The following is a 531,265-nucleotide window of genomic DNA, read 5'->3' on the forward strand; positions in this document are numbered from 1 at the left end:
TAACCAAATATAAAATCTCAACATTGCTCAAGAATGATCGCCTTTAAATGACCAAGAGGAGGAGATTCTCTCTCTCCCCTTGAAATATTATGTAGGTTCACAGGGTGGAAAACCAGCAAAAAAGCTGGTAACCGATGCTACTTACCCCAATCAGAATAAAAATATAAAGCTGGATCTTCCTCCTTCCTCTTGCTTTTGTTTTGTTTCTTGTCTGATATTCCTTTTTAAAGTATATTTTCTGCAGCTTATCGCCTGCAGATGTCTCTGTCAGACCTACAAAAGATCAATTCTTTATTTGTTGATGTGATCTGTTCCAGTTACCTGCATTTTTGGGCTCACCTTATTTGAGGGCTAGCTATGGGGAATGTCATGATGAGTGTTTCTGGTTCCATATTCAGCCACACGCCGCTGCCCTTCTCAGCAGCAATTGCCTCCCTCTGTTCAATATGAGGGCTGGCCCTGTTGGATCTCTTTCTCCATTTAGAGGCAAAGAGAGGAAGAACAGGAATTTAGGAAGTTGCCTTATATCGAGTCCGACCAGTTTTGTCAACTCTGACTGGCATCAGCTCTCCATGGTATCAAGAAAGCTAGTTCCTAATTCTACCAAAAAATTCCTGGTATTCCATCTTGGTCTCCCATCCAAATACTATCCAGATCTGACTCTGCTAATCTTCTGAATTTGGATGACATTTCGTGTGTTCAGGGTGGTGTGGATGGGAGTAAATAAACCCAAGACTGAGTAAAGACTGTTTGATTGTATAAAGTTAGCACATCTAATTAATAGATTGGAATGAAGCTGAAGACAAAGAGGGCTTCACAATTTGCCTTTACACACATACACACAGACACAGAGAGAGAGAGAGAGAGAGAATAGACAATCTATGAATTATGGACAGAGAGATCTGGCCAGATGAATAAAGCTTAACTAGATGTAATGGGATGGTACATAAGGGAGATCGTTGCACAGTAAGAAGAGATCAGTCCACCCAGTTACAATTTGTTCTTTTTGCCAGGCTTACCAAGATTATTTTTTCTCTGGTTTTTTAGTTCTCCAATTCTGAAGAAAACTAGATTACCTGAACCTATCACTTCCACTAAATGATACTTAGAGGACAGCTGTGACCTCTAGTAAAAGACAAAGTGGTAACTGATCTAAGAAAAACTGAACAATCCATAAATTTTGGAAAAAATGGTGTTGCTGCAACTCATGTCAAAAAGACATCAGCTGTATTGTGTCCCAATGCCGATGTACAGAGTCTTGAGATCCTATTCCACACGAGGGAACGCAACACCAAACACACCATCACAGGGAACACCAAAAATATAAACCAGTTGATTTGCTTACTGGACCTTCAGCCGAACCACTAGACCTTTCATATCCAGTTGGGGCACCAGCTTAAAACATAAGTTGCTTGTTAGAAAGCAATGCGTCGAGTTTGCTGCTCAAATAGGTTGGCATTTTGTCTTTTCTTTTACAGCAAACTCTCTTTCTCCTTATCATCTCTACATTCTCGGTCTGTCTGTCTGTCTGTCTGTCCCAGAGGGTGTTTTTTTTTTTTTGACTTAAATAAATTGCATCGTCATATCATAGAAATTTGTCCTGCCCATCCCACCTTGGGAAAAGCACTTACCTGAGTTAAACACAGCTGCCTTTAATAAATGAAAGGCGGGGGGGGGCAATTGTTAACAATCTCCATTTCTGTGTGTAAGGCTGATGTGTCGATATCTAGGGCAAAGCCTGAAATACTTCAGATTAAACGTATCAGGGCCAGTCCTACCAAGAGAGAAAGGGAGGTGGCTGCCTTAGGAAGCAGATCATGGGGTCCCTGCCAAGGGCCAACAAATGCAACCTTCTGTCACTAATTATTGTGACATTATTATTATTATTTTCAATAAACACCTTGTTGCTTATAATAATGCCACTGTCTGCAACAAGTAACAGAGCAGGAAATTTTTAAAATGAATGCTTTCCATATTAAAGTATTTGAAAGCAAATTGATGTTTGGGTCGAATGATACCAAATCACAGCTTTGCAACTCGAAGAGCTTTCTTGAGCACTAAAGGATGTTTGTTTATTCTTCCACGAGGCTTCCTCAAGTTGCAAATAAGCTGGCGTGTTTTGTCTGCTAGTGGGTCATCCAGAGGCAGCGGAGGCTGGTTTTGCAGGGGCGTGGAATCCAAAGTAGACTTTCATCTGGACTTTTAAGGAGCTATCCAAGACGTTGGTGCTAGCGGTCATCATCATCTTGGGTCGTTCCCTTGAAGCCTGAACTGAAACACAGTGTATTCCTTGCCCCACTGAAATGAGAGACACGAGCCGCCACTCTCAGGAGGTAAACAAGCTTCATCTGTGAGGCTGGCACTTTGGTAATGGCCCAGCACTCAACAGCTTTGGAATGTCGCTCTCCATGGTAAGAACTGTTTTTTTCAGGGGGAGGGTTATATGAATTATCTTCCTCAGGCAGCAGAAAATCTGGTCGTGGCCGTGGATGTCATTGAAGCTGTTCTAGTAAAAGACAAAGTGGTAACTGATCTAAGAAAAACTGAACAATCCGTGAAGTTTTTGAAGAAATGGTGTTGCTGCAACTCATGTCAAAAAGACATCAGCTATATTGTGTCCCAATGCCGATGTACAGAGTCTTGAGATCCTATTCCACACGAGGGAACGCAACACCAAACACACCATCACAGGGAACACAAAAAATATAAACCAGTTGATTTGCTTACTGGACCTTCAGCCGAACCACTAGATCCGAACACTTTCTGTTCCATAGACGTTGTAGCCTTCTCTGTACGTTGCATAATTCTGAGTATTGGGTGCAGGAGCAGGCTTAAAGTTTTGTGTGTTCTTTGTGAGTTTCATGCGTTTGGACTCAGCCCGAGACTTGTAACAAAATTCTATCAAGGCCACTGTTATGGCGAGGCCAAGGCCGCCGACAAGGATATAGAAAACCCCCGGCAATATGGCTCAGGCTTAGAGCCCTCGTCTTGTCCTACGAAAAATGAACCAGTTGGTTAGCTTTGCAAGGGGCGAGCAAGAAACAGACGGATAATGATGTCATTGCAGCTTCCGGTTCCACCTTCTCTGTTGCACGTGGCCTGCTCCCTGGCTGTCGGCAATTTCCTAGATGGTGATGCGCAGCATACTGAAATCCTGCTCCAAGCCTGCGAGAGAGGGCTCCTCCAGCAGGATGTCTCCCAAGGCGCGTCTCAGGCCCCGCACCTCACGCAGAAGGCTCTCCAGTTGTTGTTCCATGGAGTAGAGCTGACGCGCATAAGCTTGCTTGACCTGGTGGTACGCAGGCTTGCCGGAGCTGGATTCTGGCTGGATGCAGGCAAGGGCCTGAGGTGCTGCGCATGTGGGGCGGACATCCGGGGCGATCTCTGTGCCACGGTCCTGGTTTGCCTGCCCGGAAGGGAAAGAGGAAAAAACATTGGTTTTTTCGTTCCTTCGTTCCTTCGTTTCACTTGTATTCTGCGCTGGGCAGTTTACAACCAGAATTAAACTAACATAAAGTAAAAAAAAATCATAAATATAGTATGAAACAAGCACAACCTATAATCAATTTTTAAAACCCTCAAATAAATTAATGAAAACCAAACAATGGAGAATAGGCAACCTAAAAATAGTTGTATTACGTGAAGAAAGGATGCTCTCAAAGGCTTCAGGATACAGCTCCTTGTCTTGAGCCTCCTCCTCAAGGGAGTAAAGGAGGACGCCAGGCGCAGCTTCACTCTCATGGCCCCATTCCAGAGGGGCCCCATTCCTGTTTCTGTTGGTGTCCTTGAAATCTTTTGTATTCGGTTCTTGCTGGGAAAATCCCTCCTAACCCTCCCTCAGTTATTGTGAGAATGAGGGTTTTGTTCAGAAGGACCAAGGAAGCCCACGTGTGGCGGCCGGTGATGTCACTGCTTGTGCTGCCCACATCGGCCCCAGTGCCCAAGTCCTGGCACCTTGGCAACCTTGGAGGCGGTCCAGCTGGAGGCTGTCTTCCCCATTTCCACAAGCGGAGCTGAGGCTGTGACACCCCCACCCCTTGACCCGCCTGCCCTCCACAAGCACCCTCCCCGGGGAATACAAGGAGCTGCCTTCTGTGAAGTCAGACCCTTGGCCCACTTCGAAGAGGAATGCCGGAGAAAGAGGGAGAGAAAAGAGAGAGAGAGAAATAATAGAAAAGGAAGAGTTGATTGTGGAAGAGAGAGAAGGAAAGGAGTCAAAGAAGAAAGAGACAAAGATAGATATCTGCTTGGTAGAAGAAGGGAAGGAGAAAGAGGAGGAGGAGGAGGAGGAGTTAATTCTACCAGTATGGGAGGAGGATATAAAAGATCAGGAGAGGGGGAGAGTTTTCAGCATCCCTAGAAGGGAAACAAGGAAGGACGAAGGAAGGGAGAGAGAGAGAGACGAAGGAGGATGAATTCAGATACAGGAAAGCGTGTGGGCTTCTGTAGGACTTTCCTAACTGAATACCTGACAAGCAGCAACCAACAAACGCCGAGAAGTCTGAGATGTGATGTTCCTGCGGCAAGCTTTCGTGCGAGCCTCCGATCTTCGTGCCACAAGTCTTTGCTGAAGCTTGCCCCTCAATTTGGCGACTGGAGTAGGAGAATCGGGTGGTGACTGGGTTGCTCCTATTTGCCCCGTTGAAAATAAGAGGAGTGATCCACCTTGGAAGAATAAAAAGAAACACCCTGTTACAAGATGGGGGGAGGACTTTATGGGGAAAAATGAGAAAAAATCTGAAAATACAGGGAGAAGGAAAGAAGGAGGGGAAACCAGATGCAAGACCTCAAGAGAAATCAGATCAGTCATCAAAATCAGATTCAGATACAGAGCTGAGAGAACAGGCCGTAGCGGAGCCACAACGAAGAGAAATCAGAAAGGTAGTAATCAACAACAAGATGACTAGAAATCAAATGAAGATTTTTTTTAGTCAATAGAAATGGCCTGAACTCACCACAAAAATGGAAAAAGATCTTTCTGCAACTGCAGAAACAGAAAGCTGATGTAATTTGCATTCAGGAAACCCATATGAAAAGATTGTTAATATTTACGTGCCAAGTGGAACTCAATAATTTTTTTTAAAACAACTGCAATTAGAACTAATAAATAAAGACTATTCCTGTGTAATAGGGGATTTTAATGCTGTTTTTGACAAAGAACTAGACACAAAAACAGACAAATTAACAAAAAGAGAGAGAGGAACAATCTCAAGAAACTTTTTACACTTGGCGGAAAAAATAAATATGATAGATGCTTGGAGGACACGTAACCCAAAGACAAGAGATTATACTTTTTCTTCTAACAGACACAAATTGTGGTCAAGAATTGATACATGTTGGATCTCAACAAGCTAAATGAAAGAATTGGAGCAAATAGACATTTTACCAAATACATTTGCAGGCCACAGTCCAATTTCATTACAATTGGGTAGCAAATCAAAAGAATTTAATTGGAAGCTTAATACGTCACATCTAAAAAATGAGGAATTTATTAAGCAAGTAAAAGAAGACATGGATTTCTTCTTCAAACAGATTTATGAGGCCGGAAACACCAATGACAATGGTTTGGGAGGCAAGTAAGGCATTTTTTAGAGGCGTAGCCCTAAGATTCGCATCAAATCAAGAAAATGTATGATTATTTGTTAGGAATTAAAATGTAAGCTGAGATTGTCAAAGAATGTATAATTACGTGGGCACAAAATATAGGACATAGCATTATTGATCAATGGTTGTAAAGATGGCAAAATAATATAAAGCTCACAAAATTGGTTAATTTCAAGGAGAACATATATAAGATGTTTTATAGATGGCATATCACTCTGCAAAAACTATCAAAGATTCATAAAGATGTCTCAAATGTTTGTTGGACGTGTGAAGCACATGAGGGAAGTTTTTATCACATGTGGTGGACTTGTAGAGTAGCGAAGAAATTTGGATAGGTGTACACAGTCTGTTACAAAAAAATAATTACTTTGTAAGGTTCCACTAACACCAGAACTGTTTTTACTGAGTATTATACCAAATAATATAAATAAGCCCAAGAACTACTTAGTTATATACATAGTCACTGTATCTTATCAGAAGTGCTGAAAGACTGTCCAAAACAAAAGGCAACTGAATGATGGGATTTATTACATAAATGGCACGAATCACCAGATAGTGCTTGAATAACATAGATTAAAATGAGGATGTAAATGTAAGTTAGAAACTGGAGGGCAACTGTATAGCCGAAAAATGGAACATCATCTTGATATGGGAACATATTTTATGTTCCACTCCCCCTCTTTATTTTTCCTTTTTCCTCATATCCCTCCCTTACTTGTTGTATCCCCTACCCTATCCTAAATTGTTAATAAACAACAACAGCAACAAACAGAAAACGCAGTTCAAGGGACTTCAGTCCCTTCCTGCCTTTCCCCCCAAGGCCTACACTCACCTTTCTCCTCCTCCTTCTCAGGATCGTCCACGTCAGGATTGGGTCCGCCTATCCATCTCTGGAGGACATGTGCGACGAAAACAGTGAGGGACAACATTTTGCAATGGAAACACAGAGGTGAAATGCGACTCTGTGAAACCTCCACTCAGCTGCCTCTCCACCGAGTGACCGTTGATCCCCCTCCTCCTGAGTAAATTCTGTGGTCAGAACATTGCTGGGCCGACGTTGGTGAGGTCACAGAACGCTGCCAACCTGAGCTGGCCTAGTGGGTTGACCAAAGGAAAAGGCCTGACCCTTCTATGTTGGTGACCTCCCTATTCGTAGAAGCATGAAAAACGAACATCTCTGGGCCTCTGGTACCGCGGAGGACAAGCCATGGTTAAGCACAAGCGCAAATTAGGCTCATTTGTATAGATAGATTTATCTATCTTTTAAAAGATGGTTACCCCCACCTTTCTGCTTAAAAAGGAACCAAAGCTCATATATTAAAAGATAATATTCAGTTCTTCCAAAAACACACACACACACACTCGTTTATGAATGTGGGGTGCTGAGCGTCTGTATTCATGATTCGAAAAGCCAGGAAAGGACCCGAAATGGCAGCACAAGAGGGTGCCTGCCTTGCCAGCAGGAGAAAGGACTCCAAGCTTCACCTAGCAGAGGGCCGCCTGGATTTTGACAGCACCCCTGGCAGCTGTCTAGAATGAGGGCCGGCACAGGGTCCCTTCCAGCTCAGCAGTTCTAAGAGGATGATGATGGCCAAGTTGCTTCATTCTTTTCCTGCATTCTCCATGTTCTATTTCTGTTTCCCTAATATTGCAACACTCAGAGACTTAAACCACTGAGCTCTCCAGCCAGCTCTACTGCCATCTTGTATGTCCTGGTTTTTTTTAAATTAAAATGGTCCTTAAAGTTTCTAAAAATCTCATTTTTTTCCAGTGCAGAAGGCATGTATACACTTGTTATGGGCCATAGATTTACGGTGATCCTAACAGGGCTATTTAAAGAGTGGTTTTACCAGTTCCGCACACCCCGTGAGTTTTAATGGCTGAGCGGGGATTTGAACCCAGGTCTCTGGAGTCTCAATCATTAATTTACCCACATCCCCACACGGGATATCCCATATATGTACCTATACACCACCCCCAAATAAGGGAACCATGATATGATAAGCAACAGAGGCAAACCAAGTATCTTATCCATATTAAAAATCCTCTGAAGGTATTTCTTAAAATTGAAAAAAAACAGTGTTGAGATGAAGTACAGTGGTGCCTCGCATAACAAGTGCACCGTTTAACGAAGAATCCGCATACCGATGCAGATTTCCCCATCGCTAATGCGAGGGCATCCTCGCATTGCGATGGGGGAACAGCTGTTCGGCAGTTCCAAAATGGCCACCAGCCACCCAAAATGGCCACTGGAACACTAAAAATGGCCGCCGGGACACCCAAAATGGCCCCTGGAACACTAAAAATGGCCACCGGGACACCCAAAATGGCCACCGGGACACCCAAAATGGCCACCACAACATGGGGAAACATCGGAGACCGTTGAGGTTTGGGCCCATTTGGTCCCACTTAATGATGTTTCCCCATAGCGCTTTTCTCCTTGCTTCTCACAGGCCGTCAAACATCTGATCTGGCTACGGGTTGAAAAGCAAGCGGTAGCTTCTGCTTATGGACCTGCTTTTAAATGTACTGTTCATCGGTTCTTCTGCTTTGCCTTTGCAAAAAAATGTGGATTATGTTTAATACTCTTTTAACAGAGAACACTAGCTCTGATAATTTCATCTTCGAAAATATTTGTTTCTAAGATTTCGCTTTTAATGTTTTCAGACCGTGGATGATTGAATCAGTGGATAAGGAGTCCCGCGGATAAGGAGTCCTACTATGTTTGCAAACCATCCTGTTCCGCAAGTGTTTTTTTGCATTCTGCGTTAGATGAAGATGGTAGCTGCTTCTGAAAGCGTGCATTGCATTTAAAGCCACCCAGCCTTTCTCAAAGGCAGCAGCCGCTATCCCAGGGGTGGGCAATTAATTTCTATAGGGGGGGGCCACATGAAAAATCTGAACTGTGTTTGGGGGGGGCAACCAACTTTACTTAAAAATAAAAGATAAGCAACTGATCCACTTTAGACAAAAAGCTATAAATGGTTTTGCAGTGAGAGAATACATTAGGAATTACTGTTGGTCCGGCTGGTGGGGTACAAATTCCTGCAATAAAACAACCTTAAAGAGTTTTTCCTGTCATTGCAGGGGTTGTAACACAACACCTTGGTGTCAGGTGGGCGGATCCTAACAGGCTCCACCCATAAGGGAGGGACGGAATTGGATCCACCAATGGAGTATGAGGCTGATGCTACCTGTATTGCCCTTGCTGGTTCTGATTGGCAGATTAATTCATATAAATAATCAGGACATTATCCTATGTTTCTCTGCAGGGTTAATTGAAGCAGTAAAGTGTCTAAGGTAATTTTTTTGGCAGGTGGTTTGCGCTTTGTGGAATTTCTCCCCCAGATGTTGCTTGTCCCTTTTATCTCTTGTTCATCGTCCCTCCTGTTAGACGAGGCAGATGTTTCTGGGAGGACTGAATTAAGTCCACAGTTTGTGTTTGATAATGAGAGAAGAAATTGTTGGTTAGGAGGACAGAAGGGTTTCTGTGGCACTAAGGCCTTATTAGCTTTTGCTCTTCTAAGTCTAAAAACTTTTTATCATTTCTTTTTTTGAAGTTTTCTATTCAATGCCTGTAAATCCACCTCTAGGATTTTTTAAAAAGGAGAAGCAGATGTTTCTGTGATCAATTAATTCCTTAAAATGTGTGTTGTCTCTTCCATTGACAGCAGGTGGCGCCATCTCCTAGATCATGGGGTGATCTGGTTACTTAGCATGTAACCTGGTATTAATTGTTAATCCCTATATTATATTATATTATATTATATTATATTATATTATATTATATTATATTATATTATATTATATTATATTATATTATATTATATTATATTAGTCACTGATGGAATGCAAGGCAAGCTTGTACAATATTCAAGCAGTCTTTCAGTTCACACCTATTTCAGGATTCAGACCTACTTTGCATTAATATACGTAATGTTGTTTTCAAGGAAATACCCTGGTTTCCAAGGGGGCAGCCATGTTAGCGTGTTGTAGCAAAAACCACATAGATTCTTGTGGAGTCTTTAAGCCTGCTAAGTTTTACTTGACATGTTCATTAAGGAAGGCACAGGTTCATATATGGACTGCTTCTGCAGGGGTGGCGCCAGAATAAAACATGGTACAGAAAGAGGACAGTTTGTATTATTGATGGTGATCAAAAATGTGCAAAGGGCGGATTAGTAGAAACATCTCTAAAGTCATTGTGCATTACATTTAAAGTCACCCAGATTTTGGGAGCCGGCGGCCTGGACATCAGGAGCATCGAAAGCCTCTGGACTTACGCCTTGGCAGATGACCTCTGTCTGTCTCTAATTAATCCCAATTTAATTAGCCAGTTCTGTGCAATAAGGTTTTTTTTTTTTTTTGGGAGGTCGGTGGTGGCGGGGTCCGTTGCAAGAAAAACATCTCATTGCATCTTACACATTGTCACTGTTTTCAGGGCTTGAACATCTTTCAACTATGATGACTTGGTCTGCTGTCCTAAACGCTTAGGGTTCAAACTTGCCAGCATTTAAAAAAGGGAAAAAGCGTGCCACTTCTATACCTCCCTATAGCTCTTAAAGCACTCTCTGTGCGGTTTACAATGCAATTATGCAGCTTACACATTGCTTCCCCCCCCCGGCAAGCTTGGTACCCAATTTCCCAATCTTGGAAGGTTGAATCAACCCTGGGCGGATTACCTCGGACTGAACCCAGGTTGCGAGCAGAGTCTTGGCCGCAGTGCTGCCGTTTAACCACTGCACAAACCCACCCTCCTCCAGGGAAGCACAGCAGGGGGATCAAACTCCCAACCTCGGGCTCCCCAGCCGGAGACCTCAGCCCCTGAGCGAGCCAGCCAGCCCCAACGACTCAGGACGACATTCCTTATTCTTCCCCTCATCCCAGTTTCACCTCACAAAGAGGATGATGATGAACGCCAATCCGAACAGAGTTCCAGTGCAGTTTTGGCCCAGCCCCACATCCATGCTCTGTGGCTGCGTTTCTATATTTCCAGAGTAGACCTTTAGGTCTCGAGGGGTGGGGTAGAAATCCAGTCCAATAAATAAATAGAAAAGTTCAGACGCCGAATTTCATATTTCACATTCCTCAGGATTTCAACTTTTTCACAACCAGCAGCAGCACCTGTATATCTGACGCCGCAGCGGACACATGGGCTACCTAGTCGCAGCTCATGAAATGCAACTGTAATTCTCATTTCATACTCTCTGTTTGAAATTTGTTTTAAATAAGAAAGTCTGTTTTTGTTTTTGCATATACAGTGGTGCCCCGCATAGCGAGGTTAATCCGTTCCGGATTAACCTTCGGTATGAGAAAACATCGTTAAGCAGAATGGGGAAATGCATTGGAACGCATTAAACTTCATATAATGCGTTCCAAATGGGCCCAAAACTCACCATTCTCCGATGTTTTCCCATGTTCCGGCGGCAATTTTGGGTGTCCCGGCGGCCATGTTGGGTGTCCCGGTGGCCATTTTGGGTGTTCCGGTGGCCATTTTGGGTGTCCGGTGGCCATTTTGGGACCGCCGAACACCTGTTCCCCCATCGTAATGCGGATTCATCATTCAACGGTGCGCTCATTATGTGAGGCACCACTGTATATATAGAATGCAAATCAACCTCACTTTTGGGAGGGATGTTTCCTGTGGACATGGTGGCGGCTCCTTTCTCCAGCTGACCCATTGGCTAGCAAGTGCCCAGCCCTGTGGATTTTGGGTTCTGGACTCCTGTAGAGCATCGGGAGTCTCAGGAACAAAACCAGAGGGCTGGGGAAAACCTGGCCATTTTGAACAATACGAAGTCACATGATGTCAGGATCTGGTTGGCAGGGGCTCTCCCTGCACCACCACCCTGGCAGCTGTGGGACTGGGGCCAACTTGGTCCCCGGAAGAGCCTAGTGTTTGCAGGATCAAGAGCTGCCGGGGCCTGTTGGCTGGACCCCTTGCTCCCTGCTGTTGAAGGCGAGCGTTCGCACCCGGGACCCTGAGACATCAGCGGGAGCAGGGCTGAAGAGGGAGATCACAGCAGGCAGGCAGGCAGACAGACGACAGAGCAGAGGAATGGACAGCCAGGGAGGCGACCCTATAATGGGAAATTACGTGTCTCTGAACGAGTGCCTGAAAACCTATTGGACCTATTAAATCTAACGATACCAGATCAAGTATATTTTCAGCTTCTATATTGCTAGACTTTCTATTTTTTTTAGTTTTTATTTATTTATTTTAAAATAATTTTTTAACATCCAAAAACCATAAAGACACAAAAAAAGAGAGAGGAAAAAAGAGAGGGAAAAAAAACAGACCGTGTATCCAAGAAAAAAAGAAAAGGAAAGGAAAAAAAAAACTAACTGACCCCTCTATTTAAACTAAACCCTCCCCCCCCTTTGGAGTCAGAGACTCCAGCCTCATTGACCCGTCTACACTCCCTAGACTGGTTTCCAGTATATACTAAGTGGATATACATATATCATAAACTTTACACTCCTGTCTTCTTCTGGGCCCAAGAATATATCAGTTCCCATCTTTGTTTTATATAGTCTCTTGGCTGTTCCCGCAGTGCTTCTGAGCGAGTGTCCAGTTCTGCCATGTCCCATAACTTCTTTAACAGCCCTTCTATCGTTGGAACCTCTTCGGTTTTCCATTTTGGGGCCCAGAGTAATCTAGCTGCTGTGAGTATATACATAAGACGATGCTTCCATTTATTATCATTTCTTCCTGAAATGACATTCAGTAAGGCCATTTCAGGTTTTATATCTAACTTCTGCTGAATAATTTCTTTTGCTAAATCCCATACCTGTGTCCAATAAATGTTGACCTTTTCACATGTAAACCACATATGATAATAAGTTCCTGCATTTTTTTTTACACTTCCAACATATATTGCTGTTACCCTCTGACATTTTTGCTAGTCTTACAGGTGTGTAATACCATCTGTAGAACATTTTGAGTATATTTTCTCTTAAATTTACTGGTTTAAACATCTTATAGCTTTGTTTCCACATCTTAGTCCAATCATCAAGATCCACATTGTACCCAAAATTTTGTGCCCATTTTACCATTGTCTCTTTCACCCTCTCATCCTCTAAATCATATTCTAATAAGTATGTGTACATTTTCTTAATTATTCTTTCATCCGTGTATATCCACAGTCTGTCCACCTGGACTTTGCCCTCGAAAAAACCCACAGTCCTATTTTTTTTTTGTATCTTGATTCTAATTTTACCATTGACCACCAATCAACAGCTACACCCATTTTTTCAAGCTCTTGTTTGTCTTTTATCTTCAGGTCTTTGGTTAACAGATTTCCGTATGTGGTTAACATTCCTTTCTGGTTCAGGGTTTTTAATGTAAATGCTTCTATCGGTGCCACCCACAATGGGATGTTCTCATAAATTTGTGCTTGGAATTTCTGCCATCCCATCCCTAAGGCGTTCCTGATGATATGTTCTCCAAACTCAGAGTGTTCCTTGTGTCTCCCGTACCATACATATGCATGCCATCCCATCTTTAAATCATGTCCCTCTACTTTCATAAGTCTTTGATTTTCTAAAGTTATCCATTCTTTAATCCAAGTCATCGCACAGGCCTTATAATATAGTAGCCAATTCGGCAAACCCTCTCCCCCGTTTCTTTCAAGTCTTATAGTAGTTCAAGTTTTATTCTTGGCCTCTTGTGTTTCCAAAGGAAATTTGATGTTAGTCATAAGACATAAGAAATTTATTTGTCATTGCGCTCACAAGTGGGTGCAACGAAATGAGGTGCTCTTCCCCAAGGTAAAACTGGACAATACTACAAAAAAAGTTAAAATATACACAACTTTCACCATCCAAATATAGATACCCCATTTTTTCTCAGCAATTAAAATTCCACCAAAAACCTATGGCCCCGCATTTAAACTCAATACTGCACTTGGGTAAAAACTGTTCTTGAATCTGCTTGTCCTTGCTTTCAATACCCTGAATCTCCTTCCTGATGGTAATAGTTTAAAGAGCTGATATCCCGGATGAGAGGAGTCTTTCAGTATGTTAGATATCTTCCTCTTACATCTGTTCTTATACAATTCTTCCAAAGAGAGGAGTGAACAGCCAATGATGTTTTGGGCCGTCTTAATCACCCCTTGAATTGCCTTTTTCTCTGCCACTGTGCAGCTCGTGAACCATACACAGAGACAGTAGGATAATATGCTCTCAATCGAACTCCGATAGAAGGTGATTAACAAACTCTCAGTCAATTGTTGCTTTCTAAGAATCCTTAGAAAATACAACCGTTGTTGTGCCTTCCTGATTAACGCAGTTAATTAATTAGTCTATCCAAGCCCTTGAAATATTTAAAATTCAGTAGTATTGGGAGATTTGAAAATAGAAATAGAAGTTTAGGTAAAATCACCATATTTATTCTCGATAGTCTTCCCATAACTGAAAGCTGTAGTTTGCTCCATTCCTCCAGATTTTTCTGAATTTCTTTCTGCATTGCTAAGTAGTTTTCTTTCATTAAATTGAATGATTTTTTGGATGATGATCACCCCTAGATATTTAATTTTTTTCACCGCCTCAAAATTGGAGTTTTGTGCTAATTTTTCGACATCTTCTTGCTTTATGTTTTTTGTCATAAATTTTGTTTTTTGACCAAATTCTTCTATAACTTCCAACAATCCTTCAAGATTTTCCAAAGGATTTTCTAATATTATGACTTAATCGTCCACATACGCTTGTAACTTGAATTCTCCCCCAATTCTAAGTCCTTTAATCGCTTCGTTATTCCTGATCTGTCTGTTAAGTATTTCCAATGTTAAAATAAATAATAGGGGGGGATAGTGGGCAGCCCTGTCTCGGTCCTTGTTCGATCTGTATATTTCCAGTTAGGTTGCCATTCACTTTTATCTTGGCTACTTGCTTAGTATATATTGCCTTGATTGTTTGTAGATATGTTCCTTGAAGGCCCATTCTCTCCAGTAATGATAGCATGAAATCCCAGTTGACATTATCGAAGGCTTTTTCCTCATGTTCGCCATGATATTACTAGACTTTCTAATTGGTGCACATTTGCTCTACATGTTTGACGATCAACATATTTGTCACAATTTTTAACATTAGCTCCAAATGAGTTCTCTATTGTTTTGCGTAATGTTTTATAATTTGGACGTCCTAGCCTCATGTGCCACAGATGAATGCAATCTTTGTGTGGACGTTCATTCTTGTAAACATTATTAACATCTATATTACTTAGTTCAGTGGTTCTTAACGTGGGCGATAATGCCCCCCAGGGGGTGATTTCATTTTTCAGGGGGGCGGTAGAACGAAAAGGGGTGGTGTGAGGGCGGCGGAACAGAAGGGGGCGGTAGGGGGGCGCTGGAGCAAACCAAACCTGCTGCAGCTGTGGTGCTGGCAGTGGATCTGGTACCGCCACCGCCAGCCACTCCAGCTCTTTCTGCCTGCCACGTCTCGCCTTCCTCTCTTAGGGGAGCACCGAGTGTGGATTGGGTGGAAGGAAAGGGTCTCTCAGGTCCCCGTCCTCGCCTGGTGAAGCACTGCCTTGCACCTGGGTGGGGAGGGAGAGACAAGCCCCGTTTGTCCGTCCTGCCTTCCCGCCCTCGTTCCCACCCATTGCAAGGGAAGCGCGGAGAGAAATGGGTCGGTTTGGGGTGGCGTGGCAGGATTTCTAGGGACGGGACTTGCTCGGGTCATCCTGGGTGGGTGGGAATTTGGCAGCTTTTCCGGCTTTTCTTGTTGTCCTGTCATGGCTGGCTGGCTGGCTGTCAGGGGTGAAGAAAGTTCACCTGGCCAACTTTAAATGGCTTTTAGGGATGTCAAACTTGAGATCTTCCCCTGTCTTCTGTGTACACGGGTGTGATGTGCCTCTATGTGTAAATCCTCTGGGAGAGAAAGCTCTCAAATTGAACTGAGAGCGCTGAGGGCGAAATCCACGGGGCTGTCATAGAGAGACAAGCCAACGCCCTGCGGAAAGTCAGCCGCTCCTCTTTCTCCTTGAACCCTGAGGATCCGTTCAGTGAAGGCGAAAAGGGCAGCATGTCAGTGGCTTGAGTATAACAGTTTGCTTCAAGAAGGGGGTGGCAGGGGCACTCCAAAAGGTTTAGACTACAACTCCCACAATTCATTGCCCTTGGTCCACCTTCCCGTCCATTACAAGGGAAGCACGGAAAGAAACGGGTCGGTTCGGGGTGGTGCGCCATCTCTCACTGAGCTATTCAGCAGTTCAATTGTTTATTGTTCTGTTGGGTACTTGGAAAGTTGTTTTTAAGGTAGATTGTTATGGATGTTGTTGTAACCCTCCTCCCCCAAAGTAATTTGTGTGAGTAAATGTTGTAAAGAGTGTTAGTTACTCATTACTTTCTGACTACTGTAAAACCCTTAGGACTGTGAAGTGACTGGCATAACACTTGAAAATTCTTCTCAAAATCTTCTGAAAAGGTCATGTGAAAATGTTACATTACACAAGTTTGGTGTGTAGAAGGTTGCTTTGGTCAACAGACTTTTGCATTATTTTAACAATGCTCCTTGAATTAAAAAAAATTTAAAACTGCTACTAGGCAATATACAACCCTAATTAGCTTCTCTATTTCCTTAATACAAAGTCTACTATCTACAGAATTTCTCTCTAACTTTTCTCTGCTTTTTCAAAAAAATTATTTTGAGACCCAAGTGGGTTGCTATCTTGAATTTAGGGTTCAGACACCAGCAAAATCAATATTCCTTTCCTTTCAAACAAATACTCTATTATTCTAAGATTCTCTGATTCTTACAATTCTGTTAGGACTTGTAGCTGAAGTGATACAACCAATTGCTAGCATATTATTGCCAGGTCAGTTTTATTCATAAGTGGGGATGGGCTATTGATAGGTGGCAAAGAAAAAAAAGTTAATTTTAAACAACATCTACAGGTAAGCAATTTTTTCTTTCGTTAGCAACTGGAAGTTTAAACAACGTGAAAGGCTAAAGAATCCTTCCTCTGTTTGCTCCCCCAAGCCCCGAAATGAAGACGCAGACAACGAACATTTGGTATTAAATATGGGCCACACTTTATTAGCCAAAACCAAATTCCTTTAAACCAAATAACACCAAATCCAAATTGAGGGGGCCTGCAGTAGTGCGGGGAAATAACACCAAATAATTCCTTATATGCCAATGGGCGAGTCCCAGTCCCCAGGTTCCAGCTGTCTACCGACCGAAGGAACCTGCAAGGCTTCATTAAAAACACCCCGGACCTCCAGCCATCTCATTTAATGACTTTTGGTCCGAAAGGGTTCCAGCGCATCAGTTGCCTTCAGCCCTGTAATCGCACAATCCGCAGGAACTGTCAGCACTAACACACTGTTTGCTTAATGAATATTACCAAAGGGAAACACCGTGACGACCAGTTATTCCCGCACTACCCGCCAAAACATGAGGATTTTGCATTATTTTAACAATGCTCCTTGAATTAAAAAAAATTTAAAACTGCTACAAGGCAATATACAACCCTAATTTGCTTCTCTATTTCCTTAATACAAAGTCTACTATCTACAGAATTTCTTTCTAACTTTGCTCTGCTTTTTCAAAAAAATTATTTTGAGACCCAAGTGGGTTGCTATCTTGAATTTAGGGTTCAAAAAGCAGCAAAATCAATATTCCTTTCCTTTCAAACCAATACTCTATTATTCTATGATTCTCCGGTTCTTAAAATTCTGTTCGGACTTGTAGCTGAAGTGACACAACCAATTGCTAGCATATTATTGCCAGCAATGGCAATAATATGCCAGCTGACATATTATTGGTCAGTATGAAGACTAAGTCTTTCGGTGAAACTAGAATGGGCCATTAATACATAGTGAAGGCTGCCCATTCTAGGGTTAACAAATAAGCATTTTATTATTATTATATCTCACTCCATGCACCACTTTTATTCCCATTGCTTCTTCCACAACGCAGCAATTGTATTTAGTTTCAATACAACTTAATTATTGTAACGTCTGGCACACGCATACTTGTGTAACTTTATGTATCTGAATGTATCTGTATCCGAATGGATCTGTATTAGAAACTGCTTTTACCGTAGACTGACCCTGACTTGGATCTCTTCTCCTGACTCTTGCCACAATCACACCAGGGTGCTAACTTTACAAACACACCCTTGCATATCAAAACACATAGTGCCTCAATGGCCTTCCATCTGCTAGCTGAGAGATATCGCCCCAAGGAACAGAACACAATACTTTCACTTCCCAAAACAACAGGCCTGCTCAGAGGGCAATTAAGGAGATAATTGGCACCCTTGGTATGCGAAGGGAGGAAGCTAAGGCACTTCCATTTTGACACCAAGGGAAGAGCTGTTACTTGAAGGCCATATACGAGATGTAACAATAAACAAAACGACAGAGATAAAACGAATATCTGGGTACTGTCAAATCAGACACATAGTCGCCATCTGAGTAATTCATAACCTTAAGGCCAAGGGGGCATGCGTATCATATGCACATTCAAGTATAGCCAATAAGTCAGACCCACAGAACATTTAGGGCCAATGGCCATAGAGATCCAAAGTTTCAGGTTCAGGACACCAATCAGAATCTAACTGTTTACGGCCCTTTGTGTGTATCCCTATAAAACATCCATGCACCCTTGTTTCGGGGCTCCTCTCTGCTTTTAAGAGATTGGGCCCTAGCTGTGTAATTTAATAAATAATTGGCATTCTATACAGCTGGTTGTCGCGTGTCTTAGTCTGCTGCCTCTGCCGGAGAATCAACCCGATTTTCAGGGTTAACATTTGGTGCGTTGGCCGGGAAACTCCGGTGAGTTAACTACTCCTCAACGTGAGGCACAGACACTGGGTCCCGGACCTTTGACTCCCGCCACTCGCCCTCCACGGTGAGCTTCCAGAAAAGGTGCTCTTCGTGAACCATAAGATACGGGAGACTCCTGAAAGACGGTAATCCCGTGAGGCCTGGGAAACAGCGTTTGATAGCCACCCTTCACTGCCAAGACGCCCCACCTGCTTGCCGAGGCTCCGGCCCGTGACGCTTGAAAGGTGAACGCAAGTGGGCAGTGAACAGGGCTTGTGAGTGATACGAACGGAGGAATGTGTGACAGCTCATCGAGGCTTGAGAGTGGAGAGTGATTGCCCCAGGCGCTCTAGAAGGGAGACCCGGCCGGGCAATAAGATTCTTACTAGGCACGAATCACCAATATGGGTGGTTCCTGCGCTGGTAAGGCACAGCAAACTCGGGGGACGCTCCTACGCTGTGTACTAAATAATTGGAGGGGACTCGTGGGAAGAAGGTCCGGGCTCAAAAAGAGACGCAAGATCAAATTATGCACTCAAATTTTGCCTACTGCAGTTTCTGGCAGAGGATGCAACAAAGGGGGGGAAGGAAAATCATCTGAGATAGTAGGCTGTTTTGCTTCATTATCAGCCTAGCCCGAAAAGATACAAGGGAAACTTAAAGTTAGTCCCTCTGAGACCAACAACATCCTGTATGGTTCTATGGATTATGTAGTCCCCCCACCCACCGGCCTGCAAGTATAAAGTTTTAGTGGCAGGTCCTAACAAAGATAAGGAAACAGAGAAAGACAAAGCAAGCGAGACCAAAAAAAAAAAAAAAAACTTGCCAGATTCAGTAACAGGAGAGACATGGGAACTTCCCCTCCCCCCTTCTTCAGCAGCCTCAGAAGGGGGGGGGAGCCACACCAACAGTACAGCCCGGAGGAGGCAGGTTTCTTGACTTCACCTCCAGCAATCAGGAAAGAAAAAAAAAAAACAGAATCACACACACACACACACACACACACAAAAGACACTAGGGGAATTGCTGACTATGGAATCCCACAGAAAACATGCAGGACAATGGAAGATGCAGTATGTGGATTGTTGGCAGAGTACGTGTTTGAGAAAGGAAGGCTTCAGAGTTGGGAAGCGCAAGTTGAAACCACAGAGGTGAGTTATCTGGATTTTTTTTTTCCTTCTATTTCCCAAGTCCCCCTCCCAGATACTAAATGGGGCTGGTGTACATTTCTAGGTATAGTGGGATTCTGAAATAAATATATATCTGGATTTCAAATTTTCCTGTTTGGGCATCCTCTCTCTATGAGGCACTTAAAAGGCTAAGGGACAGAGTGGGAAGAGACTCCATGCATGATGAAGGCTTTCCAGCTCCTAAAGCAGAGGCTACCCTCTGCCCCAGAACGGGCTGCCTGACACAGAACAGCCACTTATTTGTTCATGAGTGAGACAGCATGGCACTGGGAGTTCCCATGCAGATGATTGGCAACTGGCGAAGGCCTGTAGCTTATCTCTCAAAAGTTGGACATAGTGACCAAGGGCTGGCGCTCATGGTTACAAGCTGTGGCAGCTGCTGTCTTTCTCATAAAGGAGGCATGCTGATTTTCTATGGGAGTGCAGGTAACAGTCCGGTGCTGGAGCAAAAGGGGGGGGGGCCTCTGACTTTACTTCTGGTTAGCCTGAAGCCACGACTCATTCTGAGTATGTGTTTGAACTCTGCCACCCTTCTGCCACCATTTGCCTAAAAGTAGACTCATATGGTTGAGGCACAAGCCCTTCCACCTGAGACTTCACCCGTGCCCTCACATTGGCCCAGGGCCGGGAAAATAATTTTTTACAGACTCCCACTGTGCTTTTAGGGTGTTGCCTGTTTTTGGGGAACTTTGGAGAAATAGGGACTTCAGGACAGTAGGAGAAGAGGAAAGAGAGGTATGATTGGCGGTGATGAAGTGCAAGAGAAATGCAAAGAAAGAGAATTTGAAGATAGAATAGGTTAGGTTAGTAGATAAGAGATAGCAAGCAGAATTGCCGGGAACGTTCAGACCCCCCTCCTTGCTTCTCCAGATGCACAAAGTGGGAGCTGGAGAGACAAGGGGGGCTGATTTCATACCAGGAATGGCCTGCTTGTTTTCCCAGGATTGTTACATAGGCACTTTCTGTGGGAATTCCTTAGACACACATGTGAAAATTACTGCATTACTTGATAATCTGTGTTCTTGAACATCTGGACAATTGAAACTGTACTATCTGCATGAAAATTTGTTGAAAATACTTACTCACACACTGAAATGTTTCTGAAAAGGAACTACAGTACTTTTAAGATTGACAAAGGAGATTTCCAAGGGGGGGTTGGGGAAGATTAGCTTAACTATTTGCTTGGAGTTTCTCATTTGCAGAAAAAAAAAAGGTTGAAGGGATCGCTGCCCCCCCCCAGTGGATGGAAAACAGACAGAGGTTGGAAGATCTTCGCCGTTACACCATAGAGCAAAGAAATTTAGTGCTGTAATAAAAATGATAGGATTTCTTTTCCTTGCATATGTATCATCCTGATGGGAATTGTGCTTTTGTTTTAAAGTTTAACTGCTTGTATTATTTCTAAGTTTACTCTCTGTGAAAACATATGGTTTTGCAACTGCTTTTTACCAGTCCTGGCTTCCTGGCTTTTCCAATTTCATCCTTTCAAAATCTGTTATGTCTTTACTTGTTGCTTCTGCAATTTGTGGTTTAGAGTTTAAATTCCGCCATCTTATTGTTGTCAGAATTTAAAAAGGGGGGAGTGAAGGCTGCCCATTCTAGGGTTAACAAATAAGCATTTTATTATTATTATATCTCACTCCATGCACCACTTTTATTCCCAGTGCTTCTTCCACAACGCAGCAATTGTATTTAGTTTCAATACAACTTAATTATTGTAACGTCTGGCACACGCATACTTGTGTAACTTTATGTATCTGAATGTATCTGTATCCGAATGGATCTGTATTAGAAACTGCTTTTACCGTAGACTGACCCTGACTTGGATCTCTTCTCCTGACTCTTGCCACAATCACACCAGGGTGCTAACTTTACAAACACACCCTTGCATATCAAAACACATAGTGCCTCAATGGCCTTCCATCTGCTAGCTGAGAGATATCGCCCCAAGGAACAGAACACAATACTTTCACTTCCCAAAACAACAGGCCTGCTCAGAGGGCAATTAAGGAGATAATTGGCACCCTTGGTATGCGAAGGGAGGAAGCTAAGGCACTTCCATTTTGACACCAAGGGAAGAGCTGTTACTTGAAGGCCATATACGAGATGTAACAATAAACAAAACGACAGAGATAAAACGAATATCTGGGTACTGTCAAATCAGACACATAGTCGCCATCTGAGTAATTCATAACCTTAAGGCCAAGGGGGCATGCGTATCATATGCACATTCAAGTATAGCCAATAAGTCAGACCCACAGAACATTTAGGGCCAATGGCCATAGAGATCCAAAGTTTCAGGTTCAGGACACCAATCAGAATCTAACTGTTTACGGCCCTTTGTGTGTATCCCTATAAAACATCCATGCACCCTTGTTTCGGGGCTCCTCTCTGCTTTTAAGAGATTGGGCCCTAGCTGTGTAATTTAATAAATAATTGGCATTCTACACAGCTGGTTGTCGCGTGTCTTAGTCTGCTGCCTCTGCCGGAGAATCAACCCGATTTTCAGGGTTAACATCCTGGCTATGTTTTCATCAGGATGTGGCCAGAAGCCATGGAGACATATTGTTTTTAATTGCCACCCTTTAGTATCAGAGGTAGTTTGTGGAAGATAAAGTGAAGCTTTTATCAAGCTGCATTTTTGATCTTTGGAATACGCAGGCTTGTGTCCAGTAAGGATCATCTTGCTGGTGGAAGGAGAAATGAGGCTGCTTCCCTACCTTAATTTTCTTTCTCCTGTGCTGTCCTCATTCTCCATTGCCACCACACCAAGCTCAGCTACCCAACTCACACTTAACAGCAGATCTGAAGTGGTCTGCAAGATGGAGGGGCATCACTGAAAACTGTCTCCTTCCCTCTTCTGAAAGGGGACAGTGCCTTCTATCAGGGGAGTGACTTCCACTGGATTAAAAACCTCAGCACCCTTTTTTCATTTTCATGTCTTGTTTTGTGTTTTGCCCGTGGGTGATTGATTGATTAGGCAGCGTTCAGTCTCAAGAGACTATGGTAACGTGCTCTGTATGGAGGACTTGGAACAGCATGTAGTGTGGCTGAGAAGGCCAATTCGAGAGTGACCATCCCTTACACACTGTTGAGGTCCATTCATAAGGCCTTCAGATCCCGCTTGCAGATCTCCTTGTATCGCAGCTGTGGTCTCCCTCTGGGGCGATTTCGCTGCACTAATTCTCCATACAGGAAGTATTTTGGAATCCGATGTCAAAGGGATCTGATGTTGAGCCATCAAAAACTACGGTGCCCTTCATTCCCCCATGAAAGGTCCTGATGATGTTAAAGAGTCAAGGTGGACATCCAATCTTGGGACGTATTTTAAAAAGGCCCTCCCTGCTAACCAGATCAAATGCTTTTGTAAGGTCTATGAAGGTCACAAAGAATGGCTGTTGTTGTTCCCTGCATTTCTCCTGCAACTGTCTGAGGGAAAATACCACGTCAGTGGTGGATCTATTAGCTCGAAATCCACACTGTGATTTTGGATAGACTCTGCCTGCAAGCACATGGAGCCTCTTCAGTACAACACGGGCAAGCAGCTTCCCTACAACGCTGAGAAGAGAGATGCGATGATAGTTATTGCAGTCGCCCCTGTCTTCTTTGTTCTTATACAACGTGACCATGTTTGCATCCTTCATGTCCTGTGGTACTCCACCTTCCCTCCAGCGTAGACGAAAGACTTCATACAGCTGGGTGGTGATGATCTCTTTACAGCACTTCAGCAGGGATGTTATCCTTCCCAGGTGCCAATACTGTATATATGTATTGTATTTACAGGTGTTTATTCTTGCTGCTCTTGTATTTCTAATGAACTCTGCTTGTCTAGGATGGTTAACTCATGCAATTTAGAAATGTAACTGGACCTGGGATGACAGCATGTTGTTTGAAATAATTATTAGCACAACAGACCCTGTCCTCTCTGTGAGGTCTGTAAAAATATTGGTAAATAAGAGAAATTAGTTTTATTAAGTACGATATCAGAGACATGGCTGCCTCGTATTCATATCCCTGGGGATGAATATGAAGAGTGGCCACCATAGGTGCCACGGAGGTCCATTCCTTTCCCCTAAAACCAGCCTGGAATGATTTTACAAGAGACTAAGAGCCTTCATTTTCTATTTGCTCCTACTGTTCAGTATTGACTTTAACCAGCCATGAGGGGTGACTGTTTAACAAGACCACTCAGCGTGCAACAATCGAGTGTTTCCAAATAACTACCGTTTATACTTGAGTATAAGCCGACACAAATATAAGCCCAGGCACCCAATTTTACAAAAACAAAAAACAAAACCCACCTGGGAAAACTTCTTGTCTCGAGTTTAAGCCAAGGGTGGAAAATGCAGCTGCTACTGGTAAATTTCAAAAATAAAAATTGATACCAATCAAATTGGGAGGAGGAAGGTGGGTACATAGAATATGCAGAAGGAGAGAAGGATGGCAGAGAGTCCTAGGAGCAGACATTCCCCTCAAGATCTTTAAGAGACATAGCTGACAGGGAAGAAGGAGGGAGTGAATGGGCTTCCCTGGGCTTGTAAACAAAGACGCCCTTGTCGCGAACACGGGTGAGGCAAAGAAAACATGAAAAATAGAAAAGTATTCAAAAACCTTATTAAAAATACAAAAAGACATTAAAAAGAATCAAAACAGTTCTAATACAAGAATTCGTTAGTAAAAACCAAAATAATCCAAGTTGGTTATAAAAAGGCTATAGTCCTCAGTGATCCTATAGAATAAAAACCCCTAAACAAAAGTAAAAATCCATTATATGTCCCACAGTCCTTAGAAAAGAAAAATCCAGTAAATATACCATAGTCCTTACAAAATTACAAGAGCATAGTCCATATGGAGTATTCCAAGAAAAGAAGTCCATAAAGAATATTCCATAGGTAACAGTCCATAGAAAATAGTCCATGTACAGTCCTTAGGAAAATCCCATAAGTCCAAAAGTAATCCAGCAAAGCATAGAAACCAGTCCATGTAGGTAGGCCACCAAACTCTCTCTCAAGACATCAGGGTAAGTCCCATATGGCTGAAATGTAGGTCACGAATCACTGAAAGGTCGGTCTTGGAAAGACAAAGTCTATAGAGAAAAAGTTCCTTTTTCAAGAGTAACTGGCAAGGGCCTAATGCACCTTCCCACGATGTCATCCAATCAGAGTTCGTTACTAGGCAAACAGTCCTGTTACATCACATGAATTCTTTCTCATACACAGCAGATGTTATTTGGGTTACGGTGGTTTATCAAAGAGTCACAACAATTCCCATCTATCTAATCACACAGAGTCCTTCTCAGGCCTTCAGAATAACATTCTCTCTGCTCGCCTAGAAAACAATTTGTCAGCATAGCACAGATACTATATACAAAGAAACAAAATGGAACCTCTCTGGCTCACTTCATAATTACAAAACCCATATGCCTTAAAAGATTTTAACTCAAAAACCCATCTCATCACAGCCCTCATTGTGACTCTGTTTAGAGTGCTCTTTGAATTACCTGCTGACACACTGCGGAGGAAAAACTTTTCATCTACAACTCTTTCATTTGGACATAGACTGCTATTATCCTCCCAGCACGGGGTCTGCCTGCCAGTCTGAAAAATGCAGGGCGCTTAATCCGGGTCATCGGACCACCCACAGAAGCTCCAGGTGCCCTTAGATGAGCGGGGGAGTCCGGAGAACATCAGCACTGCAGGGGAGAACATGTAATTTTGACACTGACTCGAGTACAAGCCGAGGGGATGTGTCCTTTTTCAGCATAAAAAATGGGCTGAAAAACTAGGCTTATACTGGATTATATATGGTAACTGGTGGTTTTTATAAAAAAAAAAGTATTTAACAAAAATAAATACAGTTTGATTGATCAAACCAGAGTACTTACTTAGCTTTCAGGCATATTTTCCTCATATGGGGTAACAGAGTGTCAGTGCACCTACTCAGGGTTTCTGTCTGCTCATTTCTGAACTGGCTGTAGATTTTTGTGGGGGAAACCCTTCGGGAACACAGAAAGGACGGCTGGGAACAGTGCAGCTCAAATGTTGAGGTCTAGCTCTAACCTTGATTTTATTTTGTGGGAAATGTAGTGTAGTTGGCCCTGAAACCAGCGTTTTTCTCAAAATACACAGGAGCAAAATATGGCTAATTTAACGGCTGTATTTGGGTGTCCTCATCAAGTACTTGGGGTATTGCATTCAAGAATGGATCCATGTTTTTTCCAGAAACTGGGAAAATAAATTTGACAGCTTGTACTTTATTACAGCCAAAGACCAGTAAAACCACATCAATATAAAATAGATACATATAGTTACTTTACAAAACTGTGACTATATGTATCTTGTACAAGTTAAGATCAGAGGTTTGTAGAGATGATTTTTTTATATATTTGGACGAAACCAGGAAGCTGCAGTGTGTTGCAAATCAGGACTAGAATTTCTCTTGCCCGTCATTCACGACAGAAGAGGAAAAGGACAAAAGAGATGAATACACAAGAAGATTAAGGAAATTTATTCTATGATCAAAAAATAAATAAATAAATCACAATTTATTGTTCAACCTTCAACAAGCTGATCATTCTTTTAAATGATTTTGAGATCTTGCAATTTTGAAAACACTGGTGTCATGAACTTTGGGGAAACTATTTTAATTCTTCAGGTCAGTTTTAGTAATAAGTGGGGATGGGCTATTGATAGGTGGCAAAGAAAAAAAGTTAATTTTAAACAACATCTACAGGTAAGCAATTTTTTCTTTTATTTATTTACAATTTATTTATTTACAATATTTTTTAGCCGCACCATTGCCAGTGGCTTTTGTTAAAAACTGGAAGATTAAACAATGTGAAAGGCTGCAGAATCCTTCCTCTGTTTCTTGCCGGCATGCTTGAAGATCACAAAGTACATATCTGGAGACTGCTCGATTGTTGCACGCTGAGTGGTCTTGTTAAACTTTTCACACATTCGAATCTTTTTTCTTCTTGGCCCTTTGGGTAAACCAATCGTCCTGTTTAAGGGAGAAAAAAATGATTTGAACATGGTTAAGCACAAGCTGTAGGTGGCAAGAAGAACCATCCATCACAACTTCACCCAGAATAAAAATAAAAAAATTAGCCTCAGTTTTATAAAAGGTGGCTAAAGCCGATGAAGTCTGCCAATGAATGCAGTGGTCCCCAACCTTGGGCCTCCAGATGTTCTTGGACTTCGACTCCCAGAAATCCTGGCCAGCAGAGGTGGTGGTGAAGGCTTCTGGGAGTTGTAGTCCAAGAACATCTGGAGGCCCAAGGTTGGGGACCAGGAAGCAGACAGCAGTGACAACAGCGGTGGGCATGTTCTAGGAGGCCAATGACATTTTTGGAGCAGCGAGCTTACAAACAACAAGCGTGTTTGAGGTGCCAGGAAGCCACTAGAAATGGAGGACGCGGATGATCCCTTTCACTCCCTGGTAAACTGATTGAGCTGAGTTTCTGCAAGAAAGAGCCCTCTGTTTAAATAAAGCAAAGCAGGAAATTCCACTTCTAAAGAAGCGCTATTCTTGTGTCAGAAGGAGGTTGAAAGTGAACATGATTCTCTCCCACCACCCAGTTGCACTTGCCATGCCATCGATGGATACGAAGGGTATCAAGAGTATGGAACTAGTTAGCTGACGATGTGCTGTCAAGCTGGAAGTGATCTGTAGCTGCCCTAATAGGGCTTTCAAAGTAGGTGAGATGTTTAAGGAGCCCTTTCACCAAGTCCACACCCCCCAGGGAGGTCCCATAGCTAGGCCGCGTTTCAGACCCAGGCCTCCAGAGTCCTAAGGCGTCATTCTATCCGCTATACCATACCGGGAGCCACCTGGAAATGACAGGCTATTTATTAATTAGCTGGAAAACGAGGTTCCAGCTTGAGATGGGCACAAACCCCATTTCAGAGGTTCGTACTCGTTCATAGGCATCCCCCCCCATGATCTCCCATTCACCGGCCGGCTCCTGTCCTTCTCCTCCTCAGCTGTTGACCCTTCAGACAAGGAGGCAGGACAGGCAAATCTCTGCTCCTGCCAGGGACCGGTTGAACAGCCAGAGGAGCAGAGCATGCGCCAGCTGGCGCATGGGGGGTCCGGCCAGGAGGTGGGCAAAGGCAACGCGTGGCACCTGGGGGAGCCATGCATACAAACCTCCGAACTGAGATTCATGCCCATCTCTAGCTACCACTGAACTGATGCTCGGTTCTTGCGGCTGTCTCCGCTCCTTGATTGAGCTTGGCAAAGAATTTGTCCTATCAAGTGTCCCTTTGTGGTCTAGCAAGGAGATGGGGAGAGGCTGCCAGCTGCCAAAGTTGAGAAAGGGTCAGGAGGTGTCATCAGAAACCAAGACCAAGGGCATCCACACCCTTGCATTTTCAATCACCCTGTATGGGTGTGAAAACTGGACAGTTTAAACAAACGAAAAAACTGATTCATTTGAAATGTGCTGCTAAAGAGCTTTGCAGACTTTACCAGAAATACAAACAAGCGGGTCCTTGAGCAAAACAAGCTTGAACTTAGCCGCCTAGAGTGGTCATATCGACCAGAGAGGGAGGATATAAATAGAATAAATAAATAAATAAACTATCTCTGGAGGCTAAAATGCTGAAGCGGAGGCTGTCCTTGGTTGTTGGAAGTTTTTGGGGCTGTTTGGCCACGTTCCGGAGGTTTTTCTTCCTAATGTTTCGCCAGTCTCTGTGGCCGGCATCTTCAGAGGACAAGAGCTAGAACTCTGATAGAAACAGAACATGGACAGAGTTCTAGCTCCTGTCCTCCAGAGATGCCGGCCACAGAGACTGGAGTAACATTAGGAAGAAAAACCTCCGGAACGTGGCCAAACATCCCCAAAAACCTCGAACAACCATCGGATCCTGGCCATGAAAACCTTCGGCAATACATTGAGGCTGTCCTTCTTTGGGCACATCATGAGAAGGCAGAGTTCTCTGGAAAAGATCACAGTGCTAGGAAAGGTGGAAGGCAGGAAAAGAGGATGTCCCAAACTGAGATGGTCTAACTCTCTAAAAGAAGCCACAGGCTTGAGTGTGCTGGAGCTGAGCGGTTGAGGACAGGGCATTTGGGAGACTGCTCCTTTATAGAGTCGCCCAAAGTCAGAAGCAAATTGATGGCACATGACAGCAACAACGTAGCTTTACATTTCTTTTTGATTTCTTGGATCTTAGCAGTGTTGCAAAGCAGGGATATGAATGAACTGGCAATAGATTGGCCTGGGGGATCAAGCAGAGAGTTATAGATAGTTAGCTAGTTAATTAATTAATTACGAATTTATCTATGTCCTATATTTCCTGCTACCTTTTTCCTAAATAGGATCCAAGGAGGCTTACAGTACGAAAAGAAACTATTAGAAGCACAAAAAATCTAAATATTGCAATATTTAAAAATAATTCAACCAATATATTAAAAACGTGTACTTCAAGCCAAGCCACCTGAGAAGAGAATCACTTGTGAAGAAAGTTAAAGGAGTCGGTCCTGCACGTGCTCAGTTAAGTGGAAATATGGCGCAGGCAACAAGACATACCGGATAGAGGAGAAAATCCTGGGATAGAGTTCAAGAGCTTTGGTGTCATCAGCCGACAAGTGGTACTGAAAGCTGAGGAGGAACGCCTTAGGGACAGAGGAGCAGACAGACAAGAAAGTCCCTGCGAAAGGAGAGATTCACCTCACAGAAGAACGGAGAGAAAAGCTCGGAAGAGAACGACACCCAGTCCGAAGGAATTAAAGAGCAAGGGGCACCTGCTAAAGAGGACAGAAAGTTAAAGGTGAGAAGCAACTGAATAGAAAAATCTTTACGGTCACTGAGAACTTTTGAGGGTCGTAGATCAATTTGGAGCAGAGGGGTCAAAAGATGACAAAAGGGAATTAAGACTTTGGCAGGTTAGATGAGGGCACAAGAGTAGCCAACTTATCAAGTGAGAGCAGAAAAGGCCGAAAGGTGGGAGATGGTGGAGTGGAGAAACGGGGAAGCGGAAATGAAGAGGCCTCAGAGCAGATGGCTTCAATGTATTCGCGAAGGCTTTCACGGCCGGGATCTAATGGTTGTTGTGGGTTTTTCGGGCTCTTTGGCCGTGTTCTGAAGGTTGTTCTTCCTAACCTTTTGCCAGTCTCTGTGGCCTTGGGCCTCTTCAGAACATGTCTCTCTCTCTCTCTCTCTCTCTCTTGCACACACTTCAAGATGTAACATTTCCACAGTTGGCTCTCTGAGCCTAGATACCTTGACGTTTCTTCTTTCTGTATGAAGCTGAAAACCTTTAAGAATGCTTACCCATGTGAGTACAATAGAGAGTTCTTTATTTAATACAAAAAACAGCCTCCTGAATATTATTTCTATGCGCTAGTGTTTGGTGAGGGGCAGTTACTAAAAAGGGGAACTTCCAGCTAATTCTGCCCAACCGGCTGGCACTTCTTGCTGCGCATTTTTGAGGAATTCAAACGAGTTCCCATAACTCTCAACAGGTAATACAACCGTAACATTTGTTGTATTTTTGTGGTGGGCTTGAATACTGTTTGTAGGCATTGTCCAATATGTGGATGACACCTTAGCAATTTGGAGTCACGGTGAAGAAAAATTGGAAGAATTTCTCATCCATCTCAACAGCATCCACCCAAATATACAATTCACCATGGAAAAAGATATAGAGGGTCAACTCCCGTTCCTAGATGTCATGGTCCTATGCAAAACTGACCTCCGACTGGGACACAAGGTCTACAGAAAACCCACCCACACAGACCGGTACCTACACAAAAACTCCAATCACCACCCACAGCAAAAAAAGAGGCAGAATCAAAACACTGGTAGACCATGCAAATCGGAACTGTGAAGCTCAGTTTCTCAGCACTGAACTCAACTATCTGAATTGGGCCCAACAGGCAAATGTCTACTCCAAAAATGAAATCACAAGAGCCATCAAACCAAGAAAACAACACCGAACTGAAGAAGAAAAACAGCCAACCAAAAATAAAGTATTTCTGCCATACATCAAAGGGGTCACGGAACGTATGGGGAAACTTTTGAAAAAAACACAACCTACAAACAGTATTCAAGCCCACCACAAAAATACAAGAAATGTTACAGTCAGCAAAGGACAGAAGGGACCCCTCACCACTGCAGGTGTGTACTGGATACCTTGCAGTTGTGGCCAGGTATATATTGGAACCACAAAACGAAGCATCCACATCAGTATCAACGAACATGAGAGAGACTGCAGACTAAAACAACCAGAAAAATCTGCAGTAGCTGAACATGCCCTAAAACAAACTGGACATGAGATTCTATTTCAAAATACTGAAATACTGGACAACACCAGCAATCATTACATCAGACTGCACAGGGAAGCCATTGAAATCCACAAGCACCAACAGAACTTCAACACAAAAGAGGAAAGTTTGAAACTCAACAAAACTTGGCTCCCAGCTCTGAAAAATACAGCGTGCAAAAGGTGAACGAACTCTACCCAGCCACAAGGACCGGAGATCACTATGCACAAAACACCATCTAATGACACACATCAATCACAGTGACAGATAATCTCTCCTCCTTATCACAACAATACACCCACAACAAGACACACTAATCACCCATCTACGGGGGGGGGGAAGACAAAAGCCTATCTGACAGCCATAAATACTGCACTCCCAAGCCAACCACACCAGAGCACAGAGTGCTGTCTTCTGAAGATGCCGGCCACAGACCCTGATGAAACGTTAGGAAGAACAACCTTCAGAATACGGCCAAAGAGCCCGAAAAACCCACAACAACCATCAGATGGTTCCAGTTTCGGGATTGATGGAGACCAGGCCGTGAGAAGAGGCGGAGGAGCAGGGAGGCCTCTGGCCAGCCCTTAAGGCCTTCAAAGGCAGAAAAGAGACACAGAGAACGTCTAGAGCATATGTCGACCGGAACGCTATCGTCCTGTTAATTGCTCCAGGTGCATGGCAGATGAATGGAATGTGATACACAAAGTCTGCTTGGTTTCTCTTCCTTCTCCTTCAAAGGCACAATGAGCTAAAGAAGACCATGAGGAAAGATAATGGGCGAGGGAGCGACAAGGAGGGAAAGGAGGAGAAAATAGCTCCCTGCAAGAGCAGGCCAGGTGTGTCCAGAGTGGCAGAAAGAGATGAACTGAAAGGGATTAAGGCAGATTCTACGGAACAATACTTTGCAGAAGAAAATGTGTGAAAGGCGCAACAGAACCAAGCAACCATTGGTATGTGTGAAGTCCTCACTATTTCTGGCATTGTGTTCGAGTCTATTTTCCTCCATCTCATGGTTAATCAGGCCCAACCACATTGGGTGCTTAGTAGCTACAGTCTTAGGGCACAATCTGGAGATCCATTTGTTTACTCCATGGGTAAAAAGGTGTGTGTAAACTTCACATAGGTGATGCTTTCCATGTGCTGGCAGAGCGCTTCTAACAGGCAAGGGAAGGGATCCCATGGACAGAGTATCACATAGAGGGAAATTCAAGTAGACACTGAAGACGTGGATCCTCTTTTAAAACATACCCTCCTTGTATTCACTGTTCTTAGGGCAGAATACTGTAAAATTCTTACACAACTCCTAACATTCTTCTGAAGACATAAGACCCGAATAGGGGGGACATACTTACTAGATCAACAGTGACTGAATCAGGAGAGGGTGAATGTGAGGAAACAACACTTCCCAAGGTCCCTGTAGATTCAAGAGGAAAATGTTTTAATATTTTATTTGTTTTTTGCCCCCAAAGTATCCCCCATTTGAAAAGAATATGAAAAAACTGATTTATTCTATCCAATCTGTTTAACTATCATTGAGAAATTTGGGAAGGAACTGTTTAAGGAAGATGGAAACTTCTGTAAGGAATGGAGAAGAAAACCTCCAAGCCTGACCCCATAACCAACAGGGTCTGTCCTCTGAGGAGTCCAAGGGCCCTTCCTTCTCCGCCTCCTCCTCCTCCTCCTCAGACTTCCACTCCTTGGATATGGGAAGGTTCCAGAAACACATCTCCCCTTTCACGAGAGACAGCAAGCGACAGGCAGAGAAATCCTGCTGCTCTTTCTGATTGGAGATCTAATTCTCCTACTATTCAGATCAGGGGTATTGGCGAGACTTCTTATTTCCACTTCCCTCCCCCTTGGGGACACGCAGGATGGATCCACGACCACGACTGATCTCAGATACTTATGAGGATTCCTCATCCCATCCCACTCCTTTTCCAAGAGAGAAGGTAAGCAAGGCAGGAGAGATCCCACAACCATCCCTGATTCAAGAGAGCAATGGGATTGCAACTAGAGATGGGGGCATGCCGGTATCCATATAAAAATAAGACTTCCCCCACACAGGTGAACGTCTTGAGGGTCCGGCCCCCGGGGGCCAGACCATCGACTCACCTGTCCGCTGCTTCTGCGGGCTCCATGCCCCCTTCCAATTGCTCCAGAGCAGGTGAGTGGATGGGCAGGCACAAGGGGGGGCGGACCCTCGTTATGTCTACCTGTGCGTATACGAACACGAATACCCCCATCTCTAATTACAAATTTGTGAACTCATTTGTAATTCAATTTGTAATTCATTTGTGAAGTGAGGTCTGTCACGGTATAGATTATTAAGCTTAAAACTGTGAATTATGAATGGGATTTGTAGTCATGGAATATTGTAGAAGGATCCATACTGGTTCTGTGTTAGCATGACTGGATGCTCCGAGGAAGTTTTCTCCTCGAGCCGGATGGAAAATTAGAAGTAGCAGCCTTGGCCTGAGACGATAAGGAACCAAGACACAACACCAAGACGAGGGACAACAACCCCTGTACTGGTTGTTGTGGGTTTTGGGGGCTCTTTGGTCGTGTTCTGAAAGTTGAAGCACCTTCAGAACACGGCCAAAGAAACCGAAAAACCCACAACAAACATTAGAGTAGACATGGTCTAGAGGGGCGGGGTAAAAAATCAAATAAATAAATAAATAGATCCGGGCCATGAAAGCCTTCGCGAATACAACCCCTGTACCTCTCGTGGGAATTGGAGGTGTGGCGAGAAGAGACAGCCCTTTACGCTGATTGATTAGCGTCTGAGAAGAGTGAAGAAGAAGAAGGGAGGTCCCAGTAAGGAGGACAATGGAGAATGGAGACAGAGAGAAAGGTTGGTTTTGGTACTGATTTTAGGACTGAGAACTAGAATGGAGTTTTGAGTTCCAGATACTAGTTTTTAGTGTTATGCTAAGATGTGGTTCAGAGAAGGCATAGAAGAAGGGAGGCTATGCCTGGCCTACCTTCTAAGCAGTTTTTTAAAGAGTTTTTTCATTTTATTTTTGCTAGCTGGAATTTGTTAAGATTCTAATTGCTATACTTTATGGAAATGTACTTTATGCTATGCTTTCACAACAAATGGAATATCTCTAAAATACTTAATTTTTCTAATAAAACAATAACTCGTAAAATCCTAAGTTTGGTCTCTTGAACAACAAATCTGCAGAGCCAGATGGTAAAGGGCCACAGAGTGTACTACCAAAGTCCTTTTTTTGCCTGAGTTTTGTTTGTCTTGGCAGACTCCACAACTGATGATTTTTATTTTTTGTTTTTTCTCTTTTAATTGGTTATTAGAACAGACTTGCGGAAAGGGTAAGTGTAGCTGCCTTGCTGGGTTACCGGGACTCAACTCAGCTTAATTAGGACTGCGCTTATGCCCAGACCGTCTCTGTTCAGCCGTAAAGTATCTTTTAGGAGATCTTGGGGATGACAAGGCCTGCCTTCCACACAGCCATGCATTCATATAACCTCTCTAGAATTAGGGTTTACATATAATTTCTCACCATGCCTCTGGCTTGAATGATCCTGCCCCAGAGGACTGAATACGCCAGTGCTCGGCCCAGCAACAGGATCGGGAGATGGTCTCACTGCAATTGTGCTCGTTCCCACATTGCTTTGTTCCTGAAATATTACCGTTTTAAGAGTTAGTCCATATAGATCTGGAAAGATGGTGCTATTTTTTTTGGCCCACAGCTCCCAACCCCACACAGCCATTGGCCATCCTGATCAAGGCCTTGAGGGAGCGACGGGCCAAAAAACGAACTTGCCCAAACTATACTCATGAAGAGTATCCAGTATAGCTAGTGATGCACATCCAGAAATCTACTTTGCTGCCTCTGTGAAGGATCAGACCCAACCTATTCTTGGTGGGGAAACGCCCTTTTCTTTCCTCCCGCCAGAAGGAGGGCTGAGGGCTGTGCTTGCTTATTTGCTGGTCACCAAGAGCACTTTCTGGTTGGATTAGGCTAAAGACGTTTAGAGGCAGATTTTGGACATTACCCACGAGAATACAGATAACTCTCAGAAATTCCCTATCCAAGCCATTTTGTGAGTGTCTGAGAAATTAATCGCACGCTGGTCTGTTAGCCTTGTTTGGTCAAAAGTTCCACTAATGGAAGCGCAGACTGAAAAAAATTCAAAAGCCGAAATGGGGAATGGAGGAATCTGGAGGGGTCAGGGTTGAAAAATTGTCTTAGGAGGGGTACGTAGGGCCTTAGGTCCACACTAGAGATGGGGGTTTTCACATTCGTATACAAATACCCCCCCGCAAAGGTAGAGACAATGGATCATACTCAGGTATAGTAAGTTGAAAGACAGATGTGTGTCTTTTTCCTTCATTTCCTTCATTTGAAATGAAACATACCCAAAAAATTGAGTAGGACTGAAATTTTCCTCAATTCTTTTGTGTAATTCGTAATGTTTAGAGATACGCTAAGATAGTATAGAAACCAGGAGAGCCGTTAGCAACCATTCAGAATTGACAAAAATTGGGGGGGTGGGATTTCCAATCTATCGAAGGGACTGCAACCCAGAGAGCAGGGTTATTTTGACACTAAGTTTGAAATTCCCGTGGCTGCTCCATCCCACTTCCCTTACTGCCTCTACCTTTCCGTCACCCCCCCCATTTCCCTTTCATACACCATTTCCTTAGATTTCTTTTTTCGTATGTTGGGGGGGGGGGTTTCAAAGTCAGCCAGGCTGTGATAGCAAGGGATTCTCTGGCATTGTTTTTTTTTAAGAGAATACCATCCCTCCTCCAGTTTTTTTTACTAACTTTAATAAAGAAACATCTCACCTAAATAACATAAATCTAACACCACAATAAAATACAATTACATAATACACCTCTGCCACCCTCATCCTCAGGGTGAGCAGTAATAAAGTTTTAAATTTCATTCAGACCATTCAGCATTTTGTTCTAGTCTATTTTCCTCCATCTCGTAGTTAATCAGATCCAACCCCATTCGGTGCTGAGTAGCTACAGTCGTAGGACACAATCTGGAAATCCATTTGTATACTCCATGGGTAAAAAGGTGTGTGTTAACCTCACATAGGTGAGGCTTTCCATGTGCTGGCAGAGCACTTTAAGGGGATCCCATGGGCAGAGCATCACATAGAAGGAAATCGAAATAGACACTGAAGACGTGGATCCTCTCTTAAAACATCTCCTCGTTGTATTTGCCATTCTTAGGCCAGAATACTGTAAAATTCTTACGCAACTCCTAACTTTCTGCTGAAAACACAAGACCCTAATGAGGCTGACATACTTACGAGATCAACAGTGACCGAATCAGGAAAGGGTGAATGTGAGGAAAGAACACTTCTCAAGGTCTCTGTAAATTCAAGAGGAAAATGTTTTAATATTTCATTTGTTTTTCTTTCCCAATATACACGCACTAAAAAAAGAACATGAAAATACTGATTTACCCTATCCAACCTGTTTAACTATCCTTGGGAAATTTGGGAAGGAACTGTTTAAGGAAGATGGAAACATCTGTAAGGAATGGGGAAGAAAACCTCCAAGCCTGACCCCATAACCGCCAGGGTCTGTCCTCTGAGGAGTCCAAGGGCCCTTCCTCCTCCTCCTTCTCCTCCTCCTCCTCCTCCTCAGACTTCCACTCCTTGGATATGGGAAGGTTCCTGAAACACATCTCACCTTTCACCGGAGACGGCAAGCGACAAGCAGAGAAATCCTGCTGCTCTTTCTGATTGGAGATCTAATTCTCCTACTACTCAGATCAGGGGTATTGGTGAGACTTCTTATTATTTCCACTTCCCTCCCCCTTGGGGACACGCAGGATGAATCCACGACCATGACTGACCTCAGATACCACGAGGATTCCTCATCCCATCCCACTCCTTTTCCAAGAGAAAATGTAAGCAAGGCAGGAGAGATCCCACAACCATCCCTGATTCAAGACAGCAATGGGATTGCAACTAGAGATGGGGGCATCCAGGTATCCATATAGAAATAAGAATAGCCCCGCACAGGTGGACATCATGAGGGTCCGGCCCCCGGGGGCCAGACTGTCCATTCACCTGTCCATTGCTGTTGCGGGATCCACCGTCCCTTCCAATTGCTCCAGAGCAGCTGAGTGAACGGGCAGGCACAAGGGGGGCGGACCCTCGTTATGTCTACCTGTTTGTATACGAATACGAATACCCCCATCTCTAATTACAAATGTTATCTCTGGTTCCGTTTTCCATGTGGAACAGAAGTGGCCGAGGGAGATATTTTATTCTTATTTAGAACCTGAAAGATGGAGAATGGCCACAGGATTCCACCAGGACCACTCAGTCACGTTTCCCATGACCAACACAAGTATGGGAGGGAGAAATCCCATTGTTCGCCTGCTTTTATCCTGAACTTGGGAGTAACAAGGCGTTCCTGGTGGGGAAGAAAGCTTGGAGGCTCAACCACCCCTCCGTAAGGAGAAGGGGAATGGTTTTTCAGGAAGGGGCAGATCTAGGTGTCAGATGAAGAGCAGATCTCAATTGATCCCAGGAAAGCAATCAAGCCAGCAGAGTTAATTTACTCTCCTCATCCCGGCTACAAAGACTCTCTAAAAATCTTCCTTGTCTAAAGATAAAGTTACCGAATATCCATATGATTTATAAGAAATGTAAAATTGTTTCAGTTTTCTTGCTGCTAATAAGGCATTACAAAACATTACACAGAATACCATTTGTTTTTGTGTTAAGTATTTGTTACTTGCTGTAACTCCAGGAGGAGGTGCCAGAGGGCATCTGAGTTACATGAGAATGTATGAACATGCGAAGAGCCCTGCTGGATCAGGCCAAGGGCTCATCTCGTCCAGCTTCCTGTATCTCACCGTGGTTCTGCCAGATGCCTCTGGGAGCACCTGAGACACAAGATCCTTGTCTCCTGATCCCCCCCCCCCCACATTTGACATTTGGACGGGCCTTCCTTCGAAGCCTGGAGATTCTACATCCCCATCGTGGCTTGTCACCTGGGATGGGATTTTCCTCCAGAATCCTACCCATCCGGTTTTCAAGGCATCTACGCCAGATGCCACCACCACCACATGCTGTGGCAAGGAGTTCCACAGACTAACAACACGCTGGATGAAGAGATATTTTCTTTTGTCTCTTCTCACTCTCCCAACACTCATTTCGGGTGGATTCCCCCTGGTTCTGGTATTGCATGAGGGGCGAAAGAGCTTCCCTCTATTCACCTTCTCTAACTGATGCATAATGTCATACGTCTCGATCATGTTCCACCCTCCGGCGCCTTTTCTCTAGACTATAGAGCCGCAAACGGTGTAGCCTTTCCTCAGAAGGGAGGGGCCCCCACCCAGGCATCCTTTGAGTCGCTGTGCACCTGGTCAAAATGCCTTGGTCTAGGGGGCACCCAGGGGCCCCTCAGTCAGCCCCCAGGGTCAGATGCGGATCCCTTTTCCCTTTACTTCCAACACCCTAATTTCTTTTTCTCCACTGGAAAGATCTGTTTGACCTGTCAGGAATCCACTCTCTCTATGAAATGAAGGCAGATGAATTTTATGTTGTTTTGCCCGCTGGAGGTCCATAAGATCCCTGCACTGTTGGCATGTAAGGAAACTGAATTACAATGATCCGTTATATTAAGTGAAAGCAGTTCTCTTTTTTTTCCCTTTAATATTTATTTTTTGGATTAACCCAAGCACTGTTCCTGGTGTTCCAACATTAAACCTCACACCATCGGTGCCCAGCAAATCCCCCAAATCGGCTTGGGTTCCCCTTCAATCCAAAGAGAGCTTTAAAAAGGTAAAAGGCAAGCAGCCCGCCTTGAAATGGCGCTGACGACACATCCACACCAAATTCGTAGATGAATTAAAACCCATTAAAGGGCTATTGTTCAATTTGGGAAGTGAGGTCTTCCTTCCACACAGCCCGGCATGTCTATAAATTCTCTAGAATTAGGGTTTCCATGTAATTTCTCACCGCGGCTCCGGCTTGAAGGATCCTCCCGCTGAGGACTGAATATTCCAACGCTCCTCCAAGTCCCTGCATCAGTATGTGGTCGGTTGTGGATTGTGCTTGTTTGCACCTTGCCTTTTTCCTGGAATATGACCATGTTCAGAGTTAGTCCATGTAGATCTGGAGAAAGGGTACGTTTTCTTTTTTGGCCCACAGCTCCCAACCCCACACAGCCATTGGCCATCCTGATCAAGGCCTTGAGGGAGCGACGGGCCAAAAAACGAACTTGCCCAAACTATACTCATGAAGAGTATCCAGTATAGCTAGTGATGCACATCCAGAAATCTACTTTGCTGCCTCTGTGAAGGATCAGACCCAACCTACTCTTGGTGGGGAAAGGTCCTTTTCTTTCCTCCCGCCAGAAGGAGGGCTGAGGGCTCTGCTTGCTTATTTGCTGGTCATCAAGAGCACTTTCTGGTTGGATTAGGCTAAAGACGTTTAGAGGCAGATTTTGGACGGTACCCACGAGAATACAGATAACTCTCAGAAATTCCCTATCCAAGCCATTTTGTGAATGTCTGAGAAATTAATCGCACGCTGGTCTGTTAGCCTTGTTTGGTCAAAGGTTCCACCAATGGAAGACCAGACTGAAAAAAATTCAAAAGCCAAAATGGGGAATGGGGGAATCTGGAGGGATCATGGTTTAAAAATTGCTTTAGGAGGAGTACCTAGGGCCTTAGGTCCACACTAGAGATGGGGGTATTCGTGTTTGTATATGAATAACCCCACCCACAGATTCAGACAATGGATCATAATCAGGTATATTAAGTTGAAAGACAGACATTTCTTTTTCCTCAGATAGTATACATTTGAAATAAAACATACAAAAAAAATTGAGTGGCACTGAAATATTCCTCACTTCTTTTGTGTAATTCGTAATGTTTAGCCATATGCTAAAACAGTACAGAAACCAGGAGGGCCGTTAGCAGCCATTCAGAATTGACAAAAATTGGGTTGGGGGGGATTTCCAATCTCTCGAAGGGTCTACAACCCAGACAGAAGTGTTATTTTGACACTCAGTTTGAGATTCCCTTGGCCAATCCATCCCACTTCCCTTACTGCCTCTACCTTTCCGTCACCCACCCTTCATTTCCCCTGCATACACCATTTCTTTAGATTTCTTTTTTTTTTGTATGTTTGTGGGGGGGGGGTTCAAAGTCAGCCAGGCTGTGTTAGCAAGGGATTCTCTGGCATTGTTTATTTTAAAGAGAGTATCTTCCCTCCCTCCTCCAGTTTGTTTTAAAAGAAATTTATTAAACAAACATCTGACCTAAACAACATAAATCTAACACCACAATAAAATACAATTACATAATAAACCGGTGCCACCATCATCCTCAGGGTGAGCATTAATAATGTTTTAAATTACATTAAATCGATGCATCATTGTGTTCTAGTTTATTTATTTATTTATTTATTTATTTATTTATTTATTTATTTATTTATTTATTTATTTATTTATTCATTCATTCATTAGAATCTTCAGGTGGTGCAGAATGCGGCAGCCAGGCTCCTTACAGGAGTGAGAAAATATCAACACATCTCTCCAACGCTGGCCACATTGCATTGGCTGCCCATCTGTTTCCATGTCGACTTCAAAGTTTTAATGCTTACTTATAAGGCCCTAAACGGTTTAGGACCTCGATATTTGGCGGAACGCCTCCTCCCACCAAGGTCTACCCGGATCACCCGCGCGAGTCAGGAGGTGAGGCTGAGGAGCTTGACGCCGAGAGAGGCCCGGAAGGAGAAGACACGAAACCGGGCCTTCTCGGCGGTGGCTCCTCGCCTCTGGAACAATCTCCCTCCGGCAATTCACGCGGCCCCCACGCTGGGCACCTTTAAAACTCAATTAAAAACACGGCTGTTTATTCAGGCCTTCCCTCCAGCCAACTCTTGATTTTTTTCCCCCTACTTTTCCTTTTTATCTTTACTGCTGTTCTTGTTTGATTATTATGTATTTGTCTATGTTTTATTATTTGATTTTATATTTGGAAGCTACCTAGAGTGGTCCGGTGGGCCAGATAGGCGGGGTATTAATTAATTAATATTAATTAATATTAATTAATTAATATTCCCCTCCATCTCATAATTAATCAGGTCCACACCACATTGGCTGCTTAGTAGCTAGTCTTAGGACACAATCCGGAGATCCATTTTTTTACTCCATGGGTAAAAAGGAGTGTGTCAACCTCACATAGGTCATGCTTTCCATGTCTTCCCAGAACGATTCTGACAGGCAAGGGAGGGGATCCCATGGGCAGAGTGTCACATAGAAGGAAATTCAAGTAGACACTGAAGATGTGGATCCTCTCTTAAAACATCCCCACCTTTTATTTTCCGTTCTTAGGGCAGCATTTTGCAAAATTCTTACGCAACTCCTAACATTCTCCTGAAGGCAGGAGACCCGAATTGGGCTGACATACTTACTAGATTAACAGTCAACGAATCAGGAGTGGGTGAATGAGAGGAAAAAACACTTCTCAAGGTCTCTGTAAATTCAAGAGGAAAATGTCTTAATATTCCATTTGTTTTTCTTTCCCAATATACACGCACTAAAAAAAAGAACATGAAAATACTGATTTCCCCTATCCAATCTGTTTAACTATCCTTGGGAAATTTGGGAAGGAACTGTTCAAGGAAGATGGAAACATCTGTAAGGAATGGGGAAGAAAACCTCCAAGTCTGACCCCATAACCACAAGGGTCTGTCCTCTGAGGAGTCCAAGGTCTCTTCGTCCTTCTCCTCCTCCTCCTCCTCCTCCTCCTCCTCTTCCTCCTCAGACTTCCACTCTTTGAATATGGGAAGATTCCTGAAACACATCTCCCCTTTCATTGGAGACGGCAAGCGACAGCCAGAGAAATCTGATTGGAGATCTAATTCTCCTACTACTCAGATCAGGGCTATTGACAAGACTTCTTATTATTTCCACTTCCCTCCCCCTTGGGGACACGCAGGATGAATCCATGACCATGACTGCTTTCAGATACTTATGAGGATTCCTCATCCCATCCCACTCCTTTCCAAGAGACAATGTAAGCAAGGCAGGAGAGATCCCACAAGCATCCCTGATTCAAGAGAGCAATGGGATTGCAACTAGAGATGGGGGCATCCAGGTATCCATATAAACATATGAGTAGCCTCGTACAGATGAACATCATGAGGGTCCGGCCCCCGGGGGCCAGACTGTCCACTCACCTGTCCGCTGCTGCTGTGGGCTCCATGCCCCCTTCCAATTGCTCCATAGCAGGTGAGTGGACGGGTAGGCACAAGGGGGGTGCGGACCCTCGTTATGTCTACCTGTGCGTATACGAAGATGAATAACTCCATCTCTAATTAGAAATGTTATCTCTGGTTGCGTTTCCCGTGTGGAACAGAAGTGGGCCAGGAGGATATTTTAATTCTCGTCTCTTGAAGATGAAGAATGGCTGCAGGATTCCACCAGGACCACTCAGTCACGTTTCCCATGAGCAACACAAGTATGGGAGGGAGAAATCCTGGTGTTCACCTTTTGTTATCCTGAACTCGGGAAAAACAAGGCGTTTCTGGTGGAGAAGAAAGCTTGGAGGCTCAACCACCCCTCCGTAAGAAAAAGGGGAATGGTTTTTTAGGAAGGGGCAGATCTAGATGTCAGATGAAGAGCAGATCTCAATTGATCCCAGGAAAGCAATCAAGCCAGCAGAGTTAATTTACTTTCCTCATCCCGGCTACAAAGACTCTCTAATAAATCTTCCTTTTCCAAAGGTAAAAGTATAGAATAAGCAGATGATTTATAACAAATGTAAAGTTGCTTTCTGTTTGCTGCTAATAAGGCATTACAAATCATTACACAGAATAGCATTTGTTTTTCGGTGAAGTATTTGTCACTTGCCATAACTACTGGAGGAGGTGCCAGAGGGCATCTGAGTTACATGAGAATGTATGAACATGGGAAGAGCCCTGCTGGATCAGGCCAAGGGCCCATCTCATCCAGCTTCCTGTCTCTCACGGTGGCCCCGCCAGATGCCTCTGGGAGCATCTCAGACACGAGATCCTTGTCTCCTGACCCTCCTTCTCCTACATCTGGCATTTCGAGGGGCCTTCCTTCGAAGCCTGGAGATAGTACATCCCCATCGTGGCTTGTCACCTGGGATGGGATTTTCCTCCAGAATCCTGCCCCATCCGGTTTTCAAGGCATCTAGGCCAGATGTCACCACCACCACATTCTGTGGCAGGGAGTTCCACAGAAACCAGTTTTGTTTTTTGTTCCTTTAATTTTAATCTTTTGGATTAACCCTAGCACTGTTCCTCGTGTTTAACCATTTAACCCTCACACCATCAGTGCCCAACAAATCCCCCAAATAGGGCTTGGGTTCGCCTTCACTCCACAAAGGATTTTGTGTTTGAAAGGGAAAGACAGGTATGAAAAGGTAAAAGGCAAGCAGCCCGCCTTGAAGTGGAGCTGACGACACATCCACACGGAATTCGTAGAGGAATTCAAACCCATTAAAGATCTCTTGTTCAATTCGGGAAGTGAGGTCTGCCTTCCACACAGCCCAGCATGTCTATAAATTCTCTAGAATCAGCAATATTCAAAGGTACAAGGGTGTTCTTATTAGGGCAGACTTGTAAGATGGAGAGTTGAACACGCCTAGCTGAGCTCTAGGACTCTCTCAGCACATTTTAGGGTGTCCAATCTCCTGATTACTCTCTGTCCGAGCATTCACGCATTCTCTAGGGAACCGTGTTTGTCACAAGGTCTGCCTTCCACACAGCCCGACATGTCTATAAATTCTCTAGAATTAGGGTTTCCATGTAATTTCTCACCGCGGCTCCGGCTTGAAGGATCCTCCCGCTGAGGAATGAATATTCCAACGCTCCTCCGAGTGCCTGGATCTGTATGTGGTCGGTTGTGGATTGTGCTTCCTTGCACCTTGCCTTTTTCCTGGAATATGACCATGTTCAGAGTTAGTCCATGTAGATCTGGAGAAAGGGTACATTTTCTTTTTTGGCCCACAGCTCCCAACCCCACACAGCCATTGGCCATCCTGATCAAGGCCTTGAGGGAGCGACGGGCCAAAAAACCAACTTGCCCAAACTATACTCATGAAGAGTATCCAGTATAGCTAGTGATGCACATCCAGAACCCTACTTTGCTGCCTCTGTGAAGTATCAGATCAAACCTGTTCTTGGTGGGGAAAGGCCCTTTTCTTTCCTCCCGCCAGAAGGAGGGCGGAGGGCTGTGCTTGCTTATTTGCTGGTCATCAAGAGCACCTTCTGGTTGGATTAGGCTAAGGATGTTTAGAGGCAGATTTTGGACGGTACCCACGAGAATACAGATAACTCTCAGAAATTCCCTATCCAAGCCATTTTGTGAATGTCTGAGAAATTAATCGCATGCTGGTCTGTTAGCCTTGTTTGGTCAAAAGTTCCCCCAATGGAAGCGCAGACTGAAAAAAATTCAAAAGCCGTGGTGGGGAATGGAGGAATCTGGAGGGATCAGTGTTGAAAAATTGCTTTAGGAGGAGTACGTAGGGCCTTAGGCCCACACTAGAGATGGGGGTATTCGTATTTGAACAGTGCTGCCTCACATTATAATTGCCCCGTTTAACGATGAAACCGCATTACGATGAACTTTTTAACGATCGCTTTTGCAATCGCAAAACGATATTTCCTATGGGGGAATTTCACTTTGCGATTATCGGTTCCCTGCTTTGGGAACCGATTCTTCGAAAAATGATGATTTTCCAACAGTTGATTGGCACTTTCAAAATGGCCATGGTTTAAACAAAATGCCCCCCCTCCGCTTTTTCTGGGACGGATTCCTCGCTGCACTGGCACCGAAAATGGGCACCCTAAGTAGGATCTGTGCTGGACAGTGAGTTTACAGCCCTTTGGAATGCATTAAATGGCTTTTAATGCGTTTCAATGGATTTTTTTCTTTTCGCATTACGTTTTTGTTCTTCAGCGATTTCGCTAGAACAAATTAACGTCGTAATGCGAGGCACCACTGTATATGAATATCCCCCATAGGAACAGACAATGGATCATAATCAGGTATATTAAGTTGAAAAACATATGTGTGTCTTTTTCCTCAGGTAGTATACATTTGAAATGAAACATTAAAAATAATTGAGTGGTACTGAAATTTTCCTCACTTCTTTTGTGTAATTCATATAATTTAGAGATATGATAAGACAGTACAGAAACCACAAAGGATCTCAGCTGCCATTCAGAACTGAAAAAAAAGGGGGGTGATTTCCAATCTGTCAAAGGGGCTGCAATGCAGAGAGAAGTGTTATTTTGACACTCAGTTTGAAATTCCCTTGGCCCCTCCATCCCACTTCCCTTACTGCCTCTACCCTTCTCTCGCCCCCCCCTTGATTTCCTCTGCATACACCATTTCTTTAGATTTTTTTTTGTATGTTTTGGGAGGGGGAGTTCAAAGTCAGCCAGGCTGTGTTAGCAAGGGATTCTCTGGCATTGTTTATTTTAAAGAGAGTATCTTCCTCCCTGCTCCAGTTTTTTTTTTTTTAACTAACTTTATTAAAGAAACATCTGACCTAAACAACATAAATCTAACACCACAATAAAAAACAGTTACATAATACACCTGTGCCAACCTCACATAGGTCATGCTTTTCATATCCTGGCAGAGCTCTTCTAAGAGGCAAGGGAGGGGATCCCATGGGCAGAGCATCACATAGAAGGAAATTCAAGTAGACACTGAAGATGTGGATCCTCTCTTAAAACATCTCCTCCTTTCATTTGCCGTTCTTAGGGCAGAATACTGTAAAATTCTTACGCAACTCCTAACATTCTCCTGAAGGCAGGAGACCCGAATTGGGCGGACCTACTTACTTCATCAACAGTGAGCGAATCAGGAGAGGATGAAGGAGCGGGAACAGCATTTCCCAAGGTCTCTGTAAATTCAACAGAAAAACGTTTTAATATTTGATTCGTTTTTCTTTCCCAAGATACCCTCACTAAAAAAGTAACTTGAAAATAGTGATTTCCCCTATCCAATCTGTTTAACTATCCTTGGGAAATTTGGGAAGGAACTGTTTAAGGAAGATGGAAACATCTGTAAGGAATGGGGAAGAAAACCTCCAAGCCTGACCGCATAACCGCCAGGGTCTGTCCTCTGAGGAGTCCAAGGGCCCTTCCTCCTCCTTCTCCTCCTCCTCCTCCTCCTCAGACTTCCACTCCTTGGATATGGAAAGGTTCCTGAAAATCATGTCCCCTTTCACCAGAGACGGCAAGGGACAGGCAGAGAAATCCTGCTGCTCTTTCTGATTGGAGATCTAATTCTCCTACTACTCAGATCAGGGCTATTGGCGAGACTTCTTATTATTTCCACTTCCCTCCCCCCTGGGGACACGCAGGATGAATCCACGACCATGACTGACCTCAGATACCACGAGGATTCCTCATCCCATCCCACTCCTTTTCCAAGAGAGAAGGTAAGCAAGGCAGGAGAGATCCCACAACCATCCCTGATTCAAGACAGCAATGGGATTGCAACTAGAGATGGGGGCATCCAGGTATCCATATAAAAATAAGAATAGCCCCGCGCGGGTGGACATCATGAGGGTCCTGCCCCCTGGGGCCAGACCGACCACTCACCTGTCCGCTGCTGCTGCGGGCTCCATGCCCCCTTCCAATTGCTCCAGAGGAGGTGAGTGGACGGGCAGGCACAAGGGGGGGGCGGACCCTCGTTATGTCTACCTGTGCGTATACGAATACGAACACCCCCCATCTCTAATTACAAATGTTATCTCTGGTTGCGTTTCCCGTGTGGAACAAAAGTGAGCCAGGAGGATATTTTATTCTTATTTAGAACCTGAAAGATGGAGAATGGCCACAGGATTCCACCAGGACCACTCAGTCACGTTTCCCATCAGCAACACAAGTATGGGAGGGAGAAATCCCGTTGTTCGCCTGCTATTATCCTAAATATGGGAGTAATAAGGCCTTCCTGGGGGAGAAGAAAGCTTGGAGGCTCAACCACCCCTCCGTAAGGAGAAGGGGAATGGTTTTTCAGGAAGGGGCAGATCTAGATGTCAGATGAAGAGCAGATCTCAATTGATCCTAGGAAAGCAATCAAGCCAGCAGTGTTAATTTACTCTCCTCATCCCGGCTACAAAGACTCTCTAAAAATCTTCCTTGTCCAAAGGTAAAAGTATAGAATATGCATATGATTTATAAGAAATGTAAAGTTGTTTTCTGTTTGCTGCTAATAAGGCATTGCAAAATATTACACAGAATAACATTTGTGTTTGTGTTAAGTATTTGTCACTTGCCGTAACTCCAGGAGGAGGTGCCAGAGGGCATCTCAGTTACGTAAGAACATAAGAACCAAGGAAGAGCCCTCCTGGATCAGGCCAAGGGCCCATCTCATCCAGCTTCCTGTCTCTCACGGTGGCCCCGCCAGATGCCTCTGGGAGCATCTCAGACACGAGATCCTTGTTCCCTGACCCTCCTCTCCTACATCTGGCATTTCGAGGGGCCTTCCTTCTGGAGATTGTACATCCCCATCGTGGCTTGTCACCTGGGATGGGATTTTCTTCCAGAATCCTGCCCCATCCAGTTTTCAAGGCATCTAGGCCAGATGCCACCACCACCACATGCTGTGGCAAGGAGTTCCACAGAAACCAGTTTTGTTTTTTGATCCTTTAATTTTTATCTTTTGCATTAACCCTAGCACTGTTCCTCGTGTTCCAACATTAAACCTCACACTATCGGTGCCCAACAAATCCCCCAAATCAGCCTTGGGTTCCCCTTCACTCCACAAAGGAGGTTGTTTTTGAAAAGGGGAAGAGAGCTATAAAAAGGTAGAAGGCAACCATCCCGCCTTGCAATGGTGCCGAGTTGACATCCAGACCAAATTCATAGAGTAAATCAAACTCATTCAAGGACTATTGTTCAATCTGTGACGTGAGGTCTGCCTTCCACACAGCCATGCATTTCTATAAATTCTCTAGAATTAGGGTTTCTATGTAATTCCTCACCTCGCCTCTGGCTTGGAGGATCTGGGAACAGATGACTAAATACTCCAGTGTTCCTCCAAGGGCCTTGACCATTATACGGTTTTACGTGTATAATGTTTCTTCGCACCTTGCCTTCTTCCTGAAATATTACCAGAATAAGAGTTAGTCCATGAAGATCTAGAAAAATGGTGCTTTGGGGGGGGCACAGCTCCCTACCCCACACAGCCATTGGCCGTCTTGATCAGGGCCTTCAGGGAGCGATGGAATAAAAAACGAACTTGCCCGAACTATACTCACAAATACTATCCAGTATAGCTAGTGATGCACATCCAGAAGCCTACTTTGCTGCCTCTGTGAAGGATCAGACCCAACCTATTCTTGCAGGAGGAAAGGCCCTTTTCTTTCCTCCCGCCAGAAGGAGGGCTGAGGGCAGTGCTTGCTTATTTGCTGTTCAGCAAAAGCACTTTCTGGTTGGATTCGTCTAAAGACGTTGAGAGGCAGATTTTGGAGGGTACCCACAAGAATACAGATAACTGCCATAAATCCCCTATCCAAGTCATTTTGGGAGTTTCCGAGAAATTAATTGCATGTTGGTCTGCTAGCCTTAGGAGCAGTACGTAGGACCTTAGGTCCACACTAGATTTGGGGGTATTCGTATTCCTATACGAATATCCCCCCACAGGTAGAGACAATGGATTATACTCAGGTAAAGTAAGTTAAAAGACAGACGTGTGTCTTTTTCCTCAGGTAGTATACATTTGAAATGAAACATACCAAAAAAACCTGAGTGGCACTGAAACTTTCCTCACTTCTTTTGTGTAGTTCGTAATGTTTAGAGATATGCGAAGACAGTACAGAAACCACAAAGGCTGTCAGCAGCCATTCAGAATTGACAAAATGGAGGGGGGGGAGGATTTCCAATCTCTCGAAGGGGCTGCAACCCAGAGAGCAGGGTTATTTCTGTCTCCCCCCCTTAATTCCCTCTCCATACACCATTTCTTTAGATTTCTTTTTTAGTATGTTTTTGGGGGTGGGGAGTGGGGTTCACAGTCAGCTAGTCTGTGTTAGCGTGGGATTCTCTGGCATTTGGTTTTTTAGATAGAGTAAGCTGCCCCCCCTCCTCCAGTTTGTTTGTTTTTTAAAGAAATTTATTAAATAAACATCTGACCTAAACAAGATTAATTTAACACTACAATAAAACACAATTAAATAATACACCAGTGCCACCATCATCCTGAGGCTAAGCATTAATAATGTTTTAAATTTCAATCGGTCCATTAAGCATTGTGTTCTAGTGTATTTTCCTCCATCTCATATTTAATCATGTTCATACACATTGGGTGCTGAGTAGCTACAGTCTTAGGACACAATCCGGAGATCCTTTTTTTTTTCCTCCATGGGTAAAAAGGTGTGTGCCAACCTCACATAGGTCATGCTTTCCATGTCCTGGCAGAGCGCTTCTATCAGGCAAGGGAGAGGATCCCATGGGCAGAGCATCACATAGAAGGAAATTCAAGTAGACACTAAAGATGTGGATCCTCTCTTAAAACATCCCACCTTTCATTTGCCGTTCTTAGGGCAGCATTTTGCAAAATTCTTACGCAACTCCTAACTTTCTGCTCAAGGCGGGAGACCCGAATTGGGTAGACCTACTTACTTGATGAACAGTGAGCAAATCAGGAGAGGTTGAAGGAGCGGGAACAGCATTTCCCAAGGTCTCTGTAAATTCAAGACGGAAACATTTTAATATTTCATTTCTTTTTCTTTCCCAAGATATCCACAGTAAAAAAAAAAGAATATGAAAATACTGATTTCTCCTATCCAATCTGTTTAACTATCCTTGGGAAATTTGGGAAGGAACTGTTTAAGGAAGATGGAAAACTTCTGTAAGGAATGGGGAAGAAAACCTCCAAGGCTGTCCTCATCAAAGGACTATTGTTCAATTTGTGAAGTGAGGTCTGTCACGGTATAGATCATTAAGGTTAAAACTAAATTATGAATGGGATTTGTAGTCATGGAATATTGTAGAAGGATCCATACTGGTTCTGTGTTAGCATGACTGGATGCTCCGAGGAAGATTTCTCCTCGAGCCGGATGGAAAATTCCTTGTAGCAGCCTTGGCCTGAGACAATAAGGAACCAAGACACAGCACCAAGACGAGGGACAACAACCCCTGTGCTGGTTGTTGTGGGTTTTGGGGGCTCTTTGGCCATGTTCTGAAAGTTGAAGCACCTTCAGAACACGGCCAAAGAAACCGGAAAACCCACAACAACCATTAGAGTAGACATGGTCTAGAGGGGCAGGGTAAACATCAAATAAATAAATAAATAAATAAATAAATAAATAAATAAATAAATAAATAAATAAATAAATAAATAAATAAATAAATAGATCCGGGCCGTGAAAGCCTTCGCGAATACAACCCCTGTACCTCTCGTGGGAATTGGAGGTGTGGTGAGAAGAGACAGCCCTTTACCCTGATTGCTTAGCGTCTCAGAAGAGTGAAGAAGAAAGGTGGTCCCAGTAAGGAAGACAATGGAGATTGGAGACAGAGAGAAAGGTTGGTTTTGGTACTGATTTTAGGACTGAGAACTAGAATGGAGTTTTGAGTTCCAGATACTAGTTTTTAGTGTTATGCTAAGATGTGGTCCAGAGAAGGCATAGAAGAAGGGGGGCTATGCCTGGCCTACCTTCTAAGCAGTTTTTTAAAGGGTTTTTTTATTTTATTTTTGCTAGCTGGAATTTGTTAAGATTCTCACTGCTATACTTTATGCAAATGTACTTTATGCTATGCTTTCGCAACAAATGGAATAGCTCTAAATACTTAATTTTTCTAATAAAACAAAAATTCTTAAAATCCTAAGTTTGGTCTCTTGAACAGCAAATCGGCAGAGCCAGATGATAAAGGGCCACAGAGTGTGCTACCAGAGTCCTTTTTTTGACTGAGTTTTGTTTGTCTTGGCAGACTCCGAAACTCATGATTTTTATCTATGTTTTTTCTCTTTTAATTGGTTATTAGAACAGACTTGCGGAAAGGGTAAGTGTAGCTGCCTTGCTGGGTTACTGGGACTTGACTCAGCTTAATTAGGACTGCGCTTATGCCCGGACCCTCTCTGTTCAGCCGTAAAGTATATGTTAGGAGATCTTGGGGATGACAAGGCCTGCCTTTCACACAGCAATGCATTCATATAATCTCTCTAGAATGAGGGTTTACATATAATTTCTCACCATGACTCTGGCTTGAATGATCCTGCCCCAGAGGACTGAATACGCCAGTGCTCGGCCCAGCAACAGGATCGGGAGATGGTCTCACTGCGATTGTGCTTGTTCCCACATTGCCTTGTTCCTGAAATATTAACATTTTAAGAGTTAGTCCATATAGATCTGGAAAGATGGTGCTTTTTTTTTCTTGGCCCACAGCTCCCAACCCCACACAGCCATTGGCCATCCTGATCAAGGCCTTCAGGGAGCGATGGGCCGAAAAACCAACTTGCCCAAACTATACTCATGAAGAGTATCCAGTATAGCTAGTGATGCACATCCAGAAATCTACTTTGCTGCCTCTGTGAAGGATCAGACCAAACCTATTCTTTTCTTTCCTCCCGCCAGAAGGAGGGCTGAGGGCTGTGCTTGCTTATTTGCTGGTCACCAAGAGCACTTTCTGGTTGGATTCGGCTAAAGACGTTTAGAGGCAGATTTTGGACGGTACCCACGAGAATACAGATAACTCTCAGAAATTCCCTATCCAAGCCATTTTGTGAATGTCTGAGAAATTAATCGCACGCTGGTCTGTTAGCCTTGTTTGGTCAAAAGTTCCACCCATGGAAGCGCAGACTGAAAAAATTTCAAAAGCCGTGGTGGGGAATGGAGGAATCTGGAGGGATCAGGGTTGAAAAATTGTCTTAGGAGGAGTACGTAGGGGCTTAGTTCCACACTAGAGATGGAGGTATTCATATTTGTATATGAATAACCCCACCCACAGGTGCAGACAATGGATCATAATCAGGTATTTTAAGTTGAAAGGCAGACATTTCTATTTCCTCAGGTAGTATACAGTACATTTGAAATGAAAGATAGAAAAAAATTGAGTGGCACTGAAATTTTCCTCACTTCTTTTGTGTAATTCGTAATGTTTAGCGATATGCTAAAACAGTACAGAAACCAGGAGGGCCGTTAGCAGCCATTCATAATTGACAACAATTGGGGGGGGGGATTTCCAATCTCTCGAAGGGTCTGCAATCCAGACAGAAGTGTTATTTTGACACTCAGTTTGAGATTCCCTTGGCCGCTCCATCCCACTTCCCTTACTGCCTCTACCTTTCCGTTGCCCACCCTTCATTTCCCCTGCATACACCATTTCTTTAGATTTCTTTCTTTCTTTCTTTTTTTTTTGTATGTTTGGGGGGGGGGAATGTTTCAAAGTCAGCCAGGCTGTGTTAAAAAGGGATTCTCTGGCATTATTTGTTTTAAAGAGAGTATCTTCCCTCCCTCCTCTAGTTTGTTGTAAAAGAAATTTATTAAACAAACATCTGACCTAAACAACATAAATCTAACACCACAATAAAATACAATTACATAATAAATTGGTGCCACCATCATCCTCAGGATGAGCATTAATAATGTTTTAAATTACATTAAGTCCATTCATCATTGTGTTCTAGTCTATTTCCCTCCATCTCATAGTTAATCAGGTCCAAACACATTGGCTGCTTAGTAGCTACAGTCTTAGGACACAATCCGGAGATCCATTTTTTTACTCCATGGGTAAAAAGGTGTGTGTCAACCTCACATAGGCCATGCTTTCCATGTCCTGGCAGAGCTCTTCTAAGAGGCATGGGATGTGATGATTTGTGTTTTTATATGGATTAGAATGTGATATGTAGTCCTAAGATTGTCCCAATATCCTCCATCTTGATTTAATTTCTGTGTCTGTGGTAGGAAAATTTTACATGCTGTGTCAGAGAAGCTTCGTTCTCTGATTATCTAGTTGCTAAGGAGAGCCAGGGAGTTACATTCCTGGTAGTCATAATAATTCTGCCACAAAACATGATAACAACTCAAGCTCCCATGAGAAAGTCAGGAGGAGGTGTTCCTTATGAGGCATCCTGGGAAGAAGAAGGAAGTTGGTAGGAGTTGGGAAAAAGATGGCGTTTGACTGAGAAAGGACAGACATATGGTTTTTCCCAAAATCCATTATAACTTTTGACTGGAGCTTTTTGCTCACATGGACTTTTGGATTACAACAAGAATCTAACCTTTCCTGACGGACTATGGACTATGGAGTCACAGGATACGTAAGAAAGACAACGCCTATGCATAATTCTAGCTTAGTATGTTTTCTTGTGTTATTTTTCTTCGCTGGAGTTTGTGGGGTGGTCTGTCTGACTTGATATGGAAATGTTACTGACTGAAATACTTTGCTATAATCTGAATTCTTTTCTGAATTATCTTCCTGAGTAAAAGCAATAATGTTTAAGATTGCATGCACTGGTCTCTTGTACAAACTAGCCTAACTAATTGGCCACAAATATTTTGCTACCTTATAGAGCCCAGATTAGCCTGAGTGTAAACTCATGGACTGTCTGTGTTGGTTGCTTTTTCTTAACCAAGGGGATGGACTTGAGGAAGGAGTGTTAGTCACGGCCTGGCTGAGAAATTGGGCTCATCTTAGCTAATAAGGACTGGCTAAATTCCGAAATCTCTCCATCCCTGGCACCCCTAAATCTCCTTGGAGACGGGGGTAGCTTACAAGGGAGGGGATCTCATGGGCAGAGCCTCACATAGAAGGAAATTCAAGTAGACACTGAAGATGTGGATCCTCTCTTAAAACATCCCCACCTTTTCTTTCCCGTTCTTAGGGCAGCATTTTGCAAAATTCTTACGCAACCCCTAACATTCTCCTGAAGGCAGGAGACCCGAATTGGGCTCACATACTTACTAGATTAACAGTCAACGAATCAGGAGTGGGTGAATGAGAAGAAAGAAAACTTCTCAAGGTCTCTGTAAATTCAAGAGGAAAATGTTTCAATATTTCCTTTGTTCTTCTTTCCCGAGATATCCACAGTAAAAAACGAATATGAAAATACTGATTTCCCCTATCCAATCTGTTTAACTATCCTTGGGAAATTTGGGAAGGAACTGTTTAAGGAAGATGGAAAGATCTATCAGGAATGGGGAAGAAAACCTCCAAGCCTGACCCCATAACTGCCAGGGTCTCTCCTCTGAGGAGTCCAAGGGCTCTTCGTCCTCCTCCTCTTCCTCCTCAGACTTCCACTCCTTAGATATGGGAAGGATCCTGAAACACATCTCACCTTTCACGAGAGATAGCAAGCGACAGGCAGAGATATCCTGCTGCTCTTTCTGATTGGAGATCTAATTCTCCTACTACTCAGATCAGGGCTATTGGCGAGACCTCTTATTTCCACTTCCCTCCCCCTTGGGGACAGGCAGGATGGACCCACGACCACGACTGCTCTCAGATACTTATGAGGATTCCTCATCCCATCCCACTCCTTTTCCAAGAGAGAATGTAAGCAAGGCAGGAGAGATCCCACAACTATCCCTGATTCAAGAGAGCAATGGGATTGCAACTAGAGATGGGGGCATCCATATAAACATATGAGTAACCTCGCACAGATGAACATCATGAGGGAGAAACAAGGCATTTCTGTTGGGGAAGAAAGCTTGGAGGCTCAACCACCCCTCCGTAAGAAGAAGGGGAATGGTTTTTCGGGAAGGGGCAGATCTAGGTGTCAGATGAAGAGCAGATCTCAATTGATCCCAGGAAAGTAATCAAGCCAGCAGAGTTAATTTACTTTCCTCCTCCCGGCTACAAAGACTCTCTAAAAATCTTCCTTGTCCAAAGTTAAAAGTATAGAATATGCATATGATTTATAACAAATGTAAAGTTGCTTTCTGTTTGCTGCTAATAAATCATTACAAAACATTACACAGAATACTATTTGTTTTTGTGTTAAGTATTTGTCACTTGCCGTAACTCCAGGAGGAGGTGCCAGAGGGCATCTGAGTTACATGAGAATGTATGAACATGGGAAGAGCCCTGCTGGATCAGGCCAAGGGCCCATCGCGTCCAGCTTCCTGTCTCTGACCGTGGTTCTGCCAGATGCCTCTGGGAGCACTTCAGACACGAGATCCTTGTCTCCTGATCCCCCCCCCACCCGCATTTGACATTTGGACGGGCCTTCCTTCGAAGCCTGGAGATTGTACATCCCCATCGTGGCTTGTCACCTGGGATGGGATTTTCCTCCAGAATCCTACCCATCCGGTTTTCAAGGCATCTAGGCCACATGCCACCACCACCACATGCTGTGGCAAGGAGTTCCACAGACTAACAACACGCTGGACGAAGAGATATATTCTTTTGTCTCTTCTCACTCTCCCAACACTCATTTGGGGTGGATTCCCCCTGGTTCTGGTATTGCATGAGGGGGGGAAAGAGCTTCCCTCTATTCACCTTCTCTAACTGATGCATAATTTCATATGGCTCAATCATGTTCCCCCCTCCGGCGCCTTTTCTCTAGACTATAGAGCCGCAAACGGTGTAGCCTTTCCTCAGAAGGGAGGGGCCCCCACCCAGGCATCCTTTGAGTCGCTCTGCACCTGGTCAAAATGCCTTGGTCTAGGAGGCACCCAGGAGCTTTGTCAGTCAGCCCTCAGGGTCAGATGCGGATCCCTTTTCCCTTTACTTCCAACACCCTAAATTCTTTTTCTCCACTGGAAAGATCTGTTTGACCTGTCAGGAATCCACTCTCTCTATGAAATGAAGGCAGATGAATTTTATGTTGTTTTGCCCGCTGGAGGTCCATAAGATCCCTGCACTGTTGGCATGTCAACAATTGAATTACAATGATCCGTTATATTAAGTGAAAGCAGTTCTCTTTTTTTTCCCTTTAATATTTATTTTTTGGATTAACCCAAGCACTGTTCCTGGTGTTCCAACATTAAACCTCACACCATCGGTGCCCACCAAATCCCCCAAATCGGCTTGGGTTCCCCTTCATTCCACAATTAGGTTGTTTTTGAAAACGGAAAGAGAGCTTTAAAAAGGTAAAAGGCAAGCAGCCCGCCTTGAAATGGCGCTGACGACAGATCCACACCAAATTCGTAGATGAATTAAAACCCATTAAAGGACTCTTGTTCAATTTAGGAAGTGAGGTCTGCCTTCCACACAGCCCGGCATGTCTATAAATTCTCTAGAATTAGGGTTTCTATGTAATTCCTCACCGCGGCTCCGGCTTGAAGGACCCTCCCGCTGAGGAATGAATATTCCAGTGCTCCTCTGAGTGCCTGGATCGGTATGTGGTCGGTTGTGGATTGTGCTTCTTTGCACCTTGCCTTTTTCCTGGAATATGACCATGTTCAGAGTTAGTCCATGTAGATCTGGAGAAATGGTGTGTTGTCTTTTTTGGCCCACAGCTCCCAACCCCACACAGCCATCGGCCATCCTGATCAAGGCCTTCAGGGAGCGATGGGCCAAAAAACCAACTTGCCCAAACTATACTCATGAAGAGTATCCAGTACAGCTAGTGATGCACAACCAGAACCCTACTTTGCTGCCCCTGTGAAGGATCAGACCCAACCTATTCTTGGTGGGGAAAGGCCCTTTTCTTTCCTCCTGCCAGAAGGAGGGCTGAGGGCAGTGCTTGCTTATTTGCTGGCCATCAAGAGCACTTTCTGGTTGGATTAGGCTAAAGACGTTTAGAGGCAGATTTTGGACGGTACCCACGAGAATACAGATAACTCTCAGAAATTCCCTATCCAAGCCATTTTGTGAGTGTCTCAGAAATTAATCGCATGTTGGCCTGTTAGCCTTGTTTGGTCAAAAGTTCCACCAATGGAAGACCAGACTGAAATAAATTCAAAAGCCAAAATGGGGAATGGGGGAATCTGGAGGGATCAGCGTTGAAAATTAGACTTAGGAGGAGTACGTAGGGCCTTAGGCCCACACTAGAGATGGGGGTATTCTTATTTGTATATGAGTAACTCCACCCACAGATACAGACAATGGATCATAATCAGGTATTTTAAGTTGAAAGAGACATTTCTGTTTCCTCAGATAGTATATATTTGAAATGAAACATACAAAAAAATTGAGAGGCACTGAAATTTTCCTCACTTCTTTTGTGTAATACATAATGTTTAGCGATATGCTAAAATAGTACAGAAACCAGGAGGGCCGTTAGCAGCCATTCAGAACTGACAAAAATTGGGGGGGGGGATTTCCAATCTCTCGAAGGGTGTACAACCCAGACAGAAGTGTTATTTTGACACTCAGTTTGAAATTCACATGGCTCCTCCATCCCACTTCCCTTACGGCCTCTACCTTTCTGTCGCCCCCCCCCCCCCGATTTCCCCTGCATACACAATTTCTTTAGATTTCTTTTTTTTGTATGTTGGGGGGGGGTGTTTCAAAGTCAGCCAGGCTGTGTTAGCAAGGGATTCTCTGGCATTGTTTATGTTAAAGAGAGTAGCTTCCCTCCCTCATCCAGTTTGTTTTAAAACAAATTCATTAAACAAACATCTGGTCTAAACAACATAAATCTAATACCAGAATAAAATACAATTACATAATAAACCGGTGCCACCATCATCCTCAGGGTGAGAATTAATAATGTTTTAAATTTCATTCAGTCCATTCATCATTGTGTTCTAGTTTATTTCCCTCCATCTCATAGTTAATCAGGTCCACACCACATTGGCTGCTTAGTAGCTACAGTCTTAGGACACAATCCGGAGATCAATTTTTTTACTCCATGGGTAAAAAGGTGTGTGTCAACCTCACATAGGCCATGCTTTCCATGTCCTCCCAGAACGCTTCTGACAGGCAAGGGAGGGGATCCCATGGGCAGAGCCTCACATAGAAGGAAATTCAAGTAGACACTGAAGATGTGGATCCTCTCTTAAAACATCCCCACCTTTTCTTTCCCGTTCTTAGGGCAGCATTTTGCAAAATTCTTACGCAACCCCTAACATTCTCCTGAAGGCAGGAGACCCGAATTGGGCTCACATACTTACTAGATTAACAGTCAACGAATCAGGAGTGGGTGAATGAGAGGAAAGAAAACTTCTCAAGGTCTCTGTAAATTCAAGAGGAAAATGTTTCAATATTTCCTTTGTTCTTCTTTCCCGAGATATCCACAGTAAAAAACGAATATGAAAATACTGATTTCCCCTATCCAATCTGTTTAACTATCCTTGGGAAATTTGGGAAGGAACTGTTTAAGGAAGATGGAAATATCTGTAAGGAATGGGGAAGAAAACCTCCAAGCCTGACCCCATAACCACCAGGGTCTCTCCTCTGAGGAGTCCAAGGGCTCTTCATCCTCCTCCTCTTCCTCCTCAGACTTCCACTCCTTGGATATGGGAAGGATCCTGAAACACATCTCACCTTTCACTGGAGATGGCAAGGGACAGGGAGAGAAATCCTGCTGCTCTTTCTGATTGGAGATCTAATTCTCCTACTACTCAGATCAGGGCTATTGGCGAGACTTCTTATTATTTCCACTTCCCTCCCCCTTGGGGACACGCAGGATGAATCCACGACCATGACTGACCTCAGATACCACGAGGATTCCTCATCCCATCCCACTCCTTTTCCAAGAGAGAATGTAAGCAAGGCAGGAGAGATCCCACAACCATCCCTGATTCAAGAGAGCAATGGGATTGCAACTAGAGATGGGGGCATCCAGGTATCCATATAAACATATGAGTAGCCTCGCACAGGTGAACATTATGAGGGTCCGGCCCCCGGGGGCCAGACTGTCCACTCACCTGTCCGCTGCTGCTGTGGGCTCCATGCCCCCTTCCAATTGCTCCAGAGCAGGTGAGTGGACGGGCAGGCACAAGGGGGGGGGCGGACCCTCGTTATGTCTACCTGTGCGTATACGAATATGAATAGCCCCATCTCAAATTACCAATGTTATCTCTGGTTGTGTTTCCCGTGCGGAACAGAAGAGGGCCAGGAGGATATTTTAATTCTCGTATCTTGAAGATGAAGAATGGCTGCAGGATTCCACCCGGACCACTCACTCATGTTTCCCCTGAGCAACACAAGTATGGGAGGGAGATATCCCATTGTTCGCCTACTGTTATCCTGAACGTGGGAGAAACAAGGCGTTCCTGGTGGGGACGAAAGCTTGGGGGCTCAACCACCCCTCCGTAAGGAGAAGGGGAATGGTTTTTCAGGAAGGGGCAGATCTAGATGTCACATGAAGAGCAGATCTCAATTGATCCCAGGAAAGCAATGAAGCCAGCAGAGTGAATTTACTTTCCTCATCCCGGCTACAAAGATTCTCTAAAAATCTTCCTCGTTGAAAGGTAAAGTTACCGAATATGCATATGATTTATAAGAAATGTAAAATTGTGTGGGGTTTTTTGCTGCTAATAAGACATTGCAAAATATTACACAGAATATTATTTGTGTTTGTGTTAAGTATTTGTCACTTGCCATAACTCCAGGAGGAGGTACCAGAGGGTATCTCAGTTACATAAGAACGTAAGAGCCCTCCTGGATCAGGCCAAGGGCCCATCGCACCCAGCTTCCTGTCTCTCACCGTGGTCCCACCAGATGCCTCTGGGAGCACCTCAGACACGAGATCCTTGTCTCCTGATCCCACCCCCAAATCTGGCATTTCGAGGGGCCTTCCTTCGAAGCCTGGAGATTATACATCCCCATCGTGGCTTGTCACTTGGGATGGGATTTTCCTCCAGAATCCTGCCCCATCCGATTTTCAAGGCATCTAAGCCAGATGCCACCACCACTACATCCTGTGGCAGGGAGTTCCACAGAAACCAGTTTTTTATTCCTTTAATTTTAATCTTTTGGATTAACCCTAGCACCATTCCTGGTGTTTCACCATTTAAACCTCACACCATCGGTGCCCACCAAATCCCCGAAATCGGGGTTGGGTTCCCCTTCACTCCACAAAGGAGGTTGTTTTTGAAAAGGGAAAGACAGCTATGAAAAGCTAAAAAGGAAGCAGCCCGCCTTGAAATTGCACTGACGACACATCCACACCAAATTCGTAGAGGAATTCAAACCCATTAAGGTACTATTGTTCAATTTGGGAAGTGAGGTCTGCCTTCCACACAGCCCGGCATGTCTATAAATTCTCTAGAATTAGGGTTTCTATGTAATTCCTCACCGCGGCTCCGGCTTGAAGGATCCTCCCGCTGAGGAATGAATATTCCAGCGCTCGTCCGAGTGCCTGGATCTGTATGTGGTCGGTTGTGGATTGTGCTGGTTTGCACCTTGCCTTTTTCCTGGAATATGACCATGTTCAGAGTTAATCCATGTAGATCTGGAGAAATGGTGTGTTTTCTTTTTTGGCCCACAGCTCCCAACCCCACACAGCCATTGGCCATCCTGATCAAGGCCTTCAGGGAGCGATGGGCCAAAAAACCAACTTGCCCAAACTATACTCATGAAGAGTATCCAGTATAGCTAGTGATGCACATCCAGAAATCTACTTTGCTGCCTCTGTGAAGGATCAGACCCAACCTATTCTTGGTGGGGAAAGGCCCTTTTCTTTCCTCCCGCCAGAAGGAGGGCTGAGGGCTGTGCTTGCTTATTTGCTGGTCACCAAGAGCACTTTCTGGTTGGATTAGGCTAAAGACGTTTAGAGGCAGATTTTGGACGGTACCCACGAGAATACAGATAACTCTCAGAAATTCCCTATCCAAGCCATTTTGTGAATGTCTGAGAAATTAATCGCATGCTGGTCTGTTAGCCTTGTTTGGTCAAAAGTTCCACCAATGGAAGCGTAGACTGAAAAAAATTCAAAAGCCGTGGTGGGGAATGGAGGAATCTGGAGGGGTCAGGGTTGAAAAATTGTCTTAGGAGGAGTACGTAGGGCCTTAGTTCCACACTAGAGATGGGGGTTTCCCATTTGTACAGTGGTGCCTCACATTTTTAATTGCCCCGTTTAACGATGAAACCGCATTTCGATGAACTTTTTAATGATCGCTTTTGCAATCGCAAAATGATATTTCCTATGGGGGAATTTCACTTTGCAATTATCGGTTCCCTGCTTTGGGAACCGATTCTTCGCAAAACGATGATTTTCCAACTGTTGATTGGCACTTTCAAAATGGCCATGGGGTAAACAAAATGCTCCCCCGCTTTTTTCTGGGATGGTTTCCTCGCTGCACAGGCACCGAAAATGGCTGACATACTTACTTGATCAACAGTGACCGAATGATGAGAGGGTGAAGGAGGGGGAACAGCATTTCCCAAGGTCTCTGTAAATTCAAGAGAAAAACGTTTTAATATTTGATTCGTTTTTCTTTCCCAAGATACCCCCACTTGAAAAGAATATGAAAAAAACTGATTTATTCTATCCAATCTGTTTAACTATCATTGAGAAATTTGGGAAGGAACTGTTTAAGGAAGATGGAAACATCTGTCTGGAATGGAAAAGAAAACCTCGAAGCCTGACCCCATAACCAACAGGGTCTGTCCTCTGAGGAGTCCAAGGGCCCTTCCTCCTCCTTCTCCTCCTCCTCCTCCTCCTCCTTCTCCTCCTCCTCAGACTTCCACTCCTTGGATATAGCAAGGTTCCTGAAACACATCTCCCCTTTCACGAGAGACGGCAAGGGACACACAGAGAAATCCTGCTGCTCTTTCTGATTGGAAATATAATTCTCCTACTACTCAGATCAGGGGTATTGGCGAGACTTCTTATTATTTCCACTTCCCTCCCCCTTGGAGACACGCAGGATGGATCCACAACCATGACTGCTCTCAAATACTACGAGGATTCCTCATCCCATCCCACTCCTTTTCCAAGAGAGAAGGTAAGCGAGGCAGGAGAGATCCCACAACCATCCCTGATTCAAGACAGCAATGGGATTGCAACTTGAGATGGGGGCATCCAGGTATCCATATAAAAATAAGAATAGCCCCGCACGGGTGGACATCATGAGGGTCCTGCCCCCTGGGGCCAGACCGCCCACTCACCTGTCCGCTGCTGCTGCGGGCTCCATGCCCCCTTCCAATTGCTCCAGAGCAGGTGAGTGGACGGGCAGGCACAAGGGGGGGGCGGACCCTCGTTATGTCTACCTGTGCGTATACGAATACGAATACCCCCCATCTCTCATTACAAATGTTATCTCTGGTTGCGTTTCCCGTGTGGAACAAAAGTGAGCCAGGAGGATATTTTATTCTTATTTAGAACCTGAAAGATGGAGAATGGCCACAGGATTCCACCAGGACCACTCAGTCACGTTTCCCATCAGCAACACAAGTATGGGAGGGAGAAATCCCGTTGTTCGCCTGCTGTTATCCTAAATATGGGAGTAATAAGGCCTTCCTGGGGGAGAAGAAAGCTTGGAGGCTCAACCACCCCTCCGTAAGGAGAAGGGGAATGGTTTTTTGGGAAAGGGCAGATCTAGATGTCAGATGAAGAGCAGATCTCAATTGATCCCAGGAAAGCAATCAAACCATCAGAGTTAATTTACTCTCCTCATCCCGGCTACAAAGACTCTCTAAAAATCTTCCTTGTCCAAAGGTAAAAGTACAGAATATGCGTACAGTTTATAAGAAATATAAAGTTGTTTTTTGTTTGCTGCTAATAAGGCACTGTAAAATACTACACAGCCATAAATTTCTATAACTTCTCTGGAATTAGAGTTTCTATGTAATTTCTCACCGTGCCCCTGTTTTGAATGATCCTGGCACGGAGGGCTGCACGTTCCAGAGACCATCCCAAGACTTCGATGGGTAGAGAATAGAAGTAGGAGTTTAGTTGTTGAAGCATTGCCTTGGACCTGGAATATGACCATAGTAAAAATTAGTCCATGTAGATCTGGGGAAATTTATTATTATTATTATTATTATTATTATTATTATTATTATTATTATTATTATTATTATTATTATTATTATTATTATTATTATTATTATTATTATTATTATTATTATTGCCCATAGCTCCCAACCCCACAAAGCCTTTGGCCATCCTTTGCTTTTATTTATTGTTTTGACCACTTTGGTCATCCAACTTCCACCAATTTAAAACATAAGTACAAATAATAATAGATACACAAACATAGTGCCAGCTGACCAGATACAATGCTAGCAGATTTAAAAGTACAGAAACAAATACTCATGGTCTCCAAAATGCTGGGTTAAAAACAAAATACAAAAAGATTAAATGTAATTTCACTATTAAAAACTAAGTCATTTCATGTGGGTCTTCAGATGAGGTAATTAAAACTGTGATATCGTTTCTGTTGGATTTCCCCCCTTAAAATACTGATGTGTCTCAAAAATGCTGGCTGTATGTCTATTGAATTGAATTTTGTTCAGTTTTTAGCCAAACATTGAGTCAATGCACAAAACCAATCACAAATCAACAAAACTGCATCTTCATAACCATATATAACAAGTTCCAACATGGCTTCTGTCTGTTTTTTTGTTTGTTATACTTTGTATCCCAAAGTGGACTTGACAGCAAGGGCTTTCCTGGCTGGAAGCGTTTGCAAAATTATGGTCTAAATGGGGGAATTTCACTTTCTGATGATCGGTTCCCTGCTTCGGGAACCTATTCTTCGCAAAACGATGTTTTTCTAACAGCTGATCGGCGGTTACAAATTGGCCGCCGCCCCCGCTTTGTTTAGGGACAGATTCCTCGCTATACGGGCAGTGAAAATGGCCGCCATATGGAGGATTTTCACTGGATGGTGAGTTTTTACCCCATTGGAACGCATTGAACGGGTTTCAATGCGTTTCAATGGGGTTTTTTATTTCGCTTTATGATGTTTTCGCTTAACAGCGATTTTCCTGGAACGGATTATTGTCGTTAAGCGAGGCACCACTGTATTTGACTTAAGCAAACCTGCAAAACAGAAACAAAACGAAACAAAAAACTCCAGCTGAGAGGAGAAGGGCTAAGAGTCATTTCCTTAAGATTTTTAAGAGCTGTTTTTGGATAGAGCTGATTTCCAAAGTGGGTTTGCGGCAGCTTGCCAGCATGAGAAGTTTCAATTTAACAGTAATCTATTAAAGCAAAGAGGAGAAAAGACCTATCAGAAGAGAACATTTTATAGGTTTTAAACAGTTTCTTCATGGTTTCTGAAATATTTCTGACACATTTCTTTAAAAGGTGCTTATTTCTTGAAAGAGAAAAGAAATGAGATTTTACGATGTTTAGAATGAGTATGGAGAGAAAGCTCAGTCCCATTTGGATTCAAGAGGCACAAGGGCACCAAAGAGCAGAAAAGAGGGGAGGAGCGAAGACTCGGTCTTCACAATCCCATCAGGCAACCTACCAATTTGCAGGATTTGTGCTCTCTCCCTTCCGGTGCTGAAGCTGTGCTACGGACTAAATGACGACACCAATTCTCCTTACCTGGTGGCATGTTTTCGGTAGAATACAGGGTGCGTAGTAACACTGCCCCTGTTGACAATCTTGTACGGCTCCATAGACAAGAACGACAACATCCATCAGTGGATCATAAATGTCACATTTTTCGTAGTTTGGGACATCCATCAGATATATGTTAGAATAGTGAGCACACAGCTTGTATGTCCAATCCTGCAAGACAAAACCACGGAATTTCATCTATGTAATCAGTTATACCAACTGCAGTATGAAAACACTGATCCGTGATTCATTTTCTTAAGAAAAGAAGCTTAGAAAATAGTGAAAGGGAACTGTATATCTTCGTTTATTCAAAGTCTCATATTTTCAAATTCTATAATTTATGTTCAGCATTTAAATTCAGAAGCTCAGTATTTTCCATTCTAAGGACGACACACAACATTATCTTGACCTAGGAAAGATTTTTTTTAAAAAAATCTGTTTATATTTTGATGCTTACTTTTTCATATTTTCACACGTGACAATACAAGACTTTCGTAAATGATGACACCGTATCCTTTTATCTTTATTAGTAATTTCTTTGGCCATTTTTCCTAAGAAAGTAAGTTATAGGTCTAAATATTCAGTACAAGCAGACTGTTAAAATTTCTGAACATATTCTGCCCACTTAAATTATATTCTCTGACATTTTCTTAAGTCTTCTCTTCACAAAGTATTACAAACAGAAACCATTTGCAATTTGAATGTAATCAAGTCTTTACAAACTACCGTAACTCACCTAATTCACCTCATACCACCAGACTCAATATGGACATCTGCCATTAATTTTGAAGAATCTAACCTGCAGTTTTTTCTGCACTGTCCAAGAAAGATGATTTCCAGCCGGATGAAGTAGGATTTTATCCATGAAAGCTTGCAATTTGTATGATTTTTAGTGCTTCAATAAAGGTATCACTTTATTCTTGCATTTGAGGAATTTAGTCAAATTTCAATCACAACTACAACACTACTTTAATGCACATCCATTTGAATGTGTAACAACCGTTTACCCAAATTATTTGCTTATAAATCCCACCTTTATGTGATTTAGAATTATCATTCCTTTTTCAGTACTGAAGAAAAAAAGCATGCATATTTTTCTATCTTCCATATATAGCACCGGCATGTCAATTTTAAGCATTGGTAGGAGAGCCTTTGGAAGCAGCTAAACATGTATGCAGGAGGAAAAACAATCTCTTCAGCTCTGGAACATTCCAGAAATAACTCTATGAAGGTGCAGGACCCAGAGGTGTACGTCACGGAGAGCACAAAGAAGAAGCAGTGATTTCATTTGGGGCAGTGATTGCCCCCAGACTATGGAATGCTCTCCCGACTGAGATTCGTCTGGCGCCGACACTGATGACATTTCGGCGCCAGGTCAAAACCTTCCTGTTCCAAATGGCTTTTTAACTGAAATAATATCAGCTGTAGGTCTGATGGCAATTTTTAGAATATATATTTAATTGCATTTTAATTATTTTGCCCTTTTATTTTGCCTTTTTATTGTATTTTAAATGCTGTAAGCCGCCCAGAGACCTTCGGGTAGTGTGGGCGGCATATAAGTTAAATAAATAAATAAATGAATAAATAAATAAATTTCCTTCTACCTGACAGATGGGAGATCTGGGGTTTTTTTTGTTAGTGCTACAATAGCAGAATTGTGTTGATGGTAAGCAAATACAGTGGTGCCTCGCTTAACGAGTGCACCGTATAACGACGAAATCGCATAGCGATCTCTTTTTTGATTGCTAATGTGATCGCTTACCAATGGCCTCTATGCCCAAAACTCGCATTGCGAAGATCGGTAAGCGCTTACCGAGGGCGCGAAAATGGCGGCGCTATGAGGAAACTTCACTTAACGGTGGGTATAGAAGCCATTGGAACGCATTAAACTAAGTTTAATGCATTCCAATGGCATTTTGCGTCCTGTTTAGCGATGTTTCCTCATAGCGACGGTTAATCCGGAACAGATTAACCTCGCTATGCGGGGCACCACTGTAATGAATTAATTCAGTTTCTTGTCCTCAACCTGTTTCAGTATTGTAAATTGATTCCAACCGTTTCTTCTAACCCGCTCTGACCATTCTGGAGCCCTAATGAGCAACCATTCTTTATCAACACACAAGGATACTCTCATCTCTTCGTTTCATGCATACATCTAAATATTATCTGCTATCCCTCTATTTAAATCCATATTCCATTTTCAGTTATATTCTTACGTGTATATATAGTTTCAACATCTTATCATTTCTTTACCTGCAGCCATAAATTATTGGCTCACATTTGTGTTTCTTTTCTCAAGCTCTCAATTTCTCTTCAACCAAATGCCCTAACGGAATGACTTAAACAGAATCATTTACTCTTTTTTTTAAAAACAATTTCCAAAGAAGTAGCTGGGTTAGTCTGTCTCAGCACGTTGTCAAAAGTAAAGGTGAACTGAATTCCCACCAATATGTAGGTCAAAAACTGAATCCTACCCACCTGGTTCGGAAGGGCTTCCTTAAGTGTTTTGATTCCAACATCAAGTGCAATTTTCAGCCATATTTTTTCTTCTAAGCTGGGCGGTCCTAAAAATGCATCAAAAGCTTCCAGCAAATCATTCAATGGGATAAAACACGTCTAGAAAAAAAAGCAAAGACATGCAAAATAATAAACTCTTATTAACATTTATTATAGTACTGTGTTAGCGTATTTCTAAACATTACGAATTACACAAAAGTTGCCAAATTCTGCAAAAGAAGTGGTGAAATTTTCAGTGCCACTCAATTTTTTTTGTATGCTTCATTTAAAGTGTATACTACCTGAGGAAAAAGATACACGTCTGTCTTTCAACTTAATTTACAAGTGATTGTGATGAGATGGGATATGTGATTAAAATCTTGTATTGAATATGGGTTTTGTAATTAAGAAATGTGCAAGAGAGGTTCCATCTTGTTTCTCTGCATAAAGGATCTTTGCTATGCTGACAGGGTGTTTGCTAGTGACAGCTGGGAAAATACTTTGGTGCGAGCAGGAGAAAGAAACTTTGTGATAAGATAGATGGGTATTGTTGTGACTCGTGGCCAAACCACAGAAACCCAAATAATATCTGTTACCCATGAGAAAGAAGGTCAGGTGGTACAATAGGACTGTCTGGCTAACCACGGATTTTTTTGGATGACATCGTGGGAAGGAGCAGATAAGGACTTACCAGTTACTCTTGAAAAAGGAACTTTTACCTATGGACAATGTCATTCGTGACTCACTCTAATGTCTCTCATGGCCTACTCGTATGGATTACTCATACACACACACAGGGAATATTCTTGTCTCTTTCATGGACTATTTCTATGGACTATTCCTATGGACTATTCTCGTGGATTATTTCTAGGACAATGGGATATTTTCTTTTACAGGATTTTTCCTTTTGTACAGGATTTTCATTTACAGGATAATGAAGGACTCTGGACTTTTTCTTGCCTGATTGGATTATTTTGTTTTTCCTGGTGTATTACCTTATTGGAACTGTTTTTATTCTTTTTCTTGACTTTTTGAATTATTTTAATGTTTTTGGACATTTATATATTTTTCATGTTTTCTTTGCCTCACTACGGCTTTGTAGTTAACCAGCATTATGCTTATTCGTTTGCTTTTGCATAATTTGACTTTTTTTCTTTAAGGAACTTACTTTCTCTTTAATAAAATAATGATTATAAAAATCAATTGGTTCCCTGAACAGTAAACCTGTCATAGGTCATCTGATGGTGCTTGCCTCGGCCTTGCATAATTAAGGAGTCCTGCCTGTGGTGCATAGTAAGTCTAATGACTACAAAGCCCACATGGTTTTCTATCAGTAATTTTCAAAGGGTGTTCTTATTAGGGCAGGCCTGTAAGATGGAGAGTTGTACACGCCTAGCTGAGCTCTGGGACTCTCTCAGCACATTTTAGGGTGTCCAATCTCCTGATTACTCTCCGTCCGACCGGTCAAGCATCCTTTCGGGGAGCTGATCGCTGACAGTGATAAACATTTCTTTCATGCTGGGCACAGTTTCACCTGTGGATTTGTGCTGCAGTAGCTGTGGAAAGACTCCAAAGAGAAAAGCAAGATGATACAACTGGAATGGAGGAGAATGGTATACAATAAAAATTCTGGAAGGTCAGCAGAAGGCTTTAAAAACAGGATGGGAAATGGATTTGGGGGAAGAATTAAAAGAAGTATGGGAGAATATATGGAGGTAAGAGCATGTTTAAAAATATGCCAGTAGGAATAAATGACCCCTTCATGGATTGCTGCCTTGTCGTGGCGAAGGGGCTTGAGTAACTCAGAGGAGCTATGGGCTATGCCGTGCAGGGACACCCAAGATGGACAGGACACAATGGAGAGTTCCAACTAAACGCAATCCGCCTGGAGTAGGAAATGGCAATGCCACTCCAGTATCTTTGCCAAGAATGCCCCATGATCAGAAACAAAAGGCTAAAAGATATGATGCTGGAAGATGGGCCCCTCGGGTCGAAAGGCGTCCAACATGCTACTGAGGAAGAGCGAAGGACAAGTACAAGTAGCTCCAGAGCTAATGCAGTGGTTGTGCCAAAGCCGAAAGGATGCTCAGCTGTGGACGTGCCTGGAAGTGAAAGGAAAGTCCAATGCTGCAAAGAAAAATACTGCATAGGAACCTGGAATGTAAGATCTATGAACCCTGTGAAGCTGGAGGTGGTCAAACAGGAGATAGCAAGAATAAACATTGACATCCTGGGCATCAGTGAATTAAAATGGACAGGAATGGGCGAATTCAGCTCAGATGATTAACATATCTACTACTGTGGGCAAGAATCCTGTAGAAGGAATGGAGTGGCCCTCATAGTCAACAAAAGAGTGGGAAAAGCTGTGATGGGATACAATCTCAAAAATTATAGAATTATGTCAATACGAATCCAAGGCAGACCTTTCAACATCACAATAATCCAAGTTTATGCACCAACCACCATTGCTGAGGAGACTGAAATTGAACAATTTTATGAAGATTTACAACACCTTCTAGAACTGACACCAAAGAAAGATGTTCTTCTCATTCTAGGGGACAGGAATGCTAAAGTAGGGAGCCAAGAGATAAAAGGAACAACAGGGAAGTTTGGCCTTGGAGTTCAGAATGAAGCAGAGCAAAGGCTAAAAGAATTTTGTCAAGAGAACAAGCTGGTAATCACAAACACTCTTTTCCAACAACACAAGAGGTGACTCTATACATGGAAATCACCAGATGGGCAATATCGAAATCAGATTGATTATATTCTCTGCAGCCAAACATGGAGAAGCTCTATACAGTCAGCAAAAACAAGACCCGGAGCTGACTGCGGCTCTGATCATCAGCTTCTCATAGCAAAATTCAAGCTTAGACTGAAGAGAGTAGGAAAAACCACTGGACTACTCAGGTATAATCTTAACCAAATCCTTATGAATATTCAGTGGAAGTAAAGAACAGATTTAAGGAACTCGATTTGGTGGACAGAGTGCCTGAAGAACTATGGATAGAGGCTCGTAACATTGTCCAGGAGGCAGCAACAAAAACCATCCCAAAGAAAAGGAAATGCAAGAAAGCAAAGTGGCTGTCCAACGAAGCCTTAGAAACAGCAGAGAGGAGAAGAGAAACAAAATGCAAGGGAGATAGGGAAAGTTACAGAAACTTGAATGCAGACTTCCAAAGAATAGCAAGGAGAGACAAGAGGGCCTTCTTAAATGAACAATGCAAGGAAATAGAAGAAAATAACAGAAAAGGAAAAACCAGAGATCTGTTCAGGAAAATTGGAGATATTAGAGGAACATTTTGTGCAAAGATGAACATGATTAAGGACAAAGTGGGAGGGACCTAACAGAAGCAGAAGACATCAAGAAGAAGTGGCAAGAATATATAGAGGAATTATATCAGAAAGATCTGGATATCCCGGACAACCCAGAAATATAGTTGCTGACCTTGAGCCAGACATCCTGGAGAGTGAATCTAGTGGACCTTAGAAAGCCTGTCCTGAGCATACTCATGTACTACAGTGAGTCCTGGACCCTCTGTGCACGGCAGGAAAGGAAGCTGAACACATTCCATATGTGTTGCCTCCGATGGATTTTTGGTATCACCTGGCAGGACAAAGTTCCAAATAGAGTAGTCCTAGAACGAGCTGGAAATTTTAGCATATATACATTACTGAAACAGTGACGTCTACGTTGGCTTGGGCATGTCCTGAGAATGGCTGATGGTTGGATTCCAAAGGATCTCCTGTACAGAGAATTAGTGCAGGGAAATCGCCCCAGAGGGAGACCACAGCTGCGATACAAGGACATCTGCAAGCAGGATCTGAAGGTCTTAGGAATGGACCTCAACAGATGGGAAACCCTGACATCTGAGCATTCAGCCTGGAGGCAGGCAGTGCATCACGATCTCTCCCAATTTGAAGAGACCCTTGTCCAGCAGGCTGAGGCAAAGAGGAAGTAACAAAAGCAGCAAAATCATTGAGCTGGACAGGGGACAGATTGGATTTGTCTTCAGTGTGGAAGGGACTGTCACTCTCAAATTGGCCTCTTCAGCCACACTAGACGCTGCTCCAAGTCCTCCATACAGAGCTCGTTATCATAGTCTTTCGAGACTGAAGGATGCCTAATGAACAGTAGTACACAAATGTAGTCCCATTCTTATGTCTGGGGACTTGTCCGCAAAAACTCAAGATAAAAACATACGGAGAATTTCATTTCAGCCCTGGCTGAAATCTATGGTCATTGGAATTACAGTTTCAAATCCAGGTCATGAATGGGTTGGGGGGGGCTCTTTTCCCACCTGCACAGCCGTCTCACAGGTAACACTGTATTCCATATCTTGCCGGGTTAGGCAGTTCACCTCTCCTATGATGGCCCCAGTGGCCAGGTAGTCTGTATAGGGAGTGGCTGCCAGACGTTCCTCCATCTCTTCGTTGTAAACTCCATAACGAGGTGCAGAACCAGAAAGCTAGAGAACAAAGAACACAAAGTGATTCTGAGTAAAGAAATGAACACTCGATTTTGCTCACAGGTGACCACCAGCGGTCCCCAACCATTTTCGGTCCGTGGACCGTTTGGGGTCTGTGTGCTCCATTGGGAGATTGGGCACCTCCCACACACATTTATTGGTGGGCGTGTCATGCTTGCTGGTGGGTGTGTGGCGTTCATGCTAACGCTTCCCCCAGCACCCCTTCCCTATGGGGAAGTTGCCGTGGGGCAGCCAGCCTGGGGAGTGCCCCGACGCACGGCTTTGATTCTTTGCTCACTCGCTCCCGACCCTCCCTCTCCAGGGAGCAGCCGGCTAACAAGCAGCCACTCTCCCTCCCCCCGCCCTTGGACAGTGTCACTGAAACTACCAACATGAATTTGACCAAATTCCGGGAGGCAGTGGAAGACAGGAGGGCCTGGCGTACTCTAGTCCATGCGGTCACGAAGAGTCGGACATGACTTAACGACTAAACAACAACAAACTAGATCTACCTGTACACGTGACTGATTACAATCCACAGAGGCGGTAATGTCAAAAAGCAAACAATCCTTCACCCTTACAGAGGGAATGTTTTTGACCCCAGAACCTTTGATCCTTCTTGGAAGGTGTTTCAAAAAAGTTGATTCATGAAGAACTGACATAGGCCATATATACTTCACAGCTAGTTATCTGAAGAGCTGACGCTACTACAGAATAATACTTCTTCCCAAATGGAGTCCATTATAGAATATCACCACAGTGCCAACTCCACAGGGAATGAATTTGGAGAGCATGGTCAGATAAAAACTAACAGTCCATATTCTGGACAAAAAATGGAAATATTTTGTGATAGAACAGCAGGAGGAGGAAATAACCAATGAAAAAACTGGAGTATGCTTTAATAAACAACTGCCGAATCATTAGCAATTAAAAGTTACAAGTGGTATGAGATACAACTAGCTGAACCGCATTTTGTGGTGTTCCTTTACACCTCGTCTGTTAATTCGGTCAACTGTAACTGAAGCTTACCTTAACCATCCCGGAGACAATTAAATGGATTCCTTCCGGTAAGTAACCTTCTTCAGATATGACATCTCCATAGTCAAAATAAACAATGTATGCTTTTTCCTGAAAATAGAAAATAGAAAATAAATATAACGATGATCGCACCATACAGAATAGATTGTGTGTTGCTTAGTACACACACAGAACAGGATTTTTAAAAATGTACTTCCATTCCAGATCTAAGATGATGATAATGAAGGTTTTTAAAAGCAGTGGCTGCGAAGCTTCTTTTGAGAGTTCAGCAAGGATGGATTATGGAACATTTAAAGTACTTTTTAAAAAAAACTTAGAATGCAGCATGAGGCGATAATAATGCACGCTTTAAAATTTTGTTACCTTTAAAAGGCCAACATAGTCACTGTTATTACTTCAATTTTGGGCAGAGAATGCCAAACCAATCCTGAGACATAAAGTTTCGAAATCTCTGCATAAGGAGGGATGTTCACGGGGAAAACATTTTGGGTTTCCTTCAGGGGTGTGTCTCCTTTGCTCTCCGGCCTTTCCGGTTAACGTCCTTTCATTGAAATACAAAAGGGCCTGGCTCTTTCAGATTCTTTCATTTCACATTTCTCTATTCATGTTGCGTCTTGGACTCGTCTAAGAGCTCTAAAGAATCCTCAAACTACCACAAAAGCAGGGATAACACAAGGATACACACACACACACACACACACACACACACACACACACACACACACACACACACACACACACACACACACACACACACACACACACACACACACACACACACACACACACACACGTGTCTCCCAAAAACGAAGACGAAGAAGCAAACAAATAAAATTGACAAAAATATTCTCGGCTCCCCCACAAGAATGTAACTACAATAGGGGAAGATTTTCTTCCCTCCAACCACTGAGTTAGAATGATGATGATGACGACGATGATGGGTCTTTCCTTCTGTAAGTTCATGACCAGTACACAGCCGAGCAGAGGGGAACAAGTGCCTTGTGGGATTTGAAGAATATAATGCATCCTAAAATAGCATTTGCCTGTTTTTTTTGTAGCCACCTCACACTGTTGGCTCATCTTCAGCTTGTGATCTATGGAGACTCCAAGATCCTTCTCGCTCACACTATTGCTTATCCAGATATCCCCCATCTTGCAACAATGGGTTTGGTTTCTTTTTCCTCGGTGCAGTGCTTTGCACGGATCCTTGCTGAATTTCATTCTGTTGTTTCCAGCCCACTGCTCAAGCCTATCTAGATCATTTTGAATTTTGTTTCTCTCTTCCAGGGCATTCGCTGTTCCACCCAATTTTGTGTCATCCACAAATCTGGTTGGCATTCCCTGTATTTCCTGACCCAGGTCATTAATAAAAATATTGAAGAGCACTGGGCCCAGGACTGATTATGCATCCTTCAGTCTTGAGAGACTACGGTAATGTGCTCTATATGGAGGACTTGGAACAGCATCTAGTGTGGCTGAGAAGACCAATTTGAGAGTGACCATCCCTTCCAGACGGAAGACAAATCCAATCTGTCCCCTGTCCAGCTACCTTATTTTGTTGCTTTCATGACTGTATTTTTGCCTTGGCTTGCTGGACAAGGGTCTCTTTGAATTGGGAGAGGCTGTGATGCACCGCCTGCCTCCAGGCTGAACGCTCAGATGTCAGGGTTTCCCATCTGTTGAGGTCGATCCCTCAGCCCTTCAGATCCCACTTGCCGATCTCCTTGTATTGCAACTGTGGTCTCCCTCTGGGGCGATTTCCCTGCACTAATTCTCCATACAGGAGATCTTTTGGAATCCGACTATCAGCCATTCTCACAAAATGCCCAAGCCAACACAGACGTCACTGTTTCAGTAATGTATACATGCTAAAAATCCCAGCTCATTCTAGGACTACTCTATTTGGAACTTTGTCCTGCCAGGTGATAATGCGTTGGAGAGAATGCATATGGAAGGTGTTCCGCTTCCTCTCCTCCCCTGCACAGAAGGTCCAGGACTCGCTGTAGTACAGGAGTGTGCTCAGGACCATACTCTCTTTTTGAGTCTAGAGAACATGGTAGCTGCTTTTCCAATGTGTTTATCCAGCTTGACATCTAGGGAGAGAGTGTCAGAGATCGTTGAGCCAAGGTACACAAAGTCATGAACAACCTCCAATTCTTGTGTGGAGATGGTAATAGAGGGAGGTGAGTCCCTGCCCTGGCCCATGACTTGTGTTTTCTTCAGGCTGATTGTTAGTCCAAAGTCTTGTCAGGTCTTGCTAAAACGATTAGTGAGTTGTTGAAGGTCTTCAGCAGAGTGGGCAACAATGGCTGCATTATTGGCAAAGAGGAAGTCCCGCATGCATTTCAGCTGGACTTTGGTCTTCGCTCTCAATCTAGAGAGATTAAAGAGTTTTCCATCTGATTTAGTCCGGAGATAGACACCTTCTGTTGCAGCTCCAAAGGCGTGCTTCAGCATGACAGCAAAAAAGATCCCAAAAAGAGTTGGTGCGAGGACACAGCCCTGTTTCACTCTGCTTCGGATGTCAAAGGGATCTGATGTTGAGCCATCAAAAACTACAGTGCCCTTCATTCCCTCATGAAAGGACCTGATGAGGTTAAGGAGTCGAAGTGAACATCCAAACTTGGGAAGTATTTCCACGCTCAATGGTGGAGAACCCACAGCCCTTTTGACAGAAACATACCGACATGCCAACATTCCCATTTGAAATTTTTTTTAAAATTAAGAATGTTGAACAACAGCTGCTGGTGGTGGTGGGACTGTACGCTAGATGTAAAGGGAATGAATCTGCTTCGTAGCACACACTCTATGGAATGTTGGTTGTACTGGGTGATGAAATGCAGGACAAATATAGTAGTGGCCTTCCTGCAGGCTGGATTTGATGTGGAAAGAGCACGGAGGGGGACAAAAGAAACAGTAATGGCTGTGCATTGTCTGAACCCCCAATAAAGGGTCAAACCTCACGAGGATACATTTTGCTGGTGTGACAGCAGCCTTAACTCTAACCTACTATGCTAAAGTCACAACTTTATATTGTTGCTTCCTAATAGAGAGACTCTGAAATCCTCAAGCAAGAGGATTTTCACCAAAGGAAGATATAATGATAAAAAGCAGATACAAGTATTTATGTTGATTTTGAACTGAAATACCGACATATTAATGTAAGCTGAAAACTCCAAGGACAAATGAGACATTAAATACAAATGTGCAGAACATTTTCTTTTTTAAAAAATTAATTCTTGGAAATCTGCATTTTTAAAAAAGATGCAGCACCTTCTTAACTTTTTCCCTGGTGGCCTTTTTCTTCACGCTAAATTGCCCCAATAAACTTCTAGTTTACCTCAACTGGGATAAATTTTATCCTTTGTACGAACAGAGAGAGAAAAGGAGAAATTCAAATGCACATAAAAGAAGAGTGAGGGAGGACACATCAGCCTGTTGGTCTCATTATGAGAGTGGATCAAGGCCAGAATTTCACCAGGAAGAAAAAAAATGAAAAAGTGGTCCTGTTACCATGGTATCCCCAGGCCTTTGTAAGGGCCTAATTACACGTTACACTTCTAGGGCTGCTTTGACCTACATGACAACAGATTATTGTTTTCTGATCCCTAACTGCAGTGCATGGTAAATATGATCAGTAATCAGCGGTGGAAAAACCTTTGAAACATATCTAGTGTACAGATGAAAGGCAGGCAGGCAAGAAAGCAAATGGGGGAATAAATCAGGACTGCACAGAATTCTGGTCAGGGTGTTTTAAAATACCGCTATAGAAATATCACCTTAATGTAGTCGATTTGGTGTGCGTCATTGTACAGCCACATCACATTATGCAAAAGCTCCAGCGCAGTACGAGGTGCGATGGTCGGCGGGAGGGTTGCAAGCCGTTTCCTTTTACTTACAATCATCTAAACGAGAAAAGTATTCAAAGGTACAGACCATTTAAAATTGACTTTAGGCTTAAAGATTTTAGGTTTTGTTAGATATTAAGAACGATCCATGACAAAAATGTTTTTACACATCCAAGCTGTTTTGAATAGACATCAGTTTAATCGTCTTCTGAAATTACTGAACTACAAAGCAGAATTAAATAATAAACAAGGGCAAAACTCAGATATTATGTGCTTTAATTGGTATTTAATGAATTAATCTCCACCCCACTGCTCCCCTTGTAGGGAGCTTGTAGTTAGAGCTGTAAACACGTTAATGTTGGAGAGAAGCAACTGCGGCATTCTTTCAATGTTGAAAGAACACCATCGATGCCACCCGTTTTACCTGCAACGTCAGACGTCACAGGAAGACTGTGCTTAAATACTGAAGTCTGGGCACCAAAGAAATCAAGCTGATTTTTGCACTCACGGAGGTGGGAAAATCTCTTGCTGTGACACTCAGATGTTTTTTATCAGTCAAGGATCTTCCTCTTCTATTCTAACATCTTTTTTTCCCCAGAAAGAGCCTCGTAGAAGAACTGTCTCAAGTGAACAGGAAGAAGCCAGGCAGCCTTTCCTGACTAAAAGACTATTGCTCCAGTCTCGGAGAGTGGAACATGGGCACGGAAACCATTTTGCCCATTACAGTGGGTACGCCTGGTGGGGAAATGCCACAGGGGGCTTGGAAATAATGGGGTTTGCTCAGGAAACCAGTCTTGCCATCACTCAAGTGTTTAACCACGACAGGACAAAAAAGAGTTTTCCTTCTTCCCACTGTCTCGTTATAGCTGTTTAACACGGTGGGTAGAGTGGTCAAGGGCACCACAAAATCACTCACACTTCAGGCAGACATTTGTTACGAGTATCCCCAAATGGAGCTGAGACAGACTTCCTTTTGTCTTGGCGAGGCGACAGGAGAATATGGAAGCATCCTAAGTGGCCTGAACAAAAAGTGTGAGGAGAAATCTGCAACCTTTCCCGCTCTTGGAAAATGGAGGGCAATTTTCAGTGACTGTGAAATGGTCTGAGGTTGTTTGCGAGGGGGGGTCTGTGAAGATGTCCCTCTCGGATGAGTCTCCCTCCCCTTTCTGACCAGTTCTGCTTGCCAGCAAAGGGTGGGGGGTGTCCAGTGCAGGACTTGAAGGCCCCACAGAGCGCTTCACCTGGGACCTCCTCAGATGGCGCAGCCACCGCCCATTCCTGACCATTCACTGCGAGGGAGATTGAGGGGAGGCCTTTATAATTCCTTCAACGACATCGACATGCACCCAATATTTGGGGGCTGTGGAAAACTGATGGAATGTTCGCAGAAAAAAAATAAGATAGACAAACCTTTAAAGCAGGGGTGTCCAACCTTTTACCTTCCCTGGGGCACATTAGAAGATGAAAATTTGGTTTGGGCCGCATGGGGGGCAGCCCTAGCCGTCCTCCGCAGCCCCACTCCAAGCACGCTTACTGGCAGCTGCAATTTCGGACAGCAGAGGCTGCCAGCTTCGACTCCGGTGGCTTTATGGGACCGGGAGGGGGTCCACCTATTGACGGGGATGGCGCAATGCAGTCACGCAGCCCCCCTGTCCCCTCCCCTCCCACTCCTTCCTCCCCTCTCTCCCCCTCTACTGTTGTGACATGCCCTGGCCACATTCCATCCGCAAGCAGCGGCAGTGTAACTTGAAACTTTGGAATTTCTTTTAAAATAAAAAATTGCACTGGGCCGCATTACGAGCTGACCTGGGCCGCATGCGGCCCTCGGGTCGCAGGTTGGACAAGCCTGCTTTAAAGTCATGAAAATTTACTCAGAATAAATCTTGGGCTCCAATTCACAGAGCTCAAGTCTGTCTTTACAAGGCCACAAGTCTGCAGCCTTAAAGCACATAGTCGTAGGCATCCTTCAGTCTCAAGGGACTTGGTCACGTGCTCTGTATGGAGGTTTTGGAACAGCGTCTAGAGTGACTGAGAAGGCCAATTCGAGAGTGACCATCCCTTCCACACTGAAGAGAAATCCAATCTGTCCCCTCTCCAGCTCCCTGGTTTTGCTGGTTTCGGGGCTGCCTCTTTGCCTCGGCCTGCTGGACAAGGGCCTCTTCGAAGCACAGAACGTTCCTCCATTAAGGTCCACAGAAGGATTAGTCCACTCTTTAGCACCAGCTTTCTAGAGTTTTACAGCTGTGATGCTGAGGTCCAACCCCTGCAGCCTCAGTGAGCACAAACAATGGAACCTGAACAATCTTTTTCCAGAAAGTCAAGATGGGAAAACTATGGGCTAAATTTGACTCCCAAGGTCCACCCGTCGAGTTCACAAGGATTCTGTTTTCAAGTGCAAGAATGGGGAAGCTACAGGTCACTTGCAAGATCGGCCCCCGTCAGTCCACAGGGTCTCAGAAGGGCTTTACTTTCTCATAAAGGAGGCAGACCAAGAGGAGAAGTGAGGATGGGCTGGGACAGGGAAGGAACGGACTCAAGCCGTGGCTTTGCCTCAGAAGGAGCCATGCACAAGGCGCTCTGAGGGACCCCTTGAGTGAACTTCAGGCTGCCTCCATCTTCTCTGTCGCTTCCCAGTGTCAGGTTTCATCAGCTTACCTGCAGGGAAGCCCACAAAGTGCTGGCTTCACACCTTCCTCACCTTCCCCACATAGGGAAACAAGTTTGGGTACATTCAAAACTTTCTCATAATAAACGTAAACGTGTGAACTGTATGTATATACATGGTTTTTGGAAGTTACCTCATGAAGTTGAGCTCCTTCAGTTTTATCAACAATACCTCCTGACACCATAAACTTCAGTTCTTCAGAAGCTATGTTTAGCACCGTTTGGCCTGCTTGTTTAGTTTTCACAGCAGTCACAACATCTGGATAATTGCGCTGCATTAAACCTAAAACAAATAAAGGTGTTGTTTTCCATGCAAAGGAATATTAAGTGCCAATCAACCAAAGAACTGTTTTGCTATAGCAATCCTCTCGTTTCTTCTTTCACCATCCCGCCTGAAAATCTGCCAACTCATTCCATTCATTTTACATATGGTTATAGCCCGATTTAAAAAAAAAAAGATAGAGGAGAAGAACTTTGATATGGCCGCTGCTGAATGGAATACCAAACAACATGGACGTAGGGTGATGACAAAGATAATAAACTATTTTAGCCACAGGCAAATCAAAAAGTTGGAACATCAAGGGGAAGGAAGGTTTAACACTCACGGAATACATTCAGTTTTTGTAGAATATCATCAACAACAATGTTAGTACTTTAATATTTCCTCAGAAGGTTATAGAAGCTTTGGAAATTGTAACTGAATGCACACGTCATTTCAACAGAAGTACAATGCAGCTACTTGTATGTACAGGATATATGTTTAAATGCCTACCTAACTCTTTCAAAGCATCTTCTTTGTTTTTTTCCAGGATTTTATTTATTTCCTGTTTTAAAAAAGAACAAAGTAAAATTTTACTTTCAAGTTATTGTTATCTCTAGAATGAACGCCAGGCCGTCCTTTTCCATGACCTCTGCTATGACACTGGCTATCTTTGTCCCTTCCCCATTTCACGTGGTTGCTGTGGGTCTGAAAGCCATTTTTGTGAATGCTTTAAGTTTAAATCATTACCACTGAGCAATGTGAGGCTGGGAGTACCTCCAGAGGCCCTCCTCCGAGTGCACCGTCCCTCTCCTCGATCGGAGACACCGAGGGACACCTCTCTTCCCTGGTAGGAGATGTACAGGGACGGTGTTTGGAGAAGGAGTCACTAGAGGGCAGAATTCCAGTGGGAGAAGAAGAAGGAGAAGAGATAAAAGGAGAGGGGAAAGGGGGGCAGTTAATAGAAGAGGAAGAAGCTGGTTGGGCGCAGGAGGAGGAGAAAGATGGCAGAAAGAAAGACTGGGTGGAAATAATACAGGAGGACCCCTGGACGGGGGAGTGGACTGAGTTTCAGGTCCCCAGGGGGGACACAGAAGAAGAGTGGAAGAGACCAGTCTATAGCAGTAGTCCTCAACCTTGGGCCTCCAGAGGTTCTTGGACTTCAACTCCCAGAAGCCTTCACCACTATCTCTGCTGGCCACGATTTCTGGGAGTTGAAGTCCAAGAACATCTGGAGGCCCAAGGTTGGAGACCACTGGTCTATAGGAAGCCACCTTCTTGGAGAGAAAGTGAAGAGAGAGAAAGGAGAAGAAAGTTCAAAGCGTGGCAGCAACAGGAGAGCCAGAGACAAGGACACAGAGCATGTACAGAGAGTCCTGGGAAACCCCGCAGGACAAGTCCATTCAGGCCATGGTTGTGGCAAAACCCGGGCAAGAAGGCGTGGGAGCCACAGATGGGACTGGGTTTTCCACCCTCCCCAATCGCCTCAAGCACGGCTGCACCCCGATGAACCGGGCGTTCCACAGAAGGGGTATGGCAGAGATTTAAGTTCATCACCCTCACTGTCGAATGGGGACTCGTTAGGGTTTGAGGGGAAGATAAGTGATAGCCTGTCCCCGAAGCAAGAGACAGGATCTGTAGTTAACAGTGAATTTGATCAGTGGTTAGAAAATAAAGACGTTTTGTTAGAAAGAGCCTGAGTCACCCTTATACCAGAACGCCTGAGATGGAGAAAAGGGAGCTGCACAAAATCACAAGTAATGATAGCAATTATTATTTTTTTGGTGGTGGTAGATATAAGGGGAATATCTTACCGTGTTTTTCTGTGTTTTGAATCATATGAAAGGAATGACAGGATGGCATCTTCTCCTTGAATTAACAGGGTGTCCTAAAGATGTCCTTTTCATTTCTTCAGGGAGAGGAGCTAGCCTGTCTCCAAGACTCGACTGGGAAAACAGGAGACTAATCCCATCTTCCCCATTTGAAATAACGACACAAAGGAAAAACTGCACCAAAGCACTGAACTGTTGCCAGAATGAGGACCCCAAAAAAGGAGGATACACTCAAGCAAAATCCGGAGTATTGTCTCCATCTGAAAACATATGAATTCGCACTAACTGATCTCCTCTCGGTTGTTGTGGGTTTTTTGGGCTCTTTGGCCGTTTTCTGAAAGTTGTTCTTCCTAACGTTTTGCCAGAAACTGGTGAAACGTTAGGAAGAACAACCTTCAGAACACGGCCAAAGAGCCCGAAAAACCCACAACAACCATTAGATCCCGGCCGTGAAAGCCTTCGCGAATACATTGATCTCCTCTTAATTGTGGTTATTCAATAGATTTCTGTGAATCACAGATATGCTTTTCTGCAGAACCATTTGAAAACATCTAGGACCGTTTTCACGGCAGCTCATCCCCTCCAAATTCCTCTGCGTGCTTTTCAGGGTTCCTGCACTTTCTTCAAGTTCCCTTGAGTTAGCAGCTTTCAGATCCAGACCAAGAGGGGAAATAGTATGAAAAAGGACACCTCCAAAGAGATCACGGGTTCGATATAAAGGAATGCACACTTGAGCACCTGAAGCACCCTAGAAGCAAGTCAGCTGTTCTTACTTCTGGTCTCTGTCCATCACACACACAGGTGATGAGCAAGAAGGCTATCTAATAGGGACAGGTGGAGAATGAAGAAGCCAACAGAATGACCTCTCTAAAAGTGGTATGGCTGTTCACTTCCATGTCAAAGGCAGTAGCGTCTGAAGAACATGTCCAGTGACAGCCTTATAACCTCAAAGAGGTTGCTGAAGTTGTTAGTGGTCTACTTGAATGAGAGCCCTTGGGAAAGATTGGCCAGTGGGTTGGTAGGGTAGCGTAGCTGTGGACATCCCCGATCTGGCTGGATACTGAGTAGAAATAGACATTTCTTCCTTCAGTCTTGACAGAATAATAATGGAGAAGTTGCCATAGAAGGCAAGGGTCTTCCTGACCTCCAAGGAGCAAAGAGTGACAGCATCTAATGGAGCAGGAGTTCAAAGCATTTGGAGAGAATGAAGAGGCTCCCATTGCAGGTGAAATAGAAGCGACATCCTCATTCTCTCATCTGGCGAGGAATGCTATAGGGAGGAACTGCTACTGTCTAAGCCTACAGGCAACCAAGAGTGGTCCACTACATGACACGATGCTTGGCGATTCTTTCTTGGAAGAGATGGGAGACTAATTCCAAAATGCTGCTTGCGGAAGAGTTTCCAACCAACCACTCCCAAGGTGTTAGCATGAACAACAGCCATGCTACGAGACTTTGAGCGTCATGAATGGGAAAAGTTGATGCTCCTCGTAGAGGAGATTGAAAAGAGAAAGAACAGATCCCCCATCCCAGGAAACCATCAAACTGGAGAGAGAGAGAGAAAAAAAGAGGTAATATTTGTTCTGTCCAAATTTGAAACGTGTTTTTCAAAAAGGGATGTTCCCCCCAATCGGGGGGAAAGGCACCACAGAAAGAGTCCGATGGATTCTCTTCCTGTCTCAGATCACCCTATGCCCTATCTGTTGGGTGCTGGGATCAGAAGATGATTGCTATCAGAAGAAAAGGCTTAAAAGAAAGGAAGGAACAAAACACTGAAGAGAGCTATTGCCTTTCAACTCTAAAGAAAGATAGGCTGGACTCTCAGAACTCCAGACATGAGCAACTGTCTACTTCCTAGGCAAGAGCTATCTGGATCCTAAGATCTCTCCACTCCCTTGAAATGACGAGATTGAATTGAGATCCTGCCTATCAACTCCCGGAAAAGATGCCATCCTGAGGTGCAGAATGTCCTCTGTAGCAAAAAAAACCCATCTTCAATGCATTTATTACTATTTGTATTTTTATCTCCCTCTCCTTGCAAATTGGGTAAGAGAACCGCGGACAGATTCTGGGTAGAAAACGCTTTGTCAGTCTAGAGGCTACAGAGGAGAAGGAGATTATCCTATGGAATGGACCCCTGAGAGGGTTGCAACAGAATCTCTTTTTACTGGTTTCTGTTGATACCTGCTTTTCTGAAAAACTTACATCCTCAAGTATTTTTCTCGAGTCATTATTTATGCATATTTACTACGGTATTTCTGTGACACCCTTGTATAGAGTCTTCCTCAAAATACATTCTTAACTTAGTAAAGAATATAGATTAAGTATAATTTATGTTTCTATTTTAAAAAAAGTATGTAGTTATTTTACTTACTACGTAAACTGTCTCATGACCAGCAATCTGTTCAATTAAACATTTAATATCTTCTTGAGCTTGTATGTAGCCTTTGGCGATCTCATAACACAAAGAGAGCTGTTTGTTTATTTGCCTCTCCAGTAATTTAATCAGTTTGGGTATTATATGCTAAAACATAGAACACATTAAACACATTCAGAACCTATAAACCTATAAAATCTATAAATCCAGAATATATCTACAAAATAATGTATACAAAAAGAGATGTGTCTGCAGTAGTATATGTCAGTCAGGAGGGACCACGCGAGCCCAATGCAAAGTCTTCAACAAGACTTTGAATCAACCTTGATCGTCCAGTTGTTTGGCTCCTGAAAGACTGACTGCTTAAGTCCATACAATCCCATGGTTTCAATGCAAGGGCAACAATACCTCGGAAGCAGAGACACAGCAAGCTTTGTGGCTACATAGCAAGGATGGAAAAGATCTACAACCTGGAAGCCCTTGCAAAGTCATTTCGGGTATGGAAACTGAAAAGGATGGATAGGACATTATGAAATGAATGGATGGAGAAAGAAAGAAAGAAAGAAAGAAAGAAAGAAAGAAAGAAAGAAAGAAAGAAAGAAAGAAAGAAAGAAAGAAAGAAAGAAAGAAAGAAAGAAAGAAAGAAAGAAAGACGCGATTGAAGCAATGGGATTCTGCAGCTAGACCTGGATCTTTAGGACGAAGGACAACAGCAGTTTGCAGCAGTTCGCAATCTGGTATTCATTTAGAAGATTTTCTAGCATCCTTGAACTAATCATTTCTAAGACAATTATGTACTTGCTTATTTAAAAATGCTTCACAATGAGTAATTAGGCGTATACAATAATGAGTATGCAGAGGCGACAGGGAAGTGGTGGTTCCTGAGAGGGCAGAGTATGAAGAAGTTTGGAAGTGCGTTAACAATTGTTGTTGTTTAGTCGTTAAGTCGTGTCTGACTCTTTGTGACCCCATGGACCAGAGCACGCCACACCTTCCTGTCTTCCACTGCCTCCCGGAGTTGGGTCAAATTCATGTTGGTCGCTTCGGTGACCCTGTCCGACCATCTCGTCCTCGGTCGTCCCCTTCTCCTCTTGCCTTCACACTTTCCCAACATCAGCATCTTTTCCAGGAAGTCTTCTCTTCTCATGAGATGGCCAAAGTATTGGAGCCTCCGCTTCAGGATCTGTCCTTCCAGTGAGCATTCAGGGTTGATTTCCTTCAGAATGGATAGGTGTGACGTGTGCCATGACGTCACCTGCCTGTCTTGGCTGAGGCTGGAGTTTCCTGGCCTATGGCAGGGCAGGAGGTGGGTCTTAAAGGGGTGGAGTTGGTGTATATAAGGGGGGTGTGCAAAGAGGGAAAAGGTTGTTGTTGGGGAATTAGTGGGAGAGTGAGAGGGTTAGATATAGGTTAGGTAACTGTGTGTTAAGTAACCAAGAACTGTGCAGGGTTAAGGTCTGAGAAATATAGTTTGACAAGTGATTCATTTACCCAGTGATTTCCTTTTTATTTTTGTAATCAATAAAACATCATTTTTATTTTTAAATCCACAATAAGTCTGAAGTGTCAGGTTTATGTGTGGTTGGTGGCAGCGAAGAAGTACTGTGTGTATGTGAGTGAAGGATTGTGGCCTGTCATCTCTTGTGGTGACGTAGGAGGAGGTGGCAGTCGCGACAAAACTGGTGCCAGCGGTTGGGATACGAGTTGTCCAGTTGCCCAGTTGCCCAGAAAAGCCTTGGCTAGTGTGACCAGAGCAAAAGGATTTCAGTGAGGTGCACCTGAAGTGGGGTGTGGGTAACTCTCTAGGATTTGTCTCCAGGGGGGAGCAGATCTAGTAGAGAGGCACCTAAACTTCAGAGTGAGGGAACTGACTTATGAGCTCTAGAAGGTCCATTTTGTGAGGGAGATTGGCCCAAAATAGGAGGCTGTTGTGACTTGGTCTGAGGGTCCAGAGTTGGGAGAACTCGGAAGGGACAGACAGACCAAGGGCAGCAAAGATTTGGGATCTCTCTAGTGAACTGCAGAACCTGAGAGAAGGTGAAGCTGTGGTGGATTTCAGAAGTAGAGCCAAGGGCAGAAAATTAAAGTAGCTCTAAATCTGGCAGGAGGCCCAGTGAAGGGGCAGAAGCCATTAGAGACTACAGTAACAAGCCTAGCCATATCTGTTTGTATACCCTGTTAGAGAGTGTCAGACCTTAGCACAAGAAAGGAAAAAGTGACGTTTTAAACAGAGGCTTGAAAATAGAAAAGAGCCTTCTGTGTGATTAAAATGCCTCTCACGCGCAGTCAAATGGCAGAAGTGAGTGAACAAAGAGACCAAGCAATGGCAAACTGGTCTGGGGATGAGTCAAATGGTGAGGGAAGAGTTGCCTCAGTGCAGGAAGAAGCTAATGGTGAACAGTTATCAGAACTGAGGAAAATTCAATTAGCCCAGGCACATGAATTTCAAATGAAACAGTTAGAATTAGAAAAAGAGGAAAGAGAAAGAGAGAGACAAAGACAATTTGAACTGGAGAAGGAGCGTATGGCTTTTGAACTTAGGAAATTGGAAATATTGAACCAAAACAACAACAACAACAGAGATTCTGGTACTGAACCAAGCCAGTTATCAAAATCAGATTTGAAGATATTTCCTACATATAAACAGGGGGATTGTCCTGAAAACTTCCTTAAAATCTTTGAACGAAGTTGTGCTGATTTTTCTGTGAGGGAGACAGAGAAAATGATAATTTTGAGGTCTCTCCTGAGTGGAAAAATGGCTGATGTGTATGCTGATATCCAGGGGACTCTCAAGAGTCTCCTCCAGCACCACAATTCAAAAGCATCAATTCCTCAGCAGTCAGCTTTCTTTATGGTCCAGCTCTCGCCTCCATACATCACTACTGGAAAATCATAGCTAAGACTATTCAGACTTTTGTTGGCAAGACGATGTCTCTGCTTTTTAAGATGCTGTCTAGGTTTGTCATCGCTTTCCTCCCAAGAAGCAGGCGTCTTTTAATTTCGTGGCTGCTGTCACCATCTGTAGTGATCATGGAGCCCAAGAAATTAAAATCTTTCACTGCCTCCATATCTTCCCCTTCTATTTGCCAGGAGGTGATGGGAACACTGGCCATGACCTTAGTTTTTTATTGTTGAGCTTCAGACCATTTTTTTTTGTGCTCTCCTTTTTCACCCTCATTAAGAGGTTCTTTAATTCCTCCTCACTTTCGGCCATCAGAGTGGTATCATCTGCATATCTGAGGTTGCTGATATTTCTTCAAGTTATCTTAATTCCAGTTTGGGATTGATCAATTCCAGCCTTTTACATGATGTATTCTGTATATAAGTTAAGTACGCAGGGAGACACTATACAACCTTGTTGTACTGCTTTCCCAATTTTGAACCAATCAGTTGTTCCAAACACAGTTCTTACTTTTGCTTCCTGTCCCACATATACATTTCTCAGGACATGGATAAGGTGGTCAGACACTCTCATTTCTTTCAGGACTTGCCATAGTTTGCTGTGGTCAACACAGTCAATGTAGTCAATGAAGCAGAAGTAGATGTTTTTCTGGCCCTCCATAATCCAGCATATGTTAGCAATTTGGTCTCTAGTTCCTCTGCCCTTTCAAAATCAAGCTTGTACTTCTGGGCGTTCTTGGTCCACATACCACTGAAGCCTACCTTGGAGGATTTTGAGCATAACCTTGCTAGCGTGTGAAATGAGTGCAATTGTACGGTAGTTGGAGCATTCTTTGGCACTGCCCGTCTTTGGGATTGGGATGTGGACTGATCTTTTCTAATCCTCTGGCCACTGCTGAGTTTTCCAAACTTGCTGGCATATTGAATGTAGCACCTTAACAGCATCATCTTTTAAGATTTTAAGCAGTTCAACTGCAATGCTATCACCTCCACTGGCCTTGTTGTTAGCCAAGTTTTCTAAGGCCCATTTGACTTCACTCTCCAGGATGTCTGGCTCCAGGTCAGCAACCACCCTATCTGGGTTGTCCGGGACATCCACATCTTTCTGGTATAATTCCTCTCTGTATTCTTGCCACCTCTTCTTCATGTCTTCTGTTTATTTAGGTCTGTAAAATTCCTGTCCTTTATCATGTCCATCTTTGTACAACATGTTTCTTAAATATCTCCAATTTTCTTGAACAGATCTCTGGTTTTTCCCTTTCTATTCTTTTCCTCTATTTCTTTGCACTGTTCATTTAAGAACACCCTTTTGTCTCTCCTTGCTATTCTTTGGAAGTCTGTGTTCTGTTTTCTGTAACTTTCCCCATCTCCCTTGCATTTTGTCTCCCTTTTCTTCTCTGCTATTTGTAAGGTTTGTTGGACAGCTACTTCACTTTCTTGCATTTCCTTTTCTTTGGGATGTACAGTGGTGCCTCGCTTAACGACATTAATTCATTCCAGTATCTCAGTACAGCTTTTCCCTCTCTTTTGTTGACCAAGAGGACTACTCCATTTCTTCTACGGGATTCTTGCCCACAGTAGTAGATATGATAATTGTCTGAATTGAATTCACCCATTCCAGTCCATTTTAGTTCACTGGTGCCCAGGATGTCAATGTTTATTCTTGCTATCTCCTGTTTGACCACCTCCAGCTTAACAAGGTTCATAGATTGTACATTCCAGGTTCCTATGCAGTATTTCTCTTTGCAGCATCGGACTTTCCGTTCACTTCCAGGCGCGTCCACAGCTGAGTGTCCTTTCGGCTTTGGCCCAACCACTTCATTAGCTCTGGAGCTACTTGGACTTGTCCTCCTACTCTTCCTCAGTAGCATGTTGGACACCTTCCGACCTGAGGGGCCCATCTTCCAGCGTCATATCTTTAAGCCTTTTGTTTCTGTTCATGGGGTTTTCTTGGCAAAGATACTGGAGTGGCTTGCCAGTTCCTGCTCCAGGTGGCTCACGTGTAGTCAGAACTCTCCACTATTACCTGTCCGCTTTGGGTGGCCCTGCATGGCATAGCCCATACCTTTTCTAAATTACTCAAGCCCCTTCACCACAACAAGGCATCAATCCATGAAGGGGGTGCTAATAATATCAAACTGTAAAGTACGTTACTTTAGCCAGAACGACAGACTAATATGTAACTGAATGGATTTAAGCCAAACCATAATTAATGTAAGGAAACTTTCCAATTCATTGGAAACAAACTCATTTTCTTTACATATATGAAACAAGAAAAAAAATGAAATTTGAACTGGACAAAACTACAGCGCAGAACATTGACAAATACTTGCTTACCTTCAAAAGTCGAAACAATCTTAAAACACGCATAAACCGGAATACTCTAAGAGAGTTGACAATAGCGTAAGATGGGTCATCGGCTCCAAAGATATTAATAAGAACAACATCTGCTATTCCCAATATTATCACTAAAAAATCAAACTGATTCCAGTGGTAATACATGTACCTTCTTCCCATTGCAATAACCTGTTAAAAACAAATATTACATTTATATTAGATCGAACACACTGACCATTACATACTGCAACTCTGCAATTCATAGAATAGGTTCATATATCAAAATTCAATAAATATGCGAACAGGTTATCTGATATATTAGAGCTGAGCTATAAATGTTGGAAGAAATAAAAACTATGCAACATCATGTAAGAAGGAATTGAAACTATTCCACAGCATGTAGTGCCAAAAAAACCTTAAAAATGAAACAGCCTATAGTATAAAACCTAAATAAAATAGCCATGTATTAAAGAACATTTTTAAATTTTTTAAAAAGTCTTTAATATTCTTTAATATTGGAATAATTTTAAGATTTTAATATCAGGGTAAGGAACGGAGGGGAACAATGAGGATAAGGATAGAAGGGAAGTGGGCTTGAAAAGGTACCTTACAATTAATAGAGTTTCCATATATTATACAATCGATTCAAATTATACTTTGAATATTTATTTATTTATTTATTTATTTATTTATTTATTTATTTATTTATTTATTTATTTATTTATTTATTTAACTTATATGCCGCCCACACTACCCGAAGGTCGCTGAGCAGTTTACAGCATTTAAATACAATAAAAAGGCAAAATAAAAGGGCAAAATAATTAAAATGCAATTACACAATCTGTTCCAGACATATTTAGTATTAATCTAATCATTGGCTATATGACTGTCTATGTTTTAATATTGCATAGGCATCCTTCAGTCTCGTGAGACTATGTTATCGTGCTCTGCACAGAGGTCTTGGGAAAGCGTCTAGTGTGGCTGAGAAGGCCAATTCGAGAGTGACAATCCCTTCCACACTGAGGACAAATACAATCTGTACCCCATCTAACTCCCTGATTTTGCTGCTTTCATGACTGCCTCTTTGCCTCAGCCTGCTGGGCAAGGATCTCTTCAAATTGGGAGAGGCCATGATGTACCACATGCCTCCAGGCTGAGCGCTCAGATGTCAGGGTTTCCCATCTGTTGGGATCCATTTCCAAGGCCTTCAGATCCCGCTTGCAGATGTCTTTGCATCGCAGCTGTGGTCTCCCTCTGGGGCGATTTCCCTGCACTAATTCTCCCTACAGGAGATCCTTTGGAATCCGACCGTCAGCCATTCTTGCAACATGCCCGAGCCAATGTAGACGTCGCTGTTTCTGTAATGTATACATGCTAAAAATTCCAGCTCGATCTAGGACTACTCTATTTGGAACTTTGTCCTGCCAGGTGATACCAAAAATGCGTCGGAGGCAACGCATATGGAATGTGTTCAGCTTTCTCTCTTGCCGTGCGTGAAGGGTCCATTATATTATCCTTTATTCTTTCTCTTTTGAAACCATACATATAGTTTTCCCCAACATTTCTGGTGGTTCTTTTTCCTTCTTTCATCTAGCCATTCTGATAATTTGTCCATTTCTGCAGTTTCAAAGGTTTTGGCTCTCACTTCCTCCATGTCCATAAAAGTGCTTTCCTCAGCGTGTGGTTGTTGAACTGCTTAAAATCCGCTGTTCTAATGTACCACAGGAATGCATGCCAACCCCACTTCAGATCATGTCCTTCTAATTTCAATAGCCTTGTATTTCCCAACATTAGCTAAAGGTAAAGGATCCCCTCGACATTTAGTTCAGTCGTGTCCAACTCTAGCGGGCGATGCTCATCCCGTTTCCAAGCCGTAGAGTCAGCGTTTGTCCAAAGACATTTCCCGTGGTCACGTGGCCAGTGCGAGTAGACACGGAATGCTATCCACTCTTTAATTCAAACCAATGCAGATGCTCTATAACAGGGATCCCCAACCCCCCGCCCGTAGCCTGGTGTCGGTCCGTGGGCTTCCTGCAACTGGGTCGTGGATACGGATCTCACCCTCTCCCTGCATGCACGGGGGCGTGTTGCACTTGCAGGTGGGCGTGTTGCACTCATGAGTGCGTATGTTGCACTCATGCACATGCATGTGAGCATGACACGCCCCTCCACAAGTGTGACATGCCCACCCGTGAGCTTGGGGGTGCCACAAACCCCAACCAGTCCGTGGTTCCAAAATGGTTGGGGACCACTCCTCTAGAATATAACAGTCAATTTGGAAGTCCCATTACTCCTCTTGATGTAAGGTCTTGCAGAAATTTAGCTCTAATTCTTGGGGTGAATTTAGAGATACATTTTTCCAGGTCTTTACATATTGTTTATTTTCAAATAATTGAGATTATTTGAGAAAGAAATAACATTTTTGGCAAGATTTTCATTTTAATTGTTGCTATTCTACCCATCATAGACAGTTGTAAATTTGCCCATCTGGAAAGATCTTTCCTGATTTTGTCTCTCAGTTTCAGATCGTTGTCCTTCAGAAGGGTACTTGACTTTTCTGTAAAGAATATGCCCAAATATTTTACTTTTCTTCCCTCCTGCAAATATGTGATTTTCATCTGTCTCCTGTTTTTTTCATATTTTTAGTTAAGATTTTAGTTTTCTTGTGGTTTATTTTTAGGCCTGCCATCTCGCCAAGATCCTTTAATTCCAACTGATTCTTTGGGTTTTTCAACCAAGATAAGATGGTCATCCGCAAAGGCCTGAACCTTGAATGTCTCTCATAGTTTGATTTCTTTAGTGGCGAAGGTTCAGGTGCTGAGGAAACGTTGGTCGACGGTTTCTGTTTGGTGGCTGTCTTCAATGTCAAAGGTTTCGACATCGAAGGCTTGGTTTTGTGAGCCCGCAGGGCGGTCGATAGAGTTGACGTCGAGGGCAAGACGGCTTCTCATTGCTCAGAACGAGCCGGAGTAGCCGAAGGGCGTTGATTTGCCACCTTGGAAATGGCTTTATCCATGGCTTTAGCACGGTGTATGGATTTACAGGAAGGTTGGGCCTGACATTTTTGCAGTGAGGGCAGGAAGGGATTTGATCAGACTCACCGGGGCAAAACAGGCACTTAGCGTGGTTGTCAGAGAGTGGGATTTTGTTATTGCAGACCTCACAATGTTTGAACGGGCCTGAAGAGGCCAGGAACCAAAAACCGAAAGGGTGGAGCGGGGGCTTCCTCTCGAGGGGCAGAGCGGTATTTTAAAGAATATAATAATAATAGGGGTGGTAAAGAAAGAAGTTTTGAAATAGTCAAGTAGTAAATGATTCTCTTTCTTTCTCTTTCTTTTAAAGAAAAAATCACAGAAGCTACGATCAAGGCTCTCAATATGGTGGCTGAAAAGAAACTGAAGGGAGAGCCTTGGCACCAAGGTACATACATCGGGGGGGGAGGGGTCTTCACAAATGTATCTTTTTGCTGTCGCAGAAGCTCTAGAATATTCCAGCGAGGCTCCACACATGTGCGGATCTCCCAGCGCATGATTCACAGAGGCCACAAAGAAGAACATTCAGTGCCTTCACGATCTTTTTGCATCCTGTCCCTTGCTTGTGAAGGCTGATGATCTCTTCTCTTCAGGCTTTGGACTATTTTTTTTTTTACTTAGACATATTTCTAACATGCCGTCAAAAGTCACACTCACTCAACCCATAACCAGTAGAGACATTTTGTGTGTTCCAGTTCAAGCACACCCGGTACAACTAAGGGAGCCCCTGATTCATTGCATCAGGTGTGCTTGAGAAAACACCTGTTTTGCATATATGTGCTGTTGTGAGGATGATTTGAATAATTTTGAGACTGCAGAAAAGTTGCATTTTCAGGAGAATTTGGAGAAATCCCTTGAACCATCTATTGTGTTGAGCTGTTTCAATTGCTTTTGTTTGATCTGTTCATTGCAAACAGCTGAAAGTCTGTAAATTCTGACAATAAGCCGAATTTGCAATGGAGATTGAATAATTTTCGGGACAACTGGACATCCAAGAGCCATAGGTCTGACAAAGTGGACGTGTCCACAAAAGCTCACATTGAAATATGATAGTCCTTAAGGTGCCACAAGTTTTTGCCTTTGCATTTTTTGGTTTGTTTCTTTGGATTTGGTCTGATAAACAATATTGAGTTGATGGAAACATTTGTACAAGGTGTGTCGATGGCTCCTCACTTAAATGGGTTTAAAAGGGAATTAATCAAACACATGAAGAATTGGTCTATCGAAATCTGTTGCCTCATGGTGGTACATATACTTTAAATCACTGTGAAAGTAATAACACAGAATAACGATTGTTCAGTTATCAGACAAATAGCAAAACAACTATATAAAGCTAGCCAATTATAAATCACTAGGGGAGGGATAATCCGGGCTCTCCTCTGACTGTGTAGCAATGCACGGATACTCTACATATATGGTAGCTGATACAGGAAGACCTCAACCCCATATAAATTGGGGATTGCTTCCAGATGGCCACGGATACTGAAAGCCATGGATAATAAGAAACAGTATGTATATAGCATGGTAAAAGGAAGGAAAAAAACAGAAAAAATTATATTCATGTGCATTACCAGAACTAGGCTAGTAGAGGGGGGAAGAGACTATGCTATGTATTCTTCACTAGCAAGTATTCATGCCATGGTGTCTAGCTTCCTCTAGTGAATAGTTCTGGTAATATATGTGGAATTTTTTTCTGGATTTTTCTATTAATATTTTAAATATTTTCAGACTATGGATAAATGGATCAGTGGATATTGATCCTATGGATCAGGAGGTCCTACAGTATAATGGACCTGCTCCATTATGAACATATCTGTGACCTGGCAAGGAGTGATCCAGAGACGGCCCGGATGATCCCCAGGAATTAAGTGTTCGTAGTTGCTTCATAAATCATTATAAGTATCAGAATAATCAACTCTAAAAGAGAACAAGCACTAAAAGTCACCCTAATAAATAAAGCATATTACTCTTTATTTCCAGATTATTTCACACTCAGTTTGTAAAATGGAATTCTATATATTTCTTAAAATATAGTAGTCAGTAAACAACATTATATTAATATACACATTTAAACAGCTTATAGAGTCAGTACCTTCAAGATGGCTTCCATTATATATAAACTGAGAAAATAGTAACTGCACATCTTAAGTTGTGGAAGAAATTCCATATTCACGCCCGGTACAAAGTGAAGAAAAATAGGAATGCAGTTTGTAAATGTTATAAGGGAACTTGTATGTTCAAATATGCGCTTAAATACAATACGCCGGCATAACCTGACGAACCTATTTCTGTGGAAGAGGAAAAAAAGATTCTCACTTTCAGTCATTTATCAGAAAGCCACTTAGGAAATCTGCCAGTTCGTTTCTCTTTTCTCCACAATATACAGAGGCAGCCATCACCCTTGAGACTAATCCCCACCTCCCACTCAACCGGCCAGAGGACATCAACCGGCCACGCTACGGTCTCTCCGGCAAGAAAGCCGAGGAGAAATTCCGGGAGAGGCTGCTGGCGACTCTCCTGCTCAGAAATGGTCCTTCGGAGATGCCAGCCCTGAGGGGAGAGTGACCGGGAGAACAGGGGAGGTGGAGCAGGTCAGGAAGGAATGGGTGGGTGTCATCCCGTGGCCACGTGTATCTTAAGTTGCAACTAGAGTAGGCCCATTGAATAAATGGACCGTACAGAAGAAGCTTCAAAGACATATACTTTAGGCCTTTCTTCCAGGTAAACCATATTTAGGCATCTCCAAGGTGTCTGTCAGAATTCCCAGCAGGCAGAGTTCTAGGACTTGTAGTTCAAAATCCAAAAATCGTCTCCTTATCTACTGCTAAAGCTTCTTCTCAGGAAGATCCTACAGCCAAAAATCTGGGCAACCGGACTTCGCTTCCTGTACCACTATGGCAGCGTGTCTTCATTCCTGCAGGTCGAACTGCATGTCTCAGGAAATCCATATAGAGGCTATCACACGAACCGAGCACTATTAGCTAGTCCTGACTATCAAGTCAGCTCCCTAGCTTATTTTTCATTTTGAAAATGTATCCTGTTTACATGGACCATATCTGATGAATGTTCTGCTCCTTTCCCCCACATGACTGCCTGTGGGATAAACGGTCGGCCTGCCTGCCTTAAGCTTCCTGAGGGCTGGATCCTGGTTTTGGAGCGTTTGCCCGCTTCTGGCCCTTCAGATCGTTGCTTGATATTTTAGGATTTAACCACTAACTATCTGGGACACTTCTTCTTTTCTCTAGCCTTACAAGACTAACGAACTGGTTCCCCACAGACCTCATTCAGTCACTTTCAGAACAACACCCAACACTTATTAGTAATCTTACCTTAAAATAAAATTTATGTCATTTCTATTGTGTATATATGTAATACCTTCTGCTTAGATCACATTTTAGTAAACATGATATACTAACTTTGATGCCATTGACATTTCAGGCCTCACATTGTAAACCCAGTCAGACAGATGTTTCTTAAGAGACAGTAGTATTCCTTGGCTTTCCCAGTATGTCTTTACTTCTTCAATATTCATGAACCTGAAGTTTAAAACAACATGTTTTGAATGCAGCATATTTTGCACCACTATATGAATACAGAAAGGTTTTCAAAAGGAGTGGAAATCACATCCCTCTCATAAAATTCACCTAGGGTCAGATCACAACATTCAGTATGAAAATAGCATCATAAAATGCAAAATCTGCAGAAAACTAGTGTAAAAGCAGATTGAATTCTTACCTAAAATATACCACCACCATCCCAAAAACTGTCACGCAAAATTTTTAAAAAAGAATTTCTATAGCATTACAAGGAAAATAAATGTAAAGAAGAGAGATCTTGTTTCAGAAAGCATTCCAGGGGCTCAGCGTTCCAGTCAGGGTGAGCACCTTGAGAACATCTGCCTAGAAGATCAGGTGGTCCACCAGGACAGATTTCGCCTTGGAGAAGACCCAAGGCCCCCTGAGCGTGCTGATTTCCTCACGCACTGACACTGATTCTGTCGTTCAAGAGTGGAAGGTGCCACACAGGCATTCTCTGTCCAGGGAACGTTCTAGAAGGCTTTCTGAGCAGCAGCAGCAGGAGGTCCCTTAAGAAGGAACTTCCAGAGCCAGTCAGCCCCTCGAATTTGGCATGTCAGGTTGTGGCGCCAGAGAGGGCCTTTTGGAGGGAGTCCTGCCACCCCGGAGGTGCTGTGTGAGGGCTGAGCTGAGAGCGGACACCAGTGGGGAAGCTTTTCCTTGACCAATTTAACGGTATCTCCCTCGAGCATGAGGAAATGCGCCTGAGGGTGCGATTTAGGGGCCTTCAGACACAACTGGTCCTGCTGGTTTGGGGGGTTTATGTCAAAAGGCCGGTGGTACAATGGGCAGTGGCTTGCGGACTGGTTGAGTTCGGACTTCACACAGGACAGGCCATTTCTGGGCTCTTCCCCTCCTTTTGCTCCTGGTGATGTGTTTGTGGGCAACCTCTGCGGACCAACTCCTAGGTGCATTTCAGGTGGGAGAATGTGGTGGTGGTGGTTCATGTTGTGACCAGCTTGCCCTCTGATTCCTCTCAGGTGATGAGGCTGGTCAGGGAATTCATGCTGCGCTCTTTACACTACAACATTTTAGTCCTAGCTAGGCATGTGCTGGGACTGGACAACAGCATTGCTGGTGCATTGTCCTGCCTACAGATGCGGGACCTGGCCGGCAATGCTTTGAGGCCTGACATGTCGACTCTACGCATGATTTTATGATATGAGAAATGCTCGAGGGATGGAATAAGGAGGCGGGTAGGCCAAAGTCAGTAGGGTGCTGCTTTTTCCTAATAGGCTGAGAGAGCTGGGAATTTGCTGGCCAGCCATATGCCTTTCTAGTTTCAAAAATTGTGGTACTTTACATGGCCTCACACATAGGCTTCTTTAGGGAGTATCGGATTAGAGTATTGGTGACATCATTGCACAAAGATTGGGAGGTCATCTTTTGAGCTCCAGGATGTTACTTTGGAGGGGGAAGGAGTGGAATTTTACCTGCACCGCTCCAAGACAGATCAGACTGGCAAAAGGCCTTAGCGAAATAGTTCTGATCAATGATGGTGTCCTGTGAAGAGCTTTGGGGGACCGCAGAGGACTTCTTCCGAAGAGGTGTTGCTTCTGCCTGAGGCAGAGAAAATGAAATGGCAACAAGCCATGAAAGAAGAGTCACAATCCATGGATGACCATGGAGGGTTTACAGGAACCACATTGCCACCAGAACATAAAGCAATTGGAAGCAAATGGGTCTACAAAAGGAAAATGCAGATCAATGGGGAATATAGGTACAACACCAGACTTGTGGCTCAGGGATACACACAAAGATAAAAAATGTACAATATGATGAGGTTTTTCCCCCAACGGTAAAGGCAGAATCTTTGAGGCTAGCATTAACTCTGGCTGCTTCAAGAAATTACCTAGTGAGCCATTTTGACATAACTACAGCTGACTTGAATGCAGATCTGCAAGAAGAGCTATACATAGCTCAGGCACCTGGGTTTGAGAGTTCTCAACCAGGAATGATGTATAGATTAAACAAGGCACTTTATGGGCTTAAACAGTCTGCACTATATGGGAACCAGTGTCTAGATTTAGCATAACTACATAACTTTTGAAAAGACTGAAGTTTCAGAGTAGCCTGGCAGACCCATGCTTTTATGTCCAAGAAAGTGGAAAAGAGCAAAATCGTTTGCTAGTATATGTTGATGACATATGCTTTATGTCAAAAGAACAAGTTCAAATTGATCTGTTTGAAAAACAATTGAAAAAGGAGTTCAAACTGAAGAAGCAAGGCCAGATACAGAATAATTTGCGGGTTCAAATTTAGAAAAAAGACAATGGTTATATCCTAAATCAGAGATTGGAGATAGAGGAAATGCTAATGAAGTACAACATGCAGGACTGCAAAAGTGTACAGACACCCATGACAGTAGATTTTCAAAAGTCAGAGGCTGAAAGCGACGAGTTTGAAGAACAAGAAGTGTACCAATCAGCAACTGGAAATTTACAATATATAGCAAATTGGACAAGGCCAGATATTGCCACAGGAGTTGAAGGTAGAAAGTGTTTATTTATCAACTATAAGTCATTAAAATACGTTAAAGTGGGGTTCTACTGCCAACTATTATGCCTTCACTCGATTGAGGAGGGACTACAAAAACCTGCTCAGAAGGAAGAAAGACGAACACACTAAAAAGTCATGGCAGGCCTTATCCTCGGCTGCCTTACACAAGGAACCTGCCAAATTCTGGGCCCTGGTCAACAGAGGTATGAAGTCTTCATTTGAGCCCTTGGACCATCAGATTTCTTCTTCCCAATGGCACCAGCACTTTTCCGCCATCTATCGGGATAAGGATTATACCAATTCGCTCACTCACTTACTCGAGCTGAATGTTCCCTCACTTCACTTGCTACCTGAATGGGACCCAGTTTCTAAGGAAGAATTAAATGAACTTATTACCGCCATTGCTAACAACAAAGCCCCTGGACCTGACATGCTGCCAGGTGAACTTTTCAAATGTAACCCAGACTGGTGGTCTGATGTTTTATCCAAAGTGTTCTCCTTTATTAACCACTCAGGTGAATTTCCCCCGGTGTGGTTAGACAGCATCGTCTCCCCCATTCACAAAAAAGGATCCAAATTGGACCCAAAAAACTACCGTCCCATAAGTCTTCTTTGTGTGGTCTCCAAACTATACACGAAGTTCCTGCTCCTTAAGCTGGAGAAATGGGCATCAGAGAACTCTATTATCGCTAAAGAACAGGCTGGCTTTCAAAAAGGGAAATCAACGCTGGATCATTCCTTTGTTATCCACCATTTGGTCCATAAATACACTCAGGTGGGGAGGAAAAAACTGTACGCTGCCTTTGTCGACCTATCCTCGGCCTTTGATACAATAAATAGATCCTGTCTATGGCGGAAACTTGCAGAAACCAACATTGACAAAAGACTCCTCCTTCTTCTTATAAAGCTCCACACAAATACCAGTCTCAGAGTCAGACTCGGCCCACACGGTATGCTTTCAGAGGAAATTACTACCGAAAAGGGGGTCCGCCAAGGTTGCTTGCTGGCTCCGTTTCTTTTCAACTTTTACATAAACAACATTGTATCTGAGCTCCAAGGCCTTGATTTCTTTCCGCCGACAACTGGGGACATAAAACTTCCAATATTATTATATGCCGATGACATTGTCCTTTTTTCACTCACCCCGGTTGGGCTACGTAGACTACTGGCCAAATTAAGTACTTACTGCAACCATGAAAAACTAACAATAAATCACGCAAAAACCAAAGTGATGACCTTTGGGAACCACCGCAGAAAACATACCTGGAGGCTTGGGGACTTCCCAATCGAGCAAGTGTCAGCCTTTCGTTACTTGGGTATTATTTTTAGCCCTCATCTTTCCTGGTCTAAACACCTGGACTCAGCAAGGCTTAAAGCCGCCCATGCCATCCAAGCTCTCCTACACTTTACAAGGTCTAAAGGAGGCAACTTGGTTCCACCCGCTACTGAAATTTTTGCCAAGAAACTGATTCCCCAAATGACCTTTGGGGCCGAAATCTGGGGATACACAAACATTTCGACCCTAGACACCACACAGAACACCTTCATTCGCTCTATCTTGTGTGTCCCGCGGAGTACACCAGCCTCCTTACTTAGGGCAGAAGTAGGCCTTATCTCAGTAGCTGCCACCTGCCACTCAGCACTAGTCCGGTACTGGCATAAACTGTCCCAAATGAATGATACCAGTTTACCTAAGATCTGCCTTAGAGAACAACTGGCCAACCCCTCTCTTAAATCCTGGGTGAGTGCTGTGAAACAAATAACTGACTCCTATGGCATCGACTTAGATTCTTTAACCGCTCTTCCGCCCAAATGTGTGAAAGCTAGTCTCAAGGATACAATTCGCCTTTTTCATATCAGAAGCGACCTTTGCATCATCTCTAGCTCGCCCTATTCCTTTTCACTCCCACTCTATAAGTCAACTTTTGTCATGGAAAACTATTTGACCTGGATAACTACATTTGCCCTTCGCAAGGCCTTTACCGCTCTACGTTTTCAATGTATGCCTTCAAGAGTGTTAGAGGGCAGACACGAGAATCTGCCCTATCACCTAAGGATTTGTCCTTGCCACCTCGGAGAAAATCGAAGACATCACTCACTACCTTTTGAGATGTCCATATTACCACTCCCCTAGATCAAGGTTTTTGGCAAGTTCTCTGACTTCCATCCAAGACAGACCTAATCTCGCCCAGGTCTGTTGGCTCCTGGCTGACATTAACGCCAATACCACCTTAAACGTGGCAAACTTTGCCTTGGCTGCAATTAACATTCGAGCTCGCTTGTTCCCTGTACATTTGTCTTTTTGATTCCTGCTTACGCCTTATTGTACTTTCTTTTTTAATTAACTATCTCACCTGCTGCGTATTATTTTATTTTAACGTATTTTAATGACTTATAGTTGATAAATAAACACTTTGCCGCAGGAGTTAATATTCTGAGTAGGCATACTGCAAAGCCAAAACAGAAACACTGGGTGGGGGTGAAAAGATTATTTAGGTACCTAAAAGGTGCCTTTGACATATCCTTGCTAATACAACCCTCTAGTGATTTAAAAGTAAAGGTTTATGTAGATAGTGATTGGGCCAACAACATAGCTGACAGGAAATCAGTATCAGGTTTCACAATAAGTTTACATTGGTGGGATGGACATCAAGGAAGCAAAGTCCCGTTGCCACATCCACTGCTGAGGCAGAGTTTGCTGCTCTTTCACAAGTTTGTTCAGAGCTAGTGTGGTATAAGTGGTTGCTTATAGATCTGAAAATTAAAGTGGACCAGGTCATAAAAGTGTTTGAGGACAGCACCACATGTATACACTTGGCAACCACAGAAAAAAAAAGAGAAGCTGAAGCAAACACATTGATATTAAATATCACAATGTTAGAGAGGCAGCAAAAGAAAAACGAATTCAACTGCAGTACAGTGGTGCCTCGCATAGCAATCGCTCCATTTAGCGATGAAATCGCTTTGCGATGCATTTTTTGCAATTGCAAAAGCGATTGCTTTGCGACGTTCCCTATTGGGGAATTTCCCTTTGCGATGATCGGTTCCCTGCTTCGGGAACCGAGCATCGCAAAGCGACGTTTTTAAAACAGCTGATTGGATGTTTCAAAATGGCCATGGGGTAAACAAAATGGCTGCCCGCTGTTTTCTGGGATGGATTCCTCGCTTAAGAGGCACGAGAAATGGCCGCGCTATGAAGGATCTTCGCTGAACGGTGAGTTTTAGGCCCATAGGAACTTATTAATGAGGTTTTAATGCATTTCTATGGTTTTTTTTATTTTGCATTGTGACGTTTTCGTTCTGCAGCGATTTTTGCAGAACAAATTAATGTCGCAATGCGAGGCACGACTATTGTGAAACAGAAAAGAATGTAGCTGACATTCTAATTAAACCACTGAATGTGCAAAGACACAGAGAACTAACTGAAGAATTGGGAATACATTCTGTTCAGGTGTAAATTAGGAGGGGTGTAAAGGATAAGTTCACACTGAGGCAGAACAGCAGCCATACTTGATAGGTGTGCACAATGCTGAATCATGCAGTCTGGGATGATGGAGTGTCCACATTGCTGTCTTTGTGTGAATCAACTGGACTGCCTGGACTGGGACAAAAACTCTTCTAACTTACATTTTCTAAAATCATTTCAGAAATAGAAGGCGAGAGCCCTCTTCATATCTAGCGTATCCTACATCTTTACATTTATCTTCTTTTTGACTCCAATTTCAGTTTTTATAGTAGAAACCTACCAGAATGTTTTTACAGCTTTGTTTAAATTATACTTCTTAATATTCACCTGCGTTTGTAGTTTTATTTCTTTGTGTTTTACTGTGTGTATCATTGTGATGGCCTCTGGCTAGCTCTAGTGAAAGTCAGATGGGCTCTAGGAAAAACGGATGGGGTTGGGGGCTTCTCCTGGTGTCCCCCTGTCCTCCTCAGCTCTTGCTGGATGTATTGACTGGGACTACTGTGAGATGAGGCTGAGTGGGAGTTAACCGCTTTCCTAGGAACATATGGATGGGCACAGACCACCACAACAAGGAAAGGATAGCTGAGGGAGGGACTGTGAACTCAAAGTCATTTTGAGTTGACCATTGGTTGTCGTTTTGAAGGAGCTAGGACGGTTCCTTTGGAGACTATACTTTTGTTAATGCAGTCTAAAGGAGTATTTGCCTTTCTTGCAGCCGCATTGCACTGTTGGCTCACATTTAGCCTCTGATCTTTGACAATCCCAAGGGCCTTCTCACTCATTCTCACTCATAGTATTACAGTGCCAAGTATTCCCCATCTTAATAACTGTTCATTTGTTCATTTGTTTTCCCTAGATGTAGAAGTTTGCACTTCGTCCTATTAAAATTCTTTTTTTTTTGTTTTTAGCCCAATGCTCAAGCCTCTAAAGATATTTTTTGAATTTTGCCTCTGTCATCTGGGTATTACTTATTCCACCCAATTTTGTGTCATCTGTCAATCTGATAGGCATTCCCTGCACCCCGTCATCCAAGTCGTTAAGATCATCTCGTACAATGTACTATGGCAAGGAAGCAGTATGACGCAGGGGCGGCTTCTGAATGGTTTAAAAAAAGAGCAATGAAGTGGCCGTTTAAAGAAAAGCAGTGAAGAAAATCTCCTCTTCTCAGAACTAAACTACAAGCCACACACACACTTCTTTGCAAAACACGAAGACTCAACGACATGTTACCTCCTTAAGAGAGCGTATCGCTCTCAATCTTAATCCTCCACAGAAGACCCTGGGAAGGAAAATGTGTCTTTTCCATTCTGGAATAGTTAAAGGTATTCTGCTGTTTCTCTGTTTGGGGATTCAATGTATGTTTCTTACTATAAAACAATCTCTCTAACAATACTTAATAATATTTTAATGTTTTGTAACATTTCATAAATGTCAGGATTTAATGTTGTTTTGTGTCATGATCTTGGGATCCAGTAGTGAGCCGGATGTGAATCCAGAGAAGTTCCCCAACTCTGGACACAAAATGCCAGAAACGTCGGACTCTGGCTGAAAAATGCCCCCCCCCCCGAAAACCACTAGAGCACAGCCTTTTTCCAAAGGTCAGGTAAACCGAGTGGAGACGAAAGCGAAGGTCTCTGCAAGTAGAACCTGTTGCCCAGAAGAACTCTATGGATCGCGGGACTCGTGCGCCAACCCCAGCTGGACCCCAGCAGGGACCCTTCGGAAGGCCAGGAGGAGCAGGAGCCCCTCCCTGGAAGCTGAGAGGTGTGCGAACTGCGTCACGTCCAGGGGACCTCCTCTTTCTTCCGTTCATGCCTGGAACTGACATGCCCTCTCACACATCAGAAGAAGGGCAAAAATACTGCCCTCCCCCCCCCTTTTTTTTAAATCATTTTCACTTTAAAATGCATTTTTCTTGTTCTAAACCAGTGGTTCCCAAAAGTCTTCACCACCAGCTTTGCTGGCCGGGGTTTCCGGGGATTGCAGTCCGGGAACATCTGGGTTATCCAAGGTTGGGAACCACTCTTCTAAAGGAAAACTGTACTATCAGAAGCCTTGAAGGAATTCAATTCCTTTCCAAAAGGAGGACTTTTTCCCCCCACCTAAACACTGCTGCCACACCTCCAAATTTTGGAAATGGCAGACATCCTGTTTAAAGTGGCTCATGGGTTGCCAATCCCTGCTTTAAAGGTTCCTCCTTTCTAGGAACGGGTGGAGTCTGAAAGGGAATCAGAACCCGCACGTCAAAAAAAAAAGCTGGAGTAAAGTTTCAGGCATGAAAAATTCCTCCATAGATTATGCTACAGCCAGACAATTAGACAGGTGACACTGGACCGTATGGATACTCACTTTATATCACCATCACCACTTGAGCGAACATTTAAAGAGGTTTGACGAGTTTACTATATATAATAAATCACATACTCTAGGTATGTGTATGAAATAAAAGAGGAAAGATAAAGCAAGCTGATGGTCTGAACACTGAAAAGAATTGGTTTTCAGAGTAGAACAAAAGTAATCATTGTTTTTCCATGTTGATCAGATTAACACAGATATTCCTCTGGAAATTGTTGGGGAAGATAAAAGGAACGCCGCGTGGGTCTTAGATTAGTAAGCTCTGAACACAGCATGAATTCACGCACAAATAGGAAAGGATTACTTTTTGAAGCAAAACTAGAAACCGACATCTATACATTGTAAGTTTAGAATATTAAGGCTCAGAAGAGGCACAGTTAAATAGTCATAGCAATCACTGAACAAAAATAAAAATAATGTAACTTTTAAAAAAATGGCTTTGTTCAAACGGAGACACTTACTTTCCTGCAACATCAGTAGAGCATTCCGCTGCCCCTATTAATGTCCGCTTCGTCTCTTGGCTCAGCATTCCACTGTTGTATTGCTTCTGATAACTGGCCTACATTACGAAAAAAATAAATCTTTGATGCATATATAGATATAATTATTAAATTGCCTGTTCATATAGCAATAGTTGTGTGACAATATGTATCCATGCAATGTACTTACTCACCAGTAATTCCACATGAATACAACCACACCTATCATTTGACTATGAACTAACCACTAACACTGTTAATTGATTCCGCTGAAAAGTATGGCCAGGGTGACCAGTGGTGTAGTGGTAATTCTGGAAGTCCAGCCCCGAAAGTCAAAGTCCAAAAATGCAGGCAGTCTGCACTGGTCCGTATTAACAAATGAGGAACAGGTCTTTTGTAAAGTCAATGGCTCTTAGTTCCGTGTTCAAAACCAAACAACCCTCAAATCATTTGCTTTTCAACAGGATGGGTCACAACAGTACACTGTTCTTGCCAAAATACTTCTCTCACCCAACTCCTGTGAGGACTTCAGTTAAGTTCGGGGGAACGGGAAACTTCAATGGTAGTGGTGGCAGATAAAGCCACTCAGAAGGTACCAATCCTGTCAGTCCTGGCTCCACTCTACCCCTGAAAGTGACATGAAAGATCTATGCGTACTGCTTGATGTGTAATAATGTCCCATTTCACATGTCCAAGTCAACAAATTACGCTGGAGTCTTGAACCATTCTGACCATCCAGCCTTTCAAGTGCTCCAAAACCGAGGGCGAAACTAGGCGGGATAGCGAAAGACCTGTTTCATGAAACCCACACTCGTCTCTGGACTGCACAGGAGCCAATTTGTAGAAGAAAAAGAGTGCAGTGTTGGCAGAGATCAGTCCCTCCTCTTAGCCCCAATTAAGCTTCCCCGTTATCTTCCCAGGGACTCTTTTCTTTAACAGATTTCCAATAATAGCTATTGACTTCGAATTTAGAAAAAGAGAAGGCAACCCACAAGGTAGTGACACATGTGAGAGGAACTGAACTCTTCTTGAACGTTAAAAAACACACAGAATTCTGGACTTCAAGGAGAACATGAGAGTAATCTAGTCCAACACACACATCTCACAAATGCAGGAGGTTAGAAATGTGTCTTCTGTGACACTGACGGCTCCTGTAAAAGTGCATTGCACACAATGGCCGCGGGATAGCCGCGTGGCAGGACCGGCGATCGACAAAGACCCCGGGGACCTTGGCGTACCAGTGGTTCAATGTATCCTTCCCAGAGACATAAAAAAATCTTTACTCGCCAGTCATGGGATAGCAAGGACACACACACACACACACACACACAGAGAGAGAGAGAGAGAGAGAGAGAGAGAGAGAGAGAGAGAGAGAGAGAGGCCACTGTCCTGGCTTCAGTTCCGAAAAGAAATGGGGCACAAAGGCCATCCCGGTAAGGAATGCACAGTTACAACAAAACTGCAAAATAACAACCCTCCTGGCGATGGGGAAATGTTCCCAAGTTACACCACTGCCTGGGAAAATGTCTCGATCTTGGCTGTGGGTTCTGTGACCAGAAAAGAAAGAAATCAGCAAACGAACTGGGGGAGAACTGGAGAACATTTCCTTCAGGTGACCAGGGCCGGAGAGAGGAAGCTTCCCTGGTTTCTGGATATGTATGGCAAGCGTGAGGGAAGCTGGAGAGTGTAAGTCCTCCTCCTTCTCCTCCTCCTCCTCCTCCGAATAGTCAGGGAGGGCAGAAAAGTACACTTTCCTTTGACTGGGGGGATATAAGAAGACATGGTGGCACCGCCATGAGAGCGACACACCTTGTTAATCCCATCAGCTCAATTTTAAAACGCACTAGCCACCCATCTGGTGAGTGGACAAACAGCCCGTCCTCCCATCAACGCAGGATACTGCACCCAGATCGGATGAGGGAGTTAGCCTCTTATCCTTCTCTCCTCATCACCCAGTTTCTTCATCTGCCCCACTCTGATGTCACGACTCTCTCCTTCTCTCTCCCTCCCTTTCTCTCGGTCTCTCTCCCTCCCTCAGCATCAGGTTCATCCCTTGAGCCCTCTGGGCAGAACAAGAGTCACTGGCCGTGCAGCCATCCCTTCCTCCACTGGGCCAAGAATGGAGTGGGGCAGGGCCCACAGGCAGAAGCCCTCTCACTTCCTGAATTGCGTGGACCATGGCCTATCCTACACACACACGCGCACACACACACACACACAAACACAAACACACACAGAGTCTTCTCAGAAGCTGATGCAAAGCTAATTATTTATTCTTCAAGAAACAATTTAGAGATGTTAACTCTTCTGCAAAGTCTTTCTGTTAAAAAAAAGAGACCTTCTCCTCAGTCACTGATATGCAACAAACCAGCATCCTGCATTTTTGGACTCTCCTTGTGGGATGGAATAAATATGCATGGCACGGTTCTCAAACATTGTCGGCGTCTAGCTCCCTTGGCCTTACTGGCCGCTGGCGGTCCGTGGCTCCCCAATGTGATCCTTTGGGTGCCGGGAAGGGGGACGGGAAGAAGGGAGCAGGAAGCCCCGCCTGTGTTGGACTCAGTCCCAAAGTCAAGTCCTAAAACGTTCATGTTGGGAAAACCTCTGGTTTTTTTATTTCAGGAAGAAAATTAGCAGCTTCAAGCAAGTGTTTTAAATTGGTAAACAAAGATTTTGGAATGACTCTGTTGGGTGAAATTTGAATGGGGAGAAAGATGATCTGATCTTCCTTCCATTATGTTTTAATTAACTACTTTAATTATAATTTATTGCTTTAAAGAGGCCTGTGAGGAGAGCAGCCACCAAAACCAGGAGGGCCAGCTAGAATCCACACCTTTCAAAGGAAGGGGATGATGCCTTGGCAGAATCAGAGATGCCCCCCAAGATCCTAATGATAGGGGGCAAATATGATTTCCTACTATTTCCTTACTATAATGATATTCTATATGCATTTTTGTACCTCTATTTATATGTATTCTCTATAGTCAATGTATTTTATATCCTCATGTCATCTCAAAGTATTGAATCTCCTGGCCCTTCCCGCTTGGCGCTCACAGACATTCCTACAATATCACACAGCTTTGTGAGAACCACCACCACCCCTTCAAGGCCAACACAGAATAACTCCTTTTCACAGCGTTTCAGGGCAAACACTGTAACTTCCAACAACGGAGGACAATCCGTCATTAACATATTTAGAGATAAACTGCACAATGGTTCACACACATTCACAAACTTGGCAGCCACTAACCCTGGGATGCAATTTTGGTTATTTTTTTTTTCTCACATCTACCACGGCCAATAGGATGACCCAACAGGCACTCATAGGGTTCAGGAGACCAATAAGGGGATGCCGTGCTTTATGGTCCTTTGTAAGAAACTTATAAAATGTTTTACCAATGTATGATGAACACACCCGATCTGACTTTTTAAGACGGGAATCCAGCTACATGTTTAATAAAAATAACAATTGACTCACATAGGCTCTTGCCTTTCCATTGGACCATTTCAGCAATGTGGAGAGGGGGGATCTCCTGCCTATCCTCCATATTACCTTACCCGGGCTTCATGCTCTGGAGAGGACACTCCTCGATTCAGAGCATGTCACCATAGTCTCTCGAGACTGAAGGATGCCTATTATGACTCACATATAGTCTGATTGATGCACTATCTTTATCTGTTATTCCCTGCCGGAGAACTGAAACCAACTGAAAACTCAAATTGGGTGCTAACACTAACAATGGGGATCATGAAAGAGAGAGAAGACTGCAACAGAGAATTCCTCAGAAGCAAAGAATTTCATCTATGGAGGATTTCTGAGGGCAGCTTCTCATCTGCTAAAGATGTGTCAAGGGGAGGAAGCGAACAGCATCTGCCGAAGGGAGAGGTTTATGGCAGCAGCAGCAGTGGTTGAAAATAACATATCTAGAGACTCATGACCTCTATCCCTTAGGGATGGGCCTCATGAGGTGTTTTAAAGGAAGAGGAAAACCACACAAGAGCCTTTCTTTCGAATCTCCATGTTCTTTCCTTGATTCCAAGAAGGGAGCCTCTGAACACACGCAAGATACCTGCATCAGTGAAAGAAGTTTCATGTCCTTTGTATGTGAAACGGCCCAATAGATGTTCCGTCTGGGAGCCTTGCGAGGAGGGCTGTTGCAAAGAACTGGGTGGCTTGATCAAGGGGAGGGGGGCTCCCAACAGCCAAGCAGAACCTCCAGCCAGAGGGAGGGGGAACATTCAGCCCTTCTTTCCCACTTTAGCTGCTTTTTTACCCTTCATTCTGTCCAATAAGCTGATGATAAAGTTTCCCTACTTGAGGCGAGGATGGCAGTGTAAACCAGGAGGGCTGTCAGCACTCCATCAGAATTGACAGGGAAGGGGCACCAGAGCGTGGCGGTGCACACTTTGGGAAGGCCTGAACTTTTGGCGACACTCGCCATGCGCACCCGCAGCTCCAAACTGACCACGACACTCCGAGCCATATTTCCTTAACAACAACGAGTCAGGAATCCTAATTGTTAAGGAAAAACTCTGCCCTCATTGCGTAATAAATGATCCAGGGTAATTTAACATTAAGACTTTGATTCTGGCTATGAGACTCGCTAAAATTTGTAGAAGCGGCACACGTCAGAGAGAATGGATTTTTAAATTCATAGTTAAATATACCTTTAAAAACTCAAAAATTCTTAGGCCTTGGATTTTTTCTTTCTTAAAGCATCACAAATTCAAATATGTTAAGTATTTGCAGTCCTAAGCTTAGAAGAAAGACATAAAAAAGGAAAAAAAAATACAAACTATTTGTGCTGTTAAGAGACGCAGCCTGGCTTCCTCCATTAATTCAGCCATTTCTTCAGAATTTACATCAATTGGATTTTCTACATTGCATGTTGGACATCTAAATTTTTTTATCTGTTGATTGAATTCTTCTGAATCTAACTGCAGAGAGGAAAAACAAGAAAGTAAAATTACTTTCACTAGAAGTCTCAACATCAAATCAACGATCTCGGCATTAAAATTATAGTTAGCTGGTGCCACCCTAATTCAACTATATTTTGGTGCTTACTGGTTTTGTTCCTGGTTCTGTGAACTCGAGAAGAGCTATTTAAGCCTTGTTATGAATAGAAAAAAGGTTTGCCCTAAGATTTAAAGAAGTAGAGTATTTTGCTGTTAAAGGTTTGGTTAAGAGAGTCCTGGACAACTTGTGGCCCTCCAGATGACCTTCATCGGCCACTCTCTTCAGCTCCAGCCAGAAGAATCATGACTCAGAGATTCATCAGGAGTCCAACGCCATCAGGAGGACCCAGCGTTGCTCACCCTTGCTTGAAGAATGAGAGAAATCGCAGAATCATCCAATGGTCAAGCTAGAAGGAATCTCAAGGGTCATCAAGTCCAACCTCCTGCCAAAGCTGGGAAAACATCCCCGACAGATGGCCGTCCAAATTCCAATAAAAGAAAGTCCACTGCCTTTTGAAGCAGGGCATTCCATTATTGACGAGCCCTCAAGGGTTCAAATCCAGTGGTACAAATCTACAACTAGAGTAGGCCTATTAAATCAGTGAGGATCTGGTGAATCAACTCCTCCAAAAGTTCCATTAATGTGATGGCCCAACTGTAACTGTGGCTTGCTTTTGATCTTCAGTCCCTGTCTGGTAGTTAATTCTCTTGTTTAGTTAAAAAGCTTCCTTCGTTTTAATTTGATTCCATTAGTTTGCGCCTTATCCTCTGGAGCTGAAGAAAACAAGTTTGGTCCATCTTCCATAGCTGTTATCAAGTGTTCGAAGATAGCTAGGATATCATCTCTCAGTTATCCCTTTTTCAAGCTAGACATATCCGACTCCCTCCACTGCTCTTCATAAATAAGGCTTGGTTTCCAAACCCTTTACTCTCATTGCTACCCTCCTCTGGATTAGGTGAAAGCTCGTCGCTGCCCTTCCTGAAGAGTGGGACCCAATACTAGACGCAATATTCCAGGTGAGGTCATGACCAAAGCAAGTCAAATGCTAAACTTACTTCTTTTAGTCTGGAAATTATGTTTCTGCTGATGAAGAACAATAATGTGTGTTTTTTTAAAAAAAGAAAAAGTAAAAACAGAATCATAGTTGTAATAATATAAGGAGAACAACGTACTGTATATAAAGAGAGCAACATATCTTTCCAGAATAGTAAACAAACCATGACTACACCTGAAAGGACACTTTCTAAGGATGCATACCTAAAGAGAGTTGTACCTGATAGATCAACGCTTTGGCCTTCTTTTGCTCCGCTATAACTCAAGTACCCTCAAGTTCCTTCCCTCCTTCTCTGCACTCCTTTTCAATTCCACTTCGAGATGAGAAAAAATCTGATTCAGTGCAACTAGCTGAATGTTGGATTTCACTAAAATACGAGTGTGAGTCTGTGGGCCCAGGCAACTGATCACGTTATGCCTTAACTATTGGTACAGCAGGACCCCCCTATGTGTGTGGGATCGGTTCTTGTTGGGGGGGGGAGGCAATTCAGTCCAGCCTGGGGAGATGAAAGTAGGATGTGGAGGGGATGGAGAGAAGGCCAGGGAGGCCCGGTTGGGTCCACCGCTTCCTCCCCCTCTCCTCTGCGTGAGGGAGCTCTGCATCTCTGCCCAGGGAGCCTCGGCCCTGCCCCAGAGTTGCTGCTGCCCCCTCTTTCAACCCGATCTTTCTGGTTCCCAGCGCAATCCCAGCCATGACTGCTTGTCGACAGAAGCTGGGATTGGCGCACCCACGCCTCGCCTGGTCTGAAGGCCTGACCCAACCCACACCTAGGAGAGCTTGAGTGAGAGGGAAGGAAGAAGGACGATCCCGTCCCCTGCCCGGATGAGCGGAAGTTCTTCCTTGCTTCCCACCTCATCCTGGCATTCTGAAAACATGGCCCCTGGACCCAAGGAATGGAGCTACAGGGCCGTGAGAATTGACCAGTCACCCGTGGTTGAATGAAACCACAGGTATTGGTCCAGCTGATCCGAGGGTCCTACTCTACCTGTCACTGAGAAGCAAGAGATCTCATGAAACAGATAGAAGCCTAGCAGTGTGTTGATCAGTGAGTCTATGGAGAACAAATACACTACACAGTAGAACCTCTACTTACAAGCGTCCCTACCGATGAACAGTCCAACTTATGAACAGCTCCGTTTGCAAAATTTTGCTTCTACTTGCTAACGGAGCTTCAAGATAAGAACAAAAAAATGAGGTGGGGAAAGTGTGAAATTTGAACTTTCTGTTAACCGTTGGCCAGCGGAGAGACTGTTTCTCTGCTACCTCGCTCGTCCCAGCAGTCAGAGAGTGGATAAGGAGAGAGTCTTCAGACTGCCTGATACTGTACTATACAGACTGTATTTTTTTGGCTTTTTTACAATTTTGATTTTTAGATTGTTGCCTTTTTTCAAACAGAGAGACTGCCTGTTCTGGGTGAATACAAACACTGTACATTATTTACTGTGCTGTACAGGGGTTTTTGCAGCTTGGTGGAGGGCTAGGGCTAGGTGGGAGGGTTATGTTTCTGTGCCCTGATGGGTCTTGCGGTGTGGATATAAAATGTGAAAAGTAGACTGCAATATTAAATTAAAATTAAATGTGAACATTAGACTGTATAATTTTAAAATGTAAAATTTATGTATTTATTTTTGCATTCTGTGGCCCCTAGGGTTTGTGTATTGTAACCTCTCGGTTGATTTAAAACATGTGAGTGTAAAATGTGGCTTCAACGTCTTTTTTTTCTTTGGGGATCTGTTTGCTGTAATAATGGTTGCTGATCGTTGATGCAGGCAGGCAGGCAGGCTTTAAAATGGAGTTTAAAATGGACTTTTAAAATGGAGTCTACTGTGGACTCGAGGCTCTCCCCCCTCCCCATCCATTGTCTTATCTCTCTCACCCTCTATGCTCTCTTTTTGTGATGAAGAGTTCTGTGCTGGAATAATGCTTGCTGGATTCTGTGGCTTTTTAAACAGGTGTTCTGTTTAAAAGGTGTTCTCCTGCCCTTTTTTTAAACAAAAAGGTGTTTGGTTTTCTTTAAAAGGTGCTTGTTTTTAAGGATGTTCTGTTTAGATGGAGTTCCCTTCCCCTCCCTCCTTTCCTGCCCTTTTTTTGACCTAAGTTCATCTTAAGTCAAAAGAAGAAAAATTCTCTCCCTAGTGATAGAGGACGGATTAACTGGCTTTGCATTAGTTCTTGTGGGCACTAATGCATCGACGTAAGAATGGTGCCTCTAGATAAGAACGAAAAACAGCCGGAACGGATTAAATGGTTTTTCAATGCATTCCTATGGGAAATTTTGCTTCTACTTATGGACGTTACCTACTGGGGTAACTACAAGTCACTTCTGACTTTAGGGTACATAACTTTGATTAGCTAGATCTCAGACTTCATGCTGACTTTGTTCCAGGGCTACCATCACTTACTGGAGACAAATGCAAAGGTTATTGTAAAATGCGCTACAAATCATTGGAACCAAATAACATGGGAATTAGAGCCGTGGAGTCTCCTGCAAAAGGACTGTTGTATCCGAAGAAGGGGCAGAGCTCAAGGAATGCCTTTAACGGATAGCGCTCAAGGCAGGCAGTAGGCCGGTTGGTGGGGCAAGGGAGGTCCAGCTGGGAAAGAAATGGACCTGGGAACCGCCAGAAACAGAGGAGAGGGCATTGTGACCTTGTAGTTGTGTTTTGATGCTTCTCTGCATGAACCGCTGAGTGCCTCTTGCAGTAGCAGGTCAAATGTCCACTACTCGCGTATATCTCCATCACAGTTTCTCTGATATCTGACCACTGCCCCTGACCAATTCCCAGTCCCTGAGATTTTCTGGAAAGTGGCCACACGGTCTGACCAGTGACACATGCATTCGTTATATCCCATTTGCCTTCCTTTAAAACACTCTACACGGGGCTGCATTCAGTTCTTCACCGTAAAAGCTTCACTGGTCACATGTTCATTTCTGGACATAATTCCGACTGCCCTCCATGGCCTTCCGAAGGGGGACAAACGGGCCCCTCCAGCCCTTCTGCTGGCAGAGAAATGTTTATTTTTACCCATGCATTTGGTCAATGACTGACTGTAGAGGATAGTGAGTAGGTCCTTTCCCCCCCCCAATGGTAGGTGTTATACTCCTTTTTGGCATTTTTTTTCAATAGCTCCTTGATTTCTTTAATCCTGTGTTTGTTCTGATGTAATCATTTATTTAATAATCTTTTATTGAACTTTATTGTGGGTTTGAGCTTTATCTGATTTTCTAAATTGTGTTGCAAATCTTGTTAAGTCCTCCATGGGAGAAAGGTGGGATATAAATACTGTAAATAAATAGACAAACGTATTTCTTTCGCATTAACGTAAAAAGACTTACTTTATCAAGATCTTCATCTGTTATAGTTTTTTCAGCCAGTGCCCAGTTTGCATCAGCTAAGAATCTATCGAACTTCAACATTGCAAAGGCAGTGGCCAGCAATTGTTTGAAATGTTGAAAAACATTATGCCTTGCCATGCGCTTTGGAAAACTAACATTACAGAGTCCTGTAAAAACAGAAAAATAATGAATTATTCACTGTAAGAAGTGTAAGGAAGCAGCAAATACCTACAAGAACTACTCTGGGCATTTTTATTTGAAGGGTTAAATATAAACAGTCTTAAACTATGAGAGTCGTGCAGTTTCACTTTCCTAAGCAAAATAGTACTTATTCAACAAACTAAATCAAACGGAAACTTCACCTGCCTCGTGTACTCTCTTTCTCTTCCTGTACAGAAGAGCATCACAACGACGGACATGTTTTCCCCTTTCTAGCAGATTTACGCAACTAGTATGTTTTTAAGGGAGAAATCAGAGCTATTTGAAGAGATTTAGCCCAAAAAGTCCAAGTGCAGCTTACAAAATATCAGCACTCAAGTTAAGCCCAGCTTACTCCAGCAAGCCTGTATTTGTTCTGTATCAAACAGAAGGCCGTTCTCTGCAGGCAACACATGTGGTTTTCTCTCACACATTTTCTCCTCTAGTCCTATAGATTTCTAGGCATGTAAAATGTTTGTGGACTTCACCCACTTTCACACGTGTAATGACCACATCTAAGGAAGTGGCCAGCAAAATACTCTCTGTGAATATTCATACAAATTCTATTTGCCATGGTTGACAGAACATCTCTCACAAAGCAGAAAATCTTCAAAATTTGTCCCAGAGTAAGTGAGACAACCCCTTCACGGATTGCTGCCTTGTGGTGAAGGGGCTTGGGTAACTCAGAGAAGCTATGGGCTATGCCGTTCAGGGACACCCAAGACGGACAGGACATAGTGGAGAGTTCTGACTAAACGCGATCCACCTGGAGCAGGAATTGGCAAGCCACCTCAGTATCTTTGCCAAGAAAACCCCATGAACAGAAACAAAAAAGCTAAAAGACATGATGCTGGAAGATGGGACCCTCAGGTCGGAATGCGTCCAACATGCTACTGAGGAAGAACGGAGGACAAGTTCAAGTAGCTCCAGAGCTAAGGAAGTGGTTGTGCCAAAGCCGAAAGGACGCTCAGCTGTGGACGTGCCTGGAAGTGAAAGTAAAGTCCGATGCTGCGAAGAAAAATACTGCATAAGAACAAGGAATGTAAGATCTGTGAACCTTGGTAAGCTAGATGTGGTCAAACGGGAGATGGCAAGAATAAACATTGACATCCTGGGTGTCAGTGAACTGAAATGGACGGGAATGGTAGAATTCAATTCAGATGATTATCATATCTACTACTGTGGGCAAGAATCCCATAGAAGGAATGGAGTAGCCCTTATAGTCAACAAAAGAGTGGGAAAAGCTGTATTGGTATACAATCTCAAAAATGATAGAATGATGTCAATACGAATCCAAGGCAGAACTTTCAACATCACAATAATCCAAGTTTATGCACCAACTACCAATGCTGAAAAGGCTGAAATTGACCGATTCTATGAAGACCTACAACACTTTATAGAACTGACACCAAAGAAAGATGTCTTTCTCATTCTAGGGGATTGGAATGCTAAAGTAGGGAGTCAAGAGACAAAAGGAAAAACAGGGAAGTTTGGCCTTGGAGTTCAAAACAAAGCAGGGAAAAGGCTCATAGAGTTTTGTCAAGAGAACAAGCTGGTAATCACAAACACTCTTTTCCAACAACACAAGAGGTGACTCTATACATGGAAATCACCAGATGGGCAATATCGAAATCAGATTGATTATATTCTCTGCAGCCAAACATGGAGAAGCTCTATACAGTCAGCAAAAACAAGACCTGGAGCTGACTGCGGTTCTGATCATCAGCTTCTTATAGAAAAATTCAAGCTTAAACTGAAAAAAGTAGGAAAAACCACTGGAATCGTCAGGTATAATCTGAACCAAATTCCTTTTGAATACACAGTGGAAGTGAAGAACAGATTTAAGGAACTCGATTTGGTGGACAGAGTGCCTGAAGAACTATGGATGGAAGTTTGTAACATTGTACAAAAGGCAGCAATAAAAACCACCCCAAAGAAAAGGAAATGCAAGAAAGCAAAGTGGCTGTACAACGAAGCCTTAAAAATAGCAGAGAATGGAAGGGAAACAAAATGCAAGGGAGATAGGGAAAGTTACAGAAAACAGAACACAGACTTAAAAAGAATAGCATGGAGAGACAAGAGGGCCTTCTTAAATGAAATAGAGGAAAAGAATAGAAAGGGAGAAACCAGAGATCTGTTCAAGAAAATTGGATATATTAAAGGAACATTTTGTTCCTGTAGTGATGAATGAAAGTGAGAGCTGGACCATAAAGAAAGCTGACCACTGAAGAATTGATGCCTTTGAATGGTGGTGTTGGAGGAGGCTCTTGAGAGTCCCCTGGACTACAAGGAGAACAAACCCATCCATTTTGGAGGAAATCAACCCTGAGTGCTCACTGGAAGGACAGATCCTGAAGCTGAGGCTCCAGTACATTTGCCTGATGTTGGGAAAGTGTGAAGGCAAGAGGAAAAGGGTACGATAGAGGATGAGATGGTTGGACAGTGTCATTGAAGCGACCAACATGAATTTGACCCAACTTCGGGAGGCAGTGGAAGACAGGAGGGCCTGGCGTGCTCTGGTCCATGGGGTCACAAAGAGTCGGACACGACTAAACGACTAAACAAACGAAGTGAGACAGACGGAAAACAAGACTATTTGCTATATTTTCTTATGACTACTTTATTTCGGATGAACATAATAGCTTAGGCTCAGCAGAGTCACCCAGTGGGCAAGTTACAAATGTAATTTCAGATCTAACGGTCAGGTAGGTGAATTTTAAACAGGGGAATTAATATAGTTCTCTCAGTTTTATCTGAATTATATATTAATTGTGTATTAGCAGATAGATAATTATATCCGAATTAGACATTAAAATTATGACAGTTTTTATTATTCAAGCCAAATTTTATTTTAAATCTTCAAGAATGATTTTTTAAACAATAAAACTATAAAAACCTGAGCTGTAGTTTAATACATTTTGCTAGACTTGCCCTGTAGAACGGAATGGCTCTTGTTGGCACAAGAGGTCTTCCTCCTCTTCTTCCTCCTCCTCCTCCTCCTCCTCCTCCCTCTGGACTCCCTTCCGCCCTGCAGACACCTGGTGCAGAGAGATCAGCCATCCAGGGGAGGAGGTTTTGAGGACACACGGAGGGAAGTGCAAGGAGGCAGGGAGATGCGCCCCTTGAAGTTCTGTCCACACAGGCAGTTCTGTCCGTGAAACCGGCCTGTGTACTCTTAGGGCACATCTACACAATTCATCTGCATCTCTGTATGCAGTGCTGCAAATGACAGGGACTGAAAAATCGCGGGACCACTGAACGATTCTGAAAGGCTGTTTGTGTTTTGATGGGCAGGGCAGGCCCTCAGCTGATCGGCGCTGATCGGGGAACTGGAGAAGCAGCAGAACTGAATCCCCCAGTTTGGAGGAGGCCCCCGCCCGCAATCACAGCCGGGGGATTTGGCTCCCTTGCTTCTGGCGGCTTCTGGGCGCAGCACCCATCAGCTGATGGCCAGCCCTCCGGCTGCTTGGGGGAAGCTATGCAGGGAATCCTCCAGGCCGAAGGAGGCTCCCGCCATCACTGCTCACATGGCCTGACAAAACAACGTTAGTTATGGGTGATGAGCAATCAGATGGTGGTGGTGGTGGTGGGAAATGGACAAGAGGGAGAAGGGGGAGAAGGGAAAGAGGAAACATGGATTAAAGGTGGGGGGACAGGCGATTGAAGAGTGGGCAAGGAGTGAGCCATCCGGGAGTGCTCTCTGGTATAGCGCTATATCAGATAGAAGGGATTTTTAAAAAAGCAGCAGCAGTGTTTACACGGGTGGAAATGATTCCAAATCTCCCCATAACAAACTGACCTCTGGCAGGGGAGCAGAATAACTGCACGTACGTTGTGTGTATGGTTAGATTTGTGTAGTGGTTATTTTTCATCAGAACCTCATACAACATGGTTTTTATTCTCAGTGGATTCGAGGCCTTAGCCACCAACTCACACACACACACACACACACAGAGAGAGAGAGAGAGAGAGAGAGAGAGAGGGAGAGGGAGAGGGAGAGAGAGTGTGTGTTAAAATATAGTTTTATATTAACATTGCTTCTGAACTAAAGAGTGGGCTCGACACCCCTGTTGTGGCACCCGATGTCCCTGCCAAGGAGAAAAACTACTGATAGAGATGATGGAGAGCGCTTTGGAGTGACCCCCCCCCCCCCCGCTGGTGAATTCTTTCATCCCACCCGAGTTAAAGGACAGTTATAGAAAACAAAATGTGGTCCTACAGAGTTTACGGTTCACATTTCTCCAATGCTAGAAAATAAAAAGACTGTTTGTCAGAAAGACTCGTTGCCAGTTTTTTTTCGGGGGGGGGAAGGGAGGATGGAGATTGCCCGAACTTGAACCCACTCACAGTAGGCACACACAAAAAATCACACACGTTTCTATGTGTGAAATAAATGTTACAACCCATTTGGAAAAGGGACAGAAACAAACTAGAGAAAATGGAGGAGCTAAGAGATGCTGACAGATTTTCAGAACCAGAATCCACCCCATTATCACACCATCTCTGCACGGCATTTTACACAGCAATGAAAAAAAAACAGGTTTATTTTCCTACTAGAGTTAGAGCCTGAATTAACTTAATTAAATTACACACATTTAGCATGAAACAATAATTTACATCATCATCATCCTTATGGCAATAATATGGGACAACCAGGACAACCCTATCTGCTCACTCAAAAGTATGTCCCAGACAATCCAGGAATGAGAACATGGGATATCTGTCTAAGTACTGAAGGTTAGACGGTGAAACAAGCACAAAAGACGGACAGAATAAAGCATATGAATAGGTGGCCTCTGACAAATAACGTATCTGAGATAAGAAAAGGGGTTGACAAATTTATATTCTGGGCAGAACAGGCAACTTTAATTGAAAAAGCACATTTCATCATTCAATAACTAATTTTTAACTGACCATAACTATTTAATTCTTCTGTAAACAATATCAGAGGATCAACAAATATATTATTCTTCCAAAAGAAACAATGAATATATTAAACATTTTACCTAATGCGATAACCAGCTTTTTCACAGTGGTAGAATTAATTATCAAGGTTAGCAAAGATGATGATACAGAATAGAAAAATATCTGAAACATAAAAATGCGTGCAATTAGCAGAGAACAAATAAGACATAAGACATAAGAAATTTATTTGTCATTGCGTCCACAAGTGGGTGCAACGAAATGAGGTGCTCTTCCCCAAGTTAAAACTGGACAACACTACAAAAAAAAGTGAAAATATACACAACTTTCACCATCCAAATGTAGATAACCCGTTTTCTCTCAGCAATTAAAATTCCACCAAAAACCTATGGCCCCGCATTTAAACTCAATACTGCACTTGGGTAAAAACTGTTCTTGAATCTGCTTGTCCTTGCTTTCAATACTTTTTAAAAATGCTACAATATTTTGTTAATTCCCCTCCCCGTATCAGGCCACTTTCTGATACAATGATCCTAAGCATATTGATTCAGTCCCAGTGTGCTCACTAGCACTTACTCCCCAGTAACTTCACTTACAAAAATTATCTAGTTACCTTTGAGACATTAAAGCTATTTTCACCAAAACAGCAAGACAATTTTTAACTCCCTTTAACTTAAAATAATAATGTCAATGGCAGCAAAGTACCTATATAAAATGAAGATGATTTCTGTGTCACAGCAGTCAAGGGCCTTATTTGAATTTACATTGCCCTTAAGTGTGTATCAAAAAAGTAAAGGTCAGTAAAATTGAAGGCATACATTAAAAGGCTCAACGGTGAGCACTGAAGTTTTGCAATGCCCTTTCCCATCTTCCCAGAAGCTTCCCCAGGGCAAAAGCAGTCCTAGGGAGTCTCCAAAGCTGAAACAGGCAGACAGGAAGCTTGGAATTCCTTGAAATGGACGATTTCCAGCACCCTGAGATCCAGTAGAAGCAGAACAGCACCCGCAGGACCTGGCCCGTTATTGCAAGCTGTCCAAGCTCTAAAGCAAAGTATTTTTTTTAGTGTCTTGGCTTTCAAGAGGCTCTTGTGGTGGCTGAAAACCGGTTAAACTTCTCTGAGGACTGCAATTATGTTTTGATGCATTGTGAACCGCCTAGAAAGTGTCAGCACGGATAGGGTGATATAGAAGTTGAACTAACAGATAAATATAGATCAAAACGGCAATCTGCCCATATGGAATCTCCTTACGAACATTCCCAAGGGGGAAGACATTAACTTCAATATTTACTATACCAACGGATCTGAGGCCTGGGCAGCAGACAATTAATCTCACCCTTAAATACCTCTTACACCATTTCTTGTGAAAAACCAGGGCCAACGTTCCCTCTAAGCTGGGAGGCCACGCGGGGCTGCATTGGGACCGCACAGCCGAGCCAGTGTTGCTACCCATTGGCTTCTGGTTGCGGCCAAAATTCCCTGCGAGGGGGTGGGAGGGGGCCTCACAGGGGAACAGCAGAAAATTAGAGGGAACGTTAGCCAGGACCCACAGATTATCCAGCCCCAGAGATATTTCAACCTTGCCTGCTGCCTTTCATTAAGTTTGCCTGGGAGGGACCTTCCTGGTCTAGGGCCACTGTCAATCCATCGAGCAGAGACCCGCCTCTGATTTCAAAGGGAGCCTCCCCTCTCCGCTTAGCAGCCTTTTTACTCTGCTGGTACTTCGTGCACCCTTAGTGCCCTGCGAATGTAGTCTGCAGATGTCTGCTGGAAGCCGGCTGTGAGTCTGTTGAGGCCTGTTGCTCTAAACGGTCCCTTTTTTGTACCGTCGGCTGGTGATTCTTCCTCTTGCCAGTGTCTCAGGGTGAGTTACTGAGACTGAAAGAGCCACTGGTGGAGACAATAAGGGGGGTCTCCTCTGAGGAGACTTCTGCACCGTGACTCCCTGCACTTCTGCTGTGCACCTAGAGGTTTTTAACCAAAGCTCAATGCTCTTCCAAAACTCATCCTTCTAGGGTCTTGGTGGAAGGACACAATTTTTCTCGTGAGGCCACTGATGAACACTAAATGAGGTGCTTTTGCGGGAACAAGATCTAAGTGGCGAGTTAACAGAACTGGCACTCTAGAAATAAGGACAAAATAAAGTGGACCAGATGTAAGGATTACCAGTGTGGACATTTTCTCATCAAGAACACAAAGCACAATCGTATTCTGCCAATGTCTATGCAAAGATAAATCCTCTGTGCAACACTACTCTGCCCACAAAGAACAGCCCAGTTCTCGGTGGCAGATGCCTGCAGGATCTTACCATCCGTTGGTGAGAAAAGTACAGGTCGCTTGGAGCTGAACTTTTGCAAGGTGTCTCCAGGAGGGTCTACTTGTTTTCCATCTCCAGTAATCACTCCCTGCAATCCCTGCATATAGAATGCACCATATAGATGTACGTATATAAAGTAATTTCCAAAGTATTTAAGTTTACCGTAGTCTTAATCTCAAGGTCTTGTGCCCTTACACTTGGGGATCGACTGAATGCCAGAACCGTGTTAAAAGTGGGAGTGCCTCTGATGCCACTCCAGACAAGGACAGCTCCCCAGCGCCAGTTAAACCCATAGCCGAAATGGCTCAAGAAAGGAGTCAGTATGCACATAACTAATGCACTGAATAAAAAAAGAGAAAGAATAATAATTAATGAGGATGTATTTATATTGCATTTGTTTAAAAAAATTAAGCAAATGACTACCAAATGTATTCGTTAGACAAGAGATCCATATTATATCAGCTTTCATATAATAAGTCATGGCATTTATTGATCCTCTTTTTACCCCTTGGCTTGTGGTGATATGTCTCAATATATCAGAATGACCTGGAGAATGGCCTCTAGAGATGGATTGCTGGAAGTCTCAGATTCCACTTCCTTGTATTTCAAGAAGGAACTTATTACTCTAACTCTAATTAAGTGCATTAGCTGAGAGGTTTTGCTAATTTTAATGCTCTTCCGTTTTATCCAAGATCACTTTGATTGATTTTTCAATATGCTGTCTTTTACAGTGCTTTACTAATTAGGAGGTCTGTGGTGTCCCAGTCCAAATGGACAAAACGAGGTCCTTACAATCGTCCACCAACCCTTCCCTTGGTCCACAAGTCAAGGAAGCCACACTGCTACTTGCAATGGGAGGAAAGGCAAATACCTTCTTTCCAGAAATATGACAGCTACTGAAGAACAGTTTAGTGAAATATCTGTTTTTTTAAATCTGTTTTTATTCTCCTAGGAAGTTTGTAAGCTGCTGAATGCTCTTAGTGGAAAGATGGAGTGAGTATGTATGTATTTATGTATGTACTGTATATAAATAAAAATAAACAAATAAACAAATAAACAAACAAACAAACGAATGAATGAATGAATGAATGAATGAATGAATGAATGAATGAATGAATGAATGAATGAATGAATGATAAAAGCTTCAGTAGGTCAGTTAAAAAACTCCCCATTATTTCAATAGCAAGAAAGAATTTGCAGCTTAAAACTATGCTTTCCATTTTCTGCACTAGACTATTTAAAACTATTTAAAAATCATACATTTGAGGAGGTATAGTCCATTTGAGATATTTGATTCTTTAAATTCTTTAATCCAAAAGCCCACACCAAGACATATACGGCATTAATGTTAGCCGCCTAGAGTGGTCCTTAGTTGACCAGATAGGCGAGATATAAATGAAATAAATAAAATAAATAATAAATAAATTCTACATTTGTACAAAAAAATAGATAAAGGAACCTGTTACTAAATCATTATTGATGTATTCTGACAGGTTTGATATAAACCTGAAAGGAATTGTTAATTCCGTTTTGTATAAAGCAGTTGTAAAGAGCAAAAATGCTATAAATATTTGTCAGGATCCACGCTAAGAATGAATTTAAAGGTAACAATTTATACAGTGGGATGATACAAGATACTTGTATCAGCTAGGAAGGGAAACCAAGGGTTGGCTGAGCCAAGAATAAAGCCCGCATCCTCAGCACACATTATGGTGGTGGTGTGTTGACGTGAGGTCGTGGAGAGAACTTGGAGAAGACTCTGACTGCTGGACTGATTTACAAGGACTCTGAACTGATTAATGCCTAAACTCTGTTGATATTGCTGTGAATGACCATTGGACTGAAGAAGGACAAAGCTGTATGTATATATTCTGCTATCAATACTGTATCTTTGCTTGGTGACTTCATCAATCTGGAAATTCTACTTGTTAGTGTCACCTGGCACCTGCTACAACTCTGTCACTGGTTATGGGCCCAGGAATATGCAGCCAAGGTAAATGCTGACCTGAGAGAATCCAGAGGGAGTGAGCCAAAATGAGCAGAAGCTGCAGCAGTAAGTAAAAACAGCTTTAAAATACAGTCTGTAAACTGCCCAGTGAAATGATGATGTCAGGACTGACTATAAAGAAGCTGAATGGGGAGAATTACTCCACATGGCTGCAGAAAGTCCAGCTACTTCTCCAAAAAGAGTCATTATGGGACATAGTTGAAAATCCATCAGCTGTGTTAAATGAAAGAAAAAAGGTACAGAATAGCAAAGCACTTGCAATAATCGGCTTGACTCTAGAAGACCGTCTCCTAATCCATTTTAGAGGTCTAACTTCAGCGAAGCAGGCGTGGGAGGATCTAAGGGGACTCTTTGTAAGAGTGTTGGGAGTCAAATACAGCTAGCAAGGAAATTATTCTGTACCAGATTACAAACTGGTGAGAGCATGTTACAACATTTAGAGCAAATGAAAACAATGCTCGTGGATTCAATAGAAAAGAATATAGTATTTACAGAGCTACAAGAAGGTTTCATAATTCTCTCTTCATTGGACCACACATATGACCAATTTGTGTCAAATTTAGAGGTTCTATCCTCCAGCTGAACTGACTATTTTGAATGTTACTAGTAGGCTTTTGGAGGAGGAACAGAAAAGGAAAGATAATATGCAACTCAGTGACACTAAACCCTCTAATCAGCATAAATTACAAAGAAACAAGCCAAGTGAACTTGGGGGGGAGGAGGTCACAGCTGCAATTATTCAACCTGGAAGGCGATGTTTTGCCTGTGGTTCCAGACAACACATGATAAGAAATTGCAAATCTAAAAAGAAGAGAGAAAGAAAACAGCCACGACAAGACAACGAATCACATCTAACAGAGACTATTTACAACTCTAAAGACCACAATGAGGAATGGATTATTGACTCGGGTGCCACAGCTAATATGTGCAAAAATAAGAAGCTGATCTACAATTTCCAAGCTGTATTTAACCAACAGGTATTTTTGGCCGATGCTGTGAGTGCCAAAATAATGGGTAAAGGTAAAGTGAAACTACCATGTCTAATACAACCAATTAATGTGATATGTGTACCTAAGCTAAAGCATAATTTAATATCAGTCAGCTCATTAGCAAAAGAAGGTTTTACAAGCACATTTTATAACAACAAATGTGTAATTAAAGGAGAAAATCATCAAATGCTAACTTGTTACATAAGAAACAATGTATACAGGTTAAGCAATGTGAATGTAAATAATGTTTATGAAAATGTATGTCCCCATAAGGATTGTATTCACTTATGGCATTTAAGGCTAAGTCATGGTTTAGATTATTGAAGCTAGAATGTAATTTCTGAATGGGATATGTAGTAGTGAACAATGTAAAATGGATTCCATATTGGTTCTCTGTATAAATGATTTCTGCATGGTGACAGCGTGTTTTTGCAGAGGGATGTGGGAATGTTCTCTTGTAGGCTTGAGGAGGACATTCCTAGATAAGAAGACTGGTCATTTGTTATGGCGGAGTGCAGACGGATCTAGGAAAGCAACACCTGTTTCCCATGAGAAGAGAAGAGAGAAGAGAAGGAGGGTCTGTTTACCTGACTTCATGCCGTGATTGGATGAAAGCGTGAGAGACGGAGAAGGAGGGGGGTGTTCCATACAGCTATGACCTCACCTGTCCGTCACTGCTAAAGCTGTGAGTCATCTACCAATGGTGTGACGGAGGGTGGGACATAAGGGGTGGAGCTGTTATATAAATGGGAGTGAATGTGTTTGAGAGATTTTAGATAGGGACTGATAGGGCTTGGATAGGGCTTGGATAGGGTTTAGAGAGGAGTTAGGAGATCTGTGATATATTGTGAGAGTCTGTGTATGCTAGTGCCTTTATTATAGTGATTGAATTATTATTTAATAATAAGTGATTTACCATTCCTTTTATTTGTACCCAATAAACTTGAGTTTTTATTTTGAATCCTATTTTGGCCTGAAGCTACTTATTTGAGGGAATGGTTGGTGGCAGTGGAAAAGAAGAGTGAAGTAGAGTGACGTAACGACCCCCCTTTGTGAGGTAGAGGGAGGCCGTTACAGGGGGTTTCCAGCTAAGCTTGAAAAAGGAACTCTTACTGTGGACAAAAGCCTTTTTCCTGATTTCTCATTTTTGGCGCTTGTTGGACTACAGTTTGCTAGGTCTTGTTGCCTGCTGTGCAGTGCAGGTAACAGACTGATAGAGATGTAGGGGATTAGGTAGAAAAGGGGGGCTTTAAGCCTTTTGCCCACTCTAATAGAGCTTTTTAGTGATTTTTCTAGGATTTTTAGTGTTTTTGTATTTAAAGAGAATTATTGCTTCATTTATACTTTGTATCATTCCTTGAAAATGATAACATGCTGGCTTATGCATTAAACTGACTTTCTTTTGTGAATTTCTATATTTTTCTTAATAAATTAATAATTATAAAAATCAATTGGTCTCTTGAACAGTGGAGCTGCCTTAGCATTACCCTAAGGGAGAATTATAGGGCCACATTTTGCTACTGAGTCCCACCCAGACTGAGCTAAGTATGTCTACTGACTATAAAGCTTATGTGTCTTTCTTTTTTGGAATTTTCTAAGGTTGCAGAAGTATATTTTTAGGGCAGACTTGTACGCAGAAGTGTTGGGGCAGCCTTTGGCTGAAGTTACCAGGACTCGACTCAGCCTAATGAGGGAACACAAGCTTCTAATTACTCTCTGTCCGACCGGTCAAGCATCCTCTAGGGGAGCTGATCGCTGACAATGTTAAGTACAAAACATTGTGTAAAACGATAGAAAATTCAATTGGTGTACATTTAAAACTAAGTGACAAGTATATAAATTGCCAAGCTTGTCAAATAGCCAAAAGTAAATGTACTCCAACTAATAAATACAGTAATATACAAGTAGAGAATATTTTAGATCTAGTATCTATGGATTTAATTGGTCCAAAACAAGCATCCTTATGAGGAGCAAAATACATTCTATCTATATAGGACCAGAAATCTAGGTTTGGTTTCTGTTATTTAACGAAAGATATGAGCTCAACCCATATAGAATTTGAAAAATGGTTGAGATTTGTTGAAATAAAAACAGGAAAGTTAAACAAATTCAGACTGACAATAGAACAGAATTTACTCATGCAAAGTTCCAGTCAATTCTGAATAAACATGGTATTATACGAAGAAAGACAGCACCATATACCCCAAGCCAAAATGCCTTTATTGAAAGGAGAGGCCAAACTCTACAAATTATGCCTGAGGCAATGATAAAAGGTAGTAAATTATCTGATAAATTTTTGGAAAAAGCTGTTCTTTGCGCAAAATTTTATTTAAATATACTTTGACATACTGGAATAAACAACATTCTCTACACAATCTGGACTGGGAGAAAGCCAAATTTAAAATTCTTGCATGTATTTGGATCACCAGCATGGGTGCATATCCCTAAAGAAAATAGAAAGAAAGGTGACAGGAAGGCTAGACTAATGTATTTCTTAGGATACCAACAGAATAAGAAAGCATTTAGATTTGGTTTACCTAATAAAAACAAAGTAATAATAAGTAGCAGTGCATCTTTTAATGACCATGCTTACTGGGATAAGATTAGTTTGCCACCTGAACCTATCATCCACATGCCAGACATACAAGAGAATAAGGAAAACGATGAAGATGAAAATTTACAGCCAGAAAAAGAGATTAAGAAAGAGAGAGAACCTGTTGAAATCCCTTCTGTTTCAGAGGAAAGGGAAACTCATGAGGAAGAGAGGGTAATACCAAGGAGATCTCCCAGAGAACATAGACCACCAGATAGATTTGAACCCAGTGCATATTATTGTTGTTGTTGTTGTTGTTGTTGTTGTTGTTGTTGTTGTTGTTGTTGTTGTTGTTGTTGTTGTTGTTGTTGTTGTTGTTGTTGTTGTTGTTGTTATTAATTTGATTTATATCCCGCTCATCTGATCAGATTGACCACTCTGAGCGGCTTCCATAAAAAATATACAATAAAGCATTAAAATTATTACAAGTAAACAACACCACATATAATAAAACAAATAGATAGAAAGAGAAAGGAAATTAAGTGTTGACAGGAGGGAAGGCCTGAACATATAACCATGTTTTTAGCTGGTTCTTAAATGTGCCCAGCGTAGGGGCTGCATGAATCTCTGGAGGCAGGTTGTTCCAGAGGTGAGGAGCCACCGCCGAGAAGGCCCGATTTCGTGTTCGCTCCTTCCGGGCCTCCCTCGGCGTCAGGCTCCCCAGCCTCACCTCCTGGCTCATGCGGGTGATCCGGGTAGATCTAGGTGGGAGCAGGCGTTCCACCAAATATCGAGGTCCTAAACCGTTTAGGGCCTTGTATGTAAGCATTAACACTTTGAAGTCGACGCGGAAACGGATGGGCAGCCAGTGCAGCTTGGCCAGAATAGGAGAGATGTGTTGGGATTTCCTCACTCCTGTAAGGAGCCTGGCTGCCGCATTCTGCACCATCTGAAGTTTCCGTGTCAGCCTCAAAGGCAGACCCACGTAGAGCGCATTACAGTGATCTAATCTTGAGATTATGAGCGCATGCACCAAGGTAGTGAGCGCTCCCGTGTCGAGATAGGGTCGCAGCCGGGCAATCCGCCAAAGATGGAAAAATGCGGTGCAGACTACCGATGCCACCTGGGTTTCCATGGTGAGCGTCGGGTCCAAATATATGCCCAGGCTGCGGACTCCACTCTTCGCGGCCAAGGTGCCCCCCCCAAACATGAGAGAGTCACCCAAGCCACCTACCACGGGGGCACCCACCCTCAGAACTTCCATCTTGTCCGGGTTCAGCCTCAACCCATTCTCCTGCATCCATTGCAGTACGGCCCCCAGGCAGCGCTGAAGGGAAAGGACAGCATCACCTGCTATTGGTGAAAAGGAGATGTAGAGCTGGGTGTCATCGGCATATTGATGACACGAAGCCCCACATCCCCTAATGACCCCGCCCAGCGGCCTCATATAGATGTTAAACAGCATTGGGGAGATAATCGACCCCTGTGGAACCCCACAGTTGAGACTCCACGGGGCCGAGATGCTCTCCCCAAGCTGTACTCTCTGGGGATGGTCCCCCAAGAAGGAACGCAGCCAGGCCAGAGCCAGGCCGCCTATTCCCAACTTGGAGAGCCTCCCCAGGAGGATACCGTGGTCGACGGTATCGAAGGCCGCTGAGATGTTGAGGAGGACCAGCAGAGAGATTTTGCCCCTGTTGGCCTCCCTCAACAGGTCATCATACAGGGCGACCAATGCCGTCTCAGTACCGTGGTGCGGCCTGAAGCCCGAATGAATTGGATCCAGGGCATCTGTTTCATCCAGGTGAGCCTGGAGCTGATCTCCCCCCAGGATGGAGGGAGCCAAATTATGTGAAGAGCAGTATTGAGATTTTGGAGAAAGCCAAAATGGCTCCTGAATCTTCTGAAGGTGCCCTGCTCTAATCTCTCTGGTTCTCAGCATGTGGATCACCCAAGAAAGCTTCACTCACATTAAAAGGAGTGACTGTTTCAAGGAGATTGAAAATCTAAAAAAAAAAAAAAAGTGTGATGCTAGATATACTGGACCTACTCAAATGTGAATCCTGTTGTGTTCAATGGGGTTTAGTCCTAAGTAAACATGCATAGGACTGGAATCTAAGAGTGTTTAGCTAAGGAGTTGTGAATAGGTGGGCAATATGAAACAAGACAAAAAGAAAAACAATTCTTACCGTATAAGAATAAGTGAAAGGTAGACCGTTACTGTATAAAAGAAAGTGTGGACATTGATATAAGGAAAGGTCTTCTGTCCAATCACAATTCCCATTATTAAAAAAACCAAAAACTGTGCCACAAAGGTCAAGAATGACAATAATCTGTTTAAGAAAAAGCACATGTTAAATCATGACACTTGGGGAAGTGTTATACAGTAATTACTTATCACATGAAACATTAACGTATCTAGAGCATCTTCCACCTCTTGCCCATCTGCTGCAAAGATTTCTATTAGTAAAGGTTGTTCAATGATGCAATTGGGATTATATTTTGAACAAATTGAAGAGGTAGACCATCCCCATTTAATAAAACAAACCCAACCCTGATATTCAGAGGCACATTGCCTTCAAAACTAGAGGTAACTAGTATTTATGGTCTCTAATCTGTACTTGAGTGGATTTCATCCAGGTTCTTCTTCATTTATGTTTTTTTTTCTTTTCCTTTTCCTTTTTCTTAATATAACAATATATAACAATAACATAAATGACAAATAAAATCATAATTCAAATATACAGTGTAACGCATCACCTTCAGGAATATAAATTAATATTATATAAATTTATATTATAGAAAATTCTCATCAGTAGGTTTCATCTGAGTTTATATCATGTGCCCCACCTCTTTCCAAAAATATAATGCTTTTAGTGTTGGGGTATAAACTCTATGTTTTGTACTTACTCTCCATTTATGTTTAAACTGCACATATTCTGTCATGTCAGTTAGGGCTGGACTCAATGAACTGTGAATGTTCGTTCTTACATTCCTGCCCCACTGGTTCAGTTGTGGATTCACTATTTGGTGAACATTCTACTGTCTTTTATAGCAACTGGGCATCTCAAGTGAAAATTTGGCATTTGGAGATTAGAAAGGAAAAATGAAAAAGAAAGAAAGAAAGAAAGAAAGAAAGAAAGAAAGAAAGAAAGAAAGAAAGAATGAATGAATGAATGAATGAATGAATGAATGAATGAATGAATGAATAGTAGGGCAAAATCCTGTTAGCAGAAATTCATGCTCTGTTAGCAGAACTTTGTGCCACCCTAATCTGGATTCGGAACTGGAAGCCTCCTTATCTCACTCCTTTTGAATTAAGAGGCTCCCTGGGGCCCCCTTTTGCCCTCAGGAACCCTTTGAGACCCTCAGGCTGGGGAGGGGAAGCCTTTCAGAATAAAACCAATTCTGCCAGATCCCTGCCAGCTATCGTAGTCCTGCCAGTGGCAATCGAGAAGCATGTGGTTTGTTTAAATCTGAAAGGCTTCCCTGCAGTCTGGGGCGCCCAAAGGCACTGCAGAGCTAAAGCAGTCTCAGTCACTGACCACAGATCGCCCCCTTTCACGCCGCGAGATTGGCAAATTATCTGATAACATCTTTTTCTTCTGTGCCTCTAATAAACTATTCAATTACAACTATATCAAGTTGTAAGTGTACTTCTTACTTTTACAAAATGCAAAAATAGTATTCAGTGTTTCTAGTGACCGCTTAATGCTATTTAAAGGCTTTTAGTGCTTCAGTGGGATGTGGTGGCGCTGCGGGCTAAACCGCAGAAGCCTGTGCTGCAGGGCCAGAAGACCAAGCAGTCGTAAGATCGAATCCACACGACGGAGTGAGCTCCCGTCGCTTGTCCCAGCTCCCGCCAACCTAGCGGTTCGAAAGCATGCAAATGCGAGTAGATAAATAGGGACCACTTCGGTGGGAAGGTAACAGCGTTCCGTGTCTAAGTCGCACTGGCCATGTGACCACGGAAAGATTGTCTTCGGACAAACGCTGGCTCTATGGCTTGGAAATGGGGATGAGCACCGCCCCCTAGAGTCAAACACGACTGGACAAAAATTGTCAAGGGGAACCTTTATCTTTACCTTTAGTGCTTCAGTACTATGCATCTTTTACTTTATAAGAGTTTGATTTACAATTGAAATTCTATAAACTGATAATCTATATCACAATGTACTGAAAATAGCTTTCAGCCTCAGCAACCACTTCAAATTCTTTGCATTTAAGTTCCTTAAATGACATGTGCAAGGGCAAGTATTTACAAAACTATTCAAAACTATTCAAGTAGAAATATAGTAAATATACTACTTACTTATCAAGGAGCACATGCATTCCTGGACTAAAGTTTACCGCATCCAGGCAAAGACCTAATGCACAAACAGCAATAACGCCAGACATCCCAAAGCATTCAGCTGGAGACAGAAGAAAGGACCAAAGATTATTATCACTACTGCAGTTCGATTCATCCTCAGACACGTCTCTTTTAAAAGTTAAGCCTTAGTCATTGCATTTGGTAGGAATTAACATGGTCGGCTTACCCAAGATGAAACTTGTGTATGCCACTGACAGACTCAAAATTGCTCTAGGGATCTCATCATCGAAAACGGTGGTGAACAAGTAAGTTATTATTTTCGAACTTAAAAATCCCAATGCCGCACTTCCAAAAATGTGTAAAATCAGTTGAAAAAAAATCACTTGAACTGTGAAAGGAAACAAAATTCAGTCATTTGCTATTTGCATTACACTATTTTAATTTTCAAAGAATTATAAGTACTGTTTTATCGTTAATTGTACTTCAAGACTCTTATGCACCAAACAACTGGCCTGTGTTAACTCATGCTTTTTTATATCTTTTATAAGATGGTTTTAAATATCTATCTATCTATCTATCTATCTATCTATCTATCTATCTATCTATCTATCTATCTATCTATCTATCTATCTATCTATCTATCTATCTATCTATCTATCTATCTATCTATCTATCTATCTATCAAGCATGATTTAAGATTTAAACAAACCAAATGCTTTATATAAAGCATGAGTTAACACAGGCCAATTATATATGTATTTAAAAGCACCTTTTAATCCCTTTTAAATTATTAGGACACACAAAGACCATTGGCTGAAGGGATTAGATTAAATATAAACCTTTTCAGCTAACCTCAGAAATCTCCTACAGAATAAATCTGCCAGCAGAACTGCCCTGCTGGCTAAGATTTGCCCAGTGAAAGAGTCAGATCTAAATCTCTTGCAGCCCAGGAACACAGCCCCCAGGCTGTCAAAAGTTAGGCTAAGGCAAGAATGGCCCGAAAGAAAGAAGGGGTTGGACTGCCGCATCACTTCATCTGCTCTAGGGATGCTTATCTGGCCCTTGACCATCTAGTCTTGGGCTCTTAGACTGCAGTCCTTCTCCATTCAATTCAGTGAAATGTTTTGTGCTGACTTTAGTAGGAACACGAAAGCACCTTTTAAGCCCAGCCCAAAGCATGACTAATCATCTATTTTTATCTGGGAGTACAATAACACTCATTGGGAGTTACCTCTGAGTAGAGAAACACAGGATTTCATTGTTAATTCTGATCCAAACCAGTATCTTTCACCGAGGGCAATATGCAGAAAACTAAAATTTAAACATCGTTGTTTGTATAGAACATGCACATGTATGATAGTTTACTTCTGGCAGATTGCAGTCTTCTTTTGGGACTAAAAAAAATCAAGCCTAAAACTAGAGTTTTATTGAACTCAATGGAGCCTACCGTACTTCTATGAGGATATGCATAGTACGGTGTTTTTTTTTACGTGTTAGCAAAACCACAGAGTCACATTGATTTGTTCTGGAGATACTTATGGTACCCAATCACCAGGCTGAACTATTTTAAGTGGAAACGAAGGACACCCACTCTACTGGGTTTCTGATTAAAGCATAAACTTCCACAATGTCTCCAGGTTTGGAACGCTTCTACTCTGCGAATACTGGGGATGTCCAGATTGTGGCATGCACGTTGACAAATCAAAGACTCATACATAGGAACTTCTCAGTGTTAGGAAAAAAAATTTCATTACATTATTTCTTCTGCCTTCTCACCTCCCTCCTTAATCTCCTTTATAACATCCCTTCTAACATTTAACAATTAGAGTCGCGACACAGCACAAATTGTATTTTTCTGCAAGAAAAAAATGACAGGAAGCAATAGACTTACATCTTTCCGGATTATTTTGGAACATTAGGTCGGAATAAAATGGAAAAATAATTGTGCTGGCAGCATCATTTAACAAAGATTCACCTCTAATTAGGTTAATAAGTATGTTTGAAATACCTAAGAAATGAAAAAAGAAACATGTCTAATTTGATGCTTGACAAGTGGTTAGACAGTTTAAAGAAGTGTGAATTCCCACAATTTGAATCCAGCTGTATTTTTATCATGTATAACATCATAAACCAGAAAAAAAAAAAGAATAACATCCTGATTTAAAAATTCTTTAGTCTCCTTACACCTACTCTAAAGTTCCCACTGTCTAAAAATTAGATGATACAGTTAGAAGCAAGGCTGTTTTAACATGTAAAATGCATCTTTTTAACATTGAACAAACTTGTTTCACATGCTTTCTACCGCCTTTGCTTAGTCAGAGGAAGAGAAGCACAGCCTTTGTTTGTAAGTCCGATGGTGGAGATGTGGAGCTTTGCGAGAACTGCATGTCTGGAAGAGGAAATCTGCAATATTAGGAAATGTACTCTTTTTTGAAAATAAATATGCAGTTTGGCTTTCATTATATCCTTCAGCTGATATAAACTCTGTGGGAAAATGTAGATATACTTTCCCTGCCACACGCAAACATTACGTCATGTAGAACTAACCCATTTTTAATTCAAAGAGCCATTCAGTTTCACAGAACTGCGAAGCTCCGTCAAATGACAGGCAATTCTTCTCCCCACTTATTTCCGAGGCAAAGAAGTTTTGATTCATTTCCTTCTCCTTGTTTACTTCACCGTCCTTCTCTTCCTCTCTCTCTCTTGTCAGCCTTCTGGCCTCCGTGGCCTCGGTTCTCCTCTTCTACGCCAAAGGCTTAAGCACCAGCGGTTCACCTGGGAGTCACCCCTCCACAGTCTCCTGCACCCCACCAGGACAGGAAAAGAATTCAGGGATGAAAAAACTTGCAAGTTTTCTGATGTTTAGTTGACCAGATACAGTCCACCTGCGGATACTGGATTTTATTTTGCTGTGCTTCAAAGTGTCTCCTTTCCTGCTGTGGGTGTGCTAAACCGACACCTAGAGTTTTGCTCTTTAAGTGGGGGTCAGAGCCAGAGACAACTGGAGTGCGCGAGGCATTCAAAACAGCTGTATTCCACCGGTGGAGATACAGCCGGTGCAAAGACCGGGATGCACACCAATAGGCTATTTCAGGTGGCTTTTATACCCTTTTTAGACAGAAAGGCGGCAGATGACAACTAACTCTACCAGTCCACACGTTACAGGTATTCCTCTCTTCCTCAAGCAACAGGCTACACTCAAATGGTCTCCTTGCAAGGCAGATCCATCCTTTGTGGGCTTCAAGAAACAGAGGAAGTGTTTTCACAATAAATAGTGCAAGACCCTACCCTTGGGAAATGGCATTCTGAATAAGACCTCCGGTGATAACAACTCTGTGGCAAGCTTGGCGAGGTTAGCCGGCCTCTAGATAGGTCTGGCTAAGTGAGAGATTGTGCGGCAAGGCCAATGAAACTCAGAGAAATACCCTTCATTAAAGGAGCATTAAATATTAAAATGTCCCCAACCTTTCCCTTTCGGAACTGCTCTCGAAAATGCCACATTTAGCTGTAAAGGCCACAAGCGAACTTTTGTGAAAGAAAACGTTCTACTACTGAAGAGGGGCTGCGCAAGAGATTCTGAAGTAAGTAAAAAAATAATCCATCCAGTTTTAACGGGTGATGTAGCCGTGCATCTAAAATGTAATCCTCAGCTTTGTTTACAAAAGTCTGGTTATTTCTTTGCCCTTCTGTTGAATGCCTCCAGAGAAACCGACTTGTTTCACCTAAAGCTACTTGCAGAAACCAATTGCTTTGCTCTTTTGGTTGTTGTGGGTTTTTTGGGCTCTTTGGCCGTGTTCTGAAAGTTGTTCTTCCTGACGTTTCGCCAGTCTCTGTTGGACAGGGTTCCTACTCCAGTCCTCTGAAGATGCCGGCCACAGAGACTGGCGAAACGTCAGGAAGAACAACTTTCAGAACACGGCCAAAGAGCCCGAAAAACCCACAACAACCATTAGATCCTGGCCGTGAAAGCCTTCGCGAACACATTGCTATGATCTTTGTTTCTCCAGAGGAGAACCAGCATCTTGTCTTCTTCTCAGTGGGCTTTGCAACAGTTGTGTGCTATCTGCATGACTGACTCATTCAAATCCATACTGTCTATCTTGAAACTGAGTTCAGTGAGAGACCTTAATGGCTTGAAACAGGTAAACTATTTTCCATCCTATTTTACTTTCTGTAATATTTTGCCACCTCTACTTTAAAAGAGTTCTGCAGAAAATTGTGGGCTTTCACATTTGTGAACTTCCAATTGTTAACGAACAAAAAAAATTGCTTACCTATAGATTTTGTCATTAATATTATCTTTTTTTTCTTTGCCACCTATCAATAGCCCATCTCCACTTGGTAATAAAACTGACCTGAAGAATTAAAATAGTTTCCCCAAAGTTCACGACACCAGTGTTTTTAAAATTGCAATTAATTCTACAATTGTAAACATTTTGTAAATTTGGAGCTCATTTTCCAGATTTTCCCATAATATTAAATTAATAGTTCAGTTGCAGGCATTTTAGGGAAATCATCCAAGATCTCAAAATCATTTAAAAGAATGATCAGCTTGTTGCAGATTGAAGAACAAATTGTGACTTTTTTTGGTCATAGAATAAATTTGCTTAATCTTCTGCTTGTGTATTCATCTCCTTTGTCCTCTTCCTCTTCTGTGATGAATGACAGGCAAGAGAAATTCTAGCCCTGATTTGCAACACACTGCAGCTTCCTGATTTTCACACTGCAGCTTCCTGGTTTTCTCCAAATATAAAAAACTGATTTCGACAGACCTCTGATCTTAACTTGTACAAGCTGTCAAAGTTTATTTTCCCAGTTTCTGGAAAAACATGGATCCATTCTTTAATGCAATATCCCAAGTACTTGATGAGGACACCCAAATACAGCCCTAAAATTAGGCATATTTTGCTCCTCTGTGTTTCGAGAAGAACGCTGGTTTCAGGGCCAACTACACTACATTTCCCACAAAATAAAATCAAGGTTAGAGCTAGACCTCGACATTTGAGCTGCACTGTTCCCAGCTGTCCTTCCTGTGATCCCGAAGGGTTTTCCCCACAAAAATCTAGAGCCAGTTCAGAAATGAGCAGAGTCACACACCCTGCGTAGGTGCGCTGACAGTCTGCTTCCCCGTACAGGGAAAATATGCCTGAAAGCTAAGTAAGTATGAAATCTGATTTGATGAGTGACATTGTATTCATTTGATTGTTCTTTATAAAACCATCAGTTAGTTATTTGGAAACACCCACAACAGTTACCCCACATGGCTGGTTACAACTAGAGATGGGGGTTTTTGTATACGAATAGGAATCCCCCCACACACAGGTGGACATAATGAGGAGTGAACCCAATGGGGCTGGACGGTCCACTCACTGATCCGCAGCAGGCACTGGGGGGCCTTCCAATGGCTCCGGAGATTGCGTATGGCGAGCCACTCTCCGATCCAGCAGAGAGGCTTGTCGTCCTGCCTCCTGCCAGGAGTGGCGAGCTGATTGCGATCTCCGGAGCCATGGGAAGGATCCACAGCACCCGCAGCAGGATCAGAACTGTTCGTGGACCAACCGGCCCCATGGGGCTGGACCCTCGTCATGTCCACCACCAGTGCGGGGGTATTCATGTTCGTATACAAATACCTCCATTTCTAGTTAAAACCAATATTGTATAGTTGGAGCAAATAGAAAATGAAGGCTCTTAATCTCTTGTGAAATCACTCCCGGCTGGTTCTGGGGGGAAAGGAATGGACCTCTGTGGCAGCTGCAGTGCTGCTCTTCATACTTGTGTCCCCAGGGATGCACATCTCTTTAGAAAAGCAATTTCTCTTACTTACCAACATTTTTTACTGAAGCCACAGAGAGCAAAGGGTCTGTCGTGCTAAGAATAATGGCAAATAACATGCTGTCGTCCCAGGACCAGCTATGTGCATTAATTTTATATGATAACAATCCTATGCAAGCAGAATTCATTAAAAATCCGAGAACAGCAAGAATAAACACCTGTAAATACAATACATATATATACAGTATTGGAATTAAAATGTACACAGATCATTTACAGTATCTCAGAATTATTTACTACATCCATTTATATTAAATGAAGGGAGGCAGGATTGAAGTTTTAATGTCATAGGAGTATGAATGTTAAGAAACTCAAAATGACTGAAAGTTTGGGAATGTAAGAATTACAGTGGGGTCTCTACTTAAGAACTTAATCCGTATTGGAAGGTGGTTCTCAAGTGGGAAAGTTCTTATGTAGAATATGCATTTCCCATAGGAATGCATTGAAAACCATTTAATCCGTATCTGCTCTTTTCCGTCCATAGAAACTAATGGGAAGCTGCTATTCCGCCTTCTGCCACTAGAGGGGGATATTTTTTTCTTTTTTTTCCCCTTAGGTCAGGGAACAGTGTTCAAAGCACTTCTGACGAAGCTAATTTTGAAGCAATGGACTGAAAACCAATTAATCCGTTCTGGCTGTTTTTTTTTTATGTAGAGGTGCGTTCGTACATTGAAGCATTAGTTCCCATACGAACTAATGCAAAGCTGGTTAATATGTACTCTACCACTAGGGGGAGAACTTTTTTTAACCTAAGATGACCTACGGTTAAAAAAAGAGCAGGAAAGTTTTTTTTTCCTGTTCTTATCTGGATTTTTGTACTCAAGAAGAAGCAAAATTTAGCAAATGGAGCTGTTCTTAAGTGGAATTGTTCTTAAGTAGGGATGTTCTTAAGTAGAGACCCCACTGTATGTATTTATACCAATCAACCCGTTTACACACATTAGGGAGGTTTCCCCTTCACCCTTGTCTGACTGCAATTTCACAACAGTTCATGAACACATACAAGACAACTCACTCACCTCCCATAACCCCTTGAATGGTTCTACACCTGAGTAAAGCTCAGTTTGGGACAGTGCTATAGCCCGGTTAACGTCCTGACGGCACCCAACTCTATCCCCTCAGCATATGTTCCACTAGGCACAGCTCCTGCCTATTTGCTCAGTTCCCACACATCAGAGACAAAAAGCACAACCCACAGTAGAATCAGGGGTGAAAGAAGCACCTCCATCAGAACAGGAGAGTGGGCAAGGATGGCCCTATAGCTCAGGCACGGGGGACTCCCACCAAACATTCATTGCAGATAATCAATACATTCTTGTCAAATATACAGCCTGCTCACAGGGGTCCCGAGCAAGTCCTCCGTTCTAGTGGCTGCACTTCCTTCTTCCTGAGCTGTAGAGGATGCTCGTAATGCTCTGAGCAAGAGTGGATGCTCAGGATGTTCCCTGAAGCCATCCAACAGTCTGGCAGCAGGCATTGAAAGCATGTGGACCTTCCACAACCCTTCGGCTTCAGGTTGCACATGGACATATTTGTCCCACAAGGCTGTGAAGGACTTCAGAAGCATTTTAGTTTGTGAAATGAGAAGCCCGCAGCCCAATTTCCTGGTTTCATTTTTAAAGATATTGGCTGAAATCCTGTTGCACACTTACACAAAAGGCATGACTTTTTAAAGTGAATTCCTGCACGCTAAGAAATCTCTGTGGACATTTATCTAGTGCATGTTGAGATACACGACTTTACTTAGCTCAAAATGCTTCAAAGAGATAAAAACAGTCAAAAGCATCCAATATATTACTCAAAAATATGATGATTTAAAGAGGAAGAAAAAGGTTAAACAGAGATTAAATTAACTAAAGATGGTTCCCAAAACAAGACGTATGGCTCCTTGGCCAATCATTTTAAAATGGTGCATCCATTCAAGTCCTGCAATGGCTATTTATTTGACAATATTGTAAACAAATCTAATCTTCCAAAATATATAAAAGAAATACTTCCCTAATCAACCTATTATGCCCAAGGATCCGCATTAATCCAGTACAAAATTAAAAGCCTTTTCACAGCAGCTACACACTGGGTCAACATTTTCACTTTCTTTTGTGGAAAACAAAAACTTTGTAATAAATAGAAAGTAAGTGACCGAAAGGAATAATGAGGAGAAGACACTGCTGAAAGAACTGTATTATTATACAAAAGGCTTCTAGGCTAAGCTCTACAGTATGTATCGTTTGTAGATAGAGATTTAGGCATATGTGTGTATATATATGTCTATGTATGGATATGTGTATATATATTTTAAAAATGAAAAAAAAAACATTTTCACTTTCTGATAGCTTTCTCAGTAATCCTTAGTAATTTATGTTACATATCACATATAATGGAAACTTCAACTGTTTGGAACTCCCCACCTATTAATCTCAGTTTACTTCTCAGCCACTTGTTGCATATTGATTTATTCCAACAGGATTCCTCAAATTTATTTATATAATTTTAACAATAATGCAGAACCAATGGGGGAATGACTTTGGAGGAGATTTTGGAGGAGAAACAGCTGGTACTTAAGCACATCTGCAGTCTGCACCCCTTCTCCTCCTCCTCGGATTATCCCCTCCTGAAGCCCCTGTTGTTCCTCAAAAGGACTGCTCTGACGACACACATTTCTGGACAATCCGGTCCTTATCCTCATGTGTGAGGACAGTAAACTTCTAAATAAGAAACCGGACATTATACAACTTACCTGACAAAATGATTTTTTGAATACATGAAAATCCGTTTGAAATGCCGCTGTAAATATTATTACTGGTGTAAACAGATGGAAAAACAATTCTGTATCAATCTCAGAAAAGGTCTTCACCATAGGTAACTGACAATATAAATGAAAAGAAGATATCATTAGCTGAGAATGATTTATTTATAAAATATAGATAAGATATTACATACTTCCCTCCTTCTGCCCCACAGAATTGAGGCCTCTATTTATTTATATTCTATACCAGAGAGAAGGTAGATTGGTGTTGCTTTTCTAGAGCAGCTTAGGGTGCTTTTTGATAGAGCAACAAACACATAAACATTTGAAGCAACGAAAGCATTAAAAATACTTAAAACCTGACACTTTTGATACAGTGGAAGAACTGATCTTAACTCTATTTGGATTTGTACCGGGGAAATCACACTATCTTTCTCTTTTTTTCTCTCCTTTCTTTTTTCTTCTCTTTCCCAGAAGAGAACCGACTTTCCCAAAGCCAGTTCTGAAATCCAGATCACATCCTCCTCCCAATTGGATAAGCAGCGCCCTTGGATCCGGCTGTCGCCCCGCAAACACCCAGCCGTTTCCCTTCCAAGCCCTGGTAGGCGGCCTTCCCACCGCCTTCTCTTCCCACCTCTCTCTGGAGGATGGAGACGGCTCTGCTGGGGGCCAGAGGGGCTTCCTTCCCTGGGACCCCGAAACCCTCCACAGGCAGGTTAAGGGCACAAAGGACAGGAGACGGATCATTTCTAAGGTGTATTTTAGATCTAAAATTTCCCAGCAGAGCTCTTCACTCTCGAGATGTTGTCCTCGGTACGTAGAATGGCTCCTGAATTCTGAGACATGCTTTTTGCAAGGCGCTTGTGATTCATACTCAAGATTTAGATCTTCCAGAAAATGATCTCTCACTAGATCCCTGGCTTTGGGGAAAGATACACTAAAGTGTTCAAGGTGCCAGATAGTGAAGGATCAATTTGATCTAAACAATGATCCAGAACCTGGGGGGGGGGGAACATATCAAGCCACATTCCTAAGAAGCAGAGGACAAGGAGGCATAGGTCCTCTAGCAAAGAAATCCAGGAATAAATGCTAACAAAGGACAACTTCTGTTTCCTGTTGAATACATTATTAGCTGATCCACCAGCTTATATCTACAAATGTACACAAAGTAATAAGGCAGCTAGCAGGCCAGGTGCAACTGTATCTGTATTTTTCAACTGGAACAACAAAGGGTCAGATTCCAACTGGCACAAGCTTTTGAGGATTGATATGCTATCACGTTATGTACGGCACGAGGGTGGGGATATTCCAGTCCGTCAGTACTTATTGTGCTACGAAATGAAAAATATTTCCTGTTGCTGGAATTTATTTTTGATGCTGCAAGAACACCCTTCGCAAACTACAAACTTCCCAAATTGCAAACTACTATTTTCTATTCATGCGTACAAGAAAATATATATTCTGCTTTCTTTGTTTTCTCCCACTTCATTAAGTGCAGACACAGTACCTGCGACGTCAAACGGGATACTGTTCCAAGTGCGACTCCAATGAAAAATGTGATGATATATGCAGGAGTATTTTTTGGTACAAAAAGTATGTTCACCAGAGCTGAAAGAAAGAAAGGACTGCTAAATAGACATGCAGTAAGTGGAAATTAAGCAACAGGACTCAAAGAGCCAGAAATGGACAACATATCCAATGCAAGTAACCCAGCTGGGCTTTCATGTGCCTGGCAAGGCAGGGGTGGGGGTGGGGAAGCAACCCAATCAGGAACACATGAACCCTCGTTCGATAAACAATATATTATCATCTTCTCATCAGAGCATCCTGATAAGCGGATCAGAAGATGAATAAAAGGACATCTCAGATCATATTGAAGCCCATGTCTTATCATTCCAGAGAATCCTGTCTTGCCTGGGTTCAGTCAATGCTAAAAAGGGATTCTCAAAAATTTCACAGTGATGTGGGCAGAATAGAGATGGGTACTTAGCGCAGTTCGGTGGATCGGGCCCACAGGTGTTGCACAGCTGCTCCAGATCCTGCCCCCCACCTCCTCCTGCAGGCACCCTCTTGGAAGCAACGCTGCAGCCTTTCCTGCTCCACCTCCTTCTCTGGGGGGCGCCTGGGGGAGGAGGCGGGGGGCAGAATCCAGGGTGCTGGCACCACACCGGCGGGTGAGGACCTGCCAGGTGGCACCCAACTGCCGGGACAGCGGGAAGTGCCCGTCTCTAGGGCAGAGCATTGACTCTGGCGAGAAGAGACCCTCCGCACACTCACATCTTCTTCGGCGTCAATCATTAGGGCCGGGAAAGATCGGCAGTAAAACTGCCGTTGATCAAACATTGAAAGAGACTCTCGTGGAATACCAATCAAATAAATTTTGACAAATAGTTTGAGACCAGTTCCTTGAATATGAATGTGCAGGACTACAAAGGGTCAAAGGGGTACTAATTATGTGAAAACAATGCTACAACGAGTTAAAAGGGGTTTGCCAATCTTGATTCAAATCAAGATTTAATTTTTTTTTTTTAATTGGAGGGGGGGTTGGACAATTTAAATCAAATATCTTTTTTTTAGATTAATCATTATTTAATTTGAAGTTTTAAAAACATTGATTTTTAAAAGACTGTTAATTTTTCTCCACGCTGTTTTGTAAGACTGACCTAGAGAAAAGGTTGTGTGGCCCTTACGATTGCCCTAATGCAAAAGCAGGGTGATACCTTTTGAGCCATTTTAAAAAAAATCAAACAAATTGGAAGCTTTCATACAGAAAATTTGGCTTCATCTGGCTGGGCACCATCCCCTTCACGAACGGCACAGATAAGCCTTTATTTGAAGTTTGGGGTGGAACCTTCTAACCCTGCAGCAAGGAATGGCGCTCAAGGCCGCGGACACCCCACCCCAACCCGGGCTGGTGTTTGCAACCCAGGCCTGAACTCACCTCAGGCCAGAACGGAGACCTGCCCTGGATTTTTAGGACTCTGAGCAACAGTTTTTCTGTGGTACCATGAAGCGGTGATGCCCAGCCTGACGAAGGGGAATTTTCCCCATGAACGCTGGCAATTCATTTGATATTTTTAGTGGTTCAATAAAGGGATCACACTATTCTTGCATTTTTATTTTATAAACATCCTGTAGCCGTGGCCTTCTCTTTAGTGACCAGCAATGTGGGTTGGATTTAAATCAGAATTTAAGTTTTTAAAATTGGATTTTTCTTTGACAATTATACTTTAAAAATATTTCTTAAAATTTAAAGCATGACCCTGCCAACCAGCTGCTTCACTTCACAGTGTAGAAAGACACACCTGAAGCTCTTCACAAAGCCCAGACCTGGTCAAAGTGCGGCCCGAGGGCCACATACGGCCCGCGAGCCGCTCCTGTCCGGCCCCTGGACCGCTTTGAACATCAAGACCGTTTATAGCTTTTTGTCTAAAGTTATTCAGTTGCTTATCTTTAACATACCACAAAAACCTCTTTAGTATTTCTGTAGATTAACGAGTTTAAAATAAAAGCAATCATAACATCACTGTTTCATTTTATTTTTAAGTAAAGTTGGTTCGGGCCCTGAACACCGTTCAGATTTTTCATGTAGCCCCCCCCCTAGAAATTAATTGCCCACCCTTCACTAAGCCTAATATTAGCATTTCAACTGCAAAAGAAAGTTGGAATATAAGATCTGAATATTGGCTGAACTTATTTTATTTAGTTCTCTGTTTACAAAATCCTAATGAAAAGAAATTCGGTTTCATCAGATTCAGCATCATGAACTGAAGCAAAACATTTCCCACACTCTTTCAGTGCACTCCGGTAAAATGGGATATCATTTCAAATATAGAACTGATGCTCTTATTTTATGTCCTTGAGGAATAACTATTACACTTCTGGTAGACTACCCAGCACTACCTCTAGCAGTTCTAGAAATAATAAAACCATCAAAAACTCCAAAATATGGTGCCAGGCAAATCCAGAGAAGCCCCAACATGAATTTGCCGAAGACTCTCGGATTAAGAGTTTAGAAAGGCATTTTCCAAGCACAAATGGACAAACAGCAAGACAAATAGCCGCTTTGCCAAAGAGATTCTCATTGGTTAAACAAGCACAGTAGAAAGGATTCCCTTCCCTCCCAATACTGCTGTCTGATTAAATCATCCCATCTCATATCTTATTTTTTAAAAAAAGAAAGAAATCTAGTCACGGTGTTACTTCTAGCTTGGCCTCATGCCACATATTGATGATCCTCAGAGAGAAAGCAGTGAAAGGAAAGGGACCCAATTAGCCTCCACGTCCCTTTGCATACAGGAGCTTTAGGAAAATGTGTAAAGAGATATTTCTGAGATACAAGACGGAAAAGAAAATGCAAGATGCTTGTAAGAAAAGTAAAGTGATGCTGGCCCTCCCATTTAGATGATGAACCTTAACTCCACTGTCCACAGAAGTCGCCTTCTTTGAGTGAGCAACTGAGGCGAAGTCGTCTCCTTCCCAAGATATTCCCTGGCTTGTCTTCTCACGAACATGCAAGCAATACCAGAGGAAATCTGAAAAGCATCTCCTAAAATTTGGACCACCCTCCCCTCAAATGGCTTGCCTTCCAAATTTCAAGCCTTCTCTTTTTGTGTGTGTGTCAGGGGAAGCTCTTTTTTATTCCCTCAAGGATTTCAGGCCTTTCTCTCCTCCACTGAGCAGGGGGTTGGACTGGATGGCCTTAAGAGCCCCTTTCCAACTCCTCTTTGTCTTTGGTCGCTGCTCCCGTGCTGTGCTCTCTCTTCCTCCTGTTTCAAACAGATTTCTACGCAGGGGATTCTTCTGACTTACTTCCTAGGCCTGGGCTTCGGGGACAGAGACCAGTGCTGAAAATTAAAATGGGGAAACAAGAATACACCCAATGGCTAAATTCCATTTACATAAAAAATCAAAGATGAATAAATCCTACCTCCGACCAAGAAGATCACAGACACCACCAATAGGAGGGTGAGGCAGGGTTTCAGCTGGAAGAACCACGCCTGATCCTCACCCACAATTTCAGGAGTCGTGGGAATGGGGGAACCCAGGGGAATTAAATCTATTTTCCTCACGGCCCCCACAGTTAAGGCAGCCATCATCAGAAAGATGACCTTTAAAGGCCTCATGCTGCCTCCTTGCCAGCTCCCTTTTGCTCCAAAAAGCCAGGAGGTAGAAAGACGGCGGCCTTCGCCTTCCAACGGTCCACCTTGACGTTCCAACGGTCCGGCCGTGGTCAGGAGGATGCATCTCCACGGCAACGGACCGGGCCCCCCGCATTCCGAAGGGAAGGTTCTCGCTGGCCTGGGAGGAAGGGGAAGGAGGCAAGGAGTGCAAGACGAGTCATCGGGGGGCAGATGAGGTGAGCCCCCCCCAGGGAAGCCTCTTCGGGGGGATGATTGGAGCTGCTGCCGGCGGAGAAACCGGGAGCGCCCGCTTTTGCTTTGGATTGCATGGCTCCCTTCCTTTCCCTACCAACGGCCGCGAGGGGAGCGGGTTTCGAAGGGCAGGAGGGCCTCCGGCCTGTCCCCATCCACAGCCAGCCCACTCCCTCCCCTCCCCCACCTCTGGGACGGGGCCAAGGGGGGGGGGGGGACAGGGCTTTTGGTGAATGGAAGGGAGGCCAAGAAGAGCCCTCGGCAACGAAGCCCCCCCCCAAGAGGCTTTGCAGGAGGGCAGCAGGGAGAGCCCGCCGTCCAGTCCATTTCTCTCCCAGCTTCTCTGAGGAACGCCACGGAAGCCCCAGGGAACCGGGCAGCCTCAGGGGGGGCGACGGACGCCACCGTCCCTGCGGAGGAGAGATGCCTGGGACGTGGACTGCCAGCTCGGACGTCTCCACTGCAAGCAGGGCCTGCGTGGGTCTCCCCCCCTGCTCCCCCCCAATGCTTTGAGAGGGTGCCTTATATTGTTGTACCCTGTGAGGTGTTCTCCCTTCTGCTACACGGCTTGAATGGGTGGACTTTTCAGCAGGTTACATAAAACAGGCGCAAACATTTAAAGCCTGGACCTACTGCTGAATGGGAAGATTCTTTTAGATTGAGAGGCTGACTGATAAAGAAATATTAAGACGAATGAACAAAATGGATGTGTCTTATGTAACTTTCCGGCCATGCTGTCCTGATACGCAAGGCGCACCTCTTCCTCAGGAAGGTTTTGTGGATGAGGAACTCGAGATAGGAAGAAACTCTTTGTTCTGAGCAGGTGGAGTGGACGTCGAGCCTAACCTACAAAGGGGGAGGATGCTGCAGCCAGCTTTTCCGGCTTCCAAAGAATTGCGATGTATTTGGGGGTCAGTCTAAATGACCTCGTCAATTATGAATTTTTAAAAAAGTATGTGGCAATTGTCAGTCATAAATTTGGGATAAAACCAAAGGCAATACTAATAGTCAAATGGTGGTAAATATATTTCACAGAAAATGAACAATTTAGGAACAAGGAATTTTACATATGAAAACAGTTGCTTATACTCCTGAGTAAAATGGATTAGCAGAGAGAAAACTAAGATATATTTTAGAAATGACAAGATGCATGTTAGCAGATGCTGGATTGCCAAATAAATTTTGCAGTGAAGCTATGGGACAGCAACATATATTCAAAATAAACTGCCAACTAAGCACAATAAAAAAAAACAGTGTATCAGATTTGGCACAGAAAAATTCCATCTGTACGACATACTTAGGAGTTTTTGGAAGTCATGCTTATGCTTATATACCCAAACAGAAAAGACAAGGGTTAGATTGCAGAGCGGAACAAACTATAGTAATTGAATACAATTAATATAAGATATGGATCAAAGGATATAGAGTGATTAATTTGAAAACAGGATAAATCAGTATCCGATATGCAATTTATTTTGATGAACTGAAAAACACGGACCAAAAAAGAATTACGTATACTAGATAATTGTGGAGATCAGTACAATAAACCACTCATAGATATGAATGCTGCTGTGTGATTACTCCACGACGTTGTAGGTTACATATTATTAATAGGCTCAGATTAGACACACGAGGACAAATCGTCCTAATGGAAAAGAGCATCTGCGTCAGTGGAACAGCCTGCCACAAGACATGGGGAGGGCCTCTCATTCCCTTGAGCTGCTTAAGCAGCAGCTGGGAGGGGTTGGACTAAATGACCTCCAGTATCCCACCAAACTTTACGATTCTATCTAATGTATGCAAATTAACATACATGTAGATATGAGCACGGCCTGCTGTTTCCCAAACAGTAACCACTGCTGCCTGCTTGTTGAAGCTCTTGTTACCTCCAGCATGACAAGTTGCCTTCTCTTGGTTTATCTGTTTTATTTATTTATTTAATTTATAGGCCACCTTTCTCTTGATAAAGGGACCCAAGGCGGCTCACAGCTCTGGGTTGTTGCTCTAGGCTGTCAAGTTGCACTCAACGTACAGTAAAGTAGCCCTAACAGAGAGTTAGGGGTATATGAGATGCTGTATTTTGGAGCGGTTTTACTTGTGCCATCTGCCAAGTAAGTTTCAAATCCATGCAGGGATTTGAACACAGATCTCCCGAGTTCTAATCCATCACTCCATCCAGTCCATCAACTCAGTCATCATCCCCTTGGCTCTGAGGGCAAGAAAAGGGCAGCATCCACAAATACAGTGTTCGGCATGTGGGCTGCAGCCTTTCACCCTGACAAACAGGAGAGAGATGGATCAGAATGAGAGGGATGTGTACTACCCTATGCTCAGAGGGACGGTGCTGGAAAATGCAATAAAGCCTCCCTGTCAGGGAATTCCTCCAAGAAGAATGGAAGGTTGGCCTACGTTGAGGACACGGATCTGGTGCCACTAAAACAAGCCTGGAATTAGTGTGTGTTTCTATGTATGCTTTTGGTTGTTTACAAGACTTGAAATTCAAGACACAGCCAGCACATTTTGAGGAAATATACAATAAATAATATTTGAATTCAAGCAGCCTTTCCATGCGGTGATGTTCACAGATTATTCACAAGGCGGCACTGACTGTCGTATTTTTTGTGCCTTTTTTGGCATTGTCCTTGGTTCAGCTGCCTCAGAGTCTTTGGAAGGTCCTGTAATTTCCAGGGCAAATGAGTGGGAAAGTGGGCGAAGGAAAACAGGAGCGATTGTCCCCAAGATTCAGGAGACAGGCTGGAAAGTAGGGTACATGAAACACGTCAATTTAAGGCAAGGGCCGGCATAGTCAAGGCAGTCATGTGTGTGTGTGTGTGTGTGTGTGTGTGTGTGTGTGTGTTTCTATCTTGTATATTGGAATGTATATTTCTCCACCTAACCGGCACAGTTGGATGCTATTATTTAGCACAGTCTACATGTTTTATAAAAGGTTCTTGACGTAAAAGAAAAATAAGTTACCCAGATTCTCTCAGGGAATAATTTTGGACTTCACCCTACAAGCTGTTTGGAGCAGGGAACCCTTTTTCTGTGCAGAGTGTGTTGATGACACCATAGCTCTATAGGAAATGCCATGCGTTGTTGAACTGTTCTAATCTGGGTTCTAATAACTTCAAGAGTGACACGAATCTGAGGTTGCCAGCCTTCGGAACGGGCCTCATGGCCTGTGCAGCTCGACCCCAATTCACGCCACAAGCCCCAGGCAGCTGACAGAATGGGCTAAACGCTGCAACGATGTTTAACCTGTCAGTCTTTGCAAAATTAATGTATTTGTACACATGAAAGGGGCAGGCAGGGACATTTCCTTCTCATCCTGTTGGCAACCGTTCATGGCTCAGAGCCGCATCCGTCATGTCAAGAGGCGGGTAGGTGAGTTGTTCCCTTGTCAAGTGGACATGAGCGCCTCAACGCAGCAGCGGAGAAGCTCGCGTCCCGGCTCAGACGCTGATCTGCTCAGGTGATGAGCGGAAGGTGAGGGGAACCTGGATCCCTGCTCATTAATGGCCTCCAAGCTGCCAATAATCCAGATAATCGCAGCTCTGGGCAAAGATCAACAAAATCCTTGACATCCAGCTCCTCTCATGCCAGCTTTGCTCCACCTCCTCCCCATTTCTCAGCCTTAGGGGGTGTCTATTACTCTGAGGTATGCTAATCAGCTGTAGCTGGGGAATGGGACACCTTATACCTAAACCCCCCCAATTCCTCACAGCCACTAATTTGGGGGGGGGCTTCGTAAGGTATACAAAGTCCATGCGAGGGAAGAGGGTTGGGTGCCAGACTGAATGTAGCTGGCTATGCCACGGATCTCCTCATCCACTGCTTTAAAAAAATGCAACCTTTAAAAAAAAGTCTTGTCCCTCCCTGCTTTCTCCTGCCTTTATAAAAAACTGCTTTTCTTTGCATATTCATGAATGGGTTGCAAAGCCACCCTGATCTAAAAACAGCCTGGAAAAAAAGGACTGCACATCCTCAGACACAGCAGCTACCATGTTCTCTAGACTCACAAAGAGAGTATGGCTTGATAAGAAGCTGACGGCATAGACCAAGATCCAGGTCTATAGAGCCCGTGTCCTGAGCACACTCCTGTGCAGGGCAGGAGAGGAAGCTGAACACGTTCCATATGCATTTTCTCCGATGCATTTTTGGTATCACTTGGCAGGACAAAGTTCCAAATAGAGTAGTCCTAGAACGAGCTGGAATTTTTTAGCATGTATACATTACTGAAACAGCAACGTCTATGTTGGCTTAGGCATGTTGTGAGAATGGCTGATGGTCAGATTCCAAAACATCTCATGTATGGAGAACGAGTGCAGGGAAATCTCCCCAGAGGGAGACCACAGCTGCGATACAAGGACATCTGCAAGTGGGATCTGAACGCCTAAGGAATGGACCTTAACAGATGGGAAACCTTGACATCTGAGCGTTCAGCCTGGAGGCAGGCGTTGTATCACGGCCTCTCCCAATTTGAAGAGACCCTTGTCCAGCAGGCCGAGGCAAAGAGGCAGTCCTGAAAGCAGCCAAATCAGGGAGCTGGGCAGGGGACAGATTGGATTTGTCTTCAGTGTGGAAGGGATTGTGTCACTCTCGAATTGGCCTTCTCAGCCACACTAGATGCTGCTCCAAGTCCTCCATACAGAGCACGATACCATATAGTCTCTCAAGGCTAATCTAACTCAGACACAACATAGTGCTGCTGTTCTTTTTAAGGAGAAAGGTGGGGTAACAACCGACAGGGGTAAGGTGAGCGGGAATAACAGGCCAAAGTTCCTCCCACGGCCGTGTTCTGCTGCATGGCCTGCTTGAACCTCATCTTAGAGCTGCAGAGCCGAAAGGGAACCTGAGGACCCTCTAGTCCTGCCTCCAGCTCCACAGTCAGAGACCTAAACCACTGAGCTTTTCCAGCAGTCGTCAAACATTCAGTACTGCAGGCACTGCCCTGAGAGACATCCCAGGCAGTGGGAAGCTCTCACCGAAGCCAGCCTGATTTGCGGAGATGCGAAGAGGAAATGCAGACGCATTCAAGAGCCTCCATACACGCTTAGAGTCTGATTCTCTACAGGCACCCACCAGCGGGGAAGTATTTTAAAAATACACATTTTATTTATTGAGAAATGGGTTAACAATAGGGTCCAGCAGCACTGCTGGCAAAGAGTTAAAGCGGGCGTCTACTGGTTTGTTGTTTGAGGGTGGTGTGTGGGCAGAGAACCCTCTCTTTGTACTTATGGCAGAACTTCCCCGCTTTCCCCAAAGAACAGCTGGTGACTGGGGGGCAGCTGGTGCTTTGTGTAGCCGTTTGCCCCCGTCTAGAGCCTGACGGCTCCCTTGGCTGATGGGCAGAGTTCTTTCCATAGCTCCCCATTCTGCTCCAGAGTCAGGACATCCTGGAACACAAATAGCAAGTTAAATCATGCATTTGAAGAGATGTGTAAGAATGGCAGAAGGTGTGTGCATTTGGGGGCTTAGGGGACGTTCATGCCCTGCTCTTCAAAGGAATTGTGACGGAAGGGATTTTCCAAGAAATTTTGAATGACCGTAGCAGCCCACTCCACTTGGCTCTTCATAGACACACAAAGGAATGCTTCTTTCTCTTACAACAAATATTATTTCGGCTACTGTGGCTTCCCTTGAACACCTGATTTGTATTGTTGAGCAATGGCAAGTTAAGGAAAATTAAATCTAGGGTACTTCAGTACAATTTAATGAATTCTGAAGTGAACCAGGACTATGTGTTAACTTTAGAGAAGGCATATAGATACTATGATCTCATTGTGAACTGCAGGATGGAGAGCCATGAACTCCGTCCATGGATAAATTTCTGCAAGTTAATCTGTCGGGGGTCGTATGCCAATGACGGGCAGGCCTAGAGCCAGAAGTCCAAACTGTTTGCTTATAAAAGGTTTCCGAAATTAAGTTGAGTAGCACTTTATCCACCTTGTCACGCGGAGGGTTTCTTTCTGTTTAGATGGACTGTGTTCTAGTCAAAACCCCTGATTTTGGTGGGTAGCAGCTACATGGAGCATGTGGGTCAGGGGAGGTCATGACAGCTCTATAGCAAAAAAAAATAATAAAAAGTTCTAAAATCCTCACTAAATTACAAATCTTGGGAGCCCTTTTCACATAGCTCTACCAGTTAAACTGGTATCAAACTGCTGTAGCTACTTTCTAGCTATGCTGCAAGGTCAAAAGGTCAAAATCCAGGGCATGAATATATTCCTAAATCTTTGCCAACCAGGTATACTCTGTTCCTGGGGTTGGCAGGCGGGAACTCTTGCCCTTTCTTTTGAATGGAGAGAGAAAAGTTAAATCAGGAATTCCAGGAACAAGCTGTTTACAAACTTCAGAGTAAACCAAGCCAAACTCAGAAGTTAATTGGGAGTGCGTTTGCTGACGCCTGCCTCGTCTCTGTTCTGCGGAGAAACTGGCCGTGAAGCTGGCTGGGAGCAGGGAGAAGACGCGGCTCCGCCTGGGCAGGGGTCCGGTGACCCAAACAGCCCCACAGGGTCCCACGTCCTCCTGTGAAACCTCCACTTCTGTCTAACTCAGGCTCTTTGACCCAAGCAACTTTTCGGAAAGAGGGTCTCCTTACATTTGCTTGGCATCCTGGCAAGTTTCAGGTGTACCTCTCTTCTGATAAAGATGATGCTGGTGGATTCGTGAGCTTCAGGACCTCCAATAGTATAGAAGTGCTTTGCTTGTTCAGACATCAGGCTGCAGACATCAGGTTGAGACAGAATCAATCTGAAATATTTATTTTTTTATTTACTTTCATTGCTATTTTTACCATTTAGAACCTGAAGAATACATCACACACTAGTAGGGTTCATTCGGCGGATCAAATAAAGGGAAGCTGGGATCATAACCGGACAAGCAGCAAATTAGAATAGAGGGGAAAATAGTGGACAGATTGTGGAGAGAAGGCTTTGGTGTGTTGGACGTAGATCTTCACAATGGCTGGACAGAGTCTGTCTGTCTGTCTCGAGTCGGCTTATGCGAGGTGGGAAATGTTGGCCAGGTGTAAATGGACCACTTCCTCCCTCTGCTGCTAAAGCATCTCTGTGTGAGCGTGATCCTTTTCATTGCTTTAGGATCAGAGTTACCTGCTGAGCTGGGCTCAGGAGAAGCCACGGCTTTTTCTGGCAGAAAGAGGGCCTTGTTCTCTCTTTTAAATAGGGAGGAATGGAGAGAGAACCTGGAAACCTTGCAAAGGCTCCTCAGCCCCATTCTTTCAGGGAATAAGTTCCTAGTCCTCAGCAAACTGAACAAAATTGCAGATTTAAGATGGAACGTTAGAATCTTTCTTCTGACAAGTTTGGAGGCTGTGTTTTTTGGACAGAGGTGCCAGGATTGGAACCCACAGCCTCCTGGGATGAAGACATTCCTCCAAGCTGCCTCCCCCACCCTTCAAACTACCCCCCCTCCCCGGGGGCTTCTGTTTGCTTCTTGTCTTCACCCCTCCCTCCCCAGCACCCCACGGCTGCAGGGGGTTAGTCTCCCTTGGCCTCACGGCTGATGGCCCAGTGAGGACATGGTGCGAGGGGCTTGGTGTTCGGCTCGCGCGCCTCTTCTTTCTTCCCACCCTGCCATTTCCCGTAAAACTCTGCCAAGCCGAGTTCGGGTGCATGGAGGGGTTCCGCCGGCAACCGCAGCATTTCCGTGGAATTCGGCTGCAGCCTCGCTGGTCCGTCCGCGTCCCGTCTCTTTGTGTCAGGGCAGCGTGGGTCGCTCACCCCCTTTCTTCTCTCTCCCGCCTCCCTGCCCGGCTCAGTCGGCACTGGCAGAGGGGGTGGTCGCGACCCGACTCTGTTTTGCAGAAGTGGGGGAAACAGAGGCAGAGGGAGAGGGAGCCGGATCCTGAGGGCGATACGGCGGAGAAAACTGCTTCTGGGGCCATCCGATACCCTTTTTGTGGATCCGTTCATTCTGCTTGAGCGTTCGTGCACCTTTATTATAATAATAATAAATGTTTATTACGGTCATTGACCAGCAAAAGTAAAATACATTTTTTTTAAATTAGGAGACATAAAAACAATATAAAAGCATTAGAAACACGAAAAACAGCAAAGCACTAAAAGCATCTATATACATATATACATCTTACTAGATATCTCTTACCTCCATATCATAGGCCTTATCTATGGGCTGTTACAGCTTGCATAGAATGCCAAATTTGTTATTTTAAAGCTCATATAGCCCGTGTGATCATTAATTGGTGTACACCAATTTACAGATTCTATAACTGCGCTTTAGGTGGAACCTTTCCTTCACGGATTTTTATTGCAGCAGCACAGAATTTAGCAACTTTTGTCAGCATATCTGAATTAAGCCCAATATATCTGCCAGGGCATCGCCCTGTCAGCAAAAGCTGTGTGTAGTGTGCCTCTGATCGTCCAGGAAATGCCCTTATGTAAGGGTCAACATGGACTTCTCAAATGTTAGAGTAAAAAGCACAGTGATGTAACACATGGGGGATAGATTCAATCTCACCAGAGTTACAGGGGCATAGACGCTGAGTGTAAGGGGTGTTGTTATACTTCCCATCCTGGACTGCTGACGGAAGTGCATTGAAGCGGGCCAAAGTAAGAGCTTTGCGTTGCTTAGGTGTTAAGGGTAAGTAGAGATATTTTGCCGGTTTCAGTGGGAGCAATGCATTGTCAACTGTAAACCTATTTCTAATAATACCAAGATCCTGCTGCCTTTCTGTCTCAATAATACGCTGCCTAAGATTACTCTTGGCCTTATCGTATCCCATTTGTTGGATACTTTCTACTGAATAGCCGTATCTGTTGATTTTATGGTATGTTGCTCTCTTCCAAGGGGACTGATGGTTATCCTGTAATACCAGTGAAGTCAGTCCAATTGGTTGAAAGGTTAGTTTTAGCCAAAAGTTAAAAATAGCCAGCCAAGCTCTGGCTTCAACCTTCAGGTAGCCCACTTCAAACCTGAGGGCTGCATTGGATACCCCTCTTGGAACTTGTAATATAGCCCTCACAAATTTGGACTGAACTACTTCTAACTGGATAAACAAAGAAGAAGAATAGGGGCCCAATTGTGCCCCATACAAGAGCTGACTAAGGGATTTGGCCTGAAACAATCTTAGTGCAGCTGGAATGTACTGGCCTCCCTTAGAATAGAAGAATTTTAGTATAGCAAGGCTAGATTTTTGTGCTGCTTGTACCACGTTGTTAACATGGGCCTTGTGGTTTCCTTTATACTGGAAAACAACGCTCAGCGACATGTATGTCCTCAAGTTGCAAATAAGCTTGCGTGTTTTGTTTGCTAGTGGGTCATCCAGAGGCAGCGGAGGCTGGTTTTGCAGGGGCGTGGAATCCAAAGTAGCCTTTCATCTGGACTTTTAAGGAGCTATCCAAGACGTTGGTGCTAGCGGTCATCATCATCTTGGGTCGTTCCCTTGAAGCGTGGACTGAAACACAGAGTGAATTCCTTGCCCCACTGAAATGAGAGACACGAGCCGCCCCTCTCAGGAGGTAAACAAGCTTCATCTGTGAGGCTGGCACTTTGGTAATGACCCAGGACTCAACAGCTTTGGAATGTCGCTCTCCATGGTAAGCACTGTTTTTTTCAGGGGGAGGGTTATATGAATTATCTTCCTCAGGCAGCAGAAAATCTGGTTGTGGCCGTGGATGTCATTAAAGTTGTTCTAGTAAAAGACAAAGAGGTAAATGATCTAAGAAAAATTGAACAATCTGTGAATTTTTGAAGAAATGGTGTTGCTGCAACTCATGTCAAAAAGGCATCAGCTGTATTGTGTCCCAATGCCGATGTACAGAGTCTTGAGCTCCTATTCCACACGAGGGAACGCAACACCAAACACACCATCACAGGGAACACCAAAAATATAAACCAGTTGATTTGCTTACTGGACCTTCAGCTGAACCACTAGATCCGAACACTTTCTGTTCCATAGACGTTGTAGCCTTCTCTGTACGTTGCATAATTCTGAGTATTGGGTGCAGGAGCAGGCTTGAAGTTTTTTGTGTTCTTTGTGAGTTTCATGCATTTGGACTCAGCCCAAGACTTGTAACAAAATTCTATCAAGGCCACTGTTCTGGCGAGGCCAAGGCCGCCGACAAGGATATAGAAAACCCCGGCAACATGGCTCAGGCTTAGAGCCCTCGTCTTGTCCTACGAAAAATGAACCAGTTGGTTAGCTTTGCAAGGGGCGAGCAAGAAACAGAAGGATAATGATGTCATTGCAGCTTCCGGTTCCACCTTCTCTGTTGCACGTGGCCCGCTCCCTGGCTGTCGGCAATTTCCTAGATGGTGATGCGCAGCATACTGAAATCCCGCTCCAAGCCTGCGAGAGAGGGCTCCTCCAGCAGGATGTCTCCCAAGGCGCGTCTCAGGCCCCGCACCTCACGCAGAAGGCTCTCCAGTTGTTGTTCCATGGAGTAGAGCTGATGCGCATAAGCTTGCTTGACCTGGTGGTACGCAGGCTTGCCGGAGCCGGATTCTGGCTGGATGCAGGCAAGCGCCTGAGGTGCTGCGCATGTGGGGCGGACATCCGGGGCGATCTCTGTGCCACGGTCCTGGTTTGCCTGCCCGGAAGGGAAAGAGGTAAAAACATTGGTTTCTTCGTTCCTTCGTTCCTTCGTTTCACTTGTATTCTGCGCTGGGCAGTTTACAACCAGAATTAAACTAACATAAAGTTTTAAAAAATCATAAATATAGTATGAAACAAGCACAACCTATAATCAATTTTTAAAACCCTCAAATAAATTAATGAAAAACAAACAATGGAGAACAGGCAACCTAAAAATAGTTGTATTACGTGAAGAAAGGATGCTCTCAAAGGCTTCAGGATACAGCTCCTTGTCTTGAGCATCCTCCTCAAGGGAGTAAAGGAGGACGCCAGGCGCAGCTTCACTATCATGGCCCCATTCAAGAGGGGGGGCATTCCTGTTTCTGTTGGTGTCCTTGAAATCCTTTGTATTCGGTTCTTGCTGGGAAAATCCCTCCTAACCCTCCCCCAGTTATTGTGAGAATGAGGGTTTTGTTCAGAAGGACCAAGGAAGCCCACGTGTGGCGGCGGGTGATGTCACTGCTTGTGCTGTCCACATCAGTCCCAGTGCCCAAGTCCTGGCACCTTGGCAACCTTGGAAGCGGTCCAGCTGGAGGCTGTCCTCCCCATTTCCACAAGCGGAGCTGAGGCTGTGACACCCCCTCCCTTGACCTGCCTGCCCTCCACAAGCACCCTCACCGGGGAATACAAGGAGCTGCCTTCTATGAAGTCAGACTTTTGGCCCAGTTCAAAGAGAAACACCGGAGAAAGAGGGAGAGAAAAGAGAGAGAGAAAAATAATAGAAAAGGAAGAGTTGATTGTGGAAGAGAGAGAAGGAAAGGAGTCAAAGAAGAAAGAGACAAAGATAGATATCTGTTTTGTAGAAGAAGGGAAGGAGAAAGAGGAGGAGGAGGAGGAGGAGTTAATTCTTCCAGTATGGGAGGAGGATATAAAAGATCAGGAGAGGGGGAGAGTTTTCAGCATCCCTAGAAGGGAAACAAGGAAGGACGAAGGAAGGGAGAGAGAGAGAGAGAGACGAAGGAGGATGAATTCAGATACAGGAAAGCGTGCGGGCTTCTATAGGACTTTCCTAACTGGATACCTGACAAGCAGCAACCAACAAACGCCGAGAAGTCTGAGATGTGATGTTCCTGCGGCAAGCTTTCGTGCGAGCTTCCGATCTTCGTGCCACAAGTCTTTGCCGAAGCTTGCCCCGCAATTTGGCGACTGGAGTAGGAGAATCGGGTGGTGACTGGGTTGCTCCTATTTGCCCCGTTGAAAATAAGAGGAGTGATCCACCTTGGAAGAATAAAAAGAAACACCCTGTTACAAGATGGGGGGAGGACTTTATGGGGAAAAATGAGAAAAAAATCTGAAAATACAGGGAGAAGGAAAGAAGGAGGGGAAACCAGATGCAAGACCTCAAGAGAAATCAGACCAGTCATCAAAATCAGAATCAGATACAGAGAGAACAGGCCGTAGCTGAGCCACAACGAAGAGAAATCAGAAAGGTAGTAATCAACAACAAGATGACTAGAAATCAAATGAAGATATTTTTTTTAGTCAATAGAAATGGCCTGAACTCACCACAAAAATGGAAAAAGATCTTTCTGCAACTGCAGAAACTGAAAGCTGATGTAATTTGCATTCAGGAAACCCATATGAAAAGATTGTTAATATTTACGTGCCAAGTGGAACTCAATATTTTTTTTAAAACAACTGCAATTAGAACTAATAAATAAAGACTATTCCTGTGTGATAGGGGATTTTAATGCTGTTTTTGACAAAGAACTAGACACAAAAACAGACAAATTAACAAAAAGAGAGAGAGAGGAACAATCTCAAGAAGCTTTTAATAATTGGCGGAAAAAATAAATATGATAGATGCTTGGAGGACACGTAACCCAAAGACAAGAGATTATACTTTTTCTTCTAACAGACACAAATTGTGGTCAAGAATTGATACACGTTGGATCTCAATAAGCTAAATGAAAGAATTGGAGCAAATAGACATTTTACCAAATACATTTGCAGGCCACAGTCCAATTTCATTACAATTGGGTAGCAAATCAAAAGAATTTAATTGGAAGCTTAATACTTCACATCTAAAAAATGAGGAATTTATTAAGCAAGTAAAAGAAGACACGGATTTCTTCTTCAAACAGATTTATGAGGCCGGAAACACCAATGACAATGGTTTGGGAGGCAAATAAGGCATTTTTTAGAGGCGTAGCCCTAAGATTCGCATCAAATCAAGAACATGTATGATTATTTGTTAGGAATTAAAATGTAAGCTGAGATTGTCAAAGAATGTATAATTATGTCGGCACAAATTATAGGACATAACATTATTGATCAATGGTTGCAAAGATGGCAAAATAATATAAAGCTCATAAAATTGGTTAATTTCAAGGAGAACATATATAAGATGTTTTAGAGATGGCATATGACTCTGCAAAAACTATCAAAGATTTATACAGATGCATCAAATGTTTGTTGGAAGTGTGAAGCACATGAGGGAAGTTTTTATCACCTGTGGTGGACTTGTAGAGTAGCGAAGAAATTTCGGATAGGTGTACATATTCTGTTACAAAAAATAATTACTTTGTAAGGTTCCACTAACACCAGAACTGTTTTTACTGAGTATTATACCAAATAATATAAATAAGCCCAAGAACTACTTAGTTATATACATAGTCACTGTATCTTATCAGAAGTGCTGAAAGACTGTCCAAAACAAAAGGCAACTGAATGATGGGATTTATTACATAAATGGCACGAATCACCAGATAGTGCTTGAATAACATAGATTAAAATGAGGATGTAAATGTAAGTTAGAAACTGGAGGGCAACTGTATAGCCGAAAAATGGAACATCATCTTGATATGGTGACATATTTTATGTTCCACTCCCCCTCTTTCTTTTTCCTTTTTCCTCATATCCCTCCCTTACTTGTTGTATCCCCTACCCTATCCTAAATTGTTAATAAACAACAACAACAACAAACAAACAAACAGAAAACTCAGTTCAAGGGACTTCAGTCCCTTCCTGCCTTTCCCCCCAAGGCCTACACTCACCTTTCTCCTCCTCCTTCTCAGGATCGTCCACGTCAGGATTGGGTCCTACGTCAGGATTGGGTCCTATCCATCTCTGGAGGACATGTGCGATGAAAACAGTGAGGGACAACATTTTGTGATGGAAACACAGAGGTGAAATCCAACTCTGTGAAACCTCCACTCAGCTGTCTCTCCACCGAGTGACCGTTGATCCCCCCTCCTCCCGAGTAAATTCTGTGGTTAGAACATTGCTGGGCCGACGTTGGTGAGGTCACAAAACGCTGCCAACCTGAGCTGGCCTGGTGGGTTGACCAAAGGAAAAGGCCTGACCCTTCTATGTTGGTGACCTCCCTATTCGTAGAAGCATGAAAAACGAATATCTCTGGGTCTCTGGAACCGCGGAGGACGAGCCATGGTTAAGCACAAGCGCGCAATAGGCTCATTTGTATAGATAGATTTATCTATCTTTTAAAAGATGGTTACCCCCACCTTTCTGCTTAAAAAGGAGCAAAAGCTCATATATTAAAAGATAATATTCAGTTCTTCCAAACACACACACACACACACACACACTCGTTTATGAATGTGGGGTGCTGAGCGTCTGTATTCATGATTCGAAAAGCCAGGAAAGGGCCCGAAATGGCAGCACAAGAGGGTGCCCGCCTTGCCAGCAGGAGAAAGGACGGCAAGCTTCACCTAGCAGAGGGCAGCCTGGATTTTGACAGCACCCCTGGCAGCTGTCTGGAATGAGGGCCGGCACAGGGTCCCTTCCAGCTCAGCAGTTCTAAGAGGATGATGATGGCCAAGTTGCTTCCTTCTTTTCCTGCATTCTCCATGTTCTATTTCTGTTTTCAGATGGGCACCCTAATATTGCAACACTCAGAGACTTAAACCACTGAGCTCTCCAGCCAGCTCTACCGCCATCTTGTATGTCCTGTTTTTTTTTTAATTAAAATGGTCCTTAAAGTTTCTAAAAATCTCAGTTTTTTCCAGTGCAGATGGCATGTATACACTTGTTATGGGCCATAGACTTACAGTGATCCTAACAGGGCTATTTAAAGAGTGGTTTTACCAGTTCCGCACACCCCGTGAGTTTTAATGGCTGAGCGGGGATTCGAACCCAGGTCTCTGGAGTCTCAGTCATTAATTTACCCACTTCCCCACACGGGATATCCCATATATGTACCTATACACCACCCCCAAATAAGAGAACCACGATATGATAAGCAGCAGAGCCAAACCAAGTATCTTATCCATATTAAAAATCCTCTTATGGCATTTCTTAAAATTGAAAAAAAAAACAGTGTTGAGATGAAGTATAATGAAGTCTCAGGAACTCCCTGCTAGTGGAGCCTGGGCCATAGCTCAGCAACCTTTTATTTTTGGACTGCAACCCCTATTCTCTCCCGTCAGCATGTGCTTGAACTGACAGGGCACAGTTTTCTCCCCGCTTCTCACAGGCCTTCAAACATCTGATCTGGCTACGGGTTGAAAAGCAAGCGGTTGCTTCTGCTTATGGACATGTTTTTAAATGTACTGTTCATTGGTTCTTCTGCTTTTCCTTTGCAAAAAATGTGGATTATGTTTAATACTCCTTTAATTTCATCTTCGGAAATATTTGTTTCTAAGATTTCACTTTTAATGTTTTCAGACCGTGGATGATTGAATCAGTGGATAAGGAGTCCCGCGGATAAGGAGTCCTACTATATTTGCAAACCACCCTGTTCCGCAAGTGTTTTTTGGCATTCTGCGTTAGATGAAAATGGTAGCTGCTTCTGAAAGCGTGCATTGCATTTATATTATATTATTCACTGATGGACTGTAAGGCAAGCTTGTACAGTATTCAAGCAGTCTTTCAGTTCACACCTATTTCAGGATTCAGACCTACTTTGCATTAATATACGTAATGTTGTTTTTAAGGAAATACCCTGGTTTCCAAGGGGACAGCCATGTTAGCGTGTTGTAGAAAGAGGGAGAGAAAAGAGAGAGAAAAAAATAATAGAAAAGGAAGAGTTGATTGTGGAAGAGAGAGAAGGAAAGGAGTCAAAGAAGAAAGAGACAAAGATAGCTATATGTGTTTGGTAGAAGAAGGGAAGGAGAAAGAGGAGGAGGAGGAGGAGGAGGAGGTAATTCTAGCAGTATGGGAGGAGGATCTAAAAGATCAGGAGAGGGGGAGAGTTTTCTGCATCCCTAGAAGGGAAACAAGGAAGGACGAAGGATGGGAGAGAGAGAGAGAGAGACGAATTTCCCTGCTCCCAAAAGAGAAAGCCTTTAAAAAGAAAACACAGGGGAAAAGACTGAGAAATGTAGCTGTCTATTTTCCTCACACTCACTAGTAGATTCACCTGCGCCCTGTGGCCTCCTCCAGTTTTGGCGCTCTCCGGCAATGTGGCAGTTGCCCTCCTCTAGTGACAGTCCCGGCTTCCTTCACTTTAAACTCCAAATCATAACGTTCCCTAAGTAGAAATAGCGAGCTGCTCTTTGGCTTGATTAATGAGAGCCAATGTTCATTTCTTTCACAAAAAACTCTCCAGTACAAGGAACGGGGAGCAATATTTTGTGCCAGACGTAACTGGCCACTGAATGTCAGTGTTGCTCCAAATTCCTACAATAGGAGAAAAAAAAATGATCAAACTTAATTGGTTCAACTGCTTTGAAAGTTGAAAGGCTCGTATCAGAGGGAAATAGCCCAAACTGGTTTCTAACCAGATATGGATAGCTTTTTTCATTTTGCAGAGGGTTCACCATGAACTTGATCACACAGTGTTGCACCGCTGAATGTGCGACCAAGTGCACGACAAGGCACTCCACAAAATGGCATAAAAATAAAAATAAACACTCTATGACTGCAGTTCTACATGCTGTGAAACCATACCAGCTTTCTCTTCCTTAATGTAAACTGACACTCTTTTTTTATCATGTTTAAAGCAATATAAACTTTACCCTTTTACCCAGTAGGCCTCCTTCAGTCTCGAGAGACTATGGTAACATGCTCTGAATAGAGGTCTTGGAACAGTGTCTAATATGGCTGAGAAGGCCAATTCGAGAGTGACAATCCCTTCCACACTGAAGATCAATGCAATCTGTCCCCTGTCCAGCTCCCTGATTTTGCTGGTCTCAGGACTGCCTCTTGGCCTCGGCCTGCTGGACAAGAGTCTCTTCAAATCTGGAGAAACCCTGACACTCAGATGTCAGGGTTTCCCATCAGTTGAGGTCCATTCCTAAGGCCTTCAGATCCCGCTTGCAGATCTCCTTGTATCGCAGCTGTGGTCTCCCTCTGGGGCGATTTCCCTGCAATAGTTCTCCATCCAGGAGATCCTTTGGAATCCGACCATCTGCCATTCTCACGACACGCCCAAGCCAACGTAGACGTCGCTGTTTCAGTAATGTATACATGTTAAAAAATTCCAGCTCATTCTAGGACTACTCTACTGTATTTGGAACTTTGTCTTGCCAGGTGATACCAAAAATGTGTTGGAGATAATGCATACTCTTTTAATAGTAATCAAAAACAAGAGAGCTGGCACCTTTTCTTAAGCATGCAGAGGAGTTCTTGTAATAACCATGTGAGTAGAAAATTGCTGAGAGTTTGACTTCTTCACTAAAGGAAAAAGGGAGTAAAGGGCTATTGGTGCATAGCTTGTAAATTAATTTCCAGAAGCTGAGTGATGAGAATTTAACTCCTTCGCTAAGGAGTGTGTGTGTTATAATTAAATTCCTGAGTAGCCTGGGCCGATAAGATATAGCTGACAGGGTAAAAACAAAGTGCAGACTCCGTAAAAGCGAGGCTGCGCAGTAGAAATAGAATGTTTTTGTAACTTAATGAAATTGTAGTAAGTTTGTGAGCCGTAACGGACCGCCCGGACGGACAGCCTATATAATGTGTACTCTTCCTTTATTCCCCAGAGAAACCAACGCCTTGCATGGCTTGGCTTGTTTTCTCTCCGCTTTCTGCAGCAAGCGAATAATAAAGAGCCTCCACTTTGTAGCCTTTGTGTCTCTGTCCATTTCTGTTGGGGGAATTCATAAGGGTCTTGAATTCCGATTAACAGATTGGTGTCAGAAGTGTGGGATAATAGAAGCCCCTATTGGGGTCGGGCTCAAGCCCGTTGAGGCTGTGGAGAACGGCGGCAGCCTTGCGGAGAACCGGAGGGCCCCCGTCTTGTTTTCGACGGCCGTTTCCCGCCTGGCGTCCCGGCTACACAGTCTCAAGAACTCACAGTGAGACACGAACGTGAGGAGGACGGGTGAGACAGCGCCTGGGTAATCGTGGTGAGTATTGAAATATTGAACTGTGGTTATTGGGGCGGGCGTTGTCAGAGTGATTGTGAATGAGTGGTTGAGCCTGCAGTTCTTCGTGGTGACCGTTGGAAGTTCCGGCGCCCGGAGTCAGGCTGCGTGTTTGAAGTCTGAAACCTTTTTTGTGTCTGTGTTGAAAGGACCCCTTACCTTTCACACACCTCCCTGATCCCTTTGTGTTTTGTTTTCCCGCGGGATGGGCAATCAGAAGTTTAAGGGTAAGAAACGGTCCAGTGGGGGCCAAAAGGAAAAGGGGGATTCCGTTGGGGACGCCCAGACTTGTCGAGGGAAAGATGAGTTAGGAATCCCGGGGAACAGTCTGTTGGCTAGACTGCTTCTCCATTGGGAACAGGCAAAAGTGCAGGATTTTCAAACCCCGGGTGAAATGGTAAGGATGTGCACCCAGGGCAGTGTGGGTTGAAGCCAGTGGGGCTATGGCTCACAATGGTAAGTTCGGGCACAGCCAGTGGGGTTTGTGCACCGAAAGGGGAACTAGAGGAGTTTCCCTCTGCCCTACCCGCCCAGAAGAGAAGGGGATGGGGACGATCAGGCAGCTGGAGGATGCGTGGATGGAAGGGAACGGCCACCCCCTTACAATCCACACAGGGAGGAAGATAAGGAAGAACAGGAAGAACAAACTAGGCGGTTGTTTAAGGAACTCAGAGGGTTGGAAATAGAACAGTTGGGGTGGGATACAACGCCAGTAAGGAAAAGGCTGGGGTGCAAGAAAAATGGGCCAGTTGCCCCGAACAAGGACGAGGATGATACAGGATCAGGGGGATCCTTCCTCTATCCTTTGCAGCAGGTACCCTATGGGGAATAGTTTGGGGTGTGTGGCAGTGATCTTAGGATCATAAAGGGACAAATACGCTCTTTAACAGAGGATCCCTTAGGGTTTGTGCAAGGGCTCAGGGATGCCCTTGGCCCATCTATCTATAGTCCCACAGAGTTCCTTTACATCTGCCAGCAGCTGGCCGGAATAACTTACACCAACCAAGCTTTGACAAAGGCTAGTGAAAATTAGAGAAATGAAGCTCAAGGTAGAACAGAAGATCAGGCGAGAGAAATGTTCCCAGAAGTAACACCAGGAGACTGGGACTTTCAAACTGCAGCAAGGCGTGAACACTGTGAGGTATATTGCAGATATATGTTACAGGCGTTCCCGCAAACTATACCCACCAACATTAGTATGACCAAAGCTTTTGGTCAACCGCAGGGAGTCCTGTGGAGTATTTGGAAAGGATTAAGAAGAGCATGAGGCAATATACAGGATTAGATCCTGAGACTCCTGCCAATCAGGCAATACTTAAACTTCACTTTGTGGCAGAGAGTTATCTAGATATCAGAAATAAGTTGCAGAAATTTGATGGTTTGATGGTGAAACCAATTGAAGAGTTGTTGAATGAAGCGCAGAAAGTAGTACTTAGAAGGGGATGAAGAAGGGGGGGGCAAGGGGCCCTGACTGTGTTCACCTTTAAGGTGGCTCAGGAAATACTTGGGTGAAGCTAGGCAAAGAGAGAGAGTAAGGAAAGGAGGGAGTAGAGGAGTAATTGGAAATATTGTAAAGAAGGCAAGGAAAGTTATTGCAGGAAGCAAAGGGGTGCAGACAAGGAAAAGTATGGCATAAGTGACAAAGGAAGTACAAAGATAGAGATGAGGTAGAGAAGAGCGAAGCAAAAAAAAAGATCAGGTAAGGAGTTTTGAGGGGAAATGGGAAAGGAAAGGCTAGAGAGGGGGGAGATTACATTTTTGGTACACACTGGAGCAACCCACTCCACATTGTGCTGAAAAAAAAAAAATTCTAATTGGCAATGTACGAAGGGGAGTGTGAAAAGTTAAAATGTTAGGAGCCACTGGACAAACCGAGGAGGTTCTGATTTTGCAACTCCTCGTGGTCAAAATGGAAAGAGAAAGGGGGGGCTCAGGGACAATAGCTCCTCTGCTTGGGATGTCTGTGATGTATGTAAAAAGAAAAAAGGGAGGTAAAAGACTGAATCGGGGTCATTACCTTCAAGCATGTCAGCTCGGACAGCAGAGCTGTTTGCTCTAAGCTGAGCACTACAGTTAGCTGAAGGAAAAAGGATCAAAAGAGAAGGGGGGCAAATGTAACTTTCTCAGTAGACACAGAGAATGTTGTCCAAAAGTGTACATGAAATGGAATCCTCAGGAGGAGTCCTAAGAGAAATGGGAGTGAATGGAGTCTCTTTGGGGGTTCCCATTTTGAAACCATTAAGCGTTAAGCAGGAGGGGAAGGTAGTAAGGAAAAAGTTCAATTGGCTTGTTAAACTTACTGGGGTATAAAGGGTTAAGAGTAGGCACAAAGAAAAATTGCCTGGTGTTGAGGGAGGGAGATCCCAGCCTGCGTTAGGATACTCTGTATTGACTGTATAAACACATACAGAGAATCTTACATAGTAACTGAAGCTGATACTCATATGCAGAGACACACTGAGACAGGTCAGCAAAGAAAATGCCTTGAATTGAGAGGCAAATCGAGAATGAGGATGATCTTTGTTCTGACTTTAGTGATGATGATTATCAGGGTAACTCTTTTCCATCTAAAGGGGCTGTAAAAGCCTATTGGAAAGCTACACTTCTGTTAGATGGATCAGGTAGAAAAAAAAAAAGAAGAATAAGCATGTTACCATGGAACAATTAACTGGTCAGGAAATTAGAGATATCAAAGGTCAGTTAGGGCCTATAGGAGATGGACCTGTAAAATTTGTAGTTGGACTATGGAAAGCAATTGATAACAATAATTGATTCACAGATTTGGTATTGTTGCAGCCTTAAGAGAATGGGTTTTAGAAAATGGGGGAGGAAGAGCAAAAAGGGAACTGATTAATTGGTTACAGAAACCAGGGGAAGATCCAGTTTCCTACATAAAGAAAATATATGGAGGAATGTACTTAACAGGCTTGATATCTATTCCAACTCAGATGGGAGAAACAAAGAAAGTTAAAAAGGCAACCTATTCAAATGCTCCAGCATATAGGGAACAAAAAAAAAAAGGTAGAGGAACTTGGAATAATAGAGGGGGTGTGCAGCCAACTGCTCCTTCAATAGAACAGCCCCCATCCTATAATAAAACAGAGGGAAGGGAACTACAGGAGGCAAGGAAATTAAGAAACAAATTATGGTGGATTTTGAAAAATGCAGGGGAAAATATGGTACAATTTCATGGCAAAGATACAGAGTTTTTGATGCAAGCAGTGATAGACAAAGGACTGTCCTTTGAAAGAGGAAATAATAAGGGACAAGAAAAGAAGGAGGTTAAGCGAATGGACACTCAGAATCAGTACCAAAAATTGAAGGCGGAACTGGCTGATATGATCCTTCAGGAGAAAAAAAAAGAGAGAAGAAAAGAAAGAAATTAGAAAACAAAAATATGGGATCTATAATCTGGCAGCATAGGGGAAATTTAAGATCCCAGGGGATGATAGATTGTTTGTGACATGTTTAGAACTGATAGTTAAATCACTTCTGCATTCAGGGGCCACTACCAGTCTTAACATGGAAGGGGTTACCTGGGTCAAAAATAATAAAGGGTATACTTTTGGAAAGTGTATCAGGCCAATAATCTGCTGCTGGCTATTGTGAACATATGTGGCATTTTCATTGAGAGTGAACTTGTATGAGATCCAGAAGCCACAGAGGATCTAATCATTGGCGTGGATGCCTTGCAAACTATGGGCTATGGTTTGATCCCTATAGCAAACAACTACATCAAGCCCAAGCCCAGAAATCATTAGAGAAAAAAAAAAATTCAGTTTTAAGGTGAAGGATCTGAGAACAAAGGAGGAATGGGAACAGATTGTTCCAGGAGTAAATGCAACATCTAAATATGATTGTGGGAAACACGCTGAAAGAGGGTAAGAAGTGCCTGGGAGAATAGAGAGTTAAAACACTGTTGGAAACCCCTAAGCCAAAAATAAAACTATAGCAGTCCAGCTGTCATGTAGGTCGATGAAAGGGTAAGAACACCAGGACTAATGCAGAAGTTTTAAGAGGCAATGCAGGTAAAGAAAAACAGCTCAGTGGACTCTTCTCTTCTCCAGAGTCTGCTGCAGTCTGCTAGCCCTTCCAGTGCCTCACTTTCAGTTCTCAAGCAATTAACTATGCTTGTTAACATACCATCTGTGAGGCGCATGCATGATAAAAGCTAGCATGTGTGTGTGTGTTACATAACTGTTAGTTTAGCAGCAAATATAGCAAACACACAAAACGGCAGTTGCAGGGATTTTTGGGTATGCATGGATCCCAGAGGCCCCTGCATTGGGCTTGCCAGACATCACATATTTGTGTGAAATCAAGGAATGGATGGGAGTGATGCAGCCGGTAGCCTATTTTGTCTAGAGCCATGGATCCAGTGGTGGAATCCTTGCTGACCTGTGTACAAACCTGTGAAGCAGCGGCTACCATGGTCGAAGTGGCTCGGAAGCTATTCCCGTTGCATGCTTTGGTGGTGCACTCACAGGAGGGGATGAAACACGAATGCAGACAAATAGTGGACTTTTGAACGAAACGGAGGAGGGATTATTTGCGGGAGGAGCCCCTTGAGGGCCCGGAGGTATTTGAGTGGCACATTGATGCAAGGTGATGGATGGGGTGTGAATTGTAACAGGAAACGGAGAAGTGGTGGAGCAGGGACAACTCCCACCCTCAACCTCAGCACGGACAGCAGAGGGGTGGGCATTGAAAAGAGAGCTTTGGAGTTGGGAAAAGGGCTGGATTGTATGAGTGGGGGATCGCTCATGCTTTTAAAAAAAAATTGGAAGGAGTTTTATGGGAAAAGCCATTGCACATGAGTGAGTCATAGAGAGAGTACTTTAAGCCCTGTCCGTGCCTCATGACGTAGCTATAGTATACATTCTAGTTCACCAAAAGGGATACGCAAAGGAAGGTGTGGGGAATCGGGCTGCTGACAAAGCTGCCAAGGAAGAAACAGCTAATAGACTTTTGGTCAGAATGGTAGCAGCCCGTATCCCTCAAGATGGGACATGTCCCAAAGAACAGTGGGTATTCACTCAAAAGGAGCTGGAGTGAATGAGTGCAAATGGTGTAAAAAAAAAAATCGTATTATGCAGATGTTACATGGAGGAGGACACCAGAGACACAAAAATAACAGAGGCGCTAGGAATAGAGTGGATTGGCTTGCCATGAGAATGTAAAGTCGGGCGGCTATTGGATTGTTACCCTTTGAGATGTTGTATGGACATAATGTACTGGGAAAGGAGGGCATGATGTTTTGAAGGGATATGTTCTGGCCCTGTCTTCTGTTTTATTGTCTAATAGGATCCAGGGAATACAGCATCAGACTTTGCCGTTGAAAGCAACAGTGCATCCCTTTCTCCCCAACCCCTAGGACAGTATATGTGTATGTGAAAAAGTGGAACACTAGTCCTCAGGAGGCCAAGTGCACTGCTGACCACAGAGACCACTGTGAGGACTAAAGAGACTGGTTGGACCCATCAACCCCGAGCCAAAAGAGCTGCTAACCCAGAGGATAGTTGGATTGCTCATCCTCAAGAAGGACTTACAACAGTGTTGAAACGTATTCCTAATGTCTAGATGCTTTGTGTTGTCTGGTGATCTGTGTCCATTCTATCCATTCAAGGTGATGCGTAGTAGAGACGGGTCTACTAACGGGAGGATTTGGAATTGGGAGGTTTAGGTACAAGGGGAAACGTATTGGGAATTAAAGTTCAAAAGGGCAATCATACCACTGGACATTGGCATACACGAAGACCCAATCGGAGAGGGAGATTGTGATTAGTTGGGATAAGGGAGAGGATTTGAATTACTAACATAACCAATACTGTGATAAATGCCCACTCATTAGAGAGAACTAGATCATGCCTAAACAGTTGGTGTTTTGTGGATCTCCCTGTCCCTTCTATCATCTCAAGATTTATAGGAAGGAGTCTCCTTTCCTATATTATGCCGATGATCGAGATTGGGAAATCCAATTACTGAAACCTAGCTCATCTACACCGTGGTGGATTACATATTTCAGGGGTTTCACTACTTTGGGGCTTTTAGTATTTGACAAAGTGGTGGGGGACATCGAATCAGGGCACACTCCGGCGCACAACGCGAACTCACCCGAGTTTTGGCACAGGCAATATTGTCGCAGGTGTCCCCTAGTCACCAAAATTGAAATTGACGGAGACTCCAGTGACGAAAGTGACACTGGGGAAGACGTACTGACTGAAAGTGAGGGGACCGACAGTGAATGAATTGGGAACCCCTCTCCAGCCTAGAAGTCAAGGAAAATCTTAGACCTTTTGACAGGAATAAACCCTTTCCAGCCCTACCAATACTTAACTTCAGAAGAGTGTCCCTACCAGTGGTGCGCCCGTATAACCAAATTTGATTGTCAAGGAAACAGGTGGTTGAGGTTTAAAGTTGGTTATTACCCTTTGAGGATATGGACGGAGGTGTTGTGGGCACAGCAGAGGAACGGGAAAACCAGATGGTGGAAACCGACTTCGGACATAGCCACTCCGGCGGAAGAGGTTCCAATGTAATGGCTACTAGAAGTAACAATTCTCCATGCCCAAACCTGCTGGAGGTGCCAGAAACAACACCCTTGCTGCCAGTTCGGAGAAGACTCAGACGAGGATGAATGGAAAGATCTATACATCCACCGATGACCTCGCTGCCTCTTCCACCTTTAATATCTTTTGCATTTATCCTATTCTTTTTGTTTGGGTGAGCCACTGGTAATGACAACACTTGCCCATGCACCACTGTCACTAGACAAGGAAGTCATGAGGTTCATACTTCAATATATATTTAAAAAAAAAAAACGTTTACAAATGCTCAGGAACGACTGAAATGTGTAGATTCAATTCTGTTTCCTATCAGGTACGCACTCAAGGAAGCAAAAAGGTGTGTTGAGGTACGAGTCTTATGAATGCAATCCTGTTGGCTAAACAAAACGCCAAAATTAAGAATGCTATCTATCAGAATCAGCTGGTACTTGATTATGCCTAAAGCTGTGCCGATGATGGTGATTAGAGCCCCGGAAGTACAATACAAGATACTCCCCATCCAGGAGGGAGAGTCAGGTGAATAAGTCAAAATTAGTAAGAAAAGAAAAAGGGGGAATTGTGAGTAGAAAATTGCTGAGAGTTTGACTTCTTCACTAAAGGAAAAAGGGAGTAAAGGGCTATTGCTGCATAGCTTGTAAATTAATTTCCAGAAGCTGAGTGATGAGAATTTAACTCCTTCGCTAAGGAGTGTGTGTGTTATAATTAAATTCCTGAGTAGCCTGGGCCGATAAGATATAGCTGACAGGGTAAAAACAAAGTGCAGACTCCGTAAAAGCGAGGCTGCGCAGTAGAAATAGAATGTTTTTGTAACTTAATGAAATTGTAGTAAGTTTGTGAGCCGTAATGGACCGCCCGGACGGACAGCCTATATAATGTGTACTCTTCCTTTATTCCCCAGAGAAACCAACGCCTTGCATGGCTTGGCTTGTTTTCTCTCCGCTTTCTGCAGCAAGCGAATAATAAAGAGCCTCCACTTTGTAGCCTTTGTGTCTCTGTCCATTTCTGTTGGGGGAATTCATAAGGGTCTTGAATTCCGATTAACAACCACCGAAAAGGAACAGTTGAAAGAGGAGAAGAATGGAGTTTAATGGCAGCTCATCTTCTCCACAAGCTGGTTGAATGAACCCTGCTATCTCATCCTCTCACTCTGTGGAAGCCAGATGGAAAGTCTACGGTGGTTTAGAACAGGGAGGAATTAATTAGTAGTTGGCTTCTCTCGGCTAAACTGATGGGGAAGCTTCAGCTTTCTTATGTCTTCTGTTCCTTTAGCAGAATATAATTGTTGTTTTTTGTAAACTTCTCTCTCTCCACCCTCTCTCTTTTTTTTTTTACTAAAAATGACAAAGAGCAGATTAACATGCTCTCCTCAGGTGAAAAGAATCATCACACTAAAGAATTTTAAAGGATCACCAGGCATTGTTAAAATGCAATGTAACAATTTAATAGCATTTTACAGCTTACTTAAAAGCATTTTCTTAACTAAAACCAAACTGAGGACTTGTACAAGTCTGTTGATCTAAATGAGAAGCCAGCTCAGAGCTTCTGAATATACTCTACCTACCTACCTAATTACCTACCTACCTACCTACCTACCTACCTACCTACCTACCTACCTACACACACACACACACACACACACACACACAAACAGACACACACACACACATGATTGACCTTAAAGGGGAGAATAAAGTTGTCAGATTTCAGTCATTTCTTACCTTAAGAAGAGCCGGAAAAACCCACAACAACCAAGGATACTTTAAGCAATCTGTGCCACATCCTGCTTGATTTTGCTCCTGATACAATTCAATCTTAAATTCACTTTGCTTCAGCTCCTAATCTGGTTACTTCATTTTGATCCAACCCTCACATCATTTGGTCCAAATCAGGCTGATTTGGTCCAAATCCAGTGTGAAATTGTAAACAAAGCCAACATTTAATAGCAAATCGAAAGCTGGCGACTGCATGGAGAGAGAGAGAGAGAGAGATCAACAGCCTCGGAAAACAGTTATGAGATATAATACGGAGCCTGTCTTGGAGAAAACAAGCAGAGATACGGCTTGGTCGGTCCTTCTGTAGAAGGAACGGTGGCATTGCCACAGTAATGGCTGTGGGCTCACAGGCTGTACCTCAGATGGCAGAAGAACTCCAAGGGTCGCTCTCCATCGTTGACCTCAGGGGTAGCCCTTGCTGATTGTGACTGGCGGTGTGGAAGGCACAACAGCCGACCATGGATGGAGACAAGGAAAGCTGGGCCAAAAATGGATATACATATGCACCCATAGACACAGTGACAGCCCTTGTTAGTATAGTGGGCATAGGGTCAGGATAGGACACAAGGTTTTGAACACCTGTCCAGCGATGTAAACAAATGGGGATTGGTAATATAAACGATCTCGTGAACTATTCATCTCCTTTGAAAACACTATCTTCTTCTTCCTCCTCCCTCAGTTTCCCTTTCACACATCCTCACCTCAAGTGAGGCCAGGAAGTTCAGCAGGAAGGGAATACAAGCAAAGCCCTCAGCGGGCGTTCTGTGGTGAACATGTCCAAGTAAGGAGAGGGGGAGAAATGGGCGCGCTGGAGGCAGCCTGAGGTGGGGTGGTGCCTGACCCGCCTTGAAAGACAAACCTCCATTTCTTGACCTTCACATTGAGGCAGGCTGAATAAGAATAAAAGAAAATTTGAAAGCAGCTTTGTTTGGGGTCAGTTCTCTCCCAGGACCTGGGCTGGTCTAAGACATGGCGATGACTGGGGCAACGGAGAAGATGGAGTCTTCTCCCTTCTGTACGAGAAAGCCAACTACAACAGCAGCCGAATTTCCTTCAGTGGGGAATGTGTGATCCTCCAGATGTGTGGTCATGAGAAAAAGAAAGCACGCCATCTTTGAATTCGATGGTTTTATGTATCAGGACATAATAAAAATCATCTGGTCCTTAGCAGGTATGAAAATTAGGTAAATACAACCTCAGGTGAACAATAACACATGGCATATTACACTTTGTCATGATTTCTTTCACAAAAATACAGCCAAAATGGAGAAGCCACGTGTGAAAAAATAAGTAGATCTTATGGTTCAGTAGCTTGTACAACCACCTTTAGTAGCAACAACTTGAAGTAATCATTCTCAGTATGACTTTATCAGCCTCTCACGTAGTTATGGAGGAATGTTGGCCCATGCCTCTTCACAATGTTGCTTTTTTTTTTTTTAATAATTTTATTTTATTTAGAAACAAGGATAGAGGGTACAGAAAGAAAGAGGGGATAGGAAAGGAAAAATAGTTTTTGGGGGATAGGAGAGCATAAAGTATAACATCATCCAATCAATTCATATTACTAATACATATCAACTTTTTGCTTTTTCACAGTTTGATTACCCTCCTGCTTTTATCTTATCATTTAATTTTAATTTTATTCTATGTTATTCCAACATTGTCTGGTAGCTGCTGCCATTTATACAATACATCCCATCTTTCCGTTTCTTTTTGAATTGAACAGTCTTTCAGCCCATCTGACAGAATATCCATTTTTTTCACTTCCCATATTTTCACCATAAAATTATCTGGTTTCAGTATCTCTGCCTCCTTAAGATTTTTGTCATAGTGCTTTTTAATTTTGGAAGCTGCATGGGTCACTGGATAACTCTCTACTGCATTCATATTACCTGGTGTCATGTCTAATACAGACGATTCTAAAGTCTGTACAACTTCATTTAAGTTTTGTTTGGCATCTACTGTCCCCTCTTTCGTCCCTTTCATCAAATTTTCTATTTTGCTAAGACCTGCATTCACTCGCTGGAACCCTGTTAATATTAGCCTTTGTATATTAATCTGCCATTCCTTTTCTATTTCTTGCACCACTATTCCAGAACTTTGGGATTGAACAGACCAAGCCTCCATTTGTTCTTTTGAATTTTTGGGGTCCATCTCAGGCTTTGGGGTTTGTTTAAATACCACAATAATCACCCCCTAGAAATCCTTCCAGTTTCCACAATTTTATCAACAATTCAAACCCCTCATCATAAACCTCCCCTTAGATCTCCCTCCAATCTTTGTCCAAATATTGTAGTATAAAAATCAACTTTTAGTCCAGCAAATACAATATCAATTAGAACCGTGACGCAGTTATTTCTTCTTCTCCTGAGTTCAGCAAGCTTCTATTTTTAGACTCACACGTGGTCACAAACAAAACAACAGTCACAGAGTCTCAAACTGTCCAGTAGATTGTCCTTTTTCAAAAGAATTGTGCCCATAGACTGTGCAGTGGTATCAAAGAATGACTTCTTTATTTTTATTTATTGTATTTATTTTATATCCCGCCTATCTAGTCTTGCGACCACAATAGGCAGCTGGAATGAACAAAATCCACATAGGAACAAAGAACTTTCCATCAGAGGCTGGTCCTGCTATTTGCGAGAGGTTTATTTGCTCAGCGACATGTATGTAGCTGGAACGAGAACATGCAGCTACTGACTGGAATTTCACCCTAGTTATGCTATGGATCTAAGCCTTCAGAAATTTACAAATGCTCAGGAGGAAACCCTGAGAAACGCCCAATCCCAGTTAGAAAGATAACCAAATATAAAATCTCAACATTGCTCAAGAATGATTGCCTTTAAATGACCAAGAGGAGGAGATTGTCTCTCACACCTTGAAATATGATGTAGGTTCACAGGGTGGAAAACCAGCAAAAAAGCTGGTAAGCGATGCTACTTACCCCTATCAGAATAAAAATATAAAGCTGGATCCAGACTAAGTTGACTGATCTTAAACTTCACTGAAATCCTTGGAAATGAAACTGAATTAGATTCCAGTGACGTCTGTACATGCCTACTCCAAAATAAGCCCCCATACAGTCAACAGGACTTACTCCCAGTTAAGTGTGGACAAGGCTACAGGATTGGTCTGCCTCTACCTGTGATCCTTCGTATTTAGGTGGCAGAGGGTCATGGGGGAAAAAGCTTCAAATTGAGAACTTAAAAGGAATCAGATTCTATTGGGCTCATAGGTCTACATCAAACTTCTTTCTAAGTTAACATTTACATATGTTGCACTGATCTAATGAATCTACTCTATTTCAAAGAAACCAAAGGATTTGGCACTGGAAGGAACAGAGTTCTGGATCACACCTTCTGCTTTGAATTTCCACCAACTACTTCTTTTTCTCATCTTTGTTTCTTTCATTTTTAAACTTTTCAAAGTGGTAGCCATGTTAGCCTGTGCAAACACATCAGACAAGAAACAACCAAATAAATTAAAATAAAATAAAATGTGGCGCCTTAAAGACTAACTTGCTATATTTTAGTGTGAGCTTTTGTGAACCGAGGCCACTTCCTCAGACATAAGAGCGAGACTACATGGTAAATATTCATACTTTTATACATTCTCCTAAAATAAAGAGACAGTAGTTGGTTAGGAGATACATGTTGCAAACCGAGTGAGCAAATGTGAGATTTCACACCAAGTAATGACTGAGGGCTCCTTTTTGATATTCAGTTCTTTTCCTTAAAAGTTACCAATAAAGATTAGTAGCTAAAGGAACCCCAGGTTCTAGAACATATTTGGTAGTGAGTTAGGAATTCCTGACTTTACCTTTAAAGCTTGTTCTGTAAAGATGGCTGTGGCTAGTTGGCAAGGAACCTGGGCTACGGAAAATATCAGCAGACAGCAACATAATAGATGTGGTGAATTACATTGGTGGTGGCTGAAGAACTCCTGGCTCATATTTAATCTGCTGAGATGGGTATCAAGCCTATATACTGTACATATATTTTATCTCAGCTCTCTCCAAGTGGATACTTCTGCTGTAATTTTCCTTCTGCAGAATGCCTGGGATCCTTTGCCCACTAACTATTGCCACTGTTAACAGAGCAGAGCTTCAAAGGAAAAGAAATGACTATCAAACAGGGGCCTTAAATGTTACGATGGATGAAATGCCACACGGATCCACATAATTGGTGTTGACTAGTCAACTACTATCTCTTCGTTTTGGGCCCATGTCAAAATGTATGAATATTTACCATATAGTCTCATGCCTGTATCTGAGGAAGTAGACTTGGTCCATGAAAGCCCACATTAAAATATAATGTTAGTTTTTAAGGTACCACAATGTCTCCTTCTCCTCCTCCTTCCTCTTGCTTTTGTTTTGTTTCTTGTCTGATATTCCTTTTTAAAGTATATTTTCTGCAGCTTATTGCCTGCAGATGTCTCTGTCCGACCTACAAAAGATCGAATTCTTTATTTGTTGATGTGGTCTGTTCCAGTTACCTGCATTTTTGGGCTCACCTTATTTGAGGGCTAGCTATGGGGAATGTCATGATGAGTGTTTCTGGTTCCATATTCAGCCACACGCCGCTGCCCTTCTCAGCAGCAATTGCCTCACTCTGTTTAATATGAGGGCTGGCCCTGGTGGATCTCTTTCTCCAATTAGAGGCAAAGAGAGGAAGAACAGGAATTTAGGACGTTGCCTTATATCGAGTCCGACCAGTTTTGTCAACTCCGACTGGCATCAGCTCTCCATGGTATCAAGAAGGCTCGTTCCTAATTCTACCAAAAAAATTCCTGGTATTCCATCTTGGTCTCCCATCCAAATACTATCCAGATCTGACTCTGCTAATCTTCTGAATTTGGATGACATTTCGTGTGTTCAGGGTGGTGTGGATGGGAGTAAATAAACCAAAGACTGTGTAAAGACTGTTTGATTGTATAAAGTTAGCACATCTAATTAGTAGATTGAAATGAAGCTGAAGACAAAGAGGGCTTCACAATTTGCCTTTACACACACACACAGAGACACACACACACAGAGAGAGAGAGAGAGAGAGAGAGAGAGAGAATAGACAATCTATGAATTATGGACAGAGAGATCTGGCCAGATGAATAAAGCTTAACTAGATATAATGGGATGGCACATAAGGGAGATTGTTGCACAGTAAGAAGAGATCAGTCCACCCAGTTACAATTTGTTCTTTTTGCCAGTCTTACCAACATTATTTTTTCTCTGGTTTTTTAGTTCTCCGATTCTGAAGAAAACTAGGTTACCTGAACCTATCACTTCCACTAAATGATACTTAGAGGACAGCTGTGACCTTTCATATCCAGTTGGGGCACCAGCTTAAAACATAAGTTGCTTGTTAGAAAGCAATGCGTCAAGTTTGCTCCTCAAATAGGTTGGGATTTTGTCTTTTCTTTTACAGCAAACTCTCTTTCTCCTTATCATCTCTACATTCTCGGTCTGTCTGTCTGTCTGTCTGTCTGTCTGTCTGTCTGTCTGTCTGTCTGTCTGTCTGTCTGTCTGTCTGTCCCAGAGGTGTGGGGTTTTTTTTGGCTTAAATAAATTGCATCGTCATATCATAGAAATTTGTCCTGCCCATCCCACCTTGGGAAAAGCACTTACCTGAGTTAAACACAGCTGCCTTTAATAAATGAAAGGCGGGGGGGGCAATTGTTAACAATCTCCATTTCTGTGTGTAAGGCTGATGTGTCGATATCTAGGGCAAAGCCTGAAATACTTCAGATTAAACGTATCAGGGCCAGTCCTACCAAGAGAGAAAGGGAGGTGGCTGCCTTAGGAAGCAGATCATGGGGTCCCTGCCAAGGGCCAACAAATGCAACCTTCTGTCACTAATTATTGTGACATTATTATTATTATTATTATTATTATTATTATTATTATTATTATTATTATTATTATTATTATTATTATTATTATTATTATTATTATTATTATTATTATTATTATTATTATTATTATTTTCAATAAACACCTTGTTGCTTATAATAATGCCACTGTCTGCAACAAGTAACAGAGCAGGAGATTTTTAAAATGAATGCTTTCCATATTAAAGTATTTGAAAGCAAATTGATGTTTGGGTCGAATGATATCAAATCACAGCTTTGCAACTCGAAGAGCTTTCTTGAGCACTAAAGGATGTTTGTTTATTCTTCCACGAGGCTTCCTCAAGTTGCAAATAAGCTTGCGTGTTTTGTTTGCTAGTGGGTCATCCAGAGGCAGCAGAGGCTGGTTTTGCAGGGGCGTGGAATCCAAAGTAGACTTTCATCTGGACTTTTAAGGAGCTATCCAAGACGTTGGTGCTAGCGGTCATCATCATCTTGGGTCGTTCCCTTGAAGCCTGGACTGAAACACAGAGTGAATTCCTTGCCCCACTGAAATGAGAGACACGAGCCGCCACTCTCAGGAGGTAAACAAGCTTCATCTGTGAGGCTGGCACTTTGGTAATGACCCAGCACTCAACAGCTTTGGAATGTCGCTCTCCATGGTAAGCACTGTTTTTTTCAGGGGGAGGGTTATATGAATTATCTTCCTCAGGCAGCAGAAAATCTGGTTGTGGCCGTGGATGTCATTGAAGCTGTTCTAGTAAAAGACAAAGTGGTAACTGATCTAAGAAAAACTGAACAATCCGTGAATTTTTGAAGAAATGCTGTTGCTGCAACTCATGTCAAAACGACATCAGCTGTATTGTGTCCCAATGCCGATGTACAGAGTCTTGAGATCCTATTCCACACGAGGGAACGCAACACCAAACACACCATCACAGGGAACACCAAAAATATGAACCAGTTGATTTGCTTACTGGACCGTCAGCCAAACCACTAGATCTGAACACTTTCTGTTCCATAGACTTCTCTGTACGTTGCATAATTCTGAGTATTGGGTGCAGGAGCAGGCTTGAAGTTTTGTGTGTTCTTTGTGAGTTTCATGCGTTTGGACTCAGCTGAAGACTTGTAACAAAATTCTATCAAGGCCACTGTCATGGCGAGGCCAAGGCCGCCGACAAGGATATAGAAAACCCCGGCAACATGGCTCAGGCTTAGAGCCCTCGTCTCGTCCTACGAAAAATGAACCAGTTGGTTAGCTTTGCAAGGGGCGAGCAAGAAACAGACGGAGAATGATGTCATTGCAGCTTCCGGTTCCACCTTCTCTGTTGCACGTGGCCTGCTCCCTGGTTGTCGGCAATTTCCTAGATGGTGATGCGCAGCATACTGAAATCCCGCTCCAAGCCTGCGAGAGAGGGCTCCTCCAGCAGGACGTCTCCCAAGGCGCGTCTCAGGCCCCGCACCTCACACAGAAGGCTCTCCAGTTGTTGTTCCATGGAGTAGAGCTGACGCGCATACGCTCGCTTGACCTGGTGGTACGCAGGCTTGCCGGAGCTGGATTCTGGCTGGATGCAGGCAAGGGCCTGAGGTGCTGCGCATTTGGGGCGGACATCCAGGGCGATCTCTGTGCCACGGTCCTGGTTTGCCTGCCCGGAAGGGAAAGAGGAAAAAACATTGGTTTCTTCGTTCCTTCGTTCATTCATTTCACTTGTATACTGCCCTGGGCAGTTTACAACCAGAATTAAACTAACATAAAGTAAAAACAAATCATAAATATAGTATGAAACAAGCACAACCTATAATCAATTTTAAAAACCCTCAAATAAATTAATGAAAACCAAACAATGGAGAACAGGCAGCCTAAAAATAGTTGTATTACATGAAGAAAGGATGCTCTCAAAGGCTTCAGTATACAGCTCCTTGTCTTGAGCCTCCTCCTCAAGGGAGTAAAGGAGAATGCCAGGCACAGCTTCACTATCCTGGCCCCATTCCAGAGGGGGGGCCCCATTCCTGTTTCTGTTGGTGTCCTTGAAATCTTTTGTATTCGGTTCTTGCTGGGAAAATCCCTCCTAACCCTCCCTCAGTTATTGTGAGAATTAGGGTTCTGTTCAGAAGGACCAAGGAAGCCCACGTGTGGTGGTGGGTGATGCCACTGCTTGTGCTGTCCACATCGGTCCCAGTGCCCAGGTCCTGGCACCTTGGCAACCTTGGAGGCTGTCCAGCTGGATCCTGTCTTCCCCATTTCCACAAGCGCAGCTGAGGCTGTGACACCCCCACCCCTTGACCTGCCTGCCCTCCACAAGCACCCTCGCCGAGGAATACAAGGAGCTGCCTTCTATGAAGTCAGACCCTTCGCCCACTTCGAAGAGGAACGCTGGAGAAAGAGGGAGAGAAAAGAGAGAGAGAGAAATAATAGAAAAGGAAGAGTTGATTGTGGAAGAGAGAGAAGGAAAAGAGTCAAAGGAGAAAGAGACAAAGATAGATATCTGCTTGGTAGAAGAAGGGAAGGAGAAAGAGGAGGAGGAGGAGGAGGAGGAGGTAATTCTAGCAGTATGGGACCAGGATATAAAAGATCAGGAGAGGGGGAGAGTTTTCAGCATCCCTAGAAGGAAAACAAGGAAGGACGAAGGAAGGGAAAGAGAGAGAGAGACAAAGGAGGATGAATTCAGATACAGGAAAGCGTGCGGGCTTCTATAGGACTTTCCTAACTGAATACCTGACAAGCAGCAACCAACAAATGCCGAGAAGTCTGAGATGTGATGTTCCTGCGGCAAGCTTTCGTGCGAGCTTCTGATCTTCGTGCCACAAGTCTTTGCCGAAGCTTGCCCCTCAATTTGGCGACTGGAGTAGGAGAATCGGGTGGTGACTGGGTTGCTCCTATTTGCCCCGTTGAAAATAAGAGGAGTGATCCACCTTGGAAGAATAAAAAGAAACACCCTGTTACAAGATGGGGGGAGGACTTTATGGGGAAAAATGAGAAAAAAAATCTGAAAATACAGGGAGAAGGAAAGAAGGAGGGGAAACCAGATGCAAGACCTCAAGAGAAATCAGATCAGTCATCAAAATCAGAATCAGATACAGAGAGAACAGGCCGTAGCTGAGCCACAACGAAGAGAAATCAGAAAGGTGGTAATCAACAAGATGACTAGAAATCAAATGAAAAAATTTTTAAGCCAATATAAAAGGCCTGAACTCACCGCAAAAACGGAAAAAGATCTTTCTACAACTGCAGAAACAGAAAGCTGATGTAATTTGCATTCAGGAAACCCATATGAAAAGATTGTTAATATTTACGTGCCAAGTGGAACTCAATAATTTTTTTTTAAAACAACTGCAATTAGAACTAATAAATAAAGACTATTCCTGTGTGATAGGGGATTTTAATGCTGTTTTTGACAAAGAACTAGACACAAAAACAGACAAATTAACAAAAAAAGAGAGAGAGAGGAACAATCTCAAGAAACTTTTTACACTTGGCAGGAAAAATAAATATGATAGATGCTTGGAGGACACGTAACCAAAAGACAAGAGATTATACTTTTTCTTCTAACAGACACAAATTGTGGTCAAGAATTGATACATGTTGGATCTCAACAAGCTAAATGAAAGAATTGGAGCAAACAGACATTTTACCAAATACATTTGCAGGCCACAGTCCAATTTCATTACAATTGGCTAGCAAATCAAAAGAATTTAATTGGAAGCTTAATACGTCACATCTAAAAAATGAGGAATTTATTAAGCAAGTAAAAGAAGACACGGATTTCTTCTTCAAACAGATTGATGAGGCCGGAAACACCAATGAGAATGGTTTGGGAGGCAAATAAGGCATTTTTTAGAGGCGTAGCCCTAAGATTCGCATCGAATCAAGAAAATGTATGATTATTTGTTAGGAATTAAAATGTAAGCTGAGATTGTCAAAGAATGTATAATTACGTGGGCACAAAATATAGGACATAACATTATTGATCAATGGTTGCAAAGATGGCAAAATAATATAAAGCTCACAAAATTGGTTAATTTCAAGGAGAACATATATAAGATGTTTCATAGATGGCATATGACTCTGCAAAAACTATCAAAGTTATAAATAAGCCCAAGAACTACTTAGTTATATACATAGTCACTGTATCTTATCAGAAGTGCTGAAAGACTGTCCAAAACAAAAGGCAACTGAATGATGGGATTTATTACATAAATGGCATGAATCACCAGATAGTGCTTGAATAACATAGATTAAAATGAGGATGTAAATGTAAGTTAGAAACTGGAGGGCAACTGTATAGCCGAAAAATGGAACATCATCTTGATATGGCGACATATTTTATGTTCCACTCCCCCTCTTTCTTTTTCCTATTTCCTCATATCCCTCCCTTACTTGTTGTATCCCCTACCCTATCCTAAATTGTTAATAAACAACAACAAAAAACAAACAAACAGAAAACTCAGTTCAAGGGACTTCAGTCCCTTCCTGCCTTTCCCCCCAAGGCCTACACTCACCTTTCTCCTCCTTCTTCTCAGGATCGTCCACGTCAGGATTGGGTCCGCCTATCCATCTCTGGAGGACATGTGCCACGAAAACAGTGAGGGACAACATTTTCCGATGGAAACACAGAGGTGAAATGCGACTGTGAAACCTCCACTCAGCTGCCTCTCCACCGAGTGACCGTTGATCCCCCTCCTCCTGAGTAAATTCTGTGGTCAGAACATTGCTGGGCTGATGTTGGTGAGGTCACAGAACGCTGCCAACCTGAGCTGGCCTAGTGGGTTGACCAAAGGAAAAGGCCTGACCCTTCTATGTTGGTGACCTCCCTATTCGTAGAAGCATGAAAAACGAAGATCTCTGGGTCTTTGGTACCGCGGAGGACGAGCCGTGGTTAAGCACAAGCGCACAATAGGCTCATTTGTATAGATAGATTTATCTATCTTTTAAAAGATGGTTACCCCCACCTTTCTGCTTAAAAAGGAGCCAAAGCTCATATATTAAAAGATAATATTCAGTTCTTCCAAAAACACACAAACACACACTCGTTGATGAATGTGGGGTGCTGAGCGTCTGTATTCATGATTCAAAAAGCCAGGAAAGGGCCCGAAATGGCGGCACAATAGGGTGCCCGCGTTGCCAGCAGGAGAAAGGACGCCAAGCTTCACCTAGCAGAGGGCAGCCTGGATTTTGACAGCACCCCTGGCAGCTGTCTGGAATGAGGGCCGGCATAGGGTCCCTTCCAGCTCAGCAGTTCTAAGAGGATGATGATGGCCAAGTTGCTTCCTTCTTTTCCTGCATTCTCCATGTTCTATTTCTGTTTTCAGACGGGCACCCTAATATTGCAACGCTCAGAGACTTAAACCACTGAGCTCTCCAGCCAGCTCTACTGCCATCTTGTATGTCCTGTTTTTGTTTTAATTAAAATGGTCCTTAAAGTTTCTAAAAATCTCATTTTTTTTCCAGTGCAGAAGGCATGTATACACTTGTTATGGGCCATAGATTTACGGTGATCCTAACAGGGCTATTTAAAGAGTGGTTTTACCAGTTCCGCACACCCCGTGAGTTTTAATGGCTGAGCGGGGATTCGAACCCAGGTCTCTGGAGTCTCAATCATTAATTTACCCACATCCCCACACGGGATATCCCATATATGTACCTATACACCACCCCCAAATAAGGGAACCATGATATGATAAGCAACAGAGGCAAACCAAGTATCTTATCCATATTAAAAATCCTCTGAAGGTATTTCTTAAAATTGAAAAAAAACAGTGTTGAGATGAAGTACAGTGGTGCCTCGCATAACGAGTGCACCGTTTAACGAAGAATCTGCATACCGATGCGGATTTCCCCATCGCTAATGGGAGGGCATCCTCGCATTGCGATGGGGGAACAGCTGTTCGGCAGTTCCAAAATGGCCGCCAGCCACCCAAAATGGCCGCTGGAACACTAAAAATGGCCGCCGGGACACCCAAAATGGCCCCTGGAACACTAAAAATGGCCACCGGGACACCCAAAATGGCCACCGGGACACCCAAAATGGCCACCACAACATGGGGAAACATCGGAGACCGTTGAGGTGTGGGCCCATTTGGTCCCACTTAACGATGTTTCCCCATAGCGCTTTTCTCCTTGCTTCTCACAGGCCGTCAAACATCTGATCTGGCTACGGGTTGAAAAGCAAGCGGTAGCTTCTGCTTATGGACCTGCTTTTAAATGTACTGTTCATCGGTTCTTCTGCTTTGCCTTTGCAAAAAAATGTGGATTATGTTTAATACTCTTTTAACAGAGAACACTAGCTCTGATAATTTCATCTTCGAAAATATTTGTTTCTAAGATTTCGCTTTTAATGTTTTCAGACTGTGGATGATTGAATCAGTGGATAAGGAGTCCCGCGGATAAGGAGTCCTACTATGTTTGCAAACCATCCTCTTCCGCAAGTGTTTTTTTGCATTCTGCGTTAGATGAAGATGGTAGCTGCTTCTGAAAGCGTGCATTGCATTTAAAGCCACTCAGCCTTTCTCAAAGGCAGCAGCCGCTATCCCAGGGGTGGGCAATTAATTTCTATAGGGGGCCACATGAAAAACCTGAACTGTGTTCGGGGGGGGCGAACCAACTTTACTTAAAAATAAAAGATAAGCAACTGATCCACTTTAGACAAAAAGCTATAAATGGTTTTGCAGTGAGAGAATACATTAGGAATTACTGTTGGTCCGGCTGGTGGGGTACAAATTCCTGCAATAAAACAACCTTAAAGAGTTTTTCCTGTCATTGCAGGGATTGTAACACAACACCTTGGTGTCAGGTGGGCGGGTCCTAACAGGCTCCACCCATAAGGGAGGAACGGAATTGGATCAACCAATGGAGTATGAGGCTGATGCTACCTGTATTGCCCTTGCTGGTTCTGATTGGCAGGTTAATTCATATAAATAATCAGGACATTATCCTATGTTTCTCTGCAGGGTTAATTGAAGCAGTAAAGTGTCTAAGGTAATTTTTTTGGCAGGTGGTTTGTGCTTTGTGGAATTTCTCCCCCAGACGTTGCTTGTCCCTTTTATCTCTTGTTCATCGTCCCTCCTGTTAGACGAGGCAGATGTTTCTGGGAGGACTGAATTAAGTCCACAGTTTGTGTTTGATAATGAGAGAAGAAATTGTTGGTTAGGAGGACAGAAGGGTTTCTGTGGCACTAAGGCCTTATTAGCTTTTGCTCTTCTAAGTCTAAAAACTTTTTATCATTTCTTTTTTTGAAGTTTTCTATTCAATGCCTGTAAATCCACCTCTAGGATTTTTTTAAAAAGGAGAAGCAGATGTTTCTGTGATCAATTAATTCCTTAAAATGTTTGTTGTCTCTTCCATTGACAGCAGGTGGCGCCATCTCCTAGATCATGGGGTGATCTGGTTAGTTAGCACGCAACCTGGTATTAAATGTTAAACCCTATATTATATTATATTATATTATATTATATTATATTATATTATATTATATTATATTATATTATATTATATTATATTATATTATATTATATTATTCACTGATGGAATGCAAGGCAAGCTTGTACAATATTCAAGCAGTCTTTCAGTTCACACCTATTTCAGGATTCAGACCTACTTTGCATTAATATACATAATGTTGTTTTTAAGGAAATACCCTGGTTTCCAAGGGGGCAACCATGTTAGCGTGTTGTAGCAAAAACCACATCGATTCTTGTGGAGTCTTTAAGCCTGCTAAGTTTTACTTGACATGTTCATTAAGGAAGGCACAGGTTCATATATGGACTGCTTCTGCAGGGGTGGCGCCAGAATAAAACATGGTACAGAAAGAGGACAGTTGTATTATTGATGGTGGTCAAAAATGTGCAAAGGGCGGATTAGTAGAAACATCTCTAAAGTCGTTGTGCATTACATTTAAAGTCACCCAGATTTTGGGAGCCGGCGGCCTGGACATCAGGAGCATCGAAAGCCTCTGGACTTACGCCTTGGCAGATGACCTCTGTCTGTCTCTAATTAATCCCAATTTAATTAGCCAGTTCTGTGCAATAAGTTGTTTTTTTCTTTTGGAGGTCGGTGGTGGTGGGGTCCGTTGCAAGAAAAATATACCATTGCATCTTACACATTGTCACTGTTTTCAGGGCTTGAACATCTTTCAACTATGATGACTTGGTCTGCTGTCCTAAACGCTTAGGGTTTAAACTTGCCAGCGTTTTAAAAAGGGAAAAAGCGTGCCACTTCTATACCGCCCTATAGCTCTTCAAGCACTCTCTGTGCGGTTTACAATGCAATTATGCAGCTTACACATTGCTTTCCCCCCCCCCCCCCGGCAAGCTTGGTACCCAATTTCCCAATCTTGGAAGGTTGAATCAACCCTGGGCGGATTACCTCGGACTGAACCCAGGTTGCGAGCAGAGTCTTGGCCGCAGTGCTGCCGTTTAACCACTGCACAAACCCACCCTCCTCCAGGGAAGCACAGCAGGGGGATCGAACTCCCAACCTCGGGCTCCCCAGCCGGAGACCTCAGCCCCTGAGCGAGCCAGCCAGCCCCAACGACTCAGGACGATATTCCTTATTCTTCCCCTCATCCCAGTTTCGCCTCACAAAGAGGATGATGATGAACGCCAATCCAAACAGAGTTCCAGTACAGTTTTGGCCCAGCCCTACATCCACGCTCTGTGGCTGCATTTCTATATTTCCAGAGTAGACTTTTAGGTCTCGATGGGTGGGGTAGAAATCCAGTCAAATAAATAAATAGAAAAGTTCAGACGCCGAATTTCATATTTCATATTCCTCAGGATTTCAACTTGTTCACAACCAGCAGCAGCACCTGTATATCTGACGCCGCAGCGGACACATGGGCTACCTAGTCGCAGCTCATGAAATGCAACTGTAATTCTCATTTCATACTCTCTGTTTGAAATTTGTTTTAAATTAGAAAGTCTGTTTTTGTTTTTGCATATACAGTGGTGCCTCGCTATGGGAAAACATCGTTAAGCAGAATGGGGAAATGCATTGGAACGCATTAAACTTCATATAATGCGTTCCAAATGGGCCCAAAACTCACCATTCTCCGATGTTTTCCCATGTTCCGGCGGCAATTTTGGGTGTCCCAGCGGCCATGTTGGGTGTCCCGGTGGCCATTTTGGGTGTCCTGGTGGCCATTTTGGGTGTTCCGGTGGCCATTTTGGGTGTCCGGCGGCCATTTTGGGACCACCGAACACCTGTTCCCCCATCGTAATGCGGATTCATCATTCAACGGTGCGCTCGTTATGCGAGGCACCACTGTATATATAGAATGCAAATCAACCTCACTTTTGGGAGGGATGTTTCCTGTGGACATGGTGGCAGCTCCTTTCTCCAGCGGACCCATTGGATAGCAAGCGCCCAGCCCTGTGGATTTTGGGTTCTGGACTCCCTTAGAGCATCGGGAGACTGAGGAACAAAACCAGAGGGCTGGGGAAAACCTGGCCATTTTGAACAATATGGTCACATGATGTCAGGATCCGGGTGGCAGGGGTTCTCTGCGGGATTGGGACCAACTTGGTCCCCGGAAGAGCCTAGTGTTTGCAGGATCAAGAGCTGCCGGGGCCTGTTGGCTGGACCCCTTGCTCCCTGCTGTTGAAGGTGAGCGTTCGCACCCGGGACCCTGAGACATCAGCGGGAGCAGGGCTGAAGAGGGAGATCACAGCAGGCAGGCAGGCAGACGACAGAGCAGAGGAATGGACAGCCAGGGAGGCGACCCTATAATGGGAAATTATGTGTCTCTGAACGAGTGCCTGAAAACCTATTGGACCTATTAAATCTAACGATACCAGATCAAGTATATTTTCAGCTTCTATATTGCTAGACTTTCTATTTTTTTTACAGTTTTTATTTATTTATTTTAAAATAATTTTTTAACATCCAAAAACCATAAAGACACAAAAAAAGAGAGAGGAAAAAAGAGAGGAAAAAAAAACAGACCGTGTATCCAAGAAAAAAAGAAAAGGAAAGAAAAAAAAACTAACTGACCCCTCTATTTAAACTAAACCCTCCCCCCCCTTTGGAGTCAGAGACTCCAGCCTCATTGACCCGTCTACACTCCCTAGACTGGTTTCCAGTATATACTAAGTGGATATACATATATCATTGTCGCGTCTGCCACCTCCTCCTACGTCACCACAAGAGATGACAGGCCACGATCCTTCTCTCACACACACACACACAGTACTTCGCTGCCACCAACCACACATAAACCTGACACTTCAGACTATGTATGGATTTTAAAATAAAAAGGATGATTTATTGATTACACAAATAAAAAGGAAATCACTGATTAAAAGAATCACTTATTTAAACTATATTTCTCAGACCTTCACCCTGCACAGTTCTTTATTTCTTAACACACAGTTTCTAAATCACCTAACCTATATCTAACCCTGTCACTCTCTAATTCCCCCAACAACAACTCCCTCAACAACCTTTCCCTCCTTGTACACCCCCCTTATATACACAAGCTCCACCCCTATAAGACCCACCTCCTGCCTTGCCATAGGCCAGGAAACTCCAGCCTTAGCCAAGACAGGCAGGTGACGTCATGGCACACGTCACATACCTTCCCCCTTTAATAAGTTGTTTTGTGGGGGAAAGCTAAGGTGCTTTTTCCCCAAAACAACTGCAACAAACACACAGCATTACATTTATTACACACTTTAACACAACTACAGATATACTTACACTTCCTCTATACAGGTAAATAAAAACATGAAATGCAAAACATTTATCACAACACAATACATAACCTTCAAAACACTTTACATTGCCATATACTATACACAGAGTCCATAAGTCCTTTAGATGTCGTCTTCTGGTCTTCTGGATAAGGCGTCAGCCACACAGCTTATAGTCCCTCTGACCACCTTAACCTCGAAATCATAGTCCTGCAAAAGAAGCGCCCACCTCATCAGTTTACTGTTCTGTGATTTCATAGTTCGCAACCACGATAGAGGTGAGTGATCAGTGCACAAGGTAAAATGTCGACCCCAGATGTAAGCCTTCAGCTTCCGGATCGCAAAGATGATCGCCAAACACTCTTTCTCGATGGTAGAAAGATTCTTCTCCCTGGGAAGCAACTTCTTGCTCAGGTACGCCACTGGATGTTGGTCTCCGCTGTCATCCTGTTGGCACAGTACCGCTCCCACACCGGCATTAGACGCATCTGTGTAGATGATGAACTCTCTGTTGAAATCAGGAGCATGCAGCACTGGATGGTTGGTTAGAGCATCTTTCAGCCGTCCAAACGCCATCTCGCACTCTTCCGACCAGGAAACGCTGTTGCTGCTCTGCTTCTTTGTCAGGTCTGATAAAGGTGCAGCAATCTCACTGAAACCGGGTATAAACCTTCTGTAATACCCTGCCAGACCTAGAAAGGACCTCACTTTCTTTTTAGTGGTAGGTCTGGGCCACTTCAGGATTGCTTCTACCTTGGCCTCTAAAGGTTTGATTAGGCCTCCTCCCACTATGTGACCTAGGTACTTCATCTCTGAGTTACCTAGCTGACACTTACTAGCTTTAACAGTTAAGCCAGCATCTTTCAACCTTTGTAGCACTAACTCTAGATGATGTAGGTGATCTTGCCAGGTGTTGCTAAAGACCCCTATGTCATCAATATAAGCTACTGTGAAGTCGCTAAGCCCTTTCAGAGTATGGTCCATGAGCCTTTGAAACGTTGCTGGTGAGTTTCTCAGGCCAAAACTGAGGACTCGCAATTCAAACAGGCCAAATGGACTACCAAATGCGCTTTTCTCTTGGGCCTTAGGTTCACTTCTTCCTTCAATCATCTTACTTATGTCATCAAGCCTAGGCCTAGGATAAGCATCAGGTTTGGTTACTGAAGATAGCTTGCTGTAGTACACACAGAACCTGACACTGCCATCCGGCTTGTCTATTAAAATTGCAAGGGCTAACCAAGCGCTAGATGAGTGTACAATACTTTGATCGTTTAGCAGCACTTCGTCTAGCTCTTTGCGAATATTGTCACAGTAATAACCTCTTACTCTATATGGTGTTACAGGCTGAGAAGCATTCCCTATGTCAGTCCTGGGTAGCATTCCCTTGTCAACACCAGGTTTATTTGAGAACACTTCTTGAGGTTTTGTAACCAGCGCTCCACAACTATTCTGCTGTTCTCTGGATAGAGCATGGCTGATCTGCACCTCTTGTGGATTGAACTTCTGTGGGCTCCTCCCTTCCCCGAAGGGCAACCCATGTTCCTCCTTATCAGCCTCTTTTATTGCCAACTGCACAAGGTTGATCTCTCTGTAATAAGGCTTCAGGGCATTTATGTGAATGACCCCCCTGCCTAACCTTTTCATAAGTTTGGATGTAAAAGAGGTTCCTAAATCTGTGATTATTTCAGAAGGAAAACCCATCCTACTCATGTAATTCACTAAGGCTTCTGCTACAGTCTGGGTCTCTATATTACGTAATGGGATCGCTTCTGGATATCTCGTGGCATGGTCTACTATAGTTAAAATAAATCTGTTCCCCCTCTTAGTGGCATTGGGCAATGGACCTATGATATCCACCCCTAGACGTGTAAAAGGAGTTGAAATCACTGGTAATGGGCATAGTTTTGCTCTAGTTTTATCACAGTTAGAGCCCTGTCTCTGACAAATATGGCATCTTTGACAGAAACTCTTAATATGTTTACCCATATCAGGCCAGTAAAAGTTTTGGGCTATTCTTTGTTTGGTCTTGTTAATCCCCATATGAGCTGAGAAAATGTCTGCATGTCCCTTTTCCAGAATCATAGGGCGATATTTCTCAGGCACCACCAACTGTCTCTTAACTTCAGGCCCCCCTTTTGAAATATTATTCAGTTTTTCCCTATAAAGTAAATCACCCTTAATAATAAAACGTTCAGGGCACTCAGGTGATAAATCTTTATCAGTCACCTTTGCAAAACAGTATTTTAAGGTGGGATCTGCTGTTTGTTCCTTGACAAAGAGGCTTTTCTGAGGTATTTCAACTGAGAATGCCTCAGGTTGTGGTACAAATTTCTCTGGCTCTTGAGAGTCATTCCCACTACTGGCTTCACTTTGTACTGATTGTGCACGTGTTACCACTAGGGCACTCTTGACATGCTTTGTTAAGTCATTACCAATAAGAAAAGGGGTAGGGATCTCAGAAGACACCCCCACTCTCCACAGTCCCTTCCAACCTTGATATTCAATTTTCAAATCAGCTACAGGTAGTGAAACTAGTTCTGACCCAATCCCTTTCACAGATAGAGTCTGGTCAGTAATCATACAACTTTGTGGTACTATGTCTGAGTGGCATATGGAAATTTCAGAACAGGTGTCTCTCAAAGCTGAATAGTCATTTTCAAAAACTTTTATCCTGTCCCCAGCAGATTCCAGTAAAGCAGCATTGGTCTGTATGTAATAACAATGGACAACTTCAGCGAGAGGTAGCTCCTTCAATGTATCCAATTCAGAGCTCCTAACTGCCTCTGCCTGGGTTTCCATGACAACAGAGCTTTCACTAGAAGAAGCTTGAGGTTTACTCTGAACACAAAATACAGCCTTTGCTTCTTTTACATTAACTTTCTGAGGTGGAATTTCTTTATTTTGCCTTGTATTAAAACATTGTGAAGCAATGTGGCCCTTCTTTTTGCAAATGAAGCAGATTCTCTCCCCCCATGAGCTTTTCCCATCAAATCTCTCAAGTTTCTCTTTTCCCTCCAAAACTTGTTTACTGTGCTGGCCCTGTTCTGAGGGCTTTTCACTAAAATGGCCGCCTACTTTAGTCTGTCTCTGTGCTTGTTCTTTAGAGAACTTTGGGTCCCATGTTTTCCTCACACTTCTCCCCTCATAACAACTAGGACCCCTTATTTGAGAAATAAAATCAGCTATTTGAGCAGCATTTCTAACATCAGTTGGTTTTCGTTCTTGAACTAAAAATTTAAGTTCCCCATGGAGTAAGGAATAAAACTGCTCCAGGCCCACAACATTTTTCAATTCCTGAAAGGTTTTTACATTCTCCTGTTCAAGCCACCTATCTAAACACTTTTCTAAGTTAAAACCCAGTTGGGTATAAGATTCATCTGCTCTTTTAGAAAGTTTTCTGAACTTCATTCTGAGATGTTCTGAGTTAATGCCAAAACGATTGTAAACCATTTTTTTGTACTCTGAATAATCTTTACTGAGCTCAACTGGCATATCAGCATACACGTCAGCCATTTTTCCACTCAGGAGAGACCTCAAAATTATCATTTTCTCTGTTTCCCTCACAGAAAAATCAGCACAACTTCGTTCAAAGATTTTAAGGAAATTTTCAGGACAATCCCCCTGTTTATATGTAGGAAATTTCTTCAAATCTGACTTTGACAACTGGCTTGGTTCAGTACCAGAATCTCTGTTGTTGTTGTTGTTTTGGTTCAATATTTCCAATTTCCTAAGTTCAAAAGCCATCCTCTCTCTCTCCAATCTTTCTTCTCTTTCCATTCTCTCCAGTTCAAATTGTCTTTGTCTCTCTCTTTCTCTTTCCTCTTTTTCTAGGGCAATTCTTTCCCTTTCTATTCTTTCCTCCTTTTCTAGCTGTTTCATTTGAAATTCATGTGCCTGGGCTAACTGAATTCTCCTCAGTTCTGATAACTGTTCACCATTAGCTTCTTCCTGCACTGAGGCAACTCTTCCCTCACCATTTGACTCATCCCCAGACCAGTCTGACATTGCTTGGTCTCTTTGTTCACTCACTTCTGCCATTTGACTGCGCGTGAGAGGCATTTTAATCACACAGAAGGCTCTTTTCTATTTTCAAGCCTCTGTTTAAAACGTCACTTTTTTTTTTTTTCTGTGCTAAGGTCTGACACTCTCTAACAGGGTATATCAACAGATATGGCTAGGCCTGTTACTGTAGTCTCTAATGGCTTCTGCCCCTTCACTGGGCCTCTTGCCAGATTTAGAGCTACTTTAATTTTTCTGCCCTTGGCTCTACTTCCAAATCCACCACAGCTTCACCCTCTCTCAGGTTCTGTAGTTCACTAGGGAGATCCCAAATCTTCGCTGCCCTTGGTCTGTCTGTCCCTTCCGAGTTCTCTTAACTCTGGACTCTCAGACCAAGTCACAACAGCCTTCTACTTTGGGTCAATCTCCCTCACAAAAATGGACCTTCTAGAGCTCATAAGTCAGTTCCCTCACTCTGAAGTTTAGGTGCCTCTCTACTAGATCTGCTCCCCCCTGGAGACAAATCCTAGAGAGTTACCCACACCCCACTTCAGGTGCTCCTAACTGAAATCCTTTTGCTCTGGTCACACTAGCCAAGGCTTTTCTGGGCAACTGGGCAACTGGACAACTCGTATCCCACCCGCTGGCACCAGTTTTGTCGCGTCTGCCACCTCCTCCTACGTCACCACAAGAGATGACAGGCCACGATCCTTCTCTCACACACACACACACAGTACTTCGCTGCCACCAACCACACATAAACCTGACACTTCAGACTATGTATGGATTTTAAAATAAAAAGGATGATTTATTGATTACACAAATAAAAAGGAAATCACTGATTAAAAGAATCACTTATTTAAACTATATTTCTCAGACCTTCACCCTGCACAGTTCTTTATTTCTTAACACACAGTTTCTAAATCACCTAACCTATATCTAACCCTGTCACTCTCTAATTCCCCCAACAACAACTCCCTCAACAACCTTAAAAAGGAAATCACTGATTAAAAGAATCACTTATTTAAACTATATTTCTCAGACCTTCACCCTGCACAGTTCTTTATTTCTTAACACACAGTTTCTAAATCACCTAACCTATATCTAACCCTGTCACTCTCTAATTCCCCCAACAACAACTCCCTCAACAACCTTTCCCTCCTTGTACACCCCCCTTATATACACAAGCTCCACCCCTATAAGACCCACCTCCTGCCTTGCCATAGGCCAGGAAACTCCAGCCTTAGCCAAGACAGGCAGGTGACGTCATGGCACACGTCACAATCATAAACTTTACACTCCTGTCTTCTTCTGGGCCCAAGAATATATCAGTTCCCATCTTTGTTTTATATAGTCTCTTGGCTGTTCCCGCAGTGCTTCTGAGCGAGTGTCCAGTTCTGCCATGTCCCATAACTTCTTTAACAGCCCTTCTATCGTTGGAACCTCTTCGGTTTTCCATTTTGGGGCCCAGCGTAATCTAGCTGCTGTGAGTATATACATAAGACGATGCTTCCATTTATTATCATTTCTTCCTGAAATGACATTCAGTAAGGCCATTTCAGGTTTTATATCTAACTTCTGCTGAATAATTTCTTTTGCTAAATCCCATACCTGTGTCCAATAAATGTTGACCTTTTCACATGTAAACCACATATGATAATAAGTTCCTGCATTTTTTTTTACACTTCCAACATATATTGCTGTTACCCTCTGACATTTTTGCTAGTCTTACAGGTGTGTAATACCATCTGTAGAACATTTTGAGTATATTTTCTCTTAAATTTACTGGTTTAAACATCTTATAGCTTTGTTTCCACATCTTAGTCCAATCATCAAGATCCACATTGTACCCAAAATTTTGTGCCCATTTTACCATTGTCTCTTTCACCCTCTCATCCTCTAAATCATATTCTAATAAGTATGTGTACATTTTCTTAATTATTCTTTCATCCGTGTATATCCACAGTCTGTCCACCTGGACTTTGCCCTCGAAAAAACCCACAGTCCTATCTTTTTTGTATCTTGATTCTAATTTTACCATTGACCACCAATCAACAGCTACACCCATTTTTTCAAGCTCATGCTTGTCCTTTATCTTCAGCTCTTTGGTTAACAGATTTTCATATGTGGTTAACATTCCTTTCTGGTTCAGGGTTTTTAATGTAAATGCTTCTATCGGTGCCACCCACAATGGGATTTTCTCATAAATTTGTGCTTGGAATTTCTGCCATCCCATCCCTAAGGCCTTCCTGATGATATGTTCTCCAAACTCAGAGTGTTCCTTGTGTCTCCCGTACCATACATATGCATGCCATCCCATCTTTAAATCATGTCCCTCTACTTTCATAAGTCTTTGATTTTCTAAAGTTATCCATTCTTTAATCCAAGTCATCGCACAGGCCTTATAATATAGTAGCCAATTCGGCAAACCCTCTCCCCCCTTTCTTTCAAGTCTTATAGTAGTTCAAGTTTTATTCTTGGCCTCTTGTGTTTCCAAAGGAAATTTGATGTTAGTCATAAGACATAAGAAATTTATTTGTCATTGCGCTCACAAGTGGGTGCAACGAAATGAGGTGCTCTTCCCCAAGGTAAAACAATACTACAAAAAAAGTTAAAATATACACAACTTTCACCATCCAAATATAGATACCCCATTTTTTCTCAGCAATTAAAATTCCACCAAAAACCTATGGCCCCGCATTTAAACTCAATACTGCACTTGGGTAAAAACTGTTCTTGAATCTGCTTGTCCTTGCTTTCAATACCCTGAATCTCCTTCCTGATGGTAATAGTTTAAAGAGCTGATATCCCGGATGAGAGGAGTCTTTCAGTATGTTAGATATCTTCCTCTTACATCTGTTCTTATACAATTCTTCCAAAGAGAGGAGTGAACAGCCAATGATGTTTTGGGCCGTCTTAATCACCCCTTGAATTGCCTTTTTCTCTGCCACTGTGCAGCTCGTGAACCATACACAGAGACAGTAGGATAATATGCTCTCAATCGAACTCCGATAGAAGGTGATTAACAAACTCTCAGTCAATTGTTGCTTTCTAAGAATCCTTAGAAAATACAACCGTTGTTGTGCCTTCCTGATTAACGCAGTTAATTAATTAGTCTATCCAAGCCCTTGAAATATTTAAAATTCAGTAGTATTGGGAGATTTGAAAATAGAAATAGAAGTTTAGGTAAAATCACCATTTTTATTCTCGATAGTCTTCCCATAACTGAAAGCTGTAGTTTGCTCCATTCCTCCAGATTTTTCTGAATTTCTTTCTGCATTGCTAAGTAGTTTTCTTTCATTAAATTGAATGATTTTTTGGATGATGATCACCCCTAGATATTTAATTTTTTTCACCGCCTCAAAATTGGAGTTTTGTGCTAATTTTTCGACATCTTCTTGCTTTATGTTTTTTGTCATAAATTTTGTTTTTTGACCAAATTCTTCTATAACTTCCAACAATCCTTCAAGATTTTCCAAAGGATTTTCTAATATTATGACTTAATCGTCCACATACGCTTGTAACTTGAATTCTCCCCCAATTCTAAGTCCTTTAATCGCTTCGTTATTCCTGATCTGTCTGTTAAGTATTTCCAATGTCAAAATAAATAATAGGGGCAGCCCTGCCTCGTTCCTTGTTCGATCTGTATATTTCCAGTTAGGTTGCCATTCACTTTTATCTTGGCTACTTGCTTAGTATATATTGCCTTGATTGTTTGTAGATATGTTCCTTGAAGGCCCATTCTCTCCAGTAATGATAGCATGAAATCCCAGTTGACATTATCGAAGGCTTTTTCCTCATGTTCGCCATGATATTACTAGACTTTCTAATTGGTGCACATTTGCTCTACATGTTTGGCGATCAACATATTTGTCACAATTTTTAAAATTAGCTCCAAATGAGTTCTCTATTGTTTTGCGTAATGTTTTATAATTTGGACGTCCTAGCCTCATGTGCCACAGATGAATGCAATCTTTGTGTGGACGTTCATTCTTGTAAACATTATTAACATCTATATTACTTAGTTCAGTGGTTCTTAACGTGGGCGATAATGCCCCCCAGGGGGTGATTTCATTTTTCAGGGGGGCGGTAGAACGAAAAGGGGTGGTGTGAGGGCGGCGGAACAGAAGGGGGCGGTAGGGGGGCGCTGGAGCAAACCAAACCTGCTGCAGCTGTGGTGCTGGCAGTGGATCTGGTACCGCCACCGCCAGCCACTCCAGCTCTTTCTGCCTGCCACGTCTCGCCTTCCTCTCTTAGGGGAGCACCGAGTGTGGATTGGGTGGAAGGAAAGGGTCTCTCGGGTCCCCGTCCTCGCCTGGTGAAGCACTGCCTTGCACCTGGGTGGGGAGGGAGAGACAAGCCCCGTTTGTCCATCCTGCCTTCCCGCCCTCGTTCCCACCCATTGCAAGGGAAGCGCGGAGAGAAATGGGTCGGTTTGGGGTGGCGTGGCAGGATTTCTAGGGATGGGACTTGCTCGGGTCATCCTGGGTGGGTGGGAATTTGGCAGCTTTTCCGGCTTTTCTTGTTGTCCTGTCATGGCTGGCTGGCTGGCTGTCAGGGGTGAAGAAAGTTCACCTGGCCAACTTTAAATGGCTTTTAGGGATGTCAAACTTGAGATCTTCCCCTGTCTTCCATGTACACGGGTGTGATGTGCCTCTATGTGTAAATCCTCTGGGAGAGAAAGCTCTCAAATTGAACTGAGAGCGCTGAGGGCAAAATCCACGGGGCTGTCATAGAGAGACAAGCCAACGCCCTGCGGAAAGTCAGCCGCTCCTCTTTCTCCCTGAACCCTGAGGATCCGTTCAGTGAAGGCGAAAAGGGCAGCATGTCAGTGGCTTGAGTATAACAGTTTGCTTCAAGAAGGGGATGGCAGGGGCACTCCAAAAAGTTTAGACTACAACTCCCATAATTCATTGCCCTTGGTCCACCTTCCCGCCCATTACAAGGGAAGCACGGAAAGAAACGGGTCGGTTTGGGGTGGTGCGCCATCTCTCATTGAGCTATTCAGCAGTTCAATTGTTTATTGTTCTGTTGGGTACTTGGAAAGTTGTTTTTAAGGTATGTTGTTATGGATGTTGTTGTAACCCTCCTCCCCCAAAGTAATTTGTGTGAGTAAATGTTGTAAAGAGTGTTAGTTACTCATTACTTTCTGACTACTGTAAAACCCTTAGGACTGTGAAGTGACTGGCATAACACTTGAAAATTCTTCTCAAAATCTTCTGAAAAGATAATGTGAAAATGTTACATTACACATGTTTTGTGTGTAGAAGGTTGCTTTGGTCAACAGACTTTTGTATTATTTTAACAATGCTCCTTGAGTTAAAAAAAAATTAAAACTGCTACAAGGCAATATACAACCCTAATTTGCTTCTCTGTTTCCTTAATACAAAGTCTACTATCTACAGAATTTCTCTCTAACTTTGTTCTGCTTTTTAAAAAAAAATTATTTTGAGACCCAAGTGGGTTGCTCTCTTGAATTTAGGGTTCAGACAGCAGCAAAATCAATATTCCTTTCCTTTCAAACAAATACTCTATTATTCTAAGATTCTCTGATTCTTACAATTCTGTTCGGACTTGAAGCTGAAGTGACACAACCAATTGCTAGCATATTATTGCCAGCAATGGCAATAATATGCCAGCTGACATATTATTGGTCAGTATGAAGACTAAGTCTTTTGGTGAAACTAGAATGGGCCATTAATACATAGTCCTGGCTATGTTTTCATCAGGATGTGGCCAGAAGCCATGGAGACATATTGTTTTTAATTGCCACCCTTTAGTATCAGAGGTAGTTTGTGGAAGATAAAGTGAAGCTTTTATCAAGCTGCATTTTGGAGCTTTGGAAAACACAGGCTTGTGTCCAGTAAGGATCATCTTGCTGGTGGAAGGAGAAATGAGGCTGCTTCCCTACCTTAATTTTCTTTCTCCTGTGCTGTCCTCATTCTCCATTGCCACCACACCAAGCTCAGTTACCCAACTCACACTTAACAGCAGATCTGAAGTGGTCTGCAAGATGGAGGGGCATCACTGAAAACTGTCTCCTTCCCTCTTCTGAAAGGGGACAGTGCCTTCGATCAGTGGAGTGACTTCCACTGGATTAAAAACCTCAGCACCCTTTTTTTCATTTTCATGTCTTGTTTTGTGTTTTGCCCGTGGGTGATTGATTGATTAGGCAGCGTTCCGTCTCAAGAGACTACGGTAACGTGCTCTGTATGGAGGACTTGGAACAGCGTCTAGTGTGGCTGAGGAGGCCAATTCGAGAGTGACCATCCCTTCCACACTGTTGAGGTCCATTCCTAAGGCCTTCAGATCCTGCTTGCAGATCTCCTTGTATCGCAGCTGTGGTCTCCCTCTGGGGCGATTTCGCTGCACTAATTCTCCATACAGGAGGTATTTTCGAATCCGATGTCAAAAGGATCTGATGTTGAGCCATCAAAAACTACGGTGCCCTTCATTCCCCCATGAAAGGTCCTGATGATGTTAAAGAGTCAAGGTGGACATCCAATCTTGGGAAGTATTTTAAAAAGGCCCACCCTGCTAACCAAATCAAAGACCTTTGTGAGATCTCTGAAGGCCACAAAGAGTGGCTGTTGTTGTTCCCTACATTTCTTCTGCAACTGTCGGAGGGAGAATACGTCAGTGGTGGATCTATTAGCTCGAAATCCACACTGTGATTCTCGATAGACTCTGTCTGCAAGCACCTGGAGCCTCTTCAGTCCAACACGGGCAAGCAGCTTCCCTACAACGCTGAGAAGAGAGATGCCACGGTAGTTATTGCAGTCGCCCCTGTCTCCTTTGTTCTTATACAATGTGACCATGTTTGCATCCTTCATGTCCTGTGGTACTCCACCTTCCCTCCAGCAGAGACAAAAGACTTCATACAGCTGGGGGGTGATGATCTCTTTACAGCACTTCAGCTGTTATCCTTCCCAGGTGTATATATGTATTGTATTTACAGGTGTTTATTCTTGCTGCTCTTGTATTTCTAATGAACTTTGCTTGTCTAGGATGGTTAACTCATACAATTTAGAGACGTAACTGGACCTGGGATGACAGCATGTTGTTTGAAATAATTCTTAGCACAACAGACCCTGTCCTCTCTGTGAGGTCTGTAAAAATGTTGGTAAATAAGAGAAATTAGTTTTATTAAGTACGATCTCAAAGAGACGTGGTTGCTTCGTATTCGTATCCCTGGGGATGAATACGAAGAGCGGCAGCACAGGTGCCACGGAGGTCCATTCCTTTCCCCTAAAACCAGCCTGGAGTGATTTTACAAGAGACTAAGAGCCTTCATTTTCTATTTGCTCCAACTGTTCAATATTGACTTTAACCAGCCATGAGGGGTGACTGCTGTGAGTGTTTCCAAATAACTACCGTTTATACTTGAGTATAAGCCGACACAAATATAAGCCCAGGCACCCAATTTTACAAAAACAAAAAACAAAACCCACCTGGGAAAACTTCTTGTCTCGAGTTTAAGCCAAGGGTGGAAAATGCAGCTGCTACTGGTAAATTTCAAAAATAAAAACTGATACCAATCAAATTGGGAGGAGGAAGGTGGGTACATAGAATATGCAGAAGGAGAGAAGGATGGGAGAGAGTCCTAGGAGCAGACATTCCCCTCAAGATCTTTAAGAGACATAGCTGACAGGGAAGAAGGAGGGAGTGAATGGGCTTCCCTGGGCTTGTAAACAAAGACGCCCTCATTGTGACTCTGCTTAGAGTGCTCTTTGAATTACCTGCTGACACACTGCGGAGGAAAAACTTTTCGTCTACAACTCTTTCATTTGGACATAGACTGCTATTATCCTCCCAGCACGGCGTCTGCCTGCCAGTCTGAAAAATGCAGGGCACTTAATCCGGGTCATCGACCACCCACAGAAGCTCCAGGTGCCCGTAGATGAGTGGGGGAGTCCGGAGAACACCAGCACTGCAGAAGGAGAACACGTAATTTTGACACTGACTCGAGTACAAGCCGAGGGGGTGTGTGCTTTTTCAGCATAAAAAATGGGCTGAAAAACTAGGCTTATACTGGATTATATATGGTAACTGGTGGTTTTTATCAAAAAAAGTATTTAACAAAAATAAATACAGTTTGATTCATCACACCAGAGTACTTACTTAGCTTTCAGGCATATTTTCCTCATATGGGGTAACAGAGTGTCAGTGCACCTACTCAGGGTTTCTCTCTGCTCATTTCTGAACTGGCTGTAGATTTTTGTGGGGAAAGCCCTTCTGGAACAGAAAGGATGGCTGGGAAGACTGCAGCTCGAATGTCACCATCTAGCTGTAACCTTGATTTTATTCTGTGGGAAATGTAGTGTAGTTGGCCCTGAAACCAGCGTTCTTCTCGAAATACAGAGGAGCAAAATATGGCTAATTTAATGGCTGTATTTGTGTGTCCTCATCAAGTACTTGGGGTATTGCATTCAAGAATGGATCCATGTTTTTTCCAGAAACTGGGAAAATAAATTTGACAGCTTGTACTTTATTACAGCCAAAGACCAGTAAAACCACATCAATATAAAATAGATACATATAGTTACTTTACAAAACTGTGACTATATGTATCTTGTACAAGTTAAGATCAGAGGTTTGTAGAGATGATTTTTTTATATATTTGGACGAAACCAGGAAGCTGCAGTGTGTTGCAAATCAGGACTAGAATTTCTCTTGCCCATCATTCACGACAGAAGAGGAAAAGGACAAAAGAGATGAATACACAAGAAGATTAAGGAAATTTATTCTATGATCAAAAAATAAATAAATAAATCACAATTTATTGTTCAACCTTCAACAAGCTGATCATTCTTTTAAATGATTTTGAGATCTTGCAATTTTGAAAACACTGGTGTCATGAACTTTGGGGAAACTATTTTAATTCTTCAGGTCAGTTTTATTAATAAGTGGGGATGGGCTATTGATAGGTGGCAAAGAAAAAAAGTTAATTTTAAACAACATCTACAGGTAAGCAATTTTTTCTTTTATTTATTTACAATTTATTTATTTACAATATTTTTTAGCCGCACCATTGCCAGTGGCTTTTGTTAAAAACTGGAAGATTAAACAATGTGAAAGGCTGCAGAATCCTTCCTCTGTTTCTTGCCGGCATGCTTGAAGATCACAAAGTACATATCTGGAGACTGCTCGATTGTTGCATGCTGAGTGCTCTTTGTTAAACTTTTCACACATTTGAATCTTTTTTCTTCTTGGCCCTTTGGGTAAACCAATCGTCCTGTTTAAGGGAGAAAAAAATGATTTGAACATGGTTAAGCACAAGCTGTAGGTGGCAAGAAGAACCATCCATCACAACTTCACCCAGAATGAAAATTGAAGAATTAGCCTCAGTTTTATAAAAGGTGGCTAAAGCCGATGAAGTCTGCCAATGAATGCAGTGGTCCCCAACCTTGGGCCTCCAGATGTTCTTGGACTTCGGCTCCCAGAAATCCTGGCCAGCAGAGGTGGTGGTGAAGGCTTCTGGGAGTTGTAGTCCAAGAACATCTGGAGGCCCAAGGTTGGGGACCACTGAACTTTAAGGAACAAAGAGGAAGCAGACAGCAGTGACAACAGCGGTGGGCATGTTCTAGGAGGCCAATGACATTTTTGGAGCAGCGAGCTTACAAACAAAAAGCATGTTTGAGGTGCCAGGAAGCCACTAGAAATGGAGGACGTGGATGGTCCCTTTCACTCCCTGGTAAACTGATTGAGCTGAGTTTCTGCAAGAAAGAGCCCTCTGTTTAAAGAAAGCAAAGCAGGAAATTCCACTTCTAAAGAAGCGCTATTCTTGGGTCAGAAGGAGGTTGAAAGTGAACATGATTCTCTCCCACCACCCAGTTGCACTTGCCATGCCATTGATGGATACGAAGGGTATCAAGAGTATGGAACTAGTTAGCTGACGATGTGCTGTCAAGCTGGAAGTGATCTGTAGCTGCCCTAATAGGGCTTTCAAAGTAGGTGAGATGTTTAAGGAGCCCTTTCACCAAGTCCACACCCCCCAGGGAGGTCCCATAGCTAGGCCGCGTTTCAGACCCAGGCCTCCAGAGTCCTAAGGCGTCATTCTATCCGCTACACCATACCGGGAGCCACCTGGAAATGACAGGCTATTTATTAAATAGTGGAAAACGAGGTTCCAGCTTGAGATGGGCACAAACCCCATTTCAGAGGTTCGTGCTGGTTCATAGGCATTCCTCCCCCCATGATCTCCCGTTCACTGGCCGGCTCCTGTCCTTCTCCTCAGCTGTTTGACCCTTCAGACAAGTAGGCAGGACAGGCAAATCTCTGCTCCTGCCAGGGACCGGTTGAACAGCCAGAGGAGCAGAGCATGCGGCAGCTGGCGCGTGGGGGATCCAGCCGGGAGGTGGGCAAAGGCAACGTGTGGCACCTGGAGTGCCATGCATACAAGCCTCCGAACTGAGATTCATGCCCATCTCTAGCTACCACTGAACTGATGCTTGGTTCTTGCGGCTGTCTCTGCTCCTTGATTGAGCTTGGCAAAGAATTTGTCCTATCAAGTGTCCCTTTGTGGTCTAGCAAGGAGATGGGGAGAGGCTGCCAGCTGCCAAAGTTGAGAAAGGGTCAGGAGGTGTCATCGGAAACCAAGACCAAGGGCATCCACACCCTTGTATTTTCAATCCCCCTGTGTGGGTGTGAAAACTGGACAGTTTAAACAAACGAAAAAACTGATTCATTTGAAATGTGCTGCCAAAGAGCTTTGCAGACTTTACCAGAAATACAAACAAGCGGGTCCTTGAGCAAAACAAGCTTGAACTTAGCCGCCTAGAGTGGTCATATCGACCAGGTAGGCAGGATATAAATAGAATAAATAAATAAACAAACAATCTTTGGAGGCTAAAATGCTGAAGCAGAGGCTGTCCTTGGTTGTTGGAAGTTTTGGGGGCTGTTTGGCCACGTTCCGGAGGGTTTTCTTCCTAATGTTTCGCCAGTCTCTGTGGCCTTCAGAGGACAAGAGCTAGAACTCTGATAGAACCAGAACACGGACAGAGTTCTAGCTCCTGTCCTCCAGAGATGCCAGCCACAGAGACTGGAGAAACATTAGGAAGAAAAACCTCCGGAACGTGGCCAAACATCCCCAAAAACCTCCAACAACCATCGGATCCCAGCCATGAAAACCTTCGGCAATACATTGAGGCTGTCCTTCTTAGGGCACATCATGAGAAGGCAGAGTTCTCTGGAAAAGATCACAGTGCTAGGAAAGGTGGAAGGCAGGAAAAGAGGATGTCCCAAACTGAGATGGTCTCACTCTCTAAAAGAAGCCACAGGCTTGAGTGTGCTGGAGCTGAGCGGTTGAGGACAGGGCATTTGGGAGACTGCTCCTTTATAGAGTCGCCCAAAGTCAGAAGCAAATTGATGGCACATGACAGCAACAACGTAGCTTTACATTTCTTTTTGATTTCTTGGATCTTAGCAGTGTTGCAAAGCAGGGATATGAATGAACTGGCAATAGATTGGCCTGGGGGATCAAGCAGAGAGTTATAGATAGTTAGTTAGTTAATTAATTAATTACGAATTTATCTATGTCCTATATTTTCTGCTACCTTTTTCCTAAATAGGATCCAAGGAGGCTTACAGTACGAAAAGAAACTATTAAAAGCACAAAAAATCTAAATATTGCAATATTTAAAAAGAATTCAACCAATATATTAAAAACGTGTACTTCAAGCCAAGCCACCTGAGAAGAGAATCACTTGTGACGAAAGTTAAAGGAGTCGGTCCTGCACGTGCTCAGTTAAGTGGAAATATGGTGCAGGCAACAAGACATACCGGATAGAGGAGAAAATCCTGGGATAGAGTTCAAGAGCTTTGGTGTCATCAGCTGACAAGTGGTACTGAAAGCTGAGGACGAACGCCTTAGGGACAGAGGAGCAGACAGACAAGAAAGTCCCTGCGAAAGGAGAGATTCACCTCACAGAAGAACGGAGAGAAAAGCTCGGAAGAGAACGACACCCAGTCCAAAGGAATTAAAGAGCAAGGGGCACCTGCTAAAGAGGACAGAAAGTTAAAGGTGAGAAGCAACTGAATAGAAAAATCTTTAAGGTCACTGAGAACTTTTGAGGGTCGTAGATCAATTTGGAGCAGAGGGGCCGAAAGCTGACAAAAGGGAATTAAGACTTTGGCAGGTTAGATGAGGGCACAAGAGTAGCCAACTTATCAAGTGAGAGCAGAAAAAGCCGAGAGGTGGGAGATGGTGGAGTGGAGAAACGGGGAAGCGGAAAGGAAGAGGCCTCAGAGCAGATGGCTTCAATGTATTCGCGAAGGCTTTCACGGCCGGGATCTAATGGTTGTTGTGGGTTTTTCGGGCTCTTTGGCCGTGTTCTGAAGGTTGTTCTTCCTAACCTTTTGCCAGTCTCTGTGGCCATGGGCCTCTTCAGAACATCTCTCTCTCTCTCTCTCTCTCTCTCTTGCACACACTTCAAGATGTAACATTTCCACAGTTGGCTCTCTGAGCCTAGATACCTTGACGATTCTTCTTTCTGTATGAAGCTGAAAACCTTTAAGAATGCTTACCCAAGTGAGTACAATAGAGAGTTCTTTATTTAATACAAAAAACAGCCTCCTGAGTATTATTTCTATGCGCTAGTGTTTGGTGAGGGGCGGTTACTAAAAAGGGGAACTTCCAGCTAATTCTGCCCAACCGGCTGGCACTTCTTGCTGCACATTTTTGAGGAAATCAAACGAGTTCCCATAACTCTCAACAGGTAATACAACCGTAACATTTGTTGTATTTTTGTGGTGGGCTTGAATACTGTTTGTAGGCATTGTCCAATATGTGGATGACACCTTAGCAATTTGGAGTCAGGGTGAAAAACAATTGGAAGAATTTCTCATCCATCTCAACAGCATCCACCCAAATATACAATTCACCATGGAAAAAGATATAGAGGGTCAACTCCCGTTCCTAGATGTCATGGTCCTATGCAAAATGGACCTCCGACTGGGACACAAGGTCTACAGAAAACCCACCCACACAGACCAGTACCTAACAAAAACTCCAATCACCACCCACAGCAAAAAAGAGGCAGAATCAAAACACTGGTAGACCATGCAAATCGGAACTGTGAAGCTCAGTTTCTCAGCACTGAACTCAACTATCTGAATTGGGCCCAACAGGCAAATGTCTACTCCAAAAATGAAATCACAAGAGCCATCAAACCAAGAAAACAACACTGAACTGAAGAAGAAAAACAGCCAACCAAAAATAAAGTAGTTCTGCCATACATCAAAGGGGTCACGGAACGTATGGGGAAACTTTTGAAAAAAACACAACCTACAAACAGTATTCAAGCCCACCACAAAAATACAAGAAATGTTACAGTCAGCAAAGGACAGAAGGGACCCCCTCACCACTGCAGGTGTGTACCGGATACCTTGCAGTTGTGGCCAGGTATATATTGGAACCACAAAACGAAGCATCCACATCAGTATCAACGAACATGAGAGAGACTGCAGACTAAAACAACCAGAAAAATCTGCAGTAGCTGAACATGCCCTAAAACAAACTGGACATGAGATTCTATTTCAAAATGCTGAAATACTGGACAACACCAGCAATCATTACATCAGACTGCACAGGGAAGCCATTGAAATCCACAAGCACCAACAGAACTTCAACACAAAAGAGGAAAGTTTGAAACTCAACAAAACTTGGCTCCCAGCTCTGAAAAATACAGCGTGCAAAAGGTGAACGAACTCTACCCAGCCACAAGGACCGGAGATCACTATGCACAAAACACCATCTAATGACACACATCAATCACAGTGACAGATAATCTCTCCTCCTTATCACAACAATACACCCACAACAAGACACACTAATCACCCATCTACGGGGGGGGGGAAGACAAAAGCCTATCTGACAGCCATAAATACTGCACTCCCAAGCCAACCACACCAGAGCACAGAGTGCTGTCTTCTGAAGATGCCGGCCACAGACCCTGATGAAACGTTAGGAAGAACAACCTTCAGAATACGGCCAAAGAGCCCGAAAAACCCACAACAACCATCAGATGGTTCCAGTTTCGGGATTGATGGAGACCAGGCCGTGAGAAGAGGCGGAGGAGCAGGGAGGCCTCTGGCCAGCCCTTAAGGCCTTCAAAGGCAGAAAAGAGACACAGAGAACGTCTAGAGCATATGTCGACCGGAACGCTATCGTCCTGTTAATTGCTCCAGGTGCATGGCAGGTGAATGGAATGTGATACACAAAGTCTGCTTGGTTTCTCTTCCTTCTCCTTCAAAGGCACAATGAGCTAAAGACGACCATGAGGAAAGATAATGGGCGAGGGAGCGACAAGGAGGGAAAGGAGGAGAAAATAGCTCCCTGCAAGAGCAGGCCAGGTGTGTCCAGAGTGGCAGAAAGAGATGAACTGAAAGGGATTAAGGCAGATTCTACGGAACAATACTTTGCAGAAGAAAATGTGTGAAAGGCGCAACAGAACCAAGCAACCATTGGTATGTGTGAGGTCCTCACTATTTCTGGCATTGTGTTCGAGTCTATTTTCCTCCATCTCATAGTTAATCAGGCCCAACCACATTGGGTGCTTAGTAGCTACAGTCTTAGGACACAATCTGGAGATCCATTTGTTTACTCCATGGGTAAAAAGGTGTGTGTCAACTTCACATAGGTGATGCTTTCCATGTGCTGGCAGAGCGCTTCTAACAGGCAAGGGAAGGGATCCCATGGGCAGAGTATCACATAGAGGGAAATTCAAGTAGACACTGAAAACGTGGATCCTCTTTTAAAACATACCCTCCTTGTATTCACTGTTCTTAGGGCAGAATACTGTAAAATTCTTACACAACTCCTAACATTCTTCTGAAGACATAAGACCCGAATTGGGGGGACATACTTACTAGATCAACAGTGACTGAATCAGGAGAGGGTGAATGTGAGGAAACAACACTTCCCAAGGTCCCTGTAGATTCAAGAGGAAAATGTTTTAATATTTTATTTGTTTTTTGCCCCCAAAGTATCCCCCACTTGAAAAGAATATGAAAAAACTGATTTATTCTATCCAATCTGTTTAACTATCATTGAGAAATTTGGGAAGGAACTGTTTAAGGAAGATGGAAACTTCTGTAAGGAATGGAGAAGAAAACCTCCAAGCCTGACCCCATAACCACCAGGGTCTGTCCTCTGAGGAGTCCAAGGGCCCTTCCTTCTCCGCCTCCTCCTCCTCCTCCTCAGACTTCCACTCCTTGGATATGGGAAGGTTCCAGAAACACATCTCCCCTTTCACGAGAGACAGCAAGCGACAGGCAGAGAAATCCTGCTGATCTTTCTGATTGGAGATCTAATTCTCCTACTATTCAGGGCTATTGGTGAGACTTATTATTTCCACTTCCCTCCCCCCTGGGGACACGCAGGATGAATCCACGACCATGACTGACCTCAGATACCACGAGGATTCCTCATCCCATCCCACTCCTTTTCCAAGAGAGAAGGTAAGCAAGGCAGGAGAGATCCCACAACCATCCCTGATTCAAGAGAGCAATGGGATTGCAACTAGAGATGGGGGCATGCCGCTATCCATATAAAAATAAGACTTCCCCCACACAGGTGAACGTCTTAAGGGTCCGGCCCCCGGGGGCCAGACCGTCGACTCACCTGTCCGCTGCTTCTGCGGGCTCCATGCCCCCTTCCAATTGCTCCAGAGCAGGTGAGTGGACGGGCAGGCACAAGGGGGGGGCGGACCCTCGTTATGTCTACCTGTGCGTATATGAACACGAATACCCCCATCTCTAATTACAAATTTGTGAATTCATTTGTAATTCAATTTGTAATTCATTTGTGAAGTGAGGTCTGTCACGGTATAGATTATTAAGGTTAAAACTGTGAATTATGAATGGGATTTGTAGTCATGGAATATTGTAGAAGGATCCATATTGGTTCTGTGTTAGCATGACTGGATGCTCCGAGGAAGTTTTCTCCTCAAGCCGGATGGAAAATTCCAAGTAGCAGCCTTGGCCTGAGACGATAAGGAACCAAGACACAGCACCAAGACGAGGGACAACAAACCCTGTGCTGGTTGTTGTGGGTTTTGGGTGCTCTTTGGCCATGTTCTGAAAGTTGAAGGACCTTCAGAACACGGCCAAAGAAACCAAAAAACCCACAACAACCATTAGAGTAGACATGGTCTAGAGGGGCGGGGTAAAAATCAAATCAAATAAATAAATAAATAAATAGATCCGGGCCGTGAAAGCCTTCGCGAATACAACCCCTGTACTTCTCGTGGGAATTGGAGGTGTGGCGAGAAGAGACAGCCCTTTACGCTGATTGATTAGCGTCTGAGAAGAGTGAAGAAGAAGAAGGGAGGTCCCAGATTGGAGACAGAGAGAAAGGCTGATTTTGGTACTGATTTTAGGACTGAGAACTAGAATGGAGTTTTGAGTTCCAGATGCTAGTATTTAGTGTTATGCTAAGATGTGGTCCAAAGAAGGCATAGAAGAAGGGGGGCTATGCCTGGCCTACCTTCTAAGCAGTTTTTTAAAGAGTTTTTTCATTTTATTTTTGCTAGCTGGAATTTGTTAAGATTCTAACTGCTTTACTTTATGGAAATGTACTTTATGCTATGCTTTCGCAACAAATGGAATATCTCTAAAATACTTAATTTTTCTAATAAAACAATAACTCTTAAAATCCTAAGTTTGGTCTCTTGAACAGCAAATCTGCAGAGCCAGATGGTAAAGGGCCACAGAGTGTGCTACCAAAGTCCTTTTTTTGCCTGAGTTTTGTTTGTCTTGGCAGACTCCACAACTGATGATTTTTATTTTTTGTTTTTTCTCTTTTAATTCGTTATTAGAACAGACTTGCGGAAAGGGTAAGTGTAGCTGCCTTGCTGGGTTACCGGGACTCGACTCAGCTTAATTAGGACTGCGCTTATGCCCGGACCCTCTCTGTTCAGCCGTAAAGTATCTTTTAGGAGATCTTGGGGATGACAAGGCCTGCCTTCCACACAGCCATGCATTCATATAACCTCTCTAGAATTAGGGTTTACATATAATTTCTCACCATGCCTCTGGCTTGAATGATCCTGCCCCAGAGGACTGAATACGCCAGTGCTCGGCCCAGCAACAGGATCGGGAGATGGTCTCACTGCAATTGTGCTCGTTCCCACATTGCTTTGTTCCTGAAATATTACCGTTTTAAGAGTTAGTCCATATAGATCTGGAAAGATGGTGCTATTTTTTTTGGCCCACAGCTCCCAACCCCACACAGCCATTGGCCATCCTGATCAAGGCCTTGAGGGAGCGACGGGCCAAAAAACCAACTTGCCCAAACTATACTCATGAAGAGTATCCAGTATAGCTAGTGATGCACATCCAGAAATCTACTTTGCTGCCTCTGTGAAGGATCAGACCCAACCTATTCTTGGTGGGGAAAGGCCCTTTTCTTTCCTCCCGCCAGAAGGAGGGCTGAGGGCAGTGCTTGCTTATTTGCTGGTCACCGAGAGCACTTTCTGGTTGGATTAGGCTAAAGACGTTTAGAGGCAGATTTTGGACGTTACCCACGAGAATACAGATAACTCTCAGAAATTCCCTATCCAAGCCATTTTGTGAGTGTCTGAGAAATTAATCGCACGCTGGTCTGTTAGCCTTGTTTGGTCAAAAGTTCCACTAATGGAAGCGCAGACTGAAAAAAATTCAAAAGCCGAAATGGGGAATGCAGGAATCTGGAGGGGTCAGGGTTGAAAAATTGTCTTAGGAGGGGTACGTAGGGCCTTAGGTCCACACTAGAGATGGGGGTTTTCACATTCGTATACAAATACCCCCCCCCCGCAAAGGTAGAGACAATGGATCATACTCAGGTATAGTAAGTTGAAAGACAGATGTGTGTCTTTTTCCTTCATTTCCTTCATTTGAAATGAAACATACCCAAAAAATTGAGTAGGACTGAAATTTTCCTCAATTCTTTTGTGTAATTCGTAATGTTTAGAGATACGCTAAGATAGTATAGAAACCAGGAGAGCCGTTAGCAACCATTCAGAATTGACAAAAATTGGGGGGGGGGAATTTCCAATCTATCGAAGGGGCTGCAACCCAGAGAGCAGGGTTATTTTGACACTAAGTTTGAAATTCCCGTGGCCGCTCCATCCCACTTCCCTTACTGCCTCTACCTTTCCGTCACCCCCCCATTTCCCTTTCATACACCATTTCCTTAGATTTCTTTTTTCGTATGTTGGGGGGGGGGGTTTCAAAGTCAGCCAGGCTGTGATAGCAAGGGATTCTCTGGCATTGTTTTTTTTTAAGAGAATACCATCCCTCCTCCAGTTTTTTTTTTACTAACTTTAATAAAGAAACGTCTCACCTAAATAACATAAATCTAACACCACAATAAAATACAATTACATAATACACCTCTGCCACCCTCATCCTCAGGGTGAGCAGTAATAAAGTTTTAAATTTCATTCAGACCATTCAGCATTTTGTTCTAGTCTATTTTCCTCCATCTCGTAGTTAATCAGATCCAACCCCATTCGGTGCTGAGTAGCTACAGTCGTAGGACACAATCTGGAAATCCATTTGTATACTCCATGGGTAAAAAGGTGTGTGTTAACCTCACATAGGTGAGGCTTTCCATGTGCTGGCAGAGCACTTTAAGGGGATCCCATGGGCAGAGCATCACATAGAAGGAAATCGAAATAGACACTGAAGACGTGGATCCTCTCTTAAAACATCTCCTCGTTGTATTTGCCATTCTTAGGCCAGAATACTGTAAAATTCTTATGCAACTCCTAACTTTCTGCTGAAAACACAAGACCCTAATGAGGCTGAAATACTTACGAGATCAACAGTGACCGAATCAGGAAAGGGTGAATGTGAGGAAAGAACACTTCTCAAGGTCTCTGTAAATTCAAGAGGAAAATGTTTTAATATTTCATTTGTTTTTCTTTCCCAATATACACGCACTAAAAAAAGAACATGAAAATACTGATTTACCCTATCCAACCTGTTTAACTATCCTTGGGAAATTTGGGAAGGAACTGTTTAAGGAAGATGGAAACATCTGTAAGGAATGGGGAAGAAAACCTCCAAGCCTGACCCCATAACCGCCAGGGTCTGTCCTCTGAGGAGTCCAAGGGCCCTTCCTCCTCCTCCTTCTCCTCCTCCTCCTCCTCCTCAGACTTCCACTCCTTGGATATGGGAAGGTTCCTGAAACACATCTCACCTTTCACCGGAGACGGCAAGCGACAGGCAGAGAAATCCTGCTGCTCTTTCTCATTGGAGATCTAATTCTCCTACTACTCAGATCAGGGGTATTGGCGAGACTTCTTATTTCCACTTCCCTCCCCCTTGGGGAGAGGCAGGATGGATCCATGACCGTGACTGACCTCAGATACCACGAGGATTCCTCATCCCATCCCACTCCTTTTCCAAGAGAAAATGTAAGCAAGGCAGGAGAGATCCCACAACCATCCCTGATTCAAGACAGCAATGGGATTGCAACTAGAGATGGGGGCATCCAGGTATCCATATAGAAATAAGAATAGCCCCGCACAGGTGGACATCATGAGGGTCCGGCCCCCGGGGGCCAGACTGTCCACTCACCTGTCCGCTGCTGTTGCGGGATCCACCGTCCCTTCCAATTGCTCCAGAGCAGGTGAGTGAACGGGCAGGCACAAGGGGGGGGGTGGACCCTCGTTATGTCTACCTGTTTGTATACGAATACGAATACCCCCATCTCTAATTACAAATGTTATCTCTGGTTCCGTTTTCCATGTGGAACAGAAGTGGCCGAGGGAGATATTTTATTCTTATTTAGAACCTGAAAGATGGAGAATGGCCACAGGATTCCACCAGGACCACTCAGTCACGTTTCCCATGACCAACACAAGTATGGGAGGGAGAAATCCCATCGTTCGCCTGCTTTTATCCTGAACTTGGGAGTAACAAGGCGTTCCTGGTGGGGAAGAAAGCTTGGAGGCTCAACCACCCCTCCGTAAGGAGAAGGGGAATGGTTTTTCAGGAAGGGGCAGATCTAGGTGTCAGATGAAGAGCAGATCTCAATTGATCCCAGGAAAGCAATCAAGCCAGCAGAGTTAATTTACTCTCCTCATCCCGGCTACAAAGACTCTCTAAAAATCTTCCTTGTCTAAAGATAAAGTTACTGAATATCCATATGATTTATAAGAAATGTAAAATTGTTTCAGTTTTCTTGCTGCTAATAAGGCATTACAAAACATTACACAGAATACCATTTGTTTTGTGTTAAGTATTTGTTACTTGCTGTAACTCCAGGAGGAGGTGCCAGAGGGCATCTGAGTTACATGAGAATGTATGAACATGGGAAGAGCCCTGCTGGATCAGGCCAAGGGCTCATCTCGTCCATCTTCCTGTATCTCACCGTGGTTCTGCCAGATGCCTCTGGGAGCACCTGAGACACAAGATCCTTGTCTCCTGATCCCCCCCCCCACATTTGACATTTGGACGGGCCTTCCTTCGAAGCCTGGAGATTCTACATCCCCATCGTGGCTTGTCCCCTAGGATGGGATTTTCTTCCAGAATCCTACCCATCCGGTTTTCAAGGCATCTACGCCAGATGCCACCACCACCACATGCTGTGGCAAGGGGTTCCACAGACTAACAACACGCTGGATGAAGAGATATTTTCTTTTGTCTCTTCTCACTCTCCCAACACTCATTTCGGGTGGATTCCCCCTGGTTCTGGTATTGCATGAGGCGGGAAAGAGCTTCCCTCTATTCACCTTCTCTAACTGATGCATAATGTCATACGTCTCGATCATGTTCCCCCCTCCGGCGCCTTTTCTCTAGACTATAGAGCCCCAAACGGTGTAGCCTTTCCTCAGAAGGGAGGGGCCCCCACCCAGGCATCCTTTGAGTCGCTCTGCACCTGGTCAAAATGCCTTGGTCTAGGAGGCACCCAGGAGCTTTGTCAGTCAGCCCTCAGGGTCAGATGCGGATCCCTTTTCCCTTTACTTCCAACACCCTAAATTCTTTTTCTCCACTGGAAAGATCTGTTTGACCTGTCAGGAATCCACTCTCTCTATGAAATGAAGGCAGATGAATTTTATGTTGTTTTGCCCGCTGGAGGTCCATAAGATCCCTGCACTGTTGGCATGTAAGGAAACTGAATTACAATGATCCGTTATATTAAGTGAAAGCAGTTCTCTTTTTTTTCCCTTTAATATTTATTTTTTGGATTAACCCAAGCACTGTTCCTGGTGTTCCAACATTAAACCTCACACCATCGGTGCCCAGCAAATCCCCCAAATCGGCTTGGGTTCCCCTTCAATCCAAAGAGAGCTTTAAAAAGGTAAAAGGCAAGCAGCCCGCCTTGAAATGGCGCTGACGACACATCCACACCAAATTCGTAGATGAATTAAAACCCATTAAAGGGCTATTGTTCAATTTGGGAAGTGAGGTCTTCCTTCCACACAGCCCGGCATGTCTATAAATTCTCTAGAATTAGGGTTTCCATGTAATTTCTCACCGCGGCTCCGGCTTGAAGGATCCTCCCGCTGAGGACAGAATATTCCAACGCTCCTCCAAGTCCCTGCATCAGTATGTGGTCGGTTGTGGATTGTGCTTGTTTGCACCTTGCCTTTTTCCTGGAATATGACCATGTTCAGAGTTAGTCCATGTAGATCTGGAGAAAGGGTACGTTTTCTTTTTTGGCCCACAGCTCCCAACCCCACACAGCCATTGGCCATCCTGATCAAGGCCTTGAGGGAGCGACGGGCCAAAAAACCAACTTGCCCAAACTATACTCATGAAGAGTATCCAGTATAGCTAGTGATGCACATCCAGAAATCTACTTTGCTGCCTCTGTGAAGGATCAGACCCAACTTACTCTTGGTGGGGAAAGGCCCTTTTCTTTCCTCCCGCCAGAAGGAGGGCTGAGGGCTGTGCTTGCTTATTTGCTGGTCATCAAGAGCACCTTCTGGTTGGATTAGGCTAAAGACGTTTAGAGGCAGATTTTGGACGGTACCCACGAGAATACAGATAACTCTCAGAAATTCCCTATCCAAGCCATTTTGTGAATGTCTGAGAAATTAATCGCACGCTGGTCTGTTAGCCTTGTTTGGTCAAAGGTTCCACCAATGGAAGACCAGACTGAAAAAAATTCAAAAGCCAAAATGGGGAATGGGGGAATCTGGAGGGATCATGGTTTAAAAATTGCTTTAGGAGGAGTACGTAGGGCCTTAGGTCCACACTAGAGATGGGGGTATTCGTGTTTGTATATGAATAACCCCACCCACAGATTCAGACAATGGATCATAATCAGGTATATTAAGTTGAAAGACAGACATTTCTTTTTCCTCAGATAGTATACATTTGAAATAAAACATACAAAAAAAATTGAGTGGCACTGAAATATTCCTCACTTCTTTTGTGTAATTCGTAATGGTTAGCGATATGCTAAAACAGTACAGAAACCAGGAGGGCCGTTAGCAGCCATTCAGAATTGACAAAAATTGGGTTGGGGGGGATTTCCAATCTCTCGAAGGGTCTACAACCCAGACAGAAGTGTTATTTTGACACTCAGTTTGAGATTCCCTTGGCCAATCCATCCCACTTCCCTTACTGCCTCTACCTTTCCGTCACCCACCCTTCATTTCCCCTGCATACACCATTTCTTTAGATTTCTTTTTTTTTTTGTATGTTTGTGGGGGGGGGGGGTTCAAAGTCAGCCAGGCTGTGTTAGCAAGGGATTCTCTGGCATTGTTTATTTTAAAGAGAGTATCTTCCCTCCCTCCTCCAGTTTGTTTTAAAAGAAATTTATTAAACAAACATCTGACCTAAACAACATAAATCTAACACCACAATAAAATACAATTACATAATAAACCGGTGCCACCATCATCCTCAGGGTGAGCATTAATAATGTTTTAAATTACATTAACTCGATGCATCATTGTGTTCTAGTTTATTTATTTATTTATTTATTTATTTATTTATTTATTTATTTATTTATTTATTTATTTATTTATTTATTTATTTATTTATTTATTTATTCATTAGAATCTTCAGGTGGTGCAGAATGCGGCAGCCAGGCTCCTTACAGGAGTGAGAAAATATCAACACATCTCTCCAACGCTGGCCACATTGCATTGGCTGCCCATCTGTTTCCATGTCGACTTCAAAGTTTTAATGCTTATTTATAAGGCCCTAAACGGTTTAGGACCTCGATATTTGGCGGAACGCCTCCTCCCACCAAGGTCTACCCGGATCACCCGCGCGAGTCAGGAGGTGAGGCTGAGGAGCTTGACGCCGAGAGAGGCCCGGAAGGAGAAGACACGAAACCGGGCCTTCTCGGCGGTGGCTCCTCGCCTCTGGAACAATCTCCCTCCGGCAATTCACGCGGCCCCCACGCTGGGCACCTTTAAAACCCAATTAAAAACATGGCTGTTTATTCAGGCCTTCCCTCCAGCCAACTCTTGATTTTTTTCCCCCTACTTTTCCTTTTTATCTTTACTGCTGTTCTTGTTTGATTATTATGTATTTGTCTATGTTTTATTATTTGATTTTATATTTGGAAGCTACCTAGAGTGGTCCGGTGGGCCAGATAGGCGGGGTATAAATTAATTAATTAATTAATTAATTAATTAATTAATTAATATTCCCCTCCATCTCATAATTAATCAGGTCCACACCACATTGGCTGCTTAGTAGCTAGTCTTAGGACACAATCCGGAGATCCATTTTTTTACTCCATGGGTAAAAAGGAGTGTGTCAACCTCACATAGGTCATGCTTTCCATGTCCTCCCAGAACGATTCTGACAGGCAAGGGAGGGGATCCCATGGGCAGAGTGTCACATAGAAGGAAATTCAAGTAGACACTGAAGATGTGGATCCTCTCTTAAAACATCCCCACCTTTTATTTTCCGTTCTTAGGGCAGCATTTTGCAAAATTCTTACGCAACTCCTAACATTCTCCTGAAGGCAGGAGACCCGAATTGGGCTGACATACTTACTAGATTAACAGTCAACGAATCAGGAGTGGGTGAATGAGAGGAAAAAACACTTCTCAAGGTCTCTGTAAATTCAAGAGGAAAATGTCTTAATATTCCATTTGTTTTTCTTTCCCAATATACAAGCACTAAAAAAAAGAACATGAAAATACTGATTTCCCCCATCCAATCTGTTTAACTATCCTTGGGAAATTTGGGAAGGAACTGTTCAAGGAAGATGGAAACATCTGTAAGGAATGGGGAAGAAAACCTCCAAGTCTGACCCCATAACCACAAGGGTCTGTCCTCTGAGGAGTCCAAGGGCTCTTCGTCCTTCTCCTCCTCCTCCTCCTCCTCCTCTTCCTCCTCAGACTTCCACTCTTTGGATATGGGAAGATTCCTGAAACACATCTCCCCTTTCACTGGAGACGGCAAGCGACAGCCAGAGAAATCTGATTGGAGATCTAATTCTCCTACTACTCAGATCAGGGCTATTGACAAGACTTCTTATTATTTCCACTTCCCTCCCCCTTGGGGACACGCAGGATGAATCCATGACCATGACTGCTTTCAGATACTTATGAGGATTCCTCATCCCATCCCACTCCTTTCCAAGAGACAATGTAAGCAAGGCAGGAGAGATCCCACAAGCATCCCTGATTCAAGACAGCAATGGGATTGCAACTAGAGATGGGGGCATCCAGGTATCCATATAAACATATGAGTAGCCTCGTACAGATGAACATCATGAGGGTCCTGCCCCCTGGGGCCAGACTGTCCACTCACCTGTCCGCTGCTGCTGTGGGCTCCATGCCCCCTTCCAATTGCTCCATAGCAGGTGAGTGGACGGGCAGGCACAAGGGGGGGGCGGACCCTCGTTATGTCTACCTGTGCGTATACGAATATGAATAACTCCATCTCTAATTAGAAATGTTATCTCTGGTTGCATTTCCCGTGTGGAACAGAAGTGGGCCAGGAGGATATTTTAATTCTCATCTCTTGAAGATGAAGAATGGCTGCAGGATTCCACCCGGACCACTCAGTCACGTTTCCCATGAGCAACACAAGTATGGGAGGGAGAAATCCTGGTGTTCACCTTTTGTTATCCTGAACTCGGGAAAAACAAGGCGTTTCTGGTGGAGAAGAAAGCTTGGAGGCTCAACCATCCCTCCGTAAGAAGAAGGGGAATGGTTTTTTCAGGAAGGGGCAGATCTAGGTGTCAGATGAAGAGCAGATCTCAATTGATCCCAGGAAAGCAATCAAGCCAGCAGAGTTAATTTACTTTCCTCATCCCGGCTAGAAAGACTCTCTAAATATCTTCCTTGTCCAAAGGTAAAAGTACAGAATATGAATATGATTTATAACAAATGTAAAGTTGTTTTCTGTTTGCTGCTAATAAGGCATTCCAAAATATTACACAGAATTACATTTGTGTTTGTGTTAAGTATTTGTGAGTTGCCATTACTACTGGAGGAGGTGCCAGAGGGCATCTCAGTTATGTAAGAACATAACAACCAAGGAAGAGCCCTCCTGGATCAGGCCAACGGCCCATCTTGTCCAGCTTCCTGTATATCACCATGATTCCACCAGATGCCTCTGGGAGCATCTCAGACACGAGATCCTTGTCTCCTGACCCTCCTCTCCTACATCTGGCATTTTGAGGGGCCTTCCTTCGAAGCCTGGAGATAGTACATCCCCATCGTGGCTTGATACCTGGGATGGGATTTTCCTCCAGAATCCTGCCCCATCCGGTTTTCAAGGCATCTAGGCCAGATGTCACCACCACCACATTCTGTGGCAGGGAGTTCCACAGAAACCAGTTTTGTTTTTTGTTCCTTTAATTTTAATCTTTTGGATTAACCCTAGCACTGTTCCTCGTGTTTAACCATTTAACCCTCACACCATCAGTGCCCAACAAATCCCCCAAATAGGGCTTGGGTTCGCCTTCACTCCACAAAGGATTTTGTGTTTGAAAGGGAAAGACAGGTATGAAAAGGTAAAAGGCAAGCAGCCCGCCTTGAAGTGGAGCTGATGACACATCCACACGGAATTCGTAGAGGAATTCAAACCCATTAAAGATCTCTTGTTCAATTCGGGAAGTGAGGTCTGCCTTCCACACAGCCCGGCATGTCTATAAATTCTCTAGAATCAGCAACATTCAAAGGTACAAGGGTGTTCTTATTAGGGCAGACTTGTAAGATGGAGAGTTGAACACGCCTAGCTGAGCTCTAGGACTCTCTCAGCACATTTTAGGGTGTCCAATCTCCTGATTACTCTCTGTCCGAGCATTCACGCGTTCTCTAGGGAACCGTGTTTGTCACAAGGTCTGCCTTCCACACAGCCCGACATGTCTATAAATTCTCTAGAATTAGGGTTTCTATGTAATTTCTCACCGCGGCTCCGGCTTGAAGGATCCTCCCGCTGAGGAATGAATATTCCAACGCTCCTCCGAGTGCCTGGATCTGTATGTGGTCGGTTGTGGATTGTGCTTCCTTGCACCTTGCCTTTTTCCTGGAATATGACCATGTTCAGAGTTAGTCCATGTAGATCTGGAGAAAGGGTACATTTTCTTTTTTGGCCCACAGCTCCCAACCCCACACAGCCATTGGCCATCCTGATCAAGGCCTTCAGGGAGCGATGGGCCAAAAAACCAACTTGCCCAAACTATACTCATGAAGAGTATCCAGTATAGCTAGTGATGCACATCCAGAACCCTACTTTGCTGCCTCTGTGAAGTATCAGATCAAACCTGTTCTTGGTGGGGAAAGGCCCTTTTCTTTCCTCCCGCCAGAAGGAGGGCGGAGGGCTGTGCTTGCTTATTTGCTGGTCATCAAGAGCACCTTCTGGTTGGATTAGGCTAAGGATGTTTAGAGGCAGATTTTGGACGGTACCCACGAGAATACAGATAACTCTCAGAAATTCCCTATCCAAGCCATTTTGTGAATGTCTGAGAAATTAATCGCACGCTGGTCTGTTAGCCTTGTTTGGTCAAAAGTTCCACCAATGGAAGCGCAGACTGAAAAAAATTCAAAAGCCGTGGTGGGGAATGGAGGAATCTGGAGGGATCAGCGTTGAAAAATTGCTTTAGGAGGAGTACGTAGGGCCTTAGTTCCACACTAGAGATGGGGGTATTCGTATTTGAACAGTGCTGCCTCACATTATAATTGCCCCGTTTAACGATGAACCCGCATTACAATGAACTTTTTAACGATCGCTTTTGCAATCGCAAAACGATATTTCCTATGGGGGAATTTCACTTTGCGATTATCGGTTCCCTGCTTTGGGAACCGATTCTTCGAAAAATGATGATTTTCCAACAGTTGATTGGCACTTTCAAAATGGCCATGGTTTAAACAAAATGCCCCCCCCCGCTTTTTCTGGGACGGATTCCTCGCTGCACTGGCACCGAAAATGGGCACCCTAAGGAGGATCTGTGCTGGACAGTGAGTTTACAGCCCTTTGGAATGCATTAAATGGCTTTTAATGCGTTTCAATGGATTTTTTTCTTTTCGCATTACGTTTTTGTTCTTCAGCGATTTCGCTAGAACAAATTAACGTCGTAATGCGAGGCACCACTGTATATGAATATCCCCCATAGGAACAGACAATGGATCATAATCAGGTATATTAAGTTGAAAAACATATGTGTGTCTTTTTCCTCAGGTAGTATACATTTGAAATGAAACATTAAAAATAATTGAGTGGTACTGAAATTTTCCTCACTTCTTTTGTGTAATTCATGTAATTTAGAGATATGATAAGACAGTACAGAAACCACAAAGGATCTCAGCTGCCATTCAGAACTGGAAAAAAGGGGGGTGATTTCCAATCTGTCAAAGGGGCTGCAATGCAGAGAGAAGTGTTATTTTGACACTCAGTTTGAAATTCCCTTGGCCCCTCCATCCCACTTCCCTTACTGCCTCTACCCTTCTCTCCCCCCCCCTTGATTTCCTCTGCATACACCATTTCTTTAGATTTTTTTTTGTATGTTTGGGGAGGGGGAGTTCAAAGTCAGCCAGGCTGTGTTAGCAAGGGATTCTCTGGCATTGTTTATTTTAAAGAGAGTATCTTCCTCCCTGCTCCAGTTTGTTTTTTTTTAACTAACTTTATTAAAGAAACATCTGACCTAAACAACATAAATCTAACACCACAATAAAAAACAGTTACATAATACACCTGTGCCAACCTCACATAGGTCATGCTTTTCATATCCTGGCAGAGCTCTTCTAAGAGGCAAGGGAGGGGATCCCATGGGCAGAGCATCACATAGAAGGAAATTCAAGTAGACACTGAAGATGTGGATCCTCTCTTAAAACATCTCCTCCTTTCATTTGCCGTTCTTAGGGCAGAATACTGTAAAATTCTTACGCAACTCCTAACATTCTCCTGAAGGCAGGAGACCCGAATTGGGCGGACCTACTTACTTCATCAACAGTGAGTGAATCAGGAGAGGATGAAGGAGCGGGAACAGCATTTCCCAAGGTCTCTGTAAATTCAACAGAAAAACGTTTTAATATTTGATTCGTTTTTCTTTCCCAAGATACCCTCACTAAAAAAGTAACTTGAAAATAGTGATTTCCCCTATCCAATCTGTTTAACTATCCTTGGGAAATTTGGGAAGGAACTGTTTAAGGAAGATGGAAACATCTGTAAGGAATGGGGAAGAAAACCTCCAAGCCTGACCGCATAACCGCCAGGGTCTGTCCTCTGAGGAGTCCAAGGGCCCTTCCTCCTCCTTCTCCTCCTCCTCCTCCTCCTCAGACTTCCACTCCTTGGATATGGAAAGGTTCCTGAAAATCATGTCCCCTTTCACCAGAGACGGCAAGGGACAGGCAGAGAAATCCTGCTGCTCTTTCTGATTGGAGATCTAATTCTCCTACTACTCAGATCAGGGCTATTGGCGAGACTTCTTATTATTTCCACTTCCCTCCCCCCTCGGGACACGCAGGATGAATCCACGACCATGACTGACCTCAGATACCACGAGGATTCCTCATCCCATCCCACTCCTTTTCCAAGAGAGAAGGTAAGCAAGGCAGGAGAGATCCCACAACCATCCCTGATTCAAGACAGCAATGGGATTGCAACTAGAGATGGGGGCATCCAGGTATCCATATAAAAATAAGAATAGCCCCGCGCGGGTGGACATCATGAGGGTCCTGCCCCCTGGGGCCAGACCGCCCACTCACCTGTCCGCTGCTGCTGCGGGCTCCATGTCCCCTTCCAATTGCTCCATAGCAGGTGAGTGGACGGGCAGGCACAAGGGGGGGGACGGACCCTCGTTATGTCTACCTGTGCGTATACGAATACGAACACCCCCCATCTCTAATTACAAATGTTATCTCTGGTTGCGTTTCCCGTGTGGAACAAAAGTGAGCCAGGAGGATATTTTATTCTTATTTAGAACCTGAAAGATGGAGAATGGCCACAGGATTCCACCAGGACCACTCAGTCACGTTTCCCATCAGCAACACAAGTATGGGAGGGAGAAATCCCGTTGTTCGCCTGCTATTATCCTAAATATGGGAGTAATAAGGCCTTCCTGGCGGAGAAGAAAGCTTGGAGGCTCAACCACCCCTCCGTAAGGAGAAGGGGAATGGTTTTTCAGGAAGGGGCAGATCTAGATGTCAGATGAAGAGCAGATCTCAATTGATCCTAGGAAAGCAATCAAGCCAGCAGAGTTAATTTACTCTCCTCATCCCGGCTACAAAGACTCTCTAAAAATCTTCCTTGTCCAAAGGTAAAAGTATAGAACATGCATATGATTTATAAGAAATGTAAAGTTGTTTTCTGTTTGCTGCTAATAAGGCATTGCAAAATATTACACAGAATAACATTTGTGTTTGTGTTAAGTATTTGTCACTTGCCGTAACTCCAGGAGGAGGTGCCAGAGGGCATCTCAGTTACGTAAGAACATAAGAACCAAGGAAGAGCCCTCCTGGATCAGTCCAAGGGCCCATCTCATCCAGCTTCCTGTCTCTCACGGTGGCCCCGCCAGATGCCTCTGGGAGCATCTCAGACACGAGATCCTTGTTCCCTGACCCTCCTCTCCTACATCTGGCATTTCGAGGGGCCTTCCTTCTGGAGATTGTACATCCCCATCGTGGCTTGTCACCTGGGATGGGATTTTCTTCCAGAATCCTGCCCCATCCAGTTTTCAAGGCATCTAGGCCAGATGTCACCACCACCACATCCTGTGGCAAGGAGTTCCACAGAAACCAGTTTTGTTTTTTGATCCTTTAATTTTTATCTTTTGGATTAACCCTAGCACTGTTCCTCGTGTTCCAACATTAAACCTCACACTATCGGTGCCCAACAAATCCCCCAAATCAGGCTTGGGTTCCCCTTCACTCCACAAAGGAGGTTGTTTTTGAAAAGGGGAAGAGAGCTATAAAAACCATCCCGCCTTGCAATGGTGCCGAGTTGACATCCAGACCAAATTCATAGAGTAAATCAAACTCATTCAAGGACTATTGTTCAATCTGTGACGTGAGGTCTGCCTTCCACACAGCCATGCATTTCTATAAATTCTCTAGAATTAGGGTTTCTATGTAATTCCTCACCTCGCCTCTGGCTTGGAGGATCTGGGAACAGATGACTAAATACTCCAGTGTTCCTCCAAGGGCCTTGACCATTATACGGTTTTACGTGTATAATGTTTCTTCGCACCTTGCCTTCTTCCTGAAATATTACCAGAATAAGAGTTAGTCCATGAAGATCTAGAAAAATGGTGCTTTGGGGGGGGGGCACAGCTCCCAACCCCACACAGCCATTGGCCGTCTTGATCAGGGCATTCAGGGAGTGACGGAATAAAAAACGAACTTGCCCGAACTATACTCACAAATAGTATCCAGTATAGCTAGTGATGCACATCCAGAAGCCTACTTTGCTGCCTCTGTGAAGGATCAGACCCAACCTATTCTTGCAGGAGGAAAGGCCCTTTTCTTTCCTCCCGCCAGAAGGAGGGCTGAGGGCAGTGCTTGCTTATTTGCTGGTCATCAAGAGCACTTTCTGGTTGGATTCGGCTATAGACGTCGAGAGGCAGATTTTGGAGGGTACCCACAAGAATACAGAGAACTGCCATAAATCCCCTATCCAAGTCATTTTGGGAGTTTCCGAGAAATTAATGGCATGTTGGTCTGCTAGCCTTAGGAGCAGTACGTAGGACCTTAGGTCCACACTAGATTTGGGGGTATTCGTATTCCTATACGAATATCCCCCCAACAGGTAGAGACAATGGATTACACTCAGGTAAAGTAAGTTAAAAGACAGACGTGTGTCTTTTTCCTCAGGTAGTATACATTTGAAATGAAACATACCAAAAAAACCTGAGTGGCACTGAAACTTTCCTCACTTCTTTTGTGTAGTTCGTAATGTTTAGAGATATGCGAAGACAGTACAGAAACCACAAAGGCTGTCAGCAGCCATTCAGAATTGACAAAATGGAGGGGGGGAGGATTTCCAATCTCTCGAAGGGGCTGCAACCCAGAGAGCAGGGTTATTTCTGTCTCACCCCCTTAATTCCCTCTCCATACACCATTTCTTTAGATTTCTTTTTTAGTATGTTTGTGGGGGTGGGGAGTGGGGTTCACAGTCAGCTAGTCTGTGTTAGCGTGGGATTCTCTGGCATTTGGTTTTTTAGATAGAGTAAGCTGCCCCCCCTCCTCCAGTTTGTTTGTTTTTTAAAGAAATTTATTAAATAAACATCTGACCTAAACAAGATTAATTTAACACTACAATAAAACACAATTAAATAATACACCAGTGCCACCATCATCCTGAGGCTAAGCATTAATAATGTTTTAAATTTCAATCGGTCCATTCAGCCTTGTGTTCTAGTGTATTTCCCTCCATCTCATATTTAATCATGTTCATACACTTTGGGTGCTGAGTAGCTACAGTCTTAGGACACAATCCGGAGATCCTTTTTTTTTTCCTCCATGGGTAAAAAGGTGTGTGCCAACCTCACATAGGTCATGCTTTCCATGTCCTGGCAGAGCGCTTCTATCAGGCAAGGGAGAGGATCCCATGGGCAGAGCATCACATAGAAGGAAATTCAAGTAGACACTGAAGATGTGGATCCTCTCTTAAAACATCCCACCTTTCATTTGCCGTTCTTAGGGCAGCATTTTGCAAAATTCTTACGCAACTCCTAACTTTCTGCTCAAGGCAGGAGACCCGAATTGGGTAGACCTACTTACTTGATGAACAGTGAGCAAATCAGGAGAGGTTGAAGGAGCGGGAACAGCATCTCCCAAGGTCTCTGTAAATTCAAGACGGAAACATTTTAATATTTCATTTCTTTTTCTTTCCCAAGTTATCCACAGTAAAAAAAAAAAAAGAATATGAAAATACTGATTTCCCCTATCCAATCTATTTAACTATCCTTGGGAAATTTGGGAAGGAACTGTTTAAGGAAGATGGAAACTTCTGTAAGGAATGCGGAAGAAAATCTCCGAGGCTGGCCTCATCAAAGGACTATTGTTCAATTTGTGAAGTGAGGTCTGTCACGGTATAGATCATTAAGGTTAAAACTAAATTATGAATGGGATTTGTAGTCATGGAATATTGTAGAAGGATCCATACTGGTTCTGTGTTAGCATGACTGGATGCTCCGAGGAAGTTTTCTCCTCGAGCCGGATGGAAAATTCCAAGTAGCAGCCTTGGCCTGAGACGATAAGGAACCAAGACACAACACCAAGACGAGGGACAACAACCCCTGTACTGGTTGTTGTGGGTTTTGGGTGCTCTTTGGCCATGTTCTGAAAGTTGAAGGACCTTCAGAACACGGCCAAAGAAACCAAAAAACCCACAACAACCATTAGAGTAGACATGGTCTAGAGGGGCGGGATAAAAATCAAATCAAATAAATAAATAAATAAATAGATCCGGGCCGTGAAAGCCTTCACGAATACAACCCCTGTACCTCTCGTGGGAATTGGAGGTGTGGCGAGAAGAGACAGCCCTTTACGCTGATTGATTAGCGTCTCAGAAGAGTGAAGAAGAAGAAGGGTGGTCCCAGTAAGGAAGACAATGGAGAATGGAGACAGAGAGAAAGGCTGATTTTGGTACTGATTTTAGGACTGAGAACTAGAATGGAGTTTTGAGTTCCAGATGCTAGTTTTTAGTGTTATGCTAAGATGTGGTTCAGAGAAGGCATAGAAGAAGGGGGGCTATGCCTGGCCTACCTTCTAAGCAGTTTTTTAAAGAGTTTTTTTATTTTATTTTTGCTAGCTGGAATTTGTTAAGATTCTCACTGCTATACTTTATGGAAATGTACTTTATGCTATGCTTTCGCAACAAATGGAATAGCTCTAAAATACTTAATTTTTCTAATAAAACAAAAATTCTTAAAATCCTAAGTTTGGTCTCTTGAACAGCAAATCGGCAGAGCCAGATGATAAAGGGCCACAGAGTGTGCTACCAAAGTCCTTTTTTTGCCTGAGTTTTGTTTGTCTTGGCAGACTCCGAAACTCATGATTTTTATCTTTGTTTTTTCTCTTTTAATTGGTTATTAGAACACACTTGCGGAAAGGGTAAGTGTAGCTGCCTTGCTGGGTTACCGGGACTCGACTCAGCTTAATTAGGACTGCGCTTATGCCCGGACCCTCTCTGTTCAGCCGTAAAGTATCTTTTAGCAGATCTTGGGGATGACAAGGCCTGCCTTCCACACAGCCATGCATTCCTATAACCTCTCTAGAATTAGGGTTTACATATAATTTCTCACCATGACTCTGGCTTGAATGATCCTGCCCCAGAGGACTGAATACGCCAGTGCTCGGCCCAGCAACAGGATCGGGAGATGGTCTCACTGCACTTGTGCTCGTTCCCACATTGCTTTGTTCCTGAAATATTACCGTTATAAGAGTTAGTCCATATAGATCTCGAAAAATGGTGCTTTTTTTTCCCCCACAGCTCCCAACCCCACACAGCCATTGGCCATCCTGATCAAGGCCTTGAGGGAGCGACGGGCCAAAAAACGAACTTCCCAAACTATACTCATGAAGAGTATCCAGTATAGCTAGTGATGCACATCCAGAAATCTACTTTGCTGCCTCTGTGAAGGATCAGACCCAACCTATTCTTGGTGGGGAAAGGCCCTTTTCTTTCCTCTCGCCAGAAGGAGGGCTGAGGGCTGTGCTTGCTTATTTGCTGGTCATCAAGAGCACTTTCTGGTTGGATTAGGCTAAAGACGTTTAGAGGCAGATTTTGGACGTTACCCACGAGAATACAGATAACTCTCAGAAATTCCCTATCCAAGCCATTTTGTGAGTGTCTCAGAAATTAATCGCACGCTGGCCTGTTAGCCTTGTTTGGTCAAAAGTTCCACTAATGGAAGCGCAGACTGAAAAAAATTTCAAAAGCCGTGGTGGGGAATGGAGGATTCTGGAGGGGTCAGGGTTGAAAAATTGTCTTAGGAGGAGTACGTAGGGCCTTAGTTCCACACTAGAGATGGAGGTATTCCTATTTGTATATGAATAACCCCACCCACAGGTGCAGACAATTGATCATAATCAGGTATTTTAAGTTGAAAGACAGACATTTCTATTTCCTCAGGTAGTATACAGTACATTTGAAATGAAAGATAGAAAAAAATTGAGTGGCACTGAAATTTTCCTCACTTCTTTTGTGTAATTCGTAATGTTTAGCGATATGCTAAAACAGTACAGAAACCAGGAGGGCCGTTAGCAGCCATTCATAATTGACAACAATTGGGTTGGGGGGGGATTTCCAATCTCTCGAAGGGTCTGCAATCCAGACAGAAGTGTTATTTTGACACTCAGTTTGAGATTCCCTTGGCCGCTCCATCCCACTTCCCTTACTGCCTCTACCTTTCCGTCGCCCACCCTTCATTTCCCCTGCATACACCGTTTCTTTAGATTTCTTTCTTTCTTTCTTTCTTTTTTTGTATGTTGGGGGGGGGAATGTTTCAAAGTCAGCCAGGCTGTGTTAAAAAGGGATTCTCTGGCATTATTTGTTTTAAAGAGAGTATCTTCCCTCCCTCCTCTAGTTTGTTGTAAAAGAAATTTATTAAACAAACATCTGACCTAAACAACATAAATCTAATACCACAATAAAATACAATTACATAATAAACTGGTGCCACCATCATCCTCAGGATGAGCATTAATAATGTTTTAAATTACATTAAGTCCATTCATCATTGTGTTCTAGTCTATTTCCCTCCATCTCATAGTTAATCAGGTCCAAACACATTGGCTGCTTAGTAGCTACAGTCTTAGGACACAATCCGGAGATCCATTTTTTTACTCCATGGGTAAAAAGGTGTGTGTCAACCTCACATAGGCCATGCTTTCCATGTCCTGGCAGAGCTCTTCTAAGAGGCATGGGATGTGATGATTTGTGTTTTTATATGTATTAGAATGTGATATGTAGTCCTAAGATTGTCCCAATAGCCTCCATCTTGATTTAATTTCTGTGTCTGTGGTAGGAAAATTTTACATGCTGTGTCAGAGAAGCTTCGTTCTCTGATTATCTAGTTGCTAAGGAGAGCCAGAGAGTTACATTCCTGGTAGTCATAATAATTCTGCCACAAAACATGATAACAACTCAAGCTCCCATGAGAAAGTCAGGAGGAGGTGTTCCTTATGAGGCATCCTGGGAAGAAGAAGGAAGTTGGTAGGAGTTGGGAAAAAGATGGCGTTTGACTGAGAAAGGACAGACATATGGTTTTTCCCAAAATCCATTATAACTTTTGACTGGAGCTTTTTGCCCACAAGGACTTTTGGATTACAACAAGAATCTAACCTTTCCTGACGGACTATGGACTATGGAGTCACAGGATACGTAAGAAAGACAACGCCTATGCATAATTCTAGCTTAGTATGTTTTCTTGTGTTATTTTTCTTCGCTGGAGTTTGTGGGGTGGTCTGTCTGACTTGATATGGAAATGTTACTGACTGAAATACTTTGCTATAATCTGAATTCTTTTCTGAATTATCTTTCTGAATAAAAGCAATAATGTTTAAGATTGCATGCATTGGTCTCTTGTAGAAACTAGCCTAACTAATTGGCCATGAATATTTTGCTACCTTATAGAGCCCAGATTAGCCTGAGTGTAAACTCATGGACTGTCTGTGTTGGTTGCTTTTTCTTAACCAAGGGGATGGACTTGAGGAAGGAGTGTTAGTCACGGCCTGGCTGAGAAATTGGGCTCATCTTAGCTAATAAGGACTGGCTAAATTCCGAAATCTCTCCATCCCTGGCACCCCTAAATCTCCTTGGAGACGGGGGTAGCTTACAAGGGAGGGGATCTCATGGGCAGAGCCTCACATAGAAGGAAATTCAAGTAGACACTGAAGATGTGGATCCTCTCTTAAAACATCCCCACCTTTTCTTTCCCGTTCTTAGGGCAGCATTTTGCAAAATTCTTACGCAACCCCTAACATTCTCCTGAAGGCAGGAGACCCGAATTGGGCTGACATACTTACTAGATTAACAGTCAACGAATCAGGAGTGGGTGAATGAGAGGAAAGAAAACTTCTCAAGGTCTCTGTAAAATCAAGAGGAAAATGTTTCAATATTTCCTTTGTTCTTCTTTCCCGAGATATCCACAGTAAAAAACGAATATGAAAATACTGATTTCCCCTATCCAATCTGTTTAACTATCCTTGGGAAATTTGGGAAGGAACTGTTTAAGGAAGATGGAAAGATCTATAAGGAATGGGGAAGAAAACCTCCAAGCCTGACCCCATAACTGCCAGGGTCTCTCCTCTGAGGAGTCCAAGGGCTCTTCGTCCTCCTCCTCTTCCTCCTCAGACTTCCACTCCTTAGATATGGAAAGGATCCTGAAACACATCTCACCTTTCACGAGAGATAGCAAGCGACAGGCAGAGATATCCTGCTGCTCTTTCCGATTGGAGATCTAATTCTCCTACTACTCAGATCACGGTTATTGGCGAGACTTCTTATTATTTCCACTTCCCTCCCACTTGGGGACAGGCAGGATGGACCCACGACCACGACTGCTCTCAGATACTTATGAGGATTCCTCATCCCATCCCACTCCTTTTCCAAGAGAGAATGTAAGCAAGGCAGGAGAGATCCCACAACCATCCCTGATTCAAGACAGCAATGGGATTGCAACTAGAGATGGGGGCATCCATATAAACATATGAGTAACCTCGCACAGATGAACATCATGAGGGTCCGGCCCCCGGGGGCCAGACAGGCCACTCACCTGTCCGCTGCTGCTGCGGGCTCCATGCCCCCTTCCAATTGCTCCAGAGCAGGTGAGTGGACGGGCAGGCACAAGGGGGGGGCGGACCCTCGTTATGTCTACCTGTGCGTATACGAATATGAATAGCCCCATCTCAAATTACCAATGTTATCTCTGGTTGTGTTTCCCGTGTGGAACAGAAGAGGGCCAGGAGGATATTTTAATTCTCGTATCTTGAAGATGGAGAATGGCTGCAGGATTCCACCCGGACCACTCACTCATGTTTCCCATGAGCAACACAAATATGGGAGGGAGATATCCCATCGTTCGCCTGCTTTTATCCTGAACTCGGGAGAAACAAGGCGTTCCTGGTGGGGAAGAAAGCTTGGAGGCTCAACCACCCCTCCGTAAGAAGAAGGGGAATGGTTTTTCGGGAAGGGGCAGATCTAGGTGTCAGATGAAGAGCAGATCTCAATTGATCCCAGGAAAGTAATCAAGCCAGCAGAGTTAATTTACTTTCCTCCTCCCGGCTACAAAGACTCTCTAAAAATCTTCCTTGTCCAAAGGTAAAAGTATAGAATATGCATATGATTTATAACAAATGTAAAGTTGCTTTCTGTTTGCTGCTAATAAAGCATTACAAAACATTACACAGAATACTATTTGTTTTTGTGTTAAGTATTTGTCACTTGCCGTAACTTCAGGAGGAGGTGCCAGAGGGCATCTGAGTTACATGAGAATGTATGAACATGGGAAGACCCCTGCTGGATCAGGCCAAGGGCCCATCTCGTCCAGCTTCCTGTATCTCAACGTGGTTCTGCCAGATGCCTCTGGGAGCACTTCAGACACGAGATCCTTGTCTCCTGATCCCCCCCCCCGCATTTGACATTTGGAAGGGCCTTCCTTCGAAGCCTGGAGATTGTACATCCCCATTGTGGCTTGTCACCTGGGATGGGATTTTCCTCCAGAATCCTGCCCCATCCGGTTTTCAAGGCATCTAGGCCACATGCCACCACCACCACATGCTGTGGCAAGGAGTTCCACAGACTAACAACACGCTGGATGAAGAGATATTTTCTTTTGTCTCTTCTCACTCTCCCAACACTCATTTGGGGTGGGTTCCCCCTGGTTGTGGTATTGCATGAGGGGGGGAAAGAGCTTCGCACTGTTCACGTTCTCTAACTGATGCATAATTTCATACAGCTCAATCATGTTCCCCCCTCCGGCGCCTTTTCTCTACACTAAACAGCCCCTAACGGTGTAGCCTTTCCTCAGAAGGGAGGGGCCCCCACCCAGGCATCCTTTGAGTCGCTCTGCACCTGGTCAAAATGCCTTGGTCTAGGAGGCACCCAGGAGCTTTGTCAGTCAGCCCTCAGGGTCAGATGCGGATCCCTTTTCCCTTTACTTCCAACACCCTAATTTCTTTTTCTCCACTGGAAAGATCTGTTTGACCTGTCAGGAATCCACTCTCTCTATGAAATGAAGGCAGATGAATTTTATGTTGCTTTGCCCGCTGGAGGTCCATAAGATCCCTGCACTGTTGGCATGTCAACAATTGAATTACAATGATCCGTTATATTAAGTGAAAGCAGTTCTCTTTTGTTTTCCCTTTAATATTTATTTTTTGGATTAACCCAAGCACTGTTCCTGGTGTTCCAACATTAAACCTCACACCATCGGTGCCCACCAAATCCCCCAAATCGGATTGGGTTCCCCTTCATTCCACAATTAGGTTGTTTTTGAAAACGGAAAGAGAACTTTAAAAAGGTAAAAGGCAAGCAGCCCGCCTTGAAATGGCGCTGACGACAGATCCACACCAAATTCGTAGATGAATTAAAACCCATTAAAGGACTCTTGTTCAATTTAGGAAGTGAGGTCTGCCTTCCACACAGCCCGGCATGTCTATAAATTCTCTAGAATTAGGTTTTCTATGTAATTCCTCACCGCGGCTCCGGCTTGAAGGACCCTCCCGCTGAGGAATGAATATTCCAGTGCTCCTCTGAGTGCCTGGATCTGTATGTGGTCGGTTGTGGATTGTGCTTCCTTGCACCTTGCCTTTTTCCTGGAATATGACCATGTTCAGAGTTAGTCCATGTAGATCTGGAAAAATGGTGTGTTGTCTTTTTTGGCCCACAGCTCCCAACCCCACACAGCCATTGGCCATCCTGATCAAGGCCTTCAGGGAGCGACGGGCCAAAAAACCAACTTGCCCAAACTATACTCATGAAGAGTATCCAGTATAGCTAGTGATGCACATCCAGAAATCTACTTTGCTGCCTCTGTGAAGGATCAGACCCAACCTACTCTTGGTGGGGAAAGGCCCTTTTCTTTCCTCCCGCCAGAAGGAGGGCTGAGGGCTGTGCTTGCTTATTTGCTGTTCACCAAGAGCACTTTCTGGTTGGATTAGGCTAAAGACGTTTAGAGGCAGATTTTGGACGGTACCCACGAGAATACAGATAACTCTCAGAAATTCCCTATCCAAGCCATTTTGGGAGTGTCTGAGAAATTAATCGCACGCTGGTCTGTTAGCATTGTTTGGTCAAAGGTTCCACCAATGGAACTGTAGACTGAAAAAAAAATCAAAAGCCAAAATGGGGAATGGGGGAATCTGAAGGGATCAGCGTTGAAAATTAGCCTTAGGAGGAGTACGTAGGGCCTTAGGCCCACACTAGAGATGGGGGTATTCGTATTTGTATATGAATAACTCCACCCACAGATACAGACAATGGATCATAATCACGTATTTTAAGTTGAAAGACAGACATTTCTGTTTCCTCAGGAGGTATACATTTTAAATGAAACATAGAAAAAAATTGAGTGGCACTGAAATTTTCCTCACTTCTTTTGTGTAATACATAAAGTTTAGCAATATGCTAAAATAGTACAGAAACCAGGAGGGCCGTTAGCAGCCATTCAGAACTGACAAAAATTGGGGTGGGGGGGATTTCCAATCTCTCGAAGGGTGTACAACCCAGACAGAAGTGTTATTTTGACACTCAGTTTGAAATTCACATGGCTCCTCCATCCCACTTCCCTTACGGCCTCTACCTTTCTGTCGCCCCCCCCCCTGATTTCCCCTGCATACACAATTTCTTTAGATTTCTTTTTTTGTATGTTTTTTGGGGGGGGTGTTTCAAAGTCAGCCAGGCTGTGTTAGCAAGGGATTCTCTGGCATTGTTTATGTTAAAGAGAGTAGCTTCCCTCCCTCATCCAGTGTGTTTTAAAACAAATTCATTAAACAAACATCTGGTCTAAACAACATAAATCTAATACCAGAATAATATACAATTACATAATAAACCGGTGCCACCATCATCCTCAGGGTGAGAATTAATAATGTTTTAAATTTCATTCAGTCCATTCATCATTGTGTTCTAGTTTATTTCCCTCCATCTCATAGTTAATCAGGTCCAAACACATTGGCTGCTTAGTAGCTACAGTCTTAGGACACAATCCGGAGATCAATTTTTTTACTCCATGGGTAAAAAGGTGTGTGTCAACCTCATATAGGCCATGCTTTCCATGTCCTCCCAGAACGCTTCTGACAGGCAAGGGAGGGGATCCCATGGGCAGAGCCTCACATAGAAGGAAATTCAAGTAGACACTGAAGATGTGGATCCTCTCTTAAAACATCCCCACCTTTTCTTTCCCGTTCTTAGGGCAGCATTTTGCAAAATTCTTACGCAACCGCTAACATTCTCCTGAAGGCAGGAGACCCGAATTGGGCTGACATACTTACTAGATTAACAGTCAACGAATCAGGAGTGGGTGAATGAGAGGAAAGAAAACTTCTCAAGGTCTCTGTAAATTCAAGAGGAAAATGTTTCAATATTTCCTTTGTTCTTCTTTCCCGAGATATCCACAGTAAAAAACGAATATGAAAATACTGATTTCCCCTATCCAATCTGTTTAACTATCCTTGGGAAATTTGGGAAGGAACTGTTTAAGGAAGATGGAAATATCTGTAAGGAATGGGGAAGAAAACCTCCAAGCCTGACCCCATAACCGCCAGGGTCTCTCCTCTGAGGAGTCCAAGGGCTCTTCATCCTCCTCCTCTTCCTCCTCAGACTTCCACTCCTTGGATATGGGAAGGATCCTGAAACACATCTCACCTTTCACTGGAGATGGCAAGGGACAGGGAGAGAAATCCTGCTGCTCTTTCGGATTGGAGATCTAATTCTCCTACTACTCAGATCAGGGCTATTGGCGAGACTTCTTATTATTTCCACTTCCCTCCCCCTTGGGGACACGCAGGATGAATCCACGACCATGACTGACCTCAGATACCACGAGGATTCCTCATCCCATCCCACTCCTTTTCCAAGAGAGAATGTAAGCAAGGCAGGAGAGATCCCACAACCATCCCTGATTCAAGAGAGCAATGGGATTGCAACTAGAGATGGGGGCATCCAGGTATCCATATAAACATATGAGTAGCCTCGCACAGGTGAACATTATGAGGGTCCGGCCCCCGGGGGCCAGACTGTCCACTCACCTGTCCGCTGCTGCTGCGGGCTCCATGCCCCCTTCCAATTGCTCCAGAGCAGGTGAGTGGACGGGCAGGCACAAGGGGGGGGCAGACCCTCGTTATGTCTACCTGTGTGTATACGAATATGAATAGCCCCATCTCAAATTACCAATGTTATCTCTGGTTGTGTTTCCCGTGTGGAACAGAAGAGGGCCAGGAGGATATTTTAATTCTCGTATCTTGAAGATGAAGAATGGCTGCAGGATTCCACCCGGACCACTCACTCATGTTTCCCCTGAGCAACACAAGTATGGGAGGGAGATATCCCATTGTTCGCCTACTGTTATCCTGAACTCGGGAGAAACAAGGCGTTTCTGGTGAGGACGAAAGCTTGGGGGCTCAACCACCCCTCCGTAAGAAGAAGGGGAATGGTTTTTCAGGAAGGGGCAGATCTAGATGTCACATGAAGAGCAGATCTCAATTGATCCCAGGAAAGCAATGAAGCCAGCAGAGTGAATTTACTTTCCTCATCCCGGCTACAAAGATTCTCTAAAAATCTTCCTCGTTGAAAGGTAAAGTTACCGAATATGCATATGATTTATAAGAAATGTAAAATTGTGTGGGTTTTTTTGCTGCTAATAAGACATTGCAAAATAGTACACAGAATATTATTTGTGTTTGTGTTAAGTATTTGTCACTTGCCATAACTCCAGGAGGAGGTACCAGAGGGTATCTTAGTTACATAAGAACGTAAGAGCCTAGGAAGAGCCCTCCTGGATCAGGCCAAGGGCCCATCGCACCCAGCTTCCTGTCTCTCTCCGTGGTCCCTCCAGATGCCTCTGGGAGCATCTCAGACACGAGATCCTTGTCTCCTGATCCCACCCCCAAATCTGGCATTTCGAGGGGCCTTCCTTCGAAGCCTGGAGATTATACATCCCCATCGTGGCTTGTCACTTGGGATGGGATTTTCCTCCAGAATCCTGCCCCATCCGATTTTCAAGGCATCTAAGCCAGATGCCACCACCACTACATCCTGTGGCAGGGAGTTCCACAGAAACCAGTTTTTTATTCCTTTAATTTTAATCTTTTGGATTAACCCTAGCACCATTCCTGGTGTTTCACCATTTAAACCTCACACCATCGGTGCCCACCAAATCCCCGAAATCGGGGTTGGGTTCCCCTTCACTCCACAAAGGAGGTTGTTTTTGAAAAGGGAAAGACAGCTATGAAAAGCTAAAAAGGAAGCAGCCCGCCTTGAAATTGCACTGACGACACATCCACACCAAATTCGTAGAGGAATTCAAACCCATTAAGGTACTATTGTTCAATTTGGGAAGTGAGGTCTGCCTTCCACATAGCCCGGCATGTCTATAAATTCTCTAGAATTAGGTTTTCTATGTAATTCCTCACCGCGGCTCCGGCTTGAAGGATCCTCCCGCTGAGGAATGAATATTCCAGCGCTCGTCCGAGTGCCTGGATCTGTATGTGGTCGGTTGTGGATTGTGCTGGTTTGCACCTTGCCTTTTTCCTGGAATATGACCATGTTCAGAGTTAGTCCATGTAGATCTGGAGAAATGGTGTGTTGTCTTTTTTGGCCCACAGCTCCCAACCCCACACAGCCATTGGCCATCCTGATCAAGGCCTTCAGGGAGCGACGGGCCAAAAAACCAACTTGCCCAAACTATACTCATGAAGAGTATCCAGTATAGCTAGTGATGCACATCCAGAAATCTACTTTGCTGCCTCTGTGAAGGATCAGACCCAACCTATTCTTGGTGGGGAAAGGCCCTTTTCTTTCCTCCTGCCAGAAGGAGGGCTGAGGGCTGTGCTTGCTTATTTGCTGGTCACCAAGAGCACTTTCTGGTTGGATTAGGCTAAAGACGTTTAGAGGCAGATTTTGGACGGTACCCACGAGAATACAGATAACTCTCAGAAATTTCCTATCCAAGCCATTTTGTGAATGTCTGAGAAATTAATCGCATGCTGGTCTGTTAGCCTTGTTTGGTCAAAAGTTCCACCAATGGAAGTGTAGACTGAAAAAAATTCAAAAGCCGAAATGGGGAATGGAGGAATCTGGAGGGGTCAGGGTTGAAAAATTGTCTTAGGAGGAGTACGTAGGGCCTTAGTTCCACACTAGAGATGGGGGTTTTCGCAGTTGTACAGTGGTGCCTCACATTTTTAATTGCCCCGTTTAACGATGAAACCATATTTCGATGAACTTTTTAATGATCGCTTTTGCAATCGCAAAATGATATTTCCTATGGGGGAATTTCACTTTGCAATTATCGGTTCCCTGCTTTGGGAACCGATTCTTCGCAAAACGATGATTTTCCAACTGTTGATTGGCACTTTCAAAATGGCCGTGGGGTAAACAAAATGCTCCCCCGCTTTTTTTTGGGACGGTTTCCTCGCTGCACAGGCACCGAAAATGGCTGACATACTTACTTGATCAACAGTGACCGAATGATGAGAGGGTGAAGGAGGGGGAACAGCATTTCCCAAGGTCTCTGTAAATTCAAGAGAAAAACGTTTTAATATTTGATTCGTTTTTCTTTCCCAAGATACCCACACTTGAAAAGAATATGAAAAAAACTGATTTATTCTATCCAGTCTGTTTAACTATCATTGAGAAATTTGGGAAGGAACTGTTTAAGGAAGATGGAAACATCTGTACGGAATGGAAAAGAAAACCTCGAAGCCTGACCCCATAACCAACAGGGTCTGTCCTCTGAGGAGTCCAAGGGCCCTTCCTCCTCCTCCTCCTCCTCCTCCTCAGACTTCCACTCCTTGGATATAGCAAGGTTCCTGAAACACATCTCCCCTTTCATGAGAGACGGCAAGGGACACGCAGAGAAATCCTGCTGCTCTTTCTGATTGGAAATATAATTCTCCTACTACTCAGATCAGGGGTATTGGCGAGACTTCTTATTATTTCCACTTCCCTCCCCCTTGGAGACACGCAGGATGGATCCACAACCATGACTGATCTCAGATACTACGAGGATTCCTCATCCCATCCCACTCCTTTTCCAAGAGAGAAGGTAAGCAAGGCAGGAAAGATCCCACAACCATCCCTGATTCAAGACAGCAATGGGATTGCAACTAGAGATGGGGGCATCCAGGTATCCATATAGAAATAAGAATAGCCCCGCACAGGTGGACATCATGAGGGTCCGGCCCCCGGGGGCCAGACTGTCCATTCACCTGTCCATTGCTGTTGCGGGATCCACCGTCCCTTCCAATTGCTCCAGAGCAGGTGAGTGGACGGGCAGGTACAAGGGGGGGCGGACCCTCGTTATGTCTACCTGTGCGTATACGAATACGAATACCCCCCATCTCTAATTACAAATGTTATCTCTGGTTGCGTTTCCCGTGTGGAACAAAAGTGAGCCAGGGGGATATTTTATTCTTATTTAGAACCTGAAAGATGGAGAATAGCCACAGGATTCCACCAGGACCACTCAGTCACGTTTCCCATCAGCAACACAAGTGTGGGAGGGAGAAATCCCGTTGTTCGCCTGCTGTTATCCTAAATATGGGAGTAATAAGGCCTTCCTGGGGGAGAAGAAAGCTTGGAGGCTCAACCACCCCTCCGTAAGAAGAAGGGGAATGGTTTTTCAGGAAGGGGCAGATCTAGGTGTCAGATGAAGAGCAGAGCTCAATTGATCCCAGGAAAGCAATCAAACCATCAGAGTTAATTTACTTTCCTCCTCCCGGCTACAAAGACTCTCTAAAAATCTTCCTTGTCCAAAGGTAAAAGTACAGAATATGCGTACAGTTTATAAGAAATATAAAGTTGTTTTTTGTTTGCTGCTAATAAGGCACTGTAAAATACTACACAGCCATAAATTTCTATAACTTCTCTGGAATTAGAGTTTCTATGTAATTTCTCACCGTGCCCCTGTTTTGAATGATCCTGGCACGGAGGGCTGCACGTTCCAGAGACCATCCCAAGACTTCGATGGGTAGAGAATAGAAGTAGGAGTTTAGTTGTTGAAGCATTGCCTTGGACCTGGAATATGACCATAGTAAAAATTAGTCCATGTAGATCTGGGGAAATTATTATTATTATTATTATTATTATTATTATTATTATTATTATTATTATTATTATTATTATTATTATTATTATTATTATTATTATTATTATTATTATTATTATTATTATTATTATTATTATTATTATTATTATTATTATTATTATTATTATTATTGCCCATAGCTCCCAACCCCACAAAGCCTTTGGCCATCCTTTGCTTTTATTTATTGTTTTGACCACTTTGGTCATCCAACTTCCAACAATTTAAAACATAAGTACAAATAATAATAGATACACAAACATAGTGCCAGCTGACCAGATACAATGCTAGCAGATTTAAAAGTACAGAAACAAATACTCATGGTCTCCAAAATGCTGGGTTAAAAACAAAATACAAAAAGATTAAATGTAATTTCACTATTAAAAACTAAGTCATTTCATGTGGGTCTTCAGATGAGGTAATTAAAACTGTGATATCGTTTCTGTTGGATTTCCCCCCTTAAAATACTGATGTGTCTCAAAAATGCTGGCTGTATGTCTGTTGAATTGAATTTTGTTCAATTTTTAGCCAAACATTGAGTCAATGCACAAAACCAATCACAAATCAACAAAACTGCATCTTCATAACCATATATAACAAGTTCCAACATGGCTTCTGTCTGTTTTTTTGTTTGTTATACTTTGTATCCCAAATGGACTTGACAGCAAGGGCTTTCCTGGCTGGAAGCGTTTGCAAAATTATGGTCTAAATGGGGGAATTTCACTTTCTGATGATCGGTTCCCTGCTTCGGGAACCTATTCTTCACAAAACTATGTTTTTCTAACAGCTGATCGGCGGTTACAAATTGGCCGCCGCCCCCGCTTTGTTTAGGGACAGATTCCTCGCTATACGGGCAGTGAAAATGGCCGCCATATGGAGGATTTTCACTGGATGGTGAGTTTTTACCCCATTGGAACGCATTGAACGGGTTTCAATGCGTTTCAATGGGGTTTTTAATTTCGCTTTATGATGTTTTCGCTTAACAGCGATTTTCCTGGAACGGATTATTGTCGTTAAGCGAGGCACCACTGTATTTGACTTAAGCAAACCTGCAAAACAGAAACAAAACGAAACAAAAAACTCCAGCTGAGAGGAGAAGGGCTAAGAGTCATTTCCTTAAGATTTTTAAGAGCTGTTTTTGGATAGAGCTGATTTCCAAAGTGGGTTTGCGGCAGTTTGCCAGCATGAGAAGTTTCAATTTAACAGTAATCTATTAAAGCAAAGAGGAGAAAAGACCTATCAGAAGAGAACATTTTATAGATTTCAAACAGTTTCTTCATGGTTTCTGAAATATTTCTGACACATTTCTTTAAAAGGTGCTTATTTCTTGAAAGAGAAAAGAAATGAGATTTTACGATGTTTAGAATGAGTATGGAGAGAAAGCTCAGTCCCATTTGGATTCAAGAGGCACAAGGGCACCAAAGAGCAGAAAAGAGGGGAGGAGCAAAGACTCGGTCTTCACAATCCCATCAGGCAACCTACCAATTTGCAGGATTTGTGCTCTCTCCCTTCCGGTGCTGAAGCTGTGCTACGGACTAAATGACGACACCAATTCTCCTTACCTGGTGGCATGTTTTCGGTAGAATACAGGGTGCGTAGTAACACTGCCCCTGTTGACAATCTTGTACGGCTCCATAGACAAGAACGACAACATCCATCAGTGGATCATAAATGTCACATTTTTCGTAGTTTGGGACATCCATCAGATATATGTTAGAATAGTGAGCACACAGCTTGTATGTCCAATCCTGCAAGACAAAACCACGGAATTTCATCTATGTAATCAGTTATACCAACTGCAGTATGAAAACACTGATCCGTGATTCATTTTCTTAAGAAAAGAAGCTTAGAAAATAGTGAAAGGGAACTGTATATCTTCGTTTATTCAAAGTCTCATATTTTCAAATTCTATAATTTATGTTCAGCATTTAAATTCAGAAGCTCAGTATTTTCCATTCTAAGGACGACACACAACATTATCTTGACCTAGGAAAGATTTTTTTTAAAAAAATCTGGTTATATTTTGATGCTTACTTTTTCATATTTTCACACGTGACAATACAAGACTTTCGTAAATGATGACACCGTATCCTTTTATCTTTATTAGTAATTTCTTTGGCCATTTTTCCTAAGAAAGTAAGTTATAGGCCTAAATATTCAGTACAAGCAGACTGTTAAAATTTCTGAACATATTCTGCCCACTTAAATTATATTCTCTGACATTTTCTTAAGTCTTCTCTTCACAAAGTATTACAAACAGAAACCATTTGCAATTTGAATGTAATCAAGTCTTTACAAACTACCGTAACTCACCTAATTCACCTCATACCACCAGACTCAATATGGACATCTGCCATTAATTTTGAAGAATCTAACCTGCAGTTTTTTCTGCACTGTCCAAGAAAGATGATTTCCAGCCGGATGAAGTAGGATTTTATCCATGAAAGCTTGCAATTTGTATGATTTTTAGTGCTTCAATAAAGGTATCACTTTATTCTTGCATTTGAGGAATTTAGTCAAATTTCAATCACAACTACAACACTACTTTAATGCACATCCATTTGAATGTGTAACAACCGTTTACCCAAATTATTTGCTTATAAATCCCACCTTTATATGATTTAGAATTATCATTCCTTTTTCAGTACTGAAGAAAAAAAGCATGCATATTTTTCTATCTTCCATATATAGCACCGGCATGTCAATTTTAAGCATTGGTAGGAGAGCCTTTGGAAGCAGCTAAACATGTATGCAGGAGGAAAAACAATCTCTTCAGCTCTGGAACATTCCAGAAATAACTCTATGAAGGTGCAGGACCCAGAGGTGTACGTCATGGAGAGCACAAAGAAGAAGCAGTGATTTCATTTGGGGCAGTGATTGCCCCCAGACTATGGAATGCTCTCCCGACTGAGATTCGTCTGGCGCCGACACTGATGACATTTCGGCGCCAGGTCAAAACCTTCCTGTTCCAAATGGCTTTTTAACTGAAATAATATCAGCTGTAGGTCTGATGGCAATTTTTAGAATATATATTTAATTGCATTTTAATTATTTTGCCCTTTTATTTTGCCTTTTTATTGTATTTTAAATGCTGTAAGCCGCCCAGAGACCTTCGGGTAGTGTGGGCGGCATATAAGTTAAATAAATAAATAAATGAATGAATAAATAAATTTCCTTCTACCTGACAGATGGGAGATCTGGGGGTTTTTTTGTTAGTGCTACAATAGCAGAATTGTGTTGATGGTAAGCAAATACAGTGGTGCCTCGCTTAACGAGTGCACCGTATAACGACAAAATCGCATAGCGATCTCTTTTTTGATTGCTAATGTGATCGCTTACCAATGGCCTCTATGCCCAAAACTCGCATTGCGAAGATCGGTAAGCGCTTACCGAGGGCGCGAAAATGGCGGCGCTATGAGGAAACTTCACTTAACGGTGGCTATAGAAGCCATTGGAACGCATTAAACTAAGTTTAATGCATTCCAATGGCATTTTGCGTCCTGTTTAGCGGTGTTTCCTCATAGCGACGGTTAATCCGGAACAGATTAACCTCGCTATGCGGGGCACCACTGTAATGAATTAATTCAGTTTCTTGTCCTCAACCTGTTTCAGTATTGTAAATTGATTCCAACCATTTCTTCTAACCCGCTCTGACCATTCTGGAGCCCTAATGAGCAACCATTGTTTATCAACACACAAGGATACTCTCATCTCTTCGTTTCATGCATACATCTAAATATTATCTGCTATCCCTCTATTTAAATCCATATTCCATTTTCAGTTATATTCTTACGTGTATATATAGTTTCAACATCTTATCATTTGTTTACCTGCAGCCATAAACTATTGGCTCACATTTGTGTTTCTTTTCTCAAGCTCTCAGTTTCTCTTCAACCAAATGCCCTAACGGAATGACTTAAACAGAATCATTTACTCTTTTTTTTAAAACAATTTCCAAAGAAGTAGCTGGGTTAGTCTGTCTCAGCACGTTGTCAAAAGTAAAGGTGAACTGAATTCCCACCAATATGTAGGTCAAAAACTGAATCCTACCCACCTGGTTCGGAAGGGCTTCCTTAAGTGTTTTGATTCCAACATCAACTGCAATTTTCAGCCATATTTTTTCTTCTAAGCTGGGCGGTCCTAAAAATGCATCAAAAGCTTCCAGCAAATCATTCAATGGGATAAAACACGTCTAGAAAAAAAAAGCAAAGACATGCAAAATAATAAACTCTTATTAACATTTATTATAGTACTGTGTTAGCGTATTTCTAAACATTACGAATTACACAAAAGTTGCCAAATTCTGCAAAAGAAGTGGTGAAATTTTCAGTGCCACTCAATTTTTTTTGTATGCTTCATTTAAAGTGTATACTACCTGAGGAAAAAGATACACGTCTGTCTTTCAACTTAATTTACAAGTGATTGTGATGAGATGGGATATGTGATTAAAATCTTGTATTGAATATGGGTTTTGTAATTAAGAAATGTGCAAGAGAGGTTCCATCTTGTTTCTCTGCATAAAGGATCTTTGCTATGCTGACAGGGTGTTTAGTAGTGACAGCTGGGAAAATACTTTGGTGCGAGCAGGAGAAAGAAACTTTGTGATAAGATAGATGGGTATTGTTGTGACTCGTGGCCAAACCACAGAAACCCAAATAATATCTGTTACCCATGAGAAAGAAGGTCAGGTGGTACAATAGGACTGTCTGGCTAACCACGGATTTTTTTGGATGACATCGTGGGAAGGAGCAGATAAGGACTTACCAGTTACTCTTGAAAAAGGAACTTTTACCTATGGACAATGTCATTCGTGACTCACTCTAATGTCTCTCATGGCCTACTCGTATGGATTACTCATACACACACACAGGGAATATTCTTGTCTCTTTCATGGACTATTTCTATGGACTATTCCTATGGACTATTCTCGTGGATTATTTCTAGGACAATGGGATATTTTCTTTTACAGGATTTTTCCTTTTGTACAGGATTTTCATTTACAGGATAATGAAGGACTCTGGACTTTTTCTTGCCTGATTGGATTATTTTGTTTTTCCTGGTGTATTACCTTATTGGAACTGTTTTTATTCTTTTTCTTGACTTTTTGAATTATTTTAATGTTTTTGGACATTTATATATTGTTCATGTTTTCTTTGCCTCACTACGGCTTTGTAATTAACCAGCATAATGCTTATTCGTTTGCTTTTGCATAATTTGACTTTTTTCTTTAAGGAACTTACTTTCTCTTTAATAAAATAATGATTATAAAAATCAATTGGTTCCCTGAACAGTAAACTTGTCATAGGTCATCTGATGGTGCTTGCCTCGGCCTTGCATAATTAAGGAGTCCTGCCTGTGGTGCATAGTAAGTCTTATTAGGGCAGGCTTGTAAGATGGAGAGTTGTACACGCCTAGCTGAGCTCTGGGACTCTCTCAGCACATTTTAGGGTGTCCAATCTCCTGATTACTCTCCGTCCGACCGGTCAAGCATCCTTTCGGGGAGCTGATCGCTGACAGTGATAAACATTTCTTTCATGCTGGGCACAGTTTCACCTGCGGATTTGTGCTGCAGTAGCTGTGGAAAGACTCCAAAGAGAAAAGCAAGATGATACAACTGGAATGGAGGAGAATGGTATAAAATAAAAATTCTGGAAGGTCAGCAGAAGGCTTTAAAAACAGGATGGGAAATGGATTTGGGGCAAGAATTAAAAGAAGAAGTATGGGAGAATATATGGAGGTAAGAGCATGTTTAAAAATATGCCGGTAGGAATAAAGGACCCCTTCATGGATTGCTGCCTTGTCGTGGCGAAGGGGCTTGAGTAACTCAGAGGAGCTATGGGCTATGCCGTGCAGGGACACCCAAGACGGACAGGACACAATGGAGAGTTCCAACTAAACGCAATCCGCCTGGAGTAGGAAATGGCAATGCCACTCCAGTATCTTTGCCAAGAACGCCCCATGATCAGAAACAAAAGGCTAAAAGATATGATGCTGGAAGATGGGCCCCTCAGGTCGAAAGGCGTCCAACATGCTACTGAGGAAGAGCGAAGGACAAGTACAAGTAGCTCCAGAGCTAATGCAGTGGTTGTGCCAAAGCCGAAAGGATGCTCAGCTGTGGACGTGCCTGGAAGTGAAAGGAAAGTCCAATGCTGCAAAGAAAAATACTGCATAGGAACCTGGAATGTAAGATCTATGAACCCTGTGAAGCTGGAGGTGGTCAAACAGGAGATAGCAAGAATAAACATTGACATCCTGGGCATCAGTGAATTAAAATGGACAGGAATGGGCGAATTCAGCTCAGATGATTAACATATCTACTACTGTGGGCAAGAATCCTGTAGAAGGAATGGAGTGGCCCTCATAGTCAACAAAAGAGTGGGAAAAGCTGTGATGGGATACAATCTCAAAAATTATAGAATTATGTCAATACGAATCCAAGGCAGACCTTTCAACATCACAATAATCCAAGTTTATGCACCAACCACCATTGCTGAGGAGACTGAAATTGAACAATTTTATGAAGATTTACAACACCTTCTAGAACTGACACCAAAGAAAGATGTTCTTCTCATTCTAGGGGACAGGAATGCTAAAGTAGGGAGCCAAGAGATAAAAGGAACAACAGGGAAGTTTGGCCTTGGAGTTCAGGATGAAGCAGAGCAAAGGCTAAAAGAGTTTTGTTAAGAGAACAAGCTGGTAATCACAAACACTCTTTTCCAACAACACAAGAGGTGACTCTATACATGGAAATCACCAGATGGGCAATATTGAAATCAGATTGATTATATTCTCTGCAGCCAAACATGGAGAAGCTCTATACAGTCAGCAAAAACAAGACCTGGAGCTGACTGCGGCTCTGATCATCAGCTTCTCATAGCAAAATTCAAGCTTAGACTGAAGAGAGTAGGAAAAACCACTGGACTACTCAGGTATAATCTTAACCAAATCCTTATGAATATTCAGTGGAAGTAAAGAACAGATTTAAGGAACTCGATTTGGTGGACAGAGTGCCTGAAGAACTATGGATAGAGGCTCGTAACATTGTCCAGGAGGCAGCAACAAAAACCATCCCAAAGAAAAGGAAATGCAAGAAAGCAAAGTGGCTGTCCAACGAAGCCTTAGAAACAGCAGAGAGGAGAAGAGAAACAAAATGCAAGGGAGATAGGGAAAGTTACAGAAACTTGAATGCAGACTTCCAAAGAATAGCAAGGAGAGACAAGAGGGCCTTCTTAAATGAACAATGCAAGGAAATAGAAGAAAATAACAGGAAAGGAAAAACCAGAGATCTGTTCAGGAAAATTGGAGATATTAGAGGAACATTTTGTGCAAAGATGAACATGTTTAAGGACAAAGTGGGAGGGACCTAACAGAAGCAGAAGACATCAAGAAGAAGTGGCAAGAATATATAGAGGAATTATATCAGAAAGATCTGGATATCCCGGACAACCCAGAAATATAGTTGCTGACCTTGAGCCAGACATCCTGGAGAGTGAATCTAGTGGACCTTAGAAAGCCTGTCCTGAGCATACTCATGTACTACAGTGAGTCCTGGACCCTCTGTGCACGGCAGGAAAGGAAGCTGAACACATTCCATATGTGTTGCCTCCGACGGATTTTTGGTATCACCTGGCAGGACAAAGTTCCAAATAGAGTAGTCCTAGAACGAGCTGGAAATTTTAGCATATATACATTACTGAAACAGTGACGTCTACGTTGGCTTGGGCATGTCCTGAGAATGGCTGATGGTTGGATTCCAAAGGATCTCCTGTACAGAGAATTAGTGCAGGGAAATCGCCCCAGAGGGAGACCACAGCTGCAATACAAGGACATCTGCAAGCAGGATCTGAAGGTCTTAGGAATGGACCTCAACAGATGGGAAACCCTGACATCTGAGCATTCAGCCTGGAGGCAGGCAGTGCATCACGATCTCTCCCAATTTGAAGAGACCCTTGACCAGCAGGCTGAGGCAAAGAGGAAGTAACAAAAGCAGCAAAATCATTGAGCTGGACAGGGGACAGATTGGATTTGTCTTCAGTGTGGAAGGGACTGTCACTCTCAAATTGGCCTCTTCAGCCACACTAGACGCTGCTCCAAGTCCTCCATACAGAGCTCGTTATCATAGTCTTTCGAGACTGAAGGATGCCTAATGAACAGTAGTACACAAATGTAGTCCCATTCTTATGTCTGGGGACTTGTCCGCAAAAAACTCAAGATAAAAACATACGGAGAATTTCATTTCAGCCCTGGCTGAAATCTATGGTAATTGGAATTACAGTTTCAAATCCAGGTCATGAATGGGTTGGGGGGGGCTCTTTTCTCACCTGCACAGCCGTCTCACAGGTAACACTGTATTCCATATCTTGCCGGGTTAGGCAGTTCACCTCTCCTATGATGGCCCCAGTGGCCAGGTAGTCTGTATAGGGAGTGGCTGCCAGACGTTCCTCCATCTCTTCGTTGTAAACTCCATAACGAGGTGCAGAACCAGAAAGCTAGAGAACAAAGAACACAAAGTGATTCTGAGTAAAGAAATGAACACTCGATTTTGCTCACAGGTGACCACCAGCGGTCCCCAACCATTTTCGGTCCGTGGACCGTTTGGGGTCTGTGTGCTCCATTGGGAGATTGGGCACCTCCCACACACATTTATTGGTGGGCGTGTCATGCTTGCTGGTGGGTGTGTGGCGTTCATGCTAACGCTTCCCCCAGCACCCCTTCCCTATGGGGAAGTTGCCGTGGGGCAGCCAGCCCGGGGAGTGCCCCGACGCACGGCTTTGATTCTTTGCTCACTCGCTCCCCACCCTCCCTCTCCAGGGAGCAGCCGGCTAACAAGCAGCCACTCTCCCTCCCCCCCCCCCCTTGGACAGTGTCACTGAAACTACCAACATGAATTTGACCAAATTCCGGGAGGCAGTGGAAGACAGGAGGGCCTGGCGTACTCTAGTCCATGGGGTCACGAAGAGTCGGACATGACTTAATGACTAAACAACAACAAACTAGATCTACCCGTAGACGTGACTGATTACAATCCACAGAGGCGGTAATGTCAAAAAGCAAACAGTCCTTCACCCTTACAGAGGGAATGTTTTTGACCCCAGAACCTTTGATACTTCTTGGAGGTGCTTTAAAAAAGTTGATTCATGAAGAGCTGACATAGGTCATATATACTTCACAGCTAGTTATCTGAAGAGCTGACGCTACTACAGAATAATGCTTCTCCCCAAATGGAGTCCATTATAGAATATCACCACAGTGCCAACTCCACAGGGAATGAATTTGGAGAGCATGGTCAGGTAAAAACTAACAGTCCATATTCTGGACAAAAAATGGAAATATTTTTGTGATAGAATAGCAGGAGGAGGAAATAACCAATGAAAAAACTGGAGTATGCTTTAATAAACAACTGCCGAATCATTAGCAATTAAAAGTTACAAGTGGTATGAGATACAACTAGCTGAACCCCATTTTTTGGCGTTCCTTTACACCTCGTCTGTTAATTCGGTCAACTGTAACTGAAGCTTACCTTAACCATCCCGGAGACAATTAAATGGATTCCTTCCGGTAAGTAACCTTCTTCAGATATGACATCTCCGTAGTCAAAATAAACAATGTATGCTTTTTCCTGAAAATAGAAAATAAATATAACGATGACTGCACAATTCAGAATAGATTGCGTGTTGCTTAGTACACACACAGAGAACAGGATTTTTTAAAAATGTACTTCCGTTCCAGATCTAAGATGATGATAATGAAGGTTTTTAAAAGCAGTGGCTGTGAGGCTTCTTTTGAGAGTTCAGTAAGGATGAATTATGGAACGTTTAAAGTACTTTTTTTAAAACTTAGAATGCAGCATGAGGCGATAATAATGCACGCTTTAAAATTTTGTTACCTTTAAAAGGCCATCATAGTCACTGTTATTACTTCAATATTGGGCAGAGAATGCCAAACCAATCCTGAGACATAAAGTTTCGAAATCTCTGCATAAGGAGGGATGTTCACGGGGAAAACATTTTGGGTTTCCTTCAGAGGTGTGTCTCCTTTGCTCTCCGGCCTTTCCGGTTAACGTCCTTTCATTGAAATACAAAAGGGCCTGGCTCTTTCAGATTCTTTCATTTCACATTTCTCTATTCATGTTCTGTCTTGGATTTGTCGAAGAGCTCTAAAGAATCCTCAAACTACCACAAAAGCAGGGATAACACAAGGATACACACACACACACACACACACACGTGTCTTCCAAAAACGAAGACAAAGAAGCAAACAAATGAAAGTGACAAAAATATTCTCAGCTCCCCCACAAGAATGTAACTACAATAGGGGAAGATTTTCTTCCCTCCAACCACTGAGTTAGAATGATGATGATGACGACGATGATGGGTCTTTCCTTCTGTAAGTTCATGACCAGTACGCAGCCGAGCAGAGGGGAACAAGTGCCTTGTGGGATTTGAAGAATATAATGCATCTTAAAATAGCATTTGCCTGTTTTTTTGTAGCCACCTCACACTGTTGGCTCATCTTCAGCTTGTGATCTATGGAGACTCCAAGATCCTTCTCGCTCACACTATTGCTTATCCAGATATCCCCCATCTTGCAACAATGGGTTTGGTTTCTTTTTCCTCGGTGCAGTGCTTTGCACTGATCCTTGCTGAATTTCATTCTGTTGTTTCCAGCCCACTGCTCAAGCCTATCTAAATCATTTTGAATTTTGTTTCTCTCTTCCAGGGCATTCGCTATTCCACCCAATTTTGTGTCATCCGCAAATCTGGTTGGCATTCCCTGTATTTCCTGACCCAGGTCATTAATAAAAATATTGAAGAGCACTGGGCCCAGGACTGATTGTGCATCCTTCAGTCTTGAGAGACTATGGTAATGTGCTCTATATGGAGGACTTGGAACAGCATCTAGTGTGGCTGAGAAGACCAATTTGAGAGTGACCATCCCTTCCAGACGGAAGACAAATCCAATCTGTCCCCTGTCCAGCTACCTTATTTTGTTGCTTTCGTGACTGCCTCTTTGCCTTGGCCTGCTGGACAAGGGTCTCTTTGAACTGGGAGAGGCCATGATGCACCGCCTGCCTCCAGGCTGAACACTCAGATGTCAGGGTTTCCCATCTGTTGAGGTCGATCCCTCAGGCCTTCAGATCCCACTTGCCAATATCCTTGTATCACAGCTGTGGTCTCCCTCTGGGGCGATTTTCCTGCACTAATTCTCCATACAGGAGATCTTTTGGAATCTGACCATCAGCCATTCTCACAAAATGCCCAAGCCAACGCAGATGTCGCTGTTTCAGTAATATAAACATGCTAAAAATCCCAGCTCATTCTAGGACTACTCTATTTGGAACTTTGTCCTGCCAGGTGATAATGCGTCAGAGAGAATGCATATGGAAAGTGTTCAGCTTCCTCTCCTGCCCTGCACAGAGGGTCCAGGACTCACTGTAGTACATGAGTATGCTCAGGACAGAGGCTCTGTAGACCTGGGTCTTGGTATATGCCCTCAGCTTCTTATTAAATCATACTCTCTTTTTGAGTCTAGAGAACATGGTAGTTGCTTTCCCAATGTGTTTATCCAGCTTGACATCTAGGGAGAGAGTGTCAGAGATCATTGAGCCAAGGTACACAAAGTCATGAACAACATCCAATTCTTGCATGGAGATAGTAATAGAGGGAGGTGAGTCCACGCCCTGGCCCATGAATTCTGTCTTCTTCAGGCTGATTGTTAGTCCAAAGTCTTGGCAGGTCTTGCTAAAATGATTAGTGAGTTGTTGAAGGTCTTCAGCAGAGTGGGCAACAATGGCTGCATCATTGGCAAAGAGGAAGTCCCGCATGCATTTCAGCTGGACTTTGGTCTTCGCTCTCAATCTAGACAGATTAAAGAGCTTTCCATCTGATTTAGTCCGGAGATAGACACCTTCTGTTGCAGCTCCAAAGGCGTGCTTCAGCATGACAGCAAAAAAGATCCCAAAAAGGGTTGGTGCGAGGACACAGCCCTGTTTCACTCCACTTTGGATGTCAAAGGAATCTGATGTTGAGCCATCAAAAACTACAGTGCCCTTCATTCCCTCATGAAAGGACCTGATGATGTTAAGGAGTCGAAGTGGACATCCAAACTTGGGAAGTATTTCCACTCTCAATGGTGGAGAACCCACAGCCCTTTTGACAGAAACATACCAACATGGCAACATTCCCGTTTGAAAATTATGATTTTTTTTAAATTAAGAAAGTTGAACAACAGCTGCTGCTGGTGGTGGGACTGTACGGCAGATGTAAAGGGAATGAATCTGCTTCGTAGCACACACTCTATGGAATGTTGGTTGTACTGGGTGATGAAATGCAGGACACATATAGTAGTGGCCTTCCTGCAGGCTGGATTTGATGTGGAAAGAGCACGGAGGGAGACAAAAGAATCAGTAATGGCTGTGCATCGTCTGAACTCCCAGTAAAGCATCAAAACTCGCGAGGATATATTTTGCTGGTGTGACAGCAGCCTTAACTATAACCTACTATGATAAAGTCACAACTTTACATTGTTGCTTCCTAATAGAGAGACTCTGAAATCCTCAAGCAAAAGGACTTTCACCAAAGGAAGATATAATGATAAAAAGCAGATACAAGTATTTATGTTGATTTTGAACTAAAATACCGACATATTAATGTAAGCTGAAAACTCCAAGGACAAATGAGACATTAAATACAAATGTGCAGAACATTTTCTTTTTTAAAAAATTAATTCTTGGAAATCTGCATTTTTAAAAAAGATGCAGGACCTTCTTTTTTATTATTAAAAGAATGCAAAATACACCTACTACTACAGGAAAAAAAAACTATAAAATACAAAACAAAACAGTACATTTACCCATGTGCACCCATCACCTTCAGGACTAGCATTACAGTTCATTCCATCCATTTTCACTCCAAAATTCCATTGTTTCTTCCCTCGGTGTAAACCCCTTCCCTCTCCGAAATACATGTTCTAAAAATACATTCCATATTTTCTTAAAATCATTATTTTTCATTTGGCCTTTACTTATTTTCATATCACATGTCAGTTTATCATTAATAGCCATGTCCCATAATTCTCTATACCATTCCTCCAGGTTAAATTGATTTTCATTTCTCCAATTCCTTGCCATAATTATCCTTGCTGCCGTAATCATTATTACTATTAAATCCTTATTTTCTTTCGCCAGTTGATCTTTAATCATATTCAATAAAGCTATTATTGGAGACATTGGAATATTCAATCCAATTATTTCAGATATTTCTTTAAATATTAATTTCCATTCTTTCTTTCTTTTTTCACATAGCCACCACATATGTAAATACGTCCCCTTCTCTTTTTTACAACTCCAACATAATGTTGACACAGTTTTGTCCATCATATTCATTTTGACCATGCAGCACCTTCTTAACTTTTTCCCTGGTGGCCTTTTTTTTCCACTCTAAATTGCCCCAATAAACTTCTAGTTTACCTCAAATGGGATAAATTTTATCCTTTGTACGAACAGAGAGAGAAAAGGAGACATTCAAATGCACATAAAAGAAGAGTGAGGGAGGACACATCAGCCTGTTGGTCTCATTATGAGAGCGGATCAAGGCCAGAATTTCACCAGGAAGAAAAAAAATGAAAAAGTGGTCCTGTTACCATGGTATCCCCAGGCCTTTATAAGGGCCTAATTACACGTTACACTTCTAGGGCTGCTTTGACCTACATGACAACAGATTATTGTTTTCTGATCCCTAACTGCAGTGCATGGTAAATATGATCAGTAATCAGCGGTGGAAAAACCTTTGAAACATATCTAGTGTACAGATGAAAGGCAGGCAGGCAAGAAAGCCAACGGGGGAATAAAGCAGGACTGCACAGAGTTCTGGTCAGGGTATTTTAAAATACCGCTATAGAAACATCACCTTAATGTAGTCGATTTGGTGTGCGTCATTGTACAGCCACATCACATTATGCAAAAGCTCCAGCGCAGTACGAGGTGCGATGGTCGGCGGGAGGGTTGCAAGCCGTTTCCTTTTACTTACAATCATCTAAACAAGAAAAGTATTCCAAGGTACAGACCATTTAAAATTCACTTTAGGCTTAAAGATTTTAAGTTTTGTTAGATATTAAGAACGATCCATGACAAAAATGTTTTTACACATCCAAGCTGTTTTGAATAGACATCAGTTTAATCGTCTTCTGAAATTACTGAACTACAAAGTAGAATTAAATAATAAACGAGGGCAAAACTCAGATATTATGTGCTTTAATTAGTATTTAATGAATTAATCTCCACCCCACTGCTCCCCTTGTAGGGAGCTTGTAGTTAGAGCTGCAAACATGTTAAAGTTGGAGAGAAGCAACTGCGGCATTCTTTCAATGTTGAAAGAAGACCATCGATGCCACCCGTTTTACCTGCAACGTCAGACGTCACAGGAAGACTTTGCTTAAATACTGAAGTCTGGGCACCAAAGAAATCAAGCTGATTTTTGCACTCACGGAGGTGGGAAAATCTCTAGCTGTGACACTCAGATGTTTTTTATCAGTCAAGGATCTTCCTCTTCTATTCTAACATCTTTTTTTTCCCCCAGAAAGAGCCTTGTAGAAGAACTGTCTCAAGTGAACAGGAAGAAGCCAGGCAGCCTTTCCTGACTAAAAGGCTATTGTGCCAGTCTCGGAGAGTGGAACATGGGCATGGAAACCATTTTGCCCATTACAGTGGGTACGCCTGGTGGGGAAATGCCACAGGGGGCTTGGAAATAATGGGGTTTGTTCAGGAAACCAGTCTTGCCATCATTCAAGAGTTTAACCACGACAGGACAAAAAGGAGTTTTCCTTCTTCCCACTGTCTCGTTATAGCTGTTTAACACGGTGGGTAGAGTGGTCAAGGGCACCACAAAATCACTCACACTCCAGGCAGACATTTGTTACGAGTATCCCCAGATGGAGCTGAGACGGACTTCCTTTTGTCTTGGCAAGGCGACAGTAGAATATGGAAGCGTCCTAGGTGTCCTGAGCAAAAGTGCAAGGAGAACTCTGCAACCTTTCCCGCTCTTGGAAAATGGAGGGCACTTTTCAGTGACTGTGAAATGGTCTGAGCTTGTTTGCAAGGGGGGGGGGTCTGTGAAGATGTCCCTCTCGGTTGAGTCTCCCTCCCCTTTGTGACCAGTTCTGTTTGCCAGCAAAAGGTGGGGGGTGTCCAGTGCAGGACTTGAAGGCCCCACAGAGCGCTTCACCTGGGACCTCCTCAGACGGCGCAGCCACCGCCCATTCCTGACCATTCACTGCGAGGGAGATTGAGGGGAGGCCTTTATAAGTCCCTCAACGACATCGACATGCACCCAATATTTGGGGGCTGTGGAAAACTGATGGAATGTTCGCAGAAAAAAAATAAGATAGACAAACCTTTAAAGCAGGGGTGTCCAACCTTTTACCTTCCCTGGGGCACATTAGAAGATGAAAATTTGGTTTGGGCCGCATGGGGGGCAGCCCTAGCCGTCCTCCGCAGCCCCACTCCAAGCACGCTTACTGGCAGCTGCGATTTCGGACAGCAGAGGCTGCCAGCTTCGACTCTGGTGGCTTTATGGGACTGGGAGGGGGTCCACCTATTGACGGGGATGGCGCAATGCAGTCACGCAGCCCCCCTGTCCCCTCCCCTCCCACTCCTTCCTCCCCTCTCTCCCCCTCTACTGTTGTGACATGCCCTGGCCACATTCCATCCGCAAGCAGCGGCAGTGTAACTTGAAACTTTGGAATTTCTTTTAAAATAAAAAATTGCACTGGGCCGCATTACGAGCTGACCTGGGCCGCATGCGGCCCTCGGGCCGCAGGTTGGACAAGCCTGCTTTAAAGTCATGAAAATTTACTCAGAATAAATCTTGGGCTCCAATTCACAGAGCTCAAGTCTGTCTTTACAAGGCCACAAGTCTGCAGCCTTAAAGCACATAGTCGTAGGCATCCTTCAGTCTCAAGGGACTTGGTCACGTGCTCTGTATGGAGGTCTTGGAACAGCGTCTAGAGTGACTGAGAAGGCCAATTCGAGAGTGACCATCCCTTCCACACTGAAGACAACTACAATCTGTCCCCCGTGCAGCTCCCTGGTTTTGCTGGTTTCGGGGCTGCCTCTTTGCCTCAGCCTGCTGGACAAGGGTCTCTTCGAAGCACAGAAAGTTCCTCCATTAAGGTCCACAGAAGGATTAGTCCACTCTTTAGCACCAGCTTTCTAGAGTTTTACAGCTGTGATGCTGAGGTCCAACCCCTGCGGTCCCAGTGAGCACAAACAATGGAACCTGAAAAATCTTTTTCCAGAAAGTCAAGATGGGAAAACTATGGGCTAAATTTGACTCCCAAGGTCCACCCGTCGAGTTCACAAGGATTCTGTTTTCAAGTGCAAGAATGGGGAAGCTACAGGTCACTTGCAAGATCGGCCCCCGTCAGTCCACAGGGTCTCAGAAGGGCTTTACTTTCTCATAAAGGAGGCAGACCAAGAGGAGAAGTGAGGATGGGCTGGGAAAGGGAAGGAACGGACTCAAGCCGTGGCTTTGCCTCAGAAGCAGCCATGCGCAAGGCGCTCTGAGGGACCCCTTGAGTGACCTTCAGGCTGCCTCCATCTTCTCTGTTGCTTCCCAGTCTCAGGTTTCATCAGCTTACCTGCAGGGAAGCCCACAAAGTGCTGGCTTCACACCTTCCTCACCTTCCCCACATAGGGAAATGAGTTTGGGTACATTCAAAACTTTCTCATAATAAACGTAAACGTGTGAAGTGTATGTATATACATGGTTTTTGGAAGTTACCTCATGAAGTTGAGCTCCTTCAGTTTTATCAACAATACCTCCTGACGCCATAAACTTCAGTTCTTCAGAAGCTATGTTTAGCACCGTTTGGCCTGCTTGTTTAGTTTTCACAGCAGTCACAACATCTGGATAATTGCGCTGCATTAAACCTAAAACAAATAAAGGTGTTGTTTTCCATGCAAAGGAATATTAAGTGCCAATCAACCAAAGAACTGTTTTGCTATAGCAATCCTCTCGTTTCTTCTTTCACCATCCCGCCTGAAAATCTGCCAATTCATTCAATTCATTTTACATATGGTTATAGCCCGATTTTAAAAAAATAAAAGACAGAGGCGAACAACTTTGATATGGCCGCTGCTGAATGGAATACCAAACAACATGGACGTAGGGTGATGACAAAGATAATAAAATATTTTAGCCACAGGCAAATCAAAAAGTTGGAACGTCAAGGGGAAGGAAGGTTTAACACTCATGGAATACATTCAGTTTTAATAGAATATCATCAACAACAATGTTAGTACTTTAATATTTCCTCAGAAGGTTATAGAAGCTTTGGAAATTGTAACTGAATGCACACGTCATTTCAACAGAAGTACAATGCAGCTACTTGTATGCACAGGATATATGTTTAAATGCCTACCTAACTCTTTCAAAGCATCTTCTTTGTTTTTTTCCAGGATTTTATTTATTTCCTGTTTTAAAAAAAAGAACAAAGTAAAATTTTACTTTCAAGTTATTGTTATCTCTAGAATGAACGCCAGTCCGTCCTTTTCCATGACCTCTGCTATGACACTGGCTATCTTTGTCCCTTCCCCATTTCACGTGGTTGCTGTGGGTCTGAAAGCCATTTTTGTGAATGCTTTAAGTTTAAATCATTACCAATGAGCAATGTGAGGCTGGGAGTATCTCCAGAGGCCCTCCTCCGAGTGCACCGTCCCTCTCCTCGATCGGAGACACCGAGGGACACCTCTCTTCCCTGGTAGGAGATGTACAGGGACGGTGTTTGGAGAAGGAGTCACTAGAGGGCAGAATTCCAGTGGGAGAAGAAGAAGGAGAAGAGATAAAAGGAGAGGGGAAAGGGGGGCAGTTAATAGAAGAGGAAGAAGCTGGTTGGGCGCAGGAGGAGGAGAAAGATGGGGGAAAGAAGGACTGGGTGGAAATAATACAGGAGGACCCCTGGACGGGGGAGTGGACTGAGTTTCAGGTCCCCAGGGGGGACACAGAAGAAGAGTGGAAGAGACCAGTCTATAGCAGTAGTCCTCAACCTTGGGCCTCCAGAGGTTCTTGGACTACAACTCCCAGAAGCCTTCACCACTATCTCTGCTGGCCACGATTTCTGGGAGTTGAAGTCCAAGAACATCTGGAGGCTCAAGGTTGGAGACCACTGGTCTATAGGAAGCCACCTTCTTGGGGAGAAAGTGAAGAGAGAGAAAGGAGAAGAAAGTTCAAAGGGTAGCAACAACGGGAGAGCCAGAGACAAGGACACAGACCATGTACAGAGAGTCCTGGAAAACCCTACGGGGCAAGTAAATTCAGGCCGTGGTTGTGGCAAAACCCGGGCAAGAAGGTGTGGGAGCCACAGGTGGGACTGGGTTTTCCACCCTCCCCAATCGCCTCAAGCACGGCTGCACCCCGATGAACCGGGCGTTCCACAGAAGGGGCATGGCAGAGATTTAAGTTCATCGCCCTCACTGTTGAATGGGGACTCGTTAGGGTTTGAGGGGAAGAGAAGCGATAGCCTGTCCCCGAAGCAAGAGACAGGATCTGTAGTTAACAGTGAATTTGATCAGTGGTTAGAAAATAAAGACGTTTTGTTAGAAGAGCCTGAGTCACCCTTATACCAGAACGCCTGAGATGGAGAAAAGGGAGCTGCACAAAATCACAAGTAATTATAGCAATTATTTTTTTTTGGGTGGTGATAGATATAAGGGGAATATCTTACTGTGTTTTTCTGTGTTTTGAATCATATGAAAGGAATGACAGGATGGCATCTTCTCCTTGAATTAACAGGGAGTCCTAAAGATGTCTTTTTCACTTCTTCAGGGAGAGGAGCTAGCCTGTCTCCCAGACTTGACTGGGAAAACAGGAGACTAATCCCATCTTTCCCCATTTGAAATAACGACACAAAGGAAAAACTGCACCAAAGCACCGAACTGTTGCCAGAATGAGGACCCCAAAAAAGGAGGATACACTCACGCAAAATCCGGAGTACTGTCTCCATCTGAAAACATATGAATTCGCACTAACTGATCTCCTCTTGGTTGTTGTGGGTTTTTCAGGCTCTTTGGCCGTTTTCTGAAGGTTGTTCTTCCTAACGTTTTGCCAGAAACTGGTGAAACGTTAGGAAGAACAACCTTCAGAACACGGCCAAAGAGCCCAAAAAACCCACAACAACCATTAGATCCCGGACGTGAAAGCCTTCATGAATACATTGATCTCCTCTTAATTGCGGTTATTCAAGTAGATTTCTGTGAATCACAGATAACGCTTTTCTGCAGAACCATTTGAAAACATCTAGGACCGTTTTCATGGTAGCTCCTCCCCTCCAAATTCCTCTGCGTGCTTTTCAGGGTTCCTGCACTTTCTTCAAGTTCCCTTGAGTTAGCAGCTTTCAGATCCAGACCAAGAGGGGAAATAGTATGAAAACGGACACCTCCAAAGAGATCACGGGTTCGATATAAAGGAATGCACACTTGAGCACCTGAAGCACCCTAGAAGCAAGTCAGCTGTTCTTACTTCTGGTCTCTGTCCATCACACACACAGGTGATGAGCAAGATGGCTATCTAACAGGGACAGGTGGAGAATGCCAGCGAAGAAGCCAACAGAACGACCTCTCTAAAAGCGGTATGGCTGTCCACTTCCATGTCAAAGGCAGTAGCGTCTGAAGAACATGTCCAGTGACAGCCTTATAACCTCAAAGAGGTTGCTGAAGTTGTTAGTGGTCTACTTGAATGAGAGCCCTTGGGAAAGATTGCCCAGTGGGTTGGTAGGGTAGTGTAGCTGTGGACATCCCCGATCCGGCTGGATACTGAGTAGAAATAGACATTTCTTCCTTCAGCCTTGACAGAATAATAATGGAGAAGTTGCCATAGAAGGCAAGGGTCTTCCTGACCTCCAAGGAGCAAAGAGTGACACCATCTAATGGAGCAGGAGTTTAAAGCATTTGGAGAGAATGAAGAGGCTCCCATTGCAGGTGAAATAGAAGCGACATCCTCATTCTCTCATCTGGCGAGGAATGCTATAGGGAGGAACTGCTACTGTCTAAGCCTACAGGTGACCAAGAGTGGTCCACTACATGACACGATGCTTGGCGATTCTTTCTTGGAAGAGATGGGAGACTAATTCCAAAATGCTGCTCGCGGAAGAGTTTCCAACCAACCACTCCCAAGGTGTTAGCATGAACAACAGCCATGCTACGAGACTTTGAGCGTCATGAATGGGAAAAGTTGATGCTCCTCGTAGAGGAGATTGAAAAGAGAAAGAACAGATTCCCCCATCCCAGGAAACCATCAAACTGGAAAGAGCAAAATAAAGGAGGTAATATTTGTTCTGTCCAAATTTGAAACGTGTTTTTCAAAAAGGGATGTTCCCCCCAATTGGGGGGAAAGGCACCACAGAAAGAGTCCGATGGATTCTCTTCCTGTCTCAGATCACCCTGTGCCCTATCCGTTGGGTTCTGGGATCAGAAGATGATTGCTATCAGAAGAAAAGGCTTACAAGAAAAGAAGGAACAAAACACTGAAGAGAGCTATTGCCTTTCAACTCTAAAGAAAGATAGGCTGGACTCTCAGAACTCCAGACATGAGCAACTGTCTACTTCCTAGGCAAGAGCTATCTGGATCCTAAGATCTCTCCACTCCCTTGAAATGACGAGATTGAATTGAGATCCTGCCTATCAACTCCCGGAAAAGATGCCATCCTGAGGTGCAGAATGTCCTCTGTAGCAAAAAAACCCCATCTTCAATGCATTTATTACTATTTGTATTTTTATCTCCCTCTCCTTGCAAATTGGGTAAGAGAACCGCGGACAGATTCTGGGTAGAAAACGCTTGGTCAGTCTAGAGGCTACAGAGGAGAAGGAGATTATCCTATGGAATGGACCCCTGAGAGGGTTGCAACAGAATCTCTTTTTACTGGTTTCTGTTGATACCTGCTTTTCTGAAAAACTTACATCCTCAAGTATTTTTCTCGAGTCATTATTTATGCATATTTACTACGGTATTTCTGTGACACCCTTGTATAGAGTCTTCCTCAAAATACATTCTTAACTTAGTAAAGAATATAGATTAAGTATAATTTATGTTTCTATTTTTAAAAAAGTATGTAGTTATTTTACTTACTACGTAAACTGTCTCATGACCAGCAATCTGTTCAATTAAACATTTAATATCTTCTTGAGCTTGTATGTAGCCTTTGGCGATCTCATAACACAAAGAGAGCTGTTTGTTTATTTGCCTCTCCAGTAATTTAATCAGTTTGGGTATTATATGCTAAAACATAGAACACATTAAACACATTCAGAACCTATAAACCTATAAAATCTATAAATCCAGAATATATCTACAAAATAATGTATACAAAAAGAGATGTGTCTGCAGTAGTATATGTCAGTCAGGAGGGACCACGTGAGCCCAATGCAAAGTCTTCAACAAGACTTTGAATCAACCTTGATCGTCCAGTTGTTTGGCTCCTGAAAGACTGACTGCTTAAGTCCATACAATCCCATGGTTTCAATACAAGGGCAACGATACCTCGGAAGCAGAGACACAGCCAGCTTTGTGGCTACATAGCAAGGATGGAAAAGATCTACAACCTGGAAGCCCTTGCAAAGTCATTTCGGGTATGGAAACTGAAAAGGATGGATAGGACATGATGAAATGAATGGATGGAGAAAGAAAGAAAGAAAGAAAGAAAGAAAGAAAGAAAGAAAGAAAGAAAGAAAGAAAGAAAGAAAGAAAGAAAGAAAGACAGACAGACAGACAGACAGACGCAATTGAAGCAATGGGATTCTGCAGCTAGACCTGGATCTTTAGGACGAAGAACATTTAGAAGATTTTCTAGCATCCTTGAACTAATCATTTCTAAGACAATTATGTATTTGTTTATTTTAAAATGCTTCACAATGAATAATAATGCGTATACAATAATGAGTATACAGAGGCGACAGGGAAGTGGTGGTTCCTGAGAGGGCAGAGTATGAAGAAGTTTGGAAGTGCGTTAACAATTGTTGTTGTTTAGTTGTTAAGTCGTGTCTGACTCTTTGTGACCGCATGGACCAGAGCACGCCAGGCCTTTCTGTCTTCCACTGCCTCCCGGAGTTGGGTCAAATTCATGTTGGGAGCTTCGGTGACCCTGTCCAGCCATCTCATCCTCTGTCATCACCTTCTCCTCTTGCCTTCACACTTTCCTAACATTAAGGTCTTTTCCAGGGAGTCTTCTCTTCTCATGAGATGGCCAAAGTACTGGCGCCTCCGCTTCAGGATCTGTTGTTCCAGTGAGCACTCAGGGCTGATTTCCTTCAGAATGGATAGGTTTGTTCTCCTTACAGTCCAGGGGACTCTCAAAAGTCTCCTCCAGCACCATAGTTCAAAAGCATCAATTCCTCAGCAGTCAGCTTTCTTTATGGTCCAGCTCTCGCCTCCATACATCACTATTGGAAAATCATAGCTATGACTATACGGACTTTTGTTGTCAAGGTGATGTCTCTGCTTTTTAAGATGCTGTCTAGGTTTGTCATCGCTTTCCTCCCAAGAAGCAGGCGTCTTTTAATTTCGTGGCTGCTGTCACCATCTGTAGTGATCATGGAGCCCAAGAAATTAAAATCTTTCACTGCCTCCATATCTTCCCCTTCTATTTGCCAGGAGGTGATGGGAACACTGGCCATGATCTTAGTTTTTTATTGTTGAGCTTCAGACCATTTTTTTTGCGCTCTCCTTTTTCACCCTCATTAAGAGGTTCTTTAATTCCTCTTCACTTTCGACCATCAGAGTGGTATCATCTGCATATCTGAGGTTGCTGATATTTCTTCAAGTTATCTTAATTCCGGTTTGGGATTGATCAATTCCAGCCTTTTACATGATGTATTCTGTATATAAGTTAAGTACGCAGAGAGACACTATACAACCTTGTTGTACTGCTTTCCCAATTTTGAACCAATCAGTTGTTCCAAACACAGTTCTTACTTTTGCTTCCTGTCCCACATATACATTTCTCAGGACATGGATAAGGTGGTCAGGCACTCTCATTTCTTTTAGGACTTGCCATAGTTTGCTGTGGTCAACACAGTCAAAGGCTTTTGTGTAGTCAATGAAGCAGAAGTAGATGTTTTTCTGGCCCTCCATAATCCAGCATATGTTAGCAATTTGGTCTCGAGTTCCTCTGCCCTTTCAAAATCAAGCTTGTACTTCTGGGAGTTCTTGGTCCACATACCACTGAAGCCTACCTTGGAGGATTTTGAGCATAACCTTGCTAGCGTGTGAAATGAGTGCAATTGTACGGTAGTTGGAGCATTCTTTGGCACTGCCCGTCTTTGGGATTGGGATGTAGACTGATCTTTTCTAATCCTCTGGCCACTGTTGAGTTTTCCAAACTTCCTGGCATATTGAATGTAGCACCTTAACAGCATCATCTTTTAAGATTTTAAGCAGTTCAACTGCAATGCTATCACCTCCACTGGCCTTGTTGTTAGCCAAGTTTTCTAAGGCCCATTTGACTTCACTCTCCAGGATGTCTGACTCCAGGTCAGCAACCACCCTATCTGGTTTGTCCGGGACATCCACATCTTTCTGGTATAATTCCTCTCTGTATTCTTGCCACCTCTTCTTCATGTCTTCTGCTTATTTAGGTCTGTAAAATTCCTGTCCTTTATCATGTCCATCTTTGTACAACATGTTTCTTTAATATCTCCAATTTTCTTGAACAGATCTCTGGTTTTTCCCTTTCTATTCTTTTCCTCTATTTCTTTGCACTGTTCATTTAAGAACACCCTTTTGTCTCTCCTTGCTATTCTTTGGAAGTCAGCATTCAGTTTTCTGTAACTTTCCCCATCTCCCTTGCATTTTGTCTCCCTTTTCTTCTCTGCTATTTGTAAGGTTTGTTGGACAGCTACTTCACTTTCTTGCATTTCCTTTTCTTTGGGATGTACAGTGGTGCCTCGCTTAACGACATTAATTCAATCCAGTATCTCAGTACAGCTTTTCCCACTCTTTTGTTGACCAAGAGGACTACTCCATTTCTTCTACGGGATTCTTGCCCACAGTAGTAGATATGATAATTGTCTGAATTGAATTCACCCATTCCAGTCCATTTTAGTTCACTGGTGCCCAGGATGTCAATGTTTATTCTTGCTATCTCCTGTTTGACCACGTCCAGCTTAACAAGGTTCATAGATTGTACATTCCAGGTTCCTATGCAGTATTTCTCTTTGCAGCATCGGACTTTCCTTTCACTTCCAGGCGCGTCCACAGCTGAGTGTCCTTTCGGCTTTGGCACAACAATTTCATTAGCTCTGGAGCTACTTGGACTTGTCCTCCTACTCTTCCTCAGTAGCATGTTGGACACCTTCCGACCTGAGGGGCCCATCTTCCAGCGTCATATCTTTAAGCCTTTTGTTTCTGTTCATGGGGTTTTCTTGGCCAAGATACTGGAGTGGCTTGCCAGTTCCTGCTCTAGGTGGATCACGTTTAGTCAGATCTCTCCACTATTACCTGTCCGCTTTGGGTGGCCCTGCATGGCATAGCCCATAGCTTTTCTAAATTACTCAAGCCCCTTCACCACAACAAGGCATCAATCCATGAAGGGGGTGCTAATAATATCAAACTGTAAAGTACGTTACTTTAGCCAGAGTGACAGACTAATATGTAACTAAATGGATTTAAGCCAAACCATAATTAATGTAAGGAAACTTTCCAATTCAGTGGAAACAAACTCATTTTCTTTACATATTTGAAACAAGAAAAAAAATGAAATTTGAACTGCACAAAACTACAGTGCAGAACATTGACAAATACTTGCTTACCTTCAAAAGTCGAAACAATCTTAAAACACGCATAAACCGGAATACTCTAAGAGAGTTGACAATAGCGTAAGATGGGTCATCGGCTCCAAAGATATTAATAAGAACAACATCTGCTATTCCCAATATTATCACTAAAAAATCAAACTGATTCCAGTGGTAATACATGTACTTTTTTCCCATTGCAATAACCTGTTAAAAACAAATATTACATTTATATTAGATCGAACACACTGACCATTACATACTGCAACTCTGCAATTCATAGAATAGGTTCATATATCAAAATTCAATAAATATGCGAACAGGTTATCTGATATATTAGAGCTGAGCTATAAATGTTGGAAGAAATTAAAACTATGCAACATCATGTAAGAATGAATTGAAACTATGCCACAGCATGTAGTGCCAAAAAACCCTTAAAAATGAATTTATTTATTTATTTATTTATTTATTTATTTATTTATTTATTTATTTATTTATTTATTTATTTATTTGATTTATATCCCGCTCATCTGGTAAATCTATACCACTCTAAGCGGCTAAAACAGCCTATAGTATAAAACCTAAATAAAATAGCCATGTATTAAAGAACATTTTTAAATTTTTTAAAAAGTCTTTAATATTCTTTAATATTGGAATAATTTTAAGATTTTAATATCAGGGTAAGGAACGGAGGGGAACAATGAGGATAAGGATAGAAGGGAAGTGGGCTTGAAAAGGTACCTTACAATTAATATAGTTTCCATATATTATACAATCGATTCAAATTATACTTTGAATATTTATTTATTTATTTATTTATTTATTTATTTATTTATTTATTTATTTATTTAACTTATATGCCGCCCACACTACCCGAAGGTCTCTGAGCAGTTTACAGCATTTAAATACAATAAAAAGGCAAAATAAAAGGGCAAAATAATTAAAATGCAATTACACAATCTGTTCCAGACATATTTAGTATTAATCTAATCATTGGCTATATGACTGTCTATGTTTTAATATTGCATTGGCATCCTTCAGTCTCGTGAGACTATGTTATCGTGCTCTGCACAGAGGTCTTGGGAAAGCGTCTAGTGTGGCTGAGAAGGCCAATTCGAGAGTGACAATCCCTTCCACACTGAGGACAAATACAATCTGTACCCCATCTAACTCCCTGATTTTGCTGCTTTCATGACTGCCTCTTTGCCTCAGCCTGCTGGGCAAGGATCTCTTCAAATTGGGAGAGGCCATGATGTACCACATGCCTCCAGGCTGAGCGCTCAGATGTCAGGGTTTCCCATCTGTTGGGATCCATTTCCAAGGCCTTCAGATCCCGCTTGCAGATCTCCTTGTATCGCAGCTGTGGTCTCCCTCTGGGGCGATTTCCCTGCACTAATTCTCCCTACAGGAGATCCTTTGGAATCCGACCATCAGCCATTCTTGCAACATGCCTGAGCCAACGTAGACGTTGCTGTTTCTGTAATGTATACATGCTAAAAATTCCAGCTCGATCTAGGACTACTCTATTTGGAACTTTGTCCTGCCAGGTGATACCAAAAATGAGTCGGAAGCAACGCATATGGAATGTCTTCAGCTTTCTCTCTTGCCGTGCATGAAGGGTCCATTATATTATCCATTACTCTTTCTCTTTTGGAACCATACATATAGTTTTTCCCAACATTTCTGGTGGTTCTTTTTCCTTCTTTCATCTAGCCATTCTGATAATTTGTCCATTTCTGCAGTTTCAAAAGTTTTGGCTCTCAGTTCCTCCATGTCCATAAAAGTGCTTTCCTCAGCGTGTGGTTGTTGAACTGCTTAAAATCCGCTGTTCTAATGTACCACAGGAATGCATGCCAACCCCATTTCAGATCATGTCCTTCTAATTTCAATAGCCTTGTATTTCCCAACATTAGGTAAAGGTAAAGGATCCCCTCGACATTTAGTTCAGTCGTGTCTGACTCTAGCGGGCGATGCTCATCCCATCTCCAAGCCGTAGAGTCAGCGTTTGTCCAAAGACATTTCCCGTGGTCACGTGACCAGCACGAGTAGACACGGAATGCTATGCACTCTTTAATTCAAACCAATGCAGATGCTCTATAACAGGGATCCCCAACCCCCCGCCCGTAGCCTGGTGTCGGTCCGTGGGCTTCCTGCGACTGGGCCATGGATACGGATCTCACCCTCCCCCTGCATGCACGGGGGCGTGTTGCACTTGCAGGTGGGCGTGTTGCACTCATGGGTGCGTATGTTGCACTCATGCACATGCATGTGAGCATGACACGCCCCTCCACAAGTGTGACATGCCCACCCGTGAGCATGGGGGTGCTACAAACCCCAAACAGTCCGTGGTTCCAAAATGGTTGGGGACCACTTCTGTAGAATATAACAGTCAATTTGGAAGTCCCATTACTCCTCTTGATGTAAGGTCTTGCAGAAATTTAGCTCTAATTCTTGGGGTGAATTTAGAGATACATTTTTCCAGGTCTTTACATATTGTTTGTTTTCCTATAATTGAGATTATTTGAAAAAGAAATAACATTTTTGGCAAGATTTTCATTTTAATTGTTGCTATTCTACCCATCATAGACAGTTGTAAATTTGCCCATCTGGAAAGATCTTTCCTGATTTTGTCTCTCAGTTTCAGATCATTGTCATTCAGAAGGGTACTTGACTTTTCTGTAAAGAATATGCCCAAATATTTTACTTTTCTTCCCTCCTGAAAATATGTGATTTTCATCTGTCTCCTGTTTTTTTCATATTTTTAGTAAAGAGTTTAGTTTTCTTGTGGTTTATTTTTAGGCCTGCCATCTCGCCAAGATCCTTTAACTCCAACATAAAAGCCGCTATTTATTCTTTGGGTTTTTCAACCAAGATAAGATGGTCATCCGCAAAGGCCTGAACCTTGAATGTCTCTCCTCATAGTTTGATTTCTTTGGTGGTGAAGGTTCAGGTGCTGAGGAAACGTTGGTCAACGGTTTCTGTTTGGTGGCTGTCTTCGATGTCAAAGGTTTCGACATCGAAGGCTTGGTTTTGTGAGCCCGCAGGGCAGTCGATAGAGTTGACGTCGAGGGCAAGACGGCTTCTCATTGCTCAGAACGAGCCGGAGTAGCCGAAGGGCGTTGATTTGCCACCTCGGAAATGGCTTTATCCATGGCTTTAGCACGGTGTATGGATTTACAGGAAGGTTGGGCCTGACATTTTTGCAGTGAGGGCAGGAAGGGATTTGATCAGACTCACCGGAGCAAAACAGGCACTTAGCGTGGTTGTCAGAGAGTGGGATTTTGTTATTGCAGACCTCACAATGTTTGAACGGGCCTGAAGAGGCCATGAACCAAAAACCGAAAGGGGGGAGCGGGGGCTTCCTCTCGAGGGGCAGAGCGGTATTTTAAAGAATATAATAATAATAGGGATGGTAAAGAAAGAAGTTTTGAAATAGTCAAGTAGTAAATGATTCTCTTTCTTTCTCTTTCTTTTTAAGAAAAAATCACAGAAGCTACGAGCGAGGCTCTCAATATGGTGGCTGAAAAGAAACTGAAGGGAGAGCCTTGGCACCAAGGTACATACATCGGGGGGGGGAGGGGTCTTCACAAATGTATCTTTTTGCTGTCGCAGGAGCTCTAGAATATTCCAACGAGGCTCCACGCATGTGCGGATCTCCCAGCGCGTGATTCACGGAGGCTACAAAGAAGAACATTCAGTGCCTTCGCGATCTTTTTGCATCCTGTTCCTTGCTTGTGAAGGCTGATGATCTCTTCTCTTCAGGCTTTGGACTATTTTTTTTTATTTAGACATATTTCTAACATGCCGTCAAAAGTCACACTCACCCAACCCCTAACCAGTTGAGATATTTTGTGTGTTCCAGTTCAAGCACACCCGGTAGAACTAAGGGAGCCCCTGATTCATTGCATCAGGTGTGCTTGAGACAACACCTGTTTTGCATATATGTGCTGTTGTGAGGATGATTTGAATAATTTTGAGACTGCAGAAAAGTTGCATTTTCAGGTGAATTTGGAGAAATCACTTGAACCATCTATTGTGTTGAGCTGTTTCGATTGCTTTTGTTTGATCTGTTCATTGCAAACAGCTGAAAGTCTGTAAATTCTGGCAATAAGCCGAATTTGCAATGCAAATTGAATAATTTTGAGGACAACTGGACATCCAAGAGCCATAGGTCTGACAAAGTGGACGTGTCCACGAAAGCTCACATTGAAATATGATAGTTCTTAAGGTGCTACAAGTTTTTGCCTTTGCATTTTTTGGTTTGTTTCTTTGGATTTGGTCTGATAAACAATATTTAGTTGATGGAAACATTTGTACAAGGTGTGTCGATGGCTCCTCACTTAAATGGGTTTAAAAGGGAATTAATCAAACACATGAAGAATTGGTCTATCGAAATCTGTTGCCTCATGGTGGTACATATACTTTAAATCACTGTGAAAGTAATAACACAGAATAACGATTGTTCAGTTATCAGACAAATAGCAAAACAACTATATAAAGCTAGCCAATTATAAATCACTAGGGGAGGGATAATCCGGGCTCTCCTCTGACTGTGTAGCAATGCACGGATACTCTACATATATGGTAGCTGATACAGGAAGACCCCAACCCCATATAAGTTGGGGATTGCTTCCAGATGGCCATGGATACTGAAAGCCATGGATAATAAGAAACAGTATATATATACCATGGTAAAAGGAAGGGAAAAAAACAGAAAAAATTATATTCATGTGCATTACCAGAACTAGGCTAGTAGAGGGGGGAAGAGACTACGCTATGTATTCTTCACTAGCAAGTATTCATGCCATGGTGTCTAGCTTCCTCTAGTGAATAGTTCTGGTAATACATGTGGAATTTTTTTCTGGATTTTTCTATTAATATTTTAAATATTTTCAGACTATGGATAAATGGATCAGTGGATACTGATCCTATGGATCAGGAGGTCCTACAGTATAATGGACCTGCTCCATTATGAACATATCTGTGACCTGGCAAGGAGTGATCCAGAGACGGCCTGGATGATCCCCAGGAATTAAGTGTTCGTAGTTGCTTCATGAATCATTATAAGTATCAGAATAATCAACTCTAAAAGAGAACAAGCACTAAAAGTCACCCTAATAAATAAAGCATATTACTCTTTATTTCCAGATTATTTCACACTCAGTTTGTAAAATGGAATTCTATATATTTCTTAAAATATAGTAGTCAGTAAACAACATTATATTAATATACACATTTAAACAGCTTATAGAGTCAGTACCTTCAAGATGGCTTCCATTATATATAAACTGAGAAAATAGTAAATGCACATCTTAAGTTGTGGAAGAAATTCCATATTCACGCCCGGTATAAAGTGAAGAAAAATAGGAATGCAGTTTGTAAATGTTATAAGGGAACTTGTATGTTCAAATATGCGCTTAAATACAATACGCCGGCATAACCTGATGAACCTATTTCTGTGGAAGAGGAAAAAAAGATTCTCACTTTCAGTCATTTATCAGAAAGCCACTTAGGAAATCTGCCAGTTCGTTTCTCTTTTCTCCACAATATACAGAGGCAGCCATCACCCTTGAGACTAATCCCCACCTCCCACTCAACCGGCCAGAGGACATCAACCGGCCACGCCACGGTCTCTCCGGCAGGAAAGCCGAGGAGAAATTCCGGGAGAGGCTGCTGGCGACTCTCCTGCTCAGAAATGGTCCTTCGGAGATGCCAGCCCTGAGGGGAGAGTGACCGGGAGAACAGGGGAGGTGGAGCAGGTCAGGAAGGAATGGGTGGGTGTCATCCCGTGGCCACGTGTATCTTAAGTTGCAACTAGAGTAGGCCCATTGAATAAATGGACCGTACAGAAGAAGCTTCAAAGACATATACTTTAGGCCTTTCTTCCAGGTAAACCATATTTAGGCATCTCCAAGGTGTCTGTCGGAATTCCCAGCAGGCAGAGTTCTAGGACTTGTAGTTCAAAATCCAAAAATCGTCTCCTTATCTACTGCTAAAGCTTCTTCTCAGGAAGATCCTACAGCCAAAAATCTGGGCAACCGGACTTCGCTTCCTGTACCACTATGGCAGCGTGTCTTCATTCCTGCAGGTCGAACTGCATGTCTCAGGAAATCCATATAGAGGCTATCACACGAACCGAGCACTATTAGCTCGTCCTGACTATCAAGTCAGCTCCCTAGCTTATTTTTCATTTTGAAAATGGATCCTGTTTACATGGACCATATCTGATGAATGTTCTGCTCCTTTCCCCCACATGACTGCCTGTGGAATAAACGGCCAGCCTGCCTGCCTTAAGCTTCCTGAGGGCTGGATCCTGGTTTTGGAGCGTTTGCCCGCTTCTGGCCCTTCAGATCGTCGCTTGATGTTTTAGGATTTAACCACTAACTATCTGGGACACTTCTTCTTTTCTCTAGCCTTACAAGACTAACGAACTGGTTCCCCACAGACCTCATTCAGTCACTTTCTGAACAACGCCCAACACTTACTAGTAATCTTACCTTAAAATAAAATTTATGTCATTTCTATTGTGTATATATGTAATACCTTCTGCTTAGATCACATTTTAGTAAATATGATATACTAACTTTGATGCCGTTGATGTTTCAGGCCTCACATTGTAAACCCAGTCAGACAGAAGTTTCTTAAGAGACAGTAGTATTCCTTGGCTTTCCCAGTATGTCTTTACTTCTTCAATATTCATGAACCTGAAGTTTAAAACAACATGTTTTGAATGCAGCATATTTTGCACCACTATATGAATACAGAAAGGTTTTCAAAAGGAGTGGAAATCACATCCCTCTCATAAAATTCACCTAGGGTCAGATCACAAAATTCAGTATGAAAACAGCATCATAAAATGCAAAACCTGCAGAAAACTAGTGTAAAAGCAGATTGAATTCTTACCTAAAATATCACCACCATCCCAAAAAAATGTCACCCAAAAAAAAGTATATCTATAGCATTACAAGAAAAAAAAATGTAAAGAAGAGAGATCTTGTTTCAGAAAGCATTCCAGGGGCTGAGCATTCCAGTCAGGGCGAGCACCTTGAGAACATCTGCCTAGAAGATCAGGTGGTCCACCAGGACAGATTTCGCCTTGGAGAAGACCCAAGGCCCCACGAGCGTGCTGATTTCCTCAGGCACTGACACTGATTCTGTCGTTCAAGAGTGGAAGGTGCCACACAGGCATTCTCTGTCCAGGGAACGTTCTAGAAGGCTTTCTGAGCAGCAGCAGCAGGAGGTCCCTTAAGAAGGAACTTCCAGAGCCAGTCAGCCCCTCGAATTTGGCATGTCAGGTTGTGGCGCCAGAGAGGGCCTTTTGGAGGGAGTCCTGCCACCCCGGAGGTGCTGTGTGAGGGCTGAGCTGAGAGCGGACACCAGTGGGGAAGCTCTTCCTTGACCAATTTAACGGTATCTCCCTCGAGCATGAGGAAATGCGCCTGAGGGTGCGATTTAGGGGCCTTCAGACACAACTGGTCCTGCTGGTTTGGGGGGTTTATGTCAAAAGGCCGGTGGTACAATGGGCAGTGGCTTGCGGACTGGTTGAGTTCGGACTTCACACAGGACAGGCCATTTCTGGGCTCTTCCCCTCCTTTTGCTCCTGGTGATGTGTTTGTGGGCAACCTCTGCGGACCAACTCCTAGGTGCATTTCAGGTGGGAGAATGTGGTGGTGGAGGTTCATGTTGTGACCAGCTTGCCCTCTGATTCCTCTCAGGTGATGAGGCTGGTCAGGGAATTCATGCTGCGCTCTTTACACTACAACATTTTAGTCCTAGCTAGGCATGTGCTGGGACTGGACAACAGCATTGCTGGTGCATTGTCCTGCCGACAGATGCGGGACCTGGCCAGCAATGCTTTGAGGCCTGACATGTCGACTCTACGCATGATTTTCTGATATGAGAAATGCTGGAGGGATGGAATAAGGAGGCGGGTAGGCCAAAGTCAGTAGGGTGCTGCTTTTTCCTAATAGGCTGAGAGAGCTGGGAATTTGCTGGCCAGACATATATGCCTTTCTAGTTTCAAAAATGGTGGTACTTTACATGGCCTCACACATAGGCTTCTTTAGGGAGTATCAGATTAGAGTATTGGTGACATCATTGCACAAAGATTGGGAGGCCATCCTTTGAGTTGCAGGATGTTACTTTGGAGGGGGAAGGAGTGGAATTTTACCTGCACTGCTCCAAGACGGATCAGACGGGCAAAAGGCCTTAGTGAAATAGTTTTGATCAGTGACGGTGTCCTGTGAAGAGCTTTGGGGGACCGCAGAGGACTTTTTACGAAGAAATGGCAACAAGCCATGAAAGAAGAGTCACAATCCATGGATGACCATGGAGGGTTTACAGGAACCACATTGCCACCAGAACATAAAGCAATTGGAAGCAAAGGGGTCTACAAAAGGAAAATGCAGATCAATGGGGAATATAGGTACAACACCAGACTTGTGGCTCAGGGATACACACAAAGATAAAAAATGTACACTCTGATGAGGTTTTTCCCCCAACGGTAAAGGCAAAATCTTTGAGGCAAACATTAACTCTGGCTGCTTCAAGAAATTACCTAGGGAGCCATTTTGACATAACTACAGCAGACTTGAATGCAGATCTGCAAGAAGAGCTATACATAGCTCAGGCACCTGGGTTTGAGAGTTCTCAACCAGGAATGGTGTACAGATTAAACAAGGCACTTTATGGGCTTAAACAGTTTGCACTATATGGGAACCAGTGTCTAGATTTAGCATAACTACATAACTTTTGAAAAGACTGAAGTTTCAGAGTAGCCTGGCAGACCCATGCTTTTATGTCCAAGAAAATGGAAAAGAGCAAAATCGTCTGCTAGTATATGTTGATGACATATGCTTTATGTCAAAAGAACAAGTTCAAATTGATCTGTTTGAAAAGCAATCGAAAAAGGAGTTCAAACTAAAGAAGCACGGCTAGATACAGAATAATTTGCGGGTTCATATTTAGAAAAAAGACAATGGTTATGTCCTAAATCAGAGATTGGAGATAGAGGAAATGCTAATAAAATACAACAAGCAGGACTGCAAGAGTGTACAGACACCCATGACAGTAGATTTTCAAAAGTCAGAGGCTGAAAGCGACGAGTTTGAAGAACAAGAAGTGTACCAATCAGCAACTGGAAATTTACAATATATAGCATATTGGACAAGGCCAGATATTGCTGCAGGAGTTAATATTCTGAGTAGGCATACTGCAAAGCCAACACAGAAACACTGGGTGGGGGTGAAAAGATTATTTAGCTACCTAAAAGGTGCCTTTGACATATCCTTGCTAATACAACCCTCTAGTGATTTAAAAGTAAAGGTTTATGTAGATAGTGATTGGGCCAACAACATAGCTGACAGGAAATCAGTATCAGGTTTCACAATAAGTTTACATTGGTGGGATGGACATCAAGGAAGCAAAGTTCCATTGCCACATCCACTGCTGAGGCAGAGTTTGCTGCTCTTTCACAAGTTTGTTCAGAGCTAGTGTGGTATAAGTGGTTGCTTATAGATCTGAAAATTAAAGTGGACCAGGTCATAAAAGTGTTTGAGGACAGCACCACATGTATACACTTGGCAACCACAGAAAAAAAAAGAGAAGCTGAAGCAAACACATTGATATTAAATATCACAATGTTAGAGAGGCAGCAAAAGAAAAACGAATTCAACTGCAGTACAGTGGTGCCTCGCATAGCAATCGCTCCATTTAGCGATGAAATCGCTTTGCGATGCATTTTTTGCAATTGCAAAAGCGATTGCTTTGCGATGTTCCCTATGGGGGAATTTCCCTTTGCGATGATCGGTTCCCTGCTTCGGGAACCGAGCATCGCAAAGCGATGTTTTTAAAACAGCTGATTGGATGTTTCAAAATGGCCATGGGGTAAACAAAATGGCTGCCCGCTGTTTTCTGGGATGGATTCCTCGCTTAAGAGGCACGAGAAATGGCCGCGCTATGAAGGATCTTCGCTGAACAGTGAGTTTTAGGCCCATAGGAACTTATTAATGAGGTTTTAATGCATTTCTATGGGTTTTTTTATTTTGCATTGTGACGTTTTCGTTCTGCAGCGATTTTTGCAGAACAAATTAATGTCGCAATGCGAGGCACAACTATTGTGAAACAGAAAAGAATGTAGCTGACATTCTAATTAAACCACTGAATGTGCAAAGACACAGAGAACTAACTGAAGAATTGGGAATACATTCTGTTCAGGTGTAAATTAGGAGGGGTGTAAAGGATAAGTTCACACTGAGGCAGAACAAGGCCTATGGTGATCAGCAACCATACTTGATAGGTGTGCATAATGCTGAATCATGCAGTCTGGGATGATGGAGTGTCCACATTGCTGTCTTTGTGTGAATCAACTGGACTGCCTGGACTGGGACAAAAACTCTTCTAACTTACATTTTCTAAATTCATTTCAGAAATAGAAGGCGAGAGCCCTCTTCATATCTAGCGTATGCTACATCTTTACATTTATCTTCTTTTTGACTCCAATTTCAGTTTTTATAGTAGAAACCTACCAGAATGTTTTTACAGCTTTGTTTAAATTATACTTCTTAATATTCACCTGCGTTTGTAGTTTTATTTCTTTGTGTTTTACTGTGTGTATCATTGTGATGGCCTCTGGCTAGCTCTAGTGAAAGTCAGATGGGCTCTAGGAAAAACGGATGGGGTTGGGGGCTTCTCCTGGTGTCCCCCTGTCCTCCTCAGCTCTTGCTGGATGTATTGACTGGGACTGTGAGATGAGGCTGAGTGGGAGTTAACCGCTTTCCTAGGAACATATGGATGGGCACAGACCACCACAACAAGGAAAGGATAGCTGAGGGAGGGACTGTGAACTCAAAGTCATATTGAGTTGACCATTGGTTGTCGTTTTGAAGGAGCTAGAACGGTTCCTTTGGAGACTATACTTTTCTTAATGCAGTCTAAAGGAGTATTTGCTTTTCTTGCAGCCGCATTGCACTGTTGGCTCACATTTAGCCTCTGATCTGTGACAATCCCAAGGGCCTTCTCACTCATTCTCACTCATAGTATTACAGTGCCAAGTATTCCCCACCTTAATAACTGTTCATTTGTTCATTTGTTTTCCCAAGATGTAGAAGTTTGCACTTCGTCCTATTAAAATTCATTTTGTTTTTGTTTTTAGCCCAATGCTCAAGCCTCTAAAGATATTTTTTGAATTTTGCCTCTGTCATCTGGGTATTACTTATTCCACCCAATTTTGTGTCATCCGTCAATCTGATAGGCATTCCCTGCACCCCGTCATCCAAGTCGTTAAGACCATCTCGTACAATGTACTATGGCAAGGAAGCAGTATGACGCAGGGGCGGCTTCTGAATGGTTTAAAGAAGAGCAATAAAGTGGCCGTTTAAAGAAAAGCAGTGAAGAAAATCTCCTCTTCTCAGAACTAAACTACAAGCCACACACACACTTCTTTGCAAAACACGAAGACTCAACGACATGTTACCTCCTTAAGAGAGCGGATCGCTCTCAATCTTAATCCTCCACAGAAGACCCTGGGAAGAAAAAAGTGTCTTTTGCATTCTGGAATAGTTAAAGGTGTTCTGCTGTTTCTCTGTTTGGGGATTCAATGTATGTTTCTTACTGTAAAACAATCTCTCCAACAATATTTAATAACATTTTAATGTTTTGTAACATCTCATAAACGTCAGGATTTAATGTTGTTTTGTGTCATAATCTTCGGATCCAGTAGTGAGCCGGATGTGAATCCAGAGAAGTTCCCCAACTCTGGCCACAAAATGCCAGAAACGTTGGACTCTGGCTGGAACCCCCCCCCAAAAAAAACCCCACTAGAGCAGAGCCTTTTTCCAAAGGTCAGGTAAACCGAGTGGAGAGGAAAGCGAAGGTCTCTGCAAGTAGAACCTGTTGCCCAGAAGAACTCTATGGATCGCGGGACTCGTGCGCCAACCCCAGCTGGACCCCAGCAGGGACCCTTCAGAAGGCCAGGAGGAGCAGGAGCCCCTCCCTGGAAGCTGAGAGGTGTGCGAACTGCGTCACGTCCAGGGGACCTCCTCTTTCTTCCGTTCCTGCCTGGAACTGACATGCCCTCTCACACATCAGAAGAAGGGCAAAAATATTGCCCTCCCCTTTTTTACAAAAAATCATTTTCACTTTAAAATGCATTTTTCTTGTTCTAAACCAGTGGTTCCCAAAAGTCTTCACCACCAGCTGTGCTGGCCGGGGTTTCCGGGGATTGCAGTCCGGGAACATCTGGGTTATCCGAGGTTGGGAACCACTCTTCTAAAGGAAAACTGTACTATCAGAAGCCTTGAAGGAATTCAATTCCTTTCCAAAAGGAGGACTTTTTCCCCCACCTAAACACTGCTGCCACACCTCCGAATTTTGGAAATAGCAGACGTCCTGTTTAAAGTGGCTCATGGGTTGCTAATCCCTGCTTTAAAGGTTCCTCCTTTCTAGGAACGGGTGGAGTCTGAAAGGGAATCAGAACCCGCACGTCAAAAAAAAAAGCTGGAGTAAAGTTTCAGGCATGAAAAATTCCTCCATAGATTATGCTACAGCCAGACAATTAGACAGGTGACACTGGACCGTATGGATACTCCCTTTATATCACCATCACCACTTGAGTGAACATTTAAAGAGGTTTGACGAGTTTACTGTATATAATAAATCGCATACTCTAGGTATGTGTATGAAATAAAAGAGGAAAGATAAAGCAAGCTGATGGTCTGAACACTGAAAAGAATTGGTGTTCAAAGTAGAACAAAAGTAATCATTGTTTTTCTATGTTGATCAGATTAACACAGATATTCCTCTGGAAATTTTGGGGGAAGATAAAAGGAACGCAGCGTGTGTCTTAGTTTAGTAAGCTCTGAACACAGCATTAATTCACGCACAAATAGGAAAGGATTACTTTTTGAAGCAAAACTAGAAACCGGCATCTATACATTGTAAGTTTAGAATATTAAGGCTCAGAAGAGGCACAGTTAAATAGTAATAGCAATCACTGAACAAAAATAAAAATAATGCAACTTTTTAAAAAATGGCTTTGTCCAAATGGCGACACTTACTTTCCTGCAACATCAGCAGAGCATTCCGCTGCACCTATTAATGTCCGCTTCGTCTCTTGGCTCAGCATTCCACTGTTGTATTGCTTCTGATAACTGGCCTACATTACGAAAAAAATAAATCTTTGATGCATATATAGATATAATTATTAAATTGTTCATATAGCAATAGTTGTGTGACAATATGTATCCACGCAATGTACTTAATCACCAGTAACTCCACATCAATACAACCACACCTATCATTTGACTATGAACTAACCACTAACACTATTAATTGATTCTGCTGAAATGTATGGCCAGGGTGGACCAGCGGTGTAGTGGTAATTCTGGAAGTCCAGCCCCGAAAGTCAAAGTCCAAAAATGCAGGCAGCTGCACTGGTCCGTATTAACAAATGAGGAACAGGTCTTTTGTAAAGTCAATGGCTCTTAGTTCCATGTTCAAAACCAAACAACCCTCAAATCGTTTGCTTTGCAACAGGATGGGTCACAACAGTACACTGTTCTTGCCAAAATACTTCTCTCACCCAACTCCTGTGAGGACTTCAGTTAAGTTTGGGGGAACGGGAAACTTCAAGGGTAGTGGTGGCAGATAAAGCCACTCAGAAGGTAGCAATCCTGTCAGTCCTGGCTCCACTCTACCCCTGAAAGTGACATGAAAAATCTATGTGTACTGCTTGATGTGTCATAATGTCCTATTTCACATGTCCAAGTCAACAAATTACGCTGGAGTCTTGAACCATTCTGACCATCCAGCCTTTCAAGTGCTCCAAAACTGAGGGCGAAACTAGGCGGGATAGCGAAAGACCTGTTTCATGAAACCCACACTCGTCTCTGGACTGCACAGTAGCCAATTTGTAGAAGAAAAAGAGTGCAGTGTTGGCAGAGATCAGTCCCTCCTCTTAGCCCCAATTAAGCTTCCCCGTTATCTTCCCAGGGACTCTTTTCTTTAACAGATTTCCAATAATAGCTACTGGCTTCGAATTTAGAAAAAGAGAAGGCAACCCACAAGGTAGTGACACATGTGAGAGGAACTTAACTCTTCTTGAAAGTTAAAAAACACACAGAATTCTGGACTTCAAGGAGAACATGAGAGTAATCTAGTCCAACACACACATCTCACAAAGGCAGGAGGTTAGAAATGTGTCTTCTGTGACACTGACGGCTCCTGTAAAAGTGCATTGCACACAATGGCCGCGGGATATCCGCGTGGCAGGACCGGCGATCGACAAAGACCCCGGGGACCTTGGCGTACCAGTGGTTCAATGTATCTTCCCAGAGACATAAAAAAATCTTTACTCGCCAGTCATGGGATGGCAAGGACACACACACACACACACAAACACCGGTGACATACTTTTACTAACGTATCAATGTACTGGGCAGGACAATTTTTTAAAAATGGATATACGAGCCGGAGTCATGGTGGCCAATTTCCTGGCTTCAGTTCCGAAAAGAAATGGGGCACAAAGGCCATCCTGGTAAGGAATGCACAGTTACAACAAAACTGCAAAATAACACAACCCTCCTGGCGATGGGGAAACGTTCCCAAGTTACACCACTGCCTGGGAAAATGTCTCGATCTTGGCTGTGGGTTCTGTGACCAGAAAAGAAAGAAATCAGCAAACGAACTGGGGGAGAACTGGAGAACATTTCCTTCAGGTGACCAGGGCCGGAGAGAGGAAGCTTCCCTGGTTTCTGGATATGTATGGCAAGCGTGAGGGAAGCTGGAGAGTTTAAGTCCTCCTCCTTCTCCTCCTCCTCCTCCTCCGAATAGTCAGGGAGGGCAGAAAAGTACACTTTCCTTTGACTGGGGGGATATAAGAAGATGTGGTGGCACCGCCATGAGAGCGACACACCTTGTTAATCCCATAAGCTCAATCCTAAAACGCACTAGCCGTCCATCTGGTGAGTGGACAAACAGCCTGTCCTCCCATCAACGCAGGATACGGCACCCAGATCAGATGAGGGAGTTAGCCTCTTATCCTTCTCTCCTCATCACCCAGTTTCTTCATCTGCCCCACTCTGATGTCACGACTCTCTCCTTCTCTCTCCCTCCCTTTCTCTCGATCTCTCTTCCCTCCCTCAGCATCACGTTCATCCCTTGAGCCCTCTGGGCAGAACAAAAGTCACTGGCCATGCAGCCATCCACTGGGCCAAGGATGGGGTGGAGCAGGGCTCATAGGCAGAAGCTCTCTCACTTTCTGAATTGCGCGGACTAAGGCCTATCCAACACACACACACACACACACACACACACACACACACACGCTTCACTGTGCACTGTGGACTCAGTTGGAGTCTTCTCAGAAGCTGATGCAAAGCTAATTATTTATTCTTCAAAAAACAATTTAGAGATGTTAACTCTTCTGCAAAGTCTTTCTGTTAAAAAAAAAAGAGACCTTCTCCTCAGTCACTGATATGCAACAAACCAACATCCTGCATTTTTGGACTCTCCTTGCGGGACGGAATAAATATGCATGGCACGGTTCTCAAACGTTGTCGGCGTCTAGCTCCCTTGGCCTTACTGGCCGCTGGTGGTCCGTGGCTCCCCAATGTGATCCTTTGGGTGCCGGGAAGGGGGACGGGAAGAAGGGAGCAGGAAGCCCGGCCTGCGTTGGACTCAGTCCCAAAGTCAAGTCCTAAAATGTTCATGTTGGGAAAACCTCTGGTTTTTTTCTTTCAGGAAGAAAATTAGCAGCTCCAAGCAAGTGTTTTAAATTGGTAACCAAAGATTTGGAATGACTCTGTTGGGTAAAATTTGAATGGGGAGAAGGATGATCTGATCTTCCTTCCATTATGTTTTAATTAACTGCTTTAATTATAATTTATCGCTTTAAAGAGGCCTGTGAGGAGAGCAGCCACCAAAACCAGGAGGGCCAGCTAGAATTCACACCTCTCAAAGGAAGGGGATGATGCCTTGGCAGAATCAGAGATGCCCCCCCCCAAGTTCCTAATGATAGAGGGCAAATATGATTTCCTACTATTTCCTTACTATAATGATATTCTATATGCATTTTTGTACCTCTATTTATATGTATTCTCTATAGTCAATGTATTTTGTATCCTCATGTCATCTCAACGTATTGAATCTTCTGGCCGTTCCCGCTTGGCGCTCACAGACATTCCTACAATATCACACAGCTTTGTGAGAACCACCACCCCCTTCAAGGCCAGCTCAACATAACTCCTTTTCACAGCGTTTCAGGGCAAAGACTGTAACTTCCAACAATGGAGGACAATCCGTCATTAACATATTTAGAGATAAACTGCACAATGGTTCACACACATTCACAAACTTGGCAGCCACTAACCCTGGGATGCAATGTGGATATTTTTTTTCTCTCACATCTACCACGGCCAATAGGATGACCCAACAGGCACACATACAGTTCAGGAGACCAATAAGAGGATGCTGTGCTTTATGGTCCTTTGTAAGAAACTTATAAAATGCTTTGCCAATGTATGATGAACGCACCCGATTTGACTTTTAAAGACGGGAGTCCAGCTATATGTTTAATAAAAACAACAATTGACTCACATATAGTCTGATTGATGCACTATCTTTATCTGTTATTCCCTGCCGGAGAACTGAAACCAACTGAAACCTAAAATTGGGTGCTAACACTAACAACGGGGATCCTGAAAGAGAGAGAAGACTGAAACAGAGAATTCCTCAGAAGCAAAGAATTTCCTATATGGAGGATTTCTGAGGGCAGCTTCTCATCTGCTAAAGATGTGTCAAGGGGAGGAAGCGAACAGCATCTGCTGAAGAGAGAGGTTTATGGCAGCAGCAGCAGTGGTTGAAAATAACATATCTAGAGACTCCTGACCTCTATCCCTTAGGAATGGGCCTTATGAGGTGTTTTAAAGGAAGAGGAAAACCACAAAAGAGCCTTTCTTTCGAATCTCCATGTTCTTTCCTTGATTCCAAGAAGGGAGCCTCTGAACACACGCAAGATACCTGCATCAGCGAAAGAAGTTTCATGTCCTTTGTATGTGAAACGGCCCGATAGATGTTCCATCTGGGAGCCTTGCGAGGAGGGCTGTTGCAAAGAACTGGGTGGCTTGTTTGGGGGGGGGGCTCCCAATAGCCAAGCAAAACCTCCAGCCAGAGGGAGGGGGAACATTCAGCCCTTCTTTCCTACTTTAGCCCCTTTTTTTACCCTTCATTCTGTCCAATAAGCTGATGATAAAGTTTCCTTACTTGAGGCGAGGATGGCAGTGTAAACCAGGAGGGCTGTCAGCACTCCATCAGAATTGACAGGGGAGGGGCACCAGAGCGTGGCGGCGCACACTTTGGGAAGGCCTGGCCCTTTGGCGACACTCGCCATGCGCACCCGCAGCTCCAAACTGACCACGACACTCCGAGCCATATTTCCTTAACAACAACGAGTCAGGAATCCTAATTGTTAAGGAAAAACTCTGCCCTCATTCCGTAATAAATGATCCAGGGTCATTTAACATTAAGACTTTGATTCTGGCTATGAGACTCGCTAAAATTTGTAGCAGTGGCACACGTCAGAGAGAATGGATTTTTAAATTCATAGTTAAATATATCTTTAAAAACTCAAAAATTCTTAGGCCTTGGATTTTTTTTCTTAAAGCATCACAAATTCAAATATGTTCAATATTTATATTCCTAAGCTTAGAAGAAAGACATAAAAAAGGAAAAAAATACAAACTATTTGTGCTGTTAAGAGACGCAGCCTGGCTTCCTCCATTAATTCAGCCATTTCTTCAGAATTTACATCAATTGGATTTTCTACATTGCATGCTGGACATCTAAATTTTTTCATCTGTTGATTGAATTCTTCTGAATCTAACTGCAGAGAGGAAAAACAAGAAAGTAAATTTACTTTCACTAGAAGTCTCAACATCAAATCAACTCCCTGCACTGCTCTTCATAAATAAGGCTTGGTTTCCAAACCCTTTACTCTCATTGCTACCCTCTTCTGGATTAGGTGAAAGCTCATCGCTGCCCTTCCTGAAGTGTGGGACCCAATACTAGACACAATATTCCAGGTGAGGTCATGACCAAAGCAAGTCAAATGCTAAACTTACTTCTTTTAATCTGGAAATTATATTTCTGCTGATGAAGAACAATAATGTGTGTGTGTTTTTATTTAAAAAAGAAAAAGTAAAACCAGAATCATAGTTGTAATAATATAAGGAGAACAACGTATATAAAGAGAGCAACATATCTTTCCAGAATAGTAAACAAACCATGGCTACACCTGAAAGGACACTTTCTAAGGATGCATACCTAAAGAGAGTTGTACCTGATAGATCAACGCTTTGGCCTTCTTTTGCTCCGCTATAACTCAAGTACCCTCAAGTTCATTCCCTCCTTCTCTGCACTCCTTTTCAATTCCACTTCGAGATGAGAAAAAATCTGATTCAGTGCAACTAGCTGAATGTTGGATTTCACTAAAATACGAGTGTGAGTCTGTGGGCCCAGGCAACTGATCACGTTATGCCTTAACTATTGGTACAGCAGGACCCCCCTATGTGTGGGGAATCGGTTCTTGTTGGGGGGGGAGGCAATTCAGACCAGCCTGGGGAGATGAAAGTAGGATGAGGAGGGGATGGAGAGCAGGCCAGGGAGGCCCGGTTGGGTCCACCTCTTCCTCCCCCTCTCCTCTGCCTGAGGGAGCTCTGCATCTCTGCCCAGGGAGCCTCGGCCCTGCCCCAGAGTTGCTGCTGCCCCCTCTTTCAACCCGATCTTTCTGGTTCCCAGCGCAATCCCAGCCATGACTGCTTGTCGGCAGAAGCTGGGGTTGGCGCACCCACGCCTCGGCTGGTCTGAAGGTCTGACCCAGCCCACACCCACGAGAGCTTGAGTGAGAGGGAAGGAAGAAGGACGATCCTGTCCCCTGCCCGGATGAGCGAAAGTTCTTCCTTGCTTCCCACCTCGTCCTGGCATTCTGAAAACATGGCCCCTGGACCCAAGGAATGGAGCTACAGGGCCGTGAGAATTGACCAGTCACCCGTGGTTAAATGAAACCACAGGTATTGGTCCAGCTGATCCGAGGGTCCTACTCTACCTGTCACTGAGAAGCAAGAGATCGCATGAAATAGATAGAAGCCGAGCAGTGTGTTCATCACTGAGTCTATTGAGAACAAATACACTACACAGTAGAACCTCTACTTACAAGCGTCCCTACCGATGAACAGTCCAACTTATGAACAGCTCCGTTTGCAAAATTTTGCTTCTACTTGCTAACGCAGCTTCAAGATAAGAACAAAAAAATGAGGTGGGGAAAGTGTGAAATTTGAACTTTCTGTTAACCGTTGGCCAGCGGAGAGGCTGTTTCTCTGCTACCTCGCTCATCCCAGCAGTCAGAGAGTGGATAAGGAGAGAGTCTTCAGACTGCCTGATACTGTACTATACAGACTGTATTTTTTTTTGCTTTTTTACAATTTTGATTTTTAGATTGTTGACTTTTTTAAAACAGAGAGACTGCCTGTTCTGGGTGAATACAAACACTGTACATTATTTACTGTGCTGTACAGGGGTTTTTGCAGCTTGGTGGAGGGGCAGGGCTAGGTGGGAGGGTTATGTTTCTGTGCCCTGATGGGTCTTGCGGTGTGGATATAATATGTGAAAAGTAGACTGCAATATTAAATTAAAATTAAATGTGAAAATTAGACTGTATAATTTTAAAATGTAAAATTTATGTATTTATTTTTGCATTCTGTGGCCCCTAGGGTTTGTGTATTGTAACCTCTTTGTTGATTTAAAACATGTGAGTGTAAAATGTGGCTTCAATGTCTTTTTTTTCTTTGGGGATCTGTTTGCTGTAATAATGGTTGCTGATCGTTGATGCAGGCAGGCAGGCAGGCTTTAAAATGGAGTTTAAAATGGACTTTTAAAATGGAGTCTACTGTGGACTCGAGGCTCTCCCCCCCCCATCCATTGTCTTATCTCTCTCACCCTCTATCCTCTCTTTTTGTGATGAAGAGTTCTGTGCTGGAATAATGTTTGCTGGATTCTGTGGCTTTTTAAACAGGTGTTCTGTTTAAAAGGTGTTCTCCTGCCCTTTTTTTAAACAAAAAGGTGCTTGGTTTTTTTTAAAAGGTGCTTGTTTTTAAGGATGTTCTGTTTAGATGGAGTTCCCTTCCCCTCCCTCCTTTCCTGCCCTTTTTTTGACCTAAGTTCATCTTAAGTCAAAAGAAGAAAAATTCTCTCCCTAGTGGTAGAGGATGGATTAACCGGCTTTGCATTAGTTCCTGTGGGCACTAATGCATCGACGTAAGAATGGTGCCTCTAGATAAGAACGAAAAACAGCCGGAATGGATTAAATGGTTTTTCAATGCATTCCTATGGGAAATTTTGCTTCTACTTATGGACGTTACCTACTGGGGTAACTACATGTCACTTCTGACTTGACGGTACATAACTTTAATTAGCCAGATCTCAGACGTCATGCTGACTTTGTTCCAGGGCTACCATCACTTACTGGAGACAAATGCAAAGGTTATTGTAAAATGCGCTACAAATCATTGGAACCAAATAACATGGGAATTTGAGCTGTGGAGTCTCCTGCAAAAGGACTGCTGTATCCGAAGAAGGGGCAAAGCTCAACGAATGCCTTTAAGAGATAGCGCTCAAGGCAGGCAGTAGGCCGGTTGGTGGGGCAAGGGAGGTCCAGCTGGGGAAGAAATGGACCTGGGAACCGCCAGAAACAGAGGAGAGGGCATCGTAACCTTGTAGTTCTGTTTTGATGCTTCTCTGCATGAACTGCTGAGTGCCTCTTGCAGTAGCAGGTCAAATGTCCACTACTCGCGTATATCTCCATCACAGTTTCTCTGATATCTGACCACTGCCCCTGACCAATTCCCAGTCCCTGAGATTTTCTGGAAAGTGGCCACACGGTCTGACACATGCATTCGTTATATCCCATTTGCGTTCCTTTAAAACACTCTACACGGGGATGCATTCAGTTCTTCACCGTAAAAGCTTCACTGGTCACATGTTCGTTTCTGGACATAATTCCGACTGCCCTTCGTATCCTATAAAGGCCTCCATGGCCTTCCGAAGGGGGACAAACGGGTCCCTCCAGCCCTTCTGCTGGCAGAGAAATGTTTATTTTTACCCATGCATTTGGCCAATGACTGACTGTAGAGGATAGTGAGTACGTCCTTTTTCCCCCCCAATGGTAGGTGTTATACTCCTTTTTGGCATTTTTTTTCAATAGCTCCTTGATTTCTTTAATCCTGTGTTTGTTCTGATGTAATCATTTATTTAATAATCTTTTATTGAACTTTATTGTGGGTTTGAGCTTTATCTGATTTTCTAAATCGTGTTGCAAATCTTGTTAAGTCCTCCATGGGAGAAAGGTGGGATATAAATACTGTAAATAAATAGACAAACATATTTCTTTCGCATTAACATAACAAGACTTACTTTATCAAGATCTTCGTCTGTTATAGTTTTTTCAGCCAGTGCCCAGTTTGCATCAGCTAAGAATCTATCGAACTTCAACATTGCAAAGGCAGTGGCCAGCAATTGTTTGAAATGTTGAAAAACATTATGCCTTGCCATGCGCTTTGGAAAACTAACATTACAGAGTCCTGTAAAAACAGAAAAATAATGAATTATTCACTGTAAGAAGTGTAAGGAAACAGCAAATACCTACAAGAACTACTCTGGGCATTTTTATTTGAAGGGTTAAATATAAACAGTCTTAAACTATGAGAGTCGTGCAGTTTCACCTTCCTAGGCAAAACAGTACTTATTCAAGAAACTAAATCAAAGGGAAACTTCACCTGCCTCATATACTCTCTTTCTCTTCCTGTACAGAAGAGCATCACAACGACAGACATGTTTTTCCCTTTCTAGCAGATTTATGCAACTAGTATGTTTTTAAGGGAGAAATCAGAGCTATTTGATGAGATTTAGCCCAAAAAGTCCAAGCGCAGCTTACAAAATATCAGCACTCAAGTTAAGCCCAGCTTACTCCAGCAAGCCTGTATTTGTACTGTATCAAACAGAAGGCCGTTCTCTGCAGGCAACACATGTGGTTTTCTCTCACACATTTTCTTCTCTAGTCCTATAGATTTCTACGCATGTAAAATGTTTGTGGACTTCACCCACTTTCACAAGTGTAATGATCACATCTAAGGAAGTGGCCAGCAAAATACTCTCTGTGAATATTCATACAAATTCTATTTGCCATGGTTGAAAGAACATCCCTCACAAAGCAGAAAATCTTCAAAAGTTGTCCCAGAGTAAGTGAGACAACCCTTTCACGGATTGCTGCCTTGTCGTGGTGAAGGGGCTTGGGTAACTCAGAGAAGCTATGGGCTATGCCGTGCAGGGACACCCAAGACGGACAGGACATAGTGGAGAGTTCTGACTAAACGCGATCCACCTGGAGCAGGAATTGGCAAGCCACCCCAGTATCTTTGCCAAGAAAACCCCATGAACAGAAACAAAAAAGCTAAAAGACATGACGCTGGAAGATGGGACCCTCAGGTCGGAATGCGTCCAACATGCTACTGAGGAAGAACGGAGGACAAGTTCACGTAGCTCCAGAGCTAATGAAGTGGTTGTGCCAAAGCCGAAAGGACGCTCAGCTGTGGACGCGCCTGGAAGTGAAAGTAAAGTCCGATGCTGCAAAGAAAAATACTGCATAAGAACCTAGAATGTAAGATCTGTGAACCTTGGTAAGCTAGATGTGGTCAAACAGGAGATGGCAAGAATAAACATTGACATCTTGGGTATCAGTGAACTAAAATGGACGGGAATGGGAGAATTCAATTCAGATGATTATCATATCTACTATTGTGGGCAAGAATCCCATAGAAGGAATGGAGTAGCCCTTATAGTCAACAAAAGAGTGGGAAAAGCTGTCTTGGGATACAATTTAAAAAATGATAGAATGCTTTCAATACGAATCCAAGGCAGAACTTTCAACATCACGATAATCCAAGTTTATGCACCAGTGATCAATGCTCAAAAGGCTGAAATTGACAGATTCTATGAAGGCCTACAACACCTTATAGAACTGACACCAAAGAAAGATGTCCTTCTCATTCTAGGGGATTGGAATGCTAAAGTAGGGAGTCAAGAGATAAAAGGAACAACTGGAAAGTTTGGCCTTAGAGTTCAGAACGAAGCAGGGCAAAGGCTCATAGAGTTTTGTCAAGAGAACAAGCTGTTCATCACAGACACACTTTTCCAACAACACAAGAGGTGACTCAACACATGGAAATCACCAGATGGGCAATACCCAAATCAGACTGATTATATTCTCTGCAGCCAAAGATGGATCTGAACCAAATCCCTTATGAATGCACAGTGGAAGTGAGGAACAGATTTAAGGAACTCAATTTGGTGGACAGAGTGCCTGAAGAACTATGGATGGAAGCTCAAAACATTGTACAGAAGGCAGCAATAAAAACCACCCCAAAGAAAAGGAAATGCAAGAAAGCAAAGTGGCTGTCCAACGAAGCCTTAAAAATAGCAGAGAATGGAAGGGAAACAAAATGCAAAGGAGATAGGGAAAGTTACAGAAAACAGAACACAGACTTTAAAAGAATAGCATGGAGAGACAAGAGGGCCTTCTTAAATGAACAGTGCAAAGAAATAGAGGAAAAGAATAGAAAGGGAAAAACCAGAGATCTGTTCAAGAAAACTGGATATATTAAAGGAACATTTTGTGCAAAGATGGACATGATAAAGGACAAGAATGGTAGGGACCTCACAGAAGCACAAGACATGAAGAAGAGGTGGCAAGAATACACAGAAGAATTATACCAGAAAGATTTGGATGTCCTGGACAACCCAGATAGGGTGGTTGCTGACCTTGAGCCAGACATCCTGGAGAGTGAAGTCAAGTGGGCCTTAGAAAGCATGGCCAACAAAAATATGCAAAATATATAATACGAAAGGCCGGACTGGAGGAATCCCAAACTGGAATTAAGATTGCCAGAAGAAATATCAACAACCCCAGATATGCAGATGATACCACTCTGATGCTAGAAAGTGAGGAGGAATTAAAGAACCTCTTAATGAGGGTGAAAAAGGAGAGCACAAAAAATGGTCTGAAAATCTAAGATCATGGCCACTCTTCCCACCACCTCCTGGCAAATAGAAGGGGAAGATATGGAGGCAGTGACAGATTTTACTTTCTTGGGCTCCATGATCACTGCAAATGGTGATAGCAGCCACGAAATTAAAGAACGATGACAAACCTTGACAGCATCTTAAAAAGCAGAGACATCACATTGCCAACAAAAGTCTGAATAGTCAAAGCTATGGTTTTTCCTGTTGTGATGTATGGAAGTGAGAGCTGGACCATAAAGAAGGCTGACCGCCAAAGAATTGATGCCTTTGAATTGTGGTGTTGGAGGAGGCTCTTGAGAGTCCCGTGGACTGCAAAGAGAACAAATCTATCAATTTTGAAGGAAATCAACCCTGAGCACTCACTGGAAGGACAGATCCTGAAGCTGAGGCTCCAATACATTTGCCATCACATGAGGTGAGAAGACTCCCTGGAAAAGATCCTGATGTTGGGAAAGTGTGAAGGCAAGAGGAGAAGGGGGACGACAGAGGATGAGATGGATGGACAGGGTCATCGAAGTGACCAATATGAATTTGACCCAAATCCGGGAGGCAGTGGAAGACAGAGGGCCTGGCGTGCACTGGTCCATGGGGTCACAAAGAGTCGGACACGACTAAACGACTAAACGAACGAAGTGAGACAGATGGAAAACAAGAATATTTGCTATATTTTCTTATGATTATTTTATTTCGGATGAACATAACAGCTTAGGCTCAGCAAAGTCACCCAGTGGGGAAGTTATAAATGTAATTTCAGATCTAACGGTCAGGTAGGTGAATTTTAAACAGGGGAATTTATATAGTTCTGTCAGTTTTACCTGAATCATATATTAATTGTATATTAACAGATAGATAATTATATCTGAATTAGACATTAAAATTATGAGAGATAGTTTTTATTATTCAAGCCAAATTTTATTTTAAATCTTCAAGAATGATTTTTTAAATAATAAAACCATAAAAACCTGAGCTGTAGTTTAATACATTTTGCTAGACTTGCCCTGTAGAACGGAATGGCTCTTGTTGGCACAAGAGGTCTTCCTCCTCCTCCTCCTCCTCCTCCCTCTGGACTCCCTTCCGCCCTGCAGACGCCTGGTGCAGAGAGATCAGCCATCCAGGGGAGGAGGTTTTGAGGACACACGGAGGGAAGTGCAAGGAGGCAGGGAGATGCGCCCCTTGAAGTTCTGTCCACACAGGCAGTTATGTCCGTGAAACAGGCCTGTGTACTCTTAGGGCACATCTACACAATTCATCTGCATCTCTGTATGCAGTGCTGCAAATGACAGGGATTGAAAACTCGCGGGACAGCTAAACGATTCTGAAAGGCTGTTTGTGTTTTGATGGGCAGGGTTGGCCCTCAGCTGATCGGCGCTGATCGGGGAACTGGAGAAGCAGCAGAACTGAATCCCCCAGCTTGGAGGAGGCCCCCGCCCGCAATCACAGCCGGGGGATTTGGCTCCCTTGCTTCTGGCGGCTTCTGGGCGCAGCACCCATCAGCTGATGGCCAGCCCTCCGGCTGCTTGGGGGAAGCTACGCAGGGAATCCTCCAGGCCGAAGGAGGCTCCCGCCATCACTGCCCACATGGCCTGACAAAACAAAGTTAGTTATGGGTGATGAGCAATCAGATGGTGGTGGTGGTGGGGGGAATGGACAAGAGGGAGAAGGGGGAGAAGGGAAAGAGAAAACGTGGATTAAAGGTGGGAGGGACAGGCGAGTGAAGAGTGGGCAAGGAGTGAGCCATGCAGGAGTGCTCTCATTTTATTTCTTTGAATTCCTGCTCTCTGGTATAGCGCTATATCAGATAGAAGGGATTTTCAAAAAGCAACAGTAGTGTTTACACGGGTGGAAATGATTCCAAATCTCCCCATAACAAACTGACCTCTGGCAGGGGAGCAGAATAACTGCACGTACGTTGTGTGTATGGTTAGATTTGCGTAGTGGTTATTTTTCATCAGAACCTCATACAACATGGTTTTTATTGTCAGTGGAACCGAGGCCTTAGCCACCAACTCACACACACACACACTCAGAGAGAGAGACAGAGAGAGAGAGAGAGAGTTAAAATATAGTTTTATAGTAACATTGCTTCTAAAATAAACAGTGGGCTCGACACACCTGTTGTGGCACCCGATGTCCCTGCCAAGGAGAAAAACTACTGATAGAGATGATGGAGAGCGCTTTGGAGTGACCCCCCCCCCCGCTGGTGAATTCTTTCATCCCACCCGAGTTAAAGGAGAGTTATATAAAACAAAATGTGGTCCTACAGAGTTTACGGTTCACATTTCTCCAATGCTAGAAAATAAAAAGACTGTTTGTCAGAAAGATTCGTAGCCAGTTTTTTTCGGGGGGGGGGAAAGGGAGGATGGAGATTGCCCGAACTTGAACCCACTCACAGTAGGCACACACAAAAAATCACACACGTTTCTATGTGTGAAATAAATGTTACAACCCATTTCGAAAAGGGACGGAAACAAACTAGAGAAAATGGAGGAGCTAAGAGATGCTGACAGATTTTCAGAACCAGAATCCACCCCATTATCACACCATCTCTGCACAGCATTTTACATAGCAATGAAAAAAAAAAGGTTTATTTTCCTACTAGAGTTAGAGCCTGAATTAACTTAATTAAATTACACACATTCAGCATGAAACAATAATTTACATCATCATCATCCTTATGGCAATAATATGGGACAACCAGGACAACCCTATCTGCTTACTCAAAAGTATGTCCCAGACAATCCAGGAATGAGTAAATGGGATATCTGTCTAAGTATTGAAGGTTAGACGGTGAAACAAGCACAAAAGACGGACAGAATAAAGCATATGAATAGGTGGCCTCTGACAAATAACGTATCTGGGATAAGAAAAGGGGTTGACAAATTTATATTCTGGGCAGAACAGGCAACTTTAATTGAAAAAGCACATTTCATCATTCAATAACTAATTTTTAACTGACCATAACTATTTAATTGTTCTGTAAACAACATCAGAGGATCAACAAATATATTATTCTTCCAAAAGAAACAATGAATATATTAAACATTTTACCTAATGCGATAACCAGCTTTTTCACAGTGGTAGAATTAATTATCAAGGTTAGCAAAGATGATGATACAGAATAGAAAAATATCTGAAATATAAAAATGCGTGCAATTAGCAGAGAACAAATAAGACATAAGACATAAGAAATTTATTTGTCATTGCGCCCACAAGTGGGTGCAACGAAATGAGGTGCTCTTCCCCAAGGTAAAACTGGACAACAATACAAAAAAAAGTGAAAATATACACAACTTTCACCATCCAAATATAGATACCCCGTTTTCTCTCAGCAATTAAAATTCCACCAAAAACCTATGGCCCCGCATTTAAACTCAATACTGCACTTGGGTAAAAACTGTTCTTGAATCTGCTTGTCCTTGCTTTCAATACTTTTTAAAAATGCTACAATATTTTGTTAATCCCCCTCCCCGTATCAGGCCATTTTCTGATCCAATGATCCTAAGCATATTGATTCAGTCCCAGTGTGCTCACTAGCACTTACTCCCCAGTAACTTCACTTACAAAAATTATCTAGTTACCTTTGAGAGATTAAAGCTATTTTCACCAAAACAGCAAGACAATTTCTAACTCCCTTTAACTTAAAATAATAATGTCAATGGCAGCAAAGTACCTATATAAAATGAAGATGATTTCTGTGTCACAGCAGTCAAGGGACATATTTGAATTTACATTGCCCTTAAGTGTGTATCAAAAAAGTAAAGGTCAGTAAACTTGAAGGCATACATTAAAAGGCTCAATGGTGAGCACTGAAGTTCTGCAATGCCCTTTCCCATCTTCCCAGAAGCTTCCCCAGGGCAAAAGCAGTCCTAGGGAGTCTCCAAAGCTGAAACAGGCAGACAGGAAGCTTGGAATTCCTTGAAATGGACGATTTCCAGCACCCTGAGATCCAGTAGAAGCAGAACAGCACCCGCAGGACCTGGCCCATTATTGCAAGCTGTCCAAGTTCTAAGGCAAAGTATTTTTTTTAGTGTCTTGGCTTCCAAGAGGCTCTTGTGGTGGCTGAAAACCGGTTAAACTTCTCTGAGGACTGCAATTATGTTTTGATGCATTGTGAACCGCCTAGAAAGTGTCAGCACTGATAGGGTGATATAGAAGTTGAACTAACAGATAAATATAGATCAAAACGGCAATCTGCCCATATGGAATCTCCTTACGAACATTCCCAAGGGGGAAGACATTAACTTCAATATTTACTATAGCAACGGATCTGAGGCCTGGGCAGCAGACAATTAATCTCACCCTTAAATACCTCTTACACCATTTCTTGTGAAAAACCAGGGCCAACGTTCCCTCTAAGCTGGGAGGCCACGCGGGGCTGCATTGGGACCGCACAGCCGAGCCAGTGTTGCTACCCATTGGCTTCCGGTTGCGGCCAAAATTCCCTGCGAGGGGGTGGGAGGGGGCCTCATAGGGGAACAGCAGAAATTTAGAGGGAACGTTAGCCAGGACCCACAGATTATCCAGCCCCAGAGATATTTCAACCTTGCATGCTGCCTTTCATTAAGTTTGCCTGGGAGGGACCTTCCTGGTCTAGGGCCACTGTCAATCCATCGAGCAGAGACCCGCCTCTGATTTCAAAGGGAGCCTCCCCTCTCCGCTTAGCAGCCTTTTTACTCTGCTGGTACTTCGTGCACCCTTAGTGCCCTGCGAATGTAGTCTGCAGATGTCTGCTGGAAGCCGGCTGTGAGTCTGTTGAGGCCTGTTGCTCTAAACGGTCCCTTTTTTGTACCGTCGGCTGGTGATTCTTCCTCTTGTCAGTGTCTCAGGGTGAGTTACTGAGACTGAAAGAGCCACTGGTGGAGACAATAAGGGGGGTCTCCTCTGAGGAGACTTCTGCACCGTGACTCCCTGCACTTCTGCTGTGCACCTAGAGGTTTTTAACCAAAGCTCAATGCTCTTCCAAAACTCATCCTTCTAGGGTCTTGGTGGAAGGACACAATTTTTCTCTTGAGGCCACTGATGAACACTAAATGAGGTGCTTTTGCGGGAACAAGATCTAAGTGGCGAGTTAACAGAACTGGCACTCTAGAAATAAGGACAAAATAAAGTGGACCAGATGTAAGGATTACCAGTGTGGACATTTTCTCATCAAGAATACAAAGCACAATCGTATTCTGCAAATGTCTATGCAAAGATAAATCCTCTGCGCAACACTACTCTGCCCACAAAGAACAGCCCAGTTCTCGGTGGCAGATGCCTGCAGAATCTTACCATCCATTGGTGAGAAAAGTACAGGTCACTTGGAGCTGAACTTTTGCAAGATGTCTCCAGGTCTACTTGTTTTCCATCTCCAGTAATCACTCCCTGCAATCCCTCTGTCACAATACATATAGAATGCACCATATAGATGTACGTATATAAAGTAATTTCCAAAGTATTTAAGTTTACCGTAGTCTTAATCTCAAGGTCTTGTGCCCTTACACTTGGGGATCGACTGAATGCCAGAACCGTGTTAAAAGTGGGAGTGCCTCTGATGCCACTCCAGACAAGGACAGCTCCCCAGCGCCAGTTAAACCCATAGCCGAAATGGCTCAAGAAAGGAGTCAGTATGCACATAACTAATGCACTGAATAAAAAAAGAGAAAGAATAATAATTAATGAGGATGTATTTATATTGCATTTGTTTAAAAAAATTAAGCAAATGACTACCAAATGTATTCGTTAGACAAGAGATCCATATTATATCAGCTTTCATATAATAAGTCATGGCATTTATTGATCCTCTTTTTACCCCTTGGCTTGTGGTGATATGTCTCAATATATCAGAATGACCTGGAGAATGGCCTCTAGAGATGGATTGCTGGAAGTCTCAGATTCCACTTCCTTGTATTTCAAGAAGGAACTTATTACTCTAACTCTAATTAAGTGCATTAGCTGAGAGGTTTTGCTAATTTTAATGCTCTTCCGCTTTATCCAAGATCACTTTGATTGATTTTTCAATATGCTGTCTTTTACAGTGCTTTACTAATTAGGAGGTCTGTGGTGTCCCAATCCAAATGGACAAAACGAGGTCCTTACAATCGTCCACCAACCCTTCCCTTGGTCCACAAGTCAAGGAAGCCACACTGCTACTTGCAATGGGAGGAAAGGCAAATACCTTCTTTCCAGAAATATGACAGCTACTGAAGAACAGTTTAGTGAAATATCTGTTTTTTTAAATCTGTTTTTATTCTCCTAGGAAGTTTGTAAGCTGCTGAATGCTCTTAGTGGAAAGATGGAGTGAGTATGTATGTATTTATGTATGTACTGTATATAAATAAAAATAAACAAATAAACAAATAAACAAACAAACAAGCGAATGAATGAATGAATGAATGAATGAATGAATGAATGAATGAATGAATGAATGATAAAAGCTTCAGTAGGTCAGTTAAAAAACTCCCCATTATTTCAATAGCAAGAAAGAATTTGCAGCTTAAAACTATGCTTTCCATTTTCTGCACTAGACTATTTAAAACTATTTAAAAATCATACATTTGAGGAGGTATAGTCCATTTGAGATATTTGATTCTTTAAATTCTTTAATCCAAAAGCCCACACCAAGACATATACGGCATTAATGTTAGCCGCCTAGAGTGGTCCTTAGTTGACCAGATAGGCGAGATATAAATGAAATAAATAAAATAAATAATAAATAAATTCTACATTTGTACAAAAAAATAGATAAAGGAACCTGTTACTAAATCATTATTGATGTATTCTGACAGGTTTGATATAAACCTGAAAGGAATTGTTAATTCCGTTTTGTATAAAGCAGTTGTAAAGAGCAAAAATGCTATAAATATTTGTCAGGATCCACGCTAAGAATGAATTTAAAGGTAACAATTTATACAGCTGGGATGATACAAGATACTTGTATCAGCTAGGAAGGGAAACCAAGGGTTGGCTGAGCCAAGAATAAAGCCCGCATCCTCAGCACACATTATGGTGGTGGTGTGTTGACGTGAGGTCGTGGAGAGAACTTGGAGAAGACTCTGACTGCTGGACTGATTTACAAGGACTCTGAACTGATTAATGCCTAAACTCTGTTGATATTGCTGTGAATGACCATTGGACTGAAGAAGGACAAAGCTGTATGTATATATTCTGATATCAATACTGTATCTTTGCTTGGTGACTTCATCAATCTGGAAATTCTACTTGTTAGTGTCACCTGGCACCTGCTACAACTCTGTCACTGGTTATGGGCCCAGGAATATGCAGCCAAGGTAAATGCTGACCTGAGAGAATCCAGAGGGAGTGAGCCAAAATGAGCAGAAGCTGCAGCAGTAAGTAAAAACAGCTTTAAAATACAGTCTGTAAACTGCCCAGTGAAATGATGATGTCAGGACTGACTATAAAGAAGCTGAATGGGGAGAATTACTCCACATGGCTGCAGAAAGTCCAGCTACTTCTCCAAAAAGAGTCATTATGGGACATAGTTGAAAATCCATCAGCTGTGTTAAATGAAAGAAAAAAGGTACAGAATAGCAAAGCACTTGCAATAATCGGCTTGACTCTAGAAGACCGTCTCCTAATCCATTTTAGAGGTCTAACTTCAGCGAAGCAGGCGTGGGAGGATCTAAGGGGACTCTTTGTAAGAGTGTTGGGAGTCAAATACAGCTAGCAAGGAAATTATTCTGTACCAGATTACAAACTGGTGAGAGCATGTTACAACATTTAGAGCAAATGAAAACAATGCTCGTGGATTCAAGAGAAAAGAATATAGTATTTACAGAGCTACAAGAAGGTTTCATAATTCTCTCTTCATTGGACCACACATATGACCAATTTGTGTCAAATTTAGAGGTTCTATCCTCCAGCTGAACTGACTATTTTGAATGTTACTAGTAGGCTTTTGGAGGAGGAACAGAAAAGGAAAGATAATATGCAACTCAGTGACACTAAACCCTCTAATCAGCATAAATTACAAAGAAACAAGCCAAGTGAACTTGGGGGGGAGGAGGTCACAGCTGCAATTATTCAACCTGGAAGGCGATGTTTTGCCTGTGGTTCCAGACAACACATGATAAGAAATTGCAAATCTAAAAAGAAGAGAGAAAGAAAACAGCCACGACAAGACAACGAATCACATCTAACAGAGACTATTTACAACTCTAAAGACCACAATGAGGAATGGATTATTGACTCGGGTGCCACAGCTAATATGTGCAAAAATAAGAAGCTGATCTACAATTTCCAAGCTGTATTTAACCAACAGGTATTTTTGGCCGATGCTGTGAGTGCCAAAATAATGGGTAAAGGTAAAGTGAAACTACCATGTCTAATACAACCAATTAATGTGATATGTGTACCTAAGCTAAAGCATAATTTAATATCAGTCAGCTCATTAGCAAAAGAAGGTTTTACAAGCACATTTTATAACAACAAATGTGTAATTAAAGGAGAAAATCATCAAATGCTAACTTGTTACATAAGAAACAATGTATACAGGTTAAGCAATGTGAATGTAAATAATGTTTATGAAAATGTATGTCCCCATAAGGATTGTATTCACTTATGGCATTTAAGGCTAAGTCATGGTTTAGATTATTGAAGCTAGAATGTAATTTCTGAATGGGATATGTAGTAGTGAACAATGTAAAATGGATTCCATATTGGTTCTCTGTATAAATGATTTCTGCATGGTGACAGCGTGTTTTTGCAGAGGGATGTGGGAATGTTCTCTTGTAGGCTTGAGGAGGACATTCCTAGATAAGAAGACTGGTCATTTGTTATGGCGGAGTGCAGACGGATCTAGGAAAGCAACACCTGTTTCCCATGAGAAGAGAAGAGAGAAGAGAAGGAGGGTCTGTTTACCTGACTTCATGCCGTGATTGGATGAAAGCGTGAGAGACGGAGAAGGAGGGGGGTGTTCCATACAGCTATGACCTCACCTGTCCGTCACTGCTAAAGCTGTGAGTCATCTACCAATGGTGTGACGGAGGGTGGGACATAAGGGGTGGAGCTGTTATATAAATGGGAGTGAATGTGTTTGAGAGATTTTAGATAGGGACTGATAGGGCTTGGATAGGGCTTGGATAGGGTTTAGAGAGGAGTTAGGAGATCTGTGATATATTGTGAGAGTCTGTGTATGCTAGTGCCTTTATTATAGTGATTGAATTATTATTTAATAATAAGTGATTTACCATTCCTTTTATTTGTACCCAATAAACTTGAGTTTTTATTTTGAATCCTATTTTGGCCTGAAGCTACTTATTTGAGGGAATGCTTGGTGGCAGTGGAAAAGAAGAGTGAAGTAGAGTGACGTAACGACCCCCCTTTGTGAGGTAGAGGGAGGCCGTTACAGGGGGTTTCCAGCTAAGCTTGAAAAAGGAACTCTTACTGTGGACAAAAGCCTTTTTCCTGATTTTTCATTTTTGGCGCTTGTTGGACTACAGTTTGCTAGGTCTTGTTGCCTGCTGTGCAGTGCAGGTAACAGACTGATAGAGATGTAGGGGATTAGGTAGAAAAGGGGGGCTTTAAGCCTTTTGCCCACTCTAATAGAGCTTTTTAGTGATTTTTCTAGGATTTTTAGTGTTTTTGTATTTAAAGAGAATTATTGCTTCATTTATACTTTGTATCATTCCTTGAAAATGATAACATGCTGGCTTATGCATTAAACTGACTTTCTTTTGTGAATTTCTATATTTTTCTTAATAAATTAATAATTATAAAAATCAATTGGTCTCTTGAACAGTGGAGCTGCCTTAGCATTACCCTAAGGGAGAATTATAGGGCCACATTTTGCTACTGAGTCCCACCCAGACTGAGCTAAGTATGTCTACTGACTATAAAGCTTATGTGTCTTTCTTTTTTGGAATTTTCTAAGGTTGCAGAAGTATATTTTTAGGGCAGACTTGTACGCAGAAGTGTTGGGGCAGCCTTTGGCTGAAGTTACCAGGACTCGACTCAGCCTAATGAGGGAACACAAGCTTCTAATTACTCTCTGTCCGACCGGTCAAGCATCCTCTAGGGGAGCTGATCGCTGACAATGTTAAGTACAAAACATTGTGTAAAACGATAGAAAATTCAATTGGTGTACATTTAAAACTAAGTGACAAGTATATAAATTGCCAAGCTTGTCAAATAGCCAAAAGTAAATGTACTCCAACTAATAAATACAGTAATATACAAGTAGAGAATATTTTAGATCTAGTATCTATGGATTTAATTGGTCCAAAACAAGCATCCTTATGAGGAGCAAAATACATTCTATCTATATAGGACCAGAAATCTAGGTTTGGTTTCTGTTATTTAACGAAAGATATGAGCTCAACCCATATAGAATTTGAAAAATGGTTGAGATTTGTTGAAATAAAAACAGGAAAGTTAAACAAATTCAGACTGACAATAGAACAGAATTTACTCATGCAAAGTTCCAGTCAATTCTGAATAAACATGGTATTATACGAAGAAAGACAGCACCATATACCCCAAGCCAAAATGCCTTTATTGAAAGGAGAGGCCAAACTCTACAAATTATGCCTGAGGCAATGATAAAAGGTAGTAAATTATCTGATAAATTTTTGGAAAAAGCTGTTCTTTGCGCAAAATTTTATTTAAATATACTTTGACATACTGGAATAAACAACATTCTCTACACAATCTGGACTGGGAGAAAGCCAAATTTAAAATTCTTGCATGTATTTGGATCACCAGCATGGGTGCATATCCCTAAAGAAAATAGAAAGAAAGGTGACAGGAAGGCTAGACTAATGTATTTCTTAGGATACCAACAGAATAAGAAAGCATTTAGATTTGGTTTACCTAATAAAAACAAAGTAATAATAAGTAGCAGTGCATCTTTTAATGACCATGCTTACTGGGATAAGATTAGTTTGCCACCTGAACCTATCATCCACATGCCAGACATACAAGAGAATAAGGAAAACGATGAAGATGAAAATTTACAGCCAGAAAAAGAGATTAAGAAAGAGAGAGAACCTGTTGAAATCCCTTCTGTTTCAGAGGAAAGGGAAACTCATGAGGAAGAGAGGGTAATACCAAGGAGATCTCCCAGAGAACATAGACCACCAGATAGATTTGAACCCAGTGCATATTATTGTTGTTGTTGTTGTTGTTGTTGTTGTTGTTGTTGTTGTTGTTGTTGTTGTTGTTGTTGTTGTTGTTGTTGTTGTTATTAATTTGATTTATATCCCGCTCATCTGATCAGATTGACCACTCTGAGCGGCTTCCATAAAAAATATACAATAAAGCATTAAAATTATTACAAGTAAACAACACCACATATAATAAAACAAATAGATAGAAAGAGAAAGGAAATTAAGTGTTGACAGGAGGGAAGGCCTGAACATATAACCATGTTTTTAGCTGGTTCTTAAATGTGCCCAGCGTAGGGGCTGCATGAATCTCTGGAGGCAGGTTGTTCCAGAGGTGAGGAGCCACCGCCGAGAAGGCCCGATTTCGTGTTCGCTCCTTCCGGGCCTCCCTCGGCGTCAGGCTCCCCAGCCTCACCTCCTGGCTCATGCGGGTGATCCGGGTAGATCTAGGTGGGAGCAGGCGTTCCACCAAATATCGAGGTCCTAAACCGTTTAGGGCCTTGTATGTAAGCATTAACACTTTGAAGTCGACGCGGAAACGGATGGGCAGCCAGTGCAGCTTGGCCAGAATAGGAGAGATGTGTTGGGATTTCCTCACTCCTGTAAGGAGCCTGGCTGCCGCATTCTGCACCATCTGAAGTTTCCGTGTCAGCCTCAAAGGCAGACCCACGTAGAGCGCATTACAGTGATCTAATCTTGAGATTATGAGCGCATGCACCAAGGTAGTGAGCGCTCCCGTGTCGAGATAGGGTCGCAGCCGGGCAATCCGCCAAAGATGGAAAAATGCGGTGCAGACTACCGATGCCACCTGGGTTTCCATGGTGAGCGTCGGGTCCAAATATATGCCCAGGCTGCGGACTCCACTCTTCGCGGCCAAGGTGCCCCCCCCAAACATGAGAGAGTCACCCAAGCCACCTACCACGGGGGCACCCACCCTCAGAACTTCCATCTTGTCCGGGTTCAGCCTCAACCCATTCTCCTGCATCCATTGCAGTACGGCCCCCAGGCAGCGCTGAAGGGAAAGGACAGCATCACCTGCTATTGGTGAAAAGGAGATGTAGAGCTGGGTGTCATCGGCATATTGATGACACGAAGCCCCACATCCCCTAATGACCCCGCCCAGCGGCCTCATATAGATGTTAAACAGCATTGGGGAGAAAATCGACCCCTGTGGAACCCCACAGTTGAGACTCCACGGGGCCGAGATGCTCTCCCCAAGCTGTACTCTCTGGGGATGGTCCCCCAAGAAGGAACGCAGCCAGGCCAGAGCCAGGCCGCCTATTCCCAACTTGGAGAGACTCCCCAGGAGGATACCGTGGTCGACGGTATCGAAGGCCGCTGAGATGTTGAGGAGGACCAGCAGAGAGATTTTGCCCCTGTCGGCCTCCCTCAACAGGTCATCATACAGGGCGACCAATGCCGTCTCAGTACCGTGGCGCGGCCTGAAGCCCAACTGAAATGGATCCAGGGCATCTGTTTCATCCAGGTGAGCCTGGAGCTGATCTCCCCCCAGGATGGAGGGAGCCAAATTATGTAAAGAGCAGTATTGAGATTTTGGAGAAAGCCAAAATGGCTCCTGAATCTTCTGAAGGTGCCCTGCTCTAATCTCTCTGGTTCTCAGCATGTGGATCACCCAAGAAAGCTTCACTCACATTAAAAAGAGTGACTGTTTCAAGGAGATTGAAAATCTAAAAAATAAGTGTGATGCTAGATATACTGGACCTACTCAAATGTGAATCCTGTTGTGTTCAATGGGGTTTAGTCCTAAGTAAACATGCATAGGACTGGAATCTAAGAGTGTTTAGCTAAGGAGTTGTGAATAGGTGGGCAATATGAAACAAGACAAAAAGAAAAACAATTCTTACCGTATAAGAATAAGTGAAAGGTAGACCGTTACTGTATAAAAGAAAGTGTGGACATCGATATAAGGAAAGGACTTCTGTCCAATCACAATTCCCATTATTAAAAAAACCAAAAACTGTGCCACAAAGGTCAAGAATGACAATAATCTGTTTAAGAAAAAGCACATGTTAAATCATGACACTTGGGGAAATGTTATACAGTAATTACTTATCACATGAAACATTAACGTATCTAGAGCATCTTCCACCTCTTGCCCATCTGCTGCAAAGATTTCTATTAGTAAAGGTTGTTCAATGATGCAATTGGGATTATATTTTGAACAAATTGAAGAGGTAGACCATCCCCATTTAATAAAACAAACCCAACCCTGATATTCAGAGGCACATTGCCTTCAAAACTAGAGGTAACTAGTATTTATGGTCTCTAATCTGTACTTGAGTGGATTTCATCCAGGTTCTTCTTCATTTATGTTTTTTTTTCTTTTCCTTTTCCTTTTTCTTAATATAACAATATATAACAAAAACATAAATGACAAATTAAATCATAATTCAAATATACAGTGTAACTCATCACCTTCAGGAATATAAATTAATATTATATAAATTTATATTATATAAAATTCTCATCAGTAGGTTTCATCTGAGTTTATATCATGTGCCCCACCTCTTTCCAAAAATATAATGCTTTTAGTGTTGGGCTATAACCTCTATGTTTTGTACGTACTCTCCATTTATGTTTAGCTGCACATATCCAGTTATTTCAGTCAGGGCTGGACTCAATGAACTGTGAATGTTCATTCTTACATTCCTGCCCCACTGGTTCAGTTGTGGATTCACTATTTGGTGAACATTCTACTGTCTTTTATAGCAACTGGGCATCTCAAGTGACAATTTGGCATTTGGAGATTAGGTAGGTAGGTAGGTAGGTAGGTAGGTAGGTAGGTAGGTAGGTAGGTAGGTAGGTAGGTAGGTAGGAAGGAAGGAAGGGAGGGAGGGAGGGAGGGAGGGAGGAAGGGAGGGAGGGAGGGAGGAAGGAAGGGAGGGAGGGAGGGAGGAAGGAAGGAAGGAAGGAAGGAAGGAAGGAAGGAAGGAAGGAAGGAAGGAAGGAAGGAAGGAAGGAAGGAAGGAAGGAAGGAAGGAAGGAAGGAAGGAAGGAAGGAAGGAAGGAAGGAAGGAAGGAACAACACATAGGGCAAAATCCTGTTAGCAGAAATTCATGCTCTGTTAGCAGAACTTTGTGCCACCCTAATCTGGATTCGGAACTGGAAGCCTCCTTATCTCACTCCTTTTGTATTAAGAGGCTCCCTGGGGCTCCCTTTTGCCCTCGGGAACCCTTTGAGACCCTCAGGCTGGGGAGGGGAAGCCTTTCAGAGTAAAACCAATTCTGCCAGATCCCTGCCAGCTATCGTAGTCCTGCCAGTGGCAATCGAGAAGCATGTGGTTTGTTTAAATCTGAAAGGCTTCCCTGCAGTCTGGGGCGCCCAAAGGCACTGCAGAGCTAAAGCAGTCTCAGGCACTGACCACAGATCGCCCCCTTTCACGCCGCGAGATTGGCAAATTATCTGATAACATCTTTTTCTTCTGTGCCTCTAATAAACTATTCAATTACAACTATATCAAGTTGTAAGTGTCCTTCTTACTTTTACAAAATGGAACAATAGTATTCAGTGTTTCTAGTGACCGCTTAATGCTATTTAAAGGCTTTTAGTGCTTCAGTGGGACGTGGTGGCGCTGCGGGCTAAACCGCAGAAGCCTGTGCTGCAGGGCCAGAAGACCAAGCAGTCGTAAGATCGAATCCACGTGACGGAGTGAGCTCCCGTCGCTTGTCCCAGCTCCCGCCAACCTAGAAGTTCGAAAGCATGCAAATGCGAGTAGATAAATAGGGACCACTTCGGTGAGAAGGTAACAGCGTTCCGTGTCTAAGTCGCACTGGCCATGTGACCACGGAAAGATTGTCTTCGGACAAACGCTGGCTCTATGGCTTGGAAATGGGGATGAGCACCGCCCCCTAGAGTCGAACACGACTGGAGAAAAATTGTCAAGGGGAATCTTTATCTTTACCTTTAGTGCTTCAGTACTATGCATCTTTTACTTTATAAGAGTTTGATTTACAATTGAAATTCTATAAACTGATAATCTATATCACAATGTACTGAAAATAGCTTTCAGCCTCAGCAACCACTTCAAATTCTTTGCATTTCAGTTCCTTAAATGACATGTGCAAGGGCAAGTATTTACAAAACTATTCAAAACTATTCAAGTAGAAATATAGCAAATATACTACTTACTTATCAAGGAGCACATCCATTCCTGGACTAAAGTTTACCGCATCCAGGCAAAGACCTAATGCACAAACAGCAATAACGCCAGACATCCCAAAGCATTCAGCTGGAGACAGAAGAAAGGACCAAAGATTATTATCACTACTGCAGTTCGATTCATCCTCAGACACGTCTCTTTTAAAAGTTAAGCTTTAGTCATTGCATTTGGTAGGAATTAACATGGTCGGCTTACCCAAGATGAAACTTGTGTATGCCACTGACAGACTCAAAATTGCTCTAGGGATCTCATCATCGAAAACGGTGGTGAACAAGTAAGTTATTATTTTCGAACTTAAAAATCCCAATGCCGCACTTCCAAAAATATGTAAAATCAGTTGAAAAAAAATCGCTTGAACTGTGAAAGGAAACAAAATTCAGTCATTTGCTATTTGCATTACACTATTTTAATTTTCAAAGAATTATAAGTACTGTTTTATCGTTAATTGTACTTCAAGACTCTTATGCACCAAACAACTGGCCTGTGTTAACTCATGCTTTTTTATATCTTTTATAAGATGCTTTTAAATATCTATCTATCTATCTATCTATCTATCTATCTATCTATCTATCTATCTATCTATCTATCTATCTATCTATCTATCTATCTATCTATCTATCTATCTATCTATCTATCTATCTATCTATCTATCTATCTATCTATCTATCAAGCATGATTTAAGATTTAAACAAACCAAATGCTTTATATAAAGCATGAGTTAACACAGGCCAATTATATATGTATTTAAAAGCACCTTTTAATCCCTTTTAAATTATTAGGACACACAAAGACCATTGGTTGAAGGGATTAGATTAAATATAAACCTTTTCAGCTAACCTCAGAAATCTCCTACCAGAATAAATCTGCCGGCAGAACTGCCCTGCTGGCTAAGATTTGCCCAGTGAAAGAGTCAGATCCAAATCTCTTGCAGCCCAGGAACGCAGCCCCCAGGCTGTCAAAAGTTAGGCTAAGGCAAGAATGGCCCGAAAGAAAGAAGGGGGTGGACTGCCGCATCACTTCATCTGCTCTAGGGATGCTTATCTGGCCCTTGACCATCTAGTCTCGGGCTCTTAGACTTCACTCCTTCTCCACTCAATTCAGTGAAAGGTTTTGTGCTGACTTTAGTAGGAACACGAAAGCACCTTTTAAGCCCAGCCCAAAGCATGACTAATCATCTATTTTTATCTGGGAGTACAATAACACTCATTGGGAGTTACCTCTGAGTAGAGAAACACAGGATTTCATCATTAATTCTGATCCAAACCAGTATCTTTCACCAAGGGCAATATGCAGAAAACTAAAATTTAAACATCGTTGTTTGTATAGAACATGCACATGTATGATAGTTTACTTCTGGCAGATTGCAGTCTTCTTTTGGGACTTAAAAAAATTAAGCCTAAAACTGAGGAACTTCTCAGTGTTAGGAAAAAAAAATTCATTACATTATTTCTTCTGCCTTCTCACCTCCCTCCTTAATCTCCTTTATAACATCCCTTCTAACATTTAACAATTAGAGTCGCGACACAGCACAAATTGTATCTTTCTGCAAGAAAAAAATGACAGGAAGCAATAGACTTACATCTTTCCAGATTATTTTGGAACATTAGGTCGGAATAAAATGGAAAAATAATTGTGCTGGCAGCATCGTTTAACAAAGATTCACCTCTAATTAGGTTAATAAGTATGTTTGAAATACCTAAGAAATGAAAAAAGAAACATGTCTAATTTGATGCTTGACAAGTGGTTAGACAGTTTAAAGAAGTGTGAATTCCCACAATTTGAATCCAGCTGTATTTTTATCATGTATAACATCATAAACCAGAAAAAAAAAGAATAACATCCTGATTTAAAAATTCTTAAGTCTCCTTACACCTACTCTAAAGTTCCCACTGTCTAAAAATTAGATGATACAGTTAGAAGCAAGGCTGTTTTAACATGTAAAATGCATATTTTTGACATGGAACAAACTTGTTTCAGATGCTTTCTACCGCCTTTGCTTGGTCAGAGGAAGAGAAGCACAGCCTTTGTTTGTAAGTCCGATGGTGGAGATGTGGAGCTTTGCGAGAACTGCATGTCTGGAAGAGGAAATCTGCAATATTAGGAAATGTACTCTTTTTTGAAAATAAATATGCAGTTTGGCTTTCATTATATCCTTCAGCTGATATAAACTCTGTGGGAAAATGTAGATATACTTTCCCTGCCACACGCAAACATTACGTCATGTAGAACTAACCCATTTTTAATTCAAAGAGCCTTTCAGTTTCACAGAACTGCGAAGCTCCGTCAAATGACAGGCAATTCTTCTCCCCAGTTATTTCCGAGGCAAAGAAGGTTTGATTCATTTCCTTCTCCTTGTTTACTTCACCGTCCTTCTCTTCCTCTCTCTCTCTTGTCAGCCTTCTGGCCTCCGTGGCCTCAGTTCTCCTCTTCTACGCCAAAGGCTTAAGCACCAGCGGTTCACCTGGGAGTCAGCCCTCCACAGTCTCCGGCACCCCACCAGGACAGGAAAAGAATTCAGGGATGAAAAAACTTGCAGGTTTACTCTAATAAAGACACTGTCCACCTGCGGATACTGGATTTCATTTTGCTGTGCTTCAAAGTGTCTCCTTTCCTGCTGTGGGTGTGCTAAACCGATACCTCGAGGTTTGCTCTTTAAGTGGGGGTCGGAGCCAGAGACAACTGGAGCGCGCGAGGCATTCAAAACAGCTGTATTCCACCGGTGGAGATACAGCCGGTGCAAAGACCGGGATGCACACCAATAGGCTATTTCAGATGGTTTTTATACCCTTTTTAGACAGAAAGGCGGCAGATGGCAACTAACTCTACCAGTCCACATGTTACAGGTATTCCTCTCTTCCTCAAGCAACAGGCTACACTCAAATGGTCTCCTTGCAAGGCAGATCCATCCTTTGTGGGCTTCAAGAAACAGAGGAAGTGTTTTCACAATAAATAGTGCAAGACCCTACCCTTGGGAAATGGCATTCTGAGTAAGACCTCCGGTGATAACAACTCTGTGGCAAGCTTGGCGAGGTTAGCCGGCCTCTAGATAGGTCTGGCTAAGTGAGAGATTATGCGGCAAGCCCAATGAAACTCAGAGAAATACCCTTCATTAAAGGAGCATTAAATATTAAAATGTCCCCAACCTTTCCCTTTCGGAACTGCTCTCGAAAATGCCACATTTAGCTGTAAAGGCCACAAGCGAACTTTTGTGAAAGAAAACGTTCTACTACTGAAGAGGGGCTGTGCAAGAGATTCTGAAGTAAGTAAAAAAATAATCCATCCAGTTTTAACGGGTGATGTAGCCGTGCATCTAAAATGTAATCCTCAGCTTTGTTTACAAAAGTCTGGTTATTTCTTTGCCCTTCTGTTGAATGCCTCCAGAGAAACCGACTTGTTTCACCTAAAGCTACTTGCAGAAACCAATTGCTTTGCTCTTTTGGTTGTTGTGGGTTTTTTGGGCTCTTTGGCCGTGTTCTGAAAGTTGTTCTTCCTGACGTTTCGCCAGTCTCTGTTGGACAGGGTTCCTACTCCAGTCCTCTGAAGATGCCGGCCACAGAGACTGGCGAAACGTCAGGAAGAACAACTTTCAGAACACGGCCAAAGAGCCCGAAAAACCCACAACAACCATTAGATCCCAGCCGTGAAAGCCTTCGCGAACACATTGCTATGATCTTTGTTTCTCCAGAGGAGAACCAGCATCTTGTCTTCTTCTCAGTGGGCTTTGCAACAGTCGTGTGCTATCTGCATGACTGACTCATTCAAATCCATACTGTCTATCTTGAAACTGAGTTCAGTGAGAGACCTTAATGGCTTGAAACAGGTAAACTATTTTCCATCCTATTTTACTTTCTGTAATATTTTGCCACCTCTACTTTAAAAGAGTTCTGCAGAAAATTGTGGGCTTTCACATTTGTGAACTTCCAATTGTTAACGAACAAAAAAAATTGCTTACCTATAGATTTTGTCATTAATATTATTATTTTTTTCTTTGCCACCTATCAATAGCCCATCTCCACTTGGTAATAAAACTGACCTGAAGAATTAAAATAGTTTCCCCAAAGTTCACGACACCAGTGTTTTTAAAATTGCAATTAATTCTACAATTGTAAACATTTTGTAAATTTGGAGCTCATTTTCCAGATTTTCCCATAATATTAAATTAATAGTTCAGTTGCAGGCATTTTAGGGAAATCATCCAAGATCTCAAAATCATTTAAAAGAATGATCAGCTTGTTGCAGATTGAAGAACAAATTGTGACTTTTTTTGGTCATAGAATAAATTTGCTTAATCTTCTGCTTGTGTATTCATCTCCTTTGTTCTCTTCCTCTTTTGTGATGAATGACAGGCAAGAGAAATTCTAGCCCTGATTTACAACACACTGCAGCTTCCTGATTTTCACACTGCAGCTTCCTGGTTTTCTCCAAATATAAAAAACTGATTTCGACAGACCTCTGATCTTAACTTGTACAAGCTGTCAAAGTTTATTTTCCCAGTTTCTGGAAAAACATGGATCCATTCTTTAATGCAATATCCCAAGTACTTGATGAGGACACCCAAATACAGCCCTAAAATTAGGCATATTTTGATCCTCTGTATTTCGAGAAGAACGCTGGTTTCAGGGCCAACTACACTACATTTCCCACAAAATAAAATCAAGGTTAGAGCTAGACCTTGACATTTGAGCTGCACTGTTCCCAGCTGTCCTTTCTGTGTTCCCGAAGGGTTTTCCCCACAAAAATCTAGAGCCAGTTCAGAAATGAGCAGGGTCACACACCCTGCGTAGGTGCGCTGACAGTCTGCTTCCCCGTACGGGGAAAATATGCCTGAAAGCTAAGTAAGTATGAAATCTGATTTGATGAGTGACATTGTATTCATTTGATTGTTTTTTATAAAACAATCAGTTAGTTATTTGGAAACACCCACAACAGTTACCCCACATGGCTGGTTACAACTAGAGATGGGGGTTTTTGTATACGAATAGGAATCCCCACACACACAGGTGGACATAATGAGGAGTGAACCCAATGGGGCTGGACGGTCCACTCACTGATCCGCAGCAGGCACTGGGGGGCCTTCTAATGGCTCCGGAGATTGCGTATGGCGAGCCACTCTCCGATCCAGCAGAGAGGCTTGTCGTCCTGCCACCTGCCAGGAGTGGCGAGCTGATTGCGATCTCCGGAGCCATGGGAAGGATCCACAGCACCCGCAGCAGGATTAGAACTGTTCGTGGACCAACCGGCCCCATGGGGCTGGACCCTCGTCATGTCCACCACCAGTGCGGGGGTATTCATGTTCGTATACAAATACCTCCATTTCTAGTTAAAACCAATATTGTACGGTTGGAGCAAATAGAAAATGAAGGCTCTTAATCTCTTGTGAAATCACTCCTGGCTGGTTCTGGGGGGAAAGGAATGGACCTCCGTGGCACCTGCAGTGCTGCTCTTCATACTTGTGTCCCCAGGGATGCACATCTCTTTAGAAAAGCAATTTCTCTTACTTACCAACATTTTTTACTGAAGCCACAGAGAGCAAAGGGTCTGTCGTGCTAAGAATAATGGCAAATAACATGCTGTCGTCCCAGGACCAGCTATGTGCGTTAATTTTATATGATAACAATGCTATGCAAGCAGAATTCATTAAAAATCCGAGAACAGCAAGAATAAACACCTGTAAATACAATACATATATATACAGTATTGGAATTAAAATGTACACAGATCATTTACAGTATCTCAGAATTATTTACTACATCCATTTATATTAAATGAAGGGAGGCAGGATTGAAGTTTTAATGTCATAGGAGTATGAATGTTAAGAAACTCAAAATGACTGAAAGTTTGGGAATGTAAGAATTACAGTGGGGTCTCTACTTAAGAACTTAATCCGTATTGGAAGGTGGTTCTCAAGTGGGAAAGTTCTTATGTAGAATATGCATTTCCCATAGGAATGCATTGAAAACCATTTAATCCGTATCTGCTCTTTTCCGTCCATAGAAACTAATGGGAAGCTTCTATTCCGCCTTCTGCCACTAGAGGGGGATATTTTTTCTTTTTTTTCCCCTTAGGTCAGGGAACAGTGTTCAAAGCACTTCTGACGAAGCTAATTTTGAAGCAATGGACTGAAAACCAATTAATCCGTTCTGGCTGTTTTTTTTTATGTAGAGGTGCGTTCGTACATTGAAGCATTAGTTCCCATAGGAACTAATGCAAAGCTGGTTAATATGTACTCTACCACTAGGAGGAGAACTTTTTTTAACCTAAGATGACCGAAGGTTAAAAAAAGAGCAGGAAAGTTTTTTTTCCTGTTCTTATCTGGATTTTTGTACTCAAGAAGAAGCAAAATTTAGCAAATGGAGCTGTTCTTAAGTGGAATTGTTCTTAAGTAGGGATGTTCTTAAGTAGAGACCCCACTGTATGTATTTATACCAATCAACCCGTTTACACACATTAGGGAGGTTTCCCCTTCACCCTTGTCTGACTGCAATTTCACAACAGTTCATGAACACATACAAGACAACTCACTCACCTCCCATAACCCCTTGAATGGTTCTACACCTGAGTAAAGCTCAGTTTGGGACAGTGCTATAGCCCGGTTAACGTCCTGACGGCACCCAACTCTATCCCCTCAGCATATGCTCCACTAGGCACAGCTCCTGCCTATTTGCTCAGTTCCCACACATCAGAGACAAAAAGCACAACCCACAGTAGAATCAGGGGTGAAAGAAGCACCTCCATCAGAACAGGAGGGTGGGCAAGGATGGCCCTATAGCTCAGGCACGGGGGACTCCCACCAAACGTTCATCCTGGATAATCAATACATTCTTGTCAAATATACAGCCTGCTCACAGGGATCCTGAGCAAGTCCTCCGTTCTAGTGGCTGCACTTCCTTCTTCCTGAGCTGTAGAGGATGCTCGTAATGCTCTGAGCAAGAGTGGATGCTCAGGATGTTCCCTGAAGCCATCCAACAGTCTGGCAGCAGGCACTGAAAGCATGTGGACCTTCCACAACCCTTCGGCTTCAGGTTGCACATGGACATATTTGTCCCACAAGGCTGTGAAGGACTTCAGAAGCATTTTAGTTTGTGAAATGAGAAGCCCGCAGCCCAATTTCCTGGTTTCATTTTAAAAGATATTGGCTGAAATCCTGTTGCACACTTACACAAAAGGCATGACTTTTTAAAGTGAATTCCTGCACGCTAAGAAATCTCTGTGGACATTTATCTAGTGCATGTTGAGATACACGACTTTACTTAGCTCAAAATGCTTCAAAGAGATAAAAACAGTCAAAAGCATCCAATATATTACTCAAAAATATGATGATTTAAAGAGGAAGAAAAAGGTTAAACAGAGATTAAGTTAACTAAAGATGGTTCCCAAAACAAGACGTATGGCTCCTTGGCCAATCATTTTAAAATGGTGCATCCATTCAAGTCCTGCAATGGCTATTTATTTGACAATATTGTAAACAAATCTAATCTTGCAAAATATATAAAAGAAATACTTCCCTAATCAACCTATTATGCCCAAGGATCCGCATTAATCCAGTACAAAATTAAAAGCCTTTTCACAGCAGCTACACACTGGGTCAACATTTTCACTTTCTTTTGTGGAAAACAAAAACTTTGTAATAAATAGAAAGTAAGTGACCGAAAGGAATAATGAGGAGAAGACACTGCTGAAAGAACTGTATTATTATACAAAAGGCTTCTAGGCTAAGCTCTACAGTATGTATCGTTTGTAGATAGAGATTTAGGCATATGTGTGTATATATATGTCTATGTATGGATATGTGTATATATATTTTAAAAATGAAAAAAAAAAACCATTTTCACTTTCTGATAGCTTTCTCAGTAATCCTTAGTAATTTATGTTACATATCACATATAATGGAAACTTCAACTGTTTGGAACTCCCCACCTATTAATCTCAGTTTACTTCTCAGCCACTTGTTGCATATTGATTTATTCCAACAGGATTCCTCAAATTTATTTATATAATTTTAACAATAATGCAGAACCAATGGGGGAATGACTTTGGAGGAGATTTTGGAGGAGAAACAGCTGGTACTTAAGCACATCTGCAGTCTGCACCCCTTCTCCTCCTCCTCGGATTATCCCCTCCTGAAGCCCCTGTTGTTCCTCAAAAGGACTGCTCTGACGACACACATTTCTGGACAATCCGGTCCTTATCCTCATGTGTGAGGACAGTAAACTTCTAAATAAAAACCGGACATTATACAACTTACCTGACAAAATGATTTTTTGAATACATGAAAATCCATTTGAAATGCCGCTGTAAATATTATTACTGGTGTAAACAGATGGAAAAACAATTCTGTATCAATCTCAGAAAAGGTCTTCACCATAGGTAACTGACAATATAAATGAAAATAAGATATCATTAGCTGAGAATGATTTATTTATAAAATATAGATAAGATATTACATACTTCCCTCCATCTGCCCCACAGAATTGAGGCCTCTATTTATTTATATTCTATACCAGAGAGAAGGTAGATTGGTGTTGCTTTTCTAGAGCAGCTTAGGGTGCTTTTTGATAGAGCAACAAACACATAAACATTTGAAGCAACGAAAGCATTAAAAATACTTAAAACCTGACACTTTTGATACAGTGGAAGAACTGATCTTAACTCTATTTGGATTTGTACTGGGGAAATCACACTATCTTTCTCTTTTTTTCTCTCCTTTCTTTTTTCTTCTCTTTCCCAGAAGAGAACCGACTTTCCCAAAACCAGTTCTGAAATCCAGATCACATCCTCCTCCCAATTGGATAAGCAGCGCCCTCGGATCCGGCTGTCGCCCCGCAAACACCCAGCCGTTTCCCTTCCAAGCCCTGGTAGGCGGCCTTCCCACCGCCTTCTCTTCCCACCTCTCTCTGGAGGATGGAGACGGCTCTGCTGGGGGCCAGAGGGGCTTCCTTCCCTGGGACCCCGAAACCCTCCACAGGCAGGTTAAGGGCACAAAGGACAGGAGACGGATCGTTTCTAAGGTGTATTTTAGATCTAAAATTTCCCAGCAGAGCTCTTCACTCTCGAGATGTTGTCCTCGGTACGTAGAATGGCTCCTGAATTGTGAGACATGCTTTTTGCAAGGCGCTTGCGATTCATATTCAATATTTAGATCTTCCAGAAAATGATCTCTCACTAGATCCCTGGCTAAAGTGTTCAAGGTGCCAGAAAGTGAAGGATCAATTTGATCTAAACAATGAACCAAAACCGGGGGTGGGGGGACATATCAAGCCACTTTTCCTAAGAAGCAGAGGACAAGGAGGCATAGGTCCTCTAGCAAAGAATTTCAGGAATAAATGCTAACAAAGGACAACTTCTGTTTCCTGTTGAATACATTAGCTGATCCACCAGCTTATATCTACAAATGTACACAAAGTAATAAGGCAGCTAGCAGGCCAGGTGGAATTGTATCGGTATTTTTCAAATGAAACAACAAAGGGTCAGATTCCAACTGGCACAAGCTTTTGAGGATTGATATGCTATCACGTTATGTACGGCACGAGGGTGGGGATATTCCAGTCCGTCAGTACTTATTGTGCTACGAAATGAAAAATATTTCCTGTTGCTGGAATTTATTTTTGATGCTGCAAGAACACCCTTCGCAAACTACCAACTTCCCAAATTGCAAACTACTATTTTCTATTCATGCGTACAAGAAAATATATATTCTGCTTTCTTTGTTTTCTCCCACTTCATTAAGTGCAGACACAGTACCTGCGACGTCAAACGGGATACTGTTCCAAGTGCGACTCCAATGAAAAATGTGATGATATATGCAGGAGTATTTTTTGGTACAAAAAGTATGTTCACCAGAGCTGAAAGAAAGAAAGGACTGCTAAATAGACATGCAGTAAGTGGAAATTAAGCAACAGGACTCAAAGAGCCAGAAATGGACAACATATCCAATGCAAGTAACCCAGCTGGGCTTTCATATGCCTGGCAAGGCAGGGGTGGGGGTGGGGAAGCGACCCAATCAGTAACACCTGAACCCTCGTTCGATAAACAGTATATTATCATCTTCTCATCAGAGCATCCTGATAAGCGGATCAGAAGATGAATAAAAGGACATCTCAGATCATATTGAAGCCCATGTCTTATCATTCCAGAGAATCCTGTCTTGCCTGGGTTCAGTCAATGCTAAAAAGGGATTCTCAAAAATTTCACAGTGATGTGGGCAGAATAGAGATGGGTACTTAGCGCAGTTCGGTGGATCGGGCCCACAGGTGTTGCACAGCTGCTCCAGATCCTGCCCCCCACCTCCTCCTGCAGGCACCCTCTTGGAAGCAACGCTGCAGCCTTTCCTGCTCCGCCTCCTTCTCTGGGGGGGCGCCTGGGGGAGGAGGCGGGGGACACAATCCAGGGTGCTGGCACCACACCGGCGGGTGAGGACCTGCCAGGTGGCACCCAACTGCCGGGACAGCGGGAAGTGCCCGTCTCTAGGGCAGAGCATTGACTCTGGCGAGAAGAGACCCTCCGGACACTCACATCTTCTTCAGCGTCAATCATTAGGGCCGGGAAAGGTCGGCAGTAAAACTGCCGTTGATCAAACATTGAAAGAGACTCTCGTGGAATACCAATCAAATAAATTTTGACAAATAGTTTGAGACCAGTTCCTTGAATATGAATGTGCAGGACTACAAAGGGTCAAAGGGGTACTAATTATGTGAAAACAATGCTACAACGAGTTAAAAGGGGTTTGCCAATCTTGATTCAAATCAAGATTTAATTTTTTAAAAAATTGGAGGGGGGGTTGGACAATTTAAATCAAATATCTTTTTTTTAGATTAATCATTATTTAATTTGAAGTTTTAAAAACATTGATTTTTAAAAGACTGTTAATTTTTCTCCACGCTGTTTTGTAAGACTGACCTAGAGAAAAGGCTGTGTGGCCCTTACGATTGCCCTAATGCAAAAGCAGGGTGATACCTTTTGAGCCATTTAAAAAAAAATCAAACAAATTGGAAGCTTTCATACAGAAAATTTGGCTTCATCTGGCTGGGCACCATCCCCTTCACGAACGGCACAGATAAGCCTTTATTTGAAGTTTGGGGTGGAACCTTCTAACCCTGCAGCAAGGAATGGTGCTCAAGGCTGCGGACACCCCACCCCACCCCGGGCTGGTGTTTGCAACCCAGGCCTGAACTCACCTCAGGCCAGGACGGAGACCTGCCCTGGATTTTTAGGACTCTGAGCAACAGTTTTTCTGTGGTACCATGAAGCAGTGATGCCCAGCCTGACGAAGGGGAATTTTCCCCATGAACGCTGGCAATTCATTTGATATTTTTAGTGGTTCAATAAAGGGATCACACTATTCTTGCATTTTTATTTTATAAACATACTGTAGCCGTGGCCTTCTCTTTAGTGACCAGCAAGGTAGATTGGATTTAAATCAGAATTTAAGTTTTTAAAATTGGATTTTTCTTTGACAATTATACTTTAAAAATATTTCTTAAAATTTAAAGCATGACCCTGCCAACCAGCTGCTTCACTTCACAGTGTAGAAAGACACACCTGAAGCTCTTCACAAAGCCCAGACCTGGTCAAAGTGCGGCCCGAGGGCCACATACGGCCCGCGAGCCGCTCCTGTCCGGCCCCTGGACCGCTTTGAACATCAAGACCATTTATAGCTTTTTGTCTAAATTTATTCAGTTGCTTACCTTTAACATACCACAAAAACCTCTTTAGTATTTCTGTAGATTAACGAGTTTAAAATAAAAGCAATCATAACATCACTGTTTCATTTTATTTTTAAGTAAAGTTGGTTCGGCCCCTGAACACCGTTCAGATTTTTCATGTAGCCCCCCCCATAGAAATTAATTGCCCACCCTTCACTAAGCCTAATATTAGCATTTCAACTGCAAAAGGAAGTTGGAATATAAGATCTCAATATTGGCTGAACTTATTTTATTTAGTTCTCTGTTTACAAAATCCTAATGAAAAGAAATTCGGTTTCATCATATTCAGCATCATGAACTGAAGCAAAACATTTCCCACACTCTTTCCGTGCACTCCGGTAAAATGGGATATCATTTCAAATATAGAACTGATGCTCTTATTTTATGTCCTTGAGGAATAACTATTACACTTCTGGTAGACTACCCAGCACTACCTCTAGCAGTTCTAGAAATAATAAAACCATCAAAAACTCCAAAATATGGTGCCAGGCAAATCCAGAGAAGCCCCAACATGAATTTGCCGAAGACTCTCGGATTAAGAGTTTAGAAAGGCATTTTCCAAGCACAAATGGACAAACAGCAAGACAAATAGCTGCTTTGCCAAAGAGATTCTCATTGGTTAAACAAGCACAGTAGAAAGGATTCCCTTCCCTCCCAATACTGCTGTCTGATTAAATCATCCCATCTCATATCTTATTTAAAAAATGAATAAAGAAATCTAGTCACGGTGTTACTTCTAGCTTGGCCTCATGCCACATATTGATGATCCTCAGAGAGAAAGCAGTGAAAGGAAAGGGACCCAATTAGCCACCACGTCCCTTTGCATACAGGAGCTTTAGGAAAATGTGTAAAGAGATATTTCTGAGATACAAGACGGAAAAGAAAATGCAAGATGCTTGTAAGAAAAGTAAACTGATGCTGGCCCTCCCATTTAGATGATGAACCTTAACTCCACTGTCCACAGAAGTCGCCTTCTTTGAGTTAGCAACTGAGGCGAAGTCGTCTCCTTTCCAGGATATTCCCTGGCTTGTGTTATCACGAACATGCAAGCAATACCAGAGGAAATCTGAAAAGCATCTCCTCAAATTTGGACCGCCCTCCCCTCAAATGGCTTGTCTTCCAAATTTCAAGCCTTCTCTTTTTGTGTGTGTGTGTCAGGGGAAGCTCTTTTTTATTCCCTCAAGGATTTCGGGCCTTTCTCTCCTCCACTGAGCAGGGGGTTGGACTGGATGGCCTTAAGAGCCCCTTTCCAACTCCTCTTTGTCTTTGGTCGCTGCTCCCGTGCTGTGCTCTCTCTTCCTCCTGTTTCAAACAGATTTCGATGCAGGGGATTCTTCTGACTTACTTCCTAGGCCTGGGCTTCGGGGACAGAGACCAGTGCTGAAAATTAAAATGGGGAACCAAGAATACACCCAATGGCTAAATTCCATTTACGTAAAAAATCAAAGATGAATAAATCCTACCTCCGACCAAGAAGATCACGGACACCACCAATAGGAGGGTGAGGCAGGGTTTCAGCTGGAAGACCCACGCCTGATCCTCACCCACAATTTCAGGAGTCGTGGGAATGGGGGAACCCAGGGGAATTAAATCGATTTTCCTCACGGCCCCCACAGTTAAGGCGGCCATCAGCAGAAACACGACCTTTAAAGGCCTCATGCTGCCTCCTTGCCAGCTCCCTTTTGCTCCAAAAAAGCCAGGAGGTAGAAAGACGGCGGCCTTCGCCTTCCAACGGTCCACCTTGACGTTCCAACGGTCCGGCCGTGGTCAGGAGGATGCATCTCCACGGCAACGGACCGGGTCCCCGGCATTCCGAAGGGAAGGTTCTCGCTGGCCTGGGAGGAAGGGGAAGGAGGCAAGGAGTGCAAGACGAGTCATGGGGGGGCAGATGAGGTGAGCCCCCCCCAGGGAAGCCTCTTCGAGGGGATGATCAGAGCTGCTGTCGGCGGAGAAACCGGGAGCGCCCGCTTTTGCTTTGGATTGCATGACTCCCTTCCTTTCCCTACCAACGGCCGCGAGGGGAGCGGGTTTCGAAGGGCAGGAGGGCCTCTGGCCTGTCCCCATCCACGGCCAGCCCACGCCCTCCCCTCCCCCACCTCTGGGACGGGGCCAAAGGGGGGGACAGGGCTTTTGGTGAGTGGAAGGGAGGCCAAGAAGAGCCCTCGGCAACTAAGGCCCCCCGCCCCGAGAGGCTTTGCAGGAGGTCAGCAGGGAGAGCCTGCCATCCATTTCTCTGCCAGCTTCTCTGAGGAACGCCGCGGAAGCCCCAGGGAACCGGGCAGCCTGAGGGGGGGCGACGGATGCCACCGTCCCTGCGGAGGAGAGAGGCCTGGGACGTGGACTGACAGTTCGGACGTCTCCACTGCAAGCAGGGCTTGCGTGGGTCTCCCCCCCTAATGCTTTGAGAAGGTGCCTTATATTGTTGTACCCTGTGAGGTCTTCTCCCTTCTGCTACACGGCTTGAATGGGTGGACTTTTCAGCAGGTTACATAAAAGAGGTGCAAGCATTTAAAGCCTGGACCTACTGCTGAATGGGAAGATTCTTTTAGATTGAGAGGCTGACTGATAAAGAAATATTAAGGCGAATGAACAAAACGGATGTGTCATATGTAACTTTCCAGCTATGCTGTCCTGATACGCAAGGCGCACCTCTTCCTCAGGAAGGTTTGTGGATGAGGAACTCGAGATAGGAAGAAACTCTTTCTTCTGAGCAGGTGGAGTGGACCTCGAGCCTAACCTACAAAGGGGGAGGATGCTGCAGCCAGCTTTTCCGGCTTCCAAAGAATTGCGATGTATTTGGGGGTCAGTCTAAATGACCTCGTCAATTGTAAAAAAATTTTAAAGTATGTGGCAATAGTCAGTCATAAATTTGAGTTAAAACCAAAGGCAATACTAATAGTCAAATGGTGGTGAATATATTTCACAGAAAATGAACAATTTAGGAACAAGGAATTTTACATATGAAAACAGTTGCTTTTACTCCTGAGTAAAATGGATTAGCAGAGAGAAAACTAAGATATATTTTAGAAATGACAAGATGTATGTTAGCGGATGCTGGATTGCCAAATAAATTTTGCAGTGAAGCTATGGGACAGCAACATATATTCAAAATAAACTGCCAACTAAGCACAATAAAAAAAACAGTGTATCAGATTTGGCATAGAAAAATTCCATCTGTACGACATACTTAGGAGTTTTTGGAAGTCATGCTTATGCTTATATACCCAAACAGAAAAGACAAGAGTTAGATTGCAGAGCTGAACAAACTATAGTAATTGAATACGATTAATATAAGATATGGATCAAAGGATATAGAGTGATTAATTTGAAAACAGGATAAATCAGTATCCAATATGCAATTTATTTTGATGAACTGAAAAACACTGACCAAAAAAGAATTACGTATACTAGATAATTGTGGAGATCAGTACAATAAACCACTCATAGATATGAACGCTGCTGTGTGATTACTCCACGACGTTGTAGGTTACATATTATTAATAGGCTCAGATTAGACACACGAGGACAAATCATCCTAATGGAAAAGAGCATCTGCGAGAGTGGAACAGCCTGCCACAAGACATGGGGAGGGCCTCTCATTCCCTTGAGCTGCTTAAGCAGCAGCTGGGAGGGGTTGGACTAAATGACCTCCAGTATCCCACCAAACTTTACGATTCTATCTAATGTATGCAAATTAACATACATGTAGATATGAGCACGGCCTGCTGTTTCCCAAACAGTAACCACTGCTGCCTGCTTGTTGAAGCATGACAAGTTGCCTTCTCTTGGTTTATCTGTTTTATTTATTTATTTATTTATTTATTTATTTATTTATTTATTTATTTATTTATTTATTTATTTATTTATTTATTTTTTTATTTATTTTTTTATTTATTTAATTTATAGGCCACCTTTCTCTTGATAAAGGGACCCAAGGCGACTCACAGCTCTGGGTTGTTGCTCTAGGCTGTCAAGTTGCACTCAACGTACAGTAAAGTAGCCCTAACAGAGAGTTAGGGGTATATGAGATAGTGTATTTTGGAGCGGTTTTACTTGTGCCATCTGCCAAGTAAGTTTCAAATCCATGCAGGGATTTGAACACAGATCTCCCGAGTTCTAATCCATCACTCCATCCAATCCATCAACTCAGTCATCATCCCCTTGGCTCTGAGGGCAAGAAAAGGGCAGCATCCACAAATACAGTGTTCGGCATGTGGGCTGCAGCCTTTCACCCTGACAAACAGGAGAGAGATGTATCAGAATGAGAGGGATGTGTACTACCCTATGCTCAGAGGGACGGTGCTGGAAAATGCAATAAAGCCTCCCTGTCAGGGAATTCCTCCAAGAAGAATGGAAGGTTGGCCTACTTTGAGGACACGGATCTGGTGCCACTAAAACAAGCCTGGAACTAGTGTGTGTTTCTATGTATGCTTTTGTTTGTGTACAAGACCTAAAATTCAAGACACAGCTAGCACATTTTGAGGAAATATACAATAAATAGTATTTGAAGTCTAGTAACCTTTCCATGCGGTGATGTTCACAGATTATTCACAAGGTGGCACTGACTGTCGTATTTTTGTGCCTTTTTTGCATTGTCCTTGGTTCAGCTGCCTCAGAGTCTTTGGAAGGCCCTGTAATTTCAAGGGCAAATGAGTGGGAAAGTGGGCGAAGGAAAACAGGAGCGATTGTCCCCAAGATTCAGGAGACAGGCTGGAAAGGAGAGTACATGAAACACGTCACTTTAAGGCAAGGGCCGGCATAGTCAAGGCAGTCGTGTGTGTGTGTTTCTATCTTGTATATTGGAATGTATATTTCTCCACCTAACCGGCACAGTTGGATGCTATTATTTAGCACAGTCTACATGCTTGTAAAAAGGTTCTTGATGTAAAAGAAAAATAAGTTACCCAGATTCTCTCGGGGAATAATTTTGCTTTTGCATTGGACTTGATCCTGCAAGCTGTTTGGAGCAGGGAACCCTTTTTCTGTGCAGAGTGCGTTGATGTCACCATAGGTCTATAGGAAATGCCATGTGTTGTTGAGCTGTTCTAATCTGGGTTCTAATAACTTCAAGAGTGACACGAATCTGAGGTTGCCAGCCTTCGGAACGGGCCTCATGTCCTGTGCCGCTCAACCCCAATTTGAGCTACAAGCCCAGGCTAGGTGACAGAATGGGCTAAACGCTGCGACGATGTTTAACCTGTCAGTCTTTGCAAAATTCATTTATTTGTACAATGAAAGGGGCAGGCAGGGACATTTCCTTCTCATCCTGTTGGCGACCGTTCATGGCTCAGAGCCGCATCCGTCATGTCAAGGGACGGATAGGGGAGTTGTTCCCTTGTCAAGTAGACATGAGCGCGTCAACGCAGCAGCTGAACCGCTCGGGTCCCAGCTCAGACGCTAATCTGCTCAGGTGATGAGCGGAAGGCGAGGGGAACCTGGATCCCTGCTCATTAATTGCCTCCAAGCTGCCAATAATCCAGATAATCTCAGCTCTGGGCAAAGATCAACAAAATCCTTGACATTCAGCTCCTCTCCTGCCAGCTTTGCTCCACCTCCTCCCCATTTCTCAGCCTTAGGGGGTGTCTATTACTCTGAGGTATGCTAATCAGCTGTAGCTGGGGAATGGGACACCTTATACCTAATCCCCCCAATTCCTCACAACCACTAATTTGGGGGACTTCATAAGGTATACAAAGTCCATGCGAGGGAAGAGGGTTGGGTGCCAGACTGAATGTAGCTGGCTATGCCACTGATCTCCTCATCCACTGCTTTAAAAAAATGCAAACTTTTTTAAAAAAAGTCTTGTCCCTCCCTGCTTTCTCCTGCCTTTATAAAAAACTGCTTTTCTTTGCATATTCATGAATGGGTTGCAAAGCCACCCTGATCTAAAAAGAGCCTGAAAAAAAAGGACTGCACATCCTCAGACACAGCAGCTACCATGTTCTCTAGACTCACAAAGAGAGTATGACTTGATAAGAAATGAACCTCAACGGATGGGAAACCCTGACATCTGAGCGTTCATCCTGGAGGCAGGTGTTGCATCACGGCCTCTCCCAATTTGAAGAGACCCTTGTCCAGCAGGCCGAGGCCAAGAGGCAGTCCTGAAAGCAGCCAAATCAGGGAGCTGGACAGGGGACAGATTGGATTTGTCTTCAGTGTGGAAGGGATTGTGTCACTCTCGAATTGGCCTCCTCAGCCACACTAGACGCTGTTCCAAGTCCTCCATACAGAGCACGATACCATATAGTCTCTCAAGGCTAATCGAACTCAGACACAACATAGTGCTGCTGTTCTTTTTAAGGAGAAAGGTGGGGTAACAACCGACAGGGGTAAGATGAGCGGGAATAACAGGCCAAAGTTTCTCCCACGGCCATGTTCTGCTGCATGGCCTGCTTGAACCTCATCTTAGAGCTGCAGAGCCGAAAGGGAACCGAAGGATCATCAAGTCCTGCCTCCGGCTCCACAGTCAGAGACGTAAACCATGAGCTTTCCCAGCAGTCGTCAAACATTCAGTACTGAAGGCACTGCCCTGAGAGACATCCCAGGCAGTGGGAAGCTCTCACCAAAGCCAACCTGATTTGCGGAGATGCGAAGAGGAAATGCAGACGCATTCAAGAGCCTCCATACACGCTTAGAGTCTGATTCTCTACAGGCACCCACCAGCGGGGAAGTATTTTAAAAATACACATTTTATTTATTGAGAAATGGGTTAACAATAGGGTCCAGCAGCACTGCTGGCAAAGAGTTAAAGTGGGCGTCTACTGGTTTGTTGTTTGAGGGTGGTGTGTGGGCAGAGAACCCTCTCTTTGTACTTCTGGTGGAACTTCCCCGCTTTTCCCAAAGAACAGCTGGTGACTGGGGGGCAGCTGGTGCTTTGTGTAGCCGTTTGCCCCCGTCTAGAGCCTGACAGCTCCCTTGGCTGATGGGCAGAGTTCTTTCCATAGCTCCCCATTCTGCTCCAGAGTCAGGACATCCTGGGACACAAATAGCAAGTTAAATCATCCATTTGAAGAGATGTGTAAGAATGGCAGAAGGTGTGTGCATTTGGGGGCTTATTTATTTATTTATTTATTTATTTATTTATTTATTTATTTATTTATTTATTTAATTTATATGCCGCCCACTCTACCCAAAGGTCTCTGGGCGGCTTACAACAATTAAAATTCAATGCAATAAAATAAAATGATTAAAATACAATTAAAATACAATTAAAATACAATTAAAATTGCCATCATTAAGACCCACAGTTAATGTTATTTCAATTAAAAGCCTTCTGGAACAGGAAGGTTTTGACCTGGTGCTTAGAGGACGTTCATGCCCTGCTCTTTAAAGGAATTGTAACGGAAGGGATTTTTCAAGAAATTTTGAAGGACCGTAGCAGCCCACTCCACTTGGCTCTTCATAGACACACAAAGGAAAGCTTCTTTCTCTTACAACAAATATCATTTCGGCTACTGTGGCTTCCCTTGAACACCTGATTTATATTGTAGAGCAATGGCATGTTAAGGAAAATTAAATGTAGGGTACTTCAGTGGAGGTTAATAAATTCTGAAATGAACCAGGACTATATGTTAACTTTAGAGAAGGCATATAGATACTATGATCACATTGTGAACTGCAGGATGGAGAGCCATGAACGCCGTCCATGGATAAATTTCTGCTAGTTAATCTGTCGGCGGTCGTATGCCAATGACGGGCAGGCCTAGAGCCAGAAGTCCAAACTGTTTGCTTATAAAAGGTTTCCGAAATTAAGCTGAGTAGCACTTTATCCACCTTGTCACGTGGAGGGTTTCTTTCTGTTTAGATGGATTGTGTTCTAGTCAAAACCCCTGATTTTGGTGGGTAGCAGGTACATGGAGCATGTGGGTCAGGGGAGGCCATGACAGCTCTATAGCAGAAAAAAAAAAAGTTCTGAAATCCTCACTAAATTACAGATCTTGGGAGCCCTTTTCACATAGCTCTACCAGTTAAACTGGTATCAAACTGACTAAAAATTTTAGTCTTCTCCAAATCATGGACACCATCCCAATGGAAAATACAAAACCTCAGCTTTCAGCAGGTACCATCCTTCAAGTATCTCGGAGTTACATTTCACTACTGCCACTCTTGGTTACTCCACCGTAAATCTGCCATATCCTCAGCTCTTCTATCTCAAAACGCCATAGTCAGATTCTTTTTCAACAAAGGCAACCAATTCATCCCTGCTGCTCTTCAGGCATTCCAACTCAAATCCGTCCCTCAATTACTGTACGGAGCACCCGTTTGGATTGAAGTCGCCAACTCCGAACTGGATTGCTCAATCTCTAAATTTCTTCGTAAGATTCTGGGGATCCCCAACTCAATCATTAGAACTAGGTATCCACCTCCCCTCCACCTCTGCTTGGATTTCTACCTTCAAATTCTGGCTGAAACTTCATCTCAACTCCCACCCAACCTCCATCCTATATGACCTTATTCGTGATTCTCACATATCCAACTGGTTCAGACTAGTAGATGCTAAGCTTTCCACCCTCGACCTATCCCCTGAAACCTTGGCCGACCTTGACCTTCCTAAAGCCCACCTTATCATTAAGTCTAAACTACTAGAACAAGAAACCCGGACCCTCCTACTTAATCTAAATCCCACTTGCTCACCATCTTACTTTGGGCTCCCCCCCTTACTGGGCCACCCAGCCAGTTATCTCTTTCACCTGACAGACCCAAGGAAAAGGAGGGCCTTTCTTCTTGCTCGTTTAAACATCTTCCCATCTGCTTATCACTTTGGCAGATACTCCAATACCCCCCGATCAAACAGATTCTGTCCACTCTGTTTCCGCGAATCAGACACAGTAGCCCATATTTTACTTCGTTGCCCCTCTCACTCTGCCCTTAGATCTTCCTTGCTACACCCTTTTCTCCTAACCCTCCCTCCCTCCCTCTCTGACCCCCTCCCAATTCTTCTAAGTGATTACTTTCCAACCACTACCTATCTCGTGGCGGAATTTCTGTCAACTATTCTTATGAGAAACCGTAATCCCCATCCCTCCCAACTTCAGTTTTAACCTTCCCCCTCTTTACTTCCCTGGTTACATTGTCTATTTTTCTTACTGTAATCAAAAGCCAATAAAGGTTTATGTATGTATGTATCAAACTGCTGTAGCTACGTACTTTCTAGCTATGCTGCAAGGTCAAAAGGTCAGAATCCAGGGCATGAATATATTCCTAAATCTATGCCAACCAGGTATACTCTGTTCCTGGGGTTGGCAGGCGGGAACTCTTGCCCCTTCTTTTGAATGGAGAGAGAAAAGTTAAATCAGGAATTCCAGGAATGAGCTGTTTACAAACTTCAGAGTAAACCAAGCCAAACTCAGAAGTTAATTGGGAGTACGTTTGCTGACGTCTGCCTCGTCTCTGTTCTGCAGAGAAACTGGCCGTGAAGCTGGCTGGGAGCAGGGAGAAGACGCGGCTCCGCCTGGGGAGGGGTCCGGTGACCCAAACAGCCCCACAGGGTCCCACGTCGTCCTGTGAAACCTCCAGTTCTCTCTAACTCAGGCTCTTTGACCCAAGCAACTTTTCGGAAAGAGGGTCTCCTTACATTTGCTTGGCATCCTGGCAAGTTTCAGGTGTACCTCTCTTCTGATAAAGATGATGCTGGTGGATTCGTGAGCTTCAGGACCTCCAATAGTATAGAAGTGCTTTGCTTGTTCAGACATCAGGCTGCAGACATCAGGTTGAGACAGAATCAATCTGAAATATTTATTTTTTTATTTACTTTCATTGCTATTTTTACCATTCAGAACCTGAAGAATACATCACACACTAGTAGGGTTCATTCGGTGGATCGAATAAAGGGAAGCTGGGATCATAACCTGACAAGCAGCAAATCAGAATAGAGGGGAAAATAGTGGACAGATTATGGAGAGAAGGCTTTGGTGTGTTGGACGTAGATCCTCACAATGGCTGGACAGAGTCTGTCTGTCTGTCTGTCTGTCCCGAGTCGGCTTATGCGAGGTGGGAAACGTTGGCCAGGTGTAAATGGACCACTTCCTGCCTCTGCTGCTAAAGCATCTCTGTGTGAGCGTGATCCTTTTCATTGCTTTCTGATCAGAGTTACCTGCTGAACTGGGCTCAGGAGAAGCCACGGCTTTTTCTGGCAGAAAGAGGGCCTTGTTCTCTCTTTTAAATAGGGAGGAATGGAGAGAGAACCTGGAAACCTTGCAAAGGCTCCTCAGCCCCATTCTTTCAGGGAATAAGTTCCTAGTCCTCAGCAAACCGAACAAAATTGCAGATTTAAGATGGAACGTTAGAATCTTTCTTCTGACAAGTTTGGAGGCTGTGTTTTTTGGACAGAGGTGCCAGGATTGGAACCCACAGCCTCCTAGGGTGAAGGCATTCCACCAAGCTGCCTCCCCCACCCTTCAAACTACCCCCCTCCCCGGGGGCTTCTGTTTGCTTCTTGTCTTCACCCCTCCCTCCCCAGCACCCCACGGCTGCATGGGGTTGTCTTCCTTGGCCTCACGGCTGATGGCCCAGTGAGGACATGGTGCGAGGGGCTTGGCGTTCGGCTCGCACGCCTCTTCTTTCTTCCCACCCTGCCCTTTCCCGTAAAACTCTGCCAAGCCGAGTTCGGGTGCATGGAGAGGTTCTGCCGGCAACCGCAGCGTTTCCGTGGAATTCGGCTGCAGCCCCAATGGTCCGTCCGCCTCCCGTCTCTTTGTGCCAGGGCAGCGTGGGTCGCTCACCCCCTTTCTTCTCTCCCCCGCCTCCCTGCCCGGCTCAGTCGGCACTGGCAGAGGGGGTGGTCACGACCCGACTCTGTTTTGCAGAAGTGGGGGAAACAGAGGCAGAGGGAGAGGGAGCCGGATCCTGAGGGCGATATGGCGGAGAAAACTGCTTCTGGGGCCATCCGATACCCTTTTTGTGGATCCGTTCATTCTGCTTGAGCGTTCGTGCACCTTTATTATAATAATAATAAATGTTTATTACGGTCATTGACCAGCAAAAGTAAAATACATTTTTTTAAATTAGGAGACATAAAAACAATATAAAAGCATTAGAAATACGAAAAACAGCAAAGCACTAAAAGCATCTATATACATATATACATCTTACTAGATATCTCCTACCTCCCTATCATAGGCCTTATCTATGGGCTATTACAGCTTGCATAGATTGCCAAATTTGTTATTTTAAAGCTCATATAGCCCGTGTGATCATTAATTGGTGTACACCAATTTACAGATTCTATAACTGCGCTTTAGGTGGAACCTTTCCTTCACGGATTTTTATTGCAGCAGCACAGAATGTAGCAACTTTTGTCAGCATATCTGAATTAAGCCCAATATATCTGCCAGGGCATCGCCCTGTCAGCAAAAGCTGTGTGCAGTGTGCCTCTGATCGTCCAGGAAATGCCCTTATGTAAGGGTCAACATGGACTTCTCGAATGTTAGAGTAAAAAGCACAGTGATGTAACACATGGAGGATAGATTCAATCTCACCAGAGTTACAGGGGCATAGACGCTGAGTGTAAGGGGTGTTGTTATACTTCCCATCCTGGACTGCTGATGGAAGTGCATTGAAGCGGGCCAAAGTAAGAGCTTTGCGTGGTTTAGGTGTTAAGGGTAAGTAGAGATATTTTGCCGGTTTCAGTGGGAGCAATGCGTTGTCAACTGTAAACCTATTTCTAATAATACCAAGATCCTGCTGCCTTTCTGTCTCAATAATACGCTGCCTAAGATTACTCTTGGCCTTATCGTATCCCATTTGTTGGATACTTTCTACTGAATAGCCGTATCTGTTGGTTTTATGCTATATTGCTCTCTTCCAAGGGGACTGATGGTTATCCTGTAATACCAGTGAAGTCAGTCCAATTGGTTGAAAGGTTAGTTTTAGCCAAAAGTTAAAAATAGCCAGCCAAGCTCTGGCTTCAACCTTCAGGTAGCCCACTTCAAACCTGAGGGCTGCATTGGATACCCCTCTTGGAACTTGTAAGATAGCCCTCACAAATTTGGACTGAACTACTTCTAACTGGATAAATGAAGAAGAAGAAGAATAGGGGCCCAATTGTGCCCCATACAAGAGCTGACTAAGGGATTTGGCCTGAAACAATCTTAGTGCAGCTGGAATGTACTGGCCTCCCTTAGAATACAAGAATTTTAGTATAGCAAGGCTAGATTTTTGTGCTGCTTGTACCACATTGTTAACATGGGCCTTGTGGTTTCCTTTATACTGGAAAACAACGCCCAAATATTTATAGGCCTTGATTTGTTCAATCTCATGCTCATCTATTAACCACTTATAGATCCTGGGCCTCTGAGCAAACACTAAAACTTTGGTCTTTGAGTAATTTATCTGGAGCATTTCTTCTTTACAGTATTGTGCGAGAGCGTATAAAGCTCTCTTAAGTCCTATTGCGACCACTCTAGGCGGCTGTAATGAAGAAAATCCACATAGGAATGATGAACTTTCCATCAGAGGCTGGTCCTGCTATTTGCCAGAGGTTTATTTGCTCAGCGACATGTATGTCCTCAAGTTGCAAATAAGCTGGCGTGTTTTGTTTGCTAGTGGGTCATCCAGAGGCAGCGGAGGCTGGTTTTGCAGAAGCGTGGAATCCAAAGTAGACTTTCATCTGAACTTTTAAGGAGCTGTGCAAGACGTTGGTGCTAGCGGTCATCATCATCTTGGGTCGTTCCCTTGAAGCCTGGACTGAAACAGAGTGAATTCCATGCCCCACTGAAATGAGAGACACGAGCCTCCACTCTCAGGAGGTAAACAAGCTTCATCTGTGAGGCTGGCACTTTGGTAATGACCCAGCACTCAACAGCTTTGGAATGTCGCTCTCCATGGTAAGCACTGTTTTTTTCAGGGGGAGGGTTATATGAATTATCTTCCTCAGGCAGCAGAAAATCTGGTTGTGGCCGTGGATGTCATTGAAGCTGTTCTAGTAAAAGACAAAGTGGTAACTGATCTAAGAAAAACTGAACAATCCGTGAATTTTTGAAGAAATGCTGTTGCTGCAACTCATGTCAAAACGACATCAGCTGTATTGTGTCCCAATGCCGATGTACAGAGTCTTGAGATCCTATTCCACACGAGGGAACGCAACACCAAACACACCATCACAGGGAACACCAAAAATATGAACCAGTTGATTTGCTTACTGGACCGTCAGCCAAACCACTAGATCTGAACACTTTCTGTTCCATAGACTTCTCTGTACGTTGCATAATTCTGAGTATTGGGTGCAGGAGCAGGCTTGAAGTTTTGTGTGTTCTTTGTGAGTTTCATGCGTTTGGACTCAGCTGAAGACTTGTAACAAAATTCTATCAAGGCCACTGTCATGGCGAGGCCAAGGCCGCCGACAAGGATATAGAAAACCCCGGCAACATGGCTCAGGCTTAGAGCCCTCGTCTCGTCCTACGAAAAATGAACCAGTTGGTTAGCTTTGCAAGGGGCGAGCAAGAAACAGACGGATAATGATGTCATTGCAGCTTCCGGTTTCACCTTCTCTGTTGCACGTGGCCCGCTCCCTTGCTGTCGGCAATTTCCTAGATGGTGATGCGCAGCATACTGAAATCCCGCTCCAAGCCTGCGAGAGAGGGCTCCTCCACCAGGATGTCTCCCAAGGCGCGTCTCAGGCCCCGCACCTCACGCAGAAGGCTCTCCAGTTGTTGTTCCATGGAGTAGAGCTGATGCGCATAAGCTCGCTTGACCTGGTGGTACGCAGGCTTGCCGGAGCTGGATTCTGGCTGGAGGCAGGCAAGGGCCTGAGGTGCTGCGCATGTGGGGCGGACATCCGGGGCGATCTCTGTGCCACGGTCCTGGTTTGCCTGCCCGGAAGGGAAAGAGGAAAAAACATTGGTTTCTTCGTTCCTTCGTTCCTTCGTTTCACTTGTATACTGCGCTGGGCAGTTTACAACCAGAATTAAACTAACATAAAGTTAAAAAAAATCATAAATATAGTATGAAACAAGCACAACCTATAATCAATTTTTTAAAAAACCCTCAAATAAATTAATGAAAACCAAACAGTGGACAACAGGCAATCTAAAAATAGTTCTATTCCATTAAGAAAGGATGCTCTCAAAGGTTTCAGGATACAGCTCCTTGTCTGGAGCATCCTCCTCAAGGGAGTAAAGGAGGACGCCAGGCGCAGCTTCACTAATCATGGCCCCATTCCAGAGGGGCCCCATTCCTGTTTCTGTTGGTGTCCTTGAAATCTTTTGTATTCGGTTCTTGCTGGGAAAATCCCTCCTAACCCTCCCTCAGTTATTGTGAGAATGAGGGTTCTGTTCAGAAGGACCAAGGAAGCCCACGTGTGGTGGTGGGTGATGCCACTGCTTGTGCTGTCCACATCGGTCCCAGTGCCCAAGTCCTGGCACCTTGGCAACCTTGGAGGCTGTCCAGCTGGAGGCTGTCTTCCCCATTTCCACAAGCGGAGCTGAGGCTGTGACACCCCCACCCCTTGACTCGCCTGCCCTCCACAAGCACCCTCGCCGGGGAATACAAGGAGCTGCCTTCTATGAAGTCAGACCCTTGGCCCACTTCGAAGAGGAACACCAGAGAAAGAGGGAGAGAAAAGAGAGAGAGAGAAATAATAGAAAAGGAAGGGTTGATTGTGGAAGAGAGAGAAGGAAAGGAGTCAAAGGAGGAAGAGACAAAGATAGATATCTGCTTGGTAGAAGAAGGGAAGGAGAAAGAGGAGGAGGAGGAGTTAGTTCTTCCAGTATGGGAGGAGGATATAAAAGATCAGGAGAGGGGGAGAGTTTTCAGCATCCCTAGAAGGGAAACAAGGAAGGACGAAGGAAGGGAAAGAGAGAGAGAGAGACGAAGGAGGATGAATTCAGATACAGGAAAGCGTGTGGGCTTCTGTAGGACTTTCCTAACTGAATACCTGACAAGCAGCAACCAACAAACGCCGAGAAGTCTGAAATGCAATGTTCCTGCGGCAAGCTTTCGTGCGAGCCTCCGATCTTCGTGCCACAAGTCTTTGCCGAAGCTTGCCCCTCAATTTGGCGACTGGAGTAGGAGAATCGGGTGGTGACTGGGTTGCTCCTATTTGCCCCGTTGAAAATAAGAGGAGTGATCCACCTTGGAAGAATAAAAAGAAACACCCTGTTACAAGATGGGGGGAGGACTTTATGGGGAAAAATGAGAAAAAAATCTGAAAATACAGGGAGAAGGAAAGAAGGAGGGGAAACCAGATGCAAGACCTCAAGAGAAATCAGATCAGTCATCAAAATCAGAATCAGATACAGAGAGAACAGGCCGTAGCTGAGCCACAACGAAGAGAAAACAGAAAGGTAGTAATCAACAACAAGATGACTAGAAATCAAATGAAGATATTTTTTTAGTCAGTAGAAATGGCCTGAACTCACCACAAAAATGGAAAAAGATCTTTCTGCAACTGCAGAAACAGAAAGCTGATGTAATTTGCATTCAGGAAACCCATATGAAAAGATTGTTAATATTTACGTGCCAAGTGGAACTCAATAATTTTTTTTTAAACAACTGCAATTAGAACTAATAAATAAAGACTATTCCTGTGTGATAGGGGATTTTAATGCTGTTTTTGACAAAGAACTAGACACAAAAACAGACAAATTAACAAAAAGAGAGAGAGAGAGGAACAATCTCAAGAAGCTTTTAACAATTGGCGGAAAAAATAAATATGATAGATGCTTGGAGGACACGTAACCCAAAGACAAGAGATTATACTTTTTCTTCTAACAGACACAAATTGTGGTCAAGAATTGATACACGTTGGATCTCAACAACCCTAAATGAAAGAATTGGAGCAAATAGACATTTTACCAAATACATTTGCAGGCCACAGTCCAATTTCATTACAACTGGCTAGCAAATCAAAAGAATTTAATTGAAAGCTTAATACTTCACATCTAAAAAATGAGGAATTTATTAAGCAAGTAAAAGAAGACATGGATTTCTTCTTCAAACAGATTTATGAGGCCAGAAACACCAATGAGAATGGTTTGGGAGGCAAATAAGGCATTTTTTAGAGGCGTAGCCCTAAGATTCGCATCAAATCAAGAAAATGTATGATTATTTGTTAGGAATTAAAATGTAAGCTGAGATTGTCAAAGAATGTATAATTACGTGGGCACAAAATATAGGACATAACATTATTGATCAATGGTTGCAAAGATGGCAAAACAATATAAAGCTCACAAAATTAGTTAATTTCAAGGAGAACATATATAAGATGTTTCATAGATGGCATATGACTCTGCAAAAACTATCAAAGATTTATACAGATGCATCAAATGTTTGTTGGAAGTATGAAGCACATGAGGGAAGTTTTTATCACCTGTGGTGGACTTGTAGAGTAGCGAAGAAATTTCGGATAGGTGTACATATTCTGTTACAAAAAATAATTACTTTGTAAGGTTCCACTAACACCAGAACTGTTTTTACTGAGTATTATACCAAATAATATAAATAAGCCCAAGAAGTACTTAGTTATATACATAGTCACTGTATCTTATCAGAAGTGCTGAAAGACTGTCCAAAACAAAAGGCAACTGAATGATGGGATTTATTACACAAATGGCATGAATCACCAGATAGTGCTTGAATAACATAGATTAAAATGAGGATGTAAATGTAAGTTAGAAACTGGAGGGCAACTGTATAGCCGAAAAATGGAAAATCATCTTGATATGGCGACATATTTTATGTTCCAATCCCCCTCTTTCTTTTTTCTTTTTCCTCATATCCCTCCCTTACTTGTTGTATCCCCTACCCTATCCTAAATTGTTAATAAACAACAACAACAAACAAACAGAAAACTCAGTTCAAGGGACTTCAGTCCCTTCCTGCCTTTCCCCCCCAAGGCCTACACTCACCTTTCTCCTCCTCCTTCTCAGGATCGCCCACGTCAGGATTGGGTCCGCCTATCCATCTCTGGAGGACATGTGCGACGAAAACAGTGAGGGACAACATTTTCCAATAGAAACACAGAGGTGAAATGCAACTCTGTGAGACCTCCGCTCAGCTGTCTCTCCACCAAGTGACCGTTGATCCCCCTCCTCCCGAGTAAATTCTGTGGTCAGAACATTGCTGGGCCGACGTTGGTGAGGTCACAGAACGCTGCCAACCTGAGCTGGCCTAGTGGGTTGACCAAAGGAAAAGGCCTGACCCTTCTATGTGGGTGACCTCCCTATTCGTAGAAGCATGAAAAACGAATATCTCCGGGCCTCTGGAACCGCAGAGGACGAGCCGTGGTTAAGCACAAGCGCACAATAGGCTCATTGGTATAGATAGATTTATCTATCTTTTAAAAGATGGTTACCCCCACCTTTCTGCTTAAAAAGGAGCAAAAGCTCATATATTAAAAGATAATATTCAGTTCTTCCAAAAACACACACACACACACACTCGTTTATGAATGTGGGGTGCTGAGCGTCTGTATTCATAATTCGAAAAGCCAGGAAAGGGCCCGAAATGGCAGCACAAGAGGGTGCCCGCCTTGCCAGCAGGAGAAAGGACGCCAAGCTTCACCTAGCAGAGGGCCGCCTGGATTTTGACAGCACCCCTGGCAGCTGTCTAGAATGAGGACCGGCATAGGGTCCCTTCCAGCTCAGCAGTTCTAAGAGGATGATGATGGCCAAGTTGCTTCCTTCTTTTCCTGCATTCTCCATGTTCTATTTCTGTTTCCCTAATATTGCAACGCTCAGAGACTTAAACCACTGAGCTCTCCAGCCAGCTCTACTGCCATCTTGTATGTCCTGGTTTTTTTTAAATTAAAATGGTCCTTAAAGTTTCTAAAAATCTCATTTATTTTCCAGTGCAGAAGGCATGTATACACTTGTTATGGGCCATAGATTTACGGTGATCCTAACAGGGCTATTTAAAGAGTGGTTTTACCAGTTCCGCACACCCCGTGAGTTTTAATGGCTGAGCGGGGATTCGAACCCAGGTCTCTGGAGTCTCAATCATTAATTTACCCACATCCCCACACGGGATATCCCATATATGTACCTATACACCACCCCCAAATAAGGGAAACATGATATGATAAGCAACAGAGGCAAACCAAGTATCTTATCCATATTAAAAATCCTCTGAAGGTATTTCTTAAAATTGAAAAAAAACAGTGTTGAGATGAAGTACAGTGGTGCCTCGCATAACGAGTGCACCGTTTAACGAAGAATCCGCATACCGATGCGGATTTCCCCATCGCTAATGCGAGGGCATCCTCGCATTGCGATGGGGGAACAGCTGTTCGGGAGTTCCAAAATGGCCGCCAGCCACCCAAAATGGCTGCTGGAACACTAAAAATGGCCGCCGGGACACCCAAAATGGCCCATGGAACACTAAAAATTGCCACCGGGACACCCAAAATGGCCACCGGGACACCCAAAATGGCCACCACAACATGGGGAAACATCGGAAACCGTTGAGGTTTGGGCCCATTTGGTCCCACTTAACGATGTTTCCCCATAGCGCTTTTCTCCTTGCTTCTCACAGGCCGTCAAACATCTGATCTGGCTACGGGTTGAAAAGCAAGCGGTAGCTTCTGCTTATGGACCTGCTTTTAAATGTACTGTTCATCGGTTCTTCTGCTTTGCCTTTGCAAAAAAATGTGGATTATGTTTAATACTCTTTTAACAGAGAACACTAGCTCTGATAATTTCATCTTCGAAAATATTTGTTTCTAAGATTTCGCTTTTAATGTTTTCAGACTGTGGATGATTGAATCAGTGGATAAGGAGTCCCGCGGATAAGGAGTCCTACTATGTTTGCAAACCATCCTCTTCCGCAAGTGTTTTTTTGCATTCTGCGTTAGATGAAGATGGTAGCTGCTTCTGAAAGCGTGCATTGCATTTAAAGCACTCAGCCTTTCTCAAAGGCAGCAGCCGCTATCCCAGGGGTGGGCAATGAATTTCTATAGGGGGCCACATGAAAAACCTGAACTGTGTTCGGGGGGGGCGAACCAACTTTACTTAAAAATAAAAGATAAGCAACTGATCCACTTTAGACAAAAAGCTATAAATGGTTTTGCAGTGAGAGAATACATTAGGAATTGCTGTTGGTCAGCCGGGTGGGGTACAAATTCCTGCAATAAAACAACCTTAAAGAGTTTTTCCTGTCATTGCAGGGATTGTAACACAACACCTTGGTGTCAGGTGGGCGGGTCCTAACAGGCTCCACCCATAAGGGAGGAATGGAATTGGATCAACCAATGGAGTATGAGGCTGATGCTACCTGTATTGCCCTTGCTGGTTCTGATTGGCAGGTTAATTCATATAAATAATCAGGACATTATCCTATGTTTCTCTGCAGGGTTAATTGAAGCAGTAAAGTGTCTAAGGTAATTTTTTTGGCAGGTGGTGTGCGCTTTGTGGAATTTCTCCCCCAGACGTTGCTTGTCCCTTTTATCTCTTGTTCTCCGTCCCTCCTGTTAGACGAGGCAGATGTTTCTGGGAGGAGTGAACTCAGATAGGTTTGTGTTTGATAATGAGAGAAGAAATTGTTGCTTAGGAGGGTTTCTGTGGCGCTAAGGCCTTATTAGCTTTTGCTCTTCTAAGTCTAAAAACTTTTTATCGTTTCTTTTTTTGAAGTTTTCTATTCAATGCGTGTAAATCCAGCTCTAGGATTTTTAAAAAAAGGAGAAGCAGATGTTTCTGTGATCAATCAACTTCTTAAAAAGTGTGTTGTCTCTTCCATTGACAGCAGGTGGCGCCATCTCCTAGATCATGGGGTGATCTGATTAGTTAGCACGCAACCTGGTATTAAATGTTAAACCCTATATTATATTATATTATATTATATTATATTATATTATATTATATTATATTATATTATATTATATTAGTCACTGATGGAACGCAAGGCAAGCGCGTACAATATTCAAGCAGTCTTTCAGTTCACACCTATTTCAGGATTCAGACCTACTTTGCATTAATATACATAATGTTGTTTTTAAGGAAATATCCTGGTTTCCAAGGGGGCAACCATGTTAGCGTGTTGTAGCAAAAACCACATAGATTCTTGTGGAGTCTTTAAGCCTGCTAAGTTTTACTTGACGTGTTCATTAAGGAAGGCACAGGTTCATATATGGACTGCTTCTGCAGGGGTGGCGCCAGAATAAAACATGGTACAGAAAGAGGACAGTTTGTATTATTGATGGTGATCAAAAATGTGCAAAGGGCGGATTAGTAGAAACATCCCTAAAGTCGTTGTGCATTACATTTAAAAACACCCAGATTTTGGGAGCCGGCGGCCTGGACATCAGGAGCATCGAAAGCCTCTGGACTTACGCCTTGGCAGATGACCTCTGTCTGTCTCTAATTAATCCCAATTTAATTAGCCAGTTCTGTGCAATAAGTTGTTTTTTTTCTTTTGGAGGTCGGTGGTGGTGGGGTCCGTTGCAAGAAAAATATCTCATTGCATCTTACACATTGTCACTGTTTTCAGGGCTTGAACATCTTTCAACTATGATGACTTGGTCTGCTGTCCTAAACGCTTAGGGTTTAAACTTGCCAGCGTTTTAAAAAGGGGAAAAAGCGTGCCACTTCTATACCGCCCTATAGCTCTTCAAGCACTCTCTGTGCAGTTTACAATGCAATTATGCAGCTTACACATTGCTTCCCCCCCCCCCACCGGCAAGCTTGGTACCCAATTTCCCAATCTTGGAAGGTTGAATCAACCCTGGGCGGATTACCTCGGACTGAACCCAGGTTGCGAGCAGAGTCTTGGCCGCAGTGCTGCCGTTTAACCGCTGCACAAACCCACCCTCCTCCAGGGAAGCACAGCAGGGGGATCGAACTCCCAACCTCGGGCTCCCCAGCCGGAGACCTCAGCCCCTGAGCGAGCCAGCCAGCCCCAACGACTCAGGACGACATTCCTTATTCTTCCCCTCATCCCAGTTTCGCCTCACAAAGAGGATGATGATGAACGCCAATCCGAATAGAGTTCCAGTGCAGTTTTGGCCCAGCCCCACATCCACGCTCTGTGGCTGCGTTTCTATATTTCCAGAGTAGACCTTTAGGTCTCGAGGGGTGGGGTAGAAATCCAATCCAATAAATAAATAGAAAAGTTCAGACACCGAATTTCATATTTCACATTCCTCAGGATTTCAACTTCTTCACAACCAGCAGCAGCATCTGTATATCTGACGCCGCAGCGGACACATGGGTTACCTGGTCGCAGCTCATGAAATGCAACTGTAATTCTCATTTCATACTCTCTGTTCGAAATTTGTTTTAAATTAGAATGTCTGTTTTTGTTTTTGCATATACAGTGGTGCCCCGCATAGTGAGGTTAATCCGTTCCAGATTAACCTTCGCTATGGAAAAAAATAGTTAAGCGGAATGGGGAAACCCAAATGGGCCCAAAACTCACCGTTCTCCGATGTTTTCCCATGTTCAGGCGGCCATTTTGGGTGTCCCGGTGGCCATTTTGGGTGTCCCGGTGGCCATTTTGGGTGTTCCGGCGGCCATTTTGGAACCGCCAAACACCTATTCCCCCATCGTAATGCGAGCATGCCATCGCATTAGCAATGGGGAAATCCGCATCGCAATGCGGATTCATCGTTCAACGGTGCGCTCGTTATGCGAGGCACCACTGTATATATAGAATGCAAATCAACCTCACTTTTGGGAGGGATGTTTCCTGTGGACATGGTGGCGGCTCCCTTCTCCAGCTGACCCATTGGCTGGCGAGTGCCCAGCCCTGTGGATTTTGGGTTCTGGACTCCCTTAGAGCATCGGGAGACTCAGGAACAAAACCAGAGGGCTGGGGAAAACCTGGCCATTTTGAACAATACGAAGTCACATGATGTCTCTCTCTCTCTTTCTCTCTCTCTCTCTCTCTCTCTCTTTGGCTCTTCCATCTTGGTAATCCTCTCTTTAAATTAATTGTTTTAAATTGAAATTTGTAATTTTATGATTTTATATATTTTTATACTGTTTTGTTTTATTTTGTAAGCCGCCTCGAGTAGACATGGTCTAGAGGGGCGGGGTAAAAATCAAATAAATAAATAAAAATAAAATAAATGTCAGGATCCGGGTGGCAGGGGTTCTCTGCGGGATTGGGGCCAACTTGGTCCCCGGAAGAGGCTAGTGTTTGCAGGATCAAGAGCTGCCGGGACCTGTTGGCTGGACCCCTTGCTCCGTGCTGTTGAAGGCAAGCGTTCGCACCCGGGACCCTGAGACATCAGCGGGAGCAGGGCTGAAGAGGGAGATCACAGCAGGCAGGCAGGCAGACGACAGAGCAGAAGAATGGACAGCCAGGGAGGCGACCCTATAATGGGAAATTATGTGTCTCTGAACGAGTGCCTGAAAACCTATTGGACCTATTAAATCTAACGATACCAGATCAAGTATATTTTCAGCTTCTATATTGCTAGACTTTCTTTTTTTTTTTTACAGTTATTTATTTATTTATTTTAAAATAACTCTCCTGTGGAGGAAAAGACTTTTCATCTACAACCCTTTCATTTGGACATAGACTGCTATTATCCTCCCAGCACGGGGTCTGCCTGCCAGTCTGAAAAATGCAGGGCACTTAATCCGGGTCATCGGACCACCCACAGAAGCTCCAGGTGCCCGTAGATGAGTGGGGGAGTCCGGAGAACACCAGCACTGCAGAAGGAGAACACGTGATTTTGACACTGACTCAAGTACAAGCCGAGGGGGTGTGTGCTTTTTCAGCATAAAAAATGGGCTGAAAAACTAGGCTTATACTGGATTATATATGGTAACTGGTGGTTTTAATCATAAAAAGTATTTAACAAAAATAAATACAGTTTGATTCATCAAACCAGAGTACTTACTTAGCTTTCAGGCATATTTTCCTCATATGGGGTAACAGAGTGTCAGTGCACCTACTCAGGGTTTCTGTCTGCTCATTTCTGAACTGGCTGTAGATTTTTGTGGGGGAAACCCTTCTGGAACAGAAAGGATGGCTGGGAAGACTGCAGCTTGAATGTCACCATCTAGCTGTAACCTTGATTTTATTCTGTGGGAAATGTAGTGTAGTTGGCCCTGAAACCAGCGTTCTTCTCGAAATACAGAGGAGCAAAATATGGCTAATTTAATGGCTGTATTTGTGTGTCCTCATCAAGTACTTGGGATATTGCATTCAAGAATGGATCCATGTTTTTTCCAGAAACTGGGAAAATAAATTTGACAGCTTGTGCTTTATTACAGCCAAAGACCAGTAAAACCACATCAATATAAAATAGATACATATAGTTACTTTACAAAACTGTGACTATATGTATCTTGTACAAGTTAAGATCAGAGGTTTGTAGAGATGATTTTTTTATATATTTGGACGAAACCAGGAAGCTGCAGTGTGTTGCAAATCAGGACTAGAATTTCTCTTGCCCGTCATTCACGACAGAAGAGGAAAAGGACAAAAGAGATGAATACACAAGAAGATTAAGCAAATTTATTCTATGATCAAAAAATAAATAAATAAATCACAATTTATTGTTCGACCTTCAACAAGCTGATCATTCTTTTAAATGATTTTGAGATCTTACAATTTTGAAAACACTGGTGTCATGAACTTTGGGGAAACTATTTTAATTCTTCAGGTCAGTTTTATTAATAAGTGGGGATGGGCTATTGATAGGTGGCAAAGAAAAAAAGTTAATTTTAAACAACATCTACAGGTAAGCAATTTTTTATTTTATTTATTTACAATTTATTTATTTACAATATTTTTTAGCTGCACCATTGCCAGTGGCTTTTGTTAACAATTGGAAGATTAAACAATGTGAAAGGCTGCAGAATCCTTCCTCTGTTTCTTCCCGACATGCTTGAAGATCACAAAGTACATATCTGGAGACTGCTCGATTGTTGCATGCTGAGTGGTCTTGTTAAACTTTTCACACATTTGAATCTTTTTTCTTCTTGGCCCTTTGGGTAAACCAATCGTCCTGTTTAAGGGAGAAAAAAATGATTTGAACATGGTTAAGCACAAGCTGTAGGTGGCAAGAAGAACCATCCATCACAACTTCACCCAGAATGAAAATTGAAGAATTAGCCTCAGTTTTATAAAAGGAGGCTAAAGCCGATGAAGTCTGCCAATGAATGCAGTGGTCCCCAACCTTGGGCCTCCAGATGTTCTTGGACTTCGACTCCCAGAAATCCTGGCCAGCAGAGGTGGTGGTGAAGGCTTCTGGGAGTTGTAGTCCAAGAACATCTGGAGGCCCAAGGTTGGGGACCACTGAACTATAAGGAACAAAGAGGAAGCAGACAGCAGTGACAACAGCGGTGGGCATGTTCTAGGAGGCCAATGACATTTTTGGAGCAGCGAGCTTACAAACAAGAAGCATGTTTGAGGTGCCAGGAAGCCACTAGAAATGGAGGACGTGGATGGTCCCTTTCACTCCCTGGTAAACTGATTGAGCTGAGTTTCTGCAAGAAAGAGCCCTCTGTTTAAAGAAAGCAAAGCAGGAAATTCCACTTCTAAAGAAGCGCTATTCTTGGGTCAGAAGGAGGTTGAAAGTGAACATGATTCTCTCCCACCACCCAGTTGCACTTGCCATGCCATCGATGGATACGAAGGGTATCAAGAGTATGGAACTAGTTAGCTGACGATGTGCTGTCAAGCTGGAAGTGATCTGTAGCTGCCCTAATAGGGCTTTCAAAGTAGGTGAGATGTTTAAGGAGCCCTTTCACCAAGTCCACACCCCCCAGGGAGGTCCCATAGCTAGGCCGCGTTTCAGACCCAGGCCTCCAGAGTCCTAAGGCGTCGTTCTATCCCCTACACCATACCGGGAGCCACCGGGAAATGACAGGCTATTTATTAATTAGCTGGAAAACGAGGTTCCAGCTTGAGATGGGCACAAACCCCATTTCAGAGGTTCGTGCTGGTTCATAGGCATTCCTCCCCCCATGATCTCCCGTTCACTGGCCGGCTCCTGTCCTTCTCCTCAGCTGTTTGACCCTTCAGACAAGTAGGCAGGACAGGCAAATCTCTGCTCCTGCCAGGGACCGGTTGAACAGCCAGAGGAGCAGAGCATGCGGCAGCTGGCGCGTGGGGGATCCAGCCGGGAGGTGGGCAAAGGCAACGTGTGGCACCTGGAGTGCCATGCATAAAAACCTCCGAACTGAGATTCGTGCCCATCTCTAGTTACCACTGAACTGATGCTCGGTTCTTGCGGTTATCTCCGCTCCTTGATTGAGCTTGGCAAAGAATTTGTCCTATCAAGTGTCCCTTTGTGGTCTAGCAAGGAGATGGGGAGAGGCTGCCAGCTGCCAAAGTTGAGAAAGGGTCAGGAGGTGTCATCGGAAACCAAGACCAAGGGCATCCACACCCTTGTATTTTCAATCCCCCTGTGTGGGTGTGAAAACTGGACAGTTTAAACAAACGAAAAAACTGATTCATTTGAAATGTGCTGCCAAAGAGCTTTGCAGACTTTACCAGAAATACAAACAAGCGGGTCCTTGAGCAAAACAAGCTTGAACTTAGCCGCCTAGAGTGGTCATATCGACCAGGTAGGCAGGATATAAATAGAATAAATAAATAAACAAACAATCTTTGGAGGCTAAAATGCTGAAGCAGAGGCTGTCCTTGGTTGTTGGAAGTTTTTGGGGCTGTTTGGCCACGTTCCGGAGGGTTTTCTTCCTAATGTTTCGCCAGTCTCTGTGGCCTTCAGAGGACAAGAGCTAGAACTCTGATAGAACCAGAACACGGACAGAGTTCTAGCTCCTGTCCTCCAGAGATGCCGGCCACAGAGACTGGAGAAACATTAGGAAGAAAAACCTCCGGAACGTGGCCAAACAGCCCGAAAAACCTCCAACAACCATCGGATCCCGGCCATGAAAACCTTCGGCAATACATTGAGGCTGTCCTTCTTTGGGCACATCATGAGAAGGCAGAGTTCTCTGGAAAAGATCACAGTGCTAGGAAAGGTGGAAGGCAGGAAAAGAGGATGTCCCAAACTGAGATGGTCTAACTCTCTAAAAGAAGCCACAGGCCTGAGTGTGCTGGAGCTGAGCGGTTGAGGACAGGGCATTTGGGAGACTGCTCATTTATAGAGTCGCCCAAAGTCAGAAGCAAATTGATGGCACATGACAGCAACAACGTAGCTTTACATTTCTTTTTGATTTCTTGGATCTTAGCAGTGTTGCAAAGCAGGGATATGAATGAACTGGCAATAGATTGGCCTGGGGGATCAAGCAGAGAGTTATAGTTAGTTAGTTAGTTACTTAATTAATTACGAATTTATCTATGTCCTATATTTTCTGCTACCTTTTTCCTAAATAGGATCCAAGGAGGCTTACAGTACGAAAAGAAACTATTAAAAGCACAAAAAATCTAAATATTTCAATATTTAAAAAGAATTCAACCAATATATTAAAAATGTGTACTTCAAGCCAAGCCACCTGAGAAGAGAATCACTTGTGACGAAAGTTAAAGGAGTCGGTCCTGCATGTGCTCAATTAAGTGGAAATATGGTGCAGGCAACAAGACATACCGGATAGAGGAGAAAATCCTGGGATAGAGTTCAAGAGCTTTGGTGTCATCAGCCGACAAGTGGTACTGAAAGCTGAGGACGAACGCCTAGGGACAGAGGAGCAGACAGACAAGAAAGTCCCTGCGAAAAGAGAGATTCACCTCACAGAAGAACGGAGAGAAAAGCTCGGAAGAGAACGACACCCAGTCCAAAGGAATTAAAGAGCAAGGGGCACCTGCTAAAGGGGACAGAAAGTTAAAGGTGAGAAGCAACTGAATAGAAAAATCTTTAAGGTCACTGACAACTTTTGAGGATCGTAGATCAATTTGGAGCAGAGGGGTCAAAAGCTGACAAAAGGGAATTAAGAGACTGGCAGGTTAGATGAGGGCACAAGAGTAGCCAACTTATCAAGTGAGAGCAGAAAAAGCCGAGAGGTGGGAGATGGTGGAGTGGAGAAACGGGGAAGCGGAAATGAAGAGGCCTCAGAGCAGATGGTTTCAATGTATTCGCGAAGGCTTTCACGGCCGGGATCTGATGGTTGTTGTGGGTTTTTCGGGCTCTTTGGCCGTGTTCTGAAGGTTGTTCTTCCTAACGTTTTGCCAGTCTCTGTGGCCATGGGCCTCTTCAGAACATGTCTCTCTCTCTCTCTCTCTTGCACACACTTCAAGATGTAACATTTCCACAGTTGGCTCTCTGAGCCTAGATACCTTGACGTTTCTTCTTTCTGTATGAAGCTGAAAACCTTTAAGAATGCTTACCCATGTGAGTACAATATAGAGTTCTTTATTTAATACAAAAAAACAGCCTCCTGAGTATTATTTCTATGCGCTGGTGTTTGGTGAGGGGCGGTTACTAAAAAGGGGAACTTCCAGCTAATTCTGCCCAACCGGCTGGCACTTCTTGCTGCGCATTTTTGAGGAATTCAAACAAGTTCCCATAACTCTCAACAGGTAATACAACCGAAACATTTGTTGTATTTTTGTGGTGGGCTTGAATACTCTTTGTAGGCATTGTCCAATATGTGGATGACACCTTAGCAATTTGGAGTCACGGTGAAGAAAAATTGGAAGAATTTCTCATCCATCTCAACAGCATCCACCCAAATATACAATTCACCATGGAAAAAGATACAGAGGGTCAACTCCCGTTCCTAGATGTCATGGTCCTATGCAAAACTGACCTCCGACTGGGACACAAGGTCTACAGAAAACCCACCCACACAGACCGGTACCTACACAAAAACTCCAATCACCACCCACAGCAAAAAAAGAGGCAGAATCAAAACACTGGTAGACCATGCAAATCGGAACTGTGAAGCTCAGTTCCTCAGCACTGAACTCAACTATCTGAATTGGGCCCAACAGGCAAATGTCTACTCCAAAAATGAAATCACAAGAGCCATCAAACCAAGAAAACAACACTGAACTGAAGAAGAAAAACAGCCAACCAAAAATAAAGTATTTCTGCCATACATCAAAGGGGTCACGGAACGTATGGGGAAACTTTTGAAAAAAACACAACCTACAAACAGTATTCAAGCCCACCACAAAAATACAAGAAATGTTACAGTCAGCAAAGGACAGAAGGGACCCCCTCACCACTGCAGGTGTGTACCGGATACCTTGCAGTTGTGGCCAGGTATATATTGGAACCACAAAACGAAGCATCCACACCAGTATCAACGAACATGAGAGAGACTGCAGACTAAAACAACCAGAAAAATCTGCAGTAGCTGAACATGCCCTAAAACAAACTGGACATGAGATTCTATTTCAAAATACTGAAATACTGGACAACACCAGCAATCATTACATCAGACTGCACAGGGAAGCCATTGAAATCCACAAGCACCAACAGAACTTCAACACAAAAGAGGAAAGTTTGAAACTCAACAAAACTTGGCTCCCAGCTCTGAAAAATACAGCGTGCAAAAGGTGAACGAACTCTACCCAGCCACAAGGACCGGAGATCACTATGCACAAAACACCATCTAATGACACACATCAATCACAGTGACAGATAATCTCTCCTCCTTATCACAACAATACACCCACAACAAGACACACTAATCACCCATCTACGGGGGGGGGGAGACAAAAGCCTATCTGACAGCCATAAATACTGCACTCCCAAGCCAACCACACCAGAGCACAGAGTGCTGTCTTCTGAAGATGCCGGCCACAGACCCTGATGAAACGTTAGGAAGAACAACCTTCAGAATACGGCCAAAGAGCCCGAAAAACCCACAACAACCATCAGATGGTTCCAGTTTCGGGATTGATGGAGACCAGGCCGTGAGAAGAGGCGGAGGAGCAGGGAGGCCTCTGGCCAGCCCTTAAGGCCTTCAAAGGCTGAGAAGGGACACAGAGAACGTCTAGAGCATATGTCGACCGGAACGCTATCGTCCTGTTAATTGCTCCAGGTGCATGGCAGATGAATGGAATGTGATACACAAAGTCTGCTTGGTTTCTCTTCCTTCTCCTTCAAAGGCACAATGAGCTAAAGAAGACCATGAGGAAAGATAATGGGCGAGGGAGCGACAAGGAGGGAAAGGAGGAGAAAATAGCTCCCTGCAAGAGCAGGCCAGGTGTGTCCAGAGTGGCAGAAAGAGATGAACTGAAAGGGATTAAGGCAGATTCTACGGAACAATACTTTGCAGAAGAAAATGTGTGAAAGGCGCAACAGAACCAAGCAACCATTGGTATGTGTGAGGTCCTCACTATTTCTGGCATTGTGTTCGAGTCTATTTTCCTCCATCTCATAGTTAATCAGGCCCAACCACATTGGGTGCTTAGTAGCTACAGTCTTAGGACACAATCTGGAGATCCATTTGTTTACTCCATGGGTAAAAAGGTGTGTGTCAACTTCACATAGGTGATGCTTTCCATGTGCTGGCAGAGCGCTTCTAACAGGCAAGGGAAGGGATCCCATGGGCAGAGTATCACATAGAGGGAAATTCAAGTAGACACTGAAGACGTGGATCCTCTTTTAAAACATACCCTCCTTGTATTCACTGTTCTTAGGGCAGAATACTGTAAAATTCTTACACAACTCCTAACATTCTTCTGAAGACATAAGACCCGAATTGGGCGGACATACTTACTAGATCAACAGTGACTGAATCAGGAGAGGGTGAATGTGAGGAAACAACACTTCCCAAGGTCCCTGTAGATTCAAGAGGAAAATGTTTTAATATTTTATTTGTTTTTTGCCCCCAAAGTATCCCCCACTTGAAAAGAATATGAAAAACTGATTTATTCTATCCAATCTGTTTAACTATCATTGAGAAATTTGGGAAGGAACTGTTTAAGGAAGATGGAAACTTCTGTAAGGAATGGAGAAGAAAACCTCCAAGCCTGACCCCATAACCACCAGGGTCTGTCCTCTGAGGAGTCCAAGGGCCCTTCCTTCTCCGCCTCCTCCTCCTCCTCCTCCTCCTCCTCCTCCTCCTCCTCCTCCTCCTCCTCCTCCTCAGACTTCCACTCCTTGGATATGGGAAGGTTCCAGAAACACATCTCCCCTTTCACGAGAGACAGCAAGCGACAGGCAGAGAAATCCTGCTGCTCTTTCTGATTGGAGATCTAATTCTCCTACTATTCAGATCAGGGGTATTGGCGAGACTTCTTATTTCCACTTCCCTCCCCCTTGGGGACACGCAGGATGGATCCACGACCACGACTGATCTCAGATACCACGAGGATTCCTCATCCCATCCCACTCCTTTTCCAAGAGAGAAGGTAAGCAAGGCAGGAGAGATCCCACAACCATCCCTGATTCAAGAGAGCAATGGGATTGCAACTAGAGATGGGGGCATGCCGGTATCCATATAAAAATAAGACTTCCCCCACACAGGTGAACGTCTTGAGGGTCCGGCCCCCGGGGGCCAGACCGTCGACTCACCTGTCCGCTGCTTCTGCGGGCTCCATGCCCCCTTCCAATTGCTCCAGAGCAGGTGAGTGGACGGGCAGGCACAAGGGGGGGCGGACCCTCGTTATGTCTACCTATGCATATACGAACACGAATACCCCCATCTCTAATTAAAAATTTGTGAATTCATTTGTAATTCAATTTGTAATTCATTTGTGAAGTGAGGTCTGTCACGGTATAGATTATTAAGGTTAAAACTGTGAATTATGAATGGGATTTGTAGTCATGGAATATTGTAGAAGGATCCATACTGGTTCTGTGTTAGCATGACTGGATGCTCCGAGGAAGTTTTCTCCTCGAGCCGGATGGAAAATTCCAAGTAGCAGCCTTGGCCTGAGACGATAAGGAACCAAGACACAACACCAAGACGAGGGACAACAAACCCTGTACTGGTTGTTGTGGGTTTTGGGTGCTCTTTGGCCATGTTCTGAAAGTTGAAGGACCTTCAGAACACGGCCAAAGAAACCAAAAAACCCACAACAACCATTAGAGTAGACATGGTCTAGAGGGGCAGGGTAAAAATCAAATCAAATCAATCAATAAATAAATAGATCCGGGCCGTGAAAGCCTTCGCGAATACAACCCCTGTACTTCTCGTGGGAATTGGAGGTGTGGCGAGAAGAGACAGCCCTTTACGCTGATTGATTAGCGTCTGAGAAGAGTGAAGAAGAAGAAGGGAGGTCCCAGTAAGGAAGACAGTGGAGATTGGAGACAGAGAGAAAGGCTGATTTTGGTACTGATTTTAGGACTGAGAACTAGAATGGAGTTTTGAGTTCCAGATACTAGTTTTTAGTGTTATGCTAAGATGTGGTCCAGAGAAGGCATAGAAGAAGGGGGGGCTATGCCTGGCCTACCTTCTAAGCAGTTTTTTAAAGAGTTTTTTCATTTTATTTTTGCTAGCTGGAATTTGTTAAGATTCTAATTGCTATACTTTATGGAAATGTACTTTATGCTATGCTTTCGCAACAAATGGAATATCTCTAAAATACTTAATTTTTCTAATAAAACAATAACTCTTAAAATCCTAAGTTTGGTCTCTTGAACAACAAATCTGCAGAGCCAGATGGTAAAGGGCCACAGAGTGTGCTACCAAAGTCCTTTTTTTGCCTGAGTTTTGTTTGTCTTGGCAGACTCCACAACTGATGATTTTTATTTTTTGTTTTTTCTCTTTTAATTGGTTATTAGAACAGACTTGCGGAAAGGGTAAGTGTAGCTGCCTTGCTGGGTTACCGGGACTCGACTCAGCTTAATTAGGACTGCGCTTATGCCCGGACCCTCTCTGTTCAGCCGTAAAGTATCTTTTAGGAGATCTTGGGGATGACAAGGCCTGCCTTCCACACAGCCATGCAGTCATATAACCTCTCTAGAATTAGGGTTTACATATAATTTCTCACCATGACTCTGGCTTGAATGATCCTGCCCCAGAGGACTGAATACGCCAGTGCTCGGCCCAGCAACAGGATCGGGAGATGGTCTCACTGCAATTGTGCTCGTTCCCACATTGCTTTGTTCCTGAAATATTACCGTTTTAAAAGTTAGTCCATATAGATCTGGAAAGATGGTGCTATTTTTTTTGGCCCACAGCTCCCAACCCCACACAGCCATTGGCCATCCTGATCAAGGCCTTGAGGGAGCGACGGGCCAAAAAACGAACTTGCCCAAACTATACTCATGAAGAGTATCCAGTATAGCTAGTGATGCACATCCAGAAATCTACTTTGCTGCCTCTGTGAAGGATCAGACCAAACCTATTCTTGGTGGGGAAAGGCCCTTTTCTTTCCTCCCGCCAGAAGGAGGGCTGAGGGCAGTGCTTGCTTATTTGCTGGTCACCGAGAGCACTTTCTGGTTGGATTAGGCTAAAGACGTTTAGAGGCAGATTTTGGACGTTACCCACGAGAATACAGATAACTCTCAGAAATTCCCTATCCAAGCCATTTTGTGAGTGTCTGAGAAATTAATCGCACGCTGGTCTGTTAGCCTTGTTTGGTCAAAAGTTCCACTAATGGAAGCGCAGACTGAAAAAAATTCAAAAGCCGAAATGGGGAATGGAGGAATCTGGAGGGGTCAGGGTTGAAAAATTGTCTTAGGAGGGGTACGTAGGGCCTTAGGTCCACACTAGAGATGGGGGTTTTCACATTCGTATACAAATACCCCCCCCCCCCGCAAAGGTAGAGACAATGGATCATACTCAGGTATAGTAAGTTGAAAGACAGATGTGTGTCTTTTTCCTTCATTTCCTTCATTTGAAATGAAACATACCCAAAAAATTGAGTAGGACTGAAATTTTCCTCAATTCTTTTGTGTAATTCGTAATGTTTAGAGATACGCTAAGATAGTATAGAAACCAGGAGAGCCGTTAGCAGCCATTCAGAATTGACAAAAATTGGGGGGGTGGGATTTCCAATCTATCGAAGGGACTGCAACCCAGAGAGCAGGGTTATTTTTTAATAATAATAATAATAATAATAATAATAATAATAATTTATTGTCATTGTAAGTATATACACATACAACGAAATTCACAGACACCCAGAGACCAGACACATGCACACACATAAAATTCCCAAACACTCCCCACCCACTAAAAGTCCCCCACTAAAAATACAAACATCTACACCGCAGGCCAAGTTACACAGTCCAACTAATTATTCACTACTGGTGGTCTTTAAGCTCATTATTAATTGCAATTATAGCTCTGGGATAAAAACTATTGAGAAAACGTGTGGTCCGAGTCTTAATTGTTCTATATCTTCTGCCAGATGGTAACAGTTCAAAAAAGTTATAAGCAGGATGGGAAGAGTCTCTCAGGATGCTATGTGATTTCCTTAGACAGCGGGATGTGAAGATGTCATCCAGGGTTGGTAGCTGGAGCCCGATGATATTCTGGGCAATTTTAATGGTTCTCTGTAGAGCTTTTTTGTCCGCTACAGAGCTACTCCCAAACCATGCCAGAATGCCATAGGTTAGGACACTCTCAATGGTGCTACGATAGTATGACAGAAGCAAATGCTGAGATAAATTTAACTTGCCGAGCATTCTCAGGAAATACAGCCTCTTCTGTGCCTTCTTCATTAGCATGTTGGCATTTATAGTCCATGAGAGGTCCTCTGAGATGTAAGTACCCAGAAATTTAAAACTACCAACTCTCTCCACTTCCTCACCGTTTATGTACAGTGGTAAATGTACATATCTTTTCCTCCTAAAATCAATTATGAGTTCTTTAGTTTTTTTGATGTTAAGTGTGAGATGATTTTCTTTACACCAAAGTATCAACCTTTGTACTTCCTTTCTATAAGCAGACTCATTGTTCTTATTTATGAGTCCCACCACTGTGGTATCATCCGCAAATTTAATAATTGCATTGGTGTTATATAGTGGGGTGCAATCATGTGTGTACAGGGAATAGAGGAAGGGACTTAGCACGCAGCCCTGGGGAGCTCCTGTACTTAGTACCACGGTAGAAGAATGGTGGGATCCCATCCTTACTAACTGTGGCCTATCTGTCAGAAAATCCTTTGACACTAAGTTTGAAATTCCCGTGGCCGCTCCATCCCACGTCCCTTACTGCCTCTACCTTTCCGTCACCCCCCCCCCCCATTTCCCTTTCATACACCATTTCCTTAGATTTCTTTTTTCGTATGTTGGGGGGGGGGGTTTCCAAAGTCAGCCAGGCTGTGATAGCAAGGGATTCTCTGGCATTGTTTTTTTTTAAGAGAATACCATCCCTCCTCCAGTTTTTTTTTTACTAACTTTAATAAAGAAACATCTCACCTAAATAACATAAATCTAACACCACAATAAAATACAATTACATAATACACCTCTGCCACCCTCATCCTCAGGGTGAGCAGTAATAAAGTTTTAAATTTCATTCAGACCATTCAGCATTTTGTTCTAGTCTATTTTCCTCCATCTCGTAGTTAATCAGATCCAACCCCATTCGGTGCTGAGTAGCTACAGTCGTAGGACACAATCTGGAAATCCATTTGTATACTCCATGGGTAAAAAGGTGTGTGTTAACCTCACATAGGTGAGGCTTTCTATGTGCTGGCAGAGCACTTTAAGGGGATCCCATGGGCAGAGCATCACATAGAAGGAAATCGAAATAGACACTGAAGACGTGGATCCTCTCTTAAAACATCTCCTCGTTGTATTTGCCATTCTTAGGCCAGAATACTGTAAAATTCTTACACAACTCCTAACTTTCTGCTGAAAACACAAGACCCTAATGAGGCTGACATACTTACGAGATCAACAGTGACCGAATCAGGAAAGGGTGAATGTGAGGAAAGAACACTTCTCAAGGTCTCTGTAAATTCAAGAGGAAAATGTTTTAATATTTCATTTGTTTTTCTTTCCCAATATACACGCACTAAAAAAAGAACATGAAAATACTGATTTACCCTATCCAACCTGTTTAACTATCCTTGGGAAATTTGGGAAGGAACTGTTTAAGGAAGATGGAAACATCTGTAAGGAATGGGGAAGAAAACCTCCAAGCCTGACCCCATAACCGCCAGGGTCTGTCCTCTGAGGAGTCCAAGGGCCCTTCCTCCTCCTCCTTCTCCTCCTCCTCCTCCTCCTCAGACTTCCACTCCTTGGATATGGGAAGGTTCCTGAAACACATCTCACCTTTCACCGGAGACGGCAAGCGACAAGCAGAGAAATCCTGCTGCTCTTTCTGATTGGAGATCTAATTCTCCTAATACTCAGATCAGGGGTATTGGTGAGACTTCTTATTATTTCCACTTCCCTCCCCCTTGGGGACACGCAGGATGAATCCACGACCATGACTGACCTCAGATACCACGAGGATTCCTCATCCCATCCCACTCCTTTTCCAAGAGAAAATGTAAGCAAGGCAGGAGAGATCCCACAACCATCCCTGATTCAAGACAGCAATGGGATTGCAACTAGAGATGGGGGCATCCAGGTATCCATATAGAAATAAGAATAGCCCCGCACAGGTGGACATCATGAGGGTCCGGCCCCCGGGGGCCAGACTGTCCATTCACCTGTCCATTGCTGTTGCGGGATCCACCGTCCCTTCCAATTGCTCCAGAGCAGGTGAGTGAACGGGCAGGCACAAGGGGGGCGGACCCTCGTTATGTCTACCTGTTTGTATACGAATACGAATACCCCCATCTCTAATTACAAATGTTATCTCTGGTTCCGTTTTCCATGTGGAACAGAAGTGGCCGAGGGAGATATTTTATTCTTATTTAGAACCTGAAAGATGGAGAATGGCCACAGGATTCCACCAGGACCACTCAGTCACGTTTCCCATGACCAACACAAGTATGGGAGGGAGAAATCCCATCGTTCGCCTGCTTTTATCCTGAACTTGGGAGTAACAAGGCGTTCCTGGTGGGGAAGAAAGCTTGGAGGCTCAACCACCCCTCCGTAAGGAGAAGGGGAATGGTTTTTCAGGAAGGGGCAGATCTAGGTGTCAGATGAAGAGCAGATCTCAATTGATCCCAGGAAAGCAATCAAGCCAGCAGAGTTAATTTACTCTCCTCATCCCGGCTACAAAGACTCTCTAAAAATCTTCCTTGTCTAAAGATAAAGTTACCGAATATCCATATGATTTATAAGAAATATAAAATTGTTTCAGTTTTCTTGCTGCTAATAAGGCATTACAAAACATTACACAGAATACCATTTGTTTTTGTGTTAAGTATTTGTCACTTGCTGTAACTCCAGGAGGAGGTGCCAGAGGGCATCTGAGTTACATGAGAATGTATGAACATGGGAAGAGCCCTGCTGGATCAGGCCAAGGGCTCATCTCGTCCAGCTTCCTGTATCTCACCGTGGTTCTGCCAGATGCCTCTGGGAGCACCTGAGACACAAGATCCTTGTCTCCTGATCCCCCCCCCCCACATTTGACATTTGGACGGGCCTTCCTTCGAAGCCTGGAGATTGCACATCCCCATCGTGGCTTGTCCCCTAGGATGGGATTTTCCTCCAGAATCCTACCCATCCGGTTTTCAAGGCATCTACGCCAGATGCCACCACCACCACATGCTGTGGCAAGGAGTTCCACAGACTAACAACACGCTGGATGAAGAGATATTTTCTTTTGTCTCTTCTCACTCTCCCAACACTCATTTCGGGTGGATTCCCCCTGGTTCTGGTATTGCATGAGGGGCGAAAGAGCTTCCCTCTATTCACCTTCTCTAACTGATGCATAATGTCATACGTCTCGATCATGTTCCCCCCTCCGGCGCCTTTTCTCTAGACTATAGAGCCGCAAACGGTGTAGCCTTTCCTCAGAAGGGAGGGGCCCCCACCCAGGCATCCTTTGAGTCGCTCTGCACCTGGTCAAAATGCCTTGGTCTAGGAGGCACCCAGGAGCTTTGTCAGTCAGCCCCCAGGGTCAGATGGGGAGCTCTTTTCCCTTTACTTCCAACACCCTAATTTCTTTTTCTCCACTGGAAAGATCTGTTTGACCTGTCAGGAATCCACTCTCTCTATGAAATGAAGGCAGATGAATTTTATGTTGTTTTGCCCGCTGGAGGTCCATAAGATCCCTGCACTGTTGGCATGTAAGGAAACTGAATTACAATGATCCGTTATATTAAGTGAAAGCAGTTCTCTTTTTTTTCCCTTTAATATTTATTTTTTGGATTAACCCAAGCACTGTTCCTGGTGTTCCAACATTAAACCTCACACCATCGGTGCCCAGCATATCCCCCAAATCGGCTTGGGTTCCCCTTCAATCCAAAGAGAGCTTTAAAAAGGTAAAAGGCAAGCAGCCCGCCTTGAAATGGCGCTGACGACACATCCACACCAAATTCGTAGATGAATTAAAACCCATTAAAGGGCTATTGTTCAATTTGGGAAGTGAGGTCTTCCTTCCACACAGCCCGGCATGTCTATAAATTCTCTAGAATTAGGGTTTCCATGTAATTTCTCACCGCGGCTCCGGCTTGAAGGATCCTCCCGCTGAGGACTGAATATTCCAACGCTCCTCCAAGTCCCTGCATCAGTATGTGGTCGGTTGTGGATTGTGCTTGTTTGCACCTTGCCTTTTTCCTGGAATATGACCATGTTCAGAGTTAGTCCATGTAGATCTGGAGAAAGGGTACGTTTTCTTTTTTGGCCCACAGCTCCCAACCCCACACAGCCATTGGCCATCCTGATCAAGGCCTTGAGGGAGCGACGGGCCAAAAAACGAACTTGCCCAAACTATACTCATGAAGAGTATCCAGTATAGCTAGTGATGCACATCCAGAAATCTACTTTGCTGCCTCTGTGAAGGATCAGACCCAACCTACTCTTGGTGGGGAAAGGCCCTTTTCTTTCCTCCCGCCAGAAGGAGGGCTGAGGGCTGTGCTTGCTTATTTGCTGGTCATCAAGAGCACTTTCTGGTTGGATTAGGCTAAAGACGTTTAGAGGCAGATTTTGGACGGTACCCACGAGAATACAGATAACTCTCAGAAATTCCCTATCCAAGCCATTTTGTGAATGTCTGAGAAATTAATCGCACGCTGGTCTGTTAGCCTTGTTTGGTCAAAGGTTCCACCAATGGAAGACCAGACTGAAAAAAATTCAAAAGCCAAAATGGGGAATGGGGGAATCTGGAGGGATCATGGTTTAAAAATTGCTTTAGGAGGAGTACGTAGGGCCTTAGGTCCACACTAGAGATGGGGGTATTCGTGTTTGTATATGAATAACCCCACCCACAGATTCAGACAATGGATCATAATCAGGTATATTAAGTTGAAAGACAGACATTTCTTTTTCCTTAGATAGTATACATTTGAAATAAAACATACAAAAAAAATTGAGTGGCACTGAAATATTCCTCACTTCTTTTGTGTAATTCGTAATGGTTAGCGATATGCTAAAACAGTACAGAAACCAGGAGGGCCGTTAGCAGCCATTCAGAATTGACAAAAATTGGGTTGGGGGGGATTTCCAATCTCTCGAAGGGTCTACAACCCAGACAGAAGTGTTATTTTGACACTCAGTTTGAGATTCCCTTGGCCAATCCATCCCACTTCCCTTACTGCCTCTACCTTTCCGTCACCCACCCTTCATTTCCCCTGCATACACCATTTCTTTAGATTTCTTTTTTTTTGTATGTTTGTGGGGGGGGGGGTTCAAAGTCAGCCAGGCTGTGTTAGCAAGGGATTCTCTGGCATTGTTTATTTTAAAGAGAGTATCTTCCCTCCCTCCTCCAGTTTGTTTTAAAAGAAATTTATTAAACAAACATCTGACCTAAACAACATAAATCTAACACCACAATAAAATACAATTACATAATAAACCGGTGCCACCATCATCCTCAGGGTGAGCATTAATAATGTTTTAAATTACATTAAATCGATGCATCATTGTGTTCTAGTTTATTTATTTATTTATTTATTTATTTATTTATTTATTTATTTATTTATTTATTTATTTATTTATTAGAATCTTCAGGTGGTGCAGAATGCGGCAGCCAGGCTCCTTACAGGAGTGAGAAAATATCAACACATCTCTCCAACGCTGGCCGCATTGCATTGGCTGCCCATCTGTTTCCATGTCGACTTCAAAGTTTTAATGCTTACTTATAAGGCCCTAAACGGTTTAGGACCTCGATATTTGGCGGAACGCCTCCTCCCACCAAGGTCTACCCGGATCACCCGCGCAAGTCAGGAGGTGAGGCTGAGGAGCTTGACGCCGAGAGAGGCCCGGAAGGAGAAGACACGAAACCGGGCCTTCTCGGCGGTGGCTCCTCGCCTCTGGAGCAATCTCCCTCCGGCAATTCACGCGGCCCCCACGCTGGGCACCTTTAAAACTCAATTAAAAACACGGCTGTTTATTCAGGCCTTTCCTCCAGCCAACTCTTGATTTTTTTTCCCTACTTTTCCTTTTTATCTTTACTGCTGTTCTTGTTTGATTATTATGTATTTGTCTATGTTTTATTATTTGATTTTATATTTGGAAGCTACCTAGAGTGGTCCGGTGGGCCAGATAGGCGGGGTATTAATTAATTAATTAATTAATTAATTATTTAATTAATTAATTAATTAATTAATTAATTAATTAATTAATTAATATTCCCCTCCATCTCATAATTAATCAGGTCCACACCACATTGGCTGCTTAGTAGCTAGTCTTAGGACACAATCCGGAGATCCATTTTTTTACTCCATGGGTAAAAAGGAGTGTGTCAACCTCACATAGGTCATGCTTTCCATGTCCTCCCAGAACGATTCTGACAGGCAAGGGAGGGGATCCCATGGGCAGAGTGTCACATAGAAGGAAATTCAAGTAGACACTGAAGATGTGGATCCTCTCTTAAAACATCCCCACCTTTTATTTTCCGTTCTTAGGGCAGCATTTTGCAAAATTCTTACGCAACTCCTAACATTCTCCTGAAGGCAGGAGACCCGAATTGGGCTGACATACTTACTAGATTAACAGTCAACGAATCAGGAGTGGGTGAATGAGAGGAAAAAACACTTCTCAAGGTCTCTGTAAATTCAAGAGGAAAATGTCTTAATATTCCATTTGTTTTTCTTTCCCAATATACACGCACTAAAAAAAAGAACATGAAAATACTGATTTCCCCCATCCAATCTGTTTAACTATCCTTGGGAAATTTGGGAAGGAACTGTTCAAGGAAGATGGAAACATCTGTAAGGAATGGGGAAGAAAACCTCCAAGTCTGACCCCATAACCACAAGGGTCTGTCCTCTGAGGAGTCCAAGGGCTCTTCGTCCTTCTCCTCCTCCTCCTCCTCCTCCTCCTCCTCTTCCTCCTCAGACTTCCACTCTTTGGATATGGGAAGATTCCTGAAACACATCTCCCCTTTCACTGGAGACGGCAAGCGACAGCCAGAGAAATCTGATTGGAGATCTAATTCTCCTACTACTCAGATCAGGGCTATTGACAAGACTTCTTATTATTTCCACTTCCCTCCCCCTTGGGGACACGCAGGATGAATCCATGACCATGACTGCTTTCAGATACTTATGAGGATTCCTCATCCCATCCCACTCCTTTCCAAGAGAAAATGTAAGCAAGGCAGGAGAGATCCCACAAGCATCCCTGATTCAAGACAGCAATGGGATTGCAACTAGAGATGGGGGCATCCAGGTATCCATATAAACATATGAGTAGCCTCGTACAGATGAACATCATGAGGGTCCTGCCCCCTGGGGCCAGACTGTCCACTCACCTGTCCGCTGCTGCTGTGGGCTCCATGCCCCCTTCCAATTGCTCCATAGCAGGTGAGTGGACGGGCAGGCACAAGGGGGGGGGCGGACCCTCGTTATGTCTACCTGTGCGTATACGAATATGAATAACTCCATCTCTAATTAGAAATGTTATCTCTGGTTGCATTTCCCGTGTGGAACAGAAGTGGGCCAGGAGGATATTTTAATTCTCGTCTCTTGAAGATGAAGAATGGCTGCAGGATTCCACCCGGACCACTCAGTCACGTTTCCCATGAGCAACACAAGTATGGGAGGGAGAAATCCTGGTGTTCACCTTTTGTTATCCTGAACTCGGGAAAAACAAGGCGTTTCTGGTGGAGAAGAAAGCTTGGAGGCTCAACCACCCCTCCGTAAGAAGAAGGGGAATGGTTTTTTCAGGAAGGGGCAGATCTAGGTGTCAGATGAAGAACAGATCTCAATTGATCCCAGGAAAGCAATCAAGCCAGCAGAGTTAATTTACTTTCCTCATCCCGGCTAGAAAGACTCTCTAAATATCTTCCTTGTCCAAAGGTAAAAGTACAGAATATGAATATGATTTATAACAAATGTAAAGTTGTTTTCTGTTTGCTGCTAATAAGGCATTCCAAAATATTACACAGAATTACATTTGTGTTTGTGTTAAGTATTTGTGAGTTGCCATTACTACTGGAGGAGGTGCCAGAGGGCATCTCAGTTATGTAAGAACATAACAACCAAGGAAGAGCCCTCCTGGATCAGGCCAAGGGCCCATCTTGTCCAGCTTCCTGTATATCACCGTGATTCCACCAGATGCCTCTGGGAGCATCTCAGACACGAGATCCTTGTCTCCTGACCCTCCTCTCCTACATCTGGCATTTTGAGGGGCCTTCCTTCGAAGCCTGGAGATAGTACATCCCCATCGTGGCTTGATACCTGGGATGGGATTTTCCTCCAGAATCCTGCCCCATCCGGTTTTCAAGGCATCTAGGCCAGATGTCACCACCACCACATTCTGTGGCAGGGAGTTCCACAGAAACCAGTTTTGTTTTTTGTTCCTTTAATTTTAATCTTTTGGATTAACCCTAGCACTGTTCCTCGTGTTTAACCATTTAACCCTCACACCATCAGTGCCCAACAAATCCCCCAAATAGGGCTTGGGTTCGCCTTCACTCCACAAAGGATTTTGTGTTTGAAAGGGAAAGACAGGTATGAAAAGGTAAAAGGCAAGCAGCCCGCCTTGAAGTGGAGCTGACGACACATCCACACGGAATTCGTAGAGGAATTCAAACCCATTAAAGATCTCTTGTTCAATTCGGGAAGTGAGGTCTGCCTTCCACACAGCCCGGCATGTCTATAAATTCTCTAGAATCAGCAATATTCAAAGGTACAAGGGTGTTCTTATTAGGGCAGACTTGTAAGATGGAGAGTTGAACACGCCTAGCTGAGCTCTAGGACTCTCTCAGCACATTTTAGGGTGTCCAATCTCCTGATTACTCTCTGTCCGAGCATTCACGCGTTCTCTAGGGAACCGTGTTTGTCACAAGGTCTGCCTTCCACACAGCCCGACATGTCTATAAATTGTCTAGAATTAGGGTTTCTATGTAATTTCTCACCGCGGCTCCGGCTTGAAGGATCCTCCCGCTGAGGAATGAATATTCCAACGCTCCTCCGAGTGCCTGGATCTGTATGTGGTCGGTTGTGGATTGTGCTTCCTTGCACCTTGCCTTTTTCCTGGAATATGACCATGTTCAGAGTTAGTCCATGTAGATCTGGAGAAAGGGTACATTTTCTTTTTTGGCCCACAGCTCCCAACCCCACACAGCCATTGGCCATCCTGATCAAGGCCTTCAGGGAGCGATGGGCCAAAAAACCAACTTGCCCAAACTATACTCATGAAGAGTATCCAGTATAGCTAGTGATGCACATCCAGAACCCTACTTTGCTGCCTCTGTGAAGTATCAGATCAAACCTGTTCTTGGTGGGGAAAGGCCCTTTTCTTTCCTCCCGCCAGAAGGAGGGCGGAGGGCTGTGCTTGCTTATTTGCTGGTCATCAAGAGCACCTTCTGGTTGGATTAGGCTAAGGATGTTTAGAGGCAGATTTTGGACGGTACCCACGAGAATACAGATAACTCTCAGAAATTCCCTATCCAAGCCATTTTGTGAATGTCTGAGAAATTAATCGCATGCTGGTCTGTTAGCCTTGTTTGGTCAAAAGTTCCACCAATGGAAGCGCAGACTGAAAAAAATTCAAAAGCCGTGGTGGGGAATGGAGGAATCTGGAGGGATCAGCGTTGAAAAATTGCTTTAGGAGGAGTATGTAGGGCCTTAGTTCCACACTAGAGATGGGGGTATTCGTATTTGAACAGTGCTGCCTCACATTATAATTGCCCCGTTTAACGATGAAACCGCATTACGATGAACTTTTTAACGATCGCTTTTGCAATCGCAAAACGATATTTCCTATGGGGGAATTTCACTTTGCGATTATCGGTTCCCTGCTTTGGGAACCGATTCTTCGAAAAATGATGATTTTCCAACAGTTGATTGGCACTTTCAAAATGGCCATGGTTTAAACAAAATGCCCCCCCCCCCACTTTTTCTGGGACGGATTCCTCGCTGCACTGGCACCGAAAATGGGCACCCTAAGGAGGATCTGTGCTGGACAGTGAGTTTACAGCCCTTTGGAATGCATTAAATGGCTTTTAATGCGTTTCAATGGATTTTTTTCTTTTCGCATTACGTTTTTGTTCTTCAGCGATTTCGCTAGAACAAATTAACGTCGTAATGCGAGGCACCACTGTATATGAATATCCCCCATAGGAACAGACAATGGATCATAATCAGGTATATTAAGTTGAAAAACATATGTGTGTCTTTTTCCTCAGGTAGTATACATTTGAAATGAAACATTAAAAATAATTGAGTGGTACTGAAATTTTCCTCACTTCTTTTGTGTAATTCATGTAATTTAGAGATATGATAAGACAGTACAGAAACCACAAAGGATCTCAGCTGCCATTCAGAACTGAAAAAAAGGGGGGTGATTTCCAATCTGTCAAAGGGGCTGCAATGCAGAGAGAAGTGTTATTTTGACACTCAGTTTGAAATTCCCTTGGCCCCTCCATCCCACTTCCCTTACTGCCTCTACCCTTCTCTCCCCCCCCTTGATTTCCTCTGCATACACCATTTCTTTAGATTTTTTTTTGTATGTTTGGGGAGGGGGAGTTCAAAGTCAGCCAGGCTGTGTTAGCAAGGGATTCTCTGGCATTGTTTATTTTAAAGAGAGTATCTTCCTCCCTGCTCCAGTTTGTTTTTTTTTAACTAACTTTATTAAAGAAACATCTGACCTAAACAACATAAATCTAACACCACAATAAAAAACAGTTACATAATACACCTGTGCCAACCTCACATAGGTCATGCTTTTCATATCCTGGCAGAGCTCTTCTAAGAGGCAAGGGAGGGGATCCCATGGGCAGAGCATCACATAGAAGGAAATTCAAGTAGACACTGAAGATGTGGATCCTCTCTTAAAACATCTCCTCCTTTCATTTGCCGTTCTTAGGGCAGAATACTGTAAAATTCTTACGCAACTCCTAACATTCTCCTGAAGGCAGGAGACCCGAATTGGGCGGACCTACTTACTTCATCAACAGTGAGCGAATCAGGAGAGGATGAAGGAGCGGGAACAGCATTTCCCAAGGTCTCTGTAAATTCAACAGAAAAACGTTTTAATATTTGATTCGTTTTTCTTTCCCAAGATACCCTCACTAAAAAAGTAACATGAAAATAGTGATTTCCCCTATCCAATCTGTTTAACTATCCTTGGGAAATTTGGGAAGGAACTGTTTAAGGAAGATGGAAACATCTGTAAGGAATGGGGAAGAAAACCTCCAAGCCTGACCGCATAACCGCCAGGGTCTGTCCTCTGAGGAGTCCAAGGGCCCTTCCTCCTCCTTCTCCTCCTCCTCCTCCTCCTCAGACTTCCACTCCTTGGATATGGAAAGGTTCCTGAAAATCATGTCCCCTTTCACCAGAGACGGCAAGGGACAGGCAGAGAAATCCTGCTGCTCTTTCTGATTGGAGATCTAATTCTCCTACTACTCAGATCAGGGCTATTGGCGAGACTTCTTATTATTTCCACTTCCCTCCCCCCTGGGGACACGCAGGATGAATCCACGACCATGACTGACCTCAGATACCACGAGGATTCCTGATCCCATCCCACTCCTTTTCCAAGAGAGAAGGTAAGCAAGGCAGGAGAGATCCCACAACCATCCCTGATTCAAGACAGCAATGGGATTGCAACTAGAGATGGGGGCATCCAGGTATCCATATAAAAATAAGAATAGCCCCGCGCGGGTGGACATCATGAGGGTCCTGCCCCCTGGGGCCAGACCGCCCACTCACCTGTCCGCTGCTGCTGCGGGCTCCATGCCCCCTTCCAATTGCTCCAGAGGAGGTGAGTGGACGGGCAGGCACAAGGGGGGGCGGACCCTCGTTATGTCTACCTGTACGTATACGAATACGAACACCCCCCATCTCTAATTACAAATGTTATCTCTGGTTGCGTTTCCCGTGTGGAACAAAAGTGAGCCAGGAGGATGTTTTATTCTTATTTAGAACCTGAAAGATGGAGAATGGCCACAGGATTCCACCAGGACCACTCAGTCACGTTTCCCATCAGCAACACAAGTGTGGGAGGGAGAAACCCCGTTGTTCGCCTGCTATTATCCTAAATATGGGAGTAATAAGGCCTTCCTGGGGGAGAAGAAAGCTTGGAGGCTCAACCACCCCTCCGTAAGGAGAAGGGGAATGGTTTTTCAGGAAGGGGCAGATCTAGATATCAGATGAAGAGCAGATCTCAATTGATCCTAGGAAAGCAATCAAGCCAGCAGAGTTAATTTACTCTCCTCATCCCGGCTACAAAGACTCTCTAAAAATCTTCCTTGTCCAAAGGAAAAAGTATAGAATATGCATATGATTTATAAGAAATGTAAAGTTGTTTTCTGTTTGCTGCTAATAAGGCATTGCAAAATATTACACAGAATAACATTTGTGTTTGTGTTAAGTATTTGTCACTTGCCATAACTCCAGGAGGAGGTGCCAGAGGGCATCTCAGTTACGTAAGAACATAACAACCAAGGAAGAGCCCTCCTGGATCAGGCCAAGGGCCCATCTCATCCAGCTTCCTGTCTCTCACGGTGGCCCCGCCAGATGCCTCTGGGAGCATCTCAGACACGAGATCCTTGTCCCCTGACCCTCCTCTCCTACATCTGGCATTTCGAGGGGCCTTCCTTCGAAGCCTGGAGATTGTACATCCCCATCGTGGCTTGTCACCTGGGATGGGATTTTCTTCCAGAATCCTGCCCCATCCAGTTTTCAAGGCATCTAGGCCAGATGTCACCACCACCACATTCTGTGGCAGGGAGTTCCACAGAAACCAGTTTTGTTTTTTGATCCTTTAATTTTTATCTTTTGCATTAACCCTAGCACTGTTCCTCGTGTTCCAACATTAAACCTCACACTATCGGTGCCCAACAAATCCCCCAAATCAGCCTTGGGTTCCCCTTCACTCCACAAAGGAGGTTGTTTTTGAAAAGGGGAAGAGAGCTATAAAAACCATCCCGCCTTGCAATGGTGCCGAGTTGACATCCAGACCAAATTCATAGAGTAAATCAAACTCATTCAAGGACTATTGTTCAATTTGTGACGTGAGGTCTGCCTTCCACACAGCCATGCATTTCTATAACTTCTCTAGAATTAGGGTTTCTATGTAATTCCTCACCTCCCCTCTGGCTTCGAGGATCTGGGAACAGATGACTAAATACTCCAGTGTTCCTCCAAGGGCCTTGACCATTATATGGTTTTACGTGTATAATGTTTCTTCTCACCTTGCCTTCTTCCTGAAATATTACCAGAATAAGAGTTAGTCCATGAAGATCTAGAAAAATTGTGCTGGGGGGGGCACAGCTCCCAACCCCACACAGCCATTGGCCGTCTTGATCAGGGCATTCAGGGAGCGATGGAATAAAAAACGAACTTGCCCGAACTATACTCACAAATAGTATCAAGTATAGCTAGTGATACACATCCAGAAGTCTACTTTGCTGCCTCTGTGAAGGATCAGACCAAACCTATTCTTGCAGGAGGAAAGGCCCTTTTCTTTCCTCCCGCCAGAAGGAGGGCTGAGGGCAGTGCTTGCTTATTTGCTGGTCACCGAGAGCACTTTCTGGTTGGATTCGGCTATAGACGTTGAGAGGCAGATTTTGGAGGGTACCCACAAGAATACAGATAACTGCCATAAATCCCCTATCCAAGTCATTTTGGGAGTTTCCGAGAAATTAATTGCATGTTGGTCTGCTAGCCTTAGGAGCAGTACGTAGGACCTTAGGTCCACACTAGATTTGGGGGTATTCGTATTCCTATACGAATATCCCCCCACAGGTAGAGACAATGGATTATACTCAGGTAAAGTAAGTTAAAAGACAGACGTGTGTCTTTTTCCTCAGGTAGTATACATTTGAAATGAAACATACCAAAAAACCCTGAGTGGCACTGAAACTTTCCTCACTTCTTTTGTGTAGTTCGTAATGTTTAGAGATATGCGAAGACAGTACAGAAACCACAAAGGCTGTCAGCAGCCATTCAGAATTGACAAAATGGAGGGGGGGGAGGATTTCCAATCTCTCGAAGGGGCTGCAACCCAGAGAGCAGGGTTATTTCTGTCTCACCCCCTTAATTCCCTCTCCATACACCATTTCTTTAGATTTCTTTTTTAGTATGTTTTTGGGTGTGGGGAGTGGGGTTCACAGTCAGCTAGTCTGTGTTAGCGTGGGATTCTCTGGCATTTGGTTTTTTAGATAGAGTAAGCTGCCTCCCCTCCTCCAGTTTGTTTGTTTTTTAAAGAAATTTATTAAATAAACATCTGACCTAAACACTACAATAAAACACAATTAAATAATACACCAGTGCCACCATCATCCTGAGGCTGAGCATTAGTAATGTTTTAAATTTCAATCGGTCCATTAAGCATTGTGTTCTAGTGTATTTTCCTCCATCTCATATTTAATCATGTTCATACACATTGGGTGCTGAGTAGCTACAGTCTTAGGACACAATCCGGAGATCCTTTTTTTTTTCCTCCATGGGTAAAAAGGTGTGTGCCAACCTCACATAGGTCATGCTTTCCATGTCCTGGCAGAGCGCTTCTATCAGGCAAGGGAGAGGATCCCATGGGCAGAGCATCACATAGAAGGAAATTCAAGTAGACACAGAAGATGTGGATCCTCTCTTAAAACATCCCACCTTTCATTTGCCGTTCTTAGGGCAGCATTTTGCAAAATTCTTACGCAACTCCTAACTTTCTGCTCAAGGCAGGAGACCCGAATTGGGTAGACCTACTTACTTGATGAACAGTGAGCAAATCAGGAGAGGTTGAAGGAGCGGGAACAGCATTTCCCAAGGTCTCTGTAAATTCAAGACGGAAACATTTTAATATTTCATTTCTTTTTCTTTCCCAAGATATCCACAGTAAAAAAAAAAGAATATGAAAATACTGATTTCTCCTATCCAATCTATTTAACTATCCTTGGGAAATTTGGGAAGGAACTGTTTAAGGAAGATGGAAACTTCTGTAAGGAATGCGGAAGAAAATCTCCAAGGCTGGCCTCATCAAAGGACTATTGTTCAATTTGTGAAGTGAGGTCTGTCACAGTATAGATCATTAAGGTTAAAACTAAATTATGAATGGGATTTGCAGTCATGGAATATTGTAGAAGGATCCATACTGGTTCTGTGTTAGCATGACTGGATGCTCCGAGGAAGTTTTCTCCTCGAGCCGGATGGAAAATTCCTTGTAGCAGCCTTGGCCTGAGACAATAAGGAACCAAGACACAACACCAAGACGAGGGACAACAACCCCTGTACTGGTTGTTGTGGGTTTTGGGGGCTCTTTGGCCGTGTTCTGAAAGTTGAAGCACCTTCAGAACACGGCCAAGGAAACCAGAAAACCCACAACAACCATTAGAGTAGACATGGTCTAGAGGGGCAGGGTAAACATCAAATAAATAAATAAATAAATAAATAAATAAATAAATAAATAAATAAATAAATAAATAAATAAATAAATAAATAAATAAATAAATAGATCCGGGCCGGGAAAGCCTTTGCGAATACAACCCCTGTACCTCTCGTGGGAATTGGAGGTGTGGCGAGAAGAGACAGCCCTTTACGCTGATTGCTTAGCGTCTCAGAAGAGTGAAGAAGAAGAAGGGAGGTCCCAGTAAGGAAGACAATGGAGATTGGAGACAGAGAGAAAGGTTGGTTTTGGTACTGATTTTAGGACTGAGAACTAGAATGGAGTTTTGAGTTCCAGATACTAGTTTTTAGTGTTATGCTAAGATGTGGTCCAGAGAAGGCATAGAAGAAGGGGGGCTATGCCTGGCCTACCTTCTAAGCAGTTTTTTAAAGGGTTTTTTTATTTTATTTTTGCTAGCTGGAATTTGTTAAGATTCTCACTGCTATACTTTATGGAAATGTACTTTATGCTATGCTTTCGCAACAAATGGAATAGCTCTAAATACTTAATTTTTCTAATAAAACAAAAATTCTTAAAATCCTAAGTTTGGTCTCTTGAACAGCAAATCGGCAGAGCCAGATGATAAAGGGCCACAGAGTGTGCTACCAGAGTCCTTTTTTTGACTGAGTTTTGTTTGTCTTGGCAGACTCCAAAACTCATGATTTTTATCTATGTTTTTTCTCTTTTAATTGGTTATTAGAACAGACTTGCGGAAAGGGTAAGTGTAGCTGCCTTGCTGGGTTACTGGGACTTGACTCAGCTTAATTAGGACTGCGCTTATGCCCGGACCCTCTCTGTTCAGCCGTAAAGTATATGTTAGGAGATCTTGGGGATGACAAGGCCTGCCTTTCACACAGCAATGCATTCATATAATCTCTCTAGAATGAGGGTTTACATATAATTTCTCACCATGACTCTGGCTTGAATGATCCTGCCCCAGAGGACTGAATACGCCAGTGCTCGGCCCAGCAACAGGATCGGGAGATGGTCTCACTGCGATTGTGCTTGTTCCCACATTGCCTTGTTCCTGAAATATTAACATTTTAAGAGTTAGTCCATATAGATCTGGAAAGATGGTGCTTTTTTTTTCTTGGCCCACAGCTCCCAACCCCACACAGCCATTGGCCATCCTGATCAAGGCCTTCAGGGAGCGATGGGCCGAAAAACCAACTTGCCCAAACTATACTCATGAAGAGTATCCAGTATAGCTAGGGATGCACATCCAGAAATCTACTTTGCTGCCTCTGTGAAGGATCAGACCAAACCTATTCTTGGTGGGGAAAGGCCCTTTTCTTTCCTCCCGCCAGAAGGAGGGCTGAGGGCTGTGCTTGCTTATTTGCTGGTCACCAAGAGCACTTTCTGCTTGGATTCGGCTAAAGACGTTTAGAGGCAGATTTTGGACGGTACCCACGAGAATACAGATAACTCTCAGAAATTCCCTATCCAAGCCATTTTGTGAATGTCTGAGAAATTAATCGCACGCTGGTCTGTTAGCCTTGTTTGGTCAAAAGTTCCACCCATGGAAGCGCAGACTGAAAAAATTTCAAAAGCCGTGGTGGGGAATGGAGGATTCTGGAGGGGTCAGGGTTGAAAAATTGTCTTAGGAGGAGTACGTAGGGCCTTAGTTCCACACTAGAGATGGAGGTATTCATATTTGTATATGAATAACCCCACCCACAGGTGCAGACAATGGATCATAATCAGGTATTTTAAGTTGAAAGGCAGACATTTCTATTTCCTCAGGTAGTATACAGTACATTTGAAATGAAAGATAGAAAAAAATTGAGTGGCACTGAAATTTTCCTCACTTCTTTTGTGTAATTCGTAATGTTTAGCGATATGCTAAAACAGTACAGAAACCAGGAGGGCCGTTAGCAGCCATTCATAATTGACAACAATTGGGGGGGGGGATTTCCAATCTCTCGAAGGGTCTGCAATCCAGACAGAAGTGTTATTTTGACACTCAGTTTGAGATTCCCTTGGCCGCTCCATCCCACTTCCCTTACTGCCTCTACCTTTCCGTCGCCCACCCTTCATTTCCCCTGCATACACGGTTTTTTAGATTTCTTTCTTTCTTTCTTTTTTTTTGTGTGTGTTGGGGGGGGAATGTTTCAAAGTCAGCCAGGCTGTGTTAAAAAGGGATTCTCTGGCATTATTTATTTTAAAGAGAGTAGCTTCCCTCCCTCCTCTAGTTTGTTGTAAAAGAAATTTATTAAACAAACATCTGACCTAAACAACATAAATCTAATACCACAATAAAATACAATTACATAATAAACTGGTGCCACCATCATCCTCAGGATGAGCATTAATAATGTTTTAAATTACATTAAGTCCATTCATCATTGTGTTCTAGTCTATTTCCCTCCATCTCATAGTTAATCAGGTCCAAACACATTGGCTGCTTAGTAGCTACAGTCTTAGGACACAATCCGGAGATCCATTTTTTTACTCCATGGGTAAAAAGGTGTGTGCCAACCTCACATAGGCCATGCTTTCCATGTCCTGGCAGAGCTCTTCTAAGAGGCATGGGATGTGATGATTTGTGTTTTTATATGTATTAGAATGTGATATGTAGTCCTAAGATTGTCCCAATAGCCTCCATCTTGATTTAATTTCTGTGTCTGTGGTAGGAAAATTTTACATGCTGTGTCAGAGAAGCTTCGTTCTCTGATTATCTAGTTGCTAAGGAGAGCCAGGGAGTTACATTCCTGGTAGTCATAATAATTCTGCCACAAAACATGATAACAACTCAAGCTCCCATGAGAAAGTCAGGAGGAGGTGTTCCTTATGAGGCATCCTGGGAAGAAGAAGGAAGTTGGTAGGAGTTGGGGAAAAGATGGCGTTTGACTGAGAAAGGACAGACATATGGTTTTTCCCAAAATCCATTATAACTTTTGACTGGAGCTTTTTGCCCGCAAGGACTTTTGGATTACAACAAGAATCTAACCTTTCCTGACGGACTATGGACTATGGAGTCACAGGATACGTAAGAAAGACAACGCCTATGCATAATTCTAGCTTAGTATTTTTTCTTGTGTTATTTTTCTTCGCTGGAGTTTGTGGGGTGGTCTGTCTGACTTGATATGGAAATGTTACTGACTGAAATACTTTGCTATAATCTGAATTCTTTTCTGAATTATCTTTCTGAATAAAAGCAATAATGTTTAAGATTGCATGCATTGGTCTCTTGTAGAAACTAGCCTAACTAATTGGCCACGAATATTTTGCTACCTTATAGAGCCCAGATTAGCCTGAGTGTAAACTCATGGACTGTCTGTGTTGGTTGCTTTTTCTTAACCAAGGGGATGGACTTGAGGAAGGAGTGTTAGTCACGGCCTGGCTGAGAAATTGGGCTCATCTTAGCTAATAAGGACTGGCTAAATTCCGAAATCTCTCCATCCCTGGCACCCCTAAATCTCCTTGGAGACGGGGGTAGCTTACAAGGGAGGGGATCTCATGGGCAGAGCCTCACATAGAAGGAAATTCAAGTAGACACTGAAGATGTGGATCCTCTCTTAAAACATCCCCACCTTTTCTTTCCCGTTCTTAGGGCAGCATTTTGCAAAATACTTACGCAACCCCTAACATTCTCCTGAAGGCAGGAGACCCGAATTGGGCTCACATACTTACTAGATTAACAGTCAACGAATCAGGAGTGGGTGAATGAGAAGAAAGAAAACTTCTCAAGGTCTCTGTAAATTCAAGAGGAAAATGTTTCAATATTTCCTTTGTTCTTCTTTCCCGAGATATCCACAGTAAAAAACGAATATGAAAATACTGATTTCCCCTATCCAATCTGTTTAACTATCCTTGGGAAATTTGGGAAGGAACTGTTTAAGGAAGATGGAAAGATCTATAAGGAATGGGGAAGAAAACCTCCAAGCCTGACCCCATAACTGCCAGGGTCTCTCCTCTGAGGAGTCCAAGGGCTCTTCGTCCTCCTCCTCTTCCTCCTCAGACTTCCACTCCTTAGATATGGGAAGGATCCTGAAACACATCTCACCTTTCACGAGAGATAGCAAGCGACAGGCAGAGATATCCTGCTGCTCTTTCTGATTGGAGATCTAATTCTCCTACTACTCAGATCAGGGCTATTGGCGAGACCGCTTATTTCCACTTCCCTCCCCCTTGGGGACAGGCAGGATGGACCCACGACCACGACTGCTCTCAGATACTTATGAGGATTCCTCATCCCATCCCACTCCTTTTCCAAGAGAGAATGTAAGCAAGGCAGGAGAGATCCCACAACCATCCCTGATTCAAGAGAGCAATGGGATTGCAAATAGAGATGGGGGCATCCATATAAACATATGAGTAACCTCGCACAGATGAACATCATGAGGGAGAAACAAGGCATTTCTGTTGGGGAAGAAAGCTTGGAGGCTCAACCACCCCTCCGTAAGAAGAAGGGGAATGGTTTTTCAGGAAGGGGCAGATCTAGGTGTCAGATGAAGAGCAGATCTCAATTGATCCCAGGAAAGTAATCAAGCCAGCAGAGTTAATTTACTCTCCTCATCCCGGCTACAAAGACTCTCTAAAAATCTTCCTTGTCCAAAGTTAAAAGTATAGAATATGCATATGATTTATAACAAATGTAAAGTTGCTTTCTGTTTGCTGCTAATAAATCATTGCAAAACATTACACAGAATACTATTTGTTTTTGTGTTAAGTATTTGTCACTTGCCGTAACTCCAGGAGGAGGTGCCAGAGGGCATCTGAGTTACATGAGAATGTATGAACATGGGAAGAGCCCTGCTGGATCAGGCCAAGGGCCCATCGCGTCCAGCTTCCTGTCTCTGACCGTGGTTCTGCCAGATGCCTCTGGGAGCACTTCAGACACGAGGGCCTTGTCTCCTGATCCCCCCCCCCGCATTTGACATTTGGACGGGCCTTCCTTCGAAGCCTGGAGATTGTACATCCCCATCGTGGCTTGTCACCTGGGATGGGATTTTCCTCCAGAATCCTACCCATCCGGTTTTCAAGGCATCTAGGCCACATGCCACCACCACCACATGCTGTGGCAAGGAGTTCCACAGACTAACAACACGCTGGATGAAGAGATATTTTCTTTTGTCTCTTCTCACTCTCCCAACACTCATTTGGGGTGGATTCCCCCTGGTTCTGGTATTGCATGAGGGGGGAAAGAGCTTCCCTCTATTCACCTTCTCTAACTGATGCATAATTTCATATGGCTCAATCATGTTCCCCCCTCCGGCGCCTTTTCTCTAGACTATAGAGCCCCAAACGGTGTAGCCTTTCCTCAGAAGGGAGGGGCCCCCACCCAGGCATCCTTTGAGTCGCTCTGCACCTGGTCAAAATGCCTTGGTCTAGGAGGCACCCAGGAGCTTTGTCAGTCAGCCCTCAGGGTCAGATGCGGATCCCTTTTCTCTTTACTTCCAACACCCTAATTTCTTTTTCTCCACTGGAAAGATCTGTTTGACCTGTCAGGAATCCACTCTCTCTATGAAATGAAGGCAGATGAATTTTATGTTGTTTTGCCCGCTGGAGGTCCATAAGATCCCTGCACTGTTGGCATGTAAGGAAACTGAATTACAATGATCCGTTATCTTAAGTGAAAGCAGTTCTCTTTTTTTTCCCTTTAATTTTTATTTTTTGGATTAACCCAAGCACTGTTCCTGGTGTTCCAACATTAAACCTCACACCATCGGTGCCCACCAAATCCCCCAAATCGGCTTGGGTTCCCCTTCATTCCACAATTAGGTTGTTTTTGAAAACGGAAAGAGAGCTTTAAAAAGGTAAAAGGCAAGCAGCCCGCCTTGAAATGGCGCTGACGACAGATCCACACCAAATTCGTAGATGAATTAAAACCCATTAAAGGACTCTTGTTCAATTTAGGAAGTGAGGTCTGCCTTCCACACAGCCCGGCATGTCTATAAATTCTCTAGAATTAGGTTTTCTATGTAATTCCTCACCGCGGCTCCGGCCTGAAGGACCCTCCCGCTGAGGAATGAATATTCCAGTGCTCCTCTGAGTGCCTGGATCGGTATGTGGTCGGTTGTGGATTGTGCTGGTTTGCACCTTGCCTTTTTCCTGGAATATGACCATGTTCAGAGTTAGTCCATGTAGATCTGGAGAAATGGTGTGTTGTCTTTTTTGGCCCACAGCTCCCAACCCCACACAGCCATTGGCCATCCTGATCAAGGCCTTGAGGGAGCGACGGGCCAAAAAATGAACTTGCCCAAACTATACTCATGAAGAGTATCCAGTATAGCTAGTGATGCACATCCAGAAATCTACTTTGCTGCCTCTGTGAAGGATCAGACCCAACCTACTCTTGGTGGGGAAAGGCCCTTTTCTTTCCTCCCGCCAGAAGGAGGGCTGAGGGCTGTGCTTGCTTATTTGCTGGTCATCAAGAGCACTTTCTGGTTGGATTAGGCTAAAGACGTTTAGAGGCAGATTTTGGACGGTACCCACGAGAATACAGATAACTCTCAGAAATTCCCTATCCAAGCCATTTTGTGAGTGTCTCAGAAATTAATCGCATGTTCGTCTGTTAGCCTTGTTTGGTCAAAAGTTCCACCAGTGGAAGAGCAGACTGAAAAACTTCAAAAGCCAAAATGGGGAATGGGGGAATCTGGAGGGATCAGCGTTGAAAATTAGCCTTAGGAGGAGTACGTAGGGCCTTAGGCCCACACTAGAGATGGGGCTATTCGTATTTGTATATGAATAACTCCACCCACAGATACAGACAATGGATCATAATCAGGTATTTTAAGTTGAAAGACAGACATTTCTGTTTCCTCAGGAAGTATACATTTTAAATGAAAGATAGAAAAAAATTGAGTGGCACTGAAATTTTCCTCACTTCTTTTGTGTAATACATAAGGTGTAGCGATATGCTAAAATAGTACAGAAACCAGGAGGGCCGTTAGCAGCCATTCAGAACTGACAAAAATTGGGGGGGGGATTTCCAATCTCTCGAAGGGTGTACAACCCAGACAGAAGTGTTATTTTGACACTCAGTTTGAAATTCACATGGCTCCTCCATCCCACTTCCCTTACGGCCTCTACCTTTCTGTCGCCCCCCCCCCCCGATTTCCCCTGCATACACAATTTCTTTAGATTTCTTTTTTTGTATGTTTTTTGGGGGGGGGTTCAAAGTCAGCCAGGCTGTGTTAGCAAGGGATTCTCTGGCATTGTTTATGTTAAAGAGAGTAGCTTCCCTCCCTCATCCAGTTTGTTTTAAAAGAAATTCATTAAACAAACATCTGGTCTAAACAACATAAATCTAATACCAGAATAAAATACAATTACATAATAAACCGGTGCCACCATCATCCTCAGGGTGAGAATTAATAATGTTTTAAATTTCATTCAGTCCATTCATCATTGTGTTCTAGTTTATTTCCCTCCATCTCATAGTTAATCAGGTCCAAACACATTGGCTGCTTAGTAGCTACAGTCTTAGGACACAATCCGGAGATCAATTTTTTTACTCCATGGGTAAAAAGGTGTCTGTCAACCTCACATAGGCCATGCTTTCCATGTCTTCCCAGAACGCTTCTAACCTGCAAGGGAGGGGATCCCATGGGCAGAGCCTCACATAGAAGGAAATTCAAGTAGACACTGAAGATGTCGATCCTCTCTTAAAACATCCCCACCTTTTCTTTCCTGTTCTTAGGGCAGCATTTTGCAAAATTCTTACGCAACTCCTAACATTCTCCTGAAGGCAGGAGACCCGAATTGGGCTCACATACTTACTAGATTAACAGTCAACGAATCAGGAGTGGGTGAATGAGAGGAAAGAAAACTTCTCAAGGTCTCTGTAAATTCAAGAGGAAAATGTTTCAATATTTCCTTTGTTCTTCTTTCCCGAGATATCCACAGTAAAAAACGAATATGAAAATACTGATTTCCCCTATCCAATCTGTTTAACTATCCTTGGGAAATTTGGGAAGGAACTGTTTAAGGAAGATGGAAACATCTGTAAGGAATGGGGAAGAAAACCTCCAAGCCTGACCCCATAACCAACAGGGTCTGTCCTCTGAGGAGACCAAGGGCTCTTTGTCCTCCTCCTCCTCCTCCTCAGACTTCCACTCCTTGGATATGGGAAGGATCCTGAAACACATCTCACCTTTCACTGGAGATGGCAAGGGACAGGGAGAGAAATCCTGCTGCTCTTTCTGATTGGAGATCTAATTCTCCTACTACTCAGATCAGGGCTATTGGCGAGACTTCTTATTATTTCCACTTCCCTCCCCCTTGGGGACACGCAGGATGAATCCATGACCATGACTGACCTCAGATACCACGAGGATTCCTCATCCCATCCCACTCCTTTTCCAAGAGAAAATGTAAGCAAGGCAGGAGAGATCCCACAACCATCCCTGATTCAAGAGAGCAATGGGATTGCAACTAGAGATGGGGGCATCCAGGTATCCATATAAACATATGAGTAGCCTCGCACAGGTGAACATTATGAGGGTCCGGCCCCCTGGGGCCAGACTGTCCACTCACCTGTCCGCTGCTGCTGTGGGCTCCATGCCCCCTTCCAATTGCTCCAGAGCAGGTGAGTGGACGGGCAGGCACAAGGGGGGGGCGGACCCTCGTTATGTCTACCTGTGCGTATACGAATACGAACACCCCCCATCTCTAATTACCAATGTTATCTCTGGTTGCGTTTCCCGTGCGGAACAAAAGTGAGCCAGGAGGATATTTTAATTCTCGTATCTTGAAGATGAAGAATGGCTGCAGGATTCCACCCGGACCACTCACTCATGTTTCCCCTGAGCAACACAAGTATGGGAGGGAGATATCCCATTGTTCGCCTACTGTTATCCTGAACGTGGGAGAAACAAGGCATTCCTGGTGGGGATGAAAGCTTGTGGGCTCAACCACGCCTCCGTAAGAAGAAGGGGAATGGTTTTTCAGGAAGGGGCAGATCTAGATGTCACATGAAGAGCAGATCTCAATTGATCCCAGGAAAGCAATGAAGCCAGCAGAGTGAATTTACTTTCCTCATCCCGGCTACAAAGATTCTCTAAAAATCTTCCTCGTTGAAAGGTAAAGTTACCGAATATGCATATGATTTATAAGAAATGTAAAATTGTGTGGGTTTTTTTGCTGCTAATAAGACATTGCAAAATAGTACACAGAATATTATTTGTGTTTGTGTTAAGTATTTGTCACTTGCCATAACTCCAGGAGGAGGTACCAGAGGGTATCTTAGTTACATAAGAACGTAAGAGCCTAGGAAGAGCCCTCCTGGATCAGTCCAAGGGCCCATCGCACCCAGCTTCCTGTCTCTCTCCGTGGTCCCTCCAGATGTCTCTGGGAGCATCTCAGACACGAGATCCTTGTCTCCTGATCCCACCCCCAAATCTGGCATTTCGAGGGGCCTTCCTTCGAAGCCTGGAGATTATACATCCCCATCATGGCTTGTCACTTGGGATGGGATTTTCCTCCAGAATCCTGCCCCATCCGATTTTCAAGGCATCTAAGCCAGATGCCACCACCACTACATCCTGTGGCAGGGAGTTCCACAGACACCAGTTTTTTATTCCTTTAATTTTAATCTTTTGGATTAACCCTAGCACCATTCCTGGTGTTTCACCGTTTAAACCTCACACCATCGGTGCCCACCAAATCCCCGAAATTGGGGTTGGGTTCCCCTTCACTCCACAAAGGAGGTTGTTTTTGAAAAGGGAAAGACAGCTATGAAAAGCTAAAAAGGAAGCAGCCCGCCTTGAAATTGCACTGACGACACATCCACACCAAATTCGTAGAGGAATTCAAACCTATTAAGGTAGTATTGTTCAATTTGGGAAGTGAGGTCTGCCTTCCACACAGCCCGGCATGTCTATAAATTCTCTAGAATTAGGGTTTCTATGTAATTTCTCACCGCGGCTCCGGCTTGAAGGATCCTCCCGCTGAGGAATGAATATTCCAGCGCTCGTCCAAGTGCCTGGATCTGTATGTGGTCGGTTGTGGATTGTGCTGGTTTGCACCTTGCCTTTTTCCTGGAATATGACCATGTTCAGAGTTAGTCCATGTAGATCTGGAGAAATGGTGTGTTTTCTTTTTTGGCCCACAGCTCCCAACCCCACACAGCCATTGGCCATCCTGATCAAGGCCTTCAGGGAGCGATGGGCCAAAAAACCAACTTGCCCAAACTATACTCATGAAGAGTATCCAGTATAGCTAGTGATGCACATCCAGAACCCTACTTTGCTGCCTCTGTGAAGGATCAGACCCAACCTATTCTTGGTGGGGAAAGGCCCTTTTCTTTCCTCCCGCCAGAAGGAGGGCTGAGGGCTGTGTTTGCTTATTTGCTGGTCACCAAGAGCACTTTCTGGTTGGATTCGGCTAAAGACGTTTAGAGGCAGATTTTGGACGGTACCCACGAGAATACAGATAACTCTCAGAAATTCCCTATCCAAGCCATTTTGTGAATGTCTGAGAAATTAATCGCATGCTGGTCTGTTAGCCTTGTTTGGTCAAAAGTTCCACCAATGGAAGCGTAGACTGAAAAAAATTCAAAAGCCGAAATGGGGAATGGGGGAATCTGGAGGGGTCAGGGTTGAAAAATTGTCTTAGGAGGAGTACGTAGGGCCTTAGTTCCACACTAGAGATGGGGGTTTCCCATTTGTACAGTGGTGCCTCACATTTTTAATTGCCCCGTTTAACGATGAAACTGCATTTCGATGAACTTTTTAATGATCGCTTTTGCAATCGCAAAATGATATTTCCTATGGGGGAATTTCACTTTGCAATTATCGGTTCCCTGCTTTGGGAACCGATTCTTCGCAAAACGATGATTTTCCAACTGTTGATTGGCAGTTTCAAAATGGCCATGGGGTAAACAAAATGCTCCCCCGCTTTTTTCTGGGATGGTTTCCTCGCTGCACAGGCACCGAAAATGGCTGACATACTTACTTGATCAACAGTGACCGAATGATGAGAGGGTGAAGGAGGGGGAACAGCATTTCCCAAGGTCTCTGTAAATTCAAGAGAAAAACGTTTTAATATTTGATTCGTTTTTCTTTCCCAAGATACCCCCACTTGAAAAGAATATGAAAAAAACTGATTTATTCTATCCAATCTGTTTAACTATCATTGAGAAATTTGGGAAGGAACTGTTTAAGGAAGATGGAAACATCTGTACGGAATGGAAAAGAAAACCTCGAAGCCTGACCCCATAACCAACAGGGTCTGTCCTCTGAGGAGTCCAAGGGCCCTTCCTCCTCCTTCTCCTCCTCCTTCTCCTCCTCCTTCTCCTCCTCCTCCTTCTCCTCCTCCTCAGACTTCCACTCCTTGGATATAGCAAGGTTCCTGAAACACATCTCCCCTTTCACGAGAGACGGCAAGGGACACGCAGAGAAATCCTGCTGCTCTTTCTGATTGGAAATATAATTCTCCTACTACTCAGATCAGGGCTATTGGTGAGACTTCTTATTATTTCCACTTCCCTCCCCCTTGGAGACACGCAGGATGGATCCACAACCATGACTGCTCTCAAATACTACGAGGATTCCTCATCCCATCCCACTCCTTTTCCAAGAGACAAGGTAAGCGAGGCAGGAGAGATCCCACAACCATCCCTGATTCAAGACAGCAATGGGATTGCAACTAGAGATGGGGGCATCCAGGTATCCATATAAAAATAAGAATAGCCCCGCACGGGTGGACATCATGAGGGTCCTGCCCCCTGGGGCCAGACCGCCCACTCACCTGTCTGCTGCTGCTGCGGGCTCCATGCCCCCTTCCAATTGCTCCAGAGCAGGTGAGTGGACGGGCAGGCACAAGGGGGGGGCGGACCCTCGTTATGTCTACCTGTGCGTATACGAATACGAACACCCCCCATCTCTAATTACAAATGTTATCTCTGGTTGCGTTTCCCGTGTGGAACAAAAGTGAGCCAGGGGGATATTTTATTCTTATTTAGAACCTGAAAGATGGAGAATGGCCACAGGATTCCACCAGGACCACTCAGTCACGTTTCCCATCAGCAACACAAGTGTGGGAGGGAGAAATCCCGTTGTTCGCCTGCTATTATCCTAAATATGGGAGTAATAAGGCCTTCCTGGGGGAGAAGAAAGCTTGGAGGCTCAACCACCCCTCCGTAAGGAGAAGGGGAATGGTTTTTCAGGAAGGGGCAGATCTAGATATCAGATGAAGAGCAGATCTCAATTGATCCTAGGAAAGCAATCAAGCCAGCAGAGTTAATTTACTTTCCTCCTCCCGGCTACAAAGACTCTCTAAAAATCTTCCTTGTCCAAAGGTAAAAGTACAGAATATGCGTACAGTTTATAAGAAATATAAAGTTGTTTTTTGTTTGCTGCTAATAAGGCACTGTAAAATACTACACAGCCATAAATTTCTATAACTTCTCTGGAATTAGAGTTTCTATGTAATTTCTCACCGTGCCCCTGTTTTGAATGATCCTGGCACGGAGGGCTGCACGTTCCAGAGACTATCCCAGGACTTCGATGGGTAGAGAATAGAAGTAGGAGTTTAGTTGTTGAAGCATTGCCTTGGACCTGGAATATGACCATAGTAAAAATTAGTCCATGTAGATCTGGGGAAATTATTATTATTATTATTATTATTATTATTATTATTATTATTATTATTATTATTATTATTATTATTATTATTATTATTATTATTATTATTATTATTATCATCATCATCATCATCATCATCATCATCATCATCATCATCATCATTGCCCGTAGCTCCCAACCCCACAAAGCCTTTGGCCATCCTTTGCTTTTATTTATTGTTTTGACCACTTTGGTCATCCAACTTCCACCAATTTAAAACATAAGTACAAATAATAATAGATACACAAACATAGTGCCAGCTGACCAGATACAATGCTAGCAGATTTAAAAGTACAGAAACAAATACTCATGGTCTCCAAAATGCTGGGTTAAAAACAAAATACAAAAAGATTAAATGTAATTTCACTATTAAAAACTAAGTCATTTCATGTGGGTCTTCAGATGAGGTAATTAAAACTGTGATATCGTTTCTGTTGGATTTCCCCCCTTAAAATACTGATGTGTCTCAAAAATGCTGGCTGTATGTCTATTGAATTGAATTTTGTTCAATTTTTAGCCAAACATTGAGTCAATGCACAAAACCAATCACAAATCAACAAAACTGCATCTTCATAACCATATATAACAAGTTCCAACATGGCTTCTGTCTGTTTTTTTGTTTGTTATACTTTGCATCCCAAAGTGGACTTGACAGCAAGGGCTTTCCTGGCTGGAAGCGTTTGCAAAATTATGGTCTAAATGGGGGAATTTCACTTTCTGATGATCGGTTCCCTGCTTCGGGAACCTATTCTTCGCAAAACGATGTTTTTCTAACAGCTGATTGGCGGTTACAAATTGGCCGCCGCCCCCGCTTTGTTTAGGGACAGATTCCTCGCTATACGGGCAGTGAAAATGGCCGCCATATGGAGGATTTTCACTGGATGGTGAGTTTTTACCCCATTGGAACGCATTGAACGGGTTTCAATGCGTTTCAATGGGGTTTTGTGTTTCGCTTTATGATGTTTTCGCTTAACAGCGATTTTCCTGGAACGGATTATTGTCGTTAAGCGAGGCACCACTGTATTTGACTTAAGCAAACCTGCAAAACAGAAACAAAACGAAACAAAAAACTCCAGCTGAGAGGAGAAGGGCTAAGAGTCATTTCCTTAAGATTTTTAAGAGCTGTTTTTGGATAGAGCTGATTTCCAAAGTGGGTTTGCGGCAGCTTGCCAGCATGAGAAGTTTCAATTTAACAGTAATCTATTAAAGCAAAGAGGAGAAAAGACCTATCAGAAGAGAACATTTTATAGGTTTTAAACAGTTTCTTCATGGTTTCTGAAATATTTCTGACACATTTCTTTAAAAGGTGCTTATTTCTTGAAAGAGAAAAGAAATGAGATTTTACGATGTTTAGAATGAGTATGGAGAGAAAGCTCAGTCCCATTTGGATTCAAGAGGCACAAGGGCACCAAAGAGCAGTAAAGAGGGGAGGAGCGAAGACTCGGTCTTCACAATCCCATCAGGCAACCTACCAATTTGCAGGATTTGTGCTCTCTCCCTTCCGGTGCTGAAGCTGTGCTACGGACTAAATGACGACACCAATTCTCCTTACCTGGTGGCATGTTTTCGGTAGAATACAGGGTGCGTAGTAACACTGCCCCTGTTGACAATCTTGTACGGCTCCATAGACAAGAACGACAACATCCATCAGTGGATCATAAATGTCACATTTTTCGTAGTTTGGGACATCCATCAGATATATGTTAGAATAGTGAGCACACAGCTTGTATGTCCAATCCTGCAAGACAAAACCACGGAATTTCATCTATGTAATCAGTTATACCAACTGCAGTATGAAAACACTGATCCGTGATTCATTTTCTTAAGAAAAGAAGCTTAGAAAATAGTGAAAGGGAACTGTATATCTTCGTTTATTCAAAGTCTCATATTTTCAAATTCTATAATTTATGTTCAGCATTTAAATTCAGAAGCTCAGTATTTTCCATTCTAAGGACGACACACAACATTATCTTGACCTAGGAAAGATTTTTTTAAAAAAAATCTGGTTATATTTTGATGCTTACTTTTTCATATTTTCACACGTGACAATACAAGACTTTCGTAAATGATGACACCGTATCCTTTTATCTTTATTAGTAATTTCTTTGGCCATTTTTCCTAAGAAAGTAAGTTATAGGTCTAAATATTCAGTACAAGCAGACTGTTAAAATTTCTGAACATATTCTGCCCACTTAAATTATATTCTCTGACATTTTCTTAAGTCTTCTCTTCACAAAGTATTACAAACAGAAACCATTTGCAATTTGAATGTAATCAAGTCTTTACAAACTACCGTAACTCACCTAATTCACCTCATACCACCAGACTCAATATGGACATCTGCCATTAATTTTGAAGAATCTAACCTGCAGTTTTTTCTGCACTGTCCAAGAAAGATGATTTCCAGCCGGATGAAGTAGGATTTTATCCATGAAAGCTTGCAATTTGTATGATTTTTAGTGCTTCAATAAAGGTATCACTTTATTCTTGCATTTGAGGAATTTAGTCAAATTTCAATCACAACTACAACACTACTTTAATGCACATCCATTTGAATGTGTAACAACCGTTTACCCAAATTATTTGCTTATAAATCCCACCTTTATATGATTTAGAATTATCATTCCTTTTTCAGTACTGAAGAAAAAAAGCATGCATATTTTTCTATCTTCCATATATAGCACCGGCATGTCAATTTTAAGCATTGGTAGGAGAGCCTTTGGAAGCAGCTAAACATGCATGCAGGAGGAAAAACAATCTCTTCAGCTCTGGAACATTCCAGAAATAACTCTATGAAGGTGCAGGACCCAGAGGTGTACGTCACGGAGAGCACAAAGAAGAAGCAGTGATTTCATTTGGGGCAGTGATTGCCCCCAGACTATGGAATGCTCTCCCGACTGAGATTCGTCTGGCGCCGACACTGATGACATTTCGGCGCCAGGTCAAAACCTTCCTGTTCCAAATGGCTTTTTAACTGAAATAATATCAGCTGTAGGTCTGATGGCAATTTTTAGAATATATATTTAATTGCATTTTAATTATTTTGACCTTTTATTTTGCCTTTTTATTGTATTTTAAATGCTGTAAGCCGCCCAGAGGCCTTCGGGTAGTGTGGGCGGCATATAAGTTAAATAAATAAATAAATGAATAAATAAATAAATTTCCTTCTACCTGACAGATGGGAGATCTGGGGTTTTTTTTGTTAGTGCTACAATAGCAGAATTGTGTTGATGGTAAGCAAATACAGTGGTGCCTCGCTTAACGAGTGCACCGTATAACGACGAAATCGCATAGCGATCTCTTTTTTGATTGCTAATGTGATCGCTTACCAATGGCCTCTATGCCCAAAACTCGCATTGCGAAGATCGGTAAGCGCTTACCGAGGGCGCGAAAATGGCAGCGCTATGAGGAAACTTCACTTAACGGTGGGTATAGAAGCCATTGGAACGCATTAAACTAAGTTTAATGCATTCCAATGGCATTTTGCGTCCTGTTTAGCGGTGTTTCCTCATAGCGACGGTTAATCCGGAACAGATTAACCTCGCTATGCGGGGCACCACTGTAATGAATTAATTCAGTTTCTTGTCCTCAACCTGTTTCAGTATTGTAAATTGATTCCAACCATTTCTTCTAACCCGCTCTGACCATTCTGGAGCCCTAATGAGCAACCATTGTTTATCAACACACAAGGATACTCTCATCTCTTCGTTTCATGCATACATCTAAATATTATCTGCTATCCCTCTATTTAAATCCATATTCCATTTTCAGTTATATTCTTACGTGTATATATAGTTTCAACATCTTATCATTTGTTTACCTGCAGCCATAAATTATTGGCTCACATTTGTGTTTCTTTTCTCAAGCTCTCAATTTCTCTTCAACCAAATGCCCTAACGGAATGACTTAAACAGAATCATTTACTCTTTTTTTTAAAACAATTTCCAAAGAAGTAGCTGGGTTAGTCTGTCTCAGCACGTTGTCAAAAGTAAAGGTGAACTGAATTCCCACCAATATGTAGGTCAAAAACTGAATCCTACCCACCTGGTTTGGAAGGGCTTCCTTAAGTGTTTTGATTCCAACATCAAGTGCAATTTTCAGCCATATTTTTTCTTCTAAGCTGGGCGGTCCTAAAAATGCATCAAAAGCTTCCAGCAAATCATTCAATGGGATAAAACACGTCTAGAAAAAAAAAGCAAAGACATGCAAAATAATAAACTCTTATTAACATTTATTATAGTACTGTGTTAGCGTATTTCTAAACATTACGAATTACACAAAAGTTGCCAAATTCTGCAAAAGAAGTGGTGAAATTTTCAGTGCCACTCAATTTTTTTTGTATGCTTCATTTAAAGTGTATACTACCTGAGGAAAAAGATACACGTCTGTCTTTCAACTTAATTTACAAGTGATTGTGATGAGATGGGATATGTGATTAAAATCTTGTATTGAATATGGGTTTTGTAATTAAGAAATGTGCAAGAGAGGTTCCATCTTGTTTCTCTGCATAAAGGATCTTTGTTATGCTGACAGGGTGTTTGCTAGTGACAGCTGGGAAAATACTTTGGTGCGAGCAGGAGAAAGAAACTTTGTGATAAGATAGATGGGTATTGTTGTGACTCGTGGCCAAACCACAGAAACCCAAATAATATCTGTTACCCATGAGAAAGAAGGTCAGGTGGTACAATAGGACTGTCTGGCTAACCACGGATTTTTTTGGATGACATCGTGGGAAGGAGCAGATAAGGACTTACCAGTTACTCTTGAAAAAGGAACTTTTACCTATGGACAATGTCATTCGTGACTCACTCTAATGTCTCTCATGGCCTACTCGTATGGATTACTCATACACACACACAGGGAATATTCTTGTCTCTTTCATGGACTATTTCTATGGACTATTCCTATGGACTATTCTCGTGGATTATTTCTAGGACAATGGGATATTTTCTTTTACAGGATTTTTCCTTTTGTACAGGATTTTCATTTACAGGATAATGAAGGACTCTGGACTTTTTCTTGCCTGATTGGATTATTTTGTTTTTCCTGGTGTATTACCTTATTGGAACTGTTTTTATTCTTTTTCTTGACTTTTTGAATTATTTTAATGTTTTTGGACATTTATATATTTTTCATGTTTTCTTTGCCTCACTACGGCTTTGTAGTTAACCAGCATAATGCTTATTCGTTTGCTTTTGCATAATTTGACTTTTTTTCTTTAAGGAACTTACTTTCTCTTTAATAAAATAATGATTATAAAAATCAATTGGTTCCCTGAACAGTAAACTTGTCATAGGTCATCTGATGGTGCTTGCCTCGGCCTTGCATAATTAAGGAGTCCTGCCTGTGGTGCATAGTAAGTCTAATGACTACAAAGCCCACATGGTTTTCTATCAGTAATTTTCAAAGGGTGTTCTTATTAGGTCAGGCCTGTAAGATGGAGAGTTGTACACGCCTAGCTGAGCTCTGGGACTCTCTCAGCACATTTTAGGGTGTCCAATCTCCTGATTACTCTCCGTCCGACCGGTCAAGCATCCTTTCGGGGAGCTGATCGCTGACAGTGATAAACATTTCTTTCATGCTGGGCACAGTTTCACCTGTGGATTTGTGCTGCAGTAGCTGTGGAAAGACTCCAAAGAGAAAAGCAAGATGATACAACTGGAATGGAGGAGAATGGTATACAATAAAAATTCTGGAAGGTCAGCAGAAGGCTTTAAAAACAGGATGGGAAATGGATTTGGGGCAAGAATTAAAAGAAGTATGGGAGAATATATGGAGGTAAGAGCATGTTTAAAAATATGCCAGTAGGAATAAAGGACCCCTTCATGGATTGCTGCCTTGTCGTGGCGAAGGGGCTTGAGTAACTCAGAGGAGCTATGGGCTATGCCGTGCAGGGACACCCAAGACGGACAGGACACAATGGAGAGTTCCAACTAAACGCAATCCGCCTGGAGTAGGAAATGGCAATGCCACTCCAGTATCTTTGCCAAGAACGCCCCATGATCAGAAACAAAAGGCTAAAAGATATGATGCTGGAAGATGGGCCCCTCGGGTCGAAAGGCGTCCAACATGCTACTGAGGAAGAGCGAAGGACAAGTACAAGTAGCTCCAGAGCTAATGCAGTGGTTGTGCCAAAGCCGAAAGGATGCTCAGCTGTGGACGTGCCTGGAAGTGAAAGGAAAGTCCAATGCTGCAAAGAAAAATACTGCATAGGAACCTGGAATGTAAGATCTATGAACCCTGTGAAGCTGGAGGTGGTCAAACAGGAGATAGCAAGAATAAACATTGACATCCTGGGCATCAGTGAATTAAAATGGACAGGAATGGGCGAATTCAGCTCAGATGATTAACATATCTACTACTGTGGGCAAGAATCCTGTAGAAGGAATGGAGTGGCCCTCATAGTCAACAAAAGAGTGGGAAAAGCTGTGATGGGATACAATCTCAAAAATTATAGAATTATGTCAATACGAATCCAAGGCAGACCTTTCAACATCACAATAATCCAAGTTTATGCACCAACCACCATTGCTGAGGAGACTGAAATTGAACAATTTTATGAAGATTTACAACACCTTCTAGAACTGACACCAAAGAAAGATGTTCTTCTCATTCTAGGGGACAGGAATGCTAAAGTAGGGAGCCAAGAGATAAAAGGAACAACAGGGAAGTTTGGCCTTGGAGTTCAGAATGAAGCAGAGCAAAGGCTAAAAGAGTTTTGTCAAGAGAACAAGCTGGTAATCACAAACACTCTTTTCCAACAACACAAGAGGTGACTCTATACATGGAAATCACCAGATGGGCAATATCAAAATCAGATTGATTATATTCTCTGCAGCCAAACATGGAGAAGCTCTATACAGTCAGCAAAAACAAGACCTGGAGCTGACTGCGGCTCTGATCATCAGCTTCTCATAGCAAAATTCAAGCTTAGACTGAAGAGAGTAGGAAAAACCACTGGACTACTCAGGTATAATCTTAACCAAATCCTTATGAATATTCAGTGGAAGTAAAGAACAGATTTAAGGAACTCGATTTGGTGGACAGAGTGCCTGAAGAACTATGGATAGAGGCTCGTAACATTGTCCAGGAGGCAGCAACAAAAACCATCCCAAAGAAAAGGAAATGCAAGAAAGCAAAGTGGCTGTCCAACGAAGCCTTAGAAACAGCAGAGAGGAGAAGAGAAACAAAATGCAAGGGAGATAGGGAAAGTTACAGAAACTTGAATGCAGACTTCCAAAGAATAGCAAGGAGAGACAAGAGGGCCTTCTTAAATGAACAATGCAAGGAAATAGAAGAAAATAACAGAAAAGGAAAAACCAGAGATCTGTTCAGGAAAATTGGAGATATTAGAGGAACATTTTGTGCAAAGATGAACATGATTAAGGACAAAGTGGGAGGGACCTAACAGAAGCAGAAGACATCAAGAAGAAGTGGCAAGAATATATAGAGGAATTATATCAGAAAGATCTGGATATCCCGGACAACCCAGAAATATAGTTGCTGACCTTGAGCCAGACATCCTGGAGAGTGAATCTAGTGGACCTTAGAAAGCCTGTCCTGAGCATACTCATGTACTACAGTGAGTCCTGGACCCTCTGTGCACGGCAGGAAAGGAAGCTGAACACATTCCATATGTGTTGCCTCCGATGGATTTTTGGTATCACCTGGCAGGACAAAGTTCCAAATAGAGTAGTCCTAGAACGAGCTGGAAATTTTAGCATATATACATTACTGAAACAGTGACGTCTACGTTGGCTTGGGCATGTCCTGAGAATGGCTGATGGTTGGATTCCAAAGGATCTCCTGTACAGAGAATTAGTGCAGGGAAATCGCCCCAGAGGGAGACCACAGCTGCGATACAAGGACATCTGCAAGCAGGATCTGAAGGTCTTAGGAATGGACCTCAACAGATGGGAAACCCTGACATCTGAGCGTTCAGCCTGGAGGCAGGCAGTGCATCACGATCTCTCCCAATTTGAAGAGACCCTTGTCCAGCAGGCTGAGGCAAAGAGGAAGTAACAAAAGCAGCAAAATCATTGAGCTGGACAGGGGACAGATTGGATTTGTCTTCAGTGTGGAAGGGACTGTCACTCTCAAATTGGCCTCTTCAGCCACACTAGACGCTGCTCCAAGTCCTCCATACAGAGCTCGTTACCATAGTCTTTTGAGACTGAAGGATGCCTAATGAACAGTAGTACACAAATGTAGTCCCATTCTTATGTCTGGGGACTTGTCCGCAAAAACTCAAGATAAAAACATACGGAGAATTTCATTTCAGCCCTGGCTGAAATCTATGGTAATTGGAATTACAGTTTCAAATCCAGGTCATGAATGGGTTGGGGGGGGGCTCTTTTCCCACCTGCACAGCCGTCTCACAGGTAACACTGTATTCCATATCTTGCCGGGTTAGGCAGTTCACCTCTCCTATGATGGCCCCAGTGGCCAGGTAGTCTGTATAGGGAGTGGCTGCCAGACGTTCCTCCATCTCTTCGTTGTAAACTCCATAACGAGGTGCAGAACCAGAAAGCTAGAGGACAAAGAACACAAAGTGATTCTGAGTAAAGAAATGAACACTCGATTTTGCTCACAGGTGACCACCAGCGGTCCCCAACCATTTTCGGTCCGTGGACCGTTTGGGGTCTGTGTGCTCCATTGGGAGATTGGGCACCTCCCACACACATTTATTGGTGGGCGTGTCATGCTTGCTGGTGGGTGTGTGGCGTTCATGCTAACGCTTCCCCCAGCACCCCTTCCCTATGGGGAAGTTGCCGTGGGGCAGCCAGCCCGGGGAGTGCCCCGACGCACGGCTTTGATTCTTTGCTCACTCGCTCCCCACCCTCCCTCTCCAGGGATCAGCCGGCTAACGAGCAGCCACTCTCCCTCCCCCCGCCCTTGGACAGTGTCACTGAAACTACCAACATGAATTTGACCAAATTCCGGGAGGCAGTGGAAGACAGGAGGGCCTGGCGTACTCTAGTCCATGCGGTCACGAAGAGTCGGACATGACCTAACGACTAAACAACAACAAACTAGATCTACCTGTACACGTGGCTGATTACAATCCACAGAGGCGGTAATGTCAAAAAGCAAACAATCCTTCACCCTTACAGAGGGAATGTTTTTGACCCCAGAACCTTTGATACTTCTTGGAGGTGCTTTAAAAAAGTTGATTCATGAAGAGCTGACATAGGTCATATATACTTCACAGCTAGTTATCTGAAGAGCTGACGCTACTACAGAATAATACTTCTCCCCAAATGGAGTCCATTATAGAATATCACCACAGTGCCAACTCCACAGGGAATGAATTTGGAGAGCATGGTCAGGTAAAAACTAACAGTCCATATTCTGGACAAAAAATGGAAATATTCTGTGATAGAACAGCATGAGGAGGAAATAACCAATGAAAAAACTGGAGTATGCTTTAATAAACAACTGCCGAATCATTAGCAATTAAAAGTTACAAGTGGTATGAGATACAACTAGCTGAACCCCATTTTGTGGCGTTCCTTTACACCTCGTCTGTTAATTCGGTCAACTGTAACTAAAGCTTACCTTAACCATCCCGGAGACAATTAAATGGATTCCTTCCGGTAAGTAACCTTCTTCAGATATGACATCTCCGTAGTCAAAATAAACAATGTATGCTTTTTCCTGAAAATAGAAAATAAATATAACGATGATTGCACTACACAGAATAGATTGTGTGTTGCTTAGTACACACACAGAACAGGATTTTTAAAAAATGTACTTCCGTTCCAGATCTAAGATGATGATAATGAAGGTTTTTAAAAGCACTGGCTGTGAGGCTTCTTTTGAGAGTTCAGTAAGGATGAATTATGGAACGTTTAAAGTACTTTTTTAAAAACTTAGAATGCAGCATGAGGCAATAATAATGCACACTTTAAAATTTTGTTACCTTTAAAAGGCCAACATAGTCACTGTTATTACTTCAATTTTGGGCAGAGAATGCCAAACCAATCCTGAGACATAAAGTTTCGAAATCTCTGCATAAGGAGGGATGTTCACGGGGAAAACATTTTGGGTTTCCTTCAGGAGTGTGTCTCCTTTGCTCTCCAGCCTTTCCGGTTAACGTCCTTTCATTGAAATACAAAAGGGCCTGGCTCTTTCAGATCCTTTCATTTCACATTTCTCTATTCATGTTGCGTCTTGGACTCGTCTAAGAGCTCTAAAGAATCCTCAAACTACCACAAAAGCAGGGATAGCACAGTGATACACACACACACACACACACACACACACACACACACACACACACACACACACACACACACACACACACACACACACACACACACACACACACACACACACACACACACACACGTGTCTCCCAAAAACGAAGACAAAGAAGCAAACAAATGAAAGTGACAAAAATATTCTCGGCTCCCCCACAAGAATGTAACTACAATAGGGGAAGATTTTCTTCCCTCCAACCACTGAGTTAGAATGATGATGATGACGACGACGATGGGTCTTTCCTTCTGTAAGTTCATGACCAGTACGCAGCCGAGCAGAGGGGAACAAGTGCCTTGTGGGATTTGAAGAATATAATGCATCCTAAAATAGCGTTTGCCTGTTTTTTTGTAGCCACCTCACACTGTTGGCTCATCTTCAGCTTGTGATCTATGGAGACTCCAAGATCCTTCTCGCTCACACTATTGCTTATCCAGATATCCCCCATCTTGCAACAATGGGTTTGGTTTCTTTTTCCTCGGTGCAGTGCTTTGCACTGATCCTTGCTAAATTTCATTCTGCTGTTTCTAGCCCAGTGCTCAAGCCTATCTAGATCATTTTGAATTTTGTTTCTCTCTTCCAGGGCATTCGCTATTCCACCCAATTTTGTGTCATCCGCAAATCTGGTTGGCATTCCCTGTATTTCCTGACCCAGGTCATTAATAAAAATATTGAAGAGCACTGGGCCCAGGACTGATTATGCATCCTTCAGTCTCGAGAGACTATGGTAATGTGCTCTATATGGAGGACTTGGAACAGCATCTAGTGTGGCTGAGAAGACCAATTTGAGAGTGACCATCCCTTCCAGACGGAAGACAAATCCAATCTGTCCCCTGTCCAGCTACCTTATTTTGTTGCTTTCGTGACTGCCTCTTTGCCTTGGCCTGCTGGACAAGGGTCTCTTTGAATTGGGAGAGGCCATGATGCACCGCCTGCCTCCAGGCTGAACGCTCAGATGTCAGGGTTTCCCATCTGTTGAGGTCGATCCCTCAGGCCTTCAGATCCCGCTTGCCGATATCCTTGTATCACAGCTGTGGTCTCCCTCTGGGGCGATTTCCCTGCACTAATTCTCCATACAGGAGATCTTTTGGAATCTGACCATCAACCATTTTCACAAAATGCCCAAGCCAACGCAGATGTCGCTGTTTCAGTAATATAAACATGCTAAAAATCCCAGCTCATTCTAGGACTACTCTATTTGGAACTTTGTCCTGCCAGGTGATAATGCGTCAGAGAGAATGCATATGGAAAGTGTTCAGCTTCCTCTCCTGCCCTGCACAGAGGGTCCAGGACTCACTGTAGTACATGAGTATGCTCAGGACAGAGGCTCTGTAGACCTGGGTCTTGGTATATGCCCTCAGCTTCTTATTAAATCATACTCTCTTTTTGAGTCTAGAGAACATGGTAGTTGCTTTCCCAATGTGTTTATCCAGCTTGACATCTAGGGAGAGAGTGTCAGAGATCATTGAGCCAAGGTACACAAAGTCATGAACAACCTCCAATTCTTGCATGGAGATGGTAATAGTGGGAGGTGAGTCCACACCCTGGCCCATGACTTCTGTCTTCTTCAGGCTGATTGTTAGTCCAAAGTCTTGGCAGGCCTTCCTGAAACGATTCATGAGTTGTTGGAGGTCTTCAGCAGAGTGGGCAACAATGGCTGCATCATTGGCAAAGAGGAAGTCCCGCATGCATTTCAGTTGGACTTTGGTCTTCGCTCTCAATCTAGAGAGATTAAAGAGCTTTCCATCTGATTTAGTCTGGAGATAGACACCTTCTGTTGCAGCTCCAAAGGCGTGCTTCAGCATGACAGCAAAAAAGATCCCAAAAAGAGCTGGTGCGAGGACACAGCCCTGTTTCACTCCACTTCGGATGTCAAAGGAATCTGATGTTGAGCCATCAAAAACTACAGTGCCCTTCATTCCCTCATGAAAGGACCTGATGATGTTAAGGAGTCAAGGTGGACATCCAAACTTGGGAAGTATTTCGATGCTCAATGGTGGAGAACCCACAGCCCTTTTGACAGAAACATACCGACATGCCAACATTTCCGTTTGAAAATTATGATTTTTTTTAAATCAAGAAAGTTGAACAACAGCTGCTGGTGGTGGTGGGACTGTACGCCAGATGTAAAGGGAATGAATCTGCTTCGTAGCACACACTCTATGGAATGTTGGTTGTACTGGGTGATGAAATGCAGGACAAATATAGTAGTGGCCTTCCTGCAGGCTGGATTTGATGTGGAAAGAGCACGGAGGGAGACAAAAGAATCAGTAATGGCTGTGCATTGTCTGAACTCCCAATAAAGCATCAAAACTCGCGAGGATATATTTTGCTGGTGTGACAGCAGCCTTAACTGTAACCTACTATGCTAAAGTCACAACTTTATATTGTTGCTTCCTAATAGAGAGACTCTGAAATCCTCAAGCAAAAGGACTTTCACCAAAGGAAGATATAATGATAAAAAGCAGATACAAGTATTTATGTTAATTTTGAACTAAAATACCAACATATTAATGTAAGCTGAAAACTCCAAGGACAAATGAGACATTAAATACAAATGTGCAGAACATTTTCTTTTTTAAAAAATTAATTCTTGGAAATCTGCATTTTTAAAAAAGATGCAGCACCTTCTTTTTTATTATTAAAAGAATGCAAAATACACCTACTACTACAGGAAAAAAAACTATAAAATACAAAACAAAACAGTACATTTACCCATGTGCACCCATCACCTTCAGGACTAGCATTACACTTCATTCCATCCATTTTCACTCCAAAATTCCATTGTTTCTTCCCTCGGTGTAAACCCCCTCCCTCTCCGAAATACATGTTCTAAAAATACATTCCATATTTTCTTAAAATCATTATTTTTCATTTGCCCTTTACTTATTTTCATATCACATGTCAGTTTATCATTAATAGCCATGTCCCATAATTCTCTATACCATTCCTCCAGGTTAAATGGATTTTCATTTCTCCAGTTCCTTGCCATAATTACCCTTGCTGCCGTAATCATTATTACTATTAAATCCTTATTTTCTTTCGCCAGTTGATCTTTCATCATATTCAATAAAGCTATTATTGGAGACATTGGAATATTCAATCCAATTATTTCAGATATTTCTTTAAATATTAATTTCCATTCTTTCTTTCTTTTTTCACATAGCCACCACATATGTAAATACGTCCCCTTCTCTTTTTTACAACTCGAACATAATGTTGACACAGTTTTGTCCATCATATTCATTTTGACCATGCAGCACCTTCTTAACTTTTTCCCTGGTGGCCTTTTTTTTCCACTCTAAATTGCCCCAATAAACTTCTAGTTTACCTCAACTGGGATAAATTTTATCCTTTGTACGAACAGAGAGAGAAAAGGAGACATTCAAATGCACATAAAAGAAGAGTGAGGGAGGACACATCAGCCTGTTGGTCTCATTATGAGAGTGGATCAAGGCCAGAATTTCACCAGGAAGAAAAAAAAAATGAAAAAGTGGTCCTGTTACCATGGTATCCCCAGTCCTTTTAAGGGCCTAATTACACGTTACACTTCTAGGGCTGCTTTGACCTACATGACAACAGATTATTGTTTTCTGATCCCTAACTGCAGTGCATGGTAAATATGATCAGTAATCAGCGGTGGAAAAACCTTTGAAACATATCTAGTGTACAGATGAAAGGCAGGCAGGCAAGAAAGCCAACGGGGGAATAAAGCAGGACTGCACAGAGTTCTGGTCAGGGTATTTTAAAATACCGCTATAGAAACATCACCTTAATGTAGTCGATTTGGTGTGCGTCATTGTACAGCCACATCACATTATGCAAAAGCTCCAGCGCAGTACGAGGTGCGATGGTCGGCGGGAGGGTTGCAAGCCGTTTCCTTTTACTTACAATCATCTAAACAAGAAAAGTATTCCAAGGTACAGACCATTTAAAATTGACTTTAGGCTTAAAGATTTTAAGTTTTGTTAGATATTAAGAACGATCCATGACAAAAATGTTTTTACACATCCAAGCTGTTTTGAATAGACATCAGTTTAATCGTCTTCTGAAATTACTGAACTACAAAGTATATTATGTGCTTTAATTAGTATTTAATGAATTAATCTCCACCCCACTGCTCCCCTTGTAGGGAGCTTGTAGTTAGAGCTGTAAACACGTTAATGTTGGAGAGAAGCAACTGCGGCATTCTTTCAATGTTGAAAGAACACCATCGATGCCACCCGTTTTACCTGCAACGTCAGACGTCACAGGAAGACTGTGCTTAAATACTGAAGTCTGGGCACCAAAGAAATCAAGCTGATTTTTGCACTCACGGAGGTGGGAAAATCTCTAGCTGTGACACTCAGATGTTTTTTATCAGTCAAGGATCTTCCTCTTCTATTCTAACATCTTTTTTCCCCCAGAAAGAGCCTCGTAGAAGAACTGTCTCAAGTGAACAGGAAGAAGCCAGGCAGCCTTTCCTGACTAAAAGACTATTGCTCCAGTCTCGGAGAGTGGAACATGGGCACGGAAACCATTTTGCCCATTACAGTGGGTACGCCTGGTGGGGAAATGCCACAGGGGGCTTGGAAATAATGGGGTTTGCTCAGGAAACCAGTCTTGCCATCACTCAAGTGTTTAACCACGACAGGACAAAAAAGAGTTTTCCTTCTTCCCACTGTCTCGTTATAGCTGTTTAACACGGTGGGTAGAGTGGTCAAGGGCACCACAAAATCACTCACACTTCAGGCAGATTTTTGTTACGAGTATCCCCAAATGGAGCTGAGACGGACTTCCTTTTGTCTCGGCGAGGTGACAGGAGAATATGGAAGCATCCTAGGTGGCCTGAACAAAAAGTGTGAGGAGAAATCTGCAACCTTTCCCGCTCTTGGAAAATGGAGGGCACTTTTCAGTGACTGTGAAATGTTCTGAGCTTGTTTGCAAGGGGGGGGGTCTGTGAAGATGTCCCTCTCGGTTGAGTCTCCCTCCCCTTTGTGACCAGTTCTGCTTGCCAGCAAAGGGTGGGGGGTGTCCAGTGCAGGACTTGAAGGCCCCACAGAGCGCTTCACCTGGGACCTCCTCAGACGGCGCAGCCATCGCCCGTTCCTGACCATTCACTGCGAGGGAGATTGAGGGGAGGCCTTTATAAGTCCCTCAACGACATCGACATGCACCCAATATTTGGGGGCTGTGGAAAACTGATGGAATGTTCGCAGAAAAAAAATAAGATAGACAAACCTTTAAAGCAGGGGTGTCCAACCTTTTACCTTCCCTGGGGCACATTAGAAGATGAAAATTTGGTTTGGGCCGCATGGGGGGCAGCCCTAGCCGTCCTCCGCAGCCCCACTCCAAGCACGCTTACCGGCAGCTGCGATTTCGGACAGCAGAGGCTGCCAGCTTCGACTCTGGTGGCTTTATGGGACCGGGAGGGGGTCCACCTATTGACGGGGATGGCGCAATGCAGTCACGCAGCCCCCCTGTCCCCTCCCCTCCCACTCCTTCCTCCCCTCTCTCCCCCTCTACTGTTGTGACATGCCCTGGCCACATTCCATCCGCAAGCAGCGGCAGTGTAACTTGAAACTTTGGAATTTCTTTTAAAATAAAAAAATGCACTGGGCCGCATTACGAGCTGACCTGGGCCGCATGCGGCCCTCGGGCCGCAGGTTGGACAAGCCTGCTTTAAAGTCATGAAAATTTACTCAGAATAAATCTTGGGCTCCAATTCACAGAGCTCAAGTCTGTCTTTACAAGGCCACAAGTCTGCAGCCTTAAAGCACATAGTCGTAGGCATCCTTCAGTCTCAAGGGACTTGGTCACGTGCTCTGTATGGAGGTCTTGGAACAGTGTCTAGAGTGACTGAGAAGGCCAATTCGAGAGTGACCATCCCTTCCACACTGAAGACAACTACAATCCGTCCCCTCTCCAGCTCCCTGGTTTTGCTGGTTTCGGGGCTGCCTCTTTGCCTCAGCCTGCTGGACAAGGGCCTCTTCGAAGCACATAACGTTCCTCCATTAAGGTCCACAGAAGGATTAGTCCACTCTTTAGCACCAGCTTTCTAGAGTTTTACAGCTGTGATGCTGAGGTCCAACCCCTGCGGTCCCAGTGAGCACAAACAATGGAACCTGAACAATCTTTTCCCAGAAAGTCAAGATGGGAAAACTATGGGCTAAATTTGACTCCCAAGGTCCACCCGTCGAGTTCACAAGGATTCTGTTTTCAAGAGCAAGAATGGGGAAGCTACAGGTCACTTGCAAGATCGGCCCCAGTCAGTCCACGGGGTCTCAGAAGGGCTTTACTTTCTCATAAAGGAGGCAGACCAAGAGGACAAGTGAGGATGGGCTGGAACAGGGAAGGAACGGACTCAAGCCGTGGCTTTGCCTCAGAAGGAGCCATGCACAAGGCGCTCTGAGGGACCCCTTGAGTGACCTTCAGGCTGCCTCCATCTTCTCTGTCGCTTCCCAGTGTCAGGTTTCGTCAGCTTACCTGCAGGGAAGCCCACAAAGTGCTGGCTTCACACCTTCCTCACCTTCCCCACATAGGGAAACGAGTTTGGGTACATTCAAAACTTTCTCATAATAAACGTAAACATGTGAACTGTATGTATATACATGGTTTTTGGAAGTTACCTCATGAAGTTGAGCTCCTTCAGTTTTATCAACAATACCTCCTGACACCATAAACTTCAGTTCTTCAGAAGCTATGTTTAGCACCGTTTGGCCTGCTTGTTTAGTTTTCACAGCAGTCACAACATCTGGATAATTGCGCTGCATTAAACCTAAAACAAATAAAGGTGTTGTTTTCCATGCAAAGGAATATTAAGTGCCAATCAACCAAAGAACTGTTTTGCTATAGCAATCCTCTCGTTTCTTCTTTCACCATCCCGCCTGAAAATCTGCCAACTCATTCCATTCATTTTACATATGGTTATAGCCCGATTTAAAAAAAAAAAAAAAAAAGATAGAGGAGAAGAACTTTGATACGGCCGCTGCTGAATGGAATACCAAACAACATGGACGTAGGGTGATGACAAAGATAATAAACTATTTTAGCCACAGGCAAATCAAAAAGTTGGAACGTCAAGGGGAAGGAAGGTTTAACACTCACGGAATACATTCAGTTTTTGTAGAATATCATCAACAACAATGTTAGTACTTTAATATTTCCTCAGAAGGTTATAGAAGCTTTGGAAATTGTAACTGAATGCACACGTCATTTCAACAGAAGTACAATGCAGCTACTTGTATGTACAGGATATATGTTTAAATGCCTACCTAACTCTTTCAAAGCATCTTCTTTGTTTTTTTCCAGGATTTTATTTATTTCCTGTTTTAAAAAAGAACAAAGTAAAATTTTACTTTCAAGTTATTGTTATCTCTAGAATGAACGCCAGGCCGTCCTTTTCCATGACCTCTGCTATGACACTGGCTATCTTTGTCCCTTCCCCCATTTCACGTGGTTGCTGTGGGTCTGAAAGCCATTTTTGTGAATGCTTTAAGTTTAAATCATTACCAATGATTAATGTGAGGCTGGGAGTATCTCCAGAGGCACTCCTCCGAGTGCACCGTCCCTCTCCTCGATCAGAGACACCGAGGGACACCTCTCTTCCCTGGTAGGAGATGTACAGGGACGGTGTTTGGAGAAGGAGTCACTAGAGGGCAGAATTCCAGTGGGAGAAGAAGAAGGAGAAGAGATAAAAGGAGAGGGGAAAGGGGGGCAGTTAATAGAAGAGGAAGAAGCTGGTTGGGCGCAGGAGGAGGAGAAAGATGGGGGAAAGAAAGACTGGGTGGAAATAATACAGGAGGACCCCTGGACGGGGGAGTGGACTGAGTTTCAGGTCCCCAGGGGGGACACAGAAGAAGAGTGGAAGAGACCAGTCTATAGCAATAGTCCTCAACCTTGGGCCTCCAGAGGTTCTTGGACTACAACTCCCAGAAGCCTTCACCACTATCTCTGCTGGCCACGATTTCTGGGAGTTGAAGTCCAAGAACATCTGGAGGCTCAAGGTTGGAGACCACTGGTCTATAGGAAGCCACCTTCTTGGGGAGAAAGTGAAGAGAGAGAAAGGAGAAGAAAGTTCAAAGCGTAGCAACAACGGGAGAGCCAGAGACAAGGACACAGACCATGTACAGAGAGTCCTGGAAAACCCTACGGGGCAAGTAAATTCAGGCCGCGGTTGTGGCAAAACCCGGGCAAGAAGGTGTGGGAGCCACAGGTGGGACTGGGTTTTCCACCCTCCCCAATCGCCTCAAGCACGGCTGCACCCCGATGAACTGGGCGTTCCACAGAAGGGGTATGGCAGAGATTTAAGTTCATCGCCCTCACTGTTGAATGGGGACTCGTTAGGGTTTGAGGGGAAGAGAAGCGATAGCCTGTCCCCGAAGCAAGAGACAGGATCTGTAGTTAACAGTGAATTTGATCAGTGGTTAGAAAATAAAGACGTTTTGTTAGAAGAGCCTGAGTCACCCTTATACCAGAACACCTGAGATGGAGAAAAGGGAGCTGCACAAAATCACAAGTAATGATAGCAATTATTATTTTTTTGGTGGTGGTAGATATAAGGGGAATATCTTACCGTGTTTTTCTGTGTTTTGAATCATATGAAAGGAATGACAGGATGGCATCTTCTCCTTGAATTAACAGGGTGTCCTAAAGATGTCCTTTTCATTTCTTCAGGGAGAGGAGCTAGCCTGTCTCCCAGACTCGACTGGGAAAACAGGAGACTAATCCCATCTTTCCCCATTTGAAATAACGACACAAAGAAAAAACTGCACCAAAGCACTGAACTGTTGCCAGAATGAGGACCCCAAAAAAGGAGGATACACTCACGCAAAATCCTGAGTACTGTCTCCATCTGAAAACATATGAATTCGCACTAACTGATCTCCTCTTGGTTGTTGTGGGTTTTTTGGACTCTTTGGCCGTTTTCTGAAAGTTGTTCTTCCTAATGTTTTGCCAGAAACTGGTGAAACGTTAGGAAGAACAACCTTCAGAACACGGCCAAAGAGCCCGAAAAACCCACAACAACCATTAGATCCCGGCCGTGAAAGCCTTCGCGAATACATTGATCTCCTCTTAATTGTGGTTATTCAAGTAGATTTCTGTGAATCACAGATATGCTTTTCTGCAGAACCATTTGAAAACATCTAGGACCATTTTCACGGTAGCTCATCCCCTCCAAATTCCTCTGCGTGCTTTTCAGGGTTCCTGCACTTTCTTCAAGTTCCCTTGAGTTAGCAGCTTTCAGATCCAGACCAAGAGGGGAAATAGTATGAAAAAGGACACCTCCAAAGAGCTCATGGGTCGGATATATGAATGCACACTTGAGCACTTGAAGCACCCTAGAAGCAAGTCAGCTGTTCTTACTTCTGGTCTCTGTCCATCACACATACAGGTGATGAGCAAGATGGCTATCTAATAGGGACAGGTGGAGAATGCCAGCGAAGAAGCCAACAGAACAGCCTCTCTAAAAGCGGTATGGCTGTTCACTTCCATGTCAAAGGCAGCAGCGTCTGAAGAACATGTCCAGTGACAGCCTTATAACCTCAAAGAGCTTGCTGAAGTTGTTAGTGGTCTATTTGAATGAGAGCCCTTGGGAAAGATTGCCCAGTGGGTTGGTAGGGTAGCGTAGCTGTGGGCATCCCCGATCTGGCTGGATACTGAGTAGAAATAGACATTTCTTCCTTCAGCCTTGACAGAATAATAATGGAGAAGTTGCCATAGAAGGCAAGGGTCTTCCTGACCTCCAAGGAGCAAAGAGTGACAGCATCTAATGGAGCAGGAGTTTAAAGCATTTGGAGAGAATGAAGAGGCTCCCATTGCAGGTGAAATAGAAGCAACATCCTCATTCTCTCATCTGGCGAGGAATGCTATAGGGAGGAACTGCTACTGTCTAAGCCTACAGGCAACCAAGAGTGGTCCACTACATGACACGATGCTTGGCGATTCTTTCTTGGAAGAGATGGGAGACTAATTCCAAAATGCTGCTCGTGGAAGAGTTTCCAAACAACCACTCCCAAGGTGTTAGCATGAACAACAGCCATGCTACGAGACTTTGAGCGTCATGAATGGGAAAAGTTGATGCTCCTCGTAGAGGAGATTGAAAAGAGAAAGAACAGACCCCCCATCCCAGGAAACCATCAAACTGGATAGAGCAAAAAAAAGGAGGTAATATTTGTTCTCTCCAAATTTGAAACGTGTTTTTCAAAAAGGGATGTTCCCCCCAATCAGGGGGAAAGGCACCACAGAAAGAGTCCGATGGATTCTCTTCCTGTCTCAGATCACCCTATGCCCTATCTGTTGGGTGCTGGGATCAGAAGATGATTGCTATCAGAAGAAAAGGCTTACAAGAAAAGAAGGAACAAAACACTGAAGAGAGCTATTGCCTTTCAACTCTAAGGAAAGATAGGCTGGACTCTCAGAACTCCAGACATGAGCAACTGTCTACTTCCTAGGCAAGAGCTATCTGGATCCTAAGATCTCTCCACTCCCTTGAAATGACGAGATTGAATTGAGATCCTGCCTATCAACTCCCGGAAAAGATACCATCCTGAGGTGCAGAATGTCCTCTGTAGCAAAAAACCATCTTCAATGCATTTATTACTATTTGTATTTTTATCTCCCTCTCCTTGCAAATTGGGTAAGAGAACCGCAGACAGATTCTGGGTAGAAAATGCTTTGTCAGTCTAGAGGCTACAGAGGAGAAGGAGATTATCCTATGGAATGGACCCCTGAGAGGGTTGCAACGGAATCTCTTTTTTACTGGTTTCTGTTGATACCTGCTCTTCTGAAAAACTTACATCCTCAAGTATTTTTCTCGAGTCATTATTTATGCATATTTACTACGGTATTTCTGTGACACTCTTGTACAGAGTCTTCCTCAAAATACATTCTTAACTTAGTAAAGAATATAGATTAAGTATTATTTACGTTTCTATTTAAAAAAATATGTATGTAGTTATTTTACTTACTACGTAAACTGTCTCATGACCAGCAATCTGTTCAATTAAACATTTAATATCTTCTTGAGCTTGTATGTAGCCTTTGGCGATCTCGTAACACAAAGAGAGCTGTTTGTTGATTTGCCTCTCCAGTAACACAATCAGTTTGGGTATTATATGCTAAAACATAGAACACATTAAACACATTCAGAACCTATAAACCTATAAAATCTATAAATCTAGAATATGTCTACAAAATAATGTATACAAAAAGAGATGTGTCTGCAGTAGGATATGTCAGTCAGGAGGGACCACGCGAGCCCAATGCAAAGTCTTCAACAAGACTTTGAATCAACCTTGATCGTCCAGTTGTTTGGCTCCTGAAAGACTGACTGCTTAAGTCCATACAATCCCATGGTTTCAATGCAAGGGCAACAATACCTCGGAAGCAGAGACACAGCAAGCTTTGTGGCTACATAGCAAGGATGGAAAAGATCTACAACCTGGAAGCCCTTGCAAAGTCATTTCGGGTATGGAAACTGAAAAGGATGGATAGGACATGATGAAATGAATGGACGGAGAAAGAAAGAAAGAAAGAAAGAAAGAAAGAAAGAAAGAAAGAAAGAAAGAAAGAAAGAAAGAAAGAAAGAAAGAAAGAAAGAAAGAAAGAAAGAAAGAAAGAAAGAAAGAAAGAAAGAAAGAAAGACGCGATGGAAGCAATGGGATTCTGCAGCTAGACCTGGATCTTTAGGACGAAGAACATTTAGAAGATTTTCTAGCATCCTTGAACTAATCATTTCTAAGACAATTATGTATTTGTTTATTTAAAAATGCTTCACAATGAGTAATAATGCGTATACAATAATGAGTATACAGAGGCGACAGGGAAGTGGTGGTTCCTGAGAGGGCAGAGTATGAAGAAGTTTGGAAGTGCGTTAACAATTGTTGTTGTTTAGTCGTTAAGTCGTGTCTGACTCTTTGTGACCACATGGACCAGAGCATGCCAGGCCTTTCTGTCTTCCACTGCCTCCCGGAGTTGGGTCAAATTCATATTGGGAGCTTCGGTGACCCTGTCCAGCCATCTCATCCTCTGTCGTCCCCTTCTCCTCCTGCCTTCATACTTTCCCAGCATCAACATCTTTTCCAGGGAGTCTTCTCTTCTCATGAGATGGCCAAAGGACTGGAGCCTCAGCTTCAGGATCTGTCGTTCCAGTGAGCACTCAGGGTTGATTTCCTTCAAAATGGATAGGTTTGTTCTCCTTACAGTCCAGGGGATTCTCAAGAGTCTCCTCCAGCACCACAATTCAAAAGCATCAATTCTTCAGCGGTCAGCTTTCTTTATGGTCCAGCTCTCGCCTTCATACATCACTACTGGAAAATCATAGCTAAGACTATTCAGACTTTTGTTGGCAAGACAATGTCTCTGCTTTTTAAGATGCTGTCTAGGTTTGTCATCACTTTCCTCCCAAGAAGCAGGCGTCTTTTAATTTCGTGGCTGCTGTCACCATCTGTAGTGATCATGGAGCCCAAGAAATTAAAATCTTTCACTGCCTCCATATCTTCCCTTTCTATTTGCCAGGAGGTGATGGGAACACTGGCCATGATCTTAGTTTTTTATTGTTCAGCTTCAGACCATTTTTTGCGCTCTCCTTTTTCACCCTCATTAAGAGGTTCTTTAATTCCTCCTCACTTTCGGCCATCAGAGTGGTATCATCTGCATATCTGAGGTTGCTGATATTTCTTCAAGTTATCTTAATTCCGGCTTGGGATTGATCAATTCCAGCCTTTCACATGATGTATTCTGTTTATAAGTTAAGTACGCAGGGAGACACTATACAACCTTGTTGTACTGCTTTCCCAATTTTGAACCAATCAGTTGTTCCAAACACAGTTCTTACTTTTGCTTCCTGTCCCACATATACATTTCTCAGGACATGGATAAGGTGGTCAGGCACTCTCATTTCTTTTAGGACTTGCCATAGTTTGCTGTGGTCAACACAGTCAAAGGCTTTTGTGTAGTCAATGAAGCAGAAGTAGATGTTTTTCTGGCCCTCCATAATCCAGCATATGTTAGCAATTTGGTCTCTAGTTCCTCTCCCCTTTCAAAATCAAGCTTGTACTTCTGGGAGTTCTTGGTCCACATACCACTGAAGCCTACCTTGGAGGATATTGAGCATAACCTTACTAGCGTGTGAAATAAGTGCAATTGTACGGTAGTTGGAGCATTCTTTGGCACTGCCTTTCTTTGGGATTGGGATGTAGACTGATCTTTTCCAATCCTCTGGCCACTGTTGAGTTTTCCAAACTTGCTGGCATATTGAATGTAGCACCTTAACAGCGTCATCTTTTAAGATTTTAAATAGTTCCACTGGAATGCCATCACTTCCACTGGCTTTGTTAGACAAGCTTTCTAAGGCCCACTTGACTTCACTCTCCAGGATGTCTGACTCAAGGTCAGCAACCACACTATCTGGGTTGTCCGGGATATCCAAATCTTTCTGGTTTAATTTCTCTGTGTATTCTTGCCACCTCATCTTGATGTCTTCTGCTTCTGTTAGGTCCCTCCCATTTTTGTCTTTTATCATGTTCATCTTTGCACAAAATGTTTCTTTAATATCTCCCATTTTCCTGAACAGAGCTCTGATTTTTCCTTTTCTATTATTTTCCTCTATACCTTTGCACTGCTGCTCATTTAAGAAGGTCCTCTTGTCTCTCCTTGCTATTCTTTGGAAGTCTGCATTCATTTTTCTGTAACTTTCCCCATCTCCCTTGCATTGTGTTTCCCTTTTCTTCTCTGCTTATTTAGGTCTGTAAAATTCCTGTCCTTTATCATGTCCATCTTTGTACAACATGTTTCTTTAATGTCTCCAATTTTCTTGAACAGATTGCTGGTTTTTCCCTTTCTGTTCTTTTCCTCTATTTCTTTGTACTGTTCATTTAAGAACACCCTTTTGTCTCTCCTTGTTATTCTTTGGAAGTCTGCATTCAGTTTTCTGTAACTTTCCCCATCTCCCTTGCATTTTGTCTCCCTTTTCTTCTCTGCTATTTGTAAGGTTTGTTGGACAGCTACTTCACTTTCTTGCATTTCCTTTTCTTTGGGATGTACAGTGGTGCCTCGCTTAATGACATTAATTCATTCCAGTATCTCAGTACAGCTTTTCCCACTCTTTTGTTGACCAAGAGGACTACTCCATTTCTTCTACGGGATTCTTGCCCACAGTAGTAGATATGATAATTGTCTGAATTGAATTCACCCATTCCAGTCCATTTTAGTTCACTGGTGCCCAGGATGTCAATGTTTATTCTTGCTATCACCTGTTTGACCACGTCCAGCTTAACAAGGTTCATAGATCGTACATTCCTGGTTCCTATGCAGTATTTCTCTTTGCAGCATCGGACTTTCCGTTCACTTCCAGGCGTGTCCACAGCTGAGTGTCCTTTCGGCTTTGGCCCAACCACTTCATTAGCTCTGGAGCTACTTGGACTTGTCCTCCTACTCTTCCTCAATAGCATGTTGGACACCTTCCGACCTGAGGGGCCCATGTTCCAGCGTCATATCTTTAAGCCTTTTGTTTCTGTTCATGGGGTTTTCTTGGCAAAGATACTGGAGTGGCTTGCCAGTTCCTGCTCCAGGTGGATCACGTGTAGTCAGTACTCTCCACTATTACCTGTCCGCTTTGGGTGGCCCTGCATGGCATAGCCCATAGCTTTTCTAAATTACTCAAGCCCCTTCACCACAACAAGGAATCAATCCATGAAGGGGGTGCTAATAATATCAAACTGTAAAGTATGTTACTTTAGCCAGAGCGACAGACTAATATGTAACTGAATGGATTTAAGCCAAACCATAATTAATGTAAGGAAACTTTCCAATTCATTGGAAACAAACTCATTTTCTTTACATATTTGAAACAAGAAAAAAAAATGAAATTTGAACTGGACAAAACTACAGTGCAGAACATTGACAAATACTTGCTTACCTTCAAAAGTCGAAACAATCTTAAAACACGCATAAACCAGAATACTCTAAGAGAGTTGACAGTAGCGTAAGATGGGTCATTGGCTCCAAAGATATTAATAAGAACAACATCTGCTATTCCCAATATTATCACTAAAAAATCAAACTGATTCCAGTGGTAATACATGTACCTTCTTCCCATTGCAATAACCTGTTAAAAACAAAGATTACATTTATATTAGATCGAACACACTGACCATTACATACTGCAACTCTGCAATTCATAGAATAGGTTCATATATCAAAATTCAATAAATATGCAAACAGGTTATCTGATATATTAGACCTGAGCTACAAATGTTGGAAGAAATTAAAACTATGCAACATCATGTAAGAATGAATTGAAACTATGCCACAGCATGTAGTGCCAAAAAACACCTTAAAAATGAATTTATTTATTTATTTATTTATTTGATTTATATCCCGCTCATCTGGTAAATCTATACGACTCTGAGCGGCTAAAACAGCCTATAGTATAAAACCTAAATAAATAGCCATCTATTAAAGAACGTTTTTAAAATTTTTAAAAACTCTTTAATATTCTTTAATATTTGAATAATTTTAAGATTTTAATATCAGGATAAGGAACGGAGGGGAACAATGAGGATACGGATAGAAGGGAAGTGGGCTTGAAAAGGTACCTTACAATTAGAGTTTCCATATAGTATACAATCGATTCAAATTATACTTTGAATATTTATTTATTTATTTATTTATTTATTTATTTATTTATTTATTTATTTATTTATTTATTTAACTTATATGCCGCCCACACTACCCGAAGGTCTCTGAGCGGCTTACAGCATTTAAAATACAATAAAAAGGCAAAATAAAAGGGCAAAATAATTAAAATGCAATTAGACAATCTGTTCCAGACATATTTAGTATTAATCTAATCATTGGCTATATGACTGTCTATGTTTTAATATTGCATTGGCATCCTTCAGTCTCGTGAGACTATGTTATCGTGCTCTGCACAGAGGTCTTGGGAAAGCGTCTAGTGTGGCTGAGAAGGCCAATTCGAGAGTGACAATCCCTTCCACACTGAGGACAAATACAATCTGTACCCCATCTAACTCCCTGATTTTGCTGCTTTCATGACTGCCTCTTTGCCTCAGCCTGCTGGGCAAGGATCTCTTCAAATTGGGAGAGGCCATGATGTACCACATGCCTCCAGGCTGAGCGCTCAGATGTCAGGGTTTCCCATCTGTTGAGATCCATTTCCAAGGCCTTCAGATCCCGCTTGCAGATGTCTTTGCATCGCAGCTGTGGTCTCCCTCTGGGGCGATTTCCCTGCACTAATTCTCCCTACAGGAGATCCTTTGGAATCCGACCATCAGCCATTCTCACGACATGCCCGAGCCAACATAGACGTCGCTGTTTCTGTAATGTATACATGTTAAAAATTCCAGCTCATTCTAGGACTACTCTATTTGGAACTTTGTCCTGCCAGGTGATACCAAAAATGAGTCGGAGGCAACGCATATGGAACGTGTTCAGCTTTCTCTCTTGCCGTGCATGAAGGGTCCATTATATTATCCATTACTCTTTCTCTTTTGGAACCATACATATAGTTTTCCCCAATATTTCTGGTGGTTCTTTTTCCTTCTTTCATCTAGCCATTCTGATAATTTGTCCATTTCTGCAGTTTCAAAAGTTTTGGCTCTCACTTCCTCCATGTCCATAAAAGTGCTTTCCTCAGCGTGTGGTTGTTGAACTGCTTAAAATCCGCTGTTCTAACGTACCACAGGAATGCATGCCAACCCCACTTCAGATCATGTCCTTCTAATTTCAATAGCCTTGTATTTCCCAACATTAGGTAAAGGTAAAGGATCCCCTCGACATTTAGTTCAGTCGTGTCCAACTCTAGCGGGCGATGCTCATCCCATCTCCAAGCCGTAGAGTCAGCGTTTGTCCGAAGACATTTCCCGTGGTCACGTGGCCAGCGCAAGTAGACACGGAATGCTATCCACTCTTTAATTCAAACCAATGCAGATGCTCTATAACATGGATCCCCAACCCCCCGCCCGTAGCCTGGTGTCGGTCCTTGGGCTTCCTGCGACTGGGCTGTGGATACGGATCTCACCCTCCCCCCGCATGCATGGGGGCGTGTTGCACTTGCAGGTGGGCGTGTTGCACTCATGGGTGCGTATGTTGCCCTCATGCACATGCATGTGAGCATGACACGCCCCTCCATAAGTGTGACATGCCCACCCGTGAGCATCGGGGTGCCACAAACCCCAACCAGTCCGTGGTTCCAAAATGGTTGGGGACCACTTCTGTAGAATATAACAGTCAATTTGGAAGTCCCATTACTCCTCTTGATGTAAGGTCTTGCAGAAATTTAGCTCTAATTCTTGGGGTGAATTTAGAGATACATTTTTCCAGGTCTTTACATATTGTTTATTTTCATATAATTGAGATTATTTGAAAAAGAAATAACATTTTTGGCAAGATTTTCATTTTAATTGTTGCTATTCTACCCATCATAGACAGTTGTAAATTTGCCCATCCGGAAAGATCTTTCCTGATTTTGTCTCTCAGTTTCAGATCGTTGTCCTTCAGAAGGGTACTTGACTTTTCTGTAAAGAATATGCCCAAATATTTTACTTTTCTTCCCTCCTGCAAATACGTGATTTTCATCTGTCTCCTGTTTTTTTCATATTTTTAGTAAAGAGTTTAGTTTTCTTGTGGTTTATTTTTAGGTCTGCCATCTCGCCAAGATCCTTTAACTCCAACATAAAAGCCGCTATTTATTCTTTGGGTTTTTCAACCAAGATAAGATGGTCATCCGCAAAGGCCTGAACCTTGAATGTCTCTCCTTATAGTTTGATTTCTTTGGTGGTGAAGGTTCAGGTGCTGAGGAAACGTTGGTCGACGGTTTCTGTTTGGTGGCTGACTTCGATGTCAAAGGTTTCGACATCGAAGGCTTGGTTTTGTGAGCCCGCAGGGCGGTCGATAGAGTTGATGTCGAGGGCAAGATGGCTTCTCATTGCTCAGAATGAGCCAGAGTAGCCGAAGGGTGTTGATTTGCCACCTCGGAAATGGCTTTATCCATGGCTTTAGCACGGTGTATGGATTTACAGGAAGGTTGGGCCTGACATTTTTGCAGTGAGGGCAGGAAGGGATTTGATCAGACGCACCGGGGCAAAACAGGCCCTTAGCGTGGTTGTCAGCGAGCGGGATTTTGTTACTGCAGACCTCACAATGTTTGAACGGGCCTGAAGAGGCCAGGAACCAAAAACCGAAAGGGTGGAGCGGGGGCTTCCTCTCAAGGGGCAGAGCGGTATTTTAAAGAATATAATAATAATAGGGATGGTAAAGAAAGAAGTTTTGAAATGGTCAAGTAGTAAATGATTCTCTTTCTTTCTCTTTCTTTTAAAGAAAAAATCACAGAAGCTGCGATCGAGGCTCTCAATATGGCGGCTGAAAAGAAACTGAAGGGAGAGCCTTGGCGCCAAGGTACATACATCGGGGGGGGGGGAGGGGTCTTCACAAATGTATCTTTTTGCTGTCGCAGAAGCTCTAGAATATTCCAACGAGGCTCCGCGCATGTGCGGATCTCCCAGCGCGTGATTCACAGAGGCCACAAAGAAGAACATTCAGTGCCTTCGCGATCTTTTTGCATCCTGTCCCTTGCTTGTGAAGGCTGATGATCTCTTCTCTTCAGGCTTTGGACTATTTTTTTTTTTACTTAGACATATTTCTAACATGCCGTCAAAAGTCACACTCACTCAACCCCTAACCAGTTGAGACATTTTGTGTGTTCCAGTTCAAGCACACCCGGTACAACTAAGGGAGCCCCTGATTCATTGCATCAGGTGTGCTTGAGACAACACCTGTTTTGCATATATGTGCTGTTGTGAGGATGATTTGAATAATTTTGAGACTGCAGAAAAGTTGCATTTTCAGGAGAATTTGGAGAAATCACTTGAACCATCTATTGTGTTGAGCTGTTTCGATTGCTTTTGTTTGATCTGTTCATTGCAAACAGCTGAAAGTCTGTAAATTCTGACAATAAGCCGAATTTGCAATGGAGATTGAATAATTTTCGGGACAACTGGACATCCAAGAGCCATAGGTCTGACAAAGTGGACGTGTCCACAAAAGCTCACATTGAAATATGATAGTCCTTAAGGTGCCACAAGTTTTTGCCTTTGCATTTTTTGGTTTGTTTCTTTGGATTTGGTCTGATAAACAATATTGAGTTGATGGAAACATTTGTACAAGGTGTGTCGATGGCTCCTCACTTAAATGGGTTTAAAAGGGAATTAATCAAACACATGAAGAATTGGTCTATCGAAATCTGTTGCCTCATGGTGGTACATATACTTTAAATCACTGTGAAAGTAATAACACAGAATGATTGTTCAGTTATCAGACAAATAGCAAAACAACTATATAAAGCTAGCCAATTATAAATCACTAGGGGAGGGATAATCCGGGCTCTCCTCTGACTGTGTAGCAATGCACGGATACTCTACATATATGGTAGCCGATACAGGAAGACCCCAACCCCATATAAGTTGGGGATTGCTTCCAGATGGCCATGGATACTGAAAGCCATGGATAATAAGAAACAGTATATATATACCATGGTAAAAGGAAGGGAAAAAAACAGAAAAAATTATATTCATGTGCATTACCAGAACTAGGCTAGTACAGGGGGGAAGAGACTACGCTATGTATTCTTCACTAGCAAGTATTCATGCCATGGTGTCTAGCTTCCTTTAGTGAATAGTTCTGGTAATACATGTGGAATTTTTTTTCTGGATTTTTCTATTAATATTTTAAATATTTTCAGACTATGGATAAATGGATCAGTGGATACTGATCCTATGGATCAGGAGGTCCTACAGTATAATGGACCTGCTCCATTATGAACATATCTGTGACCTGGCAAGGAGTGATCCAGAGACGGCCTGGATGATCCCCAGGAATTAAGTGTTCGTAGTTGCTTCATGAATCATTATAAGTATCAGAATAATCAACTCTAAAAGAGAACAAGCACTAAAAGTCACCCTAATAAATAAAGCATATTACTCTTTATTTCCAGATTATTTCACACTCAGTTTGTAAAATGGAATTCTATATATTTCTTAAAATATAGTAGTCAGTAAACAACATTATATTAATATACACATTTAAACAGCTTATAGAGTCAGTACCTTCAAGATGGCTTCCATTATATATAAACTGAGAAAATAGTAAATGCACATCTTAAGTTGTGGAAGAAATTCCATATTCACGCCCGGTACAAAGTGAAGAAAAATAGGAATGCAGTTTGTAAATGTTATAAGGGAACTTGTATGTTCAAATATGCGCTTAAATACAATACGCCGGCATAACCTGACGAACCTATTTCTGTGGAAGAGGAAAAAAAGATTCTCACTTTCAGTCATTTATCAGAAAGCCACTTAGGAAATCTGCCAGTTCGTTTCTCTTTTCTCCACAATATACAGAGGCAGCCATCACCCTTGAGACTAATCCCCACCTCCCACTCAACCGGCCAGAGGACATCAACCGGCCACGCCACGGTCTCTCCGGCAAGAAAGCCGAGGAGAAATTCCGGGAGAGGCTGCCGGCGACTCTCCTGCTCAGAAATGGTCCTTTGGAGATGCCAGCCCTGAGGGGAGAGTGACCGGGAGAACAGGGGAGATGGAGCAGGTCAGGAAGGAATGGGTGGGTGTCATCCCGTGGCCACGTGTATCTTAAGTTGCAACTAGAGTAGGCCCATTGAATAAATGGACCGTACAGAAGAAGCTTCAAAGACATATACTTTAGGCCTTTCTTCCAGGTAAACCATATTTAGGCATCTCCAAGGTGTCTGTCAGAATTCCCAGCAGGCAGAGTTCTAGGACTTGTAGTTCAAAATCCAAAAATCGTCTCCTTATCTACTGCTAAAGCTTCTTCTCAGGAAGATCCTACAGCCAAAAATCTGGGCAACCGGACTTCGCTTCCTGTACCACTATGGCAGCGTGTCTTCATTCCTGCAGGTCGAACTGCATGTCTCAGGAAATCCATATAGAGGCTATCACACGAACTGAGCACTATTAGCTAGTCCTGACTATCAAGTCAGCTCCCTAGCTTATTTTTCATTTTGAAAATGTATCCTGTTTACATGGACCATATCTGATGAATGTTCTGCTCCTTTCCCCCACATGACTGCCTGTGGGATAAACAGTCGGCCGGCCTGCCTTAAGCTTCCTGAGGGCTGGATCCTGGTTTTGGAGCGTTTGCCCGCTTCTGGCCCTTCAGATCGTTGCTTGATATTTTAGGATTTAACCACTAACTATCTGGGACACTTCTTCTTTTCTCTAGCCTTACAAGACTAACGAACTGGTTCCCCACAGACCTCATTCAGTCACTTTCAGAACAACACCCAACACTTATTAGTAATCTTACCTTAAAATAAAATTTATGTCATTTCTATTGTGTATATATGTAATACCTTCTGCTTAGATCACATTTTAGTAAACATGATATACTAACTTTGATGCCGTTGACATTTCAGGCCTCACATTGTAAACCCAGTCAGACAGATGTTTCTTAAGAGACAGTAGTATTCCTTGGCTTTCCCAGTATGTCTTTACTTCTTCAATATTCATGAACCTGAAGTTTAAAACAACATGTTTTGAATGCAGCATATTTTGCACCACTATATGAATACAGAAAGGTTTTCAAAAGGAGTGGAAATCACATCCCTCTCATAAAATTCACCTAGGGTCAGATCACAACATTCAGTATGAAAATAGCATCATAAAATGCAAAATCTGCAGAAAACTAGTGTAAAAGCAGATTGAATTCTTACCTAAAATATACCACCACCATCCCAAAAACTGTCACGCAAAATTTTTAAAAAAGAATTTCTATAGCATTACAAGGAAAATAAATGTAAAGAAGAGAGATCTTGTTTCAGAAAGCATTCCAGGGGCTCAGCGTTCCAGTCAGGGTGAGCACCTTGAGAACATCTGCCTAGAAGATCAGGTGGTCCACCAGGACAGATTTCGCCTTGGAGAAGACCCAAGGCCCCGCGAGCGTGCTGATTTCCTCAGGCACTGACACTGATTCTGTTGTTCAAGAGTGGAAGGTGCCACACAGGCATTCTCTGTCCAGGGAACGTTCTAGAAGGCTTTCTGAGCAGCAGCAGCAGGAGGTCCCTTAAGAAGGAACGTCCAGAGCCAGTCAGCCCCTCGAATTTGGCATGTCAGGTTGTGGCGCCAGGGAGGGCCTTTTGGAGGGAGTCCTGCCACCCCGGAGGTGCTGTGTGAGGGCTGAGCTGAGAGAGGACACCAGTGGGGAAGCTTTTCCTTGACCAATTTAACGGTATCTCCCTCGAGCATGAGGAAATGCGCCTGAGGGTGCGATTTAGGGGCCTTCAGACACAACTGGTCCTGCTGGTTTGGGGGGTTTATGTCAAAAGGCCGGTGGTACAATGGGCAGTGGCTTGCGGACTGGTTGAGTTCGGACTTCACACAGGACAGGACATTTCTGGGCTCTTCCCCTCCTTTTGCTCCTGGTGATGTGTTTGTGGGCAACCTCTGCGGACCAACTCCTAGGTGCATTTCAGGTGGGAGAATGTGGTGGTGGTGGTTCATGTTGTGACCAGCTTGCCCTCTGATTCCTCTCAGGTGATGAGGCTGGTCAGGGAATTCATGCTGCGCTCTTTACACTACAACATTTTAGTCCTAGCTAGGCATGTGCTGGGACTGGACAACAGCATTGCTGGTGCATTGTCCTGCCGACAGATGCGGGACCTGGCCAGCAATGCTTTGAGGCCTGACATGTCGACTCTACGCATGATTTTCTGATATGAGAAATGCTGGAGGGATGGAATAAGGAGGCGGGTAGGCCAAAGTCAGTAGGGTGCTGCTTTTTCCTAATAGGCTGAGAGAGCTGGGAATTTGCTGGCCAGACATATATGCCTTTCTAGTTTCAAAAATGGTGGTACTTTACATGGCCTCACACATAGGCTTCTTTAGGGAGTATCAGATTAGAGTATTGGTGACATCATTGCACAAAGATTGGGAGGCCATCCTTTGAGTTGCAGGATGTTACTTTAGAGGGGGAAGGAGTGGAATTTTACCTGCACTGCTCCAAGACGGATCAGACGGGCAAAAGGCCTTAGTGAAATAGTTTTGATCAGTGACGGTGTCCTGTGAAGAGCTTTGGGGGACCGCAGAGGACTTTTTACGAAGAGGTGTTGCTTCTGCCTGAGGCAGAGAAAATGAAATGGCAACAAGCCATGAAAGAAGAGTCACAATCCATGGATGACCATGGAGGGTTTACAGGAACCACATTGCCACCAGAACATAAAGCAATTGGAAGCAAAGGGGTCTACAAAAGGAAAATGCAGATCAATGGGGAATATAGGTACAACACCAGACTTGTGGCTCAGGGATACACACAAAGATAAAAAATGTACACTCTGATGAGGTTTTTCCCCCAACGGTAAAGGCAAAATCTTTGAGGCAAACATTAACTCTGGCTGCTTCAAGAAATTACCTAGGGAGCCATTTTGACATAACTACAGCAGACTTGAATGCAGATCTGCAAGAAGAGCTATACATAGCTCAGGCACCTGGGTTTGAGAGTTCTCAACCAGGAATGGTGTACAGATTAAACAAGGCACTTTATGGGCTTAAACAGTTTGCACTATATGGGAACCAGTGTCTAGATTTAGCATAACTACATAACTTTTGAAAAGACTGAAGTTTCAGAGTAGCCTGGCAGACCCATGCTTTTATGTCCAAGAAAATGGAAAAGAGCAAAATCGTCTGCTAGTATATGTTGATGACATATGCTTTATGTCAAAAGAACAAGTTCAAATTGATCTGTTTGAAAAGCAATCGAAAAAGGAGTTCAAACTAAAGAAGCACGGCTAGATACAGAATAATTTGCGGGTTCATATTTAGAAAAAAGACAATGGTTATGTCCTAAATCAGAGATTGGAGATAGAGGAAATGCTAATAAAATACAACAAGCAGGACTGCAAAAGTGTACAGACACCCATGACAGTAGATTTTCAAAAGTCAGAGGCTGAAAGCGACGAGTTTGAAGAACAAGAAGTGTACCAATCAGCAACTGGAAATTTACAATATATAGCAAATTGGACAAGGCCAGATATTGCTGCAGGAGTTAATATTCTGAGTAGGCATACTGCAAAGCCAACACAGAAACACTGGGTGGGGGTGAAAAGATTATTTAGCTACCTAAAAGGTGCCTTTGACATATCCTTGCTAATACAACCCTCTAGTGATTTAAAAGTAAAGGTTTATGTAGATAGTGATTGGGCCAACAACATAGCTGACAGGAAATCAGTATCAGGTTTCACAATAAGTTTACATTGGTGGGATGGACATCAAGGAAGCAAAGTTCCATTGCCACATCCACTGCTGAGGCAGAGTTTGCTGCTCTTTCACAAGTTTGTTCAGAGCTAGTGTGGTATAAGTGGTTGCTTATAGATCTGAAAATTAAAGTGGACCAGGTCATAAAAGTGTTTGAGGACAGCACCACATGTATACACTTGGCAACCACAGAAAAAAAAAAGAGAAGCTGAAGCAAACACATTGATATTAAATATCACAATGTTAGAGAGGCAGCAAAAGAAAAACGAATTCAACTGCAGTACAGTGGTGCCTCGCATAGCAATCGCTCCATTTAGCGATGAAATCGCTTTGCGATGCATTTTTTGCAATTGCAAAAGCGATTGCTTTGCGATGTTCCCTATGGGGGAATTTCCCTTTGCGATGATCGGTTCCCTGCTTCGGGAACCGAGCATCGCAAAGCGACGTTTTTAAAACAGCTGATTGGATGTTTCAAAATGGCCATGGGGTAAACAAAATGGCTGCCCGCTGTTTTCTGGGATGGATTCCTCGCTTAAGAGGCACGAGAAATGGCCGCGCTATGAAGGATCTTCGCTGAACAGTGAGTTTTAGGCCCATAGGAACTTATTAATGAGGTTTTAATGCATTTCTATGGGTTTTTTTATTTTGCATTGTGACGTTTTCGTTCTGCAGCGATTTTTGCAGAACAAATTAATGTCGCAATGCGAGGCACAACTATTGTGAAACAGAAAAGAATGTAGCTGACATTCTAATTAAACCACTGAATGTGCAAAGACACAGAGAACTAACTGAAGAATTGGGAATACATTCTGTTCAGGTGTAAATTAGGAGGGGTGTAAAGGATAAGTTCACACTGAGGCAGAACAAGGCCTATGGTGATCAGCAACCATACTTGATAGATGTGCATAATGCTGAATCATGCAGTCTGGGATGATGGAGTGTCCACATTGCTGTCTTTGTGTGAATCAACTGGACTGCCTGGACTGGGACAAAAACTCTTCTAACTTACATTTTCTAAATTCATTTCAGAAATAGAAGGCGAGAGCCCTCTTCATATCTAGCGTATGCTACATCTTTACATTTATCTTCTTTTTGACTCCAATTTCAGTTTTTATAGTAGAAACCTACCAGAATGTTTTTACAGCTTTGTTTAAATTATACTTCTTAATATTCACCTGCGTTTGTAGTTTTATTTCTTTGTGTTTTACTGTGTGTATCATTGTGATGGCCTCTGGCTAGCTCTAGTGAAAGTCAGATGGGCTCTAGGAAAAACGGATGGGGTTGGGGGCTTCTCCTGGTGTCCCCCTGTCCTCCTCAGCTCTTGCTGGATGTATTGACTGGGACTGTGAGATGAGGCTGAGTGGGAGTTAACCGCTTTCCTAGGAACATATGGATGGGCACAGACCACCACAACAAGGAAATGATAGCTGAGGGAGGGACTGTGAACTCAAAGTCATATTGAGTTGACCATTGGTTGTCGTTTTGAAGGAGCTAGAACGGTTCCTTTGGAGACTATACTTTTGTTAATGCAGTCTAAATGAGTATTTGCTTTTCTTGCAGCCGCATTGCACTGTTGGCTCACATTTAGCCTCTGATCTGTGACAATCCCAAGGGCCTTCTCACTCATTCTCACTCATAGTATTACAGTGCCAAGTATTCCCCACCTTAATAACTGTTCATTTGTTCATTTGTTTTCCCAAGATGTAGAAGTTTGCACTTCGTCCTATTAAAATTCATTTTGTTTTTGTTTTTAGCCCAATGCTCAAGCCTCTAAAGATATTTTTTGAATTTTGCATCTGTCATCTGGGTATTACTTATTCCACCCAATTTTGTGTCATCCGTCAATCTGATAGGCATTCCCTGCACCCCGTCATCCAAGTCGTTAAGACCATCTCGTACAATGTACTATGGCAAGGAAGCAGTATGACGCAGGGGCGGCTTCTGAATGGTTTTTAAAAAAAGAGCAATGAAGTGGCCGTTTAAAGAAAAGCAGTGAAGAAAATCTCCTCTTCTCAGAACTAAACTACAAGCCACACACACACTTCTTTGCAAAACACGAAGACTCAACGACATGTTACCTCCTTAAGAGAGCGTATCGCTCTCAATCTTAATCCTCCACAGAAGACCCTGGGAAGGAAAATGAGTCTATTCCATTCTGGAATAGTTAAAGGTATTCTGCTGTTTCTCTGTTCGGGGATTCAATGTATGTTTCTTACTGTAAAACAATCTCTCTAACAATACTTAATAATATTTTAATGTTTTGTAACATTTCATAAATGTCAGGATTTAATGTTGTTTTGTGTCATGATCTTGGGATCCAGTAGTGAGCCGGATGTGAATCCAGAGAAGTTCCCCAACTCTGGCCACAAAATGCCAGAAACGTCGGACTCTGGCTGGAAAACGCCCCCCCCCCAAAAAAAAACCCCACTAGAGCAGAGCCTTTTTCCAAAGGTCAGGTAAACCGAGTGGAGAGGAAAGCGAAGGTCTCTGCAAGTAGAACCTGTTGCCCAGAAGAACTCTATGGATCGCGGGACTCGTGCGCCAACCCCAGCTGGACCCCAGCAGGGACCCTTCAGAAGGCCAGGAGGAGCAGGAGCCCCTCCCTGGAAGCTGAGAGGTGTGCGAACTGCGTCAAGTCCAGGGGACCTCCTCTTTCTTCCGTTCCTGCCTGGAACTGACATGCCCTCTCACACATCAGAAGAAGGGCAAAAATATTGCCTCCCCCTTTTTTTTTTTACAAAAAAATCATTTTCACTTTAAAATGCATTTTTCTTGTTCTAAACCAGTGGTTCCCAAAAGTCTTCGCCACCAGCTGTGCTGGCCGGGTTTTCTGGGGTTTGCAGTCCGGGAACATCTGGGTTATCCGAGGTTGGGAACCACTGTTCTAAAGGGAAACTGTACTATCAGAAGCCTTGTAGGAATTCAATTCTTTTCCAAAAGGAGGACTTTTCCCCGCCACCTAAACACTGCTGCCACACCTCCAAATTTTGGAAATGGCAGGCGTCCTGTTTAAAGTGGCTCATGGGTTGCCAATCCCTGCTTTAAAAGTTCCTCCTTTCTAGGAACGGGTGGAGTCTGAAAGGGAATCAGAACCCGCACGTCAAAAAAAAGCTGAAGTCAAGTTTCAGGAATGAAAAATTCCTCCATAGATTATGCTACAGCCAGACAATTAGACAGGTGACACTGGACCGTATGGATACTCACTTTATATCACCACTTGAGTGAACATTTAAAGAGGTTTGACGAGTTTACTATATATAATAAATCGCATACTCTAGGTATGTGTATGAAATAAAAGAGGAAAGATAAACCAAGCTGATGGTCTGAACACTGAAAAGAATTGGTTTTCAAAGTAGAACAAAAGCAATCATTGTTTTTCTATGTTGATCAGATTAACACAGATATTCCTCTGGAAATTGTTGAGGAAGATAAAAGGAACGCCGCGTGGGTCTTAGATTAGTAAGCTCTGAACACAGCATGAATTCATGCACAAATAGGAAAGGATTACTTTTTGAAGCAAAACTAGAAACCGGCATCTCTACATTGTAAGTTTAGAATATTAAGGCTCAGAAGAGGCACAGGTAAATAGTCATAGCAATCACTGAATAAAAATAAAAATAATGCAACTTTTTAAAAAATGGCTTTGTCCAAACGGAGACACTTACTTTCCTGCAACATCAGCAGAGCATTCCGCTGCCCCTATTAATGTCCGCTTCGTCTCTTGGCTCAGCATTCCACTGTTGTATTGCTTCTGATAACTGGCCTACATTACGAAAAAATAAATCTTTGATGCATATATAGATATAATTATTAAATTGTTCATATAGCAATAGCTGTGTGACAATATGTATCCACGCAATGTACTTAATCACCAGTAACTCCACATCAATACAACAACACGTATCATTTGACTATGAACTAACCACTAACACTATTAATTGATTCCGCTGAAATGTATGGCCAGCGTGGACCAGCGGTGTAGTGGTAATTCTGGAAGTCCAGCCCCGATAGTCAAAGTCCAAAGATGCAGGCAGCTGCACTGGTCCGTATTAACAAATGAGGAACAGGTCTTTTGTAAAGTCAATGGCTCTTAGTTCCATGTTCAAAACCAAACAACCCTCAAATCGTTTGCTTTTCAACAGGATGGGTCACAACAGTACACTGTTCTTGCCAAAATACTTCTCTCACCCAACTCCTGTGAGGACTTCAGTTAAGTTTGGGGGAACGGGAAACCTTGAAGGGTAGTGGTGTCAGGTAAAGCCACTCAGGAGGTACCAATCCTGTCAGCCCTGGCTCCACTCTACCCCCGAAAGTGACATGAAAGATCTATGTGTACTGCTTGATGTGTCATAATGTCCTATTTCACATGTCCAAGTCAACAAATTACGCTGGAGTCTTGAACCATTCTGACCATCCAGCCTTTCAAGTGCTCCAAAACCGAGGGCGAAACTAGGTGGGATAGCGAAAGACCACATTGTTTCATGAAACCCACACTCGTCTCTGGACTGCACAGGAGCCAATTTGTAGAAGAAAAAGAGTGCAGTGTTGGCAGAGATCAGTCCCTCCTCTTAGCCCCAATTAAGCTTCCCCGTTATCTTCCCAGGGACTCTTTTCTTTAACGGATTTCCAATAACAGCTACTGACTTCAAATTTAGAAAAAAAAAGGGGCAACCTACAAGGAAGTGACACATGTGAGAGGAACTGAACTCTTCTTGAAAGTTAAAAAACACACAGAATTCTGGACTTCAAGGAGAACATGAGAGTAATCTAGTCCAACACACACATCTCACAAATGCAGGAGGTTAGAAATGTGTCTTCTGTGACACTGGCAGCTCCTGTAAAAGTGCATTGCACACAATGGCCGCGGGATATCCGCGTGGCAGGACCGGCGATCGACAAAGACCCCGGGGACCTTGGCGTACCAGTGGTTCAATGTATCTTCCCAGAGACATAAAAAAAATCTTTTCTCGCCAGTCATGGGATGGCAAGGACAAACACACACACACACACACACACACACCGGTGACATACTTTTACTAACGTATCAATGTACTGGGCAGGACAATTTTTAAAAAATGGATATACGAGCCGGAGTCATGGTGCCCACTTTCCTGGCTTCAGTTCCGAAAAGGAATGGGGCACAAAGGCCATCCTGATAAAGAATGCACAGTTAGAACAAAACTGCAAAATAACACAACCCTCCTGGCGATGGGGAAACGTTCCCAAATTACACCACTGCCTGGGAAAATGTCTCGATCTTGACTGTGGGTTCTGTGACCAGAAAAGAAAGAAATCAGCAAACGAACTGGGGGAGAACTGGAGAACATTTCCTTCAGGTGACCAGGGCCGGAGAGAGGAAGCTTCGCTGGTTTCTGGATATGTATGGCAAGCATGAGGGAAGCTGGAGAGTGTAAGTCCTCCTCCTTCTCCTCCTCCTCCTCCTCCTCCGAATAGTCAGGGAGGGCAGAAAAGTACACTTTCCTTTGACTGGGGAGGGGGTGTAAGAAGACGTAGTGGCACCGCCATGAGAGCGACACACCTTGTTAATCCCATCAGCTGAATCCTGAAACGCACTAGCCGTCCATCTGGTGAGTGGACAAACAGCCTGTCCTCCCATCAACGCAGGATACGGCACCGAGATCGGATGAGGGAGTTAGCCTCTTATCCTTCTCTCCTCATCACACAGTTTCTTCATCTGCCCCACTCTGATGTCACGACTCTCTCCCTCTCTCTCCCTCCCTTTCTCTCGGTCTCTCTTCCCTCCCTCAGCATCAGGTTCATCCTTTGAGCCCTCTGGGCAGAACAAGAGTCACTGGCCGTGCAGCCATCCCTTCCTCCACTGGGCCAAGGATGGAGTGGGGCAGGGCCCACAGGCAGAAGCCCTCTCACTTTCTCAATTGCACAGACTAAAGCCTATCCAACACACACACACACACACACACACACACACACACACACAGAGTCTTGTCAGAAGCTAATGCAAAGCTAATTATTTATTCTTCAAGAAACAATTTAGAGTTCTTAACTCTTCTGCAAAGTCTTTCTGTTAAAAAAGAGACATTCTACTCAGTCATTTATATGCAACAAACCAGCATCCTGCATTTTTGGACTCTCCTTGCAGGACGGAATAAATATGCTTGGCACGGTTCTCAAACGTTGTCGGCGTCTAGCTCCCTTGGCCTTACTGGCCGCTGGCGGTCCGTGGCTCCCCAATGTGATCCTTTGGGTGCCGGGAAGGGGGACGGGAAGAAGGGAGCAGGAAGCCTGGCCTGCGTTGGACTCAGTCCCAAAGTCAAGTCCTAAAACGTTCATGTTGGGAAAACCTCTGGTTTTTGTATTTCAGGAAGAAAATTAGCAGCTTCAAGCAAGTGTTTTAAATTGGTAACCAAAGATTTGGAATGACTCTGTTGGGTAAAATTTGAATGGGGAGAAGGATGATCTGATCTTCCTTCCATTATGTTTTAATTAACTGCTTTAATTATAATTTATCGCTTTAAAGAGGCCTGTGAGGAGAGCAGCCACTAAAACCAGGAGGGCCAGCTAGAATCCACACCTTTCAAAGGAAGGGGATGATGCCTTGGCAGAATCAGAATCAGAGATGCCCCCACAAGGTCCTCATGAATGGGGGCAAATATGATTTCCTACTATTTCCTTACTATAATGATATTCTATATGCATTTTTGTATCTCTATTTATATGTATTCTCTATAGTCAATGTATTTTGTATCCTCATGTCATCTCAAAGTATTGAATCTCCTGGCCCTTCCCGCCTGGCCCTCACAGACATTCCTACAATATCACACAGCTTTGTGAGAACCACCCCCCCTTCAAGGCCAACTCAGAATAACTCCTTTTCACAGCGTTTCAGGGCAAAGACTGTAACTTCCAACAATGGAGGACAATCCGTCATTAACATATTTAGAGATAAACTGCACAATGGATCACACACATTCACAAACTTGGCAGCCACTAACCCTGGGATGCAATTTTGGATATTTTTTTTCCTCACATCTACCACGGCCAATAGGATGACCCAACAGGCACACATAGGGTTCAGGAGACCAATAAGAGGATGCTGTGCTTTATGGTCCTTTGTAAGAAACTTATAAAATGCTTTGCCAATGTATGATGAACACACCCAATCTGACTTTTAAAGACGGGAGTCCAGCTATATGTTTAATAAAAATAACAATTGACTCGCATATAGTCTGATTGATGCACTATCTTTATCTGTTATTCCCTGCCGGAGAACTGAAACCAACTGAAACCTAAAATTGGGTGCTAACACTAACAACAGGGATCCTGAGAGAGAGAGAAGACTGAAACAGAGAATTCCTCAGAAGCAAAGAATTTCCTATATGGAGGATTTCTGAGGGCAGCTTCTGATCTGCTAAAGATGTGTCAAGGGGAGGAAGCGAACAGCATCTGCTGAAGAGAGAGGTTTATGGCAGCAGCAGCAGTGGTTGAAAATAACATATCTAGAGACTCCTGACCTCTATCCCTTAGGGATGGGCCTTATGAGGTGTTTTAAAGGAAGAGGAAAACCACAAAAGAGCCTTTCTTTCAAACCTCCATGTTCTTTCCTTGATTCCAAGAAGGGAGCCTCTGAACACACGCAAGATACCTGCATCAGTGAAAGAAGTTTCATGTCCTTTGTATGTGAAACGGCCCGATAGATGTTCCGTCTGGGAGCCTTGCGAGGAGGGCGGTTGCAAAGGACTGGGTGGCTTGATCAAGGGGAGGGGGGGGCTCCCAACAGCCAAGCAGAACCTCCAGCCAGAGGGAGGGGGAACATTCAGCCCTTCTTTCCCACTTTAGCCCCTTTTTTACCCTTCATTCTGTCCAATAAGCTGATGATAAAGTTTCCCTACTTGAGGCGAGGATGGCAGTGTAAACCAGGAGGGCTGTCAGCACTCCATCAGAATTGACAGGGGAGAGGCACCAAAGCATGGTGGCACACACTTTGGGAAGGCCTGACCCTTTGGCGACACTCGCCATGCGCACCCGCAGCTCCAAACTGACCACGACACTCCGAGCCATATTTCCTTAACAACAACAAGTCAGGAATCGTAATTGTTAAGGAAAAACTCTGTCCTCATTGCGTAATAAATGATCCAGGGTCATTTAACATTAAGACTTTGATTCTGGCTATGAGACTCGCTAAAATTTGTAGCAGTGGCACACGTCAGAGAGAATGGATTTTTTAAATTCATAGTTAAATATATCTTTAAAAACTCAAAAATTCTTAGGCCTTCGATTTTTTTTTCTTAAACCATCAGAAATTCAAACATGTTAAGTATTTGCAGCCCTAAGCTTAGAAGAAAGACATAAAAAAGGAAAAAATACAAACTATTTGTGCTGTTAAGAGACGCAGCCTGGCTTCCTCCATTAATTCAGCCATTTCTTCAGAATTTATATCAATTGGATTTTCTACATTGCATGCTGGACATCTAAATTTTTTCATCTGTTGATTGAATTCTTCTGAATCTAACTGCAGAGAGGAAAAACAAGAAAGTAAATTTACTTTCACTAGAAGTCTCAACATGAAATCAACGATCTCGGCATTAAAATTATAGTTAGCTGGTGCCACCCTAATTCAACTATATTTTGGTGCTTACTGGTTTTGTTCCTGGTTCTGTGAACTCGAGAAGAGCTATTTAAGCCTTGTTATGAATAGAAAAAAGGTTTGCCCTAAGATTTAAAGAAGTAGAGTATTTTGCTGTTAAAGGTTTGGTTAAGAGAGTCCTGGACAACTTGTGGCCCTCCAGATGACCTTCATCGGCCACTCTCTTCAGCTCCAGCCAGAAGAATCATGACTCAGAGATTCATCAGGAGTCCAACGCCATCAGGAGGACCCAGCGTTGCTCACCCTTGCTTAAAGAATGAGAGAAATCGCAGAATCATCCAATGGTCAAGCTAGAAGGAATCTCAAGGGTCATCAAGTCCAACCTCCTGCCAAAGCTGGGAAAACATCCCCGACAGATGGCCGTCCAAATTCCAATAAAAGAAAGTCCACTGCCTTTTGAAGCAGGGCATTCCATTATTGAAGAGCCCTCAAGGGTTCAAATCCAGTGGAACAAATCTACAACTAGAGTAGGCCTATTAAATCAGTGGGGATCTGGTGAATCAACTCCTCCAAAAATTCCATAAATGTGATGGCCCAACTGTAACTGTGGCTTGCTTTTGATCTTCAGTCCCTGTCTGGTAGTTAATTCTCTTGTTTAGTTAAAAAGCTTCCTTCGTTTTAATTTGATTCCATTCGTTTGCGCCTTATCCTCTGGAGCTGAAGAAAACAAGTTTGGTCCATCTTCCATAGCTGTTATCAAGTGTTCGAAGATAGCTAGGATATCATCTCTCTGTTATCCCTTTTTCAAGCTAGACATATCCGGCTCCCTCCAGTGCTCTTCATAAATAAGGCTTGGTTTCCAAACCCTTTACTCTCATTGCTACCCTCCTCTGGATTAGGTGAAAGCTCATCGCTGCCCTTCCTGAAGAGTGGGACCCAATACTAGACGCAATATTCCAGGTGAGGTCATGACCAAAGAAAGTCAAATGCTAAACTTACTTCTTTTAATCTGGAAATTATGTTTCTGCTGATGAAGAACAATAATGTGTGTGTTTTTTTTTTTAAAAAAAGTAAAACCAGAATCATAGTTGTAATAATATAAGGAGAACAACGTACTGTATATAAAGAGAGCAACATATCTTTCCAGAATAGTAAACAAACCATGACTACACCTGAAAGGACACTTTCTAAGGATGCATACCTAAAGAGAGTTGTACCTGATAGATCAACGCTTCGGCCTTCTTTTGCTCCGCTATAACTCAAGTACCCTCAAGTTCATTCCCTCCTTCTCTGCACTCCTTTTCAATTCCACTTCGAGATGAGAAAAAATCTGATTCAGTGCAACTAGCTGAATGTTGGATTTCACTAAAATACGAGTGTGAGTCTGTGGGCCCAGGCAACTGATCACGTTATGCCTTAACTATTGGTACAGCAGGACCCCCCTATGTGTGGGGGATCGGTTCTTGTTGGGGGGGGAGGCAATTCAGACCAGCCTGGGGAGATGAAAGTAGGATGTGGAGGGGATGGAGAGCAGGCCAGGGAGGCCCGGTTGGGTCCACCTCTTCCTCCCCCTCTCCTCTGCCTGAGGGAGCTCTGCATCTCTGCCCAAGGAGTCTCGGCCCTGCCCCAGAGTTGCTGCTGCCCCCTCTTTCTACCCGATTTTTCTGGTTCCCAGCGCAATCCCAGCCATGACGGCTTGTCGGCAGAAGCTGGGATTGGCGCACCCACGCCTCGCCTGGTCTGAAGGCCTGACCCAACCCACACCTAGGAGAGCTTGAGTGAGAGGGAAGGAAGAAGGACGATCCCGTCCCCTGCCCGGATGAGCGGAAGTTCTTCCTTGCTTCCCACCTCGTCCTGGCATTCTGAAAACATGGCCCCTGGACCCAAGGAATGGAGCTACAGTGCTGTGAGAATTGACCAGTCATCCGTGGTTAAATGAAACCACAGGTATTGGTCCAGCTGATCCGAGGGTCCTACTCTACCTGTCACTGAGAAGCAAGAGATCTCATGAAATAGATAGAAGCCGAGCAGTGTGTTCATCAGTGAGTCTATTGAGAACAAATACACTACACAGTAGAACCTCTACTTACAAGCGTCCCTACCGATGAACAGTCCAACTTATGAACAGCTCCGTTTGCAAAATTTTGCTTCTACTTGCAAACGGAGCTTCAAGATAAGAACAAAAAAATGAGGAGGGGAAAGTGTGAAATTTGAACTTTCTGTTAACCGTTGGCCAGCGGAGAGGCTGTTTCTCTGCTACCTCGCTCGTCCCAGCAGTCAGAGAGTGGATAAGGAGAGAGTCTTCAGACTGCCTGATACTGTACTATACAGACTGTATTTTTTTTTTGCTTTTTTACAATTTTGATTTTTAGATTGTTGACTTTTTTAAAACAGAGAGAGTGCCTGTTCTGGGTGAATACAAACACTGTACATTATTTACTGTGCTGTACAGGGGTTTTTGCAGCTTGGTGGAGGGGTAGGGCTAGGTGGGAGGGTTATGTTTCTGTGCCCTGATGGGTCTTGCAGTGTGGATATAATATGTGAAAAGTAGACTGCAATATTAAATTAAAATTAAATGTGAAAATTAGACTGTATAATTTTAAAATGTAAAATTTATGTATTTATTTTTGCATTCTGTGGCCCCTAGGGTTTGTGTACAGTGACCTCTTTGTTGATTTAAAACATGTGAGTGTAAAATGTGGCTTCAACGTCTTTTTTTTCTTTGGGGATCTGTTTGCTGTAATAATGGTTGCTGATCGTTGATGCAGGCAGGCAGGCAGGCTTTAAAATGGAGTTTAAAATTGACTTTTAAAATGGAGTCTACTGTGGACTCGAGGCTCTCCCCCCCCCATCCATTGTCTTATCTCTCTCACCCTCTATCCTCTCTTTTTGTGATGAAGAGTTCTGTGCTGGAATAATGTTTGCTGGATTCTGTGGCTTTTTAAACAGGTGTTCTGTTTAAAAGGTGTTCTCCTGCCCTTTTTATGTTTCTGTGCCCTGATGGGTCTTGCAGTGTGGATATAATATGTGAAAAGTAGACTGCAATATTAAATTAAAATTAAATGTGAAAATTAGACTGTATAATTTTAAAATGTAAAATTTATGTATTTATTTTTGCATTCTGTGGCCCCTAGGGTTTGTGTACAGTGACCTCTTTGTTGATTTAAAACATGTGAGTGTAAAATGTGGCTTCAACGTCTTTTTTTTCTTTGGGGATCTGTTTGCTGTAATAATGGTTGCTGATCGTTGATGCAGGCAGGCAGGCAGGCTTTAAAATGGAGTTTAAAATTGACTTTTAAAATGGAGTCTACTGTGGACTCGAGGCTCTCCCCCCCCCCATCCATTGTCTTATCTCTCTCACCCTCTATCCTCTCTTTTTGTGATGAAGAGTTCTGTGCTGGAATAATGTTTGCTGGATTCTGTGGCTTTTTAAACAGGTGTTCTGTTTAAAAGGTGTTCTCCTGCCCTTTTTTTAAACAAAAAGGTGCTTGGTTTTCTTTAAAAGGTGCTTGTTTTTAAGGATGTTCTGTTTAGATGGAGTTCCCTTCCCCTCCCTCCTTTCCTGCCCTTTTTTTGACCTAAGTTCATCTTAAGTCAAAAGAAGAAAAATTCTCTCCCTAGTGGTAGAGGATGGATTAACCGGCTTTGCATTAGTTCCTGTGGGCACTAATGCATCGACGTAAGAATGGTGCCTCTAGATAAGAACGAAAAACAGCCGGAATGGATTAAATGGTTTTTCAATGCATTCCTATGGGAATTTTTGCTTCTACCTATGGACGTTACCTACTGGGGTAACTACAAGTCACTTTTGACTTGACGGTACATAACTTTAATTAGCCAGATCTCAGACTTCATGCTGACTTTGTTCCAGGGCTACCATCACTTACTGGAGACAAATGCAAAGGTTATTGTAAAATGTGCTACAAATCATTGGAACCAAATAACATGGGAATTTGAGCTGTGGAGTCTCCTGCAAAAGGACTGCTGTATCCAAAGAAGGGGCAGAGCTCAAGGAATGCCTTTAAGGGATAGCGCTCAAGGCAGGCAGTAGGCCGGTTGGTGGGGCAAGGGAGGTCCCGCTGGGAAAGAAATGGACCTGGGAACCGCCAGAAACAGAGGAGAGGGCATCGTGACCTTGTAGTTGTGTTTTCATGCTTCTCTGCATGAACCGCTGAGTGCCTCTTGCAGTAGCAGGTCAAATGTCCACTACTCGCGTATATCTCCATCACAGTTTCTCTGATATCTGACCACTGCCCCTGACCAATTCCCAGTCCCTGAGATTTTCTGGAAAGTGGCCACACTGTCTGACACATGCATTCGTTATATCCCATTTGCCTTCCTTTAAAACACTCTACACGGGGCTGCATTCAGTTCTTCACCGTAAAAGCTTCACTGGTCACATGTTCGTTTCTGGACATAATTCCGACTGCCCTCCATGGCCTTCCGAAGGGGGACAAACGGGTCCCTCCAGCCCTTCTGCTGGCAGAGAAATGTTTATTTTTACCCATGCATTTGGCCAATGACTGACTGTAGAGGATAGTGAGTAGGTCCTTTTTCCCCCCCAATGGTAGGTGCTATACTCCTTTTTGGCATTTTTTTTCAATAGCTCCTTGATTTCTTTAATCCTGTGTTTGTTCTGATGTAATCATTTATTTAATAATCTTTTATTGAACTTTATTGTGGGTTTGAGCTTTATCTGATTTTCTAAATCGTGTTGCAAATTTTGTTAAGTCCTCCATGGGAGAAAGGTGGGATATAAATACTGTAAATAAATAGACAAACATATTTCTTTCGCATTAACGTAACAAGACTTACTTTATCAAGATCTTCGTCTGTTATAGTTTTTTCAGCCAGTGCCCAGTTTGCATCAGCTAAGAATCTATCGAACTTCAACATTGCAAAGGCAGTGGCCAGCAATTGTTTGAAATGTTGAAAAACATTATGCCTTGCCATGCGCTTTGGAAAACTAACATTACAGAGTCCTGTAAAAACAGAAAAATAATGAATTATTCCCTGTAAGAAGTGTAAGGAAACAGCAAATACCTACAAGAACTACTCTGGGCATTTTTATTTGAAGGGTTAAATATAAACAGTCTTAAACTGTGAGAGTCATGCAGTTTCACTTTCCTAGGCAAAACAGTACTTATTCAAGAAACTAAATCAAATGGAACTTCACCTGCCTCGTGTATTCTCTTTCTCTTCCTGTACAGAAGAGCATCACAACGACAGATATATTTTTCCCTTTCTAGCAGGTTTACGCAACTAGTATGTTTTTAAGGGAGAAATCAGAGCTATTTGATGAGATTTAGCCCCAAAAGTCCAAGCGCAGCTTACAAAATATCAGCACTCAAGTTAAGCCCAGCTTACTCCAGCAAGCCTGTTTTTGTTCTGTATCAAACAGAAGGCCGTTCTCTGCAGGCAACACATGTGGTTTTCTCTCACACATTTTCTCCTCTAGTCCTATAGATTTCTAGGCATGTAAAATGTTTGTGGACTTCAGCCACTTTCACAAGTGTAATGACCACATCTAAGGAAGTGGCCAGCAAAATACTCTCTGTGAATATTCATACAAATTCTATTTGCCATGGTTGACAGAACATCTCTCACAAAGCAGAAAATCTTCAAAAGTTGTCCCAGAGTAAGTGAGACAACCCCTTCACGGATTGCTGCCTTGTCGTGGTGAAGGGGCTTGGGTAACTCAGAGAAGCTATGGGCTATGCCGTGCAGGGACACCCAAGGCGGGCAGGTCATAGTGGAGAGTTCTGACTAAACACGATCCACCTGGAGTAGGAATTGGCAAGCCACCCCAGTATTTTTGCCAAGAAAACCCCATGAACAGAAACAAAAAAGCTAAAAGACATGACGCTGGAAGATGGGACCCTCAGGTCGGAATGCGTCCAACATGCTACTGAGGAAGAGCGGAGGACAAAGACAAGTAGCTCCAGAGCTAATGAAGTGGTTGTGCCAAAGCCGAAAGGACGCTCAGCTGTGGACGTGCCTGGAAGTGAAAGGAAAGTTCGATGCTGCAAAGAAAAATACTGCATACGAACCTGGAATGTAAGATCTATGAACCTTGGGAAGCTGGAGGTGGTCAAACAGGAGATGGCAAGAATAAACATCGACATCCTGGGTGTCAGTGAACTGAAATGGATGGGAATGGGGGAATTTAATTCAGATGATTATCATATCTACTATTGTGGGCAAGAATCCTGTAGAAGGAATGGAGTAGCCCTTATAGTCAACAAAAGAGTGGGAAAAGCTGTATTGGTATACAATCTCAAAAATGATAGAATGATTTCAATACTAATCCAAGGAAGACCTTTCAACATCACAATAATCCAAGTTTATGCACCAACCACCAATGCTGAAAAGGCTGAAATTGACCGATTCTATGAAGACCTACAACACTTTATAGAACTGACACCAAAGAAAGATGTTCTCATTCTAGGGGACTTGAATGCTAAAGTAGGGAGTCAAGAGACAAAAGGTACAACAGGGAAGTTTGGCCTTGGAGTTCAAAACGAAGCAGGGCAAAGGCTAATAAAGTTTTGTCAAGAGAACAAGCTGGTCATCACAGACACACTTTTCCAACAACAAAAGATAGAAATCACCAGATGGGCAATAACCAAATCAGACTGATTATATTCTCTGCAGCCATAGATGGAGAAGCTCTATACAGTCAGCAAAAACAAGACCTGGAGCTGATTTTGGCTCTGATCATCAGCTTCTTATAGCAAAATTCAAGCTTAAACTGAAAAAAGTAGGAAAAACCACTGGAATCGTCAGGTATAATCTGAACCAAATTCCTTATGAATACACAGTGGAAGTGAAGAACAGATTTAAGGAACTCAATTTGGTGGACAGAGTGCCTGAAGAACTATGGATGGAAGTTTGTAACATTGTACAGAAGGCAGCAATAAAAACCACCCCAAAGAAAAGGAAATGCAAGAAAGCAAAGTGGCTGTACAACGAAGCCTTAAAAATAGCAGAGAATGGAAGGGAAACAAAATGCAAGGGAGATAGGGAAAGTTACAGAAAACAGAACACAGACTTAAAAAGAATAGCATGGAGAGACAAGAGGGCCTTCTTAAATGAAATAGAGGAAAAGAATAGAAAGGGAAAAACCAGAGATCTGTTCAAGAAAATTGGATATATTAAAGGAACATTTTGTTCCTGTAGTGATGAATGAAAGTGAGAGCTGGACCATAAAGAAAGCAGACCGCTGAAGAATTGATGCCTTTGAATGGTGGTGTTGGAGGAGGCTCTTGAGAGTCCCCTGGACTACAAGGAGAACAAACCTATCCATTTTGGAGGAAATCAACCCTGAGTGCTCACTGGAAGGACAGATCCTGAAGCTGAGGCTCCAGTACATTTGCCTGATGTTGGGAAAGTGTGAAGGCAAGAGGAAAAGGGTACGATAGAGGATGAGATGGTTGGACAGTGTCATTGAAGCGACCAACATGAATTTGACCCAACTTCGGGAGGCAGTGGAAGACAGGAGGGCCTGGCGTGCTCTGGTCCATGGGGTCACAAAGAGTCGGACACGACTAAACGACTAAACAAACGAAGTGAGACAGACGGAAAACAAGACTATTTGCTATATTTTCTTATGACTACTTTATTTCGGATGAACATAATAGCTTAGGCTCAGCAGAGTCACCCAGTGGGCAAGTTACAAATGTAATTTCAGATCTAACGATCAGGTAGGTGAATTTTAAACAGGGGAATTAATATAGTTCTCTCAGTTTTATCTGAATTATATGTTAATTGTGTATTAGCAGATAGATAATTATATCCGAATTAGACATTAAAATTATGACAGGTAGTTTTTATTATTCAAGCCAAATTTTATTTTAAATCTTCAAGAATGATTTTTTAAACAATAAAACTATAAAAACCTGAGCTGTAGTTTAATACATTTTGCTAGACTTGCCCTGTAGAACGGAATGGCTCTTGTTGGCACAAGAGGTCTTCCTCCTCCTCTTCTTCCTCCTCCTCCTCCTCCTCCTCCTCCCTCTGCACTCCCTTCCGCCCTGCAGACACCTGGCGCAGAGAGATCAGCCATCCAGGGGAGGAGGTTTTGAGGACACACGGAGGGAAGTGCAAGGAGGCAGGGAGATGCGCCCCTTGAAGTTCTGTCCACACAGGCAGTTCTGTCCGTGAAACCGGCCTGTGTACTCTTAGGGCACATCTACACAATTCATCTGCATCTCTGTATGCAGTGCTGCAAATGACAGGGACTGAAAAATCGCGGGACAGCTGAACGATTCTGAAAGGCTGTTTGTGTTTTGATGGGCAGGGCCGACCCTCAGCTGATCGGCGCTGATCGGGGAACTGGAGAAGCAGCAGAACTGAATCCCCCAGCTTGGAGGAGGCCCCCGCCCGCAATCACAGCCGGGGGATTTGGCTCCCTTGCTTCTGGCGGCTTCTGGGCACAGCACCCATCAGCTGATGGCCAGCCCTCCGGCTGCTTGGGGGTAGCTACGCAGGGAATCCTCCAGGCCGAAGGAGGCTCCCGCCATCACTGCGCACATGGCCTGACAAAACAAAGTTAGTTATGGGTGATGAGCAATCAGATGGTGGTGGGGGGGGGGGAATGGACAAGAGGGAGAAGGGGGAGAAGGGAAAGAGGAAACATGGATTAAGGGTTGGGGGGACAGGCGATTGAAGAGTGGGCAGGGAGTGAGCCATCCGGGAGTGCTCTCATTTTATTTCATTGAATTCCTGCTCTCTGGTATAGCGCTATATCAGATAGAAGGGATTTTTAAAAAAGCAGCAGCAGTGTTTACACGGGTGGAAATGATTCCAAATCTCCCCATAACAAACTGACCTCTGGCAGGGGAGCAGAATAACTGCACGTACGTTGTGTGTATGGTTAGATTTGTGTAGTGGTTATTTTTCATCAGAACCTCATACAACATGGTTTTTATTGTCAGTGGATTCAAGGCCTTAGCCACCAACTCACACACACACAGAGAGAGAGAGAAAGACAGAGAGAGAGAGAGAGAGAGAGGGAGTTAAAATATAGTTTTATAGTAACATTGCTTCTGAACTAAAGAGTGGGCTCGACACCCCTGTTGTGGCACCCGATGTCCCTGCCAAGGAGAAAAACTACTGATAGAGATGATGGAGAGCGCTTTGGAGTGACCCCCCCCCCCGCTGGTGAATTCTTTCATCCCACCCGAGTTAAAGGACAGTTATAGAAAACAAAATGTGGTCCTACAGAGTTTACGGTTCACATTTCTCCAATGCTAGAAAATAAAAAGACTGTTTGTCAGAAAGATTCGTTGCCAGTTTTTTTTCGGGGGGGGGGAAAGGGAGGATGGAGATTGCCCGAACTTGAACCCACTCACAGTATGCACACACACAAAAAATCACACACATCTCTATGTGTGAAATAAATGTTACAACCCATTTGGAAAAGGGACAGAAACAAACTAGAGAAAATGGAGGAGCTAAGAGATGCTGACAGATTTTCAGAACCAGAATCCACCCCATTATCACACCATCTCTGCACAGCATTTTACACAGCAATGAAAAAAAAACAGGTTTATTTTCCTACTAGAGTTAGAGCCTGAATTAACTTAATTAAATTACACACATTTAGCATGAAACAATAATTTACATCATCATCATCCTTATGGCAATAATATGGGACAACCAGGACAACCCTATCTGCTCACTCAAAAGTATGTCCCAGACAATCCGGGAATGAGAACATGGGATATCTGTCTAAGCATTGAAGGTTAGACGGTGAAACAAGCACAAAAGAGGGACAGAATAAAGCATATGAATAGGTGGCCTCTGACAAATAATGTATCTGAGATAAGAAAAGGGGTTGACAAATTTATATTCTGGGCAGAACAGGCAACTTTAATTGAAAAACCACATTTCATCATTCAATAACTAATTTTTAACTGACCATAACTATTTAATTGTTCTGTAAACAATATCAGAGGATCAACAAATATATTATTCTTCCAAAAGAAACAATGAATATATTAAACATTTTACCTAATGCGATAACCAGCTTTTTCACAGTGGTAGAATTAATTATCAAGGTCAGCAAAGATGATGATACAGAATAGAAGAATATCTGAAATATAAAAATGTATGCAATTAGCAGAGAACAAATTTGATACTTTTTAAAAATGCTACAATATTTTGTTAATTCCCCTCCCCGTATCAGGCCACTTTCTGATACAATGATCCTAAGCATATTGATTCAGTCCCAGTGTGCTCACTAGCACTTACTACCCAGTAACTTCACTTACAAAAATTATCTAGTTACCTTTGAGAGATTAAAGCTATTTTCACCAAAACAGCAAGACAATTTCTAACTCCCTTTAACTTAAAATAATAATGTCAATGGCATCAAAGTACCTATATAAAATGAAGATGATTTCTGTATCACAGCAGTCAAGGGACATATTTGAATTTACATTGCCCTTAAGTGTGTATCAAAAAAGTAAAGGTCAGTAAAATTGAAGGCATACATTAAAAGGCTCAATGGTGAGCACTGAAGTTCTGCAATGCCCTTTCCCATCTTCCCAGAAGCTTCCCCAGGGCAAAAGCAGTCCTAGGGAGTCTCCAAAGCTGAAACAGGCAGACAGGAAGCTTGGAATTCCTTGAAATGGACGATTTCCAGCACCCTGAGATCCAGTAGAAGCAGAACAGCACCCGCAGGACCTGGCCCGTTATTGCAAGCTGTCCAAGTTCTAAAGCAAAGTATTTTTTGAGTGCCTCGGCTTTCAAGAGGCTCTTGTGGTGGCTGAAAACCGGTTAAACTTCTCTGAGGACTGCAATTATGTTTTGATGCATTGTGAACCGCCTAGAAAGTGTCAGCACTGATAGGGTGATATAGAAGTTGAACTAACAGATAAATATAGATCAAAACGGCAATCTGCCCATATGGAATCTCCTTACGAACATTCCCAAGGGGGAAGACATTAACTTCAATATTTACTATACCAACGGATCTGAGGCCTGGGCAGCAGACAATTAATCTCACCCTTAAATACCTCTTACACCATTTCTTGTGAAAAACCAGGGCCAACGTTCCCTCTAAGCTGTGAGGCCACGCAGGGCTGCATTGGGACCGCACAGCCGAGCCAGTGTTGCTACCCATTGGCTTCTGGTTGCGGCCAAAATTCCCTGCAAGTAGGGGAGGGGGCCTCACAGGGGAACAGCAGAAAATTAGAGGGAACCTTAACCAGGACCAACAGATTATCCAGTCCCAGAGTTATTTCAACCTTGCATGCTGCCTTTCATTAAGTTTGCCTGGGAGGGATCTTCCTGGTCTAGGGCCACTGTCAATCCATCGAGCAGAGACCCGCCTCTGATTTCAAAGGGAGCCTCCCCTCTCCGCTTAGCAGCCTTTTTAGTCTGCTGGTACTTCGTGCACCCTTAGTGCCCTGCGAATGTAGTCTGCAGATGTCTGCTGGAAGCCAGCTGTGAGTCTGTTGAGGCCTGTTGCTCTAAACGGTCCCTTTTTTGTACCGTCGGCTGGTGATTCTTCCTCTTGCCAGTGTCTCAGGGTGAGTTACTGAGACTGAAAGAGCCACTGGTGGAGACAATAAGGGGGGTCTCCTCTGAGGAGACTTCTGCACCGTGACTCCCTGCACTTCTGCTGTGCACCTAGAGGTTTTTAACCAAAGCTCAATGCTCTTCCAAAACTCATCCTTCTAGGGTCTTGGTGGAAGGACACAATTTTTCTCTTGAGGCCACTGATGAACACTAAATGAGGTGCTTTTGCGGGAACAAGATCTAAGTGGCGAGTTAACAGAACTGGCACTCTAGAAATAAGGACAAAATAAAGTGGACCAGATGTAAGGATTACCAGTGTGGACATTTTCTCATCAAGAATACAAAGCACAATCGTATTCTGCAAATGTCTATGCAAAGATAAATCCTCTGCGCAACACTACTCTGCCCACAAAGAACAGCCCAGTTCTCGGTGGCAGATGCCTGCAGAATCTTACCATCCATTGGTGAGAAAAGTACAGGTCACTTGGAGCTGAACTTTTGCAAGGTGTCTCCAGGAGGGTCTACTTGTTTTCCATCTCCAGTAATCACTCCCTGCAATCCCTCCGTCACAAGACATATAGAATGCACCATATAGACGTACGTATATAAAGTAATTTCCAAAGTATTTAAGTTTACCGTAGTCTTAATCTCAAGGTCTTGTGCCCTTACACTTGGGGTTCGACTGAATGCCAGAACCGTGTTAAAAGTGGGAGTGCCTCTGATGCCACTCCAGACAAGGACAGCTCCCCAGCGCCAGTTAAACCCATAGCCGAAATGGCTCAAGAAAGGAGTCAGTATGCACATAACTAATGCACTGAATAAAAAAAGAGAAAGAATAATAATTAATGAGGATGTATTTATATTGCATTTGTTTAAAAAAATTAAGCAAATGACTACCAAATGTATTCGTTAGACAAGAGATCCATATTATATCAGCTTTCATATAATAAGTCATGGCATTTATTGATCCTCTTTTTACCCCTTGGCTTGTGGTGATATGTCTCAATATATCAGAATGACCTGGAGAATGGCCTCTAGAGATGGATTGCTGGAAGTCTCAGATTCCACTTCCTTGTATTTCAAGAAGGAACTTATTACTCTAACTCTAATTAAGTGCATTAGCTGAGAGGTTTTGCTAATTTTAATGCTCTTCCGTTTTATCCAAGATCACTTTGATTGATTTTTCAATATGCTGTCTTTTACAGTGCTTTACTAATTAGGAGGTCTGTGGTGTCCCAGTCCAAATGGACAAAACGAGGTCCTTACAATCGTCCACCAACCCTTCCCTTGGTCCACAAGTCAAGGAAGCCACACTGCTACTTGCAATGGGAGGAAAGGCAAATACCTTCTTTCCAGAAATATGACAGCTACTGAAGAACAGTTTAGTGAAATATCTGTTTTTTTAAATCTGTTTTTATTCTCCTAGGAAGTTTGTAAGCTGCTGAATGCTCTTAGTGGAAAGATGGAGTGAGTATGTATGTATTTATGTATGTACTGTATATAAATAAAAATAAACAAATAAACAAATAAACAAATAAACAAACGAATGAATGAATGAATGAATGAATGAATGAATGAATGAATGAATGAATGATAAAAGCTTCAGTAGGTCAGTTAAAAAACTCCCCATTATTTCAATAGCAAGAAAGAATTTGCAGCTTAAAACTATGCTTTCCATTTTCTGCACTAGACTATTTAAAACTATTTAAAAATCATACATTTGAGGAGGTATAGTCCATTTGAGATATTTGATTCTTTAAATTCTTTAATCCAAAAGCCCACACCAAGACATATACGGCATTTATGTTAGCCGCCTAGAGTGGTCCTTAGTTGACCAGATAGGCGAGATATAAATGAAATAAATAAAATAAATAATAAATAAATTCTACATTTGTACAAAAAAATAGATAAAGGAACCTGTTACTAAATCATTATTGATGTATTCTGACAGGTTTGATATAAACCTGAAAGGAATTGTTAATTCCGTTTTGTATAAAGCAGTTATAAAGAGCAAAAATGCTGTAAATATTTGTCAGGATCCATGCTAAGAATGAATTTAAAGGTAACAATTTATACAGCTGGGATGATACAAGATACTTGTATCAGCTAGGAAGGGAAACCAAGGGTTGGCTGAGCCAAGAATAAAGCCCGCATCCTCAGCACACATTATGGTGGTGGTGTGTTGACGTGAGGTCGTGGAGAGAACTTGGAGAAGACTCTGACTGCTGGACTGATTTACAAGGACTCTGAACTGATTAATGCCTAAACTCTGTTGATATTGCTGTGAATGACCATTGGACTGAAGAAGGACAAAGCTGTATGTATATATTCTGCTATCAATACTGTATCTTTGCTTGGTGACTTCATCAATCTGGAAATTCTACTTGTTAGTGTCACCTGGCACCTGCTACAACTCTGTCACTGGTTATGGGCCCAGGAATATGCAGCCAAGGTAAATGCTGACCTGAGAGAATCCAGAGGGAGTGAGCCAAAATGAGCAGAAGCTGCAGCAGTAAGTAAAAACAGCTTTAAAATACAGTCTGTAAACTGCCCAGTGAAATGATGATGTCAGGACTGACTATAAAGAAGCTGAATGGGGAGAATTACTCCACATGGCTGCAGAAAGTCCAGCTACTTCTCCAAAAAGAGTCATTATGGGACATAGTTGAAAATCCATCAGCTGTGTTAAATGAAAGAAAAAAGGTACAGAATAGCAAAGCACTTGCAATAATCGGCTTGACTCTAGAAGACCGTCTCCTAATCCATTTTAGAGGTCTAACTTCAGCGAAGCAGGCATGGGAGGATCTAAGGGGACTCTTTGTAAGAGTGTTGGGAGTCAAATACAGCTAGCAAGGAAATTATTCTGTACCAGATTACAAACTGGTGAGAGCATGTTACAACATTTAGAGCAAATGAAAACAATGCTCGTGGATGCAATAGAAAAGAATATAGTATTTACAGAGCTACAAGAAAGTTTCATAATTCTCTCTTCATTGGACCACACATGTGACCAATTTGTGTCAAATTTAGAGGTTCTATCCTCCAGCTGAACTGACTATTTTGAATGTTACTAGTAGGCTTTTGGAGGAGGAACAGAAAAGGAAAGATAATATGCAACTCAGTGACACTAAACCCTCTAATCAGCATAAATTACAAAGAAACAAGCCAAGTGAACTTGGGGGGGAGGAGGTCACAGCTGCAATTATTCAACCTGGAAGGCGATGTTTTGCCTGTGGTTCCAGACAACACATGATAAGAAATTGCAAATCTAAAAAGAAGAGAGAAAGAAAACAGCCACGACAAGACAACGAATCACATCTAACAGAGACTATTTACAACTCTAAAGACCACAGTGAGGAATGGATTATTGACTCGGGTGCCACAGCTAATATGTGCAAAAATAAGAAGCTGATCTACAATTTCCAAGCTGTATTTAACCAACAGGTATTTTTGGCTGATGCTGTGAGTGCCAAAATAATGGGTAAAGGTAAAGTGAAACTACCATGTCTAATACAACCAATTAATGTGATATGTGTACCTAAGCTAAAGCATAATTTAATATCAGTCAGCTCATTAGCAAAAGAAGGTTTTACAAGCACATTTTATAAGAACAAATGTGTAATTAAAGGAGAAAATCATCAAATGCTAACTTGTTACATAAGAAACAATGTATACAGGTTAAGCAATGTGAATGTAAATAATGTTTATGAAAATGTATGTCCCCATAAGGATTGTATTCACTTATGGCATTTAAGGCTAAGTCATGGTTTAGATTATTGAAGCTAGAATGTAATTTCTGAATGGGATATGTAGTAGTGAACAATGTAAAATGGATTCCATATTGGTTCTCTGTATAAATGATTTCTGCATGCTGACAGCGTGTTTTTGCAGAGGGATGTGGGAATGTTCTCTTGTAGGCCTGAGGAGGACATTCCTAGATAAGAAGACTGGTCATTTGTTATGGCGGAGTGCAGACGGATCTAGGAAAGCAACACCTGTATCCCATGAGAAGAGAAGAGAGAAGAGAAGGAGGGTCTGTTTACCTGACTTCATGCTGTGATTGGATGAAAGCGTGAGAGACGGAGAAGGAGGGGGGTGTTCCATACAGCTATGACCTCACCTGTCCGTCACTGCTAAAGCTGTGAGTCATCTACCAATGGTGTGACGGAGGGTGGGACATAAGGGGTGGAGCTGTTATATAAATGGGAGTGAATGTGTTTGAGAGATTTTAGATAGGGACTGATAGGGCTTGGATAGGGCTTGGATAGGGTTTAGAGAGGAGTTAGGAGATCTGTGATATATTGTGAGAGTCTGTGTATGCTAGTGCCTTTATTATAATGATTGAATTATTATTTAATTATAAGTGATTTACCATTCCTTTTATTTGTACCCAATAAACTTGAGTTTTTATTTTGAATCCTATTTTGGCCTGAAGCTACTTATTTGAGGGAATGGTTGGTGGCAGTGGAAAAGAAGAGTGAAGTAGAGTGACGTAACGACCCCCCTTTGTGAGGCAGAGGGAGGCCGTTACAGGGGGTTTCCAGCTAAGCTTGAAAAAGGAACTCTTACTGTGGACAAAAGCCTTTTTCCTGATTTCTCATTTTTGGCGCTTGTTGGACTACAGTTTGCTAGGTCTTCTTGCCTGCTGTGCAGTGCAGGTAACAGACTGATAGAGATGTAGGGGATTAGGTAGAAAACGGGGGGCTTTAAGCCTTTTTGCCCACCCTAATAGAGCTTTTTAGTGATTTTTCTAGGATTTTTAGTGTTTTTGTATTTAAAGAGAATTATTGCTTCACTTATACTTTGTATCATTCCTTGAAAATGATAACATGCTGGCTTATGCATTAAACTGACTTTCTTTTGTGAATTTCTATATTTTTCTTAATAAATTAATAATTATAAAAATCAATTGGTCTCTTGAACAGTGGAGCTGTCTTAGCATTACCCTAAGGGAGAATTATAGGGCCACATTTTGCTACTGAGTCCCACCCAGACTGAGCTAAGTATGTCTACTGACTATAAAGCTTATGTGTCTTTCTTTTTTGGAATTTTCTAAGGTTGCAGAAGTATATTTTTAGGGCAGACTTGTACGCAGAAGTGTTGGGGCAGCCTTTGGCTGAAGTTACCAGGACTCGACTCAGCCTAATGAGGGAACACAAGCTTCTAATTACTCTCTGTCCGACCGGTCAAGCATCCTCTAGGGGAGCTGATCGCTGACAATGTTAAGTACAAAACATTGTGTAAAACGATAGAAAATTCAACTGGTGTACATTTAAAACTAAGTGACAAGTATATAAATTGCCAAGCTTGTCAAATAGCCAAAAGTAAATGTACTCCAACTAATAAATACAGTAATATACAAGTAGAGAATATTTTAGATCTAGTATCTATGGATTTAATTGGTCCAAAACATTCTATCTATATAGGACCAGAAATCTAGGTTTGGTTTCTGTTATTTAACGAAATATATGAGCTCAACCCATATAGAATTTGAAAAATGGTTGAGATTTGTTGAAATAAAAACAGGAAAGTTAAACAAATTCAGACTGACAATAGAACAGAATTTACTCATGCAAAGTTCCAGTCAATTCTGAATAAACATGGTATTATACGCAGAAAGACAGCACCATATACCCCAAGCCAAAATGCCTTTATTGAAAGGAGAGGCCAAACTCTACAAATTATGCCTGAGGCAACGATAAAAGGTAGTAAATTATCTGATAAATTTTTGGAAAAAGCTGTTCTTTGCGCAAAATTTTATTTAAATATATTTTGACATACTGGAATAAACAACATTCTCTACACAATCTGGACTGGGAGAAAGCCAAATTTAAAATTCTTGCATGTATTTGGATCACCAGCATGGGTGCATATCCCTAAAGAAAATAGAAATAAAGGTGACAGGAAGGCTAGACTAATGTATTTATTAGGATACCAACAGAATAAGAAAGCATTTAGATTTGGTTTACCTAATAAAAACAAAGTAATAATAAGTAGCAGTGCAACTTTTAATGAGCATGCTTACTGGGATAAGATTAGTTTGCCACCTGAACCTATCATCCACATGCCAGACATACAAGAGAATAAGGAAAATGATGAAGATGAAAATTTACAGCCAGAACAGGAGATTAAGAAAGAGAGAGAACCTGATCAAATCCCTTCTGTTTCAGAGGAAAGGGAAACTCATGAGGAAGAGAGGGTAATACCAAGGAGATCTGTGAGAGAACATAGATCACCAGATAGATTTGAACCCAGTGCATATTATTGTTCTTGTAGTTGTAGTTGTAGTTGTAGTTGTAGTTGTTGTTGTAGTTGTTGTTGTTGTTGTTGTTGTTGTTGTTGTTTTAATTTGATTTATATCCCGCTCATCTGATCAGATTGACCACTCTGAGCGGCTTCCATAAAAAATATACAATAAAGCATTAAAATTATTACAAGTAAACAACACCACATATAATAAAACAAATAGATAGAAAGAGGAAAGGAAATTAAGTGTTGACAGGAGGGAAGGCGTGAACATATAACCATGTTTTTAGCTGGTTCTTAAATGTGCCCAGCGTAGGGGCTGCATGAATCGCTGGAGGAAAGTTGTTCCAGAGATGAGGAGCCACCGCCGAGAAGGCCCGATTTCGTGTTTGCTCCTTCCGGGCCTCCCTCGGCGTCAGGCTCCCCAGCCTCACCTCCTGGCTCATGCGGGTGATCCGGGTAGATCTAGGTGGGAGCAGGCGTTCCACCAAATATCGAGGTCCTAAACCGTTTAGGGCCTTGTATGTAAGCATTAACACTTTGAAGTCGATGCGGAAATGGATGGGCAGCCAGTGCAGCTTGGCCAGAATAGGAGAGATGTGCTGGGATTTCCTCACTCCTGTAAGGAGCCTGGCTGCCGCATTCTGCACCATCTGAAGTTTCCGTGTCAGCCTCAAAGGCAGCCCCATGTAGAGCGCATTACAGTGATCTAATCTTGAGATTATGAGCGCATGCACCAAGGTAGTGAGCACCCCCGTGTCGAGATAGGGTCGCAGCCGGGCAATCCGCCAAAGATGGAAAAATGCGGGGCAGACTACCGATGCCACCTGGGTCTCCATGGTGAGCGTCGGGTCCAAATATATGCCCAGGCTGCGGACTCCACTCTTCGCGGCCAAGGTGGCCCCCCCCAAACATGAGAGAGTCACCCAAGCCACCTACCACGGGGGCACCCACCCTCAGAACTTCCGTCTTGTCCGGGTTCAGCCTCAGCCCATTCTCCTGCATCCATTGCAGTACGGCCCCCAGGCAGCGCTGAAGGGAAAGGACAGCATCACCTGCAATTGGTGAAAAGGAGATGTAGAGCTGGGTGTCATCGGCATATTGATGACATGAAGCCCCACATCCCCTAATGACCCTGCCCAGCGGCCTCATATAGATGTTAAACAGCATTGGGGAGATAATCGACCCCTGTGGAACCCCACAGTTGAGACTCCACGGGGCCGAGATGCTCTCCCCAAGCTGTACTCTCTGGGGATGGTCCCCCAAGAAGGAACGCAGACAGGCCAGAGCCAGGCCGCCTATTCCCAACTTGGAGAGCCTCCCCAGAAGGATACCGTGGTCGACGGTATCGAAGGTCGCTGAGATGTTGAGGAGGACCAGCAGAGAGATTTTGCCCCTGTCGGCCTCCCTCAACAGGTCATCATACAGGGCGACCAATGCCGTCTCAGTACCGTGGCGCGGCCTGAAGCCCGACTGAAATGGATCCAGGGCATCTGTTTCATCCAGGTGAGCCTGGAGCTGATCTCCCCCCAGGATGGAGGGAGCCAAATTATGTGAAGAGCAGTATTGAGATTTTGGAGAAAGCCAAAATGGCTCCCGAATCTTCTGAAGGTGCCCTGCTCTAATCTCTCTGGTTCTCAGCATGTGGATCACCCAAGAAAGCTTCACTCACATTAAAAGGAGTGACTGTTTCAAGGAGATTGAAAATCTAAAAAAAAAAAAAAATAAGTGTGATGCTAGATATACTGGACCTACTCAAATGTGAATCCTGTTGTGTTCAGTGGGGTTTAGTCCTAAGTAAACATGCATAGGACTGGAATCTAAGAGTGTTTAGCTAAGGAGTTGTGAATAGGTGGGCAATATGAAACAAGACAAAAAGAAAAACAATTCTTACCGTATAAGAATAAGTGAAAGGTAGACCGTTACTGTATAAAAGAAAGTGTGGACATTGATATAAGGAAAGCTCTTCTGTCCAATCACAATTCCCATTATTAAAAAAACCAAAAACTGTGCCACAAATGTCAAGAATGACAATAATCTGTTTAAGAAAAAAGCACATGTTAAATCATGACACTTGGGGAAGTGTTATACAGTAATTACTTATCACATGAAACATTAACGTATCTAGAGCATCTTCCACCTCTTGCCCATCTGCTGCAAAGATTTCTATTAGTAAAGGTTGTTCAATGATGCAATTGGGATTATATTTTGAACAAATTGAAGAGGTAGACCATCCCCATTTAATAAAACAAACCCAACCCTGATATTCAGAGGCACATTGCCTTCAAAACTAGAGGTAACTAGTATTTATGGTCTCTAATCTGTACTTGAGTGGATTTCATCCAGGTTCTTCTTCATTTATGTTTTTTTTTCTTTTCCTTTTCCTTTTTCTTAATATAACAATATATAACAAAAACATAAATGACAAATAAAATCATAATTCAAATATACAGTGTAACTCATCACCTTCAGGAATATAAATTAATATTATATAAATTTATATTATATAAAATTCTCATCAGGAGGTTTCATCTGAGTTTATATCATGTGCCTCACCTCTTTCCAAAAATATAATGCTTTTAGTGTTGGGGTATAACCTCTATGTTTTGTACGTACTCTCCATTTATGTTTAGCTGCACATATCCAGTTATTTCAGTCAGGGCTGGACTCAATGAACTGTGAATGTTCGTTCTTACATTCCTGCCCCACTGGTTCAGTTGTGGATTCACTATTTGGTGAACATTCTACTGTCTTTTATAGCAACTGGGCATCTCAAGTGACAATTTGGCATTTGGAGATTAGGTAGGTAGGTAGGTAGGTAGGTAGGTAGGTAGGTAGGTAGGTAGGTAGGTAGGAAGGAAGGAAGGAAGGAAGGAAGGAAGGAAGGAAGGAAGGAAGGAAGGAAGGAAGGAAGGAAGGAAGGAAGGAACAACACATAGGGCAAAATCCTGTTAGCAGAAATTCATGCTCTGTTAGCAGAACTTTGTGCCACCCTAATCTGGATTCGGAACTGGAAGCCTCCTTATCTCACTCCTTTTGTATTAAGAGGCTCCCTGGGGCTCCCTTTTGTCCTCGGGAACCGTTTGAGACCCTCAGGCTGGGGAGGGGAAGCCTTTCAGAGTAAAACCAATTCTGCCAGATCCCTGCCAGCCATCGCAGTCCTGCCACTGGCAATCGAGAAGCATGTGGTTTGTTTAAATCTGAAAGGCTTCCCTGCAGTCTGGGGCACCCAAAGGCACTGCAGAGCTAAAGCAGTCTCAGGCACTGACCACAGATCACCCCCTTTCACGCCGCGAGATTGGCAAATTATCTGATAACATCTTTTTCTTCTGTGCCTCTAATAAACTATTCAATTACAACAATATCAAGTTGTAAGTGTACTTCTTACTTTTACAAAATGCAAAAATAGTATTCAGTGTTTCTAGTGACCGCTTAATGCTATTTAAAGGCTTTTAGTGCTTCAGTGGGATGTGGTGGCGCTGCGGGCTAAACCGCAGAAGCCTGTGCTGCAGGGCCAGAAGACCAAGCAGTCGTAAGATCGAATCCACGCGACGGAGTGAGCTCCCGTCGCTTGTCCCAGCTCCCGCCAACCTAGCGGTTCGAAAGCATGCAAATGCGAGTAGATAAATAGGGACCACTTCGGTGAGAAGGTAACAGCGTTCCGTGTCTAAGTCGCACTGGCCTTGTGACCACGGAAAGATTGTCTTCGGACAAACGCTGGCTCTATGGCTTGGAAATGGGGATGAGCACCGCCCCCTAGAGTCGAACATGACTGGACAAAAATTGTCAAGGGGAACCTTTATCTTTACCTTTAGTGCTTCAGTACTATGCATCTTTTACTTTATAAGAGTTTGATTTACAATTGAAATTCTATAAACTGATAATCTATATCACAATGTACTGAAAATAGCTTTCAGCCTCAGCAACCACTTCAAATTCTTTGCATTTAAGTTCCTTAAATGACATGTGCAAGGGCAAGTATTTACAAAACTATTCAAAACTATTCAAGTAGAAATGTAGTAAATATACTACTTACTTATCAAGGAGCACATCCATTCCTGGACTAAAGTTTACCGCATCCAGGCAAAGACCTAATGCACAAACAGCAATAACGCCAGACATCCCAAAGCATTCAGCTGGAGACAGAAGAAAGGACCAAAGATTATTATCACTACTGCAGTTCGATTCATCCTTAGACACGTCTCTTTTAAAAGTTAAGCCTTAGTCATTGCATTTGGTAGGAATTAACATGGTCGGCTTACCCAAGATGAAACTTGTGTATGCCACTGACAGACTCAAAATTGCTCTAGGGATCTCATCATCGAAAACGGTGGTGAACAAGTAAGTTATTATTTTCGAACTTAAAAATCCCAATGCCGCACTTCCAAAAATATGTAAAATCAGTTGAAAAAAAATCACTTGAACTGTGAAAGGAAACAAAATTCAGTCATTTGCTATTTGCATTACACTATTTTAATTTTCAAAGAATTATAAGTACTGTTTTATCGTTAATTGTACTTCAAGACTCTTATGCACCAAACAACTGGCCTGTGTTAACTCATGCTTTTTTATATCTTTTATAAGATGCTTTTAAATATCTATCTATCTATCTATCTATCTATCTATCTATCTATCTATCTATCTATCTATCTATCTATCTATCTATCTATCTATCTATCTATCTATCTATCTATCTATCTATCTATCTATCTATCTATCTATCTATCTATCTATCTATCTATCTATCAAGCATGATTTAAGATTTAAACAAACCAAATGCTTTATATAAAGCATGAGTTAACACAGGCCAATTATATATGTATTTAAAAGCATCTTTTAATCCCTTTTAAATTATTAGGACACACAAAGACCATTGGTTGAAGGGATTAGATTAAATATAAACCTTTTCAGCTAACCTCAGAAATCTCCTACCAGAATAAATCTGCCGGCAGAACTGCCCTGCTGGCTAAGATTTGCCCAGTGAAAGAGTCAGATCCAAATCTCTTGCAGCCCAGGAACACAGCCCCCAGGCTGTCAAAAGTTAGGCTAAGGCAAGAATGGCCCGAAAGAAAGAAGGGGTTGGACTGCCGCATCACTTCATCTGCTCTAGGGATGCTTATCTGGCCCTTGACCATCTAGTCTCGGGCTCTTAGACTTCACTCCTTCTCCACTCAATTCAGTGATATGTTTTGTGCTGACTTTAGTAGGAACACGAAAGCACCTTTTAAGCCCAGCCCAAAGCATGACTAATCATCTATTTTTATCTGGGAGTACAATAACACTCATTGGGAGTTACCTCTGAGTAGAGAAACACAGGATTTCATCATTAATTCTGATCCAAACCAGTATCTTTCACCAAGGGCAATATGCAGAAAACTAAAATTTAAACATCGTTGTTTGTATAGAACATGCACATGTATGATAGTTTACTTCTGGCAGATTGCAGTCTTCTTTTGGGACTTAAAAAAATCAAGCCTAAAACTGAGGAACTTCTCAGTGTTAGGAAAAAAAAATTCATTACATTATTTCTTCTGCCTTCTCACCTCCCTCCTTAATCTCCTTTATAACATCCCTTCTAACATTTAACAATTAGAGTCGCGACACAGCACAAATTGTATCTTTCTGCAAGAAAAAAATGACAGGAAGCAATAGACTTACATCTTTCCAGATTATTTTGGAACATTAGGTCGGAATAAAATGGAAAAATAATTGTGCTGGCAGCATCGTTTAACAAAGATTCACCTCTAATTAGGTTAATAAGTATGTTTGAAATACCTAAGAAATGAAAAAAGAAACATGTCTAATTTGATGCTTGACAAGTGGTTAGACAGTTTAAAGAAGTGTGAATTCCCACAATTTGAATCCAGCTGTATTTTTATCATGTATAACATCATAAACCAGAAAAAAAAGAATAACATCCTGATTTAAAAATTCTTAAGTCTCCTTACACCTACTCTAAAGTTCCCACTGTCTAAAAATTAGATGATACAGTTAGAAGCAAGGCTGTTTTAACATGTAAAATGCATCTTTTTAACATGGAACAAACTTGTTTCAGATGCTTTCTACCGCCTTTGCTTGGTCAGAGGAAGAGAAGCACAGCCTTTGCTTGTAAGTCCGATGGTGGAGATGTGGAGCTTTGCGAGAACTGCATGTCTGGAAGAGGAAATCTGCAATATTAGGAAATGTACTCTTTTTTGAAAATAAATATGCAGTTTGGCTTTCATTATATCCTTCAGCTGATATAAACTCTGTGGGAAAATGTAGATATACTTTCCCTGCCACACGCAAACATTACGTCATGTAGAACTAACCCATTTTTAATTCAAAGAGCCTTTCAGTTTCACAGAACTGCGAAGCTCCGTCAAATGACAGGCAATTCTTCTCCCCAGTTATTTCCGAGGCAAAGAAGGTTTGATTCATTTCCTTCTCCTTGTTTACTTCACCGTCCTTCTCTTCCTCTCTCTCTCTTGTCAGCCTTCTGGCCTCCGTGGCCTCGGTTCTCCTCTTCTACGCCAAAGGCTTAAGCACCAGCGGTTCACCTGGGAGTCACCCCTCCACAGTCTCCGGCACCCCACCAGGACAGGAAAAGGATTCAGGGATGAAAAAACTTGCAGGTTTACTCTAATAAAGACACTGTCCACCTGCGGATACTGGATTTCATTTTGCTGTGCTTCAAAGTGTCTCCTTTCCTGCTGTGGGTGTGCTAAACCGATACCTCGAGGTTTGCTCTTTAAGTGGGGGTCGGAGCCAGAGACAACTGGAGCGCGCGAGGCATTCAAAACAGCTGTATTCCACCGGGGGAGATACAGCCAGTGCAAAGACCGGGATGCACACCAATAGGCTATTTCAGATGGTTTTTATACCCTTTTTAGACAGAAAGGCGGCAGATGGCAACTAACTCTACCAGTCCACACTTTACAGGTATTCCTCTCTTCCTCAATCAGCAGGCGACACTCGAATGGTCTCCTTGCAAGGCAGATCCGTCCTTTGTGGGCTTCAAGAAACAGAGGAAGTGTTTTCACAATAAATAGTGCAAGACCCTACCCTTGGGAAATGGCATTCTGAGTAAGACCTCCGGTGATAACAACTCTGTGGCAAGCTTGGCGAGGTTAGCCGGCCTCTAGATAGGTCTGGCTAAGTGAGAGATTGTGCGGCAAGGCCAATGAAACTCAGAGAAATACCCTTCATTAAAGGAGCATTAAATATTAAAATGTCCCCAACCTTTCCCTTTCGGAACTGCTCTCGAAAATGCCACATTTAGCTGTAAAGGCCACAAGCGAACTTTTGTGAAAGAAAACGTTCTACTACTGAAGAGGGGCTGTGCAAGAGATTCTGAAGTAAGTAAAAGAATAATCCATCCAGTTTTAACGGGTGATGTAGCTGTGCATCTAAAATGTAATCCTCAGCTTTGTTTACAAAAGTCTGGTTATTTCTTTGCCCTTCTGTTGAATGCCTCCAGAGAAACCGACTTGTTTCACCTAAAGCTACTTGCAGAAACCAATTGCTTTGCTCTTTTGGTTGTTGTGGGTTTTTTGGGCTCTTTGGCCGTGTTCTGAAAGTTGTTCTTCCTGACGTTTCGCCAGTCTCTGTCGGACAGAGTTCCTACTCCAGTCCTCTGAAGATGCCGGCCACAGAGACTGGCGAAACGTCAGGAAGAACAACTTTCAGAACACGGCCAAAGAGCCCGAAAAACCCACAACAACCATTAGATCCTGGCCGTGAAAGCCTTCGCGAACACATTGCTATGATCTTTGTTTCTCCAGAGGAGAACAAGCATCTTGTCTTCTTCTCAGTGGGCTTTGCAACAGTCGTGTGCTATCTGCATGACTGACTCATTCAAATCCATACTGTCTATCTTGAAACTGAGTTCAGTGAGAGACCTTAATGGCTTGAAACAGGTAAACTATTTTCCATCCTATTTTACTTTCTGTAATATTTTGCCACCTCTACTTTAAAAGAGTTCTGCAGAAAATTGTGGGCTTTCACATTTGTGAACTTCCAATTGTTAACGAACAAAAAAAATTGCTTACCTATAGATTTTGTCATTAATATTATTATTTTTTTCTTTGCCACCTATCAATAGCCCATCTCCACTTGGTAATAAAACTGACCTGAAGAATTAAAATAGTTTCCCCAAAGTTCACGACACCAGTGTTTTTAAAATTGCAATTAATTCTACAATTGTAAACATTTTGTAAATTTGGAGCTCATTTTCCAGATTTTCCCATAATATTAAATTAATAGTTCAGTTGCAGGCATTTTAGGGAAATCATCCAAGATCTCAAAATCATTTAAAAGAATGATCAGCTTGTTGCAGATTGAAGAACAAATTGTGACTTTTTTTGGTCATAGAATAAATTTGCTTAATCTTCTGCTTGTGTATTCATCTCCTTTGTTCTCTTCCTCTTTTGTGATGAATGACAGGCAAGAGAAATTCTAGCCCTGATTTGCAACACACTGCAGCTTCCTGATTTTCACACTGCAGCTTCCTGATTTTCTCCAAATATAAAAAACTGATTTCGACAGACCTCTGATCTTAACTTGTACAAGCTGTCAAAGTTTATTTTCCCAGTTTCTGGAAAAACATGGATCCATTCTTTAATGCAATATCCCAAGTACTTGATGAGGACACCCAAATACAGCCCTAAAATTAGGCATATTTTGATCCTCTGTATTTCGAGAAGAACGCTGGTTTCAGGGCCAACTACACTACATTTCCCACAAAATAAAATCAAGGTTAGAGCTAGACCTTGACATTTGAGCTGCACTGTTCCCAGCTGTCCTTTCTGTGTTCCCGAAGGGTTTTCCCCACAAAAATCTAGAGCCAGTTCAGAAATGAGCAGAGTCACACACCCTGCGTAGGTGCGCTGACAGTCTGCTTCCCCGTACGGGGAAAATATGCCTGAAAGCTAAGTAAGTATGAAATCTGATTTGATGAGTGACATTGTATTCATTTGATTGTTCTTTATAAAACCATCAGTTAGTTATTTGGAAACACCCACAACAGTTACTCCACATGGCTGGTTACAACTAGAGATGGGGGTTTTTGTATACGAATAGGAATCCCCACACACACAGGTGGACATAATGAGGAGTGAACCCAATGGGGCTGGATGGTCCACTCACTGATCCGCAGCAGGCACTGGGGGGCCTTCCAATGGCTCCGGAGATTGCGTATGGCGAGCCACTCTCCGATCCAGCAGAGAGGCTTGTCGTCCTGCCTCCTGCCAGGAGTGGCGAGCTGATTGCGATCTCCGGAGCCATGGGAAGGATCCACAGCACCCGCAGCAGGATTAGAACTGTTCGTGGACCAACCGGCCCCATGGGGCTGGACCCTCGTCATGTCCACCACCAGTGCGGGGGTATTCATGTTCGTATACAAATACCTCCATTTCTAGTTAAAACCAATATTGTACGGTTGGAGCAAATAGAAAATGAAGGCTCTTAATCTCTTGTGAAATCACTCCTGGCTGGTTCTGGGGGGAAAGGAATGGACCTCTGTGGCATCTGCAGTGCTGCTCTTCATACTTGTGTCCCCAGGGATGCACATCTCTTTAGAAAAGCAATTTCTCTTACTTACCAACATTTTTTACTGAAGCCACAGAGAGCAAAGGGTCTGTCGTGCTAAGAATAATGGCAAACAGCATGCTGTCATCCCAGGACCAGCTATGTGCGTTAATTTTATATGATAACAATGCTATGCAAGCAGAATTCATTAAAAATCCGAGAACAGCAAGAATAAACACCTGTAAATACAATACATATATATACAGTATTGGAATTAAAATGTACACAGATCATTTACAGTATCTCAGAATTATTTACTACATCCATTTATGTTAAATGAAGGGAGGCAGGATTGAAGTTTTAATGTCATGGGAGTATGAATGTTAAGAAACTCAAAATGACTGAAAGTTTGGGAATGTAAGAATTACAGTGGGGTCTCTACTTAAGAACTTAATCCGTATTGGAAGGTGGTTCTCAAGTGGGAAAGTTCTTATGTAGAATCTGCATTTCCCATAGGAATGCATTGAAAACCATTTAATCCGTATCTGCTCTTTTCCGTCCATAGAAACTAATGGGAAGCTGCTATTCCGCCTTCTGCCACTAGAGGGGGATATTTTTTCTTTTTTTCCCCCTTAGGTCAGGGAACAGTGTTCAAAGCACTTCTGACGAAGCTAATTTTGAAGCAATGGACTGAAAACCAATTAATCCGTTCTGGCTGTTTTTTTTTTATGTAGAGGTGCATTCGTACATTGAAGCATTAGTTCCCATACGAACTAATGCAAAGCTGGTTAATATGTACTCTACCACTAGGGGGAGAACTTTTTTTAACCTAAGATGACCTAAGGTTAAAAAAAGAGCAGGAAAGTTTTTTTTTCCTGTTCTTATCTGGATTTTTGTACTCAAGAAGAAGCAAAATTTAGCAAATGGAGCTGTTCTTAAGTGGAATTGTTCTTAAGTAGGGATGTTCTTAAGTAGAGACCCCACTGTATGTATTTATACCAATCAACCCGTTTACACACATTAGGGAGGTTTCCCCTTCACCCTTGTCTGACTGCAATTTCACAACAGTTCATGAACACATACAAGACAACTCACTCACCTCCCATAACCCCTTGAATGGTTCTACACCTGAGTAAAGCTCAGTTTGGGACAGTGCTATAGCCCGGTTAACGTCCTGACGGCACCCAACTCTATCCCCTCAGCATATGCTCCACTAGGCACAGCTCCTGCCTATTTGCTCAGTTCCCACACATCAGAGACAAAAAGCACAACCCACAGTAGAATCAGGGGTGAAAGAAGCACCTCCATCAGAACAGGAGGGTGGGCAAGGATGGCCCCATAGCTCAGGCACAGGGGGACTCCCACCAAACGTTCATCACGGATAATCAATACATTCTTGTCAAATATATAGCCTGCTCACAGGGGTCCCGAGCAAGTCCTCCATTCTAGTGGCTGCACTTCCTTCTTCCTGAGCTGTAGAGGATGCTCGTAATGCTCTGAGCAAGAGTGGATGCTCAGGATGTTCCCTGAAGCCATCCAACAGTCTGGCAGCAGGCATTGAAAGCATGTGGACCTTCCACAACCCTTCGGCTTCAGGTTGCACATGGACATATTTGTCCCACAAGGCTGTGAAGGACTTCAGAAGCGTTTTAGTTTGTGAAATGAGAAGCCCGCAGCCCAATTTCCTGGTTTCATTTTTAAAGATATTGGCTGAAATCCTGTTGCACACTTACACAAAAGGCATGACTTTTTAAAGTGAATTCCTGCACGCTAAGAAATCTCTGTGGACATTTATCTAGTGCATGTTGAGATACACGACTTTACTTAGCTCAAAATGCTTCAAAGAGATAAAAACAGTCAAAAGCATCCAATATATTACTCAAAAATATGATGATTTAAAGAGGAAGAAAAAGGTTAAACAGAGATTAAGTTAACTAAAGATGGTTCCCAAAACAAGACGTATGGCTCCTTGGCCAATCATTTTAAAATGGTGCATCCATTCAAGTCCTGCAATGGCTATTTATTTGACAATATTGTAAACAAATCTAATCTTCCAAAATATATAAAAGAAATACTTCCCTAATCAACCTATTATGCCCAAGGATCCGCATTAATACAGTACAAAATTAAAAGCCTTTTCACAGCAGCTACACACTGGGTCAACATTTTCACTTTCTTTTGTGGAAAACAAAAACTTTGTAATAAATAGAAAGTAAGTGACCGAAAGGAATAATGAGGAGAAGACACTGCTGAAAGAACTGTATTATTATACAAAAGGCTTCTAGGCTAAGCTCTACAGTATGTATCGTTTGTAAATAGAGATTTAGGCATATGTGTGTATATATATGTCTATGTATGGATATGTGTATATATATTTAAAAAATGAAAAAAAAAACATTTTCACTTTCTGATAGCTTTCTCAGTAATCCTTACTAATTTATGTTACATATCACATATAATGGAAACTTCAACTGTTTGGAACTCCCCACCTATTAATCTCAGTTTACTTCTCAGCCACTTGTTGCATATTGATTTATTCCAACAGGATTCCTCAAATTTATTTATATAATTTTAACAATAATGCAGAACCAATGGGGGAATGACTTTGGAGGAGATTTTGGAGGAGAAACAGCTGGTACTTAAGCACATCTGCAGTCTGCACCCCTTCTCCTCCTCCTCGGATTATCCCCTCCTGAAGCCCCTGTTGTTCCTCAAAAGGACTGCTCTGACGACACACATTTCTGGACAATCCGGTCCTTATCCTCGTGTGTGAGGACAGTAAACTTCTAAATAAGAAACCGGACATTATACAACTTACCTGACAAAATGATTTTTTGAATACATGAAAATCCATTTGAAATGCCGCTGTAAATATTATTACTGGTGTAAACAGATGGAAAAACAATTCTGTATCAATCTCAGAAAAGGTCTTCACCATAGGTAACTGACAATATAAATGAAAAGAAGATATCATTAGCTGAGAATGATTTATTTATAAAATATAGATAAGATATTACATACTTCCCTCCTTCTGCCCCACAGAATTGAGGCCTCTATTTATTTATATTCTATACCAGAGAGAAGGTAGATTGGTGTTGCTTTTCTAGAGTAGCTTACGGTGCTTTTTGATAGAGCAACAAACACATAAACATTTGAAGCAACGAAAGCATTAAAAATACTTAAAACCTGACACTTTTGATACAGTGGAAGAACTGATCTTAACTCTATTTGGATTTGTACTGGGGAAATCACACTATCTTTCTCTTTTTTTTTCTCCTTTCTTTTTTCTTCTCTTTCCCAGAAGACAACCGACTTTCCCAAAACCAGTTCTGAAATCCAGATCACATCCTCCTCCCAATTGGATAAGCAGCGCCCTCGGATCCGGCTGTCGCCCCGCAAACACCCAGCCGTTTCCCTTCCAAGCCCTGGTAGGCAGCCTTCCCACCGCCTTCTCTTCCCACCTCTCTCTGGAGGATGGAGACGGCTCTGCTGGGGGCCAGAGGGGCTTCCTTCCCTGGGACCCCGAAACCCTCCACAGGCAGGTTAAGGGCACAAAGGACAGGAGACGGATCATTTCTAAGGTGTATTTTAGATCTAAAATTTCCCAGCAGAGCTCTTCACTCTCGAGATGTTGTCCTCGGTACGTAGAATGGCTCCTGAATTCTGAGACATGCTTTTTGCAAGGCGCTTGCGATTCATACTCAAGATTTGGATCTTCCAGAAAATGATCTCCCACTAGATCCCTGGCTTTGGGGAAAGATACACTAAAGTGTTCAAGGTGCCAGATAGTGAAGGATCAATTTGATCTAAACAATGATCCAGAACCTGGGGGGGGGGGGGGAACATATCAAGCCACATTCCTAAGAAGCAGAGGACAAGGAGGCATAGGTCCTCTAGCAAAGAAATCCAGGAATAAATGCTAACAAAGGACAACTTCTGTTTCCTGTTGAATACATTATTAGCTGATCCACCAGCTTATATCTACAAATGTACACAAAGTAATAAGGCAGCTAGCAGGCCAGGTGCAACTGTATCTGTATTTTTCAACTGAAACAACAAAGGGTCAGATTCCAACTGGCACAAGCTTTTGAGGATTGATATGCTATCACATTATGTACGGCATGAGGGTGGGGATATTCCAGTCCGACAGTACTTATTGTGCTACGAAATGAAAAATATTTCCTGTTGCTGGAATTTATTTTTGATGTTGCAAGAACACCCTTCGCAAACTACAAACTTCCCAAATTGCAAACTACTATTTTCTATTCATGCGTACAAGAAAATATATATTCTGCTTTCTTTGTTTTCTCCCACTTCATTAAGTGCAGACACAGTACCTGCGACGTCAAACGGGATACTGTTCCAAGTGCGACTCCAATGAAAAATGTGATGATATATGCAGGAGTATTTTTTGGCACAAAAAGTATGTTCACCAGAGCTGAAAGAAAGAAAGGACTGCTTAATAGACATGCAGTAAATGGAAATTAAGCAACAGGACTCAAAGAGCCAGAAATGGACAACATATCCAATGCAAGTAACCCAGCTGGGCTTTCATATGCCTGGCAAGGCAGGGGTGGGGGTGGGGAAGCGACCTAATCAGGAACACCTGAACCCTCGTTCGATAAACAGTATATTATCATCTTCTCATCAGAGCATCCTGATAAGCGGATCAGAAGATGAATAAAAGGACATCTCAGATCATATTGAAGCCCATGTCTTATCATTCCAGAGAATCCTGTCTTGCCTGGGTTCAGTCAATGCTAAAAAGGGATTCTCAAAAATTTCACAGTGATGTGGGCAGAATAGAGATGGGTACTTAGTTTGGTGGATCGGGCCCACAGGTGTTGCACAGCTGCTTCAGATCCTGCCCCCCACCTCCTCCTGCAGGCACCCTCTTGGAAGCAACGCTGCAGCCTTTCCTGCTCCGCCTCCTTCTCTGGGGGGGCGCCTGGGGGAGGAGGCGGGGGGCAGAATCCAGGGTGCTGGCACCACACCGGCGGGTGAGGACCTGCCAGGTGGCACCCAACTGCCGGGACAGCGGGAAGTGCCCGTCTCTAGGGCAGAGCATTGACTCTGACGAGAAGAGACCCTCCGCACACTCACATCTTCTTCGGCGTCAATCATTAGGGCCGGGAAAGATCGGCAGTAAAACTGCCATTGATCAAACATTGAAAGAGACTCTCGTGGAATACCAATCAAATAAATTTTGACAAATAGTTTGAGACCACTTCCTTGAATATGAATGTGCAGGACTACAAAGGGTCAAAGGGGTACTAATTATGTGAAAACAATGCTACAACGAGTTAAAAGGGGTTTGCCAATCTTGATTCAAATCAAGATTTAATTTTTTAAAAAATTGGAGGGGGGGTTGGACAATTTAAATCAAATATCTTTTTTTAGATTAATCATTATTTAATTTGAAGTTTTAAAAACATTGATTTTTAAAAGACTGTTAATTTTTCTCCACGCTGTTTTGTAAGACTGACCTAGAGAAAAGGCTGTGTAGCCCTTACGATTGCCCTAATGCAAAAGCAGGGTGATACCTTTTGAGCCATTTTTAAAAAAAATCAAACAAATTGGAAGCTTTCATACAGAAAATTTGGCTTCATCTGGCTGGGCACCATCCCCTTCACGAACGGCACAGATAAGCCTTTATTTGAAGTTTGGGGTGGAACCTTCTAACCCTGCGGCAAGGAATGGCGCTCAAGGCCGCGGACACCCCACCCCACCCCGGGCTGGTGTTTGCAACGCAGGCCTGAACTCACCTCAGGCCAGGACGGAGACCTGCCCTGGATTTTTAGGACTCTGAGCAACAGTTTTTCTGTGGTACCATGAAGCGGTGATGCCCAGCCTGACGAAGGGGAATTTTCCCCATGAACGCTGGCAATTCATTTGATATTTTTAGTGGTTCAATAAAGGGATCACACTATTCTTGCATTTTTATTTTATAAACATCCTGTAGCCGTGGCCTTCTCTTTAGTGACCAGCAAGGTGGATTGGATTTAAATCAGAATTTAAGTTTTTAAAATTGGATTTTTCTTTGACAATTATACTTTAAAAATATTTCTTAAAATTTAAAGCATGACCCTGCCATCCAGCTGCTTCACTTCACAGTGTAGAAAGACACACCTGAAGCTCTTCACTAAGCCCAGACCTGGTCAAAGTGCGGCCCGAGGGCCACATACGGCCCACGAACCGCTCCTGTCCGGCCCCTGGACCGCTTTGAACATCAAGACCGTTTATAGCTTTCTGTCTAAAGTTATTCAGTTGCTTATCTTTAACATACCACAAAAACCTCTTTAGTATTTCTGTAGATTAACTGAGTTTAAAATAAAAGCAATCATAACATCACTGTTTCATTTTATTTTTAAGTAAAGTTGGTTCGGGCCCTGAACACCGTTCAGATTTTTAATGTAGCCCCCCCCCCCATAGAAATTAATTGCCCACCCTTGACTAAGCCTAATATTAGCATTTCAACTGCAAAAGAAAGTTGGAATATAAGATCTGAATATTGGCTGAACTTATTTTATTTAATTCTGTGTTTACAAAATCCTAATGAAAAGAAATTCGGTTTCATCAGATTCAGCATCATGAACTGAAGCAAAACATTTCCCACACTCTTTCAGTGCACTCCGGTAAAATGGGATATCATTTCAAATATAGAACTGATGCTCTTATTTTATGTCCTTGAGGAATAACTATTACACTTCTGGTAGACTACACAGCACTACCACTAGCAGTTCTAGAAATAATAAAACCATCAAAAATTCCAAAATATGGTGCCAGGCAAATCCAGAGAAGCCCCAACATGAATTTGCCGAAGACTCTCGGATTAAGAGTTTAGAAAGGCATTTTCCAAGCACAAATGGACAAACAGCAAGACAAATAGCCGCTTTGCCAAAGAGATTCTCATTGGTTAAACAAGCACAGTAGAAAGGATTCCCTTCCCTCCCAATACTGCTGTCTGAATAAATCATCCCATCTCATATCTTATTTTTTTTAAAAAAGAAAGAAATCTAGTCACAGTGTTACTTCTAGCTTGGCCTCATGCCACATATTGATGATCCTCAGAGAGAAAGCAGTGAAAGGAAATGGACCCAATTAGCCTCCACGTCCCTTTGCATACAGGAGCTTTAGGAAAATGTGTAAACAGGGCCTTTCTCTCCTCCACTGAGCAGGGGGTTGGACTGGATGGCCTTAAGAGCCCCTTTCCAACTCCTCTGTGTCTTTGGTCGCTGCTCCCGTGCTGTGCTCTCTCTTCCTCCTGTTTCAAACAGATTTCTACGCAGGGGATTCGTCTGACTTACTTCCTAGGCCTGGGCTTCGGGGACAGAGACCAGTGCTGAAAATTAAAATGGGGAACCAAGAATACACCCAATGGCTAAATTCCATTTACGTAAAAAATCAAAGATGAATGAATCCTACCTCCGACCAAGAAGATCACGGACACCACCAAAAGGAGGGTGAGGCAGGGTTTCAGCTGGAAGAACCACGCCTGATCCTCACCCACAATTTCAGGAGTCGTGGGAATGGGGGAACCCAGGGGAATTAAATCCATTTTCCTCACGGCCCCCACAGTTAAGGCGGCCATCAGCAGAAACACGACCTTTAAAGGCCTCATGCTGCCTCCTTGCCAGCTCCCTTTTGCTCCAAAAAAGCCAGGAGGTAGAAAGACGGCGGCCTTCGCCTTCCAACGGTCCACCTTGACGTTCCAACGGTCCGGCCTTGGTCAGGAGGATGCATCTCCACGGCAACGGACCGGGCCCCCCGCATTCCGAAGGGAAGGTTCTCGCTGGCCTGGGAGGAAGGGGAAGGAGGCAAGGAGAGCAGGACGAGTCATGGGGGGGCAGATGAGGTGAGCCCCCCCCGGGAAGCCTCTTTGGGGGGATGATCGGAGCTGCTGCCGGCGGAGAAACCGGGAGCGCCTGCTTTTGCTTTGGATTGCATGGCTCCCTTCCTTTCCCTACCAACAGCCGCGAGGGGAGCGGGTTTCGAAGGGCAGGAGGGCCTCCGGCCTGTCCCCATCCATGGCCAGCCCACGCCCTCCCCTCCCCCGCCTCTGGGAAGGGGCCAAAGGGGGGGACAGGGCTTTTGGGGAGTGGAAGGGAGGCCAAGAAGAGCCGTCGGCAACCAAGGCCCCCCGCCCCGAGAGGCTTTGCAGGAGGGCAGCAGGGACAGCCTGCCGTCCATTTCTCTCCCAGCTTCTCTGAGGAACGCCGCGGAAGCCCCAGGGAACCGGGCAGCCTGAGAGGGGGGGCGACGGACGCCACCGTCCCTGCGGAGGAGAGAGGCCTGGGATGTGGACTGACAGCTCGGAGGTCTCCACTGCAAGCAGGGCCTGCGTGGGTCTCCCCCCCTGCTCCCCCCCAATGCTTTGAGAAGGCGCCTTATATTGTTGTACCCTGTAAGGTCTTCTCCCTTCTGCTACACGGCTTGAATGGGTGGACTTTTCAGCAGGTTACATAAAACAGGCACAAGCATTTAAAGCCTGGACCTACTGCTGAATGGGAAGATTCTTTTAGATTGAGAGGCTGACTGATAAAGAAATATTAAGGCAAATGAACAAAATGGATGTGTCTTATGTAACTTTCCAGCTATGCTGTCCTGATACGCAAGGCGCACCTCTTCCTCAGGAAGGTTTGTGGATGAGGAACTCGAGATAGGAAGAAACTCTTTCTTCTGAGCAGGTGGAGTGGACGTCGAGCCTAACCTACAAAGGGGGAGGATGCTGCAGCCAGCTTTTCCGGCTTCCAAAGAATTGCGATGTATTTGGGGGTCAGTCTAAATGACCTCGTCAATTATGAATTTTTTTGAAATTATGTGGCAATAGTCAGTCATAAATTTGAGTTAAAACCAAAGGCAATACTAATAGTCAAATGGTGGTGAATATATTTCACAGAAAATGAACAATTTAAGAACAAGGAATTTTGCATATGAAAACAGTTGCTTTTACTCCTGAGTAAAATGGATTAGCAGAGAGAAAACTAAGATATGTTTTAGAAATGACAAGATGTTATGTTAGCAGATGCTGGATTGCCAAATAAATTTTGCAGTGAAGCTATGGGACAGCAACATATATTCAAAATAAACTGCCAACTAAGCACAATAAAAAAAAACAGTGTATCAGATTTGGCATAGAAAAATTCCATCTGTACGACATACTTAGGAGTTTTTGGAAGTCATGCTTATGCTTATATACCCAAACAGAAAAGACAAGGGTTAGATTGCAGAGCTGAACAAACTATAGTAATTGAACACGATTAATATAAGATATGGATCAAAGGATATAGAGTGATTAATTTGAAAACAGGATAAATCAGTATCCGATATGCAATTTATTTTGATGAACTGAAAAACACTGACCAAAAAAGAATTATACTAGATAATTGTGGAGATCAGTACAATAAACCACTCATAGATATGAACGCTGCTGTGTGATTACTCCACGACGTTGTCGGTTACATATTATTAATAGGCTCAGATTAGACACACGAGGACAAATCATCCTAATGGAAAAGAGCATCTGCGTCAGTGGAACAGCCTGCCACAAGACATGGGGAGGGCCTCTCATTCCCTTGAGCTGCTTAAGCAGCAGCTGGGAGGGGTTGGACTAAATGACCTCCAGTATCCCACCAAACTTTACGATTCTATCTAATGTATGCAAATTAACATACATGTAGATATGAGCACAGCCTGCTGTTTCCCAAACAGTAACCACTGCTGCCTGCTTGTTGAAGCTCTTGTTACCTCCAGCATGACAAGTTGCCTTCTCTTGGTTTATCTGTTTTATTTATTTATTTAATTTATAGGCCACTTTCTCTTGATAAAGGGACCCAAGGCGGCTCACAGCACTGGGTTGTTGCTCTAGGCTGTCAAGTTGCACTCAACGTACAGTAAAGTAGCCCTAACAGAGAGTTAGGGGGTATATGAGATGCTGTATTTTGGAGCGGTTTTACTTGTGCCATCTGCCAAGTAAGTTTCAAATCCAAGCAGGGATTTGAACACAGATCTCCCGAGTTCTAATCCATCACTTCATCCAGTCCATCAACTCAGTCATCATCCCCTTGGCTCTGAGGGCAAGAAAAGGGCAGCATCCACAAATACAGTGTTCGGCATGTGGGCTGCAGCCTTTCACCCTGACAAACAGGAGAGAGATGGATCAGAATTAGAGGGATGTGTACTACCCTATGCTCAGAGGGACGGTGCTGGAAAATGCAATAAAGCCTCCCTGTCAGGGAATTCCTCCAAGAAGAATGGAAGGTTGGCCTACTTTGAGGACACAGATCTGGTGCCACTAAAACAAGCCTGGAACTAGTGTGTGTTTCTATGTATGCTTTTGGTTGTTTACAAGACCTAAAATTCAAGACACAGCAAGCACATTTTGAGGAAATATACAATAAATAGTATTTGAAGTCTAGTAACCTTTCCATGCGGTGATGTTCACAGATTATTCACAAGGTGGCACTGACTGTCGTATTTTTGTACCTTTTTTTGCATTGTCCTTGGTTCAGCTGCCTCAGAGTCTTTGGAAGGTCCTGTAATTTCAAGGGCAAATGAGTGGGAAAGTGGGCGAAGGAAAACAGGAGCGATTGTCCCCAAGATTCAGGAGACAGACTGGAAAGGAGAGTACATGAAACACGTTAATTTAAGGCAAGGGCCGGCATAGTCAAGGCAGTCCGGTGTGTATGTGTGTGTATGTTTCTATCTTGTATATTTGAATGTATATTTCTCCACCTAACCGGCACAGTTGGATGCTATTATTTAGCACAGTCTACATGCTTTTCAAAAGGTTCTTGATGTAAAAGAAAAATAAGTTACCCAGATTCTCTCAGGGAATAATTTTGGACTTCATCCTGCAAGCTGTTTGGAGCAGGGAACCCTTTTTCTGTGCAGAGTGCGTTGATGACACCATAGGTCTATAGGAAATGCCATGTGTTGTTGAGCTGTTCTAATCTGTGTTCTAATAACTTCAAGAGTGACACGAATCTGAGGTTGCCAGCCTTCGGAACGGGCCTCATTGCCTGTGCCGCTCAACCCCAATTTGAGCTACAAGCCCAGGCCAGGTGACAGAATGGGCTAAACGCTGCGACGATGTTTAACCTGCCAGGCCTTGCAGATTAATTTCTTTGTACACGTGAAAGGGGCAGGCAGGGACATTTCCTTCTCATCCTGTTGGCGACCGTTCATTACTCAGAGCCCAGCTGCGCCCATATCTTGATGTTGGGGCGCTCACCACTTTGGTCCATGCGCTTGTAATCTTGAGATTAGACTACTGTAATGCGCTCTACCTGGGGCTACCTTTGAGATTGATGCAGAAATGGTGCAAAATGCGGCGACCAGACTTCTCAGTGGGACGAGAAAATATCAGCATATTTCCCCCACTCTGGCTGCCTTGCATTGGCTGCCCGTTCATTTGTGCATTGATTTCAAAGTGTTAAGGATGACAAATAAAGCTCTAAATGGTTTAGGACCTCGATATCTAGCGAAACGCCTCCTCCCACTTAGATCTACCCAAACCACTTGTTCTAACCAGGAAGGGCACCTGAGGGGCCTTACGCCGAGGGAGGCCTGGAGAGAAAGAACAAGAAACCAGGCCTTCTCAGCAGTGGCCCCTCGCTTTTGGAACAGTCTGCCCTCAGAGATCTATCTGGCTCCCTTGCTGGGTGTTTTTAAGAGCCAACGTAAGACCTGGCTTTTTAGGCAGGCTTTCCTTCCTGTCATCACTTGATTATTTTTATTTTCTTCCCATCTTGAACTATATTACTATTGTTTTTAATTTTATTATACTGTTTTTATTACATGTTTATTGTTAGCCGCCCAGAGTAGGGTATAAATTTAATGGGCAGGGTATAAATTTAATAAAATAAAATAAAATAAATAAAATCTGTCATGTCAAGTAGGTGAGCAGTTCCCTTGTCAAGTGGACATGAGCGCCTCAACGCAGCAGCTGAGAAGCTCGCATCCTGGCTCAGACGCTGATCTGCTCAGGTGATGAGTGGAAGGCGAGGGGAATCTGGATCCCTGCTCATTAATGGCCTCCAAGCTGCCAATAATCCAGATAATTGCAGCTTTGGGCAAAGATCAACAAAATCCTTGACATCCAGCTCCTCTCATGCCAGCTGTGGACCCACTCCACTTGGCACTTCATAGACACACAAAGGAAAGCTTCTTTCTCTTACAACAAATATTATTTTGGCTACTGTGGCTTCCCTTGAACACCTGATTTATATTACAGAGCAATGGCATGTTAAGGAAAATTAAATGTAAGGTACTTCATTGCAGTTTAATGAATTCTGAAGTGAACCAGGACGATGTGTTAACTTTAGAGAAGGACTATTGATACTGCATTGGCAGAGAATTGGACTAATTTCCCTTGGAGGTAGCTTCCAACTTCTATAATTCTTTGATTCCATGGACGTATTCAAACTACCGAGTTGTAGCAGGTTGAAGCCCCTTTAAGTAGCATGGCGCCTTCCCAAATTCATACTTTAGTGAAAGAGTTAGAGCAGTGGTTCCCAACCTTGGGTTCCTTGACGTTCTTGCACTGCGACTCCCAGAAATCCTGATTAGCACATCGAGTGGTAAAGGCTTCCGGGAGTTGCAGGCCATCTGGGGACCCAAGGCTGGGAACAACCGGCTTAGAGAGTTTTCTGCTGGAACGCTTTACTTCGCTTCCCTAGACTAGAGAGTAGAAGTCTTAAATCCCTCCCCCTCAAAGGAGAAGCCCCTGCATTCCAGAGGTTGGCACAATGGCAGGGAATGTGGTACCAGCTGCTGTCAGTGTGCAAGAAGTAAAACTTGATAGGGGACGCAGGAGCCCAGGGGGTGGGGGGAGCCTTTCCTTCCTGGAGGCCAATGCTAGTGATGCCAAGAGGCTGGAGGTGGCTCCCTTTGTGCCCTCTTCGATGATGACACAAAGGGGGGGGGAGCTGTGAAGGAGGGCAGGAGTGAGGCAAGGCAGCCCAAGGGGCCTCCGGCTTGCAGGAAACACCAGGCACAGCCAGCCTCTCTCGGGCCAACCGGGCTACCACCCATGGCTACCGGCATGTTCCTCCTGCTTGCCACCTTGGCCTTGACTCTCTCGGCTGTGCCTTCCTTGATGGGAGAGGTGGACAGCTCTAAATCGTCCTGTAAGCCACAGATCCGATACGGCAGGCCTTCCCTGGACACCCTTCCGTGGCCAGGGTATTGGGTGCCCCTGATGATCATCCTCGCGGGCTTCTGTGGCCTGACCTGGTGCATCCTCTACATGACCTACAACATCAGCCAAAGAGGAGAGGAGGAGTCGACGCAGCTTCCCAGCAAAGCGGAAGAGCCAGCCATACCCTTGGTGAGCTTCTCTCCCTGACAGCCTCAGATTCATCCACCATTAAGGTGGATTCAGACTTACAGTAGCCCCCAGTCCCTCCTCTTGGTGGCGCTCTGAGACGCAACACATGGCAGGGCACATAACCCGATCCAGTCACCCACTTGCTCTGGAGCCTCCCAGCTGACTCCTCTCCTAGGAGAAACAGTGGAGATTTGAAATCCCAGCTCCTGGTTCCATAACCAGGCGCCCAAACGCACGGAGCTTCTGTCCCTCTCCTGTTTTCATCCTCTCCTGAGAAGAGTCTGTAGATCAGTGGCTGAGAGCCGTACATTGCATGCTAGAAGGTCTGGGTTTGATCCTTAGTACCTCTAGAGAGGGCTGGCTGAGAGGGCGCGCTGCGGGCTAAACCGCAGAAGCCTTTGTGTGCTGCAAGGTCGAAAGACCAGTAAGATCGTAAAATCGAATCCACATGATGGAGTGAATTCCCATCGCTTGTCCCAGCTCCTGCCAATCTAGCAGTTCAAAAGCAGATAAAAACGCGAGTAGATAAATAGGTACCACCACGGTGGGAAGGCAACGGTGTTCCGTGTCTAGCCGCGCTGGCCACGTGACCACGGAAACTGTCTTTGGACAAACAGTGGCTCTACTGCTTGGAAACGGGAATGAGCACCGCACCCTAGAGTCAAACACGACTGGAGTAAATGTCAAGGGGAACCTTTACCTTTACCAAGCCCTCTTAGGTGTTTAATATAATTGACACCTGGTGCAGACATGAGTAAAAACTCCTTCCATTTCCAAGTTGTAGGGCAGGTCTTGATTTTGTGGCCCCGTAAAACATGCTGGGCACGGCAGTTTCCTGAGAGGTACCCTGTCTGGAGAATACAAGGAGACTACAATGCCCCTCATGCTTTGCAGTGCAGCAAAGCCTAGCCTTGCCCAGCCAGGTCCTCAGGTGAAGACACCTGAAATGGGGATTTTTCTTTCTTTCTCATTTATGCACCAGTCATAATTTATATCAAACATAATGTATACCTGATAGGGCTGGGGGGGGGGCAAAGCCCCCAGAATTCTAGCTGGAGCTATTCCAGCAGACTCTTCGGTGGTGGTGTTTAAAAAAATGTAAAAATCCCATTCCTGTTTTCTGCACCTATACGGCTTTGGTAGCCCTATAACTCTTATGGCCTATGAGATCTTGGGAGTTGCAGTTTGGAGAGGAAGTGCTTGGGGTTTTTTAAATTTATTTTTATTTTTTATTTTTGCTGGAGTGCTCTAGCTCCTTCCCTTGAAGTAAAGCAGAGAATTCTCAGTCCCTCATCAAACTGCAGATTTCATGGTTTCCCTTAAAAGCGTCCGTGCTCTTTTTGTTCGCCACACCAAAAGGGGGATAAGGAGCTGTCAAACAAAAACAGGAATGGGGCCCCTCTGGAATGGGGCCATGGCAGTGAAGCTGCGCCCGGCGTCCTCCCTTACTACCCTGAACAGGATGCTCAAGACAAGGAGCTGTATAATGAAGCCTTTGAGAGCATCCTTTCTTAACGTAATATAACTATTTTTACATTGCCTGTTCTCCATTGTTTGGTTTTCATTAATTTATTTGAGGTTTTTTTTTTAAATTGATTATAGGTTGTGCTTCTTTCATACTATATTTATGTTTTGTTTTACTTCATGTTAGGTTAATTCTGGTTGTAAACTGCCCAGCGCAGTATACAAGTGAAATGAATAAACAAACGAACGAAGGAATGAACAAACAAACAAATGTTTTTTTTCCTCTTTCCCTCCCGGGCAGGCAAACCAGGCGTGTGGCACAGAGATCACCCCGGACGTTCCCACCACATGCGCAGCACCTCAGGCCCTTGCCTGCATTCAGCCAAAATCCAGTTCCTGCAAGCCTGCATACAACCCCATCCAACAAGTGTACGCCCAACAGCTGGCCTCCATGGAAGAACAGCTGGAGAGCTTTCTGCGCGAGGTGCGGGGCCGGAGGTGTGCCTTGGGAGATATCCTGCTGGATGAGCAGCATCTTGCCAACTTGAAGCGGGACTCCAACAAGCTGCGCATCACCGTCTATGAAATTGCCGACAGCGAGGGAGCAGGCCAGGTGCAAGAGAGAAGGAGCGCACGGAAGCTGAAATGAGAAGAGAGAGTTGCCAGAGAGAGCAACACATACGTGTCATAGGCGTGGGATCTGTCTGACATACATACAAACATGCCAGAGAGAAATGACCACACCTGTTAACAAGCAGAATAACAGATTGTTTCAAAATTAATATATATATATATGAAACCAATCAGAATCAGGACTCATTTGCCTTTTGTGTATATGTGTACATATATTTTAGTCTGGCCACGATCTGGATCACTTTTGTGTTTCTAATGTGTCACCTTCTGCTGTTTAACACCCAGCCTGGTGAAGACTCCTGCGGGACTCAAAAGCTAGCTTCTGTTTGGGATATTTTAGTAATCTAAGCAAAGACATCACCCCTTCCTCATCTTCGTTTTTTTAAAAAGTGTGCCAAACCATATATCAACGTAAGCCAAGAAAGAGCAGAAAGAACTTAAGCCCCCAGTAGATTCTTCAGAGGGATCTGGCTTTCAGTTCATACAATTCATACAGAAAAAGGCTAGCTGGCTGTCCCCTTTTCTCTATGAATGTTAGCCATCAGGTTTGCCATCATGCTTGGGAATTCCTTAAACGTAAATTCCTTTTTTTGCCCTCTTGTCATGGTTATACTTTTTGCACCTCTCCTCCGAGAGACGAGAACTCCAGGGGTGGAAACCTTCCTTTGGCCGTCCTTAGAAAATTCCAAGTTGGGGCAAGCCTTTCTTGGATCACTTTGAATTTGTGCACAGAACAGGCTTGTGACTCCTCCAGAGTAGACTTCTTCAGATATAGATAATGGTACAAAAACTGGGGACAGGGAGCTCAGCCTATCAGCCTTTATGCTGGCGAAGGAGGAGATCAAATATAGGTGTCCCAGTGGCATCTATGTCAAGTCAGTGGGGGGCGGAATTGGGGGGGAAATTGGGGGGGGAATTGGGGGAGGTGGGGGGGACTTTTGATCTGCAAACAGTACATTTTGAACAGAGATTTAATGCAAAAGAGAAGCTCGCAGCTTAAAAGTAATCAAATGGATCCTGGGGGATGTGTGGAATAACAGAGAATGAGAATCCCAGCTCTCAAGATATCTCCTGTCTGAACTAGGGTGGGATCATCTTCTTTCAGCAGAGATAATAAGCAGCTTTTGTCCCAATCTCCCCCACGGTGCTGATCATATCTCTATCTGTGTCCAGATATGCAACTATACCTGTCAGTGAAGAATTCTATTGGGCCACCACCTGGATTCTGATGTGTGACCCCAGGGTTTCCGAGGTGTCATGTATTCAGACGTGGTTTCGAGTCCTGCCTCCTGGTGGCGCTCTGGGAGTTGGGGGCAGCTTGCCCAAGGCCACACAGGTGGCAGGGCTTGGAATCCTACCAGCCACACACGCTTAGGGTCATCCCATCAGCCCTTCTCTGAGGAAGCACAATGGGGATGCGAACGCTGGGCTCTAGAGTCAGGGCCTCCAACCCACTGAGCTATACCCGCTCCAGCTCACTCAAAAAGCATTTGCCTGCTTACATAGCCCTGGCTTCTCCTTCCATCTGAACATCGGCCACCTTAGTGTGAGAGACAATTAAGAAGAGCCCTGCTGGATCAGGCCAAGGGCCCATCTACTCCAGCTGGGGGCACACGAGACAATGAGATCCCTGTCTCCTGGTCCCCCTCCCCTGCATCTCTTTTAAGCCTGGAAATGGTACCTCCCCATCACGGCCTGTAACCTGCGATGGACGGTTCCTCCAGAAATCGGTCCAATCTCCTTTTCAAGGCATCTAGGCCTTTCCCCATCACCCCTTCTTGAACAGATCCTCTTTCCGCTCGTAATCTCAAAATGCGCTCGTAATCTCAAGATTAGACCACTAATTGGAGGGTTGCCTCCAATCCTACTGATGTTCTCTCAACTCCAACAGAAGAAGTCTTGAAAGTCAGGGCCGGCTCCACCACCAGGCAAGGGGATGGAGCTGCCGGGGACAATAGCTCTGGAGTGTCATGAAACACCGTCCTAGGATGTGATTAGATGGACATTTGTCCTGCTGTTGGTGCTGGACTTTCCCACTATTTTGATGGTTTTTTCCCCCCTATAAACTGCACAATATAAACCTAACTGTGAGCAGACCTATTCTTTTTCCATAATTTTTTGCCACATCTTTTACTGGCAGAGCTTTTCGTTTGTTTGTTTGTTTCCTTGTATTGTTTTGTTTCACTTTCTGGATAGCTTGATTGCCTATATTGGCCCTTTGGAGCAGTGTCTGGGCACCTCGTGATCACACGGAAGTTTTCAGGCTAAGACTGACACCTCTTAATATTTTTAATCAATTATTTTAATTATAAAAAGTTGCCAGTTTGGGGCTATGTCAGAAAAGCGATGCAGCTGTAATGCAGAAGTGTCAGTGCGGCGCTATGTCACTTTGTAGACTGAACAACAATATTAAAAGAGGGAGCTGGGAAGGATAATGCCAGGAGGGTGTGATGTACTACAAGGATAAATGTATCCATATTTGATTTTCTGCTGTGACACTTGCAAAGAGTACATAAACATGTCCAGAGAATAACAACAATTGTTGCTGCTGGCATAAAGTGCCAAGTTGCGTTATAAAAACGACACGACAACACAGGACAACCTTCTGTCTAATGGCTCCCTCATTTACTTTGCTGTTCTTGTACAGTGGTGCCTCGATAACGGGTGCCCTGTTTAACGACAAATCCGCATAGCGATGAAGATTTTGCGATCGCAAAAGCGATCGCTTTGCAATGATTTAAATAGGAAAAAATTGCTTTGCGATGATCGGTTCGCTGTTTCGCTTAACAATTATTGAATAGCAATGATTTTCCAACAGCTGATTGGCAGTTCCAAAATGGCCACCAGGTAAAAAAAATGGCCACCCGCTGTGTTTTTGCCTGGATTCCTCGCTTACCGGACAGCGAAAATGGCCGCCGTATGGAGGATTTTCACTTAAAAGTGAGTTTTAAGCCCATAGGAATGCACTGAAGGGGTTTCAATGCATTCCTGTGGGCTTTTTAAAACCGCATAGCGATGAAATCTCCTTGCAACTATTTTTGCTGCACAGATTATCGTCGCTATGCGGGGCATCACTGTATTTGCACTGTCACAAGGAGAGTCACCTCTGGAGATTTCTGCCTCAACAGGCACCAAAACAACTTGTCCCGCCTTGCAAGTCAGGTGCCCTTTCCTGCTCTGCCTTGGGCAGGAATCATCTCAGCTGGTCCCCTGCTTCAAGAGAAGAACCACAAAGTTGCAAGATCATCTCAATAACCATATAAGCTGCAAACAGCATCTGTTCTGCTGCACCCACTCTTCTACATGGAATAGTGCCGAGACACATAATCAGAGGGGTCTGATCCAGTTTTGGAAATGTGACCGTTTTAAAGTAAGATTGATTGGATCCTTTTGGGGAGAAAAGCGGCATAGAAATATTTTAAGTAAAGAAGTAAGTTGGGGGGGTCATTATTACCCATTTATCCAGCATGCCTATTAGCATTCCCTTCTGTCCTAAAGGCACATTTATCAACTTTGATTAGATTCTTTTATTTTCTCTCTTATTCTATCTCTCGTTGCAGCTTCCTGAAACAAGAAATATACTTCCTCCACTTTTTCTTTTACTATGGGAATCCAATGCAGTTATTTCCATTTCAGAGCCATAAAACACTAAATATTCGAATTACTTATCAGGAGACACCCCCAAATTTAGCATCTTCTCCTTTTTCCCCTCTGATAAGCCATATACACACACAACATGGAAAAGAGAGTAATTTTGTTTTACACAGTTCCAGAGGAAAGAACCCAAGCCAGTGGATTCACATTACAAGATACTGAGATTCTAACTCAATATTATGAAGAGCTTCCTGATGGCAAAAGTGGGTTGGAAGTAGAATGGCCAACCAATCAAAAGGAGGGTAACCAGGGCCCTGAATTGGATGCTTTTAAAGTTGGATGACCACCAGTCAAAAATTTCCTGCATTGGCAGAGAATTGGACTACCGTATTTTTCGCACCATAAGACGCACTTTTTTCCCCACAAAATAGGGGGGTGGAAAGTCTGTGCGTCTTATGGAGCGAAGAATACAGATTATATTTCCCTGTTTTTTTCTCCTAAAAATTGGTGCGTCTTATGGAAAGGTGCGTCTTATGGCGTGAAAAATACAGTAATTTCCCTTGGAGGTAGCTTCCAACTTCTATAATTCTTTGATTCCATGTATGTATTCAAACTACCGAGTTGCAGCAGGTTGAAGCCCCTTTAAGTAGCATGGCACCTTCCTAAATTCATACTTTAGTGAAAGGGTTAGAGCAGTGGTTCCCAACCTTGGGTTCCTTGACGTTCTTGCACTGCGACTCCCAGAAATCCTGATTAGCACATCTAGCGGTAAAGGCTTCCGGGAGTTGCAGGCCATCTGGGGACCCAAGGCTGGGAACAACCGGCTTAGAGAGTTTTCTGCTGGAACCCTTTCGTTCGCTTCCCTAGACTAGAGTGGAGAAGTCTTAAATCCCTCCCCCTCAAAGGAGAAGCCCCACCGCGGATGCAGAAAAACACAGAATACTATTTTAATAGTGAACAATATACATAACACGGCATCTGGCTCTTTCCAAGGGCCAGTTCTGGTGATAACATCAGATGGAAATCTACTTTCTCTAGCAGATGCTATACATAGCATAGCCTCTGGGGGCCCCTAGTGGCTAGTTCTGGTAACTTCATCATTTAAAAAAAGAGATACTGTACAGTATTTGGGGATTTTCTTTTAACATTTTTCATAATTTTCAGACTGTGGATAAGTCAATCAACAGATACTGATCCTACAGATGAGGGGTCCCTACTGTATGGCTTTTCTGGCTAGGAGGCTGACGGCTAACGGCAAATGAGAGGAACACACAGACACATGCACGCACGCACGCACGCACACACACAGAGAGCGCACATCATTGTATAACTAGCATTGCAATGATACATTTCCCATCTTGATTCTGGTGACACAGTGGAAACAGGCCTCGGAAGATGAGTGTGCTGGGATTTTGTGATCAGCAGAAGCAATTCCCCAAGAATACATTGCTTCCTCCTCACTTATCTATAATCCTCATTGTGGTGGAAGACAATGGGTTTTTCCTGATGGAAAGGAAGCAGCCCACACTAATTTGCTGGTACAGATCAAAATAGCTGCCTGTGTTTTGGATCTCTTGAGTGCTCAGAGTTCGACATTTACGACTACATCTCTACGGATTGTCGAGCCCCCATCTTGATGATGTGCTCAGTGGGGAAGGAGGGGACATAGAGAGTTTGTCTCAGTGCTGGGATGTGAAAAGTAGTCAAGACTGGAATAAACTTTACTCTTCCAGGAGGCGAAAGGCTGACAAGATGGGGAATGTGCTAACTGAATGCCAGATGGGGGGACCACAGGAAATGTTCCAAAACTGTAAAGGGTGCCTGTTGCAGAAGAATCCAGGAATACAAACTATGAGTCTAGATGGGTTTGCATTAACCAAATCCAAAGCCTGTGCTCAAATGTTTTATTCTAAAACTAGTTTTGCAGACTATTTATTTGTTGTCTGTGCCAGTTGATCTCTAGTAAATAAAATGTGTTTGTTAAACAATTAGATGAGCTGGATTATTGGGGAAACAGACTCTATGCCAAGAAAGCCCCAGCCAAGAAGCTGTGAGGGTTGTGCGAATTGTGGCCTAGAAAAGCAACATTTCCAAGCTGTCATTTCAAAATATTTGGGGAAAAACCACCCAAGTTAAGAGAAGTTCCTTCCTTGATCTGTTGCGGGGCAGGTTTCCTCCCGCCTTAGAGACGAAAGGCGAGCCGCTCCGAACGAAACCCGGAAATCTCTGCTCTGCTAGCAGGACTTCTTAGCGCCTCTCTTTACTGACTGACGTCTGCGGGACTTATTTCGCGCTCCAGGAACCTCCTGCAGGGAGACTTATTTCACGCCCCGCCCGGTGACTTCTGGGTTTTCTTTCCTCTCCGTCGCTTCACACCGCCCCGTTTCTCCTACGTCACCCGCCCCTTCCGCTCCGAGGACCAATCAGAAAAAGCGCAGAGGAGCGACGCGGCCAATGAGCGCGCCCAGATGACAGCGGGGTCGGGCCTAGGTGGGGAAAAGAAGCCAGTGGCGGAGCCCGGGCGTCGAGTGAAGGGGCCAGCCGGCCAAGGAAGGCTGCGGGCGGCCGGGGAGGCAGGCCGCCATGTCGCGGTGGTTCTTCCCGTGGTCGAGCTCGATCAAGAAGCGGGCTTGCCGGTACCTGCTGCAGCATTACTTGGGCCACTTCCTGGAGGAGCGGCTGGGGCTGGAGCAGCTCAGCCTCGACCTCTACGCCGGCGCCGGCCGCCTCAGCCGCCTCCACCTCGACGTCTGGGTGAGCCTCCGCCCGCCTGGAGGAGAAAGAGGAGGAGGAGGAGGAGGAGGAGGAGGAGGAGAGGAAAGAGGCCGAGGACCCCTTCCCCCCCCTCTCTCTGCCTTTCTCTTTGGCCTAGCGAGGCAGGCGGAAATCCCACCGGTAAAGCGCGCCGGGTTGTTGCCGTCGGTGCCGGCTGCCTGTGGGCGGCCTCCTCGGTCCTCTCCTTTCCTTCCGGGGCCTCGCCTGCTCCTCCTTTCCCCTCCAAAGAGCTCAACGGGGCCTCTAGGGCTGCCTCCCCCCCCCCCAATCCGCCCAGTCTGTGTGAGGGATTAAACCCTCCCCCTCCACGGTGTCTTTCCCACCAACAGCCCTGTGGAGTAGGCCAGACCCAGAGACCGGGGGGGGGTCCGGCCCTTGCAGATCCTCCCAACAGCCCTGCGAGGCAGGTTAGGCTGCGAGAAACGTGGACCTGGATCGAGACCCTCCCCCCCCCAAGGTTGGGAGGGGAGGGATTCGACCCCCTGCCTTTCAGACCCTGGCCTGAACTGGTAACCAGTATTGCTGCCCCTTGGCTGGGAAGGCCCCTGCTGTGCTTTTATGAACCGGGGAGGGATGCGGGCAGCAAACAAAAGAATGGGTGCCTTTGTGCTAGAACTTAAAAGGAAAAACACACACACATACAACTCCTTTTGGGAACTACAGCTCCCAAAATGGACCCAGGCGTTGTGGCCCTTGCCCTTGTTCCCTGGTCATGTCCAGCTTTGTGCCATTTAGCTGATCTTGCTCCTGCTGGGGTATGTGTGTGTGTGTAAATCAGTGGGTGTCTGTTCCTGCTTGTAGTAAATGCCCCCCCCCCCAGTTCAGCTATAGGGTGGTGAGGATCTGCTGGAGTTCCTGTTCTCTTTGTCATTTAGTTCTTACATTGTGTGCAAGGGAAGTTAATCGTATCCAAAAAACTTGTATTACTATAAGAATGCATGCATGTATTGAAGAAGCAGAGTTGTGTTGGTTTGTTTCACCCCAAACAACACAGTGGAGTTTTGAAGAGGAACACACTTGGTGTTGTGACAGCTTATCTTGTACTAGATGTGCCTGGCTGGTAATGTGCAACAAGACTATGCTCAAAGGCAGGCTCCAAATTCTTTAGGCTAGAGAAAAAACTTTGCCTGGATTAGTTTGCCTTCATCCGTGTCTTCTATTCCGCGCAAGTTTTCTGCAACACTCAATGTGAGCTGCGGCCGAGGTGTTCCAGGAGTCTTGTTGTGGCGAACCGACACACTTCCTTCTGTGGAAGCACTTCCTTTTAGCCCGTTGATTCCTAGAGAAAAGAGGTTTAAAACATTCACATTGAGGTTAGATCCTGTCTCCCCAACATCTGTACAGTCTGCGATCCCCCTTCTTGCAGACGGAGAGGAAGGAGAGACATTATAGTACAGTGGTTAGCAACCTCGGTTGTGGTTCCAGTTATGACAGTCGACTAATAACTCTGCCCCCCCTCCGTGTGTGTGCCTGTTCTTATCTATCTTATGGGGTATTTGTGAGGATGAAATGGAGAGAAGAGCTCAGCTTCTCCTTCTCGGAGAAAAGGCTGGGTGTAAATGTAACTTGAGAATAGGATGTGCCTTGTCCATGAAAGGGGAGTGGGTAGGATAAGAGTGTGTTCTTGTGCAGAGGAAAGAAGGGGAGGTGGTTGTTTTTGTTGCTGTAAAGCTTCCTTTTCCTGGAAGATGTGTTGCAGCCAGAACCGAACGCGTCCATGTCCTTTGCCGTGTGATGCGCCCTTCTTGGAAGGCTTCCCTGAGCAGGTCATTGTTTGTCCACTTCTGGTGAGCTGTTTTCTGTTTATTGTGCGAGTTGGCCTTGAACTCAGCTAACCCTGGGGACATCCTGGCTGTGCTCTCTGTTTGGACGCTGGCCTTTTCTGCTGGGGATGGTGGCCGTGGCGCATGCGTTACGGGCCAACAGCTGAGGCGCATGTGGGATACAGCTCGGTTGCAGGCCGCATACTTTGCGTGCATCCAGTTCCTGGAAAGCGGAGTAAATCAGGAATGGTCCAGCAGGTCACATAGTAATGGGGGTGGGAGGAGAATGGCACACGGCACACACAATCTTCTTCAATTTGTTGTTGTTTAGTCGTGTCTGTCTTTTTGTGACCCCATGGACCAGAGCATGCCAGGCCTCCCTGTCTTCCACTGCCTCCCGGAGTTGGGTCAAATTCATGTTGGTCGCTTCGCAGGCACTGTCCAGCCATCTCATCCTCGGTCGTCCCCTTCTCCTCTTTCCTTTACACTTTCCTAACATCAGGGTCTTTTCCAGGGAGTCTTCTCTTCTCATGAGATGGTCAAAGGATTGGAGCCTCCGCTTCAGGAAATTCAGCTGTTGAAACGTTCAGTAGGAATTGCAAAGTGAGGGCTCTCCCTTTTAAAAGGAGAGATAGAAATATGGAACAACTTAAGAATTTTAAAATTTTTTTGGTCTTTCTAATGAGCCGGAAAGAAAAGAGAAGTGCTGTAGACCAGGTCCTTGAGGAAACCGTAATGGTGTAGGGAGTAGCATATGTTTTGGGCGATTCAGGTTTTAGTGTTTCCTGAACCTTGGCCTGCTCATCTCATGGGTTATTGGGAGGGCTAAAGAGAACCAGCTATGCTACCTTGATGACAGAGAAAAAGAAAACATAAGTAGTAACAAAAATAAATAAATGTCTTCTGCCCAGATGATACATGTGACAAACCCAGACCTACTGGGATATGCCACACGTTAACTAAGCTGCCACCAACCATTCCCTGTAAGAAGTCACACAGACCAGGGATGGATTTTCAACAAATAAAAGAATAAGGTTTATTTAAATACAACACACAGGGAAAATAAAATGATCAGGTGAATAAGATTTAGTAACGTGGCTTAGTTTCACTCATACATACACCCAGTTTGGTTCACACAGAACCCTTAACTTGAAGCACAGACCCTGAACCTATCAGTTCTGGCTAACCATACAGACACCTGAACCTATCAGGTTGGTACTCTGACACACAGTAGTACCCTGTCTGACACACAGACTCCCACACCAGCTTCTTCTTCCCAGCTGCTGCTTCTTCACATCCCAGCGTCTCCTAACTTCTCCACACACGCATCACATATATATACAGTACAGCCCCTCCTCCTGATGTCCCGCCTTCCACTCCCCATAGGATGGAACTTTCCCTCCAAACCCATGACAGACAGGTAACATCAGTGCTGTATGTAACACCTCCCCTCTTTATAAGTTGTTTTGTAGGGGGAAAGCTAATGTGCTTTTTCCCAAAAAACAACCTGGATAAAACACACAACAACAGTTATACATACCATATCATACTTACTTATACTTACATTCTAAGTTAACCATAGCAATTAGGCATTTAAACATTTACCATATACATTACATCAATTTACCTTTATTCATACAAACCAAGTTCAAAAAACAGGTACATTTAACCTTTTGTCATCAATATATATACATAGTCCATGTTTCTTTCGCCGTCTTCATTCTTCAGGTCTTCTTGACAAGGCGTCAGCAACACAGTTCACTGACCCTCTGACCACCTTCACTTCAAAGTCATAGTCCTGTAGATTTAAAGCCCACCTCATAAGTTTGCTATTGTGGGTTTTCATTGTCTTTAACCATTGCAGTGGTGAATGGTCAGTGCACAGAACAAAATGTCTTCCCCAGATGTAAGGCTTGGCCTTCTGGATCGCGTAGACTATGGCCAGACACTCCTTCTCCACGGTTGCCAAATGTCTCTCACCTTTTTGAAGTTTCCTACTCAAGTAGGACACTGGATGCTGGTCACCATTCTCATCCTCCTGGCAAAGAACTGCTCCTACCCCGCTGTTAGACGCATCGGTGTAGATGATGAACTCCCGGTCGAAGTCTGGAGCACGCAGCACTGGATAGTTGATGAGCGCCTGCTTCAACCTCTGGAACGCCTCCTCACAGTCGCTGGTCCACGGGATGCGGTCATCAGCCTTCTTCCTCGTCAGATCGGTCAGCGGAGCCGCAATCTCGCTAAACCTCGGGATGAACTTTCTGTAGTAGCCCACCAACCCAAGAAATGATTTGACTTTTTTCTTGGTGTTGGGTCTGGGCCAATCACGAACGGCTTCTATTTTGGCCTCTAGGGGTTTTATCACTCCTCCCCCTACCATGTGACCCAAGTATTTTATTTCTGGGCTACCCAGCTGCAGTTTGTTCTCTTTGCAGAGCTTAGGCCAAAGCACTTCCTCCCCTGGGTCAAAGTGCCTCTCCCTGCCTTCCTGGTCATCCCAATCTTTCTTTCTGACCTTTTGAGCTTGCAGGGTCTCTGCTGCTAGCTCTAGGTTTCTCTTTAGGTCCTTCCTTAAAGAGTCTATATATGTCACAACGTCTTGTGGGTCATCCTGGGTGATCTGCTCCCAATTTTGTTTGCTCAAATCAAGGGGCCCTTTCACCCTCCTCCCAAATAAAAGTTCAAATGGACTGAACCCGGTACTGGCTTGTGGCACTGATCAATAAGCAAACAAAAGGGATTGCAGCTTCTGGTCCCAATTGTTTGGATTCTCTGCCAAGTAAGCCCTAATCATGCGCATTAGAGTCCCATTGAACTTCTCAGTTAACCCATTACTTTCAGGATGATAGGCAGTAGTTTCCTTGTGCTTAATTCCACAGATTTGCCATAAGCGTTTCATGAGCTTTGATGTGAACGATGCGCCCAAATCTGTGATTATTTCTGAGGCAAATCCCATCCTGGACATATACCCCACCAAGGCATCTGCCACTGTGTTAGTTTCAATGTTAGTCAAGGGTATGGCTTCAGGGTACCTCGTGGCATGGTCCACAATGGTGAGAATGAACCTGTTCCCCCTCTTTGTGGCCTTGGGCAAAGGTCCCACAATATCCACCCCTATGCATTTGAACGGAGTGTCAATCACAGGCAAAGGGCACAACTTTGCTTTGGTCCTGTCGCGGCTATTCCCCTGCCTTTGACACACATCACATTGTTTACAGAACTCCCTGATCTGCTTCCCTATGTCAGGCCAGTAAAAATTCTGTGTGATTCTCTGCTGTGTTTTGTTCACCCCTAAGTGTGCAGCAAACATGTCAGAGTGCCCCCTTTGTAAGATCATGGGGCGATACTTTTCAGGTACCACCAGCTGACTTCTGATCCCATCTCCCCCTTTTGAGATATTCCTCAGGGTCTCTCTATATAAAATCCCCTTTTTCTCCAGAAATCTCACTGGGGTTTCAGGTGTTAGCTGGGCGTCAGTCACCTGTTCAAAACACTTTTGGAGAGTGGCGTCTGCCTTTTGCTCTTGTCCAAATCTGCTGTCTGTGGTTAAGGTTTCCACCACAGCTTCTGAACTCCCCTCTGCTTCCGTCTCTGGCTCATCATTACCCCCTTGAACTGTCCCCGTGGTGGCTTGTGAACGTGTAATCACTAGCACCCGTTTCACATGTTCAGCCAGGTCATTTCCCACGAGCACGGCTGCTGGCAGAGTCGATGAAATTGCTAGCCGCCAAACTCCCCTCCAGCCTTGAAAGTTCACAGGTACCTCCGCTACCGGCAGAGAGATTACCTGCCCCTCAATCCCTGCCACCTTCATGCTCTCATTTGGGATCACATATTCCCTAGGAATAATATCTGGATGGCACAGGGTCACCTGAGAACAAGTGTCCCGCAGCCCCCGATACTGACGGTCAAGTATTCCTACGTCCACCCCTGCTGTCTCAAACAACTGAGAATTCGTTCTCACCAGTAGGCAGCGCCTGACCTCTACAAGAGGACCATTTTCCTCAGCCTGATCAGCAGATGTAGCTGTTCCAGATTGAGTAGCCATGGCAACAGGCTCCCTCAGTGACAATGCGCCTTGCTCTTTCTGGACACAGAACACAGCTTTTGGCTTGGTTCCACTCGAATCCTGAGGCACAATTCCTTTTAGCTGCTTTAATTTCTCACACTCTGAGATTAAATGGCCCTTTCCCTGACAGAAATAGCATTTTCTGGTGTATTTTGAGTCTCTCTCATCTTGTTTTGGTTTTCCCTCCAAAATCTGAGGTCTTGGTTTCATGTCTGAGGGCTTCCCTTCACCATGGGCCCCTCCCCCTTGCTGGCTTTTCCCTGGTCCCTGAGAGTACTTGCTGTAGGTTTCTTTGGGTTTTCCTACAGATTTCTCCTCACCTAAGGGCTTTCTTATCTGGTAAATAAAATCTGCGATCTCGGCTGCTTCTGCCACAGATTTTGGTTTCCTTTCCCTCACCTGGAATTTCAGTTCCCCATGCAGGACTGAATAGAACTGTTCCAGCGCTATCAAATCTTTAAGCTGCTGAAAGGTCTCTGTCCCCTCCTGAGATAGCCATTTCTCAAGCAGCCTCACCAATTGAGCCCCCACTTGGGTAAAAGTCTGCTCTGGTTTCTTTGTGAGGGACCTGAATCTTTGCCTCAGCTGTTCCGCATTTATCCCATGTCTTGCAAACACCAGTTTTTTAAACTCTGCAAAATCTCTCATCAGTTCCTGTGGCATCTCTGAATAAACCTCAGCCAGGCTACCACTGATTAAAGATCGCATGATGGTCATCTTCTCAGTTTCCCTCACTGAGAAGTCCACAAACGCTCTTTCCACTAAGGAAAAGAACACCTCAGGACAATCTCCCTTGTGGTACACAGGGAATTTCTTCAGGTCAGCTTTAGACAGTTGGCCTCCCTCAGAATCCCTATTGTTATTATTGTTCTGGTTCATCAGTTCCAATTTCCTTAACTCAAACGCCATTCTTTCTTTTTCCAGAGCAATTTTCTCTCTCTCCCTCTCCATTTCCATTCTCTGTCTCTCTAATCTTTCTTCTTTTTCCATTCTCTCTCTCTCTACTTCAAATTGCCGTTGTTTCTCTCTTTCCCTTTCCTCCATTTCCCTCACCCTCAGTTCATGCTGTTGGGCTAGGAGTATTTTTCTGAGTTCTGTGTTTTGTTCTCCCGTGCTGTCACCTTGCACTGAGCCAAATTCATCCTCAGACCCTTGGTCTACCTGGGGGTCTTTCACTTCACCCATTTCTGCCATTTGGCTTCGAGTCAAGGGCATAATCCCCCCCCCCCCAGAACAGGCTGCTTTAAAAAGTCAAGCCTCAAAATAAAACGCCCACTTTTTTTTTCTTTTGCCTCAGAACCAGCTTTCCCTATAGATTGCTGCTGTCCTTTCAGCACTAACTTGCAACAGTTGCGAGCTAGAGTCTACCCCCCTCTGCTGGGCCTCTCAGCAGACAAGCTAGCTCACTGCTATTTCACAGTTTTGCCTCAGCTTTTTTCCCGCCAAAACCAGGTTGCCTCAGAGCTCCCTAATCTAGCCCCCAATCTGAGGTTACACGTTCTTCTACTAGTGCACCCCCCCGTGAGGTACACCTAGAAGATTACCTACGTGCTCTCAGATTGTCCCTGACTAGACCCCCCTTGCTCTGGGCACACTTGCCAAGGCTTTGCTGGACCGCTGGACAACTGGACCAGTCGTATCCCACACGCTGGACACCAATCAATGTGACAAACCCAGACCTACTGGGATATGCCACACGTTAACTAAGCTGCCACCAACCATTCCCTGTAAGAAGTCACACAGACCAGGGATGGATTTTCAACAAATAAAAGAATAAGGTTTATTTAAATACAACACACAGGGAAAATAAAATGATCAGGTGAATAAGATTTAGTAACGTGGCTTAGTTTCACTCATACATACACCCAGTTTGGTTCACACAGAACCCTTAACTTGAAGCACAGACCCTGAACCTATCAGTTCTGGCTAACCATACAGACACCTGAACCTATCAGGTTGGTACTCTGACACACAGTAGTACCCTGTCTGACACACAGACTCCCACACCAGCTTCTTCTTCCCAGCTGCTGCTTCTTCACATCCCAGCGTCTCCTAACTTCTCCACACACGCATCACATATATATACAGTACAGCCCCTCCTCCTGATGTCCCGCCTTCCACTCCCCATAGGATGGAACTTTCCCTCCAAACCCATGACAGACAGGTAACATCAGTGCTGTATGTAACAATACATAGAACCAGGAAATAAACATGGAAAAACACATACTTGCAATTATTCAGTAGTGATGTAGCTTCACCTTTTGACTCTTGGACCCATGGGAAGGGCCCTTTTTTCCTTCCAGATGTTTTGGAGTTTGTTTCTCCATCTTGGGTGTTGCAACAAAACAAAACAAAAAACAGGGGGAGGGGACACACCCAACTGTTCTGGTTTAATACTGATAGGAGTTTTCTCCACTCCTTATTGTATGCTTCTTTGTGAAGTATATGTGGGGAGGAGTCTGCTTTATGGATAATGGTGGCTGTGGAACCTTAGCCACCATTGGGGGTGCCCATGTTTTCCAGGAACAAATGCCATTACAAAATGCAGAGATATTCTTGGTGAACCTGCTGTTCAGGAGGGTGAACCTGCTGTTTCTGAAGCTTTTGGCTCAGAGAGCTTCAGTCCTGCCCTGGAGAAAGGCCAGTCGGTTATAATTATCTCTGCAAGTCACTGCTGATTTGTCTCCTGCCCTCTCATGTCTTTCCCACCCTCTTTTCCATTATCCCTTCACTATTCTTCGCTTTTCCATAAGAAATTGCGAGCTGATGTTGAAAATAGCTTGGCTGATTACCTTTAAGCACAACAGGACTTGTGTTGATTTTACAAGCAATGGTGGTACAGTACATGAGGCAGTTTTGTGCTAGCCAAAGGATAATGGAGGTTATAGTCTGACACACCTGTGGAGTTTACTTTGGCTTTTGATCCTGTTTGCAAAACAACAGGGCCATTCACCACATCGGTATGATAACTCAGTCCTTTGTTCTAGGCAAAACCAAACTCTGGCCGATAAAAATGCAGTGTGTGTGATGTGCCATCAAGCTGGTTTCAACTTATGGTGATCATAGTAGGGTTTCCAAGATATACATGATATTTAAGGAGAGGATGGATAAGTCAGTGACTTAAGTATCTGATGGCAGAATCAAGAGCTGGGAGTTTGATTCTCCCCTGGGCCTTCCTGGAGAAGGTTCGGCTTGTGTGGCCCTGGGCACACTCCACAGTCCCAGGGCACCCCAAGAAAAGGGGAACAGTAGACCACTTCTGATTACACTTTACCTTGAAAACCATTAGAAGAGTTGCTATAAGTAGGAAATGACAGTACTGTATATAATTGTTATCATTGTGTTATTGTTATGTTCCATCAAGTTGCCTCCAACTTACGGTGACCCTATGAATCAGAGATCTCCGAAATCTCCTGTCCTCAACACTCCAGCTCAGCTCTTATAGACTCAAGCCTCTTATAGACTCAAGCTGGAAAGAAAGACTCAAGCCTGTGGATTCCTTTGGGAAGTCAGTCCATCCTGTCTTTGGTCTTCCTCTTCCCCTGCTGCCTTCCGCCTTTCCCATCATTTGTTTTTCCAGAGAATCTTATAAATATTTATAGTTACAAGGTTGATCTGGGCTTAAAATGGGATCGCTTGTTATAGATATTATCTGAGAATTTGAGAAGTCATGTTGAAGAAAACTGGAAAATGTTTTATGATTGAGCCCAGAGATAAACATGAGTAGAGAATATAACATAGGTTAAAGATTTTAGTACTCTTAACACAATTATGGAGTCAGGATTATATATTAAGTATTGTACTAAGGTAAACACTTCCCTGCGTGTATGTTTTGTATGTATTGTTTGTTTGTCTATTATATATTTAGGGGAAAATGTGCCCAAAGAAGAGCAGCCTCAGTTTCAACCTTTTTCCATCCAGAGATAGTTATTCTATTATTATTTTAGCAGCGCCGCCCCTCCCCAGCGAGTTTCCATGGCTGAGTGATGATTTGAATCCTGCTCTCCAGAGTCCTCTTCTCACCCTCACTGCCCAAGTGACCCTCAATGTCAGAGGAAGCTGTTAAATGATATGCTCCTGCCCCCATCTCCCGCCCTCACCCTTCTCCCCATCGCTCCTGCCAGGCCTGGCAGGCAAGCAGGAGGCTGAAGCGGGGTGGTGGAGGAGAGGGTCCTCTGCCCGGAGATGATCAACAGTCTTATGGTGCAATAGGGCAGGAAGCGCCACACAGCCAGAGAGGGCAGCCCGGCCCTTTTGTCTTCGGGGATGAGGCAGAGGGACCCATGTGCTCGCTTGCCCCGTCTTCGCTGTTGCTTCACTGGCACAGCTGGGTTCATCCTGGTGCCGGATTCCAAGCCTCCCTTCCCTCCAGGAAAGCCAGGGGTGGGTGGGTGGAATCAGGACTTCTCTGCTGCCAGGCGAATTAGGTCAGTGGGTGAGTCCATCTGGGCTTGGTTATCTGGATTGCGTTGGGGAGGTAGGGTGTCCTATGGGGGATCCAGGTACATGGAATTGCTGAGCCATGGAAGGGTTGTCTCAGAAACCTGACCTGCCTCCGAGGATTCTTTAGAGGAGGAAGCGGAGAGGAGGAGAGCCGGGTCTCTCGCCTCCCATTGGTTGGAAAAATGTGGGATGTGAATCTACCCATGACAGAAATAAGCCAGTAAGCAGTGCAGATCCGTTCCTTCCCTCACCTTTTGATCTCTCTTCGTAACCGGGTCTCTCTGCTCCTACTCTTGACTCTCTGGAAACACGCGTGTACTTGATATTCGTCTAATTTGTGTTCCATGCAGTGTTTCTGCCCAAAGCATCATCTGAGACAGCCACAATAATATTGGAATAAAAGGCAAATACTTTCCAAATATATAAACATATGAAAAAAATGTGAAAAAAAGAGGAAGAAAATGCCCTTCATTTAAAACCCAGCTCCATGCCAAAGGTCTTCCTAGAGAGGAAAAAGAGGTCTTTGCCTATCTGGGAGAGTTGGGGTGGGTGGGGGAGACAGGACAGGCTAGTCTCCTGTGGCAGGGAGTTCCAAAGTCTAAGTCTTGGACTGTGTCCCGCAGAGTAAATTAGATCAGTCCGGGGCTCATTCCGGCAACAAAGCACAGAGTAAGCAGATAATGCCCTCTTCCTATCTCCTACTGGGGAGGGGGATTGTGGGAGTTGTACTTTTGGATACCCAGTGTGATGTAGTGGGTAGAGAGATGGACTTGAGGAAACCTCAGTTTGAATCCTTTCCTCGGCTATGGAAACTAATGGGATGGGACTTACACTTAAAGAACGTGTAAAACCACTCCTTCAATATCCTACTCATTCTGAAAATTTTATTAGGACTGTTTTCATTGAATCGTAGAAAAATGAAGTTGGAAGAGGCCTACAAGGCCATCAAGTCCAGCCCCCTGTTCAAGGCAGGAATGCCGTCAAAGCAGATCTGCCAGGCGATGATCTAAGTTTTTCTTGAATGCCTCCAGTGTTGGAGCACTCACCAACTCCCGAAGTTACTGGCTCCACTCTCATGTTGCTCTAATACTTAGCAGGTTTTTCCTGATATTCAACCGAAATCTGGCTTCCTGTAACTTGAGCCCATTGTTGCATGTCCTGCACTCTGGGATGATCGAGAACAGATCTTGCCCCTCCTCTGTAGGACGGCCTTTCAAATATTTGGAAAGACAGTTCCAGCTTGATGGTACACAGTGCTCATCTTGATGGCAGCACAATAGGTAACATTACACTATATGGGGATAGTGAGGATATCTGCTGTTTGGTGGATGGACATTTGGCAGCTGTGGGTCTCCAGTTGTTCCACTACTGCTGCATGCCCATCTCCCCTTTCCTCCCACAGCAAAGTGTTTCTCAGAGGACAGCCTTCCTAACACAATTGATGTTGGGGTGATGTTGCCTGTTTTCGCTCCTGCCCGGCTGACCCCAGCACTGTCCCTTTGCCCTTACAGTCTGTGAATGAATTTCTGGAATCCGTCGGAGCCCCCCTGGAAATCATCGATGGCTTCATCGACAGCATTGCCGTAACCATCCCTTGGTCTGCCTTGGTGACGGAGAACTGCACGGTGGAAGTGAGCGGCCTGCAGATCACGTGCCGGCCCAAGTACCGGAGTGGTGAGTGGAAGGTGGAGGAGCTGGCACGCTGGTTTTGAGTGGGGGCGCTTGGGGTCCCAGGAAGGGGAAGGAGAGCCAGGTAGAAGGGGTTCAGTTCCTGCAGGTTGAATTTTTGCTACTGCTTTGGTGAACCCTGAGAATATTATTAGCAAGCCCAGAGAACTGCCTGCACATTCACCGTAGGAGTGAATGTTGGCTAAGGGAAGGGTCTGGTTCTCAGATGTCAAGCACTAGCCTTGGATACCAGAAGGTCCAGTTTCAGTCCCCTGGCATCTTCTGGCAGGGCTGGGAAAAAGGCCTTTGTCTAAATTCTGCAGAGCTGCTGCCAAGGCGGGGGTTTGCAGCCTTAGGTCCCCAGATGTTCTTGGTGTAAAAAACTCGCTAGAAGGCTTCGCCAGGAGCTGCGCTGGCCAGGATTTCTGGGAGTTGTTGTCAAAGAACATCTGGGGACCCAAGGTTGGGAACCACTAGTTCAGACCAATGATTCCCAAAGCTGGGTTTTGATTATAACTCGTGCTGCCTGGGTCTTCTGAAGCTCAGGTCCTGGCAGTCTAAAATCTAACTGATTTAAACTCTGCTAAACCAGATGGTCAAACTGTCTGAGTCAACTAAAGGCAGCCTGAGAGCCTCTTAGATTTTCCCACCACCTAAACCAGGAAACAAAGCAGCCCTTCTCCTCCATGCACTTGGGGGGGGCTGCCTGCCCCTGCCCCACAGATGTGATGATAGTGGTGCCGGCATCACCCTCCCTGCTGCAGGTGCAGCAGCAGCCCCATATCTCGTGGCTGCTTCTGGCTCTTCCAAGATCCAGCTGTTTCCAGAGTCCTCAGAGGTGAGCTTGTGTTGGAAAAGGAGTCTTGGGCCAGCGGCAATTTCTCAGCTTGGCCTCCTCTCCCCTTTCTTGGCGTCAAGGACCCCTTGGAACCCGTTGATATAGAAATAACCTGTTCTGGAGAGAGCCTTACACCGGTGCGGGTCCCTCTGGGCAGCTGTAGGGTGAGGTCGGGGGAGGCTGAATTGACTGCCTCCCCCCCCCCCGATCTTCTCGTAAGACTGTGCCTTAGGCAACTTTCTCTGTTCTGATGAGAGCAGTGGCAATACTGGTGGCGTGGCTTCTGTTGCTTTACCCCCTCCAGGAGGAGGAGCCTATTCGGCTTTGGCACCTGTGTCTGTTCCCCCCCTCAAATTAGTGACCCTTTCTCCCCTTGTGCTTCTGCAGGTGCCTCTGGCTCAGAGTCGCAAAGCTGGGCATCATGCATGACCACAAGCATGCAGCTGGCACAGGAGTGCCTGAAGGAGCAGACCGAAGAGCCCTCGGATACTCCCCAGCCCCTGGAGGGTCTTGAGATGTTTGCACAAACTATCGAAACCGGTGAGTGGCAGGGAGGGGGAAAGGGACGGAGCGGCTCCCCTTGACGCAGGCCAGGCGCTTGCCAACCCCTGCCCGGCCCTATCCTTACACAAAATAGGCTGCTGCCTGGCGTGGCCATAGCAGGCCCTCCGCTGATCATCCAGACCAAGCCTGGCCAGTCTCTAGGGATCCATTTTTTTCAAGCCCTTTAATACACACGCATAAGCCCTTCTAGGCCAGCAAGAAGTAACCAGAACGTTTAAAAAGAAACACACAAGAAATCCAGATAGTTTCCTTTATTTTTCACAAACCAGATTTGGGCTAAAAGAGGTATAGGGGGAAGCCAGATGTCTTGTTTTAGAGGAGAAAGAGACCTCCTAGAAGTATTAATTTTCCCAAGTTTTTTTTAAAAAGTCCATTAATATTTGTCACTGTTGAAAACTATTTTGGAGGATGGAGTTTTGCGTGCCACCTAAATCGTAGAATAATGGAATGGGAAAGGCTTATAAAGCTGGTGGATCCAACCCCTTGCTCAATGCAGGAATCCAAATCAAAGTATATCCAACAGATAATTGTCCAGTTTCCTCTTCAGTGCCTCCAGCGTTGGAGCACAAATCACCTCCAGAGGTAATTGGTTCCATTCTTGTACTGCTCTAACAGGAAGTTACAGCCAAAATCTGGCTTCCTGTACCTTGATCCCATTATTACGTGTCCTGCACTCTGGCATGATTGAGAACAGATCCTGCCCTTCTTCTGTATGACAGCCTTTCGAATGTTTGAAAAGTGCTATCCTATCTCCCCTCAGCCTTCTTTTCTCAAGGCTAAGCATGCCCAGTTCTTTCAGCCTTTCCTCCTGGGGCTTGAATTCCAGTCTCCTGATTATCCTTGTTGCCCTCCTCTGAACTTGCTCCAGTTGGTTTCCACCCTTCTTGAAGTGTGGTGTCCAGAACTGGACATCACCCAAGATGAGGCCTAACCAGTGCCGAATAGAGGGGGACTAGTACTTCACAGGATTTGAAGGCTGTACTTCTATGAATGCATCCTAAAATAGCCTTTTTGCAGCCACTTTGCACTGCTGGGTCATATTCAGCTTGTGATCTATGACAGTTCCAAGCGCTTCCCTGCTCACCGTATTGCTGCCTGTTGTTCTCAGGGATGCAGGAGCCATGTCTCCATCACCAGTGACATGGAGGGAAGGGGTCAGACCTGAGGCAACCAAAGATCCTGACTTGTATTCTTTTTGGTTTGCTAGTCCTGGTGATTCCCACAGATATCTAAGGATGCTGAGGATCTCTCCTCCTCCTGGAGCATGTGGTGCACCCTGTCTGGCCATGGCGTGCCCTGCCCAGAGAACATTTCTGCCCTTTCCCCAAAAATTGTTCCGTTTGGAGTCTCCGGAGGTGCAGCCAGAGAGGGTCCTTGCCAAAAAGGATTTGATGAAACACACATGGGTGCAGTCCCTGGAAACCTGACTCAAAGTACACACATAGCAGAACTTCAATTTGAGGAGAGAGATTGTTTCTTTTAATGGGGAGGGGTGCTCTTTTAAAACCTTCTGGTACAGTGGTGCCGCGTATAGCAATCACTCCATTTAGCGATGAAGTCACTTTGCAACACATTTTTTGCGATCGCAAAAGTGATCGCTTTGCGATGTTCCCTATGGGGGAATTTCCCTTTGCGATGCTCGGTTCCCTGCTTCGGGAACCGAGCATCGCAAAGCGAGGATTTTAAAACAGCTGATCGGCGGTTTCAAAATGGGTAAACAAAATGGCCACCCACTGTGTTTAGGGACGGATTCCTCGCTTAAGAGGCAGCGAAAATGGCTGCGCTATGGAGGATCTTCGCTGAACTGTGAGGAATGCATTGAAGGGGTTTCAATGCGTTTCTATGGGCTTTTTAATATCGCATAGCGACGTTTTTGTTCTGCAGCGATTTTTGTGGAACAAATTAACGTCGCAGTGGGAGGCACCACTGTACTCTCCTCGCTCTGCACCTTTTTGTCTCTTGACTCCTGTCATCCTGCCTGGCACGGCTGGCGCTCAAGGCCGTCAGCATCTGGAGCCACGGATGCATCCCCCACCCCAATCCTGTTCTAGTCGCTCAAGGTGCGTCTTTCAAAGCTGGAAAGGGCCCCAGGAGCAGAGTGGATGCGTCCCACAATGGAGGGGTGTGCAGGGTGTGCACCAGCGCGACTTCAGTAGGGAGCATGATAAATAAGGGGAAGTGGCCCTCTTTCTCTTTCCACCTTTTTTTTCCAGAACATGAACATTTGGGGATTTTGTACAAGGTTGTTGGAGGTCTTCCACCATCAACCCTAAGTAAAAGGGGTGTGTACTTTTCTGTTTTCCTGTGTCCCCACTCAAAAATAGTGTGGGGGCTACCAACGTCTTCAGCGCTGATTCAGTTTTGCATTCTTTTGCTGTGATTCTGTTCATCAGACATCTAAGTTCCCCTTCTGCTTCCTCTTCTGCCTAGTGAACACAGCAGCCTTAGGAATGCAGCTACCCTTCCCAAATAAGCTCAGCCCCCTCAGGAGTGAAATTGATGAGAAATGAGATTCTCTGCGGTCTAGTCAATTCCTGCCTTTCTCCCAAAGTAGGACTGCTGTAGTTATGCATAGCTGGAATGGAGCAGGGAGGAAGGGAACAGAGGCTTCTCCTCAGGTTCTCAAGATCTCAAAACTAAAGTGAGCTTTTTAACAACACTGAGAATTAACCTGGTTCTGTGTTTCACGACCCGTGGTATTCTTGGCTCTCTCTCTCCCAGTTCTTCGGAGGATCCAAGTGACCTTTCTGGACACAGTGATACGTGTCGAACACGAGCCTAATGGAGGGCAGGCCAGTATGGCCCTTGAGGTGCATATCAAAAGGTAACATTTTCTATTACCATAATCTTTCATTAGATTTTTTTTTTGGTGGGGTGGCTTGATCAGAGTGCTTTTTGTACTGAAAAACATTCTCCAGACTTGGGGGGGAAAAAGAAGGCAGGAAGTGGAGGGAAGAGTTCTGTCTGTCCTGCTCACTTGTCTAGCGTTCTAGGTGTTGGACTGCAAATCCTATCATCCTTTGTCATTGGGTGTGGTAACTTAGGCACGAGATTGGGAAGTTACTTAAAAAAGTAATTTTGCATTAAAAAATAGAGATTGTCAGTTACCGTTGTAATTTATTTTTTTAAAAAAAGCTTAAAAGCTTAAAAGTAACTGAAATGTACTCTTAGTTGAACCTAAGTAGAGAAGGGCACTTACTGGGGTTTGGCACAGACTGAGACCGCAGGCGCTGGGCAGGCGCCCACTCAGAGGAGGCGAGGGGGGCCCAGGAAGCTTGTGGCACTGTTTCTGCAGGAAGAGGCTGGGTGCAGAATCTGGGGTGCCTGCCCAACACCTGTGGGGCCAATCCGCCCATCTCTGGTTGCAAGCTGCCAACCTCTGGTACACAGCAGGCTTTCTTCACATCTGGCCCATTGTTTCCATACCCGTATTGAAGCACAAGGGCCAGTGTTTGCCCCATACAATCTTCCACTTGCACCATCCATTGGCTGAAACCCTGTTGTTTCGCATAGTCTGTTGCGCTAGAGTAGGCCCACGGAATCAGTGAGAATTTGGTGAGTCAACGCCACCTTCATTTGCACTTATTCCAATGGGCCTCTTGTAGCGGTGACTTATTTTAACCCAGTAAATTGCAACTGCGGGTGGCGCTGCGGGTTAAACCGCAGAAGCCTCTGTGCTGCAGGGTCGGAAGACCAGCCGTCGCAAGATCAAATCCACCCGATGAAGGGAGCTCCCATCACTTGTCCCAGCTCCTGCCAACCTAGCAGTTCGAAAGCATGTAAAAATGCGAGTAGATAAATAGGTACCAACATGATGGGAAGGTCACGGCGTTCCGTGTCTAGTCGCGCTGGCCACATGACCACAGAAACGGTCTACGGACAAGCGCTGGCTCTACGGCTTGGAAACGGGGATGAGCACCGCGCCCTAGAGTGGACTAAATCTCAAGGGCAACCTTTACCATTACCTCAATTGCAACTAGAGGAGGACCTTCTGAATCAATTGAACAGTTGACTCAGCAAATCCTCAGTGGTCCCGAGGACCTACTCTAGTGCAACGTACAATGCTAAGCAACAGGATTTTAGCCAGTGAGACCAAAATCTCGCAATTATAAAAGTCATTAAAAAGTTACAATTATTCCCCCACAAGAGCTAAAGTTATTCCTTGTTTCAGGACAGCCACAAGAAAAAGGAATGACTTTCACCTAATTTGTTGTTTGTAGCTAGGGACCTCCAACAAAAAGCTTTTGTGGCATATGGAAGGTGAGCAAGTTTTACTTGGTGTAACTCTTCTTCTGCTGCAGCCTCCTTCTTGAGATGCAGAGAACGTGGTCTCAATAAAGCACCGATTCCCAGCATCTGGGTCCCCAGATGTTCTTGGGCTAAAACTCCCGGAAGCCTTTTCACCCCTTGCTGTGCTGGCCAGGATTTTTTGGGAGCTGTAGTCCAAGATAATGTGGGTTACACAAGGTTGGGAAGCATTGCAGTCAAGGCTAGGAGGGGCTGAGTAGAGGCCACTGAGGCCAGAGTCTGTGCACCTGAAGAAATGACTGCAGTCCCACAAAAGCAGATGCAAAATCAAATTTGTAGTATTTCAAAGAATCCGAAGACTTTTCGGTTGTTGTTACATTCTGCTGTCTGCCTCTCTAGGAGGAGGCACTTCCAAGCTCTCTTCAGCACTGCTGGGAGTTGCAGTTCAATCCTATCTGGAGGATCAGGGGTTCCCTACTCAAGAGCTACAATCCTTCTTGAGAAGGGGTTACGATGGTGCTGAGAAGGGAAGCTTGGCCAGTCAACAAAGAAGGGTGGCTTTGGAACTGGCTAGTCCCCCTGCTTCCCAGCTGAGCTGTTGCTGCCTTGGCCATCCTCACCGTCTGTTGCCCCCCTTCCTCAGGCTGGACTATTGTGACGAAGCGGTGAAGGACCCTGAGCAGGCCCTACCTGTGGACATCCACCAGCCTCCGCCATTCGTGCACAAGATCCTGCAGCTGAGTGGTGTCCTGTTCTACTATGAGGATTTCTCGGAGGGGAGTGGCTCTGCGCCATCCCCTGTCCCAAAGGTATGTCCACGTGGGGCTGACCCAAAGCCAGACACCCCCGCTCCTCCCACCAACTCCGGGCCCTTCCGATTTATCCATCCCCAGCCGGCTGTGAGGGGTGGGAGTCGTGGTCTGGTCCATTCAGGTAGGGCTGGAACCCCCCATCATTCTTGCCACGGCCGTAGGCTCACTCTGTTTAGAAACGCCCTGATCTTCTCCCGCTCACTCAGGAGGAAGCGGACGCATCTGCCTGCCGAGAAGAGGAGGCCTCCTCCAGCCCTTTGCTTCAGATCGGCAGCTGCTCCGGATACACAGAGATGAGAATCAAGCTGAAGCAGAATGAGGCCTTTCCCGGACCCAAGGTCAGCCAGACAGAGGTCGTTGGTTCATTGGCTAGGTTCCTTATCAAGCTTTTTCTCCAAAGAGCTCCGAGCAGCTTGCCATGTTCCTTGGCAGCAAGACTCTGCAAAGGGGATTAAGCCACCTGGGTTGCTTTCGGGAATTTGAACCCAAGGCGTCTCCGTCTTTGTCTAACCTGCTAGTCCCACGGCAGGGACAGCCGGCACGTGTGGTCTTCCAAAAGCTGCTGGGCTGGAGCTCCTCGATGCATTGGCCTCTGAGCGGGATGGGACTAGCAGCCCAGTGGCATCAGGTGAGCCTCAACCTAGGCCACCCTCCTGTGCTAGGCCCCACGCGGACTCTCCACTCTGAGGACGGGCGGACGGCGCCCCTCAGCTTACGTTTACAAGTTTTTTTTCTGGGAGATCTAGATCTCTTGGAGGAGCAGAAGGTGGAGAAATTACTTTTCAGCCGTGCCGGCCAGGGGTTTGTGGGACGACTTTTTCCCAACGTCCCTTTTCCCTGTATCTGGGTTTTTGGAGTCGATCCCTCCCTCGACAGCCTTGCTTCTGCTCCAGAAGGAGAAGGTTCCTCAAAGTGCTCCCCTGGGTGTCCTTCCAAGGGGGATTAGGTCCGTTTGTGGAGAGTTGACCCGTCCTTGGCTGCACTTCAGGATAACTGGACAGAGAGTCTCTGCAGGGGTGAGATGGGGCCGGGGGGGGGAGCAGCATGAGGGGAAGAAGTGTAGACCCTGCTATTTCTCCCTCCAAGGAGCATGCACACACACATTTTTAAAAAAAAACGAAAAACTCCTCTTGTGTCCTCAGAGACTGCGGAAAGGAACATTTCCATGTTTTGGGGGGATTCCAGCATTCCCCTGCCCCACCATTTAAATTTTTTTTTGGGGGGGGACACACTAGTGGACAAAAGGGAATTTTTCCAGCTAAACCTTCCCCATACTTTTGCAAAGAAAAAAAAAACAGCCTTTGGGGCTAGAGATGACAGGTGTGTCCCCTTCCCTGCAGATCCAAGGATGGGCACCCTGCTCTTGGGTCATTCGGGGCCAGCGATGCATCCTACAGGCTGGGGCAGCAGGAGGAGACCCCTTCCGCCCTTGTGAAAGCTGAGGTCTCCCTAGTGAGCAAAATCCTAAGTGGTGGGGATCCAGTTCCCCCCCCCCCAATAGGCCTGCAGGTTCTCCCTCCCTCCCCGGTGAGCCTTGCCAGAGTGTGATGGAGGGAAGACTTACAGGTGGTGGCCTGGCGGGGAGGGGGTGGACAGGGCCGGATCCCCACCGCTTAGGATTTTGCTCACTAGACAAGCCCTCGGACTTGTCACAGCTGTATAACGGAAGCTATTGGAGGAAGGAATTCTTTGTCGTTTCCCTCCCCCCCCCACCGTAGCAGCCTTTGGTTTGATGCAGCAGAAATTTTCTTGGGGGGGGGAGAAAGATGGAAGTAATGCTCCTCATAATCATGTTGTTTTTGCAAGTCCTGAGGTACTCTTTAGACCCCCTGCTCCCTTTGTAAAATACGGCCCCAAACAGTGAATGGTGCATCTGGCAGGAGTCGCTCTCCTGTAAAACAAAGCACGCACCCTGCACCTTGTTTTCACATTTAGAAACATGTTTTCTGAAAACTGGACCTTCTGGTCCCTTCTGGTTTCCTCTGAAAGGCCTGAGGCAGCCTGTGGGAGTTCAGCATGGTGGCCACTACAAGATTGTTCTTGGGGCCACTGCAGGTGACCACGCCGATACAAGGATCTGCTTCCTTTCCACTGGGTCAGGATGAAGACTGGGAAGTGGAGCGGGGGGATGTTTCACTTTTAAAGATGCCACCGTGCCCAGTTGGTGTGGTCTCTGTGTGTGTGGCGGGAGAAGAAGCTTCCGTTTCCTCCCCGCGTACCTCCTCTTCCTTTCTCGTGTCGGCCGCTCTTGTCTCTCAAGGCAGGCAAGGACTTTTCTTCTCTTTGAATGTTCTCTGCCTCCCCGCAGCTGGAGTTGGATGGCAAGGCGGGATCGCTGCATCTCTTGCTGGCCCCTAAGCAGATCTTTTATTTGCTAGACCTTCTGACGTCTCTGAACCTCTCAGGTGAGCCTTGCCAGAGTGAGATGGAGGGAGATCCGTCAGGCGGAGTCCTGGTGGTGGTGGTGGTGGGGGCTGGATCCTCACCTCTTGGGATCTTGTTCACTAGAGATGCCGCTGCTTGTGCTAAACCGGCCCAACTGTGTCAGACATCTCCTGCAACCCCCCCCACAGCCTTTTGGCTCTGGTTTTATGGGGAGTGCCCTCCAGCACATCTGGAGGAACCCGGGGCAGAGCTGTTGAACTTAACACCTTGGGAGAAGTGCCTCAAGCCTTTTCCTAATCCATTTTTCTTCTTCTTCCCTTTGCCGCCAAAGAACCCAGTACCCTGAAAGAACAGCTGAGCAAGAATCGCCCCCTCGACTCGGAGGACTTGAAACTCATTGAACAGGACCTCAGCCAGCAGCTGCATTCGGGCTTTGGGGCCCCGGCCTCCCGTCTGGAGGGAATGGAGACTTGTGCTGGACTGGAGAACGGAGGTGACTGTTTGGGGGGGGGGGGGGAGGTCTTAGGCAGGTTTGGGAGGGGCCTCTCCTCTGCTCTACCTTCTACTGCCATCAGAATTGCTAAAAGATTTGAATCCCCCCCCTCCAGCATGCTTCCTTCTGAAGGAGTCTAGATCTTGACTTCTCGGTTTATAGAGTCGTGGAATTGTAGAGCCGAAAGGGGCTTTTGGAGATCATCTAGTCCACCTCCTGCCACCGCAGTATTTCAAAGGCATGGGTGTCTTGAGCACTCGAATAAGTCCCATCCAGTTCAAAGTATGCCAGCTGCTCTCTGTGTTTCCCAAGGGAAATCTGTGAAATTGCTCTACCACATGCCTTTCATTTCCTTCCTCTTTAGATCTGGCTTGAGAGGGGTAAGAATTTCAGTTCAGTTCATTCCTGTTCAGAGTTTCCCAAATACTCATGAAATCATTAAATGGAAAGAGAAATGAGCAGGAGAAAGGAATTGTGGGAGGATCCAGGAGATTCCTCCATCCAGGCCTAGGACTTGGAGTGTTTTGTAAACAGCTGGTTTGGAATCCCAAAAGTTCTTCCCCGGATCCTGAGTGGTCCCCAACCTTGGGCCTCCAGGTGTTCTTGGACTACCACTCCCAGAAGCCTTCACCACCACTTCTGCTGGCCAGGATTTCTGGGAGTTGAAGTCCAAGAACATCTGGAGGCCCAAGGTTAAGGACCACTGCTGTAGTTGACACAGGTCATCTCGAGGTACTTTTTGGGCCTCTTCTTTTCCTGTGTGAAAGGACAGGTTCCAGTTTGGGCAACCTCTGGGTGTGGACAAGATTCTTGGTGGGTCCCTTTGCTGCCCTTTCCAGGCTAGTTCCCCATCCTTCAGGAAAGCGATTCCTGCTGCCTTCCCCTTGGGGTACTTCAGGTAAAAACACCCCGCTGTGCCTGCTCCCCCGCCCCTTCCTAGAGGTGCTCAGGGGCAGCAGGCACCTCCTCCCTCCCTCCCCTAACCCCAAATCTGCCATTCCCTTTCAGAGATGTTCTTCTCCATGGCGCGCATGTCGAGCAGCGTGACCTCCGTGCGCTCCCTCAGCGAACTGTCCGACGCTGACCTCGAGTCCTCCGCCCACAGCGACGCTAGCGGCAGCCACCTACCGGCGCCAGCCTTTGCCCCGGGGGTAAGAGCGTGGGCCTGGGTTTGGGGAAAGTGCCCCGGCTGGGTCAGCTGCCTGGCACAGTGCTTCTGGCGGTTCTCGCTCTGTGGGATTGCCGACGTGGCCTCAGTGGACGCGGGGTGTTCAGAACAATTGCTTGCTGGGTTTTACTTCCAGGGATTCCACTGCCATCTTTTGAGGTCCTTGAAACTTTCCGCAAATTGTTAATATAACAAGAGGGCAGCTATAAGACAGAGGCAGAGGACTGACAGGTTTTTTTGGACTTCGGAGGGCTCAGCTCTCCTGACGCCCCCAGGTTTTTTGAACTTGAAAAATCTGTGTGTGGCCTTTTGGAGACAGTTTAGTGATGTTTCCCTACTCCCCACTTGACCTGTTTTAGGCCCAGAGAGACCTTGACTAGTCCCCCCCCAGCCGTAAAACAGATTGGAGGCAAACCTGTGAGAGGGCAAGAGGCCTGTTTGAATAAGCAAAAAAAAGTAGATGGAGGCCCTCTAGCAGGGTCCATGGGGCCCTGGGGGTTTCATTTGACCCCATGTAGTGCATGACCCATCTTTGCTGGCAGGGACCAGAGACCGGATGGTCCTCTGAAATCCAGAGACCATCTTGGAAATCTGATGGCTACTACCAGGGGTATTGCTGTAGCTCATGTCGCCACCAAAAATTACTAGAAACAAATTAAAAATGATAGGCTGGAGCTTGGGGCTGAAAACAATAGAATGAAATTCAACAAGGATGTGTGCCAAGTCCTGCACCTTGGAAAAAGAAACCAATTTCACATTTACGAGATGGGGGAGACCTGGCTCAGCAAAACTATGAGCGAGAAGGATCTTGGAATTGTTGTAGATCACAAGCTGAATATGAGCCAACAGTGTGATGTGGCTACAAAAAAGGCAAATACTATTTTAGGCTGTATTAATAGAAGTATAGTTTCCAAATCCTGTGAGGTGCTAGTCCTCTTCTATTCAGCACTTGGTTAGGCCTCACCTTGAGTTTTGTGTCCAGTTCTGGACACCACGCTTCAAGAAGGATGCTAACAAATTGAAGGAGAGCAACAAGGATGATCAGGAGGCTGGAAACCAAGCCTGGTGAGGAAAGACTGAAAGAATTGGGCATGTTTAGCCTTGAGAAAAGAAGACTGAGGCTGGCATACAGAGGAGAGGCAAGATCTGTTCTTGATCATCCCAGAATGTAGGAAACACAATAATGGGCTCAAGTTACAAGAAGCCAGTTTTCGGTTGAATACCAGGATAAACTCCCTAACTATTAGAGCAGTGTGACAATGGAACCAGTTACCTTGACAGGTGATGAGTGCTCCAACAGTGGAGGCATTCAAAGAAACTTAGACAACCACCTGGCAGATCTCCTTTGACTCAGATTCCTGCCTCGAGCAGGGGGTTGGACCGGATGGCCTCGTAGGCCCCTTCCAACTTCACTATTCTATGATTCTACGAAATTGCAGCAGCTCTGGGTGGTTCAGGAAGAAGCCACAGATGTCCTCCCATACTATAGAGTGCCAGGGGCTGGCAGTGCCAATTTTGCCCTTCCAGAGATGTCTCTATATTTCAGCACGTAGAAGCAGTGACAGCGAACAGGGGAGAGCAGAAATACATAGAGGTCTCCAGGGGTTGACCCACTCGGGGGGACACGTATTGTCTGTCCTCCAGAGACACATTTGTGCCATCCTCACCTCTTCCCTCTCCCCTCTCCCCACAGCTGATCTTGAGTAGTCCCAGGCGTTTCAGGTGCTCGCCCTTTGCTGCTACCCTTCCTTGCCTCAACAAGATTCCAAGTAAGGAGGTTTTTGCTGTGTGTCAGAGGGGGAAGGTGGGGAAAATGAGAAGGAGAACACGGGGCTGCAAAAACGCCCCATTCTCTCATCCGAACCGCTTCAAGGGGAGGTGGCAAAATGCAAACCCCCAGCGTCTTTGGGGGCTTCCGACTGAAGGCCAGCTAGGGGATTTGAGGAGTTGTGGTTAAGCCCCTCTGGGGGGCACCCGGTGGGAGATGTTGCTCTTTGCCGTCTCTGCTATTGCTGACAACCGAGGACTTTCTCCAGTATCATCAGACAGGCCAGTACAGGACAGGCTGCCTTTCCCTTCAGGCACGCTTTCCCGCACTGATGGGCTTGCCTGGGCAGGGTTTGGAAACCCTTTTTGGTACTGCTCTTGTTCTTTTCCCTTTTTCTTTCCTTTTTCTTTTTTTGGTGTAACATTTGCTTGATCTTTTTTAGTAGTTGTATACTTACTGTTTTAAGTTCTAAATGATGTCAGCCACCATGGGTCCTTTTTAAGGAGAAAGGTGGGATAGAAGTGAAAGAAGGAAAGGGAAGGAAGGAAGGAAAAGGAAAGGGAAGGATGGGTGGAAGGAAGGAAAGAAGGAAGGAGTGTCCCAGGGTGGCATCCTCACCCTGTGCAAATGTTGTAGCCTCACCTGTGTCCAGAGGTTGGAAAAGCTCTCCACCAGACGGTGGTGCAATGCGTGGGAGGGGGCTCTGCTTGGTGCCAGAACACCAGCTTTGTGAAAGGGGCCGGATCCAGTCCTCAGTCTCTCCACTTGTGAAAGGACCAGGAGGTCAGTGGTGAGGAGAAGGGGAAAGGGGCCAGCTGGAGGCAGTTGACAGCATGGACATCTTCCTCTTCCTTCCGGTTTCAGGTAAGGCCAGCCAGCCGCCACCTCCCTCTCTGGACAGCCAGCACCCGGAGACGCTGCTGCGTTTGACGATTGGGGGGCTCACTCTGACCCTCCTGCACCAGCCCCCGGATCGTGCCACCCTGGCCGTCCTCAGCCACCCTCTGGCTCAGCGTTTCTTCTCCCGGCTGGGGGATCTGAAGGACTCTGCCTTTGGCGGCCGGGATTTCCAGCCTCTACGCCAGTGCTTTGAGCAGGCCTGCCCGCAGAGCCACATCAGGTAAGGAAAAGGAGAAAAGGACCCCAGATTCCCCAGACTTTTTCTGGCTTGTTCTGCCAGGCCTTCAGCTGCCGTGTTATTCAGAAAGTTTCTCTTCAACTTTTTTGGGGCGGGTGCTGCGGAGCATAAGGGCAACAGGCTGAAATACAAAAACTGGGAGGGGGGAGGAACAGCATGTGAAGTTTGAAAACAAACTAAACCTCACTCAGTTAAACCAGCTGAAATCTACTGAAATGAGTGAATAACAGGAAATTAATTTATTTTATTTTCTATTGGTTTCTCAAGCAAATCAGCTCTCTCCATGAGGGATATAAAAGGGAAATTTACAGCTATATATAAAAGTTCACCAATCCCGGTCAAACAGACTGAATTGACCCAAACAACTGAACGGTTTTGGCTTCCAAGTAAAAACGTTAATAAAACAATAAAATACAGTGGTGCCTCGCATAGCGATCGCTCCGTTTAGCGACGAAATCGCTTTGCGACGCATTTTTTGCGATCGCTTTGAGAGGTTCCCTGTGGGGGAATTTCCCTTTGCAATGATCGGTTCCTTGCTTCGGGCACCGATCATCGCAAAGTGATGATTTTTTAACAGCTGATCGGTGGTTTCAAAATGGCCACCAGATAAACAAAATGGCCGCCCGCTGTTTTCTGGGACAGATTCCTCGCTTAAGAGGCACCAGAAATGGCCACGCTATGGAGGATCTTCGCTGAACGGTGAGTTTTAAGCCCATAGGAACGCATTTTATGCGTTTCTATGGGCTTTTTTATTTCACATTGCGACATTTTCGTTCTGCAGTGATTTTTGCGAACGAATTAACATCGCAATGCGAGGCACCACTGTATCAAGTTTTCAACAGGAAAACATGCCCTGTCATCTTCAGGATACAAACGGCGTACTAACTACATTGCACACACTGGGAGATTTTTCTTCTTGGCGCAATCTAAGATAATGCTGGTGCTCTTTTGTTTTGAATTTCAGTGCTAAAGAGGGTTGGTATCAACACTTGTTTTAGATCTTTTAGAAAGATCAGTCAGTGTGTACAGCCTGTGAAGGATTTTGGGAGTGCCAGGTGTTTATGAGATACCACGTTCTTGTGGTTTGACATATAGCAGACAGACGAAAAGAAATGTTGAAAATTTAGGCCAGGAGCATCAGCATCATCTGCTTTTATGGAACAAAAAAGCTGATTCAATCACACTCCTGAAATTTGAGACTGATAAGAGTATCTTTAGAGATACGTGTGAGAAGTAATGTCTTGAACTGTGAAGAAGGGCAAAGACTTAGTGGTTCATGGCTTCTAATAATTGACCTCATTAGGACAGCAGTAAGTTGATTAAGCAATTACTCCACCTGGAATATTGTGTGATGTAATCACATTGAGTGTATATTGTCATATGCAGTGTAGTTACTACACCGTTTATATCCTGAAGATAACAGGACGTGTTTTCCTGTCAAAAGCTTGATTTTTATTTATTTAAGTTTTTAGTTGGAAGCAAAAGCTGTGAAGTTGTTCGGATTGATTCGATCTATTTCACTGGGATTGGTCAACTTTTATTATGCTGCAAGAATGTAGAAATTTCTTCAACAGCAAACCCCCGCCGATCAGCTGTGCTTCGGCTCTCTCTCCCCCCACCCCTCGCAGCTCCAACCTCGGCAGGGAGACTGACAGCCTGGGCAGGGAGACTGAGGCACCGCCACGCCACCCTGGCTGAGAAAGACCCTCTGCACCTGCAGAGGGTCTTTCTCGGCCAGGGTGGCGGCGGTGTCTCAGTCTCCCTGCCCAGGCTGCAGCTGCGAGGGGTGGGGAGAGAGAGCGAGCCGAAGCACAGCTGATCGGCGGGGGGTTTGCGCTGATGGCTTCCCCACGATCAGCGCAAACCCCCGCTGATCAGCTGTGCTTCGGCGCTCTCTCTCCCCACCCCTCCCAGCACAGCTGATCGGCAGGGCCTTTAGGATGATCGTGGGAAAGCGCTCCCCCGCGATCATCCCAAAGGCCCAATTTTTGCACAGCTGATCGGCGGGGCCTTTGGGATGATCGCGGGGAAGCGCTTCCCCGCGATCATCGCAGAGTGAATTTTCCCATAGGGGGCATCGCAAAGCGATCGCTCTTGTGATGGCAAAAATTCCATCGCAAAGCAATTTCATCGTAAAATGGAGCAATCACTATGGGAGGCACCATTGTGTGTGTGTGTGTGTGTGTGTGTGTGTGTGTGTGTGTGTGTGTGTGTATTAAAAAGGTCAACAATATAAAAACAGAACTTTATTGTCACTGAAAATATCAGCAACCATTGAAGTTCTTTAAGGACAGGCCTATGTTAGTTAGATTCATGAAATTAGGTCTTGAGACTCCTTTCTGAAAGTAGTCTGGTACACTTCCTGGGGTTAAGAGTATCTTCTATCTGCTCCCCAGTTGTGGATTTATCTACTTGTCAAGTTTGCCTTACAAGTAACTTTGCAAGTTCTCGGTGTGGTGGTCACCCCACCGGCTCTAACAAACCAGCTTCCTTTGTGATTGGGTACATTTATAGCCCAGTTTTCCTCCAACTGAGTGCAAAACGGTGTACAGGACTTTTTTATGCTTACCAGTAACACCCCTGTGAGGGTAGATCATGGAAGGGAAGCCACCCGGGGAGTTTCATGGCTGAGTGGAGACTTGAAATTATTGCCCACATCCTGCTTTGACACAATATTCCAAATATTAAAAAAACACACCTAGTGCTAGCAATTGGGCAATCTCAGCAGCGGCATCCTCTTTGGGGAACAAACTTCCATTAGAAATGAGACAGGCGCACCCACCCCTCCCGCCCTTCTTACAGATTTTTAGAAGATCATTGACGACAGAATTGTTTAGGGAGGCCTTTCGTAACCTCTTATGCCACTCTTTGAGACTTGTATGTTATATTTGTAATTGTAGTTATTGATTAATTCTACAGCAGGACCCCTGTATTCATCGGAACAGTATCTGCTGATTCACTTATCCACAGTCTGAAAATATTAAAAGAAAAATCTTAGAAATACGTATTCCTAAAGATGAAATTACCAGAACTGGCCAATAGAGGGAGCCAGAAACCATGCTGTGTCTTGCATTCACTGCTGAAATAACATTTATTATAATATGTGTTATGTCGCCTTGGAACTGACCCCCCTGTAGATATGGGGGGGGGGTCCTATTGTCCTGGTATATATTTTATCTGTTTTGTTACATTTTATTTAATTTGGTTTGATTTAATTTGTCAGGTGTCAGTCATAGGCCACCTTTCCTGTTTTGTTTTTGCGGTGTTATGTTTAGGATTTCTTTTTGATTATTTTAGGTGGTTATATGTCCCATTATGTAAACCGCCCCGGGGAGTGTTTTCACTAAGTTGGGTGGTCTGGAAACTCTTATCAATAATAAATAAAATGAAACAACCCTTTGGCTCATTTCTCATCCCAGCCCCTGTCTGTGCTTCTCCTGATTCGTGCCTTCCATTTGCCGAAGTGATGGAGAATTTGGCCTTTTTTTTGGGGGGGGGGCGGTCACGGGACTCCAGTTCCCATCACCCTGACTGTTGGCCCTGCTGGGTGGGGTTCAGAGGAGCCGGGAGTCCCATATATGCTATGCGGAGGGCTGGAGGCTCCCCTCCCCTGAGCTACATACAGCTTTGATGATGATGGGGGGTGGCTTCCCCCCCCCCAAGCGCCCTCCCGCTCATTGTCAAGACCTGATGGGGACCTGTTTTGACCCTTTTCTCCAGGCTCACGGGGGCTGCTGTGCAGATCAGCTGTGAGCACAAGGCCTCGGCCCGGCTGAACCGGCTCAGCTGGGAGGCCTCCTTCGGGCTGCTGGAGACCTTGGAGTGCCTCTGGCCAGGTGGCGGCAGGCAAGCGAGACCGGCGTACACCGAGGTGAGGCTTGGCTCTGCCGGAGGGGAGAGGAAAGAGACGGCCTTCGAAATACACTCCCCCCCCCTTTCCGCCGCCGTCTCCCCTGGGCAAGCTTTGGACCCCCTGGCAACCAGAAAGGCGCTCTCGGCAGCGGGAGGGCCGCCCATCCCCTGCTGGACCCGGCAGACGGCGCAAGGGCAGAGGTTGCGTTTCTCCGAGTGTGCCTCTCCTAAGCTGGCGTTGCTTCCTTCCCTCCCGCAGCTGCTGGCCTTTGCCACCCCGAGTGCCTTCCCCTACGGCCAGTCGCCTCAGCCTTGCGCCCGTATCCGTTGCAAGCACTCGGAGAAGCGGCCGTCCAGAAAGGTCAGTGTGCCAGCACGTGGGGGGGGCGGGGGGGCAGGGTTGTTGCCCGCTGCAAACCCCAAACCAGAAGAAAATGGGCTCGGGCACCTGCATCCGAAGGAATGGGCGGCTCACGCCGAGAGATGAGCCTGTCGGTCTTAAAGGTGCCGCAACACCTCCGTCTTTGTTTTGGTGTGTTTTTGCTGCTGGCGATGCAGAGGAGGAGGGCTGCCTTGCCTGAAAGGCGTTCTCGGAACCGCTGGCTCTTCCACTGCCTTTGCTTTTGCCCAGAATGTTGGGGAAGGACTGCCAGCTTGCTCGGTGTAGCAAAGGAAGGCTAGATCTGCACATGCACAGAAGCTAGCCAGATCGAGCCTTTGCCGCCGGCTACATGTGTGCGCGTGCCTGGGGCATAAATGCTGGAGGACTGTGGGAGTTGTGCCGAAGCGTAGCTGAAAAGGAGCGGGTGCAGCAGCCCTGCATTTATATCTTCTGTTTACGAATTTTGCAATGTACGTGCTTCCCTTCATGGAGAACTGGTTTTAAGGGTTTTTTTTTTTTTGCGGTAATAGAATATTTAAAAGACAAGTAACCATGGTGCTCAAACAAATAACAACATGAGACCAGTCCATTTGAGAGGCCTAAATCCAGTTGTTTCCCCAGCTAAAGTAAACTCTCAGAATTATAGAAGCAGAGCGGAAAGAGTTCCCCCAAAGGTCAGCCTGTGCCAAAGCAGAAAGTCCGCGGCGAAAGCATCCCGTACAGGCAGCCATGCAACCGTTGTTTAAAAGGTCCCAATGGAGGAGACTCGCACCTCTTGCCGTTTGAGGTAATCCGTCCTGCCGTCGAACGGCTCTCACCGTCAAGTTCGCCCTAATGTTGAGGTGAAATCTCCTTTTCATAATCTGAATCCATTACTTCGGGTTCTGCCACTTGGAGTTACGGAAAATGAGTTTGCTGCCAGGGTGGATAAAAATCAATTATTATTTTTAAAATCATATAATGAATCGTAGAGTAATGGAGCTGGAAAGGGGCTAGACTCCAAATCAAAGCGGATACGATTGATGGTTGTCCAATTTTCTCTTGAATGCCTCCGATGTTGGAGCGCTGACCCACTATCAAGGTCATTGGTTCCATTGTCGTACTGCTCTAACAGTTAAGACGTTTTCCCTGATATTCAGGCTAAATCTGGCTTCCTGTAGCTTGAGCCCTTTATTATGTGTCCTTTCCCCTTGGGATGAGTATTTGAAAAGTGCTATCCTATATCTCCCCATACATAGTCTTCTTTCCTCGTGGCTAAACATGCCCAGTTCTTTCTGTCTTTCCTCATAGGGCTTGCTTTCCAGCCCCCTGATCATCTTGGTTTCCCTCCTCTGAACTTACTCCAGTTTGTTGGCGTCCTTCTTGAAGTGGGGTGTTCAGAACTGGACACAGCATTCTAGAGGAGACCTAACCAGTGCCAGATAAAGCGGAACTAGTGCTTCACAGGATTGGAAGACTCTACGTCTGTTTATGCAGCCTAAAATAATATTGAACTTTTTTGCAGCCTCTTTATTTGATGATTTAAATTTTAAAAATCAGATTTTATGACGATTTGAATTTTAAAAACTGATATTTTTTTAAAAATTTTAAATTGTCATTTACATTAAATCCACCCTGGCCCTGTTTCCATCTTCCCCATGACAGACCCCATGAAGATGGCTGTCATTCTGCCTCTCCGTCTGCTCTTCTCCATGCTAAATATGCTTTGCTCCCTTAGCCATTCATTACAGTACTTGGTTTCACAACCTTTCGCCATCCCTTGGTTTTCATCTTCTTGGCACTTTCCAGCTTGTCAATATCCTTATGAAACTTACGCGAGCTGGTTTGTCTACTGAATATTTTTTTAGATTTTTTAAAAGCAGTTAAAAGCTTAGTGAAATAGCACACTTCCTTTAAGAAAAAAAAATAGCTCGGAGGAAATAAAGATGCTTCCCTGAGAAGCCCCCAGTGGGAAGGGACCTCCTCCATGACAAGGAGCGCCTCAGCCGCAGAAACCTCCCTAGGACACGGGCGGGCGTCCCTCTCCTCTGAAGGAGGGAGCGGCACATCCAGGAAGAGGTCGGCAGGGAGGGTTGTTTCAGAAATATTTTAGCAAAACCTTCTGTTTGAAGAGAATAGAAAAGGGTGCCAGATGAGACCAAGCCACGGAGGGAGCAGTGCCTCAAGCCAGGGCCGGCCCTGTCATTGGGCAACGTGCGGCAGTTTCCCCTCAGGCAGCAGGCGCTGGGCGGTGGCAGCGGAGGGGCGTCCTCCCGAGCTGGAGGGCAGAGTTGTATTTGCGCCGCACAGTCCCTTCTGAGGGTCCGTCACTCCTCGAGTCGCCTCGGGCCCGCGGGAGGAAATGGGACTCTCTCTGGTCCATAGTTGGATGCCGTTCTTTCTCTGGGCGTGCATCTAGGAAGGGGCGCCATCTTGTCTCTCACCTCAGGTAGCGGACGATCTTGGGGCGGTCCGGCGGCCGTCTAGCTGTCGTTCCTCGGGATGGGGCTGGCCTGCTTTTAGCCGAAGGCCTGCTCACCCTTGCCGCTGCCCTTGCAGAGCCGCCTTGTGAAAGCCGTCGCCAAGCGGACGGTGGAGCTGGCCGCCGAGCTGGCCGAGTTTTCCTCCGATGTGGACCTCGGGACCCTTGACCGGCTTTGTTCTCTGCTGCGCTGTGCCACCCCATCCTCTCCCTCCGCACCAGCCTGGCCTCCTCCCGAGGCGCACTTGGTAAGTGGGGTAAGCTTAGCAATTGGAGGAAGCGCCTCGGCACCCTCGCTCCCATCCGGTCAGGGGAAAAAAAAGCCTCCTTAACAGATTTTTGTTTGCCTCCCACCCCTCCTCCCTCCTTCCTGGGCGCCAGGCAGATTCTCCCCCAGCTGCCAACTGGCGGGCCACCATGCAGTGGACGGCGCCAAAGGCCACGCTGAGGCTCCAGTTCCCCGTTCCGGATCTGCGTCCGTGGCCCGAAAGGCGGTCCTGGGCAGAGAAGGCGGTGCGGAAGGAGAGTTTGCGCCTGGACGTGGCTGGTGTGGAGTTCCACACGGAGCTCGGGCCGGTGGGGGCCACCCAGGTGGAAGCCTCCTTCAGTGACCTGCATGGTAAGGAAGCACAGCGACTGCTCGCCCCCACTTGCCTGTCAGGGGCAGGGCTCCCCAAGGAAGGAGAGGTTAGCGGTGAAGCCACCGCTAAGCAGGCCCTGGGTCTGTAGAAATTAATCATCGCCTGAAAATAAGCCCTTATGCGTTTTTTGGAGCAAAAATTAATAAAAGGCCTTGTCTTATTTTCGGGGAAACACGGTATTTATTTACATGTCATAGGACACACCTTCCAAGACACCTCATGCTAGATGAGTGCAAAAGCTGTTGCAAGGCATGGCGGACGAGATAGCCATGAAATCGTCACGTGCAGCACTAGCCCTAGAGGTATAAGAGCAGCAGCGTCAGAAAGCAGCATCAGTGGAACAAAACAGTCCCTAAACCAATGGGGGTAGAAGAAGAAAAAAAACTGAAGATCCTTTTAAGAACCAGCAGAGACGGTGTTCATAAGGCTAATTGTTCTTTGGACAGGGGACCCAAGGTTAAACCAAAGGTCCAGCGAGGACTCGGGGCAGGTTCATCAAAGACCCGTTTCGTCGGCTGGTGCTAACAGAGCCGGTGCCGTGGCATATTCCTCGTAAGAGGACTCCTGTCTGCACATCCCAGACTTTTGTTAGTCCCAGGGACTAAAAGTGGGGAATTCCAGGCTTTGGGGAGGGCCTTTTCCCACTTGGCTCCAAAGCTGTGGAATTCTCTCCCCCAAGACCTCCGTATGGAACCAGAGTGGGCCAAATCTAATGGAGGTTTGAAAACCTGCCTGTTCAACTTGGAGCCACAGGCATCGGAGGTTAAGAGAGGTCAACGAGCAGTGTCTTTTATATGAGCTTTTAAGCTGGGTTTTAGCACTTGGTTAATTCTTCTCCGTCACTGCTTATTTCGAGGGTTTTATTTTGATGTACATGTTCATATGGACACACACAAAATATTAAGGTTGTGGTTAAATGCTTTGAATGCTTATACATTATTGATTTCCTTGGAGGGCACTCTGGTGTAAGGTTGAGCACAGACTCATAGCTTGGCTGGGTAGCCCCGTTTCTTATTGTCCGGGCCTCTGTTTTTGTTGCTTCACAGGTGTGTATGAGGATGGCGAGAAGGTGTCCGTGCCCTGTTTTCGCGTCGGCAAAACCCCGGACCTGTCAGCCAGAGGAGCGGGGAAGACGTACCTCCTCCCAAAGTAAGTCTGGCTGGTGCGGTCCCCTTGAGAACAGGAGTGAGCCAGCCTCCGTGTCCGAAGGCTACGTTTCGGGTTCCCAAACCGTCCAGCCCCCCCCCACTTTCTCAGGAACTACTTTCTATGCACAAATATGTGCATAGAAGACGGTGGTGGTAAAGGGGGAGCGTGCGGGTGGGTTTGAGGAGTCCTGTAGGGTGCATTTCACACGCCTTGGGGGTGGGAGGTTGGAAGTGGAGGGTCCAGCATGGAGTAGAGAAGCCTTGGAGTAGTCCTTCCCCCCCCCTCCAGGATCTCTCACAGCCTTTTGCTGTGGGAGCCCTTTAGCCCACCACCCATCATCCCCTTGGAGCCCCCGGAGGGTGTCGGGTCAAACGCATCCCCTCTTTGCCAGGGCTGATGGCGGCCTGAGGCGTTCTGGGGGGGGGGTCCAAGATCCTTGCAACTCTGCCTTTGCAGGGTTGCTTTGTCAGGTTGTGGGGGGTTTTTTTGGTCAGGTTCTCCACTTTATGTCCCCAGATGTCCTTTGATTGCAACTCCCAGAAGTCTTCACCACTAACTGTGATGGCAAGGACTTCTGGGAGTTGTAGTCCAAGGACGTCCGGGGACCTCCGGTTGGGAACCACTGCTTTTTAAGGGGAGGAATATAAAACAAAAACAACTGGGAGGTTGGATTCCCCCCCCTTTTTTTTCTGGGAGATTCTGGGAACCTCAACATAGCCCTAGTGGGCCATAGGTGGCGTGGGAGAGGGGGGGTTGCATGATTTGCACCATTTCTTTAAAACAGAAGGGGCTTTGATCTTTCTCCAACTGCTTTGGGCATTCCCCCCCTCCCCAATTTTGGGTTGCCATTTGGAGACAGAGCATTTGTGGGAGATCCGGGCACTCTTGCCCAACGCTGCCTTTTTTACCCTGGCAGAATCACTTTGACCCTCCAGCCTCGGGCCAGCGACGCCTCGTGGGAGTCCACCCTGCTGAAGCCGGAAGAGATGGAGCTCTCGTCGGCGGAAAGCCCCTGCGAGCTCAAGCAGCCGGAGCCTTCGCCTTTCTCTTCCAAGCGGACCATGTACGAGACAGAGGAGGTGAGGTCCTTCTCGCGGGGGCGGGGGCGGGGGGGGCATGGCTCTGGGGTGGTGGGGATTGGAGGTGGGGAGGGCAGCGGTGCTGGAGGTTCTGTGCTCTGTGCCTCTTCCTCCTCCTCCTCCTCCTGGGTCTAGCATTCTCCCCTGCTTCTCTTTCAGATGGTGATCCCCGGAGATCCCGAGGAGATGGCGCAGTTCCAGGCCCAGACCTTGGAGGCCTCTCAGTACACCCTGGAGGTGACCTTCCCCGTCATGCACATTTTCCTCCCCAGCAAGGAATTCTACGAGAGCATCTACAATAGGTCAGAACCTCACGCCCTGTGAATCCGGCCAGGGGTTCAGGTTCCACGAGAGCTAAGGCTCGACCCTGTGTGTCCTCCTTGAAACAGTTCAGCCCCGATAGTCTCCTGTTTTGTTTGTCTCCCTTCGTATCTGCTCTGCCCAACAGCAGGAGCTCTCCAGAGCGTCAGGCAGTGCCTGATCTCGCCCCTCAGCTGCTCCCTTAACTGGAGTCTCTGGGGAATCAGACGGGCACTTTCTTCAGGACTGGAGCCCGAGTGGCCGGGACTGTGATATATCTCGCCTGCTACGCTGCTTCCCTCTTCTTTCTTCCTTTGCTTAGCTGCAGATCTTGCTGTCGCTAGAAGGGAAGTGAGTCTTCCCAGGAACACTATATGGTTGCAGGCTATATCCCTGTTGTAATGCAAAGTGTTTAAGGGTAGGTTGGTCTTGGATTGGCAATCGAGAGCCATTAGCTTTACATAAGACCTGCTGATTTGTTGTTATGGACCAATCCATCTGGCCACATTTTTTAACTTTCTTCATGGGCATGGAGTGGTCTGTCACAATGAGTGCTTGAACGTCCGCATTTACTCCACCACTGATTCAGAGGAGTTCCTCTGCCACTTTTCCGTGGTGTCTGCTCATCCCCCCCCCCCAAATTTCAAAGAAAAGCAGCCAGGCTTCTCCTGGCTTTCCATAACAAAGCCTGCGCCCCTCTGGATGTTTGCTGAGCCACAGTTCCCAACCAGCGTTCCCTCTAATTTCCCGCCAATGCCGGGCGGGGGCCCTGCCCCACACAGGCAGGGTTCCAGCCATGACCGGCATCAAATGGGTGGCAACACTGGCTACAGGTGCGCGACACTGATGCTGTGCTGCATGGCCACGCACATGCGCAGGTGAGAGGAAACGTTGGCTCCCCCCGTGCCATGCACCGCTGGCGGGGAGGGGGCGAGGGGAGATGAGCTACATCGGGAAGGCTGCAGATTCTCTCCATGCTGCGCTGATGTGCTAGCTGTGGCTGTCCTTATTTTTCTCCCTCCTCTGATATAAGATCATAGGGAACTGGATTACACCAAGGTGATCCATCTATCCCTCCCCCTCTTATTAACTCAGTGGTTATTAACTCCCCAAGGTTACAAGCACGAGTTTTTCCCGACCCTGCCTGGTGATGATGATGTTGGGGGGTTGTACTTGGGACTTTCTATGGAGCATGTAATGCGGTGGAGCTACAAGAAGATGATTTAAGGAAGGGCTTAGGACAGGATGTGAACGTTGGGTGGGGAGGGGCTTCCCGTGGGGATGAGGGTCCAGCACACAAGAGGGAAGCCTGTCAATGCTTTTCGTTTCTCCCTCCTCTAGGCTCAATAATGACCTTTTGATGTGGGAGCCCTTCAGCCCACTGCCCAGCCCCTCGGAGCCCGTGGGAGGCCCCGGGTTCATGACGTCCCCCTTTGCCAGTGGGACCCCCACGTCTGTCCACTGGCGGGAGAACTTCCAGATGTGCAAGTCAGCTTTTAAGCTGGGTAAGAGATGATGATGATGCTTCCGGGCACCATTTCAGGGCCGTCGTGTCTGCCATCCCCTGTGGGGGACTGTGTCTTGGGAGGCAGGCTGGGAGGGGTCACCGCTGGTGCCCCTGGTCATAGTGGCTGTTGCATCCTGGGAAGTTTTGCATGGAAAAGTAGCATAGTCCTGCTACGCCAGGTTGAATTTTATTTTAAATCAAGTCAATTTAAATCATGACCACTAGTCATTAGCACTCGATTTAAATCATGATTTTTAAATGTAAAGACTTTTGCAGGTAGTTATAAACTTTAATATTTGCCACCAGATGAAGATTCCATATTTAGAATTAATAATCTGTCAGATTAGTAAAACAGCTATATCACAACTGATTATAGTTTTAATAGGTTAATCACTCATATTTGAAGAAATACTAAAATTGTTTTATTTAAATTAAGCAATAACATAATGTAGCATGCATGTTTTTGTATTTGCCTAAACACCAGTGTTTATTAACTGAAGTGGTTAAACAAAATCCCTTTAAAAAAACTTAAACATCAGCTGGGTCTACATGAAAAACTTAAAACACTGTCTTCTGCAGCTCACTCGTCTTCATCTACGTTTCCTTTGTTTGTTTCTAATCTGGAAAAGAAAAAGGAGCTTTCCCTGCTTTATTGGACACCAACCAATTTCCCAATTTAGAATGAACAAGTCCAAAGGAAGAGACTATTCCTTTGATGCCAGCAGAAGAGGCCACAGCTGTTAAAAGTGAAATCATTACTTCGGCAATTTCTGATTTCCAAGTGCTTAAGTGACTTCCACCCGTTCACTGGCTTGACTTTCTTTAAAACCTCATCAGCAAGACATAACATTTCTTGAATGGTTCCCCCTTAGCTCTGCAGCTTCATATAGTTGGCAGGAGAGATGGATGATTGCTGGATGCTCACGTCATGGCTAAGTCCTCTTCTTCAGCACTTAACGTTTGACCCGTGGTCCTGGATATTGCCAGTGTTTGCAAGAAAATGAGTTGGAGGCAGTGCTTGTCCCAGATTTTTTTTAAAGCTTGTAATTTGATTCTGTCAGTGTGTCGTTCTGTTTTTAAGTGCTCACTCAGTGCCTTCAAAATTTCAACAGCATCAGCAATAAAACAGCTGTATTCTTGAAGGATTTTACGGCGTGCTGTCCTCTGAAGATGCCGGCCACAGAGACTGGCGAAACGTTAGGAAGAACAACCTTCAGAACACGGCCAAAGAGCCCGAAAAACCCACAACAGCAAATAAAACAGCTATTTGTATTTTGTTTAAAGCTTCTGAACTGGTTTCAGGATGCTGAGCAGGTGTTCAACATTTCTCTTAAACCCAACATTGAGGATTTGGGCTGTGACAGTGCCATCTCTGTTTTCTTGATTTTGCTCACAAACGGTAATAAGACTAGGCCAGTTCTTGATATATGGCTTGAAACATTTTGTGGGAGCATTAGCTTGGTTCCACCCCTTCTTTTCAGAGCTGCGGCTGCAAAATGATTGTTCTTCTTCATGGGTTCTGTGAATGCACACTAATGGGTTTAGTCTGTGCCTGTGCAGAGGTCTCTGGAATATTCTAGAGCTCAAACACGCGTTCGCTAGGACCGCCCCCCTAGTACACGTGGTCCGCCCGTCCTTACAACTGCCTCTTGCTACATAAGTAAGCTCTGTTTCATGCTGAATAACCTTTGAACTATAATGTCTCTTAAGCAGAAAACTATCTTTAGATGGATTTTTCCCTCCAAAGCATTTAATTAAAAATGTTTTGATTAAAATAAAAAAAGATTTAGATTTTTAAAATCAGATTAATCTCTTTTTTTAAAAAATCATCAATTTAATCCACCCTGGACCTGCCGAAGCCTTGGCTTTACGGCTGATCCTGGTTTGCGGAGTAGCAGCACTCTTCCGTTAGGAGCTTGCCTGTGTTTTGCGTTCTTTGCGGGAGGCCTTTCTCCCACTCCTATGATGGCTGGGGATGCATCTGGTGGGGATGAGAGGCAGGGCCTTCCTGGTGGCTGTAAGCAGCCCCTTATCTCCAAGAAGATTTATGGGGGTGCCGGAAATTGGGACGAGTACGAAATCCAGACAAACCTCTAACTGCTGAGCAGAGCCACTTAGATCTCAGCCAGGTCCTGTCTAAATTTCTTCCTCAGAAAGCCAATCTCCTTATTAAGAAAGCAACACACACAGACACATCCTTGAGCTATACTCAGAATAATCTGGCTCTGGAACTTTGGGTAGCAAACACACGTGGCCAATTAGACATTCAGCCAGTCTGTGCAAGAACTAACACCTGCAGATTTAATCATTACTGCTTTATTGAAAAGAATTGCTTTAGAAAAGAATTCAGTTGATAGTAAAATAGTTTAGTAGGTATATTTTCATTCAATACCAACGGAACACTCCACTCCCCCCACTCCAGCTGAAAAAATAAAGAAATAGAATTATGCTAACTAACAAAAAGCATAAATAATCCATCTCACGTGTCTTGGGTCTTCAAAGGTTGATGCTAGATGAAAACCAGTCCATGGTAGGAAAAATAGTCCATTATGGGAAAAGCACGTGTCTGCCCCTTTCTCAGGCAAACTCCTTTTTTTTTCCTTCTCACTCACTTCCTTCTTCTTCCCAGAATGCCTCCTGGGTCTTGTTGTCCTGCCTAACATTCTCATGGAGCTTCAGTTGTTATCATACTTTGTGGCAGAATTATTTTGACTACGAAAGTCTCTGCTCTCTACTCAGCTTAGCAACGAGATAACCAGAGAGCGAAGCTTCTCTGAAACAGCATGTAAAACCTTTCTACTACAGAACAGACTTTAAATCAAAATGGATGCTATTGGGACAATCTTAGGACTACACATCCCATTCTAATACACATAAAACCACAAATCATCACAGTGGCTGCTCCCAAAATTTGCCAAGAGAGGTTAGTCTATCCCTGTATTGATTGCCCCTTTGATTGGTTTCATTCAGGCAAACCTTTGGCATCTAAACTGCTCTGCGGTGGGAGCAGGACTGGCCAGTTAGGTACATGCTTGACTTTGTGCTGTTGAGTGCTTGAGGTAGCCATTCGTATGATTTCAGCCAAGGTTTTGCATTTGGTCTCCCTTTGAGCACCTCGTGGATCATCTTCCTTTAGCAGAAAAGTGGAGTGTTGGTTGCGTAATGGAGAGGAATAAGTAGAAGGAGTGCCGAGATGGGGGCATGGTCTCATCTAGAGGACCACAGCTTCCGGGTGGCACAAAAAATGTCCCGCCTTTTTCTCACCCCCGGCAGATTCAGACTCGGAAGACGAGGACTCTCACTTCTATTCAGTGGAGGAGATGCAGCGGAGGAAGAAGGAGGAGCAGAGGCGCCCATGCCTCCAGAGCAGTGTCTCCATCCTGCTCTGCGTCGGGAAGGGAAGGGTCACAGCGCTGTGTGAGGCCAAGGTAACAAGGCTCCTGTTAACAAGGCAAAACTCCACACCCGTCACACATGGGAGGCTTTGTTGGACCACCGACCACATGGGCCACCCCCAGGTCTCCCCCAAAGAAGGTAAAAAAGGGGAAGCACATTTTTTTGCCCTTATTTGTGGTCCGAAATGGCCTGTTTCCATTTGGAATTCAGGGACCTCGTGGGGGATCTCCTTGAAGGAGCATCACACGCAGTCCAAAGATGAAGCCTGGACATTTTCTCTTTACACTGTTTTTTCCCTTTTAAATGTCTGACATTGGCCGCTTCCAGGCTTGATGGCAACGGGGAAAGGATTTGGCCACCAGGCCCTTGAGACTGGGCACCCCTGTTTTATATTTATCCCCACCCCCAAGTTACTATTTTATCTATTGCCCTGTACAGACATGACTGTTAGATGTGTTTTGGAAAAGCAGTTTCTGGGGTGTTTTTAAAAAGCAACTCAAAGTAAATCTTTGAGTTACTTTTAAATAAATGAGGGGATGAAAATAAGAGTTTTTTAAAAAATAAAATGGATCTATATTTCAGCAATGGTTAGCTACTTAGGGGTGGTTATCTTGGAACTATAACTAATTACCTCTCCATGTAATTCTCTAAAGCCCAACATGGGTTATTTTCAATCCTCTGCTGTAAGCTAAATTTGGAGGAGGGAGGTTATGTGTCGTATATGCCGTGCTACTACAGAAGAGTGACACAGAAATCAAATCTTGATGTGTGGCATCTCTCTCATGCTTCCTCGTTCTTATTTGTTTTCTCTCTGTCATTCTTCATTGTTTGATAGTGGGTTTTTGGAATTTCAGCCACCTAAGTTTGGAAAAAATTTCCAGTATGCCATGAACGTTAGGGAGATGCTGAGGGGCAGGGAGCTCTAAGAGAGAGAGAGAGAGAGAGAGAAACGAATAAGCTGAAGCAGTAGGTCCCAACAATTCAGGACTGGGTCGGTTTCCTGCTTCCTGGCACATACTGGACCTCTGCCTGATAGCTCCACTGAGATGCTCCCTTTGAAAAATATGTGGTTTTTTTCCTAACAAAGGTGTGGTTTTTTTGGCCACTGTAGGGTGAGGGAGGCAAGAAGCTGGAGGGCTCTCACGGGGAGTTGGTCCTGGATGTCGAGAGCGGCAGCCTCTTCAGCGTCTCTAAATACAAAGGCCGTGAGGATCTTGGTTATTTTTGCCTCGAGGCAGAGAAGGTTGCACTTTACCACAAAGGTAGGGCTCTGGCGACCATCGGGAGCTGAGCTGCGTCTTTCTGGGTCGCCCTCGGTCGCACCAAAAGCATTAGGGCTGCGGGGTTGCCAGCTTGCCCATCGACCCGGGCCATTTGCCCAGGCTGGCTAGAGCTTAACGGGGGGTTTTCTTCTTTGAAAGATAAACACAAGCATGCATTCACGGCTGGGTTTTTAAAATCAAAGCTGAAAGCTCTCCCGCCGTTTGCATTTCATCTTTGGGATGCAGAAGCCTGATAAGTTCCCTGACCTCCCCCAGAGGTTTTGTCTGGCAGTTCTTGTCAAGGAGGCAGCGTGGGCAGCGTGTGGCCTGGAGGCCATTTCTCCCCCCAAAGCTGAGTGCAGGAGACAACTCTTCTACGGCACATTTTGCCACACCATTTTGCCAGCAAATGGTGCTGCTAGAGATAAAATGAGCCACTACTGGCATATTGGTAGAAACGGAATCCCTCATATCAAGGACGGGCAACCTCAAGGGATCCAGAGCTTGCAAACACCAGCCCTGGACGGCCCCATCAGCTTCCCCCCCCCGCTCCTTTTTTTTCCTTGCAAAAAAATGGGTTTGTTTGTTTTAAATGAAAATGCCTCTTGCATCCTCCAGCAGCCAACAAAAAAAAATCTATATCTTTTAACTAGAGGAGGAAAGTCTCAGGGCTGCTGGAAGCCAACAAAGCGTGGCAGAATTGCCCCACACATCCCAGAAGGCATTTTGAGCCAATTGTTTTTCAAAAGAATTTTAAGACAGAGGGAGGGGGAAGTGCGAAGGGGTCCCTGAGTTGCCCACCCCTGTCTTAAATGTATTTCACCTCTGAAAAACAGACTGTGTGTACATTACTCTGTGAGTATTCTTTTTTTTAAACAGAGGATCAAGATAAAAATGCTTTAAAAGTGATAATCAAGAAGATGTATTAACCAGATTTCTCTCCCTTCTCTCTGCAGCTGTCATGGAGGACTATTTCATGCCCGAGCAGCTGGAAATCCCCAGCTTTTTACCTCCCGAAGGGCTGCACCCCACCATTTACGCCTCGCAAGACGGCAACCTCGCCTGGCCTCCGGGCAGCAAGAAGGACGGGCCCCAGAAGATGCTCTCCCTGGCCATCCAGATCAACCTGGATTTGGAAAAGAACATCAAGGTAGCTGGGGAGCGGATATTCCCGTCTCTGTAGCTCGGGAAGGATGAGCGTTTGGGTGCTCCTAACTTTGTAACCTGGCTTTGAGGGAGAGTTTTAAAATGTGGCTCTTTCTGCCCTGCTTTGCGAGACACTTGTGAGATGCTCGCTTGTCTGGTGCTGACCTGTGGGGGAAATGGGTTCTGTTTTATTCTGTATCCCAGAGATGGGCAGAGCAAAGGCCGAAGCTATTTTTGAGGCCTCTGGCCACCCATCCCCTGGAGCCCCTCCAAGCAGCGTTGTTTCCCCCCCCCCTGCAAAAATTACGTTTTCTGAACCTGGGCTCCTCTGGGAATGGAAGCTTTTGCCTAAAGGGGAGTAACAACCTCCTCCAGCCCCCAAAAATCAAAATGAGATTTGGCTGTCTCATCCCTTCTGTTGATTGATGGCCGGGGGGCGGGGGGGAGGAGGAGGCGTTTGGGACAATTTTCCAGCCTGAGCACAGCCCAGAAGAGGTTGGGAGCAGAAAAAGGAGCCTCCCTCCAGCCAGCCAGAGCTGGCCACTCCTGCCCTCTCCCACCCTCCGAGAGCGCCCTCAAACGATCTGCCTTCTCCGTTCACACGGAGGGCACGCTCCCCCCGAAACGAACAGCCGTGTGGTTATGGGGGCGAGGGGGGCTTGGGGGAAAAAAGCCAGGAAGATCTCGGTTCCCATTCTCCCTCGGCCCCAGAGGCGACTGTGGGCCAGTCAACCTCTCCCTGCAGGCCTGTTGGGGAAAGAGGGGGTGCAGGAGTCGAGAGCGGTCGATGCTGAGGTAGGAGAGTTGGGGTCAAAACCTTCCTGCTGGGCTATGAAACTCATTTGGGGGGGGAGAGAATCCTTGGGTCAGTCAGTCTCTTAGCCTGCTCTACCTCAGAGGGATTTTGTGAGGAGTGCGGGGAAAGAGAGCCAAGTAGATCCCCCCCCCCCCGGAGGAAAAGCAGAAAAGAAAGGCGACCAACACACAGGCAAGCAAATATCCCAGCTTCGATTTCACTGCCTTTTTTGGGGGGCTCATCTCGTTGCAGGAATTCTTGGTGACATTGCGCCTGGAAGGGGCCACCCTGCGCCATTCCATGGCCTTGGCCCATCAGAGCTGGTATTCACAGGTGAGGAGGGCTGCTGCGCCCACATGCACCCGCACCCCCCCCACACACAGTCGCGTGACGGTCACAGGCGTTCCACGGCATGTGGAAAAGGAGCTGCCTTCTGCCTGGGGGGGCAAGCGAGAGCGAAGAGAAAAGGGAGAAAGGCCCACGCGTTGATTGGGACACAGCGGCGTACCCGGGCGCAGGCGGGTGGCCAGTGAGGACCGAGCCTGGGGGTCGGACAGCACGCCTGTGCACTTACGACACACACACACACCCCGTCTTCCTCTTCCAGCTCATTGACTTCCTGGATGTCCTGGATGACCCCATCCTGGGTTTTGTGCCCCCCACCATCATCACGGTGCTGCACACGCACTTGTTCAGCTGCGCTGTGGATTACAGGTATGGAGAGAGGAAGGGCAAGAGGAACGCGAAGGACCCCAGAGCCATTCCCTTGGGCCCGTTCGCTTAGTGTTGCTGGACACTGGCTGGCAGCCGCTTTTCCAGCCTGAACTTGGAATGGCAGAGACTGAAGCCAGGACCCCTTGCTGGCCGCAGAGGAAGCCCTCTGCTGCTGAGTTGAGATCCTGCCCCATTAAAGGAATGTAAGAATCTAGTCCTCATGTTTCTGAGCAGAGGGCACATTGAAATCAGCTCCACTGTGTGAAGTTACACATCTAGGTTGGGGTTGCCTGCACTGACTGGCTGGGAGGTGCTCGGATAATGGGAGAGGACACCCCTGTGAAGGTGGCGGGAGCAAGAGATAAGGCCTCTCCTGGTGATCTGAGCCTTTGGGCAGGCTCCTGGAGGGAGGGAGAGTCCTTGAGAGAGCTTGGTCTCGAGCCATTTAGGACTCGGTAGGTTAGAGCCAGCGCTTTTAATTGTGCAGAGAGGGGCCTCGGAGGGGCCTGACTCCTCTGCCAAGGGCGTCTCCACCACTGGCAGTGAAGAAGCCTTTAAGGCAGCACCTCTTGCAAAATGGGGGGGGGGAGCAGGGAGGAAGGCTTCCAGCTCCTTTGCAGAGGCAAGTCTGCGGAGTGCAGGGAGAGGGGGCTGCTCAGGGCCCACTTCTTCTTCCTGCTACACGCAGAGGCTAAGGGGATCCAGCGCTGGTTGAAGATTTCCCAAGAAGGGCGGCGGTGCTTGATCTTTCCGTTGCCCCCCCCCCCAGGCGCTGAGGTTTGCCTTCTCTGCCCGCAGGCCCCTCTACTTGCCCATCCGTGTTCTCATCACCGCAGAGACCTTCACCCTCTCCAGCAACATCATCGTGGACACCTCGGTCTTCCTCCTCCGGTGAGTCCTGACGACCTGTTCCCATGTCTCTCCAAAGACAGTCCAGCCCTTGGCGCATCAAGGTTTTGGAGCCTGCACGATCACTTTTGCAACTCTATACATTAATTTGTTAATCAACAGTGTGGGCACATCAGTCTGGGTTTCCCTTGTCTGACAGACAACCCTGTGCCCCCTTAAACGTGCGGGATTACGCCTCCTCTCATTGCCACACAAGGGGTCAAAATGAGGAGAAAGCCAACTGGGAGCGGCCACGTAGATCTTCCGATGACTGGCTGTCGATGGAGCTGAGTTTCTTACAAGAAAGCAGTGTCTCTTGTCCTAAATCAGGCTGCAGATATCAAAAATGCTTATTTAGGGTGGGATACCTTGAAGTATGTGAAAAGACTGGTGAGGGAGTTTCAGTTTTGGTCTTGAAAATGCTTGGGCTTATGATAGGGCACTCTTGGTCCTCAGCACTATTCTAACTTTATTTTTTACACTCATTTTTTGCCTGTTTTTTTTTAAAAAAACTTGGGAACAGGGAAGGAGGGCACTAACTGGTCTCCTTCTTCCCCCATTCAGGTTCATTTTGGATGACTCGGCTCTTTACCTCTCCAACAAATGTGACAGCGAGACCGGTGACCTGAGGAAAGGTGACTGACGGCGCAAGGGCCTTGCCGGCTCTCCTGCGTCTGATCCTCTTTTTCTTCCAACCAGATTCAAATTAGGGCTGCCTCAGTTTGCAGGGTACAGCGACAGTGGGGCACTAAAGGGGTCACACCAGGTCACCGAGGAGGAGGAGGAGGACAAGAGATCCTGGACTAGTCAAATGGATTGAATTAGGACTTGCCAACAGCTGATGCAATTCAGAATAAAGACCAGCCTTTCAGCCTAAAGGTATGTTCAGCTTCCCCCTTCTCTTTTGGCCTCAGATTATGTTTGCGTCGTGGATGTGGACCTCCTGGAGCTGGTGATCACCACGTGGAAGGGAGCCACGGCTGGGAAGCTGGTGAGTTTTTTCGAAACGACTGGCGTGGACGTGGTGGTGCCGTTTGCTGGGTGTGGGTGAGGTGCCTTCAGCGCCAGCTTCATAGCACAGAAAGACTCTTTCTTGGGTGGGAGGTTTCCCCCCGTGAGGCCAGAGGCAGGGCCCCCGTTTCTCTCCCCTCCCTGCCTTGAGAACGGGGAGAAAGTGAGAGGCTTGGTCAGACGCACCCGGATGGATGGAAGCTCAGGGGTGGGCAGAGAGGGTGCTTCTGTGGCACAAAACCCGCCTCGCCTCTGCCTTGCCCCAGACGCGGCCTCTTTTTGAGCTCCGCTGCTCCAACAACGTCATCCACGTCCACACCTGCGCAGACTCGTGCGCAGCCCTCGCGAACCTCATCCAGTATGTGGTGAACAACGGCGACCTGCACCCTCCCCCTCGGCAGGACAGTCCCACGGAGATTGCTGGGCAAAAGGTGCAGGTGAGGACGGCCCCGAGCCTGGGACTAAAGACAAAGCGCCCTCCTCCTCCTCCTCCTCCTCCCCGGTGGGAAGCTTTGTGCTCAGACGGTTGGCTCCCCCCATCCTCTCCCCCCCCAAACTGCCCCACCCCGCAAGGCCCACCTAACCCCCAAGACACCCTGCCCTTCCTTTTCTCCTCCGGCAGTTGTCTGAGAGTCCAGCCTCTCTCCCGCCATGTCCTCCCGCCGAGACGGCCGCTATTAACCAGCGTGACCTGACAGACGCCCTCCTCGACACAGAGCGAAGCCTGCAGGAGCTGGCCGGCGAAGCCGGTGAGGAGGCAGAGGGAAGGCAGTGGGCGCACGTGGGTTGGCTCTTGGGGTGACTTTTGCTCCCGCTCTGAACCTCCCGACTCCCCGCCTGCTTTGGGAAGCCACTCAGGGTTAGGCCTGGCGAGTATTTGGACAGGAGCCCACCATACAAGGGACTCTCCGGGGGGGGGGGGGGATAAAGAATCCTGTTTGAAACCAGAGTTGGCAGTCCTGGGCTAGATGCACCCAGGGGTGTGTGTGTGTCGCGTCAGAAGGCAGCGTCCTCCCTTGCTGTGCAGTTGTCACAAGACGTAAGCGTTGGTGCGGGTGAGCGCCCGCAGTGCCTCTTTCCCTGTCATTGAACCTCGGCAGTGGCGGGTCCCTGCTTTCCTTCTGGATACAATTCAGAGTTCAGGTTCCCACCGACGAAGACCTTCAATGTCTTCTGCCCGCTTCTTTTGTGAGCTTTCTGGGTGTTAGGATTAGTCTCTAGGGTGGAGTGGTCTCTTGTGCCTCGTGCTAAGAGACCAGACCTTCTCTCCTCTGACCCTGTGCCCTTGTTTTCCCTCGTCGGTGTATGTTAGGTGAATTTTTTTTCCCATTGCTCTGGACCGGGCAACAGTGGCTGTGGCTGGGTGGGGATGATGGTAGTTGTAGTCCAGCCCCTTCTGGCAGGGGCCAGGTTGGTTCAAGAACATCTGGCCTAGCCCTTTTAGACTTTCTTATGACATTTTATTTTACGTTACTGCTCTGATGTGACATAATTACATTTTTACCGTCAACCCCTCAGGGCTTAATTTTCCCTCCTTTCATTCTGTATTTTCTTGTGGGTTGAACTTCAAATTGTAAACTGATGGAAGTGGGTGCAAGAGAGAAAACTGTAAGAAACAAATGAATAGAAATAACTGAAATTCTGAAAAGACTGCTTCCTTTAGTTACATTCCTTGGTCACCCTTAACTGTCAGGAGCAAACGAAGCCACAGGGTAGAATTTTGAAAGGCTTTTCCAGTTTTCTTGCATTTATCGGTGGGGTGATGGTGGTGGGTCGTCTCTGGAATTCAATTACAGCCAGTTTCTCGTTTTCCTACCTATTTCTGTATTGGATTTCAAATTAAAAAAAAAACTACACAAACCTCGGCACACTTATTTGTACACATTTCTATACACGCTTTTGCATGGACTTTTGTGGAGCAGTTTACTTGAATTCGGGGAGGTATGATCAAGAAGGCACAACCAGATTCTGGTTCCTATTTGGGTTCAGGGCGTAGGTCCTTGTGGAGTTTGCCCTGTAATACAGATTTCATCCTGCATTTAAAGAAAGGAAGGGAAAGGGAGTCCTCGCTCCCCCCGCTGGCAGTATCTCAGCTGAGTCCTCTGCCTCCTACACGGAGGGCCTGCCAAAGAAACCAGAAGGGGGCCTGCAAGAGAGCCGGATACGGGCTTGGGGAGCTCCGCTCCTCCCTAGGATGGGTTGGGTGAGGCTAAAGGTCTGAAGGATGCTCTCTGGAACAGGCCAAGGCAGTGGGCCTCAGAAAAGTTTTCCGAGCTTTCTGGTTTAGTCCCCGAGGTTGAACCAGGTCGTGATTTACCTTCCTGGGTCTGAGTTCGGTCTCGGTCTCGGTCTGAGGTCATCCCTTCTTTCTCAGGAGACTCTGGACTCAGACGGCCGCCGTCCCCCGTCTCCGTGTATCTCTTCCCTGGGGAGAATGGCGCCGCGGGCAAGGCCAAGGCCGCGGCCCCGCCACCTGCCTCCGTGGGCGAAGGTCTGGATTTCAGCCCTTCGGAAGACAGCGAGGGCGAGAGCGAGGCTACCGACGACTTCTGCATCTTGGACGCTCCGGGCACCGGCATTCCGGTAAGGGCCTCTCCCGTCGGGAGCGGAGCAGCGCGGCTCTGCTTTTCCTCTCCCCTGCCCTTTCTTTGGATTTGGCAGGGCTAAGCAGCCTTGCCTGGCAGCCTCTCGAGGTTGCAGAGCAGTGGACCTGCGGGGAGGCTGTCGTGCAGCCTGGGAACGATTCCTTTGCACGGAGCTCAGAAATAATGGAGCTGGCTGGATAGCTCAGGGAATTAGGTCTCTGGCAGAGGAGCTGGAGGTTGGGAGTTCGATTCCCCCCACGGGCTCTCCTGAGAGAAAAGAGCCAGCCTGGGTGGCTTCGGGCAAGCTGCACAGTCCCAGGCTGCCCCCCCCCTCGACCCCCCAGAAGAAGGGAATGGGAAACTGGTTCTGAGTATTTTCTGCCTGAAAAACCCAGAGAAAGGGTCACCATAAGTCAGAGTTGACTTGATGGCACACAATTATTATTTATTAGAAATAATGCATTGTCAGTAATGTAGTTATCTGCAACTATTTATCTTTTAGGGTGACAAGGGTGTAACATTGCATTTCAAATTAACTCAATGAATGAAAATAAAGTTACTTTATTAATTACTAACTACTTTCGAGGGCTGTTTTAAAAGGACAACTTAAGGCATTTTAGGATAATATTTTTTTCAAGTTCTATGCTGAAGTTATGATTTTCTTATCAGTCATGGGAGTTGGGGGTTTTTTCTGACAGAGAAAAATAGGAAAAAGAACCAAAACAGACAGTAGGAAGGAATTTTCTCAACAAGTAGCGGTGTCATAGGATGTAACAAGTGATGAGAACAAATTTATTTTGGAACCTCCAAAGTTAGCTGCCCGAGGTATCTGTGAATCACCAGGTAGCCATTATTGTCTGTATCTGGACAGCCATTTTAGTCAGGACAGGAAAACGAAGGAAAACCCTCGCAAAAGGGAAGGACTGACCCACAGCAGTCACGGATGAGGGAGGAGAGGACTTGGGGTGTCCCTGTGCCTGTATTTCCTTGTTCTGTTCTGGAAGGAGTCCCCCCCCCCGCATGTTTCCATCCCAAGGGGACAACAGAAACCCACCCTCTCTGTCTGTCCGTCCACCTGCAGCCCCGGGATGGCGAGCCCGTCGTGACGAAGCTGTTGGATGGGCCCGTCCGCGTCCAGGAGGGCCATTTTTCTCGTCCCCTGGGCAGCACGGACTTGCTGAAGGCTCCCTCGCGCTTCCCGGTGCCCGAGAGCCGCGTCGTGATGCGGGAGGTCTCGGTGGTCTGGCATCTCTACGGAGGCAGAGACTTCGGGCCCAGTCGATCGGCTTCGGGCCACGCCCATTCGCCCAGGTGAGTCCCCGCCACCCCCTCCCCGTTAAGCTCCGGGGTCTCGGCTGCCTGTGCGGGCCTTCTGTGGGCAGCGTTGTTCACGGGATTTCTAGCTGGCTGTCTCCGTTCCAGCGACAAGAGGAGCTGAGCATCACGAAGAGCGATACAAATAAGAAGGGCAGGTGACAGAGGTGGGAATGGGGGCAAAGAGGGGAGGGAAATGGTTTTGAACAGAAACCAAAGTCTGAATGGATACGCTTCCACGGGATCACCCAAGGGCTAAGATGGTAGGCCACGTGGGGGAGGGAAGGAAGAAGAAATCCCCCCAAACCAGGACAGACATCATGGCTGTTCTGCTTCAAAGCGAGGCCAAGAGAGCAACGGGTGCCTGGAGAAAGGAGTCCAGGTGTCCCTCGGTGGTGGCTCCCCTGCAGAGACGCACCAAAGCTGGACGGGACTCTTCCAAATCTATCTCTTGCCCTGGGTTGAAAGCAGGGAAATGGGGGCCACAGGTATGCTCCAAAAGCAGGAGCTCACGCTTGGGGTTAAAGTGCCATTTCATTAGAAGCTTAAAGAAAGGTCAGTGGGTCCGTCTCCACCTAGAGAGCCAGCCGAGGAGTACTCGAGCTGGCTGATGGGCTTTGTTGCTTCTGCCTTCCTCCTCCTCCTCCTCCTCCTCTTCTCAGCTTCAGAGCAAAGCCATCCCTTCCCAGCGCCCGCTCTTCTCCTTCCCGCTCCTCGGTCACCAACCGGCCTCAGAACACCTGGCGGGCCCAGGGGGGCGCCAGCCGCGTCCACAACCTGCTCATGGAGATCCAGCTGACCAAGGTGAGCGGCCCCGGGGAGTCCGGAGACCAGCCTGGCAAGCGGGAAGGCTGCTTGGCCCTCGAGACCTCTGCGTCCCGGGATTTCGTCCCTGCCTCGTCCTCTGTTTCTCTGGCATCTTCTGGCGGTTGTGGGGCACCCCCCCCCCCGGAGGACCTGTCTTCCTTTGCTCCCTGGAAATGGGCTGGGAGAGAGAAGGGAACAGCTGGTGGGGGGGAACCCGCGGGGGGGGAGACAAACTACTTTTCCTGGTAGTGATACACCTTCTGAACCAGTGGCTGGGGTCTTAACACAAAGAAAGCAACCACGTTTCAGAACCAGCAGGTGGAAGGCCGACTGCTTCCAATCCCTGTCTCTTCCCCACACAAAGTTTTCTCACATTTTTGCCGGTTTGCGCAGCCCCGAGAGGGTCCTGGAGGCCGAAAACGCATGGCTCGATTACTGTCAGTCGAGGCCTGGTAAAGCCCAGGTCCTCAGCGGGTCTCCCGGGTCTCCTGATGCTGCCCACCTCTCCCCCCCCCCCGCCCAGGTGAGCTTTCAGCACGAAACGTACCCGGGCAGCACCTCGGAGAGGCCCCCTCCCGAGCTGGAGGAGCAGCCCCTGGCCCGGCAGGTGTTCATTGTCCAAGAACTGGAGATCCGGGACCGGTTGGCCTCCTCGCAGATCAACAAGTTCCTCTACCTGTACAGCAGCGAGTGCATGCCCCGGCGCACCCACTCCAACATGGTATGGGGGTGGGGCTGGGGGTTGGGGTGGGGGGCCAGAGAGACCAAGTCCAAGCCCCTTCCTGCCTCTTCAGAGCGGGGGTGGGGATGGTGGGGAGCATCACCAAGAAGTTGCTGCTGGGTTAGCCCCCTGGATTTGCGATGGCTGATGGGATTCAGGCAGTTCTGTTTGGGGGAGGCATTTGCCAGCAAAGTGGTTTGGGGCCGATGAGCCCCAAAAAAGGTCTTCTTGGCCTGACTGTCGGGGACCTCCTTTCTCTTGGCAGCTCACCATCAAAGCTCTCCACGTCTGCCCGGAAACCGGCCTGGGAGGCCCCGAGTGCTGCCTTCGTGTTTCGCTAATGCCGCTGAGGCTCAACATCGACCAGGTGAGGGGGCGAGGGAAAGACGGAAGCTCCCACCGGGTTTCCCCTTCCCCAAAGACAGCAGAGGAAGGCCTCTTTGCAGGCAGGCCCCTCCCGGGGCGGATGGAAGGGCAGAGGCCTGGTTCCCCCTGAACCACCTGCCCTCCTTGGGTAGATGAGCGCTGCTTGCTTGTGGAGAGCAGCAGTTTTTATCTGCACGGCCGTGGAGAGCGGTGGCTCCAGTCCACATGGCTGGGTGTAACTAAGGTTTAAAGTGGCAAGGCTGGGGGGTGGGGGCTGTGTTTTTTGTCTGTACAGTGGTGGCTCGCAAGACGAGCGCCCCGTTTAACGACGAAATCGCATCACGACGAACTTTACAATGTTTTAAATGGGGTTTTTTCGCTTTGTGATGATCAGTTCCCTGCTTTGGGAACCGATTCTCGCAAAACGACGATTTTCGGCCAGCTGATCGGTGGTTTCAAAATGGCTGCCGGGTAAAAAAAATGGCTCCCCGCTCTTTTCTGGGACGGATTCCTCGCTGCACGGGCAGCAAAAATGGCCGCGCTATGGAGGATCTTCGCTGGGTGGTGAGTTTCAAGCCCATAGGAACGCATTAATCGGGTTTTAATGCGTTTCTGTGGGCTTTTTTATTTCGCATTACGACATTTTTGTTGTACAGCGATTTCGCTGGAACGAATTAACGTCGTAATGCGAGGCACCACTGTATATGGCTGTGTGCCACTTGAGTTTCAGTCTGCCTGGTTGTGTGGCTTCTGGAACAGTGTGTGTCTGCCGCTGCGGCTTGCCCCCTGGGAAAGGGATTTTGGATTGAGCCGTCTGAGAAAGGAGACCTTCTGGATTCTCCCACATCTGCTGGATAGCTGAGCTAATTAGGCCCCTGGCTGTGGAGCCAGAGGTTGGGAACTTCGATTTTCCCCACTGGCCCTCCTTGATGGGGGCTGGACCCGATGATCCCGAGGGGCCCTTCCAGATCAGCCGTTCCCAGATCATAGCATGATCTCTTCTTCCTCGCTACAACCCAGCCACCCGTCCTAGGCTGGCACTAGAGAGGATGCCTGAAGTTGGGAAGGTCAGGGAAGAGGCTGATGTTTTTCCCCCTTCCTTTCTCCTCTCAGGATGCCTTGTTCTTCCTCAAGGACTTTTTTGCCAGTGTAGCTGCCAGCATTAATCCAGTCGTACCCCTGGACCCCGGCTCTGAAGGTAAGCCTCTGGTCTAGCAACGTCCAGAGCTCAGCCAAAATCGGGGGCCTGTCCCCCCCCCATCGCAACAGACTGAATGCCTTCAAAGGGATGGGTCGTTATTTGCTTTCTTGTCACTGGTTCCCAACCCCCCCTGCCAAGGACAAGCAAAGCAGCTTGTTGGATTTTCTGCTCCATGGGTAAAAATAATTTGTCTAAAATGAAAAAGGAAAGGGCCATTGTGGTTCTGAAGATCACACATTTGGCTTTTATTAGACCCCCCCAAAAGTAAATAAAACAAATAGCGAGCTGCCACGGATGAAATCCACTTCATGAAGGAAACCTCCCCCCCTTCATGGAGGATGTTACATATTCTGGGAGAGATGATCAGTTCATCTTGTGAGGCTGGGCCTCTAACTAGCAAGATTTTTTTGGGGGGGGAATGTTAACCACACTGTGGGGCCCTGACTTGCGCTAAACGCTGCTGGGTCTCTTTGTCATCTCCCCCCCACCCCACAGCTAAAGAAAGCTTTGTTTCAAGCAAATCGTGGGGAGGTGGGAGGGCGATCAGAGGGTCATTTCCCGCCTTTTGGTCTTAAAATTCCAAACCTTTCTGCGAAGACAGCAGAGACTCAGCCTCACAAGAAGAACGGATAATCTCTCCCAGGTTGTGTAACATCAGTAACAATATTTTCTGCACCAGCCATGAAGGGGACGGGTGTGTTTAGAGCCTGAGGAAGTGGGCTTCATCCATGAAAGGTTGCTACAGTATTTGTTTTATTTGGTAGTGTTCCAGTTCTTTCATTTGGAAGCCTCTGGCTTTAAATCCTCTACAGTGGCTTGAATGGACGGGCAGGTGCCATTCTAAAGAACTCCCACCGTCCATTATTTTCTTGAAATCAGGGGAAATGCATGAGGTGCCAGCTGACTGGAGGAGGGCTAATGTTGTCCTTATCTACAAAAAGGGCAAAAAAGAGGAACCTGGGAATTACAGACCAATTAGCCTGACATCAATCCCAGGGAAAACTCTGGGAAAGATTATTTAGCTGTCACTATGCAAGCAAGCACTTGGAAAACAATGCAGGTAGTAACTAGAAGCCAGCATGATTTGTCAAAAACAAATCCTGCCAGACTAATTTGATCTCATTTTTTTTGATCGGGTAACCTCCCCGATAGATAGAGGGAAAGCTGTAGACATAATATATCTTGACTTCAGCAAAGCTTTTGACAAAGTGCTCCATGATATTCTGATTCGCAAACTAGGTGTGGGCTGGATAGAACAACAAATGGATATACAGTTGGCTACAGAATTGTACTTGGAGGATGATGATTAAGGGCTCCTTCTCAAATGAGGAGGTAACAAGTGGGGTACCCCATGGTGTAGTCAATACCCCAGTGCTATTCAATATTTTTCTTAATGATTTGGATCAGGGGATGCAGGGAATGCTAATCAGATTTGTGGATGACACAAAATTGGGTGGAATAGCTATTTCCCTGGAAGACAGAAAGAAAATTCAAAATGATCTTGACAGGCTTGAGCACTGGGTTGAAAACAACAGAATGAAATTCAACAGGGATAAATTCAAGGTACTACACCTCAGAACCACCACCACCCCAAATGCACAGTTACAAGGTGGGGGAATACCTGGCTCAGCAATACTGTGAGCGAGAAAGATCCTGGAATTGTCATAGATCACAAGCTAAATATGAGCCAACAGTGTGATGTGGCTACAAAAAAGGCTAATGCTATTTTAGGCTGCATTAATAGAAGTATAGTTTCCAAATCCTGTGTGGTGCTAGTCCCCCTCTATTCAGCACTGGTTAGGCCTCATCTTGAGTATTGTGTCCAGTTCTGGACAGTATTTTAAGAAGGATGATTAACCAGTTCAGAGGAGGGCAACAAGGATGATTACGTGAGTGGAAACCAAGCCCTTGGAGGAAAGACTGAAGGAACTGGGCCTGTTTAGCCTTGAGAGAAGAAGACGGAGGGGAGAGAGGAGAGCATTTTGCAAATACTTGAAAGGCTGTCACTCAGAGGAGGGGCAGGATCCGTTCTCCATCATCCCAGAATGCAGGACGCATAGCAATGGGCTCACGTTACAGGAAGCCAGATTTTGGATCCGCTACTCTGCCTCCGGCAACTGAAAATCTTGGGGGTGGCCCTGTCCTCAGCTGCCACCCTAAAGAGAGAGAATGCCCTTCCCAACTTCCAGAAGTTGTTGGTCTGTAGCTGAGCGGTCGCGGCCATTAGCCATGCTGGCTGGGGCTTATGGGAGATGTAGTCCAAAACCACTGGCACCGACACAATTAGGGTTAACCAGGCGTGAAGAGTTTCCTCGCCTTGAGAGCCATTTGTTCTTTCTCCCCTGGGGAGCGATCACCCTCTGGGGCAGCCACCCGCCCGACTTGGCGCCACCGAGGTGGGCAGCCAAACCCAAAGAATTGAACCAGGGCTACAACAACCACCCTACAAGGTAGACTGCAGCGCTTTTCTGCCCTCATCCTCCAGCCAAGAGGAAATCTGAGCCCTTCCTTTTCTAGAGGGTTGAGGCCGGAAACAAGGAGCGTCCCAAACAAACCCAAGAAAACGGACAGCCTAGCCGAGAGGGCCAAGCTGGATTTAGCACCAGGCTTCCCAGAGCGACGCGCTGTCGATCACGCTATCTGTGAAGATGATTGTCGTATGTTATTAAGAGAGGAAAGGAAAGCCGGATTAGATTTTATTGAGAGAACAGAGAAAAGCTATATGTTAAAATGATCTGATTATGCCAGTTTAAAGGAGGCTAATTGTAAAATATAATCCGGGAATACCTCAGAGTAAGAAAAGCTAACCAGCCAAACCTGCTTGCCTAAGCAAAGGGAGCTCTTAAGTCCGGTCCCGGTGTATACACGAAGTTGGGGCTCCCAAAACCCTCCCCAGGCGAATAACGAGTGTTTGTGACCTGAGAGGATCTGGCCTCTCCCCTTTTCGGTGCTCAAAAGCTTAATAGCAAGAGTGGGATCCCTCCACCCACCAGGCAGAGTCTCAGGCTGGAACCTTCTCGGCCCCTGGCAAAGGGACACCTTCTCATCAGGAACGCCACTGAAACGACTCGCTAACGAATCCCCAGCCCGAGTGGTCGGGACTGCAGCCAATACAGATCACCCATAGGGAGCTTCTCGGGGGAAGGCTCCCGCTTGTAAGATGGCTGTAAGTGCCCCTGGGCTGAAAGCCTTGTGGCTCAGCTGAATAGCTCACTGGCTTAGGTCTCTGGCTGCAGAGCCCTCAGAGGGTGGGAGTTCGATTCCTCCACTGGCTCTCCTGCGAGAAAAGAGCCAGCCTGGGTGGCCTTAGGCAAGCTGCACAGTCCTCAGAAGAAGGGAATGGGAAACCGCCTTTGAGTATCCTCTTCCTGGAAAACCCCATAAAAGAGGTTGCCACGAGTCAGAATTGACTGGAGGGCGCACAATTACTATTAGGCTTCTGAACCGAGAATCCGGTTCCAGATTTCTCCACAGGAGGAATGGGGGGGGGGGGGTGTTAGAAAAAAACGCACGGACTGCTCACAGTAACTACAAGCAGGCCAAAACGTTGCAGATGGATAATCTGTGGCACAGCTTGAAGCTGGAAGGGGAACCCATTCTTAGTCATTTCTTTTCTTTTCCAAAGCCTGTTTCCCTTCCAGCGTATTTCACGTGCCGTTGTAGGTGCCCCGCTGTCTAGGAATCACTGCCCGGGAGGCTCTTTTGGAGGCGCCTGTGTTTTCTCACTCGGGGGGTGGGGGTGGGGATGGGGGGGGTACAGGGTAGCGAAGCCGCAGGGGAGGGTCCGCTCCCTGTTGCCAAGGCCCGTCCTTCATGTGCCTCCTCTTCCCCAAAGGTCCAGCAGACGCCTCAGGGAAGGAGCCCGAGGGAGCCGAGGGCGAGATGACTGCCTCGGTGGAGACCACCGCCAGCGAGACCAGCTCCGTATCCAACGCCTCCTCTTCCTCATCGGAGCAGCCCATCTACTTCCGGTGGGAGCGCCTGCGGGAGAGTCAGCGCCCTGTTGTGTATTATTGTGATGATCGGCTCTGTGTTTGGAGGGAGGGGTTGGTACTGGCAGAACCGCTCCTTAAATATCTCTCGCCTCGGAAATCCCGCGGGAGTCGCTGGGAGTCGGATGCGGCATGTGGCGACAGCAAGAAGCGCCAAAGCCGCCTTGAGCGGGATCAGGCCAACCTCTGGTCCAGCCTGGCAGCAGCAGCAGCAGCAGCGACTCTCCCGGTGATTTGTGCAGGATCCTGTCCTCCTGCCCTGCCAGGAGATCTCTGGTGTTCCCCTGGGAGCCTCCCGTCCCCCCTTCAGGCCTGGCTTGGCTTCCAGAATCAGACGAGGTCTGCTCCGGGTGGCGAAAGAAAGGAAGGAAGGAAGGAAGCCTTTTTGTGTTTATCTGGGCAAGGTCTTCATGGTCCACCTTGGAAGCACCCTCTGCAGCGTCACACCAAAGGCCTCTCTAGTCCAGCAACCCTGTTCCTCCTCGTGGGCAACCGGATGAGGCCCTAGAGGGAAGCCCACAAGCAGGATGTCAGGACAAGAGCTCTCTCTCCCCCCCCCCCCGGTCCCTGGTCCTGCTCCCCAGGAACCGGTATTGTGCTTTTACAATGGGGGGGGGCAAGTTGGTCCCCAGGTGGTAGAGGGCTTGTCTCTGGCTCCAGCTGTTTTCTTTCGTGGTCGCCTTCAGGAGGGGCACCCGTGGCCTTGCCGTCCCGTGAGCCACCCCGGCCAGGCTCCCCGGTTAGAGGCGGTGGTGGTGGAGGGGGAAGCGTCTGATGGAGAGGACCTTCCTCCGCAGCAGGCACCTCACCTCTTCCTTCCCCCTCCCGGCTTCTTCCTTCTCTTCCAGGGAGTTCCGATTCACCTCTGAAGTCCCCATCTGGCTGGACTATCACGGCAAGCATGTGACGGTGGACCAGATGGTGAGCAGCCAGCCAGCTGCCTTTGCGCCTCCCAACCCCAGAAACTGGGCTCCAGAAATCCAGCCGCCTCCCCCCCCAAAAAAAAACAGCCACTGAGGGGGCCCCAAGTGATGTCTTGGAATCAGTGCTTCGCAGGTTGCCAAAAGGAATCAGAAATGCCAGCCACCCCAAAGCACGCCAATGGACGGGGGATCTGCTCTGCGCCCAGTTCTTCCCTTCTGGGGCCTCTTTCTCTTGTTGGGGGGAAAGATCGCCCCTGCCCGAGCGAGGCCCGGAGGTTCCTCTCTGAATGTCGCAGGGACTCTTGGCGGGGGGGGGGGGCAGCCATTCTATTTCATAACGTCTGTCTTCCTCCCTCCCTCCCTTGTTTCTTCAGGGCACTTTTGCCGGCATCCTCATCGGCCTGGCACAGCTCAACTGCTCTGAGCTCAAACTTAAGAGGCTCTGTTGTCGGCACGGGTAAGGCCCCACCTCTTCCACCCAGGGTGGGCTGGGAGGAAACAGTGGGGAATACAGGAGGAGGAGGAGGAGGAGGAGGGGGCATCCACCAATGCCCAGGGGCAGGATGGCAGACCCAGGGCAGTCAGCGCAGAGGAAGTGGAGCTGCATGCGCGCAGGGGGGGAGAGAACGCTGTTGGAGTGGAGTGGCAACTTCTGGGTTGGTCGAGAGGCAGCGGGCGGGACAGGCGAGGGGACCCGCAAAACCTCTCGGCCTCTCTTCTCCCCTCCAAGGCTCTTGGGCGTGGAGAAGGTGGTGAGCTACGCCCTGACCGAGTGGCTGACGGACATCCGCAAGAACCAGCTCCCGGGCATCCTGGGCGGTGTGGGGCCCATGCACTCCGTCGTGCAGCTCTGTAAGTCGCCCCTTGGAAGCAGAAGGGGAGGCCCGCCCCCCACACATATACACACCCCACACGCACGGACCCCCCCCCCCACGGGGGCTGATTGGTAGCGGGAGGAGGCAGGACCAGTCTCTGTGCGTGCGCAGGGGGTGGGAGTGGGGTTGGGGCTGAGGGGGAGCCTTCCAAAAGCCCCCCAGTTTCTCCATGCCCTTCCTTTCCCCCCCCCACCCGCCAGTCCACGGCCTGCGTGACCTCTTCTGGCTGCCCATCGAGCAGTACCGCAAGGATGGCCGGATCATCCGGGGCCTGCAGCGAGGGGCGGCATCCTTCGGCACCTCCACCGCCTCGGCGGCCCTTGAGCTCAGCAACCGCCTGGTGCAAGCCATCCAGGTCTGTTTTTGCGTGTGTGTGTGTGTGTGTGTGTGTGTGTGTGTGTGTGTGTGTGCGCATGTGCATGTGTGAGAGAGATATAGGAAGGGGGTAAGATGCTCGGGGGGGTCTGTACAGGATGGTGGCCCAGAAGCACTAGCCTAGGGGAGAAGGATATTAATTAGCTGGACGACCTTCATAAGTGTGGAGGGTCGTCAAGTCTAGAGAGAGACTACCTGGGAGTGGTTTTCCCAATCCTCTTCTTTCGGTGGGCGCCCTCAGACGGTGCGGCTTGCCCAGGGCTAGCTGTTCGCATGGGGGAGGGCACCGGGGGAACCAGCCCCCTCCCGGACTCCTTTGTTTGAAGGATGAGGTTCCGCCCAGAATCCACCCTGGCTTTCTTTCTCCCACGGACAGCCCGGGTGCCACTCTGTGACGGGGCCTCTCTCCGCAGGCGTGACCTGCTGTGAGGGTGTGGGTCCCCCGGAGGAAAGTAAAGAGCTGGGGGAGGACACCCGCCCGCCCCCGCGCAGAACCCCCCCTCTTCCTTCAGCTCTGCCGCCTTCTCCTTCTTCCTTCTAGGCCACGGCCGAGACGGTCTATGACATCCTCTCCCCGACGGCTCCCCTCTCCACACGGACCCTCCTGGACAAAAAGTCCACCCGCAAGCTGAGGCGTGGCCAGCAGCCGGCCGACCTGCGCGAGGGGGTGGCCAAGGCCTATGACACCGTGAGGGAGGTAAGGGGGGGTCCCCCAGGATGAAGCAGTTTATGGGGGTGCGGAGTACATGGGTGTCCCCCTTGCCCAGATTTGGAAACACCGCTTTGTGGGCTACGTCTCCGCGGTTCTGACCGAGAGAGGACGCGGGGCGATGCCACTCTCCCCTCCCTCCGAGAGCCGAAGGGCAGGACGCGAGGCGGAACCTGACAGAATGGGGGCTGCGAGAGAAAATTTCAAGTATGGGGCTGCTCCTGTTCTTGACCCTGTCCACCCGCCAACGGATAGGTCCTGCCCCACCGCTTTCTTCTCTCTGGTTTTCTGACCTCCATCAAATGACACTCAGGATCCTGAGACTGCGCTGTCCGCACTGGGCCGCTCTCTTAGTATTTCTGGGAACCCTTGGGCCTCCTGGGCATGGGGCTCCCTCCCTCCCTCCCTCCCTTTTGACAGCAGCGATTATGAGCCTGTAGTCAGTGGCAATTAATTGCGTGGGTTTGCTTGTGTCTAACCTTTCAAGTAAACATTTACACAATGGCTCACGTGAAACTACGGTAGTGATACCGGAGGCCTTCGTGGAGGGAGGGAGGGAGGGAAAGATCCTGCCCTGTAGCAAACAAAGGTGTCCATGAGAAAGGAGGATTCACCCTTGCTGACCATTGTGTTCTCCTCCTCCAGGGTGTCATTGACACAGCCCAGGCCATCTGTGACGTGGCAGCCCGTGGCCACGAACAAAAAGGCATCACGGGGGCCGTGGGAGGGGTCCTGCGGCAGATCCCGCCCACCGTGGTCAAGCCTCTGATTGTGGCTTCGGAGGCCACCTCCAGCCTCCTGGGAGGGATGCGCAACCAGATCAAGCCCGACGCCCGCAAGGAGGAGTCCCTGAAGTGGCGGTCGGAAGAGGCCCAGGAATGAAGACGCTTCCCCCTCCCACGGACCCAGACAAGCAGTCAGCCTCTCCCTTCGCCCCACGGAGACCACGGAGGGCTGGAGAACACCCCTCGCCCCCTTGGCCAACCTTACCATGTCAAGAACCGAGGAGGAGGAGGAGGAGGAGAGAGGAACGGCGCCCTTACGGGTAGTCGAAAGCTTTCAGACGGTCATGGAGCTTCCCAGCACGGCAGCCATACATGGGATTGCCCAGAGAGGGTGGTGCCACCTCATTTATTGCCTCGCCCCATATTTTTGTACTTTTGAGAATGGTGTGTCTGCCAGCTGTTTGGTACACGACCTTCCGCTGTACTCTCTGACCTCAGTAGAGCAGGGGTTGGGGGCGGGAAAGGAGACTGAACATTAAAGGATTTGACATGTTTTCAGCTCCATCTTTGCGTGGAGGTCGGGTTGGAAGGCTGTTAACAGAGTAAAACCTCTCCTTCATCCTGTCCTGGAGCGCCTTCCCTGCTTGCGGTGTGGCTGAGGCTACAAAGAGAAGAATTTCTTTGAGGTGCACAGAGATGATGGTAGAGGTGAGCAGAAGGCAGGTCAGGATCAAATGAATCTTGAACATTACAGTGGTCGTTACTTTTATTAGGACTGGTTATGAATGCACACACAGAAAAATCATGAAATATAAAATTCACCCTCAAAAAAAAAAATCCAAGCCTTTAAATTCTTAGAACAACTCATCAGAAAGGTCATTTTAAACATTGGGATGGCAAGAAGCCACAAATGTCCAGAAGTCTGGCTAGGTACTTTGAAAGCCCTCAAGGTAGAAAGTGGGGGTTTGGAGAGTCAGTCATGTGGGTATCACATGACCCTTGGCAACACGCAATCCAGGAGAAGCTGGCACGGAGGCGACCCTCTTAGTCTGGAGGACTAAGCACAGGGTTCGTTTACTGCCTGCTGCTGAATCATGCCAAAGAAACCCCCAGATCTCTAGGGTTTAGAACACCTGGCCAAATTTTGGATTTCTGTGCCTTTGTCTGCCCTCTCTGATTTTGCATCTAGCTTGGTGTAAAGTTCTGGTGAGATAAGTGTTGTTCCTCTGTGGGTTTGTTCTGTTTCTTTTTTTTTTTAAGCCTATGGACCAACACAGGCATCGCTAGAACCACTTAAGGTTTCTGGCTTCCAGTTGCCCGACAACAACAGCAGCTAAAACGTTCCTCTGCTCCCTGCTTTCCATACTGAAGAAAAACCTGCACGGAGACAACAGGAACCATGTTTTCATGTGAAAAGATTTGTGAGTTTGCTTCTCATGTTACGTTATGGGCCGCCAAGCCGCGTCCAACTTGTGGCAACCCTAGTAGGATTTTCAGAGTATGAGAGATAAATGTAAGGAGTGTTTTTACCAGTGCCATCACCTAGCGAGGGTCCTTGGTCCAGAGGGGATTTGAACCCAAGTCTCTTGGGTCCTCGTTTGTCAACCCTGCCCTGGAATGTTTGGGCCTCCCTAACCGAGTTGCTTTCTTGCCCCGGCTGTTGTTTGCAGAACTGACTGATCTCATCACACACACACACAATATCCTTGCAATCCAGATTGTGCCTAACCTGATTAAGAGGAGGGTTTGGGATGGGTGGGGGATCAAAATGGCGGCAACATCTGGCAGCACGTTAAGAGATGGACAAGGCCGTGTGATTCCTTGATTACACTCAGCTAGAAAATGGGAAGGCAAGAGGAGAAGCGGATGACCGAGGACGAGATGGCTGGACAGGGTCAACGAAGCAACCAACATGAATTTGACCCAACTCCGGGAGGCCGTGGAAGGAAGACAGGAGGGCCTGGCGTGCTCTCTGGTCCATGGGGTCAGAAAGAGTTGGACACGACTAAACAACAACAGAAAACAACAACAAAAAAGTGAGAACAAAGTCTGTGATCACTTGGATTCTCCTTTCCGATGGGTGTCGAAAGTCCAAGAGCGAAGGAGATGCTGGAGCCAGAAGGGGAGCGGAGAGGGGCCTGATCAGGTGGGGCTGTGCCGGCTGGGGAAAAGGAGAGGAATGGGAGGGGGGGAGGGCGCGAACCAGCCAGCCAGGGGTTGCCCCTCCAAGGCTAGGTGGGAGGAGGGGGCCGAGGGGGCGCCCTGTGTCGGAGGTGGCAGGACTTTGGGGCATCCCTTGGCAAGGCCCTTCATGGCCACCGGGGGGCAGAGGTGGGCCACTGAAAGAAACAGGGCCTCCCCTCAGCCGCCTGGAAGGAAAGGCTGCTCAAGGGGACCCCGGAAACAGAGGCAAAAAGGAGAAAGGAACAACAACACACACACACAAACACATATCCTCCCCCCCTCCCCGCCACAACATGGGTGCAAATGAGCTGCAGGAGCAGATGGGTGTGTGTGTGTGTGTGTAAGAGAGAGAGAATCTTGTTGTCCTCGGATCCTCCTTGCGCTGTGGCAACAAGCCTTCCAGGGAGGAAGGGAGGAAGGGGCCTTTTTCTTCAGCCTGACCTGGAGACTTTTTGGGGGGGGGGGGCTGAACCCAGGATAATGGGCATGCGAGCACACCCCGGTAAGCGTTGGCCTTTCCCGTAGAAAGTTTCTAGGCACCTCTTCCAGATCAGGGAGTGCCTTTCCCTCAAAATGGAGGCAGGCCCCCTCGTCCAGCTCCTGGAGGGTTTTCTCCACAGACCTGCAAGGGGGGGGGGGGCGTTGGCAGCCTCTCCCCCTCCCTGACCTGCAAAGGCCAGTCAGCCGCTGGAGTGGAGCCTCCTGCCTGCCTGAGGCTCAGCTTTTGCCCCCCTGGCCAGGCGGGGCCGGCAGAAGTCCTGGCTGAGGGGAGGGGAGGGGAGGGCCGGCTCCCTCCCCCAGACCCTTCCCTCCACCACCACCACCCCCCTCGGGGTGGTCGCCAGAGGAGCCCCTTCCTTCCTTCCTCCCTTCCCAGGAGCCAAAGCCTGCTTGGGCCTCTGCTGATCCTCTCGTCCCCCCCTCACAACACACACCCCACACACCCTGGGCTTTGATGGCGGCTTCTCTTCCTCCCACTCTCTTCCTTCCCCTGTCAGGAGGAGGGAGGGATCTCCCTGGCAACCAAGCTGACTAAAAAGAGTGGCTCCCTCAGCTCAAAGGAGGGCAGGGGAGTTGGGGTTGCACAGTCTGGAGTGGCGGGGGGGGAGGGCCTTGCCCCTCCTGCCCGCTTGCCTCGGCTTCGCTAACAGGCCCGGGCAAGGACGAGGGGCCTCCGCAGTCTCTCCCTCTCTTGGCATCCGCTCCGGGAATGGTCTGTGAGCAGGACTTGTTTGCACATAACCTCTCTGGCACGGGTGCAGATTCTGCTCCCAGAGGAGAGCGGGGGGGGGGGAGAGATTCGAGGACAAGGAAGTGACACATTGGCCCAAGACAGCATACGTTGTGGTGACCTAGCTCTCTATTTCCCAGGATTAAGAAAGCCTTTGAGGTGTGGTTGGACTACAACTCCCATCAGGGAGTCCAGCATCAGGAGGGCCATTGGGCCCCTTTTCACAAGGAGTAGAGCAGCCGGAAATCAACCCGGGGTGCTCCCTGGAAGGACAGACCCTGAAGCTGAGGCTCCAGTACTTTGGCCATCTCATTTGAAGACTCCCTGGAAAAGACCCTGATGTTGGGAAAGTGTGAAGGCAAGAGGGGGATGACAGAGGATGAGATGGTTGGACAGTATCATTGAAGCGACCAACATGAATCTGACCCAACTCTGGGAGGCAACGGAAGGGTCTGGCAGGGTCACAAAGAGTCAGTCACCACTTAACGACCAAACAACAAGAAGAGCAGCTGGTGTGGGCAAAATGTGGCTTTCTGGAGCGTGGACTACAAGCCCCAGCCTTCCTTATTCACCCAGGGCTGATGGGTATTGCAGGCTGGAGGGCTGCCCTTTGCCCCTCCCATCACAGGTTCTGTCTAGGAAAACCATTCAGGGTTGTCCCCACGGGCAGCTCCGGGCCCGATCCCCCACCCTGAGGCCCCACGGCAGGCAGGGGCCAATCTGGGGCAAACTGAGGAGTTTCCTACGTGTCCATTTAACTGGACATGTTGGGTCATCTCTTGGGGGATCCTGCGAGGGCTTGGTCAGGATGGGGACCAGTGCCTGCTCCTTAGTGGGGGGCATTGGGGTAGAAGGCGGGGAAGGCGGGAGGGGGCGTGGGATGGGTCAGAGCAGCCGTGACAAGAGGGCCACGCAAAGGATACGGTGACCATCTTGCTCCTCACTTCCAGTACAAGTGGGGCCCTCCCCCCCCCCCCGGGCTTGGTATCCTTTTACAACCATTCATTATGTACCATCCAGGTGGTTCTGACCTCGGGCGACTCTTCCCGAGCAATCGGGTTCTCCGACGTGGCCTCCCAGTCGCTCCTTCTGGGACTGGGCGGCTTGCAGAAGGCCACCCGGGCAGCAGGGCAGGCAACCACATGCTGGGTCCTCTCACCTGGCCTCTCTTCTAGGAGTGGGGGGGGGGGGTTTAATCTCCCCAGCCCTGGTTCTGCTCCAACCCCTGAGCTATCACAGCTCCGATAGCCCCCTTAGGATGGGTAAGAGAATGGAGAGGAGGCAAACTACCCTGCCCA

The 531,265-nt window shown here is 44.3% G+C and overlaps 5 protein-coding genes and 5 long non-coding RNA genes across 24 annotated transcripts; 3 read left to right on the forward strand and 7 right to left on the reverse strand.

The window, feature by feature from the left end:
* Nucleotides 1–17,443: 17,443 nt before the first annotated feature.
* On the forward strand, nt 17,444–22,014 carry LOC144584857 (uncharacterized). The gene is made up of 2 exons (XR_013539326.1): nt 17,444–19,528; nt 20,770–22,014. It is a non-coding gene; the product is annotated as an uncharacterized LOC144584857 (long non-coding RNA).
* A 4,045-nt stretch (nt 22,015–26,059) lies between these two features.
* On the reverse strand, nt 26,060–314,442 carry LOC140702810 (solute carrier family 9 member C1). 14 transcript variants are annotated; one of them, XM_078381988.1, is made up of 53 exons: nt 314,139–314,418; nt 310,715–310,815; nt 309,219–309,344; nt 306,476–306,641; nt 302,553–302,669; nt 301,169–301,330; nt 300,943–301,042; nt 298,658–298,801; nt 291,139–291,316; nt 288,739–288,820; nt 283,027–283,193; nt 279,302–279,442; nt 274,620–274,717; nt 268,149–268,268; nt 266,825–267,020; nt 261,583–261,771; nt 257,906–258,055; nt 254,205–254,256; nt 253,565–253,713; nt 250,694–250,819; nt 246,307–246,405; nt 245,108–245,275; nt 240,841–240,978; nt 238,349–238,534; nt 236,602–236,719; nt 235,153–235,214; nt 234,118–234,235; nt 231,979–232,040; nt 230,184–230,301; nt 227,512–227,573; nt 224,787–224,904; nt 223,261–223,322; nt 221,623–221,740; nt 219,484–219,545; nt 217,453–217,570; nt 215,084–215,145; nt 212,598–212,715; nt 209,930–209,991; nt 208,158–208,275; nt 60,998–61,059; nt 59,964–60,081; nt 57,835–57,896; nt 51,028–51,145; nt 49,457–49,518; nt 47,821–47,938; nt 45,671–45,732; nt 43,637–43,754; nt 41,261–41,322; nt 38,798–38,915; nt 36,128–36,189; nt 34,360–34,477; nt 32,188–32,249; nt 26,060–26,566 (listed from the first exon to the last, which is right to left on the reverse strand). In XM_078381988.1, the coding sequence occupies exons 1-53, from the start codon at nt 314,332–314,334 to the stop codon at nt 26,516–26,518; spliced, it is 5,922 nt and encodes a 1,973-aa protein (XP_078238114.1). In that variant the 5' UTR covers nt 314,335–314,418; the 3' UTR covers nt 26,060–26,515. The 14 variants fall into 14 exon arrangements, with proteins under 14 accessions (XP_078238114.1, XP_078238115.1, XP_078238122.1 ...); XM_078381989.1 differs by lacking the exon at nt 32,188–32,249 and having other exon boundaries at nt 314,139–314,420; XM_078381996.1 differs by lacking the exons at nt 47,821–47,938; nt 49,457–49,518 and having other exon boundaries at nt 314,139–314,427.
* On the reverse strand, nt 94,536–130,777 carry LOC144584850 (solute carrier family 9 member C1-like). The gene is made up of 9 exons (XM_078382015.1): nt 130,658–130,777; nt 130,432–130,531; nt 128,309–128,452; nt 120,755–120,932; nt 118,361–118,442; nt 113,157–113,323; nt 108,606–108,746; nt 103,791–103,888; nt 94,536–94,970 (listed from the first exon to the last, which is right to left on the reverse strand). Exons 2-9 carry the CDS (start codon nt 130,515–130,517, stop codon nt 94,829–94,831), a joined length of 1,038 nt encoding a protein of 345 aa, XP_078238141.1. The 5' UTR covers nt 130,518–130,531; nt 130,658–130,777; the 3' UTR covers nt 94,536–94,828.
* Nucleotides 132,312–144,097, reverse strand: LOC140702767 (uncharacterized). Its single transcript, XR_013539327.1, has 5 exons — nt 143,940–144,097; nt 140,517–140,617; nt 139,001–139,126; nt 136,256–136,421; nt 132,312–132,439 (listed from the first exon to the last, which is right to left on the reverse strand). It is a non-coding gene; the product is annotated as an uncharacterized LOC140702767 (long non-coding RNA).
* Nucleotides 149,486–151,100, reverse strand: LOC144584859 (uncharacterized). Its single transcript, XR_013539330.1, has 2 exons — nt 151,020–151,100; nt 149,486–149,780 (listed from the first exon to the last, which is right to left on the reverse strand). It is a non-coding gene; the product is annotated as an uncharacterized LOC144584859 (long non-coding RNA).
* LOC144584860 (uncharacterized) lies at nt 251,276–266,592 on the forward strand. Its single transcript, XR_013539331.1, has 2 exons — nt 251,276–251,493; nt 265,043–266,592. It is a non-coding gene; the product is annotated as an uncharacterized LOC144584860 (long non-coding RNA).
* A 4,912-nt stretch (nt 314,443–319,354) lies between the features above and the next one.
* On the reverse strand, nt 319,355–322,376 carry LOC144584858 (uncharacterized). The gene is made up of 2 exons (XR_013539328.1): nt 322,284–322,376; nt 319,355–319,649 (listed from the first exon to the last, which is right to left on the reverse strand). It is a non-coding gene; the product is annotated as an uncharacterized LOC144584858 (long non-coding RNA).
* A 13,682-nt stretch (nt 322,377–336,058) lies between these two features.
* Nucleotides 336,059–375,613, reverse strand: LOC144584848 (uncharacterized). The gene is made up of 16 exons (XM_078382004.1): nt 375,386–375,613; nt 373,650–373,767; nt 372,164–372,225; nt 371,130–371,247; nt 368,990–369,051; nt 362,174–362,291; nt 360,593–360,654; nt 358,973–359,090; nt 356,830–356,891; nt 354,798–354,915; nt 352,422–352,483; nt 349,936–350,053; nt 347,266–347,327; nt 344,413–344,530; nt 342,195–342,256; nt 336,059–336,565 (listed from the first exon to the last, which is right to left on the reverse strand). The coding sequence occupies exons 1-16, from the start codon at nt 375,596–375,598 to the stop codon at nt 336,515–336,517; spliced, it is 1,524 nt and encodes a 507-aa protein (XP_078238130.1). The 5' UTR covers nt 375,599–375,613; the 3' UTR covers nt 336,059–336,514.
* A 982-nt stretch (nt 375,614–376,595) lies between these two features.
* On the reverse strand, nt 376,596–443,726 carry LOC140702843 (solute carrier family 9 member C1-like). Its single transcript, XM_078382219.1, has 19 exons — nt 438,978–443,726; nt 438,752–438,851; nt 436,610–436,753; nt 429,106–429,283; nt 426,958–427,039; nt 421,759–421,925; nt 416,728–416,868; nt 412,043–412,140; nt 405,523–405,642; nt 404,199–404,394; nt 398,993–399,181; nt 395,043–395,192; nt 391,347–391,398; nt 390,702–390,850; nt 387,865–387,990; nt 383,392–383,490; nt 382,196–382,363; nt 377,878–378,015; nt 376,596–376,601 (listed from the first exon to the last, which is right to left on the reverse strand). Exons 2-19 carry the CDS (start codon nt 438,835–438,837, stop codon nt 376,596–376,598), a joined length of 2,289 nt encoding a protein of 762 aa, XP_078238345.1. The 5' UTR covers nt 438,838–438,851; nt 438,978–443,726.
* A 21,972-nt stretch (nt 443,727–465,698) lies between these two features.
* LOC110071117 (autophagy-related protein 2 homolog A) lies at nt 465,699–527,176 on the forward strand. 2 transcript variants are annotated; one of them, XM_072983941.2, is made up of 43 exons: nt 465,699–465,997; nt 477,805–477,967; nt 479,187–479,339; nt 482,085–482,187; nt 484,255–484,420; nt 484,630–484,761; nt 486,732–486,828; nt 487,140–487,301; nt 488,310–488,452; nt 490,163–490,238; nt 491,102–491,357; nt 495,096–495,246; nt 495,487–495,588; nt 496,256–496,396; nt 498,148–498,318; nt 498,452–498,689; nt 499,758–499,860; nt 500,777–500,939; nt 501,099–501,241; nt 502,581–502,744; nt 506,020–506,174; nt 507,254–507,404; nt 508,361–508,554; nt 509,599–509,679; nt 509,954–510,060; nt 510,859–510,951; nt 511,513–511,583; nt 511,863–511,939; nt 512,226–512,396; nt 512,582–512,708; nt 514,334–514,542; nt 515,626–515,855; nt 516,521–516,662; nt 517,189–517,386; nt 517,652–517,753; nt 518,866–518,950; nt 522,789–522,924; nt 523,794–523,866; nt 524,243–524,325; nt 524,599–524,720; nt 524,944–525,098; nt 525,660–525,815; nt 526,473–527,176. In XM_072983941.2, the coding sequence occupies exons 1-43, from the start codon at nt 465,827–465,829 to the stop codon at nt 526,707–526,709; spliced, it is 6,153 nt and encodes a 2,050-aa protein (XP_072840042.2). In that variant the 5' UTR covers nt 465,699–465,826; the 3' UTR covers nt 526,710–527,176. The 2 variants fall into 2 exon arrangements, with proteins under 2 accessions (XP_072840042.2, XP_072840045.2); XM_072983944.2 differs by lacking the exon at nt 496,256–496,396.
* Nucleotides 527,177–531,265: the final 4,089 nt, after the last annotated feature.

This window comes from Pogona vitticeps, chromosome 15 (assembly GCF_051106095.1).
Source record: "Pogona vitticeps strain Pit_001003342236 chromosome 15, PviZW2.1, whole genome shotgun sequence".
NCBI lineage: Eukaryota > Metazoa > Chordata > Lepidosauria > Squamata > Agamidae > Pogona > Pogona vitticeps.

Excerpts from the sequence above, each read along its gene's own strand:
- LOC144584848 (XM_078382004.1), bottom strand. The coding sequence starts at position 375,598 with ATGAAATTCCGTGGTTTTGTCTTGCAGGATTGGACATACAAGCTGTGT. Across the intron at positions 360,655-362,173 it reads TCATTCAAGCCAGAGTCATG|AGACCTTGGGAAATGCTGTT; the intron begins GTGAGAAATTAT and ends TTGAATTTACAG. Across the intron at positions 356,892-358,972 it reads TCCTCGAAGCCAGAGGGGAG|AGACCTTGGGAAATGCTGTT; the intron begins GTGAGGAATTAC and ends TTGAATTTACAG.
- LOC140702843 (XM_078382219.1), bottom strand. The coding sequence starts at position 438,837 with ATGTCTGGCGTTATTGCTGTTTGTGCATTAGGTCTTTGCCTGGATGCG. Across the intron at positions 427,040-429,105 it reads ACCTTGAGATTAAGACTACG|ATATTCTTCTATTCTGTATC; the intron begins GTAAACTTAAAT and ends TTTATATTTCAG. Across the intron at positions 378,016-382,195 it reads CCTGTGAGACGGCTGTGCAG|ACGTGTTTTATCCCATTGAA; the intron begins GTGGGAAAAGAG and ends TTTTTTTTCTAG.
- LOC110071117 (XM_072983941.2), top strand. The coding sequence starts at position 465,827 with ATGTCGCGGTGGTTCTTCCCGTGGTCGAGCTCGATCAAGAAGCGGGCT. Across the intron at positions 465,998-477,804 it reads GCCTCCACCTCGACGTCTGG|TCTGTGAATGAATTTCTGGA; the intron begins GTGAGCCTCCGC and ends TTGCCCTTACAG. Across the intron at positions 517,754-518,865 it reads TGAGGCTCAACATCGACCAG|GATGCCTTGTTCTTCCTCAA; the intron begins GTGAGGGGGCGA and ends TTCTCCTCTCAG.
- LOC140702810 (XM_078381989.1), bottom strand. The coding sequence starts at position 314,334 with ATGAGGCCTTTAAAGGTCGTGTTTCTGCTGATGGCCGCCTTAACTGTG. Across the intron at positions 245,276-246,306 it reads TTGTCTCCGGGATGGTTAAG|CTTTCTGGTTCTGCACCTCG; the intron begins GTAAGCTTCAGT and ends TTTGTTCTCTAG. Across the intron at positions 26,567-34,359 it reads TCATTCAAGCCAGAGGCATG|GACGATTGGTTTACCCAAAG; the intron begins GTGAGAAATTAT and ends TCCCTTAAACAG.
- LOC144584850 (XM_078382015.1), bottom strand. The coding sequence starts at position 130,517 with ATGTCTGGCGTTATTGCTGTTTGTGCATTAGGTCTTTGCCTGGATGCG. Across the intron at positions 128,453-130,431 it reads ATGCATGTGCTCCTTGATAA|ATTATTGTCATTCTTGACCT; the intron begins GTAAGTAGTATA and ends TTTCTTAAACAG. Across the intron at positions 118,443-120,754 it reads ACCTTGAGATTAAGACTACG|ATATTTTTCTATTCTGTATC; the intron begins GTAAACTTAAAT and ends TTTATGTTTCAG.